Source organism: Neolamprologus brichardi, chromosome 22, assembly GCF_056152115.1.
Source record: "Neolamprologus brichardi isolate AB-2024 chromosome 22, ASM5615211v1, whole genome shotgun sequence".
In the NCBI taxonomy this organism is placed as follows: Eukaryota; Metazoa; Chordata; class Actinopteri; order Cichliformes; family Cichlidae; genus Neolamprologus; species Neolamprologus brichardi.
Window position 1 is genome coordinate 15,297,621 of NC_142124.1, and position 551,059 is coordinate 15,848,679.

General features: G+C 39.0%; 3 protein-coding genes and 1 pseudogene across 9 annotated transcripts; 1 reads left to right on the plus strand and 3 right to left on the minus strand.

The window, feature by feature from the left end:
* Window positions 1-20,076: 20,076 nt before the first annotated feature.
* LOC148096733 (uncharacterized) lies at window positions 20,077-22,759 on the minus strand. Of its 3 annotated transcripts, XM_087835381.1 has the most exons (3): window positions 21,415-22,759; window positions 21,261-21,325; window positions 20,077-20,553 (listed from the first exon to the last, which is right to left on the minus strand). In XM_087835381.1, the coding sequence occupies exon 1, from the start codon at window positions 22,733-22,735 to the stop codon at window positions 21,827-21,829; it is 909 nt and encodes a 302-aa protein (XP_087691507.1). In that variant the 5' UTR covers window positions 22,736-22,759; the 3' UTR covers window positions 20,077-20,553; window positions 21,261-21,325; window positions 21,415-21,826. The 3 variants fall into 3 exon arrangements, with proteins under 3 accessions (XP_087691507.1, XP_087691505.1, XP_087691506.1); XM_087835379.1 differs by having other exon boundaries at window positions 21,261-22,759; XM_087835380.1 differs by having other exon boundaries at window positions 20,077-20,568; window positions 21,261-22,759.
* Window positions 22,760-26,536: 3,777 nt separating this feature from the next.
* On the minus strand, window positions 26,537-30,102 carry LOC148096734 (paraneoplastic antigen Ma3 homolog). Of its 3 annotated transcripts, none has more exons than XM_087835034.1 (3): window positions 29,715-30,102; window positions 29,561-29,625; window positions 26,537-28,853 (listed from the first exon to the last, which is right to left on the minus strand). In XM_087835034.1, exon 3 carries the CDS (start codon window positions 28,234-28,236, stop codon window positions 26,605-26,607), a length of 1,632 nt encoding a protein of 543 aa, XP_087691160.1. In that variant the 5' UTR covers window positions 28,237-28,853; window positions 29,561-29,625; window positions 29,715-30,102; the 3' UTR covers window positions 26,537-26,604. The 3 variants fall into 3 exon arrangements, with proteins under 3 accessions (XP_087691160.1, XP_087691161.1, XP_087691159.1); XM_087835035.1 differs by having other exon boundaries at window positions 26,537-28,868; XM_087835033.1 differs by having other exon boundaries at window positions 29,561-30,102.
* Window positions 30,103-41,967: 11,865 nt separating this feature from the next.
* On the plus strand, window positions 41,968-412,236 carry csmd3b (CUB and Sushi multiple domains 3b). Of its 3 annotated transcripts, none has more exons than XM_006787920.3 (72): window positions 41,968-43,218; window positions 128,694-128,916; window positions 159,157-159,269; window positions 189,571-189,768; window positions 239,211-239,418; window positions 265,955-266,067; window positions 280,644-280,721; window positions 284,618-284,705; window positions 284,859-284,983; window positions 296,549-296,670; window positions 305,685-305,788; window positions 306,712-306,824; window positions 319,783-319,965; window positions 320,268-320,594; window positions 322,900-323,094; window positions 325,396-325,534; window positions 325,925-326,112; window positions 327,049-327,237; window positions 331,458-331,574; window positions 331,949-332,164; window positions 335,098-335,286; window positions 339,221-339,321; window positions 339,510-339,578; window positions 339,715-339,871; window positions 341,585-341,776; window positions 343,959-344,085; window positions 344,196-344,398; window positions 344,724-344,915; window positions 345,249-345,387; window positions 345,974-346,161; window positions 348,029-348,147; window positions 348,339-348,414; window positions 348,522-348,638; window positions 351,819-351,932; window positions 352,031-352,126; window positions 352,417-352,620; window positions 352,946-353,070; window positions 353,618-353,714; window positions 357,104-357,208; window positions 357,286-357,404; window positions 357,880-357,949; window positions 358,512-358,628; window positions 358,835-359,044; window positions 360,566-360,754; window positions 361,505-361,682; window positions 364,848-364,993; window positions 368,748-368,828; window positions 370,246-370,359; window positions 370,486-370,674; window positions 370,878-371,036; window positions 373,215-373,403; window positions 375,699-375,884; window positions 376,052-376,246; window positions 376,927-377,100; window positions 380,331-380,504; window positions 387,821-387,994; window positions 388,782-388,967; window positions 389,277-389,450; window positions 393,336-393,518; window positions 393,692-393,868; window positions 396,237-396,416; window positions 398,204-398,377; window positions 398,543-398,716; window positions 402,802-402,875; window positions 403,822-403,933; window positions 404,030-404,209; window positions 405,444-405,503; window positions 406,414-406,572; window positions 407,597-407,733; window positions 408,231-408,318; window positions 408,813-408,948; window positions 409,589-412,236. In XM_006787920.3, the coding sequence occupies exons 1-72, from the start codon at window positions 42,969-42,971 to the stop codon at window positions 409,746-409,748; spliced, it is 10,917 nt and encodes a 3,638-aa protein (XP_006787983.1). In that variant the 5' UTR covers window positions 41,968-42,968; the 3' UTR covers window positions 409,749-412,236. The 3 variants fall into 3 exon arrangements, with proteins under 3 accessions (XP_006787983.1, XP_006787984.1, XP_035762394.1); XM_006787921.3 differs by having other exon boundaries at window positions 370,878-371,024; XM_035906501.2 differs by having other exon boundaries at window positions 239,355-239,418.
* On the minus strand, window positions 383,119-387,191 carry LOC148096735 (uncharacterized; annotated as a pseudogene).
* Window positions 412,237-551,059: the final 138,823 nt, after the last annotated feature.

The window sequence follows — 551,059 nt, forward strand, 5'->3', positions numbered from 1 at the left end:
TTTTGGCCTATTTAAATAGCTGCTGCTTTCTAATTTGGCCCGAAAGGTACGTTTTCAGTTTGTGGCATTTCCTGTAATGCCACAAACTGTATGACTGTATGAGTCACAGCTGTTGAGCAACCTAAAACTAAAGGTTTCAAAATGCTTAGACCAAAGCACACGTTTGAGTGTTGGTGTGTGAAAACCTTTCCACCCACACCTGGGTACTTTTTCTGATTTACTGATCTCGCTTGCATTTTAATTCATGCGCTCAGTGACACACATACTTGCTCATAGTTTGCCTGTCGTTCCCGAGGGAGCACCAGTAGGTATGGTAATATTCACAGAAAATACCTTCTGTCACCTGCTTTTTCTGTCACAAATAGATACACATCTATATCGATCTATATTCTTTTCAGTTTAGTACATTATTTCATTTCAGTATATACGTAAATAGCTGTAATTTATAAATTGCTAAAGAAAAACTTTTTAGTGGTTGAATATTAAGCTGGATTAATTTCTAATTTTATAGATGAGTCCAGTGTGCTTTAACTTGGATATGAAAATTTAAAAAAAAAAAAAGTACTTTTTAAACCCCAAAAAGCAATTTTTGTTTAAATTGAATTTACTGGTGATGTTTCAGAGCTTTGTGTTTCACGCTGTTAAGAAATCATATAACAACAAGCAATCCACCCTTTGTATCCATAGACTTGAACATGTCGTGTATTGGATGTCCACTCTCTTCTTCCTTCTGATATTATTTCAACTAAGCCGTGCTTTTTTCCAACTTCCAACAAAGTCTAATTTACATGTTTTTATTGAAACACACTCGTCCCCAAATTCTAAGCTCTTAAAGGAAAAGAAAAAAAAAAACTACAAATAGGTGGATAGACCTCCACATTTGATTTGTCACCATCCTTGGGAAAACAAGATGAGTGAATAGTACATTAGCTTGTGACCCCTTAAGGCCAGGTTTGTCTTCTCCCTAGCCACTTGCATAGAATGCAGAGGTGTTAACAGCTACATCATGAAGCCAGATATGCCCATATACTGTTAATAAAATCCTGACAGTCCTTTTTTTAAATACCAAAGTGTATTTGCCTTTTCTTAACTAACCAAGATCAAACATACTGCCTCTTACAATCTGTTAAAAATAATTAAAAAAAGAAAAGGAAGGTAAATGCAATATTTTAAAAAGGAATAGAATAGAGGGCTGTATTGAAGCTGAGATCTAAATGATACAAAATCCTTTAAATGTTTTTTTGAACAATAAGACAGAGAAATCAGGTGTTTCTCGCTGTCATGTGAAGCTCTGCTTTAAATGCCAAGTGAGAAAAGACACAGGTGGAGACCAAAATGTGCTTTCACAGCTGCTCTAGTGGGGCTTTACTAATTTTTGATATGTGGCCCACACCTCACTTAACCTTTCCTCCGTTTGATGCATTTCCAGAATTATCTGCCATCTATTTTGGACTCATACGTCTGTACATTACATCAGGCTGTAAACTGACTTTGAATTACTGACCTTAAAAACTCTGGTGTGCCTCTTCAGTTTTTCAGGTTGTGGATAAAACATTATGTTTCTGTGCATGTAATTAAGCTTTGGCTATATAAGTAACAATGTGAAAAATAAGTACTGGAAACCACCATCAGTTTCTGCTACAATGTAACGGTTATATATAGCATAAAGCTGCAGGCTGATGTTTTTGTGAAAAATCTGTTGATGTGAAAATGGTGAATAAATTGTGATAAATGGTAAAGAGTGATGAACTCTTATGTATCTCGGTTAGTAGAAATGGAGGGAACCCTTTGTTGAGCTATATTTTCTGAATTTAGCAGATGTTTTCACTGGCTCTTTTTTAAATATGCCATATACGGTAGAAGTCAAATTCTTCATAGCACCCACTCACACAAACTTTTAACGTCATATGACATCTTGACAGTGATGTGACCTTCCAATATGACACACACAGTTGCCACAGGAAAAATACATTAATAGTCATTAAGTTTCATTTACATCAATTTCTCCTTCTGCTGTTGTGTGCTGGGTTTTTTTTACTCTTCTTTCTCTCTCGAGCATCTCTTTTCTCAACCCTTTTCTTTGTGTCCCTTAGTTTATCTAAGTCCGTCGCTGCTTCTCTTGATCTGGTTGCGGGCTGGCAGTGGTCCACAACTTAGTTAAGTGGCTGACTTTAACGAAAATGGGCATATACAGAGAAAGAAAGAAACACCAAGAAAGTTGAAGATTAAGAGAAAAAAACAGATAAAAGCAGAAAGTCATCAATAGAGAACTTCAATCTCAATCTCATCCTCTACATTTTAGATACGGATAGTTGCATGAACCTAACATGCCCTAATACCTGAAAAACAAAACAGATAAAATGATAGTGTCATATATGTATTATTTTTTAGTTTCCTTTAAGGCTGTGTATATAAGTAGTGATGAAGAAAAAAATAGATGTGCAGTCTTAGTTTTGTAACACTTGAACAGTGCAACTAGACTGGAGTCCTAAGGTGTTATAACCAAGCAGCAACATTAAGAGCTGAAAAATGAAATCAATAAGGAAGTACAAAATGAAAACAAAAAAACAAAACAAAAAACTGCAGTTTCTCTAACAGTCATTTGAGACTGGCTTCAAAAGCTAGTCATTCCCCATATGTTAAAATGTTCGACTTTACAGCATGAGAAAGCATGTTTACATCCTGGTACAAACAAGCTGTTTTGCCCTCTATGGATAGTTTGCCTCATCATAACAACTGTGTATTGGGTGGGTTTTTTTCTTTCTTTTTTGTTGTTGTTGTTGTTATATAACTTATTTATTTGGAGTTAGGGGCACACTTGATTGACAGGTGTCCAGACACAAACAGCTATAGCCAGTAGGTTTCTGCTGGGATTCCCATCCACTAATTAGAGTCCCCAAACTGGACCTCTCCACCATGGTAGCACACCATGTGTAGAGCATTTTTAATGGACTTATCTTGACAAAATATAATGGCTTGCTTTGTGGCACAGCCCATTCAATAAATCTAGTTTGTTAGCCCCAATTATAGATAACATTAAATAAGATAAGATGTGCTGAATTTATGCCAGTTAGGAAATTCCTTAGTTACACTAATTCATTTAAACATGACAAACTTACTGTGTCCTACTATATTTTCTGTCTGCCTACCTGTGTGTCTGTGATCCTCTCTTACCAGTTCAGGAGTTCGCACTGCGGACACCTTTTCACTGCAGTTGCTTGTGTCTCATTGTGGACAAAAATTATATGGGGATAATGTTTTTTAAAATAAATCATATAAAAAAGAGCAAAACTGTTTCCAAGGTGCAGGAGCGGTCTTTCAAATGTTTTTTTTTTTTTTTTCACAAATTTCATGCTGTTCTCATACCTGATTCAGGTATGATTCAGGAACAAATAAAAACATTCAGAGGAATGTTTTTATTTGTTAATCCACTTTACACTCACCTATGAACAGTGTTGGGTAAGTTACTTTAAATTAGTAACTTAGTTACATTACTAGTTACTTCTATCAAAAGTAACTCAGTTACTTCAAGTTACTTGTTACTGTCAAAGTAACTAGTTACTAGGGAAAGTAACTTTGGTTTTACTTAGAATTCTCTTGTTAATGTGTTGCTTCCCTAACTGGATACCCAGCCAGGATGCCAGTCTTCTAGCTTGCTTACATGTTAGCACTATCCTGCCACAAGTGCACTGTGCCACCTAATGGCCTGAACCTAAAATGACAGTGTAGTAGTGTGAGTGCAAGTTAATTATGAAATGAATGAAACTAAATTAGAAATTAACAATGTTTGTTTTATGTGTCACTTTTTTATCTGTCTGTTTTATCAGACAGTTTTATCTGGAATCTGGTAATTCCAGACTGCAGATGAGCTCCATATGTGTTTAGTAGTAATTTGTTTTTGTAGAGGGCTAACAAAACAACCATTTTCAAGGGCGTCGCCATATTGGAATCCTGACCTCTCTGACGAGGCTAACCAGAACGCTCGAGTGTGACATTATTCCCAGGTCCGTGTTCCGATTTCCGAGGTAAGTTGAACGCAACACACGAAGTAACGAATAACGACCCTATCTAAATCCCAGTAACGATAAACGCGTTCCTGATTTCAGCATAATAACTAGTTACCGTGCTCGTTACCACAATAATAACGTAGTTACTGTAACGCGTTATTAATAATAATAATATATGGTGGTAGTTAATTTTAAAGATGTGTATTTTATTTTTCTTAGACGGACGATGGATGGATGTCACTTTAAGTTTTAAGTTGCTCAACTTTTAATTTCTGTTTGTTAAATATTTCCTGTTTGGCATGCTTATTATTTCTATTTTTATCTGTATGCATTTGATTTTTAATCTATGTTAGTTGTAGTTGCTGCTCGTCCTTGATTTTTAGTTTCTTTTGAAATTCCATCCCTACCATCCTTCTGTGTCCTGCTTTATTTTGACAGTTATTTGTCTCCTTTGTTTTGTATTTAATTTCAGTTCCTTTGTATCTTTTTTCTTGATTAGTTTCAGCTGTTGCTTGTCCTCTTCCTTTGCCCTCAGTGTGTCTTTAAGCATAAATAGTACCGACCTTGTGTTTGTCCCATGTTAGCATGCCATTTAAACTTATTTTGTGGTTGACTTGGTTTTGTTAGCGAGTTTCTGCTGTTAGTTTTATGTTATGGATTTCTAATGTACTTCAAATTTGAACTTAATGAAAGGTGGAATTTCTGTTTTTGCATGTTGATCTGCGAGTCCTGTATTTTGGGTCCTTCTTGCCCACGTGTGACACTTATTCTGTCAACAGCTATAAATATCAGAATGGTCCATTTTATTCGGTAGAATAAAACTTTGAATAACACCATGTTGTTTCATGCTAGTAATAGAAATTCAAATACTGCTGCTTCATAAAAATACTAGGTGACAAGTTTAGAAGAATGAAAGGCACGAAGGTAAAAATGGATAAAAATAAACAATGGTGACAAATAGAAACAGATATTGAATGTGATCTTTTAAATGTTAACCACTAAGAAACCTTCAGCCAGTATATAAATCAACTGAAAAAACTAAAGAAAAACACCACACATACTCCCACACACTGAGATATTTACATAATACAAATCTTAATGTGTGGCTATTAGAAGCAGACAATAAAAGAACTGGGAAAAACGGGAAAGAATGTGACTATGATGGAAATACAATCTCCTTATCTCCTCATTTCCTCTCCCTTCCATCTTTTTACTATCAATTTCCTCTTTTCAGGCTGTTTCCGCTTTGTCTGTCTCACATCTTAAATCCCTTTTCGCTTCTGTTTTTTGTCACCCATTTTCTTTCTATTAATCTCTTTCCATCTCATCTCCTTCACCCATAAACCAAACTTCGATTGCCTTTTCAGCATTTTTTTCTACTGTATACAAAATAATGATGTTTGTTTGTGTCTAAATCTCTTGCTGGAAAATGGGATTTCAGGTGCTAAAAGTCTCTGTCTCCACCTTAAGCACAGTTAAAGGGGAGTTTTAAGAACTAGAAAAGCTTGTCTTCTCAGAATAAGAAAGAGAAAATGTTCAACAGATTAAAAGAAGCTACTCTAAACACCTTCCAAATAAAATTTGGGCAACCGTTTTTTAATGATCACTCAAACTGACTGGTCAGTGACCTCCTGGTAATTCATTTTTCTCTAGGGAAAATTTGTATTCCTGACCTATGGGCAAGCAGTTGCGGGAGGTTGCTAACTACCTGTAAAATTGGTTGCTAAAGCCCCGGACACACAGGCCTAGAGATTGGTCAGTGTTCCCCTGGCAAGCACAGGCCTCAAGGAAAAAATGCATATACCCATATACCTATATGCGCGGTTGTTCGTTTTGACAGGAAGGTTTTTTGTATAATACCCTCTATGATTCCCCCTCACAACAGGGAACAACCTCCAGCCACAACCCATTGGAGAAAACAGGGAATATTTTCCCCTAGCAACCGTAAGTTGCCAAGTGCATCACCAACCACTCCCTAGGCTTGTGCAACTGAGGCCTTGCACTTTCAGAAGCTTTTACAAGATCATTATTTGAAACAATCTCATACCTTGTTTTGGAAACATTTTGCTGATCATTGAAGTGTTCTCATTTACTATAAACTCATCTACCCCATATAATTTCAGGCTTGTTCATGCAACAGAAAAACAATTCAAACCCGATCTCCTGAATGATGAATTGATCTCCTATATTTTACGCTTTCACTTTAAAATTACTCTACATTTGAGACAACATGAGTAAAACTTCATGTAATGCAGTAATAAAATGATAATGTTACAAAATTGACATCAGTGCTCATATTGTACCTGTTTTACTGTCTGTTTCATTGTTTATATAACAGCAATGGATAAAACAGTGGCTATATAAAGGGGAAGGCTGTGAGTTAGATTTGGATTCATAATATCTCTGAACACCATCCCAGTTGGCAATAGCTACTGCTGATGATGTTTTCGCCTTGGGAGGAGGGTTTGTTGGTAGCTGGCATACTGTGCACCTGCCGGGTTCTCTGGCATAGCATGTCAAGTATGTGACTGAAGGTCCTTTACTAGACTGATAGCATGTCATGGAGAGGGGTGGAGGTCATTGGCCATTATATCACAGAGTTTTGCTAACATCCTTTCCTCTAACAGTGCCAGTAAGCCCAGGCTCAGAGCTACTGAAGCCTTTTGCAGACCTCCTGTCCCCTGAGTTGATGTTGCCAACCCTGCATATTAGACAATAGCACAAAAAGGACACTGGCTGCAGCAATGTGATAGAAAATTCACAACAATATATTTTAGAAGTTAAGACAAAAGAGCGTCCTAAAGGAGATGGGCCTATTTGCTATTTAATCTATTTGTAGTATAAATGCAACTCTCTTTCAAACATTCTCACCTTAAACTTTTACACTTTGCTTTTTTTGTAATTTTAGTCAGGTTTACATAAAATCTCTTAGACAAGTATACACAGTGTCCAGTGAAATTGCTCTCAGCTGGGGGAAGCTTTTTCCCAAAGATATCAATGTGAAGACGGTTGGAAAATCGAGAAATCTTATTTTAAGTCACAATATATGTGCTCCATTTCAAACTCTAATATTAGTTTTATTACCTTGTGTGCCTAAACCCTGCGGGACAGGAAATGAAGCAAGTGAAACTCCATGGATGACACTAATGTCCTTGATGACTCCAGTGTTAAGGTACTGTAACAAATACCTAGTGTTTCACTTTCTACATTAGAAACTCATTTACAACTAAACTGAACAGTCTTTGTGGAATATGATAGATTAAAAAAACAACAACAGAACAATAACACAGAATAAAATATAAAGTATTATGATTTAGTATTTTATGGGAATTGTTTGCATCTTCTATGTCCTCCTTCTTCTTTTTTTAGTACTGTCGTGGATGGTGAGTGTTAAGGCACACTGGCCACAGCAAGCGCAAAAGATGGCTTATTGGGGCACACAACTGGTAGGCAGTGGCTCACTGAGGCCAAGGCTCTGCTTCCCAATTGAAACAAAATTCAGGGTAGACCTTGTGCTGTAGTCTGCCTCAATCCATCTCATACACATCACCGAGCTTAAAGTGCTCTTGGAGGAAGGCTTATGAGGAGGAAAGGAGGTAAGATGGGGAATCCACTGCCTGTCAGTGCATTTTCTTTGTTCATTCATTTATTACATGTAGGATAAAAAAAAAAAGGTTTTCATTCAAAAGACATCAAACGGGAATTATATATATTGACCTTGTAGGTTTGACCCGACTGGCCTTGCGTGCTCATTAACATGGGGCATACAGGTTCTCACTGCACTTAGCCAACAAGAGTAGAGAGGAGTGAGTGTAAAGTATTAAATCTTAAAATTATGAATAACCATATGCTTGTTAATAAATCATGAATGCATGTTTTAGTAATTACCTTAAAAATGTTCCTCCCCGGTTTGCATCAGATTCTTGTTTTTTCAAAGAAGTAATGTGGATAAATTATTGGAGAAGTATTTTAAAGTATTTTAATGACATAATTAAATACCATCAATCAGGGAAATAATTATAAGAGTACGGTGCTGTTTAATCAAATGACACGTTTTCATCCTTACAGCAAAGTAAATTAAAATGTCTGGACGACTGTGTGTTCACAAGAATCGATTAATCAATAAGTTTATCAATAAACACATTTACAAATAACATAGGTTGACAGAAGTGCTGCACAAAGTAAAAAAATTAAAACATATATATGGAGGGATGTGATCATCAAAATCAACCTTATCTTGTGATGAAATATCTGCCTTGATCCTATATAACAGTGTGATATGTGGGGTTTTTGTATGTATCATATGCTTTCACATGCTATTTATAGTGTAAAAGTGCTTTGTACAACTGGGTGGACATCTCACAACCTTCAGGGCACAAATAAATTATTAAATTGTGGAACGGATGGTATGAGAGACAGCCGGTGAAAAAGCAAGAGACAAAAACAGCATGTTTAAGATTGTAGCGAGTCTCAATCTTCAGCAAACTCGGCTATTGGAAGAGATTTGGCTTTTTCAGCAAAAATGAAAGCTACCAGGTTTTTTGTTTGGTTTTTAGTCTACAGCGTTTAGTTTGGACAGATGGTGGTTGCTGCTCACCACAGTCTTTATATAGACTATTTTCACTGGTTTCATCATTTTTTTATTTGATGTTTTTATGTATTGGATTCTTATTTTATATTTATAGTGTTTATAACGATTTTGTGTATTTTGAATTGCATGTACAGCCCTTTGATCAACCGAAGTTGTTTTTAATGTGCTATAGAAATAAATTTTGACTTCTTGTTTCTCTAAATGAGGTCTCTTCCATACAGCTGTGTTTCATCAAGTTTAGCTCCTCAGGAAGCCTGCTCTTTTCTTTTCTTTTCTGATTTAAGGTGCTTTAAAAACAGAGATGGAACTGCAGTTATGGTGAAAAAACAATAGGAAGTACACTCACCTTCTTGATGCATGCTCAGTCATCCAGATAAGGGAATCCCAGAAAGTTAACTTGGTTCATCTGGACATATTCAGTGGGAGAAACTTGGGTAAGAGCCGCTGAAAATGCTACGTACAGACAAACTGAGTCAACTTTCTGGGAGACAATCTACTGAGGATTTATGCATCAGGCGATAATAACAAAATTATCTGGTCTTTACCATTACTTAAATATTGTACAACCATAGATGAACAACAATATATGAGATATCAAACTGTCATTATTTATTTTTAAAAAACTAAACTCAAAATCTCAAAGCACTGCATGGGAAAATTTTCCATTCTTACTGTTTCCATAGAGGGTACATTCCAGCCAGGTGCTGAGTATTAAATGCACTTAGCTGATCATCAACAAGTGTGAGCACCTCTATATAGCAAAAGTTTTGGCCTTTGCTTGGCATTCTTGCTGCTTTTCAGTCAGGGAAGGGTTATAAGATCCGTTATTCTACACTGAGAAACCACAAACCACAAGACGTCTGGAACAATGTCCTTTGGACGACAAGTCAAGTGGAGACGTTTGGTCATAATGTACAGCGCCGTCTTTGCCAAAAAACAAACAGAGCATATCCTTGCCAACTGTCAAGAAAAAGAATCAAGGTGTTGCATTGGCCCAGTCAAAATCTAGATCTTAACCTAGTTGTAATTTTGTAGACCTTAAGATAGTTGTGCATATACAAATCTCTGCAGACATCATTGAACTGAAGCTGCTCTTTAAACAAGAGTGGAACAAATGTGTCCACAATGATGTCAGAGACTGATAAAGTCATATAGAAAACAATTACTTCAAGGTATATTGCTACTGAGGTGTACTTAGTTTTTCACATACTGCTTCTGCATTTTGGCTCAGTTTTTTGACAATTAAATAGTGTCACAGTGTCATATGTCATGTTTTGTTGTTGATCTGACATTATATTTAAATTATTTTTGAAGCTGATGAAGATCAGATTATTTTTTATGTCCTGATTTTAAAAAAAGAAAATCTAGCACAAATTTACACTCATAAAAATACACGTTCTTGAAAATTAAAGCTTTGTTGTAATAATTGCAAAATTAGTAAAATAATCTTATCCACCTCCACTCAGGAGAATATGTTACATTTAACCAGAGTGCTTTTGTTAAACAAACAAAAGAGCATACTTACTTGTAGGGGGTATCACTGGTCTTTTGGCAGTCTTTAAATGTTTAAAAAGTGTAGATGCCATGCCAAACACGTAATTCTTGGAAACACGCATAGGTCCCTTGGTTTGACATAATAGCTGATATGCTAGGTCACGTTCAAAGCCACTCTGAGTATGTGTGTTTGTATGTGAATGTGTGTTTGCGTGCGATAACAAGTAGAGGACATGCAGCCTGGAGCAATGAATTCCAATAGATTTGTACACAAAGGATACACACATACACACCCCCTGAAGCCACACATACAAATTATTCAAACCATCACACAAAATTTTGCAGCTTTTATACAAGCTGGGACCTAAGCAATGTTTTATTCAAAACAATACAGGAGCCTAAAGGAAATGCTAATGACCAACTTGTGGATTTCTCACAGCCTTCAAACGCAGAGATGGATTGATTGTTATGTGAGTTTGTAATCTAATGTTTTGCGGAGGGTGGATTCCCACAGATCATTGCATTGCATTATTCAAAACTAAGCCGCAAACACAAATAATGCATAATATTCAGAATCCTTGAGTACAAATCCATGACATCACATGGTAGGGCTTTAGCATTGTTACAATAGTCAGGTTGTGCTTTGTTTAAGGACACACCTTTTTTGTTCTTAACCTGTGTCACTATGCTGCTGTCATCCCTCATAAATATAGTAGCAGCAAAATCAAAAACGATCCATCTTAATCTTATCAAATGGAGAGAAAGACATGTCAGCCAGCATGTCAGTTGACATTTTCCCCAAGTGAAAGAATATTCATTCTGTATGAGTATGATCATTGTTTGCTTCACTTAATGTGAGCTTCCTGACCTTCCTTACAATTCTTTATGTTCTTTTCTGTTTTAATATCTTTTATTAGTCTACAAACATAAAAATGGGAACAGAAACAGTCATTTCAGATCATACTTATGCAGATGTGAAATAAAAAGTTGAGAAGGGGAAAAGTTGAAGAGAAATCCGGCTTTTATATCATTAACTATTCTGTTTTAGCTGTTGTTTTCATGACGATAATTTGTGCATTTGAAGGTATTTTTGAAAATGAATCGAGGCAATGTTTTAGCATTAAGGTCAGAAGGTCAGTGAAATTACGCTCATGACTGAGGTTAGGCTAGGTTAGGGTTAAGCTTTGTTAGTCAGAGTCAGGGTTGTCACATTACTAGAATTACAGACTTGATACTGATACCCTGGGGAAAAAAAATTATATATATATACACAACTAGACTAGGTACAGTCACTTCTGCCAAGCTAGGCAAGTGGTTCTAGCAGATCCTAGGAACAACATCTGAGATCTCCGCGCAGAAGAGTGCAGTCCTAGGAACAGCTAAGATACTGCGCAGGACCCTCAACCTCCCAGGCCTTCAGATTAAATGCAGATTTAAGTTTAGTAAGTTATTTAAGTGTCAAGCAACAGCTAAATGTGGCATTCATAGTATCTATGCTGATTAGTATCTGCGACCAGTCAGAGTTGCTGGCTAGTGAATACACCATAAGGGAGTAGGGACCTTGCACACTGCAGAGGCAAGTCTATATTAATGATCTAATTCAAAATCTAAGGAGTAATCATGTAACATTTAAATTTTCCATCTCTGTGCTGTCTCATTCAGATACTTTCACTCGGATATATATACACCCAGTTAAAGAAGCAAGTAAAAGTGACATTGTTTCTCATCGTCAGGTTGTGATCTTAGTGTTTTTATTCCAATTTGCTTGGCCCACAAGCTTGCCGTTAGCGGCGCCTGCAGCTGTGTGCCTTTGATTTGGATGAGACATGATCCTAATGCCAAGAGGCCATTTTAGGCAAAGTGAAATGTATAATTTTTTCATGCCAATAAATGACAAAAATTCTTTCGGTTTCTGCTGCAGACACATTTGGGGTGTCCCACTGCAACCTGCACAAATGACTCTGTGTAAACGTGTGTGCACTTTTCTCCTCCGTAGTCACTTTCTATTCACTGACAAAGAAAGCATAATAATCTCAAGAGCTACTTGTTCACCACAGTATACTTACATGAATGGCTAATAATGGAACGTTTTATAATGTTTATAAGATATTTAATTAAAAATATATATACTAAAGAGCTAGAAGCTCCATTATATCACACATTGAAAAAACATAAAGTGGCATTTGCTTCTGTAATTTTACATGTTTTGTTCCCTCTCTTTGTTTGTGGAGACAAACTGAACATCAAACTTCATGCACTACAAATAAGGGTTAGGTAATTTTTCATATCTTTTGCCCCATGACCGCTGGGAAAAGCATTCCCCCATAACCATGAATTGGATAAAGGGGAAAAAAGACTGATGAAAGGGTGGTTTAATGTTGTGTTTAAAAAAAAAAGCTCTGAAAACAGCAATAGGAAGCTAGAGTCAATAATATTCCCCGGTGGATCACTTGTCTCTTACACAGGCCTTATAAAATCTGTCTGCGCACTCTTTGGCAAACATCTGCCACTGATCACAAACCTCGAGGCTCTTGAATACTGTAGTGAAGTTTTTGACCACTGCAGCAAACAACTCTTCACGCCCTTTAGGTTTTGTTTCTTCCAGATCAGTATCAGACACACTTTTTAGTCATTTGTCTGAAGAGAAATGCTTTCTTTTTATGATGTGGTCTGCACCAGCTCTGCGGGTTGAGCTTTACCCCCACCAATCACACATTAGCACAACCTCAACCTCTGTTTTAATTTCATACGTTTTCATAAGGCTTTTGTTGACTACTTCATTGTTTTGTATAGCTAATTTATATAATTAAGGATATTTCAATAGGCCATGGAGAGATCAAGTGAGCAAACTCAACTGGATGAATATATCACAAATATCACAACTTGTGTACTGGCCTGACACTTTGTGAGGTGATGCCTTAATCGGTTTAGATTTTATATGTGGAAAATAACAGTACAGTAGTATTTTTGAATTTCCACTATAAAGGGCTTAGTGTGATTTTCTTATGTGACTGAACTTTCAAAGCATCTTTGAAGTATTCAAGCATGCAATGAGCAATATAAAGCTACATTTGTAAAATTGCCACCTTGAGCAAAATATGGCACAGACACTGGAAGCAGATAATATTTGTTGCAAACTCCAGCCAAAAAGTGAGCACATCTTTTACTAGTGAGAGGAAAGAGGTCATGAATCAGAAGATGGCTGGAGAAAGATCAAGGAGGCAATTTATAACCAATGCCAAAAGCCAGCCTTGAACAGAGATCGGGGTTATGAAAGCTAGCAACTCAACCTTCCAGCTCAGGATTCTATAGCATGTAAGGGTTTTAGCAAAGCAGCATGTGTCACAATTGAGTTCTATTTTGTCAGTTTTTATATATGGCAACTCGTCCGTACAAAGAGACAGTATAAAAAAAAATCATTTATTGTGTTAGTCCAACACTCTTTTCATGCAATGAGTAGGTGTTGTACTGTATCTTTGGAATATGTGGGATTTAGAAGAATTAGAAGAAAAAGCTATTGGGATTTGTTAGTCAATTCTTCATCCCCTCATAATCTAAGATATTTTTTACTTGTTTAATATGAGTGACAAGGTTTGTATATTGTGCATATATCTCTAAACCATTAAAAATGCCTCAGTAAAAACAACAAAACAAAAGACAACAAAAAGAAGAAACAAGATGATCAGTTTATCGTTGAATGATGTGGTGTGACAACAAATCAAAATTACTAAATCTGTCTGAAAATCAAATGTTTTTGGCAATCTAATTAAAAATATTAGGTAGACTACCAATAATATGCCAAATACGAACATTATTGAATGTTTTACTATATCTACAATTGCTTTAAAGCACTGTTCCCTTTCAGTCATTGTCAGACACTTTCTGACGTTGCAGTAAGGCTGTCTGGAATATAATAGTCAGTTGCATTGTCTCCGGTGCACCAACCTTTGGCCTGACACATGTGTTGGCAGGTGTAATGCTGCTTTGTTAAATCAGTGCTGCCTCTTTTAGAGGTTTTCTCTGATGGCTTTGCAGTAGAGTACTGGTTTAAAACAGCCAGCTGGTACCATAATTATTATGCTGCCAGATTATTAATAGTATTCACCTATCCCCTCTACAGCATCGTGGGAACCAGTCACTTCTATTGTGTTAGAAATTCAACAACAATGAGATTTTTTTTTTCTAAATCCAGGCAAGACACATACCCTTTTCTATTTTTTTTCCATAGTAGAACAGCTGGTATATCTGTATTCTGTTCATTTTCATGTGCCTTTACCTGGCCATTCATCCTTTTTGCTGTACCACACCTAAACAGTTCTGGTAAGTCATCTAGCGCCCAGAGACCTGTTGGCGACTAGCCAAACCAGCTCCAAGTAGTTCCTGAAAGTAGCTGTCAGTCACTGTGAAATATCTTGCTAAAGCCTCATTCACCCAGGCCTAGAAATCATACAGTGACCCCCTTTGATAACCACCATCAGCTTGTAAAAGTGCATATTCTGCAACCAGTTGGAGTTGCAGAAAAAGCCTTGCTGACCAAAAGCCTTGCTGACATCAAAACTAGTTTTCAATGAAGACACTGACTTGACTGCAAACATTTGCAAACTACTTTCCAAGCGGTAGTCAAACTGACAGTGTGATGTGGAAATGGAGATTGTTCAGCTTCAAAGTAAAAGTCGCACTTTACATTCCAAAACAATTATTTTGTACAATGACTCTAAGATATATATGGGGACTGAGAGGCAGCCAATTCAAGTAAGCATTGCAGATACAGAATTCTGAACTAGTTGTAATTGATTAAAATATTTTAGGACAAAAGAGTTGCTGGCATCACTGGGGCAATGATGGCAGCTTGGTATAAAATGTGCATTAGTTTATCTTTGTAAAAAAGAAATCCAAGTCAATTTCATGTTTGGTGCCTTGTAGTTAGTATAAGGGAATTTCAACAATCCAGATATTAAGCTATTATTTGCTTTTTAGATATTCTACAAGCTTTCATTTTCAGATGAAGTTCTTTGATTTCTGACCTAGAGAAAAAAAGATGGAGACTGTTGTGTAGATAGAAAAATGAGATAATAGTAAAGCCAATCATTTCCTTTAATTAACAGTGGCACTCTAAATGTAAAACAGTTCAAATTTAGATGTGTACCAGTTCTGCATTCAAATGACTAGTAGAAAGCCTGCTGTTTATCAGTGTCTACACTTTATCATATTTATTGTGCCACGTTTAAGGAAAAGAAAGCACCCGATGTAATGATACAGATAATTTGCTCTTATTTCTATATTCTCAGACCCCAACTACTATGATGGTTAAAATATGATTTCTCTGAGTTGACTACATTATCCTAACTATAACTGAGAAGTTTTCCTTATTAAATAAGCCTTAAAAGTGGTTCTTGCTGTGCAACACATTACTGCTCTGCTTGCCAGGTATAGGATATCTAATATGTGTCCTTAACGTTAGAAAGCCCTCTAGTTCTGTAGTGAGACATCAAACACTCTTTCTTGCACATTTAGCCATATTTGATTACTATAGGAGGCTGCATTTAACACAGACACATTTTAAATAAGAAGCCTCTCTCGGCATAGATATGTGAGCAAGCACAAAGTTTAAAGAGGGAAAATAAAGTGAACTAGTAAATCCTTATAGCCTCACCTAAGGGTTACCTCTTTTTTGACATGTTCAGGATTGAATTGCTCTGTTCTGTTAAAAACTAACTGCCTGTTTTGCTAACGTATTTTTTTTTTTTAGTTCACACTTTTTGATTAAACCTGTATTTTGTATCTTCTTGACCTTTTTACTTCTATAATAAAAGTTGTCCCTGATTTTAATTTTGACAGAGTATACTGTCATGTTTAACACTGATGAACTTGAACTGAGTAAGGAGCCTGATATTCAGTGTCTACCTCAAGGACCATTTGACATGATACATGGTTGCTGATAGACAGACAGTGGCTTTTTCTGTGATCAAACCTGTGACCTTTAAGTAATTGGATGGTATCTCAAACCACTAGGTCACCTTGCCCATGCGGTTGTCGTACTCATTTAAACTTTAGACCTCTGTCTTGTGCCTTGAGATCTCCTTTGCTAAATAATATGTACTGAACTACAGGATAAAATATCAGTGATAGATTTTTATCTGGTCAGTTTCCTCTTTAGCTTCTTTTGACTTTGACCTTGATATTTAAGGTATTTGCAAACACTGTAGAAGAGTGGCTTAGGGCTTCTCAACCTGGTTCCCAGGAGTGTCGTCACAAACAGACAGAGTTTTAAAATGCACATATCTAAAATTGAACTTAAATTATTATGCATGTGATTATTGTTCTTAGTCTTTGGCTGTAGCACAAAACTGGCAGGTGGTGACTTCAAAGTTTCAAAAGAATAGACTGTAAACAATGTCTTACAAGATTAAAACAAACAAAAAACAAAGAAACAGGGAAGCAAATCTGAAAAATCTCACTCACTCACACACTAATCTCAGCTTTTACTGTTTAAATATGTCCAAAGTGACTTTAAATTGACGACCGCAGCAAGTCTGCCATATAATTGTCAACAGGTAGAAATGAAGGCCACAATGTTACAAGCCCGATTGGCCATCTTTTTTTTGTTACCTTTTGAAAATTAGGCTCTGGCTGCTGAGCTGGGGTCTGCATGCATTCAGCTTTTATTTCTCAACATGACTCTGGGTTTTTAGCTAGATTTGCATTAGCATGCTGTCTGCGCAGATGCTTGTTATGATAATAGTATGCAGTTATTTCTGTCCTGGATCCAGTTTGCATGTTATCATCAGACTTTGGATCTTTTGTTGAAATAGAATAAAAGCCCAGATCCCCAATCCTCAAAAACTGAAGACCCCTCAGCTAATTTCCTTCTTCATTCACACAAAACAAAATCAACTGATTGTAGTGCAAGACAGACATGTTTTATGTGGGGATTTATTTTTTATTTTTTTGCTCCATCCACCTGGTGTGCAAATAAATGAAGAACGCTTTATCATGCAAGTAACAAATTTAAATGTGATGTGAACATTTGATACACTAACTCATTGCGTTACTGTGTTAATAAAAAATGCAATGTCATTAATGTGTTAATTTGGAAGTTATTGCACAAAGACATTCTTAAGAATGGGAAACAGAGAGAAAACCCTGAGACTGAACTTCCACAGGAACTGTAATAAAACTCAAGGGCAGGTCTTCAGTAGTGATGAATTTAAATATGAATTTTTGGTTCAAATCATCAATATATACAGAGGAATTCAAGAGAGTTTCAAAACTGAGTGTCAACAGCATCTCCAAAACACTGTGGAGGATATATCATGTTTAGGGTTCCATTTAAGCCAGTGATGTTGGGGATGTCAAAATTAATGAAATTATGTGATAAAAAAAAAAACATACAATGGAACACACGATGGAGTGTGTTCATTCACATGGAGCGTGTGTCAATTCAGTGGTGAATTGATAGAAAATGGAACAAAAGACAGCCAATATCTAATAAAGAGCTTTGAATGTCCTTCAAGGAGCCTGGACAACTTTCTTGAAGACTACTTAAATAAATTACAAAAAAGGTTGTTTAGGAGACTTCAGGCTATTTTCCTAAGTGTTTGGCTCAAAACATTTGCACAACATACTAAAAAAAACCAACCAAACAAACAAACAAACAAACAAACAAACAAAAAACAACCTAAAAACTAAAAAAATATTAATTAATCAATGTACATTTTCTGACCATGGGACAATTCTCCCAATTTTACATAATGGAAAATTATTTTCTGTTGTTGTATTTAATCTTCCAAGAGAAAAATAGAAATAAAACCTCAATATCTGGTTTAAATGTTGTAAGATATGTAAGGCTAGAGAAATTCGAACAGTGTCTCATTCATATTAGGATCCAGTCCTGTGTGATAAGGTGTCAGGCAACCATGCACCAACATAGTTCTACCATCTGGGTGCAGCCAAGACAGCTACAACACCAAAACAGCAAGGCAGTGCTTTTCCTTCTATTCTCTGGTTGAACCTGTCATTCCTACCTAACAGTTTTTTCTGAGTTCATTAAAAGTCCCTTTGACAGCAAGTGAAGAGTTGCAAAGATACAATAGTATATTTAAAAAAGCACAGATTAATACAGATAAATAATTTTGATTCTGCTGAAAATTGGTAATTGCATGGTAATAACTTAGAAATTACCACATTATTACGCTCTTGTTTCCCCTTGTTATCCTACTATTATCCCTTTATTACTGAGCTGTAATAGAAAGTGCTACCCAGATATTTTTTTTTTATTTCATTTCCATTCAGAAACAACACAAATAGAAATTTGTTTATGAAAGCATTTGTTTACATACAGAAAAAGCAGGGACATTAGATCAGATTCACCAAGTGCTCACCTAAGATGCACAGAGAGACACAGCCTAATGACGAACAATGTTGAAACAATGGAATTATAGTTGCCCTTTACTGCCAAGCATTTGCCAAGTTGTTTGTTACATCATAATGAGGAAAAATACCAAGGTAAAAAACATAAAAGCAGAAAAGGAAAGTTGCGATGCTCAAATGAAACATTCTCCATCTTACACTCGGATTCAGTGCAGCCGAGTGTAGTTTATGTAGTGTCTGAAAAAAGCTGTTTTAGCTCATCACCCTTGCTTGACCAGCTACCCCGCACAAACATAAGGTTCGAGAAGCATGTGAGTGAGGCTTCTGTGCTTACGGCTGGACTGGCGTACCTGAAATAACTATTGGGAACTGACATACTTAAAGGTGTCCACATGTCTACTTCAAATTATCTAAGATACATATTAATACCTGCTGTGAAAAGGGACCTTTGTCTCAATCGTGACAGCAACCCAACACTACATCAGACTTTTTTATGGTCTCTCACTGACTCTATTTTTCTTTTGCCTGGCTGTTCCTTTTATGTCTATCACAATGTTACTTCACCACTTTTTCTCTTCTCTCTCTCTGTCTCCAGATAATTCTCATAAGTCCCTGACTCAGACACTCAAACACAGCATTCATTAATGAAGAACAATTTCAAGCTTGCCATCCTTCAAATGATGATGCGTTTTCCAAGAATACAAAACATGGAATAAAATGCAATCTGTGCGTATGGAGGTAGATTTCAAAGCATCGCTTCATTAACGTAAATACCTAAATTAAATTATTTTAGAAGAATTTTGACTTTTCCTAAAGTGACCAGAAATAAACAAAAACTTAAATATTGCAGCAATTTATGGAGTTCAACTACAAGAGCTACAAATGTTTGTACCTTGAAGCTGTTCTGGGTCAAATTTGATCTGTATTTTTTGAGATAAATTTTGGTTTCCGCCAGTGTGAATCAAATTAAAGACGATGCTAGTTTTAGGGAATCTTGAAACTGTGAAACTGTACATGCTGTCTCCATGTCCATTTATTATGGTGGTGTGATAGAGGTCAACGGGAACTTTGACATTGTTATGAGCACCGTCTGGTCTTTGAAAGATCATGGGGAAATCTTTGAACAGTGAAAAAATAAAACAGCAAAGTAGTGATCAAATATGGTGCTCATAAAGAACAGAGGTTATGCAGAGGTCAGAGGATGTCTTGAGAGATGGTGCCATGACATAAAAACAAGATCTGAAATAGAGTGGCACAGTAGTGGGGTAGTTAACATTGTTTCCTCACAATAAAAAAGGCTCCAAACCTGGCCAGGCCAAATCCTGACTGGGGCCTTTCTGTGTGAGGTTTCCATAAAATCTGGAGTGGGCATCCTCCCACAGTCCCAAGACATACATGTCAGGTTAATTGGTGATGCTAAATGGGCCATGTATGTGAGGCAGGGAAAGTCCTTGAAGTATATAGAACAAAGCACTGGAACAAACGTGTCTGGAACAAACACAAGGTTTCCTACCACTGTTTTGAATGACCAGACTTGTTTGGAATAAACAAGTGTTCTAATTGTTAATTAATAGTGAGTTAATGTTGCTAAATTTCTATGGTAGTGTAGCCAAGTACAGGATAGGGTAGGGAAAGTTAAAGTAAGATGGAGAGATTGGGCCAATAGCTAGATTCGTAGGAGGGAATAAGTGAGTTGCGTGGAGAAGAATGACTGGAGCCACAGGTAAAGTTGCTATGAATTGTATTAAACTATTTAGCAACAATTTAACAGCATTTCATGAACAGAAATGAAAACATAAAATAAAATACAGTGACAGCAATAATAATAACAATCAGGGTCCTATCTGAGCTCAGATATGTCAGTCTTGCCGGCTTAATAGTCAGTGTTCAGTCAAGTCAAATCCAATAGGTCAAAAGTCTGTGATTGGTGCGATTTCGTCCTACCGCACTGTTGCAATTGTTCGTGAGAGAAGAGCAACCTGCCCTTCTGGGCCAACTCGGAATGGCTGTGGTTCGGTTCAAAGGGAAAGGCTCGCCATCTTCCTCGTCAGGAAGAAATCCAGGTCTCACGATCCCATAAAAAAACCTAGCCTGTAAACAACAGGACTATTACTAATTCAGTTCACACTCTAATGATATACATGGCCATATGTGTAAATAATGCAAGTGCTATAACAAAACAAGCACAAAACATTAATTCTAATTTCTAACTATAGTCTATACAGTGCATCTTCATCATGAATGCAATCTTTAAATCACAATCAGCTTATTCATCAAGGTACACATTTCTATCAGAAATCAGAAATAAACCATAAACTATGGTAGATTATTTTTTTACAGTATTGCCCTTTAACTGAATTACAGGAGCATTGCTTTACACTGCATAGCAATGAAGCAATTTATTATTTACACTCAATGTACATAATAAAATTACCAAAAGAATATACAAAAACCCACAGGCTGTAGTTTTACAGTATGTGGTAACGTATCAGCACAGTAAGAATACACACGGACATCTATCCAGTGCCGCTCGAGCATCAAATGTAACAAAAATAAAGTAAATTCATGACCTTTAAGATCAAAATTAACTTATTCCATCATCTTATTTTAGTGCATTTAATATTCAACAAGTAATACTAGAATATCATCAGCACACAAGCTGAATGCTCAGAATGGCTGAACTCCGTGGGAAACCCCGTGTGTTCTCCCACAGTGAAAACGTGGTCAGCTACAGCTATAAGCACCAGGCTAGTTAGCTTTTCAATTAGCCTGATTCGCCCAGTCCCAGTTTAACTCACCAGCACACTTCTAATGTTCAACTCTCAGAGAGGATCTTGTCCACTTCATCCGCTCCCGTGCAGATCTACAACATTGAAATTGGGCCATTATATTCCCCGTTAACTTCTTGTTAGCTTTTTAGCTTCAAGGTTAGCTTAACAGCTTCTGACTCACCGCGATGGTTTCAAGGTCCAAAATGTTCACAACAAATCAGGTCCGTTTCTCCAAGGTCCATGCAGATCTCCAGTATGGATATTTGCTCAATTTATCAAGTTAATAGTTATTTTTCAGCAAAAAGCTTGGCGGTGAAAATCAGCGATGGTCTCATGCACCTCCGTCTCTCTCTGTGTCTGAGCACGTGACGGTACAGAGCAGGGGAAGGCGGGGCTTGTTCCTTCCTAACCAGTAGGGGTGTTAAATATACTCTTTGGGTTTTATTCTTATATTTATAGTATTTATCTTTTATTATTGATTTACTTTTGATCAACTCAGTGATTAACAGAGTAATGATGAATCACAATTAACAATAACAATGTTGTAGTGCGTTACTGAGTTGTGTAAACTCACTGGGTTACATCCTCCCCCCTTAAATCTCATGCACGTCCCCGTGCATGGCTCTAGAGGAATAGTCAACATCATGAGCAAGGGAGTCGATGAAAGCTTTGTTCAATCCTTGAAAGAGTGATTTAACCACTGTTACTAGTGGGTTACCTAGCTGAGGATAAGTGAGTCTTTGGGACGGTTGGCAAATTCTTTCAGATCTTCTGATCTGTGTTTCTGTTTGCAAGGTCTCAGGTTCATCATCGTTTTCAACTTGTCTTTCAGGTGAAAGTTGATGAGTTGAGTTCTCTGACAACAGTGAATCTGACAAACTGGTCAACAAAACATTTTTGTCTTTTCGAGTGTCTGTTTCAGACTCACTTGGTGTGTTGTTTTGTAGGCTTGTGTAACTTTCACTTGGTTGTAAATTTGCTTCACTTTCACGTTCTGTCTGATGTAGGTCTGTTTCACTGTCCATTTGAGGTAAGTTGGTGTCAGTTGAACTTCCAATTTCACCTTCAGGTAAGTATGTTTCAGTTTCGTTCTCAGTTTCCTGCTCAGGTAAGTATGTTTCAGTTTCGTTCTCAGTTTCCTTTTCAGGTGAGACTGTCATGTCCGGTAATGTGTTAGGTTGTTCGTTATCATTTACAGGATATTTGTTTTGTTTGAATCCTTGTGTTGGCGGCATGGCACATACTTGGTAGAAATGTCTGTCTTTCACTTGTGGAGGTTCAGGGTAATAAAACTCATCTTCCTCTTCCTCAAGTGTTTGGTCGGAGTCAACTTCCAAAGCTGAACTTTGTCTTGTGCGTGGTCTGTTAGTTTTTGTGACTCGCTCTGGTTCATGCTCTGTTGGTGAGAGAAATCCACAGGGAAGTAACAGATCTCTGTGGAGTGTTCTGTTGGGTCCATCTCCGTTTTCCGGTTTTACAGTATATACTGGTAAGTTTTCCATTTGTTTGGTGATGATATATACCGTTTGCTCCCATTTGTCCGTTAATTTGTGCTTCTCTCTCAGGCGGAGATTTCGAACCAAGACTCGGTCTCCCACATGTAGTGTGGATTCACGGATGATTTTGTCAAACTGTTTCTTGTTTTTGTCAGCTACTTTCTGGGAGTTTTTGATGGCTATTTCGTAGCTCTGTTCGAGGTAGCTTTTCAACTGCTTGACGTATTGAGAATGAGTCAACTGTGGCTTGTTTGGCTGTGGCAGGCCAAAGGCAATATCAATGGGCAAGCGAGGCTGTCTACCAAACATTAACTCATAAGGAGAATAGCCTGTTACATCATTTTTTGTACAGTTATAAGCGTGAGTAAGTGGTTTTACGAAGTCACGCCAGTGATGTTTCTCAGTGTCTTTCAAGGTACCAAGCATACTGAGTAACGTGCGATTGTATCGCTCAACAGGGTTGCCACGAGGATGATAAGGACTTGTTCGGACTTTGCGGATACCGAGCAGAGAGCACAGTTCTTTGATTGTACGCGATTCAAAGTCTCTCCCTTGATCGCTATGAAGTCGCTCTGCAAAGCCATAATGAACTAGGAAGTTATCCCATAAGTTCTTTGCAACGGTGGTGGCTTTCTGGTCTTTGGTTGGAATGGACACAGCATACTTTGTAAAATGATCCGTGATCACTAGGACATCTTTAGTATTTTTACTGTCTGGTTCTATTGAGAGGAAGTCCATGCAGACTAGCTCCATGGGCCTGGAAGTTTTAATATTTACCAGAGGAGCAGCCTTATCTGGCAGGGCTTTTCTACGGACACATCTCTCGCAAGCTTTCACTTTCTTTTCGACATCAATTGCCATTTTTGGCCAGTAGAAACGTGACCGAATGAGTTCCAGTGTGCGTTCGACCCCTAAATGCCCCATGTTGTCATGAAGACTGAGCATAACTGTAGGGCGTAAGGAATCAGGAAGGACTAACTGCAACAAGGTCTCTGGCCCCAACTGGCGTTTCCGGTACAGTAAGTCATTTTGGAGGTCAAGACGTTTCCACTCCCTTAAAAGTAAGAGAACATCGTGAGACTCAGACTTAGTATTGGCTGGTGGACGTGAGTCAGCTGCCAGCAGCTTGATGACTTTACTAATGGCTGGATCTTTTCTCTGCAGGTTGACAAGATCAGTATGGGTGTATCTGGGTAAGGCTAGGAGATTGTTATCACTGCCTTCTTCTTGAAACATGTCTGGAATGGCAACTGCAGACATGGCAAGTGACTGGACTAGAGCACAAGAGGGTTCAGTCTGGTCCAAGGCCATATGTCTTTGACAGGTTGCCATCACAGTATCAGATTGAAGTTGGAGCTCGACATCTTTGACTGAGGACAAGAGATGGGATCTGAACTTGTCAATGCGTTGACATTCCTCAATAAAAACTGGATCGTCTTCAGGTTTGTCATGTGGTTTCCTAGATAGTCCATCTGCATCAAGATTTTGTCTCCCAGCTCTGTACTTAATGTCAAAGTTATAGGTGGACAATGCAGCCAACCAACGATAACTTGTGGCATCAAGCTTTGCTGTGGTCAGAAGGTAAGTCAATGGGTTATTGTCGGTGATGACTGTGAATGTGTTCCCATATAAATAGTCATGAAATTTGTCAGTTATGGCCCACTTTAAAGCTAGAAATTCTAACTTGTGGGCGGGGTATCTAGCTTCACTACGGGATAGACCACGACTTGCATAGGCTATAACCTGTGTGGTTCCATTCTGCACTTGATAAAGAGCTGCCCCAAGTCCGGTTGTACTGGCATCTGTGTGTACCAGGTAAGGTAGCTTTGCATCGGCATACCCAAGGACTGGTGAGGTGGTGAGTTTTTCAATAATAGTTTGAAACGATTTCTGGCACTCTGGTCCCCAACGATCACCAAAGGGTTCTTTGGGGTTAAGATACTTTGGATCACTGGGTGAGTTTTTACAATGCTTTCGTCTCGGAGGATAGCCAGCTGTGAGGGAGGTGAGGGGCTTGACAATTTTTGAGTAATCTTTGACAAATCTCCGGTAATAACCGGTAAAACCAAGAAACGATTGGAGTTCTTTTAAGGTTTGGGGTCTCGGCCAGGTCTTGAGTGCTTCAGTTTTTTCGGGGTCAGTCTTTACGCCGTCTCTAGATACAATGTGGCCTAGATAACGGACTGATGTTTGGAAGAAACGACATTTGTCGGGCGAGAGTTTCAGCCCGTACTCTCTGAGTCGCTCAAGAACATGAATGAGTCGGGTCTCATGATCTTCAAGGGAACTGGAAAAGACTATCAAATCATCCAAAAAGACTAACACTTCTTTCAGATTGATGTCTTTCATACACTTTTCCATAAGCCTTTGGAAAGTGCTTGGGGCATTTGTTATTCCCTGGGGCATACGATTAAATTCGTAGAAGCCGAAGGGGCACACGAAGGCTGTCTTTGGCTTATCTTCTTCACACATCTCAATTTGATAGTACCCTGACTTAAGGTCCATCACAGAGAACCACTGAGATCCTGCAAGAGCAGAAAATGACTCCTCTAAGTTTGGCAGGGCATAGGCATCGCGGATGGTCTGCAAGTTAAGCTTCCTAAAATCAATGCATAACCGCACATCACCATTCTTTTTGCGGACCACCACTATCGGTGATGAGAATGGAGATTCAGATTCTCTGATTATGCCTGCATCTAAGAGGGCTTGTAAGTGTTTTTTAACTGCCTCGTAATCATGGGGATGAATCGGGCGAGATCTCTGTTTGAAGGGGGTTCCGTCTTTTAAGTTGATGTGATGTTTTATATGTGTGGCATGCCCAAAATCAAGATCATTGTGTGAGAAAACATCAGAGAAGGTGTTTAGCTTTTCAGCTATCTTCTCTTTCCACTCTTCAGATAGTGGTGATTCACCAAAGTCGAAACTGAGAGGGGGTCTTGAGGTTGAAGTCTGCTGCTGAGAGTTACACGTTGCAGACACCTTTTGGTCACCTTTCTCAGGCTCAGGACATGGCATGACACAGTCAGGGGCAACTAACTCAGCAATTACACAGTTAGTGGGCAATGTAATGTCATGGTTAGTCTCGTTTCTCAGCAACACAGGAACTTTATAAGGTCCGTGCTTTGGCAGAGATATAAGGCAACAATCTACAAACACACCACCAGGTAGGGAGCCGGTAGTGGGCTGTTCAATAAGTGCACACTGTTCAGGCTTAGCGTGGCTAGCATGCATAAAACCTTCCACTAGTAGCTTTTGATTTGCAGGAAGGACTTCTTGGGTTCTACTTTGAAGTTTTACCAAGCCGATCTTGCCACTGTCAGTTTGTCTTTTTCTGGATGCTAATGTCTTTAGCACTTGTTGGTATCCATAAGGGAGTACCTTAAAGTCAGGTAAGGTGCTCTCACAAAGATGCTCATATAAGGGGTCAAGTGTATTTGTACCAATTAGTAGAGGTGTGTCTGAGTTTGAGCGAATGTCAGGGACAACTAAGGCAAGAGTAGATAGTTCAAGCTCTGACTGATCGAGATCTTTTGGGAACATGATACTCGTCTCAATGTATCCCAAGTAAGGGACTGTCTGACCATTCGCACCTTCGACCTCTAGGAGATCACTGATTGGTTTTATAGGATGATCAGGTAAGTGTTCTTGATAGAAGGATTTGGCAATAGTGGTTACTTGAGAGCCTGAGTCGAGCAAGCAACTACATTCAACACCGTTGATAACAACTCTGGCTGTGCATTTTCTACCCACAAGTCTTTTGGGAAGTTTAGGCACTGAGTGAACATTAGCTGTTTCACACTGGGCTTTTGTTGTCTTTTTCTTAGTGGGACTTGGTTCAGATTTAGCACCCATCTGTCCCGCGACAGGGGCTCCTTCTAGTTTAAATTAAAGGACTCATCAACTGGTCTGGATCTTTCCCATTCTCGCTGCTTTTGTCTGAGGGCATTCCTTTTAGCTGCTACTAATGCTGGGTTGGGATCATTACTACAGCTGGAAGCGATATGACCATCTTCTCCACACTTGAAACAGTATCCAGGTTTGGGTTTGGTTGACACTGCAGCAATTTGTGGTATCTGTTCCAGCTTGTTCTGAGTTTTGGTACTTGTGTTCCTTTTTGCTTCCTTTTGAAGTTTCTGCAATCTTTTCTCTGTTTTGTCCGCTCTGAGCTGTGCGATTTGAGACCTGAGGTCAGCAATTTGCTTCTGGAGGTCAGACGAATTGCTGTCCATTTCATGCTCATAATCGTTCCTACCTTGAGAGCGTGTGGTTTGCACGTTAGAATAAACACGAGTCTTTTGGATCCCCAAATGTTGTTTCATGCGGGTTGCTTTACTTGCCTGTTTGTCCTCCTCGGTGCGTAGTTGGAGGAGTAGCTCTGCAAAATGTGGTGGGTCGTCTTTCTTTTGTTCAAGTTGAAGGTTTGCAATCAATGAGCTGTCCCAACACCCTCTACAAAACTGTCTCAGGAGCTGTTTATTGATGTCACTAGAAGCAATTCCGTCTCTTTTTATGACTAGGTTTAACACTGTGTGCAACCTTTGCAGGTAATGTGAGGGTTTTTCACCTCCATTTTGATTGGTGTTTAAGAAGCGAGCAAAGAGTTCGTCACCGTCTTCTACAGTTGCATAGGCAGAATCAAGATGTTCAAGGTAAGTTTTGGGGGTTGCTTTTGGACCAAGAGCTTTCACCAGGTCCGCTGCAGGGGGTGAAAGACTTTCAACAATCTTTCGCACAACTTGAGTTTCGGTGAGCGAGGGATCAGTCAAGCAAAACTCTACGCTGCTGCGCCAAGTGTCATAGTCAGTTTCGAAAGGAGGATGTGGAACTCTTCCTGAAAAAGGTTTCAGTCTGTATTGCGAGTTTGGTGGGGAAACAACTTCACTGCTTTTAACAATGTGCTCTACAATAACCCGCTGCACTTCAGGTGTACTTAGAAGGTTAGTGGGAATCTGAGGGGTTTGTTTCTCAGCTTCTGCCGGTGAGTGAGTACTCAAGGCACTTACATGGTTGCTATTGGGTGTTAAAGGGGGAGAAGGTAGGGCCTCATCACTGTGGGGCACTGGCTCTTGTTCAGTGGAAGGCTCAACTGTGTGGACATCCCCTCCCAATGACTCCCCAATTTTAGCTAGTTCATCCATCAAAAGGTCTTTAAAAGATCGGTTGCTTCGTGCTGCCACATCTTTAAGCTGTGACAGGTAAGTTACAGTAGCTGATGCGCTGGTTTCAATGCTATACGCACTGGCTAGGTCTTGAATGTGATAGACAACTTCTGGTTTCAAAGTGCAAGGTCTGTCATAAGGCAAATATCTTTTCTCTAGTTCTTTAGCAGTAGCCTCATGTTGAAACTCCACAATAATCTGACCACCAGTTGGTAACTTAATCTGCCTACTGACAGGACCGAAAGCTTCTAAGAACTCAATTATGTCTTTATCAATGTCTGTGTTAGTTAAACCACTGACCAAGACAGCATTTTGAACTTTAACATTCTCTGTTTTCACAACTTCCATTGTTAGGACACGTAAAAGTACCAATAGAAAAAAACAAGTCACTGTGAAGCTCCAGGCACTCTTAAATGTTTTATTAAATTTTGGTTGGACTAACAACTCTACAAACCCTCCTGGCTGGCTCGCCACTTTCTGCAGCCAAGTACAGGATAGGGTAGGGAAAGTTAAAGTAAGATGGAGAGATTGGGCCAATAGCTAGATTCGTAGGAGGGAATAAGTGAGTTGCGTGGAGAAGAATGACTGGAGCCACAGGTAAAGTTGCTATGAATTGTATTAAACTATTTAGCAACAATTTAACAGCATTTCATGAACAGAAATGAAAACATAAAATAAAATACAGTGACAGCAATAATAATAACAATCAGGGTCCTATCTGAGCTCAGATATGTCAGTCTTGCCGGCTTAATAGTCAGTGTTCAGTCAAGTCAAATCCAATAGGTCAAAAGTCTGTGATTGGTGCGATTTCGTCCTACCGCACTGTTGCAATTGTTCGTGAGAGAAGAGCAACCTGCCCTTCTGGGCCAACTCGGAATGGCTGTGGTTCGGTTCAAAGGGAAAGGCTCGCCATCTTCCTCGTCAGGAAGAAATCCAGGTCTCACGATCCCATAAAAAAACCTAGCCTGTAAACAACAGGACTATTACTAATTCAGTTCACACTCTAATGATATACATGGCCATATGTGTAAATAATGCAAGTGCTATAACAAAACAAGCACAAAACATTAATTCTAATTTCTAACTATAGTCTATACAGTGCATCTTCATCATGAATGCAATCTTTAAATCACAATCAGCTTATTCATCAAGGTACACATTTCTATCAGAAATCAGAAATAAACCATAAACTATGGTAGATTATTTTTTTACAGTATTGCCCTTTAACTGAATTACAGGAGCATTGCTTTACACTGCATAGCAATGAAGCAATTTATTATTTACACTCAATGTACATAATAAAATTACCAAAAGAATATACAAAAACCCACAGGCTGTAGTTTTACAGTATGTGGTAACGTATCAGCACAGTAAGAATACACACGGACATCTATCCAGTGCCGCTCGAGCATCAAATGTAACAAAAATAAAGTAAATTCATGACCTTTAAGATCAAAATTAACTTATTCCATCATCTTATTTTAGTGCATTTAATATTCAACAAGTAATACTAGAATATCATCAGCACACAAGCTGAATGCTCAGAATGGCTGAACTCCGTGGGAAACCCCGTGTGTTCTCCCACAGTGAAAACGTGGTCAGCTACAGCTATAAGCACCAGGCTAGTTAGCTTTTCAATTAGCCTGATTCGCCCAGTCCCAGTTTAACTCACCAGCACACTTCTAATGTTCAACTCTCAGAGAGGATCTTGTCCACTTCATCCGCTCCCGTGCAGATCTACAACATTGAAATTGGGCCATTATATTCCCCGTTAACTTCTTGTTAGCTTTTTAGCTTCAAGGTTAGCTTAACAGCTTCTGACTCACCGCGATGGTTTCAAGGTCCAAAATGTTCACAACAAATCAGGTCCGTTTCTCCAAGGTCCATGCAGATCTCCAGTATGGATATTTGCTCAATTTATCAAGTTAATAGTTATTTTTCAGCAAAAAGCTTGGCGGTGAAAATCAGCGATGGTCTCATGCACCTCCGTCTCTCTCTGTGTCTGAGCACGTGACGGTACAGAGCAGGGGAAGGCGGGGCTTGTTCCTTCCTAACCAGTAGGGGTGTTAAATATACTCTTTGGGTTTTATTCTTATATTTATAGTATTTATCTTTTATTATTGATTTACTTTTGATCAACTCAGTGATTAACAGAGTAATGATGAATCACAATTAACAATAACAATGTTGTAGTGCGTTACTGAGTTGTGTAAACTCACTGGGTTACAGTAGCTATGGGGATTTCTTATGAGAAATCAGGAGCTACAGAATGCTGGCGGCATTTTCACTCTCAGTGAAATATGTTTAAATCATTTATGACTGTTTTGTGTTCATGTGTTACATAAAAAAAGAACACAATCTTGTGTGATTATAAATGTTTTTCTCCAAAAAATGTGTGTTGTAAAATCTAAACAAACTCCCTCCTTGCTTTCTGAAACATTAATTAAGGATTAATAAGCCAAACAGGCTATTTATGCTTTCCAAATTCATTGTTCAAAATTTGTTATGGACAATTATTATTATTGGTTCATAGACCTAGGTCAAATTGAGAAAAACCATGCAGGTATGGAATATGAATCAGTGGAACTTTGTGCGTCAGGAGTGTCTTACCAAATACATGTAATATGTTCACTGGCCTGATAGCATACTGTACAACTTATACTATGCAAACAATAACTACAAAACCTTTTTTTTTACTGAATTATTGGGTCTAAAAAAAAGAAAAAGGAAAAAAAAAACAGGGACCCATCTGGCAAACTCTGTGACTCTATCCACTCCCAAGCTGTTGATAAAGTGCTTTCCAGTTGTCATTAGCTGCACTTTGATTCTAACTTTCACCATGGCTGTTGCTAGGTAACTTCTTGTCCTTTGTCTGTTGCTCTTTCAAATGCAGGTTATCTCTATATGGTGATGTCCTTGAGATTGTTGCTACATGCTCAAAAAGATAGCTTCTTGGGAGAATAGAATGGATATTTGTTTCCAGTAGCACAATGAGCCTAATTTACAGATCTGCTGCAGGACAGATTCAAGGACGCCAAAGCAAAGAAACCTACTGCTGATTAGTTTCCGAGCACCTATAATAAGCTTCCTCAGTCTACAGATAGTTTGATATGTATGGAATGGAACTGGGTCAGTTTAAACCATGCTGAGTTCTTCTGTTGGGGCAAAGTATTGTGATCATAAGCCTGTAACATGCACATACATTTGGCTTTTGAGACTGCTGTGAGTCAACAAGCACAAAGTTGACCCAGAATCAGAATCAACATTTATTGCCAAGTATGTTCCAAGTAATTTGGAGCATAACAGTGACATAGAAGGATAAAACAGTGCATAAGCAAATAATTCAAGGAACAAAAGTTTTCCCCCACCGCCAGGAATCCTGGCCAACAACACATCTGCATGAGTCTAATACATGTCTCTCTCAGTGACCTGTCACCAAGGGTTACAAAAAGAAAACTCATATTTCCAGCAGCCATCTATCTGGGACACGGACAGATGCGTCCTCCCCTGAGGCGCCAACTTTTACTTAAATACTATAACAAACCAAAGAACTGAGATAGGTCATCACCAAACCAACACAAAGCACCAGGCAGTAACAGCAAAAACAACCAACACTTGCGGCACAGCATGCACTCATATTTCCATTTGCATGAAGAGCAAGGAGAAATAATGTTTTTCTTCCTTTTTTGTGTCATCATGTTGTCTTGAAAGGAGAACTAATTTGGACTCTAGCAGAGGAGCTTTGCATCTCTTGCAGTTCAAAACAATCCATATTTATCTCATAAGCCTTTGAACCCGATTGTGCTTTCTTTTACTCACATCTCAGTCACTTAACCTGAATATGGATGATGTCTCAAACAGCAAATAGGATTAGTGGAAAATATTGACATTGTATGAAATTATAATCTTTTTTGAACAACACTAAGTCTCTGACCTCTCTTTTTTTGGCCAGAATGAAGGTTTATTTGTGTTATTACTTTTACTTTACTTTTTCATGACAGCGAATTCTTTATTGTACGTGAATTCTATGATTTTTTAAATTTTTTTTTTAACAAATTTGATCTGACTCAAGTAAATCATAAACCTTCATTTGAGCATGACAAATCCTTACACCAAGCTGGCTTAATATTTAAAGTAATAAAAAAACCACTAAAAAAAACAGCAGAAGGGATTTTCTCAACTGATTCTTGGCAAGAAATAGACTCATTTCCCAATATGTTAAGCTATTTCTTTAATTGGCATGCGTGTGGCACGTTTTGATTGCTTCCACTGCAGAGGTGTTCCAGAAAACCTACACATTCGCACATTGGCAACATACATTATCCACTTCATTCCAATCAGGAAAACACTGATGTCCATCTTCTTGTTGTGCTTCAAGTACATTTCAGATTTATTTTCTTCCATTAGATCTGTAATAATATGGTAAATGGCCTGTATTTGTATAGCGCTTTTACTAGTCCCCTAGGGACCCCAAAGCACTTCACACACCCAGTCATCCACCCATTCACACACTGGTTGCAGCCACAGCTGCACTGGGGCAGACTGACAGAAGTGAGGCTGCCATATCGCGCCATCGGCCCTTCTGGCCAATACCAGTAGGCGGTAGGTGAAGTGTCTTGCCCAAGGACACAACGACCGAGACTGTCCGAGACTGAGCCGGGGCTCGAACCGGCAACCTTACGATTCCAAGGCAAACTCCCAACTCTTGAGCCACGATCGCCCCGATTGAATATATTCCGCAGAAGCATGACACAGAGTGAAATGTAAAGTACAAGCAATGCATAAGCAAAAGTCAGTGAATGCAGCTTAGTGTCACGGTTCTGGGTCAGTATTGACCCAGCATTCTGAGTTCTGGTCTATTTTTGAATGAACGTTTTGTTTCTCTGGTGTTTTGATGATGATGATGATTACTATTATTGTTTGAGTTCTATGTGTTATATTCGGTCTGCCTCTGAGTCTGCGTCTGTGTCTCTGTCTGTCTATGGTGTCACTCCGTCTGTTTGTGAATCTGTCTGTTTAGTTTAGCGTCTTGTCTGGTTCCCTGTGTCTGAGTTTCCTGTTTTATTGTGAAGGTCTGTGTCTTATGTGAGTGTGCTCAGTTTACGTTTCCCCTGTCCTGTCAGCTGTGATTTCTCCCAGGTGTGTTCCCCTCCTGTCTCTCATCCCTTGATTACTGTCGTGTGTATATAAGCCCTGTGTTTCCTTTGTTCTCTGTTGTGTCGTCAATGTCTACTCACCCTCAGTTTCCGCTCTGTGTTCTGTTACCTGTTTGTGCCTGCCTGTTAGTTTATATTTTCCACTTTAGTTAGTCTTCTGTTTGATCAGCAGCCTGCAATAAAGCAGTTTATTTTGAGTTTACTTTCGCCTCCGTGAGTCCTGCATTTTGGGTCCTTCCTTTCTCCCTGCCTGCACACAGCCATGACACTTAGTAAGACATTTATGGAGACACATAGGGGAGAAGAGGAAGAGGTAACAAACCTAAACGCAACATGGAACAGGCTGTGCTGGTTTATTATCATAATACTGTGACTGGTCTAGGTTTTCATTAAAAATAATTTGTTTCTAAATAGTTTGAGTAATTCCTCTTAGGTTTGACCTCACAGGGAAAACAGCAGCATCATTTACTCATATCTGTGTCACACAAAGGACTCCTTGCACCTTGGGAAGAAAAGTACCATAAGAGCACCAGACAAGGAGGAGATTGAGGTGAATGGATGTGTCAATAAATTTACCTAACTTAACATTTTCAATTAACAAAATGACTAATTAATTCATGTAATTTGGACATATCATTGCACACTGAGCCTTTCTATCCACTCCTACATATTCAAAGCTCCTGCAAATTCTGATGCAACTGCAAGTCTGAAGCTGAGTCACTTACACCTCTTGTCTAACTCCAGAACAGGCTCCCTAAACTTTTAATGTGTACAGTGCCTAATTTCAAAATCACTGCAATGTGAAAAATGAAGAATCATGGAAACTCTCATCAGTAAATCTGAACATGTAGACTCTTCTACATGTACTCTTTGCTGCAAACCCTCAATAAACATGATTAAACGCAGCTGAAATACATAAAATCAAAGTTTAATTTGTTTAAAAAATGATAATTATTAAGGAAATTTTGCTTTTTTCTCTTCTTCTAACAGTTTTTAATTCAATTGAGGCAATTTTTAATGGAGATAAACAGAAAGATTGGATGAATGCATTTTTTTTTTTGACAGGTCTGAAAACCACTGTACTCCACTTTCTCTCTTTTGATGATGTTTCTAAATGTGACCTCATTGTTTACTTCATTAGACTGAAAGCTGTAAATTCAATTTTTCTCATCCCAAACACACACAGTTTGCATAGTGGCACACACACGCGCACTCCCAATTGCTCCTTATTTATCTGGTGTGGCTAGTGACAGCTTCTCGGTTGGTGCTGGATTTACAACTCTAAAATGCCCTGCCTGTGTGTGCAAGTTTCTGTGATTGAGGATGTGGTTGTGTCCTGCTCTGATAGTGTAGAGAGGAAAGACGTTGTGAAAAGAGGGAATGAGATGTAGATAAATAACCACTTCAGAAGATTTCTCCTTTCCTGCAGGCAGTGTATGAGACTGAAGAAAGGGTAAAGTAGTGTGTGTGTGTGTGTGTGTGTGAGAGAGAGAGAGAGAGACACAGAGAGGTAGATACAGATTGAAAGAGGGAGTATAAAAGCAGGCACTACAATACTTAGATTCAGTCCATCTCACTCAAAATGGCTCCAGACCACAATCTATCACTGCTTTATTAGAGAATACACACAAACACATAGACACACACGGCTCAGTTGAGTGCAGTAGATTTCATCCAAATCACTGCCATCTGAAAGTAATGGGAGCCGGTGGCTGAGGGCCATGTCCAGTACACCCCTTAAAAACCAGACGGCATTTCAATATCTTATTTCAGGGCGCAATAATACTAAGAGGATTGCTCTCAGACTCGTTTAAAGTTTTGTTTTATCAGCTGAAAGACTTAAAGATAAATGCTGCTTGACGGAGATGACAGTGTGCATAAACAGCAGTAAAGTGGGTGTTATCTTTCAGAGCAAAAGAACATTTTTACCATGGGGTAAAATCATAGACTGTATAGAAAAGATGGGCAAAGTGTGCCTTAAACATTCTTTCTAATGGCCAGCAGAGGGCATCTACCCTGGTTAGAAAAATAAGTCTATTATTGCATACCAGACTATAAGAACACAATATACTTATTATGTATATAAAATTATATTAACAAAAAGTTTAATGATGAATTTATGATCTCAGTCACTATTTTCAAGTCTTACAACCGCAGAAAAAAGTAATTGGATAATAACACAATTTTTCTCACATTGCCTTTGTACACTATTTTACAATTATAACCATTTTTTATACACGGTCCCTCATTTTCACAGGCTCAGAAGTAATTGGACAGCGTAATAGTCACACAACACCTGCTCCCTCAGTATTTCATGACAAATTAAGCAGATAAATGATCTGGAGTTGATTCCAAGTGTTTATCTTTAAATTGTTACCCATTCACTGGAAGTCTAAATATGAGGCATAGAGAGATTGCAATAGAAATGAAGAAAGCCACCATTTGAATAAAAAAACAAAGTGTGAGTCACATCTGCTTTTAAAAACTCAAAATTGGGTCAAAAATTATGATCAGAAAGAAACTATTGAACAGGAAGTGGCTGTGTTCATCTTTTATATCCAGTCTATGTTTAAATTCTATAGGTAGCTTCCTTTTTATGTAAGAATGTACACTGTCTCTAATGTATTGAAAATGCTTGAATGCCTAAACAAAACAATGCTTTTGTGCAGCAGCCATATGTTTTACTCAATTTCTGTTTTCACATCCAAGGACGCCACTTTACATGTGGGTGGGTGGACAGTTGTGAAATTACCAAAGTCAAGTTTTCAAGAATAAAAAGAAACTGGGTCGTATTTATATCTATACTCTAGTCACTGGACTTACTCAGCAAACAAAGCATCATGATAGCCTTCAACTCTGCGTGAACACAATAAACAAAATGTCAGGGTGTCTGTGAAACCTCATACAGTGACTGAATGTTGCACATACGAGGTTTCTGCTAAACACTGACAGTAACACTATTCCTCCCCGCTTACTTTTTTCAATCAGATGGCATCTGTATCTGTCCTCCCAATAACCAGGGGTAACACTCTTGATATTGTCTGCCATGTGTGAAACTAATCAGAGCCAAAACCTGGTGTTTGTATGTGTGCGTGTGTGTGTGTGTGTGTGTGTGTGTGTGTGTATGTGTGTGTCTGCTTGAAATAGCCACTGGCACCTTGTTGTAAAGTCAATGATGCTGCTTCTTGTTGTACACTACCCCGTTGCACACAGACAGACACACACACACACACACACACACACATTCACACACTCTCATACAATCTGTCTCCCTCCATACACACCCCACGAGCAACATTGCTTGTATACAGGCAGCTGGTGATGAACAAATATTCTCTCTGTTGTGGGGTGTGTGGACATTATTGCCTGCATAACTGTGCACGTGTGTGTGTGTGTGTGTGTGTGTTTGCAAAACGGGAATAACTCGATTGTGTCGACAGCAGCCGCCTTCCCGCCCTTCGGCACTGTGGCTCCTGATTGGATATCTCGTTAGTCAATTACCTCATTAGTCCATGTCCCATTGAGGGATCATGCTCCAGTGACAAAAGTAAATAAATAAATCCATCCTTTTGTTTTGCTTGGATGCTTTTCTTCACAAGATTCCTTACATATGGGATTCCTATGTCCCACATTTGCAGTTAAGCCGTCTGCTCATTTACTGACATGACCGGTTTTTGCTAGTCCCACAAGGGCTCAAGTCAAATAGTCAGAATGCACATCTGGCAGCGTACTGCTCCTAGCACCGGGGCGTCCTGCTGTTCTTGAGCATCTCAATTACATTCAGTGAGATTCCTCTCCATATTAAAGACATTTAAATCAAACCTGCCACTGCTACATGACTGTCAGGCTCAGTCTAGTCATTATACAGTTAATCCGTCTCTTGGGTAGGGTCAATGAATAGAAAAAACAAATAAACAAAGATGATTGTTCAACACCTGTGTGAATGTACAGATGAAAGGATCTGGTAATAGGGAACCCGGTGTTGTTTACCGCTCATCTGTTGGCTTTAATACTTTAGTGTTAAAAGGACAATTGATCTTTGAAATAGCAAATTATTGCTGAATCTGTGTTCAGGCTAAAAGAATTTGTATAACCTGACACTTGAAGTTTAGTGATTTTCTGAATCACCATATTGAGTACACTTTTACAGCACATTTCAATTTTACAGCATGGAACAGCCATATACCACGCTGACACTTTGCTTTACTGTAAAAATGAGAGACGCAAACAGTTAGAAGAAGAAAAAAAAAAAGAAAACCTAGGATGTTCCATTGTCCTATTCACAATTCCCATAATAAGGCCTGTAAACAGAGAAGAAAATTGACAATTGATATAATCTGATGCCAGCTGTTGGCTTCTGGATCCAAATAGACTGGATGTGTCGCCACTAATCATCAAAAACAAACTTTGACTGTTCACAACAATAGCAAAGTAATGGATACAAACAAATAGGATTTTGAAATGCAGCAGTGATATATGCCACATCATTTGAACCATTGGTACCACTCTGTAGGAAAGCCTACAGAGATAAATCAGGTTCAGGTCTGTCAACAACGTTGCTTTGAACAAGACAGTGATGCCTCTACCTGCTCGCAATATATAAGCTCTTCTGGATAAAGCTTAGTATGCAGCAGAATAAGTAAAGTATGTAATGTGAATCTTAGTTTCTTGGGTTTCTAGGACATGCTGGAATACATTACATCTGTCTGCTGTGTATGTCTACTTTTTGGGGCAATTGCAAAGAACCACTGTGAATAGTGAATTACTCATGAAAGTCTCTCTAGCATTCTCCCCCTCCATGCCCCCCCCAAACCCATTTTCTTCGTTAGCCACAGGACCTCCTTCCATCCCCCTCTTGTCTCCCTCCTTCCCTGGACTTTATCTGCATTTCTCTAACCTGAGTGTTTTTTACCTGAATTTTTTTTTGTCTTTCCTTCCTGTCTTCTTCCTTTTTGCCTTTTCACCCACTTTCCTTTTCTCATTTCTTCTCCTCTGCTCCTTTTGGCTCTTCTTTTGTTGTACAGCCTTCTTTTTCCTCTTTGCATCTTTTAGTGCATACTTGCCTTCTGCTCCTCTCCTTTTCACACCCCTACAAATCTCCCACCTAACACCTTTCCCTCCATTCTCTCCCTTTTTACATCCCACTCTTACTTCCATTCTACTCTCCTTTCTCTCTCTTTCTCTCTCCAGACATGAACCTCACGCATGCCTTATTGATTTCTGAAAGCAACAGACAGCTAATGTAGGGCCCAGAAATTGTGCACACGGAGGATTCAAGACATCCATGTACATGCATATGGACTAGATACGCATGCAGACTCCAAGAAACAGCGGTTTTGCACTGAATATTGAAATGATGCCAAAATGATTAACACAAGTTTTTGTTCGGGAGAAAGTGAGAGAGAAGAAGGGGGAGAGAAGGTGCCTGTAGATGGCAGAAGAGTGCTTCATGGGAGCATTTGGGAGCAGGTTTCACAAACACACACATACATTGAGGCATGCAAGCCAGTTCGCTGTCACATATTCCTGCTAACTCTCACATAGATGCATGTACACAATTTCACCAGTGTTGGATGTTCCTCCACCACATAAACGTTTCTTAAAATCATTTCAGAACAGAAAAGCACACATGCCCCGTTTACTCGGCTCTTCGCCGCACACTCAGATGCTGTAAATTACGCCAGAGCTGCACTCAAACTGAGAATCAATGATCAGGAAATCAAAAGCACCGTTACTAATTTAATACTATTAATTACCTACTGAGAGAGAATGGATTGTATTGTTTTTTTTTTCTATTTGTGTGTGTATGTGTTTGTGCCAAACACCAACAGTAGCAGGAATGAATCCCACGTAGATGGGTGGATATACTGCAGGATTGCAATGCGCAGATATGATCATGGCAGGATGAACTTACAGAAAAGTAGTTTAGATTACAATGAAGGCTGTGTTTGAAGATGGGTGTGGTCTAACACTGTGGTACTGAGTAAGTGGTGACAGAAGTGCACGTCCCACATGCTCGTTTTAACTCCCTATTGACAGACACACAGATGTAGTAGTCGTGACTAACATAAACCCATTGCAAGATGGTCTCTACTAATGACATGGGGGTAAAACAGACCAAAAATAATGACTTCCCAAATGGGGGTAGCATATTAGCACTTGAGCCTCTATATAATAACACTTAATGAACTAAATTTATTTATATTTTATATATTTTAAGAGTAGTGCCATCTAGGAAGTGTAAGTGTTAAATATTGTCTGGCAAAGGATAATTGTTTTTGCAGTTAGATGCTTTGAAATACTTTTTGAGCCCTGGATTGGATGTGTGTGTGCATATCTCAGCTTGGAGTTGTTGCAACTAAGTTTTACTGGATCTAATAACATTTGATTATCAGATAAAGATAAACAACATAAAAAATGAAGATAAGGAAAAGAAAATTTAAGATAAGGAGTATGTCAGAAGACTAACTGACACAAAAGTTAACAGAAAACAGAACTCTGGATTGGAGATTGGGTTTGGTAGCTTTTACTGCTCATATTCAGCAACTTCTAGTGTTGTTTTTCATTGATACTTTATATTGTAAAGAGTGGTGTGATTAACATTTCATTTTTGGTAGTTATCTAAGTAAGTAACCCCATCTACAGTACATACAGCTACACTCAACCATTCAAAAAACTTCAGCTACAAGCTCAAATTCTGTCAGCTGGTATGGCTTCAAGAGCTAGATCTCACAGAAATCTCAAGTCTGAACACAACTTAACCTTGAAGGGAAACCATGAGGTAACGGGTGAGATCAGTTCTGATGCAATTCCTTCCTCTAAAGGGTGAATAAAAAATGGATGTACGTGAAAAATGGATAGCCACAGAGTACACTTGGTCGTTAAAATCAATTCAAACTTTTACATCAGATGTCATGATTTAATGTAGAATTACTGATGCCAGTATACAATTTTCTGTCTCTTTGTTTGTGTTTTGAATACAAATCAACTTACACAAACTTTTAAGCTGGATAATTGGCAGACAAAATTCATTTAATGAAGCCAGTATCAATTTCCCAACTTGTTTGCACAAATATTTTGTACATTTGAATATTTGTACCACATTTTAAATGTAGAATTTTTGTTAGTTTTGCATCAACAACAATTTGACCATTGGGATTTGTTACACAGTGAATGTTGACTAACAAGAGAGGACAACAAGCCAACATATACTCTTCTTTTCTTTTTGTGCTGCCTGCAAATTTCAACTGAATAAAGACACAAAAGTTTAATCCAAGAAATTTTGAGGATTGTTGGAAAGTTGTGATATTAAAAGTGACAACACAAACTGTTTTTTAAAAAATCTGCATAATTATCCATTTTCTTCTCTTCGTGCAATTCAGGGTTGCAGATGCCTGTCACAGCTGTCACCATTTAACCAAACACTATGGATCTGACTACTGGGGCAACCTGAAGTACCCACTGTGGACCCTTGCAAGAATATGCAAATTCCACACAGACATGCCTGGATACCTGGATTTTAACCCAGGATCCTTGCTGTGAGTAAGTTGGAAATATTATAATTCCTTACGGAAATAATCAGGTTGGTATCAAACCATTACATGAAACTGAAAAACCCAGAAATGCACAGATGGGAATTTAACCTAACAAAGACTAATGAAAATGAACTTTTTGCAGAAATATTCAATCTAAATTCCCGATTATGTCCTACAGTGGGTTAACAACACTCAATGGAATTAACCTTCCTTTCAGTGAAATGGACAATGCCTGTTAATTGGAAGGTGGAGAAATTGGATTCTTTTAATATAGACAGCAGGCTTAAAGATTATTTGGATTCGATGTCAATGGAGCAAGCAGCATTGGCTCATCAAGGTCTTCATCCACCCACATAGCCTCTTTAAGCCAGCTAAGTATGAACATAAGGCTGTAACAGAAATCATAAAACCATATGTAGACTTTTTTTTCTTTTTTGGACATTTCTGATTTTAATCCAGGCTTTAACAGATAAAAATCATGACACAGCGGTGTGTTTTTTCCTATGCCAATTGTTTCCCTTCAGCATATAAAAAAGCAAGAAATGAATCTAAAAAAATAAATACATAAACTCTAAAACTGCACACTTGAGGGAGCTGAACTGTTGGGTGTTTAGTCATGGTCATCTCTTTGCCTTGCCTCCATGTTACTTTGTATTTAGTCCATTATTTCTTACCCTTCTTTCCTACCCTTTTTGGGGGAGGAAAAACAAAAAAAGATACATTTACTGTAAGCTAAATGTGCCTGAAGTGGCATGCTATTTATACCCACTTGCAAACTATTATGAGGTTATCATTCTTTGGTAATGACTTGGTGCATTTACACATTTCCCCTGTGGACTTTGTTAATATAAAGTGGAGGCAAGGAGCTCTGCAAATATACCAAAATAGGGCATTGCCTCTAAACATATTCAAGGCATTAGCTTAAAGTATTTTAGATGCCTTCAAGGGATCAGCAGTGCACTTCAGTCGGCATTAGATACACTCAAATATTTCTGTCTACCATTTACCGCCAAATGCCCACGTTTTCCTCCTTGTATTGATTTTATTTCAAAAGACAAATGGAGTAATTGAGTGATGACTGTTAGTTGATCATTAGTTGGCCCATGTTACTAATTATGAGTTTAATTACCATTTGCTTTAAGATGTACCTTTTGAGTATTTGTTATTTTTTCCCCCGTTTAGAATAAATTTTGACTAGACGTTTAGTTTTGGTAAGAAACCATTCCCTGACACCGGTGTAAACCAATGAACACTGTCCTTTTCACAGAGCTGCAGTGGCAAAGAGTGACACCGAGTCAATTTTAGGCTATTATTTCCGACCAAACGCACGTGAATAGAAGCGGGAGCTTACGATGAGCTCTTGAAAGCAGCATCCCTGTATCAGCGCAGAGGGAAGAGACGCACCAACCAGTACACCAGGAGAGAAGACCACAGCACACCGAGCAGAGGGAACGATGCACGTCTCCTAGGGGTTCTGACAAGAGGGATTTTCACTATCCTTTCCTCGTTTGGTTTCCCCAAGAGAACTTAAGGACTGGCTCAACATCACGAGCGAGCTCCGGTTTGACTTGTTTGGTGAGGATAATGAGACGCAGTGACTGTGACGCTTTTTTGAAAAGAAGTCGAATGAATGAGAAACGGTGAGATCAATTTCTCTTATTTGGGGAGGTAAAGATACATTTTTTTCAGCGCAATTGTTTGTGAAGAAAGAACGAAATTAAGAAAGATAGAAAGAAAGCGAAAGGAGGTGCAGAGAAGGGAAAGAAAAAGAAGCTTTGACAGACGCACGGAAGAGAGGAAGATTTTCTGAACAGATACCCTATTAAAAACAGATATCCCTGTTCATTTTTGAGATATTCAGCGGTAAGAAAAAAAAGTCAAGGGGATATACATATTTTTTAAAAGACAGAACAAGAGGGGACGCACAGTATACATAAGAGCACAGGAGGAGAGGCATATAAGAAGGGAAAACGCCACAGAGCCTAATATTTTCAGACTGAAGAGGAGATGCAGCTGAGGGGAAGTGTGGATTTGAAGCTCTCCCTCCCTCTCTATCACTTTTCTGCAATGGAACGGGACGGAATAGAGAGATACTGACGACAAGCACCGCTAAAACCTAGCGGAGAGTGGATTTAAAGACAGAGAGGCAACCTGTGCGCCCGTCCCTTCCACCCCTCTGCTTTTCTGGGCTTTTTTTTTCTCTCCCTCGGTGGATGTTGACTGAATTTATTAGATTTTTTTCGGATATGAAGGATTTATCTAGTCTGTGTTAGAAGGAGGCGGCAAAGAAAACGCACGCGTCTCCCGTTTCTCTCCCCCTCTCTCTTTCTCTCTCTATCTCTCCCTCTCTCTCTTTCTCTCTCCCTCCGTTTTCTGGATGTGAAGCAGCATGCGGCCCGGTGAGAGCTTAGAGGGCTCGAGCTCGGCTCACGGAAGATGTATTGATGCTAATAATATTACTAATAGCGGCACGGAACGCTGTCTCACGCACCTCTCGTCGGCTACGAGGAGGATGAAGAGGGTGACGACGAAGAGGGGGATGAGGGGGACGAACGAGAGGATGAGGGACGGAGGAATGACGGCGATGCGCTGTTTTCTGTGGAGTCTCGTTCTCTGCTCGCTCTCATCGCGCGCCCAAGGTAAGGGGATGCGACACCCGCAAACACACAGACACACGCGCGCATACACAGACAGTTAATAAGCGAACCCACACGCAGTCACACGGTTTGAGTGAGAATGGCCGGTAGTGCATTTTTTTTTCTTCTTCTTCTTCTTTTAATTTTTTCTTCTTTTTCTTTACTGATGCAGTCAAGCGCGCGCGCGTTTGTAAAGAGGAAAGTGTGGGTGTGCTTCTGCTAGTGTGCGAGAGGTGTCTGCATGCGCGCGAGGATGTCTGCGAGGTGTCGGTGCAAGAGTGTGAGTGAGAAGGGGTTGGGGATGTATGCGTGGATGTATGGTGTGTTGCGGGGCAAAGCAGAGAAATAGGAATTGGCATACAGGTAGGATGAAGGGAAAGAGGGAGAGATGAGTGGAACAGGCAACAGCTTCTCTCCCTCTTTCCTCGTTTTCTGGTTGCTTCAGTTTGCTCTCTCTCTCTCTCTCTCTCTCTCTCTCTCTCTCTCTCATCCTTCTCTTCAATACAGCCATTGAGCTGGTAGCCAATAAATATTCTTGCGGTAGCTCTTGGGCTGTGGCAGCGAACGTGAGTTGCTTATACCAAAGTGTGTGCGGGAGTGTGTTTGTCTGTGTGTGTGTGGGTGTGTGCATGAGTGTGAACGTGAGTTGCTTCTAGTGATGAGGCCCAAGCCTTACACAGCATTTTATTCCCAAACCTCCTCCACCATGACCATTTCTTCTTCTTTTTTTTCTGAAACTGCATTTCAGTCAAAAGATGTTATATAATTCTGGTGTCCCCCCACCACCTCTTTTTCTTTTCTATCTTAGACACTTTCTGTCCTTGTCCTTGCTCTTTCTCTTCCCCCTCCCTCTCTCTTCCTTGTTTCACTTGCTCCCACTCTTTCCTTTCTTGAGTGAAATAAAATGTTAAAATATTCACAGCGTGGCACCCCCTCTCCTGCCTTCTTTGTCTGTCTTTCCCTGCTTTCCATTTTTAGTCCTGTCTTTCTGATCCTTTTTCAAAAATGCCGTATGAACGCGCACATTTGAGTGAGCTCACACACCCAGGCAAACGCAGTCACTGCTGCGTCAGGTGAGGCTTTTGTGGTGTTTAGAGTAACCGAGTCTTAATCATCGCATCTAGAGGAAAGGATGGTGTAGAAGAGGGAAAAGATGGATAGAGAAGAAGTAGAGGAAGTAGGGATGTGGGAAGAGGGAAGGTGAGCTGAGTGACAGAGAGAGGGAGAAATAACACGATAGGAAGAAGACAGAACAAGTTTAGAGACTCGAGCAGGACCAGGTTTGAAACAGAGCCTGCCCCCTCTATCGGCTTCTAATAACACCCAGCCAAGGTAGTTTCATAAGAAAATATGGCTTCATAAGGGGATAGACTAAGCCTGAAAATTGCACAAGAAGGAAAAGGAAACCTCAAAAATCCAGCTCCAGTGGAAGCTACTGAGAACCGTTTGTCATTGTCATTGCAAAGTCTGTATCATCCTCCAGTGCGGGAAGATTGTGTGTAGGCTGACTGAACAGAAATACTATGGATTTCTACAGCGATTAAGCGAATCAACACAGGGACGGTCTAGACGCGTGGTTTTGCACAATCACAGCATGCAGTGTTGTAGTTTAACGCTAAAAAAATAACACCCAGGAAACTCCAGACTTTTTTTGTTGCCGTTTTCAAAAATATTTTTTTTTTGTTATGGTTCACTTTGATGGACAGATGAGAGATTGTGATTTGTAGGGTGCCAACTGAACAAAGGCAAGAAAGGTAGGATTTCCTCAGGCGCAGAAGATCTAATTTTAAACCCTCGGGGGCACAGATCCTGGCACTGATCTCCTCGCAGCTGTCAAGCCTGTGATAGACCTCATAGCAGCAGATATTTTTAAAAATACTTCTTGGGATAGCTGTTTTATTTAAAGCAGTCTAAAGAGTATCTTTAGAGAAATGCTAATTCTTATTAGGATCAATCGAATGTCAAAGGTATAGAAGCTGGCAAAGCAAGCGGGCAAATAAAGCCTTCTTTAAACGTACAGAGGCTGGAATAAAAAGTAAATAAATGTGTAATTAAATGTCCCCTTGATCCATGCTGACATTTTCAGGACCAAGGCTTTAAAAAGAAGCTGGAAAATTAAAAGCAGCCACCAGCCAAACGCTGTTACATTTTGGCTGTGGCTGGCAAATTAGTCTACTCCACCGGCCATTGGCAGGTAACCAATCATTGTATGGACCTGCAATTCTATTCTAAAAAGCAATCTGGAAGGTAAAGTAATGAACAAGGCGGTAATGGATTCACACGCTGCTGTAGCCAGTGGACAAAAACATTAATTTCTCAACTTGCTTAACACATTTGACACAAAGATACAGTGCCATTTCTAGAGAAGTAGCATCTTTTGTCATGATGCGGGACTTTAATTGAGGAGTCGGTGTTCCTCAAAGTCTTTGTGCAATGAAAGGACTTTAAAGAGGTCATTCATGGAGAGAGCTGATGAAAGGTTTCAATACTCCTGATTTCTTTGGACTCTATGTATCTGAGAGGTGATTATAAAAGTGCTACTCTTTCGTTATGTTTAAAATTAAGTTTTTCTTAACAGTATATCTTGAAAAAATTGCTGTACTCGTACTCTGCTCTTCTTCTCGCCACTTGTCCTTTCTCCGTTTCATCTGTTCAGCTCTCCTCCTCCTCCCTGCTGCTCTGCTCTCCTCAGCTCATCTCTACCTCTCCTCTCACCCCTTCTCCTGTCGCCTGCTCCTCTATTTTTCTCTCCTCCGCTCAGCATTTCTTCTGTGCTCTCAGCTCTCCTCTAGGCTCCCTCTCTTCATTTCATCTGTCAGATTTGTCCTGTGGCTCCAGAGGCTTAATTTACTCACCAAACATACTAAATTGCACATGTGCACATGCACGCAAGGAAAAACCCACACACATTTTTCACCGTCTCCCAGACCTAAATGTAATCTGGGCTACATTCAACTTGTCAGAATCAAAACGAGAGCTGTGTCCAACCTCTCAACCTGCATGTGCACAGCAAATTTGGATTTGAGCTGTTTTTCAGCAGTGCCACCAGAGATATAACCTTAGAGATTTTTTTAATGACACTATAGATCTCATCAGCACCCAATTTAAAGGACCAACGCTGACTAGTTGAATACGACCAATTATCAATTAGACAGTCGGGTCATTGTCTTCCAGTCATCAGTAAGGTGTAGAATTGCAAACTGTTTCTGCTGATAGCTAGACTCGGGCATGTGACCATGCAATTAACCCATAAGGCTAAAAATAGCTAATTTAATTTATATTGATTAGCCATGTAGTACTTTGTTCTTGCAACATGAAGAAATTGAAATTTATCAGACATCCTCTGGTAGCATCTAGTAATTTAATGCTGGTCATCAGTGTTAAATTGCAAAGGCTCTAAGGCACGGGGAAACGGTCCACCACCCAGGCTTTACAGCTCATCTCTGCATATCAAAGAATGATTGGAGCAGTCCACAACCCTGATGCTGATTATAAGTCATTGATTGATGTTGTCTATTAATATGCCCCAACTGATCATTTATCTGTGTTAGTTAGGGGGCAAAAATCACTTGATAGTCTATTGATACTATGTCTTATTGCTGAAACTCACAGAGGGAACTTTTGGTCTCTGCTAGACACATTGTACATTTGGACTATTAGAACACTGTGTTCATAATGAGCCAGAGCAGCATGCTCCCACAGCAAAGACTTTCTAACACACATTTAATCCTGTGGCTCATGGCTGGTTTCTCAGGGAGGAAGATGTGTCTGTCGTAGAGTCAGCCTCTTGATCGTATAAATACTTTTGGCTTGCAGAGACAGAGGAAGGAGAAGATGAGGCGAGGTTCAATGGTAGGCATGTAAGGCAATTACCAATTTCGGTTTCTTTAACAAAAACCTGGGCTCAGATTGTCTCACTTCTTATCTCACCCTTTCCTACTGTTTAATCTTGATCATTCTCAACCTTTGTGCTGGTGTCTTTTGTGTCCTTTCCTACTTCTAACCACCTTTTTTTAACTGTTGTGCTTATTGTTTCTTCATCTGTTTGAGCCTTACCTATAGAAATAGTTCAGTGCCTATTTTGAAACATGACTAAACCTAAAGCACCAAGAAAAGTAAGTGCCATGGAGCTTGAAATGTTTCAGTTTTAATAATTAAAACATCCAAGATCCAGTTTTTGTTAACGATCCTGTGGGAATCTGGTTTGACAAAATGAAAAAAGAAAATGTGCTCAGTAGAGTGTAGACCTCCACCAAGCAGGTAGAGAGTCATTTGTACCCAGTCTACTTTAATGCACTTGTGTGCAGGCTAATAATCCTCACTTGGTTTTTTTATTACCCTGAAGTGCCAGACGTGCTGTCATTGCCATTTATGTTTGCTTTATTTCATGCCCAGTAACCTTCTTATTTATGTTCTATTAAGTGTTTTTTGCTGCTGCCACCTACACCTGAATTTATTTGATTTCTTTCATAGTTAACTCTAAATTTGAAGTAGTTCTCACTTATTAAACGGCGGTAGGACTCCGTACATCTCCTTGGCAGAGGTTTGTGTTCTACTGGGTGCAAAGATGTATAGGTAGTATAAATGTGCAGGTGGTTTTCAAGATCTGCATTTTTCAAAGACGTGATTTGCAGCAGCTTTCCATTTGTAGTAGTAAGTTAACATTACTAGTGTAAATGTTGGGTTTGCATATTGAGATGTTTGCCAGTCAAACTGAAAGATGAATCCAAATGAGTGTCATTGCTCTTAGACTGCTTTTCCGATGCTTTGCCAAGTTTTTTGTGTTAAAGAACGGACTTGTAGTGTCTCCTGGCTGTCTGTCACTGTCGACTGTGAAAGAAAATTACTCCATACGTCTGTCGTTTTTGCTGTTGACAGTTGACATAGGTACTTGTACTTTCAGCCACGTCTTGTCAATTCAAAGGTACAGAAAACATGGGAGAGAAAATGACAAAATGCTGACATGCACACTGTGCCTTCAGGGTGTGAAACACTGGCCTTCACCATTTTTAACACCAAAGTATCACAATGTTTTGCTGTTATCGGTATATCATCCAGCTTTAAGGTGCTAAATGTGTTGTGAACATTCTCTTGAGATTTTCTTCATTATGTTATACCTGATGGTCAAACAGGTAAAGTACCAGAAAGCTTATTTTTTTAATGCAAGTTACTTTCTCGTGAATGTAATCTTGTGATAACTGTCACCCCTAAACCCATGAACATATGTGAGATTTGTGTACCTTTGATATTTTACCTTTGATAACATTAGAGGGGATTGAACTTTCAGTTAGAGGTATCACTTTTCGCTACTTTTGATGTAAATTGTGCTCTCGCCTGTTCTCTTTCCCCTCCGATTCCTTTACAACCTGCATACTTTTATGTTATCACCATAGCTAAGGCTGTCTGAAAACAGTTTGGCACCTGTGTGGATGTAACTCTATTCTGAAGAATTTTGAATTGAACCCAAAAATCATGACCCAATTGAAGCCAAAAAACAAAACAAACAAACTAGATCTGTAGGATCTAGTTTGTAGCATTTACTGAAAACTATATACTTCCCTGGCTTATGCGTACTTCTGAATAAACCAGTTTAGTGAAACCTACTTTTTGAGTGGTCACCAAGAAAATTTTTCCTCTATATTGACTGATCCATATTCAATTGCATTTTTCTCTCCATCCAAACCCTGCCTTTCCTGCTAACACATTATTCCTTCCTCCTGCATCCTCCTACTGACCTCCACCCATGCTGAATTTGTAATGGCCACCTTTCTTTCATCTCCCACATCTGGCATCTCTCCTCTTACCTCCTTCATCCCCCTTCGTTCTCTTTTCTCTTGTCCATTCATCTTACCTATTCTCTTCTCCTTTTCCCCTCCTACCTGAACCTCTATTCTTTTTGAATTTCTTATAAGTGTTGATTATATTATCTGGGTACGAACATGGTACAGCCGTGTTAATCTCTTGCATTTTTTCCTTCTAGCTGGGAACACGTTTTATTCCCTGCAACACAAATTGCCACCCAAATGTTGTGTTTTCTTTTAATTGCTGGAGCCAAATTTGTTCATGTATTTCAGATCTCTGCCTGGTATGCTTTTAAAAATGTCAGATTGCACATATTGAGCTGTCTCTGCTATCAACAGGCTTGTTAAATTGAATGAAGTGATCATTTTGTCATGCAAATTGGAATAAAAAGGGAGACTGCACTCTGGTTAGCTGTTTCAGCTGTTTTAAGGTCTTGTGGATCCTTAACAGCTTTATATATATACAATTTCTGTTTTCCTCCAAGGTCTGTTATGAATACTCATTTGACAGAATGTTGACACAAGTGTAACAAGTTCAATCATAGTTCACTGTAATTAAACTGAAAGGTATGGCAGCTTCCTATAGAAGTGAGAAGAGAAAGAAATAGTCTAGGAAGTGTGTTTTTAATTTACCTGAGAGTTTTATTTTTTTTTTCAAATTAGAAAAAAAATACGATTAAAGGGCAATCAAATTGGAGAAATCTCTGCTTCTCTAATAATTAACGGAGGAGGTTCAGAAGATATGAGATTTCCACACAAACCTGGCACAGACACACACACTGCAGCCTCTTCATTATTTCAAAGATGACTCGAAGTAGACATGACATGAACATGTTGAGCAGGCTAGAGCAGGCACGCATACACACATACACAGGAACTTATAAATACACAAAAAATATTGGGCACACCGAGATAGCATGTGTTACCCTAAGGGTAACTGCAAACACACAAGCGCGCACACGCAGGGACACGCAGGCATAGGAGGTAGACACATGCACACACACACTCTGATGCGTTACGAGAAAGGCAGATGAGAAATTAACAAAGACAGACAGTCTCAGATCCAGCTGGTGCTCCTTCTTGGTGTGTGTGTGTGTGTCTGTGTGATCTGCTTTAATCTATGTAAAGAAACATGCAATATTGGTATGGTAGGAGGACATATTTAGTTAAAGATGGATGCTTGAAGGAACATGGGAAATGGCATTGGAGAAGGATAGACGTGTGGATGCATAAGCAGCAAAGTCGGTCAAAGGTTCAGTCCTTGGTGACAGCCAGAGTGTGCCCCTCTCAGACAGTCCTTGAGGAGGAAACTGATTCCCTTAATGACTGTTCTCTCTGTGGAAAGTACATACAATAGCTGACATGAAATTACAACAAGAAAAAATAGTCAGTTTTGTTTCTGTCTTCACAGATATTGCATCTACTCTAACAAATTTCCATAGATGGGCGGATTTTAATTTTCTCTGTTAATCACTAATATTGTATCTTTAAAAAAAATGGAATACTGTGAAAAAAATTCATGACATGTAACGTGAAATATTTATTGAGTATAGAAATTCAGTATCTCAAATTATTCATTTTTTTTAACATGTTGATATAATCAGTACTGATTTGGACTACTTTCCAATAAGTAAAGCACTGCTGAGGAGATATTAAAGCCCAAGTTGCTTTGATAATGGCTTTAAGCTCATTTGTATTTTTGGATTGGGTGTCTCTGATCTTCCTCTTGATGATAGTTGTGGGATTTAGGTCAGACAAGTTGGATGGCCAATCAAACACAGTAATAACATGGTCAGCAAACTATTTGGTAGTCCTTTTGTTACTGTGAGCAGTTGCTAAGTCCTGCTGAAAAAGAAAGTCGGCATCTCCATAAAGCTTGTCAGCAGATGGAAACATGAAGTACTCTAAAGTCTCCCGGTAGAAGGTTTCTGACTTTGGACTTGATACAACACAGTAACCAACTATCACCAACACCAGCCAATGACATGGCACACCAAATCATCACAGGCTGTGGAAACTTCACACTGTACTTCAAACAACTTGGATTCTATGCCTTTCCTCTTTTCTGTCAGACTCTCGGACCTTGATTTCCAAATGAAATGCACAATTTACTTTCATCTGAAAAGAGGACTTTGGGCCACTGAGCAACAGTCCAGTTCTTTTTCTCCTTAGCCCAGGTGAGAAACTTCTGATGTTGTCTCCGCTCAGGAGTGGCTGATATTAGGAATGCAACAGTTGTAGCCCCTTTTCTGCTTTTGATGCACTGACACCTGCCTCAGTATACTCCTTGTGAAGTTCTTCAAGTTCTTGAATCAACTTTTTTGGCAATCATCGCAAGGCTGCAGTCTTCCTTGTTGCTTGTCTACCTTTTCCCACCAATATTTTTCTTTCTAGTCAACCTTCCATTGATATGCTTAGATAATACAATACTCTGTGAATAGCCACCCTTTTCATTAATGACCTTCTGTTGCTAACCCTCATCATTTGGACAAATGCTGAATCAGCGGTCTTGATGTAAGTTGCATGTAGTGAAACAAGTTTTATACTGTTTAAACAGTAATTTGCTCAAACTTGAAATGAAATATTCTAATAATTTAAGATACTGGATTTTGATTTTCATAAGCTACAATGAGCTGTTACCAAAAATAATAATAATAAAAAAAAGTCCTGAAAGGTTTTCACTGTGCATGTAGTGGATATACAATAAATTAACATTTACTTACTAAGTTATTAAAAAAATAACTTTATACGTTGTTGTGTATATTGCTAGAATCTAAAATCTACATGTAATAAACTTTAATTTGACACTGATGTGTAGCCATGCCAACATATTGGTTGTCTTAAGGTTTTATGGGTAAAGAAAAGACATTTTTGCATGCTCCTGCATTTGTTGTACAGTAGTCATGTCTCATAGGTACCAAAAACATGTAAGCACCGGCTGTATAAAACACCCCTGTCATAACGCATCGCTTACAGTGGTTGTCAGAGGCATTAATCTCGCTGATGGCACTGATTGGCTATTCGTTAGGCTTCCTGGGGCACTTATTAGACTTATGCCATGAAATGTTACTATGACAATGAGTCAGTTTTGTGGAGTGGACACATTTGAATGTCTGGACCCAGGCAACCACAACAATGAAGAACTGAAAAGACACAAGTGGGATGGTTGTTCATTACTGTTTAGAAAGAAGCTCTGCAGTCTTCTTCACAGGCTTGTAGGTTGCTTATCTTCCAGGTAAAAATGATGGGGGCGATCAAGCTCTTTTTATCTGTCAAAGAGCCTTAAAATCTACTTGAGGATATTAAACTTGAATGCAATTTTGATTAAGAATTTATCATTCATCCTATTTTATGGTATATCTTCAGCTGAAGCAGGCCTGTCATAGTTGTTAGGTCCTAATAATTGGATATACGTCATGTCTACTCAAGGAACACTATTGTAGGTGTAAAGCATGTTACTGATAAATATAACGCAAAGCTTAAACTAACATAAGTTAGTGAGAATTATTTAGAATTTGATTTGCTCACAGTGATCTTTTCTTTTAGAGTCACAAAATATAATAGAACTATTTATTTCTCTGCTGTAGTTAGAAATTTTCATACAAGTACTTAATTCTGTATGGTTCTGTGCCTATCTTTTTTTAACTAACTCAGTTTTGTTTTTTTTTGCAAATTCATCAATTCACAGTTATATATATCACATTTTAGATAGTTGTGATGTAAATAATGTTCTTAAAAAATCTGTACTAAGATACTAATGGAAACTAAAAATTACCATCATATTAGATACACAATTGCAACATTCTTCACCTCCTCCAGCTAACACAACTTCACACTCCAGTATGTACAAGCAGTTTCATGAGGTCACCAAAGCCTGTGTTTCAACAACATTAACGTTTTAAATTGTAACCTGACTGGTGCACACACTAATGTTAGCTGTATAACTATTAGCAATTACCCAGCGGCCACATTAGCTGTCTGTTGAATTATCATTAAGGTAGCAGCTATTGCTAATTAATAAAACCATAATGTAATTTTGGAGCTAGGCAGCAAACAATATCAGTCTTGCTTGTTAATATACAGTGTTAATATAACAGGATAACACAATTATTTGTGTCTAAAAATGTTTCTCTTAAAGTCTCAGGTTAAAGCAGAGAAAAGTCAGCAACTTGGCAGAAACAGTGACAGCCAACTTACCAACTCTGTTTATCAGAAGAGATGGTACCAGATCACCAGAAGCACAGGAAATAAACAGGGCGGTGTCAAATACATGTGCAGAATTGTTCTGTGATATTGAGTATGGTATTGAGTGTTAAATATTTTCTCGAGTATTGGGATTGAGATTGAAATTCTAGTATCGTGACAAGCCCAGTTTTCTAGTTGCTAAGCTTCTCGTTTTGCTCCGGAGGTAAATGGAGCTATTTTTAATAAATGCAAATACATAAATGTTCAACATAACTTGTTCCAGTTTAGGTGCGAGAAAACTTAACAATTGACATGGATGTTTACCAATTATCACCTTAACTTAGTGCCTTAAAGAACTTGGTACTAAACAATTACTGCAGTTGTCTTTCTTTTCTTATTCCAACTGTAAAATATGTACAGTCAGATTATAGAACACTCAATCAATTTAATTTATTATTTTTTAAATAATTTTTTAACCCAATAAATCTTATTTTAATCTAAAGTATTGGTATTAAAAGTGAAATTGCAAATTGATGGGTGTACAGCAGACAAAGAAGTGGTCTGTGAACCCAGCTACATTTGTTGCCCTAAATTGGAGCTAATCCAACCCTTCAATATTTCATGCAAGTTTTACATTTATTTCTTTTTTTTAAAGACAGAAAGTGTGGCACTTAGCTTAATTGATTCTGTGGGAAGCATTTGATAATTATCATGTAAAAGAATACTTTTATCTTGTATTAAAAATATATAAATGGATACACACGGGACAGAGAATGGAAATGAATGGCTTTTTTCCCATTTAGGCCTGGCATGTGATGACAGTGCTCATAGAAGCAGGCTGTCAGCAAAGATCATACACGCAAACCTTATCTAAACAAGCACACAATCTCCCTCCCTCAACACCTCATACTGTTATGCTCATGAAGATTGTGTTTTTAGTATAGAATTATGGTTATTAACTCCTCTGTTCGTAAATAATCCTACAGGATTTTGTATCCTGATGCAACATTGCACAAAATGAGCAAGAAATATAGCTCATGGATTATTATCTTTATTATCATCATTAAGCTGCATTTGCATGCGTTAGCACTATCACCTTATCCTGCAGTCTTTTAAGCTAGGAGTCTCAGACCTCTGCAGGTGATGCATTTCTTCTTGAGTGATGATGTATTTCCTGTCTGAGTCTTGCGCCTTGGGAGCCTTTTTGTACTCTTGTTCATTCTGTCTATGTATGTGTATTTTCCCCTGTGTACAGGAGTCCTTTGTATGTGCGTGTGCATGCATGTTTGTGTGTGTGTGTGCATGTGTGTGTGTGCAAATGCAAGTGTGTGCTTGTCGGATTTATTCCCAGAGAAGACTCATTTCCCCAGCAGGCCCTGTCAGGCTGTTTCTGGGCGCACTCGGTTCACAGCTGGAGGCAACTGCTGTCACCTGCTTACCTAACATCTCTCCTCTCCTCTCCTCTTCTCCACTCTCCTCTCCTCTCCTCAGTTTTTTATTGCTTACCCTCATGTCAGTCATAATATCAGTGAACTATGCATCCCCATGCAACACTCAGATTCACTGTGGTGCAACTTTTTACAAAGCAGCTAAATTGAAGGTAATTTGGTCCCTTAAAATAGGCAATAAAATTACTCCAAAGAGACTGCAAACCCTAATGTTTGCACTGTGAGTCCAGAAGTTGTATTTTTAGAGCAGTATTTAGTGCAAGCCTATTCTAAAATAGCTTTCTGTAGAAACAGAAACCAAAAAAAGCTTCACTTGCTGCTCATGTGTGTCAATACTCCACAGGGACATACATGAGTCATATACTGTACATGCATGAAACCTTAACTTCTAAACTTCTGACATCTATCTAATCAAGTGCAAAATCAGCTAAATTAAGGTGTATGCGCAGCGAGCTTTCCAGACAAAAGCTTAGCAGGGTGTTGAAGTGGAGAGCAGTAAATGATTTGAACTTTGACCCTTGCCGTCTGTTTCTTTTTCTTCCTAACCCTACTCCTCTCTCTGTCTCACTGTCTTCCTCCCACTTTCTTTCAGGGTTACTGGGTCAGACAGAGAACAGATGCTTAACTGCATGACCACAACCAAACCTGACACCGCACCACGCTTACTCCCATTCTGGCACCTGTCTGTGTTAAATGTATGTGACTCCCTGAAAGTTTTTTTTCACCTATGTCTTTGTCCCTTTTTTGAATTTGCAGTCAAACAAATAGGAAGGAAAACTAGTTGGATTAAGCACAGTATAGTGCAATTTTATTGTGCTCACAGGACTTGGTTGTGGTTGGTAAGCTCATGATCTGCTTTAGTGAAAGGAAAACTCATGGGAACTTGAGACACGGTGCATTTATTCACTTTTGCAAAACGATTTTGTATTTCTAAACTTAGCAAACAATATAAAACACATATGGTGTCTTGTAGGTTTTATAAATGTGGAACTCCTGATACAATTACTTTCCACATAATACGATAATTCTTTGTATAATTTCAATCTTTGCATTGGTTTTGGAAAAGACAGGCTCATGTAACACTACAGCATACAGCAAGTGCTATAGATTCAATAAGCTAAAAATGTCTTTTTTTCTTTGGCAAGATTCCTGTGATACACTTTGTTGCTGTTGTATTTGCTGCCAATGTTCCTCTAGATTTTGTGTGGTTTTACAAAAAACGACGATGTAGTTAAGTGCCTCCTTGGCTTGAAAGTCATAGAAAGCAATTTAATCACAATTTTGTTGCTAATAGAAAACAATAACCATAATTTTGGTTGAAACATCATACCTCTCCTTTATCAGTGTGTTCTTCATAACACATTCGGGTTTCTTTGCACTATGACATTTTTGAGCACATTCTTTTTATCCTCCTTGGACCTGGCGTCCACATATGTGGACATCACATTTTGGGTTATTTAGACCAAAATACTGATATCCACGTACGAGGACATTATACTGCTACTGTTCTATCAAAATTTTAAACGAATATCCTCATATGTGGCTCTTATTTTTCATAAAAACAAAAATAAGGTAAAAAAAAAAATCTGGTAATTCTTTGTTTTTACATTCACTGGGCCCCAATATGCCCAAATATCAAAGAGAAATTAACAATGCATGCCGTGGAAGAGTTCGGGTCTTAGGAGGTTATACCAATTCTGAAAAAAATTCACTGTGTAAAATATAAATAAAAAAGAATGCAATCATTTGCAACACTCATAAACTCATATTTTATTCATAACTGAAGACAGAAAATCTATAAAATGTTTAAACTGAGGTATTTTATTATTTTAATGAAAGTTGGAAACACAGCAACAGTTTGCTAGAAACAGCTTCAGGAACATCTGAAAACTAATCAGGTTTATGTGACAAATATCAATAATTTGAGTATGGATATAAATGTTTTTTGATGTTATGGTTGGTGGAGGTTCACAACTCTGAATCAACAAATTGTGGAACTAAGGAAAAAAATGGTTTCTCAACATGAAACTGTGAGGACTTTGAACATTTCATCATCTACAGTGCATAAAATCATCACAAGATTCTGTGAATCTGGAAATATTTGTGCGCTAGATATAAGGACAAAAATATGTATTGTGTGCCCATGATGGTCCTGCAGCACTGCGTTAAAAAACGAGTCTGTCCTGGAAATCACTGGAACCCTTACAGAAATCACAGAATTCACTGTGCCATCAAAAATGCAGGTTAAAGGTCTTTCATTCAAAAAAGAAGCCACATGATCCACAGCCATCTTTCCTGGACCAAAGCTCATTTAAAATGGACTGAGGCCAATGTAAAACTCTTCTGTGACTAGACAAATAAAAAGTTGGATTGTTTTTTTTTTTTGGAAAACACAGAAACTGGATACTCTGGAGTAAAGAGTACATGACCCATCTGTTTTGTTGTCAGTGCTCAGTACAAAGTCTTGCCTCTCTGATTGTATGGTTGTGCATTAGTGCCTATGGAATTAGTTACTTGCACATCTGATACTATGAATGCGAAAAAGTATATACAGATTTTAAAGCAATATATGCTCCCATCAGACAACTTTGCCTTGTATAATTTAGCATACTGCACCTTTTATAACAGCATCTCTTCATAATAGAAAGGTCTGGGTGCTAAACTGGCCAGCATTCAGACTTTTCCTCAACTGGAAGCATTTGATGTATCATGACAAAGAAGATCCAGGACTGTTGAACAACTACAATCCTGTATCAGACAAGAGTGGAACATTCTTCTCCAAACAGTCTAACAGCTGGTCTTCTCGCCTCCTAGACGTTTACAGACTGTTTCTAAAAGAAGACAGGATACTACATGGTGGTAAACATGGTCCCATACCAACTATTTTGAGACATCGCCATTTTTTAGTTAAAGTGGTACACGTTGTATCCTCAACAAAATGTGGATTTATAAGATTTGCAAAACATTGCAGTATGTTTTTATTCACACTTACATTTGAAGAAACACGTATACACAAAAAAGTCTAAAGTTAAATGCTGGCAACTACATATTATAAAATTACATTTTATCTATTATGTTACATTATGTGCTAATAAATGTTTTAACTTAAGAAAATAATAGAACAATATGGCAACATATGATATGATTTAATCTTCTTTTAGAGACCTTTCAATGTGGACTTGAACAGCAATTACTTAACATAAGAATATATTTAAAAGATAAAGAAAAACTCAGTAGTACTGGTAATTTGGTCTCACAGCAACTCCCAGCCTTTCCATAAAGTCTGTCCGAGGTAATTTACTGTATATCTTCCAGCAAACAAAGGAAGGAAAAGGCTATTCTAAGGAGTAGTCTATGTCCAAATGCCTGGTAGAGGTTGAGCTGAAATTAGTTTCTGAGATCAAAAGAAATAGAACGATAAAAGGATAAAAGGGTTTGAAAGATAAAAGGAATTGAGTCACTGGATCAGGATCACACCTTTGTAGAACTGAAATCAACAGAATTAAAATCCATTCGACCACAAGGAACGTTGGACTCCACATATGTCATGGAGGTCAGCGTGTTCAAAAGATGTTTCGCTCTACTTCACACAACTGATCAGGTTCAGTTTCACCAAAATTTCTTTTTTTTTTCCGCCACAGAAGTAATCAAAGTCTGCCTCCACAAAGGATCTCTGCTCAGTTTTATATCTGAAGTAAAAGTGTTCGCCATGTGTGTAGTTTGCCACTTATTTCATGATTTATTTTTTTGTTGGAGTTAACCGAGATAATGGGAAAAGAGGTGATGACACCGGGATACAAAACCAGCTCAAAGGTTGTTGGAATTTCTTTTATGTTCCTTATCTGTTCATTTATTATTTATGAGACTAGGCTGTATGGACTACTTGTTATGCATGCTGGCTGACATCAAGGTTTGGAGGCAACGTTTGCTAAAAGTCAAACGTGAGTAAATCCTGCCTGCATGGGAAACAAGCCAGCTGAGCAGTTTGTTCTGATCTCAAAGCCACTTTAACTGTAAATTAAAGGAGTAACCACACTAAATAAAAGCTCCATTTACTTTTATTTGCAATTTTCAAGCGTTTTGCAGTAGATATTGCAGTGTCACAAAATAAAACAAAGGTCGCTCTGATTAAGTGTTCAGATATTTAAAATGTAAAGAAAACCACAGAAAAGTTTATTTAATATAATTAATTTGATGCCCTTTGCATGTGCATGTAGTGTTTCACTTAAATGACTGTTCCCTTAAGCCTTCATGCTAGTCTGGTTAAGCCATTAACCTTACTCTGCAGTTCATTTTATGTTTTCAATTATGGTTGAATATACAAGCCAATTGTTTCCCCACATAATGAAATTGAATAGGATTATGGATTATATGGATTACATCCATTAATTTGTTCATTTGTCCTACAGATGTGTGTAAGACATTCTTAATTGGAGTTTGATGAATTTTGGAAGCACGATAGGCCTCACCGTTTAGACAAGCCGATCTAATAGAAAAGCTACGGATCAAACCAAAGTCACATTTGTTACTGGTGCACTGTCATTTGTAATGGGTGACATTTGGACTGATAATGTGTTTTAGATACAAAAATAAATTATTTTTATTCATACAGTGAATAAGAGGTCTGGTATTGCCATAAAATGGGCGATCGTGGCTCAAGAGTTGGGAGTTCGCTTGTAATTGGAAGTATGCCGGTTCGAGCCCCGGCTCGGACAGTCTCGGTCGTTGTGTCTTGGGCAAGACACTTCACCCGTTGCCTACTGGTGGTGGTCAGAGGGCCCGGTGGCGCCAGTGTCCGGCAGCCTCGCCTCTATCAGTGTGCCCCAGGGTGGCTGTGGCTACAATGTAACTTGCCATCACCAGTGTGTGAATGTGTGTGTGAATGGGTGGATGAAAGGTTGTGTAAAGCGCTTTGGGGTCCTTAGGGACTAGAAAAGCGCTATACAAATACAGGCCACAGGCCATAAAAAGGTGAAGTATGTGGATTTATGTGTTGGCCATGTAGTTCGCACTAATCTGCCCACTATGGTCATGAGGGGCAGTAACTCAAATTAATGATGTAAATATTACCTTGAGAGAGTTCTAAGGATTTGTATAGAGCAATTCAGTTTCAGATGTTATCATACCTGCATCTCCTATCATTTCTTCCGATGGAGAGCAGATATGTAGATATTTAAACATGTTAATATATGTTTAAAACTATAGCTTTTTTATATTTTCATTATATTTTTTTGTGTAAAATGTGTTTTATAATACAGTGAAAGAAACAATATAGACACCAAATTGCTGCTCCAGTCTGCATGCCAAATATCCTTGGGTGACATACTAACCCCAAGCTGCTCTCCGATGCATCCATTGGAGAATGAATGTGTGTGAATGTTAGACAGAAAGCAGTGACATGGAAAAAGCATAGCAAAAAGTGCGTGTATGAATGGCTTTGAATGGGGGAATTAGTCAAGTTGTGTAAAGCGTTTTAAGTGCTCAGAGTAGAGAAGTGCTATGTAAGAACCCCTCCATTTGCCATTACAGTTGGTTCTGCATTTAAAGGAGTATGAAAATGATACTGCAATTTAATCATGGCGCACATAAAAAAATTTGTTTATTTAACATGTACGCATTGTGTTTATGCTTTTAAATCATTATTTCTTGTTTGTTTTATGTAAATGTGTTCATTTGACATGATAAAGAATGAGTTATTGTACTTAAGAATTTAATTACGTGGAAATGTGTGCCATGGTTAAATCGTGTTAAACCAAGAGAGTTGTTGAAGAAAACATGGTTGTACCAAATACTGACTTTCAAGTGTGTTGGAATTATAGAGATTCTGTTTTTGCTTTACGTACTTCCGTCTATGTTTGCATGTTTCAATAATATGCTGGACCTATTTCCCATTTTCCTAGAGAAATATAAATGAGGAGTGGCCCCAAAACTTTTGCACAGGCAGTGAGTACCAAATCTAATGAACTTTTTTATGGTGGGGGAGGGCTGCCATAATAAAATAAATAAATAAATCCAATTAAATAATTAATTAATTAGTGCTTTAGATTAAATTTGAGCTGAATTAGTCTTTCATTTTTATTTTTTGATGTTCAGATGTTTCATACACGTTAGTTATAGCAGCTTTTATTCAATAAAATTAACATTAAAAATATGATGATTTTAAAAGTCTCCTAAAATAATAAAAAAAAATAACATCTAGTCTGTTTTTTTCTTTCATGAGCATTGCATGTGCAATGTTTTTAAGAGCGATCTGGGGTACAGTTTATTATTACCTGGACAATATGATATAAATAACATCATAGAGCCCACAATAAACATATCAACATATTAAATACACCTTGTATCGCCTTCTTCTGCTTTGCAAAATCTCAGACAAATATTATTAGGAGTTACTAGCAGTCCCTTGAATAGAGAGTACAGCCCATGTATTCGGCCTATGGAAATTAGACAAAGGGGAAACAGGACAGATGCAAAATCCTGCAGAGATGTTGGTATTCACAGCAAAGGTGACAGGCTCAGGTATTATAAAAGCACTACAACTTTTGAAGTACTGGCTTTTAAAGGATGCGGGGCCTCACAGACACTTGCATCACTATTGTAACTTTGCTCAGGTTTAGTGATTTTTAAGATTATTATAACAGTTAAATTACTAGAGTGAGAAAAAAAACAGTACATCTTCTTAATGTTTATTCCTCAGTGGCTTTACTTGGGCTCTACCAACACTGGTGTTCGATGAATCTTGGCACAGGGTGGGCTGGGAAGAATCCACCCAGTGCTCTGTTCATATCCCAGGTAATTTGTGGGTCATGTTTGGAGGAACCTACTTGTGATATAATCAACCTTTAAATATGGCCTTTGAAGGGTGCAAGCCCTGAATTGGAACACAGACTGTGTACTTGGTGTTGAGGACCAGCTACTGAAAGAATAGACTCCAGAACAAAGCAATGGTTTTGGTTATGCCAGCGTTAGCCTTTCCGTGTTCGATGGGTGAGGTTAACAGACAGAATAAATTCATAATAACGCACTGCAGCACAGGAACTGTGAAATAATTAATTAATTAGTAATTAGTAATTAAAACTTCATGTGAAAGTACAGTGATGTCAGCAACAATATTGATAATGGAATGATCATTTTTTATGAGGAATTTAAACACTGGGTGAACTTGGTGTTAGAGATGGCATTTTGAAAGGCTGTCTTACCGTCTCGTGGGCCTTGAGCAATAGTGGGAACCAGCTGTCACATTTGATTTTACAGAGAATGTGTTTTTTATTGCTTTTGGAAATGTTATGATGCTGTGGATGTGCGGTCACTCTGCTTAATGCACAATGATGGAGTGTCAAGTGAGCTTGAGCTCTGGACCATCTCTGCTTGAACTGCAAAACTTCTGAGAATCTGTTGGCAAACGCGGCATTTTTATCATCGTGCTGGACAGGTTACAACACGCAGAAAATTGATTGGCCTTAATTTAGTGCCTCATAAAAAGTGTAATCTCGTTTAGAATTCTGATCGACAACCATATCCACAGTAGATGAGGCACAGGTGCATCTTCTTCACTATTTCAGAACATGCTATGCATGCTTATTATTTCCCTGGAATACTGAGAATGAAACAGTAAATCACAGGTAGTTTTTCATAAAACCAACTGCATTTTTAGTCCATTAAGTCCACAGAAATAACTCAGAATTTTTGAAATCCGCTCTGAGGTTGTTCTATATACAGCACATTCCTACGGTATTTGCTTATTGCTTAGCACAACTATTAAAACCAGATATCACATGAGTACATATGTACACAAAAAGTCTAAATCATGCAAAAGCGGAAATGTAAACATGTTGATTGCAGAGGTAGGGGTAGATGAAACTTTAATATCATTTTACAAAAGCTTATAATAATTTTGCAAATGTCATTTTAAGATTTCAGTGAAAAGAAAAGAAGTGAATGGATAGTACTTCCTGTTTGTTGATAGCTGTAGCATTCGCCACTCTAATTTAGTCTGGATTGAAGTAAAGTGACTCTTGCCAGTTTGTTGTTGTCTGTGCCCTTGGAGGCAAGAGTTATGAAAAGGAACACCGGGGGAAATAGGTGTAGGAAGTACTTAGTACTGATGTAACTACGGTGGAAACAGCGGGAAGCTGAAATTATAATCACACCTCCTCTTCACAGCTCAGTGGGCTTTCAGGAACCTGCAAAGATCACATTTACTACATACACATAGACAGAGACTTTTAGAAACTCAAACACCCATGTAGAAAGCAGCTGATAGTCAGTCTGTATAAATACACACACACATACATACACACACACAAACAAACAAACACAAGCACAGAGGTCCTAATAAAGCGATATGAATGTTCAGTTTTTAGACATTAATCAAGTGTCTTTTGCAGTTTGATTCCATATTGCAAATGGAAGTCAACATGTTATACTTTTTAATGTTATTTACTGAGAAGGAAATTCATTTTATTTATGCAATAATACAGCTGTTGCCAAAATTTCCTAGACTTCTGTAAGCACATGCATGCATGCATTAAGTCTAATACTAATTTCTGTCTTCTCACGGTCTGAACCACCATTTGTAACCAAATCATATTTTCAAGGATGTAAAGCCTTGTCCATTCATCAGAAAAATAAAGAAGACAATGGCTAGAGCTTTGGCTCTCCAATCAACAACAGACATATGGTTTAAAACCACTGCCATTTACAGTTACAGCCAGTATTTAGTATTTGTTTATCTTTTGTTTTCTGCACTTATTTTCACCAGAAACAGAAACAGTTCTTCCAGCTCTTTTCCAACCATTCTAACAGTGTCATCAGCACATTATCCATTGGTGATTGTTTGACCTGCAGTGCTGATGGTCGCCATTAGATTTTCCAGGTTTTCTCTTATTGCTGTTCTAGGAAGATGTTGAATAGTGTAGGTGCTCTGTAGGACACCAGCTGAGGTAAGGAACCAGTCCCCTGCGGTGACTTCCACAAGGACTTTGTTGGTGGGCTTGCTGTAGAACTGTTGAATGATGGTAATCAGACTATCGCTCATGCTGTACTTCTTCATTGTGTCCCACAGGGCCCCATACCAAACCCTTTTAAATGGCTGGAAGTTTGCGATGTGGAAAAGTTCTTGTTGGTGCTATAGATTTTTCTCATGTAGACCATTAATGCTGAAACTTTGGTATATGGTGTTTCTTCCTTTTTTGAACAATCCCTGCTTTTTATCTCAAGGATATCTTTGGCCCACAGTTTCAGCCTGTTGAGAAGGATCTTCAGCATCACTTTCTTTGTGTGGCTGATAAGACTTATGGTGCTGTAATGTCCACACAGTAGGAGGTTCCCTTTCTTACGCAGAGTAATGATGATGGACTGAACCCAGGATGTCCTCTATTCTCCTATTTGCTAGATTTTATTGCACACAACAGTGAGAATGTTAATCACTGCTTCTCCTCCATTTCTTAAAGGTTCTGCTGGAACATTGCCAAAACCTGCAGTTGTCCCCTTTTATAGCTTTCTCTTTGCTGTCTCAACTTCTTGTAATATTGGGAAGTCATCTTCTTTTGTGAATTCTTGCCTACCCAGTACTTTTGGATCCCCAGTAATGTTGAAGGTGTAGAACTGTGCATAGTGTTAAATCTACCTTTTCCTGACATCTTCTTACTCTGTCAGTCTCTTCACACTTTGGCCTTCAAGTCACCTTGGACAGTTAGGACATCAGCTTGTCTGGTCTGTTGATGATAGGTTAAACCAGGCTATAAAACTTGATCATCATCACAGTCTGACGTTGGGTAGTATGCTTGGATCACCTTGGCTCACATACAGTCAGTCATCAATGTACTGGATTACTAAATACATTTGTTAATGAAAAGATATGTACATTAACCATTCAAATCTGTTGTATTAATTGCAGAAGACCTACATATTGATTCTACTCTATAGTTGAAGATGCCTAAAAGCAAAAGAAAAACCAAGCTATAAAAAGGTTTAGGCTTTCTTTAGGTTTTTGATTATTTTTTTTATTTGGAAAAAATCATGTAGCTTAAATGATTAAAGACTGAAAAATGAACTCAGTAGTACTAGTTGTTACTCTGTCACCCCTAATGTGGTGGGTGCCAAAGACAGAGTTTAGTATTGATTTTCTGTAAAAGTTGAGTGTGTGGCTACTTGTGAATGTGTATGTGCTACGTTTGTGTGAACGTGTGGATATCTGTTTGTGTGTCAGTCAGGTGGTTTATCTCAGCTTTGTGAGAGAGGCAGCAAATCTCCCTGTAATTACAATCTGAACAGCCCTGACATTTTACCAAGACTCCCCCAGGTGTGCGCATGAGCTAGTGTCTATGCCTGTGTGTGCATGTGTGTTCGAGTATGTGCTGAAGGCCTTTTGTCTTGTGGGGCTGAAACAGCTGGGTGCTCTTCGCTAATTAACGAGGAACCTCATAATTACTGTTAACTGGCCTGCTATAGCTGACAGGGAGTGTGTGTGAGAAAGAGAGAGAGGCAGAGAGACAGAAAGATAGAAACCTTGAGGAGGATCGTTTACATAGGCAAATATTTCTTCAGTGTCAGCTCACTTAAAGAGCTGTCACAGTGTGCTCGAGTAGGAACACGGTGAAAAAATACAAGCCACGAAAATTACTTTCATTAATTCTCTGGATATAAAACTTTAAACTAGTGTGGTGCACAAGGTATTAGCTGAATACTGCTGCCATCCCTGGGATGGTTATCATGACCTTAAGCCCCCTCTTGTTAAATGTTCTTCTGCCTTAAAGTCTTGCAGTGTTTGCATAAGAAAGATGTTGTACAGTGGTTTCACCTCAAGCACTATAGGAGAGCAGTCATGTTTTTTCAACATCAACTTTAGTAAAATATAATCCAGGCTGTATACAGCCATCATTTTTGTTTTAAGTAGACTAAAATGGATAGAGTATACAGATATATCCCATATAAATCACAGATACAGTTTCTATCCTAATGAAAATGTGCTTGGTTCTTTGTTCATGTAGCTACCCACAGTTTCCTTTTTTCCGCAGTCTGCAGTTTTAAGAACAGTGAAATGATTGACTGAGAAAATGGGAAATTTAAGAGATTCAATCATGATTACATCCAATGATTATTTTTGTGATGGCAAACTATCCAGTTAAGTGCAGTTATACAAGTGTGCCTAGAATCAAAATACACTGATATAAAAAAAAAGGCAAATAGACAAGAGCAATGGTAGGATAGATAGAAGAAGAAAACAGAGGCGCTTCAAATACAGAGGAAAACCTGTATGAACATAGATTATTGTTGTTACTCCCTCAGTTAAATGTCAGTGCTGCCACGTTGTTTTCATCACTCAGAAAGTATTGCTAGCTTTCATTGTGTATGTATGTGTGTTTTTATATAAGGTTGTGATGAACATATAATGTCATGTTTTATGTCTCACTGGCTCTATTTCTGTGCTGGAGAAAGAGTTTTAAACGCTACCTTGAAAGGTCAAGTAGATCAGTTAAGACACACACACACACACCTACACACACACACACACACACACACACACAGATTACTGACCTGGAAATCGAGAGACCATCTTGCAGTAAGAAAATCTCACATGTGGAAACTCGTATGCATGCACTCATGTAGTTATATTACAGTATTACATGACTAAGTCTCACTAATATGTCCTCAGATTGGTTCATCTCGGTCTGATCGACACATTTGCCACATTTCAGTGACAGCATATTGCAAAGTAATGTAATCTCTTGTTCACAAAAGCAAGCTTTTTCTTAAAAGAGTGACATCCTTTTCTTGTCTGAGTTTTTCATGAATTTCAAATGACTCTTGGGTCTTCACTGATATAAAATTTATATACTTATATATAGAAAATATATATGTTAAAAGGCTGAAACTTACATAAAGATGTCAGTGCCTAGGTTAACCTGACAGTCACGATCTGCCTGCACATGTGTGGTATTTGTAAATAGGTGATTGATGATGTCATGTATGCTGGATATGTCTGTGTGTTGATTTTTTTTCCAAATGATTTGCTTGAGGTCTAAGCAGTCAGCTATTGATCTGTGTGTATGTGAGTGTGTGTGTGTGTCTGTGCATAATGGTCATGTCACGCAATGTTGATTTTCATGTCAGACAGCAGCGTTCGCTTCTCACTCCATTACTTCCCATTCTGTTGCTGTTTGTGTATGTATGCTTGTGTGTGTGTCTGTCTGTGGCTGCGATTTCTCGCCCAGAACAGTTCTTGTACTCTTCTTTTTGGTTGTTTTTGTTCTTCCAGGCTTACAGCTGTTTAATTGTTCCTTTACCCGAGCTTGCAGATATCAACACGCATAAACAATGAACAGGTAAATGAAATGCCAAAAATCCTCCTCCACACCATTTTGCAAGCGGACTCTGCACTGTCACAAGAGAGTTGCAGAAACTACCGAATTAAGACTGTTCCAAAACAAAAATGAGCAACCGTGTTCAAAACTTTGCAGTCATGTAAGTAATGGCAGATGGAATCTGTCACACTCTGTTGTAGCCATTAAAGCACGTAATGTGGCCTTTTCTTTCTTAAACAACTTAAACTTTATTTGTTAATACAATTCCCTTAAGAGAAGCCATCTAGGTGAATTCATTGAAAAGATAAACAGATTCATTCAGACTGTAAAAATGTTACATAAAAAAATATCAAGGTCTGCTTTAACCCTGTGAGGTCAGCTCACCAGACGCATCTTCTACACCTGCGCATATGGACTGAAATATTGTAAATATGCAGTCTGGAAATGGAGCCAGTGACAGCTTTTGCATAATCATTACACTGCATATGCTCATTATGAGTCCTAATCATTATGCAGGCCAAGATCACCATAAAAAACCCCTCAAATGAACAAATAGTGTTCACCTATCAAAGTTGTGCCATACCACTGAATATAGCGATCACGTCGTAAAGTATATCACTCTCCGGCTTATGTTGTCCTGTTTCCAGTGAAAGGTGGTTGTAGGAGCTACTCCGTCACTGCAAAGTAGTAGGACTTGATCTGCTGTCACAGAGTCCAATGAGTTGATCCTCTGCTCATTGTCTCTAAGGATGACATCCCCAGCGCCACCAGTCTCCTACTTTTGTACTTCCAGTGCATTTCAGGAGTTCTTTTGTGATGAAATGTTGTAATTTACTTTCACGGGAACCTTCTTTCCTTTTGACAGCCTCAACTACTTTCTCTCACTTAGTGACTGACTACACAGAATGCCTTTCAGCAGTCCCTAGACAATAGGAGGGAACTTCTTCTGCTCAGCTGAGCGTTATACCTGTAGGTGGAGAGAGCTGTAGCAACAGACTGAAAGACTTTTTTTTGTCTCTGGTCAAGACAAAGAGTCCCACAGCTTACAACTTACTGTCTCAGCAGAATTACCTTCACATCTGATAATTTTAATATCAACAGATTAATAGTGCTTTCATTTGTGTGATTGGTGAGCATCAACAAAAACTTAAAATTCTGAAAGGACTGACAACAAAATCTTATGCTAACCCCATGTCTTCAGTGGCTCATATACATTACTCTCACCTCTCTTTATACTTAATTGGAAATGTCAGTCTGTTCTCAAAAGCCAAAAGCTTTTGAAAACAGGTGCATACAGTTTTATTAATGCTGGAACTAAGTGCTGCGTTTGACACTGTGGATCACTGCATTTTATTAGATAGGCTTGAACATTTTATTGTAATTACAGGAAATGTTTTATCGTGGCTGAGATCTTACCTGTCTGGGAGGTCTCAGACTGTTAGTTTTAAAAATGATCTCTCCGAGACCTGTGCAGTGAGGCATGGGGTCCCTCAGGGCTCTGTACTTGGACCATTGCCGTTTTCTATGTACCTGCTGCCTCTTGGTGTTCTGTTACGTTCTTTATTGTAACCTTTCATTGTTACGCTGATGACCTGCAGCTTTATGTTCCTTTAACCATTGGAAATTGTGCTGAAGTCTCTAAACTAGAATCTTGTCTATCTGCAATTAAGTTAAGTTAAGATAATTCCTTGCTCCTAAATACTGATAAAACAGAGTTGATGGTCATTGGGCCACACAAATTTCAGCACTTGTCCCAAAATTTCATCTTGAGAATTGATGACAGTGTCATAAATTGTAGGGACAAGGTAAAAAACTTGGGCGTGTGGTTTGACACGGTGCTCTCTTTCGAGTCTCATGTAAAAGAGATAACAAAGACCGCCTTTTATCATTTGAGGAACATAGCCAGAATCAGACAAGTTTTGTCAAGCAACACTGCAGAGGTTCTTGTCCATGCATTTGTGTCCTCACGCATTGATTATTGTAATGCTCTTCTTTCTGGGCTACCAAAGAAAAGTTTTAGAGGTCTACAGATGGTGCAAAATGCAGCTTCTCGCATTTTAACAAGAACTGGGAAATTTGAGCACATTAGCCCTGTACTGAACTCTCTTCATTGTCAGGTTCGAGCAGATCTTAAGGTCCTGCTGCTCACCTACAAGGCTTTAAACAGACTGGCACCTTCATACCTCTCCGACCTTTTACATCTTTACGTTCCATCCTGTGCTCTCCAATCTCAGGACTCTGGCCTTCTAAAGGTTCCTAGAGCCAGAAAAAAGACAATTGGAGAGCGTGCTTTTTCTTTTCGTGCCCCGTTTCTGTGGAACACCATCCCTCAAGATATTAGGCAGGCATGCTCTGTGGAGGTTTTTAAAACTAAGCTGAAGACACATTTGTTCACCCTATCTTACAAGTCTTAATTCTATGGCTTTTAGTTTTCAAATTTTTACTGTTTTTAACTTGTATTGTGTCTTTTACCTGTATTGCTATGTATCGCTTTTATTTTTTTTTTATCTTTTTAGTTTCAAATAGTTGTACAGCACTTTGTTTGAAAGCACTTTATAAATAAAGTTATTATTATTATATTACAGCCTTATGTAATTTGGGTGATTCCACATTCAAGGTCATTGTTTCATTCACCTCTGGACTGTTTTCAGTGTTGCTGCTATTTTTAGATCTCTTCGTGGAAGTCCAGTTTTGTCCCCTTAAATATGAGCCTATGTGATGTGCACCGATTGACTTTTATTTTTGGTAAATGCAGTGAGCTGGCACACCTGCAACTTTGATTTTTTCCTCTGAATGTTTTCCATCAGAAGGATATTACATAGAAGTCCACATTGACGTCACGCCCTGGAAAACAGTTCAGAGTCTATAATTTGGTAAATCTTGGGAAAAAATATAACACGAATGCTTCAAGTTTGTCTCCTCAAACTGTCGGCTCTTCAGCTGATATAGAACTATATCACAGACACTCAGCTCTAATGCTCAGCAATGATCCGTCACATGCTTTTCATTTGAAAGAAAAGGTGAAGTGAACATTCTGGGGCACACACAAGAAGTTGTTGGCACTTCCAAGGGGTGGTTTAAAAAATAAGAGCTGTGGAAGCTATCTAGACATGCCCAAAAAGATGGCCATCCATGTGAGATTGGGCAAATTTAACTAAAGTAAGGGTCTTTTTACTGTCATGGTTCTGTTCATGGTTCAGAAAGTTCTTCATCACAAGCCATATTAATCTCAAAATTTCTGGCTTCCAATGACAGAGTCTAGTCTGTGGTCATTGGACTGCTTTTCACTCGGCTTTCTTTCCTTTACTTACATTTTTTGATACCAGACAAACTGCAAATGCAGTAAAAGCATACCTGGATAAAAGAACACACACTGGAGCACTTTCAGTCATGGACTGGCCTCAGAACCTGTACCTCAGCATTATTGATGTGGGATTGTTTTGACAGATGGGAACAAAAGGCATCCAACATCCAAAGAAGAGCTTTGGGATTTAGTTAGCTTGTACTGTTGACACCTTGGTTCCCTTAGCTAGTTAGAATCTAGCATACTACAAAAACTGAGGTGGTCAGCCTTTAGTCAAAGGAAGTAAGGATACAGCACATTTAATTGTAAAGGGTCATGTTGATTATTGATTAATTTTAAGTCAAGAAAAACGTAAACTTGCTTAAAATTGATGACGATTGCTTCACAACTCCTTATAATCCGCCTAAAAGCTGCAGCTAAAATATGGTCATAGACTAAACATCTATTACTGTCTTCATTCATTGGCTTTCTGACAGCAGTAAAGGGATCCGAAGGACCTATCCTGGTATCTATACAAAAAGCACTGCTAATATATAGTGATCCCTACACTAAGCCCTTTATCGCAGCAATTAGCCGGATGTCTTTTAACGGCCAGAGTAGAAAAGGGCTTTAGAGGGGGCAGTACAGGTGTGAGGGAGCAGCGTGAATGCAGAGAGGATTCCTTAAATTATTCATTTACTGACTGAATGAGTCAGTGGATTACTGAGTGAATGAGCGGCATACAAGCTTTTTACCTTCTGGCTGACCAACTGGCTGAGTGTTGCAGTAGAGGACTGGCTGGAGGTGAAACAGAGCAGCTTGCTGATTGTCTTGCTGAATGTGTTTCATAGAGGATGTTTGTGATGCATAAAAGATGGCTTCCTCCTTCTTTGTGTTTGTTTGTGGTGAATTTTATCTCAGTGTTGGTGTGTTTGATGAGGTGTGTGTCTGATATCAAAACAGCTACAAGGGAAGCTGTTTTCCGAGTGAAAGTATCCATAAGTGCTGAGGGAAACATATGCACATAAAATCCAAAAAGTCATTTGGTATGCCAGGGGACTATATTTAATCAAGAGACAAACAGTGTTTTCTAAATGTGTGTGTGTTTCTAAATGTGACAACACATCGCTGTTTCTGTGTGTCTGTGTGTTTTGGGTTTTTTTTGGAGTGTTTTCATTGTTGCAGACACCTGATGTTTAAAGAGCTCTAATGCTCTTTTTCCAATCTGACAACAGCATCAATGTAAATTGTCCTGGGAGACACATACTTATAAACGCACATGCACACAAAAAAAAACAGCTTGGGGATTTTGAAGTGATTTGTTTTCACTCTGCTTCTTGAACACAGGCAGACACACAAACAACCACCCTGAATGAAACACTGGCACTTTAACCGACACACGCGCACACACAGAAACACAAAAGCACTCGGCGAGTAAGACAAACGGACACGGAGAAAATAGATAACTTTAACTTAAAAGAGAGACACAAAGTGGAAGAACGCGAGACAGACACAGAGGTGTGTACGTGCGTCATTAAAGCAGCGAGACAGAAGGTTATATTTGTGTGATGGCTGTGAAGCTGCTCAGGAGATACAAACACCAAACATAGCAGATAAGAATGCAGGTTGACTGGTTATCAGTGAGGAGAAAACTATCTGAGCCAAAGAAAGCGAGTGTGTAGTCACTCTGTCTGACATCTGAATTTTCCTTCAAGTTCATATTTAGTATTGTAAAAAATTTTAAAAATATGGTTTTATGCTGGCCCTCTATTTAATCACTTCCAACGATTCATGTGGAAAACAGGATTAATTAAATAGTTTGATTTGGATGGAAAATGTTTTTTTTTTAAACCTAATCCACAGAGATTTCCTTTAGGTATTCCCATATATCAGACTCCTTTTTAATTCCCTTAATATTGTCTTTTTTTCAGTAGTAGCAGGGAAATCATTCAAAATTTCTATCATTTTAGCTTATGGCTGAACATTAAGCAAAAAACTGTATATAATCTCAAAACGTGCAGCTATCCTAAATGGGCGTTCTTAAAGTCAGCAAAGAGGCACAGAAAAGAAGATCAGACACCAGCGAGGGAGGATAAGAAGGACAGATGCAACAACATTGTCATCCCCTATGTAGCCGGTGTATCAGAAAAACTCAGGAGAGTTTTCTCCAAGCATGACATCCCGGTGCATTTCAGATCCAGCAACACGCTCAGACAAAAACTGGTTCACCCGAAAGACAAAACTCCAAAACACAGACTTAACAACGTGGTGTATGCTGTACAGTGCAGCGAGGAATGCCCAGACCTCTACATTGGAGAGACCAAACAGCCACTTCACAAGCGCATGGCACAACATAGAAGAGCCACCTCCACAGGACAAGACTCAGCAGTCCATCTGCATCTTAAGGATAAATGACACTCTTTCGAGGATGCCAATGTTCGCATGTTGGACAGAGAAGACAGATGGTTTGAAAGAGGAGTGAAAGAAGCCATCTATGTCCACTGTGAGCGACCATCTTTGAACAGAGGCGGTGGTTTACGACACCAACTGTCTGCCATCTATAATCCAGTTTTGAGTTCCCTCCCCAGACGCCTTAACGCCCACTCACATCCTGGGCCATCTGACCTCAGGAACTCGCATGATAAGGTGGGGGCAGGTTTCAGAATGAGCTCACCCGAAACTCTGGGTGATTGGGACCCACACCCAGTTTCACACCTTGGCTCAGGCGATTAGAGGATCATCAGGGGGTCCTTTTGTCCCTCTGTGGGGGGATACTCCCACTAGGTTTAAATCTGGGACTCTCCACCATTTGACCTTAGAACTGAAGAAGCTTCTCGGATGAGAGGTGAAACATCTTCAAGCAACTTAAAGAAGTCCAGACGCTTTTCTTTGCAAGCTCCTTTGACTACGATGACCTGGATGATTGAGAACCTTCACAGACAACTGTATATAATTGTGCTTTTAGTTGTTTTTTAAATGTATGTATTATTTTTACTTTATCAGATTATCAGAGAATTATTCTGTAATTTCAAATCTGGACGTGCCACTTTACCTGGAATGCAAAAGTACAGGAAAACCCACAGTGGTGTTCATTTAGGCCAGGTTACTCTGCAACAGCGCCATGGAGACAATTAACCACAAAAAACTATAAACTACATTTTGTTCCTGTTCTGATGTCTTTACCAAGATGAATCTGTAAGAAACCTTACCCAGCCAAGAATCATGGCTGTCATGGATGATCAGATCAAGAAGACATTCTGGAAAAATACTAACTGTCAAAGAAAATTATTTTAACTACTTCCAAGAATCTGATAGGATAGAGTGTGAATTTGTGTGATGGAAAGTCCATGTGTGGGTTGCACATATTACTGCATTCCATGTTTCATTAGAGGCATAGAAAAGGCTTTCAGTAATGACAGCTCTTTTAGGCTTATCTCAGAGAAACTTTGTTAACAGCAGCAGTTTGAAAGTCTTTTCTAGTCTTTCCTCTCAAAAAAGCCTTTTTCCTTCCAAAGTATGGCTGTGCTGTATCATATCTTCTGTGATAATACCGATATTTTAAAAATGTTTACGTCATGCAAAACTGTCACAATGCAATAAAATTATGACAATGCATTTACATTAAGAGCGATCAACTTCTGATGATACTTCAAAAGGGAACTATTTTAACAACCCCTGTCAAAACACAACATTTGGCAAAAAATGCAAAAAAACAAAACAAAAAAAACCCTGTTATCATTAAATATGGAAGCAATAAACCTCACCACTTAAATGAAATTGTGGCTGGAAACTACTATTAAGGTTACGTGGTAGAAAACCAAGGCTTTACCAGCTGGTTAAAAAGACTCCAGATACAAGTTCCCATTTAGAAAATATTTTATGTATGTTCTATGACAAGGTTGTGCAGGTTACTTTTAAAATAAAGTGTTGAGTTTTGTTACACTTAAACTTAAATTTTCCATGGCAAGCACTGCCGAGGCTACTTTTGTGCTCACATTTAACTTATGCTGGGTCACTGTGTATAATGCTGGGTCACTACTTTTGCACTATAATGCTGCTGTTGGCAGCCTGATGCAATATACTACACTGCAAATTAGGTAGTATGTCATATAAATACCCCTCATTCACACACACTTACGAATGTTGCTGCCCGAAAGCTGCAAGCATCAGTATAACATTTTGTATATTGTCATAAATATAATTATATATAATTATAATTATAATTTCAAATTGTATTGAAATATTGTGGTATAATTTTAAGGCTATGTCGCTCACCCTTATTCAGAAGCAGGTGTTGGAGTTTCAGGTGTTCTTGAAATTATTATGAATTATGAATTCTAATCTCATCTTTGCAGGAGAGGGTCTTGTTACGCAAATGTTAATGTGTTAATTTTTATGCTAGAGCTAAGGAATTCAGGTGTGATCCAACACCAGTTAAAGCACATCAGATATATAAGTATATGCAAGTTTGATGCTGGTCAATGCATTGCTTTTCTATTATGCAACATGCATGGAATTTTCAGTGTCACAGCTAACGGACTTCAAATTAGGAAAAACAAACAGACAAACAAAAAGCTAGCAAGGATCCCTGACACCACTGGAACTCGCAGAATTATTCTGTAGCACATACTGATCTAAACTGGACAATGGCTTTCTAGACGACGCAACTTTGAACCCATATCAAACCTTTAAACGTAGAAAGGCTAATGCCAAAGCAACAGCCCCAGGACCATCAAGCAGACTACAGACAAAAAGGCACCATCTGGGTCAGGTTCAGATTCCAGACGGTCTTGCTGTGAGGCAATGGTGAGCTATCCTCTGAGCCACCATGAATAATATGATTTGATCTGTTGTTTAATAATTTAAAGCTGATGGAGGGAGAGAGAGAGAGAGGGACATCAGTTTGAAATAGAAATAAAGCCTCATATTTAAATGCCACAAAAACAACCTTTAAAATACTGTCACTCTTCTCCCAGCTTTGTTTACCTTTTGACTGATTGGATTGTCTTTAAATCGATTGTCTCATTTGACGCAGGGAACAACAGGAAAGTCTTTTGAGAGTGGTTCTCATTGATTTTGAGGCAGTGTAACCTCTGACTTTGTCAAGTTTCTTACCTCTGGAGTAAAACAGACATCTGTTTTGAATGTTGAATCACTGCGAGCCCACTGAATGGTATTATTAAATATTTAAAAAAAAGGATTATAAATATATCTAAGATTTACGCTGCATAATCTTGAATTTTCTGATTAAGCAGAGCCATAAATACACAGTTCATGTTCCTGTTTTTCTCACTGTCCATCTGTCGACTGGACTTTCCAGTTTGTAACTTGACCAAAGTCACTTCAATAACACAAACACGCACACACATACTCACACACAGACTCCCCAGTTACATCTTATGCCTCCTGCAATACACTGATAAGGCCGTCTCTGTCTCACTCTCCATGTCTCTCTGATTTTCTTTGTCTCTCTTGCTTTTCTCTGTCTTTTTCCATTCTGTGCTGTTTTGGTCCATCTGGTTCTACTATTCTTTGTCTTGTCTTTCCACATTTATATGCCTTGCTCCCCACCATTTTCACCTTCTATTTCAAATCATGCTGGTTATTTGCCAGTTCACTTGGTATCCTGGTCGTTCGTTGCTCACAAGAAAACAAATTATAACTTATAACTATTACATTCATACATAAAGTACTGTGCAAAACTCTTGCAGGTTCTCTCCGGGTACTCCCGCTTCCTAACACTGTCCTAAGACATGAAATTCGTGGGGTTAGGTGATTCTAAATTGTGTGAATGAGAGTGTAAATGGTTGTCTGTCTCCATGTCTTAGCTCTGCGACCTGTCCAGAGTGTGCCCTGCCTCTCACCCTATGGTAGCTGGGATTGGCTATAGCCCCCCTGTGACTCTGATAAGGATAAGCGGAAGTGAATGAATGGATTGGCTGACCCTCTTTATTTGTCAACATATCCTGAACTCTTTTGAAGGACATTCAAAGTTCTTCTTTAAAATGTTGGCTGCCTTTTATTCTGTTCCCTGTCAAGATGACCTCACACTAAATCAATAATGTTTGATGTGGGCTCTGGGGAGGCCAATCCATGAATGATAGCATTCCACTGTGTGTTTTTCTAGGCTTTGAGGTCATCGTCATATTGAAAAATTACGTTTCCAGATTGAAGTTTGAATCAAATTCTGACAGCACTTTTCTGCATTCATAATTCAATCAATTTTGGCAACATCTTAACACCACTGGCTGAAAAATCATCACAGAGCCCCACCAGATTTTACAGTTGGCTGAGACACTTAATGTAGCTCACTCTTCACCTACTCAGTACATATTAACAATGATGTGAATCAAGCTTTCAGATTTGGTTTAATCACTTCATCAAACCTGTTACTTCTGATTTTGAGTCCAGGTCTTGTGAAATTTGAGATACCTAAGCCTTTTCTTCCTGTTTTCCTTCCATTGTACTGAGACGATTGCTGATGAGGCTTTGGTAAACAGAAGATCAATATACACAATATTATTTTATGCTGTCAAAATGCATTATCTTTTCATAATTTCCATTAAAGAAACTGAAATAAAGGAACAAAAATAACAAAGTGCCAAAAGATACAGTTTAAAATTGTTTGCCAACATCGGCTCAATCTTTGAGTCAAGTTCATTTTTATGCTTAAATGATTAATTCATCGTTATTAAATGACTTACAGAAAAAAGAATCATTCCTCTAAAAAAACGAAATGAGTTGTAGTCCAAAACCTTTGCAAAATACTGTATTTGATGTTTTCCCTGAACTCAGTACAGTGGATGTCTAGAATCCATGCTTTGAAATTGACTTTGACTTGTGGCAGCTTTAAGCTCCATAACAACATATTTTGGAAATTATCTAAGTTATGTTTCTAGTTGAATTCTTTGCTTTATTAGATTTATTAGATTGCTCCAAAGCATTTTAATGTATTGTTACACCAAAACTGGAGAATAACAGCAATGTAGCTGATGGTCATACAGTAATCAGAGAATTTAAAAAAGAGAAGAAGAGTCTTCTAAAGATGTAAAGAAAACACTTTTCCTGTACTTTAGAGAAACCACGATAAAAGCAAACTATTGCATCAAAATCAAGTTCACATATCAAAGTGTGGATGAATATTTACACTGTGCATTGTTTTTTTTGGCAGAGGTACCATTATTTCCAGACTTTAGTAGTGTCAGCGATGTCAAAATCAGCTTGCAAGGAAGGGTTGATTTATCGTTTGAAGTAACTTTAGTAATATACTGATGTACCATATTTTTAAAGGTTTGGGTAGGGGGTTGGTAAGGTGAGGGTGCAATGGGAAACAGGGAGGGCATGTATACATGTTAGTATAGTCCAAACTGTAAGACCATCAACTTTAAAATGAGATGTGTCCCAGTCCCATAGGCAACCCTTGTCGCAGTAAATGCGACTATAAGAACATATATTCAGCTAGATTTCAGACAACTTTGTTTAAAGGAGACACATTTGAAAAATTTCATGCATTTCTTTCTCAGCATTCGAGTACAAAAATCATCATTTACTGAATAACTTGCCTCAAAAATGACTCAATTTATGTTGACTGTGATAATTTCGTCTGTGGGTAGAAAATTGCTGGATCAAATCAAGCCTGCAGCGGGACAATCAGCAGCTTGTCAGTGTGATCACTACCACAATTCAAATGATGCATCTTCCTTACTATGTGAAGATTGTAACTGTTCTAGTTAATCTTGACTGTGTCTCAGCCAAATGTGTACCTCTCCAAACTCCTGAAGAACACTCTACTGATGGCTGAATTTTTGTGCTTTGTTTCTGTTATACTTGAATGACAGAGTTGGTAAGTCTAATCAGTCGGTTTAAATTACTGCATTGGTGTAAATTCAATTCAATTCAATTCAATTTTATTTATATAGCGCCAAATCACAACAAAAGTCGCCTCAAGGCGTAAAGCCACCTGCTGTAGAACAGAGAAAAATTTATGGTTACATACTGTGTGTCTTAGAATTCTTGGACAGCACAGCACTCTTTGAAATCCTATTCAATTTTGTAATATGAGATAAAAACTCATTAGATTGAGAGCAAAACAGCTTATACAAACAACTGCTAATGGTGCTCTGAAAATGTAATGCTACCCTTAAACTGTAGATATACTTGCATCAGTTGTGAAACAAAGACGAGAAAAAGAAATCTCAGATAGATGGAGTTTCAAGGATGAAGATAGTGTACACATTCTAGTAGAGTATCATTTATTCCACTTGGCTTTTTTTAACACAAGGATACAGGATTGCATTGATACACAGACTGGTATCACATCAGGATCTTATAGTAAATGTAACAAGACCATTGATATTGGAGAATTTCAGAGAAGTGAAATCAGACAGTCATGTAACAACATGTGGGGAAAAGGAGTGGATCTAATTTTCTACCTACTATCTGCAAATGCCATCCACTATAATTTAATTGTTAAAATGAGAAATAGATTTTCTTTTTTGTGGTATTTTCAGACTATTGATATAAATCTTTGTGAAACAAAAACAAAAATAAAATCCTGCAAGCAAAGAACGCACCAACAGTTACCTATCTAAATGGCTGTGAAACAGATTGAAATTGTCATTGACTAAATTTGAAAATTCATCACACAAATGGGAGAGAAAAAAAACTAGAACATTGAAAGTACATCATCTCATCCATGTCTGCCTTCACTTCACCCACCCTGCAGCGCTCCTCAGGCTTGAAGACGATCTGATTTGGGTGCTCTGGTCTGGATTTCATTCTTTATTTGCTCAGATGAATTCTCCACACTATGGACTCTGCTCAGTTCAACCACGATTACCCATTTGGTTGGTTTGCTCTGCACAGCCAGCAACCTACCAAGTTCTCCACACATCTCACATGCCCAGCATCCCATTCGTGAACTGTTCAATGCTGCAGTAATTGTTCTTTTAACGGTGCCTTGTATAATATATCAGTCACATTTAGCTACCTCTGTTTCGTGTTATAATTCATATCAAAATACTCAGATACTGTAAACAATAAACATGGCTTGGCAGTCAGGCATGGTGTGAATGCTGAACAAGATTTCTGTGGGACTGATTTGTGATTATAGATATGAGTGCTTGTTTTTTTCTTTTTTCACACATCCCAAAATTCATTTTATGATGAATAAATCCATTTTAAGATGAGTCATGAAATATTAGATGATCTGGTTTTGTTTTAACAGAGTGATGTGATTTTTTTAAATGCCTCCCTTTGCAAATAATTATGTGAGGTGAAAAATAACTGCAGATGGGTTGAGCAGTAATGATAAACTGCTATCGCACTCTTGTTTCCCATAGACCACATTGATTACACCGATCATTGTTATGTGAACATCCCAGGTTACATATGTTAGTCTCCATATTATCGCCTGCCTCTGTTCATTCTAGAGAGCCCATTTGGTTTTAACACATGAAGTTCATTCCACTGTCAGTTCTCATTGGCTATTTGTGCTCTTTTAAACGGTAGCGCCAGCCAATAGAGTTTACTCAAGGTTACCATGTCATAGCAGGTGTTTCCTGAAGAGACAGAGTAAATTAAAATGGGCCAGATGACTCAGCGATCCTCAGCAACCTGACGCACACCTACGCTCACATACTCATGTGTCTTCACACCCACACAAATGATGCACAAAAACAAGACACAGACGCATAAATATTTTCGGCGTGTTACTCTACAAACTTTCAGACATCCTCCCCCTCTTGCTCCTTCTCTTTGTCTCTCTCTCCCACACAAACACACTCGAGTGCACGCACACGCATACACATACACACGCACACATACACATTTCTTCCTTTTTCCGCACACAATATGGCTCATGGCACACAGAACAATGAATAGTGCAATGAGTGGCATGTACAGCTTAACTTGGGCTTTGGTGTGTGCGCGTGTCTTTGTGTCTGAGCGTATTTGATGTCAGCAGGGTTGATTCACACTCACTTACCCCCCGACAACTGGAATCATACCACCCGCCTCTTGACGAGCTCACATCAATACACACACACACACACACACACACACACACACACACACACACACACACGCACACACACACAAAGCTAATTAGGAGTCTTCATTATTGTTGGATTATGCTGTTCAGCTCCAGAGCTACAGGCTTTTCTTTATGGGTGCAAAGGAGCTAAGGACTCTTAAGTACATTTAGCAGACTGCTAGTTTGACTTAAATAATGGATTTGTGCACAAAACTATCTAATAAAGGAGTGTAGCATTACACACATTGGGTTCTTACCTTAAAATTGATGTTTTGGATGACAAGCTGCGATGTTAGTAAGTCTAAGTAAAAGGCAAATGGCTCCATCTGTAGAAAGAGAAATTTGACAGTAATTATGATAGTAGCACATCGATGGCACTCAAGCCTCCCTTGGGGATGAAAACCACAAACCCTGTGGTTGAATCAACCTTCCTCCTAAACCACTATACGACGCCCGAATGTCTCTATCCCCAGATGTGTCCTCCAGCTCTTTCCAAGGCAACCTAAAGCATCCCCAAGCCAAATTAGACACAGTATTTGGAATAAGCCCTCCACTGTGTTTTAAGTCCACCTGAGGGAAATATTCAGGAAGGAGGTTATTACCATATCTGGTCCACGTCGTTTGACTACTTTGAATGTTAAAGAGCACTAATTTGTCCTAGTTTTCTACCAATGTTCTGAAGTAAGCAGTCACCTGCGAAAGAACATTTTTTTCAGCTATGTCCAAACGTAGCGATTTTTAAAACATTTTAAAAAACTTTATTTACAGCCTCTGCAATCAGCGCTTGCTTGCTTAATTTTATTTTTTTGTCTATTTTTTTCTTTATGCGCCTACGTAGTGTGACCATAATCTAACAGACGAAAGACAACATGAACATATTGAGTTTATATTGAGTGTCTATGTGCTTATATCAAATTGGCACACACTATATGGAAACTGGTGTTACGTGTCACTGCTCAAGGGCACTTTGGTAATACTGGGAACTGAACCTTCTCGTTATGTTGGCTCTTCTATCCAATCTGCCACACTCAACTGACACTCCCGTGGCTCTCCTTCCCCTCTTTAAACCGCCCTGCTCCACTTTGCTTCTCTCATAAAAATCACGAAGTAAATTTTTTTGCGTTTTATGATGACAGCGTATGTGTGTCTATTTATGTGTGCACATGTGACAGTACATATGAGGGCAGATGTGTTTGCCTGTGCTTGTGGCTGCCTGGCTGTGTATTTGCGTGGGTTTGTTTGTGTGCGTTTTATTAAAGAGAGAACCCTGATGATCCAAACATCCCCCATGAGCCTATACTTGACAACAGTGGGGAGAAAAAAAGCACACCTACACCAGTAATAATACTTTTTTAAAAATCAGGTTCAGGGAAGGCAGCCATCTGCCTCAATCTGTTGGCAGGTGAGGGCAAAGTGAAGAGTAAAGGATGAGCATAGATGATTGCAAACAAAATAACACACAACTCTAGGTAAAATCATGGTAAAAAGGAAGTACACCATTTATAATTCTAAGATTTTACCAATTAGGACATGATAATAAAAGTCATGGTTGTTAACATGTTGTAAAATTAGTTAATTTAACAAAAATTCAGCCAAAATCCAAACGCAATATGCGGAAAACTGAGTACACGTTTACTGTTTCCACAGAAATTAGGAAGGTAAGTGGCAGCCAGGTGCTGGCTGCCACTTACCTTCCTACCGCTGGTGTGAACACCTCTATGAAAGCAGAGGTTTTACCAGTTTGCTGATCTGTAGTATTCAGGTGGGTGTTGACACAATGCCAAGAATGAAAGATACCAGCAATGATCTTCAAAGAAGCAATTGTTGCTGTCTTTCAATCTAATTCACAAGTGGGACATTCAAGACTGATGTTCCCAGGAATTGATGTCAAAGCAAATTCGATGCTCATAAAAAAAGCGCTACATCTCAGACTCTACAGACCTCAGTTGTTAAATGTTAGAGTTCATGACAGCACAATTAGAAAGAGACTGAGCAAGTATGGCTTGTTTGGACATTTGCCAGGAGGAAGCCTCTTCTCTCTAAAAAGAACATGGCAGCATGGCTGAGGTTTGCAAAGTTGCATCTGAACCAACCACAAGAGTTCTGGAACAATGTCCTTTGGATAGAGAATTCCAAAGTGGAGATGCTGGAATCACATCTGGTGAAAGCCAAATATGATTTGGGCTTATTTTGCAGCCACAAGACCTTAGCATGTTGCAGTCATTGAGTTCACCGTGTCCTCCTCTATATACCTAAGTATTCTAAAATCAAATATGAGGTCATTTGTCTGACAGCTAAAGCTTCGCTGAAACTGGGTCATGCAACAGAAAAATGATCTCAAGCACAGCAGCAAATCTACAATAGAACTAAGCCAAACTTTTTGGCTTTATGTTCTGATATGGAAAACCTTAGAGCAGATGACATAGTTTGAACATTCTGTGTATCGTGACTGCATATTTATTCCAAACTGCCTTCTAAAGGACGTCAGAGCTTTCTAAAAATGGCACCGTGTGACTTTTCTTTCCAATGTAGAGCTCTCCAAACTAGCCCATTATGCAAAACAATGTTTTTATGTATGAAGCAGCCATAAAAAGTAAACAGCACCTAGAAAGTCCTGACTTTATGTAAGTGCATGACTAACAGTGCGACAAACTGCAGACAGCTACTTCAGTTTGACAGTGGCTATGATGACGATCAAACTGTGCATGACAGCCATGCTCTACAATGTCTACCATTATTATGAAGTTACTGGCAAAACCAGCATTAAGGGCAGGGGTAATATTGAGTTTGCTAAAAGCATTAACTTGCTGCAGGGGGCTGTGGGTGTCTTTAACATAAATTCATTGTTGCCATTTCAGTGAGTGAACTGATGAGTAGCTGATTATGCCAGATTCTAAATAGTTTTAATGTTAGAACATCCCTAACTCCCTGCTCAGTACTAATACCAAATGTGTGAAGTTGGGAATCCAAGTAACACATGTTTGCTTTATTTAGCGACAGCAGCAAACTCATATGGTGTTTTGCTTGTTTATAAAAGACACTGCTCAAAACCTCCATCTGTGATGCTGAGTGAAATGCGTTGGACTGTTTCTTGTATGATGTACTGATCGCTCATTTAGCCTAGGACTTTATAAGATATACATGAGTGACTGGCACAGATTAAAATATCCACATTTGCTTTAAACTTGTGGAGAAATCCAAATGAGCACAGAAAAACATGCAAAAGCTATTTGCTATACGCACATATGACATGCGGAGTGCAGGAGAATATTGAATCCCAAAGTCAACATTACAATTTAAAGCTCTGGAAAAGGAAGAAATCATCACCCTGCAAGTATACGTATGCATTTGTGTGTGTGTGTCAGTGTTAAAGCCCCAGGTATTAGCTAGCCTAGTTTAAGGTGTCATATGAACACACACAAACATTGAGATAGCATCATGCCTGAGGGCCAAAGTTGTGCTGACCAGATGAGTTGTTTTCCTTTCATCTAATATGTGTGCATGCCTGAGTTTTAAGTTTTGGTTGTGTCTTGGGGTTTGCAAGTATGATTTTTTTTTTACTCTGTGTGCATGTTTGGTTTGTGGTTGATGGGTCCTATAGGGTCACAGCACCAATTCAGCACTTTAAGAACTTTCAGGAGGACTTTGCACCTTTGTAAAAGTGAGGAGGACAGGTGCCGCTAGGCTTTCTTAAGACGTGACAGGGAAGAGGTATTTCATTTCACAAACAGCACCTAATAAGTGAAAGTTCTCCACTTCTATCTTATTTAACTTTAGCTGAACTCGTTTTTCAATAAGCCCTCCTTCACATTTCTGTCTCTTATAATCTGTTGGAAACAGTGAATAATATTTTTTCATTCTCAGAGGCAAGTTTGCTAATGAATGGAGACTGAAGAGTTCTACTAATTTTCCATTTCATTGTAATCAAATTCTTTTTTTGCCAGAATGGCAAGAATCAAATGTGCCTTTATTACCAAGTGCGTGTGATTCCGTAGTTTCAATGTAGCTCCTATTTTTTTGCTGTGAATTTTTTATGAGTCATTAAATTGTAATATTTTCCTAGAAAATGGTGTAGTATTAAAATGATGCCATCTAACTTTATTGTTCTTTTGCTGTTCCGAGTTCACTTTAGCTAAGGGAAATGTTCAAAGCTGTTTGTAATGTAGAGCTGTACAGTGAAGTTTTTTTTGAAATCTTTAAAATTATTTTTAGCACATTTTCTAAAAAAAAAAAAACAAAGAAAAAGAAGAAAAAAAGTCAAGGATTTGAAATTTTGTCCCTGTGTGTGCACAGTATTTGTGCGTATGTGCTGGTGTTTGTGTGTATTTCCCTTTCAGGGTTTTTGAAAACTGCAGCTGTGATGAAAGTAGAAAAGAGATGGAAGAGAAATATTCATCTAGCTCTGTCTCCCACAATCCCTCTGTATGTTTCAGGCCCATTGCCAGCCTTCTTTCTGTCTGTTTCACTATGTTCCCCCTCTTTGTGTCTTCAAGGTAAAAAGCTGCTCCCTCATTATGCATGTTTGTGCATCTGAGCACTAGAGAGAAAGGAAGGAAGGAAGTTTGAGCTTTGGATTTGCAGACCTGCATGCCGTTATGTTTTTTTTCCACTGTAGTCCTTTACATAATGAAATGCATTTTTATTTATAAAGCAAGTATGTAAGAATGCAGAGTAAACTTCACCATGACAGATACAAGTGAGGGCTTTACGATGTAATTATGCTCAATAAATAAACCAAAGCAAAAGGAAGGAATAAGAGAAGCAAGCTGTGGGCACTCCTGGCTGAGAGGGACTGGAGAAGACTGGGAGAAAGACAAACAGCGAGCAGATCACAGTGCAGTGTACTCGAGACAGAGGAGGAAAATATGGAGGTACAAAAGGGAGACCACAGTACGGTACACTCATGAGAATGAGACAGTGGGGAAGAAAATGAGGAAGCGAGATGAATTGCTCTGTTTTACACATTTAAACATTAATAATAATCTTCAGGGAGAAAACCATCAAGGTGCTGTCAACATGTTTCAGAGAGTCAAGAGAAGATCTTGCAACATGCCTTCTGTTTCCATGACTTAGTCTCCAGCGACTCAACAGAGATTCCACACAGGAAATCAAGTTAAACAATACCTAGGGGCTAAACGATTGATAATAACGGCTCCGTGTATATTAAAAGCTAGTACCAGTATTCATAGAGGCTCTATTGGAACATTAGCATTGGAAAGAATGGGAGAAGAGGGGATGAGCAAAGAGAAAACATGGTGATGGGATGCTCCCGGGATGTTACACTTGCATTCACTCATATGTATGCTTACATATGCTCACACATCAGGGCACTGACACGATGATTTTTAAGTGAAACGATTCAGGTCATCGGTAAATTATAAATCACTTGCTTTGAATTGCTCGTGTTATCCAAAGATTTGAAGTTGTTTTCTGTTGTGTGATTCCAGTTTCTGTTAGACAACATGGAAATCTTTTATTCCATTATTCTGCATCACACGTTTGTCCTTTTATACTGCTTTTGAGAATAGACTCTTAATTTCTTTGACACTCTGCTCTCTTACGCCTCCGACATTCTTGCGCAAAACTTTGATCCCACTCCTGTCAGTGTGACTGCACACAGAATATTTTCGGTTGTGCAAGGAGGTTTTTTTTGTTAAAGCATCTTTAGTTGTTTGTGAGCTTTTTTTTTTTAACTTTTGTTTCTCCAGCTCTCTGAATGCTTTCTCATTATCTTCACTTCACAACATTATCACGACCAACCGATATTTTGCTTTTCTTCTAAGCATCTAAGCATAACATTTTTCAGTTGTTCCCAGCAGCCTTTTGCTAGAAATCTACCTTCTACCTTTGAAGAAGCTTTACTGCATTTGCCTCCTTTCCCTTCCCCCTCTTCCCCATGCTGCAAAGTTCCCGTGCACCATCACTGCTCCTTAACTTGTTCTACCCCCTATTGTCATTACCTGTGTCTCTCTCTGCATGACCTCAATTCACAGGCAAGCTCACATCTATTGCCTCTCTGTGTCTCTATCTCAGTCTCTTGCCAGGTGTAGCTGTGCTGAGCTTCAGGCTAATGTGTGTGAGCGGCAGTGTCTATGTGTGTGTGTGTGTGTGTGCGTGTGTGCTTTATGAAGCATGTTTTTAGAATGTGTGTTTGTTTCTCTCTCCTCCTCTCTGGCCTCAATTTCCTGGCAGCCATTCCTTTTCTTTTTCCTCTGCCTCTTCTTTTTCTCTTTTATTTTCACCACATGCATGTTTCTCTCTCACCAGGTATATTTTGTTTTCAGCTTTAGGCTAATGTATGTGTGCAAGAGACAGCGATAAAGAGAGAGAGTGAGCGAGAGGGAGGGTGTCCTACTTCTTGCAGTAAAACTGGAGGGGAAATAAAATAAACTGCAATCACGGCAATAACAGTAAAATCCTTACATCGTAAAGAAATGTAACAAAAATAAAATAAAAACATACCTCGTCTGTGTGTGCGTGCTAAGAGGGTCTCTGTCTGTACTTATGATCTTAATTGTGAAGGAGATGTGGACCACTCCTTCCCTGCTGTCCTTGCTCCTTTGAAATACTCACTGGCAACTAGCACCCTAGTGGTGCAAAAGAAAATGTAAAAAAAAAGAAAAAAGAAAAAACTGATTGCGTTAATCAAATGATCTCCTTCCTGGTTTTATTTGGCCTAGTATGGGAGGTTCTTGTGCTCAATTTCCCCCCATATCTTAAGAGATTCCCTTGGGCAGACACATCAAACACAGCAAAGACTTGTGAGAAGGGAATGTAATGGAGTCTACTGATGGAAAAGAAAATTAGTACTGAGGCTCCAAGTAATTCTGTGGAATGGTGCCCCAATGGCTGCAATCATAATTCATTTATTCAGTGTGATATGTAAAAGGGAAATTCCTCATAGGTTATGTTAGACTTGCGGGACAGAAAAGAAAATCCACTTGTGATTGGACAGTTTCCAGTCATCAGATGTGTCATTTGGCTTTGACAATTGGATTATGAATCCGGGGATTTTGAAAGTTATTTTCATTCAAATTGCATACGTCCCTTCACATCACATTTTAACAGAGCATGTATCCCTACTAGAAGACACACACACACAAAGTCACACAACCTAACACCAGGAAACAGACGTTTGAGCGTAATCAGGGAATGCTGCTCATGCTGGACAAACATTTTTCTTTACTTTACTTTTTGACTTTTAGTTTTCTGTCGCTGTTTGGTTAGGTTTAAGCTCCAAAACTATCTAGTTCTGATTAAGTCAGTCAATTCACAATATAATACAGGTGTTACAACTCACAGCAAGCTTTCTTTTCTTGGTAACCACAGTTATGCATCTCTCAACAGTGACAAAACTAGCAGAGCACATTTACCCGAAGTCTCATTTAATCTTTTTAGACACAGTGACCTGATGAAGTCTTTCCAACTACATCACACTTGGAAAAAAACTGTTTTAAATTGTCCATCCAGCATATGTTGCAAGTTGGGAGTGAGAATGGGTGTCGTAGTGGCACAGTAGTTAGCAGTGTCGCTTTGCCTGGTTTAAATATCCTGACCTTTCTTTGTGAAGTTTGCATGTTTTTGCTACAGTGGTGTGATTTTCCTTTGGGAACTCTGGATGCATGTTATATTAATTGGTTATTCCAAAGTGGTTATGAATAAGAGAAGTGTGTAGAATAAAGCATTGTGTGAATACATGGTTAAATATGGCTTGTAGTCTAAAGTGCTCTCTGTAAAGCTCTATATACATCCTGGTATATCACAGCACAGTGTTATGGCTTGCTTTTATGCTTTCACAGATAGCTATACTGAAAATGGGAAAAATGTATATCTGACAGTTACTAAGGTAACCACCAAGCATCCATGCTGAAAAAAAGGCACTAGCGATGCTAATAGACAAGATTTATATTCATGGAGGGTGAAAAAGTAGAATTGGAAGAGAAAGACGGAATATACCAAAGATTACGTGACTGAACATATAGCATAAAAATGGTTATCACTACACTGGCTTTAAAGCACAGATGCAAGAATTGCAGCTTTCTTGGCTGTGGCCTGCCAATACCAATTCTTTTCTGTAAATGTGCTAGCACAAACAAAACAAAAATCAACAATTTTTAATACAAAATATCATAAATAGAATAGATAATTAAGCTTTAAAGCTCTCTTAATAAATGTTCTCTTAATGAAAGTCTCTAAACAACTGAAAATAAAGGGCTCTGCTGCTCAAAAGAGCTACAGATAATCAAACTAACATGAGCTGCATTTAACTTACCAACCAAAAGCAGGTACAACAGATTTATATAGCAAATCAAATGTCAGTTACTTAATAATTTCCCAATGTGTTTATAAATTCACAATGTAAATTCATGACATGACAAGTGATCCACATTTATTCGTCCATAATTTTCCTCCTAACTCCTTTGGTTCTTTTGTTTATACGGAGGCCACTAACTTGTGGCTGGCTCCGAACTATGCATAGCTTTAACAGCTTTACCTTTGTTGACTCCTTTTAAAAGTTCAACACATTAAATTGGGTGATGGGGGAAGTGTCTGATTAGTTACAAACATTTCCATGATGGTCCCCCAGTGTTCACTTTGATGGGCTTTGTGTCTTCATTCCCAGTGAAGAGCTTCCATGCTAAAGGCATGTTAGCATGTGGTTGTGAGTGTGCATGTGTTAGCATGCGATTTTAAATCTTAAATATACTCAGTATTTTTATGCAAAGGTATTTATTTGTATTACTTATTTGTAAAAGAACAATCCGCCATCTGTCATTTTTATAAATTTTTATAATTAAAAATAAGATAAACAGTGTTGGTGACTATGGTTACCAAATAAAGTAATTCACTAAATATTTGCACTCAAGTATTTCATTGGATGGTGGAAAGCAGGGGCCACTGAGATTAATTGGTTTTCCCTTGGCAAGGGGTTAATGCACATTCGCCACTGGGCTGACAGGGGGGCATTGTAAATGATGTAACCCAGAGAAATATCAGCAATCAGGTAAAGCTGCTGTCTCTTCCTCCCCCTCTTTCCTATCTTATCATCTTCTTGTCTCTCCCTCCCCTCTGTGCCTCTCAAGGCTCTCAGTCCCTTTTCTCTCCTCCCCATCATTTTCCCCCTTCTTAGTCTTCATCACATCTGTTTATCCTCAAATACACTCTCTTCTATCATTTTAAACTTATTCTGCTTAGTCGGTCCTTTTTGCATTCATCTTCTTTTGTTCTTTCATCTCTTACTTCATAAAGCTTTTCTATTCCTCACTACTTTCTCCCCTTTCCTTACACTTCGCTTTACTTCTCTCCCTGTCTCTCCTGGAAATGCATGGGAGAGGTAGAGCAATTGAAGGCAATATGAAATTGAAAAGAGAATAGAAAGCTGAAAAGGATGGATTGAAGGGGGGGACGGGGCAGTGAAGAAGAGTGGGAGGGAAAAGCAAGGAGACGATCAAAGAAAAAAAGAGACTCCAGAGAGAGTTCCTGAATTAAATAGAAGATTAAATTGAATTAATATTGAATTGAGAGATAGAAAGAAGGCGGGAGATTGAAGCAGAGGCAGGTGGATGCTAAGAAACTGGCCCACATAACAACTATCAGAGTAACTAGTTAATAAATATATGTTCCCAGCAAAAGGGTCTACAATTCATTTTGTTTTGTGGGAAGATTAATTTACTTCTCTCAGTTTCATGCCATAATGACATGAGAATAAAAATATGCAGCCTGATGAAAATTTTATACACAGAAAATAATGTGTAAGCCTTTATAACCTCCTTTCACAGGCACTGTTTTCATTCCCAAACAGAAAATCTGCAGATGATGCAATCCACAAAATTGCCTCAGCATTGTAAGAAAGAAATCGTAATTACCTACTTCGCTACATATAGAGGTGACAGAACTGGGTACTGTTAGCTTATTCACTGAATATGTGTGATTGGAGTCAGAGCTGCCATCCCTAATGGAATTGTATGCTTTGGTTTCTCTAATTAGATAAAAAGTTGATACTTTATGTTGTAAAGTCATTTAAAGATCTTCCTGCTGATGTAGTGAAAGCTTCTTCAATTAATTCAGAAAGAAACTTGTATTTTTTTTTGTATAATTTCATGAAAGCTTCTAATTTATTTTAAATTAGTGTTAAACATGCTTGCATGTTTGTAGTAATTGGAACGCCTTGTTTGGAGGATGGTAGTCTTAGGCTGAAAATATTTAACAAATTTAAAATCAATTTTAGGCACTGCATTTTGAGCGTAGTGACTGATTGCCAAAATGCTTTGGCAACTTTTAGGCATTTACTAGCCAAGTTGACACGTCTGCCAGATTTTGGTAGTCTCAATGCTGTGTTAAACTCAAATTTAACCCTGCAGTTTACATGCACAATTTAACCAGATGTTGAGGGAACTTGACATAAAATTTGAAGTTTTCCACTATATCCGTGATCTAGGCAATGAGCCTGACCCTCCAGTAAAGTCTTCTTATATTCAAACAGCATCTTAAAGGGAACAGATCTCCATGACTTCAAAGGAGCTCCCCTCAACCCTGCAAAGCATTTCAGCATCATTTAGCGTTCACCTTAGGATTGCTTTGGTATTTAAGTAGCAGGAAGCAGCTCTTTTAAAAAAAACTCTTAAGCCCTTAGCCCTCATTTAGCAAAACAGGCAACAACCAAAAACTAGCTTGTAGACATATGAGAGTGGAAGCTGAATGGTCAGGCATAGTTTCCAATACTTGCGAGGGTCCAAAACCACCATAAGAATAAAAACAAGAGTACTACTCTAACTTTTGAATGTACAAAATATAGGAAATATGTTTTACTAAGAACATCAACGCATCACTTGCAAGTTAATGAGGGTTTTAAGTCATAAGGACAATTTGATGTGAACAGGTTTTGTGGGTAGATCCAGGAGTGACTAGATTTGATTTTGTTTGAGATTTCTTTTTTGAGCAACATAGCCAGTTAACTGGCTGCACAACACATCTGCCAGAGCTGCTAGCAATGAGTAATTAGGCCTTTCCAAGGACAATGAACCACATTAGTGGCAGTAGATTTGAAGTTAAAGAGCTTCATCATCTGGAAGTTCAGTTTTATTGCCAGACTGGTTAGAAAAAAGTGAAACTTGTTTATAATGGTTTCTATGTAAAAGGAAACTTCCCCAAGCTAAGTCAACAGCCAACTGAAAAATACCATCTTTTGTACTTAGCATTTCCCAGGAGTGGGCATGTGTAACTTTCAGTGAAAACATTTCCATACCCTTCAAAGCTTCTTGCAGGGCAATTCCCGCAATGTCTTAGTTGTCAATCTCAAAGTGATTTGGAATTTTTAAGTCCTTCACAATCAGCCACGTTGTAAAGTCTTGATTGACAGCAGACAAACCTTTGAGATGTCAACCTGCCTTGAATAATGGTCTTTATTTTCTGCTTGCCTTACTTGCTCCTCTCTTTCACACAGAAAAATCAGGCACGTAGCTTCCACTCCATTTTTTTCTATTTTGCTGTGTATCTAATATAATTGAGCACCTTTCTTTGATTCTGTCTGTACTCTCTTCTATCCGTTTGTTGTTCATTTCCATCTTTCTCAGCCCCAACTTTCTTGATGACTTTGGGGAGCACCGTTAGCATTGGCCATCAGATAACAATGTCCTTGATCAATATATTCTCGTTGTGCATGAGAGTACACACACGAATGTGTCTGTGTGCAAGTCAGCCATTTGTCTGCGTGCCCTAAAGTGTGTACACAGCCTTTTAAGGCATATCTCTTTAGGATCAGCATGTGGCTGAGCACTGAGCTTTTAATACCCTTGGTAAAGCTATAGGGGCCGACATTCCTCGCCTATCGTCCTCACTCCCTTCCTAATTAAGTTTTTAATACAACTTAAAAACCGTAGAAGGCAACATTACTATTCATAGAAAGAAAGAGGGGAACTAGGTGAAGGAAAGGGGGAGGAAGGAGGAGAGCAGAGAAAAACAAGCAGAGCTGAGAGCTACTGAAAATGAAAAAAGGGTAGAAAATGGAATTACAGAAATAAGAAATGGAGCAAATTTGAGAGAGTTCGCAGTAATACTGATTTAAAGGAGAAGAGTATTTTCAGAAAATGCTGACAGTCTTTAAATGCCAAATTACCTGAGAAAATGTCACAAGGTCTTAAAGGATTGCCTCAATGGAGATATCAGATAGAAATTTTGACTACATTTCACTAAAGCCCAGTAACTGACTAACTGGCTTTGAAATGTCAATTTATCACATGGGACATTTTTATTAAAAAAAATAAGTATATGGGAAAATTTATTACAGGTATATAATATAATATGTTCCCGTGGACTCTGAAATGTAGTAATAAAAATCATCTTTGCTAGCAGAGATGGGCAGTAATGCGTTACTTGTAATGCGTTACTGTAATCCGATTACTTTTTTCAAGTAACGAGTAAAGTAAGGGATTACTATTGCAAAAACGGTAATTAGATTACCGTTACTTTCCCGTAGGAACGCTGCGTTACTGCATTACTAAAACCGTGATTTTCTTGCGAGAATGTCTCATGACAGTGACGTAAGCGAGTGTGATGTTCGTGACAACAGCTGTGTGCAGATCAACAATGGATAATATATCGAGTGCGGGAGAGAGTGTGAGCGTGCAGCGTTTAAACCGTGGAAGTACTGACCTTATTTTGAGTTTGATTCCGTAAAAAGTGACAAAAACATTAGTGTCCGCTGTGCGTGGGAAGAAAACTTCTTTTTACAGCGAAAAAAACCCCCTAAACTTCCAAGCAAGCACCGAGTAGCTACGACGTAATGACAAACTCACAGAGAAACTGCGGTATCCTTCCACTGACCGCTGCGGCACACCTGCACCAGGATAAACCTCCGCCTACTCTACTCCTGCTTTACAGGTGAAAATAGAGCAAAAGGACCGCTAGTCTTTGACTTTATTTATTTTCTGCTGTGTTTTACTTGCATCTGAAAGAGTGAGTGTAAACACAAAAAAAACAAACAAAAAAAAAAAAAAAATTATACACACACACACACACACACACACGCACACACATATATATATATATATATATATATATATATATATATATATATATATATATATATATTATGTGGTGGAATGTGCAGAAAATAGGTTTAAATGTTAAACTAATTTCTTCCAGTCAGAGAATGGTGCATATAATTAAAATTTTGCTTCATGCATAAAGTTAAAAGATTAAAACTAACAAAACAAGTTTTAAAAAGAGACTTTTCCATTTGATTACATTTTGTATGATGGATTATGTAGAAAAAGTAGAATTGGGCTGAAAGATCTATCGCTTTATCACCTATTCAGGTTGTAAATCATGTTTTTAAAAAGTAACTAAGTAACTAAGTAATTAATTACTTTTGAAAATAAGTAATCAGTAAAGTAACGGGATTACTTTTTTGGGGAAGTAATCAGTAATTAATTACTGATTACTTTTTTCAAGTAACTTGACCAACACTGTTTGCTAGTTAATAATTTTCACATCTGCAGCTTTGGATTAGGCTCTAATTTGTAAACTAAATTATATTGAATTGAACTGCATTGATTTGTGACTGATTGCTATAAAAGATGATCAAAACAGTTAATAAAGCGACCAGCCAACTTAATACGCAGCATAATAGTGTGCATTACCCTACTGAACTTACCGACTAGCCCTAACAAATACCATTGCATCAAACTGCAACAATATTCAGCTATGTATCAAAATCTCCTCCACGTGCCAAGAACTGATGTTACCCAGCAGGATATTCCCCCTGAGCATTGCCTCTGCTGGCTGTCCAGTCTATCCAGCTGCCATCTCTTCCCCAGTTAAATGAGGCACACATATCGGGTTGTCCACATCGCACTACAGAAAACATAATTCGTCACACCAAACCACCTTCTTCCGCTGCACTGTGAATTGGTTGTGGATAAAGGTTATGTACTCTATCTGGTCTATAAACAGCAAGCTGGGATGCACATGAGTTCTGACATCTTTCTGTCATAGCCAGTGTTATTTTTTGAGCAGTTTATGCCACAGTAGTTCTTCTGTGCAGGTGGACCACATAGTCCATTATACGTGCATCAGTGAGCTTCTGGCACCAGTGACCCTGTTGATGGTTCACTGGTTGTTTTCTTAGACCATTTTTGGAAGGTACTATCTACTGCATTCTGAGAACATGGCATACAATGATCTGACTTGATGGGCTTTTCATAGTCTCTTGAGTTATATGCGTATTATTCCTGCTACCACATCTGGCTACTGCTTTCCACATCATGTGCTATTTCAAGAAAATGGCTTTTATTTCTTTTTCCAGCTATTTGTAACTTGCGGAAAGTATTGCCTGCATTTCAGTAATTAAGTGCAACGCAGGGAAGTTAGGTTTTGTAAAAGAAAAAAAAAGTGTAATTAATCGATTTGCTAAAAATTGAGGGAAAAGTAGAAAATCCCAAAAACAACCACAACAAACATCAAACATCACATATATAGATTAAAAAAAAAAAACGTGTTCCACAGTAGGACTGTCAGGGCTCTGTGTGCGGGCAGGTGCAGATGTGGATCCAAGTGCAGGACTCAGAGACGGAAATGCAACTGAAAACCTCAACTTTATTGCTGGCACCAAACAAAATAGAAACCAAACATGAAAACACCAACTGGAACACACAGGCAGGATCTGAGGGTTCGACGCGACACTGAGCAAGGGCAAACACAGCTAATATACACAGAGAGATAATCAGGGAATGGAAGACAGGAGGGAGACACAGCTGGGAGAGATCAGGGCTAACGAGACAGGGAGAGCGAAGCTGGACACACTAACATAAGACACAGACCTTCACAATAAAACAGGAATCCACACTTTACCAAGACATGGGCTAGACAGAGAGGCGGACTTGACACTGAACAAAACCTACTAATACAATAATAAACCCAGTATCACAAAGTAAACAGCATATAACTCATAATCCCGAGAAATACCATGAACATAGGAACTAATCCTTCACCAAGAATAAGGCATATTTATAATCATAATCAAAGCACCCGAGAAAAAGAAATAATTCATAATGCAAAAATAAACCAAAACATAAGAAACTCAAAATTTGCATTCAAAATTTGCAACTTTGCATTCAACAAAGTTGAAGATTAATCACAACTCAAGGCTGTTTGATCAACATATTCAGCAGGTTTTTTTTCTCTCTGAGTGACATCAAAGAATATAAGAGTTTCTTTCTTTGTCCTTGTGGATCTTTGATACACAGTGGTAATCAAAGCCCTATAGAAAACAGATAAAAAACCTGATGAAAGTAAAGAAGAAAACAAAGATGTGAATGAACTTTTGTAAGATTCAGTCACTAAGGAAGAATACTAAATCACAATGAAACTGTGAAATTAGTTTGTAACCTTGTTGGCCAAATCCAAGACATATTTATTTATAGGCTACCACATATGGCACTGTAATATTTACTAATTCAACAAACAAACAAAAAAAATAGGTGTCCTCCAACATATTTATGATAAATGTGTTAAAGAAAATGGTGGAAATTGCTTTCACAATTATTTTTAATTGACATTTTTTTAAGTACTCTGTGAATTAGGGTTAGATAAAGAAAGACTAAATTGCTTTTTGTTATCCCTTTGCCTGGCTGAGCTTTATTTAAAACTTTAAAGACCCTTCCTGCTTTCACAAAAATCAAAACTACATAAAAAGCAAATGTCCTTTGGTCACTTAATTTATTTTTGGAAAGAAAAACTCAAGATTAACAAACAAATAATATTTGTGTCTGTTGGTATACAGTAAATTTCTGGTTTCTCCAGTTTTCTTTGATTCTTTTTTTACCGCTAATTATGATTATACAGTAAATAATAATGGATGATGAGCAGAGCGGGAAGTACAATAATTATTATAATTATATATGTTTATATATGTTTCCAGCGGTGGTACATGAACTGACCTTATATTGAATGAGGTTGACAGTGAGCATTTGCAGTCTTTTTTCTTGTAATTTTGTTGCTTATTTATGAATTGAACATAATTAGACAGACTTTGTACACAATCCATCCATTCACTCGCACATTCACACCTAGTGGCAATTTGGATTAACCTATCCCCACAAGTTGCATGTCTTTGGACGGTGGGAGGAAGCCAGAGTACCCGGAGGGAACCCACGCAAACACGGGGAGAACATGCAAACTCCACACAGAAAGACCCCGGCCTGATGGTGGAATTGAACTCAGGACCTTCTTGCTGTGCGGCAACAGTGCTAACCACTGTGCCACCATGCTGCCGGAACTTGTGTACTTTGTACACAAGTCCCAATAAAAACATTTTCTAGGAAGAGTGCAAATGGCAGTGCTTTGTATCACAATGATGTAGCTGATGAATTTAGTTCCCATTAAGAAAAAAGTGCCTGGATATTTGCAAAACCATGCAATTTTTCTCAATTATGACTTTGAATGGTAAAAATGGTAAATGGTCTGTATTTGTATAGCACTTTACTTGGTCCTAAGGACCCCAAGGCACTTTACACTATACACAATCATCCACCCATTCACAAACACATTCACACACTGGTGATGGCAAGCTACAGTGTAGCCACAGCCGCCCTGGGGCGCACTGACAGAGGCGAGGCTGCCTGACACTGGCGCCACCGGTGAAGAGCTCTGAGTTATAAATAAACCCTATTCACTTTTGATTCATACAATAATTTCATATAATCTTAAAATGGAAAGGTACCTGACCTTAAGGTTAAACTTAACTTGGTAGTTAAGCTTACAACTATTGGTAGACAATAGTTGAAACAACATTATGAGACCAATAATTTACTTGCTCTTGTTCTTCTTTCTTCTGGCTCTCCTCTCGGCTCTCTCCTATCTTGTCCCTTTTGTCTTACTTCTCTCTATCACCTTTTCTATCCCTTTGAAGAAGTGAGGCTCCATAATGCTAAAGAGGTAAGTATTATTTCTCAGTTGCAGTGTATAAATAGGAGAAAATAAACTGTAAAAGACTAAACAGAAGAAAGAAGAAGAGAAAAAAAAAATAACATAAACCAGTGACACACTTCGGGGCCTGATCAACCCTGGCAGGGCCTCCTACGATGAGGGTGTCTAGTGATAATGGCCGAAACACCCGATGAATCCAAGGTCCACTAGTGCCGATGTGTCCCAAATCTTAATATGATAACCCAGATCAGATGTCTAATCCCAAAAAAAATGGCAGATTAGCTTGGGTAAAAGAACGAAAGCAGAGGCACACAACGATGTGTGCTGCTGGTAAAGTTTCTGGGCTGCCTTTCCTCATAACAGCCATCCTTCAAGATTCTCTCCATTTAAAGCAATGCAGCATCATGGACTATAACATCTAGTCCTTTTACTGAATAAGTAATGCAAATTCAAACTTTTTTAAAGCAGTCAAATATTATTACTACTACTGCTAGGCAAGGGATGGGAATCGATAACTGGTTCTTGTAGAAAACTGAACTGGTTGTTCATTTCCTTGGAATTGTAAGTCTGCCTGCCTGTTGATCCCACTTATCAGTTCTTGTACTCACACTGCAATCAGCAGTCTAAAGCTTGGATATGGATATTTATTTTTATTGCACAAAAGAGTGGGATTAATGGTAAAGTGGAAAACTGCATCCAGGACAGAAACAACTGCATTATTCTGCTAACACAACTTTGGTTCTTTGCAAGCATCTGCACAGACAGTATGCTCATGCTAAGCTAGCCAGACAGCGACTAACACTAAGCTAGCCAAGAACCCAGAGGAAAAGCTAACTTAATGCGGACCCCAGCAGCCAGACCCTTAACTTTAACAAGCGGATTAGCAGTCAGGCTGCATCATTCCTTTCTACCTCTTCACATTTCTGAAACAGAATCACTGTGGCGATTGCGTCAGCTTTGCATTAAGAGAAAGATCTTAGAGTTGTGTGTCCTCATTAGCGATTTATGTTGGTTTGTGGGGTTGTAGCCTCAGGTTGGTGGTGATTATGAGACAGTGTGTTTAAGCTATTTCACAGAGTAACCTGAAAGTAATGTAACAGGTAGTATAAGGAGTTACTTTATCTTTGGAGGACTAAAGTAACATACTGCATTATGTTTAAGAAAAGTGTTCTGTGTAATACATGTAATAATGACTTTTTTGAGTAATGACTCCAACACTGATCACAAAATACGAAGGGAAATACTTCAATAAACATCCACAAACATTTGACCCACAGCATGCAACTAATTTGCATGAAGGGAATTTCTTTATTGCTGCTTAGCAACAGAGGTTAGTCTCAAAACAGAGCAAATGTGAACCCAAATCGATAAGAGAATCAATAATGGAATCTGAATCACTAATAAACCACTAATAAGAATAATCTAACAGTATTGTACTGTTCACTTATCTACTTTCTTTTTTTTGTGACTTAGGATCTAAAATCATTGCTGAATAGAGCTGCAAGCTTTGGGCAACTCTTAAGACATTGACTTTATACTAACCCTTGACATTTATCTGTAAGAGTGAGTCACAGTAAACACACTCACACACACACGCACATACATGCACACACACTTGGTCTTTTTAAGGCCTTGTGGTCTAATGTGAGCTGTCAGCTCTGGCACATTGTTTTGACTCGTTGGGGATGGTCCTGCAGGGTATAGGAAATTATGTGTGTTTTCTCTTATGTGTAAATATTTGCATGTGTACATATTTTTTTTCCTGGCATATCGCCAATTTTTTCTGTGAAATCCCAGGAAGTGATATATGACAAAAACATCTATCTCAGAGTACTCGGGGAGTAACCCCCAAATCAGGCAAGTGGCTCCAGTAGATCCCAAGAATGACATCCTGGAGGAGGAGCAGTACTAGGAAAGATACTGTGCAGGACCCTCAAGGTCCCAGGCTGAGTTTGGACCTGAGCTTTAAGGATACAGACCAACTGTTTGTGTGTGTGTGTGTGTGTGTGTGTGTATGTGTGTGTTTGTGTCCAGCATCAAATAAAGATTATCTTACCATTTTAATCCCATTTTTTTCAATAAACATATTTGACATGCCCCCAACAACCACAATAGTGGGATTTATACAGTGCATACACCCCCACACAAACATACTCTTGCATGCCTTTAAGGCAGATCATATGAGATTGTTGATGATTGTTTCAGCAAGAACATAAGTCAGTCATTCCACACAATCTGCAGAAGAAATGGCACGCACTCTCTCTCTCCCTTTCTTCGAGTATCACATCTTTTACATATTGTACATAAGCATGTAATCACCTCCTATCAGCATTGTGTTAATTGTGTATTCTGATAAATTAATGTGTAGGTGGAGAAGCCTTAAGTTAGATGTATGCATCTTATAGATGTTTTTACACGTTAATGTTATAATCTTGCAGTGAAATGGTAATTAAGGGCCATTTAAGACTACTTTCAGTTTAATTATTAACAACACTTCATATTTGTAACAATAATCAAGCAAATTCAATTTGAGAATAAAGACAAATGTAATATAATCGGTCTAAGGGCTGCAGTGTGTAATCTAAGCACTCGAATGATACAATACATGTAAACCATGGTCCGATATCACAGGGTGTGTATGTGTGTGGGAGTGGTGAGTGGGTTCAACAGACAGTGAGAAAATATGTGTCAAATCTCAAGGAAGATGGTAAAATCGGTATGTGAAAAGTGCCGGTAAGACACTTCCCCCTCCCAGCCCCCCCAAACACCTACCTTCAATTTGCCCCTAAGCAAAACACTTTACCACCAAACGCTTCAGTGAAAGTTTGCAATGCACACCAATTACAAGTGTGGAAAACTGGTGGTTCTACTGGGCAACCCCCAGGTCTGAATATGTTTAGCCATATTAAAACGAAGCAGGGATTTGCTGTGTAAGGGCACGCGTGTTGAGCCTTATAAGTTTCACTTTAAAAGAAACTGTGAAATTGAGGTCAGAGAATAAAGTGATACCTGGGTGCAAGGAAAAGTTAACAGCTGCGATTTTGATTTTGCCCTTAGAATACATATTGACTTTTAAGATAGAGGTAGAAGTAGAGTCTTTATCTCTTACTGTCACTTCTTTTAGTCTGTCTCTTGCTGTCTCTTTGGTAGTCTCATCATAGCAGACTCACCCTTTGCTATCTCAGCAGCTATCTGTAATGGGCACAACATTCAAAGTGCAGCATTGGTGTTTGTCTCTGGGTGTTAAGTGTTTCGGCATGCCTGGCTGTGTGCTTATGTGTGCCCATGTAAAATGTCTTTTTCATGGCCTCTCTCTCTCTCTCTTGCCTTCTCTTTCGTCTTCTCTCTCAGCCCTCCAGAGTCAAAGCTTCCTTCCAGTCAATTGAAGCTGTTTTCATGTCTGGCACCCTGCGCTGCTGCAGGCGATGTTCATGTGTGTCTGTATTTGGGGCTAAGGAAGAGTGCATTTTTGTGTGCAAGTTCATGCATTTGTGGGCATAGGCTGCAGCTTCTTTGACAACATGATGCCTACACAGAAGGGAAAGACTTTAATTTTTATAAATCAACACCAGCACAATTGGTGTGTATATTTGCCAGCAACAGTTCAATTATCCAGTGCAGTATGTTTAGCTTCTTAAGCTGGTCATGTGAATCCTTATCTACAGAAAATAATTATAGTGTATTACTGTGTATTTAAATAAGCATAATTTAGGGTGTCTGTGGCTCAGGAAATAGAATGGGTCATCTACCAACCAAAAGGTCAAGATATGAACTCAAAAACTGGTTATGATGTAACGTGTGCAATATAAAAAATGCTGCAATGATAGAATAAAGGGCAATATGAGCCTGTTACAACTGATTGTTTAAAACCGGATCTGCTCAGATGTTTGTTGCGTTCCAAAAACTGCTGCTAACAAGGAAATTGCAGAGTGCCCCCTGGGCACCAGCCAAATTGTATGATTTTGGTGGTGTAGGCTAAAGTATAAAATTTGTGTCATCATCCAAAGACTTTTGGACCAAAGTGTTACTCTTAATTCAACTCGATTCAATTTTATTTATCCAGCGCCAAATCACAACAACAGTCTCCTCAAGGCCCTTTACATTGTAAGGGAGACCCTACAATAACACATACAGAGAAAAACCCAACAATCATATGACCCCCTATGAGCACTTTGGCGACAGTGGGAAGGAAAAACTCCCTTTTAACAGGAAGAAACCTCTGGCAGAGCCAGGCTCAGGGAGGGGCGGCCATCTGCTGCAACCGGTTGGGGTGAGAGAAGGAAGACAGGTTAAAGGCATGCTATGAAGAGAACCACAAATTAATAGAATTAATCGGAATAGAAATTTTACCCAGGCCAGTGTGACCTCTGCTAGGTAGAGGTTCTGTCATCAATAACACAGGACTGACTGAATATTTATACTAATCTAATTATTTCTGTAACTGAGTTAAACAAACATTTTCTACAAAATTAGCTTATCTTACCTTTTTTTGTTGTTCTGTTTAATTTTGTACCTGTGCAGATGATGTAATATGCATGCACTCATCCTTTATAACCAACCCTCCTTGTGTACATTGTTAAGCAGGCACCAAAGTGTTACCATATTTATGGTGGCTTCAGAGCTTATTTCAAAACAGTTGTCTTCATTAACTTTATTCTCTTAAAAAATGTTTTGTTCAGCATGTTTAGTGTCAGGAGGTGCAAAAACCAATGTGGTGCAATTCATTATTAGCGTCACTGTGATGCATGAATTTCTTATTATGGAATTATATAATTAATATTGGAATTGGTAAAAAAAAAAGTGTTTAGCTGTTTTATAAACATGTCTAAGTGAAGGCCTTAGTAACAGATATTCTAGCACGAGCGCTATTTGAAAGAATTTCATTAGGATTCCTTTTAATGGGGAGTTTTACTTTGTGTAAATGCTGCATTTAATTGCTTCGACTGTAGTGGCTTCAGAGGGGCATTTAGCCATTAAATGAACAACTGAAAATTACAACCAGTCAACAGCTACTCATTTGTGGATGTGCGCGTGTGTTTTTAATATTATTTTTTATAATATTAATCCTATTTTGTTTCCTAATTCTTATTTCCTAATGTGGTCTTTCCCATAGCAAACAATTTTGAAACGACTGGGTTGTATGCATTCAGACACACCTTCCATCCACCTGGTATCCTGTTACCTGTTATTATTGACTAATATAATTACCTAAGTACTGAATTTTACTCCACTAAGATGTTATATTTAAAATGCTGTTTCAGCAGCTTTTCCTCTACAGGCAGTGTGTCTGGGGCAGGATGCTGGATGTACTCCAGGCAGGTGTTTTCCACACAGGTGTAGTTTGTGACTTAATGAAGTTAATTACATTAATTGGTTAATGAAACAATCAATTATCCCATCATCCCCTCCCACATGCCATTACCTTCATTGCACTTTGCTCAGCCTCTGTCCAAATCCTCCTTGGTTTCAAATGATTTGAATGAATGCATCTGTCTCCTGGATGCATGAATGGATGGATCAATTATTAAATAACATGAAGGGTAGAATGATGGATGCGTGTAGAGACAGCAATGTTAAACTCTTGAATGGAGAGATGAAAGAATGAAGAGATGAATAAAACAGAGGGAGGAGTTAACTTTTCATGAAAGCCAGAAATCCTGGGCCTGTTCACTGAAATATTCCATGTGCACATCAACAGGCAGATTTCCTAACCTTTACTCTCTTTTGATGTCACATCTCCCATTCTCTGCCATTTTAGGTTAATTAAAATGCCCCTGGCTTTGTGAACATCAACTGTAGTGACTCTGAAAATTATCCCACCCTCCACTTCTCAAGATGACTAAAAATGGTTCAAATAGCAGTTTTCTGTCCAAGCTTTTATAGTCAAGCCAACAGAGAGAAAAACAGAGCACAGCAAGTGTCAAAAAAGCCTGTTTGACCCATAGACCATTAGCCATCCAGTACAGTCACGAGCAGTGTTTTTAATGCTTCAGCCTGGCTTGTATGACATACACACACACACACACACACACACACACACATTCATAGACACACACACACACTTCTCTGAGTCATATAAACAGCTAATGTCAAACCAAAAATCACACACTCACTTTTTATCCTCTTCCTCTCTCTCTTTCTCGACTTTATAGATGCCATACCATCCACAAACACATGGATCCTCAGGTACACACAGGGGTTGTAATGTCAGGCACTTTGGTTTATCAGTCACATCAACAACAAGCTTTACAATATGGTAATTACCTATAAGCTTTTTGTATTGCACATCAGTGCTCAGAAAAAGCGCACACTCTCACTGAGGGTCAAAGAGGAAATTAATCCCTGCATACATATTGCTCAGATGTTGCCCCTTTAAGAAAAAACCTTCTTTCTTTATGCTTCTGTCAACAAAGTGTCTATACTTTTTTATCCACTATATTTCTCTCACACACACACACACGCATATGCGCTGTCTTACACACTGTTTTCTTGCTCTCACTTTCTCTCTTTCTCTAATACCATTATTTGAACCATCAGCCAGAGTGGTGGCATTTACTGGCCCCGATGCTTCCAGACACAGACACACACAAACACGCAAGTGCACACGCGTACACACACACACACACACAAACACACACACACAGTGTCTATCCGGGCAGGCTGCCCACTGCATGCTAAGCTAATGAGATTGGCAAAGTGCCACATTACCAATATCAGCGGCAACCTTCTTCTTTTACTGAACTCACACACATAAAGGGGGATAGACACACACACACACACACACACACACACACACACACACACACACACAGAAGACTGACAATCTGAATCAAACATATGCAAAGGCACCGACAGACATAGATGATGATCACAAAAGAAAAGAAACTCAACCAAGTACGCAAAAGTTATGCCCAGAAAAAGATTTCTGCAGTTAAATATGGAACTGATGGAGATTAAGATGTGAGGGACGCAATTAGCTAGCAGACTTTTAGGTTGGAGGGATGACAAAAATCAGGATTGCATATATTTTGGTTTTTTCTTTGTTTATGAAATATTATCAAAGAAATTATGCCCCTTCCTCCTCAAACACGCACAATTCCCTGGTTTATATGCCTCGCACTGCTGATAGCTTAAAAAGTTCTAATCTTACCATGAGTTGTAGACTTAGGGTAATCATTTTTCAAATAAATGTCTTCGACTTGCACTGTGAAAAATACCAATGGTTCTTGAAATGTCCTATTCTCCATCCATCCATTTCCTTCCAGCTGAGCTTGTCCCAGCTCTCACAGGGCAAGAAACAGGGTGCACTCTGTACAGGTCGGCAGTCTATTGCAGGCCTAACATAAACCGACAACCATTCATCATCACATTCACACCTACAGCCAATTTAGAGTCACTGGTTAACCTAATAAGCCCGTATTTGGACTGTAGCAGGCACAGGAAGAACATGCACACACCACACAAAAAAGGGCCCCAGCTGGTGGATGTCATATTCTTTGCCATGCAATTATTACTTAAAAGTGGATCCCTGCAATGTGGAAGCCATTAAATCATTTATGTTACTACTTCTCATTTTTTCTGCAGCACCTGCCCTTTTGTGTGTGTGTGTGTGTGTGTGTGTGTGTGTGTGTGTGTGTGTGTAAGTGCATCCATGCATTTTTCTAGTTTTTCCATACTTCCATACCTTCAAAATAGTGGTTAGAAATGTCAGAAAGAATCTGACTGAACTTGGAATATGGTGCTATTGTTGGAACCTCCCGTCCACAAACAACACCGAGAGCAGATAGAAATCACTTTGCATTTGCTTCATTGTGCATGAAAGCACTGCCATGAAATTTTCATGATGTGGTGTCCCAAAAACTATAAAAGTTTAATTCTAAATGATACACTTGTTATGGATACAAAGTGCATTCCAGCTGAGAACAAGAAAACCAATGAGAGAAAACACTGGAAACTTTTTGCCCATTCATTTGTTGTCTATATCTTCTAAGGACCCATGTGAAGTGAGTACAGAAGAGGAAAGAGTGCATGGTGGAGAAATGCTTAACTTGGACTCCTGGCAAACAGAGCCACGTCGGTATTATAGCTTAATAAGAGCAAAAAGAATTATAGCTTCAGTTTATAGAACACTGTCCTCCCCAATGTCTTTGAAAAAGCTACCGGGTACGGCGAGCTGTTAAATATTTAGAGCTTCTTTCTGCCAGGATTTTGTCAGTTTTTGTCTTAAATGGAAACATTGTAATTTTGGAAATTGAATTGAAAATCCAATGTTAAATAAATTTGGACCAAAATGTGTATTAATATAATAAACAGGATTTCAAGGATTTACAAGGAATCCCGTACTTGTAAAATTGTGTTACTGGCAGAACCAAATTATAAAACGTGTGTGTGTGTGTGTGTGTGTGTGTGTGTGTGTGGGAGAGAGAGAGCTTCAACAGTTTTACAAAAGCTTTTTGCCAGTGTCTGTGATGTCTGTCACTCTTTGGCCAGACTAACAATGCTTTCAGTCAGGCTATTTCTTCAAGTCATTCATCATTTACAGAATAAAATAAATGTTTTACTGGGGTCCTGAAAAAAGAAACAGTGGAATATTGTTTCATTTGGGCCAAGAGCTGAGTGACAGTGTACCTGCACTGGAAAATTTGCATAACTTGATTAGAGATACGCAAGCACTTCAAGGAAATGTTCAATAACTTAAGCACACCTTTTATTTAAATATAGCCTGGATTAAAGTAAACACGTCACATATTAATTACAAATGAGGTGAAATTACCATTGGAAAGTAAAACTAATTAAAAAAGACAAGAAAAAAATATATATTAAAAATCCTCAACAGGACATGAACCTCCTGCCTTCTTCTTTGGACTCTGTAGCTCTTCCAGATCCCTCAGGTCATCTGGATCCAGTTTTTTATCAGTTCCCAGAGTCAGAACCAGACACGGAGAAGCTGCATTCAGCTTTCATGCTCCATATATGCTTTTTATTTGTTTTTTAATGTCTCTGTAAAGCACTTTGAATCACCTTGTTGTTGAATTGTGAAAAACTGTTTTTTCTTAATCGTTTCTGACAAAATGGCAGCATTTGATGCATTTGGATGAGAACCTATTGGACCAATCAGCAGGAGTTTGGTGCAGTCTGTGTTAAATGTCAACATGTATAAGATGTTGTGTGACCCTTGCACACTTGACTATTGACCTACGGTCTTTCTCAAACCTTACTTTGATACTCCTGCATGTTGTCTTTTATAGTTTCTTGTTGATTGTTTATTACCCCCCCCCCCCCCCCCCCCCCCCCCCTACACACACACACACACACACACACGCACACACACACACACACACTCAATTCTTTCCCAAGTGTTTGCATCACTTAGCTTTCTTTGCACTCCTATTGGCAGCCCACCTCTCTGCCAGTTGCTAAGGTTACCAGACAGTAAGGAGGGAGGGTAAGGTACGCAAGGAAACTCGGAAGAAGAGAGAGTAATGAGAGACACTATGTGTGTGTGTGTGTGTGTGTGTGTGTGTGCGTGTGTGTGTGTGTGTGTGTGTGTGTGTGTGTGTGTGTGTGTGTATAAACTGAAGAGAGTGATATGGAACTGATGTCACAGCGTGGGCTCATTCTTTCTATTTAGATTAAACAATCATGACAGTTAAAGTAACAAACTCTCAAACTTAACTGTTTTAGAAAAGACACTGTGCCAGTGTTTAAAAGAATAGAGAGAGTTCACTGTGCCCTGAATAAACTTTGATGCGTTCATTTGCTTAGCTTTTTTAGATTCCTGTCTTTGTGGTTTTTCCTTTCTTGAGCAAACGGTAAAACCGCATCATTAAATGGAAGTCCAGGTGAGTTGTTTTCTTTTTGTATATTGCTGAAAAGTTGCCAAAACAGCATTAATGGATTTTTGTAGTGGGCAGTAAAAGAAGTAATACTGCAAACTAGGGGATGGTTGCTGTCCAAGGTCCTGAATTTGTTCTTCACAATCGCTTGATTTGTTCAATTAATTAAGTGTCAAGCAAGATCCCTTTTTTTTGTTATCACTTTTTAGCTTTGGAATTAGAGGAGATAAAACCCACAAATACTTGGCATCTTTGCTCTAAAAGACCTGAGTTTATTAGACCACCACCCAATACAGGTTTAAAGCTGTCCTAAATTAACAATATTGGCGATTACCAGAGTAATTTTTTATGTTTCTGTTATGGTTAATCCACTAGCATGCCCAAGCTTGTTAACCGAAATTATATTTTTAATGCTGCAATATCATTATTGTTGAAATCCATGAACTTTCAAATTTTCTGTTTTGCAAAAAAGCAGACAAGAATTGCGAAGCACATGATTTTTTTTTTCATTAAAAAGCCAGTTATTGTTACAGTTGTTTACTTGCATTTCTCAACAGAACAATTAGTTTCAGTGGTTGAATGCTCTGGTTGATTAATTACTGATTTCTCACAGAAATCCAGTGTGTTGGCTCAAATTTGGGTATAAAGACATGAAGCTTAATTTATTATCTGCCTAATATTTAGCAATAACATTTTTAGTTACAAACAAGGTTTTGACAGATTTTCTTGTTTTTAATACATTGATGCATTTGTTAAATTTGTTAAGCACAGTAATTGGTGTATTCATTTTCTCTCAGCCAAATATCACCTAATTGTTTTAGCTTTTTCCATGTTTCCATGTACACTATACACAGGTTTGGCATTTGTGTTTCCTTATTTTTATTTGTATGCAGACAATTCTGTGTTATATAAGCATGTTTGGTTTGACTCAGGCTCAGCAGAGGACTTTAATATACTTCAACCTCAAAACTATCAGTTCAGTGACAGTTATAGAAAAGTCTATCCACAAAGTAGAAAACTCCTTTACTTTAAAGCACCTGTTCAATCATTTTAAACATGATGCTCCCCTTATGAGTGAGCCAGTTAAAAATGTCTAAAACGATGGGGTTTTTAAATTATTGATTATTGAATTAAATTGATAGGGGCTATTTCACACTGAGATCAGTGACTACAAATAGTAATATAAAGCCTGTGTTTGCAGGGCAGAATAGGTTTAATAAAAGACCGTAATAGGTATATGAAATCTAGGATCATTTTTAAACCTCCCATTCTTAAAAATGAAGGTATCCTTCCCCCTGATACTACAGTGTGAATCAATCTTAATTGAAGTGCACTGACAAATCCTTGGATTAGCACTTTAAAGCGAGCATCCAACGTCGAAACTTTCCACAGTCCTCAGGTGTTTGGGGCAGCACTGATGTGAATCTTGAGTTCAAAATAACTGAACTGGTTAGCATTGCTCCCTGAATGCATCTATTTTTTCCACACCGGAGGGTTTGAAGTAAATACATAATTTCCCAACAGAGATCAATATTGTCGAATACTTCTCTGAGTTCGTAATGAGCTTCCCAAAGCAGAGGTTCCTGAGGTAACTAAATTTGATCCACACCGCTGAATTGTTCATTTTGTGTCACTGCACTCTACTCATTAACCATATCACTGTGACAGCACAGCCCCAGCTGTTGATGTGGTTCGGTCCTGTGAATTAATCATCGCCTGAAACAATCAATTTTAAGTCTCGACTGGTTTTGATCAATCAGTGACTTGGTTTATCCATGTACAGTATATGACTGGTTCCGATGCAGTCTTAACAGATGGCCCCCTCTAATTAAAAGTACTGTTGCTGTCTGGAACCAGAGCTCAGTTCTCATCTTGTTAGCCCAAAAAGTAATTTATAGAAATGTAGGCTTCAAGTATAAGGTCAGTGTGTCAGCTGTTAGAGTACAGTAGGGATGTACTTAAAAAAGATTGGCAGGACTGAATTTGTGCCTCAGAGATCACAGTGAAGATTTCTATGTTAAACCCGTAATGCACAAGAACTGATGTATTTTTATGTTTATTACTGAATATTTTTATAGCCTACCTGCTTTATTAGTTTAGATAAAATAATCAGGCAGAAAAAAAAAGAGAAAGAAAATGATAAAATTGGGTTAAATTTGTGCTCAGAGAACTATTATGACATTCAAACTGAAAGCCGCTTTTTAATTTTTTTTTAAACTGTTAATCCGAGAAGTCTTCAAAATGTCATAATTGTGCTTCTTTCCAACATGGCAATCCTGCTGGAAATACTTTCACAAATTTGGAAACCTCCAGCATTCTTTTTAGGGCTTTCAGATCGTTGCCAGGTTTGAACATGAACACCAAATATAAACCCCGAGGGTGGGAAAAAAAAAAAAGAAAAAAGAAATAGATTACAGAAAGCAGTAATGTGGCCTAATTACACTTTTAAATTGCCAAGAAAGATTACTCAGAAATAGACCCAAATATTAGAAGATAATGGAAATGTCTGTCTCTGTTGGAAAGAGGTTGAGGATTACAAAAAAATATTTTCCTCCATATTCCTGGAATCGAGGCAGATTTTAGGTATGGTAGGGATTTATATCTCAGTTAAAGCATCCATGGACCCTGCTGAAGCTCCCTGTAGAGCAACATTGACTCCTTATTCCTGACTGCTTAGTTTCACTTCAATGCCAGCTTCATATAACACACTGTGGCCGTAGATGTGTATGCCTTTTCTCCTCCCTACAAGACAATCTAAAAAGTAATTGGACAATAGTTACATTACAGAGGATCATGTCTGTCAGAAACACTCTTGTATCATTTGCTGCAGTGTTTTTTAATGGCAGCAGATGTTCACTGTTGTTAGTTTGGCATCAAATGTCTTTAAGTACAAAGTGAAGTGTAGAGTGAAGAGTTTCCTAACCTCAGTCTTCTACCAGTGTTCTGTATGCAAAGATATGTTACCGTCCTTGATTTTTAATGTTTGTTGATTTTCTTTTCTTTTTAGCATTTTTGCACCTCACTCACGTCCATATTCCCCCATTGTTATGTTAACGAGGGCTTTTTAATTTAAATAGATAAAAGCAAATTACATTAGTAGGAGGCGCACATTAGTTATGTTGAATCGTCTGTCATTGTTTATTAATTTGCAGGATTTTATTTTATTCAGATGCAACACGGTTAAAGTGTCAGTCAGATGTTTTATTTCTGTAGTATTTCACAGCATAATTGAATTTGTGAGTTTCTTCTTAAGCTGAACAGTGGGTTCAGGATGTGGAGATGATGCCGACCACAGATAAATGGTTAAAGAAATTCGTCCGCGGAGAGTAGATAATGATATGTCCCGAGACACTGTCACGGCACTAGTCGTAATTTTGCCACACTTATGAGAAGACGTCTAAGCTGTAAGCCCTACAGTTGAACTTATTTGGCTGTGATCTCTCGAGTTATAAAATATAAATATTGTGAGCCCACAAAGACATGACATTGGACCAACAATTTAGATACAGTACCTGGCAGTAATGTAATGTTCCACTGCAAAACTTTAAGGAAAAAATTCTGTTTCTTCATTATTTTTGTTTCTTTTCACTCCGGACCGTGTGTACATAATTTCGTTCCACCTCATGTTAACATGTGATGCGAATGACAAATAAGGCTCCTTGAATCCTTCTGTCTGTCTTCAAAAGAACTTGGAACAGTAAAAATAGCATTTTCTTAATTAAAAAAACAAACATGTTCATCTGAAGTTTTGCTTCAAATGAACGTTATGGAATAATGACATCATTTAGACTGGTTTGTTATAGGCATTGCCTTCGTTTTGCAATTCTGTCAGCCAACGGGTACAAAATTGCCTGAGGATGGGGAAAAAAAAAGACGCTTGCTATGGGACATTTTTTCTATCAGTGGCACCAGAGAGGGTGATGACATACACTCTTCATTAGTTACACCGTGCTGGTACAGGGTGTAACTAATGAAGTGGCCAGTGAGCACCTCTTTTGTCTACAGAACTGCCTTAATTATTCATGGCACAGATTCAACAAGGTGCTGGAAACATTCCTCAGAGACTTTGTCAATATTGACATGATAGCATCACACAATTGCTACAGATTTGTCAGCTGCACATCCATATTGACAACCTTCTACTGGATTGAAATCTGCTAACTATGGCTGCAGTCAACTCACTGGCTTGTTCAAGAAACCAGTTGAAAATGACTTGAATTTCGCAATATGGTGCGTTATCCTACTGAAAGCAGCAGCCATCAGAAGATGTGTACACTGTTCTCAAAAAATAGGTTGGACATTGTCAGCAACAGTACGCAGGTAGCTTGTGGCGTTTAAATGATGCTTTGGGCACTTAAGCGGACAAAGTATGTCAAAATATCTTGTAGACTACCACTAAACCAACACCAGCAGCCTGAAGTCTGGATAAAAGGTGAGACTCATGATTTCATGTTAATTAGACTAAACTCTGATGCAACAGCACTTGAGACTCATCAGACTATGGATATTTTGTCATTTTTGGACCACTCTGAAATGACTATGCAGGGAAATTCCTGTAGATCAGCAGTTTCTGAAATATTCAGACCAGTCCAGCTGTCACCAACACCCATGCCATGTTAAAGGTCACCTTTTTTCAACCTTCTGATGCTTAGTTGACCTTCAGCAATTTCTCTCGACCATGTCTACATGCCTAAATGCATTGAACTGCTGTCATGGAATGACGGTAAGGATTTTTGTCTGTCCATTCATATTTAAAAGAACAATTATCTACATACTTGAATCCTTGTAGTTACTTGTTTGCCTAACATCCAAGCCATATTGTTACACCATACTGTATGTACCTCTTAATTGAACATACCCTTAGTTTTTCCAAAGTAGTGTTCATTGTTTCAAGCACAGGATAATTGGTAGTTGCTAGTCTAACTAGCATCTGAACAGTTATTATCTAGGTATTAACTGAGAAGTTAAATTGGATACTGTAGAAAATGAACATATTCTCCAGCCTCCCTGAGAACATATTTTGCTGACTGCAATCAGCGTGTTTGCAGATAAGACTGCACTCACTAATGACACAGCTAGTTATAAGTCTCCTGACAGGTGAGATTGGGAGGTGCCCTGTGAATTTTATGGACACTGCCTGGAAGAAGTAAAGTGTGCCCCTCAAATGCCAGGCGACATGCTTTAGTACTTCCAAGTATGCATTAAACATTATGTTGAGCCACTATTCCCCGTCTCCCAATTCGATTAAAATGGCACAATGCACAGGATTTATATTAACTCTAGATTCTACACTACTTTTGCCTCACTTAAATGCATGACAGTTGAATAATACATTTAGCATCTCTGCAGAATTAAAAGGGAGCTACTCTTTCCTTCCCTCATCTTTTCAACGTATGACTTAAAAGTTTTAGTTGTTGAACGAGATTCCACGTCTCGCCATGGCCGTATTAGACTTTAATATTTTACTAAAGAAATCTGAGGTAGCACTTATTGGCAATGGGAACACGGATGCTTTTACTTTAAAGAATGTATTAATGTCTAGACAATGCTATCCTGTGAACATAGCCTAATCGTGTCTATATAAAGGAATTTTTCTGTTTTTTGAAATAAATATTATAGCCTGAAAGATAATATTTGACTAAGTTGTGTCTTTTGCGTATACTCATACAAGCATTTCTGCTTGTGTGAGTTGAGTTAGCCCACTTAGGTTTTGAAAAACACTTATAACTGCAATTTGTGTCAATCATTTAAACATCTGCAGAAAAGACTAAAAATATATCTAATAAAAGGTCACAGTAAACAGTTTATTATATAACTCTTGTGTTGTGATCAAAACAGATGACATGATTCAATAATCTGATAATCTGAAAAAAATAGCATGAGCCCATGTAATAAGGCACTGTACACTTAGACACTTAAAATACAAGATTTAAAACAGCCATAAAGTCAATTTTTGAAAACTTATTTTAGGGTTTCCAGTTCTGGTATTGAACTCTTTTATTGACTGATCCTAAAAAAAAAAAAAAAAAAAAGAGAAGCTGGGTTGTTACTAATCAATCAGCAAAATCTTAGGGTTGTAAATTTATGTTATCAGAACACCAAAAAGTAAAATATATGCCTCCTTAACAATGTCAATAACTCAACAAGCGCTGAAACAGCAGATAGAACAGGTATAAACAGGCAGAAATGTTCTTATTGGCCTCAATCCACAACATGTCCCATGATGCTGGCATCATTAAAAATCAGGAATCGTGAAGTTGGTGTACTATGTGCCTGCCCCAGGATGGACTATAAAAGATTCTAACTACTACACAACAAAACACACACAAAACCAGGAACAGATGAGTAAAGGCACATGTTTAGCACTTGTGCCCTGTCACTCCGTACTCTGTGGTTGAATGTGATAATTTGTTTACCCATTTACTTTTATTTTAATCCTCGTAATGAGACCCAACTTACTGAATCTTCAGTTAGTTGTCAGCAGCCCCCACACACACACACAAAAAAATTCATGTGAATAAGTCTGTGATTTGCGATGTACTTTTGCTGTTGAGAGTTGACTGGGTGAATCCAAATGATACTGCTTGAAGTAGCAGTCTCATATAAGTCAAGTTTTAGCCTTATGAATCAGTGACTGTACAGCACTCCAACCTTTTAAATGACCTTTCTAACTCCTTGTATGTACCTTAAGTTTGTTACATTTACTACTACATTCACACATCAGTCCTGTGTTAAATGTATGCCTGAACGTCCTCGCTTATATAACTGATGATTACTCAACTACAAATTGAGCCTCTTTTCACTTAGCAATGCTTTGTTTCACAACAGCATAGTGAGAACGATAAGTGTGCGTGTGAATGAGAGTGTGAGGGAAAACAGTGTGAATTTAACCCAAGATTGCCGGTCTCAACAACTCCAGCCTTCATGTGAACAGAACTGTGTCAACCCTCTCATTGTCTTGGAGGGAACCCTATTGTACTTTGGAGGGTAACTGCAGACATGGGAGGGTCTGTGCCCATGTGTTAACTTTATCGTTGTCTTCTATAAGCCTTGCATAAATCTTTGGATATACACAGTTACATTTGTGATACAGGTCACATTCACCGTCTACATTATTGTTTTTGATTTTTTTAACTTTACCAAACTGTATTCAACATATACAACCTCAGGTCCAAAAAAGTCAGGGCACTGTGTAAAATGTTGATAAACACAGAATGCAATCATTTGCAAATCTCATAAATCCATTATTAGTTTAAAATAGAAAATATGTCAAATGTTTAAACAGAAACATTTCAGTATTCGATGAAAAAAATAGTTTCATTTTTAATTTTATGGTGGTAAGTTGTTTACCACCCCATTTTCTTTTATCAGCAGTCTGTAAAAGTCTGGGAATGGAAGAAACCAGTTGCTGGACTTTTGGAAGAGGGATGTTGTCCCACTCAAGTCTGATATATGATTCTTGCTGCCCCACAGTCCTGGCTCTCTTGGGTCCTGTTGAATTTTTTGTTTCATTTCATGTTTTCCCCTTGGCGAAAGATGTGGACTGCAGGCAAGCCAGTACAGCACCCATATTTTTAGTTTTGTCACTTACACACAGAGATTTCTCCACATTCTCTGAATCTTTTGATATGTTTGTACTATAGATGATGATACATTCCACAAGAAGTCTTACCATGTCTCAAATTTCCACTATAATTTAGAGTTCAATTACCCCTTGAAGTGTCATGAACTGTGTGGCAGGCAGGAATGGAAGACCCAATATGCAGACTCCAGGAGGCAAAGTTAAACTCAAAAACTCTCAGCTTTATCGCTGGCAGCAAGGAAATACAAAAATTAACTGGAAATACACATTAAACTAAACCGATAGCTAAGCAGACAGGACACACAGCTAGACAAAGGAAAACACAGGGCTTAAATACTCAGAGGGATAACGAGAAGATGGGGAACAGGTGGTAACACAGCCTGGACAAATCAGAGCTAACGAGACACAGGAAGCAAAGCAGACCATGCTGACAAAGGACAAGGACTATCAAAGTAAAACAGGAAACACACAGACTGAACTCAAGACACGTGAGCGTAACACTACGGATGGAGAAATGAAAACAGAGACAAGATTCACAAAACGCAAGACATTGCTAGACACCGAGGGAGGTAAAACATAATCACTAACAGCAAGGAATAAACAACCTAACATAAACCACTCAGAGAACCTAAACTGAGAATATTCCTTTAACCCACTACACAAAGAAAACTAGAACATAATGAAATAAACAAAATCAAAGAGCCAAAAACGCAAAACACTGGGTCAATGACCCAGGCACCCTAACATGAAGTAATTGCTATCATACATTCATATTAAAATTAAAATGTTAAATGCTACAGTTGCAGAGCATGTGACACACCAGAAAAACCCTCTGTGTTAGTTGAATTGCATAGAAGAAAATCAGGCTAATGTTTACCTGATAAGGAAGTCATATGCACAGAAACAAAGATGAGAGTAATCATTTTTAATGACTATTTTCCTCATGACCACATGTTTATGTTTGTAACAAATCCCACAAAGAGGGAGGCTGATAGCTGTGTTTCTGACTGAGTTGTGCATTAAAAATTATATAAATTTAAATAATTTTTTTTTTTTACAAATATATACTTTTAGTTATATGCAGTACAAAATGCTAAGTTATAATATAGGAGGAGTGTGGTTTTGCTATAAGTAGTAAGCTTATAAGAATTTTCTTGGGGTTTTTTTTGTTTTTGTTTTATATCAAATGTAAAATAAATAAGAATTATATGAGGAAAATAAATAGAATAGTAGGAAATGTTTGGCCTGCTGCCGTGTTTGCCCATTCTGCTTCACCTCTCTGTATACTCAAAATTTATTGACAGCTGAAAATGAAATCATAATCCTGGGAGTGAATCCCCTAAGTGGCCCCTAAGCCCCTTTCAGACATGCACTCCTTTCCATTATTGTGATGGCATCTGAATGTGCCATCTTCATGTCTGAAAAAGCAAGCTGTTCACACTACACTTTAGTTGATGCTGAAAATGTTGGTTGCTACCAGTGCTACTAGTTTTTCCAGCATATGGCTGTGAAAATATTTGAAAAAGGATTTGCAAAAAGTTGTTATGAAAGTATGAATATCATCCCTAAAGCCATCAGTGTTATGTATTGTATGTCTGAAAATGGCTGTTGTGACTCCAGCAGTAGCTTCATGTTAATTTTCCAGCTGTTGGTGTATGGAAGATGGTAGATAGGAAAAGGGAGGGAAAAAAATTCTGTTGATTTGTTTTTGAAATGTTTTCAGGAACTTCAGCAACTTTGTATTAAGAAGGAAGTGTGGGAGAGAAGACTGTACTCTTAGTGAGGGTTTGCATGGGCGACCTCATTAGTCACATTGGAGGTGATGACACTTAGCAGACACAAATCAATAGTAAACCCCTAAGACAGCCTTTCATCCCCATTTCTTTCTGTCTCATTAATTCTTCATGCTTTTATCTACCTACCTTTCAGTAAAGGTTTTATGAAAGCCCATAATATGATGTCTGTATGTTTGCATTTCTCTACATGCATGCAGTAGGATCAATAGAACAACCGACTGCTGTAATCAGCAGTCAGTAATTTAGATTTTTCAGTAGTACTACCATTTTTCTCCTTTTCAGATTTTTAAAACACAGGGACTAACTCAATAAGTACAGTATTAATCTTTACAGGGGCAAAGCCAAGTAGTCATTCAGTGTTTCGCTTCTTTACTCCCTCCCTGCCTCACTGCTCAGAAGCACACACTCAAGGTTGTATTTACCAAAAACTCTTCTTTGCTTAAAATTCTTTCCCTGCTCTCTTTGACCCACTTTCTTAGAAAGAGGTATTTTTTTTAATTTATCAGGGAATGTGGGTGTTTGCGTATTTCCACCACCTCCTGTCCTCACTGCTTACTGTGCCTTTCCCCTTCCCTTACCCCAGAGTGCCAGAGTGTCTCTAAGCTGCTATTTCGCCAGCCGCCATAAAAGTCGGCATGCTGCAGTCAGAAACATACCCTTCAAATATCATGGCTTATCACTGTGCTTTTGCATAATACTAATGTTCATTTCCAGTGCACGGCTGTAATTTCTTTTCATAGAATAGAGTAGAATAGAATAAAACAGAATTGATATTCCTTTTCATAGTTGTTACAAATTTTACTTGATTATACTTTTACTTAGATTCTAATGTTACCAAAAAGAGAGATGACAGTCAAGGAATCATACAATGAAATAGGTGAACTTGCAAAATAATGGTAGTAGTATAACTTCCAGGCTGAGAAAGAAGCTTTTTAAAAGCTTGTTTAAAGGCAGTGAAAAACGTTTTAAGCTGTTTGTGTGTGTGTGTGTGTGTGTGTGTGTGTGTGTGGGGGGGGGGGGGGGGGGGGGGGGGGTTATTGGTCATTCTACACCATAGATAATATAAAAGATGGCTGTAGCTATCATTACATGACCAATTTGGTCTTTGGGTTCCTGTTTTGAAGCATCACAATGGGTGTTTTCCCCATCGCTATCTTGGTGTTTTGAAACCATATGTGATTTGCAAGCGATGGATTTGACTGTGAAACCGATTATCCTGTGTAACTCTCCTGCCTCACACATAAATTGCCAAATGGAGTTAATGTTTTATTTGGTACACTGGTAACAGAGACCATAAACTGATTGGGAAAGTCCTTGTAGAGTTCTAGTGGCGTTTTTCATATAGACTTCTGTAGGAAAAGAACCCACAAGTATTTCCCCCTGATGGCCATTAAAAAGAATGCAGCTTTTGAGGTACTTAACTGGAAGGTTGAAATGGTTTGGGCATGTGCAGAGGAGGTATAGTGCATATATCGCATAAAGGATGCTGAATATGGTGCTGCCAGACAGGAGGAAAATCACATAGAAGAGTCATGGATGAGTGAGAGAGTTCATGCTGAGGAGGTCAGGGATAGGATGAAATGGAGGCAGAATAACCACTGTAGCGACCCCTAAAAGCACCAGCTGAAAAAAGAAGAGGGTCAGATTTGCTTCTAGAAGGACTTTGACTATTATCAGCATCACATTTTAAGAAAACGCCACTGAAAGTTTGTACATTTCCACTTTCGAAAAAAGTCTGTTGTACAGTCTGTGAGGTAGCATAACATAAGCAGCATGGAAAGTGATAGGGAGACAGCATCTGCAGACTGTTCAAGTTTCTTTTAAGTGTTCTTTATTTTCTGGCGTCGCCTTTCAACAGTTATTTCACAAAACAGAAGAACCTGGCAGTCAAAATCTCACCTGCTTCATACAGAATTCCATTCACATCTCAACCTCATTAACCTCTACCATTGAGAAAACAGGGTAGACTAAATAACACAGTCTAGACAAAGAAACAGGAATATAATCATTCTTCCACTTAACAAACTCATTCTCTGACTCATGAGGTTATTTTAAAGGAAATAAACAATTTTACCCAAAAGAAACACCCCTTCATTTGGTTACACCCAATTGACATGATCAATGACATCATGTCCTATAAAAACAGGAAGTACTGGGGCGGCCCTTCCCATATACCTGTTCCACATATAGGACCTGCACAAAGGAACACACAATGGTAAGTATAAGCAAACTACATAAACAAATGAACGATTTAAATCAACTAATGATGAAGTGACATTTAGCTTTAAGAACATTTGCACAGATGTAATGAATGGAACCAATGCTACCACAAACAGACCCGGGATAGTATGCAGAGGCAAGGTTACATGTGCTGTGTTTACATTAAAGCATTATGATTGACTATAAGATAACAGAACACAAAAAAACAATATATGCAAGTGACAGATGGTAAACGAATTCAGTCCTAGCCACTTGGTCACACAGTCGTTGCTCATTATTGGAGCAATTTGAAACAAATGCAACAGATGAATCGGCTCCAGTAGAAGATGTGCAGCAAAACCTGCATGATATTTTCATGTCAGGAGACCTGACACTGATCCATAATTTAAAATTCTTAATGATGACGTTTTCCTGGCATGAGTTTTCACACCAGTGAAAACTGTTTAGGTAATGTAGGAACTACAAAAAGGTTATAGAAGCAAAAAAACCCTACCCTGCATCACTTAACTACTTCAGGACTATGCTGGGGATTTTCAATCCCTCCACTAGTATGTTAAAAACATGCTGTCATTAGCCATTAACATTCAGAAGATGTGGAAGACACCTTAAAGGAACAAGTCAGTTGTGAAGATGCATTTTGACTATAGAAGGCTAATCACATTCAAAATGTAAAAGTATAAAGATGAAAGTAACAATGAATTGAGATGGTGTTGGATTATTTATTGCATTTACATATAATCTTCTAGGAGGGCATAAAAACCCTTCACAGTTTTAAATGGCCTCAACAGTAAATCTGTGTTTCTACAAGTCACCAACAGCATGGACTACTAATGGTTTCCATTCAATTTGAATACATTTGCACTCTACAGAAATCTCATTTGGCCAGTTTTGAGTGTGATAAAGACTGGCTTTCTTGAGCTCAGTGGTGTAAAGTAGGCTATAGGATTACTAAAGATGTCTATGATTGACAGGTGAAGCTTTTTAATACATTCGAGAAATATTCAACAGTCATTCTGTATTTTTCTGGTTTATTTCAGATTTTCATTCTGCTTAGATTTTATATATATAACAACCATTACAAAGTGCTTCCTTTATCACTACAAAGGGAGTGATGTAACCATACTTTGTGCTTTTAAACTACAATGTGCACCCACACACTGCAGCAAGCAGGTTTTAAGTTTTAGTCCAAATAGGTGAGCGGAAATATGTTTTACACTATCTTAGAAAGTCCCTATTTTGTTGAAAATTGTAACCACCCACAAAGATCAGCGGTACATCGTGGCCTGATATCGTCTTCTGTCTCATCTTCTGTCCCTTCCACCGCCCTGGCGTCACACCTGCACACAGGCTTTTGCTTAACTCACATCTCACCAGACAGTGCTCATCCTCAAAATAACTCTAGACAACAAAAGCCACATGGGACAGCAGACTTGTTAGGTTTCACACCATTTTACCTTATACCAAGGCAACGATGGAAGGGCTGACCCTGCTGAATAAATCATACCTCAGTTTTCTTCATTTCTTCAGTAACCTATATTGACGATCTTAAAATATGATTTGCCGGTAGTTTAGTGCTGCTTTGCCTCACGCTTCCTGACAAACGCTTACAGCAGTTTTACAGGACCTTAGTCTGATAATTTCTGCTGTCATTTAATGTTTAAACCTTGGTTCTGGTTGAAGTTGTTGCTCTAGTGGGGAGACAGTAAAAATGCTCATCTCTGGACTCTTAGTAATATCTAATACTTGAGTATGTTATGGACAAGTTGGGATAATAAAAATGTCTCCTTTAATATCTCCCGTTTAAAGTAACAGAATGCAGTGTTGTGTAATGAATTTAGTGGTAACAAGCCAGCGTTTAAGATGTTTTTGGATCAGACAGATAATTATAACGACATTATCAAAATGTATCACCAGGAAATAGCTAAACAAATGTATGCTGACTCTGCAGTCACAACATTCAAGTGCTGTTTTCCTTTTTTTGGAACAGTAGTGATTAAATTATCTTAGGCTGATTATGTCCCCACAGCGCTGTATTATATAAAGAGGTTCTGCCTCCTGAAGTGGTTGCATAAAAGCAGAGTAGCATGCATCTGTATATTTCACGTCTCCTCTTTGCCGCTTCATCATTTCTTTCTTTCTGATTCCCTTAACGCAGCAAGAGTCCCCCCTGTTCTCATCTTTTCTCCATCAGTCCCATTTGTTTACTGTTCTCTCAAATCTTGTCTTTGTCTTTACTTTTATATGTGTCCCCCTGTCTCATTCTTGTTGTTCTCTTTTTCTCTCTTTTTATCTCTACTCCATCGCCCCCCTCCTTCCCCTGACTGACAGTGTTATAAATTGATTTTCAGCCCGGTGTGTTCCTTCTGTCTCTCTCTAGGCATTTCCCTTATTTAGCCTCTACCACTCCAGGGTATAGTCTAGACCGCAGGCCGACTGTCAGTCAGTGGCAGTGTGGAGCAGTCTAATTCTTGGCTGACAAGCATTCCTGACAGCAGGAACCAATGGGACGTTTCAAACATGCTTACTCTCTCTCTGGCTATGTCTCTCTCTGTTGCAATTTTTTTTTCTTTGCTATCTCTCGTTTTCCTCACATTTTCCCTTCCTGTGCACTCCACTCTTCATTCTGTCATCGTTTTTTTTTTTCTCAGTTTATCTACCTTTCTGCCACCGCTCCTTAATTTTCTTCATCTTTCTTTCACTCAATCATCCCAAACCACCACAAGAAAATTACAGATACAATCATTTTCCAGAGCCATGCACAGCTCATTTAAATTAACTAACATTGGACTCATGCACACGTGTGCACACCAATACATGCATTTCATTTTGTCCTCTGGCGCTTTGAGTGCAGTTGTGATCTGAATACTCACCGAATGATTGGTATGTCTGCAAGGATTTTTATTTTTTTTGGTCAGTTTGCTCCATTGGGAAATCCATTCTTTAATCATAAATGAGTGTGTGTGAGATTAGACGAAGTATCCCTTTAAGCGAATCTGGTACCACAGAGGTCCTGAGAGACATGAAGGGAGAAAGAGACAGAAAGAGATCAATAAGAAGGAGAAGGAGAGACAGACAAACACAGACAGAGCACGGCATAAAGGTGGAAAGGAATTTAAACTTCTTCAGGGATGGATTTGTGTAATTTCACTGCACTGCTCAGGGTATGGCTAATATTTTATTTTACAGGATATGTGCACACCCACACAGATATGTCTCATATGGAGACATTGCTGCCACCCCCTAGCAGGAAATGGGGATGCCCAGAAACCTTAAGGGGGTAGTGCAGATTGCATTCAAATGAAAAATAGGATAATTTCACATTTTCTTCATTTAGCAGTCAGAATCATGTGGAAATAGCTATAGTGATCATAGGGTTCCCTTTGCAAAATGACAAGCCTAGTAATTGATTTCACCCCTTCAGAATCATCAAGCTTATTTCAGAACGTGTAAAGTCAAATTATCTTACTGAATGGCAATTTCAGATTTTTATTAATTTATATATTCAGTTTGACTAATATCATTTCCCTAGCTTCATGACGATGATTTTCTCACTGACTTTAAAGGCTCAAGGAGTCTTTCAGCCTGCACTAGTTTTCCGGACCAGGGCGTGTGTGGGTGTTGCTACTGATACTCTTGAGAAAATAAAGTGCGAAGCAGAAGTCTATTTTGCAAGCTCAAAGACGCCACAGTCAAGTGTACAATCATTTGAGGCATTATTTTTCCATTTTGAATGTCTTAGCGACTGCACAAATTTACTCTTCCATCACAAATCATTGCTCGGTGGTACATGGTCCAACCTATTATGAACCTAGAAATTTTCCAGAGTGTCAACAAAGCTTTTGAGCCTAAAAAACTGAAACACAATTTCTGCCCAATGTAATTTGGGAAATATCTTTAACATCAGAGGGTGCATGCACGCAGACAATCGTATTCACATTCACTGGCTATTCAGAACAATTTTATTTTTGAAAAGAAATAGAGCACTTTGCTCTCAGACTACTGGCTCAGACTTAAAATCTTTGGTAAAGCGTATAGTTATGGCTGGTTCACTTTACCCTAAACACTGCCTTGGTTATGTTGAATAGGACTAGGCCGCTGGGGGCTTTGCAAACAGTTTGCATTTAATCATTAATTGAATGATTAACCCCCCTCCCCCCGAGAAACGTTCTCCTGGAGGTTTCTTCCTATTAAATGGGAGTTTTTCTTTTCCTCACTTTCGCCAAATACTTTCTCACATGGGGTCGTCTGAGTTTTGGGGTCTCTGTGTTATTGTGGGGCTGAGTTGAATTGAACAGAACTGAATTGAATTAGACTTCTCAAAATATTTGCTGATATGCTATTTAAAGTCCAAAATTTACACCATATATTTAATTAGCTGTCCATAAAACTGGACTTCTCTCACAATGGTGTGACAAGTGCTGGGGTAAGTCACTTGTTAATCTCACATTTCCTTTTTTTTCTGCAGTGTATTATCTTAGACATTCAAGATGAGATTTTGCTTTGAGAAAAGAGATCAAGCTTATATTGTAGACCAGGGTTCATTAAATCCACTCAATTCACGAAGCAGATTTTCTTCTTTGTCTTTAAGCTTTCTTTATCCAGGGAAGGTTTTGCTGAGCACGCATGCTCTTTTCCAGCTAAACCCTGTTCCTCATTAGCACCAGCGCAGATACTCACACCTGGGAGCTACCCAGTCCAGCCACAAATCTTTTACTGTTTGCCAATTAGCATCTCGTTTTAAGTCTTCAGGGGGATATGTGTTCCTTTAAATGAATTCCTACTCAAAATCCCTTTAAGAATTAAGCACACCTGGCCTGTATTTGACTATAAGCAAAGTTTGCATGTGCTAAATTGTTTGTGGAGGGCAGTGTCACTCCACAGGCATGGTTATATTGGATGTAATGACTTAGCACAACAAGTAGGTCCAGTTGTGACACACTTTCAAGGCAAAAAATACACTTCATCTTCACAGTGTTTGCCAAAATCTGACTCAATTCGGTGTGTCTCGCTACTTCTTTTAACCTCCTCTGCTGTGGGTCAAAATCAGCCTAATCGGGTGCCAGTTTTGCTCACTGGGTTAAGTAGGCAACCCATACGCTGCAAGGCCACTGCAGAGGCCCGGGTTTCATTCTGCCCCAAGCCATTTCCTTCGTGTCATTCCCCCGCTCTCTTTCCCTCGTTTCCTGTCTGCTTCACCGACTTATCCAGCAATAAGTCTGCTATAAACAAAAACAAACTTGGCCTGATCTTGCTATGGGAGTACATAAACCCAATATAGTTGCTAAAACCAAACAGACAATTAGTCAGATAAGCATAAATGCTACTTCAGGATGTCATTATAGATAATGTGTGTGGTTAACTAGCAAGGTTAGGGTTTGAGAGGACGCTTTATGTGTGTTGTGTGTGAGGGGAGCAAGAGGGGAGTAGGCTAAGAATTGTGAACAAAGTAAATGGAATAACGTGTAAAAGGTTTAAATGGCAAGCATATTCAATAAGCTGTGTGAATGATGCATGGATTTGTGTGTATATTCCTCGGAATTGCCCCGTGCATGTGAAGCTATGTGTTTACGTGTGTGTTCATGTATGCTTGTCTGTCTGTGACTCTATGCCTGCATCTGCGTGCGTGCATGTGTGTAGAGGGGCTGTCAGTTTCGGTCTGGTAGTCACCATAATTAGAAGTCTCTCTTTTACCCCTGTCTCTTGCTTGCTTTTCCCTTTCTCTCGCTCTCTCTCTCTATCTCTCTCCTCCGCTGAGTCTAGCCTTCTTTTCCTTTTACTTCTCCCTTTTCTCTGTTTCAATATTTTCAATTCTTTCTCTACCTCTTTCCTCCTCCTACACTCTCTCGCACCCTCTGAGTGATGAGTTTTAAATCATCCTTTCATTCTTGCGCAGTGATGAACGAGGGGGAAATCTGTCCTTTTCTCTTTGTTTATTCAGCTCTCCATCTCTGTCCCTCTGTCTCTTTTTCGCTCTTTACTCACCCCACCTTGTGTCCTCGGTTTTCTGTATAATGAAGTTGCCTAATCTAGGCAAAGATACCCTTAGATTTGTAAGTACACACAGAATTGTAAGTCATATTTGCATATTGTGATGACTTCACATACTCCAGTTGTGCATGCCGTTTCCTTTTCCTGTGTGGGAGGCAGTTGGAGTGTTAGAGGATGAGCCACACCTGAATCATCTTCCCTTGATTGTTGTGTAGAGGGCTGGTTATGTCAGCCTCCCAGAAAGTAGATTTTTTTAGGGATGCATTGACCACTTCTTTTTAACCGCTTGCATACATTACACTTCCTTGCTTTCGTGCACTCACCGTGAATGTGGCTCAGGAGGTAGAGCAGGTCACATACTAATCAGGTTGGTGGTTTGATCCCTGTCTGCTCCAGTCTGTGTGCCGAATATCCTTGGGCAAGATGCGAACCCCAAGTTGCTCTCTGATGCATCCATTGGAGTATGTCCGTGTTAGATAGAAAGCACTTACATAGAAAAAAAAATGAGGCAAGTTGTATAAAATGCTTTGAGTGTTAGAGTAGAAAAGCACTATTTACAGTCTATTTACCATTGTAACAATGGAGAAAATTGATCCAAGTTACTTAATTGTTTAGTTTAATAGATTTGCTTGAGAATGAAACATTTTCTTTATTCTCTGCATTGTCTTCACTGTAAGCTGGTTTATGGCACTACAACAAGTCAATTCCTGTTTGATCTACAGGATTTAATGTTCAATTTTGTTTAGGAACAAAAGCAAGATATGCTACACCAAGCAAATAAGTCTAAAAAACAGACAAATCCAAATTCAAGTACTATCCAAAAGTCATTTGAATCAGTTATCACTTGATTAGACTCAAAGAAGTCGAAGACATTTGCTCTTTGTATTTGTGTTCATATCTTTTCCCTTTATGAATTGTGGTTTCTGATAAACTCTCCTTGAAACATTTCATTGTATGCTGGTTAAGAACCACATGGGCCTTCTAGTTTTGAACTGGGAAAATGGCAGATAGGTATGTTGTTTTCTTGCTGTACCTTGTAAAATCTTCTTCTTTATTGTTGTTGTTTTCTTCCCTTTTCTTCTTCACTCCTTTGACCTCATTAAAAATATGTAGACAGGGTGACCAGCGGCATGTTAGGTTTGTAGGTATGCGTGTTTGTGCACAGGTATCCCCTCATATGGCTTAGCTTGTCCCTCCCGGTTGCCCAACATCTCATCTCTGATTGGTTGTGAAGGGATAGAGATACCAGCCCTTAATTGGAGCCAAGGCTGCCATTGGTGATTACATCTGTCACTGTGATAGCCTTGGAATAGTCTGGGTAAATGAGGGTTGGACAAACACCACACACAAGCAGACATCAGCACACACAGATGCGCGGGCACACACACACACACGCACAGACAGACACACATCATTTTGGTTGGGATGCTGTCTTGGATAATTGGTTCGAAAAGCATCCAGCGGGATCGTCCCTGCTGTCCCTGTGGCCCTGGCTGCCATGGTAAATAACAAGGCTCATAAACATGAAAGTCAGGGGGATGATCATCCTGATTTGAGCTTTGCACTCAGATGAGATTGATGAAAGCCTAGAAGTTTAAAGGACTTTGAACATCCAATAATAGCATTTTTCAGCAAAACACTTTCATTTATAGCTAAAACAGCACAGCAAAGCCAAACAGCTGTGGCATTAAAGGCTCTTGAAAACTATTTTAAGGCTTTTTTTTCCTCCTTATTCTGTTCATTTGAATGTTTGCTGATTGCATATGGTTAAAAAAAAAGACTAACAACACCTTTATAGGTTAATGGGAAAATAAATAAAACAGGCATAAATGTTTAGCAATTTGTAATATTTTTTCTTGGCAAGAGGACCCGCATTTATAACAGCAAGCGTCTTTGCTGTAGTGTCCTTCAACAGAATAATGTTAAATCCTTACCAGGTACAATGGTTTCTCCTCTGTGAGCTTACTCTGCAATCTCACCTCCCTGTGAAGTACAAGAACTGAACAGTTTCTCCATCGGGGATCGATAGAGCATTGCAAGCAGTAGCCTGGACCGACTTCAGTCCTGGACACTCCAAGGTTTTCATCTAGCACCTGTAGTGTATTTGATATAAAAGGATCATTAAGATCAAAGGGAGAAGATAATGATACTGATGTGAACTGTAAAGTCCAAGGAGATCAATTACATTTACATTTTATAATTTAGGCATTTAGCAGGTGCTGTAACCCGGAGAGATTTAAAATAAGTACAGCAGCAGGATTAGCTTCACTTCTAATTTATCAGTACATGAACCTTATAAAAGAAAGTGCAAAGGATCACTGTTGCTGTATTAAACTTTTCTTTCAACTTATTGCCATATCATTAGAAAATGTCGGCAGGAAGTACACTTCTCGTAGTTTTACTGTTTTAGTAGAATACCAAAAGCTGTGCTTCTTAGCAACAACGCGTCATCCTTTATGACTACTTAACTCATGGATTATGACTCTAAACAAACCTGAAATTTAATAACTTCTAACAAACAGAGTTCTGAATGACTGACCATAATTTAAGTCTAATACTGCACTAATATCATCCACAATTGCTTGATTATCCAGTGCTTTACTCACAGGGAAAAAAGCATTGGCAAGCAAGAAAAGCATATTTACTGTTGTCACAAAAAATATAGATTTTTTGTTGTAGTTGATGTTAGAAGTTAGTTTTGCACCTGTCCCTCTGGACCCATATTTTGCTCCCATATTTTGTGCTGTAGTTGATGTAGATGTCAGGTTTGCACCCCTCCAACCCCGTAAACCCACTTTCTTTGTCTCCTCCTTCTACCAGCCTGCCACCACATAAACAAAGTCATTTAAAGAGCCTATAGGAGCTCATTAAGATCAAGTAGTATTTATCTTCTCCATCCCTGAAGAATTCCTTAACTGTTTTTGATGTTGTGTGGTGCGAGCAAGAGCGTAATCGGTGTCGTTTTTCATTTTCAGTTGTTGTAGATGGATGTCTCAACAAAACAAAGCAAATGGTTATTCTGTACAGCTATAAATTGCCGAGTCATGTTCAAAGGCACTGCCGCTGACTGACACACCCCTTTGCTTGTTGTGCATTTTGATATGTCAGTAATTGATTAGCAACAAACAAAGGAATTGCCAGCTTTTGATCTTGCAGATGCCCATAGGATGAATCCGGGAGAATGCATCGGTCTCTCATTGATTTCAACTTTTAAGTGAGCTGGAAAGGTTGCTCAGTGGCAAAAGAGTTTCCAGTCACTCGGGGGACCCGAGTTCAAGCACCCCATGCTGAATGTGAATACCACTTCCTGGGGTGCTGTTCTGAAGTCCTGCCCCTGCCCCATGCCCTCACTGTGAAGGAGTGCATCACAAACTATAGATAAGCAGCGCTACCCTAGAAGAAGTTCTGGGAAGTACTTATTTCTATGATCTTCATATATTTCTATTAATACATAATCATAGATCAGCATCAAAGACCAGGATATATCAAAACGAAGCTGACCTACTTAATATCACTCATGCTGACTCGTGGCTTCTTAGTTCATTCATTAAAAGCAATGTTTTGTATATTTTTTTTTCTTTTGACTTTTTAGTGGTCTTACATAAAGTAATAATGAATAATTGAGCGTCACTTCTGATGGTTGTGTTTAAAAAAGGCAGTAATAAGTACTCGTTAGTGTGCGTATGTGTGGTTTTGTGTACAGTATGAATGTGCTATGCAGTTACTACTCTGTCATAATGACAACTGTACCAGCTTTAATACACTGGCAGTTACACACTGATGCTGTTGCAACTGCACGTGCTGAGGAAGACTCACGGCTGCACTTACAATAAATAGTTGTGCGACAGTTACAAAGTCACAAAATCCTTTTGTCACAATGGGCAGACATACAGAGGTGTAACTTCTAGCATCATCACTCTTTCATGTGTTATAATATTGAATAATGAACATTAAACATTTTGAGAGTTCAATTATCTTGTTTTATTATAATGTCTTAAGGTCACAACTTCAGTTTGACACCTTTATGTTTTCTCCCTCTAACTGAAGATGTGCTCAAATCTCTTTTCTCTTTCAGGTTTTATCTACACATGCGGGGGTACACTGAAAGGTCGAAATGGCAGTATAGAATCTCCTGGCTTTCCCTATGGCTACCCAAATGGAGCAAACTGCACCTGGGTCATTGTTGGAGAGGAAGGAAGTAGAATCCAGCTCATCTTCTTGTCGTTTGCCATAGAAGAAGAATATGACTTCCTGTCGTTGTACGATGGACATCCCCACCCTGCTAACTTCAGGACCAGGTAGGACAGTTTTTATGTGTTATTCTTTTCAATTTTTCTTTTTTCATTTAAGCAAGTGTTCATTTCGTGAAAGGAGAGAAATATGAAAACATTTAAAGCTTCAAACTGTTCTCATCCTATAATCTCATTAAAAATGAAGCATTGAATAAACCAAAAAATGCAGAGATCCATCTCACATTTTGAGTTTTAATATCAATACAAATTGTTTAAGTAAAAAAAAAAGTCCTTCTAACAGATACTGACACTACGGATGTTGCCCGAATTCTTTTAAGCAATGTTCACGTGGTGTTAAATGACCTTTGATAGCAACAGGGTGATCCACAATTGGTTTGCGACAGCAATCACTGCCACTGCGGCTTCCTTTAGTTATTGAATTAGTTTATTGAGCTCTTCTTGCAAGAAACACAATACCCTGAAAGAATCTTGTTTTAGATAAGCTATTAAACTCTACTTGTATGATTTTATCAGTCAATCAGTGGAGCTTAATAGCATCTGTCTGTGACTCTATTCACATTCAACATGTTCCTTTAACCCTGAAATGATTTTTTTTTTGTTATTTTATTAACTGTGAAATGTGAGAACACTGTTTAAATGTTTAAATGTCACTGCACAATGTACAAAGTGTTGGTTCACAAAAAGTAACTCAATTATATAAATGCAAATTAATTTTTTTTTGTGGTTCATTCACACAAAATCATCCGTTAAAGATGGACTTATTGTTATAAGCCAGCTAATCAATAACATCTCACGTCCAAATCTGGTGAGTAAAAATAATCAAAGTAATAACAGACAACAAACATTGCAACCAATTTAATATTGGAAGAAAGACATTGTTTATAGAGCATAGCTCTTATTAACTGTTTTGTTTGATGATTCACTAAGTTTTCTATGTCTTGGTCACATCAGTTATTCAAATTAAATAAACAAGCAAAAATAGAAACCAACTGTGACTCAGAAAGTGAATTTTATTTTATTTTTTTATGTGGATTTGGTCATCCATGTGGGACGACTTTTTTTTTCAGTGAAGACTATCCAAGCCAAAGCAAGGTAAGCAACCACACAAAAGAAAATTTTTCGTCTTCACTTTGTAGTGGATTTGAAGTTGGCTAAGCTTGGTTTCTAAAAGGCTTATAGTGAAGTCTGATCAAACCACACACCCCCGCAGTCCCAACAAAGCAGTTTCTAGTTTTCGTTCAAATCAGATAATCCGCATATCATATAATATAAGGTCTGATATCACAACCTCGTTTTGCATATCTCATCGGACAAATTATGAACAGAAGCTTCCACTGTTGATAGAAAGATTTCTTTAATTACATCAGGCATGTGTGAGGCAACTACCAACAATATAGTGCCAGGAGAGAAAATCTGGTTTGGTTCAGTTGAGGAAAAAGGATTTGGGTCATGTAGAAATGAAATGAGTCGCCTTGATACTTGTCATGGGGAATGAACCGTTTTCATTTGCTTCAACAGGCATAATTTCTAATCAGCGAGCTGCACTAATCAACCTTTCTCGGACGTGGCGTTTAGGGCTCAAATTGCCGTACAGAGTTAATTAAACACGAGAGGAAAAGAATGGAACAAAACAGAATAGAATATAAAAGGAAACAAGGTGACTAGGTGATTTTTGCCAGGTTATATAAAATTCTTGTTTCCACAAAGACAAAGAGACTTTCTCCCGACTCCAGTCTAATGAAACTGGAGCTGGGAGAAAGTCAGAGATGCCCTCTGTGCTCTTATTGGCTGATTAGGATTCTTTGCTTATCTAAGATAACAGAAGATAATGTGTTGTGTGAGTGTTGTGTGAATGCATTCATGTCCTTAGGTTTGTCTGTGCTTGTCTGTGTGTGTATGTGTGTAAGTGTGTGTGCGCTCATGCCTGTGGGAAAGATTTATGGCGTGCATAATTCCAGTCGCCTTGCTACGTAAGCCAAACCTGTGGCTTATTCTCCTGCAGTCTCTTTTTCACTGTTTCATTACTTAAAACAGACATAGACACATAGCAAGAAATTGTAATTTCATTGTCAACATAATACAAATTTAAGTGATTAAATACACTGGAGAAGACTGCACGATACGCTGCAAGTCATTTGTTTCCACTCACACACATGCAAATACTTGACCTTGCTCAGTAAAAACTTATTTTATGGAGTGGCGCAGTGGTGCAGTAGTTATCACTGTCTCCTCACAGTAAGGTCCTCCAGCTGACTGAGGCTTTTCTGTGTGGCGGTCTCTCCTGGTGCTCTGGCTTCCGTCCATAGACATGCTTGTTAAGTTAATTGGTGATTCTAAATTGGCTGTGAGTGTGAAAGGTTGTCTGTCTCTCTGTGTTAGCCCTGTAATAGACAGCCAGCCAGTAAAGGGTGTGTCCTGCCTCTCACCCTGTGACACAGTTTAGGCTCCTGCGACCCTAAATTGGATAGAAAAATATTCAATGAGCTTAGAAAAAGACACATTTCTCTATTTCTTCTTTTTGTTTTTTTGTTTTTTTCATATTTTTTCCACATCCTTTACAATTTGAGAACTGCAAAAAAAAAAGGAAAAGGCCCTGCACTGCATCTCAGCTATATAGGTGTCACAATCGATACATAAAAAATAAGCACTTCTGTTAAATTATTGCAGAATCTCCACATTGTAACTTAACAAAATATCACTGAACTATTGGCACTGTCTTGAGCTTTCGGAATAATAAATAAACACTTCTGTTTGGAATAAAATAAATACAAATTAGGTTTGAGAATAAAATAAACTTTTAAATTGTTGCAGAGTGTCCATATTGTAAACAAACAAACAAAATAAGGAAAGTATTTGGCATTGACAAACGAACTCCCCATCTGCCCGTGGATCATCAGTCCACTGTGCCATTAAACCGAGGACTGACATCGCGCACACACTGCTTGTCTTTACCTCTTTAGAAAGTTTTGGCACCATTATCTCCCTGATGTGTGGGCGGCTGGGAATTTCATATCGCAGCTCGAGTATGCTGAGAAGAATCCTATGTTTTCCATGACTGGCATTGTCTGGTCATCCATAGCGATAAAATGAGTCAGAGCCTCTGTTATTTTAACTGCCCGTGGATTTTCTCTTGACATTTTTCATCGCTTTTCCAAAACCTGAGTTAAAGTTGGCTGTTCCGCTCCACACTGCTGACATTTTGTTTAGCCTAGCTACCTGTGCCTGTCCCCCTAGTGGCCAATCTAAAAAACTACAACAAAAATGACAAGCCACCCTCTGATTAATGAAATAAGTTAGTATCGGTTCATGGTATCGGTTAACTTTTACGAGTATGAGTACACACACATTTTACAGTATCGGCCCCGATACCAGTATCGGTATCGGTGCATCCCTAACTGTCACCGTTCTTTTTTTTTTTCTTTTTCAGTTAAAAAGCCTTAAATTCTTGGGTTACTTTGTGGTAAATTTGAAATGACAGATTTACATTTTTGTCACCACCTGTCTCACTTTGACTAGTATCTGAAAGTAAAAGCATTTTTTAAGAGTAAATCTTTGTTCTTTTTAAATAACTATTATTATTGACAACATCAAAGGTGATGCTGTCTATCAACTGGAAATTAAATCTATTTGTGAATTTCTTCTAGAATCACATTAATCAAGGTATAAAAACATTTTTCCCACTGCAAGTTGCCATCAGTGAGTAAAGGTCACCTTCCCTGATTTCTGCATGATAAAAAAAAGCCCCAGTGCAACTTTGAAATAACAGTTCCCCTCTGCCCCAGTCGATTATTTATTGACTCTAGCTGGAAGTTAAAATTATTGACTGTGATAAACTGGGTTTTGAACTTTGGGATGGTCTCACCTGCCTGTTCTCTTCTTGATCTTGGTGCAACAAATAGATATGATGAATGGAGTTCATATAAGCCAGGAAACATCTGGGGATCACACACTGTGACGAGCACATTCAAGACATTTTTATGTGATTAGTAACTGGCTCAAATCAGGCTTTCAGGCTGGAATTTCTGCGTATCTTATTTTAAAAAAATACTCTAATTGACAAATGATCCACAGTGTCTCGACAAAGTGAAGTAGTATTATTGCAAAGCAAAACCATTTAGGAAACACAGCAACTCAGCCATAAAGTTACAGACCATGTAAATTTACAGAGTGGGGTCGCTGAGTGCTGAAGTGTAGGTGTCACTGTACTTTCGGCCATATAGTCTTTTTCTGGTAGAGAAACTGAGACGTTTTCTAATACACTATGAATCATGTTATTTCTCTGAAAAAAAGGTGTGAGGGTTTTTTTGTTTGTTTTCTTTTTTGTTTTTTACATGACTACCTACAACTTCACGGGCAGTCAGTGGAAACAGTACTTTAACATGTTTCTCTGTGTTTTGATTTCTTTCAAGGAATGCTGCATGAACAACACATTACTCCAATTATTCATGCAACATGCAGTTCATGCCAAATACCCTTGGTTTTCAGACATTCTAGGCCAGATAATCAAATAAACCAAAGTCAAAAGTCTGCTTTACTTAATGCAACTAAGAGCAGTGGGTCATCATCAAGAGCAACATGGGTCATGCTCAACATTCCTTCCAAATGCTTCCCTTTGAATCTGCTCAGCTGAACAATAATGAATAATAAAATGAAGCACTGGACAGTGCAGTGCACAGACAGGGCAGTGGCCACCCATGGTGCATGTTGTTAACATTAACATCTCTGTCATTGAGGATGTGGGTTAGCACAATATTTGTATACCAGTTTTCCCACTGTGCATAGCTTTGGATACTGGGTCACAAGTTTGAAATGAAATGGCCAGCTTTCTGTGACTGAATTTTTTTTTTTTTTTTTTTTTTTTTTTGAATTGAAACCATGGTAAGGTATCAGGTGGCACATAAACTGTTGGAGTAGAAGACGTGACTGGGACTTCAGAGACTTTACCAGCTGTCTGAAAATTAATCATGTGTGAGCGCCAAGAGAGCATCTGAGAGTTTTTGGCCATGCATGGATAGATGGATAAAATACAAGTATTAAATGATGGAAGACACAGTAAGGGGTTTTCGTCACCAGACTTTCAGGATTAAAATGCGAAATTACCAGATTTAGGATTTGATCGCTGTGGTGTGACTACATGGTTCTTACAGTTACTCAGATTTAATGTAAACGTATACATTATACATGAATTCTTGTTTGATGTTCCCCCCTCTTCGTGTTATCCTTTCTTCATCCGAATGTCCAGGCAAAACTGTTGATGTGTGTATATTTTATCTGTAGGATCCTGACAGATGACTTAGTGGCTTTCATTCAACTCGCTTGGACTTTTGTGCTGGTTCAGATACCATGGTAGCTTTACATGTGCAAAATGCAGATACAATTGTGTTTTCCATCGAGTAAGTGCACAGTCATGTTCACAAAATGAAAAAAGAAATGTGGGGTTGTAGCAGGTCACTGCATGAATATTTGATCAGTGCAATCTGTCAGTCTGTCCATTTCATCCTGTGGCTAGATTTGTTGTGTGCAAGCAAATCTGTTTTCAAGCCATTTACTCAAGTAAACTAGGTTTGTGCAGATGCATTTCAACAATAAAAGCCACAGGAGGAAACCTAAACATAGTATTTGTGATATCAGACAGATTCAGTGGCAGACTTTCAGCAACAGCTTGAAAATATTAATAGTCTTTATGGAGCTTGAATCTATAACATTTCTGATCAAAGTCACATATGCGTTACCATTAGTTTTTTGCATTCTCATTCAATCCTTATTACACTGGATTTCAAATTTCTAATTACACTTGGAAAAATGTTTCACATTTTTAATTTTTAATTGAAAATTTTAAATTGAGAGAAAGAAGACTTTCATTTTGAATTTAGTACAAGTGTAATTTTTCCTCTGGTGGTAATTAATGACCTGGTAACCCAGGTTACTGACTGTCTTGCTCTAAAATAAAAAACAGGAAGGAGGTTGTGTAATAAGTGTCCTTCGTTTTATTATTGATGCCAAATTTTTACTCATTTTCAGTCCAGACCTTGGACTTACTGCTGACCATTTTTAGGATTTTTTGTTTGTTAAGCCATTTAACACTGACCTATGAATCACTCAAGCATAAAAAAGCCACTTAGCTCAAGGGATGAACCAGTGTTATATCTACACTCAACACACCACAGTAGCTTCATTTTTCAGCCAGACAATGATCCCACACACATGCCAAATGCAGTAAAACTATACCTGAGTAGAAAAGCACTAAATGGAACACTAACAGGCCTTAACATTATTAAAGCACTGTGGGATCACCTTGACAGAGAACAGAACAAAAGGCAGCCAACATCCAAAGAAGAGCTTTAAATGTCCTTCAAAAAACCTGGTGAATTATTCCTGAGATTTAAAGAAAATGCGAGAGAGCTTGCCTAAAAGAGTGCACTGTTTTTTCCTTATATATAGTATTTCTCTTATCGTTGCATGTTTAAAATCTCTGACTCACTTCCACAGTGTGTCTTTGTCCTGTCTTCCTCCCCTCACCCAGATGGACACTCTTCCCTGAGCCTGGTTCCGCTGGAGGTTTCTTCCTGTTAAAAGGAAGTTTTTCTTCCCACTGTTGCCTTTTTTTGCTCATGTTAGTGTACCTTGGCACATACAAATGCAGACATGCAGCAGATTAACTAGTAGCAGTGCTGTAGCCCGAATACAGAGCACAAAAAAAATGTTTTTATTATGATTTTCATCTGATCACGTAACTCCCAAATATATTTGATCTCATTACTTGAGCAAGAACTGATCTTGACATTGCAAAATATATACATAAATCTGTGATGTAATGTGACGTATGCTTGGAGCCACATTACTAACACACACACACACACTCAGAGAAAAAAAATGTCACGAGAGGAAAAGCTTGGATGTGTCTGTTAACTCTATTTTTACCCGTTTAGGGTTGCCATATACTGGCTATTTTATTCCCTGCTTCCTATTCCTACTCTGACCCAGTTTGTATCTTCAATCCTTTACAGCATCAATTTTACACCTGGCTAAGTCACACCCACCCACTCCCTACACACACACAGGACACATCCACGGAAACTGAGAGACACGTGATCGCTGCCACAAAGTAAACGTACACAGGCAACGTAAATACACAGCCATACAGCAAGACATGCACCTGCTGCACACAGGCGTGGAAGGCAAACAAACACAAAGGCCGTGGGAAACAGCAATGTGTGATTGGTGTGAAAATAAACAAATATGGCCTTTGATGTCGGGACAATATTCCTGAGCAAAACCGAGTTCACGTTTTTGGGGGAAGACAGCGAGAAGTGTATATGTAGATGCACAGGTACATGTGTGTGCGTGTGCTTTAGCGTGTGAGTGAGTGAGAGGTTTTGTGTGAGTGTGAACTGAGGTGTGTTTATCCCTGAGGTAGTGGTATTTCATCTCTTCCTGCATCAGTTCTGCCCTGTAGGGGGTAAGAGGTGTGTGTGTGTGTGTGTGTGTGTGTGTGTGTGTGTGTTAGAAGATCCAAATAGCTTTGCTCAGGTTAAAAAGACAGGAAGGAACAGAAAAGGAAGTCTTTTTCTTAGCATGTCTTTTTTTGCCAAGGTTGTTTTCCCTGCATGCCCTTGTGTATGCCACTTTTTGTTGCCTGAAAATTTGAATTGGTTCATTGTTGCCAGCCTGCTGTTTGACAGAGATTGTTGAGGATTTAAACATGAAAAACTAACTTAAACAAGAACACAGCAGGACCTCTGTATGGTCACTACAGGAGGTTGTAGTGGCAAACATGCAATACTAAAGGGATTTTGTGCAGAAGAAATTCTTCTGTATTCTTCTAAATGAACACATAGGAATAATAGCCACAGTCTCAACAGCGAGAGTCTCTTTAGACAAACCAAAACCTGCAACAAAACAAATAAACCTTTTCTGGAAAACTGTTCCAACTTTTACTGCAGTAAACAACATTTTGGCACTGTGGGTGTCCATCAGGTAGCCAATTTGGGGTAAACAATCACTGCAAGAAAACTTGAGCAAAACTATTGTGTGGCCTTGTTTTGATTTGTGCATAATTGCTGGGCCTTGCACAATGTGCAGGAAAACACTTTTTGATGTGTGTGCGTTTGTGCTTCATCGAGGGATCCTTTCCTTGAAAGTTACACAGATTTCAGAAATCAGAAACATTTCTGTTTGAAGCAATTACATCACTGCATGTTTACATCTGTGCCTCTGACTTTTTTGTTAAGTTCTCTCGTTTATTTTTGCAAAGTATGATTCAAAAAGTTTTTTTTATAGTTTTACATGACAAAAGTTACTGTTATACAAAGGAAACTCTGGGAAAGAAGGGTGTCCCAAGTCCATTAAAATACACATTAAGCTATACTTTACCTCAACAATCAGTATGTTTTTACTTAAAATTGATATAATTCCAAGCATTTCTCATTTTTACTTCATATCAGTGACTGTCTGTAACTCTGAACTCCTCTCTTGATATACCTTCACTTCTATCTTTTCTCATTATCACAATCTGTCTCTGTCTTAAGCCTGCCTTTTATTGAATAGATGTAATTCACTACTTCATCTGTCTTTTACTTAATATCTGTTTCTAAACTGTCCTCTGTGTCTCTCTCCTTTCACAATTCGACTCCACCACTCCCCACCTAATCTGTTTCTCTCTCAATTCTTCCAATAAATGTCATTAATTCGGCACTGATAACCAGCTCTGTTCTTTCAGCTCAGTCTGGCACATATTATAATTAGAATCATTACAGTAACGTTAACAGTGCAATACAATATTCAGGAGTCAAATCCCCTGGTGATTGAGCTCTCTTGAGTCTTTGGAGCTCCTGTTCTTTGTGTCATCCTGTGGACACTGTAGTCTGTTGAGATTATGTCTGTGTGCGTTTATTACACTAGGGGTTGGTGTTAATTGATTCCTCCCCGTCCTTTTCTGAATGGTGTGTTCGGTCTTATGAGAGAAAATAGGTGCGGTTTCATCAGTCATGTGCAATAAAATCTCCATTACAATAACTACATTTAAATACTAACAAGGCTACCTGCCAGTGCTTGATGAGGGCAATACTTCAGAAACTGCCAGATCAGTGACCTGTGTACTTATTCACATGTGGTTCAGTTTATTGTAGAGCTTGTTAAAATTATAATTAATTTAAAACATTAACAAAAACATATCCACCACAACTCTTACCAGAGCCTTTAAACGTCCTAAAAGGGTGACTGAACAAATAGAAACGTGGATCGATATGCCATACCTAAATGATTGAAATAACCGATAGAATAATGTAAGTGAGTAATGTGTGTCTATTGCATACTTTGTGTACTGAACTTTACATTTCTACAGCCTGATGTCAGGTTGCCTTTTCTTGACAGTTTGATCAGTTACGTGAAAGAAGAACAATTAGAACTTGCAGCCATAAAAGGTCATAGGAGTCTTTAAATACGATCAGCACTGTAAAAACATGTTTGCCTGACAATGCAAATGTGAGTGTTTCAATACTCAGAGCAATGCAAATGTGTTTACTTGGAAGTCTTTTTTGGAAGCTTTCTCAGCAGTGGCAACATAATAAACGCGTTTGTGCTGTATGGGTTTATTGTATGTCTAAATTTTACAGATTTGGCTTATTTTTCCTCGTTTTTTCAGCTGCTCCCTTTTACACAAGGGGTGGCCACAGTAGACGGATCCACGTGTTTGATTTGGCAGATTTTTAAGTCGGATACTCAGCCACTTAAATCCTAAATCTTGTGTCTTAGACCATGGATTTTATGCATGTTAGGCAAATGTGGTAACCACTATACTTTAGAGCGACAGACTTTTTGTCATTATTGCATTAGTTTATTCCATCCATGAGACTGATACTGGCCATGGACAACTCAAACTCAAAATAAATTGATTTTTATTCTGTGTGCTAAACCTGTTGAGCTGTTCAAGGTCCTGGTGAAACCCATTTTGCCTTGGTCATGGTTCAGTCCTCTTAACTTTGTTTGATTTGGATGGCAAACCGATGAGAACCAAGGCTATGAAACAAGTCAGCCTGTCTGATAATATTGACTGTTTTGTGAGCTTGAGTGCTTGGTCACACATGTGCGTGCACGTCTTTTCTGTTTATGTGCTCGAGTCTTACTCATGTTTTGGGACTTAGATGTTGGGATGTGTCTTTACTATGGAGCAGGGACGGGGAGTATCATATAGTATCTCATATGGTAAATCAGTTTAGCCTGATAAGGAAGGTACAGTAGTACGTATGGTTAAGGTTAGATTTAAGGTTAGGAAATAGATGGAAGTCAGTGTAATGGCTTCAGAAAACATGACTGTTTTGTCTGTGCGTGTGTGCGTGTCCGTATGTGTGTGTGTGTGTGTGTGTGTGTGTGTGCATGAAGTTCCAGTAATCCCAGTGGCTAAGCTGGTAATCCCCTCAAGCTGCCCATTAGCCCCTTGACACAGACATATACAGACACACACGCCCACAAACACACACAGACAGACTCTACCTCCAGGGCAGTCACCCAGGTGTCAGACAGACTATTCCTCAAGGAGGGATCACTATGAACAGCCACAGAGCTGGCCCACTGCTCCTGGAGAAGGAATGGAGACAGTGGCTGGCAATACATACAGATTAAAGAGAGGGAGACAAAAGACGAGCAAGAGATGAAGAGAGAGACAGAAAAGGGGATGTCAGAGGGAAATCAGATTTAGATGATTGGCAAAGGGAACAAGCAAAGACAAAGAATTAAAAGGAAAAGTTATTTTTCGGTGCATTTCTGCTTACTGAACTGGCCTCTGCATCAAATGCTATCTTATCTAGAGATTTTGAAGCTTTGAAATACTCCCCCCTCCGCTATCAGGACAAGAACACCAGATTTCTGTTATGGCTGGATTTTTTTTTGTCTTGTGTAGAGCATTTCTTTTCCATTTCTGTGTTTGCCCTGATGTTGTTTCTATCTCTGAAATGACATCAGGTGATCTCTACAGCAACATTTCCTTTGAGTTAGTATCCTCAAACTGGTGGTTCACCTACGCCACAAATGGACTTTTTGAAAAGCATAATGCCTTTGTGGAAACACTGTCTTTGCTCTATCAATTCCTCCCACGGGAGCTTGTGATAGTTTTACCTGTGTGCTTGTCATTGATAAAGAAAGACAACTTGTGCATTTCGGGAAACTTTTTTATAGGTATGCGACATATGGTGAGAAAACACTGCCTTGATGGAATCCCATAGCCACCCACCATCTCTTTGGAGTTCAGCACTGAACCATGTGGGCAGGAAGAAGCATGTTTTTCTCATTAAAGCTCTACTATTATGAGTCATTCAGTTTGAACGCTGAACATATCACTAGTCCACCCTGATGTGGGACGACAGAAGAATTGTTCCCTTTAGTATGTCACATAACAGAAACAGTAGGACACGGGAACTAAGACTCACAAAGCAGGGATGCTGTTTCTGTTTGCACTCCTGTCTCCAACATCATTTCTAGACAAAATCTTAGAAGTGGTGTTCTCACTTGGCTCAGCATTGCCTAATTTGAATTTCCTCTGTGTTTAGTTAGGGCTTCTGTGTCTGTAGTATTTCCTCTTTTCCTTCTTTTAACATACACTAATAAGCCAAAACATTTTGACCGTCTGCCTAATATTTTCCTCCTTGTGTCATAAAAATAGCTCCTACTCGATAATTTGTGGTCACCAGGATACTAGCAGTTCCAATAAAATGAAATATGGATTTTCTAAATTGTTTTTCTGTCTGTTACTTCTTTTTAAGGAATTTTAGTATAAAGGTTATTTTCTTTATTTTGGATTCCTCAGTCACAATCCAGTTACATAGACCCATTTCACTACAGCATGGGTTGAATAGTACAACATATAAAACAGTGCTTGGCCCCTAACAGCTTTCCTCTAGCGTAGAGTTATAGTGTTTGTGTGTAGATAGTGATTGAAATTTTCTTTATTTAGCCATCCTTAGTCGTCCTGCAACTGGTCTACTCCATACACTCAGCTTCAATTGGGGTTTGGTGAAATTACTGAAGACATAGATGTTTAAATTTCTGTTGCAATCGTTCCATTGAGTTGAGATCTGTGGAATTTGGAGGCCAAGCCACCGTTTCCTTCTACTGAGGACACTGTGTGCAGTGTGGTAGGACACATTGTTCTGTTGAAAGAGGCCATGCTGTGATGCTTAGTGAATTTCACATGAATGCTTAGACTTTGAGTTAGCACTGTTGCTAGGTGCACCCATCACCGCTGACTAGATTGCACCATTACGCTTGGCACTGCAGGGGTAGTTGGGGTGCTCTGAGCCAATCATCTGGCCATAATCATTAGACTCACATTGATTTCAAGATCTCGCATGCACTACATTTTGAGACAATCATCATAATTCACTGTATCAGTGGTCTTAATGTTTTGGATCATTAATTTTCATAGCAGGTTCATAAGGTGAACAAAAAAGCCTCAAAAAAACCAAGTTGGCAGTCAGTGAATCAAAAAAGCTGTGAACTACTGCACAGTGCTGACAGGAAAACAACTAAGTTGGAAAACACTAAACAAACCAAATGCACAGGAACTAAGTGGAGAAATAAAAGATCAAACAACGACGTGCGCCACACACACACACACACACACACACACACACACAAAGTATAGATGGACTAAATAAAGACAACAACAAGGGCATGAAAAAGGGAAAGAGTAAGAAAGTGGAAATACAAAATCTGCATAAATATCTAACCTTCAAAATCAGGAAGTAACTATAAAAACAAGTCACTAAGCCAACGAGGGACACAGAAATAAGGAGCAAGCAGGGAAAACTCTAGTACAAAGTATACTGGAAATTAAGAATTGTAACAGAGACCATGAATCCACATAAATACCATAACCATACTCACATCGCTTTATATCTCTGCTTTTGGTGTACCATTTTCAGTTTGGTGAAAAAGAAGCAGACCATGTTTCAGTTCTAAGGTAAATAAGGGTAAATAGCTAAGAGGTGTGAAACTAGATTTATTGATCATCAGGGTGACTTCTTCTCTAACATCAGAAATGTTTGCAGTTTTGATGTTGGTCTGGGGTATTTGGCTGTGTGTTGACAAAATGACATGGCGGAGAGACATAAAGCAGTGATCACTGCTGCCCATCAATCTGAGAAGGCTTAGCAAAATCCTGGCAAATTCACAGCAAGGTCAGAGATGCCGTGCTCACAGAAAATGAAAGTAACGCAAGAGCTACAACTCAGATTCTATAGGTTTTGTTTAGCATATTAAATGTGAAATTTCATGACATTACAGTTAGATAAACACTGAAAAAGTATGGCTTGTTTCGAAGGAATTAGAGTACAAAGCTTCTTCTCTCTAAAAAAACAAGATAGCTACATAGCGTAGGTTTGCAAAGTTGCTTCTGAACAACAATTATGTCCTAATACTTAAAACCTAAGAATTTAAAGAGGTGTTACTTTATTTTCACAATGACTGTATTTTCTGTGTTACAGGAGCAGACTTCTAAGGACCAAATCATTCTTGTGCTACAATAATGAATAAATAGTTATGGTACATTATTCCACCTACTTATACATTGCTTTTTGCACAGGGCTACGTAGCCACTTGAGAGTTTCTATGCTAATAAAAGACCCAAGCGAAGTAAGTAATTTCACTTATAAAGCATCCAGTTGGAAATTAACTTATTAAGCTCTTAGGTGAAATTTGACTTTATCGTTCCTATGATTGGTGCAAATGAGCTAAATACCATAAAGTTAATTACATTATGCCATAGAAGCCAAACATTTGTTTGGAAAATAGGAATCCAATTATGTTGCAGCAGACACACACTGTATATCAGCTGTCCATGACAGCATCACGTTACCTAAGTCTCAGTGTTTGCTGAAAGGTAAACAGTAGTCTCTTTCTCATTTTCTATCCTTGCCATTGTCTCCTTCTGTCATTTCCTTTGATCTTCATGATGTGACATAATAATCAATAGTGAACTCAAGCAAAAGCAAAACGCATACAAAGGAAAATCAATCATCTTTTTTTTTTCCAAAGCGATTCATTACTTCTTTCCTTAGGGTGTCTAAGTGTCTCAGACTGACCATTTCATAAATGTGATGATTTTTCTATACATCAATAAGCAGACATGTCCATGGTTGCCTGGTCCCTAAAGCTACATGTACAGTATCTTTTTAAGTTGATTTAACAGAATACTTGTGAAACTGCACCACCTTGGGTACACTTTCCTTTTAATTTGAAGTTATCAGTGTTTCATCACTTATTCTTTATCAGCAAAAACCCACCCTATGAGCATTTTGTTTTGCCAGGTCTGGTTCCTTTTTTTGCTTCACTCATGTATGGCACTGACATGTACAGTTAATTTATCTTTTTGATCCTGGAGCAAAACACAAATGGATAACGTAACATTGCATTTGCAAGGGAATTGTGAAATTAACATATATTAAAATATTAATATATTAATATTAACATTAACATATATAAAACTCAAAGGAATTGGAAAACATAGATATTAATAATTGCTGACCTCCCCCATGGCCATTCATACTACACAAAAATAATTAAGTAGTTAATAAAGAAATGACATAAAAGCTATTCTCTCTTTTAATAGCTGTCATAGAAACAGTTAAAGAAAAAAAATCTGGGCAATGAGCTACAAGAAATTCTATAATTTTATACATTTATTTCTTAGAATTTGTGCCCAGAGAGTCATAGTTATTCTTTGAGCTTCTTTCTCATTTTTTGGTTGTCCTTCATTTGTTACGGCAGCATTTCTTTATCATACAGAAAAACTAATATATAGTGTTGAAATTGCACTTGTCTTGTTTTATATTATATCTCAGGTATTAAATGTGTATTTAAATTTCTTTACTTTGACAGAAAGGGGAGTTTCACTGGTTCTACTCACTTAAGATCAAAATGGGCTGTAAAGCACCTTTTCCATTAGTGCCTATCGACTCAGCATTTTTCGCCATGGACTTTTAGGGTTTTCCATTTGGTAATAGTACCTGGTACTGGATACTTTTTTAGTACCTACTTGCCCAGGGTTCCAAGGGATAGAAGCAGGTACTAAAATGTGATGTCATCAGACTGCAGGCCACCAATTGGCTGGTCAATAGAGTCACTCAATGAGTCATGGGAGCCTCTCACTCACGAAAATCTAAACCACCATTTTTGTGTTTCCCGAGTCGGGCCAAAAGCCACAGATCGAACAGCTGGTATATTGTCACTTTGATGTCCACCTTTGTTGTATAGCATCCCTGTTGCATATTAATTATGTCATGGGACGCGCAGATGCATTGCTATGATGACAAGCACGCATACAAGGTAGTACTGGGTTGTAATGAAAAACCAGTCGATCCGAGTTGAGTTGTGGCGATCCGTGGCGAGTCGATCTGAGTAGGTACTAATGGAAAAGTGGCTTATGTGGCTTACAATGCAAAATGAGTTCGACATTTCCAGTCAACACTATATGCACTGAAACCAGTTTGACATTTCATTTAGTTGTTTGGTTAACTGCTTGTATGCATACATGGACATGCAGTAGGACATGTTTAAAGCTTACAAGTAATGTTCTGGTAATAATTTCAATCTCCACCCCAGAGAGGGGATTGGAGAATAGATCAGAGACAGGCAGATATAAGGATACATAAACGCCCAGACACTGAAAGGCTGAGAACAATGCTTTCCTGTCTGCTCTGCTGCGCTCTCCATTATCCTTCAGACAGAAATACAAGAATTCAATTAAAAGACCATGTACTGACCTTAACACACACACACACACACGCGTGAACACACACAGTGTTGATGTATCAATTAATCACTGTCTGTCACCTGACTATTATAGACTATGTATCCTCACTAGGCTATGAGAATTTTATATATATACACCGTTTGTGTGTGCGCATGCATGTCCATGTGTGTAAGATGTCCTTCCACTCTATAATGACCATTGTTATTCCCAACCATTAAAAATAATGTTTGTGCCAACAGGCCCTTTAATAGGATTTGTGTGTGTGTGTGTGTGTGTGTGTGTGTGTGTGTGTGTGTGTGTGTGTATGTGTGTTCGATTCATTAGTATGCAGTGCTGTTCTGTACTTGCCTTATGTTATTAGGCATTGCAATGAAATGACTGAATATGGCCTGAGTCCTTGGGCTCAAACTAACACAAAAAGCTAAACATTAAACTGACACAATCAGAGACACACAAACACATTCACACCGTCAACCCTGAAGACATATGCTCTCAATGTCTATTTCAATTTCCATCGAAGGCGAAAGTCATTTTATTGTGGATTCTTAAAATTGCTATTTTGACTGAAGAACGCTATTTATTTTCACACTGCGGTGAATTAAAGTCACAGACTCTGGTTGGCCCATTGCTATTGATGTCATGGTCTGCACAGGACCTGAAGACATTCACTGGCTTTGCGCCAGATACCCATTCCACTTTTGTTAGGATAAATTAAATAAACAGTCTCATTTATTTAGCATGCTACACTGAATGCAAATGCTTTTATTCACATTTTATGTTTAATAGATTATACCCATGCCCACATATATGGTGTAAATCTTAATGAATTTATTCAGCCCTGTAACAGCAATATTTATACTTGTCCAAAACTCTACCAAAACTAATGAGACTATACGGTTTAGAGCAGCCAAGGGGGATTTTTATGGACAGAAGTTACATTTTCTGATTCACAACCCTTCCGAAAAAGAAAGTGCATTTGGATATCAAAACTAACGGATGAGCCATCTGTCACAAGTACTGAGTTGGGAGCTGAGCAAGAAGTTGAGCCAAGTTGTTGATATGTGAAATTTAACATTGCACTCAAGGGTTTGCCGTATCAATTCTGCACTTCAACCTGCAGATTTAGATGGGTCTTGTGTAAGTTAGGCATCTAATTTAGTGTTTCTTTTTCCCTTGTTACTTCTATAATAAAGTTAAGCAACTATTTCTGTATATAAGTAGTACACTATATGGACGAAAGTACTGGGCCACCTACAGATTACACCCACAGGAGCTGCTTAACCATGGAAACTCATGCCACTAAACACATCGTTTTTGTGCTGATGTTAATGCCAGAGGAGTTTTGGATCTCTGTTGTTATTGAGTCAGCAAAGTGTTGGTGATTTTTATGCACTATGCGCCCCAGCATTCTTGCAACCTCACTCCTTTCTCTACCTGTTATACAGCTGTTGCAATTTAACCGAAAGCACCTGAATTCAAAGATTAGAAAGATAAGCCCCAATACCTTTGTTGATACACTATATATTAAAAAGAGAAAAATGGTTGCTCATATTACAGGTTATTGCTCAAGTCGTACTAATGCAGTAAAAACGCAGCCGGCCCACTGATAGATTTATATTTACATACTGACACTTAGTCTGGACTCACAAGTATAGAAATTTAACCACTGGGTGAACTTTTAACATGATTTTTCAATATGTCTGGAATAAGCTTCAGTATTGTGTGTTTGGTGGTTGAGACACCTCAAAAAGTGTAATAAAGCCACAGCCTACAGTAAAAGACATCCGAAAAACCAGCACGGTGGCCTCATACTTAAACCAAGGTACCTTATGTAGTTCTTTAAACTTAAAATCTATTGGGAAAATGAAACACACAAAATCACTTTTTAAATTTGGAATTTTTATAAAAGTTCTTATAATCAACCAAAAAGGGCCAAAAGCCTTCAGGCAAGAAGCTGCGATAACAATGAACCCCTCACCATTAGACACATGTACATCCAAGTGTTTGCCAAGTGTGTGTGTTAATTTTTTTATTATTATTTTTATTGTGTGTCCACTGCGTAGGTCGACTGTTTGAATTTGTGACACTTTGTGTTGTGTGGCTTTTTGCTGTCTCCAACAAGTGAAAAAGATAGTTATTACCACAGGCAAGGTTATACACCTCAGTACAGACAGACCACACACAAAGGAATACGAGGCTGTTTGTTGCAGTGAAACCTGAAAAATTGCTAAGATAACCATAAGCTGGCCTCTACAATCCAACACTAAAAAAAAACAAACACATTTTATTATCTCTGTTATTTCCAGCTGAAATACCTCTTTTGCACTCTCTTTTTAGTTTAGTATATTTTAAGAATTGTGGATTCACATTGCTGCACAATTATTGTGTTAGTAAACAAGCTTTGCACTCAAAAGCAGAGCGAGAGGAGATATTAATTCATCTGACAGGATGGCATGATTGTCAAAACTGAATAAAAGTATCTGCATATGTTCCCAACAGTTGCAATAGAAATACAAATATAGATAGCTACATTTTACCCATTAGCAGCGAGTGATCGAATGATCTGATATTGTCGCCGATCAGGAATTTTACAGATTTTGTCATTAATGGAACTAAATTTAAGTATTTCATTCTATAACCAACCAACCTAGCCTCTCCTGTACCATCTCGTTTTTCCCTACATGCACCTACGCTAAGTAACTATCTTTGATATTCAGCTACCTTTCCCATGACTGTCCTCTCCCATTATAGACATCAGTGCAACAGTGGGTTGGAAGACCGATGCTGCCAGAACTTGACTGGGAGGTGGTTTACATACTACACCTTATCAAACTCACTAAGGCTGCATAGTAGAAGAAGGAAGCCATCACACTATTCCATCTGTCTCTACAAGATGTGGGATTGGAGTGGAGTAGACTTACTGAAAAAAACAGCTCGATGGCATCAAGGCAGCAAAACAGCATCAAAGTGATTGAAGATGTTAATTACCACTTTTACTCCTAATGTTATGTTAGGTTACTGTGGTAAAAAGATTCAGCCTAAGTTTATATTTAGGTTAACGTTAGGAGTAGCTTTAGTGGTTATGCTTTAAAGTTAGTGGAAATGAATTTACGAGTCCACTGAAGAATGTGATGCACACGTGTTTCCTCTGCCATCATATTTCTTCTTCTACATTCCCTCTCTCTCTCTCACACATCCCATCTCATCCTGTCTTTCCTTTTTGTCTCCCTCCATCCATATATCTCTCTAACGACTGTCCCTTTAAGGTGCTGTCAGTCATGACACCTCCCCTTTAAATGCCAGCAGACACCTGCAATCTGTCTCTACCTATCTACAAAATACAGGTGTATGCATTTGCAAGCACACAAACTCTTTGTGTGTGTGTGTTAATGTGCGCCCCTTCCATTATATGCATTCATGTGTTTGTTTGCCCTTTTCTGTGTATGCGAGTCAGGTTTAATGGTAAGCGATGCTGTAGCCAGCAGCCTAAACAAGCTTTAGCTCACGGGGGCAGCACTCACTATCTGTCTAGCTGTCTGAAAAAGAGAAAGAATGAGGCAAACAGAGGAAATATTTGTGTGTGTGAGGAGGTGAGAAGTGTGTGTGGTGGGTGGAGCTTTATCATTTAATAGTGGAAGCAGCATCTCCTTTGAAACTTTGTAACACTGCAAGGATGCTGTTTTCTGTTAGGGAAAGGACTCGTGAGGGAAGTAAGTAGTGTAAGTGTAAGTAATTGTAAGCAATTCCTCTTTAAAAGCCCTTGTTCTTTCTACTTAGTATGAAGGTGGCAAGTGAATATCCTTTGCATATGTTATCTATTGTATCACGACAGTACTCTACTGGCATTATTTCTAAAAGCAGTTCTTAAACAGAGCCTTAAATTATGTAAGCAAAATGTTTTTCATTTCTCCCCTTTCTCTGTAGTTATTTCTGTTTGTCTGTTGGCAAGTTTATGCAAAAACTGCCAGGGTGAATTTGATTAAACTTGCTGGAAAGGTGAAACGTGCAAAAGAAGAACAAAAAAAAAAAGAAGTGCAGATCACTTTTCTTAAAATTGTGAGATAGGGCATTGGCCTTGGCAGAAGATTGCACTCGGAGTGCCCTTCCAGTTAAATCAATTTGGAGAAGTAGGAACACAAAGCCAACAAGAATAAGTTTAAGTTTATTATGTTGCCATGCTGTTATGAAATTCTAATTATTAGCCAGCCATTCTACACTCAACATGCACGAAATATTGACACTCATAAAAAAAAATAAAAAATTATTAAACAGCTAGAGGAAGCAGATTTCCACTTCACAATTATTATCAGTGTGAGTCTCAGCATGTTTGTCTAGGAACCTCCGGCGCTGACAGGAAGGTTAATCCACTATTCAACCCCAGTCAGAGTGTCTTTCCTTGGGGGTGCACACAGAGCGCTGATGGCCCCTGTCACCTCCATAGACGAGAACCCCCTGCCTCTGCAACACAAAAGGATTTATCATCCCAGGACATCACTGCAATGCTGGAAGAGAATGGAAAGAGTGAATGTTTGCACTGCTGGATGCCAATAAATGTGACAAAGAGAGTCTCACAGATGTGATGAGATACGCATGAGCAGACACATGGAGGTGGCATGAGAGAAGATAAAAAAGAGAGACTGTACATGCAGGGTTTTGCCTGTTTTTAGCTTTAAGTGATGTTTATTAGTGAGCATGAGCATGGACTGTAGGCACAGTACAGCCTGAGGTCCAGAACTACCCTGTGAACCATTATAAAAGGAGCCATGTTCGGTTTAGTTATGTAATTATTGTCTAGGCTGTCACACAAGGAAAACAGAGAAGGAAATAAATGAATGTTTTTTGTACAAAGCAATGCGTGTATTTGCAAATAGCAATTAGCCAAAGCTTTCTTCATTCAGTGATTCAGGTTTGTACTGCAATGTCATTAAAATTTTAACAGTGACCTTTGGTTAATATTAGACTACTGGCAAATGCTAAGTCAGTTTAAAGTTATCACAATATTGAAGAGGAAGTCCTTGTTTGTTGGAAAAGGTTAACAAGGTTTATTATTTTTATTCACGGGTTTGCAGATTAACTCAAAGGACACCTTTCTGTATGCTGATAACTCTCTTTCACTGCATCCTTTCTCTTCACTTTCTCTTTGTGATGAATGGAAACGGTCAAACGTAACCTGACAAGGGGGGACTTTACTATGTGCTTTTGTGTATGTGGTTGTCCATGTGTGAACTTACTTATATGAGGCTAATTTTATTGGCTTGCATATTCAACCTGCTAATACACAATCAAACGGGTACACCAAAATGCACACACAGTTCGGGGCGGGTAGAGGATGACTGATTTACAAGACGCACCAGCAACTATTGACCACATGTACTCTAACCTGAAAAATGGCTGTGTGTGTGTCACAAAGGCAAGTGTTGCTAATCAATCACTCACTACAGACCCTGAACTTTGAACACTAGTAAAAAGAAATAAATCTACTAGACAAGAAGTGGAGGAGTGGGGAATGAAGGTGAAAAAGAGGAGGGGGGGTATATATTTTTTTTCTTTAGTTTTGCTTTTACTTTTAGCAGAAGAGGCTGATTTTGTTATTTAGTTGATAAGGTCATTAATTTGTTCTGAAATAGCTTTGTAATTCACAACAGCAAATCATACATTTTTATCTCTAATGTTCAAAAACGTAAGTTTAACAATAACTTTCTGTACACTAAAATTACAAATTTACAAATGCCTCTCAAATACAAAAAAAAAAGATGATAAAAAGCTTGTAACGCCAAATCATTAGAGTTCTTAATAATGGATCAGTATGGTCAGTTTTGTTAATATTTATATTTTTTTGTAATTAAACATTTAAATTTATTGTAATCTTTCAGTTTATATACATTATTTTATTGTACTGAGCTTAGGGCTGCCACGATTAGTCGACTAGTCACGATTACATCGACGATTTTGATAGTCGACGTAATCGTGACTAGTCGACTAATCTGATTTAATAGTCTACGCGTCGTTTGAAGTTTTGTAAGATCCCAAAAGACGCAGGAATAAGTAGTAGGATTTAAGAGTGTAATAACGGACTGAAACAGAAGATGGCAGCACTGCATGTACAAGGATGCCAGCTGCCGTTAAACCCCGAAGAAGAAGAAGCAGTGTCCCAGAATTCATAGCGCTGCCCAGCTCAGTTTCCAACAATGGCGGCAGCTAGTTAGTTTTAATATTACTCTTATTATTCTTTCTGGGTCACAAAATAAACGTTTAACATATTTTTAGGGCGAGAATGTAACTGTGTAAACCTCAAATATCTGCTCAGTTTATTAAGACACCACATATTCTCAAAAGCGCTCCGACGTTTTTGGAGACGTCTGTTACCCACTAGCTCGATAGCTAGCCGGGGGCAAGGCTCACTAGAGCCCGTAAGAACACCGGACTCCCGGCAAATCGTTTTCAAACCCACCGCCATCTTTCGCTACTTAGGTTAAACATATATAAGTCACTTAGATAACTTAAAAATGTTATTGTTTGGCTTTTTTTAGTATTTTATTTGTTCCTGAGTAAATCGGTTTGGCTGAGATTAAAGTTATAGTTTTTACACAGCTGAATAAACGTCAAGCAGACAACTGATTATCAGAAGTGTGAGATGCTCGAGAATTTACTCCGGTGTCCTGTTACATTTTAGATAGCAAGGAGTTTATTAAACTTCACCGAAACAATCTGCAAATTTCATTACAATTTAATAAACTATCATCTTGTCTTTTTTTTTAGTTAGCACATACCTTAAACACTTAAAGCTGTAAGCTGTAAACACTTAACTTTTTAGTTATATAAGAGCAGATGCATGCTGGTGCAATAAGCTGTATGTTTTACGTCCACTGGATGGTGATCTGATTAGTCGACTAATCGCAAAAATAATCGGTGACTAGTCGACTATCAAAATAATCGTTTGTGGCAGCCCTAACTGAGCTGCATTTTGGAGATTTTCCTCAGGTTTATCTCATTACAAGAGCAGCAAAGTCCAGAGCAAAGCATGACAGTGCTCAGATTTCCTTAGAAAAAAATCAGAATATCCAATAAAAATATATCAACAGAAATACATTATTTAAAAAACATGATATACTGTCACTACTGTTAATTAAAATGCAAATATATTTTCAACTTTAAACCTTGATAAATGTTCTAGGTTCAAAATAGTAGAAATAAATATCGCAAAAATGTGATGTACTGTCTTCACTTCATTTGATCAAAAAAGGTTATTTAAAGGTTATTTAAATTTAATGTGTTAAACTCATTGTGTCGTGTCTCACATTCTGATCATTAAGATTATTTGTTTAAATCGTTTTATGTTTTAAGTTTGTAATTTCTCTCTTTGTTCTTTCAGTTTCCCTCTAACTTTCTCATTTCTCACATATTTCCTCACTTGTCTTTGTTCCTGTCAGACTCTCTTTTTTCTCCACATAATCAGACTTTGCAGTCATTCTTTGTGTTCGCAGTTTTATCTTGTTTAGGTTTTTATTTCTCCCCTGTATTTTTTGTTCCTACCTGTTTCAAATTGTTCCCTAGGAAATTCCCAAATTGCTCCCTCCATATTTAGGTTTTTGTCTATTTCCACTGGTACTCCACTCAGGAACACTCAGTGCTCACACAGCGAGCACATGCAAACATATTCATAAAAAAAATTGCAGTGCCATCAGATAATGTAGCTTAATGTGATAATTACTTTACTTTTGCAAATTAATTGAGTGTCATTTGTTATTTGTCACCACAGTTGGCTACAAAAAAAATATATGTGCAAATTGAATTAAAAAAAAACTTTCATAAAATAATATACTTTTAACGGACTGAATAAGCTTCATGGGTACTAGACCTTTGTGTGCATTTGTGTAAGAGAGCGAGCTTGTGTGATGATCACATAAATATCAACTAAAGACTGCATGATGACACAACACTGAAATACAAGAAACCGATCTTCAAGGAATAAAGTAAATGCGCCCATCAAAAAAAATACTGGAGAGGTTTGATTAAAGTCATGTAAAAAAAGAAAGCGGCATCTCTAATTTCAATGAATAATGCTTCGTGGCTTTTAAGTTATTCTCTTTACACATTGACTTCATTTTGGACTTTAACTAACAATAATGAAAACAGAACAGCATCATCAGTATACTATCATTTTCTAAGGCTCTGTGGGTCAAAATAAAACAGATTGCTGTGAAAAACAAACCTGACACTGTTTATGGCATGCCCAATATTTGCAGGGTAATTCTCTTTATTTGAGGTTCAACCATGAGTAATTTTAGATTTCTATCTTGGAACCTAAACCCCTGTAACTTGGCATAGTGAACCATTTTCCATTAAATAAATGTTTTTGCCCTAAAAATTTGTATTATTTTTTTACCACTAGACTGCCCTAAGTATGATCTGATATAAAACTTAGTGTCTTTGGCTGACAGGTCTATGTCAGATCAGTCCAGATTTCCACTGTTTTGTAAAGCACTGTGTTTTATTTTCATCCCATTGGGCTCCCCTGCAGGTCTATTTCACTCTCTTTGAGCTTGTGGTTTGATGCTTGGGTTGCCAGAAGGCAAATAAGTGTCTTTGACCCATAAAATGAGGTTACTGATTGGATCATGTTGTTGTGATGTTTATGCTTAGCTAGTCAGATGAGAATCTACTGAGATTATGTCGATGCGCCATTGTGTCACAAAAAAAAGCATCAAAACAAACTGTAAACATAGCTAGCACCTCAATCAGTCTTGCACTGTGGTCCGCAAGTGATATTTACCCGCCAGATGATGTACAGCAACCCTTTTTATTACCCCTCAACTGTAACAGGCTGACCGGGTATTGTCATCACCCGTGGCAATGTGGACACCCAAGTTTATGAATGAAATAACTCAAGAACAAAGTAATGTAGGAGTTTCAAACTGATACCATACTACTAAAAATCTCAGACAAGTTTGAATCTCAGTGCCCTTGACCTTAAGAACAGAGGTCAAGGTCTTTTAAAACAATTCATATGAATGGGATAACTTGAGAAGAAGGTGGCATAGGATTTTTAAATTCACACATGTGAATCTCTACCCATGATAGACATCGGATAAGTTATTGATACGATGAATGATGACATTTATATCAATAATGACTTTATCTCAGAAACAATTTCACACAACACAAAATTTTAGCTGACTATTACTTACTCCATCAAGCCCCTTTTGATTTAATATTTACAGTTTTTCTTTTCCATTCTCTCTCTTTTCTTCATGGCCGTGATGGTAATGAAACGGGTAACAGGAGGAGGGAGTTTGCCAATCACATTAGCCATACTGCGTTGTTGCTTCTTTTTCAGAAACGAAATCAAACGGTGTGTGTCTGTGTGTGTTTTCTCTTACCCTTCTGTTTTTGTATTTGTGTGTGACAGCACAGAGAAGGCACTCTGCTGATATTAGCTTCATTCACTCGCTCGCTAATGTGATTTCGCTACACACAAAACACACACACTCACGGGCATACGCTACTACACACGGTCCCATGGGAATAGACCTTGAGCGCCAGTCGCCCACTGCTCCATCTTTCGTTCAGTTTCCATAAGAGAATTTTGGTTTTACCTCATAAATCTGAGAACACATAAATGCTGCCGCTGTGCTGTCCCGCATATTGAAAGATTCAGCTGAGGACGGGGGGTGGGTGGGTGGAAAACAGGGCAGGGGATGCACCTTCAATAATCTGAGAGCCAGATTTGGAAGTCTGCTTTGTTAATATGCAGGTCACATTCTCCAGATGGCAAAGCTATGTTTTCAGGTGATTTGGCTTATAGTTTTCTCTGGAACCAGAACTCTCAATTTGTGCCCCATATATACAATACAGTCCAAAGGATATGAGCAACTACTGTGTTCTTTAAATTAGGAAGGAGCCAGATTGTCTTATAATTTTTAGCAGTCTTGAGCAGTAGTTCTCCAGGCTTTCTGAAGGTCATTCAAAGTGTTTCTTTAGGCTTCTTTTTCACTCATTTTCAGTCTAGCCCTTTTACCTGGTAAATGGACTGGTTCATATATAGCTCTTATCTACTCTTTCTGAGCTTTACACAACTTGTCTCATTCACACAAACACTTTTTCCATGCAAGTGCTTTCTATCTAACATTCATACTCCGATGGCTGCATCAGAGAGCAACTTGGGGTTAGTATCTTGCCCGAGGATATTTGGCATGCAGACTTGAGCAGCCAGGGATCGAACCACCTACCTTCTGAGCTACAGCCACCCCCCGATTATTTTTGGTTCGCTAAGCCACTTAACACTGACCTATGAATCATTCGAGTATAAGACAGGTACCTAACTCAAGGGATGAATCAGTGTTGTGTCTACACATAACAGTCAACTTGGCAAAGAACCAGTTTTAAATAGTAACTTTCTGCCATTTGCTAGCAGCAGTCTGTTGTCTAATTTTCCCCATTTTTTTAACTGAATCTGTGAAAGATATGCTTAAGAAAACAGTCTCTGAGCTATAAATCTATCTATGGCTAAGATGCCATTTATGATGGGAAACAGCAAGAAAAGGCTGAGGTTTACACAGGTACTGGACTGAAAATCAGTGACAATAGGTCTTTTGGAATGAATAAATAATAAGAAAAAAGGTAATGGCGACCTTAGACTTTGATGTAATTTACATTATATTTTAATATAACAGTCAGGAACAAGACTTTGCACTTTCAGCTGTTATGTTTCATCCATCATGGCGGGCTACAGCTGTTAAGGAAGAATACAATAGCCACAGTTAATAAACTTGCACCAACAACCATTGTGCTCTGAACAGATGCAGTTCATATGCTAACCAAGAGTGATGCATGCATATTCTTTGCTCAGTTACATGTCTCCCAAATTGGCAGATCTGAGAGAATTTTTTTCGGCATCGCCTTTTCTAATTTTTTCAACTTATTCTTAATAATCGACTTTTTAATCATTTTCCTGTTGTGATCTCTTACAACTGTCACGTGGCCAACCTCTGTAACTCTTAGCACTATGAGCGCTGGTAATGTAAGATTACACACCAAAGTATCAGCCACATCACAAATGAATAATCTCATATTTAAAAGTTTTTTTTGTTTGTGTGCGTGTGTGTGTGTGTTTGTACTGATTTGTATTTATTACCATGACATTTGGTTCAGCTCTGGAGTCCAGATATTACTTTCATCATAAAATAAAATAGAGTACTGGGGGTATATGTGTATTGATGGATTGTTTCTGCAAGATGCGATGCATTACAAGTAAGATATTAGAAGCCTAGAAATGGGATGGAGGAGGAGTGGTCAGAGATTTTATTTTCTTTGTCTCAAGAGCATATAAAATATTGTTATTCTTGTGGTGTCGAATTCCTTCTGTAATAGCAGATTGTGTTAAACTGAAATAGGACTTAAGGTGCTTCATCCAGGGAAACTTATTATTCATATTTTTTTTAAAAAAAAATCACACACACAGATAATGCAAGGGGGGCATCTGTCGATTAGGGGGTAGAGCGGGTTGTTAGCAGATCATAAGGCCAGTGGTTCAATTACAGCACCTCTAGTTTCTGTGTGAAAGTGTCCCTGGTCAAGATACGGATCCTCAAATTACCTCCATTAGTGTGTAATGGAGGTAATTTAATGCCAAGAATAAAGCATTGTGTGGATAGATGAATGTGGTTTTTAGTGTAAAGAGCACTTTGAGTGACAAGTAACAGTAGAAAAAACATTAAGTGCTGAGCCACTTGGACATTTTGTGCTTAAAAAACTGTTAATTATACAAGACGTTGCTAATTAATCAACTGAATCATATATATTGTTTACTAGAGTGATCAAAAACCTAAAACCTATGTCATGTGTGCACTCAGCATGCACTCAGTTTGCTAATGATATGTTGATTGTTGCACAGTAATCCCCGTTTTCAGTGGGAAAAACATTTCGTCACTTGGAGGAAGACGTCACTCAGATGACATCTAGACGAACAGAATCACGTTACACAGTAATAACTTGATATTACTAAGGTTCCTGCGACTACTGCCTAAACTTTGTGTTTCACGGCTTTTTCCTTTTACAAACTTTGCATGCACACATGCATAAACAGCATTGCGTTTACTGTAAAGACAGATAAAATGGAGAGGGAAGTGAGGCCAAAAAAGGGCAGTTTAATAATGCTGAGAAGAAAAAAACAAAACAAATAGAAGAAGAACTGAGAGAGAGGAAGACAGAGATTTACTGACTGGAGATGAGATCAGAAAAAGCCCAAAAATAGAAATGAAGCTGAGGCAGAAATGCATAGATGAGAAATAGATTAGGAATGGAGAGGAAGATTAAAGAGATGGTTGGGTACTTTTAAAAAGGTGGCCATTTGCACTTTGAGTGGTTTTGGATTAGAAGGGAGAGAACAAAGAAATAGAAAGGGAGTAAGTCAGTTGAGAAATGAGAATCAACATGTGAGCCTGGATGAGTTAAAACGATTCGGGGGGGGACGAACAGCAATCAGCAATGGAAAGCAAGCTGACGGAGGAGATGGAAGCTGGTGCAGGACAGTCGGCTTGAGCAGAAAGAAGTGTAGGGAGAATGATTAGTGAAGAGTGAATTTACAGAAGGGGAACAAATCTGAACTAACAACTGAAAAAAGTGGAACATTGGGGGTTAAAACAGGGAGGAAAAATGGAGGTGAGATGGAGGTAAAGAAAGATGAGAAGAAAGCAGCGGAGACAGCAGACAATGAATAAATATGACAAGGAGGATGTGAGAGGGTAAAAGAAGTAGGATAGGGAGATTAAAAGATGAGAGGTAAAAAAAAAAAGCAAACTCATAATGGAGCATAAAAGCAAGGTAGGTGGCAGAAGAAGAAAATGAAAGAAGGGCAGAGACGAAGAATAGATTGAGGGAAGGATTCTAGACTTAACTGTGGTTGTTTTTGCTGATAGAAAGCTTAATAAATTAATATGTGGAGACAGAAAGAAAAACGGGAAGACATATTGAGAAGAAGAATGAGTGCAGGGATGTAGCAGGAGAATACAAAATTAAAGCAAGTCTCTGCGTGCTGTGAATGTTTTAAAAATGTAAAAGCACTTTGTCATAACTGGGGAAGCGTGTTATGCTAAAGTCGCAATACTAGTTAGAGGTCACAGTCAGACATCGTTTCTCTTGTTGCAGTAACATGAAGCAGATTACTTTGAACAGCTCGCAGGTACAAAAGTGGCTACACTGAACTTGTCTTCTGTGTTATAGCAGGTGTATCCTGACATGCTTCAAGTGTCGTGTTTATGTGTGCAGAAAGAGTGGGGAAGAACAAAACACAGTTAAGTAATAAGCTGTGTCCTGATTGTTAGGAAGGGGAGAGAGTAAGTGGTAAGTATGGCTAAAGGAAATATAGATACAAAGGAAAGATTATATTTTAAAAAATAAAAAAGATGGTGAGACAAAAGAGAGGGTATATATCTATATACAAAAGAAGGCCAGGAAAAAGAGATTAGCAGAACTGAAGAGGAAGGGTAACAAAAGAGATTTAGGTGGATAAATGCCACAGAAGGAAGTGGATGGAGGAGATGAGAAACTACATAGGGAGGGGAGTGAAGGCAAAAGGCAAAAAAAAATATGAGTTTGGTGACTTAATGCTAGAGGAGAGGATGGTATGAGTAGATGTAGGCAATGGGGAAGAGAAGGAGGAGGCGAAGGAAAGAGGAAGGGAGGAAATGGAAGGAAGAATGGTAGCTGCAGGACACGAGAAAAATGTGTCGCAGTGGCAGCAAGGCGGTTTGGCTCTTTTCCCTACCTGAAAAAGCGCTGGCCTTCCATTCCTCCTCTTCGCTTCCTCCCTGTTTATTTCAAGGAATTCTGAGAGCTAAAGGCCCACCTACGAGCGGTAGTGGGTAAGCGCATTTTTCGAGGTCAGACTCAAACATGTTGAGTGCACATTAAAGGGGGCCTTGGCTTCCTACTTTACTCCTTTTTTTTATTGTTTACTGATCTGCACACAGATCCATTTCAGTATTACTAGCTGGCTGACCAGATTTCATAGCACACTTTGATCTGATGATTTGACTTATTTGAAAGCCCCCATTAAAGTAGATGTTTTTTAGAGGAAAATGGAGAGGGTTTTTGTGCTCTGTATAAGAGGCTCGATGCCACGCAGTGGTGTTGGTGAGGACTGAGAAGAGGTTTTATACTGTCTTTACTGTTTTCCATTTGTCTTCTCTGTCACTGTGGTACTGACTTCAGCAAAATGAATTCCTCTTTCTGAATCCTAAAAAACATCTATCAACGTACTTAAACACAGAGTGTATGAAAAGTTTTTTATTACGTAAAAGCCATTCATTGCTAAATGGGCAATGGCCAAGGCTGTTAAAAATGTTTTTTTCCTCTCTCCTGTAAGTACAAGATGGGTTCTTGTTAATCTTCTGCTGATTTATGTATTTCCTGATATTTTCCTTTTAGGTTACTATCACCAAGGCTTTTATTTATTCCACAAAAGCAAGTGGCTTGTTTTTCTCCTACCTAATGTGTAATGTGTTGATCATGTCAGTATATTATTTTCTCTGTTTCTACAGGTTAACAGGTTTCCAGGTTCCACCTCCGGTCACCAGCACAGGAAATGTCTTCTCGTTGAGACTGACCAGTGACTTTGCGGTTTCTGCACATGGCTTCAAACTCAACTATGAAGGTCAGAAAGTGTCTGTGTTTGTGTTTGCGTGTCTGGCTGGTATGTAAAGCATAAATATGCTATGCTTCACTGCTGACCTTTATATATCTGGTAAATTAATAGCATAAGCCGAGACCCACTCTGAGTACTAAATATCAGGTCAAATTCCATAGGACACATCTCGTTGTGGGTATGTACTGAGGCGTGTAGGAAAGATGGACACTCGCAACAAACACTCGACCTTGAGTGAGCACTTGTTTTTCAATCAAGAAGTAAATGAGGTGGTCCACTGTGTGTTGTCTACCCCAAGCAATCCCTGTTTATTTGTTAGACATAGTGTACTCTTAAAATACCACACGTAAGGTTTTTACGTCCTCGTGTCTTCACTCGGTACATGATTTTAAGTCAGTCCCACTGAGAGCCATCCAGATGCAGAAAGTTTCCAAGAAGGACTACTATACCCTGAATTCAATACGCATTTTCTGACTCCTTCCCACTCAGCACAGGAAGAGACTCCCTAGTGGGTGACAAGTTCATACCTTTTTTTTTTTTAAAAAGTAGGCTGTTATGAGAGAGAGGAAAGCATAGATAAACAAAAATGTGAGCTTACTAAAGATTATATAATGTAGATGTGGAAGAGCAGAGCCCAGATGTTTGGGCGCTAAAATCTTTCTCATACATTTATGTTTTTTAACTTAAACAAAAACAGACAAGTCAATCTGTCCTTTTTACATAACCACTTTAATATGGCGGAAGAATTTACCAGTTGAAAAATGCAGCGTTCTGATCATGCTGTGGAGGAGTGGAGTCATCGCGAGGGGAGCTGCTTTTGCCCCCTTCCCTTAGGGCCCAAATAAACACTGTGGTGCCATAGTCATACATAAGGAGAGGTAAAAGTTTGCTTGTTAGTTAAATTTAGCGCTCACTGTGAATCAACACCACATGCTGGGAGCATTAAAGATTTGAGATGAGATTCGGATAAGAAAGACTTTGATGTCCTCAACAATTCAGTGAGTAACAAGGCATAAAGCATCAAACTGAGGCAACCACATTACACTAGGAAAACTAGCAGCACTTATTACTTGATTCTTATTGACTGAATAGTTTCTTGACATGCTAACAGATTGCATGGCAACACTATAGTCTCAATATGTAACTAAAAGATCTAAAAGATCATCGACGCAAGGTGTAGGTAGACATAAATTAGACACGAGTCGGTAACATAATGATTTGCAATGTATCAGTTAACAATGCAAAAATACTGTAGAGAAGAGAATGTGAGAAGAAGGTGTTTAACTTAATTCAAAAACAATTAACATGATTTACAATTAAACCTGTTGTCTTTATCATAATGTGTTTGTTATAGGTGGTGATGATGCACAACACTTGGGCAAAAATGCCTCAGCAGCTATACCTTTGAATGAGCTTCTTTGTTGTATGTTATACCTCTGCTTTCTTTTCCACCATTTATCACAAAGTGGCTACAAATGTTCGGTGAAAGTAAAATGCCAAAAACATTATATACAGTGTAAGTTATAGTCATCCACACTACTCTTTAATACTATTTAGTGTGAATATAGCCTCTGAAGAAATACTGTGCTGTCCTTACAACAGCAAGTCTTACAAATTAGTTCCTGAAATAGTGGTGGTTGTGATTAATGGCAATTTGGATACTATTTCTTAGGAACAGGTAAAAATAATAACATGGTTAATGTTGCATGAATTCCATTTATCTGATTCTATGTCTGAATGCTGTCTCCCCAAATCCCTCTGAAACCTGGAGTGTTATTAAAAAAGCACTTTGGTCAGATCAAAATACCTGCTTTTACTTTTTGTTCTATGAAGCTATTTATAAATGACTTGGAATACTTAGGATACTTTCTAATAGTATTCTCAGTGTTACTAAAGATGGGACCTCGTGTAGTCAGACACACACTGCATTTAGTTCATGCATGAAAAGCATAAAGCAGATGTGGGCAATGAATTTTAAAATTTGTTGTCCACACCTGGCATAAAGGATTGACATAAGTTTGAAAGTGAAGCCAACACAAAAGTGCCTTAAGCCAGTATTTCTTTAATGGCCACTGATGGCAGTAGCTGCGGTGTCAAAAATAGAAGTCTCTTTGAAAGCGGCCCTCACATTTGGCCTCAGTAAACACTCCCTGGATGCCTTTATGGGCTCAGTCACACATTTAACTCATAGTGAATGAAACACTGATTAATTAGTATGTTTTTGTCATTATACGTTTCAGAAAGGATGAATATCCAGGATACGCTCATTAGGAGATTGACAAGTTGTTAGAAGTTGATGATGAAGACACTCGTCCCCACGCTTTAAAATTAATTAGTGGGTGACATCACAACAGCAACATCCATATTTGACACCATCTATGGGTTCATATTGTCATATCAACATGCATATGAGCCTACAGAGAAACAAAAAACAAAACAAAAAAACAACAACTCAGAGAGTAATTTTTAAACACAAGGGCCGCAGCTGGTAAATTTAATTTACAAAAGGACCTGTGAATAATCTGATAAACAGGACGTAATTTCAGCTGTTTTATTACTCGAAACAAGGTTAAAAATGGCCTACATAAATGGATTAAAGTCACTTACCAGAGGAAAAAAAAAGGCCCCCCACCAACTCCATGATTCACCATGCCTCTGTCCAGTAGCCACACAGGCAGTGTTACCTGTAAACCTTTAACTTGTCATTCTAAACTACATGTTTGTGTAAATCTGTACATGCACCTCAAACACACCTTATTATGATCATCAAATACCTAGCTCCTTGTCAAAAGCTTGACGCACCCAAATAAAGGCCTGTTTTTATCTAGATCTAACCTTTAGTCCAACCTAAACCACTAACCGAATCTCAAGCCTTAACTCCCAGTCCCAACATAAAACCATCCAGATGTCCTCCCCACTTTCCAAAAAATATCCTCTTCCAAGGTCTAAACTGGTCCTCACAAATATAGATGGCTAAATGCATAAATATGTTTGTCACAGCTGTTCAGAAGTATACACTCCTCAACTGCCTATGCTCGTCTTTGTGCATTCTTTTGTGGGCCTTCCGTGATATTCTCTGTGTAGGTACAATAGCTGATTGGCGTATATCTTATTTATATGTGTGTCTGGTGTGCTGCAAGATGACAATATCACTGATTGCTAAGTGTCTGGATCTAAATCTCCACACATGCTGTGTGCGTGTTTATGTGTGTGCCGGTGCCACTCGTGTGTCGAAGCAGTTGTCCCAGATTTATTCACTGGCACAAATTTTTACTTGCTACTTGGCCCGCGTTCATCCTGCGTGATAGTGTGTTTCTGTGTTGATGTTTATGCGGGCATGTGTGTGTAGCTGTGATACAGAAGGAGTTTGCTCTCAGTGAGAGCATCCAAGGGACTTAACTGAACAGCCCCTGCTGTTGATACATTCAGATGTTTGACTTGCTCTGTGTGAATAAGGGGGGTTTTAACAGCAGACCACATTGCAATATTAAACTTACTTCTGGTCGCTCTTCTATTGAATTTGAACTTTTTAGACTGTCCACAGCAGACACCTAGGCTGTATATTTATACAGCAAGTAGAAGATTTTCTCTGAAGGAATTATCCACCCAAGTTTGGACAGTTTTTGGCAAGTCATTAACAGTCCATGTAATCCTTCCGCCTAATCTGTTTCTGGAGCCATCGCAGAGTTTTGATTTTTGCAGGTACTGACTTTATGCTTACAGAAAAACAAGGAGCAAAAAATACCTGCTCATTATCTTTATTACAAGCCATGAAAGTGAGTTCATCATGGCAGTATCATCCTGAAGCAGGCACCTCACAGAGGCAGATTTGAATAATTTGGCAGGTGTTTAAAAATAGGGTGTTTGTGAATGCATTTTTGTCAACACTATAGCATGACAGATGCATTTTCAAACCGTTACAGGTGCACAGTTCAGATCAACACGAAGACGAGTTTGAAGATGGTCCCAGAACTCAATGGTTTCACAGCTGATGTGATCCAACAAGACTGTTTTTAGTTGGTTGAAATAGGGCTGTGCGATATGACCAAAATCTCATATCCCGATATAAGAATTCTATCGTCCAATAACGATATAAATCACAAAAATATAACATTTTCTTTAAATTCTGTGAATCTCGGGCAGCTCTTCTTGCGTGAAGTGTTTCCAGCTGTGCGTCATGTAGCTGGAGTCTAGTGTTTTAACAGATGCATGAAACTATACATTTTTAGACGTAAGTTGTAACGGCCGCTGTTTTCTTTGTGAGCATTTATTACACGGCGTGCTGCGGGGAAAAGCCTGTTCTAACGTTTGAGTCTAAGGTTTATTTTTTAGCACCTGGCGGCTCTTTTTTACTTCTCAACCGTAAATAATCTGCTCTTTCACGTGATTCAGTGTGCCCTGCCTGTTGCTTCAGTGTATTGTGGATACGGGTGAATGGATAATATTGAATTGATAGATTGATAGAATTGTGTAACTGTGTACCCATGACATAAATTGTAATAAAGCAGCATGATTATCCCTCTTTATAAAGCAGATTGCTGTATAGGATGAATTTTGCGTTCGGCATGGCAAAAATACAGTAGGGCTGCTTTAGCCTTGGCAGCCTGCCTGCTTGGTGGGGTACACTTTGATGTGATTGTTGGACTCCTTGAACATTTCTTCCTCTTCCTCTGAAGGCTGTCAGGTCATAACTAATTCATGCTTTAGCACATACCATACAGTGTGTATATGTGCGCGTGCAAGACAGAGAGAAAGACAGTGATGTATTATTTAGCATGATGTCGGAGGCAGTTTGATATTGTGCTGATGAGACGGAATCACAGATTATCAGAGCACTTAGACACGCACATACGCACACTTACACCCTGTTCTTTCCCAGCATGATTGGTGTTGAAATCATTTTTTCCCCTCTTATTTCTCCATCGTCTACTGAGCCACCTTGTGCGTTTTCATCCTCTGTCACCCATTTTAATTCCTCTTTTGACCTCTAAAGACCGTGCGGTCTCACATGGGGGCATTAAATCCAGGCTTTTCTGCACCTTAAACCTAATTTTGCTCACTAAAATATTTTATAGGTTTTTGTTAGTTTGTTTGTTTTTTTACACAATGGGGACTTTATTGTGTTATTGTGTAAAATAAACTCTTGCTAAACTAGTGCTCATACACTTCCATAATTTTTTTTGTACTTTTAAAAAACTTTTTGTTTAAGAATAACAGTTTCTATACTTACAAAAAAACATAAAACACATAAATCCCGAATAGTTACAAAAAGAATAAAACTGAATTTTAAACAAGTACTGGTGTCCTGTGAGGTTTATATGTTTAGATTTGTTTTTTGCTTTTCATATTACCTTTCATATTAAGGTAAGGAAAAATTAGTAGGAACAATTGAAACAAAAAAGGGTAAAAAATATAATAAAATAACATAAAATGAATAATAAATATCAACACTAAGCAATGAGTTTTATTAAAACATAGAATACAATCTATCCATACTTTTCTCCTTGTTCTTATCAGGATTATGGGGGGCTTTAGCTATACATCAGATTTTCTTTTGGAGTTTTCAGTCAAAAAAATAAATAAAAAAATAAATAAATATATATATATATATATATATATATATATATATATATATATATATGTATGTATGTATGTGTGTATATATATATATATATATATATATATATATATATATATGTATATGTGTATATATATGTGTGTGTATATATATATATATATATATATATATATATATATATATATATATATATATATGTGTGTGTGTGTGTGTATGTATGTATTTATTTATTTTTTTTAATTAATTAATTTTTTTTGACTGAAAACTCCAAAAGAAAATGGAGGAAAACTTACCTAACTCTTAACACAGTTCCCTGATGTAATCATTGTTTTGAGAACATGGGAGAGAGAGCATGTTTTTCATCCTAGAACATGCTACTATGCAGCTAATAAGTCAGCAGAGATTTCATTTCACTCCCCTCTTCGCTGACCTCTCTTTACTACTGCTGTTTTCTCCTCAAAGCTTTTGCTTTATCGTGTCTACACTGCCTGTGTTTTAACTTACTAAGATGTAACATATTTCTTATACCTTCACCTTTTACCTTTACCTCAGAGAGAATAGATACAGTCACGAACTAAAGGGATGATATTCAGTTGGTAATTTACTAACAGGAGAGGCTCTGCTTGGTAATTTAACGTGCACGTTGAATGTGCACCCATGGTGGCGGTCTGGTGAAGAGAGTCATTATAATAGAAACAGCCTTCATTAATCGAGTCTCTGAGTTGGACTTTAAGCCGTATAAAATTATTTTACATTGCTTTTTGTAGCATTCTTGGATTAAGACAAGTTACATCTCTTCAGGGATAAAACCAACCAAAAATGCCTAAATGACAAAAGTTTCTATAACCTTTGACTGGTGTTGTTAACTATAGCACCACAATTTTCCAATGCTGGTTTTTATTTCTATTTTTTTACAAACTAAAACATTTATATACCACAAAACATTAAATAGTTCAGAAACATCAGATCATAAAATGATTTTATTTCAGGCACACTCAGAAAGTTATCCAAGAAGTCCAGTATCAGAGTAATATCAGTTAAACAGCTATATCAGGCTAAATTATTTTGTAAGATGACAGTTATTTTTTATTCGAGAAAAGAAGAGAGCCCCCCACCTGGACAGCTGGTGCCAGGTGGTTAGGTACTTTGGGAGCTCTAACTGGCCAGATGTCAGTAGCACCAATGAGCCCATCTGGGCATTTATCCATCAGTTCCACATTGCTACCATAGGTCTGCTGCCAACTGACTGACCCTCTGGTCATGCACTAATTTTCTGGACCTACTGTTCCATCATCATGACGTATGAACCAGGATTCACATTTTTGTTTTAGAAGAAGAGTTTACTAAAGCTTCCTCATTTAGTATGTATTGTTTATCAAATGCTTGGTGTACATTGCAAGGGTTAAAAAAAAAGAAACTGATTTCTGTGACAAAGTAAAACTGAATGCAGCTTTTTGATATTGACTACTCTGGCTTTTTACTGTATGAAATGTGTGACTTTGATTTCAGAGCTGCTAACTGGATTCATTTGTCTTGTGTGCTTTTTGATAGCTTCTGACTGTTCAGTGTGACATTGATTTAGGAAAAAAGATTACACTTATTGTGAACAGACGTTTTCACATTTTTAATTACCTTTGAGTGAGTATTTCAGTCAGATCAAAGCCTCAAACTAATAAGTGCAGACACAAATACAAACACTTAATATAAGTGGGAAATAAAATGAATTGGATGAACACATTTTTAAACTATTTGGATCTTTTTGTTCTATTCTAGACCGACTCCTGTGATTCTATACTTTTAATGTATTAAATGACTTTTACGAGATAATGAGCTTTCAGATAATCAAAGCGTGCAACCCTTTTCTTCAGTTGGAGTGCATCAACCTATAACGAAAGCACTCATTTTCAACAGTGTTGTACTGTATGGGCATCATCGTTACACTTGGAGGTACTTGGAGGTAGGTCAGTCAAACTAGACGTGTCTAGGGCTGACTGCTTTGTCAGTTAATCTAAGTTAAGGTTAACTTTGCTGTCATTGGCTAACATTACCGCAAGAAGTTTGTGCGTCAGATGATCCCTTATGTTTGTAACATTCCCCGAATATTTTACTTTCATATGACACTCCTTGCAAATTCCACATGTCAAATCAATCTTTTTACCATCCTTGGTAAAAATCCCAAATGTCTCTGTTTCTGATTTAAATGTAAATGGAGCTTTTCAGATTTCTTCTTCTTCTTGTCTGTAACTTCCTTCTGACATTTTACCATTTTATCTAGTACTAAAAAACAATTCAATTTATATTTTCAATTTTTATACTAAAATATTGACATTGAGTGTCGCTGGATCAATACAATATTAGTATTGCAATATTATGTTGTATCAATTTTTTCCTCCTTTAGTTATTAGGATGTCAATATTCCCCATTTGTTTACTCAAGATGAATACATTTTTATCACCGGATTTAAAGGGATATATAGTCTCATACAAGGGGTCCATAATGGGCATAAGCTTGGCTAACATCCTCATCTTGCCTGACTTGGCCAATCACAGAACTGGTCTTCTTCACCAGTCTATCAAGCCGTTTCTTCTGCCACCTTCCCAGCAGAAAACAGCTTTAAAAGATAAAACCTCTATCTCTTTCGTCTTACTGGTGTTGATGTTGACTTTAGACCATGATGATAAAGTCAGTGATGGCCTTACCATTTTTCCAGATCATTCCCTTATGAAATGCACATCCAACAATGGCTGTATCATCAGAAAACATCTGGAGGTGACAGTTAGGGATGTTGAATCTGAAGACCAATGTGTAGAGCGGAAGGGTAACGGAGAGAGCACTGTCTTGACATGGGCCACATTATGCATACCACATTACAGCTTTTTCCTCAGCAGTGTGGGTTGAACTGTATTAAAAGCACTGGAGAAGTCAAAAACAAATGACCCTCACAGACCTTCTCCAGGTGTGACAGTGATTGGTGGAGGAGATAAATGTTAGCATCATCTTTCCCAATAACAGGACAGTAAGCAACGTGCAGAGGTTCCAGTAGTGTGCTACCAGGGGTTGCAGGTTGTTGATGATTATCCTCATCAGGGTGTTCTTCAGGTTTTAAGTTAGTAGTTAAGACCATAGGTCCGAAGTGTTTAACCTCCCTGAGCTGTACAGAATTTGGCACTGGAACCACACAGGAAGACTTCCACAGGATAAGGACCTTCCCCAGACTAAGGCTCAGATTACAATTGTGCATGACCACCACACACAGAGCTGATCTGCACAGCCTCTGAGCAGTCTAGATCTGATATCATCTAGGCCTGTTGCTTTTCTGGTCTCAATCTTATTTAGCTCCTTCCTCCCTGCATGAAATTTTAGTTAGAACATCATCTAATTGTTTCCCACATTATAATTCAGTAATCAAAAACATCTTTGAGTCACATTTACAAAATGTTTCATCTCCCGCATCAGTAATATCTTAGCATTTATAACTATTTACCATTCACAGCAGTAAGCCCAAGCCAATAACATTCAGTTAGCAGACTGATGAGTCTGATCAGACTGCCGGATGCACTACCACTGAAACCAGATCCTCAGAGGCAACCCCTTAAATATGAAATATGAATTTTCGATGATTGTCCAGCTTGTGGATAAAGTTCTAGTAAAACCTAAACACTGGAAAGTCACTTCAAATTTTTGTTAAAACCATTTGCATCCATGTTTAGAGGCGCCGGCTTATGGAGCATTCTACGATTTGTTCCTCTCGGTCTTTGATCCCTTATCAGCACTTGAATGATTGATTTTGACTCCAGCCTCTTTAACTTGAACATGATCTGAGTGTAGAAGTCAAATACAAGTGTGTGTGTGTGTGTGTGTTTGGTATGTGTTTGAGTGAGAGGGTGAATTAATAGTGTTTCTTCCAGAAATGTGATTAGTGTTCATGTTTTTTGGTGTGTGTGCGCGCGTGCACGCACGCATGCATGCGTATGTGATTGAGGTTCTGGCTGTGGCTGCTCTGATCTTTATCAAAGAGACCTGAGGGGACTGACAATACCCACTCCTCTATCTATCATCCCTCCATCTGCCTGTCTCTTTGCCTTCTCATTTTTTGTCATTCAGTCTTTTGCTCTCTTCATTCATTTTATTTCAGTTCAGTTCAACTCAATTCATTGAATCCAGGTCAGGTAATAGCATCATGGAAAGGAGAAGGTGACCCTAGCAGTGGAGGTTGATTGAAGGCGTGACACCGTCACCTATGAATGTGTCAAAAGATGAATGCAGCTTGTAATGTAAAGCTCTTCGAGTGATTGGTAAAATATAAAGTCAGTGTATAATTTCCACCTTAGCAATATGTTAAACTTTTTAAACTGTATTTTAATTTACAGATTCTTTACATATACAAAAAAATCCCAGATGTAGTTTTTTTTATGAAGCAACAGGAGGGGAGCTTGGACTCCTTCTTCTGCACTTCCCTGGAGTGGTTTCCTGTGAACACCTGTGGGGCTTTTTTTTGTTTTGTTTTTTTTGTCCTGATGCTGCCAAAGCAGCTCCAGACTAGAAGTAAAGGCTATAGACAGCACCTGTCACTGACTTCAATTCTAGCTAATCACAATATGAATAGTCACTTCTCAACCATCCTTTTGCCTTTCTTTCATTTTCTTGCTCTCTCTGTGTATGTTCTTATATTTTAGTGATTTTCTCCCATAGATCGTGCATGGTGTAACACATATATTTAACACACATTGCACACAAGTAAGCATGTGGGTGTGCCCGCATTTGTACACAACTGTGGCTCAGTTCATACATTTAAAATGAGAACCAATATATCAGCTCAGTCCCATGAAAAAAAATTACATTTCATAGTCATGTACTGAGGTACGCTGTATTTGTGTGTCTTAGTACATGCATGTGTATGTGTGAGTACAATGTATAGTGTAAGTGTCCTACATATTCCCATAGCAGCGAGTTGTTGTTCATACAAGGGGTGACAAAAGGAGTAAGATGAATGAGGACCATGCAACATGTAAGAGTACCAAAAGGCAGAGTGGAAGGAATGGAAAACCGAAATAATGAAACTGAAGAAAAGGGGGGAAAAAACTGGGAGAAAAAATGAGAGAAGAATAAAATGAGAAAAGCAAATATGTACCTTGAGATCGGAAAAAGCGAAATAAAGAGGCTATAGGGAAGGAAGAAGAGCTGAGTCTAACAATGTAATGTGCTCTATGCTTTCTAGGTGAACAGGAGAAATCAATGTTTTCTGTGTGTGTCTTTGTGATCACCATCTAGAGTGTACATTCAGCTCCTCACTGTTACAACTTCTGCAAGGTCATCTTCAGTAAAGTGGCATCAGCTGAGACAATCACACATACCCACTTACGTAAACGTACAGTGATGGCAGATGTGGAGACCAGATTGTGTGAAACAAAGTTTAATATATATGTGTGTGTGTGTGTGTGTGTGTGTATATGGCCCCAACTGACCGAGTGCTCAGTGAATACCTCAGGCAGCAGAAACCCAAGAAGGAGGAGGGAGACGAGGAACCATCATGGAGTATCTGAGTACAAGATCCATAGAGGCTGGGGTTTATCACACCAGGCAAGACCCCACCAGGTGCAGGCTGTGTAAAGATACCCCTGAGACAATCCAGCACATAACAGCAGGGTGCAAGATGCTAGCAGGCAGGGCATACATGGAACGCCATAACCAAGTGCCCGGCATAGTATACAGAAACATCTGTGCCGAATATGGCCTGGAAGTTCCGAGGTCAAAATGGGAGATGCCCCCAAGGGTGGTGGAGAATGACCGAGCTAAGATCCTGTGGGACTTCCAGATACAGACGGACAAAATGGTGGTGGCTAACCAACCGGACATAGTGGTGGTAGACAAACATGAGAAGACGGCCGTAGTGATCAATGTAGCGGTCCCAAATGACAGCAACATCAGAAAGAAGGAACACGAGAAGCTGGAGAAATACCAAGGGCTCAGAGAAGAGCTCGAGAGGATGTGGAGGGTGAAGGTAACGGTGGTCCCCGTGGTAATCGGAGCACTAGGTGCGGTGACTCCCAAGCTAGGTGAGTGGCTCCAGCAGATCCCGGGAACAACATCGGAGATCTCTGTCCAGAAGAGCGCAGTCCTGGGAACAGTTAAAATACTGCGCAGGACCCTTAAGCTCCCAGGCCTCTGGTAGAGGACCCGAGCTTGAAGGATAAACTGCCCGCAGGGGCGTGCTGGGTGTTGTGTGTGTACATATATATATATATATGTATATTAGGGGTGCAACGATACACAAAATTCACGGTTCGGTTCAGTTCGATACTTTGGTGTCACGGTTTGATATTTTTTCGATAAAAAAAAAATGTTCATGCCTTTTTAATTTGTCATTTATTAAATTTTCACGGCTCATTCTGCACCACATCTCTGTGCGTTCATCATTTGTTTGAAGCCAGCTCACCTCCCGCAACCACTTTTCCGAGAATACATGCTTCTTTTGTGGTTCGGACTCCTTCTGACATTTCTTTGGAGGTGGAGGAACATCACAGTAATTGCTTAAAGGAGCTTCTTCGACATCTTTAAGAGTTCTAAACAAATGTCTGTCCTCCTCCTGAAAATCTTATGTACGCAAACACGCGTTGCAACTTCTTATCTTGTGTGCGTTTTTTATTTTGACAGCAAATGCGCACCTGCGGACCACTTATGTGTAGACCTGGTTATTTAGCTCGTCATATTGCAGCCACAGAAATTCTTTTGTCCATGGAACCATAAAGCTGCACTTTCTTTTTGCCTTATAGTCTGATTTGTCATAACTTTTCCGTTTTGTGGTAAGCTTTTCTTTGGCTGTCACTTCTTCACCCTGACCTGTCTTATTTGGCTCAGCAGAACTAAAATATATATCCTGCTGCTTTTACACACGCACTCACATAACGCTCAGCGATTCTCTGCGCGATCAACCTCTCACATGTTTAAGCTTGCTGCGGGAGATTTCACTTGTCATGTTTGCATAGTAAGCTAACGATTGATAAGACGATGTCAGAGGAATTGGTGCGCTAATTATCATCACTCACCAATCAGTACTGTCGCTCTCTATACACAGTTCGCGCGATTGCAAAGTGAAAGCAAAAAAAAAGCGCAAATTCAAACGCGATTTCAATATGTCACATATTGACAGTGGCTCACCGATGCCAATGACATAATTACCCAGCTACATTTCCGAAAGAATGCAAAAGCATTGACATATATTTTTCCTTCCTACGATAGGCCGACGGGCAGGGCAGAGATAGATTTTGGTAGCCCGACTGGAAAAAAGCCCCGGGACGTCGGGCTAGCGATTTTGCGAGCCCTGTATCTGATTGAGGAATCACTCATCTTTGGAAAAGAGAGTTTATTACAGAGAAATGGCTCTTTCCAAAATAAAAGCTGTACTATACGCTTCTTCTGGGCTATATTCTCAGCAGCATATTAAACATATCAGGTCCCCATAAGGAGAACCATGTGCTAATGGCTGTCTAAATGACTCGGCTAAAGTTTGTAGCATGCGTGCTTGTTGTTTTTGTCTGCTTCCACTTGTCTTTGCACTAGGATGATGTCAGAGTAAATGTGCAGTCATATTCGTTGTGTTCCCACTAGTGCTGTCAGCGTAAATCTCGTTGAAATGACGTTAACGCCACAACACGGCAAATCTCCGTCAACGAGCTACCGCGGATTGCCCCATGCCTGGGGCTGGACGGCCAACACGTTAACGAGCTAACTGTGCTAACACACTAGTTCCCACCCATGTAATTTAGCATTGTGTGGCACATCCAACATACTGTTTTACTTTAGTCCATGACGCGCTTACCTTCAGGGTCATACGTCACATGAAAACCAAAATAGTTCCAAACGCCAGATCTAAATGAGGGTAGGGGAGGTTCAATTTGCCATGTTGCAAGGAGAGCTTAACTTCTGTCTCGCTAGCTTGCCCTGCGCTCAGTGAATCTGCGTTCGACTACTCCGCCTAGGCTGCACTGTCGAGCGCAGATCCACTGAGTGCTCAACACAGACAGCACCGTCGAAGGAAAGTTCATAAAATAAATTAAAAATTTTGTATTGTTCGATACATATGCGTACCGAACCGAAAGCACTGTATCGAACGGTTCAATATCGATACGAGTATCGTTGCACCCCTAATGTATATGTGTATATATATATATATATATATATATATATATATATATATATATATATATTTTTTTTTTTTTATGGCTTCTCTTTAATCCATGCCAATTACTACCTTTATTCCAAAGCAGTTGAGAAATTCTTTTGTAACCAATGCCATCTGTATGTTTTGCAACAACAAGGTTGCAAAGGTTTTGATAGAGCTCACTGGTTTTATCATTAATATATAGATATTTTATATAAGAAATGGTACTCGTCATATCATTGTTAAAATCAAGTGGTATTAGGTCATTGTCTTGATTACTGCATGTAATTATGTAATGGTATAGTACAAAATAACTTTTAAATCTCTCAGTGTCAAGCCTTCACTGAATTTCCGCACAATTTATCAGTTTGATGTCTGGATGATATAATTACATTAAATTGCTGCCAGACTTCTCACTTTCCTGCTAGGAAGTATACTGTAGTTTCCTCTAATTATCAAAGTCCAGAAAGTGACAATTTAATGTGATACCTGGATAAAACTAACAAATTCTGTGATGTATTTATATTAAGAAGATTCCAAGTGTTTTATTGCATAGAAAGGATAGATGTTTATCATCAAAGCTTGTCCACAAACGAGCCATTACTGTGACATCTGATTAATACTATTAAATAAAAGTCTTTCAGCACTTGAATTGGCAAGGAAGAGGTTTCTCACTAAAAGAAGTCCAGCAAGTGATATATTGACCTCATATCTGAATTATATTAAACACCTTTATGATGGAAATATATGGAATAGCTGCCAAACCCCTCTGTGCTGGACAGGATAGAAATTACATCGAATGATATATTGATTTGATATTCAGGTCTGTCAGACAACCACTGGCCACCTGACTAAAATATATCCTGGTACAGAGTTAATATAGGTGTGCAGTTCTGTGTGTCTGTCTGTGTGTGAGTGCGTGTGTGGTTTGATAATAATATGGCCACCTGGCCAATGTCAGTCCATCATTCAGCTTTATATGAGCCAACCAATCAAACGGCCTCCCTTCAGGGTCTCCACCTCGGCCCATCCAATCAGCTCCTTCTGCCAAGCAAGAAGGAATGTCACCTGATTAGCATAACAGCAAAAATGATCAGGGTCATGCTGACAGAGCAGTTCTTAATGCCGTGAGTTAGACAGAACTCAGAGGCAGCATTTACACAAAACACATCCCTTAATGCTGTCAGCCAGTTAGGATTTTCACCAAATGTATAACCATCCCAAAAAATGTGATAAGGAACATCAGCAGACTGGTCTCTAACCTCTTTCAGTGGCCTCTCATCAGCAGATTTCATTATTTAAGGGCATTCCACTGGGTTTTTCACTCAATATTTAATCATCCAATTAATTGCTAACATGACTATCAGCCCTGTATTCTCCAGCCACTGTGCTCTGCTTTTTGTTCAGCAGATTTTGTTATTTAACTACCCCACTGCTTTTAATATCTCAACTAATGTTTCTTAATAAAGTGAACAGCAGTATTACAGTGGAAAGTATAGCAACACAGCACTCCTAGTTTAGTGTGAGAACATCTGCAGCATTGAGTTTTGGCTTTTTTCCCACTAAAACTGATGCCTGAGCATTTGATTAGGGAAGTCTTTTCAGGGAAAATGTTAACATTAGCAATATAATGGACCTTGTCATAAAGAACACAGGATTGCTGATCAAACCATTTCTACTTATTTGACTACTTGCTGTGAAGTATGAGCCAATTTAGTCAACAAACATTCCTGCTAAAAGCTTTCAGGATAAAATGAAGGGTTAAAAATAGTCGTCAGTATAAGAGAAACTCTGACTTAAAGGTCTTGATCTCATTTCACATAGATTTCTCTTTCAGTACTGTCAGTATTGAGATGAATACAAATAGATACACTCACTTTCAATTCAATCTCATTTATACAGAACCAAATCACAACAACAGCCACCTCAAGGAGCTTTATGTTGTAAGGTAGACCCTGCAATAATGCATACAGGGGAAAACCCAACAATCATATGACCCCTTATGAGCAAGCACTTTGGCGACAGTGGGAAGGAAAAACTCCCTTTTAACAGGAAGAAACCTCCAGCAGAACCAGGCTCAGGGAGGGACAGTCATCTGCTGTGACTCACCTGCTGCTTTATTAGGTATATCTGTTCAACTGCTTGTTAAAACAAATTGCTGGTTAACGCTAATCAGCCAATCACATGGCAGCCGCCCAGTGTATTTAGGCAATGGGGAGAAAAAGTGATTTAAGTGATTTTGAATGTGGTATAGCCGCTCGTAGTACAGGGGCTATACCAGTGTACTGCACCTACCAGATTCTGGAGGTGGTGGTCTAATAGTGTGGAGGATATTTTCTTAGCACACTTTGGGCCCTTTAGTACCAAATTAGAATTGTTTAGCAGCCTAACTGAGTCTTGGTGCTGTATGCCAAGTTTCTCATGGCTGTTTCCTGCAAGATAATGCACGATGTAACAAGCCTGAGATGTGCAGCTGACAGATCTGCAGTTACAGTTCTGTGTGTGGTGCTGTCATATCAATATGGACGAACATCACTGAGGAATGTTTCCAGCGCCTTTTTCAATCCATGCCATGAAAGATTAAGGTTGCTCTGAAAGGAAAAAGGTGTCCAATTTCATACCGGTAGGTGTATGTAATAAACCAGTCATTTAGTGTACATCTATATATTTATGTTTTTAACTCAATAAAATAAGTCCTTCATTCAGAAACAAAGTTTCTGTCATAGCAGATAGTATCTGTAATAATTTAGGTTCTGTTTTATGATGAAAATAACTTTTATTCCTTGATTGATTCCTTGGTGATATTGCACACCAGAGACAAATTGTGCACACACAAACATGAATATGTTTCCATCATGTACTGGCAGGGAAAATATTTAAGTTACACAAGGACCACTTGTTGGGTTGTGTTTGGTGTTAGACGATACTACACAATTGTTAAAAAGACTAGTGACAGAGGAGAGTATTATGGCGAGAAGAGAGATGAAAGGAGAGGAGATTAAAAGGGACAACACTGATACAGGTTGAAAGAACTTTAATGTTGAGGTGTTGTGAAGTGCACTTCAAAATAAAAGCTGGCACCAAACTACACATTCTGATATCACTTCATCGGTAATAGTTTTAAAAGCCAATATGAGTGCTTCCATTGGAAAATTCTGGATCAGGACTTACGTCTGGTGTGTAAACCATTCAGTGAAAACTGCATTAGTAGCTTGTCATATAAAAATATGGCTTGTAGTCCACGAATCCATGTTTTTGTGGAGCCTTAGGCAAACTTTTTTTTTTTTTTTCTGCAGGGTAGAACCTGTTGATTTCCCCAGAAGCAGTCATTAACAATAATAGTTTAAATTCAATAACAAGCCAGCTGTGTGCATTGTGGTACCATCGATTTGGTAATAACATGGCTTTTTGTTTGCTCGTTTTCTGGAAATGTGTATTTATGACATTCTTTAAGCTTTTATTGTAACTGCAGAAGAAAAGTGAAAAACTACTTAACATCAAAAGACCACCTCAAAGGGATATACGATGTATGTAGTGTTATTAATGCGTGTGTGTCCGTGGGTGGGCTTTGTAGTTCAACATTTTGGAAGTTACCATTCCACTGAATGTCTGTTAGCATCTGAAATTATTACATCATATATTGTATATTGCCATTAGTTCAAATCCTCCACCAACCAGTAAGTTTACTGTGGATTTATCAACCCATATTATGTTGTGTGTATTGTATTGCTGAGCCCACATCATTGTCCAATTGTCTACTTGAAAACAAATATATATATAGAGAGAGAAATGGAGGAAGTCTGTTTAGTTTGAGGCACCAGACCTAATTAAATACTAAAAAATTAAATCTTCGTACAATGTTAACAACAGGGCGCTAACAACTCAAAGCAACTTTTCAGTGAGACTGCATCATTTGGTAGATACACAGTTAAGGTGAGATTTGTTTACATTTGGGTGTGGGTACATGTGTCCTAGTATCTGTCAGTCACTTCCAGGGTATCTTAAGATGTTAAATTCAATATGTTATACTTTAGTAACCACATCTACTAGATATCACACAAAAGATAGTTAGCTAGCCTGTCTCAACTGAGGAGAAACACACATACAGATTTGATCAGCACAGGAATGATCATTTCTCACTGTCTTTCTCACGTACATACACATACAAATTGGTAATATTTGCCTCTGCAGGCAACAGTTTGTTTGCTATACCATTTAACAGCATTACCCCTGCATACCTCTAATTTGCTGTCTTCTCGCATATTGCTTTTTTGTTTGTGGACAAGTGAAAGGTTTGTCTGACAGAATTCAATGTATACTGTCTCAGTGACAAGTGACAACATGGTTAGTGACCCCTGGAGACAGCAAACTTCACTGCATCGCATTTTCATCTAGTAGCACAGCCACCAGAAATATTGTTAACCGGATTATTTCTGAGGATCTTAAATTTAAATCAGATTTCAGGGCAAGAATACCAGTTGCTAAATCCAGTGGCAAAAAGTCATTTACTGTATAGCATGAAGTAGTGCTTACACTGTTAAATCTAAGGCTCTGTCTCAGCTTCAGCCTGTGAAGCTGTATAAAGAGTAGAGGTAGAAGGTGTTGAAGAGGACAGTTTAATATAAAAAACAAGCTTATATTGTGGAAATGTGACAGTGGATGTTACTTGGGGCATGAAGGTGTCAGTGTACTAGGCAAGTTTGTTTGAAATGGCAAATTGAGCTGACTGTCTGCTATCTTTATCCCATCAGGGAAGCCACCAGTCCTGTACAGTTCATCAAATACTATCCTCGTCTCTTTTCTTGTGTTTTTTTTTTTTTAAAAATATCAACAAAATGTGTGGCGGCACGGCGGTTAGCACTGTTGCCGCACAGCAAGAAGGTCCTGAGTTCAATTCCAACATCAGGCCGGGGTCTTTCTGTGTGGAGTTTGCATGTTCTCCCCGTGTTTGCGTGGGTTCCCTCCGGGTACTCCGGCTTCCTCCCACTGTCCAAAGACATGCAGCTTGTGGGGATAGGCTAATTGGATAATCCAAATTGTCACTAGGTGTGAATGTGTGAATGAAAGTGAGTGCGAATGGTTGTCTGTCCCTGTGTGTTAGCCCTGCGACAGACTGGCGACCTGTCCAGGGTGTACCCTGCCTCTCGCCCTATGACAGCTGGGATAGGCTCCAGCGCCCCCCGCGACCCTGAAGAGGATAAGCGGAAGCGAATGGATGGATGGATCAACAAAATGTATTTATATGTATGTAAGGCACATAAAAGGGTTTAGTACATAAAATAATACTGAAAGATGCATATTGAGATTTGTAAAGAAAGAGAAAGCAGTAGTAGTGTCATAAGACAAAGGCTGCTGTGGTATTGATCAGTACAAAAAGGCCTTCTGAGATGATCCGCTCTATGTAGTTCCTCCCAATGTTGGCTTTGCATCTATTTTGTTTCTGAAAATCTTCTCTCTCACGCTATCTCTTGTTTTCCTTAATAGATATTGATTTTGTTTTGGGTACATGCTGCAATTTCTTTCTTTGCTTACATTTTGTGCCAATTTGCTTCTTCTGTTCAGATAACAGCTTCTGTTTCTTTACTCTCGCTCTTTTCTCTCTGTCACAGTGTTTGAAGTAAACCTATCCTTCCAGATGACACCAGTGCAAGTGCAAATCTCTGTGCGCAAGTGCAGACGTACATGTCTGCGTATGCATGGTGTCACTGTGCAGTGCAAGTTTAGCAGAGTGACAGTGATGTCAGACACATAATGATTTCCTATTGGCTGGCAGCCCCCGAGGCCTAACGACCCGTTATTGATCTGACCAATTAGCATTCACACCTTTAATTAATACTGAAGCCTGATGTTTGCACACAAGCAATCTCTCTCTCTCACACACACACACACACACACAGATACAGACTTTTAATTAATAGTAAGAAGAGGGGTGGCTGTGAGAAGAGATAAGAGAGGAAGAAAGGGACAGAGGTAGAAGTGAAAGATGAATGTGTGAAACAGAGAAGAAAACTACAGGAAGTAGAAAGCTGATCAGTACTCTTACTAAAATCAGTGCAGGACTCTGACATAAGAGCTAAGGCTAAGACGGAGCTTAATGGTTTACTGGTTTTTAGTAATACACACAAGCTTTTCTTCATGCACTGAGAAAATTGTTATTACTTTTGCTTCTCTGTGTTTACTATTTTGTGTGGTACTTGATGCAGTTCAGTCTGTGTAACATATTTCTTTTAACTGCAGTGAAGTAAATAATCACTGTGCTGGACATGAAGATAATCCACCAGCTATACTTCTCACCAAAAAGCATATCAAAGAAATCCCCATAACATGCAGTGTGTTCCTTTAGCAATGTATCATCATCATCTACAGTAAGTCACTTCAATAAAAGAAAACGTGTCTGTTTCTTGTGTTGCCTGTATCACTGGACGGTTTACTATTTTGTTTGATCAAGTCTGCTCGAGCGTATTTGTTCCAGTCAGAGTCAGCCCTTTCAGGTCAGATCAAATGATAGCTGACACTGCAGAGTACTGCTTTAGTAAAAGAAGAAAGGAAAAAAAAGAAGCAAACGCAAACAAACTAGAACTTGATTATGTTCATTTCCGATGCCCACAGCCTGTTAAAATAGGATAAATGTTGAGGTAACAGGTGTGTGTGTGGCATGTTTTGTTTTTCTTTATATGTATGTGTGTCAGTCTAATGAAGTTCTGTTGGCAGGATGTCTTTAGGGAGATATCTAATGGTTTATTGAACCAAACCTCAGAGAAACATTGATCACAGCATCAAGGAGTTACACCCACATGGACTCAAAATACACACACCAATCCTTGTATATGGACGTGCGGTGACATGCACGCAAGAGGCCCACACACAAACACTCACACTAGAGTGCACGTGAACGACCACACACACACACACACCGGTGAAGTGGAGGTAAAGAGGTTATAATTGACATCCCCATGTTTCTTTGTGAGCAGTCAGACTGCTGTCATTATCTGCTCATTCAATTACATACAGGGAAATTGCAAGGCTGGAAAAAAACCTAAGCACATCTTTTCAACTAACATTTTTAGATGGATACTCCATCCACAAAAATGAGGTAATTGTGTTGGACAGGGTTATTGTCTACCCTCAAAATGAATAACTTGTTTTACCCTGCCACATTAAATTGCATCCTCCCTTGGATGGGTCTAATTCTGGCATATGGAAATTTGTAGTCAGCTGCAATATATTTCAAAGGAAAACCAGGCTACTCACTCTGCTTATTATGAATGCGGGTTCTTCTTAGTAATGTTGATTAAATATTATGTCCAATAATTGCATCTACAGCGGCCCCTTTAGTGATATATATGTGATATTTACCGAGCAGTATCGTAAAAAGTAGACGAAGAAGGAGGCATTAATTTAAGCCTAACTACTGGAGAACCCAAAGTTTTCACACCGCCATCCACTCCAGTAATATATCTTCATTACTGTGATATTTTAATTGCCAAATAAGCAGGTTATGGTCAATTCTGTATCAGAATAGCATTTATGCAGGCCAGTATATGCAACATTTATGGTCAGACAGTATACACTGACACTGGCTGCTGGAAGCTACTTCATGATCTCAATGAACACAGATAATTATTGTTCAGCCTGAACATCAAGGCACCACTATTACAACCCTCACAGCAGTTTTTACCTTTAGGGAGAGTGGGCTGTGTGCTTGATTGTTTGGGTTCTGGGGTGTAATAAACCCAGAGAGACATTAGTGGTCTGTTGCTCTGAGTCCATAATGTCTGATCTACACTAGAAGTTACAATCATTAGCAACACAGTTGTGTGTATTAACTGATCTTCACAGCTGCCAGATGAGCTAAAGCTTTGAACAACTGTTAGTTTATCTGAGAGCTCTCCATTCTTCCCGCTTTAACTCTGCCTCACAGTCTGTCTGTCTCCCTCTGACATGGGCGCGCACACACACACGCATGTTCTGCTACCACTTTGCCCCACGATAAATGTTTTCAGAAGTAATCAAACTTGGGCTATTTTACACATTTGTTGTGAAGTGCACTCACACAACCCAAAAGTAAATTTAAAATGAAAAGAAAATCTTAGCTTTTTAAAAAGATCTTACTATTATCTATTAAAGTAATATTTGCGATAGCAGCAGGCCTAGTACATTTATGAAGTCATTATTTGTAGGACGCTTTCAATTGAAAGATGACTATCCTGAATCCTAAGCCCTATATTTCGTCAATTCAGTTCGTAGAGCCATTCATTTTCTTCACTGCTTAAGCCGTTAGTGTTATGTATTAGATAAGAATTATGTAATGTGATGGGGTTTGAGTACTAGCTGAAATTATTAAAGCGGATAGCCTTGGATTGTATATTTTAGACCATTATTAGGCTGTACAAATAGGATCAAAAAAAGGTTACATTAAAAATATATAGAAAAGAAAAGAGGTAGCATGTGCATCCCCACGCAGCATGCATTTTGCACTCTTGTCATCTGTTCTATACAATTTGTGAAATGAAGCTTAGTGTTGACAGCGCTGGTGCAAGAAAGCCCTTAGCACAAATTGTGTGTGTTTGTGCGTGTTTTTCCTTATACTGTACACTCAAATTACACAATGTATGTCAGTAAAGCTTTTCAACTTGAATCTTCAAGATCTGACGTGTAACTTAAGTGCTGTCTTCCTTGTTTTAGCGTTGTAACTCATAGTTTGGAAGACCATTGTGGCCATCTCATCACCCAGTTAAAACCAAACAGTTCATCTTTTAACACACATGACCTGCCTTAAAGCTTGCTAGTGCCCTAGTCTTCTCTATTATATGCAACAGTGACATTACAGAAGACAGTTAAATAATATGTAAACACATATTTTTTCTTATTCTTATTCTTACTCTGACATAATATCAACCATGTTAGTTACTAACAATATTAGAACAACTAATTATCCTGTGTATTGTGTCTGTTTTAATTGTTAAAGTACAATGAAAGAGTATGTAGGGCATCTACTGAAATGTAGCCTTTTTTATTTCATGCTTGGCTTATATACTTGCCCTCTGTTTCATTAAGTGCATCTGTTCAACTGTTCTATAAAGCAAACAGCTAATCAGTCAACCATATGGCAGCAGCTTAGTGCTTTTAGGCATGTAGGCTCCGTGACATCACCTGCTGAAGTTCAAAACAAACATACTTGGGGAAGAGAGGTGATTCAAGTGAATTTTGAATTGTTGTTGGTGACAGGCAGCTTGGTCTTCAGGAGCTGTTGATCTACAGGGATTTTTCATTGCTAGGATTTATAGAGAATGGTCTGAGAAATATTCAATAAGCAGTGCTTACTCAGTAAGTGTAAGGAAAAAAATGAAATAAAAATGCCTATTTGATGCCAAGGGTCAGAGGAGTCTGCTTGGAGCTGATAGGAAGGCCAGAATAACTCATCCATTTGTTAGCGCCAAGGTGGGCAGAAGTGTAGCTATGAATACACAGCACATCAGTTTCAATTAAATTCATTTTTGTTTGATTTATACAGCGCAAGTAATAGTCGCCTCAAGGTGCCTTATATTGTAAGGTAAGGATCCTACAATAATACAGAAGAAAAGAACCAGATGACCCCCTATGAGCAAGCACTTGGGAACAGTGGGAAGGAAAAACTCTCTTAACATAAAAAAGAAACCTCCAGCAGAACAAGGCTCAGAGTAGATCCAGTAGAGCACTTTTGGGATACAATGGAACAGGACATATGCATCATGGATGTGCAGCTGACAAATCTGGAGCAGGTTTGTGCTACCCTGTCATGTATGGACGAAAATCAAGGTGTCATCATCTTGTTGAATTTAAGCCATGAAGAATTAGGAAAGTTCTGAAGGCAAAAGCCGGGACTACCTAACAGAATGGCTGATTCGCAGATACAATGGAGATATAAACCAAATTTGCTCTCTATTTACTCTCTCTATTTTATAAGTATTTGCATGCCAGGCTGGCGTTTGATATCAGTGCACATTCAAACTGCCAAAATGCCAGTTCTGGCTCAGAAAACTCTATGTTGGGTACTGAACTGCTCATGTTAGAGAGAAACCACAAATGAAGGTCTCTGGTGTAAAGTCTAATGGGCTACCCATACAAAACATTAAAGAAAATCTTTCTAGGTCTTTCTCAGTTGTATTTTCAATTTTGCTGGATTGCTTTCCAAACATGGCTCTGTCTTAGTCCCTTAGGAGGCAATTAAGCTACCAATGTACTTTTGCAACATGATTAGAATAGACAAATAGTGCCAACATCATCAGGTTGTCAGTTTCACCAAATGCAGAGCTGCAGAGTACTTATGACACTTTCAATATTAAGTGGTCATGTAATCACAACTCAAGTGGATGATTGCTGCAGGACAGGGACGTCATAAAAGACAGCAGCCCCTGAGGCTTTATCTCTTATAATCGATAAAGGTGAAAATGGTCATTACCTTTACACAAACACTGCAGAGCTAGACTCCAGTTCCTATTACTAAGAGGTTTAAAACATATATACATATATATAATTCTGATTTCTTTTATTAAATTACCAAAATATAAGCGAATATGTGACTAAAAGTAAACAATAATGATAATAAATTAAAAAAAAAATAATAATCTGCCATAGACTTGCTGGTCAATTTAAATGGCTGTATCTATAGATGGCATCTCTTACCACCACACATACTTCTCTGAATGTAAAATGTATGTTTTTATTAAGGTCTAGTTCATCATCAACCCCAAACCCCAAGCCTATTTATTTTGACACAGTCAGATTGCTTTCTTTGTCACCTTATTGCCAAGACTGTGGAGAACAGTTTTAAACAAAGATAAAAATTACATATTTTTATGACATAATTTAGGATTAGGGTTATCACCAATGATGAGTTGGACCTGAGAGGGTTCAGACAATCTAGTCTCACAGGTTGTCATTTTGACCAGGAAGTGAATGAATGTGAAAATGAATGGCTCGTTTTGTTGCTAGCGGTTCGCCACCGAGAGTCAGTTTGAGGCTGAAAAGGGAATTTGTCTGGAAAAGATCTTAGTCCTACCCCCTGCTGTTCCTCATTTTGGACTGTGGCTGGTAATAGGTGAAGGAGGCCAGAACTGCTGGTACTTGTTGTTCCATTTCCATTATCATATATCATGTCAACTCTCTTCTCTTCGCCATCACAAACGTTATATAGAAGTGTGTGTGGTGCGGGGTGGAGGTGAGGGGGTTACCTTAACTACTCTTTTAAAGCAGTGCCCAGCTGTGAACTTCACTTTAGCTCCTTTTGTTTATCACACGCTGTAAGATTTTATTACAAGGAGCTACATAGCAGTTCCAATGTTCTTCTTTAACTGCTGATTCCTGTCTCACACACACACACATATACACTGTATAGAAATAAATGTAGTTGATACCTACATATACGTCACATAAACAGAAAAGCTTTCTTCTTGGTGTATAACCACATCAAGTAGAAAACTTTTACCATTCATCCCATCACTCTTTGTATTTGCTCAGCTTCTGCTCAGCAACATTCTTTTAACTGCTTTTTTTTTCATTCTTTTAATGCTTTTATACAGAAAGGTGTCACATTTTTCAAATGGTGGATATCTCATCTTGGCATTAATCTTTTCATATTAAAAAGCACAAAGCCATGCAGAATAATTTCACATTATCCCATTCGTGATTGTTAAGCTGTCATAGTTAGAATTTCAGAAAATAACTCGAATCCTAGTATGACAGTTACTTGACAGCTCTGCAGCAACTTTCTAACAATACAGGGATTGTTTGGGGGGAAAAGTTCCACTGTCAATATTATAAATATATGGATGTATTATGTTTGAACAAAATGGGCAAAAACACGTCTGACATTTTTCAACCACAACATTGGAGTATTTCCAAAACTACCACATAACCACTTAAAGTTTTTGTTTGTACAATCAAGGACACATTAACAATTTCGATCACATACCTGCTTGCGACTCTGATGCATGCTACCACAAGCAGCATTTTATTTTAGAATCAAGATTATAATCTTTTAATTAATCCAGATAGATGTACATGGAGTGCTGTCAAAAGTCTTGAGCAACCTGTCATTTCTATATAAAGTGCAGCAATTTATGAAAACATAGTGTGTACACAGCCTGATCTCTTTTAAGCAAGGTTTCTTGCAATCTGTTTGCGCAACCTTTAGGAATAGTTCTCCAGGCTTCTTGGAGAACATACAAAGCTCTAAAAGGATGTTTTGGATGTTGGCTGCCTCTTGTTCCATTCTCTGTCAACATGATCCTGCTCTGCTTCAGTAACATTGAGGTCCAAGCTCTGTCGAGGTCAGTCCATTGAGAGTTTTCCATTGTGCGCTTTTTTAAAATTTGTGTCCAGGTACACTTTTATTGCATTGGCACTGTGTTTGGGATAAATGTTGAAAAATGAAGCTGTTGCCAATTAGATGCTTTTCAGATAGTATTACATGGTATTAAAATCTAACCGTACGTTTCTGTGTTCATAATTCCATAATTTTGACAAGATCCCCAACACAATTTGCTGAAGTACAGCACCAAACCTTGACAGAGCAATTTTTTTATTTTTTTTATTTTATTTTCAAATCCCCTTCCTTCAGTGGCAAGGGCAGTTTCACAGAAGTGTTATCTTGAAATCTTCTTTTCCCCCAACTGGTTTACATTTAATCTGAAATGACATTTAACTCCAACAATTCTAAACCCGTTGCCATTATCATTTATTTGGTAATGGCAACCTATTGCTGCAGACAGGAAACTGCCAATCACATTTTGCCAAGCTGTATCAGAATGCTAATGTCCGCCTCACGTGCACGTTACAGAAAATTTGACATGAAGAAAAGGATGTATTCAGAACGTCACCTTGTGCAAAATAAAGGTTTGGAAAATAAATGTGCAAAACATTCAAGCTGATCTTTAAAAGTAGTAACAACATGTATATTTTGGGCCTGTTATATAAAACTATTTTCTTATGTTTTTTTTAATTTATTTATGATGACTTAATAGTGCCTCTGCTTTGATTAGAGAAATAGATAAAATATGTTTGTTGTGTAAAATGGCAGTATGATTGCACTGTCAGGAGAGGCACACTGTATCATACAGTATGGTTTATGATGTACAACTAAGGCTGTAAAGTGGTGCTAACTTATTAGACAAAAAGTGTTTTATGATACAAGTCCTTCATAAGTCTATAAAAAGAGTTGGTCACAGTGATAAATGAATCAAGCTGACAGGCAACTGACTCGAAAGTTGACAGGCGGTAAATCTAAGTGCCCCAGAAGAGACACCTGATTGTTACAGAACTCTCTAAAAACAAAATCTTTTTGTGTTATACATCTTACAAAGTAACTTCGAAATCACTTTTTTGGTTTATTTTATATTTTTTGCCCTTTAATCTATGTATATGATTTCTTACCGCATATTCAATGTTTTGTATTCAAGCATTTTACCTTCTACTGTACTCTGTTCAGGTCTGAAACTCAGTTCATCTTGTAAAAAAATTACTGCTGACTGAGGTGTAAAACCTCTGAACTCCATGAATCATCCCCCCCGTCTCTGTGCCTCTGTTTTCCTGTCCCGCTCTCTGTCCCCCTCGCCCACTTCACTGTCCTTCACTCCCCCTCGCCAGTCTTCCAGTCTGCAGTGCCATTTGTCTCACTAAAAAGTCTAAAAGCATGGCAGCATTCTCTCGTGCTTTTTACCCTGTGCTCAGTTCTTTCCTCCCCACCTCTTCCCCTCTTTCTTGTGCTCTCTGTACTTGGACTCGGCTGTAATTGCTTATCTAGGGAGAAATAAAAGCTAGGTAAATGGTTACATGTGTGAGAATGTGTATGTGGTATAAAGAGAGAAACTGTATAGTCCTTTACATGCAGGCCTTTGAATGTGTGTGTGTGTAGGTGTGTGTGTGTGTGTGTGTGTGTGTGTGTGTGTGTGTGTGACAAATGCAGATAGTTCTACAGATGGCCCATAAAAGCAGCAGCTTGTAATGAAGCAACTGAGACTGAAATCATGGTTATGGTAAACTGGGGAGAGCCTGAGATAGCGAAAGAGAGGCAGAGATAGATAAAGAGAGAGAAATGAGAGGAAGAAGAAGTGTGGGTATGAGAGAATAAATAAGAGAGGGCAGGCAGCAATAAACCACGGTGAAGAGCGTGGCATAGCTGCTGGCTACTGAATAAACTAGTGTAATGAAAGTGTGTGATGTTCACAATAAACTAGGTAGGAAAGAATGAAAGGAGGAACAGGGAGATGGACATAAGGGTTGATATATTAGTATGGATAAAACAAGGGAGAAATAGAAAGGAGGGGGGTGTTGTCAAAGGTTTTTTGTTGAGGATAAGGTAGTAAGGGAAGAGAAGGGGGGAATTGGTGGATGGAGGTGCAGAGAAGGAGAGGGGTAAAAACACCAGAAGTGGGAATGAAAGCCTAGCAAGGCAGCAGAAACAGATGGAGTAAAGAAGCTGGACAGAAAATAGTGAAAATGAAAAAAGGGGAAACGGTGCAAAAAGATAGATAAATGGAAAAAGTGATGGAGATACCAGTCAAGCTCCTAGTGGCTAAAATGGGAAACTGTTGGTTAGCGTGTGCCCTGGATTGCACTCTGGACCACCAATGTTAATGTTTGTGTGTGTGTTTGGATGAGAGTAAATGTGTGCCTGATAGGATGCTCAACAACAACAAACATCCTGACACCAAGTGGGGCCATGCTGACTGGTAAAATCGATAGGCCAACGGGTCGCAACACTAGGCCAACCTGACATCCAATCACAGTACAGCACAGGGGTTCGCCACAGTGATGGATGACCATGGCTGTGTGTGTGTGCGCATGTGCACTAATGTCCAAGTGTGTCTCGTCAGTGTGTGTTTCCCGGTCACTGTGTGTGTGGAGATAAGGAGAATGGCAATTAGAGGTGTGTGTGTGTCAGGGAGCTGGCAGGCAGACTTAATGACATATACACATGCATATACGCATTTAAGAGATATGATAATAACAAAAAGAAAGCTGACAGGTTTATTTTAAAGGAAAATGAAAAGACAGGTTGATTGTGGCCACATGAAAATTCCAAATATAAATGTCCACATAATCACCCGCACTGTGGCTAAAGGGGAAGGAATGGGATGTAATTGAAAAGGTATGACAGTAAAGTCATTTTATAAATGAATCTATCAGCCGGCCAATTCAAGAGTCATATCATCCGTTCATTTACTGACATTAAATCTTCTCTACCTGCTTTGTGAATAGTAATTACAAATTATTGCAGTTAGTATGACAGAGAGCTCCCTACAGCTGTACTAGAGCTTTTTACAAACTTATTCTGGATATTTTTGCAGTTCAAGGAGTAAAGTGAAAGATTTCCAGAGTTTCTCGTGACATTTAAAGAATATGTGTTGCTATACTCTTCCTCACCACCGTTGTTGATTTCTGTTTTTCTAATCTTTTCTCTCTTCCTTTAACATTTTCCTTTCTTACCTCTTTTGCTCTCCGTGTCTTAGTAGTTTCATAGTTCTATCTATCATGGTGGGCATCCTGCTCCTTTCCCTCTCTGCCGCACCACCCTCACCAATCCACAGTTCCCTCTCGCCCCTATCTGTCTAGTTCCTGCTCCCCCTCCCTAACCCCGCATCTGTCTGAAGTGTTTCATAGTTGTATCAATCAAGTTCAAACAATAAGACCAGAGTTGCTCCCTGTGCGCCCATCTACTTCCTGTTTTATGGCTTGTAATACCCCTTCTCCCCCTGTCTCGCTCTCTCACTCCCTCTCGCGCTTGTTTGTGCGTCTGTGTTGGCGGATGTTTATAAGCCTACAATTGTGCATACGTCTTTGGCACAGAACTGCAAATTAATCTAGCGGGAAGAGGGGGGATTGAAAAGAAACTTTAGCATTTCCGCCCTTTATCCGAGGCTGAATTTTCTCTTCTTTGATTGCAAAGGCAATCCAACTGCCCATTTACAGCCATCACGCTCGGCAGTATGTATTTGTGAAGACCAGTAGGCTCCCAGCTATGTCTGCGCTTGGAGCAATACTCTGGAATAGGCTGTAATGGAGGTATTTAAACTGCATCACCACAATGCAAGTGTCTTGCTTTTCTGACCCCAGAACTGTTTTTAATGACAGACGCAATGGGACCGGGCTGTAACACCATGTCTACACAGAAGACACAGTGTGAGCTGCACATTAGCAGAGCAGCAGCAGCTCTGATTCAGTCACAGTATTGAGCTGTGGGTCACCTGTGTTTTGAAAGCCCTCAGAGCACAACACAAAATAAAATAAGCATTGGTGAGACCGTGTGTGTGTGTAATATACGGGAGCGCAGACTAGAAGCAGAAAAAAATTGTTTGGATTATGGGGGTAAGCATAACTAAAAGGTTCACCCGGATTTCAATTGAAATTGATCATCTGTTTAGTTAGATGTGTGTGTGATCTGACAGACTGAATTACATGCATCACTATAAAAAAGGGGCTGAGCATATTATCTGAGTGATGGCTGAGATAGAAAAATGTATATTTTAATATTTGATATATAATATCTGATAAAAGCCTTCATCTTTCTCCTTTTCTGTCATCCTTTGCAGAACTGCACAGTTCATCTTGTGGAAACCCTGGTGTCCCACCCAAAGCGGTGCTAAGTGGTGGAGGAAGATTTGCAGTGGGAGACAGTGTGCGGTACAGCTGTGTCCCTGGTTATGTCTTAGATGGTCATGCGACACTCACATGCATCACCAATGCCGGAAATGCCGCCGTCTGGGACTTTCCCGCTCCCATTTGTCGAGGTACGGACTCCACGTGTTTTTGTGTCGTGCGTGTGCAGGCGCGTGTTTATGTGTGTGCATGACTAGATGTGAAGAGTTTTTGTCCAATTTAAAAATAAATTCAAAATCGACCTCTATTTTCAAGATCTTTACTACTATACATGTGTCAAATGAAATGGGAAAAAAATGCTGAAAATGTTCAAAAAGACTCAAGCAATCTTCAAGATATCAGAAATGTTGACCTCTATGTGGAATTTTATGGGAAAAAACTCTTCATATATTTATGTGTACTGTGTTTAAGTGTCCCTGAGAGAAACAGGAAGACAGACAGACTGCATGTGGGCAGAACAAGGCTTGTATGCTTGCGTGTGTGCAGGCACAGAGTGACACAGGCAAGGGTGTGTAAAGTGTGCATATAGTGCGTGTGTGTGTGCGTGTCAGATATGTGTGTGGAACAGAAGCAAAAGTTTACTGAAGTAGAAGTTTTTAAAAATGTTTTAATTATTGCTGTATGCCACACTGCAGCATTTATGTGAATTTATAGCAGACATGCACAGTTTGCTTTAAACATAAAAAATTAAGGGAACAACTGGAAAGATTTGAGTTTGGAGTTTAGGTGTGATTTTGAATGCAATCCTCTTAGGGTTGATGACTTTGGTTGACTCAAGAAATGACAATGCATGTCCAAAAAAAGATTTTGAATATTTCCTTTAAGGTCCAATTTATAATTATAACATCTCAGATTGTTTTAAACTTGATCAAATCATATAGCGAGGTAATAATATCCAGGGATTCCAGGAAGAGCATGTTTGGCTACATCTGGCACACTAACATGATCCAGGTTTTTATGTTACTCAGTGTTGTTTTGCACATGTAATTTGACATATCAGGCCCAATACAGCAAGTACCAACCGATACAAAGACATGTATCAAGACAGATTAGGCCATTAGAATTCGGATGATAACAATAAAACAGAAAAAAGAAAAAAAAACAAAAACAACCCACACACAGGAAACAACAACAACAAAAAAAACCCAAAACCAACACCCCCCCCCCCCCACACACACACACACACACACACAAAAAAAAATTAAAAATCAACTCCCCCCCAAAACCAGAACAAAAGGGAACCCCATGATACAAAAGTGTATTATGTTGTAAGTGTTTTCAATGAGTTAAAGTAAATGATAAAAGGCTGCCACATCTGTGAGAACCTATTAACATTTCCTCTGAGTCTGAATTTTATTCTCTCCATTTTTAGCTTTCCAAGACAGCAAAATTCAACGTCGTTCCAGCAGTGAAGTGAAAGCGATAATATCCAGTTGCTTACGACTAAGGTTTAGGGTGGCATCTTCAGAAACACCAAAAATGGCAACTAGTGGGCATGGTTTGAGAGTAACGCTCAAAACACGAGAGAGCACTTCAAAGTAAAAAGTCCAGTATAATTGAAGTGACGGGCAGGCAAAAAACATATAAGTTAAATCACAGGGGGAGGTGTTGCATCTGTTGCACAGGTCAGGAATGCCGGGGTATATTTTGGATAGCCTAAATCTTGAGAAGTGTAATCTGTATACCATCTTAAACTGAATAAGGGAGAGTCTTGCACATGAGGCTGAGGAATGAATTTTGTCAATTACTTTGTCCCAGTAACCTTCAACAAACTGAAGACCCAGTTCCTGTTCCTTACTCGAAGCAATTTTCTTGGTTGAGTAATTGTTTGATGCCATAATTAAAGTATATATTTGTGATATTAGAGGCTTACTGTGAGGCTTCAACTGGAATAAGTTTTCCCACCAAGGCTTGAGAGGCTGACTTGAAAACTCTGGCAAGATAGAAGATGCACAGTGTCTTATTTGAAAGTAGCGGAACAAATGATATGAGGGCAAATCATACAAAGGACAAGTCCTCAAAGGATGACTTAAAGTCCGCTAGCAATGCAGCTCTATGCTACTCAAGCATTAAGCTAATCTCGGCTACAGTTACAGGTGCCGCAGGTGTCGAGGTTTCTCGGTCTCGGTCTTGTTTGCCCTTTGACTTTGACATTCTTTGGATCTTCAGTAATCGACAAAGGCAAAAGACATCCAAAACTGGGAATCAAAATCTCAAAGAAGTAGGTTCGTTAGGTAAATGCTGAGCCGTGTAGTGGAGCGGACCTAAAACACGTCTACCCAGTAAACGCCATTACCGGAAGTTCCCATGTTACTCAGTGTTCTTTGTCCCTTCTTAAAATCTACAGTGGAAACTGTTGCTGTAAATTGTGTAGAATCTGCAGATCCCTAGCTGCTGACAGCTCATTATTTTACTTTGCCAATCAATGTTGTTGAGTCCCAATGGCTCTTGTTGTCCCTTATTTATAAAACTTTGTGTTGAAAGTTCATGGAAAAGGCAACATAGACACACTTTTCTTGGCAGTTTGAGGAACTAAGGCAATAGTATATCTGAGGTACAATTGACAGTTCAAAGATGTTTCCATATATGTGCAGCCTTAGGGGACCTGAATCAAAAGCACTCTGTTTGTGTCATTTATTGCTGGAGTTATCTACTGAGTTCGTGTTTGCCGTGGGTCCTAATTAAAAATATCACACACCATCATTTAGACAGGGGCACTCTGTCACTCATTTTAAAGGACCCAGGCACAAGCATGCCAATACCACTGAGCATAGCATGAGCTAAATTGGGTGTTATAACCTCTTGTGGTTTATGCCTTTATTTTGATAATGGACTGAAACTAAGTTATTTTATCTATATAATATTTAGATATTGGCTAATTGGGTACATGAATACGTAAGGATAAGTATAAAAGTAAGTATAAGGCCACTTACTTTTGTGAGGGCATTGCAGTGTGGAAAGAGAACCCAAACACAGGCCTCGCAGGCAGATTGAGGATGTGGATGGTGTTTATTATACATGTAGGGTGAACATAACATGAGATGGACGGACGGGCTGAATGGCTGGCTGGACTGAAGTGAACTGAAATGAAAAACTCACACACACAATTGACGATGACAAGACAGTGAACTGCGAGAAACTGAGGGTTTAAATACACTGGCTAATGATGATGATAAGAGACAGGTGAGAACATAGCTGAACTGAATCTGGCTAATCACACACAGGAAGTGGAACAGAACATAATGCACATAGACCAAGGCTAACATAATAAAGCAGGAAACCAGAAAACTAAACCGTGACAAAGTAAGAACTGAAAACACTGGGTCAACAACCCAGGAACCCTGACAACGTTTTAATAAAAAAATACATTATTTTGAAGTTGAACATCAGGGTAATCTAGGCACAACAGTAACTCACTGGAGTAAAAGTCACTCCACCTTTCATTACTGAGATTAAAATCTATTATTTGTTTATTTTCAAACTCTGTATAGGCCCCTATATTTTCAGTGACAGATATAATCCCCATCCAGAAAAACCTGTCATTTTTCAGAGATTTAGCTGCAACGGAGGAGTTATATTTCGCTATATATTTCAATTTTTTTTGCATTCACACAGCCCAACATCATCACACTTTCTCTTTCCTTCACTGTTGAAAGTATGCATTCACTGTGGTGCTACTACTAATATTGGTTTTATCCAATCAGATAATATATCTCCAGTTTTCATCAGGCTTCTTTTTTTTAAAAAAAGAAAATGATTACAATTATACAGTTTTTATTTTGATAGACAACTGACAGATATAATCCTCAATCAAGGGCTTATGGCCTGTATTTTCCATATAGTCCAGTCTTAATGTCATGCTTTTTTGATTATTCACGAAAGGAAACATTCAGTTTGTCAACTCACTTATAGGGAGATAATACCGTTATGATTATCTGACATTTAAGTCATATTGTACATTGTTGTACCTTACAGTGTAGCCTTATGTGTATGGTTAATTTGTCAGAGGAAAGTTATATTTTTAAAAAATTAATGCTTTTGAAATAAATGTCTTTTCAATTGGCAAGAACACCCAGTAGATGCAATCAATGCAGCCAACCCCCTGCGACTGAATTTTAAAAAACAATCCAGGAAATGTCAGCATTATCTTACTGTAATGAACAAATCTGCTCTGTTTTAGTCTAGCTCTGACTTCCTTAGACCAATTGCACATTACACATTTTAGCCACTAGTAAGACTTAAAGGCTTAGATTTTGGTTTGGTTTTGTGTCCTTTGACTAGTTCAGTTCTGTCTGTTTATGAATCAGTTAGTTGCCTTAGCTTGCCTGTAGTGGTTTAACGTGCAGCAGAAACACCCTTCACTAGTAGTGCAGGGAAGACATGCCCTCCCATGTTACTGGGTTCAATTCTTCTAATATACAGAGATAGTTTTAAGGTTCTTTTATATTATTTTTTAAGTTGCTCGGAAAACTAGCAGCAGGTGACATCTCTGAAATGATCCATTATTCCACATTCACATCTATTACTTGTGCTGACTAGTCACTCTTCTGTACTGTTAACATCCAAAGGCATTAGGAGTTTTTTTAAAGGTTTTTTTCCCCTTTCTAATTATCTTCATAAATATATCAGAGAAAGCATTTTATTTAATGACTTTTTCTTTTTTCTTTTTAGTCTGTGCATTTATGTATGTTTATGTTGCAATTTTATCTACTTATTTACTGCTTTTATTGATATTGTTTATCTCGTTATGCCATTGTTTTATTTGGTCATTGCATTGTTTTGACTAGTTTAAGTGTCTTCTAATTTTCTGGCTCTGTAAAGCAGTTTTGCTTTCCAGCCTTTGCCACTTTTAAATTAACTGTATAAATGAATTTCACTTTGATATACACAGAGATAGTACAGGGATTTCCCCATAAATACATGCTCTACCATGAACTTAATTTTTAAAAAGTAAAGTTCATTTCAGTTCATTTCAAGCTGTTTAATCAGTGACTTTTTACAACTTCTTCTGTGCTCAATCTAGTCCAATAATACTCATGACTGCCAAGTGACATCGGTGACCTGAACTTCCACAGGCACAAACTTAATTATAAAACTGAACTTTGCTGTTCCACCTGAAAGCTTTCTGGTTGCAGATCTGATAAGCAATACAGAGTCAGTCATCCATAAGAAGAAACCATAGGAGAAATCGCTTACACTTCTCATGAAGGACCCAGACATCATCATCCTCCCATGAGAAAGTGGGTGGGTTGACCGTGTTCAGCACAAATAACTATCAGTTCATGGTAAAATATCTCTTTAGAAATGCAGCCACAATACAAACTAGGTGAGATAAAGGTTGTACCACCATGCGCTACAAGGAAAGAAAGCAAGTAGTTAATTAGAAGCACTAAAAGAACAGAAGGTATACCATTATCAAGGTTGGGGATTTGTCCAATTTGGAGCCTGGATCAATCCATGCTATTATATGATATGTAAACATCCTCCAAAAACATAATTAAAAAATGTATTTCCTTATATGGCATTGTTGGACAAAGACACAACTTCTGTAGTTTTTACTTTGTACGCTTCTACAGTGCATTTTAAGTAATCTGTTAAGATGTGATTGAAGTGTGGGATTTAAGCTTTCAGTGAAGTAATGTCAGTAAAGTAAGTAAAGTAAAAAGTAAAATAAAATTTTATTTATATAGCACCTTTCAAGATAAAATCACAAAGTGCTTTACAGAGGCAGAAAACAGACATTAAATTCTAAAACAAAACAAAATCAACCAAAAGCGAGTTTAAACAGATTTTTTAAAATACATGACTGAGTCCACAGATCTCAAACTCAAAGGGAGCGAGTTCCAGAGTCTGGGAGCCACTGATACAAACGCTCTGTCACCTTTTGTTTTTAACCTTGTATGCGGGACAACCAGCAACCCCTCGTCACAAGACCTCAGGGACCTGCTGGGGTGATAAGAAAGAAGAAGATCACTTAAGTAAGTTGGAGCTACACCGTGCAGGGCCCTATAAGTCATGATTATGATCTTAAATTGGACCCTGAACTTGACAGGGAGCCAATGCAGCTGAATCAGCAGGGGAGTGGCATGGGAGTATTTGTGATGCTTTATCAGAAGCCTAGCAGCAGCATTCTGAACACCCTGCAGTCGTTGCAGGGAGGCATTACTTAAGTAAGTAAACAAGGAATTACAATAGTCTAAAAATCTACAATCTGGTACATCTGATATGGTATACACTGGCCAGCTCAGAAACACCAAAAACCCTGAAAGACCACAGAAGACAACTGAAGTGGATGATTGCAGAATTATTTCTATGATTAAGAGAATTTCATTTTCTAACATCTAACCAAGAACACTCCCAACGAGGTAGGTGCATCATTGTCTACATGTCTTTAATTAACTGGCACCTTTATGAATTAATGGAAAGGGTTTAAAAGAAGGTGCTAAATTCTGATTACACTCGTGAACAAGAAGGCTAGGTGGCCAGATAACATCTTAAAGAGGCTGCACAATTCTGAAGACAATTTGTTTAGAATATGAAACCAAGATGAGCATGTACTAGAATGATGGGAAGAAAAAAGCATAGAAAAACAGAGACGCAGGTCAGGATTGGGACATCTACCAGATAGTGGAGGCAACTTTATGGCGGGGGCATGTATGGCTACAAATGGAACTGGGTCACTAGTGTTTACTGATGATGATGCTTGATACTGTTGGTGACTGCTGATAGGTGTAGCATAATGAATTCTACTCAGATTCAGCCAAATGGTGTAAAACAGATCCGACAGCAGTTCACTGTCCAAATAGATAATGACCGTAAGCGTGCTACAAAAGCAACCATAAAGTTTCTCAAGGCGAAGAAATTTGATATTCTTCAATCACCAAGTCGGTCACCTGATCGAAGCCAACATGACGTGATGTTTAGCTACTGAAACTAAGTCAAAACTGAAAACAGAAATATGCACACATATTTTGTTTGTGGGTTCTAGACTTCAGGGGGCCATGAAGTAGAAAATGATTTAATAATGATAATAAGTTGATTATGTAGTTGTAGGTTTGTGCATTTGCAAAAGTAAACATATTCTTCAAAAAGGAATGATAGGATAGAAAAGTTAGAAGAGTTTATTCAATTTTAATCAACACATATACTGAAGGAATAAAACATTCCTTACAACAGGTTTACATGCTATTTTTTCTTACAGCAGAAACATTTAAGAAACCCATTAAAAAGACTAACAGAGTAATTACCATCAAGTAAAGCAGAAACGAAGCACTGTCAGACTATATTTACACCAGCTACAAGAAACATGTCGCCTTTCCAGCTCTGAGAGGATTCATTATAATAAGAACATGGTGGTCTTTAATTACTTTCATAAGATGGCTTCGTTCTTTTAATGATTTAACTTTTAATGCCCAACATCTGTATTTATGATATGATGAAAACAAAATAAATAAATAAATAAACATTTACCATCCGTTTAAGAATGGAGCATTGCAAAGATGTGTCATGTTTGTGCAGTTTTCCAGATTAGCACTGCCTTTGTGCTCTACCCACCATCAAAGCAAGTCAAATACATCCAACAATGTGCTGAATTGCTGCACAACATACCTCAGTGCACAGTAAACTATGATTTGAGTCCTGGGGAAGAAGGAAGCATAGATAGGAAGGGAGTGAGAGGGAAGCAGGGGAAATAGTAACTTGTCATTGCTGGATTAGTAATGTCTCTGTCACTCTGTCAGTGAGGCTAAGAGGAGCTAAGCTATTAATATGTTCACACCAAGTTTGAGGCACACAGATACACAACTATACAGCTCTGCTTTTAGCTTATACTTCTCTACCTCTCTCTCACACACACACATATACATACATACATGCTTACACCCCCATACCAACCTCTCCACACAACCAAACCACACATCATAGCAGGTCTCACTACCATCTTGTAAACCTTCCCTTTCACTATTGTTGCTATCATTCTGTGTCTCTGTGTGCATTCTCATTCCACCACCAAGTCATCTCCTCAGTTCTCTGATCACTTCAGCTGCATTGTCCCAGTCATCTGGTAACTCCTCCCTACCACCCAGAGCATGTCTTTCTCTTCTAACTGAGGATCCATCCAATTTGTGGGGTATATGCGATGTCAACATTCAGCATCACCTCTTCGATTTCCAGCTGCAAAATCACGAATCTGTCTGACAATTGTCATTCTCCACAAGATTGCTCACATGCTCTTCGTTTAAGACTCCTGCTCCATTAGTTTTCCTATCTACACTGTGATAGAACAGCTTGAATCCACCTCCAGTGTGCTTGACTTTGTTTCCCTTTCACCTGGTCTCCTGCACACATAATATATCTACCTTTTTACTGTCCTTCATATCAACCAGCTCATTGCCTTTACCAGACATTCCTGCCTCTTCCATCTTCTATTCTATCCTTTTCAGGCACCATTAGCACAGTTTGCAACTGTACCCTGTGTCCCAATTGCATTGGAGGCACTTGTTATTAACATGTGCTTTGACTAATCTGGTACTAAAATCTCATTCTGAATGATGTACATGGCTTAGATTTAGTGCTGGATGCACTTCCTGACATAACTCCAATTTACACTAGCTAGTATGTACTGCACAGTGTATATATATATATATATATATATATATATATATATATATATATGTGTGTGTGTGTGTGTGTGTGTGTATACATGGTATCAACAACACACAGAGGAAGTGGTTGATATCAAGAAATACTACCTGTGGCTCGAAAAGACCAGGCTGAACGACAGCTCAGAGGCTCTGATCATGAGAGCATAAAATCAGGCCCTAAGCACCAGCTCCATAGAAGCAGGAGTCTACAACTATTGACAGGATCCAAGTTGTAAACTTTGCAAAGGTGCCCCGGAGATAGTCCAGCACATTATAGCAAGATGCAATGTGCAAGTTAGGGCAGTCAACACTGACAGGTACAACCAAGTGGTTGGCATCGTGTACAGCAACATCTGTGCTGCATATGGATTAGAAGTCCCCAAGTCCCAACAGGTGATACTTACGAAGGTGGTTTAGAGCAAGAGGGTTAAGGTCCTTTGGGAATTCAAGTTCCAGACACACAAGCGACATTCAGAAGTCATAAATACTTAAAATAACACCAAATCCCAGCTGCCATAGCTGGAGTTTAACCCATCAAGGGGTGGGGGTTCAAAATCCAATTGTCAATTGGTCTCTGTTTACGGTGTCAAGAACCGCAACCGTTATATGCTTTTACATTAGTAATATTAGTACATTTCATAGTTGCATGAACTCAACTATAACACTTATGCTGAATAAGAAGTGTAGAAGTACACCCTTATTCCTTCTCATAATGCACTTTTAATGTACAGAGGCTATGTTAGTTGAACAAAAATATAACAATATATTGCTCAGTCATAGTATTGTAAACACACACTGTAGAACAGCATGTAAGGTTATATTCTATGTGTGCTATTGCAAGTGTTGGGGCATTTGAGTTCATATGTGCATTTATGCTTTGTCAGTATGGATGCTTTGTTTGTGTAGAATTATCAGAAGCATCCATTGGCATCCAAGGCATACACCTTCACACAAACACACGCATATACACATGAGCAAAGCTGCCCTTGAGAAAATTTAATCATGATCTCACAGTAAAAAAAAGAAAACGTGTATGAATATTCACATTTGGGGAGATTGTTTGTCTCTTGTGGGGGTGGTTTAAGTGAAAGATCATCAGTGAGAAGAGGGTATACCTCGATGTTACAAAGATTCTCTGTGGTGAAAATGTGGGAATTTAAGAGAAATTGGTCCTGTGCATGTTTCCCATGGTGGTGCAATGTCTGCAAGTATAACTTAAACACACACGTACACATGTATACACACACACACACACAGAGTGAGAGTGAGAGACAGAGAGGGCAAAGCAGAAGGGAAGAGCCAGAAGGAACGGAAGTAGGGGGTTGTTGTTGGAATTGAAAAAGTAATAATGTGACAAAAGTTGAAATTAGACTGGCTGAGAAACGGAAATGAAATGAGTGTGTGGGGGGGAGTGTGTTTGTTTGTGAGTGTGTGCAGTCAGCATAACGAGACTGATGCTGCTAGTGCTGCTGCTGCTGCTGCTGTTGCTACAGCTTGTGTCCATGTTTTGTGTGCTAACAGGAGAGCGCTGATTACTGGTTGAGCTCATAGTAGTAATTCTGCTGAAGTCTGATCAGGTACTTGTTTTTCCTTGTGAAGGGAAATAAAAATGAATGTTCACCAAGGAAAATGAATTCAGTGGTTAGTCTTTAGCTTTACTCTGTGCCTCTATGGTGTGTTCAGACACAATCTAAAGGTTATTTATGAGGTTGCACGGGTCCAGGTATTTCAATTTGATGCCTAATGGCAGTCTATACCAGCCTTTAAAGGTCTCTGTAGATATTCTTCCCCAGACCATCACTGACCCACCGCCAAACCAGTTATGCTGAACAATGTTGCAGGCAATATAACGGCTTGGACCTGCCAGTTCTGGTATTCTATGGCAAATGCCAATCTGGCTCTCTGATGCTAAGCAATGAGCACAGGGCCCACTAGAGGACTTTCATAAAGTCTGTTTCTGATTGTTTGGTCAGAGACATTCACAATAGTGGCCTGTTGGAGGTCATTTTGTAGCTCTGGCAGTGTTTATCCTGCTTCCCCTTGCACAAAGGACCAAATATTGGTCCTGGTGATGGGTTAAGGACCTTCTACAGCCCTGTCCAACTCTCCTAGAGTAACTGGCTGTCTCCTACAATATTCCTCCACACTCCTGAGACTGTGCTGAGGAGACACAGCAAATCTTCTGGCAATAGAACATGTTGATGTGCCATCCTGGAGGATACCTGTGCAACTTCTGTAAGGTCCAGGTAGGTTCCTACCCTAGACAAACGCAAAACTACTGGAAAAACAGTCAGAAAATGAGCAGGGAAAAAAACAGTGGCCTAAACCTGTAAAACTACTGTTTTGGGGGCTGTCTTGTTGTTGCCCCTCTAGTGTAGCTGTTGTTAATTTCGTTGATAACATCGCACCAAAAAAACTGATTAACATCCCTTCTGTTACTTAACTGACCAGAACAATACCCTAGAGGTTTAACTGAGATGATGTAATACTCTGTTTAAAAGTGTTTCTTTACTTTCTTTACTTTATGCTGGCAGTGCAACAAGGACTAAACCACACATAATGATATAGTAATGTGTCTGCCGGGTGTATTTTTACGTTAACATAATGGTTTTCCAGCTGAATTAGAGGTTTAGTGCAGAGCAGCATTTTAAGTGAGAGAAGAAGAACAAACGCTTTAGCTTTTCTTTGACACTGGAGTGTTTTTAATGACAAGAGCTCTGCAAATGAGACTACTGATGATGAGGAATTAGTTTTGTGCCATTCAGGAATCAGATCATTTAAAAGCAGAACTAGAAAATGGCATAGTGATTCAAAGCAAAACAACCTCAACAACCTCCTTTACATACACAAGTAGTTTTTATTTCCTTATTTCTAACCAGCATTTGAACTGAAAATGTGTTTTGCAGGGGGGTTTTTTTGTTTTGTTTTTATGGGTTTTTCAGGTCTGTATTTTTAGTCATTTTAGGCATTTTGGTGAAAATTACACAGAGATTTTTTTTGTGTTGTTGTTTTGCTAGATTGATGTGGGAATTTTACAGTCATCATTGCAAAAAATAGCCTATAGTTTCAAAGATAGTGCTCAAGCAACAGCAATCACTGAAGTACTTACTGTGGCCTCAAACTGGACAACAGAAGCACAGGGGAGAAATTTCAATTTGACCCACAGAATCATGGTCTTAAAGCATAAAATGAAACCAATAGATCAAACCAAAAGCATCACATGAAAGCTACAGTCTACTACTCAGCTATAGTTATAAAACCTCTAGATATATTACTGACATAAACAGTCAGCAGAATACCAGGCCTAAAAGACCACCACAAGGACATCAGGTGTGATAACACTGGCCATCATTTAACATGAGTCTGGGAGAGAATGAGGGTTTGCAAGTTAAAAAGAAATCAGCAACATAATTCTTTCTGAAGTTGCTGAAATTCTAGGTGGGTTAGTTTCCATATGTAGAGACAACACCTAGAAACAAAATTAGCTAAACAAGTCTCACAGTGTTTACTGCACAGATGAATTACAGAATTAAACTCTGCTGAAGTTGGTTGTTTGACTTCCACATAAACTTTCTCTGACTTTCGGTGTGGTGGCTTGTGTCAGAGTGGGACAAAGTGTGACTGCTTCCCACAGTGTGCATCTCAGTGTTTGTGCTATTGAGTGTATACTGTCTGCGTGTGTCTGCGTGTGTGTGTGCTTTGCTCAAGGCTTACTAGAATTGTTGTTAAGTGGTTACACTGTCACAGTAGTACTGCCATCTTCATTACAGTGTTAGCTCCTAGGTAGCATGTTTTTATGCTTTCTCCCTCTTTTTTCATTTTCTTTCTTTTTCTTGCTCTCTCTCTTCTTATTTAGTTTCTCTTCGTGCCACATAGCAGTCCGACACAAATTCTGAGCTTAGCAATGAGAATTGGCTTTGTTATCCAGCAATGTAATAGATGAAGTGCTTTCAAGGACGGTTTATTGTATAGATCCAAGACTTAGACTGGGATTGGTTGGAAATATAACATATCTGTTAAAGGGTAAAAGAAATGTAACTGTATTATATAGATATAGCTGGATAAATAGTTGTGTTGCTGATTTATTCATTGTTCTAATATTTAAGAAAATTTACTTTTCTCTTAAACCTTTGCTGTTTGTCTTCGTTTCCACCTGTGAAAAATCTCATCTCACAGCAGGAGATAAAGGATGATTCAACCCTGCACCGTATAATTCTATGTGCATGTTCACTAGCTAGCATGAACAAGTTCAAGTGAGTGCTGACAGATTACAGTGTTTACACAGGTAGTTTTCTCCAGCCTAAGACACAGATTTAAATTCACTCGGGCACATTCAGACTCCCCCTTCCAGCACAGACGCTTCAAGCTGAGCTGTCATATGGATTCAAACATACGCACACACTCACTGACGTATTGCATTCTGCACACTGGTGTTTGTGTGTCTATAATTGTGCTACATCTCTATACTGTGGAATATCTAAAAGTTCTAGAAAGTTCTAGAAATATCGCTTTCCCTAACGAGTAGAACTTCCACAAACTTTAAAGAAAGAACATGTGGTTTTCCCTACTAAGAACCAGTAAAGTGGCAAAAGAAAGACATTGTGGTGAACATAACCAATGACAAGGAGAAGGTTTCAGCTGAAAAAGCAATAGTCAAAGTATAAAACCCAATATAATTAAGATAATCAAGTCTAATACTAATTCTAGCTCTAATTAGCTCAAATAAAAGCCACAGACATGATTAACCTAATCAATAATCCTGTTACATCAGTGGTCTTTTGGGAAACTTTGGATCCTAATATTCATGTTGGTGCTAATTTCACACTCCCGCCCCCACCTCCATGGCAACAGCTCTTTCCAATATCAGAGGCGCCTCCCCTGTTAGGACAGTGCAGCCTGCCACCCTGCAGACTCTGCTCAGCAACAACTTGAGGAACATGAAAAGAGCTCGAGGCATTCAGCCAGCCTCCTAACTCCCTACATTCCAATTCAAACAAGCATTCCTGGGATGTACTGGAGCAGGCCTGATCCACAGAGGCCAAACACTGTGGCCCACAGGGCCCTAAGCATCTGCTGCCAACATATTGTGCCAGACACCACAGGACAGAGGTCCCATGCCCATGCCCCAATAGGTTAGAGCTCTTCTGGCTGCATAAGGGAGACTTAGAGAAATTATCAGAGCAATGGCTTCCATGTTACAGCTGGATCAGTGTCTGTTAAGGGTCTGGTCATCATTCTTGTCACTCCAGCTAGTTATTTCAAAGCACACTTATTCATAAGTGCATTGAAAACATAAATTAGAATTTATGAAGCCAGTTTCATGTATCTGGAAGGTGAGTCGATATAACACTGAAAATAAATGACTATCCTAGAGGTGGGTATAGATGAGTTTGCATATAAGTCCCAAATTAAAGACATTATCTTTCCAAAAATTAAGAAATCAAATTAAAAAGCAGTGACCAACAGACAGTATCTGAAGAAATAAAGGCATATTTAACTTTTTCATGCAGATTCTTTCACACATCCTGACACAGTTTAGTTTTGACTGTGACAACAACTCTAATGGCTAACTAAGCAGGATAAAACAAACCTGGAAAAAATCCTTTGCTCACGATGTTTACATCATTGACTTGGAACGTGTTTGTTTCTCCTTCTTCCTGTCTCTCTGTCCCTTTCTTTCACACTCATATACCCATGCACACACACACACACACACACACACACACACACACACACACACACACACACACACACACACACACATCTCTTTCAGCTTCTCCATGGTCTCATTATTATCTTGCTAATGGTTCCCTGTGGATGTAAAGCTCTGCTGATCCAAGCAGCTGGAGACACACACACACACACACACAAACACACACACACACGCCAAGCAGACACACATGCCCATTGTATATTGTGCATGCCCAGGTAGAGAGTAAGTTAATCCAGGACCATATGTACCCAACAGTGCAAAAAATTTGACACATTTAATAATTTAATGCCCTTCCTTACCTCTCACCACACACAAACGCAGATTCATTTTGACCATACTGCTAATCCATCTCTGTGGAAGTACGGGGATTTAATTCTGTAATATGTCCTGTACTGATACTGTATATCCTAAAGTACTGAAACAGCAATTTCTAGACTAATAAATTGGCCTAAACTCTGTGGGCATATTTTACATTTAATTTCTTAAAACTTAAGTAGAGTGGCCCATAGCTAGTTTAGGGGGTTTTTTTCTTCAAAAAAAGTTCAGTCAGGACTATTTTAATCAAAAAAGAAAAAGTTTATTTCATTTGCAGCCATGGCAGTCTGGTTTTGTTCTCTGGACCTACCCACCCAGCAGCATCCAGACCCCCAATACAGATCAGAGCAGACATCACTGACTACAGAGATGACAATGATTGAATCAGAAACATGATAAACATGAAAAGGAACATGAAAAGCTTGGAAGTCTGTTGCAAAACACTTTGCAGACACAGCAGGATCTTAAGCACTAAAGGGGATTCATTTCTCAAAATGTATTGCCATTTACATCCCAATATGCCCAAACTTTAAAAAAAGGAGGCTTTTTAATTAATTACAGTCGTCCTGGTTAGGATACCCACTTAACTACATGTTGTTATTTACAATTTCTAAAAGTTGCAACTTGAAACCGCAAATTGTTCAGGAAAATTCAAGTAATCTCTTTAAAGATTTCTTATGCACTAAGGAAAGCATTGTTGGAGACACCAAAATGACATAGGAACTTTGCAACCTTGCTTTTACTGTATATAGGAATATAACCAGAATACAACCAGCTGGCTGAGCCAGTTCCTCTTTTGCACAGAGATGCGTTGCTCCCATCTGTGCAAATTGACTCCAATTGATTGCAGCGCGTTGGCAATCTGTCTCCATTTAGGTTTTTGCAAACCTTCATCGTTGGACCACGATTTTTTGGGGACAGGCTGCTTCCCACTATGTGACTCCCATATGCAGTCACCTTGCGATTGAAAGTGAACATCTAGAGATTGAGGGTATTGTACATTCACGATCTCAGAGACCAGTTGGTCACAAAAACTAGTCACCAGTCAATAAAGATAGATGGATAGATAGCCCGAGATGCAATAAGAAGAGATGAATAACACTAAGTTCAAACCTCCCACATCTGAGTACATGTTTTATTTCACCATCGCAAGCTGTGTTTTCCTCAAAAAAAGTGGTTGCGAAGGATATTTGAGGTTTCTGCAAAATTGCAGGGATTTCCTTAAACATTTATTAGTTAGGTTCTAAGGAAAAATCAGAGAACGACTGAGGCCGCTAATTTTGAACCGCGGCTTTGCGAGGGTATACTGTATAACACTGTTTGCTTTTGCTTTTTTTTATATGCAACGAAATGTTGCCAAACATGTAGTAGACAGACTTACACAAACTTACCAAATGTGTACAGTATGGATATGTACTTTGTTTTGTGATGGAAGGAGAGTCTTGTTGAAATATAATTTCTGAGTGTGAGGCTGTAAGACTTCATTCATGTCACTTGCGGGGTTCTTTTTAAGTGGGCAGAGTGAAATTTATCGCCTGGAGTGCCATATGTGAGTGTAAAGCAGCAGGGTTTTGTTTTTTTTGTTTTTTTTGTTTTTTTTGGGGGGGGGGGGTTGCAAAAATTGTAATTAGAAAATAAGTGTAAACCAGAAAACATGCATTCAGTTCGTCGCACTGAGTAAGTGAACTGGCTTTAAATGCCACCTGTGGTTACCATTAATCATCACAAGTGCTTCACACAGAAAATGTGTTTCCTTCATAAGAGCCCGTTTACAGTTCTTTGCAGAGGAAATTAGATCTACAAATTGCATCTAACTAGGTGAAAACTGTTTAAGGTTTTGCCAAAAGAGTGATTGATTTTAAAAATTGGTTCTGGACGCACGTGGAGCGTTTGGCTCACAGAATTTAATTTAGTTTTTTAGAAGTTTTTGCTCATTTTCAAGACTTTTCACTTCGGGCCAGACATTAAGGCCGATGATTTCTAGAAGCCCCAAAATGCAAATTATGAAGAAATATAGACTATTGGTATATTAACATTTTTATGTTGCAAGTAGTTAAAGGTCTGTTTTATTTATGGCATCATATTTTGACATTTGAAATTATATTCAAAACACTGTTCGCAGCAATAAAACTCTCCCTCTGCACCGCTCTGCCTCTCTCTCACAGATCAATGTACCAGTCTTGTAGTGACACTTGAAGTACTCTTATCTCTCCTCTGCAGACCTACTCAGTTCTTGGTACCTCTCTTCAACCCTCCACTTCTCTCTCCCCCCTCTTTTTCCTCCCTGCCACTTCCCTCCTCTCATTGATGCAGATGATGGGTGCTACCTAAACTTGGGTTAACAATGACATATGAGCCCTCTCTTGCAGGTCATATGCAAGTACTCTGCTTTGCTGACATTTTCACAAGCAAGACTGCAGTGAGTGCAGTGGCTCCTTTGCTTTCTGTCACGTCCTTTTTCCTCTTTGTGTTTTTAATCTTTCTATTATGCAAGTTCTCTTTCACATACGGTACATGTGACATATTTTGTGTGTTTGATCACTAGTTTTTACATTTGACCACACTTGAGGCGACATTTGTTGTGATTTGGCGCTATATAAATAAAATTGAATTGAATTGAATTGAATTGAACTTAACTACCCCAACTTAACCTTATCGGGTATTTATTTAACCATAAGGCAATACAGATGCTTTTAGAACAATGACACTCCTGCACAATATCTTAGCTGTAAAAGCATTTAAATTTACGTGGAGGAAAATTATGTCATTGCCTAAAGGGTACAAAGTAGCTGATCTCTGAACAAATGTGAGCATTATAAAAAAATAAAAACAAAACATGCAATGGAGAAACATAATTTATGCATGATCAAATATGCCTTCACATTTACTTCTCAACAAAAGAAATATGCGGGTGCCAGTTTAGCTCACTGGATTGAGAAGGTGACCTAAATGGTGTAAGGATAATGCAGAGGCCTCGATATGAATCTGCCCTAAAGCCCTTCACTGCGTGTCTTCCCTCTGGTTTTTCTCTGAGCTGTCCTGTGTTGTCTCCACTATATTATCGCAGGAGAGGCTATAAAAGCCCAAAAATTACATTAAAAAGTCTGTGCACCAGTCACAGCAATTATTCACTAATGATTTAAATGTAATACAATCTTGCATTTAGAAATTTAGTCTTCCTAAAGTCCTGTCATGCTTTTCTTCCAGATTTCCCAGTTGCGCTATATAATGAACAGAAGCCAAAGTGTAAAAAGTAATGCCAGACTCCAGTGCACATGGCCTGAAATCTCAGCAAAAACAATTATGCCATCCAGTGCAACAGTATCTTACTCTAATACAGACCTTCACAAAGTGTGGGGCCCGCCCCCTAGGGGGGAGCGCAGAGCCATTGCAGGGGGGGCGCGGTATGAAAGGGGGGGGGGGAACAAAACGCTTGGACACTGCTAGCACAGGGCGGCCACAGAAACGCAAAGCAGGAGATGAAGCATCGCTGAATATGTTTCCAAGCCAACTTCATTCTAAGCCAAAGACTAGAAAATATAGTGAAGCATATCTTCCCTTTAGTTTCACCTGCACAAGTGCCGAGGTAGCTCTCCCCTGCAGAATTGGTTTTCCCTGTGTCGGGAGCAGCGCTGGGCTCTCCAAATCACGGACAAACAGTATCCCACATTCTTGATTTTTAGTTCACAAACACTTGTTGTAATGACTAACTACTCCTGACATGTTGGAGATGTTAGCTCTGTATACAGTAAAGTTACAGTGGGATACAAATAATATCAGGCTGATCCTGCCACGATTTGTTCCCCCGGTTCAAATCACGGACAAACAGTATCCCACAGCTGTTTATGTTTTTAAACCCATTTTGCACAGAGAGGCATTTTTTTAAAAATGTATTGATAGCAATGTTGAATATTATTACACAGGAAAAAAAACCCAAAAACAACTACATGTAAAATAATCGCACCGTGACGCCTCTGCCTTTGTAAATGGAGGGACAGTAACTGCGTGTGTATATGTAAGCGTGTAAAACCTGCCAGTCAGATTAACAGTATTTTGTCTCTATCTGCCATTCTGCAATTCATCTCATGTAAACAATAACGTGGCGCACAGCGTGATGTGAAAGAAGGCACATACCTTTGAAGTTGCATGAGGAACTCTGTATTCCTGGTCAACAGGAAAACGCAAAAAAGGAGTTTTAAAAAATCACCGTTTTTGGTGATTCGAAACGCCATTTACGTGTGAACGAAACGGCTGCGTTTTCAAAAATACCTGTGTAGGTGTGGACGTAGCGTAAAAGAGTCAGTAGTTTACTTTCTTACTACCTGTAATTTAGTGCAGATTACTTGTATTTGCTTAATTGTTTGCTAAATGTTTGAGGTGTGAAATAAACCGCAATGGAGCAAAATAAGGGTGTGTGTGGTTGGAGGATGTGTTTGTGCGTGTGCCTGCGCGCGTGCACGCGCGGGGGGGTGAACATTTTTCTTGTAAAACAAAGGGGGGCCCAGCAAAAAAAGTTTGGGAACCACTGCTCTAATACATGAAATATCAGAAGTTGAGCAACCAAACTTGGCCCAGGGTACCTGTGAGATCCATGTAGGATCATAGTGTTGCCTAGCAAACATTTACCAAACACCTTTGGACTGTTAAAATTGCCTGTTTTTAGCATTTTAGCACCTGCAACACTTTTTAAAAGCATACTGTCATGAATTATGCATCACATAATTTAACCAACTAGCAATCAAGAGGTCAAAAATGACTTGTCTTTAGCATATAAACTTTTTTTTAATTTTTCAAACAGCACAGTAAAATGGACATGTACTAGTAACACTGGTTTACCATTATATTACTTTTTGGTATGTAAGAATGGTTAGCAAAAACAATCAGTGTTTTAGCAAGTAAGGAATAATCAATTTGCAGCTTTGAAAGCACTTTTGCTCCACACCTCCAGACAGCTTTGATTTAACAGTCAGTTTTGGTTGCTAGCATGTGAACCCATATAGGAATCTCCTAGATTTTCTTTTACTGTTTTTCTTTTTCCCTCAAAGAAGTTGGCTACAGCAATTGTGTGTATTTTGATCAGCTTCTTCACTGCACCTTCAGTATTGGCTTTGTTTGCTACAGAATTTATCTCTTTATTGGCTAAAAGGGTTACGTAACATGCAATTGCTAACATTTCTTTTCAAATTAAAGACAGTTTCATTTGCTTGTTTTGTTTATAATCCCAGATATATTCATAGCTAATATTTAGCAGCCAACTACAGACAGTATAAAAGATGGACAAACCTTCCAGGTCAGAAAAATCAAGCCACTGCTGAAGTGACGTAAACCTGTTTTTTCATCTGAAGGCCACCAGATGGCGATAGCTCTTCGTGGTTCAATATTTGCAGATTCCGCTATTCGTGGATTTTTCTGTGGGACTTAACTCCAGATTATTCATGGAAATTTGCCTATACACCAGTTTTTTCGTAGAGCACATCTAAAATGTTTGCTAATTATTTTCATTTTATTTTCATGACTAAATGCATTTTTTATGATTAAATGGGGAAAATTGCATTGAAAGACAAGGAAGTGTCCGCAAAAAATCCTGAGACCTTCAAGAGAGACCTGTTGTAAGATGACTTTGAAATTATATTAAAGTGTTTTAGGATGATAATTTAATGTATATTTGGTGTTTCAACTATTAAAATAGGCAGTTATGAACATTTTTAGAGGGGGTCTCAAGTATTTGTGGATTTCAGCTATTTACAGGCAGGTGTGGAATACTGGTGGTCGACTGTACAAGTCTTTGGAAAAATGGTTTTCTCTCTTTAACCTGTAAGTCATGTGGATTGTTTTTTTGTTTTTGTTTTTTAAAAAAGGGTCTACTTTGCAAATCTCCTTCATATTATGTTTTCTAATAGAAGACTATCCATGTTATGCTCATTGGCTAATGACTTGTTATTGTCACATCAATTTTTTTGGAAACTAAGTAGGACTGCAAATTCACTAATTTTGAAGCTTTAAAAATAATTTAGAAACCATGGGATGATGTATCAGTAACTATGGCCACCTTTTACATGTTTATGCAGCCAGCAGAACGTTTATATCAGTTTACTCCAATAACTCTAATGTGATTGGTTTAAAATATATATTTATCGTGATGGCTTTCCCCCTGTTAGTCTGCTCACACTAACAGATACTGCACACTATAAGCAACCAAACACGCATATGCATGTTCATTCAGCCAAGGTGCAAGAGACACACACAGAGAAGCAGACACACAAACACAGTGATGTAGTCAGCAGGGGCTCATTTAGCCACTAAACGATTCAGGATCTTCACATTGTCTAAGTGTGAGTGTGTGGATGTGTGCGTCTGCATGTGCCATGTGTGTGAAGGCTTGTGGCAAACAGTGACATAGATTTTTAGGACAGCAGATTTCTCTTCTTGTTTTCAGCCCAGTGCTGGTTGACTTTCCAACAACCTTATCGTTACCATAGTACTCTTTAAAGAAAAAACAATGCAAACACACTCCTTACCAACATCAGCATTTCAGTTCAGCAATCTCAAGAGGACGAAAAGCTATCATAAACTTTTAAGCAAGGGTTCTCCTGGGGTTCTTAGTGATTTTGTGAAAGTGGTATCAGAATAGACACAATGATTTACCTGTCATATGTTAAGCAATATCATCTCAGCAGGATACAAGAAAAAAGCAAGGAAGCACACCCTGTTAGAAGTTCTGATCTCTGAAACCTACTGGTCTACTAATGTAGCCCTCACAACACAGGCCTTAGAGTCTGGAGCTTGTTGTCATCCACATGATTTTCCACATCTTAGCACACCAACAGTACCTGTGCTTGACTTTTTCACAGCTGTTGCAGTGTTGCAACTGGCTGCGATGGACAAACATACATGGCTATTGATATTTGAACGAATTTGCTTTGTTATAGGGTTCTGCAGTGTGAGTTTGTCCTGTAATCAGGGTATTTGTAGAATTATTTCATAAAAAAGTAGTCTGTGTTTAGTCTTTTTGGTTTAAAGCAGCGCAAATAATAAGAGCTGACATTTTTGGAGTGTGTGGATGTGTCAACCCAAATGCAGGCCCAGGACGTCCAAGTAAAATAAACAAAACTGAAATTTAAACTAGGAAAAGGCTAGGGGCAACCATGGAAACAGAGAAACAGTATGACATTACAACAAACAGAGATTAGCTGAGGGTTTAAATCCTTGAGGTACCGAGGGAAAGGGAAACAAGTGGGGAAGCCAACACAGCTGAATCCAAAGGCACAAATAAGAAAAAGATTAAAGCCAATAGAAATAGTTTGACAATAACAAAACTCATAGACACAAGGAAATAAAAAATAACACTATTAACAGAAAACTATAAGAAATACCAAACTCGAACATAAACTGCTTCTCAAAACCTCAAAGAACAAAAACTCTCAGAAAAACTCAAGCCAGAGGGTCCGACATCCGAGGCCCTCGAGAGTCGCAGTATTTCTGTTCTATAGTAAATGTGTGTTAGGTTATGGATGAACCTGTGTGTATATACTTAAGTGATGGTTGAAGAGAATTGGCTGCTTTGTAAGATACATAACATACTCATGGCTGCTGTGACAAGCGAAACAGTCTCTTTGCACGGACAATAGGACAATAATCACGGTTGTCACAGTGACACAAAAAAGCTGCTGTTTATACTGGCATTTTCAGAGATTTTATTGTCACGACAGGAGAGATTTGCTGGAGCCATTCAATACTTTATTTTAAAAAAAGGACATTTAATGAAATATGGCAAATTCTGCCTATATATTTATATATATTAGTGGTCTTTTTGTAGTATAACATTGATATGAATCTACGATGACCCTAACCGTGAGACAAGAGCGGGTAGAAGAGTCTCTAGTCTTTTAGGTACAGTTTCCCTGATAATATTAATTGGCCCAAGGAAGACAGAAAGGGAGAGAAAGCATGTCAGTAAAACCTGAAAACATGAAAAACAGTGATACAAAAATCTATTTGTCACATTCACATTTTCTCCTCTCAGGCTTTGAAAGTGATCAGAATAGTTTTTTTAAGACACTGACACATGATAGCCGTATTTCTTGGCTTCTCATATTTTCTCTCATTTCTGCTATTGTACGACAGTGAAAGATGCTATTAACTCATTCTCATTAATTATGAATTGGTACAAGCTTAGAGAAATTGAAAGGTTTAACTAAGCTTAATTTTCCAGGGGAAAAAAGTTGCCTAATATTCTGGACAACTTGTTGTCCTGGTGCATTACTTAATTATAATAATTGTAGGAAGTATTTATTTTCAAATTACATGGAGGTCTGCATTGTAGACAACCAAGCCCTTTTGTGTATTTTTAGTAGTTTGTGTGTGAGACAGAATACAGACCTTCGCTATCAAGCAACATGTAAAGTTCTGGATCTGCTGACCAAATTCCCACTTCTTTCCCCTCCCCCCCTCTCTCCGTCACTACCCTCCCCATCTTTTTCTTTGTTCCTTTTTTTTCTCCTTCTGTCTCTTGATACTTTGACAGGTTAATGCTCAGCTAGCATATCTGGCTTATGCGCGCACACACATGCACGCACACAGCCTGAGGTGATGTGTAACAGGGGATTTCAAGGGGGACAGCGGGATAGACAGTTTAATCTGAGAGGGAAGGGCGGTTGGTGAGAAAGAAAGAGGGAGATGCTGACAGATAGAGTGAGCAGAAGAGAGACAAAGGGGGGTAAAGGTTATGGTTAGGACATCTCTGTGAGAAACATGGAGGGAGTGGGGAAAAAGAGAAAATGAGTGTCAAGAAGTTAGAAAAAGTTTTGCTTCTGTCTGCATTTTATTTGGAGCATGATTCACAAATTAGGGTTATGAGGTCATATTGTATAGTCTACGTACTACAGTGCATCCAGAATGCATTCACTTGTTCCACTTTTTTTTTTATCTCAACTTTTGATGACAGATAGGGATGAGGAATTGATAAGAATTTAGTGATTAAGATTCCTTGTTGATTCTCTTAGCGATTTTCATTGAGTAACCACCGTTGCTAAGCAGCAATAAAGAAATTTTATTCATGCAAATTAATTGCATGCTGTGGGTCAAATGTTTGTGTTTGTTAAGGCATTTCCCCTCTTTGTAGCAATCAGTGTTGGAATCGTTACTCAACGAGCTCATTATTGCACATATGATGCAGAACACCTTTCTTAAAAGTAATGCAGTATGTTACTAAATTCCTCCCGGGAAAAGTAATTTGCTATACTACTTGTTATATTATTGTCATGTTACTTTGTAAAACAGTAGAAACACACTGTGTCGTAATCACCATTACAACAATAATAACAGGCTACAAACCCACACACTGACACAAATCCCCGATGAGGACACACATCTCTAAGATCTTTCTCTTAGTAAAATAGAAAGCTGACCACACAGAGCAAAGATTAAAACCAGCACAAAGAAACAACAGCCACAGTTATTCTGCTTTAGAAATGTGAACATGTAGAAAGGAAAGCTGGGCCCTGAGTGCTCATCTGCTTGTTAAGTTAAGGGTCTGACTTCTGAGGTCAGCATTGTCTCAGCTTTCACTCTGGATTCTTGGCTAGCTTAGCGTTAGCGTGCTGTCTTTGCAGATGTTTGCAAAGAGCCAGCGTAATTCCACCATTTAGGTCGTCCTTTTGTGCAATTAAAAATCAGTGTCCTTATTCATGCTCAAGACTGTGTCACTATTTTCCTCCTCTTATGAGCCAATTGTAGCGTGAGTGCAACAACCGCTAAGCAGTATCGATAGGCAGGCAGACTAACAATTCCAAGGAATTGAACCACTGGGAACCACAGTTTTTCAAAAGAACTAGTTCTTGAATATCATCCCTAATGACAGAATGTTTGCTCGAAATTCTCACAAATATATTACATTTAAAATATATATATTTATATATATATAATGTATACATACTATGAATATTTAAAGCCTTGCCGTGATAATTTGTTGAAGCATTGCTTCATTCATCTTATCCTTGATTCTGACTTATCTCTGAAGAACATCCCCACAGCATGATGCTGCCACTACCATGCTTCACTGGAGGGATGGTATTGGCAGAAAACTTTGTTTCTCATGTCATATTTTTTGTTTTAACTTTATTAAATTGGCAACAATTTCACACAAACCTTTTTTTACTTTCTCATTATGGAGTACTGTGTGTATATTTTTGGGGTGAAAAATTAACACATTTTGGAATAAGACTGAAAGATGGCAAAACGTGGAATCATTGAAGTGCTGTAAATACTTTCCAAATGTACTCGATGTGGAACCAGCTAAATAATCACGCACTCAGCTTAGAAAGTTGTTGGGTTAGGTTTAATATAACGTGCATGCTCTTTGACTGTGAGTATGTCCCTGTCTTTGTTTTTTAAGCCATCTGCTCAGGGGACATCTGGTGGTGAAAGGCCCTTGTACACCAGCCTGCTTTATGTCAGTTTATGATGGATCTGCCCATGCCCAGATTTATTATCTGTGTGTGTGACAATGTGTGAGCGTGTGCACAAAGTTGTGTATAATCTCACAGCTCATCGAGTGTGATGGTAAATACCCAGACAACATAGATCCTATGTGTATATGTGCGTCATTCCGGGGGCATTTGTCTGCGCGTGCATGTCTGCAGGTGTGTTTGTTCACCTGTATTTGACTGTGCAGATGTGGGTGCGTAGGCTTATCCCAGCTCCCCTTGGGACAGTGCAGTGCTGACTGACAGTTCTATCCGTGGTTGTCATGGGGATGATGATGGATGTGTTTTGGGTTACCACGGAGACCACTGTTTAGGCGGTCTATCTGCATGCATAATATAGTTTTAGCATGAAGAGATGCTGTAGCTGACAGAAAGATAGAGAACAGGCGCTATGGTAACCAGAAATAACTTAACTGGCAGAGTTTGCTCCTTGTAGCTGGTGTAACACATACGCTGTAAACATTTACAATCACAGCTTTCTCAAGGATTACACAATAAATGGGAATAGGGTTTTTTGGGCTGGATGAAGCTAGAGATAGATAGAGAGATAACACAGGCTGACAGGGAGATGGGCGAGTCGGTGTTACAAACAGTTCACGTCCTCTGATAAAGATGAAAGAGTTTGTACTATTGAATTATACAACTTTAACTATCCTGCACCTGCAGTGCTGAATTTTTAACACCTTCATCTGCAGAAGTTCTGTCACAAAGTTTTTAGTTTTACAGTGAAAGCATAGAAAAAGATCCGACCCCTGGTGGGTTCAGAGGCATGAGATGTGTTGGAATGTGTTTCCCCCCCAAAAAAAACTTACAAGCACTTCTCAGGGCTATGCTTATGCTTACTAAAAACAGAACCACTGTTCCTTCTCTTTCAGATTATTTAAAGTATGAGTGAGGTTCTTTTTTTTTGTTATGGGTACACAGTGTGCATTTGTAGAATATCCCAAAAACCTACAAATTATATATATTGTGAGGTGAATGATGTTGTTTCATTATGTTCTGCTCCAAAAGCACTCTTTATTCCCAGCTACACATGTGAATTATCTACTAGTACTAGTACATGACCTCTTGTGGTTATGTGAGTAACTGCATGTATAATGTGGCTGTGTCACCACAGACTTAGCAGGATTCACCGTGGCATGAGAAACCTGGGGAAAGTTTGGCTCGTAAAGCCGTACTTGTTATCCCAAATTTGTGTTCATTTTCTCGCTTCATTGTCGCTCTGCAGAGAGAACGATAATGGGAACTCAACCACTGCAGGAGCTACGGAAGCACTTCTGTGCTGCCCTCAAAAAGTTATTATTATGACTCTATTTGTCGGTCAAAAAGAGCAGGAAGATCCTCTGTGGTTCACTGAGGAGTGGATACACAGAGGGGAAAATGTCAGCGATCAAAAAAGCATGAATAAGAAGCACAGACAACAGCTGCAGTGGGCAGTTTAATTGCTTTTAATATTGTTTCACTTTTCTATAATAAAGCTCTTTGTGTATGTTAACAAGTTCTGTTTCCTCAGGGTCAGACAGAGAAGGCTAAAGAACATGAATTCTTCATTTAAGCAGAAGTACAGATATCCTCTGATTAAATTGACCTGTTGATGCAACTTCTTTAAAATAATGTACTAAGAATACAAAAGTCTGGATGACATTCAGCCATAGTAGCCCCATTAAAATAACAATAAAATAACATAAATAAATGGGAATGCAAGCTTCATTTCAACTTAAATTCTAACTTTATCAGTGTACTCAGCTCGAACATTTGTTTTGCAAAACAAATACCTCCATGAATAAGTAGAAAAATGGGTGTAATAAGGGGGCTGAAGTGGGGTTTGGTAGTGTAGGAGCCCTGAAATTGGTTGTAGCGGGACTGTGTAGGGAGAAAGACAGTTCATCGAGATATAAGCTGATGTTAGATGAGCTGTCATGGATGATTTCCAACAGCTAGACAGCATAAAACTAGTATAAAGGTGGAATTCAGGGAGTGAATCTAATCAGCATCATCAGTTTAAATTTAACTTGATGTTTGCTATGTTGTCTTTATATAACCTATAACATTGTTTATTGTTCCAAAAAACTACAAAAAAGAAACTCTCTAAAATGAATGAGGACATTATATGTAAGCTTTAAGTTTCCAATTTATCCTTCTCTGTCTTTCTTACATCTCCTGCTGAGATGAGGGTTTTCTCACACTCTTTCCTCTCCCTGGGAAGTACAGCAGCTGTACATTTTGCTAGCGGACACACACTGTGACATAAACAATTTGTGTGTTTGCTGGTATGTACTGAGCACATAGAAATGTTACATTTGAAATTATATGTCACTTTAAAAATCTCAACCTCAATCTCTTCTGTAGTCTCGGCTATATGTTAAAATACCATGAACAAGACAACTTATGGACAATTTACGATTTTTTACGATTAAAAGTGCATTTTAGTCCTTAACTGTAGTGCTATAAATGATGAATAAATTGTGTCTTGTTTTGTTTTTTTTGTTGTTGTTTTTTTTTTTGGGGGGGGGGGGGGGGGTGGCTCTGTGATCCCTTCATGTATGTTAAGCACCGGTGATGGATGCACCAATAGGATTGCTTTTTATATGTTATTGTTCCTCCATTTAAGTTTGTATCGGTTTGATATTGGGAAGTCAGGCATTGAATTAAAATAACTACGTCCCTCAAATGTTCTAAACCTAAAGTAACGAGGCTGTTTTGTCGGGTGTAACAGTAAAAACCTACCATAAAAAGAAGCACTGAAGTAAAGATCATATATCTGAAAGTTATACATAATATTGTTACGTCTCACCTCCTGGGTCAGGTGCCAAGTTAAAAGACCAACAGCAACTCAAATGTGAGCCCAAGTAGGCAACATCACTGGTTGTTTAATGTTTAGACAGAATCAAAGTAATTGTAGATAAAAGTTTTTCTAACATAGGATATCAAGCTCCATCTGTTGGTTTGAACGTGGTCTTGTGCTGCCTTACTGGAGGCTCATTGGCAGTTGACCTATTCTGCCAATTAGGTATGAATGTGCTGCATATAGATCACACAGAAAAATAACACCTAGGGATATGCTACTATGGGGAGCTGTGGCTCTGTGTCAAACTGTCTTTGGGCCAAACACTGAACTGCACATTCGTTCTCGAGAATCTTTGTGTGTGGGTAAATGTGGCTTGCAGTGTAAAAAGCACTTTCAGTGGTAATTAAGACTGTCCATTTACTATACATTCAATATTTCCTTATTTAATGTACCTTCAAGACAACTACCAGGCACATCAGCATCTGCTTACTATGTGGTCTGTGCAGGTGTTACCAAAAGTATTAAAATGACCATTTCATTTATACCTTAATGTCATGCAAAGAGCATCAAAGGCAGCATTTCTCAACTTTTACCATTTTATTGTAAAACACAATCAATTCTCCTAGGTGCATTTATGCACAGTTTTCAAGAGATTTGGCAGGTTGTTTGTTTGTAAGCATCTTGGCAATCTTGCCTTAGATCTTGGACTCAGGGTGTTTCAGTTGCTTCAGTCACTTTATGTACATAAATCCCAGATTGACTCCATGATGTCAAAATCGTGGCTCCAAAGGGGGCCATACCATCTGCTGCAAAACTCTGTGTTCTTGTTGTCCCTAAAGATAGTGCTCTGGTTGTATGTTTGGGAGACATATGCATGCAGTATTTTGGACAAATCAGATGCCTTCCCAGTGGTATTCTGTGATGGAGAAGAATTTAAACAACCATAATGCCTGCAACTTTTCCACAGGCCTGTTTATACTTACAAAAATGTGGTAGATATGCACAATCATGCTGTTACACAAAAACACGCATTTACGTGCCTGTATGAGAGCATATAAGCACACAGTTACTGCTGTATGTCTCTTAGATATATACACACAACTGCACACTGGGTTCGGGTATTTGTATCAGTAGTCAACATGCATGACTGGCTCATTCTCAATAAGGCTGTTCGCCTATGCATGACTCTGAGATACACGCCCTCTGTCACACACATATACACATACATTATTTTCCATACAAATACACCTGTGTGTTTATAAAACAAAGTCACAATCGCAGCCGCACTCATGCTCGCAGAAATGCAATTTAACGCACACAAATGCTCGCGACCGCCTGTGTTTATGAAAAGGACATCGGATCAAATAATTGCACGCATACAAATAAAACAATGCTACGCACACGAGGCTAGATGACACACATGGTTAACACTATCCCCGCCAATGATGAAATATTCCAGCAATCAGTGCTTTCATATCATGCAATAGTGTTAAAGGTCTATCTTTCTGCTCGTTCTTTTGAACAAAACAAAAATATTCTGGTAGATCTTTAAAAAAAAACTAGTGATTCATTAGTCAGTGGTAAGTTCAAAACAGCACTCTGGCAGGGAAAGTGTTAAGAATGCTTACATCAGGATTGCCTTGCCACCTGTCTCTGTTTATTCATTTACCTTTTGCTATGTTTTGTTGTAATGCCAACAATATATATAGCTCTTCTTTATGGCTTGCATCTCCATACACATACAGTAAACTGCTTCTCGGTATTTCATAGATGTTATTTTTTAATGCTGTTAATCATGTTTACTAGGTCATTATCTCACCAGATAAACTCCAGTACCAACGTGGATATAGATACAGACAGCAGACGCATGATTCTTTTATATTACATATGAATGGATAATTCTCGGCTACTGAGAAGCTGAGAGCGAGAACACCTGGTGTGGAGCCAGGGGGTATTATAAAGGGGGTCAGGGAACCTGTGTCCTTGAAGGAACTGATCTGTGTTAAACAGATGTAGGTGGTAGTAGAACTTCTGTAATTCGTCTCAATAGAAGGCACCTTCCATAGTGAGATTCTTCACTGTGTTTTCAGAAAACGGGGGTTACGCTAGTAACCAAACATACGGACAAGTGATTCTTTCTATATAACATAGAATGTCACATATATTGTTGAAATTGAATTAATAGCTGTACTTAACATTTAGCAGTGAATTGCACTAATGCATACATTGCACCTGAAGTTGCTTAAGAGGCTATTCAAATTGTATGTGCAGCACTGCAAATGAATGACTGAGTTCATATGCTGACACATATATGTAGCAGTGGGCTATATGCTGGATATATCAAGTGTCTGTATTCTTTATTTCTTTTACTGGAGGGGTTGAAAATGTGAACTTCCTGAAGCAATGCATGTTTTAAACACAGACAGACATGTTGTGAATAAGATATTAGAAGCATGTTGCATTGCATTTCTCCCAGAGGAGAACTTTAGCCTCATAAATAATTCACAATAACACAGTCTCTCATGAATGCACACTACCCACTAACAGCACAGATGCTCTTGCCCATGCAGGGTTTTGCGTGCACACACCCACGCACACATACACACACAAACAAAATGCACTTCCTGTATTGATCACTGGTTATTTAAACTGCTTGAAAGGTATTGTTCCTGTAAGAGGGTGGATTAGTAATCAACGGTTGGAAAAAAGTGATAGAGACAGAAAACAAAAGGAGGAATGAGCAGAAAAGGTTGTAAAGTAGAAAGGCAAACTTGCAATATTCATGTGAGACACTGATTCGGGGTAAAATTCATGGTCAGAGAAGGCAAAAACAGGGAGGAAAAACAACTGCGAAAAGTCATGGGAAATCAGAAAAACAAGGTGCTTCAGGCAGCTGTAGAAAGAAGGCTTCCAGCACTTTGTTCTCCCTCCTTCCATTAAACATTGAAGAGAGACAGAATGAGACAAAACCACAAGTGAGGAAGATTTCAAAATGGGGTATCAACCAGATACACACATGCACAAATGCATACAGAGGCAGACCTACAATTTCACACACTTAATCCTTGGGTTTCCATTATATATGCTCCTCTTCATTTTTGAATGCTAATGCCGCATTCTGTCACAAATTTTGCAGCTGTGTCAGTTATTTTCGGTAAGTGATATCATTATTCCCCAGACAAAAACTTCCTTCTTAGCAAAGTAAGCACTGGAAGAATGTCCCCAGTTTTAAGGTTTCCTTTAAGCTCTATCCTTGAAAGACATTTCCTCATCTTTCAGTCCTTAAGAGCTCCCTGCCCACATCCATCACTAACACACAGTAACACTCAAATCGCTCTATGTCTCCCAGTAATGTAATCAAAAATTCTTATTCCTATAAATCATTCTCTGTGTCGATCATTTTTCCTCCTTTCCTGACTCTGTCTGCTTAACAGTTTTGTCTTTCTGCACATCTCTACCTCTGTCTTTGGTCATTATCTGTATTCATATTTCTCTATCTTTCTGCTTATCTCACCATTGTTCTCACTAATGCTCTCAACCGTTGTCTTGATCCATCTCTTCTATCCAATATTCATCTATCTTTCTTTCTTTCCATCTCTTTCTCCTGCACCCACTGCTCATGTCGTGTCTTCTAATTGGTTTTCTTTCCTTCCAGCCAGTCAGTTCTTCATTAAATAATCTGTCATCATCATGGTTATGTCTGTGATTTGTCTTTCCCTCAGCTAACATCTCTCTCTCTCTCTCTATCTGGCTATCACACTCACCCTCTGCCTCTCACGCCTTTATCGAGACTCATCAGAATTTCATGACAGCTGTTTGATAGATACTACATCTCAAATGTAACTTAATGCATCTATATAGATTTGTCTGTCCTGAAAAAGCTCTATTGTTTCTTCTGCAGTATCTGGTGATGCGGATAGATGAGAATGTTGTTACTCTCTAACTCCATTAGAGAACTCTCCAACTCTCTTATGGCATACTCTGTTCTTATCAGAGCCTCATATTTCTTAAATTGTTTTATTTACATCACTCCAACAGCTGTTTCAGTGTGTTTAAACATACATCCTGCTGTAACACACAAAATCAGTCTGTCTGCCAACTGCTCCTACACGATTAGGAGTTGAGGTTCAAGTCCATTTTAGGCCGCTTGAAGTTGTCATCTTGTTTCAACCACCTACCAATGAGCTCAAGTGACCAATTTCTATCATATATACACTTAAAACACCTTATCAATGCATTGTATCATTTGAACTTAATGACAGCAACATCAACAATAACAATTTCTGAATTATGCATGACATATTAAGACTTCATCATGTTCGGTAGCAAGTAAAAACTCAAGACCAGCTTCTGGACTTTTTGGAGAAGAATGTTTCCCCCTTCTTGTCTGATATAAGCTTCTAACTTCTTCATTTCATGATACACCAAATGTTTTTAGTTGGCGAAGGGTCTGGACGGGAGCCAGGTACCCAGACTCTTCTACTTTGAAGCTATGCTGTTGTAATAGATGCAATATGTGGGTTCTTGCAAGGCCTTCCCTCAAAAAGATGGGAGCATATGTTGCTTTAACATTTGTCTCCACTGTTCAGCTTTGATGGCGCCTTTTCAGATGTGCAAGCTTCCAGTTCCATAAACATTGATGCACCTCCATAATAACAGAGATCCAAGCTTTTGAACAAGCTGGATCATCCCTCAGCTCTTTTGTCTGGAGGACCGCTGTCCATATTTTCAATAACAAATTTCAAGTTCTATTTCGTCTCACAACAAAAGAGCTTTCCATTTCACTTCAATCACTTTCAAATGAGCTTTGGCCATGAGAACCCTAGTGATGTTATTATGGCTTTTTCTTTATATGTTAGAGCTTTGACTTTCATTTGTGGATGGCACGGTGAATTGTGTACACAGTGATTTCTGTAAGTGTTCCTCAGCCCATGCAATGATTTCCATGACAGGTTCATGTTTTTGATTCGCCGGTGCCTAAGGTCCTGAAGAGCCCAAGCAACCAATATTGATTTTCATCACTGTTCATTGTGCACAGAGATTTCTTCAGTATTGGAGAATATTTAGATTAAATTATATACCGTAGATGTCTTCAGAAATCTTTGTTTTTTTTTTCAAATAGGTGAACCCCTGACCATCTTATCAGAAACCGTGCCACTCCAAGATGCTCATTGTATTACTAATCATTTCACTGCCCTGTTGCCAGTCAACCTAATTAGTTGTAACATGTTTCTCCAGCTGTTTCTTTTTATTACCACTTACTTTTCCAGCCTTTGGTTGCCCCTGTCCTAACATTTTTTTGCCATGAAATTAACTTTCAGTTTCTGTATTTTATTTTGAATAAAATATGGCTTTTTGAGATTTGCAAATCACTGTATTGTGTCAGTGTGAACTGTGTGTCAGGCAGTGTGTGACCCAGTGCAGGACTCAGAAGACCATGAGTACAACTCAAAAAAATGCCCTATCGCTAAACTCCAACAAATATACAAAGATAAGCTGGACCAGAGAAAAAAAAATCCAAAACAGTAACATTCACAGAAGAGACATAACTAGAAGGGACAAAGCTAAGAGGGAGGATGCAATACAGGGCAAGGGAACAGGCAACAGGTGCAAGGATAGCTGAAACTATCCATCCATTCGCTTCCGCTTATCCTTTTTCAGGGTCGCGGGGGGCACTGGAGCCTATCCCAGCTGTCATAGGGCGAGAGGCAGGGTACATCCTGGACAGGACGCCAGTCTGTCGCAGGGCTAACACACATGGACAGACAACCATTCACACTCACATTCAATCCCGCATTCACACTGTTGTGGAAGTTTTCCATTAAATAAAGCCTGCAGACGAGCGGTAGCTAACATTCTTCAATCAAAACACACAAAGAACAGACAACCAGGCTTGGTGGAGAGCCTGCATGACCACGGGGCAGACGGTCAGCAGAGTCTCCCTGAGTCTAACATGGCTGCCAGTTAAATACCTTCTCCAGGAACAAAAGGCAGTACACAGCTGTTTCACACCTTAAGGTTCACACTCCCTTGCTACCTCCCAGAGTCCTCAAAGAGACAAAAGACTCTTCCTGTGGAGTTGTCTGCTTCCCCCAACTTCCTTACTAGACCCCCACCATTAATTAATTAACCTATCCCCTGATGGTGGAATTGAACTCAGAACCTGCTTGCTGTTCAGCAACAGTGCTAACTAGGGTGGCTGTAGCTAAGGTGGCAGAGCAGGTCAGCCACTAATCAGAAGGTCGATGGTTTGATCCCAGGCTGCATGCCAAATATCCTTGGGCAAGATACTAACCCCATGTTGGCCTACTGGTGGTGGTCAGAGGGCCCGGTGGCGCCAGTGTCTGGCAGCCTCGCCTCTGTCAGTGCGCCCCAGGGCAACGTAGCTTGTGTGTGAATGGGTGAATGACTGAATGTAGTGTAAAGCGCTTTGGGGTCCTTAGTGACTGAGTAAAGTCACTAAGTACAGTAAAGAAAGCTATACAAATGCAGGCCATTTACCATCTAACCACCGTGCCACCGTGCTGCCTAGCTGAAACTAATCACAGATAATTAGGTAGGGGAAAGCACAGGTGACAAGAGGTCACAGGAAATGACTAACACTGACTTGGACTAACATACTTGACACATAGACTAGGCTGCCTTTCTCAGAGACAAGATAGACTTAACGCTAAGGACAAAACACAGACAAGACTGGACAGTAGACTGGACACTGACGAGAATTAACATCATCTTACCAAGAACTACAACCAAAGATAACACACTTAGAAACACTAAGAAATACAATCATACCAAGAGGACTAAATATAGGAAATTGTGCCTTAAATAAAAAAAAAAAAACATCATGAGTCCACAACAAAAACTCCAAACTGTGGGTTAACGACTCATCACATTATTATAAATTTATACAAATCATATCAAATCAAATCATAATGTGTGTATTTGCCATTTGAGTTTCTTCCTAGTGGTTCTGGTTAAATAAACTGAGTTCCTGAAACTGAATAAAGAGCCTGATGAGTTTAAAAAGAAACCAAATAAATACATAAATGCACATAAAAGCTAAACATTCACAGACAAACCACAGGGATTTCATTCCATTTATACCAGTCAAATATTTACTGAGTGAAAATGTCAAAGCTTAGATGTTAGACTTTTCACTCTCCTCTTGTCTTTGCTTCCTATCTTTGTCTATCTTTATCTCTTCTGATCAGTCTTTGACCTTTCTCTAGTTTCTTCTTTTCCTTTTGCCTTTTGATGAAACACTTGATGTTTCTTGTGTGGAAGGCTTTTTTCACTCTCACAAACACACACACACACACAACTACAGTCTTTCAAAATCTCACCAACTGGAAATTTGTGGTTATATCTTTTTTTCATTGGTTGGTTTATACTTCACCTTTTCTGTCCATCTTGCTGATTGCAGTGATCTTGTAATCAAAGAGGCTTCTTATCAGATATCATACTGGTTGCTGTAATACAATACAGTATGATAATACTGTGTATCACAGCCTATGGGTTCAAAAGCTCAACAAGTGGGAGTTTGAAAAGGCAGGTGAGTGAAGGATAGCTCTCACTAGTCATAATAATTGAACAGAAACAAAAAGAGCTTACATTTTGTGTGGTAGGTCAGTATTTCTGTAATGAGTAAGATCCATTAGCAGTGAACCAAAAAAGGTCAGAAACACATTGAGAATTACTGATGTGATTTACTGGTAGTCCTTACATTTGATGAGTGTATGTATTGATTACATAGGGCTAAGTATCAACTTTAGGGTAGCCCGCTGAGCCTTTATGGATGTGATAAATCTATGAAAGGACATGTTGCAGTCACCTTTTTGTTAAAGCCTGTTTAGACTATAGACGGACTGTCAGAAACTATTTGGAAGTGGCCATTTGAGGTTTTGTCTCATAAGTATTTTTGAGAGACTGTCAACACTAGAGACATGTGGCATTTTGCTATCAAATTCCTTGTGACAGTACCTTATTGCAGTGACTATAGTTGGTGACAGTAATCTAATAAGTCTTTTTAGAAAGACACATCACTTTTCATAGTTTGTCATTTTTATATCATTTTATGGTTTTATGTGTTTCATACTTGTATATGTCCTCTCTAATCCATCCATTATCTTAGAGACTATTTTTGTTCACCCACCGAAAGTTTAAGGGTAACCTATAAAGTTATCTTTTATGAATCCAAGCACATTCATGCAAGTGGGTCAATTCTAAATGTGATGCCAGTCAGCTTATTGCCAAACCGCAACCCTTCCTGATATTATTATTTAATTAAGCTGTAATGATTGCGTTTGTTTATACTTTGATTGAGCCCACAATAATATGTTTTCACCAATTATAATGTTTTTGATGCAACTTTGGCTAAAGTACTGTACACATTTGCATTATTGTCGTCCTTCTCAGTGCAAAGAAACTTGCATCAAATCTCTCTCTCTGTTCAGCTTTATATATGATACAATGACACTCGATGACAGCGTTAAGTTTTGCGAGAACCTTTTAGCATGACGCTAAAGCAAGAAACACCCATGGCTTACCATACATTTTCAGCACGTCTGTTAAACTGCTAATCATCAATGCATATGAGTCATTTAGTCATAATTAGGCTGTGTGTTTAACTGTGTTTAAAAAACCAATAGATAAAAGAAACTCCCTCACCGGCCTCCAAAATCAGGAAAGGATATAAGAGGAAAAAGGGACACAAGGAGGGAAGCAAATATGATTGGAGCGAAGAGACTGAAAGGCCGAGTGTATATCGTCAGGGCTGTGATGCATTCAATTCTCCATATACAGCTATTTGTTTAAGATGTCAGGAATGACATTTAACACTCACCAACACCTACTCACCAGGGTCTCTCCTGCATACATGGATGAAGGCACGTTCAAACAGTCGAGCACATGAGCCAGAGACAGGTGAATATAGTCTTCCACACTTTCTAACATGCACAGAAAAAATTAAACATATTCACACTCAATAAAAGAGCGAAAGAAATAGGATGTGAATGATTGAGTGGTAATACCGAATACGTCAAAACTTTAGGAGTTTGTCATTACAGTTAATAATTTATAAACTCTGTTTAATTACCGGATGAGAAAATGGATAAGACAGATTCATCCATCTCAATTCTGCTGTGAAGTATCATCCAGTCTCACTCTTTTTGTTCACCCACGCTGTTGTCATTTACTTCAACAAATCTTTAACTTCTGTGACCTTGCATTTTGCTTTTATTCAGACTTCTAAGCTCCCAAAAGTCCTCGTGAAGCGTTCCTCAGTAAAACACTGAAATGTAGGCGATGCTGTCGTTTATCATTGCCATTTTGTCGGAATATCATTTTAACTTCATCTGCTTGGTTCTCGGAGTGAAAAATGCTCACGTATATTCAGCAAAAGCCAAGTTATGCGATATCATCAATCTGAGGTAGAAGCTAAGTGGTGTAAGTAACAGGGGTCAAAGAGTAACATTTACAGGAGGAGGTAATCACAAAATAATGAGTTAACTTGCTATTTGTTACCAGGACTCCAAATATGATTCAGTAAGTCAGGGTCACACGATGACTGCAAGAATGCTAATTATGATAGCAATCTATCTATCAATCTGTGCCGTCTCTCTTTATGTCTCAATCTGTTGATTTACCATTTTATCACTCTTCTGCCCTAATTGGTCTAAATGTCAGGGTGTTAGTTGACTGGCAGAAAGCATCTGTTCTCTGATTTGTGGACAGATGGTGGGAGGAGTTGAAGGTCAGCGTGGTTACTAGTTGTGTGTGGGTGGGTGTGCGACCTAATCGCTGTAACTGTTCATCGAAAATGTAAGGCTGCCAAGAAGAGCACAGCAACCAATGTGTTTACAACAAGTTTTTGAAGGGTTACAGAAAGATATGACAGACGTAAGCGGGTGTAAAAAGGAGTAGTGGAACCCACACATACAAAGGACTGAATTTGAAGTTACTAAAGCCAAGTTACAAAGAGAGCTGCTTGCTATGAGTCATACAAAGCTGAATGTAGACATAAACATAATTTTACCTGAATGCTAGGACCTGGCACATATGTGGACATCACATTTTGGGTTGTCTAGACCAAAATACAAAATTTTGCTGTACAGGGGCCTGATATTCACTTACGAGGACATTATACTGCCTCTGTTTTATCAAAATTTAAAGCGAATGTTTTCATATGTGGCGCTCATTTTTCTTAGAAACAAAAATCGGATAAAAATAAAAAACTGGTGATTCTTTGTTTTTACATTCATCGGGTCCCAATATGCCCAAATATCAAAGAGAAATTAAAAATGCATGCCGTCTTAGGAGGTTAAAGAAACTCCTGCACCTCGTGGTCGCAAGCTTCAACTTATACAGTATCAAACAGAATTAAAGCAAGATAAATGTAAATCCCCCAAAACCTCTCCTAGAACATAAGTAAAGAAATGATTCAACATCTTAGTGGCCGTCTCAAAAGCAAAGCTGGTGTTTCTATGACACAATGGTAGATTCTAGGTGTGAGCAGGATAAATTCTCTGAATAAGAAAAAAAAACAGGATGGTTTGCCTTTGACAAAAATAAAATGACTTTAGTCCACATGTTTGCTGCATTGCAGAATAGCTGCCAAATAACATGTGGCCAGATGGTGCAAACGCTCTTCTTTTTTTTATGCATCACTTTCCATATGTGCACAAACATAATTTACTCAAAGAGTACATTAAGACAGGCATTGTTCCTGGAGGTTTTAAAGGTTAATATCTAGTTCCTTTGTGCTTCAGTGAACTGAAGGTTACCCTTTAAGAATAATCCCGTATCCTATTACACATGCTGCAATGCTGAAGCATCATCAAAGGGAAATGCTGGTCATACTTCTTGTCGAGAGAAAAGAAAATAAGAATGAAACAAAAGGTGCAAACATAGAACATCTGCTCCGTTTGTAGGTAAGCCTGAAAAATAATCAGCTCTGTTATGTGAAATGAACAAATGGTTAAGATCCTGCAACAGGTAAACACAGAAAATCAAACATAAGCAAATTTGTGGCACTGTGATTGTTAACCTTTTTTGCACTGGAAGTCATATTCCCTCGAGTTGTATCACTTCTACTGAAGCACGTATTCAAATGGCACTTAGATAGATTAGATCTACTGGAGAATTATAAAGTTAATCAGCTTGCAGCCATTGTTCATTGTTAAATGTGGCTGTTCCCCAGGTTTCCACAGAACATTACTTAAAAACTAGGACGAGAAATTAAAATGTCAGAAGTCACATGTTACATTAATTATAGACTGTCTACTAAACTAAAGGATTTTAAGAGGTATATGTCAGCGGAATCACTGGATCAGTTGTATCCCAAGCATAGTCAGGCAAGTGAAATTGGGCAGTTAAAGCAGTACAATCAATCTATTTAATCAATAAATGGAGATAAAAAAAGCAACTTTCGCACAGAGGATTTGCTAAGTAAGTAATACAGGATGGCAATCAGCAAAGCTTTTGTCTAAAGAAGGCTGTAAGTAAAGGGGCAATGATCTCTAAACCACTTAACCTGGGAAAGGCCAGTCATTTGAGGTGGACTGAGACACACTGGCTTTTCTAAGTAGATGAACAATAGGCCTGTTTACTGATTGATCCAAAACATGGTTTGTTGAGGATGCTAAGGGGTGTAATGAAGAGAGGGAGGAAATGTGATACTGCATCAAACCCACAAATGGTTGTTGTAATAATGCCACCTGCACACCTCTACAGACACCTGACCTCAACCTTTTCAAAATACTGTTTTTAGCCCATCCTTAGCTAATTTAGTTATGTATAGATTATAAAACTGTTTTATCTTTGCAACGGCAATTTGTGATGGATTTAGGTGGAAAACTGAATGTGAGACTTTGTGCTTAAAATAAAGGGAGGAGGCAAGTTGCATTTTATTTTGTAGATCCTCAGTAAAAAATAGGTTTATTTTTTTTATTTCCAAATGAGATTGTGTGAGTTTAAAGTTGCATTTATGTAGTTATTTTCATTGTAAAGCTTGTATGCACATTGATGCTGGACTCTATCCAAAAGCTAAGTTGAATTCTGTTCACAATGCCAAAGTTTCCCTTAGTTGGGCAGACGCAATGGCATTGCCTGTGAGGTCTTATCCATATCCACTTAACGGGCTCTGGCATGACTGAATTGTGAAAGTGACATTGAGACCGCAAGTGAAATTGCGTCCTCTGAATAGTTAGGCAACAGGGCACACAGAGTACAGCTGTGTGATGAAGATCATGTGGTAATGTTTCAGAGCAGAGGCTAATTACTTATACATAACTACCTAACCCTAACCCATTTATGTGGACGTCTTCCTGTATATTTCATGTGTATTCGGTCATTTATAGTAGGTAAGCTTAGGTATGAAAGGTATAGTAGGGGTGGTGAGAGAGAAAGAGGGGTGGCAATATATATTCGACTTTACAGTACAAGGGTGGGAGCAAGAGGTTGATGGATGGGTGGATGGATGTAGATAAGAGAGCAGAAGGGATGGATGGATACAGCCTGAAGACAGAGGGAAAGAGAGGATGATGTAGATGGCCCATAATCCTTAGAGGCTGACAGCACACGGGGTCTTCTGTGATTGAAGTCTGTGTGAGTGTGTGTGTGTGTGTGTCTGTGCGCAAATCTGATGGTGATAGTGATCTGCCTATCAAAGTGATGCAGGAAAGGAGATGGAGTTATGGGACAGAAGGAAGGAAAGGGGGTGGAGGGGTTGCGGGGGGTGGGGGAGGTGGGACAGACAGTGAAAGGAGAGGGGAGAAAGAGATGAGGCCAGAAAAGCCATTAAACGTAAAATCAATCAGCAGAAAGACAGCGCGAGAGAGTAAGAGATGGAGAGTGAAATGCAAAGAGAGTAAGATCTTAAAGAAAGACACAGGGAGACAGAGAGGGATAAAGAAGGAATCCTCAGATGACTGCGATATTGATGACAGCACAGTAGGGAAGACGGGATGAACGGATGGGAGAGAGGGAAGCAGGATAAGGAGGCTAAGAACGAGTGATCAAAGCACCCCGGGCCATGTGAGAGAAGGAGCGAGAGAGAGGGTGAGATGGAGAGTTGGGGGGTGAGGGGGATGATGAGGAAGGAGATGGTAGAGTGAGTGGGGATGAATTTGAAAAAGAGAATGAAGTATAAAGTGTGTGTGTGTGTGTGTCGGTGTTGGTGAGTGGGGGCTTAAGCTGTTTTCACATATGAACTGGAAAATCAGGTTGGGACATTGTCTGAAAATGTCCTTTCTCACAAACCCTTCTGATGTGTTACTGTACTGGTTTGGTCCTTGAAGGACACAGACTGAACACTCGCTAGCTGTAAATTCATCGGACTTGTGCTGTTCTCACACGGACACTATTGGACATCACACTAGAGAGCTAGACAGTTAAAGACTGCTGAATATCTGATCTGACCGCGTTAGACATTTGTGTTCTCACATGCACTGCTGATGTATAATGTCTGGACAAGTTTGGGACTGCAGCGCGTGGGAGAAACAGCTTAAATGAACCGAGGGCAGTGGACATGCACTGTTTTACTACGAAAAATAATCTTCATGCAGCAAAGGAAAGAGGAGGGGTGTATAGCAAGCGGAGACCAGTAGGGAAGAAAAGAGAGATGGTGTTACAACAACAACCAGAGAGGGAGCGAGAGGCGGAAAGGCAAAGAAAAGGCCAGTACCAACTCACTGATGTGATAAGAAATGAAGGCAACATGGCAAACACTACCTCTCTTTCCCTCTCACACGTTAACACATAAAGCACCCTCTTCCATACACACACACACGCACACGTTCCCTCCTCCTGTGGGTCAGTGCACTGGGGCATGAGTATGTGTTGCGCCTCCCCAGGTTACTGTCTGAAATAAAAGCGGAGAAGAGATCACAGCAGTGCACACAGACAGAAAAGCAGTCTCTGCCTATAGATTTATTTAGGTTGATCCTCCGTGATGGGATCATAAGACATTTCTTATGATTCTTTGTGAATCTCTCACCTGTAGTTTGTCATTTGAAACAAAGTTCACCGGCAAGTGTTAATCAATCAAACATCAGATGTCTAAAAGCACAACAGGCTAAAATATGCACCCAACCACAATCTTGGGGCCTTACTGTTGTGTTAGCACAGGTTAATGGATTTGATGATTTTATGTGGATCTTATTTCTACCCTCATTTATTTTGTACTGGCCAAAAAAAATGGGCAGTTTTTTGGAAGTCCATGGTTTTGAATGTTGTAGTGTACACAGCACCTAAAACGAAACCAGTGTCATGATATACTCGTGGTGTGCAAAATGCATCAAATTAAACACTTATTGCTAATTATTAGCTACATGCAGATCTATTCATGGATGCTGATTCATCCATTTATTCTTCTTTAGATAAGTGAGCAGCATGGTGGCACAGTCTTAAATGTGTACTTATATGGTGCTTATGTATTTTAGATGAGCACTCAAAACACTTTTTACTACAATCCTCATTTGCACACTCACACACACATTTGTACAAGCACTTTTTTTCTATACATAAGCCTTTTGTCTAACATTCACACGCACAGTAATTGATTGGAGGCAACTGGGGGGTTCAGGATCTTGCCCGAGGATACTTCGACATGCAAACTGGAGAACCTGGAGAATTGATCCACTAACCCGTACTACCTCCTGAGCCACAGCCTTCCCCACAGTAGTTACTGCTGTTGCCTCACAGCAAGGGGTTCAAATTCAGCCTGGGGTCTTTCTGTGTAGAATGTGCATGTTCACCCATGTATCTGCGCAGTTTCTCTCCGGGTTCTCCAGCTTCCTGCCACAGTCCAGACATGGTTAGATTTGTTGGTGATTTTAAATTGACCATAGGTGTGAAAGTGAGCGTGGATGGCTATTTGTCTGTGTTAACCCTGCAACAGACTGATGACCTGTCCAGGGTGTACTCTACCTCTCGCCCCATGACAGCTGGAATAGGCTCCTGTGACCCTGGTTTAGATAAGCAGAAGAAAATGGATGGATAGATAAGATATGATCTGGAAATAACCATAGCTCTTGATATAATAGCTTTAGGCTGACCGTTACAGACAGTTGTTGGTTCAATCTTAACAGCGTTTTTAATTGATATTTTAAAAATAATCATTATCAGTCACTTCTACTAATAATGTAACAATCAACCACATTTATTTTTGTGTGTTCATGTGAGCTTATGTGTTGCCTGTAGGTGCAGCAATCTCTGTGTTCCTTCATTATCAGGCAAATATTAAATTAAAAGCTTAACTGATTTACAATCTTGATCAGACTCATTTGTAATAAAATTCTATTTTCGATCTCACTGAAGTTGTTTGCTCAAAATGAAATAATAAAGCTAGTTAGTTTTGGGCATTGTACAGAACAGAGTTGCCTAACCAGAACATATGGCCCTTTATCACTGGTGATTGATGACACAGCCGCTCATATCATCAGCTGGCGCGAAGGTCAAGAACATTTTTTGACAATTTCGCAGCAGTGCAATAGAGGCGATGAGTAACTGCAGTAAGCCAAGGCAAATGCAAACGGAGGAGAGACGCTCTGGCAGCTAATAATGAGATCCCAAGTGCTGTCTGGTGTAGTCACCCTAAGGTGTTGTTCCAAGGCATCTTTTGTCTTGGTCAGTGTCGGAGGATTGATGTGCTAGATTGCATCACATAATCCTGAAGTACAACCTTTAAGGCTTAACATTCTCAAGAGAGCTGTTTGATGAGGGGAAATAGAAACGTTTGATAACGTTTCATGACAAAGTGTTGAGCCTGCAGTTGTAGGAAAAAGTGTGATTGAATGATGTTAAACTTTTTTTGACCGGGGTATTGAAAGGGATAAATGAATCATTGCAGGTCTTTGAAGAACATTATGTAATTTCTGAAAGTGAAAATAATTATATGCAACCTTTATCTGGGAAGACGTGATAAAAGATTTTGGGAGTTTTGTGCTTGTTTATAATTAAGGGAATACAGTTTGAGCCAGTGTCTCACTATAATCTGGACCACAGGATTGTTGAGCTACTGTTGGAGCTTAAAGGGAAATAAGGAGAGCAGGCCAACACAGCTCAATGGGTAAAGCAGACTGACGAATCGGGCATTTTTTTAGTTAATTAAAGGGTTTAAATTAGAAAAACTTACATTAATTATGCTGCATTCCTTTTATACTGCAGCCGAGACAGACCAGGGAGCGGTAGGAGACGTAAGGTTAGGCACGGTAATATTTAACACTGTCACACAGATGTGTCATTATGATTGATCAGGCAGGAGCAAGCAGTATCCAAAATTAGCAGGTGCAACAAGGAAATCTGACTAGTTTCATGCCATGTCTGCTGCACACTAACAGAAGGTAATCAGAGTTGGCTATAGGTATCACACCCTCCCCTGTGAACACGCAACAAATGTCTCTTTTTATTAGAGCAGCTGCTCCTGAAGCGGTCTCTGACCAGGCCTGCCATTACTAGATGACACACAACAGAATTAGTGAGGATCCTAATTGCATCATGTGTCAGCTAAAATGATGGCTTTCATAATGAGTTACAGGCTCCATATTTTCATACAATAATGATAAATTTGTAAAAAGGCTTTTGTCGAAGCATCTAACAGCAAGCTTTGAAAATAAACAATATAATATTCATAGTATATACAGTGCTCTGAAAAATGTGTTTGCCCCTCTCTGATTTCTTATTTGTCACACTTACTTTTCTATTCAAACCTACCTGGTTCTGTGTGAAAAAGTAATTGTCCTTGGTTGTTCAATCATGAATTAACTGTGATGAGACACATTTTTTGAAAAAACTGAGTCCAGCATCATGAGCCACTCCCAGGTCTGATTACTGCCAGACTTTTTTAATCAAGAAACCACTTAAACAGAAACTATCTGACAAAGTGAAGTAGCCTAAAAGAGCTCAAAAGGGAACACATAATGCACTATCTAAAGAAACAGATGAGACATCTATCAGTGTGTAAAGGGCTCCAGAGCAATTTCTAAGTCTTTGGGACTCTATTGAATCACACTGAGAGGCATTATTAACAAATGGAGGAAACTGGTGAACCTTCCCAGGAGCGGCCAGCCTTGCAAATCAGTGGCTCATCCAAGATGTCCCAAAAGACCCCAGAACAACATCTAAAGAACTTTAGGCCTCACTTGCCTCAGTTAAGGTCAGAGTTCACGGTTCAACAATAAGAAAGAGACTCAGCATAAATGGCATCCATGGGAGAGTTGGACCAAAAAGAACACAAAGGTTTTTCTCACATTTGGCAAAAAACATCTTGATGATCTCCAAGACATTTGGGAAAATACTATGTGGACTGACATGAAAAAGGTTGAACTTTTTAGAAGGTTTGAGTCCCGTTACACCTGATGTGAAACTAACACAGCATTTCATAAAAAGAACATTATATTAACAGTCAAACATGATGGTGGATGTGTGATGGTCTGGGGCCTCTTTACTGCCTTAGGACCTGGACAACTTGCTGTAGCTGATTAAACCATTAATTCTCTACCCAAAAATCCTGAAGGAGAATTTGCAGCCATCAGTTTGTGTCCTAAAGCTCAGGCTCACTTGAGTTATGCAGCAAGGCAATGATCTTAAACACATCAGCAACTCTACCTTTGAGTGTTTTAAAATAAACAAAATGAAGGTTTTGAAGTGTCGTACTCAAAATCCAGAATTAAATCAGATCGAGATGGTTTGGTATGACTTTAAACAGTTCGGCCATGTTTGAAAACCCTCCAGTTTGGCTTAATTATAACAATTCTGCAAAGAAAAGTGGGACAGAAATTCTCCACAACAATGTGAAAGATGTATTGCCAGTTACCGCAGACGCTTGATTGCAGTTCTTCCAGCCAAGTGTAGCACAACCAGTCATTAGGTTTAGGGGGCAATTACTTTTTTACATTGGGCCAGTTAGGTTTGGATAACCGTTTCCCATCTGAGAAATCATAATTTACAAATTGCAATTTGTATTTACTCTGGTTATCTTTGTTCAATATGAAAATTAGTTGCTTGGATGATCTGAAATGTGAAAGTGTGATAAATAAATGCACCACAGCACTGTATGAAATAACACTGTCTTTTGTTATATGTAGTCAATAATACTATAGTTTTCGTTCGGATGCTAACAGGCAGACAGCTTCCAGCTCTTTTAAATCACTTTCTTGTCTGTGGTTTGTGAAGTGCTGCAGCAGCAAAACTTTATTTGATGTGAGCTGCTGCCTCCAATCATCACACAGCACACTGCTGGGATGTTTTTCGGGGAGTGCTGCAAACTCATCAATTCTAGATTCAGTTTAATTTGTCTGAATCCTGCGTTTTTAACATCTCTATATGGACACATGTTCTTGCAAATAAGATAACTTATGGTTTTGGTTATTGCGTTTGACTCTGTGGAGTTAGCAGCTCATGTGCCTGGAGACTAGCGTTGTTGTTACTGGTCTTAAATTGACTACTTGTGCACCTTCCTTTACTGTGACTGCGAGTGCCATTTATCTTTGTTTTGACAAGGTGTCGCTTTTAAAAGTGAGTTATAAAGTTTTCGCTATTTCGAGTATACAGGGGTGTGGGATATGTTTTGCAAACTGTAGATGTTTGATGTATCTTGCATTGCTTCGGTACTGAAACTAGCCAGCGAGCTACTTCTGGATGCCTAATAATAAGCTCAGGTGATACTAATAAGGGAGGCTGTGCGACTCATACACAGGGGACACAAACAGGAAAATGCTGTTTTGCTATCTTAAAACAATTGTTCTTTAATATCCAAATTTTTATTATTTTTAAGGAAGTCAGACACATCGGACAAATATAGTTGATACATCCTAGTTTAGTAACATTTACTGCATTCATTTAAATCGAGCATTTATATTAAAGCACACAATTTTATATTCTGCAGATCAATGCAAGCTTTTTTTTTTCTTTTACAAGTTAATTTCCTTTTGCTCAATAAAACGCACATCAGTGCACCTTGAGGATATTCCACCTGTCTGTCAGCCGTCACATCACTAAGCTGGAGGGCTGGTGGAGGTGTGTGCATGGGCGTGCACGTCTGCCTGTATGTGTGCGTGGCTGCAGGTGTGTGTCCACTGGTGCTCGTGGACGCCCTGCTGTTGTCATGATAAACCAGTGACAGCTGTCATCCTGCAAGCAGCTCATTCCCATGGTGTGGACACAGGCACACGCACACACACACACACACATACAATTACACAAGCATACGCATACACAAACAGACCACTGTTCATTGCACTCCTGCAAATGTGATGGGGTCTCAGCAGGTCTTGGTTCGGTGTGTTGGGTCATTTACACAAATCTCCTTACCTGTCGAGCTGAGGAATGAGAGTCTGCCTGGATAACTGAATGGTCTGTCTGTCAGTGCCTGCCCTGCCTGCCTGCCTGCCTGCTTGTCTGTCTGTTTGTCTATTTGTATGACTGACAGGTTCAAGGGCCTGTGTGAATTGTGTTAAATTAATAAATTGTTAACAAATTAATAATGCATGTCTGTGCTTCATTCTCAGCACATCAGCACCTGTAGTTCGGGACAATGCACAACATTTTTTTTCCATCTCAGCAAATGTGGAACACCGCTTAATGTTTTGACACAGGCACCATTACTAATGACACAGAATCAGTGGAAATGTGTATTGTTCCTAACTTCATACTCTGATCTATTAAAAAAAGGAGTCTGGGTCTATTTTAAAATTCATTTTAAACCACTTATTTGATTCATTCTGTTTCTCATTTCCTATCTGGTGCTGTTTGCACCAACACTTTGCCTAATTCAATCTGATCTCTATTTTTTGTTGGCTTGTTTGTTTCACTATATTTCTGTTTGTCTCTATTTGTTCCTATCTATTTATGTTCCCCTGTTAGCCTCTTTGTATTTCCTGTCTCTACTCAGTGTTCTGTCCGATTTCTAGTATCTTTTAGGATCGTTTCTATTCATTTCTATGGGTCACCATCTGTTGCTAGAGTCTGTGAGTCTTTGACCAAAGTTATTCTCTTCACCCATCCTGTGGGTGGAGCGTGGTTTGGTCCCTACCTTATCTCTGTCATCTGTACATGCATCCCCCCCGGGGCAGCACTGCCTGGATGAGCCAAAAAAGCGTGCATGTATACCTGACAGTGCCTGTCTACACTCTTGTAAAGGATATGTCTTTTTCACTATATCAGTGAGTGCAGTTTAAGAGACAAACATTTGGTATTCCTCTGTCGTGTCTGAAACTGAATTATGTCAACATGGGAATTCCATTTAATTGATTGTCATCCCAAATTGCACTTGCTGGTATGTACAAAAACGCATGTCTGCTTTAAGAGTGTGCTACATGCAGTTTTGCCTCTTTTATGTATATAACTATAAATTATACAGGTATAATTTATACCATGTTTAAAGTTGGACGCTCTCTGAAAAAAAGGTTCAACATTGTATCTTTTCTCACTGTGATACTGGCAAGGCTCAATTTACTTTTGATAAATACTGTTTAAAATGCAAAAAATAAGCATTTTCTTTGTAATATCCAGAAATGAATTGGGTATTTAAAACATATGTGTAGATAAAAGTATTTTGAAAAAGTGAATTGAGCACACTCTTCTGAAATAACCTCCCATACAGCCAATGTCCCAGTGACACAACAAGGTCCAATGTAGTATGTTTTTTTCTCACTGAGTGTATCTGTATAAATTATATGTGTATAATTTATGCCGTGTGCACAGCGCAATCCATGTGTCTTTATCTGTTATACAATAATCAGTACTACTGTCAATTTGACAATGCTCGAAATCAGATGTGATCGCCAATTAAAGAAAATCAGGCAAATCGATTTTCACATCTGTTCCATATGTTTCGAACCAAATCAAGGTTTAATTGAAAGATTAACTTTAAAAAAAGCCAATTGGGAAACATTTAAATCTAAAGTTCCTAGGTGGTGATTGGAGGAGACGAGAGCGGAGCTCAGGAATTGGAGAAACTGGAAACTTACCCTATTATTGGAGGAGAGGACAGCAGCTCTGGGTGTGACAGGAACTGCAGCCTAACCCTTAAACCCCACTTCTAATTCTAACTGGCTAAAAAAAAGCAATAATTTTCTATGACATGTACAGACTTAAAGGCAGATAACTTATAGTCCATAAAGGGCTGTTCAGACTATCTACTGTACGTGCTAATTTTCATATCTGAAATGCTATGTGGGAGCTCCATATTTCCAAAATATGGTTTTAACATGACTTTACAGTTGATGTGTCATGAGAAAGTTATCCATCTCTAACAATCCAGACACAGCATAACAATCACACTGTAGAGAAAAGAGTGAACCTGTAAGACTAAAAATTACAGTGACTGAGAAAAATCACTTCTTAGAGGGAGAGAGTTGGGGAGTTGGGCTGGCTGAACTTTAATCTTTAAGATTGATTAAGAAATAATGTTAGCTATATTGAGAATGAGATCTTAATTGCTAATTTGGTAAACAGACAGAATCGATTATACTAAATTGTCGATTGACTCACCCAGTCTAATATAGCTGTGAAAATTAAAACAATTTATTCCAAAAGCAAGAAATTCAATTGAAAAAAAAAAAAGTCCGCCCCTCGGTCCCTCCTCCTCTCCCTAATCCAGGTTTTCTATTTGTCACTCTGATTTGATTGACAGCTGAGGACACATGTGGGGGCACTGTGAGGGGCGGCAGTGGGGTGGTGACCAGTCCCGGTTACCCCGGCAACTATGGTAACCAAGCCGACTGTACTTGGATCCTATTGGCCGAACCTGGAGACACCATCTCTGTCATCTTTACAGACTTCCAGACAGAGGAAAAGTATGACTATCTGGAAGTGGAGGGATCTGAACCACCAACCATTTGGTGAGTCGTTGTATTCACTTTGCCATGCATGTGTTTATGTCCCCATTAAGGTATTGCTGGGAAAAAGAATTGCTGACTTCTTACGTTGCAGTCCTTAATTGCAGAATGAAAACGACCTACAATTTAGTGTTAAATTCGGAGAAAAAGAGATGCATGCAATCAGTCCTGTGATCAAAATGAAAGCAAGCTGTAGATGCTCTTGTTGCAAATGCTCTTATGCCTTTTATGACAAGCAGTAAATGGTGGCTCAAACACTTACCAGTAGAGCTTCATAGAACCTGCAGCTGGCCAGTAAAATAAAGAGTATAGCGGTTACAAGTTCCTGGTATATTTGTTGTCTTGTATGAAAAGTGGTGCTGGTTAAAAATTGAACTTTTAAAAAAAAAAAGATTTTGTTGACATTTGAGATCTGACATTTCTGCAAAAGCAGGTGTAGACACGTAGTTGCTGAGTTTATGGTTCAATTCAACCACACTTGGAGTACGGTAATAAAAAGTTAGAATGGGTAATAAAAATAAGCTAGAACTCAAGTAAGAACAGGTAATAAAAAGAAAACATTATTATAGTTATAAAAGTACAGTTTTTATTGCTTGTTTTGGAGGTATAACAGTTTTGACCTGTGACCTGTGTAAGTGTGTGGGCAACCGTTTCATGTACAGTACTTGTGCATGATTCTTGTGTACCTCACAGGAATTAACCGATCTGTGCTAGTTTTATAACCCCATGTTTTCAGATGGTTCACTCATAACAATATTTTATCGCTCTGGCTGTTTATTGATTGTTGTTAAATTAGAGTATTGATCAACCATTGCCTTTGCTGTAACCAATTTGAATCTAATCATGGCTTCGGATTGGAGTGTAGGCATGCCTGTGTTGTTGGAAGGAAGTAATAATAGCCAGCTACCTGCTTTTAGGAAAGTGTAGGTGTATCTACACAGGTGCTCACTTGTGTGATACTTGGAATTATGTTAAATGAAGTCAAGCTATGCTGGTTGCATTTCACACATATCCCAAATTGTGATAGTCGCTATATATATATAACTTTTAAGATGGCACATTAAAACAATATTTACATATTTAGAAGAATGCATTAAAAGCAAAAGAACAACATACAAATATTAGCCAGTAAAAACTAGCTTTACAAAAGCCATAAGAAGTCTCCAGTAATGTGTTCTGCCAGTTTACTTTCTTGTACTATAGAATGAAATATGCATTGATGTACTTATGTTATCATGCCCGATGGCCACAAATTCACAGTGAGGAAAAAAAAGAACACTAATATTTTCTAATACAATTAAATAATTTGTAACAAATATTTAGCAAGCGTAAAGCCATTTAGGTAATTTGTATCTTGCCTTCACTTTGAACCAGAGGCAAATACAGAACCTTACTGCTGTAAAAACTCACCTTCTAAGAATATTTACAACCACTATTTATGGCTCACTTAGCTTGTTGGCCTTTGGGGGGAAATGTGGTGCTGGCTGGTAGTGTGTGATTTAGTCTGACTGCTGTCTTGGCTCATGTAATATATTACTGTTTAGTTATTTACTTGCTGAATTAACTCTGGAGTCACATACTAAGGTCGCTGCATAGGTTGATTTTCTCATATCATGGGTCTTCTCTGGCAGTCAGGTTGGTCATGCGGTTATAGTTTTCTACTGAGAGGAAAACAGAGACAATCTGGTGTACAGCCTGGAACAAAACTGTTACCAACCTGTCCCGATGCCAATAGAAGCACCTGCTAAACATTTACAGTTGAGGTTTTCTTTGAGGTCAGTGTTTTCTGACAGCCCAACAAGTTTTGATGCATTACATTTAGCACATGTTATCTGTCAGTCCGGTGGATAAATGTATAGCTGAAAACCATGAGGGACTTAGCATGTCAGTTCTAGGTCTGCATTTCAAACAAAGTATCATACATTGCTGTGCAAAGTCTTGAGGCACCCCTCATTTCTTTATTTTTTGCCTTGAAAATGGGAAACAGGTGCAGCACATTTATTTTATTTATTCTTCAGCACAGCCGAAACTCTCTTAGGCAGCTTTCTTGTAATTTCTTGAAGTAGTCTTCAGGAATAGTTCTCCAAGCTTCTTGGAGGACATTTCGATGCTCTTTGGATGTTGGCGGCCTTTTGTTCTGCTCTCTGTCAAGATGACCCCACAATGCTTCAATAATATTGGGGTATAGGCTCTGGGGGGTTTTCTATCCAGTATACTTTTAGTGCATTGGTGATGTGTTTGGGATCATTGTCATGCTAAAAAAAAAACAAAAAAAAAAAACTATCACAACCTTTTCTCCCTGGTTTCCTTCCTTATGAATGGCTTCTTGAGAGCCACCCTTCCACTGAGACCATTTCTGATAAGGCTTCAGTGAACAGTAGATGGATCAACTGAAAGGGCAGATGCATCTCCCAGGCCTTTGACATTGCTTTCAGCTTCTGTTCATCTGCTTTAGATAATTTTTTAGGCCTTCCATGTCTTCTTTACTTGTGTTTTCTGTTTTTAGGAAACATTAGATAGAGTAGTGTTTCCTGACCTTTTGGAGCCACGGCACATATTTCACATTAGGAAAAATCACACGGCACACCACCAAACACAAATGTCACAAAAAGCATATTGATCTTTTTCCCCCCGCACACCACGCATAGCGAAATTGGCTCAGTTTGTTCCGAGTATACCAGTTTTGCTTTCTTCTGACCACTACTCATGCTAGGGCCTTCATCTGGATCGGAATTTTCTCCAGGACCCAGGTTAGACTGACAACTTTTTCTTTTCAAATATTTATCGATTGCTATTACACGCTGTGTTGTCTCACTCGCAGCATGACTATTATGTAATTTCTTCTTTGTCTTCTTCTGCTTTACTTTCAGTTGGAAACCCATTTAATTAGAGCAGGTAGTTGTACTGCCCTCTAGTGGAAGAGAATGTAATTGTTCTTCCTGTTACTCAGGCCGGTCGCTTAGGCTACGTTCACACTGCAGGTCTTAATGCTCAATTCCGATTTTTTGATTAATTCCGATTTGTTTTTTTTGTCTGCTTGTTCACACTACAAACAAAATGTGAGCGCTCTAGTGTGAACCCTCAAAGCGGCCCACGCAAACAATATTGTTTGACTGATGGCCCTTAATATAAAGACTTCGGACTTTACGTTTCCCAATTTTTGCTTTAAGTTATTTTGTTATTTACATAATAATGTAAATTTTATGTAAATAACAATTTCATTATTATTTACATAATAATGTAAATAACCTAATAATTATCCTTATTGCTGTTTTAGAGGAGCGGTGCTTCAAAGGATAGTTGCAGATTTCTGTCAGAATCTGCAGATTATGCAGTACAAATAAAATGTTCACGTTTCTCCAACGTTGTCTTCCCAACAGTTTCACTGACATCTACACTGGATGGCCAGGAAGCATTCGCGATGTCTTCTCGGGCGCTTCTCCGGAGCTGATAATTGGCATCTGTCTTGTGTCAGTGACGTAAAAGACGGATTTAATGCGACATGACCGTTCACACAGCAGTCGCTTTCTAAAACATCGGATATGTATCGGATTCAGTACCACATACGAAAGTGACCCAGATCGGATTTGAAAATATCGGAATTTGTGCCGTTCACACTGTCATACCATGATTGGATATGGGTCGCATAGGGTCAAAAAAATCGGATTTGATGCGCTTTCGCCTGCAGTGTGAACGTAGCCTTTGTGTACTAATCAGGTGGAACCAGATAATCTTCCACGGCAAACCTGACCATTTCTCACAGCACACCTATGTGCCGCGGCACACTGGTTGGGAAATGGTAAGATAGACCATGCTGATAAATGCTAATTTTGTGACCAATAGCTCTTTGGGAATAAGTTAATTGTTGCAAAAATATTATTTTAAGCCTGTCAATCTGTGTTGTATTTTATTTTCCATAGATTCAGCTCTAGAAATGTAATTTTATTGTGTGTTTTGGTGACTGGCTGCTAGTAACAAAGAGCCTAAAAATACAGTGAAAATTGTCAGATACAAGGACTGGAGTGAACATGAGTCAAAAAGCAACCAATGTCCAAAGAAAACCTCTGAAAGACCTTCAAAGAGCACTTAAAAGGCAGGAAAGTATTTCTCTTGGAAGCAAAATACAAAGAATTAATTGGTGATTCAAGACTTTTGCAGAGTACTATACGTATAAGTCTTCCCGTCTAACATTGATTGCCTCGTGGCTTGACAAAATAACAATTTCACTTTGTCACTTTGCTCTTTTTTTTAATGCAAAGTTATTTTTCCAATAAGTCATTGAGCCAAACAAATTAGATTTTCCAGTTAACTTCAATTCAAAGAACAGATACAAATCACATCCATTCATGTGTTTGTGTTTTGTTTTTTGTTTAAGTATCCATGCTGGTTTGCATGCGAGTAGATTATTTTTTCATTGACTGTCCTCTCTGTCCTCATAGAAATTCTTGAAACTTGATATTGACAAAAAGTCACTCTGTCAACAACACTGTTCCCATGCCCCATACCGAACCGAACCGTGAATTTTGTTGATTCACGGTTCGGTTCGGTTTGATACTTTGGTGTCACAGTTCGATATTTTTTCGATTAAAGAAAAATGTTCATGCCTTTTTAATTTGTCATGTATTAAAATTATAAATATATATTTTAACTCAAAAGTACAGTTTTTAAATTTAATGTTGCTGAAACAACAAAGTAATAAAAAAAATAAATCTATCGGATCGAGAAATCACTCATCTTTGGAAAAGAGAGTTTATTACAGAGAAATGGCTCTTTCCAAAATAAAAGCTATACTATACGCTTCTTCTGGGGTATACTCTCAGCAGCATATTAAACATATCAGGTCCCCATAAGGAGAATCATGTGCTCCTTGAAATGACGTTAACGCCACAACACGGCAAATCCCCGTTAACAAGCTACCGCGGATCGCCCCGTGCGTGGGGCTGGACGGCCAACACGTTAACGAGCAAACTGCGCTAACGCACTAGTTCCCACCAATATGCCACGCAATTGAGCATTGCGTGGCACATCCGACATACTGTTTTACTTTTGTCAATGATGCGCTTACCTTCAGGGTCATACGTCACATGAAAACCAAAATAGTTCCAAACGCCAGATCTGAATGAGGGTGGGGGAGGTTCAATTTGCCATGTTGCAACGAGAGCTCAACTTCTGTCTTGCTAGCTTGCCCTGCCCTCAGTGAATCTGCGTTCGACTACTCCGCCTAGGCTGCACTGTCGAGCGCAGATCCACTGAGCTCTCAACATAGACGGCATCGTCAGAAGAAAAGTTGATAAAATAAATTACAAATTTTGTATTCTTCGATACATATGCGTACCGAACCGAAAGCACTATATCGAATGGTTCAATATCGATACGAGTATTGTTGCACCCCTAATATATACCCATGTTGAAAAAAAGGTTGCACTCCCTTTAAGAGCTGACCTATTATATGTAATTGGCTCTTGGAGCTGTTACAAATAGACAGACTTGGATGGACGTGTCCTATTTTCTAGGATTGCATAAAATTGTGTTTCTATGTGCACATTTCACATTTGTTTCATAGCTGAAATGCACCTTTTGCTTCCTTTTTCTTCAATTCTTGGAATCACCATTATTGTTATTACCATTGCTTTAAAAAGAAAAAAAAATATGCCTGGATTATTAGAAATTTGTCTTTTCCTTCAATTTGAGTTTTTGTTCAGCTATAGTGCTTTTTTGTTATTATGATACACCGACTGAATTTAAAGTCACGTCGTACAACCATAACACAGTTCTATGATGAAACAATTTAAGACGGGTAAATATCCAGAAGCCACAGATACATTGGAAGGTGTCTTAACTAATCAGAGTGTCCCTGGGAAGTCCTGGGACTCATAACAGCATTATAGCGCATGTAAAAATGTGCAAATAAGATCCTTATTATTTACTGTGGGCAAAATAAACAACCAGCTGATTTGACATCAAAGGGAGTGCTTTTAAAATAGGTTCAAACAATATTTGGGTATCTAACAGATATCAGTAACAGTGTAGGTCTTTTTGCATCCCTAAACTGGTAAAAAATTATCATCAAAGTTGGCTTGATAGGTGCTACTTTTTCTCTAGAAGTTATTAAATAAACATTTGGCATGTACAAGCAAAGGCGTAGTTCACTTTAAATGACATCATTAGCAGTGGCAGAATGTAAGCTATTGACTCTTTTGCTGCATGATAGTTCTTGTAAATGCCAGCACTTGATACCTGATTTCCTCAAAAATTGACTCACAACACGAAGTGCTAATACACTAATTTCCATAGACAATTTAGGCAAGAAGCTAATAGCTAAAATGCTAATTTTCACTGCAATTAGAACAGAAAGCTAATGGCTAATTTTCCAGTAATAGTGAGCGCTTGGAATAATTTGCTATGTGTTTATCAATTGCTTTGGGGCTATCAGCAGTGTTTTCACACTCACACCACCGTACTCAGATACAGCCTACATCCATGTTCATACACACTGTCACTTCTCACACACATTCGCAAACGTGCACATCCACCGAGACCCTCTCCTTTTCAGACACTTGTGTCTAATCAGTATGCAGAGAGGTTTGCTTGTGCCTATGAGAGAAGTATATCACTGCAAACTAAATGCCTGTAATCCTAGCCTAACACTACACACTCATACACACAAGCACACACTTATTATTTTTTGTTGTTTCAGAGTCAGTTGCCCTTGAAACCAAGTAGAGCATCTTAAATAGAAGGATCTCTTTCTCTCTCTCTCTGCCTTGCTTCTTCTTTCTCTCTCTGTCTCTCTCTTTCTGTCACTCCATTCTTTCATATCTGTCTACCTGACTACAGAAAATGGCACACTGTTTAGTGCACTTAGGTACACCTACTTGACAGCTCGTCACAAAATCCATGGTAATGGTGGACTCGGCTATTCAAACTCTGTCATTTATCAATTCCCTGCTTGTCTAGAAACACTTTTTAGGGCCACTAAAACTTAATTTTTGTCAGCTTCGAGATGGAGTCGAAACCCTGTTGCCAAGTGCTTGGCGTCATATCACTGCAGGCAGGTTGATATAACAGACAGTTAATTGTGCTCTGACACCACAGTATGATACAGATATCCTCACACAGCCATTATACAATATGCCTAATAGTCATTTTGCAATTCACACACGCACAGTACACAGATGTACAAAAAACAGCTGCTATGCAAATTCACAACACTTTCTGTTATAGAAGCTTTCATTTTAGTGTGTGCTTGTTTTTTGAACAGCTAACACTATGACATTAAAAAACAAACTTCAGTTTGCAATCAGCCCTCATAACCCGATGTAACAGTACTGTGTGCCCTATCATCACAACTGAAACAGCAACACATTTAATGGGGCAGTATGCATTGAACATCACAACTGCAAAAACAAACCTTAGTGATTGTCTGTAAAGTCAGAGCATCTCAGAAGTGCATGATGTGCCCAATAGATTATAGGGTTGTTAGGTGAAAATCACCAAAGTAAACATTGTTTTCTTGTCCTTGTTCTCATTAGTCACTTGTTTTGCCTATATTGGAATACAGTTCATTTTTTCTTTATAGCGTTTGAAGTTCTACATGTTGTTGTTGCATATTTTAATAGTTAATAGTTGCATATTATAAATTTTTAACTTTGCATATTTAGATCAACAAGGCCGGCATCAGCTTTGCTCGCTGATAACAAAAGCCATTAAAAACCATATACATCCAAGATCCACACCCAGGAGTTTATAACGTGCTTGTTATGTTTCATTGTTGCCTGTGAGAACATTTTTTTAATATAACAGAAATAGCTTTTACAGGCTTTACTCTGGCAAATAGGGCCAACCTGCTGACAATGTTTGATTTAATGGAGAGTAACAGCTAAGCACTGTGTGACTGGAACAAGTCCAGGTTAGTCACAGAGATATGAACCACGTTTCTCCCACATCATCAGTCAAAATTTACTCATAATGTACAGTGGTGAAATTGCTCTGTTCTTCTACGTGGCTCAGCCTTATATCGTTCTGTCTGTTCGTAATCGTCATAGCACATCACATGTTACAGGAGGGGTCTGCTGTTCTCATAGCATTAGCATTCGTTTGAAATATAGAAAAAGAAGCTTTGTGAGAATGTGTGTGTGTGTGAGTGAGTGTGTGAGTGATGTTATGCTTGCCGAGTGCTAATCAATGCTCCTGGCAGAGAGGATGCTGGGATAGCGGCAGCATCCCGAATCGGAAATGGAACAGTGACCTTGAACACAAACACACACCTTCTCTGTTTTTCTCACACACTCAGCAAACAAACACACATATCAGATCTTTCCAAATATGTATCTAAAGATACAGGAACACACAAGCATATCAATACAGGGGAACAGGGAGCCATGCTAGTTTGGTTCCAGGTGTTTGAATCAAATTCCACAAGCCTGTGTTGACAGAGTTCAGTATTTCAGATTAGCCCCGTGCTGTCTGTAATGACTATGACTCCAAGACCAAGATGCATTTGTAATGTGAAAAAAAAAAAAGTAAAAAAAAAAAAATCAGCCCTGGATTGGTGCATCTCCATATTTGTTTGGGTTTTTCTTCTTGCCCAAAATGATCTGAAATCACATCAGCAACTTATTTTAATTTCAATTTCAATTTCAATTTCAATTTCAATTTTATTTATATAGCGCCAAATCACAACAAATGTCGCCTCAAGGCGCTTCATAGATACAGAGAAAAGCCCAACAATCATATGACCCCCTATGAGCAAGCACTTTGGCGACAGTGGGAAGGAAAAACTCCCTTTTAACAGGAAGAAACCTCCGGCAGAACCAGGCTCAGGGAGGGGCGGCCATCTGCTGCGACCGGTTGGGGTGAGAGAAGGAAGACAGGATAAAAGACATGCTGTGGAAGAGAGACAGAGATTAATAACAGATACGATTCAATACAGAGAGGTCTATTAACACATAGTGAGTGAGAAAGGTGACTGGAAAGGAAAAACTCAATGCATCATGGGAATCCCCCGGCAGCCTACATCTATTGCAGCATAACTAAGGGAGGATTCAGGGTCACCTGGTCCAGCCCTAACTATATGCTTTAGCAAAAAGGAAAGTTTTAAGCCTAATCTTAAAAGTAGAGATGGTGTCTGTCTCCCGAATCCAAACTGGAAGCTGGTTCCACAGAAGAGGGGCCTGAAAACTGAAGGCTCTCCCTCCCATTCTACTTTTAAATACTCTAGGAACAACAAGTAGGCCTGCAGAGCGGGAGCGAAGTGCTCTAATAGGGTGATATGGTACTACAAGGTCATTAAGATAAGATGGGGCCTGATTATTTAAGACCTTGTATGTGAGGAGCAGGATTTTGAATTCAATTCTGGATTTAACAGGAAGCCAATGAAGGGAAGCCAAAACAGGAGAAATATGCTCTCTCTTTCTAGTCCCTGTCAGTACTCTTGCTGCAGCATTTTGGATTAACTGAAGGCTTTTCAGTGAGTTTTTTGGACATCCTGATAATAATGAATTGCAGTAGTCCAGCCTGGAAGTAATAAATGCATGAACTAGTTTTTCAGCGTCACTCTGAGACAGGATATTTCTAATTTTAGAGATGTTGCGCAAATGGAAGAACGCAGTCTTACATATTTGTTTAATATGTGCGTTGAAGGACATATCCTGATCAAAAATGACTCCAAGGTTCCTCACAGTGTTACTGGAGGCCAAGGTAATGCCATCCAGAGTAAGAATCTGGTTAGATACCATATTTCTAAGCTTTTCAGCGCCGAGTACAATGACCTCAGTTTTATCTGAGTTAAGAAGCAGAAAGTTAGTGGCCATCCAAGTCTTTATGTCTTTAAGACATTCCTGCAGTTTAACTAATTGGTGTGTGTTATCTGGCTTCATGGACAGATAGAGCTGGGTGTCATCTGCATAGCAGTGAAAATGTATGCTATGTCTTCTAATGATGCTGCCTAGGGGAAGCATGTATAATGTAAACAGAATTGGTCCTAGCACTGAACCCTGTGGAACTCCATAATTAACCTCAGTGTGTGAAGAGGACTCTCCATTTACATGCACAAATTGGAGTCTATTAGATAGATATGATACAAACCACTGCAGTGCAATACCTGTAATACCTACAGCATGTTCTAATCGCTCTAATAGGATATTATGGTCAACAGTATCGAATGCTGCACTAAGGTCAAGAAGGACAAGCACAGAGATGAGTCCACTGTCAGAGGCCATAAGAAGATCATTTGTAACCTTCACTAAAGCTTTTTCTGTGCTGTGATGAACTCTGAAACCTGACTGAAACTCTTCAAATAAACCATTCCTCTGCAGATGATCTGTTAGCTGTTTGACAACTACTCTTTCAAGGATTTTTGATATGAAAGGAAAGTTGGAGATTGGCCTATAATTAGCTAAGACTGCTGGGTCTAGAGATGGCTTTTTGAGTAAAGGTTTAACTGCAGCCACCTTGAAGGCCTGTGGTACATAGCCGATTATTAGAGATAGGTTGATCATATATAAGATCGAAGAATTAATCAATGGCAGGACTTCTTTGAGCAGTTTTGTAGGAATGGGGTCTAAAAGACACGTTGATGGTTTGGAGGAAGTAATTATTGAAGTTAACTCAGAAAGATTAATTGGAGAAAAAGAGTCTAACTTAACATCAATGGTACTAAGAGTAGCTGTAGATAATATTACATCTGTGGGATGATTATTGGTAATTTTTTCTCTAATGATAAAAATTTTATTTGTGAAGAAGTTCATGAAGTCATCACTAGTTAACGTTAAAGGGATGGTTGGCTCAAAAGAGCTCTGACTTTTTGTCAGCCTGGCTACAGTGCTGAAGAGAAACCTGGGGTTGTTCTTATTTTCTTCAATCAGTGATGAGTAGTAAGCTGTTCTGGCTTTCCGGAGGGCTTTCTTATAAAGCAACAAACTATTTCTCCAGGCTAAATGATGATCCTCTAAATTTGTGACACGCCATTTCCTCTCCAGATTACGAGTCATCTGCTTTAGGGTACGTGTTTGAGAATTATACCACGGGGTCAGGTACTTCTGATTAGAGACCTTAGTTTTCACTGGAGCTACAGTATCCAGAGTCGTACGTAATGAGGAGGTGAAATTATTAACAAGATAATCGACCTCTGTTGGGGTAGCGTTCAGATAGCTGCTCTGCTCTGAGTTGGTACAGGGCATTGACGATGATAACAGTGGCTGGATTATATTCTTAAACTTAGTTACAGCGCTTTCAGAAAGACATCTACTTTGATAAAGTCCACTCTCCACTGCTGCGTAATCAATTATTGTAAATGTAAATGTTATCAAGAAATGATCAGACAGGAGAGGGTTTTCAGGAAACACTGTTAAATGTTCAGTTTCTATGCCATATGTTAAAACAAGATCTAGAGTGTGATTAAAGTGGTGGGTGGGTTCTGTTACATTTTGAGAGAAACCAATTGAGTCTAACAACAGATTAAATGCCATGTTGAGGCTGTCATTTTTAGCATCAACATGGATGTTAAAATCACCCACAATAATTATTTTATCTGAGCTCAGAACTAAATTAGATATAAAGTCTGAGAAATCAGACAGAAACTCTGTGTAAGGCCCAGGTGGACGATAGATGATAACAAGTAAGACTGGTTTCTGAGTTTCACAGCTGGGGTGGACAATGCTAAGCATCAGGCTTTCAAATGAATTAAAAATCTGTCTTGGTCTTTCATTAATTAATAGACTGGTGTGAAAAATTGCTGCCACACTGCCCCCTCGACCTGTGCTTCGAGATTTCTGGTAGTTAGAATGACTCGGGGGTGTTGATTCATTTAAACTAACATAATCATCCTGCTGCAACCAGGTTTCTGTAAGGCAGAGTAAATCAATTTGTTGATCAATTATTAAGTCATGTACTAACAGAGACTTGGAGGAGAGAGACCTAATATTTAATAATCCACATTTCACTGTTTTACTCTTTGGTTCAGATGTGGATACTGTATTGTTCTTTCTTTGTAAATGTTTAAGTTGTTTGTTGCTGGTTTTTAGTTTGTTTTTTGTCTTTTTGGAAGCAGACACAGTCTCTATGGAGATGGGTTTTTGGGGGGGGTAGCAGGAGGAGAGAAGCTGCAGAGAGGCATGTAAGACTGCAACTTTTTAAAGAGTCCATTATCATCCAAATTCATGCACCAAAACTACTCTCTTGGAGAGCTGGTAAACAAGTTCATGATGCAGACTATTTTCCACTGAATCTATTTGCAACAGGGCTTATAGGTTATAGTAGTGACCTTCACACTCTTCCTCTGAGGGCATCAATTTTTAAATCCAATTTCTGGTGGCCCAAAGCATAATTTAGGTCTACAAGGCTATTGTCTAGGCATGTCAAGGCAAATTCACTCCATTATTAACCCACACCTTTGATGGGCTTTGAAACAAATTACCGAAATCTTTTGGGAAAACACCATCTTATTTGTTGGACCCGCACAGAAGCAGAATAGAGGAGATGCAAAAAAAAAACAAAACGGAGTAGAGTGAGGGACTTGTCATGGTGTTTTAGTGAGGCGGTGTCAGGTCACGTAGAAGAAGACAAGAAAGGAAAAGAGACAGGAGACAAATGACGAATTGGTAGAAAAGAGGAGTCAAAAAGGGCAATTGGGGTGACGTGAAGAGCCAGGAGAGAAGGAGTGGAGATGAAAGGTAAGAAGGTGAGGTAGAGAGGAGACAAAAGCATAGGTGCAGAATCAGGGACAAGGAGTGGGGAGATGAGAGTTGACAGGAGAAGAGAGGTGGAAAGAAGAATAAGAGGAATGGAGGGGGAGACACAGGAAGATAAAGCCATCAGAGGGGCTCAAGGGGGAGGAAAGAGCTTGTAGCCAGAAAGAGATGGACACCAAGCGGGGCTGAGAGAGACAGAAAAGGACAGACGGAGGAAGACGTGTAAAAACTAAATTCATATGACAGTTGCTGCCTGTACATAAAGCCAAATATGATCATGAGAGCAGTGCAATTTAACAAAGGCAAGCAAAGCAAGAGTCGCTGGTTTCTTTGACTTGGGTCATGTGCAGCAGGTTCACCGTGGAATTAAAATGTGTGTGGAGCTGTGAAATTAATTTCATTATAGGAAGATTATTCAGAGACGTAAACACCATACGCCGACTAAATCTGTCCATCTGAGTTCTGCCAATCTGTGCAGTGTGCAGACTATATGGAGGCATTAATTTTTAGAGTTGCTGTCGTTTTTTTCATAGTGTCTCAAAATCGGGACAGACTGCAGGACTCTTATATAGTAGCTGGAGAAAAAGCCAGCCAATGAGACATACATTTGCCATTTTGTGAGGGCAGTTTGTGAATTTCTGAAAGTTGACAAGGGAAAAGTAATTCAGTCAAGATAAGATATTAAGATAAATCTTCCTCTGCTGTGCATGTAAACAGCTTAATCAAATTACTCTTAGAATCAAAGTAAGGTCTATAATTAGATTAGTGTATGATAATTAGATTATAGTGTTTATGCAAACAAAGTCACGTTATACACATTCACGCAGGATTAAGAAACACTCAAAATAGGTCATTTCCTCTCCAGGGCTCAGAGGCATCTTCAACTTTCACACTTTGTTATGCAGATCATGACAGATCCAAATGTTGAAGTTTTTTTGTCTGTTTGGATTTATTTTATTATTTATAACAAGCATTTTACAGCTATGCTAAAAAGTAATGGAGACGTAATGGACTGATTTAACAACACATATAACATATATATGTCACGGTTGACGCTGGCCAACCATGGGGATGTGAGGAAAAGGAGGACCCAGGCGCAGACAATAACAATAAATCCTCAGTGCGTTCCCGACTCCCGTGACGTGTCCTCTTCCCAGTGCTAGTGTTCCTTGTCTCCGCTCCTCAGTGTCTGAGCACCCCGCGCTCGCTGCCCTCTCGTCTTCACGCTTCTCCTGGGGAAATAACAAAGAGGCAGCCGTAAGACACACACAATGCGGCAGACTAACCGTACTGACTGGCCGAGAGACTAACGTGAAGTCACGCAATGATCCAGCGTCGGAGAGAGCTCAACCACACTTTCAAGTAGCTCCTCCGACGAAGCTTGATCAGCTACAGGTGTGTGATGGTCTTCGGGTGTGGCCAACCACCTGGCAGGGCCACACCCACCAGGCCTGAAGGTGCCTATAAACAGGTGCTCTCAGAAACACCGGCATCCACACACACACATAAACACACATATACCTGCAAGCAGGGAGAACGAGGGACAGTACACCAAAAACACACATGTCCATAATTGCTCAGAGACCCTGGGTCGCACAGACCCAGGGTCCCTGACAATATACGTGCTGGGTTGTACTCCCTTTGACCTCAGAATGTCATTAGTTCTTCGTGTCATATATTCAAAAATGTACTGGAAAAGTTATTCAGAGATTTTGGTCTATTTTGACATGATAACGTCACACAGTTGCTGCGGATTTGTCAGCTGCTCATCCGTGATGTGAATCCCCCGTTCCACCACATCCCAAACGTACTCTGTTGGATTGAGATCTAGTGACTGTGGAGGCCATTTGAGTGCACTCACTGTCATGTTCAAGAAATACGTTTGAGATGATTTGAGCGTGATCCATGCTGTAATGTTATTCATGCCAAATTCTGACCGTGGTAGCTGAAATTGAGACTTAAAAGACCACTCAGCGTTCTTCCAGCTTTACTGAGCTTTTATGAACTGTAGCTTCAGTTTCCTGGTTTGAACTGAGAGGAGTAGCAGCTGGTGTGGTCTTCTGCTGCTATAGGCCATCTAATTAAAGGTTAGGGTTTTGATTGCCCATTCATCAATACTCTTCCGGCTACCTTGGTTGTAACGAGTGATTATTTGTGTTGTTTTGTCAGTTGCTTCATATGTACCTCAGAGAAATGCAGCTGCTGTCCTCTGACTTCAACAACCAACATTCAAAATCACTTAAACCCCCTTTCTGCCCAATTTGAACCTCAGCAGGTCATCGTGACAATTTCTACATGCCAGGATCTGCTGCGAATGGTTTATCAGTTATTCGTGTTAATGAACAGTTGAAATGGTGTACCTAAAAAAAGTGGCTGGTGAGTGTATTTTTTATATGCAATTGAAGGCGTTGTGCTTCATGATAGGTATTAGGTCATAGCAGAAAATTACACAGGGAAAAATTGCATGCAGCATCAGTAGAGCTTCTAGAGAACTGACAATACTGAAATACAGCATCAAGCACACAGCTACACTAATCCCATATACCATCCACAGGAGCAACACAAGGTCACATCATATTTGCTGGCCATTAGTTCCTGCTGCCTGGGTTTATAAACCACCACCACTGGCACAAACTGTACTTTGGGATTCAGGTACTGTTTTACTCACAGAGTTGAGGGAGATTCACTGCTCATATTGCCTGATTAACTAATTGCCACCCACATGGATTACCTACGGTTTGGCACATTTCTCTGTCCATTGGCTGTCTAATATATTTCTTAAGATTGCTTGGTACAAGTTTTCGTTTTTTTCCAGTCATCCTTCAGGTATTGCCTATGGCTGGCAGATATTTTAAAATACACTTTTCTGGAGAAACAGATGAACCCTTCTGATGTTCTTGGTTACTTTTTCATTCAGTTTTTAATATTAAAATATAACAAATGCACAAAATAGAGTGCCGTGTTTAATTTTTTTTAATGCATCTAGCTTCATCTGCCTTTGGTAACTCTAGCAAAGGAAAGGCTAACAGGCTTGCAGCTCGCCCTTGTCCTTGAGCGCAGCTTCATTTGCACCATGAAATGAGAAATGAAGTTAATATTAAAAATTGGTCGGACATTAATTACAACAAACATGCGTCATCAGAGCAGGGACAGTTTTTTGTTTTTGTTGTTTTTTTCCAGCAATACTAGCCGGCGAACGCCTGACATTTACCATTTCCACAGCAAGTAACCTTTTCAGGTATTGTGAAGCCAAACCCAAGGGAGCAGACCAGAGGTCGAGGACCACTAGAGCGTGATGTATGACTGGGCCAGGACACTGCAAATTAATTCTATCATAAATACTTTTTAATTCTACCATCATCAGCACAGTCTGCCAGTCTGTGCTGATGAGAACATATTTATGTCCTTACTTGATTGTGCTTGTTTTTAATTGGCATAACATAAAACCCATCTGCTTAATAATAGCTGTGATTTTTTGGGGCATGGCCACGAGACATCTGTCCTGTTATGCTGTCAGACTATTTGACTCTTTTGGTTTGCAGGAGTTGGGATCCTATATCAATTAGGCTTCTTTCAGTGCTTTGAGGTCTTTGTTGAGGTTTTCTAGATGCTCTTGAGTAGTTTCTGTGGTGTTTCAAGACATTATGTGGAAGATTGTTACTGTGGAGAGGTGTGATTAGCCCACAGTAATGCTTCATTTTGTAGTTTGCAGTCAAAAACCATCCAGATGAATGTCATTTCAAGAAACATTAGCGATACGATCAGTGTTATTCATTGCTGTAGCTTGGCGTGTGCGTCTGGAAGTGCCGTGCGCTGGATAGTCAGCAGCTGAATAGCCACTAGTAGTTTCAGAGCTAAAATTATAATAAGATAATGACACCAACTCCTTGTCTCTGTCCCCCTTTTTCTCATTGTGTGTCTCTGCTCTGATTACTGTGGTGTCCTGCAGGCTACACACACACACACACACACAGAGTTTGAAAAGAGGCAGCAGCCCAAGATTGCAGTGGCCTCTGGGAAAAGTCTGGGCTTAAAGAAAGGAGGGAACACACAAAATGACACAAACTCTGGCGAGAACAAGAGGAAGAAAAGAGATGAGGGACAGAAGAGCAGAGGGTAGAAGGAGGGGGATGATAAAGAAATTAATTTTATTTAATTTAATGGGTATTCCGGGCTTTTCATCCATTTCCTCGTTGTCCTTTTAAAATGCCTGGTGGATTCGGTTTTTAAGTTGTAGATACAAGGGCTACATATCCAACAGGGTAAGACAAACAGAGGGGGAAATAGATGAAGTGATCATGTTTTTTTTTTTTTAAAAAAACGGCAGACGGCAGTTACACAGAACAAAAAACAACAAAAACCCCCAAATCTTTGATAAGACTCCTCACTCATTTTATTTGGGGTAGGACTGTGTTTGATTTTGTGTTTTAAACCACATCAACAAACAAAAGACGCTACCTAGATTTGCAGCCTGCTCACCCTGCCAACACAGGCATAAATTACCCGGCAGATGGTATAAACTATTTTACACCCTGCGCCTTACTCTAAACAAATCTCAGCTGTTTGTGCCAACAAAGATATCATTGTTTACGTAAGATTATATGTAGTTAGCAGTCAGGTGGTTATTAACTGTTATAAGTGGCTCTGTCAGTCACTTAATATAATTATTTACATAATTTTGAGAAGTACAAAGACATTTGTTTGTGTATTTAGGGGTACTTTTGAGGTGCAGTACATGACGGAAGCGTGTCGACACATGGATACCGGCTCTATATTTGAAAATTTTATAGTCATTAATCTGTTATTACACCACTTTCGGGAAGGCTTTTCACAAGATTTATGAGCCTGGCTGCAAGAAAGTGCTGCTGCTGCTTTTGAGTGCTGACACGTGGCTTGTCATCGATGTTCCGGTTTATCCAAAATGGGTTTGATGGCGCTAAGGTCGAGGCTTTTACTCAGCTCCAAAGGGTTAGTGACTGAAGTGGCTCACCTAAATTGGTGCCACAAATTTGGAGCATAATAATTACATGCTGCTGTATTAAAATCCTCTTTCAGGAGATAAGGGGCATAAACCAAGCAATGAAACCATCCTCAAAAGTGTTCTCAACAAGTGATTTTATCACTTTAACACTCTCGCAGTTTAGCTCCTACTTGCTAAATGGATAAATAATTAAACTAACAGTGGATTTTGCAATATGGTGCAGAGCCACCCACTCTCTGTTTTTTTTTTCCAGCCCTCCACTCTTTACTTGAACGAGCCAATTTAACAAACACCTTGCTGCTCCGTGAAGTGGGGAGCAAGGAGGAGGAGAAAAATTTAGATGAGATAAAGGAAAGGGAGGGAGAGACAGAGCAGGGTCCTGTTGTGAACACTGATTACTCTCTGCCCACTTGAAAGTGATGGAGAGCGACACAGCAGGCGTGCTCGCGCAAGCACCAACCCCTACACACCCACACACGCGCATGCACAGAAGCATAAATACACAATGTATATGAACAATCTTGTGCACAACGAGAACTTCTCTGCGTCTGCGCGCTGATTTATGATGACTTCGCCAAAATCGCATCCATCCCCAAATTTCTGCATCATACCCAGAAAGCTCATATGTATTTGAGATTCCGTGTGTCCTAATTGGGGGAGCCTGTTGAGACGGCTAGTCTGATTAAGTAGCACTCCCCTTCTATCTGATCAATAATCACACTCACATGGGTACAAGCACATATATTATTAATGGAAACACAATCTGTAACTTAAATGGCCAATGATCTTTCAATGTGTGTTAGTTACATCACACATTAAGGTGCCTATATATATATATAAAACTCAATTCTGTCCCAGAGTAGCTGAAATAAACCCTACAGTGAAAGGTTCCATTAATTAAGGATTAATTTTATTTAAATCTATTAAAATCTTGTCTCCATATTAAACTTTATGTGTCAGTACAGTACATCACAACAGGTAGCAACAAAGTAGCTCAATTTAACAGTGTATTTGAAAGAAAATGAATAAAAGAAAGGTCTTAGGATTAAATTCTTATGATTGAGCATGGGAAATATGTGCAAATGAAAACAATGTTGCTTTATTTTGCACTTCACACTTTTTTGGGTAGTTTGAAAACAGGTTCACTTGGTGTAGATTATGCAATTTCCAAAATGAACTTCTGAAGTGCAGAAGTATCCCACTCTTTATTTGATTAAAGTGTGTGTTTAACACGTCAGAAAAAATAAGTATTTTATATTATTTATAATCTTAGTAACAAATAAGTATTTGTTGTATTTGTATTTTTTTATTTGTTTTCTACTTTATTCTACATTATCCTTATAATCTGCTCTACATAAATTATTTTTTTTTCATTTGTGATTACCTTTAAATGTGAAGATGAATCATTTTAAATCTAACATCATTCATTAGTGAGCCTGTGGGTTCCTTCTCCCTCTCCTCCCTTCTTCTATTGTTCTCGCTGTCTCCCTCTTTCTTCCACTCCCTCTCTCTGACTCACTGTCTTTCTGTCTTTCGGCCATCGATCTTAGCCTCTTTCCGCCCTCTTTCCACCCAGTGCTTCTTTATTTCCTCCCTCTCTTTCATTGCCATACTGTGAGTGGAATAGCTGGTTGGTGTTTTTGTTGAGGAAGGAGGCACAGAGGATGGATGGGACGATGCTAGACCCTGAGATGTAGAGAGGGAGAGATGCTCTTTTGGTCTTGTGTATTTAATCAATTATGTTCTCTCGCTCCCTCTGGCAACTCTCCACTTGATATTTTCTCTCTTGCAGACGCACACACACACACACACTCAAAACTGCGTAAGCGGTCACATACTGACTTTTACTATCCCCGTATATTTTTTTCTTTTTAAAAATTTGTACCTACAGTGATTAGAGCTCAAACATAAACATGTGTCCTATTTTTTTTAGTATGCCTACTTGGCAAGATAGATCACTTTTAAAATCAAATATAGTTAGTGCCATATTTTTTGGGTTACATAGTTTTGCTACCACAGTGGATTTTAAATTATACAATCAGTATATCATTGACATTTAGAGTTTTAGCTCTATTTCAAGGTTTTTTAACAAACATTTTGCATTATATTATTATGAATTACAGCTAGTTTTATGCATAGTCCTCAATTTTCAGAGGTTTTCAGAGCGCTTTCATGGCTGGGTGAACCCTGTTGCCTTGGGATTTCACAACAAATGAAGCAGTCTTAATATCTGAAGTTGATTCAAAGTGTTGACACTGTTTTTTTTGTAGCTGTATTTAATATAATACCTAACCAAGTTAAAACACTCTTGAGAAGGTAGGCATGTCATAATCCTTCACCTGCTCCAACAGAAAAAGTCAGTTCTTGTATTTGTGTCAGTGTTGATGGTATACTTGCACATAAACCACAGCATTAGACACTGATGGATATGGAGTGTCCAAGCGGACATGTAAAAAACTCTTTGAAAAGTACATGTTTAAAAAAATTAAGTTCAAATATATTTTTTTTCATGCCTAAAGATGAATAAAAATACTTAAGAAATAAAATCCTGATTGAGGTTGTCGTAATTCATGAAAGGGTTAACTGTGATTTACAACGAGGTGCAATCCACTCATTACGCTCAAGAACATGATTAGAATTTACTGGAAGACGTGTAAAAATAGCTTGCACACTTAAACACACCAAAGAAATTTTGGACAGATGAAACATAGATTAACTTCTATTAGACTGATGGACAGAAAAACATATAGAGAAGCACCGAAAGAGCTCATGATCTGAAACATAACTGGCAGTCATGACAGAGGAGATTTCATGGTATGGGAATCTATGCTTACCTGTGGACTAATGATGTGACTGCTGATAGAAGTAGCAGGGTGCAGGGTTATACTCCGTAAAGACAGCAGTTAACAGTGCAAATGGATAAGGACCCCAACAACAGTATACTGCCAAAGCAACCTACACTCTAAGTTTATCAATGTAAATGAGATATCAACAAATTATTTTTATGTTATACGTTAAAACACGTTATTGCTTACACAGAAATGTCATGCATGAATAAAATACTACTAGCAGGCAGAAGGAGTAATTCTTTTAAGTTACCAATTTTCTTTCACAGAAGACCTGATTTTAGAGGAGAAATAAGGGACTATCTCACACTAACTCTTTGAGTTTAACATCCAGTGTTTGGAAACATTTGTCACAGTAATCTGCGTTCTGACCTTTATACAATAGTGAGTGTGCAGGTTTAGACTTCTTTAACTGTGTTTCTATATGTCTGTTTCATAAATGAAAAGATTTGGTGATGCCTTTTGATCTTTATGCAACTTAAAATGTTATCACACTACTACTCTTATGCTTTTGAAAATGGCAGTAGACCTTTGTAACAAGCCTGTATTTATCCTTTGGATTTTACTCCCACATCACTGTCAAATCACTGACTGGGATACCCTGTCGGACCGCGATATTTAAAGAAGATGGTCTGTAATAACTCAGGGCTGCTCTGAAGTACTTTTATAGCAGATATCTTGGGAGAACACTTAATAGTCACAGACATAATCCATCTCGATAGATGAATGGTTTAATAATGCATTACAAATTGTCCACATGGGGAAGATCAGATCAGCTAGCTCCTCAGCTGACGTGTTTCATATATTTATTTATTCATGTATTAGGCTTTTGCTACAAGCTATGTCTTAACCTTTAATTATGCATGTAAGTAGTTGGTGAGCACACATGGTCGTTTTTCATTTTTCACATACAGTCATGCTCGGGACCTATGGAGCAGCAGTAATGCATCTCAAAAGCACTGGTAGGAGGAGGTGCTTCCTGCTGTTGTGGGGATACAATGACCTTTTTAAGATCCCATTCACTGCTGCAGAAAGAGTTTTTCTAATTATGGCTTAATCTCAGCTTGCAGTTGTTAAGTGACTCTTGAGCATTTGATTAAATGGTTTAATGTCACACACATGGGCTTGCTCTAATTCAATTCCTGTTTTAATATGAAACAATGAGAATACACACACTGTGCTATGATGTCATGGGAACAAGAGACTGAAAAGCTGTAAACAGCTGTAAACATGAAGAGGACACATAGAGGAGTGTGAAGAGTTCTCATGGCCAAATAACCATATTTATTTAATAAATAATAACTAATAATACATACAAGTATTATTGCTGTAATGCTTTCAATAATATTAACGCACCAACCACTATTAGGGTACAAGGTTTAAAGAAGAATTACTGATTAACAAAAAGTCCCAATTTATGCTACAGCACATAGGTATCCTCCTCTGGTTTTATGGATAAAAGCTAAAGAAGTCTCATAGTGCATAATTCCACTACAAGATACCATGTCAGGCACCAAAAGTAAGGTTTTGTCTGTAAAATTTAACCCAAGCAACACGTCCTTCCCAAAACCTAACTAAGATAACCTACACCATTCAGATTAAAAGACAAAACTCTCCTGAGGATCAGGGATATTAGTTGCCACCAATCTTACCACTGCTTAACTGATACTTTATATCTATTTCTAGAAACCTTAATATATGCATATATTAAGGTATATTAAGGTGCCAGCACAACTATTTAATAAGGTGGTAACAACCTACTAAGGGCATGTCTGTATGTCTTGTCAGAGATGCTGAAAGGATACCACGAGTAACCATTAGTTGCAGTGGCGGCTCTTAGAGAAGTCGATGTACACACCTCACAAATCTTTGCAGGTGACTAGGATGCATGAACAGTTGCAGAAAAGAATCAAAAGCATGAGATATGCGATTCAGCAAGTGTAAAACAGATGCATCCAAGCAAAGTCCTCACATGCATAGTTTAAATAACGTGCAGTAGTAGCAGGAGTTACTTTTCCCTGAAGTGAAGTCCATTTAGCTGACGACATATTAAACATTACTGTCTAAATGTGCTACTAAATGTAAAGTGAGGTTGCATTCAAAAGAAAAAAAAAAAAAAAAAAATCCATCTACCCACACGATTACACAGGGCCTGGAGACTATCCCACCCCTCAGAGGTTACAGTCTGAACAGGCTGCTTTTAACTTACTCCAAGTGGGTTTAACCTTTAGCTGCTCTTCTAGTCATCTAAGGCCAGACTAAATCAGGGATGTGTGGATCAGAGCTATGTAAGGGTCACACCACATGTTGATGATGAAATCTAAAGACGAGTCGTGGGTTTTGTGATGGTTTTGACTTTTCAGTGAAAGGACTGGGACCACTGTTAACAACCTCCTCAGCTCTGTTACTGTATCGTTGTGCCAGCATGCATGAAAATATGGTACTTCACATGTGGCTTTGTAGACCACTTTTTTGTGTGTATGTGACTAATAGCCGACATCATGGAATCCTACTGATCTAGGGCACAAGGTGACCCTCTCTTTGTTAACAGACACACACACACGCACGCACACACACACACACAAACAGATACACCTTGTAAAACACCTGCTCAGCACTCTTGTGTTCCACTTTTTACCACTGTTATTAGAGTGTATTGGCACTGGATAATAGTGCATACAATATAATGCTCCTATCCATGCCGTGCGTGTGTGTGTTGACATTAATGGAGTGCGTCGGTTTCCAGAAGGGGACAAGTGAACATGAGAGAGGACGGTCCACTTCTCTTTCAAGACCATTTGTGTGTGTGTGTGTGTGTGTGTGTGTGTATACCTGTGTCTTAAATCTAACAGCCAAGGTGATAGTACTAAAAATATCTCAAAAAATGAAAATGCAGTGAAAGAAAGACAGCACCTGTTGCTTGACACTACAAGATGAAGGCGCCATAAATCAAAGAACTGGTGCATCAAAGGGGGTTAATTGCCAACAGAGATTTTATTTGAGGTTTAGATATTTAAAGCCATACAGAAGCAAGGCTGTTTTATTCTGAACTGCAAAAGCATTCAGTTCCTCTAATGCAGTAGTGACCTAACACACTTCACTTTGCCAACCACAAGAGCCTTCTTCACCTTCTCAACCAATTAAGTGGTCTTATTCTCACCACTTGATGAAAGTGTTGCAAATTGGGTCCCATCTGGTAGCGCTATGTACCCCGAAAGGCTTGATTCAGCTTGCTTAAATGCAAAAAAGCTAATATTTTTAAAAGTGGTTCATTGAAGTCTGACATTTGACGATCTGAATTTGCATATACTATGAGTCAGTTAGGTAGACTGTATATAAATCTTAGGAGGGAAAAAAGACAAATAATTGCCATCATTATAGCAATCATTGTGCAGATAATGTGAACCAGTACAATAGCAACAACTACCAACTTCAGTTTCAGGAAGTTCTGTGATGACTGACTTTTTGAATTACATTCTCACCCTTCATTTATATTTTGCTAAAAAAAATCGGAAACAGGTGCAATCATTTAATAAAATCTGTACATGCATAGATGGAAACAAAGTGTATTAGGCAAAAACAACATTTGTACCATTCTAACAAGTCTGTACTTGCTTTGCTTGCTTCTACACAGCCTGAACCCAACTGTTTAAGTTTTCTTACTATTTCTTTAAGCCTTATGAATAAACCTTCAGGCTTCTTGAAGGATGTTCCAAGCTCTTCTTTGGATGACCTTATTCCATTCTTTGTCACTGCTTCAATAATGTTGAGGTTCAAACTCTGCGGAGGCTGGTCCATAACTGATAGCATTTCCATTGTGAGTTTCTTCTAACCAGGCATGCTTTTGCTTCACTGACAGTGTGTTTGGGAAGCTGTTGCCAATCAGACACTTTCAAGATATCGCAGGGCGGGATCAAAATCTGATCTATTCATAATTTCATCTATTTTGGCAAGATCGCCAACACCACTGTTTGAAATGCAGCCCCAAACCATGGCAGAGCCTTCATCGTCTTTTACAGATGGCTGTAGACACTCACTGTTGCCTCACTGACTTCATTGTACATACGGATGACAGTTTAAAACGAAAACTTTAAATTTGGATTGATCACTCCATGAGCCACTTAACTCTGTTGTCTTTGTACATTTTTATACATTTTATACATATTGAATGAACGAAATGAGAACACATGGCGTGTTTTTGAACAGGCTGCTGTTAACGTAGTGCAAAAAAAATCATATAAATTGTATATTGCTTTCTTTAAGCTTGAATGATGAATAATTTATAGGCCAGTGTTAAGATGGCTTAACAGGCAACATGAAATATTCTTCTGAAAATGGTCAGCTACAAGAACTGAACTGAAAATGAGTGAAAAAGCAGCCAGTGTCCAAAGAAAGAAAAGACCTTCAGAAAGTCTGGAGAATTATTGCTCAGGACCACTTATGCAAGAAAATACAAGAACGTCTGCATCCTTGGAAGCAAAATATAAAAAATTAGGGGTGATTCAAGACTTTCATACATTCTATCCACCAGCTACCTCCTGGGAATTAAACAGTGAACAGTTAATTAAGAGCGAGTGAGGTACCCTTAAAATTCTGCAAGAGACTGTGTGTAATTCATTCTGCATCATTACACTCACCATAGGCTTTGTTCTCACTTAATCCAAGACAACAGCAACACATACACGACCTTTATAAACACTGAATTAATTTTAAAATAGTCGTGATCCTGTGGAAGTGCAGTCTAAAGCACTGTTCCTTCGGTCATTAGCTAATCGTTAATTTACTAAAAATGTTTAGTTTTCTAAATTGTTTTGTGAAGGTTTTACAGCCTTCTGAAACTATCATCAGTCTGGTTTTGGATCAGCTTTGGGTGTGCAGCAGTGTTTATTTGGAGATCAGAGCTCCATCCTCTCAGTTGAGATTTTCTATTTTGGAGCTGACTGGCCATCCAGCTTCCATTCACTGCAATTGAAGTTGCAGGCTGCATGTATTTTCTGTTCCCTTAATTATTAAGGGAACAGAAAATATAATAATAGTATAATATTAAGGCTTAATATTATACTGGAAACACAATATTTGGAGTGAAATGCCTCATATTATCGCATTCAACCACTCACAATATAACCACATCTTAAAAGCTTTATTCTTAAGGAAAACGATCTTTCTTTAAGAAAATGAGAAGTTGTAAAGCTTTGATGTAGAGTGCCATTTCCAATAATGTGTCATCCGCCCAAGTTTATTGTGTTTAAACTCATTGAATAGCAACATAACGCTACATTTCCACTAATTGTTGTAATCGGTATCAGATAAATGCAGCAAATATATGCGTGCATTTACAGAAAAAGAAAAGGAAAGAAAGCTGGTGGAAGCAGTAATCTATTTGTGTTATTGGACTAAACAGAAATCACAGTGATCTCTGTGTCTCAGGTATGCTCTGTTTCCAGATTTTTCCAGGGGACTGTAGACAATTACAGGTTATTTCAGATGAGCGAGTATAAAGCTCACTAAGTCCAGCATCAAGCTGATCTGATCTTCTGCATAAGCTGTGTTTGGTGTTAGTGCCGGGAGAATGGGGAGGAGAAGGGCTGTGTTTTCAAATCCACTCCAACAGTGGACTAGACTTGGCAAATATTAGGTTTCGTACCCTACAGCTGTGGCCAGACATTTGTCCTTTTCTTAAAGCCAAGCACTGGTATTACAGTTATACTGCAGCAAAATATGGGGGCAGAAAGCTAAACCAGGTGAAGCATGGTGTTTAACCTATAGCAGGCGTGGTTCAGGTGATAAAGTGGGTTTTCCACTGACCGCAGGCTTACAGGTTTGATCCTAGTCAACTCCTGTGTAGAGTGCATGCACTGCTAAGCACGTGTCTGCACTTCTTCCCTAAAAAAAAATGACCATTTAAATTTCAGTCATTCTGTGTATTATAGGATTAGGTGAAGGCTAAGGTATTATAAATGTGTCTTTGTATGGATCCATGTTTTATTTCATTAAGCATTTTCATTCTGTCTTCCTTTTCATAGGTTGTCAGGCACTAACGTCCCTTCTCCTATCGTCAGCAACAAAAACTGGCTTCGGCTGCATTTCGTGACTGATGGCAACCACCGTTACCGTGGATTCAGCGCACATTATCAAGGTAAGACGGGTGAAATCTGATTATCTTCACGGAGATGATTATTTAAATGCACGCTTGCACGCACACACGCACGCACATGGAGATACAGTATATGCACAGCGTGTTCATTTCTGAAAAATGAAATGGGATGTACAGTGTGTGCATATCTCTGCCTTTAATAACAGCTATTTTCAAAGTTCTGATTTGGCCTCTTTTGCCTTTTTTTGGCATTTTTGTGTTTGTGTTTCTCTCTGACAGTTGGTCCCCATCATCCCTCCCTCAGATTCCCTCTAATTACGTTTGTTGACTCCAAACGTCTCGCCTTTTCTCTGTTACATTTTCTCTCACTGTCTCAATCTTACTGCCTTTCTCTCACTCGTCCCTGTATAGCTTGCTCTTTTCTGTTTTTTTCCCCTCTTGGGTAACTATTCAAGTTAAGTGCACAGCTAGATTTCTTTGACACAAAAACCATAACTGGTGGAAAACACTTGGAAATTCATTTGGCATAGTCCATGTCCCCCAACAGTGATAATGAGAGTCGAATGTGTGGAACAACTGCACACATAGGTTGGAGGAGATAGTGTTTTTTCTTTTCTTTTTCTAAGTTTAAAATTGCTTTCTTTACTTTCCAGCCTTCTGTTGTAGTCTTGGATTGCCTCTACTACTTTTACAAAAACAAATAAGTGTTTTTGTGCATTCAAATTGCTAGTCCATTTTCAAAAGTGTCCATTCGACATCAAAAGATACACAGACTTTGTTTTTTTTTTTTTGTGTACATGTGGCACAATTACAAAACAGTACTTGTTTCAGTTTGGTTTCAATTTAATAATAATGCATTTCAACCATAATGTTGAGAAACGTAATTATATTTTGTGATATTTACATATTTTATTCTATTTACATGTTTTATATGCAAAGTTCAACTACTTTAAGCTAATCGCACGGTGGCATTATAGTTTGTCCGTACGTCATTGCCCTGATCTGAGTGGACAGCCAGCACATGCATAAATCTTGGTCATGCTTGACACTGGATTATTACTGACAAACTGCCTACTCGCGTCTTTCCTCAGCACAAGTTGAGAACAAGCCCCCAAACTACCAAGCACACTCAGGCAAGGAAAGAGAAGGTGTACGCCTAACCAAAATGCCAGCTCTCAGGAGTAGCGCTTGCTCCGTATACTAACTGGATCATGTTTGTAGAGTTTGTTTGTCGAGGAGAAACTGTGTTTACGATCATGCCGCGAGAAGTAACAAAAAAAAAATCAGCATGTGTCTGAAATGACACACTCGTACGCACTCAGTGACACAATGCGAATGTGTCTGCCTCCCTCCCCTCCCACTATTTTTGTCACCGTTTTTCCACAGTCAACTGTGTTGTTTTCAGACACACTGATAAACACAGCGGTTTCTCCGAACAGCAGCCCCGGTGACCTTCTGAATGCTTTTGAACGAGTATTTGTCTGTCTTTGGATAATGTAGAGTTTGTTCTGCTCTCCCTGTGCACGCTTCCTGGCATGACGTTTAGCAAAGTGTTTGGAGAGTGGCATAAGCCAGCCCAGTGTAGCACTCTTGATTAAAAGATTGTAATGTAACATTAATCAAATCAGCTCAAAGCAGGATTAATATAAAATAGATGCATGTCTGTGCATACAGGTGGCTGCTGAATGGATTTTACTGTGTTTTCTTCAAAATTAATGTAGGATCGTAATTCATTTTAGCTTTTAATGCCAAGGGATTGAATAATTTACTACTTTACTTTTGGACATTAAATCTAAGAAAACAAATGTTTTTAAATTTCTGACAACCGCATGAATTTTGTAGTGCAGTGATTCCCAAAGTGTGGGATGTGTGGGAGTGTAACAGTACTGCAGCTGTGTCGCAGTAATTAAGTAAGTAGTTCAGTTTGAAATTACTCACATCTATTTTAAGTGACATATTTGTATACATTATTTATTTATATAAAAAATGTAGTAACATTTATAATAGGTGGTTATTTTGTTACTACACATTACTATTGCTCATTATGAAGTTATTATTACATAACTAGCCATTTCTAGCCAACAGCTTGTGTTGTTTGTGTTTGTTTTAATGCAATTTTCAAAGAAAATCCATCACGTTCTCTTATGTTTTGATTAGAGTGAAGATTTAATTTAGGATTGAGTGGGCCCCATGGGAGTTTCTGGTTTTTAAGGGGACTGCAGCACCTTTGACTTGAAGGGAATGGCTGATGTAGTGTATTGGTCACTTGCAAGATTTGCAAGACCCAACTAACAGCTGGCCAACTAAACCGAGTAAAGTGAAACTGAATTTTCAATTAATCCGCAATCTGTGGGTATGATGAGCTCATTAAGCTGCATATGACCCCAGATGATACTTTACTGCAAATGTGGCTTGTACTTGAGTTTTAAAATGATTAATACTGTGGGACAGAGGTGAGGGCATGTTTGTGATTTTGTACAAACTGTGGGTCATCGTGGTTATCCCCCGACCCCCCACCCCCCATGGTTAAATGCCAAAAAGAGAAAAGACGATGGTATATTTAAACAGACATTAAGATTTAACTAAAAATTCTTAAATTAGAAAAGTATTGTATAACAAGGTATTAAATAGAGTAAGTACAAGTGATTATCACCCCTTTCTTGACTCTGTAAAACATCTCTTTTGCCACGTTTCTTCCTGAATCTTCTCTTCTCTTTCCGTTCTTATCCATCAGTTTTCTTTTCATATTACTTGACTGACTGATTGACAACCTGACCACTCCACTTGAGATTTACCTATAATTGGTTTAATTGATCCTAATTAGTTGAAAAGGTTAATCAACATGTTAATGAGGGGTGTCAGTGTGATAAGTGAGTTGATTAATTAGTGGACTTTTTAACAAGATTATGATTGATTGGCTACTCTCTGTCAGCTGCCAGTCATACCCATTACTTTGTTGCTTCTAACATATTAGCAGAAGGACGGGTTGGGTGGCTGAAACCGTTAAGTCACCTAAAGTCACGCAATGTTCCTAAAGTACTGGCAGATTTACTTCACAGGCTGTCTACATGAGGCTTTTCTTTCTTTGAAATAGAGCATAGTATTTCTCCATGTAGAAAGAAATGATAAAGCATTGATCATATTATTTACTTTGTATATTAATTTATTTTGCTGGCCTAGAAAATGAAGATAGGCCAATATTGAGAATGCAACATTGCCAAAGGCAACGATTGGCAATGCTACAATAGTGATGACCTCCAGTTGGATTATAGTCTTGTGGAAGCACTTGTAAAAATATTTATGTATATCACTGCAATAATTGATTGTAGATTATTTGATTCAGCAATTTTGTTTTGTTTCTTGTATAGTATAGTTTTTTTTCCTGTTTTTTCCTGCATTTATTTTTCTCTGCTGTTGTTAAATTTACTCCTGGGGTGGTTACCAACTTTTATGCTATTGTATTTTTTGTCTTTTTACTTAACTCTGCAGAGCGTTCCAAATGAGATGTTTTTCAGGTCTACAAAAATCAGCTTTTCTCCTGGAGAATACATTATGAGACCCTTGGGCAGGGTTAGTTTAGTGCAGTGGCAAACACAGGATGAAAGCAGTTCAACATTACACTAAACGACTTAATCAACAAATATGCTTTTGCAGGGTTTTGTTTCGTTTACAAGACACTCCTATGAGACCTCAGAGGTCCTCATTTGGCTCTGGGTGCCGCCAGCCAGTTGGACAGAATGTTTGTGTGTCTGTAAGGTCAGAAACTCTGCTCAAAGAAGCATTCTCCTTCTGCTGCGGCCAAATTATGAGGTTCTGAATTAATAATAATCTCCTAATGATTTATATCCAACTTTGCAGAAAAGGGGCAGAAGGGTTAGAGAGGCACCAACAACAACAGACATTACAAAGGAAGAAAAGAGGAAGTCGGAGAGTGAGGATGGTAAAACAGTAAGGAAATCCAGAGGTGTTATTAAAACAAATTGGGAGGTAGAAGAGAAACAGAGCCATGGGGAATCGGAGGTTTAAGGGGAAAAGTCTGGAATTACAGTGGGGCTAAATATCAAATATGTATAAATATTAAAATTAAGAATATTTTATATCATAATGTCATAACTGGCTATTGTAGACCACTTCAGAGGGAGGAAGTACGTGTGAGTGCATGTGTGCTTGATTGTGTGCGTGCGTGTTTGTGTGTGTGGATCGCTTTGTTCATGCTTCTTGGACAATGGAAAAGCCCATTCATAAATTAGTGTATTTAGAGACGCAAAGCCTGCAGCTCCAGTGCATGGCTTAACCAAATGCACCAAGTTAATTACCCATTTAAATGCTTAATTGATGCTTCAGAATGATTCACAGTGGCAAGGTTTTGAAACATGCCATAGGCTTTATGTTGATAGACCTAAATTAAAGGAATGAACCATTTCAATTCACATATCTTACAGTAGAGAGTCTTCGTGTTAAAGGGAAAAATCACTTCTATTAAATTAATTTGCTTTTTTTTTATAGGTTCTTACTTTAATATATTTTTTTCATTCTATTTAGTATTTACACATTTACACATTTGGGATATCATTTGCAGTTGTCCTTGTGATGTAGCTCAAAGCAGGAAATATTTGGAAATACTAAATAAAGTACTTTAATATTTGAGCCTTGGAAAAGCACGAATGAGGTACAACACACGGCATCAACCTTCTACCTGTGAGTTCAGCTCACCTGTTCTCGCTTGCAATCTAAAGACGGTGTAATGTCCAACCAAATTTAGTCTAAACTTCTGCTCAGTCATACAGTTATATTCTGTACTGTCAGGAAGAGTTCATAGCTGCGTGTGCCTGAGTGAAAACAGCTTATGTCATGGTTTATCTGTCTCCTTCACAGCTAAATACAAGCATATTAAGTATCCATTAGCATGTTTAATTGAACTTTGGTAATTATTCAGCTATGACAGCATCCCTGGGTAAATGTGAAGGCTATTCACCTCAGGTCCAAACTGCCTTTAGAGATTTATTTCCCCTAATAAAGAAAACTAATTTGTAATTTTGGCATTAGTTTTAAACATGCTGTACAATCCGAATGTAGGACTTTTGTACTGTAGAAGACGACATAAAATTTAATAGTTTTATTTCCCATGAGGGGAAGTGCATGTCATGTCACATGTCATCTTGGGACTCAAGCTATGTACAGTAAGTGTCTTAATCTGAGTTGTTGGCAGACTAAAGTGTCCAACTTTAATACTTTTGGCCTCTACTGTGGACTGTAGGATGTGAAGCTTTCCAAAAAAAATCCACTGTGTTTGTCCCATTGCTACTGATTTAGATTTGAACCAGTATGATTATAAGGGTCTGTAAATAACTGGTTCTATTTACATTTATGAAATCACAGTATGCAATACACCAATACCCAATGTCCAGAATATGGAAACAGCAGATATTTTACATTTTAGTAATCAAAACTTATTTGTGTTTAATTTACCCTCAAGACAATGGGTAATATGTGAGGTGAAACCATGATGGTGATAAAATGGGAGGAGATTTGCTAAATTCTGCAATTACAGTTTCAAACCTTAAGACAGTTACAGTGAACAAAGTAATCAAGGTGGAGTTTTTTAAGCAGATTTTAAGTAGAGTTATTATTAACTTCTTGCAGTGTCTCATTTATTCCCCATATACAGCATATTTAATTAATTAAAAAGCGAAAAACAACAATAACTAGAAACAGGCAAAGACAAACATTCACATCCCTGGACACCCCTTCATTGCAGGGGTCTCATAGCCTACTCCCAAACTCCCAGACCTTCTTGCTTAACCTGATTGCTGATGCAGTCCCAACCACTGCACCACTGTGGCAACTCTACGACAACAAAACGCTCAAATTCACACAAGAAATAATAAATAGGAGAACTCTTTTTTTTTTCTTTGAAAATAGACTACTGCTGAGAGGAAGAGTAACCAAGTTTGCATTAGTCGAAGAACTTTTCTGAAACCCAGCTGTTCCACTGTTATGTATTGTGACTATGGTTGAACATGCCATCTTCTAGATGTGACTGAGTGCATTGCAGTATGTTCTTACCCCCTAGAAATACACCCGAGGCTAAAGCTGAAAATAGGAAGTTCAAAGTCATCTTCCCTGTTAAATAAAAAAAGAACATGAGCAGCTCTTCTCCCTTAAAGCTAGAAACGAGTGGATCAGGTTGTCAATTAAACCCTCAGTTGTCAGTGGCCAAAGAGAAATTGCAACAACCAAACAGCGTTACAGGGAATTTAGGCTTTAAATAGATTAACTTTCAGAATTTTCAGGACCACGTGTGTTGAAGAAAAACATTCACAGTATAATAAGGTAAAAAAAAATGGGGACATCTTGTGAGCCAGATGCCACATATGGTTTCAGTCAACCAGTGAGTCACATTTCTACTCAGCAATGCAGCCACTAAGGTACAGTCAGTCAGCCACAAACAAATGGATCAAATACAAAAATATGGAGCTTATAATAACTGCTTAGTTAAGACAGTGCTCAAAGAGTTTGTCAAAGACAGCAGGTAGTTCTACTGTTTTACATGTCTATAGACATAAAGTGTTAGGTCTAACAAGTTCTATATTTAAATAACAATAACGATGACAATGCTGCCCTTTAATTTCTAACATCTAAGTTTTGTACTTGATTGCAATTTGAAAGAAAAGCTGGGAAAAGTCATGGTGTTAACTTACTGAAAAGCAAATGGTCTTGTCATCTAAAACTTATTACTGCACAATATAATGTAATGAATGAAGAATGACCAGCAGGGACTAGTTTGGACTGTACCACAGTAACAGGGCTTAGTAACATGATGAATCTCCACTCAGCTAACATATTATTCCACTTCATATTTCCTTGCCACTTGGTGAATTTAAGTTAAAAGGTTTTTCCTCTACCCAAATATGAAAAATGTGGGCCCTGTTTCTTGCAAAGTTGTCTTTTCTAAATGTTGCAATTTCTCAGCAGGCTAAAATAATTAAACTGTAATTACTCAAAACTGTACATCTGCCTAATTTATGCACAAGTTCTCTTTAATTTCTACACATTATAGAAATTAAAAGTATAAGCGAGGGAGTTGACATGGGTGTTGAGGATTTCAGGCCGAAACAGGGCTTAAAATCCAGCTGACAGAGTTATTAACATTGTCTAATAAACCTGTGCAATTAATGTTTTATAATAGCAGTCACTCATTGCACACCTCTACATCAACCTTTACGTGTTTCCTATTTTATTATACATTCCTGTATGTAGTCTACCAACTCACCATGGCATAGACAAGCCAAGGTTGGTTTTTTTTGCTTTTTATTTGTTTATTTAGTTATTGGTTTTATTTTTATTTTGTTTTCTTTATTTCTTGCTAATATGCAAAATAGGCACCATAATGACTTTGTGCCATTTCAGCCACTGAGAGGCTAAGCTAGGGGACTGCGCAGTTGGCTCACTCCTAGAAAAACAAATGATCCAGCTTCCAGGTACAGCTGCATTTGATCATTTATTTACATGCTTCAGTAATCCATTCAAACGATTGCCTTGGAGTACCGAGCTACTCCAAGGCAATCTATACAAAGCAAGGGAGTTGACATGCAAGAAAAGGAAAGAAATGCAGCAAAACAGTACAGACTCCTGACTCACCCACTCTTCATAAACAGGTAAATGTATTTTGTCATTATTCATTCAAAAGCCATCTGTGTGACAAGTGTGACAGACACATTAAGGAAACGAAGGAAAGTAGGCTACCTATTGTTACTGGCTTTGCAGCCAAAGCAGTTCTGTTTAGTTACTCTATTTTCAGGACATTTACTCTCATTCAACATTTTTATGATTTTATAATTTCATCTTAATAAATTCCAACAGCAGCAAGAACTTATAAAACATATAAGAGTCCTGGGAGCCCTTCAGTTAGCCCATTGAAACAAATTATTATAGTATATTTCCACAATATAGAAACTAGCTAGATTCAAGTAGACTAATTGTCATTCACAAAGTTATCCATATCCAGTTAATCAGATTTTTAATGTTGTCGGCGGTCAGCCAATCACAAGCCCGTCGGCAAGCCATCGAGTGAATTGAATGCTTGCCAGGGTTTCCATTCACTGTACAAATTTCAGTCTGAACAGTGAGAAGTAATACCTGACTCTTATTAATGAGCATTAACATTTTAGAAAGCGAGGGTGGAAGGATCCTGACAATGCTGCATTATCTCCCGTTTTAAAATATCTTAAACATATAAGAAAATGTGTTCACTATATTAGGAAAATGGGTAGGTACACACAAAACAGAGGCGAAGCTAATTATTACTAAAATGGTCTGATTCACGGGGAAGGTGATCTGAGAGTCCACACCATACCATCATTTCTAAATGTGCTGCATACATGCATTTTCATTTTTCCTGCTAATTTTGCTTTGACATGCTCGCACCTGCCCCGATTCTGAATTTGAGTCTTTCCCCCCCTCTTTTCATCATTGCACATGGTACTTTCTGTTTTGCCAGAATAAAATTGACTATGAGTCCAGGGGTATCACACTGTTAATTGGTGCATTTTCAAATTTTTGTAATGACAGATTCCAAACAATCATAAAAAGGCTTCCAGACAACCTGGCTTTCCATGCACTTCTGCCAAAATATGGCTAGGTGTGTTTATTTTCTTTGTTCCTCGAGATGCTCTGTTTAGCAATGAGACGAATGAAAATGCCTAACCAAGACTAGAGATATTTGTTGGAGGCAAACCATGATGCCACAGTAAAGTCTGTAGAAGGTTAATTTGGTTTAAAAGCTCTAATCAGCTCTAATTCTGAACTTGTGCAGCTTTCAGTAACAGTAAGACCTCTATATTCATGGCAAAGCACAAGAGACTACCCCACTTTGTAGTCTGCAGGAAATGTTGTGCCTAAGTTTTGGGGAATTAGCCAGTTTAGCTTGTTTAAGGTATAACGTGAGTAATCCATAAAGATGAATCCTCAAGACATAACGGAGGGAGAGTGTTTGCGTGACTGCTCTCTTTGACCTTCCCTGGCTGTTTGAATTCTAGGTAGCACCTCTAAATCAATAGGCTGATTCTGCATCCAAAATTTTAATGTTTAGAAAGCATTTTTAACTCCTGCATCAGCATAATGAAAATGTCACACAATCTTCCCGTTTCTGCATTTTATTGGGATTTTAAGTCCAACCCCAACCTGTGACAGTTTTTTTTTTGGTACAAAAAATAAAAGAAAGGCTATCCATTTTAGCAGGATCCCTCTTGAATTGAAATGTAATTGTAACCCAGTTCAATTCCAATTAAATCTGAGAAAACTCTGCAAAGGTGCATCTACCATAGTTATTTATTTGGTTTCTTGCGATTAGCCTGTCTGCCCCCTGTCGGCCTGTTAAAGTGAATGAGGAATTTTGAGCTATCCTTCCTCCTCCTGTTTGTACTGTGCTGTAGAGAGATTGTGTCTGTGTACTTGCTTAGAAACAGCACCGTGATTCCAATATACTGTGGCAAGGCATACACTTGATTGGCTTTTTGCTTACTGGAAATGTTTAATTTTGTTGTTGGAGCAAAAGATGTGCGCTATTTTACCTGCATTTCCCCTCCATTATTTGCATTATAACTCTTTATGATCCTGTGTTCAGTCTTTCTATATTAAAGCTGTCCCAATCCAAAAGGGAAAGTAAGGCCTCAAGCATAGTTGATGTTTAACAAATATTGAAGTGTTACATTATTAATTAAGTATTCGGTTGACATTCTTCTCTGCACGGCTCTGTGCTTTAATGCCTAACCTTACACCTTCAACACCTGGCTGAGAAGATGTGTGTCACTGTGTGTGTGCTAAGAGTATAAATGTGCGTCTGTGTGTGTGGATTCTCGCCATTTCTGTTGTCCTCTGCTCTGTATGCAATTCTTTGGATTCACCAGTGTGCGTTCCTGTTTGCACAAGTGTCCAGCTTAAGCTGACAGATCTGTCTGTTGTATGACGATGTCTCGTGGCAGTTTGCGCGTCTGCTTAGATTTAAGCATATGTTTGTGTGCACGCCTGTTTGCCCGTTGTCTATGCACGTGTCAGGTACGAGCAATCTGTTTCCTTCCCCACGGCACAGCCCACCAATCACATCCCCCCATCATCTCTCTTCATTACGTATTCATGAGTTTCTGTGTCTGCAGGGCTGTGATTGGCCCTTAATGAACAACTGACGGCATTATCAGTCAGCCAGTGCTATGACAACAAAATAAGTCAATCAGTACAAAAGAAACTCCAGTCAACCCGTGGTGCAGAAACATTAGTCAACTCTAGCAGTGAAACACTATACCCCTCAGGCAGGTTGACATATTTGATATTGTTGACTGCATGGTACCTTTGATATGACTCTTGCAGTGTCTCAAACCTGCTCGTGATCAAGTGCACACATCTTGAAATTCTAAGTGCTCTGCATAATTACAGCCAAGGAAGACTAGAGCATTTAGCACATGTAAAGCGTACAATTTGGTTTTTGTGTAAATAAATCCCCAAATCCTTTTTCTTGTCAGCCTTAGCTTAAGAACCATTAGTCAAACTGAGTACAGAGACACTGCTGGCCTCAGGGGGATCATATGAGCTCATAAATCTATGAACTACTCCTTAATCATCTTTTATATTATTGTGGGAGCTTGCATTTTACCAGTGCTGGCTTTCATTATTGAGTTGGTGTTCTGCTGTTCCTGTATCAAAGGGGCCGTTAGCACTGGGGTCATTACTGTAAGGCTAGCTAGGAATGTACTTTGTTGAATTAATGTCAGTTGTTTGCATAGACTCACTCTGGTGATGTAATAGTATTGCTCATCTGTGGTTACAAAATAGCAATTCTACAGTACTGATAATTATTCACGTCTTCTAATTACGCTCCTTAATTGAGCATATTCAAATTATTATTAACTAGGTGTAGGGAGAAGAATATAATCGGCATTACCAACCAACTCTGCCAAATCAATATTTCGATTATTTCCTTGTGCCCAGCAAATACAGGCAAACACTCAGGCCACCTATTTTACTTACTGTGCAATTGCTATTGCTATTAAACATATGAATTCAAATAAATGTTCTTCACATATATGAAAATTCAGCACTTAAAAATCTTATAAAGTGCATCATTAAATCTAACAATTTCTAATTGCAATAGGCACTACTTCAATCTGTCTTGCACCATAAAGTTTATTTGCTGTGCTTTTCACAAGCGCAAAGCTCTGTACAGCAACACAGAATAACAAAGGGTAATATTATAACTTAAAAATATACTTAATAGCAACACAAATGCAAGATACAGAAAAGAAAACAACAGAAAGTTTTATTTAAAAAAAAATATTTTCACTGCTTTTTAAAGGAGTCCTCAGAGTCAGCAAAGCGTAGTTGGAGTTGGAGACTATTCCAAAGCCTTGGCGCTAAAGACTGAGAGGCTCTGCCTACCTGATCTTTTTTATTTATTGGTCATTTGTACATGTCAGCTACATCACCTATTTGACTTTTTATTCAGTGAGTTTTATTTAAAATTCTTCATGTCAGTCTCACATTAACCATGGGAACGTTTGAGTAGAGAAACAAGCACAGATACATCTATGTTATAAATCCTAGCTTTCAGTCTAGACAACGGTAAATGTTTGCTTTCCCATGCAGGTACATTAAAATACCCGAGATGAGCATCTAGTCCAAAGCTGGTAAATTCAATCAAAGTGCTCGATGCCTATCTGTCTGAATCATTGGCACAGAGACTCTCTCTGCTCCACACTACCAGTTTTAAGAACTACTGTATGAAAAACAAACAGTGTTGTAGGTAACAGACTAGTAATGTTAAAAAAAATGGTGACTCATTGATCTGGATTCTGCACAAGGTAGCTGTAGCTTTTCGTATTTATTTTTGTTGTGCTCAAGGAATAAAAAAAAAAAGATTTTAACTTGGGTCTGAAAAGCATCAGGCCTACATCACACCCACACAACATGGTTCAGTTGATTTTTTTCCTTCTCTTTTTTGTATATGTAGCTTCACCATCTGATTTATTGCTGTGAAACCTAAGCTCTTGGTTGTGCTTTTGCTTGTTGAATATAGTTTTCCATATATGAAATACTTTACTTCATAAATATGGTTTACATAAATGCATCTGCCCCTTCCATCTGTTGTTTGCAGTAGAGCTGCTGCTTTTAGGCTAGAATATTAACACGGGCGTATTTAACTTTGATACATAGTCACACAGGACAGGTTTTATGATGCATATTAACAGGGCTTGATACACTGAATGAATCTGCATAGGCAAAAACAAATTTGACTTTTAACTATTTTTGGCCCAGACTCCCATATTCGTCTGCCAAACCGAAGAGGATGCATTTCAAGCCTGATTGTAAGACTTTGATCTGTTTTGCAACTTCCCCAGTTGTCAAAAGCAGCACCAGTTTGCCAGTTAATGTTCTTAATTTATGACAATCAGGACATTTTCAAACCTCAGTTTTATATGAAGGCAGTAACACCAACTCTGCACTTTTATTGTTTCTTATCCCTTTTGTGTTTTATACTGTTTATACGACTTTTCTACATCAAATAAGCCACCCAATGTCAGAAAAAGTCATTAAATCTTTGATGTCATGTCTGTATGCAGTGGAATGGAAAATGTATTCACTCCACTCTCATCATAAAATACAGCTGTTGTTTCAGAATATTTATAAAAAATAATGACTTTGAAACATTAGGAAGAGCGGGGGGTTTCACGAAAACACTGCTGATTATATTATATAAATAAAAACTATAAAATCTGCTTTTTATCTAAGTGATAGCTGCTATTATATCAGATATCAAGAACCCCCTCCCTCCCCCCATCCCACCCCCATCTTAAATAGCTATAAATCTGCTGTCAGGAATAATAAATGAAACTCTTTGTGTAGGTGGATTGCTGTGAAGTCAGTGTTTTTGCATTTATGTATTTTTGCATTTATGTCTGTGCGGTGCACAGAGGCAGCCCTAAGCAGCTCTGAGACATCATTTGCTTGGAGAAGTCTCATTAACGAGAGAATTTATGGCACAAAGTGTTCTAAAATTTAAGGGAAAATGGACATTTGTTCGTGATCAGTTTGACATATTGGTACATATTTTAAAAGTCTGTCCTCCAGCAACCTCTTGCCAACCCGTTGCCAACTACATACTTTTCTCTAGCAACCAGTGGTTACATGGGGATCCCTGACTGGTCTTAAGGCCTGTGTGAGGCAGATGTTTAAGTTAAACAATTATTTTAAACCATTTCATCTAGCCCATATTTTTGTCTGATGGTGTTTAGACTTAAAGTAATAATGTGTTAATATGATAACGGCATGAATACAGTACTATTTTTACCCTGCTTAGAGAATGTATTGACCATATTATCCATATTTTAAGATTAAGTAAGTGCTTAGCATTGATTGTAAATAAGGATTGATATCTCTGACTCTTGGCGTGGATACAACACTATCATTTGGAGCACTTGAAATTGACCTGCTGGTAAGGTAACACAATATTACACCCCTAGAGCATTAATCAGTATGGACAACACAGGCATGTATCACTAACACATGATATGTTCATGTATCTACATAGAGAATAATGTTGGGGTTATTGCTGACATAAAATACACATGATGTAATAGAACTGCTTTTAATATAATAGCAGTGATATATATGCGTATGTGTAATCGTTGTACAGTATAGCATTCGGATAATTGTTGAACATTAACTCATTCGCCATTTGTCATCCTTCAGTGGATTAGTCAAGTCTTAATGACAGCAATATCTGTCAGCCGCTCTATCAGACATTCATTAAAGTGATTTGTCACTGTACTTTGTCATTCAGGACGAGATATATTTGTGTTTTCATTATTTATGTTGATAATGTGTTCATTTATTTTAACAAAATTAGATTAGCGCAGTGTTTTCATTTTTTTACTATTTTATAAAAGCACTTATTAACCCACTAATTTTTCGTCTATACCTTGTAATCATATGTTCTAAACTGTACTAATGCACATGCACAACATCGCCAACCTTGCAATCGAATGATGTCACCAGTGTTAGAAAACAGAGCTCATGCCGACAGGGATCCCTCAGTTTGTTCCTTCTTGTCTGGGAGTTACTCTGATTAAAGGAACCATCTATTTTGTAACGTGCCATTATCGGAATGCTTTGATTACAGAGCTGCATCATTGTCCTTTTGATTAAAGCTGCAATTTTCCTTTACCAGCTTTTGTTCAAAATATGACAGGGCTTCCGGCAAAAACAACCTCACTTCTGATGTATGTGTCTGAGTGACAGAGAGAGAGAAAGATTAAGCTTCTTATGAACAAAAAATCCTGAATGGTTCTTTTGTTGGACCCATTTCTCCAACTTTCTTTCCCCTTTCGGCTTCTCGCCTTCTCTGTGCCCCCTTAGCTGTGTGTTTCCACCATTTTTTCAAGTTTACTTTGCATTTGTAACTTTCTTTTCTGCTCTGCTCTTCTCTCTCTCAGTTTTGTGAGGGAGAAGAATTTGCCATTTAAAAGAAAGAAAAAAAAATCATTTTTTAGGTCAAATTTTTTTTTCCCCACTTTATCCAATCTGTTCTGATTTCCCTTCTCTTTTCTGTTTTCTGTTCTCCTCTGCAGTGAAGCGATCAGTAGATTTTAAATCGCGGGGCGTTAAATTATTCCCTGGCAAAGACTCCAGCAACAAGTTTTCAATATGTGAGTTCACATCTTAATGTCCCTTTGGCTAATGAACTAACTTGCAATGGCTTGGTTAGCTTGGACTGGCTTTTTTTAATTTGGTTTTACTTTTGTTAAGTTTGTCTCTTAATAAGGGCTATTATGTTCAACACATTTGTGATTCTTATTATTAGTAATACAAAATTAATGTTGTCTCTTATTTATTAAATGACATTTAATTGCAACAATTTACAAAAGCGTAATGCTGAAATTGACCGCTGATGTGAAAATGACATCTTTTTAAACTCATAAATGTGTTGGAAAGCCTTTACGAGAGCCATGCTTTTGTGTTCTGCTCGACTGCTGCGTGTTTTTGTTGTTTGATATTTTGTATATGCATTTTGGTCATGCTGTCCCACTTCTTCATTGCTTGCTTTGATATAGTTAATCATTGCTTGTTCTGATAAGTTTAATCATGGTTTGTTTTGGTCTTGCTTTAGGCTCAAGGAATGTGAATCAGCTGTAGTTAATATTGTTTACCGCCCACTCCTGCCTCTTCTTCTCTTCTCTTCTCTTCTCTTCTCTTCTCTTCTCTTCTCTTCTCTTCTCTTCTCTTCTCTCCTCTCACAGCCTGCAAACCTTTATAAATGAATCACTGAGGTCTCAAACCCATCGTTGGGTTTATAAAAAATCTCCCAAGACAATTTCATGTATTTCTGCACTTTATAAAATGTATTATGTCATGATGTGTGATGATTTGGTAGAAAGGTAAACTGCCATTACATATTGCAGTTTATATCTAGAACCTTTCCAAAATAACAAGGATGCACTCATAATAAGTATAAGAGCTTCCCTGTTAATGTAGTGCACTTGTTTGGTGGGCAACCACAGTTCCTTCTGACTTGAAATACCCACATATAAGAATAAGTCACCTTGGAAACTAACACAATAGGTATCCTGAAGGGAACTATGGTTCCTTTGTCATTTCATCTACTGTAATACCGATTTGGCTACATGATTACATTTTTCTCTACAATTATAACTTTCAACATTCTATGAATATGCACAAAAAGCAAAGCTATTACCAGCAAATAGAGCTCAGTAACCATGTCGCACTTTTCAACATTTAACTTGATACATAGATTTATTTTTTATGTAAGTCCAACTTTCTTTCACACTTCTTTACTATAGCGTCTTTATTCGGTCTTCTCATCTCACATCACACACGTATGCACAGACATTATGCAACTCTTTGAAGGTTAGTTATCTGTGTGCTATAATGGTGTTGATGGTTATATACTTTTATGTTTGCCACCTAGTCTAAACACCCCGCATGGACTCACAAATATGCAGATGAAGGTTCAAAGTCATGCATTTTTTTGCACACTATAAGGACATGAGAAGATAAGTGCACATACGTGTTAATACGAGAGCGAGAGACTAATACCGTACGTGCAAATACACCAAGATGATGGCCTTGTTTCTTGTTAATTAGTTTGCATGATTGGTAATTATGAATTTTTAAACATCACTGATTTTTTTTTTGCTCGTTTTCCTTATTTGCTTGCGTTTATGTGATTGTATGTTTGTGTGTAATTGCCTTAAATACTGTATGAGCTGATGGGGAGGCGATGTTCTGAGCTAGGCGCAGCGTGGTGGCTCGGCACATCGCGGATCCATCAGTTTCCTTGACAGGTTGGAGAGCCATGGTCGAGGTTTGATTCTACACATATGAATGTGTGCTGTGTGTTAATTAGTCTGGCTCTGACTGGTTCAGATGCTAATTTGTTCTTCTCTAACTGGTTTGACTCGTCAGTGAAGCATAAAGCCTGTCTGTGTGTCAGTCTGTGCCCATGTACACATGCGTGTGCGCTTAGATGTGGTTCTGTATATGTGCATGTATGTATATGTTTGTGGGTTCACTTTAGTGGGCTTTGTGTGTTTGTCTGTGTGTACACAGAACTGATACTGTAACCAGTCCCTCTGTTGTACTGTTAATAGTCCAGATGGTCAAATTAGCCGCTCCAACAAAGCAACAAAGTATCTACTCTAACAAATCCACACACACAGAGCTGCACACCAACCACCTGCTGGGTTTGTTGATACAGACTACACATGTACATACATGTTAGCCAGATAGCCCAGACAGCCTGGGTGGGAAGGTGTTTATGTGAAAACAGAAATGGGCAGTATTATCACTTGGCCAGTGTTTGTCACACCTAATTGGGTTGTCTGGCTTTTGCGGGGGGGTTAAGATAAGAGAAAAGTTTGGGTTGTTTTTTTTTATCAGTTTTCACCAGCAACAACAAGAGTCAGTGCAGAACACTTAAAAAAAACAGAAAGTATCTTAAACAACGCGGTAAGGGAGTTTTAATTCCAAAACAGTGAGACTAGTTGACTTTGTAAGCATTATTGAATAACAAAGCTTGTTTAAATTTCGTTTTCTTTTTTTTAACCTGTGTTCATTGCAAAGAGCCTTTCTTTAGATGAGGGGGACGCTGACTAATTAGAGCAGCAAAACCTATACACATAAAAAAAAACAAACAAACAAAACATGAAAAGTTAAAAAAAGCTAAACATTTTGATATTATATTCATCATCCAAATAACACAAATAGAATTATGTTCTTCCACTTGTAATTTAATCATCCTAATGAAATTAGTAATCAAGAGAACAGTGCCACACTGTTGTCTACTCTATCCTTTAAAAATAAACTGATTATTATACCACACTAAACTATTATTCCCTCTAAATTGAATATCAGTCCTTGCATTTAAATATCAAAATACACCACGGGCTGTTTTATTTGCTCTATAGCTGAAATAAATAAGCACACCAGGCTGATTTGTGCCTCTAGTAATATTCTGCTGACACTAGACATTAGGAAGGGATGACAGACTGGGAAGAAGCAGAAGAAAAAAACGCAAAAATCCTCAGAGGGGCCTAATTCTGTATTCACTGGTCTGAATGAAAAACTGCGAGAAACTCAAGGGTAATTTAAATAAGTTTACCCTCACCCTGATCTCATTAAGGAAATATCCTCTCACGTGGGTCGAAATAGAACATCAATGGAATGCAGCTCATTAAGATACCGTATTACTACTAATACTTTTTTTTTGCTGCTATGTACGAGAAACGCCTCTGTGGCACGTGATGCGTCCCTTATTTTGGGACAGAAAAAGCAGCAGTGTTTCATTAAAAAAGTCAAACTTTTGCTGCACAAAGAAGAAGGTCTAAACGGTCTGCTATGGGGTTATTTTATTCATAGATGGGGGCAAAGGGGACAGACTGAAAGACAAAAGGAAAATGATTAAAAAAACAGAAAAAAATCAGTACAACAGCAGTCTTATAATTAAAGAGAGATACTGAGTAAAGATGCATCCTGTCAGATCCACGTTTGTCCTGATGTTGCAGTCTGAAAGTGTTTGTGCAGTCCTGTCTGTTGTCTCTGTTCTACCTCTGTGATGTTTGGAGGGTTACTGTCAAGATTAGCTCGTCTGTGAGAGAATTAAGATCGTGTCTGGAGTGCTGTGTCATCCTTTACAGCCCACCCCACCATCTAGCCTGTCTGTTAGGCTATCTCCTGGTTGAACTTTTTTTTTTTCTTTCGCTGCTGATTGTAAAGCGAATGAGTGATAAAGCAGGCAGATTTCCTAAGCTAAAACTAAAGGCGCCCTCGCATCTGTCATTCCTCTGAATGACAGATGAGAGGGCGCACTGAAGCAGTACCATGTTGATTTGATGGTAAATTTCGAATTACAGTGTATTTATGTGAGCATAAAAATGCGTTTCATAATGTATAGCAGTCAGAAAACTAAACCTTTACTTCAGAGAAAGATTGCTCGTGGAAACCAGTGAACCAAATATTTCTTTACTGTCTGTCTTCATCTAAACCGTGTTTCCTCGGCTCTCCACCTGTCTGTCTTTCTGTGTAGTAAATGAAGGCGGTGTGAGACAGGCTTCTAACTCCTGCCCAGACCCAGGAGAGCCAGAGAATGGAAAACGCCATGGCAATGACTTCAGGTACAATTGAAAAACACGTAGTTGCTCTTTAACAGAAATGCACAAATGCACATCTGTACAGAATCTTTGCAGCATAAACATTTTATACCTGTGTTTCTTTTTTTCTTACACTATGTTATGTGTGTTTTTTTTTTTCTTTTTCATTTTGCATAGCATTGGGAGTGTGGTGCACTTTAGCTGCGGAGAAGACTATGTTCTACAGGGCAGCAAAAGTATCAGCTGCCAGAGAGTAGCAGAAGTGTTTGCAGCATGGAGTGACCACAGACCTGTCTGCAAAGGTAAGAAATGCCTTCCTTGTGTACCCACACCAGCATATACATCACAGGTACACGTACAGAAATCTGCTGTAATCACAAATCTGAAATAAGAAACCTGCTAACTGTCCATGGGTGACTCCATGTGCATGTGTAACTGTGGTCAGTCAGTTACCTTGGCTTATCATCAGTTTGAGTTGAACAGGGCTGAGTTTACAGTGGAACGAAAATCCCATTACTGTTTCAAGCCGTTAGCTATAAAATTATGAAACAAAACAAAGTATAATCCAATGTTTGCAGTGTAGCGACTCAGTAACATGCTACGGCTGTATGCTTTCATCAGGGGAGCTATGATAGTGATTGTTTAGGACCTCAAATGAAGTAAACACAATAGGGTGTAAACAATCCTCTACACAAGCACCAGATTTGATCTTAATTAAAATAGCACACAAATAAAAAAAAAAAAAACAATTACCACTACAATTTATTTTTAGATGACACAAGTTATGCAATCACTCTGCATATGGTTACATAAGTGACTACAGACTTTAATCATTGACCTGATTGAGAATGCTCGATTTTCTTTTTCTGGATTTTTTTTTAACATTTGCTACTGTTATAGATTCATACTTACAACACACACACACGCGCGCACACAAAGACGGAAAGAGGGAGACAGAGAGAGAGGGCGTCTGTCATGTTAAATGCCAAAGTCGTTTGTCATGTCTTCCTTCACTTGGCTTCAGTCCGTGGCTGGAGACACATACTTTAACATAAAAACCAATATTCTCTGGGCATGGGTCCGTGTGTGTGTGCGGGTGTGCGTGGGCATGCATGTGTGTGTGTGAGAGTGGAATATTTGAACCTGTAACTAATAATTACTAACATACAGACACAAAAGGAACTAAGAAGTGGGGGCAGAGAAATCAAAAAAGTGAAGAAAGAGGGTAGAGAAACGCTGGAAAATGTCACACCTACTTTAGGCTGAAATCACCGTCTCGCTGGAATTAAAACTTACAGAATCCAACATAAAAAGCAACATATGAACAACAGTTACATTTTGGGCAAAAGGTGAGTTGCACTGTAGCGTTCAGGAGGGATGAGGTGTCTTGCTCAGAGATACCTGAGCAGGACCTCCAGGTGTTAGCCAGCTGTTGGTCGTGGTCTCTTGCCCGCTGGTTAAAGGACACCATATGACCTCGTGCCTCGACTTCAGCCTCAGGTTTCTCTTGTGAACCAAACACGGGAAGTGACCATCACTAAGGTTTTTGGTACTGTGTGAGCACAGATCCTTTTTAAGCAGGTAGAATATATCATGTATAACTTGTTAGTTCCCACCAATCAGCCTTATTACAATCTAACCCATTTTTAGAGATATTACAGTGCTAATACCTTTTGATTGGCTCTTTATCATCATTAATAGCTAACAGGGAGTCATTATCACTAAATATTTTATAATGAGCAATTAAATACAGCTACTGACATTAAGCCAATCAAGCCTTACATTTACCTGGATGTGATGATGGGCTAAAGTCTCCCCAAAGGATGACTGCCAATGACATTTAAGTCACTGGTGTTGTCCCTCGGAGCAGTGAGTGGTTAAATGGGATGACCTCTATCACTGGGAAACAGAGCCATTCGTCAGCAGGGATATTTGCAGGAAAAGCGTGTGGGCAGAGTGAGACATTTCCACAGAGCTGCTGTAACTTCAGAGCAGCAGGTGTGCATTGTTAAAGCTCTGGTGGATATAATACACAGTAAAAAAAAAAGAAGAAGAAGAAGAAAAGAAATACAGAAAAAAACAACCATGAACAACTTTTTGACAAAGCTGTGACAGAGTGCACCATCCTGTTTCGTGGCTGTTGCTAAGTAACTAGTCATTTTTTGCCAGCTGATCTTTGTTGTTTTAAGTGTTTCACAATGGAGGGCACTGTTACTCCAACATTGTCCCCCACCTATAAGCTGTTTTAAAGCAGTTCTTACCACCTTATGTTCAGAGGCCAACAATAGGAACAGTTATATTTAATGTTCACCATTCTGTACATTATGTCTGACAAATGTACCTTTATTAATCGTAGGTGATACTGAATGACCCACTACCTGTGCTGATTGTGACTGTAATATTGTTAAAAATGGGTGGCAGAACTTTTCTGTGACACTACTCCTCCCAGTACTGCTGTGCGTAACTGTTATCCAGCGTGTGTCTCTCCGGCATTGCTGAAGTAGTGAAACAGAAAGCCGTCCATCTTCAAAAGTTCCATAAATCCAAGAAAACCCACAGTGAGGTTGTTTGAAGGACAAAGTGCGTGTAATACGAGAATCACATCTTTCTGACAACAATGCTGAGGCTTATTTTGAGCTATATGCCAGGATCACAGGAAATAAAAACCAGAAAACACTAACCACAATACTCTGCAACTGTAAACATGGTACATATACATTAAAAGCTTTTGATGGCTTAGCTGAAAAGCAGGCAGAAGAATGTAGAGACTTCTGCTCCATCTATAAAGCTATTCAAAAAGAATCCCTCACAGACGAAAATCTAATATTGAAATTCTGAACCTTTCTCACTTGCCTTAAAGGCGAAGGCAGGTTCATCTTTAGCTAATAGACTGAGAGCAGAATCGCCTTTTCTGTTGTCTAGAAGTGGTCTGTTACTATCATCATTATTTGATACCTTTTTATTTTCTACCTTTGGAAAACTCCTTTTTTAACAGTCAGTAGCAGTGCAGCAGTAGGTGCTATATCAAAGAATATGGGGATTCTTCGGGCCTGTTACACTGAATACAAGTTCATGTGTGACTGCTTCATTTTGGTTCAGTTTTAGTTCTGGTGGAAATGTTTTCTCCCTGTCTTCGCCTCCAACCAGTTGCGGCAGATGGCTGCTCCTGTCTAAGCCTGTTTCTTCCTGAGGTTTCTTCCTCTTAAAAGGGAATTTTTTCTTCCCACGGCTGCCAATGACTTGGTCATAGGTGGACATATGATTGTTGGGGTTTTCGCTGTGTTATTGTAGGGTCTTATCTCAAAGCACCTCGAGGCAGCTGTTGTTGGTGCTATATAAATTAAGAAGTGGCAAGAGGATCAGGAGGAGGAGCTCGAGTGGGTCTGCATGCGTTAATAAAAGGGCTAATATGACAACAGCTGTAGTGATGATGTGTTTTGTTACTGTGTTACAACTTCAGTAACATTATGCAATGAACTTTTTTTTTTTATTGCAGCCAATCAAATTGAGGATAGTATGGGCTGGCCACAAAGTCAAGCACAGTCCAGCTGATTACAACTGATTTCACTGCCTGTGGCATTAGCAAGCCACTTTGCAACCCACTCATTTCAGTCTTGAATCTGTCTTAATGAGTGTCACATCTGCTCTGTTACGGAGCAGGAGATCTTTCTGCTGCTCTCGCTGCATCCAGCTTTGTAAATATGTGCGCAGAATGGCAAGGAGGTCCCAGAACAGAGCCATCCAGCTAAATATAAACTACTGCAGATGGAAATAACAATCTTGTTTTTACTACAGTGCTCCTAAGTGGACTATATTTCTCTGTAGTAAAGTGAATACTCCAAACAACTGTGTAAACATGCAATTTGTGTGAGTTACAACTCCAGCAGAAAATCATCGAAAATTGAGTTCATATTCTGATAAACAAATTAATCTGTTAGGTTACCAACAGTGTTTGAAGAGATTCTCTGAGGTGGTGGAAATTCCAATTAAATTTTATTAAAAAATGCACCAGCCAACCAAAAAATCTGCCTCCAAATATATAAACACCACCCTGCAATGCTCTCCACTTTGGCGCCAGTGCATTCATTTTAAGCCACGCAATTATGAAATAGATGCAGGTGCAGAAATTTGTACTTGATCCCAATGAAAATGGCCCTATGCCTTTGTTTGCACCTCCGCTGGCAAAGGAGAGTTCAACAGGTAAGCAAGTAAACATTTGAACCTCACGGACAAAAGTGTCCCTCTTTAGGTTACTTTATTTCATTGTGTTGAACAAAACGGTGTGAGATAAGGGCCGTGTTTAACTGAACACTGCTCAGATTTGACCTTTACAGCCAACCAGCCAATAGCTAAAGTGGAAACTCATGAATAACATTGAGAGAGGCAATCTGTCAGGCAGCATCAAGCCAGCTGACTTATTAAAGGGTCACTCCTGTCAAACACTTAAATACAGCTAAATGTCTCTTTTGGAACATTATGTGGAAAATAAAGTGGTTGCAGAAATCTGCTCTCAGTATACCAACAGTATAATCACCAGAAAGAGGTTGATAGATATATATTTTAAGAAAAACAACAACAACAACTGCAAGATGGACACAGAACAGTAATCAGTTTATTAGATACAAAAGAACAAATACAAAACCAAATAAATAAAGTATAAAATAAGCCATCAAACTGCAATGTCCCTCTGTCCACCACTTTATGAGAGAAAGAGAGAGAAAGACTGAGAGAAAGAGGGAGTCGGTCCATGTGGCACCTTGATTAATGGACAGATGGCAAGGCCACTGAGCCAACTCTTTCTCTCTGTCTGTGTGTGTGTGAACTCCAGGGGTGTTCAGTTGATCTGCCTGAATATACTGACTCAATGAAGGGTGCTATATATCAGCTGGATAGACACAGACTCACATGCGCATATGTTGATTTCCAATAATAGAGAAGGGGAGAAACTGTAATGTGCAGGCATTGCTCTGTATGTGTGTGTGTTTTTCTTTGTGCGTTGGTGTCTGTGTGTCTACCCAATTTTTTGTGTTTGTACCCATTAAAGCTCCAACCAGAACGAGGGCCAGTGGAACACTGTGTTCCAGCTTAATGATGTCATCAATCATTGTCTGTGTCCATTGGTCAATCTATCTGCTCCTGTAGGCAGCCTGTTAAAAGAGACAGTTTGACCATCCTGCAGAAACTTCTGATCTCTAATCTGACACAAACCTGATACAGATACAGCTTTTAAAAAATCGAATTTATACTCAAACTTGATAGATTTCTTAGTTGAGTAAAAACACTCCCCAATTGAAGTTTTTCCCTTTTTTCAATAAGAAAATGGCCCTGATTCTTTCCATGAAAAACAATTGAGAAGTTTGTTTTAGATTACCTGTGTCCTTGGTCAACTACGTCAACAATTAATCAAGTCACATTTATTTACCAAGAAATTAACTTTAGTCGGGATGTTTCCTTAGTTATCATAATCTAATTTGTAATCTTTACCTCATTATTAGGAAGAATTGAACTGTCTTGAATCTGTTCAGCTTTTCTTAACATGCTTAGCTCAGTATCAAATACTGGCACTGGTAATTTGTATTTTAGGCCTAGATAACAGTCACTGACCTTGGACAAATGTGTATTGTCCATTTGGTTGGCAAATGGTTGTTGGAGGTTGCTGGCTGCCGATAGGTGAAACTGGTCACAAGAGTGCAATGCACCAAAAACTACCATGCCATTGCTTTGGACACTAACAGATTCCTGCAGTTATGTTTTGTCATGTTTTGCATGGAAGGTGCCAACTTGTCAGTAAAGATTTGCTAACTACTTGATGAGCATTAGTGAATCCTGAAAAAGTGTTAGACGAACCAGTTCAGTTTCATAGTAAAAGTTGTGCCTTACCGCTGCAACCAGCATGCTTCAAAATCTCTGTTTTGCACTAGCTATAGTTTTAATGTCTCTCCACAACCATTGTCATGTGTTTACAGACAGGTAGATACCTTTTAATGTAAACTACAGGCAACCATTTAAATCTGCCAGCAACCAAAGTAATCACACGTTTTTCAGTATTACCTCTTTGTGTTCACTCTTTGCATTCTTTGCTTGTCGAGATTAAAGGGACCTACAAAGACTGACAACAGCATCTCAACCTTCACTTAATGACTTGTTAAATGTTTAATGCTGCAGGCAGCTGATGTCATGGGGATACTGTCTTTTTACTGACAACAAGTCGAGGCAGCCGCAATAGCTCACATGTAGAACACAGATAAGACGCTTGTGAGCAACTTATGATGGACAGCGACTGGTTCTTGAGATCAAAGCTCAGTGTCCTCTGGTACGCCATAGTAAAAAGTTTACTTTAACCCTTTAAAACCGGTCAGAGCGGGCACGCTCTGTTTTGAGCAACTACTTTAAAATCCTTGTAGCTCTGCAACCACGTGAGCTAGAGCAATAATGTTTTTTGCATATGAAACCGGAGGAGTTGTACTTACATCTTATGCCATCAGCTTGTCCTCGGTCACAGTTTCCTTCCACATATAGCTTTGCAAAAACTGCATAAAAGCACTTGCAGCAACAAAAACATAATATTCCAGAAATACGCTTTGCCGATCCGATCAGCTGTTCATAACACTTCCTACGTCCATCAGCGCGAACTATCGCATGTCCATCCATGTCCTGCCCGAAACCGGAAGTGACGTCATTTTCGCGGAAATGTAGTTTTTTACCATCAGGGCCTCATGAGCCTATACTGGTGTTTTTAAAAGTTATGTTTGACTTTATGACTTTCTGTGTCGTTTCTGGGATGCTTAGGACTCATATTGCACTACTGTTATATAGATAAATAGTTTATTTTGATGCATATGCTGCTTTTTTGCAAATTTGCATTATAATATTTATTTTCGTTTTTCCTGCAGTGTATAAAAATTGGTGTATTTCAAAAATAAAACTATGAAGACACTCAAAATAAATTTCCTGTGGTGGGAAACTATTTTGTGCAACTTTTTTGTATTTACAGTTTTGAGGGATAAGCCTCTTAAATTTCTCTAACTAGAAATATATGTTAAAAAAACAAAAACGATTTTCAATTTTTTTGTCGTTTATTGCACCTTTTTGCAATTTATGTAATTTCTATGCACTTAATGCAGACATATTATTAAAATTTAGGCTGTAATGGTTGTATTGATGTATAGCAACTTGAAATGCTCCCAAAAATGGCTCCACAGCATGTAAACATATAATATAAGCTCTGGCGGACTTGGTTCTATGGTAGGTCTTAAAGGGTTAAACTGCCTGTGCACAATATGTAAGCCAAACTAATAGAAATTTAATGGTAAAGGTATAATTGTAAAAAAAAATCTGATTTGATATCTGATTTGGTTGTATTTTCTGTGTGACTTCTCTCTCATCCACTGTTATGAAACGGCTGTGTGCAGGCAGGAAAAGGACCCAAAGTGCAGACTCCGGAGACAGACGTGAACTCAAAAGGGCAACAACACTAGGAATACAAAATACATTTACGCAGACAGAACACACAGCTAGATAAGGGTAGATCATGACACAGAGAAACACAGGGCTTAAATACACAGAGGGAGCAATCAGGGAATGGGTAACAGGAGGGAAACACAGCTAGGGCAAATCAGGCCTAACGAGACAAAGGAAGCACAGCCAGACGCATTTACATGAGACACGGACTTTCAAAGTAAAACAGGAAACATAACACAGACTGAACTTACAGACACAGACTCACAGGCAGGCACTACAGAGGGAACAGAGACGTGGGACCAGGGCAGACACAGACACGGAGATATAGCCGACAGGGGAGACAGCAACTAAGGATTACACAAGACAGAACTCTAACAAAGAAACCAAAGATTAGAAATGATAAATAATATAATAAACTCAAAAACCCTGGGTCAACGAACCAGGCATCCTAACATCCACTGCTCTTTATGCTGTCTGAGGTGCAGTGAGGTAGAGGGCCAGGCGGATCATTTGGAACTCTTAAGGGTTAAGTATCCTTGGTATGCTTCAGCAGGTATAGCAGTATGGATGATTGAAGCTAAGCTTCCACTGTGGGGACGATTCACTAACCACAAAGGCCACCCTGCTGAGAAAGCAGAGTTATAGACCTTGAGTGTAAGGCAAATCAGTCTAGAGGAAGCTCTTTTGAGCCAAAATATTGTGAAGCTAAACAGTATTAAAATTCAAAAACATTCTCAGAGCAATGTTCCCAGTGCTTATGGGGTGCGTCAGTTATGCTCTGAATCCATAAAACAAAACTTTGGAGAGATGTTTGCAAGGGCGTTGGAGCTACACTATAGACTTTGGCAATGTGTTTCTTGCCTGGAACACCATTTAATTTTGGTTCACATCCCAATGGTTTATGTGGGTAAGCGTGTTTGTCTAAGTGTGATAGAGTGAGAGACAGAAAAAGAGAGGGAGAGTCCTTGGGGATTCTGCTTGATCTGAAAATATAAAAACAAAGTGTATATGTTGTTGTTACACACACACACTCCGTACTATTCCTGCCTAAAGCATTTACTTAACCACGCTCTTGATTTCAGCAATATGCATTTATCATCACTTTTTTCTTCTTTTTAATTTGATCTGCAGTTCATTATCACTTCAATGATAGTGTGGCTCTTTTGGCTTTAAAGCCTGTATACTGTGTGCCAACATAAATAATTATGAGAGGAAGAGAAAGCGATACAGAGAAACACAGAGACAGACGTTCAATTTACACACACTAACATGCATTACAATTGTGCTATTATAAATACATGTCAAATGTCTTCAATCCAGCATATTGTGTGTATGTTAACAGTGGGTCAAATGACATATATGTTTTCTAAATAATGAAACATTTGAAATTAAAAACCCAGATATCTCTAGAAACCAGTTCTGTAACTTCACGAGGTTTTAGCCACCTTAAGCTCAGACACACTGGCGGGTGATATGGTTTCTGTTTGCCAGGAATTTAATTAGATTTCTGATGGCTTGGTAAAACTGTTTTGCATAAAAATATATGAATATGTATAAATAGAAATTTGTATTTAAAATAAAATCATTTTTCACACCTATATTCTACAAAACTGACTCCAGATCTGAAAGCTAAAATGCCAACCTCATACACACATATGCTGCAATGGTTTCCACCGCCCATTTCTCACCTGTGGATCCAAAACTCTGGGTGCAGACCTACTTCAAAGCAGCCATTCTGGCACAAAATAGCAGGTAAACACAGGTGTTAGTAATTGTAATAACGAAAGGTCATTTGTATTGTGGTACACAGTTTTAATTAATGTCATTAGCAACATCTGTGTTTACCTACTATTCCATGCAAAAATGGCTGCTTTAAAACAGGCCTATCAGATTGATTTTTATGGACTTTTATGGAACCGTATCTTTCTCAGGTGTTAGGAAGGTACGAGGAAGAGAGCAAACACAGTTAAAGTCATCGAAATTCAGGATTGTGTTGATGTGCAAGCACAGTTAAGTAACAGTTTGCTGAGTTAGTATGTTAAATGTACAGGAATTTTCTTAATTGAGGTATTGTGAAGAAATTATTATGTCAAATATCAATTTTATTTGTTTAAAATATACTGTAAGTGAGTTTTTGTGAGTAACAGTATGGGTTTGTTGTTGTAGCGAGTTAAAAATGGGGGTGGAGGTGTAATTTTAGTTGCTTTAAGCTCAACACTGGAAAATAGTTTTATCTACAACAACATGTAAAATGTATGTGATCATAATATGGGTCATATTTCAATTATTTACTAGGAACTTAACACATGATGAAACCTTAGAGTTTACTGCAGTAGAAAATATAACAGTTGGCTCTGACAAGTAGTACAAAGTAGTATTAAATGGACATATATATCAGCACGGCGCCCCACTGCCAGGTGAAACGTCCAAAAGACACAGGAAGAGAAAGCAAGAAAAATAGGTATGAAAGGTAATGAAGAGACACTGAGAACAAACGATAGAGCGTTATGTAAATCACGAGCTACATTCAATGGCTCATAAGGGGACTAAGACATGAAAATAAAAGACCTGGAGAGACAGACCGAGCGAAAGACAGACAGATGCAGGCCGAGAGACAGATGGAGTTCAGCGTAAGTTATGCGATGTTAGCTCCTCTGGTAATTCTGGTGATAAGTCTCTCTGTGCGCTATTGCTATAGCAACATCATGCCCGTTTTGCTGTGGGCACGGTGATGGGCTGGCCATTCGTTCAGGACACGCTGATTGAGCTGTCAGTGCACTCGCAAACACGAGCTTACACACAAGTCTCGAGACATTCAGATAAATCATTTCTCACGCGCAAGCCTATCGTGCACACACGTTCACAAACACACACTTTATCTCTACATATCTATCGGTGTATAAACCGCTGTGAGCTAAACACTAGAGCAGGTCAGCTGAGGATGCTATGAGAATTAGAGAAACAACTGGGTACGGTCAGGCGGGACTCTTGCAAAGATCTCGTCGACAGTAAGACAGAGAAACATAGAAACAGAAAAGAACTATATAAGGTTGTCTCTAAGGGGTGTTGTACTTGTTCTGACACTCTCTTACAGCACTTCACGGTTACAGTCCATTACACACACACACAAAAGCACAAAAAGACCCGTAGACAAACATGTTGTGGCTCTTATTCTTTTATTTGTCCCTTTCCTTCATTCTGACCACCGAGTTACAGTCGGGAGTGGGCTTTTGTCTGAGAGTAGTTGAAAGTTTCCATTTGTAAGGATCTATATTATCTATATATATACTCAATTATTTTGCAATGCTAGGTGCATTTGTGCAGTGCGTGTCAATATAAGCTCGGCTGAATACGTACATTTGTCGCCCGCTTCTAAAATGAGGCCGTCGCGTTTAAGCGTTGATGCTTATTCTTTTGTTTTAGGGGTTTGTGAGCACGTGTGTGTGTGTGTTTGTGTTTGTGCGGCTGTTAACTGTACGTATTCTTATGGCCTGCCATTGAACAAACTAATTAAGGAACAAACGGTGCTTCAAACCAACCAGAAAATTACCTCCCAACTCTAACAGGACGACCCAAGGACAGACAGGCAGGTTCTCTATCACATCTAGTCAGAACACAAAGCCTAATAAAGGCTTAGTGGGTTTATCGAACACCTAGCATGTGTCATTTTCAACACTTCACTAAGTGTAACTTCAGCATTAGTGTTCGCATTTGTAAGGGGTTCCAGCACAGGCGCTGACTAAAATAAGTAGTGCATTTCTTTGGCTCAGCAGAGAGAATCTCCACTTTACACTTTCATACCTCTGGTTGACTTTTTTCACCTCTTTTAGTTTCTTTTCTTTTTAAAGACAGACTGTAATTATAACACCTGTAGTAAAGCAAAGTTGTTGACTTTTAGCAAATTGCAGGTGAATGTATCTGTCACTCAATACTACAGTTCTAGCTAATCCTGTGGTATTTCACACCCAATAGCTTCCAATTAAGCACTGTTATCCAGAGAGATGTTGCTGGCAATATCAATACCATCTATGTGACCTTCTGTTCCTCTTTCTGTACCTGTCTGCACTTGACTCATTTCTTCTTTCCCCTTTCTGTTCTTCTCGTTCCTTTCTGTCACAGTACTTCTTCCTTGCATCTCTCAGCTGTGCTAAATTCACTTTAATTGTTCTCCTCTAAACTTCAGCTGTTACCCACAATTGTTACACTTTTGCTGCAGGCTGTATCCTGAATATGTCTGGCTAAACATCACCTAAATGGTTTAATTATAAAGCTAATTGTCACTCTTTTGTTGTGTGGTGACTCAACAGTCTACAATTACTGTTGCTAAAACCAATATTAATGCTCCAGTTGCTTTTAAAACAATGACAATATGTTTTATTTTGTTTTGTTTTGTTTTCTCTCCACAGTGAAGACTTGTGGCAGTAATCTTCAGGGGCCATCAGGAACCTTTACATCTCCCAACTTCCCAATTCAATATGAGAACAACGCACAGTGTGTGTGGATAATTACTGCCTCAAATCCCAATAAGGTAAGTCTTCATTTTGATTCTATCGCTGTCAAATTCTCAAATTCAAATTTAGTGTAAAGAGAGATCAATTAATTCCAAAACACATATATCAAAGTGCATCACTGGTAGTACACAAACTCACTTTAACCATAGAGACATATTGCTTGTACATGTAGTTATAGAAAAAGTAATAAGTAAAATAGTTCCTACTTTCTAATTGTAGAGTTCATTATAAAGCAATTTAAGTCAGCAAGGACACTTGCAATACATTATTATTATGTGAAGAAGCAATACTTAGTATTGATGCTGTTTTTCTCTCTGCATACCCAAGCTAAATTTGGGGAAAACCCGTCAAGTTACAAAAGTGGAACTTGAAACCTCCAGGTTATAGGTTTGGTGTAATCGGGGCTTATGAAATGTTAAACAAGCAACAGCAGCACCAACACAGCCAGGAGTGAGAAGTGCAGGCGAGCTGAAATTCTGCCTTACTGTAAAGAATTAGCGCTATGCAGAAGTATGTGGAGTATTGCAGCCTAGCAGCACAGCCCAAGTTTCCTTCCTGAACCAGCTTGAAGGTTTCGCTCCATTTGAATTTCATGCATTCGCTTTAATTTTAATTGATATAAATCAGCAGTTCTTACAAGCATTTACAAAGTTGGTTAAGAAGCATTTTTGCATAATTGAAATGGGTTGATAATAATTCACGTAGGAGGTGTTGTAAATTATATGCCAGTCAAAGCATGTCCGTATTTGATTCTGTGTGATTGGTTAATCCTGCAAAGGGGCGGATGATAGGTTGGAGGTTAGATGGATATCTGCCATTGGCCGCTTTATGTCCCACGAGGAATCTGATTGGTATTCAGACACGCATCCTTATTCGACTCGGGGCTCTGTTGTGACCACTCTGTCGTCAATGGCAACACCTGCGTCAGCACAATAGGGACGAACAAACACATACACGCGTGTGCACACACACACTTACATATATAACTCCTCAAACACACACTGCATATTGTTTTTGAGACGGACACACACACACACACACGCACGCAGTCACTTTGTTGGTGCTCAGAACCTTTCTGTCTCCCTCTCTCCCCCCCCTGCTCTCACACACAGTGCTCTCTGTCACTGCCCAAGGCCTCTGGTTTATGGTCTAAAGCAATACATTCTCTGTTGAAGGCTATACTGTGTAGGTGACAGTTGAAGGCTACAACACTAAGGCCATTTGGACCCTTTGTGTTTCAGGTGTGGGTGTAAATGTGCGACACGTGTTAGAGGTGTGAAAATTACTGTATATCTATTGTATGATAAATGATAATGGATATTGCCAAACACATAAACCTAAATGAAGACGAGATGAAGTAAAGCAGAAAAACATTTTGTAGCCCTTTATCTCAAAGGACTTTACAGGTCGTGCCTCGTAATGTATTGTAGTGGTCCACGCCACGTCACGTACAAGCCATGCACCATCCTACCATCTATAACGTCTTTTATCCCACTACATCACATCTGCTATATGCCATACTGAATCACAGACCACACAGAACCACAAGGTACACATGTTTTTTTTATGACACTACATCACACCAGAGGTCTTCAGGGGATTATATATTTATACAGTACGTGCCATGAAGAGACAGACATCCATTCAGAACAAACCCACTGTTTGTGCATCGAGACGTATACCACACAGACCACATTCCTGGTAAAAAAAAAAAGTTTTCCTTTTACCCCAAGGAATATTAAACATTATAGGTAAATACTGTATAACAATACTGCATAGCAGAGCAATTTAAATGATTCTAAAGCTGAAGAGCCTTCAAAGTCAGTGCAACAGGGTGGGTTAGATCATAGTACAGACTGCTGGTATCTCATCCCAAAAACAACTTTAAAGCATGAACTAAGCCTGAAATTGACTTCCTCATATTGCAGTCTACCAGTTATCCATAGTTTTTGAAATCTAAGGTTATATTTCTTTATACAACCACAGGTTCTACCTGTCTTTGAATTTGTCTAATAGAGTACATACAGTAGAGACTTGTTAGGTCCAGATAGCAAAGCAAGAGAGAAAAAAATCGGTCTGGCAAAGACTGACAAATCCTTGTCTGCCCACCACTCTTCTCTCACCTTCATTTATTTTTCATCTGCCTTGGTGAATTGTGTGGACATGTAAAGCTAATAGGATTCAAATTATTAATATGAAAAAAAACCTCTCAGTTGTGGATTAATATCTTGTCAAACGTTTTAAATGCTATCAGATAACTGTCACTGCTTTTCATTGTCACCGCTCTGAAGTATGTTTTGAGAATAAAAACAAAAATATTAGCATCGGTTAATCCGGTAGATCAATTTCAAAGGCATTTAGAATTTTTTAAAAAATACAACAAGGTCGAGAAGATTTGTTTTGCCAAATAAAAGCAGGCTTCAATTTAAGGGTTTTTACAAAATTAGACATTGCCCCCTATTTTCAGAGGCTCAAAATTAATTAGAAAAACTATCAAAATTTAAAATATAAGGATTATTTTAATACTTGGATTAAAATCATTTGTAGTCAGTGGCTGTGTGAAGCCTACAGCCCATGAACTTCACCAAATGTGATGTTTCCTCCTGTAAGATGCTCTTCTAGACCTTTACTGCAGCAATCTTCCACTGCTGCTTATGGTTTATGGGGCTTGTGGGTCTCTCTGCCTTCAGTTTTGTATTTAAGAACCGAAAAGCATGCTTTATCGGGTTGAGATCAGCCCAAGAGTTTCTTCCTTGAAAGCTCTTGAGTCAGTACTGTGGAACGCTGTCTGGACCGTTCAGATTTTGGCTGAATCAGAGTAGAGAGTGTAGCATGTATCATTAGCAGCTATGCAGGCCCATACGATAATGTAGCCTCCACCATGTTTGACATGTATTGTTGTGTTGTTTCTGTTATTAGCATTTTTGTTCCTTCTCCACCATTTTTTTCTTTTTATAATCATAGATGCAGTTTACAGAGTGATCTTGGTTTCACAAGTCTAAAGTTGTTTTTGGGGGGAGGTGGTTTCAGCCCAGGACAGGCTTAGAGAATTCTACAGTCATTGACTTTAGTTGCCTTCTGTGGTCTTTCAGGGATTTGAATGTTGCTGAGTGGGCAGGTGCACTTCTTCTTTGTAGAAATGTACTAGATTGTTAATTTGGCCACTTCTTACGTTTTTTTCCTTTGTCTCTGATGGGTTTGTTTGGCTTATTCAACCCAATGTTAGCCCCAAATCTTTCTGGAGCTCGTTCGAAGAATTCCAGTGTAAAGCTACAGATACAAGTTCAACTTCAGATCTTTTACCTGCTTAATTTGTCATGGAATAATAATAATTATTATTATTATATCATTTGGCCATTAAAGTTGAAAGTCTCTGCTTCAATCACATCTTGACTATTGGATTTAGATATTATAATGTAATGTTTTGGTATTTCACAAAAAAGGGTGTATACTGTATCTCACTGTCAAGAAAGTTGGTAATAATCTACTTTAAACGTTATGTTAAAAAATAAAATAAGTAAAACACACTACCACAGTGCACAGGATATTGATCTGCAATTACTGCAGTCACTTTCTCTAGTTAAGGCTGCGCTCACAGTTGGTGTTGAGCACATTTCAGTTAGTGTTTGTAAGTTCCCGTTGGTTTAGGAATTCACATTCTGCATGCTTCAGATGTTTAGTGACAACAGGAAATTGCAGATCCAGAGAAGCATCTCGTTGTGTAAAAGGTAATTTACCAGTCCAAAAGCAGGCTTACATATGTCGGGCAGGTGGCAGAGGCAAGTACACAGTTGGGAACTGGCAGGTAAACAACAGGTAATGGGCAAAAATGACTGTGACAGAATGGGAGCAGTGATGATCTGGTGTACTGGCAGTAAAAATCTGTTCTCAATTAGGGAGCTGATGTGGCAACGAGGGGCAACTTAGCAAACAGGACAGTAGTAGGTTGATCTCAGTATGAGGGAAGGCAACAACAGAACCCCAAACTCCTTAAAAGAGAGGCAGTCTGAGACTCACAAGAGCAAGAGGGTGTAGCCAGCATAACACGTTCCAAACAAGGGAATAGTCCTGTCTCTACAGCAAGTAGAAGGTCTCTTTTTTTTATTACTTCTATACATCTTTGCCTGTTTCAACTTGTACTCTTTCTCTCATTCATCCTGCCTCTTCCTTCTCTTTGTCTCTTTTTTACACTGCCCACTCTCCTCCTCCTTGACTCCCAGAGGCACTGTCCTCAGAATTACCCAGATTCTTCATTAAAGAGCTCAAGCTGAAACCATCAAATTACTACTGAGAAAGAGAGAATACAGCGAGTGAGGAGGGCACTTGAGGGGAAAAATCTGTTTGTCACTGTTTCCCTCCTATCTCTTTCTCCATTGCGCAAATTCACACAGATTCTCACAGAGGTACCTTCTCATACTCTGAAGGTAAAGAGACATAGTTTCCAAAGCTCTCCCACTCTTCTTCTCTCCCGATCTTTGCAAGCCCCATTCCCTCCATCCTTCTCCTTCTCTGCCTATACACCACCCTCTCTCTCTCAGGTTAAGTGTTAATGGGGTTCTATAGCTCTCTGATGTTATTGCTTCATTTAGTTTTGGCAGAATGAGCCTTTAGAGCCAATTCATTCTCTCCTGTTCTCATTTAACCTTGGGGATGGTAGGACAGCATGCCCATTACTAGACTTCACTTCTTCTCTTCTCTTCTCTTCTCTTCTCTTCTCTTCTCTTCTCTTCTCTTCTCTTCTCTTCTCTTCTTTTCTCCTTTTTTTGTATTTTCTCCATCATTTGGTTTCTCCTTCTCCTTGAATTTCCATATCCTGCGATATGAGCAAATCAAAACACTTCTTTCTTACTATCATTTGGTCATGATGCAGGAGATTGGATAAAAGTCTTTACATACTGTAGGTGCTTAGCTATCTTTTAGTCTTTTCATGACAGCTGGACACACACCTAAAACAGGAGCCTTTTACATTATAAAGTGTGTGCTAGGTTTCTGTGGCCCGATTCACATTTGCATGCACAGTCTAATGCATAACACATGGATACAAGATGACTACTGCAGCGCTGCGATGATGAATATTTAGTTAGCACCCCTATGATAAACACAAAGGAAGTGCATGCAAGGGCATTCAATTCAAAGACAGGAAGGAATTGTTTTAGGTAGATTTTCCATTAATACTGTAGGCATTAAATTCAGAAATGCCCTGCAGGCTTAAGAAAAATCAGGCATACACTGAAGCTAGTAGGCAAAGAGAAAAAAAAACACTCCACTGGTTTTCTGTCATTAAAGAAATGGTATGCTTCTGCATCTTCCTGACGGGATGAACAGCATAGCACTTTTAAGGGCTCAGGTTAAAAATGTTAAACATTTATCATAGGAGAACAGTGATTCTAATGCTTTCTATAGTTCAGTAGTTGCATAGCAACAGTAAGGGGCAGGCACAGCCTTTCCCACTAGTTCCTGTTCAGAGTTGGTATCTGGAAAGGATGCACCTGGCAGTCCAAGCTGAAAAAAGTATAAGTAAGGGGCAAAACACTGAGTAGTCTCGGACTTTAACCATCAGTCTTCATCAGCTGCATCCCAGGTCTCATCACAATGGAACGATTTATACTGGAGAAGCACATTCAAGGGGAGCGTGTTGATCAGGGTTTATGGTAATGCTGTCACAGACAATCTTTTATCCCCCAGCCCTGTCAATGCCCGCTTTACATCACCGGCTGTGTCACTCACCAGGTGTTTCACATATTCCTAGTGTAACTATATCTTCAAAGTATCTTAAGATCTTTTATGGTATAAGTAGGGAGGAGCTTCGCTCACCTCATTGTCTCCACGACAACCAAAGGAAGTGCTTTATCAAGCAGAAATCCAATTCTGTCGCCTCATTGGCTAGAGGCCATAGACGGATAGAAGGAAGACATGCAGCAGCCAATTAGAGAGAGATAGAGAGGGTGGTAGAGAGAGAGAGGGAAAGAGAAAAGCGGGCGAGATAGCTAGTGAAAAGAGATCGACAGAGAGATGGATGTTTGCATGAACACCAACCAATTAGAAGAGAGGGGAAATATGTGGAGTTTTCAGCTTCATCTATCATAAACACAAACTGAGCACGCTAAAAGTAAAAAGGAACACACACATAAACACTGACCCTCACATTCCCACTAATGAGGTTCCAGTCGAAGCTGACTTCAGTGCAGCATTCATAGATGCATAAACGTAAGTGCATGCATGGATTCAGTGCAATGTGCTTATGGCTTAGCTGTGTTTAATGCTGTGTGAACTGTGCTGATGTGTCATTAGGGCATTCTGTAAAGGACATATACAACAAGACAGAACAACTTTAATGGAATATTCCTTATAGAGTCCATTTCAGAATGAGGTATTTTCTGAAGCAAAGCTTTGTTACCTACATCAAACTTAGCAAAAGGCATTATTTCTAGCGTTTCTGCATATCAATGCCCTTGTTGTCCTCAGCCTTCAAACTTTTTGTATCTGCTTGTTGGCCTGATTCATAGTTATTTCACCTACTTGGAATAGAAGGATTGTTTAAACCCACTCACTATACCAATTATTTGGTAGTATAGTCTCATCATTCACTTTTTTTGACTGTAAGCACTATAAAAACTAGAGGCACACACACACAGAAATATAGCGTGAAAGACAATACAGTAATGACTGCTCCCAGCTTACTTCATGAGCTATCAATCTGTGAATGTTGTGTGTGGAGCACTGCAACCACGATTTCATTTTCACTTCTCTCTGGCATGCACTGAACAAGTGAAACCCACTCACTTTGAATTCTCTATGCACATTTGGATGTGTTTCTTTGCTGTGCCTAGTAAGTTTCAAGATTTTTCCTTTTTTATCTCAAACCTGCTGTGGAAAGCTTTTGGTAATCTCTGATCATTTAACTCAAAATCAAAATATGTCTATGAAGCACTCCCATTATTTTTCCACCATTTGCATTTGATAGACCCGTACTTGTTGCTGTCAAATTAATCGTCTCCAGTGCCCATTGTCTATACTTTCAACACTGCACTAGAATGGCATCCACACATTATTGCAGGTGCAAAAGAAAAAGGAAAAACAAACTTTTTCCATAAAGTTTGTAAGCTCTTGAACAGTGTTTCACTTATGGAAAGTCATTCAGCTATGTCAGCAACCATTTGCGATGTTAAAAGTGCACAACGTGACTTTTAAGTATTGTGATCATCATGATTATCCTTGTAAAAGCACGATCGGATGTTGTCTTTCTATAAAATCTGTAAAAACAGTCATATAAATGCGGCTGTTACTTCTCAGATTTGCTGCTGTGCTGAGAACCTGCTTTGAGTTCATGAGAATACAGCGATAAGTGTGTGTGAATATGGCGACTGTGTAATCAGAGCAATAGATACAGTAATCTCCACAAAGCCTGTGCCTGTCTGTTTCTGTGTGTCTGGGTGCATGCTTTCCAGAGAGATTTTAACAGGTTTGTAGGTAATGCTTTAATCCAATCTGCTGCCTCACATACTGATAAGACTGAGTCAGCACCTTGAGCAGTGGGCAGATTGTTGCTTCATCTTTGTATACACTCTTGCTTATTTCATTTCTGGTGAAATTGGGTGATGGTGCTGTTAGGCTTTCCCAGTTTTTTTGGTATATTTAGGTATGTCTACATTAGTTGTTGTCAGTCAAAAGATAACTTTACTTGCTTGTGGCAGAAGAGGTAAAGCAAGTATTAAATGGCAAAAAAAAATGAACCCCATAAACTAAAACAAATCAGATGACACTAAAGGAATAGCCACTGTTTATGCTCTCTCCCTTTTCATAAATTCATAGGCTAAAGTTGCATAAAAAATGAACTGTATCCATTCAGCATGCAGAGTAGTGGTGTCATGTTTCTGGTGTTTAAATTGTGTAGTGAAGGGAAAAAGAGAACTGTATTGACGTCTTACCTAAACGTAATAAATATACAGAGTTGTTGAGCGTGCCAATATGCATGCAAATATGCTTAGTGCTAACATACCAGCATACAGGAAAATAAGATCTGTGCGATGCATTTGGTTGCCTTTGAAGTGCTCCAGCAGAATATTCATTCTGGAAATCTGGAAATTCCTCACAAGGAGAGAAGAAGAGCAGGGCGGAGGCAGACTGAGGTTTCAGTCTTCCCCTGAGGGTCAAGTCAGAATTTTAGCTTGAAATATTCCACCACTGTACTTTGCTAGCATCAAAGATGTGCTCATTATTACCCCCATTTCCTCTCTTCCTCTGTCCTCTCCTCTTCCATCTGCCTTCATCTTCTTCATTCTCTCTATCAACCCTCCCCCCATTCTCTCTTCTCTTTTGCCAAATGTGCTTCCCTCTGGTCTTAGATGAAACAGAAAGTGTTGGTTTAATAATTCCCGATCAGAGTTTTGAGCCGTGTGCTGCTACTCACTGCTTCAAGTGTACAGCAGAGGTGTTACTTGCGTCTTCCCTCCTCATCGTGCGATACTGAATGAAATCACACCTCATTGTGTGATGGATGAATGAATTCTAATGATTCATATGCAGTATGCTCAGGTATAACTCAGAGACAGAGATGACTTTAATGTCATCACAGGTAAAAGTCTTAGCATGGCAAGATACAATATGTAACCTTTTGCAGCATGATTTAGCTCACGCTAGTTTTAGGACAGCTACAAGAGTGTAGATTACATTTTTTAATGCAATTTGTCGAAAAATGCAATTATAACCAGATCAAGATCAAATCCACCATTTTCAAAATGATTGTGGAATTTATTTGAGCCAAAGGTTTTACTGGTATAAAACTGAAATTTTAGGAAACACAGCTCAGTGCGATGACCTCCAAACCGATTCTTGTTTAGCCGGAGTCAATAACCACGTTACTTATTGGGTGCTGAGATTTCTGAACATTGCTTCTTTTTCTTCTTCTTATTGTTGATTGAGTAGCCCTGATTTAAAAAAATAAAGTTATATATTGCTGCTTGACTTGTGTTGGAATAATAACTCACATGCATGTGAATATGCTTGTTTTTTTCATGTATGTCAACTTTAGGTCATCCAGATCAACTTTGAAGAGTTTGACTTAGAGATTGCCTATGATACTCTAACTATTGGAGATGGAGGGGAGGTAGGAGATCCTACGACTATTCTACAGGTGTAAGTATTATACTATAAACTGACATACTTTTGCACTTGCTTTCCACATATCCAGAGATCAGGGTATATTACAGTACTTTTTTTGTAATTTTAAGTGAACAATGGTGGTCCAGGCTCTCTGAAGCTATCCCTGAAGAAATTACATGAAAGCTTGGCTAAGACAGTTCAGGCTTTGCTGAGCAATAAAGTTGCTCATGGCAAATATTTGCTTTCTGTTTGTACCTTGCGTACTGCATTCCCATGTATGTTTGCACATGTTTCAATAAATCACTGCACCTAGTTCCCATTTTACAAGTAAAATATAAAAAATGAAGGGTTACTTGAAACACACAATATATCTATATTATAAGTAAATATCACTGATATGTAGCGATACAGAGACCAGCTGTGCAAATAAGCAGCAGTGCTCTATGAGAATAATCAATGAGAAAGGTACTTTCTTTTCTTTTGCTTTTGTCATTTTTTATTCTGGGCTTGATGCAAAGCGTCAGCGTCCACCTAAGTCAGAAATGTCTATCTCTTTGGCATAAAATACTTTGATTAAATAACAGAAATCAGCATTATCTACCACTGTTCTTGAATTTGTAAAATGTAGTACCCACAAAGATAACAGTGGCAGACCTTTTACAAAGTGGGTGATTATGGTTCACTTTGTAGATGGTCACTGTTAGCTTTTGATTATAAACAGGACTGGCACTCTGAAAAAAGGTTGCATAGCATCAGAGTACTCAAAGCAATTTGTCATACTCAGGCAGGATTCTGCAAAAGCAAAGCAAAGCACTGAACTCCAGTACAGTATGTTCCAGCAATTTGAATCACTTGAGAATTTGATTATAGCTATGATTGCAATGATGAAAATGATACTTTTTTATAGTAGTAATTATGGTGACAGTGATTTAATAGCGGTGCGCTTTGTGCTCCAGCCTATCAGGTAGCTTTGTTCCTGACCTGATAGTCAGCATGACCCACCAGATGTGGCTCCACCTACAGTCAGACGAGAGTGTCGGCTCTATCGGCTTTAAAATCAACTATAAAGGTAAGTAATGAGCATGTTTTTGTTTTTGTAGGGGAGAAAAAGAGAAGGAAAGTGTGTGAATTAGATGCATTTAAATAACTTGTGAAGACATTTTCAAACTTGTCAGACTATGTGTTTGTATACCAAGGATGAGATGGCAAAGTAACCCCTCAGTTTTTACTGATTTATTTTATATTGGTAATGTTGAGCACACCTGCTCCACATCAAACAGTAAAACACAGGGTGGCACCCTCTTTAATCACATGTTGTTGGTCACATTAAAAAAATATGAAGATGATATCAAGTTGATAAACTAGTAATCTTTATAAATCTGTGCGTTGTACATTTTGCCCTGGCATTGCTCTTTTTATGGCTCAATAACATTTTGCATTGGATATGTTGCATGTAACACAGTGTGACTTTGCAAGTAATTTTGATATCTCATCACTTGCATCGACTCTATAACTGTTAGATTACCTGTCTATATCTGATTCTACTTATTTGATATACACATCTAATGTACTTGGATTTTGTTCTTATAGGTTTCCACTTAATTTTAAATGCATTTTATTTTTGCTTTTCTAGGCACTAACTAACGGTTCTTATGTGTCTTATGTGTTCAATCTTGACTTGTATGACTGAACAAAGGAATAACAGTTTATTTTGCTATTGAAATTTAAATTCATTGGCAATAAATCCTAGAATTTCTCACTCATTCAGTACACCCAGGGGTTTTACTGCTCAGCCGCTTATGTTTTGATAAACTAACAAATACCTAATGAGGGGATCTTAAATCAGTGACAGATGACTTGTGTCTTCGTGGATGGCTTCAAAAGTAGTCTGAGTGCATCTTAGCTCTCAACATTATCATCCAAGTTTTGAGGGTATTATAGTCTGAGGATGATCCCGATGCTTCGAACATCCCGGGATGATATCAGGTTAGATTTCTGTGGGAGTTTTGTCTTCATTTTTCACTACGCTGTGCAGTGGAAATTTTATTTCTGTCAAAATTCCAAAAAAGTTGAAAAGTTTGGCTTCTTGCGGTCTCTCATTGTTAATCCCTTTAAGCGATGACTTATCTTGATCAAACAGAACATCTTTGTAGATGCATTGGTCTGCTTTAAAAATAAATGCTTGTCTAGCAACGCATGACCTTCTTCTTAATATCAGTTAGGAACAAAGTGTTTTTCTGTTCTGTCGAATCAGCTCCTGCCAAACTAAAAATATTAACCTTTCCAAAGTTTCCTGTGTGACGGATGTAGTTTTTCATTTGATCCCAGTACATGAAACATAGAGAGGGGAGCTTTGCTGCAGAAATGAACTTTGTGTACCTCATTTGGGTGTCATCATCTGCGGATTTATTGTCATAATGAGGTCACAGTGCTGAGTCTGGTAATGCAGCAAGTTCCAAAAGGGGTGTGACAATGACACTTGTTTTGATATATCTCTGCCCTTTATGCTCCTTGAGTTTCATTGTGAAGTTCAAATGATATACTGAAAACACAGTGATTAAAAAGACATAACATCAAAATGATTAAAATAGAAAATAATGAAATACTGCAGATCTGTCTTTCTTAAAGTAACTCTGCAAATAACAAATGTATTGGTGGCAATTTTTTAAGCAAATAATACAATGTGCAGGTAATATTAAAAAGTTTAAAAACTAACTTGAAATCATATCACCTTTATGAAGGACATAAGGTTCCTGTCTCAATGATAATTGTGCATATGCCCATTAATTTCTCCTGAGTGATTTCACCATAGAGATCAATAGAAAAGCTAATGGAGAGAGCCACCATCTAAATGCACCCATGCTTATAATATTGCTTCATTGCATTGGCATGAGAGCTGGATTTTCTTTCTTGATCTGTACCCAGTAGTACACAGCAAGTTTATTCTGCACAATACGTGGAAGACCAATGCAGTGTTGTTAGAGCGTATTCACTGTCAAAAGCCATACATTTGTATTTAGATGTTATAAGGTTTTGTTATTTTCTGTCACAATGAGCTTATCACAGCTATGTTGGCTTTTATGTTCTTTGAAAAGCAATAAGAGACAGTGTGCGCTGTAAGGTTTATGCCACTGCTACTCCAAATTAAAATTCATCATAATTATCAAAATCATTTTTATGTTTCTGTATTGGCTAATTCACCAGTGTGCACAAGCTCTTTAATCAAGGTAGTATTTTTAATGCTAAAATATAATTAATGCTGTTATCCATGAAGTTTTAAATTTGCTGTTTTATTAAAAAGCTGGAAAAAAAAAAAGAAAAATGAAGCTCGTTATCATTTTTGTTTGATTGAGATGCCAAATTACAGTTATTTACTTGCAGTCCTTAACACAAAAATTGGTTGTAGTGGTTGAGTGTTATTCTTGATTAATTTCAGACTTCTCATTGAAGTCCAGTGTGTGAGCTCAAATTTGGGTATAAAACACAAATTCAGTTTATTTGCCTAATAAATGATATAATTTTTAGTTTGAAGGATTTTTTAAAAATATTTGATGGTTGTTTTTTCTTTTTTTTGGGGGGGGGGGGGGGGGTGTCTTTGTTAAACTATGTTAGCTATTTAGTCACTTTGTTTGCTTACCAGGGAGTGATGCCAAGTTTACTTTTTATAGTTCAGCTTAAAAAAATAGCATAAATGTACAATTTAAGGAATCCTCAGCATATTATGTAAGAAAGGACTGCTTGCTGCTCAACATCTACTGTACTGTTATTAGACTTTTAAGTGTGCCCCCTTTAATTACATCTACATCATACTTATGTAAATGTGTTTGACATTCTTAGATTGTCAAAACCTACAAAAAAGTACTTTAAATATTACTTTTTTTGCTCAAACCCCCAAACCATGAAAAGCGCCAATTCTCAGTACAAGATAAATGTGTTTGTCTCAGAGTGCCGGCTCCATCACCCACAAGATTTAATATAAAGGTGGGTACTTGCCTGAGATGTATGTGTGTTTTATTTATCTATTTTTATTTTTTGAGGAAGAAAAAAAAGGGGCACACTGTGTGTGTGTTTGTAGAGTACATAGACATATCCCGTAGACCTTGGCTATGAAATATAAACATTATCAGTAACTCCAGCCTTTCTGTAAAGCCACACTAACAATGCGCGTATGTGGGTGTGGGTTTCTGTTAGTGTGTATGTGTGTGTGTCAGACAGGTCCTCCATCAGTAAGCCAACGAAGCTCTACCAGCAAGTCACTCACCCCTCTCGCTCCTCACATTCTCCCTCTCTTCCCCTTTTCCCTCTGTCTCATTTTTCCTTATTAGCCATCTATCTATCCACCATCCTCTCATTCCCTTCTTTTTGAAATCACAACATTTTCTCTGTCAGTTGTTCTCTAATGCACTGTTGTTTAGTTTCCCTGCTTCTCCTCCTTTCTGCTCTTTTTGCTTCTCCCATTTCCTGTATCAGACACCCCTTCTCTGCTCTGTTGTCTGTCAAATGACCAGCCCTGCATCTTTTTTTCTTTTGCACTCATTCCCTCCCTGTCTATCTCTGTGTTTCTGCTTTTCTCTTTCTCGTGGTCTCTGCCTGTGTCCCTCTCTTTTTCTTGTCACCATTCATCTATTATTAAAGCCAAGGTCACCGACCTGGGAACACTTTGACTCCACTCCTACTGCAGAGCATACAAATCACACACACGTACAAACTCACACACACAGCTGAGTTCCCATCACTTCACACCACTATTGGACGTTGTATTTACTTACATAAACCCCTGGAGACTGACACTAACCATTACTCCAGTTTACTATACTCTAACCTTAAGCCAAGTGTTCAACCTAAAATTTTATGATTTACCTAACCTCACCTTGCTTTTTCCGAGTCCCTGCAGCATGACAGTGAGAACGTAGTTATGTCCCCCACATTTAGAAGTTAAGCCTGACTTTACACCAGTCTTTCAGTCAATTATAAACTATGGCATGTCACAGCTATCGATTTAAGGCAGCATTGCGACATTATCGACATTGTTCACATTAACGTTTCAATGAGTTCCTGTCTACTCTGTGGATATATACATTTATCATGAGCTTATGCTGTGTATCTGTCTTCACAGTCCATAATGAGGTGTCAGTGAGAGTTAATAATAATAATAATGCATTTTATTTGAGGGCGCCTTTCAGAAACCCAAGGTCACCTTACAAAAAATAAAATTAATAAAAGGAACAGTAGTCATAAAATACATAAAATAAGTTAAAATTACAAAACAGAGCTTGACAACAGATAAAATCAGCATTAAAGCGAATACGCCAGTTTAAACAGATGTGTTTTGAGCTGTGTCTTAAATACGGAAAGGGAGTCAATATTTCTTAGTGCAGGAGGAAGAGAGTTCCAGAGCCGAGGAAGAGAGTTCCAGAGCCGAGGAGCAGAGCGACTGAAAGCTCTGTTCCCCATAGTAATAAGGTGTGAGGACGGAACAGTAAGATGAATAGTAGATGATGATCTGAGAAGGCGGGAAACAGTGGTGATATGGAGCAGGTCACACAAATATGAAGGAGCAGATTTATGCATACACTTGTATGTAAGAAGTAAGATTTTAAAATTTATCCTGGCTTCTACGGGCAACTAATGAAGCTGCTGAAGAGCTGGGGTAATATGAGCTCTTAACGGCATGCCCGAGCTGCAGAATTTTGAAGAAGTTGGAGTTTATGAAGGGACCTTTTAGGGAGACCAAATCGGAGGAAATTACAGTAATCAATACGGGACGTAATAAGACTATGGACAAGGATGGCAGCAGCGTAAGTGGAAGTAAGCAGACCGGATTATGTAATTAATGTGAGACTGGAATGAAAGAGTATTATCAAGTATGACACCCAAACTCTTAACCTGAGGGGAGGGAAGGGTAGGGGAATTTTCAATGTTAATGGAAAAACTGTGGGATTTGGTTAAAATAGATGGTGTTAAGTTTGAGAAAATTGGAGGAGAACCAGGATCTAATCTCAATAAGATTGAGAGGGAGGTAGGTGGGAGGGATGAAGTGGATTTAGAAGAAAGGTAGAGCTGGGTGTCATCGGCATAACAGTGAAAATTGGGTTGGGGATATAATGTATTGGCATATTTATGTATTTGTTTCAGTAGGGCTATTGATACACAGTCATGGTAAAAAAGAAAGCACACAGTGTTAAGGTCCCTCCCCAGCATTTCAATCATGTTGCGATCTGAACTTTAACTGAGCCATTGCAATGTATTGATTCTTTTCATTTTCAGTTATGTTGTAGATTTGGTGCTGTGCTTGGGATCATTGTGTTGTTCATAACCTAGTTTTGGCAGAGCTTTAGCTGTCAGATAGATGGTCTCACGTTTAACTCTTGATAATTTGATATACCAAGGAATTTGTGGTCAATGATTGCAAGGTCCTCAAGTCCTGTGGCTGCAAAACAAGCTCAAATCATCACCCCTACACCACGGTGCTTGACAGTTGATGAGGAGGTTGTGCTCATATGCTGTGTGCAACTTTGCAAACCTAAGCGGTGCTGCCGTTTTCTTTCTAGAGAGAGGCTTTCTAACTTCCAAACAAGCCATATTTGTTCAGTCTTTTTATAATTGTTCTCTCACGAACTTTAAGATTTACCATCCTAGGCCAGAGTCCTGACCTCAACATGACAGAACATCTTTTGATGAATTAGAGCACAGATTGCAAGCCAGGCCTTTTGCCAACATCAGTGTCTAGCCTCAATAATACACCTTTGGAAAATGGTCAAAAGTTCCCATAAATACAGTCCTACACCTTGTGAAAATCCATGAGTTGAAGATGTTATACCTGCAAAGGGTGGGGCAAAATCACATTAAGCCTTAAACTCTATGGATTAAAAATTAAATGTCACTGAAGTTCATTACTTTCGGCAGTGTACTTGCTGTTGTTTAGCGTTGATGAGTTTCTTCTTTTTGGTGGATAAGACTGATGAATAAATCATATTGTTTCAACTGTCTGACTAATATTGAAAATATGAATATGTGTTTTTTTTCCCAAATAGAATTACCACAACACAGAAGAAAAAACTGTACTGAATTTTCTTCTTGGCTTTATGAGATGGAGTTTTTGAATAAAGTCCATCTTTACTATCCAATTGTTTTTGCAAAAACAGCAGGAAAAAAAAAAAGAAAAAAGAAAATACAGTTTTGGTGTGAGTCTATGGGTATCAGTGTGGGGGAATTAACCCTTTAAGACCTACCATAGAACCAAGTCCACCAGAGCTTATATTATATTTTTACATGCTGTAGTGCCATTTTTGGGAGCATTTCAAGTTGATATACATCAATACAACCATTATAGGCTAAATTTTAATAATATGTATGCATTAAGTGCATAGTAATTACATAAATTGCAAAAAAGTGCAATAAACTACAGAAAAAATTGAAAATTGTTTTTGTTTTTTTAACATATATTTCTAGTTAGAGAAATTTAAGAGGCTTATCCCTCAAAACTGTAAATACAAAAAAGTTGCACAAAATAGTTTCCCACCACAGGAAATGTATTTTTAGTGTCTTCATAGTTTTATTTTTGGAATAAACCAATTTTTATATACTGCAGGAAAAACAAAAATAAATATTATAATGCAAATTTGCAAAAAAACAGCATGTGCATCAAAATAAACTATTTCCAGCAGTGCAATATGAGTCCTAAGCATCCCAGAAACGACACAGAAAGTCATAAAGTCAACTTTTAAAAACACCAGTATAGGCTCATAAGGCCCTGATGGTAAAAAAAAAAAACTACATTTCCGCAAAATGACATCAGTTCTGGTTTCGGCAGGTCATCGTGGACATGCGATAGTTCGTGCTGATGGACATAGGAAGTGTTATGAACAGCTGATCGGATCGGCAAAGCGTGTTTCTGGAATATTATGTTTTTGTTGCTGCAAGTGCTTTCTATGCAATTTTTGCAAAGCCATATGTGGAAGGCAACTGTGACCTAGGACAAGCTGATGACATAAGATGTAAGTACAACTCCTCCGGTTTCATATGCAAAAAAATTTATTGCGCTAGCTTATGTGGTTGCAGTGCTACCGGGATTTAAAAATAGTTACGCAAAACGGAGCGTGCCCGCTCCGACCGGCTTTGGCTGCAAAGATTCTTTGTATGACTGCAGAGGGGCTTCTCCATTCAAGCATCACCACCACTTCATCTTAGTTTTGAGCTTTTAAGTACTGAGTGAGATTTGAGAGTACCAGCATTGCTTTCTATAATTTAAACCCACCAGCTGCCAATTGGATTGATGCAGCAGTCAACACTCCACACAGAGGATACCCTCTGGTCTGCTTTGGAGTACTCGCTGATTCTTACCATTTGAAAAAAAGGTATTGGCTCTTGCTTGCCTTCAACTCACTAAATGAGTGTTTTGATAAGGAATGTGACTATTAAATTGATTACCAGGTGTGTTATGCCTTTTTTAATTGCCAGTATTCACTTCTAACAATGAATTCTGAGCCAGGAAAAACTCTGATTTGGACTGTGTATTAATTTTGAGCAAGTAATCTGTATTACCAGTTTTGTCATATAGTATGTGTCCATAAACACAGTACAGAAATCTGTGTGTATGGATTTTTTTTAATGTATGGTGACCTTAAATGAACAAAAAGTGCAAATATTTGAATCATTTTTCATACAAACACATCTGAATGGTGATTTTGAGAATTAGTTTCCAGCGATGAGTCATCCCCCCCAGCTCCAGCTTTTTTAAATGCATCATTCTCGCATTATCCCATCATCCTGTGTTATATAATGCCGATCTAGCAGACTTGAGAAGTGCAGCATAAACATCGAGTGCCTGCTTCGTGGCCAGCTGAAAAAAGGGTGAAATGGTGTTAATCTCATGACAAATGTTTTGTTTTTTTTCTCTACTGTAGTTAGGTGTTGCCAGTTTATCGCAGTGCGCTATTAGCTTATCTGCTAATACTGCACAGGAAAGACTAAAAACATCAACGCTGATATTCCCATACTCGACTTTGAGTGTACAGGCTGCTGTTTTTCTGCTCTATTCTGCCTTAAACACGATCCCATCACCGAGCCATAATGTCAGCTGTTACTTTTGAGGTTTTTATTTTAGCTTTTTCATCTGCTCTTTATGGTTTTTAATATGTGATGTGCTTTATTGGAGGGAAGGATGTCAAGGTGGATTTTTATGGCACAATGACCCTTGATTCGTCGGATCCTTAATGTATGTGTGTGCTGAGAGAGACAGAGAGAAAGCAATGTATGGCTGTCAGTGATGAATTCATCTCTGTCTGTCTTTGTGCTTCCATGCATTTTTAAGTGTGACAGCAGGTTTGTCTAATACACTACTCTTTACCTCTATCTATAATACATTTCCTGTGTTAGCCCTGCCATGCTTTGTCTATCATTTGTCCAGTCCTCTTCATCTTTTTCTCTTCAGCTTGGAGCAGTCTGGGTTTTTTTTCTGTGCAACCTGGATAGATGCATGAGAATTGTTTATGGACTAATCAGATTGCGCAGTTATTCTAAATGGAGAGTGAGAAAGAGGGAGGGACTTTGCAACGATGCCTGACAGATAAACCGAATTATCTTATGGATATTGTTTACTGGTGGACACAGTATTTCTAAGAATAACAAAAGCTACACTGGATCTTGCAGAGCCTGTGGTATTTCAATTCCACTGTACATAGTTCAGGTATTGAGAAGGACCCTCTTGATCATACCGGATGAAACAGCATTCATTGAGAGCGGCAGAGGGACCATAAAATACAAATTCATGAAATATTTATTTGCAACATAGCCAGAAACGTGGTTCAATTTTACAGTCAGTAAGCTGAGTATTGGAGTAGTGAGTCAAAGCTAGATGCATTTTTTACTTTTTTTCTTTTTTTGTAAGCGTATGCGTTCCCGAGGTAACTCGTGAAAGGCAGGACTTACCTAATCACGACTCTGTAAGGCGTATTTCATTTTCTATTCATGAATTATTGACTCATGTAATCTTCAGTCCAGGCAGTGGCATTGAAATGCTACATATGCTGATCCTTCCATCCAAATTTACAAGGCATTTAATTGTTTCTCACATTAAGACTTAATAAATTATATATATTTTAAATTAGGCATGGCATTGGGTAACTGAGCAGGCGCAATGAGTGAAGAGTTGTTTTGCTCGATGGTGGTTTCAGATGTCAGTTTCCCAGTCCACAGGATTCTCTAAATGCTAAGTTAGAGTAAACAGACACAGACTGATTTCGCAATGTTTACTTACAAGATGTAATTTTGGCCCTCGCTGGTCATGAAGTAACTGATTGAGGAGGAGCTCCAGATGGTTTTTAGAGCTCATTAAGCTCTTTGCTTTTACTTTAGACAGAAGCGAGATTTAGAAAACGGTGCTTTATACACTCGGCAGCCTTGGTTTGCACTTCTGGTTTGATTTGATACTGTGTACTTGACGGCTGTTGCGCGTTCACTTTCATTTTATTATTATTTATTTATTATTTTGTTGTTCAGATTTGTTCTTTTAGGATGATTTAGATGGAGAGAAGTAACCAAACATCTCTAAAGTATTATTGACAAAAATGCCTCTGCAATATCTGCAACATGTGTCTCGTTCAGTGGTCTGTATTTTTTTTTTCTACATAGATGATTGCAGGAGTCTTTCTGAAGCTCACTGATGATCATTACAAGGTCATGAGGCAGGATGTGGGTGGGTTGCCGAGGCGTTTTTACAGCGGGCTGAAGTGATACATTTCTGCACCATAATGTGTTAAGATCAAAGAACGCACCCCAGTTGTTATTTGTCATCCTGAAGTCCAATTTAGTGAGATTTGCTGGTATTTGAAAGTTACACAATTGAATAGGAGACATTTTGTGCACGTTGTGTAAGAAGCGCTGACATAGATTGTGTGTTTTAATGAGAACAGAAAATTGATGTCTTTCTTATACACATCTCCCATCAAATCAATCCTCAAAAGCTCCTCGGTGGCCTGGTTTGGAACCTGAGAGAGGCAGAAAAGAATGTCAGTATTTTGAGTGTAATAAATGAGATCATTTTTATTCAACAGAGCATCCTCGCTGATGTCCACAGTGTGAACAAGTCAATTTTGAGCCACTCCCTTTAGGTCACAGAATCAGACAAGTACACGCTAATTAGACGGGCTGAATTTCTCATTTCTTCTTCACATTGCAAGCCTGTTTGAGAGTACTAATAGACTTTCCATTCAATACCTCTCTTTTCCGTTGCTATAAAAGCTGCCTTAGATTATTATTTGTTGTGGTTTAATGGGTTTAATGCTCTTATTTTGTGACCTCTGTTATAGCAGAACAGCGACAGCCTCCAGTTGAAAGAAACAGTTTGCAGCATATAGCAGAGATTAGATTATGCATATGATACATTACGCATTCATTCACCATTAGCAACAAAGCCTTAAAGCACATTTTACAGTTGTCACAAAAGAGAAACAGCCAATAAAGTTTTTCCCTCAGTCTCATTATCCCTTCCAAAATCTATTACCTTATTCTTTCAGATATGGAATAGGAAGTGTATTTTGCACACTACCCTTTTATGTGTGCCTGTGTGTCTGTACGTGCCTGTATTTACCAAAGACGATGGAAACCACCTGCTTAATACTGTGTAGGTCATACGTGTCACACCAAAATGACTCTGACCCACAAGGTCATGGATACAGGACCTCTAGGGATGGGTCTCGTGTTCTTAGGGAACCTGAGTAACACCTATGGATCTTTTTTATGGTGTTTTGCTGGCTGCAGGCATGTGTTTAGATGGGAGTTACTTGTACAGTTAACATCAACCTACAGTAAATGCCTGGACGAAAGGTTTGGTCTGTGTTATTCACTCTTTTTTGCCACTGGTTTTATTGTTGTACCTCTTCAGGGTATGTATTCTTGTGGACAATATGGTGTGAATTGGAATTTAGCTAAATGTGCAATCCAGACATAATGTAGAAGTTACATATTCACTCACACTCTTAGATACTCTTTGAGGAGTCTAATCCCCTTTGTGAATCTGTCAGCCTTGTTGTTACAAACACAATAGGATTATATATGTGTGTGTGTGTGGATGTATCAGTGTGTATGATGCAAAGGGAGACACTGACTGCATATGGGTGATTGGGTTTGTTTAAGTCTCTGTGTGTTGCATGCATGTACTGTACTGTGTGTGTGTGTGTGTGCATGTGAGGAAGAAAAGCAGTAGCAATACAGGAATGTTCCGACAGCGTGCCGCTTTCTCTCCAAAGTAATTTGTTCTCAATTCCTGTGCTATGTGTCTTTGCATCTGTGTGTGTGTGTGTGTTCACGTGCAAGCAAGTGTGTTAGGCAGGCTGTGATTGGTTGAGTCTGTGGGTCTCATAAAGACGATGTCATGATGGAAATTAATGCAATACATCACAAGCACGCACACCGAGACACACATTCGCAGCAACAGTGAAACACTCAGAAACGCGCACACACTCAAAAAGACACACACACCTTTGCTTCGTGCCATGGGCCACTCCTGTAAATAATGCTGAAAACAGGAAAGCAGAGCAGGGGATTAAAGGAGAGGAAGGCTGGGAAAATAGAAAGTATGTTTCCTGATATCCCGTATACAACATATTATAAAGAGTTATGGTGACACAGTGGAGCCTTTATGTAGAATTAGAAGAAGGATCTGTCCAACCTTATGGTCAGAGTCAATGTTAAAAAAAAGATGTGTCATGAATACTTGCAAACTCAGGAGAAGGAGGAAACAGAAAGAGAGGGATACAAAATTTGCTCCAGGCTACATGAACTGAGAAGCAGACGCATTTCAGAAATTCGCCTGACTCAGCGAAACAAGAGCCAATCACCTTCAAGTAGGACTAGATTCAGTTGGCAGTGTGTTTCTGTTCAAAATGGATGATGAGCTCTTGTAGCATGACATAGTGTTGCACAACACAGTAGGATAACCACGGAGGATTTGAGACTGATAGCACTGCATGGTTGCACAAATGTTGTTAAGGCCAGACTCTGGGAAGAAACACTCGGTGTGCTGGCTGTCAAAAACAGTTAATTTATAATTTAGCTAAAGTGACAAAACTGAAGTAACAGGTGTAAAGCTGAGTTGCAGGTATAAGGTCTAAAGTTTACAGTGTCACCAAATACTACTTCAAAAGTACCGTCCACATGACCCAAGGTGTCCTCTACTGCAGTGGTCCCTAACCTTTTTTGTGCCACAGACCGGTTTATGTCCGACAATATTTTCACGGACCGGCCTTTAAGGTGTCGTGGATAAATACAACAAAATAAAACCGGTACCGGTGCCAAAAAAAGATGATTTATTCATAGCACATGGGAAAAGACCCAGGGAAACTGAGTTAACAATAAAAACGATTTAAAAATAACGATAAAACCCCCGAAAACCATAAATTTCACGCCCTAGCCTCATCGCTCACAGCCCAGTACCAAACGACTCACGGATCAGTGCTGGTCTGTGGCCCAGGGGTTGGGGACCGCTGCTCTACTGCTGTCAAATTGTACAGTCATGGGTTACAGGCAAGATCTTGTAAAAAACAAATGATGATAGAAGTATTACAAAAGTGATATGTAAATAATGCAAATAAGAATCAAGTAATGATTGTAAACAAGTAGCTAGTTTCACCAAATTTTCCCAACACTTTGACCAAGTTTGGCAACCTCTGTGACTGCAGTACTCACAAATTGTCTCCGTAAAGTTGTTTTCTATTGCTGGGCTGTATGTAGTGAGCGCTTTACGTCAGTCCCAGCTCTTTCTTCTGTTTTCCTTTGGTATGTACTACTCTTTTTCTTCTTTTCATGCTGAATGATCAAATTACTTTATGTTTCATCTACTTGGCAGCTGGATTTTTTGACATTTTTCATGTTATCTTTTTATGGGTTGTTTTTTTCACAGTGACTGAAGTATATAGCATATGATCTTAATGGTTTAGAGTAGGATTCCTGTCAACATGGAGTGTTTATAGCCGTCTTTGGGGACCATGCTGCTGTTAATGTCTTCCTTTGAATCTGTGTCATTCCAGAAATAGACAAAGAGAGTTGTGGAGACCCTGGAACTCCTCTCTATGGAATAAGAGAAGGTGACAACTTTTCAAATGGAGGAATCCTGAGATTTGAATGCCAGTTTGGGTTTGAGCTGATTGGAGAAAAAACGATCTCCTGCCAAGACAACAATCAATGGTCTGCAAATATCCCTATATGCATATGTAAGTGTTCGAATTATTTGTAATTGATTTTCAGGTATATGACAGCATTGGATTGAACTAAAAAAATGTGGCATGTCCACTGCTGTGATGTTAATAAATTTCAGTGTGACCTGTCACTGAGGCGACAGTACAGAGTTTATTATGGCCTGGGGCGCATGATGACCGATGATGCTGTGGAGATGAATATTTAACAGAAAATTTCTCTCCCTGTATGCCTTTCCCCTCTCTCATATGCTTTCTGAAAATTGTCTGTCTCTCTGTCTTTTACTGTCTGTGATTTTGTAATTCTCTTCCTCCCACAGTTCCCTGCATGTCCAACTTCACTGCTCCCTCAGGAACCGTCCTCTCACCGGATTACCCAGAAGGCTATGGGAACAACATGAACTGTGTTTGGCTCATCCAATCAGATCCGGGCTCCAGAATACACTTGGCATTTAATGACTTTGACCTTGAGGCACCTTATGATTCCCTAACAGTGAAAGATGGCGAGACAAATGATGCCGCTGTCATTGGGAGGTTCTCTGGAGCTGAGAGTCCCTCCCATCTGACGTCTAATACCAACACACTGAGGCTGGAGTTTCAGGCTGATCACTCTATGTCAGGAAGAGGATTTAATATCACATACAGTAGTATGTATTCCATCCTCTTTCTTTGGCCTAAATCTAGGCAAATGAGCAACTTTGTTTTCTCTGCTAAAAATCGAATTATCATAAAATGCTTTACATGAACGAAATCCAAGTTAAGCTTGAAATCTGAAATTTAATTTATAGTCATATTTTTTTTCAATTTGCAAAGATCAAACCCCAAAAACACGGAAATAAAGGCACTGTTAATTTTACACTTTACACAGTACTCTGCAGAACTCTTGAGCCACCACTCATTTCATTATATTTTGCTTCCAAGGAGTCAGACTTTCTTGTAAAGTGATCTTTTAAAGTGATCTTGAGCATTAGTTCTCCAGGCTTTCTGAAGGTCTTTCAAGGTTTTCCTTTGGACAATAGGATGTGTTTCTTTCATTCATTTTCACTCCCATCCTTGTACTTGGCCATTATCAGAGAAAAGTTACTCGAGACTGACCGATAAATAATTCAAGCATAGAAAAACACTAACTCAAATGATGAACACAAACCTCATGGTTTGGGGCTTCATTTCATCCAGTGATGTTGGGGATGGTATTATGAATGCAGAAAAGCACCATCACCATGCAGTACCATCTGGAAATGATCTGAACACCTGAAACAGCTTCATTTTTCACCATGACAGTGATCCCAAATGCAATCCCAATGCAGTAAAACAATACCTGAAAAAAACACAGTGGAACTCTATCAGTCATGGATCAGCCTCTCCAGAGACCTGACCTAAAAATTGTTGAAGCATTGTGGCATCATCTTGACAGAGAACAGAACAAAAAGCAGCCAACATCCAAAGAAGAGCCTTGAATGTCCTTCAAGAAGCCTAGAAAACTATTTTGCAGACTTGTGTTGGTGATCATACAAAATTTTGACTTCCAGGCCCATTAGGATTGTACAGACAAGTGTGGTTTTGCTTTATATGCGTCATTTGGATGTATGTTTGCACTTTTCAGTAAATCACTGTACATATTCCCTATTTTCCTAGCAACATAAATGAGGTGTGGCTCAAGACATCTGCAAAGAGCTCCATGTAAAACTTGGCATAACTTCTAACCAAGATGTTGAAAACCATGTAGTAAATATTTCAGTTTGATTTAGACAAAGCTCTTTTAATTCACTCCCAACTAGAAGTTTCAGTAGCGCTGAAGACAACGGGTTATAGAAGAGAGGTCCTGTGATTATTATAGCAGCTAAGAATAGAGGTGTAGGTTGCAGAACAAAGTAGTAGCAAAGGCAAGAGAAGCTTTAAAGGAACATTTTTGGGCAATTTTTTGCTTGTTTGTTGTCAAACGTAGACTCAGATGACAAGATAGATACCATTTTCATCTCTGTGCGTCCAGTACATAGAGAGGTCCAGGATGTATTTAGGCTTGAAAGACTTGAAACAAGAGGAAACAGTTAGCCTATTTCCGTCAAAAGTGAAAAAAAATATTAATCTTCCAAAAATTCATAAATGGTCTTTTTTTAAACATCATATCGTGACTCTTTAACCTGCATTAGAATAGACATTAGAATTTTACCCGCAGTTAGAAGCTCCGTCTCCCTTACATTGTTGTCATCTGTGCAAATCTTTGGAGCTGATCAAAATCTATGTGATGCGTTGTTGACTAGCTTATAAGACATCAGGATACAGCATGTACACCAAAAAAGATCTTGCCCCCGCTTGCTGTCTTTGAGCTAATTTAGGCAAAACACGTCTGGATCCCGGGCAACAGAAATGGAAATTGATATTGATCTTTGCATCAGACTGGGTTTGACGGCAAACATATCTGCCAAAGTGTTCTGTCCACGAGTTTTCTCACACTCTATCTGCGATATCATCTCACATCATTTTGTGTATATGACTTTATTTTTTTTTCTATGACTGCATCTTTAATTCTTTATCAACTAAAAACACCAAACTGCTTCAACTGGCAAAACATGAGCATTCATAGGCTGGACTTTGCCTTTTATCAGGAGCAGATGCATACAAAGCATCAAGCAAACATACTGTATTATGAGCACTTATCATATGTGCAAACAACATGACGGGAGCATAAAACAGACAAAAGATTTTTTAGATATTTTGCTGGCAAGGACCGAACAGCAGAAGACTTCAAATAGCAGCATATAGATCTGTATCATCACTTCTGAAATATTTCATCAAAATGATGAGCAAAACAGCCTGTGAATGGCTGTAAAGTATAGGTCTCATATTCTTTAATAACATTTCTCGTGTGTGTGTCTGTCTCTCTATGTGAAGCGCTAGTCTCCAATATCTCCCTCATCATATCTGTGTCTCCTTGTAACATTTTTACCACAGCATTTGGCCATAATGAGTGCCCAGACCCTGGCATTCCGATCAACGCTCGCCGCTTTGGAGATAGCTTCCAGCTTGGCAGCTCCATCTCTGTGGTTTGTGAGGACGGTTTTATCAAAACCCAAGGAACTGAGACCATCTCCTGTCAGTTAGAAAGAGGAAAAGTCATGTGGAGTGGGCCTATTCCTAAATGTGAAGGTAAATATTGGCTGGATTGCTGCTTAAACTATTAACTAGGGAACAATATGCTATCCAAGATCTCATCATTAATGCTTTAAAAACTCTGTGAAGGTAGAAATTATATCCTGTCAGTTCAACAGAAGGAAAAATATGGAGGTGGCCAGTTAACCTAAACACCCAGGGAAATAACTGTTAATAAACTGCTGCCACACACATAGCTAATAGCTTACCAATATTCTGTCTGTAGACGTACTTGGCAATTTAAAATCCTCTCTGTGTGGAAGGAATGCAGCAGAGATGACCGGCAACTAAAAGTGAGAGTAAAGACACTGGACACTATGTCAATGTGTTAAACAGAACTGTGACTTCTTTAAATGTCAAGTAAAGTCGCGGAGCAGCACTTTGCCTGAAGTTATTTATATTATTCAATTTTATTATTACCTTAAAGTAAAGTCGCATAAGTTCAGAGCGTAATCAACAGCTTATGTAAAAGTTGTCGAGTACAGAAAAGTAAAATGCGAATGTGACCTGCGATTCTCAAACAGAATGAAGAGATGTTCGCTAGAGCACAAGTGCTTTTGAAATTGCTCCAGTGGTAAATATAATTAGCTCAAGATATTTTCAACACAGCTATTGGTGACAGAGCCTTTGATAGTACAAAGAAGGGTTGTGTTAATTATGCTCCAGGTCATTTAAAGTCCCAAGATCCATTGTATCTAATGTGTGCCTATAACCACTTGGATAGAAAATCCACTTACTTGTATTCAGGAGGTACAGACTAGAACAAATTGACTTGAGACACTTAGTTAAAGTTTAAATAAACTTGGAAAAAAAGAGTGTAGCAGAATGGCTCTAGGCTAATACTACATTGTAATAACTGTTGAGTGATTGTTCGTGTTCCTTTTAAGTGTTCGTGTATATTTACATAATATGAATATTTTATGTTAGCCTTGCATCATGTACTGTAGACATATTTCTGAGCACACAATTTATCTTTATTTTTATTAAATATTCAAAGCTGTGGGTTGCTTCATCAGAATCTCTGTCAAGGGCAAGAATCTGAATCTGTTGCATGTTTTTTGGAGTATTTAAATGGTAATTAAACCTACAGTATGCTATGTATATGCTATTTGGCCAAAGCATCAAATGCCCGTGTCTAGTGTGGAAAATGTTAATCGCACTGACAAGTTAACTTATATGCTTAAAACTGTTCTCTTCTCTTTCCCTCATTTGTAATAAATATTTTTAGCAGATTTTTCATTTTTCAGCTTGCTGTCAGCCAAAAGCCAACAGTGTTAGTGTCCAGCTGGTGAACATAATAGAACTTTTTTGCAGCTAAAAGAAAAAAGAAGTGTGGAAATCGTGTTTCCTTTTGACCCAAGATTATGAAGTCCACAGAAGTCCACTGTCTTCAAAATAAACAGTAAAACTGAAGTTATGCTTTTGCACAACTCCAATGTAAAAAAGAAAAACGATAAAAATGTAAATACAAATATAAAAATACCTACTTATTAGTAGCAGGTGGGCCTGATTTGCTAAACTTGACTAAATAGACAGTACTGTGCAACACTCATCATTTATTAATTGAATCTTTAAAAAAACAACAAAAAACAACAAAAGACAACACAACTGACCAGCATAAAATAGCATTTCGGCATCAGCGAGATGATTCAAAAAGCACTATTAGCTAAAAACTTGGCATAGTATGGTGTACAGTCTGTCCTTAAAAAAACTGAGGAAACTGGACAAGTGGAGGACAAAAACTGAAGTGACTAAAAATGATCTACATTAGATGATTTAAAGTCATGTCCTGAAGAAATAGGAAATAAAATCCAATAAAGACCTGAAACAGGACTTGAATGACGCATCAATATATACAGAGGAGGTCAGATGAAAGTGTCACACCCACAGTGGAGGCTCTGTCGTGGTTTAGGGCTGCATTTTAGTATCAGTCATGTATTGGTCTCCCCAGAGCCTGGACCTCAACATTATTCAAGCAGTGTGGGGTTGAATGTCTACTTCTAAATGACCACTGTAAGAAATTACAATAAAGCTTGACTAAGTCAGTTCAGGTTGTGCTGATGAATGAAGATGATCAAATATTGACTTTCTAGTTTATTAGAATTGTACACACTCTGTTTTTGCCTTATACACTGGACTTCTATCATTTACATGTTTCAGTGTATTACTGCAAGTGAGCAGAGACTCAAATCTTTTGCACAGTATTGTAATTTCTTTTGTTATACATTAATTTGTTCTTGGACACATTGGGTGTCCTGTACTTCTTCTCTCACTTGCCTCTTTATTCTCCCCTCACAGCCCCATGTGGAGGCCACTATTCGGCTCCAAGTGGAGTGATATTATCTCCTGGGTGGCCTGGTTATTACAAAGACTCCCTTAACTGTGAGTGGGTGATTGAAGCAGAACCTGGACGTGCCATCAAAATCACATTTGACAGGTGGGTGTCATACAGTAACTCTTTGATTCTGAATATTAGAAAGAGCTTTGAACAAGCAACAATGAAGATTTACAAGATTTAAAGTTTATGGAGATTCGCCTACAATATCACATGACTCATAATTCTCTAGGCTGTAAATTTTTGATAAAGCTGTCTTTTGACTAGGGAGGCAATATTTTTGTTCAAATGATGTGTTCTCTGGGCTGTGAACTGCTGGTAGAGACGAGACATAGACTGTTGTTTACGAATCGTAAAGTGTATTTATGGTGAAAAAATTGGCTCCAAAACCTGTAAATGATGTGAAACCTTTAAAGAACTTTTCATAATCTCATCAGTGTTTTTAAATCACAATCAGCTATAATATAATGTCCTGACATATTATCTTCACAGGTTCCAGACAGAACTGGGTTATGACTTCTTGGAGATCCATGATGGTCCAAACCTCCTGTCTCCTCTGGTTGGCTCCTTCAATGGCACCCAAGTCCCCCAGTTCCTTTTCAGCAGCAGCAACTTTCTTTATCTGCTGTTTACCACTGATAACAGCCGGTCAAATGCTGGCTTCAGAATACTCTATGAAAGTAAGTTAGATGCATACACTATATATCTATGCACATATAGTATGTGCACATGTGCATATGCATTTATAGCTGCGAATTTTACACAAAAAAATGAAAAATACACGTGCATTTAAAACTGATCCATTCATATGAAGATAATTTGTTAAATATATTTTATATTGTGTATTTTTGGAGACAAATTCTTAAAAGTATGCTTCTGACCACATTCATACTAGGTCTCCATGATCTCACAACATCACACTACTAAAAATTAGACATCATCCTCTGTTTGGTTCACACCAGCTGTAATGCATATGAGATATTAGACCACAAAGAAATTGAATTTGGGTGTTGCTGGCACTGGCATGAGCAGGGTATTCAGGGAGTCCTCCAGGGTTCCTCCCGGAGGACTCCAAAGTGTTCCCAGGCCAGATGAGATATGTGCAATCTTTCCACTGGGTTCAGAGTCTACCCCAGGGTCTCCTCCCAGTTGGGCGTGACCAGAAAATCTCCAAAGTAAGGTGCCCAGGCACCTGAACTGAATTTTTCAACAAAAAATGAAAACATTAATTGTTTGTACAGAAGATAGATATACTTCAAACTCTGTTGAGTTAAAAGCAAGAAGACCCCCACCCACCCACCCATTCACCCCCTTGTTTTTCTTCCATTTACTCAGTACTAATGGCGTAGACCGCCAGTATCTTCAAACTCTATCTTCATTTTTATCTGAAGTGTATGTTCAATTTGACAGCAGATGGCATGTAAACACTTGAGAAGGTAAACAAAACCACTTCTGTTGTGGTTCTCACCTCAGTGGCTGTCACCAGGACTACCATGATGATAATCAAATAAGAAACAGTCTACCTCGCAATGCATATTTTTGTATTTTTGTTTATCTAATCTAACATGTAATGTTCAAATGATTTTTGAATCAAACAAAATGACTCTTTTTGTCAGGCGTCACAGTGGACAGCTACTCGTGTCTGGACCCCGGCATCCCTGTCAACGGTATTCGGTACGGACAGGATTTTTCCATCGGCTCCACGGTGTCGTTTGGTTGTGACTCTGGTTATAGACTCAGTCATGAGGAGCCGCTAGTGTGCGAGAAGAACCACTGGTGGAGCCACCCCTTACCTACATGTGATGGTAAATATTTCAAAAGAGCTTCTAATTCAGAACATGTTACACCTCATGCAAGTATGTTAAATGTTCTTCTCCATTAGAGCAAAAGCTGATTCTCTGGTCACTCAGAAAAAGAAGATGGTTTCCTTTTATTTGGCATCGATGGTATTGGTATCTTATGTAGAAATGGGCAGCTATTCCCTGCTAGATACACTCACAGGATAAAATGATTTGCTTTGTTTTATTGTGCATTATTATTATAACAGCACTATATTTTACATCCAATTCAATAATAAGGTTCATTAAATAAAAGGGAAGCATTTGTCTTAATGCTGGACATAGTGTTATATAGACACTGGACAATATGCGCAGTCTGCTCTGTGGTAGCACATTCACAATGCAGCACAAGGTCAGCTTTGCTGCTGTCCTGGTAAGGATATTTTACAGTATAAGTATTCACTGCTCATGAATGATCAGACAGTCCACCGAAGTCATAATCACTTCTATAGACCAAAACATTTTTCAGACAAAAGCAGATTATCTGCCTTATCCATTACAAAAGACACAAAGTGGATGAGGTGTGTGTAAAAGGGGAGAAGTTGAGCCACCATTGCTGTTTGGGGAGCTGAGTCCCACCACTGGTTGATCACATAGACACACACACACGCAGGAACAATTTGCAGTGAAGGCTGCTGTGGCTGATAGGAGATGATTTGAGGAGAAGATTAGAGATCTGTGGGCAAGTACTGTGCATGCGTTCGTGTCTGTGTGCGCACGCATGTGCACTGTGTACGTGCGTGTGCGCTTGTGTGTGTGCGGCGCTTTTATCCATGTGCCTCCTGTCACCTCCTCTCCTGCGTGAACCACGAACACAGGAATGTTTGAGGTAAGGTTGACGAGAGCCTGTGTTGGCTGTCACATCCTCTCTCTTCTCTCTCAAATGAATTGGGAGGGGTGAGGTTGGTGGGGGTTGGGGGTGGGGTTAGGTAGGGAGAGTAGAGAAACCTGTCTCTTTCTCTCCCTCTTTCTCAGTGACTGTCTCACTCTTTCTCGTATTCCGATCATGGTGGAGCAGGAGGGGTGGGTGAAGAGAAAGATGCAACACTGCTGCATCGGTTATGCGTTGGCTCGCTTGGTTCGGCTTATTGGCTCATTCGCTTGTGAACCACATTTGAATTGCACTGTTCCTGGGACTGGCAGCAGTTTCCTCCTAGGAGGCAGTTTGAGCATACAAACATCAAGCAGGCTGCCTGGAATTTGCAGACTGAAAGCCATTAGACGGTGTTTACACAATATGTGCCCATACAAGTGTACGAACTATTTGCTTCTGCAGTTGGTAAGAAATGAGATGGAGTGATGACTGACAACCAGTGCACATTAAATTCAAGCAAGACATCACCAAAGGCAGCCGACTCAGCCTTGAAAGCTTTTCAAGAAACCAAATGTTCGTCATACTCTACATTTGAAGAGATGAGGGCAAGTAAGTATATAATGTAATATGAAAGACATAACAGTAATATCACCCCAGCCAGCCAAGCACAATGGCTTAGTTTTTGAAGCGAACATATATGTGCTATTTATACTTGAATAGGACCTATTATGCCCATTTCCAGGTCCATGCTTTTTATTCTTAGGGTCCATTGGAGTAGTTTTACACGATTCACAGTTCAAATAATTTATTTCACACAAGACCTTTGTAAAGTCTCTGAGCCTGCGTTACTGATAAAAGCCATTACTGTCCCTCTGCCCTTCCCTTTGAGCCAGCTTTCTTCTAAATGGCTGCTGAAGAAAACAAGAAAAATATGTCTGTATGCATTGACGGTGAGAGCAGTGCGTTTGACATGACTGTTATAATCATATCATACCGACATTAGAAGCAGAAAAGAAAAGACTTTCTTAAACTGAGCATTTTGAGAATTCTGAAAGGTAGGCTTTGGGGTCACAGAGGTTACTTGTAAATATGTTAACCTTATTAGCTGAAAGATTTGTTTGATGCAAGTATTCACCATAGCAGACCTCTGCAGCATTGCAGTACATACTGTATTTGACCAGGCATTTGACGGCAGATCTAAAAGGCAGAGGGCGAAAGAATGAAGTGAATGGGGAAAAAGAAAAATGTGATGCGGTGTTTCAAAATTCTCACACAGGCCAGCCTTCAAAATAAACAACTTGTGGCAGAAAAGGTTAATAATTAATAGCGCTCTATATGTGTGCGAGTGTATGCTTGAATCTATGTGTTTGTTTAGTTTGGAAATATTCTCACTCCTGACTTCTCATTCCTCTTGTTTTCGGTGCTGGTGTTAAAACCACAGTGGCTCAGTGTAAAGTTAGTGATCCCCTGTTGTGATTTGAGCACATTTTCAATTCCTGATATGTTGTAGCGGTTGTAGCAAGAGCGAGCAAGAAAGGAAGCAAAGGAAGGGTTTGTACAGATTTGAGCTGGGGTGTAGTTGTCAGATTTGGTGGTTTTCTGCTCCACACTACAATTCCTGGTAAAATGTCCTGTTCACAGAAATTTCAGCAGAACTTTCAGGATTGACCCTCTGCCTGCTTCTTTTACTCCTTTTTACGGCATTTTATAGTTGCATTGTGAAAGAAAATGACTGTGCGGCCAGGCCAGTGTAAGATGAAGCAAGTGGAGCAACAAAAAATTGAGCACCTGGCAACATACTGTCTGCGTGCATTAGTATGCATAGAGTGAGCTACTGCCATTTCCAATCTTTTCTGGACCTGGTCTGAACTCTGCATCTCGGCACAAGCACGGGTCATAGTGTGGCCATGCTGAGAGATTCTGAATGTTTTAAGTAGTCTCCAGGAAACATTTGTCCTGCTTCACTGCATCGAATACCACTGACTTGAATCATTTGGAATAAAACTCAACCGAAAAAATATTTCAGACAAAGGACATTTTACAGTTCTTGCACACAATCAATGTACCTATTACGCAGCATTAATGTTGTGGAAACGTAACATAAAAAATTATTCCAGCCTTGTTTTTCTTCGGCTTATGTCTCAGTTTCCTGACACTGAATTGCAAAGCGACAAAATCTTGCAAATATATTTCAGATTTCTCCTCCACACAGTTATTGTTCAGATGGCCACTAGTTATATAACAATAAACCTTGCCTTTAAGGTAGTAGCTCTAACTATATCAGATGATTGATGTATGTAATATTCAGCAAAACTAGTCTGAACATCTGAACTTGTCTTTGCAAAAAGGCAATGAAACACAGTATGATTGTGAGGTTGTGGTTAATCACTGCAGTATCAAGTTAGCCATATGGATCTTGAAGCTGGAGGTTGTTACTGAACAAAACAGCTGATGTGCATTTGCTGTTCTGCTAGAAATAACTATCATTTAGTGCATAAAAGCTACAGATACACAAATGGACCTGCATGTGAGCATGTCGAGGTCCATAGAAAGCCTGTCTGAATCCAGGCTACCAAGAATCCTCCCATATTTATGCAACAACTGCTACAGGCTGGTGAGCATGCCACTTTTTGTACTATGCAGAGCATTGTGGTCACAGTCACCGTACCTGGCAGACAATCTACAAATTGAAGAGATCAGCAAATTTGCATAAATGGCATACAGTTCAACTCACCATTTCTGCAAACAGGAAAAAAACCCACATAGCTTTTGTCACTGATGTTATTCACCTTTTTAAGGAATAACAGTCATCTGTGTCGCTAATCATTGTTAGGCGTTGGTTTGTTTCAAGAACATTAAAATATACCACAAAAACAACAAACGATGCATTATTTATCATTCCAGTGCAGTGTGTGGCAGATTTTACATTATTTATGTCATTATTTTATGTCTGTGCAACAGTGGGAGGAATAAATCTGAAAAATATGACTTCAACATTTAAAGGAAAGTTGTAAGGGAATACACAGTGAAACAGTGTTTTCCTATTCCCCAACGTGTGAAAGCACACACGTTTGGAGCTCACACTACATGCAGACCTTGCTACCCACTTCTGAGAAAATGTCTCTCCGTCTCTCTCTCATGCTCCCTCTCTCCCCTTTGCTCTGTCTTCCTCTGCCCCTCTTGCAGCATTTGCGTGTGGGTATGCTTGTGTGTACAGACTATAGAAGTGGTATTAAAGGTCCACAGGGAAACATTATCTGTTTTAGCTATCAACAATCTGATGCTAACCTTCTCTCTGCCTCCATCCCCTGTCTCTGCTCATCTCCCTCCCTCTGCCTCTCTCTCCCCACTCTGTCTCTCTCAATCTATCCAGCTCTATGTGGTGGGGATGTTAGAGGTCCCTGGGGCACCATCCTTAGTCCCGGCTATCCAGACAGCTACCCTTCATCTCTCAACTGTACCTGGACTGTTGAAGTCAGCCACGGGAAAGGCAAGAGACACACATACACAGAGATCCACACTCCTTAATAGAGACAGACAGAGTGTGAGACAGTAGAGCAAGCTCAGTGGTTCAGTTGCTGCTATGCTACATCCACAAACATACATTGTGTTCTGTGGCTTATAAAATATTCAGGCGCCATATGGAGGCAATTTGGTGAAAGCAATGTCAAAAGTAAAATGTTGCCAAAATAAAGTCAAATAAAACAATGATCTCAAAAATAAATTGTCACAGATTACAGTTTGAATATGCTGCTGTCCCAGTATAATGACTCATACATATTATAAGTCAAGGTGCATGAACCATCTGAGGATAAAGCAAACTTTGTCTGTCTTCTGACTCGTCGGTGCTTGTGTCTCAAACAGGAGTCCAGTTTCAGTTCAGTTCTTTTCACCTGGAGGACCAACATGACTACCTCTTGGTTACGGAGAATGGGAGTTTCCTGCAACCTCTGGCTCGTCTGACCGGCAACGAGTTGCCTAGCAACATCAATGCTGGTCTCTATGGCAACTTCAAAGCCCAGTTGCGATTCATCTCTGACTTTTCCATTTCATATGAGGGCTTCAACATAACTTTCTCAGGTAACTTTCCTGACTGCAGTTTTTCATTTTAATCCAGCGAGTCTACATTCAGTTTTACCCACAGTTTAGTCACTTCAGGGGTTTCTGTTTGTCTTAATTTGCTCACTGGAACAATGCTGTAATGTTGCAAATGTTGAAATGTTTGAGATTATAAAACATAACTGAATGCAAAACAGCTTGCTGTGTGAATTGTGCCAGTAAAATAAAATAAAATAAAATAGTCAAGCTGGACTTTTGCCAGGTTCACCCTAGAAAGTCATGCAGACATAAGACACCACTGTGAAATTATGGCTTCTCTTTAAAGAGAAGTGAGCAGAGCAACATTTATACCAGAAAAGACAATTACTGCCTCTTAAAATGAATGTTGTAAATTATAAGTCGCAGCCTTACGCCAGGTTGTAAAGTCACTAAAGAAATGCCATTAAGTTCATTTATGTGGCAACTTATCACAGACTGCTTCTAAATAATAAAAATGGATATTCAGTGTTCATAGGATCGAATTTCTGACATACTCACAGCCACAAAAGCACAAACGTCTTTAGTTTAAAGCTTAAGATTAAGTGTGAGTGCTGGATATTTTATATGTTATGAATGAATTACCTAATTTTAAAGACTGCATGTGCTTCTTCAGCCCATGTCCAACATTGTACCATGCTTTGTCTGGCCACAAGTTTAATATTGAGAATAATGAGCCTTCTTTAAACTACAGACTACATATAAAAGATGGGCATGGTTACCATGACTACAAGCAGTAGCTGAGAAGATCCAGTTAATTAGTGCTAAGTAATCTACAAATAAAATCCTACAAAATGATTCACCAAAGAGCACAAACATCTTAGAAAAACTGACGATAAAACGCACATAAAGCCTAGTTATTTATACGCTAATTATTTTTGAATGCTTCACACCAACACCACAGTTAGTAGACTGCGCATTTAGCATTTATGTCTGTTGTAAAATTCAACATTTTGCAATAGAAGTCTTTGGAGTCAAGTGACCTTCAAGGAAATGCAGTTTTATGGCAGTTGCATTGTTGCATTGGCTTCATATCTCACAACCTTGCTGTAAAACCACTGAACCAACTTACTATTTAGTGGCTAGTTCAGATATGCTTTTGCTCCAAAGTGTCGATTTACTTAGCTCTAAAGATTTCCTGAAGAAGAAACAAAACGGGATTCAAACTGAACCTTGCAGATCTCTACAAGTCATAATCATAGAAAAAGAAGCAAGGGTGACCTGGACGTGTTCACCCACTGCCTACATAATTCTCTCAGTCAAGTAACATCTGCAGTGACGAAGCATAATCCATGTATAATCATCTACAACAACAGACTGAAAATTGCCAAAAATAATATATGTATCCAAAATTTTAAACAACTTCTTTTATAAACTTTAGTTTTGAAAACTGTTTTAGAAATTGGCCTCCAGAATACTTTGGGGGCTGAAAAAGTTTCTTTTTTGTTTGTTTTCCCACAAGTAGATAAACAGATAATTTTTTCATGCCAGCTTTTCACATCTTAACATTCAGCTGTGTCTTCTGCTGTTATTGACTTTTTTAAAAATGTGTCTTCTTGGGCCACACCTGAATAACTCAACCAACGAACTGGTGTGCTCAACTCTAAATTACTTAAGAGTGCGAAAGGTGCCGAGCTACAAAACACAGAGTATTATAAATAATACAAAAAACAAAAGTTTTGCTGTACTCTGTTGTTGTTGTTGTTGTTCTGATGGGGTTTTTTTAGTTTTCACTATCTAAACTGACATCTTACTCCATGAATTGAGGACTACCTCTGTAATCTTATAAATTACTACAGAAAAAAAGCAGATGGCTACACAATATTAATTTGAGAGCAATCCACTATTAAATGATGGTATGTGAGGAAAGGGAAAGAACAAGATGAAGACAGGACACCCTAACCTCATCAGAGGTCAGACACATGCTGTTTTAGCTCTTTTCTCTTTAATGCCACCCTCCAATCATGCTGTCTTCTGATTTGCTGTTGCTCAGTGGCAAAGAGAAGGTTTGAAGAGCAGCTCGGTGGGGCTTTTATGCCCACAGTACCTATAATGATCATATTGGGAACATCCTACATCAATGATATCATGCAGAACCAGAAGTAGATTAAAAAAAAAGGATTGGGTCTTGTGCCTAACTGTCCTTTCAGTACCCTCTCACTGACTCTGGAATAAAGGAGCAGTGGCCTGACTACACTGAGTGATATTTTACTGCCACCCAGATGGCATAAGCTGACTCTCAGAGTATAACACATGGGAGGTGTCATGAGAGATTTGACTTGGCAGTGTTAAAATTCTCAACACGCACTCTCTTTCAGCAGAACACCCTAAAAAACACATCACATCATCAGTCTTAGCCAACAATAGCTTTGAGTCTCTACCTTGCTAAACACAAACTCAACAAGTTCAGCTCAAGGCCTGCTGGAGTCGACTCAGATCGAGAAATCGTGCCCTTCTTGTTCATTCCTACAGTCATGCAAGGATTATATTTTAATAGACTACATATTCAAGAGTTTCACAAGAATTACTGAATTAATTAAAAAGGCTTGTCCAGTGAGAGGGAGAGACTTCATGCCCATGAATGTATGCATGCATTCATCCTTTGGCTTATCCGAAATTGTTATTTAAGATTAGCCCAAGATCTTGGCCTCATTGTAAGTATTTACGTTATTAGCTTTGCTAATTCTTTCATATTGCTTGCGTAATCACAAATATTATCATGCACTTGTTCCAGAATTCTATAAATAACATTAACATTTTATGTATTTACATGCAGAAATTATGTCATATCTCCTACAGATAGTATGTGTAATATATGTGTCTGGTTATGGCTTTTTAGTCAGAAGTAAAGAAAAGTTATTTTACCTTTTGACCTGCTGTAATGTGTTCAGCGTCATTCAATTATTTTTTTTCTGCAGAATATACTTTGGAGCCATGTGAGGACCCCGGCATGCCTCGTTTCGGCAGGAGAAATGGCTACAGTTTTGGTGTTGGAGACACTTTGTCTTTTTCCTGTAATATGGGATACCGCCTGGAGGGTTCACCAGAGTTGATCTGTCTGGGAGGCGGGCGAAGAATGTGGAGCGCTCCTTTACCTAGATGTGTCGGTACGTGTTTACATAAGATCCAGTAATAAAAAAGTAGCAGTGAACAGTTAAGTCCAGTGGTGCTTAAAATAAAACAAAAACAAGTCATGTCTTTATATAGTTTTATAAAATGTCTCAATAATTACATAAATTCAAACTCTCAAACCGATGGAAATAAAATAGAAATAACTAGCAGAACACCCACTGTGAGATCAGGGGAGCAAGGGACCAAGTAACCCTTCCCATAACAGGGTAACTTGTGCCCACCCTGGAGCCAAGCCTAGGGCTTGAAGGGAAGTGCTTGGTGCTTTGGTCTTAACCCTTGGGGCTATGCTGTACCCAGTCTGAAAGATCCATATGACCTTTCTACCCACAAGAGGGAATATAGAGTACTGGAAAGATGAGTCTGACTGCTAGTCAAGCCTCAGGTTCTGGAGTTCATGAAACATCAGTCAGCTCTTTACATTCTTAAGGATATTTGAGAGTTGGCCGAATGTGTCAGAAAGGGCATACAGCCACGTCCCTCATGCTGCCCTGTGGGGAGTGCATCAAGAATCAGGAGTGTCTGGCTCATTCCTGCAAACTATTCAGTCTTCTATAGCTGTAGCAAGAGTAGGATTTCCATTGTCAGCTATAATTCAGCAACCAAATTAACATTTCTGCAAGAGCCTCCTTACCCAGTCAGAAGCAGCTCAGAGCAGAGCCACTATACCTCATTGAGATGGTTTGGGTGTCTGACTTGGACGACCCATGGGTGAGGCATCCTAAGTAAGGTGCTTGGGGTATGTCCCACTGAAAGGAGGCCCTGGGGAAGATCTAGAAGGTGATAGAGGGACTGTATCTCTTAGCTGGGAATATCTTAGTGTCCCCCCAGGAAGGATGAGGTCCGGGCAGGACAGATGGATGGATGGATGGATAGATAGATGAAGAAGTAAATAGTGATTACAGTTAAAAAGTAACTCAGCTTCCCTTGATATAATCAATATAATTTCTTTCCTTACCCATAAACCAACACACAAGTAAGACTGACGGATTGATGAGCTCAGGTCTTTTGAAAAGGTGTTGAATTGTTACACTGATGAAGTCTTGAAGTTGGAATAAACAAAAACGCTTACACACTTTGGTCCCAGTCAAAGATTCATGTTTTAGATGACACAGTTAACTAACACACATGAGTAGAATGTGTGGTCTTTGTTCTTCCACCTTTGAAGTGAAAATTATAATTGACCTCTGGCTGTAGCTACAGAAACATCCTTTATGTTCAACTGTTCCAAAAAATAAATATTAAACGGTCAGTCCAAACTTAATGGTACTTCAGAGAACAGCGTTTGTATCAGCCAATTTCCAATTAGTGGATGAGCAGAAAATGCCAGAGATATTTCTCCAGGAGTCCCTACCAGGCTGACATTTATGTCCTGTTCACATTGCTTTATCACCTTTTATAATTTTGAAATTTACTGGCAAGGACATTATCTGAAATAATACATTTTTTTTTTTTTTATACTGGAAAAAGTTGTAATTTTCCCCCCGATACTTTAATACTTTGTCAATAAACTGAAGTCATAAAGATAGACAGAAAACAATATTAAGATATACACACTATATAAAATCTTTGAGACAAACATCTTCGAAGTCAGAACACAGACTGAGAAAGGCTTTTACGATGTGATAAACATGCAATCAGATTTACAGTAGGTTTATGCACCATATTGAACACTAATCCACTCAGTGTAACTGTAGCGCTATGCCAGTAACACACACAGCAAACAAAAAGTAGCATATACTACAATGTGAAGTAAAAGCCCAGTGTTTGAATGCATGAAAAAAAGGAGAATGGTGGTTTTATTATTAAAATGTATACTCAGAGTGGCACTAAACATATGCTTATTCGAATAAAAAGTCCTTCACCTGTGGACTGGAAAATGTGTTTCTATGCAAGGCTGTATAATTTTTTAAATAATTAATCAATGCACAAATGAGCAATTGGTTTAAAGGCAAAATAATGACTTCCTCACTAGGTTTTAAAAACATAGAGCATAGAATAAAAACAAGCAGTTCATATCTTGGATGTCACACATGCACATTTTTTGTCAAGGAAAATGCATTTAAGCCTAATTTGTTTGGGCTAATAATGGAAGATGAAAGCAATCACACTGATTAAAAAGAAGAAGAAATACAGAAATATTGTGCTTTTTGCCTGCATCTGTGTTGGTTTTGAGCTATTCTGGGTGTATAAGAAATACGCAGGAGATTGTCTTTGATCAAGGCACTTTCCTCTCAATTGCTACCTTTCCTCCAGAGAATTACTACCGCCTGCTCTTAAATAGATAGGATAAGTCTCATTTAAAGCACAAGTTTATCAGTGGGAATCATTATCATGTACAGTTAACCTCAGGGAATTCAGGCGAGAAGTGTGTAAAGTAAGATTTGATTTGGGTACAGTTAGTAGTATCTACAAGTGACAGCAGTAAAAGCACATAGCGAAAGAGATTCTACATTTCTGCACTTGCTCATAGAATTAGTTATCTTACACATAATATTTTTGAGAAATTACAAAGAAAGCCAGACCAATCCAATTCTAGTAAAAAGCAGCAACACTATACGACTTTTTAATTTTAGGCTACGTGTGAGTAGATTTTACTCTCCAATCTAATTTTCAGCTTTGCATGATGTTCTCAGCGCCATTATACACGGCTTTGGTTCCTTCGTTCTTTCATCAGCGTGACAAGACTTATAATGCAGAAAGGTGGGAGTGATGTTGTGTGCCGCTGTTCTGGGGTGTAGTGCAGTTTGCTATATTTAGTTTCTGCGTATTGTGTTGCATTGCTCCATGATGGTACACATCACAGTTGAAGAACGGAGGAAGAAGGAAAGATTAGAGGACCAACAGTAGGCTTTTTCTTATGTTTTGGCTATAAAATAACTTTTTCTTGTTTGCTTTTACTAAGCACACAATAGTTAGGGTGGGTTTTTTTGTTATTTTAATTAACTGAGAGATATGCTGTGCAGGCATGAAGTATAACTTTGGTGGTCTGTGTTTATGGTTTTTAGTGGCTCTTTTTAATTCTTTACAGCATTTTTTTTTCCCCCATGAAAGAGTTGGAGAGCTTCCAGAGATGTTTCTTTGCAGTTTGAGAAATCCAATGTTCTTTTGTCTTGTTTTTTTTTTCTACTTTTTTATTATTTCTGGATGCCATCAGAAGCGGGAGGAAAAATAAAAAGAGGAAACAAGAGATGGAAGAGAATGAAAACTCAGGAGAAGTGGAAAAGGAAAGTTGATTGAAGTAAAGGGGAGCAAAGGAGGCACTATTCATAGAGTAGAGAGAGTGCAAGAGGGAGGAAGTTAAAGAGGAAAGAGAGAGAGAGGGTGAAGAGGTAATTTTCTAAATGGAAACTATAGCAGTGTGATTTATTGACGATATGGCAGCTGTAATACGACCATTACACCAGTGGAGACACAGAAAGGAGAGAGGGAATGAAAAAGAGAGGAAAGGGATGTAGATACTGTACATGGAGGGCACGAGTAAGAAGTGCAAAGAATAGGTAACTTCAGGTGAAGTTTGCAATCTTATCATTCGCATTAACTGATATAAGGGGATTTTTTTTAAATTCCTCCAGCCTTTAGTTAAAAATATTTTTTCATTTATATTAAAAAGAAAGTAATTTGACTGATTATTGCTCTGAGCATAGCCTGCGTTCCCCCTAGCTGCACAGAAAATGGGCAAAAACTTTTATCTGGTAGGACCAAACGGCTTTAAAAAGCCACAAGCCTCTTTAGTAAGCTGCAAAACATAGCTTTTGTTTATCATTAAAGCTTTAAATGCAGGTCAATTTGCGGCACAACAAAAGCTTGTTCACATGACCACTCCACATCATTATAAGCCTCTTAAGAATTAAACCAATGTCTCAATATTGTGCATTTTTTAATTGTCTCCTTTCTGTCCTCTGTCTTCAGCGGAGTGTGGTTCTTCAGTCATGAATAATGAAGGGATACTGCTCTCTCCAAACTACCCAATGAACTACGATAACAACCACGAGTGCATCTACAGCATCCAGGTGACAGATCTTAACGTTCCAGAATATACATGACATGAGTTTTTATTGAGAAAAATAATGGTATTGATCATTGCATGTGTTTAAGAGATGACAAATGTATTACCAGTCTTCAAACCTTTATGAGGGTTTGTCACCTGCTATGTGGGTCATTAGTGCTCATTTTGATTTGATGTTGATGTTGACCTCAGGTTCAAGCTGGGAAAGGAATCAACATTTCTGCAAGAACCTTTCATCTTGCCCAAGGCGATATACTCAAAGTAAACTCACTCACACATATGCATATGTGGTCATTGCTCTTGCCAGATATCAGTGTCAAACACAGCAAAAATAAATGAATTAAATTAGTTCATGCTGCATGTGATGCATCCGGTGGGCATTTTGCTGTTGTTCCAGATTTATGACGGTAAAGACAACACAGCCCATGTTCTCGGAGCATTTACTGGATCATCCATGTTGGGTCTGACGCTCATTTCCACTTCAAACCACCTCTGGTTGGAATTCTACAGCAATGCGGAAAACACAGGAGAAGGATTCAAATTGGTGTACTCAAGTAAGTTAGCAGTGAACACCACTGTTTAGTATAGAGCTAAGGCCTAATTTGTTTCTCCAAGACTTCTTTGAAGATTCATTCAGGAGGTGACAAAAGAACCCAAAAGAACAACATGTAAAGAACTTCAGGTTCCACTTGCCTCAGTTAAGGTCAGAGTTCATGAAATGGGAGTTTTAGAGTGGCATAAGACTTAAGTCAGATTGAGATTCTTTGACATGACCTTAAACAGGCTGTTCATGCTTGTATCTGAATTAAAACAATTCTGCAAAGAGGAGCGGGACAAAGTTTCAAGGCTCACAGCCAGTTATCACAAATGCCTTATTGTACGTGATGCTGCCAAAGGTGATATAACCAGTTATTAACTTATTAGGTTTAGCAGACAATTACATTTTCACACAAGGCCAGGCAGGTTTGAAAATTTTTGCTTAATAAATAAATTAGTCATCATTTAAAAAGCATAAAATCTGTTAATCTTAGATTTTTTTGGATTATCTGGGGCAGATGTAAATACATTTTAGCAGTATGTCTCAAATTATTAACCAGTTAGATGCCTCATGACAACTGCTGATTTCTGATAAATCTAACAAGCTCACTAGAACAGTTTAACTCTAAACGGATGGATGGATCACAGAAGTAAATGTGAATTTTCCCACTGAAACTATCAGAAGAAACATGTCGCGTTTGATTAACAAAGCTTTCAGCGTAGGACGAAGTGGTAAAGGTGTGTTTTGATGTTCACCAAAGCACACCCACATTTGGCAGTGCCCTCTTAGACGCACAGTTGGAATTCTAATTGTTTAAATGGTGTCATGAAGGGTGATAGCTTAGTATTATTCGCTTTGAAGTTGTGTTGTCTGTGTACTGTGTTGGCGCAGAGGATGGCTTACTTAGACCTTTGCTGTTTTCATACTTTTCCAGGTAGAAGTTATTTTGCCATATAAAACAAAGCACATTAGCAGCAGCAATTTTGAGATTGTAGTACTTTGCCTCTGTTTGTTTAGTGTTACATTTGATATAGAGGCTGTAATTCAATAAAACTCCCGAGATGTGGTCGAATGAATAATGCATGGTGGTTTGCTTCCTTATACATATCTAACAAAGAGAGAACAATTTTAGATAGGAAAACTGTTCACACTTCATGTCAGGATGATGACTAATGTGCTATTGTTGCTCAATAGTAAGTATAGCTTTCCAAATAGCCATTTTTTTTAAGGATTTAGACATGCACCTACAGCAGTCTGCCAGGAGATAACTCAAATCCCGGTGCACCTCGTCTTCCAGGTAATGCCGTAGATCAAATCCCGGTTATGGTCTTATAAGGATAAGCTATTTATATAGCTATTCATATCTCGCTCTCCAAAACTGCGAACAAATTTTCCGAATATTACCATGGAAACTGAGCTTACACTGACTGTGAAAAACAACATTAAATTGGATAAGGTGTATACACGCTCCAGTATCATTCCTAATAATGCTATGTCTCATGTATCTTTTTCAGTTTTGTTATTAAAACGGGATGAGAGCTTAACAGGATCTGTGATATCAGCATGGTCATAAACAGAATCCTTGAGTGAGCCAGATATTAAGGGAATATTGCTGCGCATCTAAATAAAACTAATTCTGTTTCTCTTGTGCGCCTTGGATATCCCTTAGTGAGTATTTTAAAAAGTACGTACTGTGAAGCTCTTTTGTCTTTTTTATGACTCTTTCTAGGTTTTGAGTTGTCTCATTGTGAAGACCCAGGCGTGCCTCAGTTTGGCTTCAAGGTCAACGACCAAGGTCATTTTTCTGGGAGCAGTATCACATATAGATGTGAGCCTGGTTACACTCTACATGGGGCTTCTACGCTGAAGTGTATGACGGGTGAAAGGAGAGCCTGGGATAACCCTCTGCCTTCTTGCATAGGTACGTCCTTTAGTATCTGAAGCCAATAACACTCTGAAAGAAGGTCTGATGAAAACACACAAACACACACAGAGATTTTTGAAGGCACGCAGAGTCCTGCACAGATGCATTGTGTTCCCGACCTTGAATAACATTCTTTAATAAGCTTGGGAGGGAGAGGTAATTTTATTTCTTAGATTTAAATTGATCTTGTTGCATTTAATGCTGTGTAGTGTGTGTTTCACAGCACTTACTTGAATAGATTCAGAGTTACGCGATAGATGAAAAGTGTGTTGGTATCATTTCAATAAAAAATCAGAGCAGGATCTTTCCAGTGAATGAACGTCAATGTAATTATAAATTCTTTACGTCTGTGTATTGTGTTCTTTAGCTGGAATGGCTATTTATCTACAATTCAGCTAACACACACACACACACCTTTAGGTATCAGGAAGCATTATTATACCAGGTTTGTTCTGTAATAGATTAGAAAGTGACTTGCAGCTTTATGCAACATTTGATTGCAGGATGTTAATTCAGTTATCTGGAAGGAAAACAGATGGGGGCCAATTTCCTGTAGAATCACCTTTCTTGATTTTCCCTGGATATCACACGCTGTTGTAGTTTTAAAGTCCCAATGAAAAGCCTATTTATTCGACATTATGCCACCTGGAATCCCTCGGCCCAACTGATGCACTACCTCTTCTGCGGTGGCAGATTTTCTTTCCGTTCCTGGCGGCTGCCCTTATATTCTCCCAGCGCTGTGTTATGTACTCAGACATGCCCCGACATAAAGCACACGTAACCTCCAGGCAACTCTCGGCACATGAAGAGCTAAGCGACAAACACTCTGTTGAGAATTTCGTCATAAACTCATTTTATTCAATTTGATTTGGCTTTGTTTAAAAGCATTCTGTGGAGCAAACTCCCCACTTAGTATCGACACATTGCTTAATACTCAATTATGCCATCGTCGCCTTTTTAATTCATTTTCCAAGGTTTCAAACTGATGCAAAACGACAGTCCGAAGTATTGATATCGAGAAGTCGACCGTAGTCTTTCACTGGCTATGCAGTTCCGGGCTTCTCTCGCTTGGAAAATAAACACACACTCACATATTTATCAGTGTACTGGAATGTAATACCTAAAACGCTGTGATTTGAATATTATTTGAACTTAATTCGGATGTGTTGTTATTGCTTCCAGTTAGCACATGGTTGAATGATTGCATCCTCTAATTAAACCCAAACAAATGTTAGGCTTATTTAAAGTGACAAATACAATGGCTGCTGTTGCTGCTTTGCATGGGAGCTATAAGCATAACAGCCAGTCCAGTGTTTTAGGACCATTTTTTTTCCCTTCACTGCTGCCTCTGAACTTTCTGATTTTGGATTCAGACTAATAAGTCTCCCTCCTTCACACTATCAATAATGAAAGACTCATAAAACTACTGGCTGAAATGCTCTGACTTTATATTTTAACAGTGACATGCTGTGACCTCATCTAACCTCCAGTCTTAATATTATATTTCTTCTTATTATTACTCACAGGTTTTCCTTCTTTACCCCCTTGGTTCTCTCCTTTTCTCTCCCTCTTTCCCTCTCCCTCTCTCTTTCTCCGTCTTTTCTCCTTCCAAACTCTTGATATCGCTCAGATTACCCGAGATAATATATTCCAGTGATGAAGGGAGGAGAGCCTGAGGGAGGGGGAACATGGAGAGGGAGGAAAAGCAGAGAGGGGATGAAGATTGTGAAAATATATAACCGAGAGAGACAAAGAGAGAAGGGGGAATTATTTTCTGTTATATAATGTGCTGTGATTTCTTTAGGGAGGAATGCTGGATCAGCACTTTGTGTCTTCTTCCTCCTCTTTTCTCCTCTTCTCTTCATCTCCTGCGTGTGATATAGAGTGAGAAAGGCAGAGAGACTCAGCGGATAAGAGTTAGCTTCTTTCTTTATCCATTTGTCTCCTTGGTGATCGTTTAATCAGTGGCCTCTGAGGTGCACCTACTGGATCTGATTGCCTTGACAAACAATTGCCACAGACAGATAAATGGTTGGCTTGTCACAGCGCACATACACACACATCAACTGGCCATCGGTTGGGCCGCGGTGATTTGTAATGTTGTCACAAAGGCGCTAATCAAAGAGATGTTTACAGTTTGTTTTAAAATAAGTGTGTGTGACGTTATTTATCCCTGTAGCGGAGTGTGGGGGTCGTTTTAAGGGTGAGTCGTCAGGGAGGATCCTTTCCCCCGGATACCCTTTCCCATACGACAATAACCTTCGCTGCACCTGGACCATCGAGGTGGACTCGGGAAATATTGTGAGGTACAGATGATCGCATTAAGGCTTTTGATCGATACGTTAAGCATAGTGTAAACTCATGTGTGAAGTGAAACTTATTCTTGCTTTAATTGAACTTTATTCTTATTTTACAGCCTCCAGTTTCTGGCCTTTGACACTGAAGCCAGCCATGACATGCTGAAGGTTTGGGATGGGCCACCTGAGAATGAAATGTCTTTGGCAGAGCTCAGTGGGTCTCTGCTCCCTGAAGGAATCCACTCGACACTGAACACAGTGACGGTTCAGTTTGAGACTGACTTTTACATCAGCAAGTCTGGATTTGCCATACAGTTTTCTAGTAAGTGATGAAATGAAATCTAACCAGAAAGATATAAAATATAACAGATAGGTATCATTTAGACTACTGTTGTTGTGTCTATGCTCTTCAATGGGTAGTTCCATTAATAATAAAGGGAATAAAAAGCTATAGAATTATGCTGCTTCGAAGACCTTCACCTAACTGGAACAAAATTAACTTACGTAAAACCCATTAGTTAGTTGAAGTGGTGCTGTTTTTATGCGTTGGATTAAAGCATTCGATACCTGGTGTGACACAGTTTTCTGTAATTGTTCCCCTCTTTCTCCTCTATTCCCTGCTTTGTTCCTATCCCCTATCTGTCCAGGCTCAGTAGCTACAGCCTGCAGGGACCCAGGAGTACCGATGAATGGCAGTCGTAGTGGAGATGGCCGTGAGCCGGGGGATTCAGTGTCCTTTCAGTGTGACCCAGGATACGAGCTCCAGGGGGACGACAAAATAACCTGTATACAAGTGGATAACAGATACTACTGGCAGCCCAGCCCACCTGTCTGTATAGGTGAACACTCCAACTTTCATATATTCTATAGGGACGCACAATAAATGTACTGCATATACAGCTGGAGGTATTGTCTCACTCAAGGACACATGTGTCTTTGACTTAAAGGAGAGCTGTATAAAAAAGGGCACGCTTTTTTCTATTCACATATTTTCATTCTTCTGCTTTTTAATGAAGCTTTTCATTCAGTAGCAGTTTTCTCCACACTCTGTTGCATGGTACACAAAGGGCTTTTTATTCTGTATGGTTGAGCTTGAGAGAATATTTAAATGTTATGACATTTCAAGGCTTTGTCAAAATGGATGTCAATCTTGACCTGTGTTCCCACTTTAGCTCCTTGTGGAGGGAATCTAACAGGCTCCAATGGATTTATACTCTCTCCGAACTACCCGCATCCTTACCCTCACTCAAAAGATTGCGACTGGCTCATTGCTGTCAACCCAGACTACGTCCTGTCACTGGCCTTCATCAGGTAACCTACAATGCTACTTTCCAGTTCAGCTCGATTGAGCTTTTTAAAACCTCTTTACTAGACAAATGTTACTGCCGAGTGAAATGTGAAATGGAATGACAGTAGACTAAAAGCCTGTCCAAGCTGAGCTGGCTCCATTTGAAGACTGAAAACCTGGATATCCTTTTTTGCTGGCAGTAAGTTCTAATACTAAATTTTCTGGCAATCATTTCAATTTGGACAAAGTGTTGGAGCAACAGACCAAAAGACTCTTTTGTATTAGCTTGGTGATTATTACAATTTTTAGGGTATTTTTCCTGCAGTTAAACGAGAGTCAAGTGAAATAATCAACATTGTTTTTGCTTTGTGCAAGATTGAAAACCATGTAAAATTATGACTTTTTTTCAAGAAGTGGGAACTTCTGCCTTTAAGTGCTTTGAAAATCTATTGAGCTTTCACCGCTTTCAAAAGCTGTGCTTGCTTTGTGGTACGAATCACAAACAAAGCAACTCTAAAAACCACTGACTTCATGGTGGATACTTTGTCCTTGAATTTTTGTTGACTTTCTTTCTCTTCCTTATTTGTCTCTGTCTTCCTCTACCTTTAGTTTCAACATTGAGCCAAACTATGATTTCCTGTACATCTACGACGGTCCGGATAGCAACAGTCCTCTCATTGGTAGCTTCCAGGACAGCAAACTCCCAGAGCGGATAGAGAGCAGTTCAAATACAATGCTTTTAGCGTTCCGTAGTGATGGATCGGTTTCTTACACTGGATTTCACCTGGAATACAAAGGTATAATGGTCTGCTAACAGTACCACATCTCTCATTTAAATTGAATTCTTACTGAATCAGGCAGCACCTAAAACTACACTTTGCATTCTCACAGAGGTCATATTAATAACACAGGCAAATTTTGATAAAGTGTAATAGGCAAAGAAATTTGAAGTATAATCACATTTAAAGAAGAAAAAGGAGTGCATTTTTTTCCTGCAACATTTAATAGTTTATAATACCGTGCAATAGTCTTGGGTCACCTCTCATTTTTTTGTATTTTACTTTTATTTAGGTAAATCTATGAAAAATGCCAAAGATAACATAGTTTGACAGGCATAAAATAGTATTTTTGCAACAGCTAGGTGATTCTCAAAGGGCTGTTTGATGAAAACTTGACATGTCTTGTAGTGTGTTCTTAAAAATTGAGGAAAGTGGACAAAGGCCTGAAACATAACCTGAGAGATGCATCTAGCTCTTCAGTCCGTCTCCTACTGGCCAAAGCATGATCAGAAATGGTCTCAGTGGAAGGGTGGCTGTCAAGCGTATGTCAGACCTGCACTGAAAATCAGTGGCAACAGGTCTTATTGTGAATTTTTGATTTGCATCATTATCAATGTGTGCTGACAAGCTAAGAAGAAAGATACAACAGTGAGTGCCTAGAGTCATCTGTAAAACACAGTGGAGGTTCTGTCATGGTTTGGAGCTGCATTTCAGCCATGGGTTGACCTCCCCAGAGCCCAGACCTCAACAATATTGAGGCAGAGTGGGAAAATCTTGGAGAGAACAAAAGTTAGACAACACCCGCAGAAAGCCTTTAAGTATCCTTCAAGAGTACTATTCCTCAGAACAACTCAAAGAAATTACAAGAAAGCTTCCCTAAGAGAGTCAGGTCTGTGTTGAAGAATAGTTGGGGTCACGTCAAAATTTGACTTTCAAGCTTGTTAGAATCGTACAAACCATGTTTCTATGTTTTCATGCTCCAATAAATTCTGCACCAATATCCAATTTTCATAGAACAATATACACAAATGGAAGTGGCTTAAGACTTTTGCACACTACAGTACATTTACCTAACTATATATCACTTTTAAATATGGCCACTACATATAGAGTCAGTCTTAAGTTATTATGTTCTTCTCTGTTTTAAGGATACAAACAAGGAAAGCTGAAACATTTCAACCGCAAGGTTTTTTTTATAGCCATTTTTTTAATTATTGATTGTTGAAAAATAATTTCAAATCTTTAAATCACCTCCGCTTGATGTTGTTTTCTGTCATTTGTGTTTTTCATAAAGAAAGCCATTTGGGAAATTACTCCAAGATTTCCACAGTAAACATAATAGAAACTCATGATGACACAATTTCATCAGAATATAACGGCAATATTTTCTTTTACCTCACACTAAGACCACTCACACTTTGGTGTATATACATGTGTACCATGCTAAATTCAGGATGAAAGAATTATTGCTCTCTGCATAAAGTGCCCGTTGAATCAGTGTCTGTTGAAATAGTCTGTCAAGGAGGTGTGAGTTTGATTCATTTGCACAAAAGAGTCAACACTGACTTTGCATGGACTGAGAAATTAAGTCTTAAGTTGATGCGGGTGGCCACTAATCTTTTGGGAGGGGGGCCAAGGCCATAATTTACAAGGTTCATGTAGCACACAAAAGCCGGGGGATGAAGTTATCGTTCTTGCTCCATCTTGGCAAAGACAGCTAAGTCAAACAGACTGTTACAAAGGCCAACGGAATGCCTGCCTCATTTGATTATTGCAAGAGACTTAGTTATTATTAATTTGCCCTATTATTCATGTGTGCCTGTCACTTTCCCTTTGCCTCATGTTCTCTCTAACTCACACTTTTTTTTTCCTTTACTCCATCTAGCCAAGCTGAGGGAATCTTGTTTCGACCCAGGTGTGGTTCTGAATGGGACCAGGCTGGGATCTGATTATAAGCTGGGTTCGACCGTCACCTTCTACTGTGAAGCAGGATATGTACTGCAGGTACAACCACTCGGATGACTGAATTTGGGATTTTGGTATTTGAGTAGCTGTTTCTTAGGTTGCTGGATGGATTGTTCATTGGTTTGTTGAATGGCTGGGCGGGTAGAAATTTATCAAACCGGGTGTTGGTTGGCTGGTTAATTAGTTACGTGGACTGGTTTTCTTACATTTTTCTTTTTGTCTGTTTACAGGGCTATTCTACTCTGACATGCAGTATGGGTGATGATGGCAGACCTGGATGGAACAGGGCATTACCTAGCTGTCAAGGTAAAAAAAAAAAAAACACATATGTCACTCACTCTATTTAAGTAGAATTTACTTGTATGGAATTCATTGTCACTGCTATCTGTTTGTGCACACGTCTGAATCTCCAGCCCCGTGTGGAAGTCGTTCTACGGGATCAGAAGGGACTGTTTTATCTCCAAATTTCCCGAGAAACTACACCTCTGGACAGACCTGCATCTACTCTATATCCGTACCAAGAGAGTTTGGTGAGCTCAACAACCTATGCAGTACATCGTAGTACAGACATGCAGCTGTGTTCAGCCTTGAAAGTTAAACATGTGGCCACAAGTTTCTTTTCAAATAATTATTATATTGCTTTTTTTTTACACTGAAAAAGAGCCGCATTAAATCTTTTCAGATTTATTGCGGGAATCTCGTGGTGTCCTCTGAAAAGCTTCCTCAGTGTTTTGAAAACACGCAGAAACATCAGTTATATTACAAGTGATAAGAAATATGCTTTCTAGCTATTAATTTGTCTCCAGGCCTGAGTTTCATAATTGTAGTGACATTTAGAGATGAGACTGCCACATTTGACTGGTGGTCTCAAAGCTAGACATAAATAAGGAGATGAATATTATAGCAGATTCTTCATGTTACAGTGAGGCTGTGCTGAGAGGGTGATTATTAGAGGGGTGGGGTGGGGGGGGTTTAAAAGGCTTCTGCTGGGAAATAATCTGTAAATAATTCCTTATTGTTGCCACAGCTGTTAAGAATTTTGTCTGGAATATTAAATATCGGTATTTTCATATCACTCAAAATTCAAGCTGAATACAGAATTGCATTTTAATGTATTCTAGTGCGACTCTAACGTGTCAGTGGAGCATCGCTGTATTTAACAGCTCCGGAGGGAGCCTGCAAGTGGACACCAAGTTAGATTTGTGTTGTCGAAGTAAGAATGCCGTCAATGTGGAGATGGACAACTTATATTTGTGCCTACAATATCAGTTTACAACATCATAAATGAACAACATTGTTGGCTGATTATTAGAACTATTTGCTCATTGAATGTGAATTAAGCTTTAATAAACAATCAGTAATTGGTGGGTTATGTCCAATTATGCCCTGGTGGTGTTATGAATAAATCTCAGCTCTCCCTAAGGCCATGGATGGTTGATGTCTCATTATATTTGCGCTTTTGGATTTTCGCCTCCGTGTAGAAATCCTGAGTGAGAGGAGCTAACATTTGGTTGGTCTGTGTGTTGTATAAGACACACAGAGAGAGCCTTCCCAAAACTCCCACACAGAGTGAAAAGACAGATTGTTTTGTTAAGTTGCAGCACTGCCCATAATTTTTTAAGCAGCTGTCATTCTTGTGTAAAATATCTTGTTTTTAATTACAAAAATTGAATGGTCCAGGCTGGAGGTTGCAGCAGTTCTGCTGTTTGAACTGTCAGGCGATCAGAGATGTAGGAATCGAAAAAAAACTCGGCTGGTTAATGGTCGATGAGGTTTCTCCCTTCGTGCAAATGCCTCTTTCAGTTTTACCAGCACCTAGGGAAAACCCTGGGCATATGTCCCGTTGGAGATGCTATACCTCCTGTTGGATGATTACGTGGCAGAGGACACCCACTCAGGCAACTCGTCAGTAGGCACGGGAGCTCCACAGGGGATCAGCGCCCAGTTTTCTCTCCAACTGATGTTAGGAAGTAAAGAGACCTTTCAAATGAACAGTCAAACATTTAAAATCACCTGATTTTAAATTCAGTGGATCAGTTCAGACTGTGGTGGACTCTAAGAACTAGATGGCTGACCCGATCTCTAGGGTCTATATGATTTTACATGCAGAGGCGTTTCTCTAACAGAGAGCGATGAGGTTAACATAGCAAAGGACAACACTGCTGTGATCATTAATTCCTTTGTGTCTGTGAATGTCTGTGACTTTGTGTGGGCTTTTTTATTAGTACCGCTGAGGTGTTTTAGCTATTCCCTGTGTGCCATCATACTTTATGAATTCATGAATCTGTGTGCAAATGTTGACGAATGTGTCCGGTATTTTGAAACAGTTTCAGGTGTGAACTCCTCCGCCTGCTGTGCGGTATGTCAATATCACAGCAAGGAATGAGGGAAACTCTAATCGCTCTGATTTCCTAAAAATCCTTACATAGTGGGCAGCGATGTCTGCAGGCAGGCAGAAACCGTGACAGGCCAATAAAACATGACAATAAGAGGGTAGTTTACCATATAAAGCTAAACGCTTTCTTAATGATTTGTTTTAATCCCCTTTTTGACTGTGGGAAAAATTCGGTGGCGGCTGAAAATCCATCGTTTCCGTCCTGCTTTGCTTGTCAATAAAATAACATGAGAATTTTCACGAAAGCACAGAGGATGGTTTGTGAGCCAGAGCTATGTTTCCGCAAAATGTGACTGAAACCTTAAGAGATCCTCAGAGAGAGGCAGCCTTGTATAAATTGACCAGTGACCTTCTTATACCAGCATATCCTTGGCAATGTTCAGATTTAATCCTTAACACCTCAGCCTTTGGGGCCAAAGTGAGAGCAAGGCGGGGTGTGGAGGTGATATATATATGTGCATGTGTGCAGTGACTGGAAGAGAAAGCTCCAAATAGGTGTAATTTATCCCAGAGGACATTTTTTTAGATAGGACATGTGCTTCGAACAATAAAACTACACCTACCAATTTGCATCTTCAGGTTACTAATGATTGGTTTGATGGTACAGTGATCATTCGAGACAGAGCAAATTGTACCTGTTTGAGAAAATACTGAACCACAGCCCTCTGGGGACTGTCTAATGCTACCTGCCGGTACAGCTGAAATTTAATCTTTTGTTACTGTATGGAAGTATTGGGTGTATTTCCTTCCTCCTTTCCTACACATCTGTCTTCCAGCGGTAGCATGTCATTAATTGCCAAGACCCTGCAGGTGTTCTTCGCAAGGAAACGTGATTGGATCAGTTTCAGTGTGTGAGTGGCACTTCAGAGTTGATAGGTTACCGCCTTTGTTATATGGCTTTCACTCAAACTTGCAATACAGAAGAAAGGACAGAAAAGCGTCTTGCTCTGCTAGCGTACGTTACCAAATCCAAGTCGGTCTTTGCAAGATTAGCATCTCCCGCTAGCTGACAACACTGATACACTGTTGCCAATTGATGAGGAGAAGGGTGTGGGTGGCGGGGTGGTGGTGTTGACTGCTGCATGATGAAGGCAAGGTAGCGTTTTGACTAATAAGTGTTATATAATTTTATACCAATAGTTGGCCTCAAATAGAAGGTGACACTGCAGCTTAATAACATTTAAATTAGGTATTACAGGTTAATTTTATCATTGGAAGGTCAGCAGCAGATAGTGGCATGGAATAATAAGTTGCTGCCATTCAGCTGCGGTTAATTCATCTCTTTCTCTCTTTTCTCCCCCATTTTTACTTCCAGTTCTCTTCGGCCAGTTTGTGTTGTTCCAGACGTCTCTTAATGACGTGGTGGAGATCTATGACGGACCCACTCAACAAAACACGCTCTTGTCTTCTCTCTCTGGGTCACACTCTGGTAAGGATGGTTGATTTTAATTGTGGATAGTTGAACAGATGACAGTCACTCCGCCTCAGCCTCATAACGTGTTGTTGTTGCTTCCACTTCATCTCTAGGTGAATCTCTCCCTCTGAGTTCAGGAAACCAGATTACAATAAAGTTCACCACAGTTGGACCAGAAACCGCTAAGGGATTTCATTTTGTCTACCAAGGTCATTATTGATATTATTATTGCCATTTCTATTATAATGATGAGCAATGTTTTATTACTATGCATTTATTACCATGCATTACTGCAATATTTGCTACTTTTTCAGTTAAACAGAATATTTTGATTGTACACATCATCTGGAGTATGTGTTTTCTCGCCCTTTGTTACATTTATTTAAAGAAAATTTTAATTGGAAATTTTAAATATGTTTCCCAAAAGTGTCTAAATATGCAGGGACAGTGATACACTTCAGTTTATTCACTGGGGCACTATCTTTTTTTTCTCCTTTAGCTGTACCCCGGACTAGCTCCACCCAGTGCAGTTCAGTCCCCGAGCCACGCTTCGGGAAACGTCTCGGTAATGACTTTGCAGTCGGCGCCTTGGTGCAATTTGAGTGCAACCCTGGTTACACATTGCATGGCTCTACTGCCATTCGCTGTGAGAGTGTACCGGACAACCTGGCGCAATGGAATGACACTTTGCCCACATGTATAGGTAAATATGAATCTGAAAATCAGACACAGGACAGAAGGGTTTGTTTATCTATTTCTGAATGCAGTATTAGCATGATTGCACAGTAGACGCTCATAACTGAAAAACAATTTAAAACAAATACAAACAACTGCAATCCATATGCACTCTAGTCATATATGTTATCCAGATAGGCTCTTTGGTATCTCTTTCTGTAACGGGCATGGTTGGCATGGCTCACTTTCTCTTGCTTTCCTGTAATTTGTCTACAAAGTGTTGTTTTGACCTCTGTTTTTTTCTCTCCTTTCTCCTCTACTATGCTCTGTGCACTCACTCCTCTCTCTCCCAGTTCCCTGTGGGGGCGTATTGACCTCTCGCCGTGGGACTATCCTGTCGCCTGGCTACCCAGAGCCATATGACAACAACCAGAATTGTGTTTGGAAGGTCTCTGTCCCAGAAGGAGCTGGAATACAGGTAGTAACTGTCACATGCTGCTTCCTGGCTGACCTATGTATCATTGGCTTAAAAGCTGAGCAGGCAGGATCTCGGGGAAGATAAGATATTATTAGAAGGATGAATGGATGGATGGTTTCTGAGAGAGGGGCCATCCAGAGATAACTAGATAGGATCTAATCATGAAAGATAAGGCCTGATTGCATGTAAGCTAAACTGCTATCACGGACAAATACAAAGGCAAAGATGCCTTTTACACAAGGTGCAGTCCCTTGAAATGACAGGCACCTCAAAGCGTTTGTAAATCCCTTTGATTCCTTTCCTTCCAGCCTTTGATTTAAAAGTAGAATGATAATTGTTTTTGAAGCTGCTCCGTCTCAATAGATTGTTTTGTGAAGCATTTAGATTAAAAACAGTATGTGTGGGTTTTAATTCTCTCAATTTAAGCTTAATAAACTGTTGAACATTGCACCAAATGCAGTTTCATAGCAATCTGGGGAATTTTAATAAAGACAGTTTAACAAAAATCTAAGAATCACTTCTGTTTTCTTTTTTTCTCTCTCTCCAGATACAAGTCGTGAGTTTTGCCACTGAGCATAACTGGGACTCTTTGGATTTTTACGACGGTGCTGACAACCATGCACCAAGACTGGGAAGCTACTCTGGTAAACTTTTTTCCATCATTTTTTTTAATGGTGTTTCTCAAGTAGAACTCTATAGTGCTGGGAATAGTTCAATATTAAATGCACTAGAAGTGACATACTCTAAGAAAATATGGGAATTTAAGATTACAATAATGTACAAGGTACATGCATGAGAGCCCACAGTTACGCTCTTTAGTCTAAAAGGAGTGCAGTCCATCTTGTGTGAGATTTATTGAATTTGTATATATTTAGTGGATAACGATACTGCATTTTCTAGCACAGTACACCAGTAACCAAACAACTTATTTCTGATTCCCAGTTTTGCATCATTGAAGATCTATAGTGGGCTGGGAAATGGTTACTAAGGCATTATATATATTAAGGTTTATAGTGCTCTTATGGAAGTAAGCCTGATACCAAGCAATTGAGTTTTCAATTAGAGATTGTTATGCTGTTTATCAAATGCTTCAGGTAATTGGAGGAAGCTTTTCATTCCACCGATAACAAAACAACAAGAAGTGGATTGTATTTTAGGCTGATCACAGCCAGTCTTGACAGTTAAATAAATAAAATTTGAAATCTGCTCATGTGGCTCCCTGCAATTTGAGTTAAGCTGGATGCATTTAGCGTCTCAGCAGGAGCTGAGTTACATACCCAGTGAGGCCTGTGTCAAAAATCTCCTTTGAAAGATATGTAAAAAATATCTTTTGCAAAACTAATTGATCCTCTTACAGCCAAATTTCCCGCTAGGAGTAAAGATGGTCTGTCAAACTCTGTATTAATGGAATTATTCATATTTGTTATTGGTCCCAAAATTTACTGCACTGTGTTGTTAGCGAAACCTTTAAGATAACTCTTCTGCACTAATGATTTTCTTATCTTGTCTAAATGATGATATTTGTTTTTCTGCTTCAGTGAAAAGCAACAGTGTTATGTGAGTCATAAATCTGTTTTTGGGGCTTGCAGAACTCCTCTGTGTTGGATTTGTTTTTCGTCTATATCTTTTGACTTATTTGAGCTGCTACTAAGTCCTGATGTGCTAAATAGAGGACACGCTGGGCTTTCCATTGATATCTCATGTGTTTGGGTGGCTTCTTTTAGCTGCAAAGAGGAAGGAAATCACACAAGAAGTTCAATGGGAAAATTCCCTTTTCCTCAGTTCTCAGGAGGATTTACAAACTTAATGCTTTCAATATTTGTGTTTTATACAAAATTGTTGATTTTCACTTGTACCTGCCATATAATTATCTGAAACAGTAAGCGGGTACAATGCAGCTGCTCTACATTGCCTCATGCTACATGCATATCAGAGGAAACTGTGACTAGAGACTGCAAAACGTCAAATTATTCGAACTGTGTCCAATGAACTTGCGTTCTTGTTGCTTTTAAAATGGCTGCTTTAAACACGGGGACCAGATCTGCGAACACTTGCTGTCAGTTGTGTCAAAATGGACAGAAAGACAAGAAAGCGATTAGCTGTGTTAAAAAAAAAATCCCAGTCACTGCTTACATTCAGGGTCCTGACAGAACCTCATAGTTTCAAACCAGAAATTCAGAAATTTCCCCACAAATAGTGACGCAGTTGCTGGAGGACAGCGATTTAACTGCAGAATGACACAGGTGCACAACAACCCACATTTTATTCAGTTCATTTCAATTTATATTTACTTATATAGCGCCAAATCACAACAACAGTTGCCTCAAGCCATGTTTTAAGGTAAAGACCCTTCAATAATAAAGTGCTTTGCTGAGAGTGGGAAGGAAAAACTCCCTTTTAGCTGGAAGAAACCTTTGGAATAACCAAGCTCAGGGAGAGGCACTGGTTAGAGGTGAGGGGAGGAAGACAAGACAAAGTTAGGGTGTGGAGGAGAGCCAGAGATTAAGAATAACAATGATTAAATCCAGAGTGACATTTATATAGGAACATAAGCAGAATAAAACCAGTTAGCAGCTGAGTTGAGACTTCTGTAACAAACAGTTAAATGGCATCTGAGTCAGACCACACAGGTTGCGCTCCACCAGATGACCTGTGCAATCAGAAGTGGTCACCAAGTTTTAGATGCAACATTCTCAAACTCTGGGTGACCGATTCTTTGAAGGAACCACTTGCAAGTGCAAAGAAATGCATTTTCAGTGCAATCCCTGGGCAAGTACCAGTTTTTCGTAGCTGCAAGAAGGTTGCTGTCCTATTTTTACTCTAGTGTGACTAAGCCATAAAATGGAAATTCCCTCCAATTTCCCAGCACCTCATGTTCAACCAAAATGTCTGTTCAGTTTGGATTTAACCTGTATTCCAGATTTACTTTTTCATATAATTCAGACCACTGCCCAAAGGAGAAGTCATAATCTCCTCAGGAAACCTATACTGCTTTTAGGGAAGCAAAGTCATCTGGGTGCCTCCTAGTTCTATTAAATAATCTATGAGAGGACTTGACATTTTTATAGTAAGATAGCTTAGCGATTATATGGCACACAATTAGAATAACATTATTCTATCTGGATTTCATGTAAAAATATAATTAATGAATAAATCTTTGTAGGGAAAAGATGGACCCTTTTTTATTAGGGTTAATTACAACTCTTAATTAATTATGTCATCCATCCGCAAATAACTGTGATAGTTAAATCAATGCAGTTAATTATTTTGGCATCAATCAGGAATTATTATTATGGGAAAAAAGCACTTTTTATTTTCCGTCATGATAATGAATGATAACGTAAAAACAACAACAGGGGAGCTGCAGACTATTCAGCAATGTGCTAATTATTTTCCCTCACAACAGGTAACCAATAACATCTACTGACCCGTTTCACTGCTGATCTGTCTCTGTTTCTGGCACACCTGCCAGCGAGCACAACACAATGCAAATCGAGCCTTTTTTTTATTCTGAAGTGGCGATTGTGAAATATAAATCCACAAGTAGCTTATATCAGGAAATGTTGTTACCACTGTTGCATCTTGAAGCATGGCAAGAAAAATAAATGGCATTTCTGCTAATAAGGAGACTGGAGTATGCTCATATTCCTTTGCATAAAAGATCATCTAATACGTTATTTTGAAGGGCCGTGATTATACTGACGTGCTGTGCCAGCTTTGCTTCAGTATTGCATCCCCATTTTCTTTTTTAACTTTGTACTCTCCCCTGCCACGCTAAGTAGGTCAAACCAACATTTGAAAAGTGGTTTCAAATAAAACAGATGTCTCAAATAAAAGTAATTCCCTTCTCCCTCCTTCGAGAGCACTTCACTAACAAAAAAAAAAAGTAAAAATGTAGGTTTGGGAGGCCTTTGTTGTCTCCTTTGCTGTCAGATAACTAAGATCATGTGCTTTAAAGGCCTTAGTTGAAAAATGAGGAAAAAAATGTGATCATGGCCCTCTGTTCCTCTTCTCCTTTTCTCCCTGCTTTCAGGCACTACTATCCCCCCTCTCCTGAATAGTACATCTAACAACCTCTATCTCAGCTTCAGCTCTGATATTAGTGTCTCAGCTGCTGGATTTCACCTGGAATATACAGGTACATCTATATCTTTAAAGCATTTTTATCAGAGGCATGCGGTATTTCCAAATAATCATGTTATTTTTTCTTATTAGCTATTGGTCTGGAGTCATGTCCAGAACCTCAGACTCCAAACTATGGAATTAGACAAGGAGACAGGTTCATGGTGGGGGATGTTGTGCAATTTTCGTGCGAACAGGGATACTCTCTTCAGGTAAAAAATCCACACGTTGGTCCTTCTTTTCATATTAAGTGGCAGATGAACATAAATCACAAATACTGCTAGTTGTTTAATGAAAACTGATTTCCAGATATTTAGGCTTTTTTAATGTAAAATCATTAAAGCATGTTCAGCTTTGCCACCATTCATTCTTTTTATCCACTGGCTGCGTAAACCAAAAATTATTTAAAAGAGTCAAAAGGAAACCCCACTCTCGAGCGGTTTACACAGCTCTTGCTAAACATACAACTCTGATGCGGTTTGCATAACTCCTGAATAATGCATGTCTCTGGTGTGGTCTGCCCAATTTTTGTAAGTTCTGCTTAATATACAGATCTGTACTATTAATGTAAATGCACAGTGATTAATGGAAAAAATGTAAAACAGCATGTTTAAATCAGTGCAGTCGCTGGCAGGGATTTCTTTAGTCGTTTTTAAGAAAAGATTGTGGTTGCTTTTATCATTTTAGGGCAATGCCCATATAACCTGTATGCCCGGACCTGTTAGGAGATGGAACTATCCTGTACCGCTGTGTATCGGTAGGTGTTTCCTCAACATTACACCCATCCACACACACATACGCATATGCATTCAAGCGTGGATGTGCTGGGAAACATGCAAAACTTCAGTGCTGCAGAAATGATGCAATCAGCCTCCACCGCCTTCACTGGCTCACTGGGAAATAAGCTGTTTGATCAATTTACTCTCCTGTGATGAGCTGATTATTTGGTATTCTGTGCAGAATACTACTGACCCAAAGCTAAATCAGACCCTGCCATAAACATGCAGAGCGAACCAAAGCGTCAACATGCACAGAGGCAAAGTCTGCACAAACAAGCCCTGGACACATTTCAGCTCAAACAACGCTAACATGTTTAGGGTGTGCATTAGTTAAAGTCAACGTTTTATTTAAACTTGCAAAATATCAGGTTATAGATAGAAAATCTTGAGTCAGTAGCGGGGTCTTTTGAAAAGAGAAGCATGTCTACTTCCTCCTGTGAGGTCAGCCTCCTGCTTTTGATGTGTTGCTTTCAACACTGAAACACTCTTTTCCTTTTTTCCTTCTTTCTGTGTTGTTTATGTGTGTGTTTGGGTGTATAGCCCATTGTGGTGGGTCTATGACAGATGTAAGTGGAGTGATTCTAAGTCCTGGTTACCCCGGCAACTACCCCAGTGGATTAGACTGCACATGGACGGTGAACTTACCTGTCGGCTTTGGTAAGAAACACTGTCAACTTTTGAGTAGAGTTTAAAACAAGTGTTTTCTTTGAGTTTGTGTGAGAATCTGTTTTCTCTGTCTGTAGCACTTCTTTCTTGTTTCTCTGTTTGCTTTTGGTTTTGGTGAGCCCTGTTGATGAGATAAAGTATTTTTCAGGAGACTATTCGTATAACGTCAAGCGTCGTATTGCTTTTTTCTTTCCCAGGCATCCATCTCCAATTTTTGAACTTCTCCACTGAAGCAATCCACGATTACTTGGAGATCCGTAGCGGAACGCTGGAGACGGGCTCTGTCATTGACCGATTCAGCGGCCCAGTCATGCCCAAACCTCTGTTCAGCACCACCCACCAAACCAGCTTTTTTTTCCACAGTGACTATTCACAGAACAAACCCGGGTTCCACATCACGTATCAAGGTAAACGTTGCTTCTAAAAGCACTTCTCCGACATCTTGTTTACAGCGATCATTTCCTAAGAGAGACAACAAGAGCAGACCGCGACTGTCGCCGACGTGGAAACAACTGTCTCACTGTGACTTGATTTCTCAGGAGCGATTACCGTAACGACGAATTCATCTACTGGGATAAAAATGTTTCTTGACTACAGAAGCAGCTTGCCAAAAAGATTACTGGGTGCATGCAGGTCCTCAATTTGGATTAATTTCAATGACGAGATGAGTTTTATATTTATTCTGTCTGGCACTAAAATGGTTTGAGTAGTCTTATATTTATTATGACAAATCTTGTAGATAGCCTAAATATGTTTCGCCTAATTCCATTAATGTGAATATTACAGTGGCTGATGAATAATACCTTTTATCTCTTGACAGCAGCACTGCCACAGTGTTTTAAAACGGGGAAAATATGAATACCCTCAATTTTATTTTTCCCATTGCCATTATTTCTCCCAGTGTTTGTCTGTCTCAGTGACATGTTTTCCTTCCAAGCCCTGGCTATTGTAGCACCGGCTGCGGACAATTATGCAACAATTATGTTTTAACTTCAAGCTGGCGGATGTGATTTGAGAATATTTTGGCATCATGTTAAAAACGAGAACTATCTTCTGTGATGCAGGATGGCCGCATCTTTCTTTTTTTTCTTTTTCAAGCTGAAGATTGCAGATTTTTTAAGCAAGCCAGAGGAATACGGAGTTACAGTAGTCATTTTTTTTCTTTTAAATTAACTTTAATTAAAAAAGAATTAGCATTTGTCTCCACAAACAGCCTATGAAGCTCATCGGCGTGCAAAAATCACCCTCAGCTCTAAGCTTTATTCCGTCGCGATGCTCACACTGACGCTCTTAGGTGGAAATAGTTTAACATGGAGAAAAGTAGTGCTCTCGCCAGTGTCGCTTCTCTCTCTCATTAACCAACCAGAATCAAGGAGAGGCGGGACTGATGGTATCGAAGCTGTCAATCATAACAGATGAGACGCTTACCCTGGCTGTCACTGACATGCCTGTTAATAATGACTTGACAGCAAAACAAGTCAGAAAGATGATGAGTCTTTTTTAACTTACTTTTTGGACAAGCAGCTTTTAAATAGGATGATTAAGATTTTTTCCTTTTTTTTTAACACATTCAGGGTACTTTAGGATACTCAGATTACACTATTAAATGTAATCTGAAATGTATACAATTTAACAGCAACACTAACTGAGAGTAATTCTCCTTTGAGCTTTGTATGGTTGTATGTATCCTGTTCCACTTTTTTATATGCTGACTGATGATTCATTATGCAGAGTTAGAAAGGATCGATTTGCTGTATGTATTTATTTTGCTTGATTTTAGTTTTTCAACCAACTGACTGTTCACAGTTGAAGCTGCAGTTCATACTGTGGCTCGTAGTCATGAGTTGCACATTACAGGAGTAAATTAACAAATCGTTTCTGCCTCGTTGATTTTTTTTCTTGAATAATTTATGTTATTATCTCTGCAGCCTATCAGCTCCAGAGTTGCCCAGACCCTCGACCATTTCGAAATGGCATCGTGATTGGCACAGATTTCAGTGTTGGGATGACGGTGTCGTTTGAGTGTCTGCCCGGATACTCTCTGATTGGAGAAGCCTCACTCACATGTTTGCACGGAATTAGCAGGAACTGGAACCACCCATTACCACGATGTGAAGGTAAATTACGTGATTATTCTTATGCCTACTCATCTTTTTCTTTGATCAAAGGCGATTGATCATTTTAGCTGGATTTCAATTGAGTCTCCTGCATCTTTTTGTTGTCCTTTCATACAGGCCTACAGGGCACTTAATAATAATGTATCACCACATAATAAATCATAATGCACGGGTTTACAAATTCCAAAAGAAGTATGAAGAAGTTTCTCTATGAATTATTTTTTATAATGAATTCCTTAATTTGTTAGACATACATGTGCTTTCATCAACTTTCACTCTCAAAGATGACTTTTTTGGAGGATATGTGGTGCTATCATAACAATATAGTCTCTTAATGATATAAACACAATATACATATATATAGAGACAGATATTATTACTGTTGTAAAGATTAATAATCTCACTCTCACTATAAATGATTTTACTCTTATTGTTTTGGTGTACTCCACACATGAAAAAATGCCTAATATTTCTTCTTGACAATCGTTCTAATTTCAAGATGATAACATTTCATATTAAGCCATATTGTTCTAACATCAGCACAGCTGAGAGTCAGCTGAGCTGTGGGACAGAAATAAAAATGTAATGACAATTTATTAAAGGTGTTAAGGTGTTATCCAGTGGTCATTACATGAGTGATAGAGACATTTTCTTTCACAGCAATCCCGACAATTATTGAAGCTTCACAATGGCAGTTCTAATTTGCGGGTAATTTATTAAGGGCAATTCTGTTAATATTCTCACTTGCAGCACTCTGTGGTGGTAACATCACGTCATTAAACGGAACCATTTACTCTCCCGGCCATCCTGAGGAATACCCAAATTTCCAGGACTGTGTGTGGAGCGTTCGAGTTCCTCCTGGACACGGGATTTATATCAACTTTACTGTACTGAGCACAGAGCCCATATATGACTACATTACTGTCTGGTAGGTGCTATTTACTTTTTCAATTAGCACGTTTTATATTTGCTCTACTTCTTAACTGACAGTATTCATGCTCATTATGTGCTATTATTATAATGATATCCCTTCTTCTCGCTGCTTTATTAAAGTGAGTTTAAGTAAGAAATGTTTTATTTGACTAAATAACTATTTAATTTGTACCACATAACTTTCTGTTCACACACACACACACTTTCTTTTCTCTCTCTCTCTAGCCGGATGCTACGCTCTTTAAAATCTTTTCAGAGCTAACCACTAATTGGCTAAATTCCTGCAAGGTTACTATGACTGCAGACACCTTGCCATGCATATAAAGTCACTCTGATATAATTTTCTTCTTGTCACAGTTTACCCATTTTTGTTTTTAGCCATAGGTCTTTCTCTTCTTTGGCCTGTCCCTTACACTGTCCCTTATCTTTAATGCTCGGCCAGCCTTATATGTTATATACAATACATCGTTCTCTTCCCAGCTAACCGGCCTTGACTTCTCTCTTCATTATTCTTCTTGAGGAAAACAGCCATCGGCAACACCAGACATTTTGTCAATGCAGGCGCTTAAATGGTGCTTAGATACCACGCTACATAGATATCTGCAGGTACAAGGTGGTAGCAGAACCATAAATAGTTTGCATCGTTTATTGCTACGGGTGCCATGATGCTGCCCCTTTCTCCAGAGTCCCTCCACCTACTCCTGTTTCCTATAAAAAGACATCAGGGTGCGATGTAGCCGCATAGGCATTTGAGGCAGGGCTGAGCAAAAAGAACACAACAGCAGGACAAGACGTGGTTTGCTGCTGATACATTTCCTTGCAAATCGTGTATTTTTAGACCAGCACAGAAGGACCGAATGTCTGGCTTGTTCTGTTGTTATCCTGTCTTTCTGTAAGCACTGCCAACCTTCCAGATGTCCAGGTCTGGCTGTTTCTTTAGCCACACGGAAACTGTAAAATTGTTCTAACAAGAAACTTTCTCTCCTCTTTAGAAAGTCTGAGAACTCTCAACTTTTTAGGTCAGTAGAAAATATAATGAAAATTAGATTTTAATTTAGCTCAGATTTAAATATAAAGGGTATCTTTCTCACAACATTCACCACCTGATATTCCAAGATGCCTTTATTGTCTGTAGAAGTCATGAAATTATAGATATGATTAGCTCCACGCTTGCCATGCTGTCAAAACTGCTTTTACAGTTTCGTTTTTCCTCAGACTTGAGAAGAAGCCTCACAGGATTGCAACTCTGTCAACTGTTTCTCACTCCAATATCAAATATAACTCATTAACCTAACTTTCTAGGAATAAATCAAGTTTTCAAGCTCAGTTGGTGATTTGATTTGGCTGTAAAATGTCAGAAAAGCAGGAATAAGACACTACAAAAATGGTATAATTTAGGAATAGAAAAACAGCAGTTTTCACAAGATATGTGAGGGAATGTTGACAGAAAGACAGATGGTGCTGTTACAGTCAGTTCATTGACTGTAATGTTTAACTGGTTAGCAAAATTGCTGCAGCTTACTAATTCATTTGATCCATTGCTTCACTCCTCAGAGTGCTACAGGATGGTGTATAGCTCAGTTATATCAAGCAAATCTGTAATTTCACACTTATTGCTTTATGGTATTGTTTGGCTTCTACACAAACATGACATTGCAGACCTTCTTCTTTAGCAGCTATCCACTGAAAAAAGCAGCTTGTTTTCTTCAGCAGTTGGTGTGTGATTTGTTTAGCTCTAGTTTTAGTCTATAGTTGTGCGATATCCAGCCTGTCTTTCCCACACCACAACACAGTTGAAGCATGTGCCGCCCACCTACAGCTCATTGTGTGAATTCCATGAAATGGTCGCACAGCGTGTTTCTGACCCTTTGGTCTGTCAGAAAAGTGGACGGACTGAAGCAAAGACGACACAAGAATGCGGTAAAAATTCCCGATCTTAGTCACGCAATCATAATGCTGGCTCCCCGTAGAGAGCGCGGCGTCAGTGGTAGAGGTGTGATTTTCACAGCGGTCTCTTCAGTCCAGAGCCAGCCGACCTGACAGTCGCTTAGGCTGCTAATTGGTCTCAAACTGGGAGGCTTACTACAGCGCTCCACTGCTCCAAAAGTTTCCATATATGTCACAGATGTTTCTATATATTGTGCAACCTTGTCTTTAAAGCCTATTCTGTACTGAAAGTGTTGCGTTGACATACTAATAAATGTTAGCGAGCGAGTGCATCAGCTGTAATCAAGCAGTGGAAGCCAATAAGTGCAACTGCTCTGATGACTCTGAGCCACCCAATGCGAATCAGAGAAGGGAATGATTCTGTTCATAACCTGGCAGGTATAATTAGTCTCTTCCAAAAACACTTAACAGCAGGAAATAATCATTTAATTTAACTTCATGATTATGCTTTTTAATCACAGATAATGAGTCTGATATTGGTTAGTTCCAGTCTGACAGCTGGTGCTGTCATTAAAGGTGAAATATGTTCACTGAGAGCATGACCTGCCATTTGATGGATAACCTCCTGCCTGCCTTCTCGGGTAATTGTGTGACTTTTCGCGAATGCCAGGCCCATATTAGTGGGAACAGTGAAGCCAAGTCTACACCAGGACTAACATTTGTTATTCTTATGATCTGACAACAGTTCAGTCAATATTTATGAACTCATCCTCAAGCAAGAACAAGAGAGCCATAGATTTGTGGGTTGTGGTGTTATCAAGAGCTGTTACTTTGTCAGAGAATTTGAATCTAAATTTCAGAGCCTTTTTTTTATCTAAATGAGCTTTTTGACATTGTGGTTTGTATTGTTTTGAGAAGGAAGATGAGCCCATAGCCATGCACAATCGCTGTTGGAGCCAGCACTTTGTCACACAATGTCCATCTGCATTTGCAGTTAATGGAGCAGGTCTCATAAAAAATCGTCAAGTCTCTTCTGTCTTTGTTTCTAGCCTTGGAGCAACCATTTCCTGAACATAAAGAGCCATCTAACTGTCACCGATGACTGCAATAACTTATTCAAATTATATCTTAGGTGGACATTCAAGCCCATTGTTCTATAAAGAAAGATCAAGTCCACTCGTTTATGGGCCTTTAGTCTTTCGCTCTCTTTATGGTCACACAGGTTTTGTGTATGTTTTGTTTGTGTTTCATTCTGGGTTTTTTTTTACCACAGGGATGGTCCAGATCAGTCTTCTCCTCAGATTGGACAGTTCAGCGGAAACACAGCTTTGGAGTCCGTCTATTCAACGTCCAACATCATCCTCATCAAATTCCACTCGGACTTCTCTGGAGCCGGCTTTTTTGTCTTAAGTTATCATGGTAAGAGAGAGACCACATTATCACAGAGATAATGATAATATCAGCCTGCTGTAGAAGCATGTTACTTGATTGTCTGCGCAGTTACAGATGATGCTCTCATTAGCACTTTTCTCTGTAGTTGTCTTTGTTGTCCTGAGGTATGGCAACAGTGTAGCGCAATCATTAGTTCTAGCTCTAATAGTTTTTTGTTGAACTGAACTCTCTTTAACTTCACAGTCAGATCTACTTCCTTTGACTCATTCTGACTCATGGAAATTGATCTTCCTCTCTTTGCCACATCCTATCACAGTGATTAGTAATTAATATTCTTAATGTTATGAACCGAGTTGATAATAGCAACACAGTAGAAACATTCTCTTTGAAATGACTAAACTCGTCATTTTCAAGCTTTCGTCTTTCTGACTTTATCTTTGAGTGCGGACTACTGAGGAGTTTCACTATACCACTGTCCCGCCCACTGTTACTACCCAGTTATTTTTAAATGATGCTTAAAAATGACTCCAAAAAAATGTTAATACAAAGTTTGTGATGTGTGATTCACTTTGGGTCGACACTGAAAAGCTTTTGAGGTCTCGGCTGCTTGAAGAAGAGATTATTAAACCAGTTGGTAACATTTCCAAATGTGTTATAAAAAAAACACTTGGTAATGCTTTATGATAATTTATTTTTAGAATGATCTTACCATAAATACACAATACAATCTGTATTTTTGTTAGTTTGTCCATGAAACAACCAAAATTCGAGCACAGGTACATCTTTACTTATCTATAGATATTATGACATCATCATCAAAGTATGCTATTTTAATTTTTCAACATTAACTTCTGAGTTTGCAAATGGTGAATATACTCATGTCTGAGTATGCAGTGATGGTGATGTTTATGTATGGCATCAATATTACATTATATAATTCTACACAATAACCAATGAAGTCATGTTTTATATCAAAAATGGAATGCTCGCTAAATAATTGTATAAAACTAATTAAGGAAATGGGATTTTAAGGCATAGTTGTATATATATATATATATATAAGTATATATGTGTGTGTGTGATGCAGATATTAATAAATGCACTATTAACTAATAAATGTCTAATAAAGTAGTGCTAATCTTAATACAGGAATAAGATTGCTTAGTAGAGGTTTAACGTAGCCTAATAGACTTGGTTGTTTGATGCTGTTTACTGTGGTTCTACTAAAGGTAGCACTGCAAGGGATGGAACTTTTTTAGCAACTGAAAAGCTTATTAATCTTGTTTTTGTTAAACTTCCAATTAAATGATGGTTTCCTGTGTTCTTAGACGCTGTCAGATTAAAAAGCACGTTGATAGCTTTATCTCTTTATCTCATACAGTAGAAAAAAAACAAAGTAAGCAGCAAACCTGCAATGTACTCATAAAAATGTGTGTTGCATTGGTTCAAAAAAATCAGCTATTGAGTGTTTGTCTTTTGCACCCTGTTAGCAGAAAGAAGTGTTTTGTATCTGTCTTACACCTTAAAAAACAGTCATTTTCCCTTCACAGACTTTTGGAGTATTTTTCCTGGTCCTTAGCTGCTTTTTCTCCATGCCTGGACTGTCTGTGCCATTTAGGTTTTCATCTCACCATAATCCTTGTGCTGTGGTCCTTCGGTGCCCCTGTGTTTCTTTTTGTTTTCAAATACTGCTTATGGTGAAAACCACTCCTTTCATCTAAAGATTCCTATACATAGCATACTGTACATCAAAGTACATAAGAAATCATCAAAATGTTTAGAAGCAGGGAAATGCAAAACTCTATTAACTATATTACATAAAATTAGCATCTATTGTCTTTTTAAATTTTATTTAATGGGTGAATCTATATTTTTACTGACTAATGTTTCTGGTATGTGTCATTATGTCACAAAAGTTAATTCCACAATGGTTTTACTTTAACTAAAAGATGACAGGCTTTTTTAAAGATGACAAAATAATGTTTAAAGAACCTCATGAGCTCTTGACAGCCGTCATAATGAATTGTCATCAAGCTGAAGATGATGCTATTTTTCAAAATAAAACCGAATATTTTGGAATAACAAGAACGTCACTACACTGTAAAGATGGCTGCTTGTTTTTTTTTTAATTTTTTATGTCAGGATAGTTTTGGTTCCTGAAAAATTTGACAGCTTCAAATGAGTCACTTTTTTGCACTCGTTTCATCCGTCACAACACAGTTTCTTATTGGTTCTCCCGCATTCTCTCTCGCAGATGTACCCACGCCTCTTTATTTTTCCCCCCGAAGCCTGTTTCCTACTTCTCAAAAGTTTCTGTTCAGTGCTCTTTAGTGAAAATATGTCAAGTTGTTTTTGAACAGGCTTCCCTTTTTCAGACAGATGACACATTGTTAATGAATTTTTGTTGGCAGGTTTTAACTGTCAGTTGTCACACTCACACAGGAACAGCACCATCTGATGGATTCAAGTTTACTTTAAATTTCTGCTTTATTGGACGATGAACAGCAAAAAGTGACAGGCAAGATGGATAAAATGGAAAGGGGGCGACATGTATGGCAGTAGTAGTTAGCATTATTTTGTCGCGTCTCTTTTCGAGACAATATTAGAAGAAAACAAGAAAGACAGCGAGAATGAAAGAAAGATGAGAGCAGAGCAGCCTATTTGATCATCTGTACAGAACTTAAATTGTTGCATAATAATTACCAGAAGAATGGGAACCTTTCATGATTCGCTGCACTGACGTTTTCTTAAGCAGAAACTTGTCACTATAAAGTATTGTTCTTAAGTTTACTTTTGAGTGTCCTTCAGTGACCTGTAAAGAAATTCAGAATGCCCTAGTTTGAATCTGAGACAGCTACTAAAGAGCAAGTTTAGTTTGAAATGCCAAATAAGTGCCAAAAGAAGGATCAATCCACCGTTTGAGGATATTCATCTACTTCCGCGCTCCCATCGTTGCCGGGATTACATACTTGTTTTTCTTCATTTTCATCAGTCAAGTCAGTGGAGTGGTTGAATTCAAAGGTGTGGAGCTTCCATACACAGACGAGGGCCACGCACCGGTGAATAGCATCATGAACACGAGGCTGAGAGAGCCAGTGTATGTGACATGCATGTGGAAGTAGCTATAAAAATGGTCTCAGAGCTAAGCGAAATCGATGACTGCTAACAGTGATCCTTTCATCGAGCGCAGAAGCACAGAGCTTGCTGCACACACAAACATAGACATGCACTTGCTCAAACATTTACACACATCCTGGCGCACACTCATAGACCACAGGGCTTTGATATGCATTAGAGCATCAGAAGCTATTGGCAGGTCTCATTTTCATAGTCAATTTCATCTTGACTTACAGCCCTTAGCCCTCTCTCCTTCGCTCGCTTCTTGTCCTCCCTTTTTCCTGTCTGTGTCTGCCTCTATTCTCTAGCTCGCTCTCTCTTTTCACTCTCTTTCTCTCTCTCTCTCTGTTAGCAAGTGATCTACAGTCATGCAGTAATATTGATTACAGCCTTCAGCTCAGTGGCTGTGAAGTTAGTTCGTCTTTATGATTCAAGACAGTGCTGTGTCTGTGTAGCTGATCTGTTCTTGATTCCAGACTTTGCCCACCATTTGAACTTAAAAAGTTCAGTTAAACCGATGCGACCGAGATTGAATGTCACACTATTCTGTCCTTTCATTGCACTTGGAAAAAAAATTTCATTTAAATTTTAACACGGGCTCCTTGAACACATTTTTTATACATCGACTCTTTTTCTGTCTCCTCTCCGTTTCTGTATCTCCCAGCCTACCAATTAAGGGTTTGCCAGCCTCCTCCAGAAGTTCCCAGTGCTGACATGCTGATGGAGGATGGCGAGCTTGAGATAGGTGAGCTGTCTGTCTGCCTGCCATTGCTCACAGATGTGTCACTTTGATGGATAAAAAGCACACGATAACACGAACGAAGACTTCAATCAAGGATGAATGGTGTTATATTGTGTATATATATTCTGTAATTCATTTTGTATTGGTTTAAGACACGCACCAATCCAATCATATACACTCACTGGCCTCTTCATTAGGTACACCTGTTCAGTTGTGCATTAAGACAAATATCTAATTTGCCAGTCACATAACTGGCAATAACTAAATGCATTTAGGCATTGAGGCATTAGGACAAGCTGCTGGACTTTAAACCAAGCATCAGGATGGCAGATTTTCCAATACAACCACATGTAGGCTCTAGAGAAAATATCCAGTGAGGAGCGGTTTGCTTCGTGACAAGGCCTTGGTGATGCCAGAGGTCAGTGAAGGAAGATGGCCAGACTGCTTCAAATTGATAGGTAAACAACAGTAGCTCAAATAACTGCTCTTTACTACCAAGGTATCCACAAGAGCATGTCACACAACACATTAAACCTTGAAGCAGATGGGATACAACAGTAAAAGATCATACCAGGTGCCACTTTTGACAGCTAGGAACAGCAAACTGAGGCTACAGTTCACACAAGCTCACTCAAATTGTACAATAGTAGATTGGAAAAATGGCATCTGATCTGATGTTTTGGGTTTTTTTGCTGCAATATTCAGAAAAGGGTAAAAAATTTGACATAAACAAAATAAAAACATGGATCCACCCTGCCTTGATTCAGTGATTTAAGCTGGTGCTGGTGTTGTAATGCTGTTGGTGATGGTTTCTTGGATCACAAATCTCAGATCATCTCAAACGGGTTTCTTGAATATGACAATGGGTTCACTGTACTCAAATGGCCTCCACAGTCATCAGAACTGTATCCCGTAGAGCACATTTGGAATGTGCTGGAACAACAATGGAGGCAATTCTGAGGGATGTTTCCAGCACCTTGTTGAATCTATACCACGAAGAGTTAAGAAGGTTCTGAAGACAAAACAAGGTCAAATTCAGTAATAAAATATTATAACCAATAAAGTGGAGCGTGGGTGTACTGTGTATACAAATAAAAGTCCTGTACTGAAGATGTGGCTCAAGTAAAAATTGCCCCCAGCATGTGATAATATTTCATGTTTTCATTGCCAATCATCAAGCTGAAGTTTGTATGAGTTAAATTTGTAGCGATTTATAACAATTCATCATCTCAACAAGTTGATAACATGCTTTCTATTGAAACGTTTAATTCTAAAGTCATTAGAGTATATAGGCTGTAATGTACAGACTGTCTTCGAAATGTGTTGAAATCAAGCACTCAAATGTACTTAGAGTTTACCACTCTAAGCTATGCTAGCACCAGCTCTGTTTTCTATACACACACTGATTTTGTGTCTCCAGGCGACATCATCAGGTACAGATGCCATCCTGGATTTTCACTGGTTGGCAGTGAGATTCTTACCTGTCGCTTAGGAGAGAGGCTGCAGATGGATTCACCACCCCCAACATGCCAAGGTCGGTGGATGCCAGTACAAAACCAGTTTAAGTTACTATTTTCAGCTTGACACCGTCAAAAAAAACATCAAGCTTTGTAGTCATTCAATATAACAATTGGCTTTGCTATTTATTTTTTATTTACAGTTCAGTGCCCTGCACATGATGTGCGATACGACTCCTCAGGTGTCATCTTAAGCCCTGGCTGGCCAGAAAGCTACCCTAACCTCCAAATGTGTTCGTGGAGTGTTACAGTGGAGAAAGGATACAATGTCACAATAACTTTTGAAAGTTTTCACACCGAGAGAGAGTTTGACGTGTTGGAGATTTTTGATGGTAAAAAACACAAAAAGGAACGCAGATTTCAACATCAGACACACATCACACTCATAGACACATTTTTGAAAGAATACACACTGCTGTATTAGACCAAATGTCACTGTATTCTCATGTCTCATTCCTTCTATTATTACTGTCTTTCTTTCTCTGTCTCTCTCTCCATTATCCCATCTCTTTCACTTTATCTTAATCCCTGCCAGGTCCCACATCCAACAGCCCCACCTTGGCGACACTTAGCGGTGACCTGCCAACACCCTTTAACCTCACAACCTCTGGACACCAGTTCCTAGTCCGCTGGTCTTCAGACCATGGCACAAACAAGAAAGGCTTCAAAATTCGCTATGTTGGTGAGTACCAAAGTATGTATCCCAACTTTATTTTACTACTACTTTTAATATAATGCATGGAAATAAGGACAACAGCAGACAGAGGCAGACAGAAGGAGCTGTTTGTACCATTTAATTTGCACAATAAATATTTAAAGATGTGAAAGTTTGAGAGCTTATGGGAAGAAAGTTCATGAAACAAAAAATCACAATATCTCGCTGTACCTTATTTCTTTATCTTTAACATATGTTTCTAGCAAACTTCTGTCTGCCTCCTAAAGCACTTTACTGAAATGCGTTATAGGTTAGTTCTTAAGTTTTATCTGTGTGAAGACATCTTGATGAGCACAGATGCTGTTTTACAGCAAGCTTTGCATTTAGGCAATCTCACACCTGGGCCTGCTGAGTAGCTTTAGACTGTTGGGTAATGAGGCTTGAGTGCCTTATTCAAGGACATTTTTGACAGTTAAAGGGGAGGAGACAATTTTACCAGTTTAGTTTGCTTATTCACTCCATATACTCTAGCCAGGAGGTTGTTTCTTTAACCTTTGAAACACCACTGCACTGCATGATGAATTATGCGCTGAAAAATAACAGGAAAAAAAAGCCAAACGCGCTCACACTCGGTAACCTTCTTTGGTGGCGGTGATTAATGTGAGCATCTGCAAGAAATGTTAAACATATGCTGTAAGCCTACTAATACCGGGGTTCAACTTCGGCTATGTTTTTAACTTGGAAAATCAAGCCAGTGCATGACGGTGAGTGTACTTTCTTCTTTGAGAAAACATAATGTGATGAAATTTTAATTACAATGAGAAAATTTAGTCCTCTTGTCAGGTAGTAAAGTAAAACTTTCTCAACATATTATTGTCATTATAAAGAACGTCCATGTGAGATTCAAATCAGCCGTTTAATGCCATCAATCTTAAAACTAGTACAGGGGAAGAACCATCTGATGAGATATTGTCAACTGGCTGCTTTGCTATATGCTAATTAAACTTTCAGTGCTTTTAGAAATAAACTGTGTCAGACATGCTCACTGTACAAAACTTCCCTGGCACTGATTCTACCCCAAGAAAAAAGGGGGGAACAAAAAACCCTCACAACTCTTAAGCGGTCTCAGACTATTTTGGTTCAAAACCCAACCACACAGATACTGGGGCAGTAGCATACTAGAGGGACATACAAAACAGGCTTATCACTAATACATAAGACAAGTTAAGATGTTGTTGTGGGGTTCTTGCCCAGTTTGGAGAATTACAGACCATGCACTGTGGACCAAGGTCTGGGTAATATGACCAAGAATAGTGTATTTATATATGTGTATATATATATATATATATATATATATATATAGATAGATAGATAGATATATACACATAAAAAGATGTGTGAATCATGTAAAGATACTTACTGAAAGTGGAGGTGGAAATGATCCTAATTGGTCCACTTAAACTTGACAGTTTTTTGGCAGTTGCAGCACGACTCCCTCCAGATGCCATTATTGTCTGTCGTAAAGGATTAATGTTTCCCTTTATTAAGAATATTTAATAAAGCTACCTATAGCGATCAATGACTTTGCGGGCAGTGTGTCCAGTAATGTCTTATGTCCGTTGTAACTCCACTCGCTGGTTGTTTAGTGAGAGGGCTCTGCCAAGAGGGACTATGTGTAATTATAATTGACATTCCTATAGTTGTCACATGGCTCCTAATTGGGTGAAAAACTTTCTTTTTCGATCACCTGGAAAGGTATGAGACCTGTTATGAACATGATCATCAATATCTTTAATTAGACTCTTTTCTCTAATTCATGGCTCATTGAGAAAAAGCATGGAGCTCTTCAAATCACAAAGCACGTCTTGTACATGATCATTTTGGAAAAATCAAAGTCCATTAGTCTTCTTTTCCTCGACATCCTGTTGTATTATAAATAAGTAGTGACTCACATTAATACAAGTTTCATGAAATTATCTCAACCTTTGTAATTTCATAATAGCAGACATGTGAGAATCTCTGCTAGTGAATCTATTATTACTGCTAACCTTTATAATGGTGCATACCTGCATGCAGATATAGCGCAGCACTATCTACTGAAATGAGCTTTACCTCCTTTGTGTTCATTGTGCAGGTTTCTTTGTTGATGACAGTAACCCTCCTGGTCTGTAGCAATTTCAAATCCTTGTTTTTCAAATGTGCTTTTTTCCACTGCAGCTCTGTACTGCTCCACCCCAGACTCCCCGCTCCACGGCTCCATCTCCTCACAGAGCGGCGGTCACGTTAACAGCGTGGTGAGGTGGGCTTGCGACCGTGGATACCGTCTCATAGGCAACGCCACAGCAACCTGCCGCCGCACATCACTTGGCTACCATGCGTGGGATTCACCTGTACCTGCGTGCCAAGGTGCGTTTGTCTCTGTGAGGAAAGTGCGCAGAAATGATACAACTGTGCTGAAGAATTTAGTATTTGGAATAAAAGCATTAGTAAATTCCATTTTTGAAATGGATACACAAAAATAATGCAAAAATCCTGAAATAGACTATTTGTTTTGACTCTCATCCATACTAGAGATGGACCGATCCGATATTACGTATCGGTATCGGTCCGATACTGACGTAAATTACTGGATCGGATATCAGAGAGAAATTAAAAAATGTAATCCGGTCCATTAAATATCAAAAAAGCACCTCACAAAACTTACGACACCGCGTAACTCTGCTCATAACCGTAGCACGTTGGAGCAGTGTGCTCACGTGATAGAGCAGCTGTGTGTATTTGTAGCCTCGCTACCAAACCAGCATTTCATCTTCGAGTAAGTGATCCCAGAGAGAAGTAAAGCAAGTGTGTAAGTTCATCTCTGAATGTTTGTAAAGCATTCCCACGTTAAGGTTAACAACCGATATATGGAGCGAGTGCCTCTCTCTCCCTCCCTCTCCTGCTGCTACTTCAATCATGAAACTGCTTAATGATCAGCTGATCGGCTTTCTGTCCGTCTCTCTTGTTTGTTTTTGGCCCACTTTGCACCAGAAAGAGGAAACCAGCGGCTGAACAACAGCAGCACGTTTAAGTTTGATAAGCTGTTGTTAGAATTTATTTAATATTACTTTCTACACCAGGATCCTTTTCTACGCAGCTGACGGCTGGTAACTGTGCAGGGGCGGATCTAGCAAAGTTTAGCCAGGGGGGGCCGATAGGGCATTAACAGGGAAAAGGGGGCACAAAGACATACTTTTCTTTCTTGTTCTCATTTAAAATGTCAAGCTTTTAATAAATAATTATCCGAATCTTACTCCCAAAGTTTTAATGTTGTGTAAAATATATAGAAGTCCATTACTGTATATAGTAACTGTTAAGTCTAATATACCCTAGTAAGCTATAGTACTTTTTCCTTTGGGAAGGTACCATCTGTGTGGTCTGCAATTCTGTAGGAGAAAGATTCTTGAAAAATAATTTATTTCTGTGCATTTTTTTTCACACTGCATCAAATTAAAGTTGATTACGTCGATTAAGCATCATGAGGTGGAGGGTGGGGGGTGGTTCCCTATTTTTTTTTGCTGGGAGTTTGCAACCCTATTAGTTCGGTTGCTTAATATTTCTGCTACTCTTTAAAATACCAGAATAGGGAGGATGGAGTAGGTTTAAGTTTATTAGATTGATCAGTTTTGCTGAACTATGAAATATTTTGTTGTATTTTTTACATACAGGTATAATAGAATACCTTTAGTGTTGTTGTTTCTTTAAACTTGAGCATGAACTTATACAAACTGCAGCAAGATATTTAAAAAAAAACAGTTTTATTGATTAAAAACCACTATATCGGATTCATATCGGTATCGGCAGATATCAAAATTTATGATATCAGTATCGGTATTGGACATAAAACAGTGGTATCGTGCCATCTCTAATCCATACCCATATTACACTGAAACACAGCTATTGCACTTGCACCGTTTCCAATTTTGCATGGACATGGATAAACAGATATAGCTTAGATTAGGTGTCACATCTCAACACAAAATCACAAACCCTTTAATTTGTTGTTATTTAGAGATTGATAGACTGACCAAGTAAATATAATAGCAGTGGGGGGTTTTTTTCATTTTAATTTAATAAAAAAGTAAACATTTTAAAGATGTTTTTAAAAAGTTGTGTTCTACATCTGTAAGCTGTACATGTAGAAGACAACTTGTAATTGCAGCTAATCATATTTTCTTTTACTTTCTTTTTCTCTCGTTTTTCTTTGTATTCTCAGCATTTACTAAACCATATCTAAAAATTGGTGCCATCTTTGTTTCCAGTGATATTGTAGACAATATCATCATGCTTCAAACAATAATTGGAAGGCACAGCTCGAAGCTGCCATCAATAGAGAGTCAAATGAAAGATGTATAGCATATTGTGGAATCTGAGTAATGTCACAGTGCTCTACAAAATGGTGTATTTAAAGTTCTGCAAGATGGATGTTTGGTGAAAATTAATTAGATTATTATTTTTTATTTTTACTTTAATAACTTAATAAAAGTACATCTTGGAGCTGATTTACAGATATACAAAACATTTGCTGTTTTTTGATTCCCCATAAACATTTCAAAGGTACACGTCAAACCTGCCTATATGACAGGCATAACTGTGCATTTGAGTTTTTCTGTGCCTGTGTGCTTGTTGTCATCTTACAAGTGTGCATCCATCCTCCCTTAGCTGTCTCATGCGGGGTACCCAAGGCTCCTATAAACGGCGGCGTTTTAACATCTGACTACTCCGTTGGAACAAGAGTTTCCTATTTTTGTAACGATGGGTACAGACTCTCCAGTAAAGAACTGACGTCAGCCATCTGTCAGCCTGATGGAACATGGAGCAACCACAACAAGATGCCGCGATGTTCTGGTTAGTAACACCCATGTACTGGCAGAATATCAACAAAATGAATGCCAAATCTGAGTAGCATCGCAAATGTAAGCATATATGAATATAGCAAACTGACAGAGAAACTGTGTTCTTCATTCAGATTTCATGATGGTTTATTTTTCTCTTCACACTGTCTGACTCTGCAGTGGTAGTATGTCCCAGCATCGGGTCGTTCTCTCTAGAGCATGGCCGCTGGAGGATTGTCAATGGGTCACACTACGAATACAAGACACGTATTGTGTTCACCTGTGATCCGGGATACTACAGGCTAGGCCCCGCCCACATCGAGTGCTTATCCAACGGAGTTTGGAGCTGGAGGAATGAAAGGCCGCACTGTCAGGGTAAGCGACAAGGATAATCAAGGAGGGAAGAAATTTCACAAACTGACCTGTAGCAATGGGTCTGAAAACATACAAATAAATGTCATTTTGCAAGTTTAAAGTGGAAACTATGACAACAGCAGCAAGCTTTGTGATAGAAAGTTAGTAAAGGCCAAAACTCGAGTGGCGCTTTTGCAGCTTGTTTTGACGATTTTGTTCAAAATTTCTGCCAAGAACAGAGCTGTTTTACAAAGTTTAAATGGATTTAAAATATATTTTAATGTCTTATTTCTACTAATGTGACAACGGTTATTTACAAAGAAAACTTGTATGCTTTGAATTTGTTATCTAACTTAGAAGAGTCACAGTGACATTTCTAAACTGACTATGATCTATTATTTCTTCTGTGGGGATTCTGTGACATTTTCAGTCAATGTCATTTTCCTTTAAAGAATTCTGTGACATTCTGAGATTTGCTATTATTTTCCTTGCCAGGCCTTTCGATGTGTGAGGACGAAAAGGAAAAAAAAAAAGAAGGGAGAAAAACACTATTGGCACCAAATTTACCTGATAAACAGCTTGCCAGCATTGGTAGCATTTCTCACTGAAGCCAATGAGCTCTAGCAGCTACACAAATTAACTTGCTGCTAAACTGGTGCACAACTGCTTTTAAATTGCTTGTGCCTGACCGTGTGTTTCAGTTATCTCCTGCGGTGAGCTGCCATCCCCACCCAATGGAAAGAAGATTGGTACTCAGACAACATTCGGTGCTACAGCCATTTTTACCTGCGATGCTGGCTTCATGCTGGTGGGGTCAGCTGTCAGAGAGTGCCTGTCATCTGGGCTTTGGAGTGGAACTGAAACACGATGTTTAGGTATGTACCAACAGCTCCAGGAGTGTGCTGAAAGATATACTATAATATAAATTATAGTACAAGGTGGGCCATTTATATGGATACACCATAATAACATTGGAATGGTTGGTGATATTAAAGTCCTGTTTGTGGCACATTAGTATATGTCAGGGGGCAAACTCCTCCAGATGGGTGGTGACCGTGGTGGCCATTTAGAAGTCGGCCATCTTGGATACAACTTTTGTTTTTTCAATAGGAAGAGGGCCATGTGACACATCAAATTTATTGGTAATGTCACAAGAAAAACAATGGTGTGCTTGGTTTCAACGTAACTTTATTCTTTCATGAGTTATTTACAAGTTTCTGACCACTTATAAAATGTGTTCAGTGTGCTGCCCATTGTGTTGGATTGTCAACACAATGGGCAACCCTCTTCTCCCACTCTTCACACACTGATAGCAACACCGCAGGAGAAATGCCAGCACAGGCATCCAGTACCCGTAGTTTCAGGTGCTGCACAAAAACTCAGGGAACGTGCCAGCTTCAGTGCATAAAGAGGGAAACACATCATCATGTAGCAATTTCAAATATCCAGTGGCCTTGAGGTTTCCATGGATGAAGAATGGACCCACTATCGTTGTACCCCATATACCACACCAAACCATCACTTTTGTTGGTCCAACAATCTTGGAGGGATCCATCCAATGTGGGTTAGTGTCAGACCAATAGCGGTGGTTTTGTTTGTTAACTTCACCATTCACATAAAAGTTTGCCTCATCACTGAACAAAATTTTCTGCGTGAACTGAGGGTCCTGTTCCAATTTTTGTTTTGCCCATTCTGCAAATTCTGTGCGCCGATCTGAGTCATCCTCGTTGAGATGCTGCAGTAGCTGGAGTTTGAAAGGGTGCCATTTGTGAGTAGCTAATATCCGCCGAAGGGATGTTCGACTAATGCCACTCGCCAGTGACATGCGGCGAGTGCTACGCTGTGGGCTCTTGCTGAATGAAGCTAGGACAGCCACTGATGTTTCTTCATTAGTGACAGTTTTCTTGCGTCCACATTTTGGCAAATCCAACACTGAACAAGTTTCACAAAACTTAGCAAGCAGTTTGCTAACTGTAGCATGGGAGATGGGTGGTCTCGTAGGGTGTCTTGCATTGAAATCTGCTGCAATGACCCGGTTACTGCGTTCACCAGATATCAACACAATTTCAATCCGCTCCTCACGTGTTAACCTCTTCGACATGTCAATGGCTTTGAACAAAGAGAAACTTGTAAATAACTCATGAAAGAATAAAGTTACGTTGAAACCAAGCACACCATTGTTTTTCTTGTGACATTACCAATAAGTTTGATGTACCACATGGCCCTCTTCCTATTGGAAAAACAAAAGTTGTATCCAAGATGGCCGACTTCTAAATGGCCACCATGGTCACCACCCATCTGGAGGAGTTTGCCCCCTCACATATACTAATGTGCCACAAACAGGACTTTAATATCACCAACCATTCCCATGTTATTACGGTGTATTCATATAAATGGCCCACCCTGTATATCTAGACACTAATATTCAGCCTTGGCCTTACAGAATACACTACATACATACACACACAATGAAGCACCTCCAGTAGAGACGGAGCTGCAAAGATGGGATTTTTCAAGTCAATCTAATGAGAGCAGGCATCGACTGTAGGTATGTGCCTTCCTCCTCATGTGTGGCTGCACAGCTGCTTCTCTCTGACCTGGTCCACCACACAGGCAAAACTATCAGGAGCAAGCTGCTGCTGTGCACTCACTATAAATTCATTTTGAATTTTCTCTTTTTATATAATCCAGAGAAAAAAAGCCAACCCCGCAGCTTTCTTCTGTCAGCGTGCCAGCCAGAGGTAACAGATGTTACCACACGATGTTGTCACTTCTTCGTGAAACCTCAGTAGAGGCAGCGCTTCCCAGAATACTTCACAGGCTGAGGGGGGATATGAGATGCAATTTATAAAGGAATGGTTCAATGAAACTTAACCTAAACTGATGAGGAGGCATGATTCTGTCAAGAAATAAATAAACCAAGTCCTGAAAAGTGCTATAAACAGCATTTTCCTTCAATGACTTTTCTTATTAGCCTTGATTTGCCTTCACTGTGCATATTTTGCAAATTAAAAATGCACAACTGTAGTTATTTATGCCATTTTTAGTAGTTAAGGCTAAAAAGCAAAAAATGTGAACTTTATTTCCTTCCCATAATCCCCCCCACACCAAAAAACCCCCACATTTAAGCTGCTTTCTTTTTTAGGTGTGTTGTTGTGTGATACATTACTTGAAATGAAATGATTTCTGTCTGCTCTAACTTTGTGATTTTGTTTGTAAGTTTGAACAGATTTCCTATTTGTCAACACACAGTTTTCAGCAACATAGTCAGGAAAGTAAAACGTGTAACCCGTTTGAATAGTGCCCTTTAACCTCTGTAGTCTACACCTCAAACAGAATTTGAAATGGCAAGTTATTATCAGGCAGCCCGTTCATTTCTCCTCTGTTCCACTTCCCTGGCTGTGTTTAAATCGTTGGCATTTGCTGACACCAGGGACACGGTGCAGGTTTTATCTACTGTAAAGAACAAAATCAATACTCAATTCAAAATCCCTGAGAGCAGAAAATACACATTCTCTTTTAACTTTGTGAAACGCCTTTTAAAGCATTTTGGGGTAGCTCCGTGCATCAATCAGACCTCTGTGAATGAATCTGATCAAGGAGAAAAGAGGGCCCCACACGTCGCTTGTTAAGTTTTTACCAAGTTTGATTGTTTAAAAGCACAAAGATGCCTTCATTTGAACACTGAAAGTGTTAGAAAGGGCAGTAATACAGTTGTGAAAATGTTGAAGTGGGAACAGAGCAGCTGAGCCTTGATCATAGCGCAGAAACTGATCCAATTTGCTGTGTTTGCTTAGAATCACACAATGAAACTGATTCGGTGTGCAAGCCCTTAAGCCAAGCTGTTATATAACCCCAAGAGACATTTTATGGATGAAATAAAACGGGTATATTAAATTTTTAACTATCTGAATATCTGCCGAACAGCCACCCACTATAGCACCTGCTCACAACAACAATGAGTAAATACAATGCAATAAAAGACAAAAGACACATTTGTGAAACGTTGACAACCAGGAATCAAATTTTAGATACTAAAAGTGCAAATGAAGGAAGTTGTTTTAGTGTGTGCAGTCTGACCCCTCCCACAATCTCTCTCTTGCAGCTGGTCACTGTGGAATCCCAGAAGGCATTGTGAACGGCCAGGTTATCGGGGAAAACTTTGGTTACCGTGATACGGTCGTTTATCAGTGTCTACCTGGGTTCCGACTAATAGGCTCATCAGTCCGTATCTGTCTCCAAGACAACCAGTGGTCTGGACAGCTACCCATCTGCATACGTAAGAAAAACACACGAGCTCATGCTCACCTCTGAAAAAGATTCTGACACATATTTGTCACACATACACCAAGGTAACCACTAACGTCTATAGTGGTTACCGTGGTTATTACTTTAACTCCTTATAAAAACCTTTTTTTCTAGCACCGAGGCATGATCAGGAAAATTATGACAAATTTGGCTGTTTGCTACTACAGATAACAAAAAAAAAATGAAGTCAAATAGAGGCAATTTGGAGGAAGGGTTTGATAAAGAGCTCAGCAGTTCATTTAAATTTTGGATGTTTTGCTTGCCTGTGGAGTTGAGGAATCAATATCATACATCTTAGAAATCACTTTGGAGGCATACCAGTGAAAAAGGCCTCGTGTTTGACAAATTAAGATCTTCTATGTGAGACAACATTTGTAAGGTGTTGCAGTAGAACGCCAAAGCAAAACATGCAAATTGTCTTGGTAAATGTGATGAATGATCTATCTGTTTCTAGATTATGATTGATATTTCTCTTGGGTCATCAGTGCAACTGACGAATTTTGATGTCATACCTTAGCGATTCTGTGAAACTGACTGGAAAAGACTGGTTTTAAGAAGTCAGGCAAGGTAGTCCAAAAGGGAAGCAAACACAGGATTTTTATGAGGATGTGTCCCATGTGAAAGTAAAAACTACTGATGACATAATTTTATATCATGATGATCTCATTTTCATTATTATAATTGTACCTACTGTACCCTGGAGAGGTTTCCAATCCAGACAACCATTTGCACTTATATTCACGCCTATCTTAACCCCACTGCTTGTACCTACGCAGACATTGGGAGAACATGCATTTCCACACAGAAAGACCCTGACCACATGGTGTATTCAGACTCAGGACTCTCTAGTTGTGAGGCAACAGTGCTAACAGCTGGACTACCATGTGGAATTTTATACTCAGACGACCCAATTTTGGATTTTTGTCATACAGATCTTATAAGAATTAGATATGAAACATAAACTTACTTACATACTGTAATGTTGGACCCAAGAAACATATGCTGGAGCGAATATGTTGACGGCAGAACTTTTATTTGATGCTGTGGTTTTATTGACTGGGACACAGACACTCCCGCTCTCTCTCTGCTGTCACGTCCGCTCCTCCTCCGACTGTCACTGCCAACATCTAAAGACACACAATCACTGTCAGATCCCAGCACACCTGTTCACCCCGCCCCTGCGCCGCCCCGGGAGCTCACTGTGTCACCCCTCCTCTGCAGCTGGCCAGAGACCACACCCACGCCACACATACACTTTACTGTTTGGGGTTAATGTCAGTACTCCTGGTTAAAAACATCCAAAATGAACAACATTCTCCATCTGTTTAAAATCTTTTCAGAAAGCACTGAAGGCAAACGTATCTCATCATCATAGTTTTTCAGTGTTATTCTTCTGAGCTGCAAACTTATGACAGCATAAAAGGGAAGCTGATGAGTTGCAGTTAATGACTGCATGAAGTATTAGTTAACATTAGTTGTGATGATGTGGGAGCAATCCCAATACAGCAAAATCCAGATCACCAAGTAAATCATTCAAATTTTAAGTAAGTGGAATTTGGTCAAATCAGACTTTTCCCTTTTTTGAAATATAGTTTGAAATCTTTTTCTTTGTTTTCAGATGAAACACAATTACCTCAAATTTAAGCTCTTCAAATTTGCCCTTAAAGCAGCAGAGCAGAACGTAGCAATATGGCTATCACTACTGACAAAAGCTGAACGAGCAAGACTCAGTCAATTGTAAATATCAAAGGAGGTTGGGGGTCTAGATCTGGATATTATCTGATGTAGTTCATCGTTTAAAAAACAGCTCCAAACATATCCTTCATGGTTCAGTGAATATTTAAATAAAAACTGTTATATTGTTATAAAAATTCCAGTAGTGTATTCACATCATGCAATAGTCTCAAAAAAATCTAAAGTTCAGGTCTTTTTTTAGGCAAAGAATATAAAAGAAATGTTCTGGGGGTCTTGAATGATTAGTGATTCATGAGTCACTGATAAGTGCTAAGTAGAAAAAGTCAAGAGAAAGACTTTTGGACTTTGTGATTGAGATCTGAAAATGAAAAGTTATACATCAAGGCAGGGTTCCTGCTCATAATTGACAGCGGAAGACAAATAGAGTTAAGAGTGAAGCCTTAATGCTGAAAACAACTGTAGGTTTTGTTCAGTGGGAAAGATGAAGAAGAACATTATGCACAGGATTAAACTCACTTTTGTCCTAACTATCAGAGGGAGTCTTTTTCTATAAAGCTTCAGATCCTAAAAAAAATATAAAAGGAACATTTTTTAGCATAGTTTAGCATTTGGATAGGGTCAGTGTGAAGACTACTAACATAAGGCAATACCTGGACCCTACAGAAGCCACACAGGTAATCCAGCTCCTCGAGGATGGCACATTATTACTTGCCATTGCCAGAAGGTTTGTGGTCCCCAGTGGGAGCAGTATCTGCTCCTCTGTGCAAGGAGGAACAGGATGAGCACTGCCAGAGCTACAAAATGACCTCTAGCAGGCCGATGCTGTGGATGTCGCTGACCAAACAGTCAGAAACAGACTTCATGAGGGTGGTCTGAGAGAACGATGTCCTCTAGAGGGCCCTGTGCTCAAGGCCCGGCACCATGGAGCCCAGTTGGCAGTTACCCCTGGCACGCTTTTCACAGATGAGAGCAGGTTCACCCTGAGCATATATGACAGACATGAAAGGGTCTGGAGAAGCCCTCGAGAACATTATGCTATTTGGTTGTGGGTCAGTTATGGGGAGGCATGTCTATGAAAGGATGCACAGACCTTTATCTTTCCTGACTGCCAGGTATCGGGTATAAGTGTCAGGATGAAATCCTCAGACCCACTGTGGTGGTGGAGTGCGTCTCAGGTTCCTCCTGGTGCACGACAATGCATGTCCTCTTGAACTATGTGGACAGTTCCTGGAGGATGTTTGCCTTACTTAAATTCAACACAACATCTCTGGGACATTATGTTTCAGTCCATCCAAAGGTGCCAGGTTGCACCTCAGACTGTCCAGGAGCTCAGTGGTGCCCCGCTGCTGATGTCGAGGGAGATCCCCCAGGACACCTTCCATCATCTCATTAGGAGGCCCAACATTGTCAGGCAAGCCTTCAAGAACTTGGGCCCCATACAAACCACTGGGTTTGTAGTGTAGGTGCTTTAATGAACTTCACATCATCTTTTGACTTAAAGTTTTGCGGTATCTTTAAATTCAGCCCTTTGTAGGTTGATAACTTTCATTTCTTTCAAACAAGGTGGCATCCTTTTCCCCCAGATATTACCCAGTCTATATCAGTATAGATATCCAGCATTATTTTTCCCATTGAGATTTGATGTGTTTTCTAAGTGTTCTTTTAATGTATCTGAGCAGTATATTTGTCAACTTAAGAAACTGTACTGTAGTTCGAAACAGTAGATGCATGTTTGAGTTAAAGATGGCGTAAAAGCAAAATGAATATATCAGTAATCATGACCAGCAGTGGCATTACCTCTAACACTGTGTATGAATGCACCACCAAAGTCTCCAGTAGTAGTGTGGATAAGCTAGTCTAGTTTTTGTCCGTAAGATCAATTTTAAAAAAGAAATATAGATATTTGGGACTTTTTTTATTTTTATTTTTACTACAGCCAGTACATAAATATTGTTTGAGAGCTATCCTCATTTGAAGTATTCACAGAGTAGACTTGAGTAACTGTGGCTTCTAACCAGAAATATTATAGGGCCAGAGGGTTAAAAATGCTAGTATGCCTTGAATGAGATAAGTAGTTGGGTTTAAGGATAAAACAGAGTGGCCTAACTTGCCCAGGCTACTGTGAAAATCTAAAATTGGTTACTTGCTGTGAGCATAGTGAATATTTTTAGGCATCACACAGGGCACATTTGAGGTGGTGATGATGAAGCCAATTAAGGGCACCTTTTCCTGAAAGAGGCAGCCCATTTGTTCCCTAAATTAAGACAGTCTTTACAAAACAGAGGTGGTGTCACAGTGTTGATGATTTGAGAGTAGACGGAGCATTTGTTTTTCATTATTACTCATAAAACAACAAACAATGTACAAAATAGGGCCGTTATTATATGCTTTTCTTTGCGTTCATCTGTGCCTATGTGGTCCAGATAGTGTCTGTATCATTCTGCATATCTCCGAGTGCTATGCTGTTTTTATTGAGGTTATTCATGCAGGAGTTATTGAGGGAAATCATTTTACAGCCAAATTATACTGTAATTATGGAGATGAGAGGCTCTTGTTTAGAGACACAAAAACAGAATGGTAATGAGACTATGGTGTGTGTGTGTTTGTGTGTGTGTGTGTGTGTGTGTGTGTGTGTGTGTGTGTGTGTGTGTGTGTGTGTGTGTGTGTGTGTGTGTGTGTGTGTGTGTGTGTGTGTGTGTAGCTGCAGGGCATGCTGATGGTGTCAGATAAATTTGTATCTTAGGCATGCAAACAAACTTCTGATTCTTCCTGATCAAGTGCTTTGCCTCCTGCCTCTCTCGTCTACTCCTGTCTTCATTATTTCTGCTCTGCTCTCCTCTCCTCACCTTAGCTGTTCTTTCTCCCTGTTGTCTTCTCATCCTTTAGTGTTCTCTTACTCTCTGTTCCCTGACTTTCTCCTTCACCATGTTTTACCACCAACTCCTTTTCTTTTACATTGGTTAGACTCCTCTCCTCTCCAATTAATTTAAAGGTTTGTAGTTTGCAAGGTAGATAAGAGAGTGACTGGCAGTAACACTAAAGTGCCTGTTTATGCAAACATCACATGAACGCCAAGAAGGCTCAGTGGATGAAACAAGAAGAACAATTATGATGCACGATTGCAAACAGTGCACACTCAGTTCTGACACAGAAGATGGTGAGACCTAATATCTCCAAAATAATGACCCTAAATTAGGATCCCAGCTTTGCCTTCTCAGTCATCTGACATTTTCATAAATATTTATGAATGACTGTAGGAAAGGCATACATATTTGGCCCAAATCTGCACTTGATGTGGTTTTCGAGCCAGAAATACAAAGCTTCTGATCTTCATGTCTGGTTTAGATTATATTTTTCTGTAGCTTTGATGTCTAAAAGTACATTTTACATGATTGGATTTTTGCAATTTAGTAAGAGAATGACACACAAGTGGTACGAAATGGGTTTGCATTATAAAGTTATGTATGTGAATGACATTAGTGGGTAAGCTACAATTGGGATGTATTAATTGCACTGCCAGATATGACAATAGAAACATCCCCCTAGCAAACAGAAACATCAGTACTGTATATACTGATGCAGTATCATTACTGCATCAGTATATACATAAATATATACAGTACTGTGCAGAAGTCTTGAGCCACTCCTCATGTCTCCTAGGCGCCAGAGTTTCTTTCAGCTTTTTAAAGTGGTCTAGAGCAAAAGTGCTCCGGGCTTTGTGAAAGTCTTTCAAAGTTTCTCTTTTTCAGTTTCTCATTTTCAGTCCTGTCATTATGTCTGATGATTTTTGGATGACAGTTGGTCAGGTGGGTGGGGGTGGGGTGGCTGTTTGTTAAAAGGTGAAGAAAGAAATTTTTGTTTAAATCGTCATCAGTATTGGAGTAGGTCAGGAAAATTACAGCAGTATCTATGGCTATCTGTAAACCATGGTTGAGGCTATGTCATGGTTTGGGGCTGTATTTTAGTCTGTGATGTTTGAGAACTTGTCAAAACTGATGTAATTATGAACAATGAAAAACACTGTCAAATTTTGATCCACCACCCAGTATCATCTGAAAAGAATCTGTTAGCAACAGCTTCAATTTTCAGAAGGGCAATGATCTCATTCTGAAAAAGTGATGAAAGTTTGCCTAAGAGAGTCTAAGGAGCTTGAAAAGAAAAGCATCTAGACTTCTTTAAGTTTCCTTGAAGACTTTTCATCTCTCATCCGAGAAGCTTTTTCAGTTCTAAGAGCAACTGGTGGAGAGTCCCAGATTTTAAGCCCTATGGGAGTGTCCCCAAGAGTGTCATGGACCCCCTATTGATCCTCTACCTAATTACACGAGCCAAGGTGTGAAAACAGGTGTGGGTCATAATCAGCCAAGGTTTCGGGTGAACCCATTGTGAAACATAGCCCCACCCTATCATGTGATGTACTGAGGTCAAATGGCCCAGGACTGGGATTGGGAGTCACTGCAGCTAGTGCTCCGATTACCACTGGGACCACTGGTACCTTCACTCTCCACATCTTCTCGAGCTCTTCTCTGAGCCTTTGGTACTTCTCCAGCTTTTGGTGTTCCTTCTTACTGATGTTGCTGTCATTCAGTATCACTACGTCTGTCACTACGGCCTTCTTCCTCTGCCTTTCCATCACTACAAAGTCTGGTTGGTTAGCCATCACCAGTTTATCTGGCTGTATCTGGAAGTCCCACAGGAAATTATCTCAGTCACCCTAGGGGGGCATCTCCTATTTTGACTTAAGAACTTCCAGGCCACACTCAGCACAGATGTTGCTATAAACTATGCTGGCTGCTTGGTTGTGGTGTTCCATGTATGCCCTGCCTGCTAGCATCTTGCACCCTGCTGTTATGTGCAAGCTTGTCTCAGGGGTGTCTTTACACAGCCTGCACCTGGGGTCTTACCTGGTGTGGTAGACCCCAGCCTCTATGGATCTTGAACTTACAGCATGTTCCTGTGCTGCCATGATTAGTGCCTCTGTGCTGTCTTTCAGTTCAGCTTTGTCTAAACTGGTGTAATTTCTAGATGTCAGCCACTTCCTCTATCTACCTGTGGTACATACTGTGCAGGGCCTGTCCTTCCATGATGGTTCTTCTCCTTCCTCCTCTTTCTTGGGTTTCTGCTGCTTGAGCTATTCACTAAGCATACAGTCGGTTGTGGCTATCTTGCTGATGTCCGTCATCTCATTGTGGACAGTGGCTCTGACACTAACTAGTCCTCAGCCTCCTTCTTTTGTCATAGCATACAATGACTCAATTAACAAGATGAAAAATTAACAAAACAGTCATCGGTGTTACTGGCACAGCTGTAAGTACGCTAAATGTGGCTTATCAAGAGTGAAGACAGTCCCAAGCAAATGCACTGATTACTTCTGTTCAATAATTGCTTGCTACAAACTAAATATTTCAGCTATTTTAGTAAATAACACCAAATCATAGATCTCAGCATATGTTTTTTTAAGGATTTAATTATCTCATTTAAAAAAACCTATCATGGGATTACACATCAACATGAAAAACAACAGAATGGTGTCACTCTGTAGAAACAAATCTGCGTGCAAATAAATGTGTTCTTGTCTTACACTTTTTCCCTTAGCGATCAGCTGCGGCCATCCAGGAAGCCCCATATATGGCCGCACAGTGGGAAACGGCTTCAATCTCAACGATGTGGTCAGCTTTGTTTGTAATCGGGGTTATGAAATGGAGGGGCCTGCACGTGCTCAGTGCCAGGCTAACCGCCAATGGAGCCACCCACCCCCAACGTGTAAAGGTGGGGAGAAAAGTTAAGTGTATTCACCCCTAACCTTATTTATCCCCAACCTTTAATACCACCTTAGTCTCTTTCTTTATTTACAGTTAGTGCCTTCTCCAGTAGCAACCATCCTCATTTACCCCCATCATTTGTATCCACCTCAACTCTACCTCTAACTTTGTTCAGCTTAATCTCCTCTATTATTACCATCGTAACAGAAAACTTAAATTTCTTGATAAAAATACATATTTTTTCCCTTAATTTCGATGAAGTTTCGAGGTAGATTTAGAGCTCAACATATGTCTAACCTGTTCATGGCTCCAGTCTCAAGAATAAAAACTTTTTTTCAGTAAGCCATAAATCGCATACCCTGATTGTCCAAATAACAGTCAGAGCAACTCAAATTGCTTCACTCACACGAGTTTGTACACAAGCTACCGGCCTTCTGCCCAGTTTACAGAATGAAGTGCCAATGAATTGGGTAAAATTAAAATGCAGCACACTGATAACAAGCCATAACCCTGCTTGAGTTCTGGATCCATTACAGACAAACCTGCCTGACCACCCTCTCATTTCTTAGCATCTACTGCATTAACCCTCCTAAACTCCACGTCTGATATTTTATTCCTTCTTCACCATGTCCTCCTTGTCTGCCTTATACTACTCTGCAAAACCGCTTTCCAAATAGGGAAAATGAAGAGGGGGAAGAGAGATTGCCCTCTCTGGTTCATGCCAAATAACACATGCTTTTCTGTCTCTGTGTCTGTTTGTGCTTGTGTGTCTCTGCGTGTGTCCCTGTGTATAGTGGTCAACTGCTCTGATCCAGGTATCCCAGCCAACTCAATCCGGCAGAGCAAAATAGAGCATGGCAACTTTACCTTTGGCACAGTGGTTTTCTATGACTGCAATCCTGGGTATTACTTGTTTGGATCACCTGTACTGACCTGTCAACCTACTGGACAATGGGACAAACCGCTACCTGAATGCATAGGTTAGTATCGTTCTCTCTTCCTCACAATCTTTGGAAAGACAGTATTTTAGCAAGACTGGGTTTGGAATTTATTGAAATGATTCTTGCATTTTTTTTTTCATTTTGTTGCTTTTTATATGTTACTCTTAAGATTCCCTTAAAGCCTAGCAAGCAGTGTCATGTCAGCTTTTTAATCCTTAATCCTTGCATATATTTTTAATCTGTCCTTAGTTCTTGACAGAAGTAGCTGCACCTCCTCTCACAGAGCTTTGCTGAGTCAAAATGAGCCATCCATTGTTTTCTTCATTTCTCTCCTCTGTGGCTCTCTAGTCGTAGACTGTGGTCATCCCGGCTCTCCCCCAAACGGTGTGCTGAGCGGAGATAAGTTTACATTTGGTTCAACGGTTCGGTATTCTTGTCTGGGCGGAAGACAGCTGAAAGGAGAATCATCCCGGACTTGTCAGCTCAATGGGATGTGGAGTGCCCCCATGCCATTCTGCTCTGGTAACCATTTTAACCTCTGTTGAATACAGACTTTAACGTCCGCCCTATCAGAAAGACGAATATATAGATAGCAGTTGTAGATGAAAATCGAAACGTCTAAACATGCAGACTGAAGTGCGGAGAGCTTCATGCTTTTATATCCAGCAGACACTTTCCTGAACCTTTCAGTCAGGGATAATGGAAGGGATGGGTGAATATATGGAAGGAAGGCTTGGCACTAGAAAAGAGAGTATATCAGTATCTGTCTGTTAAAAGGGCTCCGGAGATTAACTTTACCCCACACTTACAGTCACCTCAGTCGTGGACTTTTAACCATGTGCATTTCTCTTCTGGTCAACTAACCGTGAGCCGGTTTCACTGTGTTTCAGAAATGTTTAACCTTTTTTTATGAGTGATTCTATGATATGATCAATACAGAGCAGTAAAGCAAATACTGAAATATTTCAGCTTATCTGTAGTTTTGCATTTTCTCAAGTATTAGCTGTGTTTCCTTTTCTACAGTGAGTGGATTTTATTACAATGTTGTGGAGTGTAGCTGCAACACTCATTGTTCTGTAAAGTGCTTTACACAAGCCTTCAGTCCCTGCTGTATTTGCTGTATATGCATATCTCACTACTCACTGGGCTAGACCGTCTCTCCAGACAGAAAGCCTCCTTACCTTCCCTCATGTGTAAACAAACCATCTAAGTTATGTGACACTCAGTTGGCCTGCTGGGGGCATGATTGTGGCTCTCCAGACTGAGAGGCTCCCAGCTGCCGCTTATATAACAAACTGAGTGAAAATGCATTCCAGACGAGTTGACTAAGAATACATTATTATTTACAGCAATTGCCCAGGGAGACTTGGGGGGTGAGGCAGGGTAATAGTTTAAGAAGCAGTGATTCATGTTTTCACCTGGCAGGTCCATACCAAAGATCTGCAGACATGAGAGTTCAGTCCAACAGCAGCACAGCTTGTTTTGTTATTCTGCCTGATGATAGCTGATGAGATAACGCATATATGAAGTGATGCTGTTTGTGATATTTGATGATATTTTCAGGCTGTGAGCGTAGAGCTACTTGAGACTTGGCTCTCTTTAAGATCTTAGATTTGCAAATTCAATTCACAAGCCGACCTTGCCACTTATCTTGAATATTTATTTATTAGGCCTATGAAATGAAAGACCTTGGCTTTTGCCATGCTGCAAATAACAAGTTGTTATGCCACAGCTTCTAACAAAAGTATTCAAACAGCCTATGGTATTCTAATAATCAGCATGCCAGGGAGAGTTTCAGCCTGTTTGGAATTTATTTATTAACAGTTCAGAGTTGGCTGAATTTGTATAATTGAACATGGCTTGGGTTTCATAACTGAGCCAAACTGTAGTTTTCTACCATCTGCAGAACCTTTAAGCAATACCTGAACATTTTAGGATTTTTACACTTACGTCCTGTCATGCTGAGAGCGACGGGAGATTTTTTTTTAAACCACTCACAGGTTTGTCCATTAAAAATGAAGCTATAACTGGGAAGGCTGGTGAAACAGCTTTTCTCCCTTCAAAGGTTAAACAAGCCTCTAACCTCCGAAACCTGAAAAACTCAGTTATGAATATGCCCTCTACTGTTTGCTTGATCCGAACAAAAACCTCAAGTAAAAGAAAGGTGTAATTTCACAGGGCACTGAGTGTGTATCCGGAGTCCTAATGCTAAGGTATTAGCTGAAAGCTGTAAAGAAGAGTGCAAAGCAAAAAAAATGCATTTCCCAAAATGTTGAGCTATTCCTTAATCTGTGCTTACGGGAAAACTAAGTACCTTCATCCATCCATCCAACAATTCATCCATCCAGCTATCTATCTTCTGCCAGTTATGCAGGGCCAGGTCACGTGGGACCAGACCTCCCTCTCCCTAGGCAACTCCTCCAGGGGAATACCTAGGCTTCCCAAACTAGCCAAGAGTAATAATCTATCCACCGTGTCCTGAGTCTAACCCTGAGTATTCCTCCCAGTAGGACATGCCCAGAGATACATACCCAGACATACCCAAGAGGTGCCCAGCAGCGATACTAGTCAGATGAACGAACCACACTTTTTGATGTGGAGGAATAGCAGCTCTACTCCGAGTCCCCCCAGAACGACTGAACTTTTCACCCTATATCTAAAAGCTTCTTTTGCCCAATTGTATCCGCAGTCTCATTCTTTTGGTCACTATCCAGAGCTTGGTACGATAGGTCAGGGAGGGGATGTAGATTGACTGCTAAACCACAACTGACCAGTATAGCATCCACATGACTGCACATGTGGCCCGTTTCAATCTCCTGCTTCCCTGACTTGTGAACAAGACCTTGAGTGTGCAAGCAACCATTTTTCCAGCTGTGAACTGCGGTCTCAGACTTCGAGGTGCTAGTTCTCCAGCTGCTTTACACTTACCTGCAAACCACTCCAATGTGACCTACCATCTGATGAAGCCAAGAGAACCACAACATCTGCAACAGCAGAGATGAGATCTCGAGGCTACCAAATGGAAGCCTTCAACTGCTTGGCTCCACCTGGAAATTCTCTTCTTAACCCTTTAAAGCAGGGGTGGGCAACTCCAGGCCTCAAGGGCCGGTGTCCTGCAGGTTTTAGATATCACCTTGTGTCAACATACCTGAATCAAATGATTAGTTCATTACCAGGCCTCTGGAGACCTTCAAGACATGTTGAGGAGGTGATTTAGCCATTTAAATCAGATGTGTTGGATCAAGGACACATCTAAAACCTGCAGGAGGCCTGGAGTTGCCTACCCCGGGTTTAAAGGGTAAATTAGGTTAGAGTATAAAGGGTTAAAGATTATAAAAAGATGAATTTTATTTAAATGTTTTTTGGTTTCATTTGTTCAGGTTAGTAGGGTAAGTTTATGTAGATGTGTAAGAGCATCTACATATGCTCTTTCCCTCCTGTTTTTACATTCTTACCTGCTATTTCTGAGGCAAATAACAGAGACTTATTGAGTAGAATATTATTTATTTACATCTGAGAAACCGAGTTTAAAATCCTAAGGCATTACAAAAGATGTTATATCATTAAATGTTGTGTCTCTGCTACGTGTAAGCTCAATTTAGCAGCAAGCCTCTAGATATTTGTACTATAATACAAACAGAGCCAATGTGAATTGAGGTTATTTTTTTCAGAAGTATGAGTCAAAAACACAAAAACGCCGCAGATACTTGTACACTTTGAATTAATTGTCAACAATAAATGTGAATGGAGGCAACAAATTGAAAACGTAATTAGCAATCCCAATCTAACAAACATGAATCAAGTTATGATATTATTCACACTCACACATAATCCGGTGCAATTTTTAGACTGTTAACACAATTGGCAGTACTGATCTGAAATGTTTGAGCGGAAATATATTAGTCCAGGCCTTGGTATTTGTGTGATGATGTGAGCTTTTTTGTGTGTGAAAGTGTGTGTTCCCAGGAGTGTGCTCTGCTTGTCAGACACAATTTGCTGACCAGGCAGCTCTAGAAGGACAGAGCTAGGATCTCTCGCACACACTCACAAAGGCAAACACATGCACCGCTGCCTATTTACTCATCAGCACACATGCACACACATGCATATGCCCAATCTGTATGCACCCCGTTGATATTTAGAAGCAGGCATTAGATATTCCTTTTAAAATCCTTTGTCAGATTTGCAGTTTTATTTTCCTCACACTACAAATAATGAACCAAAGTTGTTTATTTCTCCATTTCTTTGCTTTGATAAGTTGGAGTCATTTTTGAAACACAGCTAATTATACAGACAGTGTGTACTGACTCAAGGATTAGCATCTTTAAGTGTAATCCTTAATTCGGTACAAACCAGTAAAGAACCTGTGAGGGACCTAAGTCTATGTCCTTTTTTGTTTCCATGTAGGTGACACTACTGGTTCGTGTGGGGACCCTGGCATTCCCTCTCATGGTTCAAGAGAACAAACAGATTTCAGGATCCGTTCTAAGGTCTACTTTTCCTGCTCAGAGGGATATGAACTTATAGGTTCTTCAGAGAGGATGTGTTTCCCGAACGGGACCTGGTCGGGCACGCAACCCTTTTGTAAACGTACGGGGATATTTCTAATTAATTTAAATCTACCCTGAAATGGTACCTTGTCAATTATTCAATTATTATGAACCCACACATGTTTCAGTGTTTCCACTGTCTTAGAGTTGACACTTGCTGAGGTCCACAGGATTTTCTCTGTCTTATTCCTTTTCCATGTCTCTGTCCTGCAGCTGTTCAGTGTGGTAACCCTGGCACTCCCAGTAATGGCAAAGTATTTCGTTTGGATGGAACAACATTTTCTCACTCTGTCATCTACTCATGCATGGATGGCTATCTGCTCACTGGTCCCACCACCAGGCAGTGTCAAGCCAATGGTACCTGGTCAGGCACACAGCCCAACTGTACCAGTAAGTTATCTGCTTTGATTTGACTAATAGGCTGATACATATATAAGTACTGTCTAGTACGTTTGTTGGTGTATTTTCAATATTTTGTCCATGCAATCATGAGGTGACTTTGAAGAGTTTTCAACTGTATGCAATAATTACACTCTATATATGTAATTGGTGTATTAAATCTCTTGTAATACCATGAAAGTTTGCAACCAATAAATATCACCAAATTCTGGGTGTGAGATTAGAAAGCACAGGCGACATTGTTTTATGTCCTCTTTTAAATTATTATGCCACAGTATAGGAGTAAAGAAATAAGCCTCAAATCTTTATATTTTTACTGCAGACAACAGAGTGACTTATATTACCTTGATCGTCGTTTACTTGAGTTAATTTGCTTATTGAATCTGTGGGAAAAGTCTCCAAGCGTAAATAGCCATAAAACGTAACCTTCTGTTCCCATATGAGATATGAGCAAAGTCATAGTCGAGCAAGTGTAATTTACTTAACAGATAAGTTGTTGTTTTAAATTTATTTGAATAATTTGTCTTATTTCAATTAAATACTGTGCACTCCAAAAAATGCTTTGGAGGTTTACTTTAAAAAGTTATGTCTAGTGGTTCCACCCAACTGGTAAGTAACGTCTAAGAAATTGACGACTCAACAAAAAGCCACTGAGTTAATTTGCCAAAAGACAGTATTTTGCTGAAATGTAAAAAATGACTCAAAAAAAGTAAAAAACAATAATGTATTAAAAGAAAATGCCTCTAACATATATCTATATACTGTGTCCAAAAGTACTTCTTGATAATGGGACATCACAGAGAATTCCCAGATTATATTAATGCTTTCCAGTATCCAGATATGCAGTAGCATGAAAAAAAAGCTTAAATCAGAAATGCTATAAATTCTTCGATATCGGTTCCCAGATTGAAAAAGTATATAAGAATACCTGATTTAAAGGAAATGGCTTTTACAGTAGACTACTCCACATCTATTAACAGGCATGACACTATCTGGGATGGGTTTAGAAGCATTTAAGCTGCCTATTAGACTATGAAGGACAGTGTCTAAAAAGTACAGTCTGGGGAATCCTAATGCTCCTTAAAAGAGTCCCAGGACAACCTCGGCCATTTTTAATATCACTGTTGTTTCATTCATGAGAAGTGAAACCCACACAGAAATGTGATGAGATCACACAGTCTGATCAGGAATTTGCTATCGACTGCAAACTCACCACTTTCAAGAGAAGAAGCTTTATTGGAGATAATTACTTAATGTTTTCCGTCTACTCTAATATAGCAGTTTTAAAACTAAGATTCCTGAGGCATCATTTTCTGATATTTTCATCTAGATTTAATCTGCTCCGTACTTTAGGGCCTGAATATTTTTCACACTTCACCTTCTTTGCGCCCTAACTTACCTTTCCTCTTTCTTTATGTTCAGTTCAGTTCAGTTCATTTTTATTTCAAACATTTCAAACATGAGCCTTCACAATCATTACAATATATTATTCCATTATTTGTTTGAAAAGGAGTAGGTAGAAGTATTCACTTATTTGTCCCTACCCCCTCAAGTTTTACCTCTCATTCATAAATTTTCTTAAATTAAAACAAACAACATATGAAACAAAAGCAAAGCAAAACAAAACAAAACATACATAAATCAAAAACAAGAAATTAGCAATCCCCACCAGGGTATAGTTTCTTTCATATGAAAAAAAACAGAAGGTTTATATTTGCAGATGCACAAATTATGGAAAAACAAACAACCAAAACAAAACAAAACAAAAAAAACCCCAAAAAAGAACCACAACACCATTACCAGCAACATTACCGTCCTGGGTTAACCCCGTTTTCTTCATTGTTATACTTATTTAAAATCAGGTTTTTATATTTTACTTTAAACTGTTTTATGTTTTTACTTTCTTTTATTTCTTCTGTTAGACTGTTCCATAATTTAACTCCTGCAATTGAGATAGACATAGTTCTTAAAGTTGTTCTAGCACTTTGTATTTTTAAATTCCATTTCCCTCTTAAGTTATACCCACCTTCTCTTTCTATGAACAATTTACAGATTTCTTTTGGAAGCAATTTATTTCTTACTTTATACATTATTTGCGCTGTTTTAAGCTTCACCAAGTCTTGGAATTTAATAGCTTGCATTTTGACAAAGCTGTTGTTTATCTGTTAGTTTATTACATCTGTCACCTTTGGTGTCCTCTTTCTTTCACTTTTTGTTATTAAATTACCTGTATGGATAGAGTCTAGATTAATGAATAGAAACAAAATTAAATTTACCTTGTGCCATAGTATGACCTATAAAGTAATTTTGATCTCTATCTCATGTTGTCCACTCTAACCCCACTTGTCCGTCTCCATAGTGATAAACTGTGGCGATCCTGGCGTGCCAGCTAATGGCCTTCGCTATGGAGAAGACTTCACCATTGGTCAGAATGTTTCATTCCAGTGCCAACCGGGATATAGAATGGAGGAGGATGGGTCGCCTGTGAGGATGTGCACCCAAAATGGGACTTGGAATGGAAATATGCCACTATGTACAGGTAAATTATACATTCCAACTCTTAACTCTGTTCAACCCTTAAACAGTACTTATACTGCTATTACACAGTAGCAAAACAGACTCTTTAAATTGCTCTTTTCCACTTCAGATACTCCCATTACGACACATCCCACTATCTCTGTTCTCTGTCCCATTACTATATATGTACATTTTATATAGTACATGTAGCATATTACTGGCATGTTACAAAAACTACATGTTTAATTGTGTTGTGCATAAATATTGTTGAATGTCTCACTGTAAATTTTAATTACAAAAAATACAAATTGGCAAATAAAAACACACATGCAGAACCTAATAATATCAATACATAAAGCTAGCTCGCTAGCTAGCATTGGCATTGCTATAAAGGCTAAAGTATGTAAAAATTGTTTGGTGGTCCCTTCATTTGTGCTTTGCAGTAATGTTTTAGGTAGTTGCAGTGCACTGCATATAACTATAATCCTTAGAGTGAACACACTGATGCAATTAAATACATCTTTATGTTGTTTTTCTTATTTTATTCTTATTTAAATCCAACAGATTTGTTCATCATTATACGACATATGTTTGTTTAATAGCAATGGACAAATCCAAAAGTTGTGCTTTACCGTATACCCGCTGTTAGATCTATTTTACTGTCAAACAAATGTTAAAACAGTCATATTGTTGAAGGCCTCAGTTTCTCAGGCCTGGAGACTGGTCAGTAGGTGCCCGGCAACCTGCAGTCAATAAGGAAAAACTTGTATTTCCCGCTGGATGGTGAGTGGTTACTAAATGTTTCAAAGATGATATCACTCCTTGTAATTGCTTTGGTTGCTAACAAATTGCAGGGTTTGTAGTTTGTATAGAAGACAATGCCTTTTTCGCAAACACTTGCTATTTACTCACCAAGCTGTAGTTAAACTTAGATAAGTTCCACTCATCAAGTGGTAGTGAAGCTGTAAAACGTTTTACGCAAAGCAGAAACAGGGATGTTTGCAGTGCAGCACCATATACTAATTTCATGCTAGTGACTGTCAGCAACCACTTGCCAACCAGTCACAGAATAGACTTACATACAGATTACAGTGTAGCAAACAGTGGTTATCAGACAATCACTCACTAGGCCCTAAACAGTATGACTGTTTTATCATTTGTTGATAGTACCATAGACCTGTGGTCAGGCTTGGATGAATAGGGATTTAAAGAGTGTTTCATGAACAAAGCTATTTTGGGGCATTTGTAGAAGATTGTGTTTTTTTGTATGCCATAAAACAATAAAACAATATTGCTATAGAGAGGAGGTTCTGCTACAGAAAAATCCTACATGTACACTTACTGTGGTGCAAGGGCTTTAAGTGAGCTCCAAGTACACCTTAAACTATGTATAACCCCAGTTTTCTCTGTATTGACAGCAGATTCTGCTAAGTTTGTAGTTAATGCCTCAAGAAAAAGAAATAACAAATGCAAGCAGTCACATCACTGTCACCTCTAATACAGCTGTTAATGTACACAAGTCTCACATGATACATTTAAACTGAATTGAATGTAAGCAGTTACTGGATATAACTGGAAGTCTGGGAAGTCCAAGATAAGAAGATGTTTATGTTCACTTTTTACTAAAACTATAAACTTATTTTTAAATCAGTAGTTAATCGACTACTAAAACCAAAAGTCTTATTTTCTCACGTGATTTTACAGTGCAGTCATGTAAACTAAAAAAGAGCATCAACTGCAGCTGTTCTAAACACAACACTTTTCCCGCCTCACTCTCTTTCCTAACCCTTCCCCCTCTTTTTCCCCCAGCTGTGACCTGCTCGGCTCCACCTGCCATCAGTAATGGGGTACTGCAGGGCAGTGACTTTGAATGGGGCAGCAGCGTGAGCTATAGTTGTTCACCGGGATATGAGCTCTCATTTCCAGCTGTTCTGACCTGTGTCGCCAATGGCACCTGGAGCGGCATGCTCCCGCAGTGCTTACGTAAGCATCACATTGAACTTTGGTTGTAAGGACACATCAATTACACCAATCACAAATGGAGCAAAATCTACTTTTGTCCTTGAACTTCCATAAAATTGAGCACATTCACCATTTCTAGCACCACAATTGAAATGGGACTTTGTGTGTTTGTCTCCGTGTTTGCAGCCAAATTTTGTGGTGACCCGGGGACTCCAGTAGGTGGTTTCAGAGAGGGACGAAGTTTCATCTATCAATCAGAAGTGTCCTTCAGCTGTGCTCCGCCTCTCATACTGGTCGGCACAGCAACTAGACTTTGTGAAACCGATGGCACCTGGAGTGGAACGCAGCCGCGCTGTATCGGTAATCCATTCGTATTCACTTGACAACCATACAAAACATTCAGCTCATTGAAAAATGGTAATTAGGAAGACATTAGCTCATGAGAAGATGTGGTGCTCTGAACTTTTCTACACATCACTCGGCAGAGCTGTAGAAGGCCTGTTCAGTCTTTAACCTCCCAGCTTCCTCATACAGAGTCTGTGTGACATCCAATTGTGTGCACATGAGAACAGAGCATTTGATAGATTTCACAGCGAGAGAGCGGCCGTCATCTGTGCTACCTCCTCCTGCTCTAACAAGGCAGCTCTCTAGCCAAAAACAAACAGTATTTTCAGTAGTGAGAAGTCAGCGACATGTTTAACTCCTTTTCTCAGCTACATGTGGCAAAGAGTGGCTTCAGGCAATGTCCTGACCTGACATTTCCTGGAATCCATCTGCTCTTGTTAATTATTTTAGTTTAGAGAAATTTATAGGCCTGCTAAACTTCATGCACTTGGCTGATATGTGAACTCTATAACAGGGTGTTAAATATTTACTTTTATGCTCCTTTGATTTTCCATAATAATGTGATCACTCAGTTTTAATTGCCACAAGGTAGCAAAATGACTTTAGGTCTTGGTTAGAACTGGCTGTTGTTGGATTATAGCCTCTAATTGGCACAATTTTGCTTTTAAATAAAGATCAACCTTATGAATGAGTAAGTAAACAGGGAGGTTAGAAAAGCCACTTCTGCTTTAAGGTTTTAATATTTAAACTGAAACTTGGTCTCTATCGAAAAGGTCTACAGAGAGATGCAATGCTGAGACCCATAGAATGCTCTACACTGTGTTTCTGAATAAATGTACAAGTTCATAAAAAAATCACCAGTGTTACTAAGTCCTCAACATGTTTAAAATACAATACCAAGGCCTATAACCTCTGCCAGAAGTTTATATAAGATTTTACTGATTGCTTTTTAACACCTCCTGACTTCATCATCAATCATTTATCCCCACATGAGCTGGAGCACAGCCTAGCATCCCCAGGCAGGGGTGTCTTACCCACTTCAAAGTCAGGGTTAAAATTAAAAGGCGGTGTTGGTGTAGCCAACAGAGATTCCAAACTTCTGAGTGAGATTTCTCAAGAGGTCACTCTAGTAAAATGCATATCGTCTTTTTAAATAACATATCAAAGTGTAATATTACAGACTTGTTTTTAATGTGGCCCCTTTGCGGTACATACGTTTCCTTTTTGATTAATAATAATCATTAATACAATGACTTGATCTTACTTTTTTTTTTCATTTGCTGGCTATTCTAGTGTTTTTCTGATAGCCCCCTGCCTAATGATCATGACAGTTAATGACCCATCATTATGAACCTGACAGCCTCATTTTTGTTTACTCATGAGTATGCTGAGCAACTGCTGTTCTTTAAAAGTTAGTGTTACATCAACTTATTGGAATAGCAATGAATAGTGACTCATTTGACACGATCTTAATAAATGGAAGGGGAAGAGTACCTGAAAGGAGAACTTGGATATAAGTGAAAATATTGTTCTTTCCAGTGGACTCTCTCCCAAAGGCCATTTGCAAGCATACCATGCAAACATATTGCCATATGTTTTCTCTGTTGGACTGTAACAATGAAAACTCATTTATATTACAAAACTACAGCACTGTGCAAAAGTGTCGAGCCACCTCTCATTTCTTTATATTTTCCTGGAAATAGGTGCAGTGTTTTATTGAAATATTTACAAGAATACAGGGAAGTAAAGTTTATGTGTCAAAACAGAGATTGAACAGTACTGATAAGCTTGAAAGTCAATATTTGGTTTGACCACCTTTTTATTCTTCAACACAACCTGACCTCTCTTAGGCAAGCTTCCTTGTCATTTCTTTAAATAGTCTTCAGGAATAGTTTTCCAGGCTTCTTGAAGGACATTCAAAGCTCTTTTTTGGATGTTGGCTGCCTTCTGTTCCAGGACAGACCATCCACTTTCTTCTACAGACATTGTAGACACTCACTATATAAGACCTGTTTTCCACTCATACATCAGCCTTGAGTGTCACCCTTCCACTGAGACTATTTGTGATGAGGCTTCAGTGAACAGTAGATTTATCAGCTGAAGGTGCTCTTCACTTCCGCTGAGGTCTTGGCTGTATTTCTTTTTCTATTTCATAAGGACATGACTTGCAGACGTTGTTCATCTGCTGTAGATTTTTTCCTCAAAAAAAAAAAAAAAGTTTCCTCAAACTTTTTAGGAGCACTCTGCACACCGTGGAGTGTCCCAAGCTTTTGGCTGATAGCTCTTTGGGAATTTGTTTGTTTGTGCAAAAACACTGTTTTATTCCTGTCAAATTGTGTTATCTTTAAAATTTTTCATAGATTCAACCAAAGAAAGTGAAACAAAATATGTGTTTTGCGATCGGTTGATCATAACAAAGAGCCTAAAGACACAAGTGGTTCTTTAGTTTTTTGTTACATGTAGACACAGCACTGGTTTATCCCCTTGAGTTAAGAGTGTTTTTATGCTATAACTATCCATGGGTCAGTGTTAAGGGAGTTTAAGTGAGTGACTTCCTTATGCTTTAAAAATTATAAGAAAGTTTTGCTCTGTGGAAGCAAAATCTAAAAATGAGGGGTGGCTTGAGACTTTTGCACAGTATTGTATACTGTGTGTATTATACTAGACATAAAGTAAACTTTAAAAATCTTGCCTTGTTTCCTCTCTGTTGGGAAAGAACAAGTACAAGTTGAAATATATGAATATATGATGTAATACTGTATACTGCATATATTGAATATCGAATTCCTTGTCTCTGAGATCTGATTGCTAGTGGTCAAAGTTCAATTAGCAACATATTAGATAAAATTCAGAATTTAAAAGTAGGGCTATAAAACCTGTTTTGGAACTTACAGCAAAAGTGCTTGCTCAGAAGTTGAGTTAACACCGGCACATGCTGTAACTTACAGTATTTAGTAAAAGCCTTCAAGAAGCAGACATCCACATCCAACTTCAAACAAACAGCTGCTATCCGGGGATTAAGAAGAAAATGAGAAGGGATATTTGGCACACTTTACAAATGGTCCCTGTGAGTCAATTTACCAGCCCATGCAATGTTTAGAGCAACACTTTGCGTGTCTGATTCAGAGCAGGTGCATGGTAATGAATTTTAATAAATGAGAGCTATTGTAAATGCGAGCAAAGACCTTACGTTTTTTTTCTTACTTTGCAGCACTCAATAAGGGATACAGCCACTACTTTTACAGCTGCTCAAATGGGAAACAGACTATCTGAAAACAACGGGCTGCCTTTAAATTGTTACCCCATCTGATATAAAGACGTCATCTATAACTGCTGGAATAAGAACTAGTTTCACTTTGCTGCTGCTGCCGCTGAAGGGAGATCTTTCTGTTCTGTATCATAATTGCTTTTGTAGACTGAGACTGTTAAACACACTCAACCACAAAGTGACTCTCGGTGTGTTTTTATGGGCAAAGTGATCTGAAGTGTGTGTGTGTTTTGGTTGATTTATTAGTTTGTGATTTCAGCTGTATGTTAGTGTGTGATGTGTATTACTATGTGACTGAAACAGAATGAGTTTTGACCTAAAGCAGCCTGCTCTTTAAATAAGACAGATGAGGGAAGAAGCGGTTGGCAAACGGAGGTCTGGTGACATGGAAAGACAGAAAAAGAGGGGAAAAGAGCAGTTGTACAGCGAGGTAGAAGAAGACAACAGTGAAAGAGAGGAAGAGGGCAGACAGATAGGTACAGGAAGTGAGGGAAGGAGAGAGAGAGAGGTGGAGAGTGAATCTGTCATTTCAGAAGCTGTATTGAATTGAGCTCTGCGTCAGGATGTGCTCTACATGCTGATGACCCTTCCACATGCGCACACACAAACTCACATACGTACACACACACACACACTTAGAGTGGGCCCTGCTTCGTTTTCTGACAAAGTGCTACTGCCCCCTGCTGTCCTGATGGCATATATAATCCACTGTTACCATGACAACAAAAGGGAGGAAAGGGAACTTGAGAGGGGATGTATAACGCTGCTGCTAATTTGTCTTTCTCCTACATTTTGTGTGTAATTACTTCCACTCGTGTGCTGATCTTTTCAGAACCAACCAAAACCAGCTGCGATAACCCGGGAACACCACGCTACGGCTCCTTGAATCGGACCTATGGTTTCAAGGTAAATCTGCACTCTCAGACTAGTGCCGTATCTTTCTACCCAAGAAGTGAACCCAGTAACTAATAGCAGCTGTTGCAAATGAAAGAGAGAGGAAAGAACGAAAGGCAGTAGAGGGAGTCAGGAAGAAAATAAAATGTTAAGACATTCAAATGCAGCGCTTTAAGATTCTTATCCACCGTGCAATGCCATCAGGGAAGCATCTTGTCAGTCCCAAACCACTTGCAGTATGGTAATGACTCCAGACATACAGCCAGAGTCATAAAGAAGCAAATTCAGTGACAACAGGAGCAAGGAGTCCTGCAACAGATGATTTGCCACCCACAGAGTGCTGATCTCTAACAGTGTGGGATGCTTCTGAAACTACTTGAATTCCCAAACCCAAGAACTATAGGAAATCCTTCAAGATTCTTGGAGAACAACCTGCTTACCTAGTACCAAATAATTATAGTCATTTCAACCAAATAACTAATAATTCACTGTTAATTCGTTATTTGGCAGGAAGAAAACAAGTAAGATATTTTATAAGGATTGCTACCTGCTACTGCACAGGAGTGAATTTATCTAATGGCTGATAAATATTACAGCATTGCCAGGTAGCAAACTTCATTATATGTTTGACTTTTGATTAGTCTCAAATTAAGTCTTGCTGAACGGGGAATGCAAGTTGATTTCATACTTCTAATATTTTAAGGAATACAATGGATGCTTGTGCATTTGCATTGACATGCCGCAACCACATCTAAACATCTATTTTAATGTACTTCATATTAAAATACTGGTCTTTATCCACACGAATTCACCTGTTGAAATACGAGTAACATTTATCATAGCAGTACAACACTATGATGCTCCGCTGAAGATATTCAGACTCCTCTTTACCAATCAGATCTGTTACAATCTCTTTAATGGCTTCTGTGTGCACTTCTGTCTGTGTCTTTATGCCTAGGTTGGGAGTGTGGTGTCATTTCAGTGCCAGCCTGGTCATTTGATTCAGGGATCTTCCTCCAGAACCTGTCAGCCTGATCTAACATGGAGTGGGACGCAACCAGAGTGCATACGTACGAAACACACTGTTTCAATTTGTCAGCCGCTCACCCTTTCATCCCTTCAGACTCTCACTGAAGTGTAACAATGTATCTGTCTAAACCCCGCAGCCCACGCTTGCAAGCAGCCGGAGAGCCCACTCCATGTGGACGTGGTAGGGATGGATCTTCCTGGGTTTGGCTACACCTTGGTGTACAGCTGTCAGCATGGCTACTTCCTGGCGGGGGGTTCTGAACACAGGGTCTGCAAGAGTGACAGCACTTGGACTGGAAAGATGCCGATATGTCGGGGTAAGTACTTCTGTCCTGCTACAGTCATTTCCATTGTTCACATTTTTCCTTTAAGTGTATCTTTTTTTGATTATCTGATCTGGAGCGTTTTAGCTTAAGTGACCAGATAGCAGTGTTTGAGCATGTTTAGCTCAAGGAGACTTTGTCACTTCACACACAGGGACAGACAAGCCATCTGGAGTAGGGGGAGATTTCCTGTTGGGTTGATCAGCCTTTGGGTTGGTGGTGAGCCTGGTGGTTCAAAGGCAAAACAGATCAAAAATGTCCCATGGTGTTTTGTCCCTTTGCTAGATTTACCAGGCAGGACCATAAAGGTGAAGTCATGCATTAATCCTGCTTTATCAAGCTTAAACTACAACCTTGTGAGCCATCGCAGAAGAAATGAAAGAATTGCAACATAACCATCCCGTACTGTACATAGTTAATACTGTAAAATATCAATAGCAATAACAATCCACTGTCTAGCAAACAATGCTACAATTATCTCTTCGTATTGTCTCACAAATTATGAAAAATGATGGAAACACTGAACATTTGAGCCAAAAAGTTTAAAGCGCACCCTTCAAATCTCACAAAAAGGTCAATTTGGGAGGTGCTTTGATTATATAGAAAAAATCAGCATAATCCCTGCTACAAATATGTAGTTGGCACTCCTTAAAATCTTTTACTTGGTATCGACACATGCTCACACACTGTCTTTTCTGAAACCTTCCACCACGGCTACCACCCAGCTGCCCTGGAGTAGTCTTTAAAATTGGAGCACTTCTTAATCCAATTTAAGGTTCTCGGACAAATAACCTGTTCCTGGCTTGCATGTATTTGTTGCCAACAATAGCTGCATCTTGACGTGATAGTACAAGCTGCTGATGGTGAATAGAAAAAGTGTCTTGAAGCCATTTTAAAAGGATCTAATATACACAGCAATTATTGGTCATTGATCATTAACCTTATTTGCATTTCAATCTACAAGTAACCATTAAATAGGTTTGTCTTGCTCGACCCTTTTTCGGCCCACTTCTCACTCGTCGTTGTGACCAAGAGTGACTGCCGCTGCATTTTAATGTGGTTACTTGTTAGTATGAATTGCACTCTCCCCTGGATAACATGGTTGATTAGGGAGGTTGGCTGCAAACTAAAGCATTTGAAAATATTTTGTGCTGTGCCCCTGCTGCCCTGCTCATGACTTTTGATATGACATTATCTTCTTTTTCTCTTTCTCTGGCTGTGTGTGTAGCCGGAGAGAAGAAGAAACCTGTGAAGCCAGTAACAGGAACCCCCAGCCCCAAACTAAACGGTCAGTTCTACTACTATCTTTCCTATTCCAGTCTTTTCATTCCTTGTCTATTGTTGACTTATCTATTCCGTTTTAGTCTGGCTTAATCTGTCGTTCGATAAATTCAGCTCAGCTCCTTTTCACTCTGCTACGTTCTGCTCCACAGTGCTGCTCTTGTTTTTCTTATGCTCTTGTCGATTTTATTGCACTTTACTGCTTTCTATGGTAGTTCTAAATAATTTATTTTTCCTCACTACACAGAGAAAGGTAAATTAACTACTGTGAAATTCTGCTCTTCTTACTCTTTTTCTGCCATACTGTATGCACTTATCTGCATAAAATACACACATGCTGAGCAGTTATATACATCAGTTTGCTACAACATTAAAACCACCTGCCTGTTGCCTGGCGAAAAGTTTAACAGAAAGAGTTAATAAAGCAAAGGCAAGGAGCCCAGTAAAAGAAGGCTTAGATCACTCTCTCTATCCAACCACCAGGACGCCCTGCAGAGAGCAATAAAATGTAAGTAGCATAGATAAAGGGATGAAGGCAGGGCAAAACGGCAAAGAAGAGAACCAGTTTAGTTAACTGTGTTGAGGTCAACAATGCAGCGAAAACTGAAGACAAATCATCACCTTAAGTAGTAACAGCAGACTCCACACAGGTGAGTGGCACTGAGTGGCAGGAACCCCAGACAAGTCACACCCCACAAGGCCAGATTAATGACACGCACAAAACTGATTCATGCAAGAGAGAAAGAGAGAGGGAGACAAACAGAGAGAGAAAATGATGAGTCAGCACAGGAGGACAGACGTACCATCATAGGGGTTAATGCTGTTTAATGCTGATTGGTGCAGGCAGTTGTTCTTGTTTTGTTTTTTAAAGATTGGAGCGGACCGTAATCTAATTCATATTCTCTTCTTTTTCGTAGTTCCAGATGATGTCTTTGCTCCCAACTACATATGGAAGGGTTCCTATAATTACCGTGGGAGGAAGCAGCCTATAACACTGAGCATCACCAGCTTTAACTCCACAACGGGGAGAGTCAATGTTACCCTTAGCAACGGCAACATGGAACTGCTCCTGTCAGGCATGTTACGCTAGGTTTAATTGTTCAGTAATCTACTGAAAGCACTTTGAGTAGATTACCACATAAGTGCTGTGACACGACAGGCCATCGTTGTAATAAAATGTAGCTATAATACTACATTATGCTGTATTGATCCATTGGCAAAACTGTAAGCAAGCAGAATTGAGAGCACTTTTATTCTTTATTGTTGCTTTTTGTTAATGATTGAAATTCATTTCTTTCTACTATGCTTCTTTACAGCATTGTTGTACACACACATTCACTCACTCACTCACTTACTCAGACAGACACTTACTCACACACATACCTCCCAGGGTCGCACAATAGTGTCAGCAGGGGGTTAAGACCCTATTAAAACACAAATCCTGTTGAAGCTAGAATTGCTTCCTGGAGTAGCAGAGTGCACAAACACCATATCACAAAACCGTGCCGCTATCAGACATTCGTCTTCTGGCTTAAAGGAGCAGCTTTAGATCAATAACAGCTAAAGCTGCACTCACACAGTCACAGAAAGGCCAGTGGCCAGTTACATAAAACTTGCATGTTTTTTTCTGTTTAAGATGTCAAGTTTTCTTTACTCAGGAAATATTTTGAAAGGAAGCAGGGGTTTGGTGTTTTGGGAAATGTGCATACTTTGTATTTTATTTCCAAAAGTGAAGCTGGAAGAATATATCAGTTGGCTATATCTGTATTAGATTGGAGACATGAAAAACAGCCGTCGCTCTCACCTTTTTATGAGTTCATGAATTGAATTTCTTCGCTTAACTTCAGTTTCCTGGTTTTCTCTTTTAAAAAAATCATCCATTTTTTAAAACAAATATTTTCTTTATTTTGCAGCTCCATTCACTTTGCTGTCTTTTCTTTGTATCCCGATAAAATGTCAGAACTAACGACATGTATTTCGCTGGTGCACCAGACAAAGTAGAAACACGTGCTGTAGAATCTAATGAACTATAGTGAGCAAGCCATTAAACCATGTACCATGTGCAAACCAGAAATCACGTGTTTATTTTTTGTCCTCTAGGAGTGTACAAGGCGTCCGAGGCCAGGCTGTTGCTGCTGATGTATCAGGTGAATTATGTGAACCAGGGAAACCAACTAAAAGATTCAGCCATCTCTCCCGCCAAGATTATAGATGATTCCTGGACCATGGATGGATTTGTAAGTCCCAGCCGATAAAATCAACCCAACCATATTCAGTTGAGCTGCATTTACATTGAAGCCATTTGACTTTATGTATATATAAGTCAGTGAAATATTTAAACTACACCAGCTATCAGAGACTACCTTCTCTGCCAAGGCCAATGTTCTTTCTTGCAATTTTAAAGACAGCCCTCCAGATCGGAGCCAACATTTACTGTGTCCCTTTGCCTTCCCATGCACCACCTCATCACCAGGTTTCACAACATTCGCTTTGGTAGTTTTTGTGAAATCTTGCCAAGGGAGGAAAAAGAAAATAAACAAACCTCCCTGAAAATACACCTTATACAAAGATTTCAGCAAAACCCAAACATAATCTTCGATTCATTTGCTCAGTAGTGTTGACATGAAACCAGAAGATAACCATTCTTTGTCCCTCTGTTTTTCTCTTCACAGTTGTTTTTCTTTCCTCTCCCGCCTAAACAATTTCTCAACCGCTCTTTCTTTTTAATCTACAGGTATCAGCAGAGCCCGATGGCTCTAGTTACGTATTCCAGGGTTCCATTCAGGGAAAAGACTATGGACAGTTTGGACTGCAAAGATTGGGTAATTCTCTTTCGATTTTGCCAGCAGCACCAAATAATACTGGCTCCTTTGGAATTCAGCAATGGATGACTACAATTGATAGTAAAATCAGGCAGACTGCTTCAAACTAATTCAGTAAGTAATCTTGGAGCTTCTAGTGACTTTATTGCTGCAACAGGGACAGCCATGCAGTGTATTCTCAACTAGAGGAAAAGCTGCTCTTTAGACTTAAAAGGTTGGACCTGTGCAAGAAGACTACAAGCTCCCGAGTCCAATGTAAGCTGCAAGTCACCTGCAAGATGCTAAGCAGAAAATAATCATTATCTGGTAGCATCCACATCCACTTCCAATTACCAGAGCCCCTACCTTTATTATCATAGTTACAACTAATAAAAATGTGCAGTCGGTTATTTGCTGAACAACTCAGCTTGAAAGCCTTTTGTTCCAAACCCGCAACAATATTTCTTGTTGTATCAAATCACTTTGATGACAGTATATTTCCTGGTTTGCCGTAGGTCTGAATATGTCGGAGAGTCAAAACTCGCCACCCCCCCAGCTTGGTACCAACAGCAGCTCTGTGGCTATCGCCATCCTGGTGCCTTTCTTTGCTCTGATCTTTACCGGTTTTGGCTTTTATCTCTACAAACAAAGGTATGTGTTGAAAAAAGTAAACCTGCACATATCCCTTTGAAGTGTCATTCAGCTGCATCTCAGCAGCTGAAAGGAATACATTCCTGTCATTGCATCGTGGTTTCATTTCTGTTTTCCATTAACAACGTACAAAAAGCAAAAAGGCATTGTTAACATTTTAGGAAGCTGTCTAATTCGTGATAACAATGCCTCCCTCAATGGTTTGGTTGTTGCAGTGCTCAAAGACAGTTAAGTCACTGTCTGTTGCAAACTGTGCCGCAAAACAACTCTGTTTAGGAGGTGGTAAATTGGATTTTTCAGAGATATGGTTTAAGCACAAATGACTTGTGTTCGCATTGTTAACAGATGCAAATAACTTCTGTTCTGCTGTTAATATCTTTTAAAAAAAAAGGCTTGCTGAAGGAATTAGTTTTGGATGAGCTGATTGGAATCTCACTAGGCTTCCTAAAAAGTGCAACACGCTCTCTAATCCTTCTTAAGGCTTGTTTACAATGCTTCTACTCTCAAGACTGCATTCTGTATTGTCCACTGGCTGCTCAGTAATGTTAACATTAATAGGCAATTAGAGCATTTCTGCTTCTCCAATGGTGTATTTATGATTTCTTTATATGTGTGGTTTTCTTTGTTGTTTTTTGCACAGAACCACACCAAAAACACAATACACAGGATGCTCAGTCCATGAAAACAACAACGGCCAGGCCGCCTTTGAGAACCCCATGTACAACACCAACGCCAAGGCTGTGGAGGGGAAGGCTGTTAGGTTTGATCCAAATCTAAACACCGTATGCACCATGGTTTGAGGATCGACTGACCTTACTTGAATTTAATGACTCAGATATCCAATGGGACCACGGCTGGTAAGAGACAACGAAAGACAAAAGCTCCGTGCTTCGATGCAAACTTCACCATGAACGACATGGTCTGCACACTGATTACAAAAGACCTTCATTCCCAGTCCAGAAACCTAATCGAACCCAGCTCTCCAGCTGAAACCAAAACCCAGCATTGGTTTCCGTCACTGAAAGCATTTTGTATCCGCAAATGAAATTTGAACAAGTATGAACACAAAAGGTCTGCTGCCTTTGATAGAAGCAAGCAGCCAGTGTGAACTCAATGGGAGATGTAACATCAAGAGATGGAAAGGGATACTATTGAATGGAAAACCATACTGGCTATTATCTGTCTCTAACCCCAAGACTCAGCGGGTCATGGATTCTTTATAATTGGATTCCAAACCAGATACATCCATTATACTCTAACCTCTTATTTAACCTCTCTCACTATCTATAATATGAGTACTAATGATTAAGCCATGACCTGCTAGTTGGACATCATGACATGTTATCACAACCCAATGCCAAATTTTGTATGTCACACAAAGTTGTGAAGAGGAGGACCCAGAGTGGGATCTATGATCACTCGTGCCTGGAGAAAGAGAGCGCACATCGTCAAAGCCCAGCTGTAGTTGGAAATCAAAGAGATAATCCACTAAAAAATATTTTTCATATGTAACATGTTGTCAAACTGGCTGTATTAAACAGGTCCTTAAATATGGAAAAAAAAAAAAGAACAAACGTAATCACAATGACCACAGATGGGGAGATGTGACATGAAGATGATGTCATAAAAGACACTGTGATGTTAAGAAAACTGTTTATAACTATTTGGTTTCAACACTGACAGTACAAAGAGAACACTGTCACCAGCAGACCATCAGTAAACCGGACTAATGCTTTGTGAAGAGGAAACTATGTCTGAAACAACCATGGAATACAACACCCTAACAGCCAGACAGGACAACCTCCTGTCTCCATTACAACCAGAGGCTGGTATTACCAGCCAGTATTTGTCTTTTTTTCTATTGAAATGGGATCTAAGATGGCTAATGTTAGCAGACAGTTGCAAAAGTTGCTTTGAAAAGAGACTAACTCCTAAGCGAAGGATAAGGGCATCCTTGGAGATGGAGCTGTAATCCTAACTGAACTGGGATTAGAGCACAGCAAAACTAAAAGGAGTCTAAAGGGGAGCTAGCACTTAGAGAACGGATGAGAGACTGTCTCATCTAAAGGATAAACTGCCTCTTCCCATCCGATGGATAAGAGAGGAGGCTAAGGAGATGGAGACAGGCCCTAACTGAACTGGAAGTAGACTAAGGGAGTCATTAAGAGAAAAAAAGAAGATTTTGAAATTGTAACCCAGCCAATCAGAGCCTGTCTAACCTGAAATCATTTACTGGGAGAGGTCAGCCCTCCCTCTACATAATGAATCAGATCAGACAGAATATGAGGTAAGATGTTCCTGATCCTGCGAATTTAAATGGATTTTGACCAGAAAGACACTAAATGGATACAGAGGACTCTGATGGACTAACAAAGAGAAAGACTTTGACAAACAGAGGAAGCTCTGGCACTAAAGCACATTTCATGGGAACACTACCTGTCTGCCCGCTGAGAGATGGACTAGCATAGGGACGGAAAGGTTACTGACAGGGTGAATGGCAGACACAAATGATGACAGGTACACATACAAAATCTGGAGAGTCAGGTAGAGACAAGTGGTATTAACAGTCATGCAATGAGACAGACAGGTTCAAAGAAGATGAGCCTGGTCTCGGACTGTTGCAGGCTCCATCCATGTCTCCACTTCACAGACAGTTTAAACACAGATTTACAGGCTTACAGAAGGACAGACAGGAGGCAGAGACAGACATGAACTGATAGACAGGCTAAAAGAAAGGCAACAAGGTTGTAACCCTACAATTGTGGACACTGTTCCACTGTAATTCTGCACTCTGAGAGTGCTTATCTTCTTTCTTTCTTACTGCTGCAGAATCTTCTGATCTGTAAATCTATTGCATATATATATTCGGGAGCATTCACCACCTATATTTTTGTGCTATATATTTACCACAGGGGAGGGGCTAAAGGGTAAAGACAGATTATAGCAGAGTTTTTAGAAAAAAAAGAAAGAAACATCGGAATAAAAGACATTATAATTATGTGCTATTCACAGAAGTCACAAGCAGTATTTTGGTTTCTTTGTAACATTAAGCTGGTTTATTTTAATTTGTTCTGTATTTTGAAGACCCTCACACATGCACCGTCTTTCCCACTGGGGCAATCATGAGCATCAGTGGTATTGTTGTTGTCGTTACTGTTGAGATGCAAGGTTTGCCAGCAACAATTATGCTTTTTAAATGGTTTTAGGCTACGTCCACACGTACACGGGTATTTTTGAAAATGGAGATTTTCCGTTTTCGTTTTAAAAAATAATCCCGTCCACACGTAAAGGCAGATGCCAAAGCAACAGGTGGCGATATATTCCTAACTGTGCAGAAATGTTGGCCAATCAGAAGTCTAGAAGCCTCGGTGGGAAAAAGTAAACAAAGCTGGGGCATAGAAGCAGAACCGAGTCGTATGTGTGGAGGGACAGTAACTGTGTGTGTGTATATGTAAGCATTTAAACACTGCAGAGAGTACAATTAACAGTAACAGTATTGTAGAAATTCATTTCACCGAAACAATAACGTGGCGCACAGTGTGACGTCAAAAAATGCGCACACCTTTGACGCTGCGTTTTCTGCATTGCCTCCGTTTTTCTCGTCCACACGTAAATGCAAAAACTGAGTTTTCAAAAATATCCACCCTGGCCGGAGTTTTTAAAAATCTTTAAAAATCGTTTTCAGTGACCAAAAACGGCGTTTACGTGTGGACGAAAGGTGCAAACGCATAGAAAAATCTGCGTTTTTCAAAAATACCCAGGTACGTGTGGACGTAGCCTTAGTCTACATTTATCACAGGTGGCAGATTTCCAAAACCTGGTAGAGTTTGTACTTGTTTGCCATTTTTCCGAATCCTGCACTGGAGATGTTGGACAATAAAAATATGTAATTATCTCCACTGACACACCGACAACATTTTAAGGGTGAAGCTAAAGACGGAGTAACAGCTGGGATTTCTGAACTAGCTGGCGCAGTGAGGACACAGAAAATAGTGAATTAAAACTCTTGTACTTTTAAAAATAGCTGTTTATTTAGTTATGTTTTAAATCTATAATAGATTAGTAGTATACTTTAACAAACCTTTTTGTCATCATGGCAACACAGGAAGTCGATATTTTAATGGAGCCCATTTGTTTGATAGACAAACTCTCATCCAGCTCCATCTCTGGATATTTTTATCGTCTCTTACAGTACAAGGCCACAATAAAAGAAAACAAGTGCTTATTAACAATGAAAACTGATAAAATTGCCCAAAATTGAGTTTTTAAATAGATATATTGATCAAATTTGAGTTACATAACATGTCATATTCTATTTCTATTATATATTTTATATAAGGAAACGAGACAAACATAAAAGAGATTAACAAATACTTGCAATACTTAGGATCTGTTTTTCAATACATTTCAGAATTATGACAATTTTTAAATAAATTTTATTCAGTTGCAAAACATACACAGTTTAATCTGCAGGAACCAGGACATTATATCTTACTTGTGGCAGCTAAATGTGTCTGTTGCCACATAAAGTGTGTATAAATTAAAGACTACTTAAATTACATATGTTGATGTTGTTTGATAGTTGGTGCACCAACAAATAGATGATGCTTTTTGTTAAGCCCAAAACATGTTTTAAGGACAATATATGAGGAAAATATGATTAAATAGACAACTTGATGGCCTTCTTGTAAAGCGATGCAGCAAAGCTACTATTAAAAAATATATTCAGCTCACAGCGCACATGGCATCTGAACCCTACATATGGATTTCTTTCGTGTCTCAGTATCTTACTCAGGATGCCTTCAGTGTGAATCAGAATCACACCACAGACAGACCTGATCGTCTTTAGGTGATCTTACAATCTATTTTGCCGGTTTTCTAACATCCACATCATGTTAAATCAGTAGACCCCATTTGACTCTTTAGGTTTAAAGGTTTGCATTATCTTTGGCACTACAAGTCTCCAACATGAGTGTTGCTCAACAACAGACAGATTTTAATGACATGCATGTCTGTGTTCAAATCTTATAATCTATTTATAATCATGAACTGACCCATTTATCATAATGCTTGACTATTTGAAGCCAACGCTTGTTTTTTTTCCTTATTTCATGCATATTGCATAAAAGCAGCCATATGATCTCAATTTTATTTATTTATTTATTTTTTTGTTGTGATTGTTGTTGTTCCAGTGTGATCTGCCACCTTTTGATAAACACTCTGCAACCTCTTCTATATTTTGCCCCTATCTGCCACTGTTGATGCACTTGATATCAGCCTTTCTAATGTACCATAAATGAACCATTGCTGAGAGATGAGTAGATGTTTGAGTTTTTGTGTGAAAGCTTTCAGAGTAAATTAACTATCACGAGGGAAGGGCCTGGTAGTAAACCATATTAATTGGTCTTAACAGGAGGCAGAAATAGAAGTATCAATCAGCATTAGTCATTGTTTTGCAGCTTTGTTGCTCATTGAATAAAACTGTTTGTTTTTGTTGTTTCCTTTTTGAAGAATCTGGTTTCACGAACGAAAGGCTGAATTTTGTTAGTTTTGGGGTCCCGCACATGATAGATAACTAGACTTTTTAATGAGTCTGGGTGCCAGGGTGAACAAAAACATCCACTTTGTTTTAAGAACCCCCGCTGCTGTGACCACAGGCGCCAACCACATCCAGCTGACAAGAAAACTCCTTTTAAAGTCGTTACTGATTTAAAGGCAAAGGTAGCTGCGGCTTCCTTGTTTATCCATGCTGTGACTGTGCCGCACTTCAACGCTATCATGACATCGTTTCTTATTACAGGTCGGATTGATTGTTACCGCTCTTGTTGTTGTTGTTGTTGCTTTTGTTGCCGTTTCTTCAGTATGAATCTGACACAGTGCCTACCAAAAACCACGAGACCCTCCCTTTCGCTCTGTCTCACACGCATGCACACATGCATACATACAAACACACACACACACACACACCTGCTCCAGCGCCCTCTGCTCCCCTCACTCGTCATCAGAGGTCATTTTTTTCTAAGCTTCAGTCTATTTTGCCACAAGCTTTTCCTACTGACTGACCGCAATAAGACCCTTGTGATTTGAAAGACTTAAAGCCGTTCCTGCCTGGGGGACATTGGAAATATTCACCATTTGAGAAAAAAAAAAGATGAAATATAGAATAAAAAAGTGTTTTGTACAGAAATATATTTTTATGATGAAATAATTTGTAAAATGTATGACTCTATTATGTAAATTTTCAATGCAATGTAAAATTAAAAAAGGCTAATTGCTTTTGTAAAAAAAGAAAGTGTGTTTTCCATTATTGTCTCGTTACTTTTAATGACTTTCTGAAAACTGTAAATTGTAACCACTTTAGCTGAGTTAGAAAAGAAGCAAGAAACAGGGAAGAGGAGACAGCGCAGTTTTCACTGGTCAAAAGGTAGTTAAGCAAAGGCATGCACAAATTTGTTCAGGTATATGCAGTAACAATAGGAAATTAGAAGAGCCCCTTCATGTTACGATATAGCAGAGTCTGCATCTGGCCAATATTCCCTTTACAGGTGAGGAAGACCCCGACATACTTAAGCATATTCATTTAAGGCAGTAAGTAGAGGTGGGGGGATTGAGTCAAATATCAAGAGCATCGATACCTGCGCTGGTATTGGTATTGAATCGATACTTGCACAATTGGATCGATACTTTGCTTCTATTTGCTAAGTTTAGTATGTAGCTTGTTGAATAGTGTTAAATTAATTAATTTTTTAGAAATAAAAGTTTTGTGTTGACTGTCACGTGTGTTGTATTTATATCCTATAGAACATTTAAAAAACAGAGGTTGACTCAAAGTGCTTTAACATAAATAGACACCCAGAGTGGAAACAGTGCAAATAAATGTAAACTCGGCTTCTAATGACACTCATCTTTTATCAAGATGGATGTCAGTGTAAGCTGTTTCTATCGCATTTAACCTGAGACTGAATTTTGTGTCATTTCGATACAAAACTTAACACAAATATGAAAAAACGTTTTCAAACCAGGCTCCAGATGCTTTCAGCGTCAACTCCAGACCTCCGACAGGTCTCGCACACAACAGCCATTTTATCACGTGAGGCATACTGCTCCGACGTGCTAAGGTCACTACCTGGGTTATGCCATGTCGCAAATTTTTTGAGGTGCTTTTGTGATATTTAATGGATCGGATTACATTTTTTTTCTCCTCGACATCCGATCCAGTAACTTAGGTCAGGATCGGACTGATACCGATACTATACATCGGATCGGCCCATCCCTAATATGTATGCATTAAGGCCATGGTAACTACATAAATTACAAAAAAACAAAAAATAAAAGTGCAAAAAACTACAAAAAAATTTAAAATCGTTTTTGTTTTCTTTTAGTTTTTTACACACATTTCTAGTTAGAGAAATTTCAGAGGTATATCTCTCAAAACTGTAAATGCAAAAAAGTTGCACAAAATAGTTTCCAACCACAGGAACTTTAATTTAAATTTTAAGTGTCTTCATAGTTTTATCTTTGAGATGCATCTTTTTATATGTATATATATAGTGCAGGAAAAACAAATACAAATTTGCAAAAAAACAGCATGTGCATCAGAATAAACTATTTCCAACAGTGTCATTTGAGTTCTAAGCATCCCAGTAACTATACAGAAAAGCATAAAGTCAAACATGACTTTTAAAAATACCTGTATAGCTTTATAAATGCCGAAGGGAAAAAAAATACGTTTCCCCAGGAGATATAACGTCACTTCCGGTTATGGCAGGTAATGGCGGACATGCGATAGTTCCCGCTGATGTCCAACTTAGGAAGTGTTATGAACAGCTGATCAGATCGGCAAAGTAAGGAATATAATTTTTTTGTTGCTGCAAGTGATTTTTATGCAATTTTTGCAAAGCCATATGTGGAAGGAAACCGTGACCTGGGACAAGCTGAATGCATAAGATGCAAGTATAACTCTTCATGTTTCCTATGCAAAAAAAATAAAAATAAATATTGCGTTAGTTTATGTGGATGCACTTCTACCGGGATTTAAAAATAGTTAGGCAAAACGGAGCGTTCCCACTCCAGTAGGCCTTAAAGGGTTAAAGACATTTCAGGTCTCCAAAAAAAAAGTTTCAAATTGCCTGAAAACTGAACGTTGTGGTTGTTTTATTAATTAACCGAAAATGCAAAATAAATAAATAAAGTTCAATTTTCATATGTGAATAAAAGGCCAAAGAAAATAAAATTTGTTGGCTACATTTAGCTAAATTTTTCAAAATGTCAGTGTAGATGTGGACAAAACCTTAGCTGGGCAACTCTGTTGATAGTTAAGTAAATTACTGTTGGTCAGATGAGTAATCATCTTTATTGATAATAATCTGTAATGTCTGTCAGCTGCCAGGGACCTCTGCTTCAGCTGAAGATGAGAACGATGCCTCTACAGCTCTGAAACTGCAACCACCAGCTTTTCATTTGGTAAAATGTTGCTCTGAGGGAAACTAGCTGTTAAGGAGATGTAACTAAAATAACTAAATGGCTCACAGTCTCTGGTCTAATTCATCCCAAAGGTGTTCTTTTGGGTTGAGGTCAAGACTCAGGCCAGTTAAGTTCTTCCACACCAAACTCACTCATCCAGGTCTTTATGGACCTTGCTTAATGCACTGGTGTGCAGTCATGTTGCACACCAGTGGGGCCATCCCCAACTGCACAAATTTGGGAGCATGAAGTTGTTCAAAATGTCTTGGTGTGCTGCAGCTTTAAGAGTTCCTTTTACTGGACAAGTACTGTTGGTAACTCCTGGCAGCCATCAAACCCAGACTAGTTTATAGGATGTCAGGCAGAGAAGCATGATTCGTCCCTCCAAAGAGCATGAGTCAGCTGCTCGGCCATGGAAATCTCCTACACATCAGTAACAAACTACATTTTTACTAGTGGCCGCTTGATGCTGCCTGTAAAAGTGAGTAAATCCCATGAGCTCCAACTTTATGGCATTAAAAAAGCATGTTTACAGCCTGCTGTAACAGATGGCTTTTCCTGCGAAAGATAAGTTCTCACTTCTCATAAACTCCATTTGCATTATTTTTTATGGCTCATCCACCTCGATACCTGACTTAAGAGTGTGGCTGCTTTGATTGGCAGACACTGACACCACTGGTGCTTGGTAGATCTGAAACAAAATCAAATAAAGAATCCAGGAAGGTGGGATCTACTGTGGTTGAAATTGTACTTTCAGATACAGAAAAATAAAAAAACATAAATAAAATCTACGTAGACACTTTTATGTTCTTTCAGCATCCTGTTTTGTATGTTTTTTTTTCTGGTTTTTCTCATTCGTATGTTTGTCAGTACATTGAAGACCGAGATCATCAAATAATTTATCTGAACAGGTTTCACGTCTTGTGCTGCATGGTGACAGATGAAATGTGTATTTGTAAACTGGTGAATACTCAATGTTAGCAGAGACGCTTGATTGTGTTGCTGACAGTTTTATACGAGAAGTGTGTAGGGTACCATTTGATTCTTATTTTATTTACCTAATGCATCCACTAGATGGTGCCAGGTGAGCTCTGTAACTTTGTTTTGAACAGTTCTCTATGTCTGTGTTTCCTACATCATACCTTCAGCTGATCGGAGACAATGATGCGAAAAGAAGTTAAACTAACCTGAGACAACATCAGCAGGAAACCAATTTTTTATTCAGAAAGCATGGCCTAGATTTTAGACGTTATTTATTTTTTTTAAGTTTCCTGAAACCCTTTGATGTAAAAGTTGTTCCAAAGCCTGGATGCAGATCAGAACTCTTCACGTCTGTTAATCAAGTTGCAGCAATCTGGAATTTGTTCAGCTATCTGTGCTCCAAATCTGAGCAAAAGGAAAAAAAGAAATATTTGAAGAACAAAGTAAAAAATAAAGTATGTTTGATGTGTGCAGTTGCCCTTGATTTTCTTCAGCTTCGCTGTGCTGTCGGTAGATGGAGCCAGGTGACCTGAGGAAGTGCCTTCTGCAAAGACTGCCAGCCTTTACAATGTGCTGCCAATACGTCGTCTGTTTATATATTTATAAAATCCAGGAATATGCCGTTAGGTAGTCAGTGCTCTCATGGAATATTAAAAGCACACTTTACACAGAATTACACAGAATTAGATGGAAAATTCAAGAATGCTGTTTATCAGTCAAACTGTGGTTTGCTATATCTTAACAAAAATACACAATTTTTCTTCAGGCGTTACAACATTTATATGTAAATATCCCTCCAGTCACATAAACACACTGTGACTGGAAAAAGCAATCAAATCTTCCCACTTCACACATCAGTCCACAGTAGACAAAACAGCAATAAGAGAAATGTAATTACACAAATTAAGATTAGATTTTTTAACCCTATTATCATAATTTTTTATTTTATTTTATTTATTTATTTATGCCCATTTTCTCTACATCCCTACTAAGCTGGCTGCTTTCAGCCAGTAATTGTGTTAGCTTTTACCTAAGGTTTATTTATTTTATGCTTATTTATTATATCCTGTTATTCTATTTACATTATTAATTTAGGTTTTACCTAATATTTATTGATTTTATTCTTATTCATTTTTTTTTACTTCTTACGCTATTTATATTTATATTGTATCCTGTTCTTATTTATTTTATCTTTTTATCCTGTATATATTCTTATTGGGTCATATCTCCAGTGTTTCCTCGGAGGGGGCTCTCTGCACCGGGGCTGTGATCGACTGTGGCTGCTGGGGCTCTGTCGGTCTTCTCAGCCTGGCTGGGGGGCTTCTTTGCCTCCCTCCTGCTATGTGCCCAGCCTGGTGGCTGCGGTCTGTGACCGGCTCCCGGTGCAGACGGTTCCCTGTGATAGTGTTTCCTCACCTGGCTCATGTGTGCCCAGCCCAATTTTACTCTTTAAGTGCGTGTGTGTGTGTGTGTGTGTGTGTGTGTGTGTGTGTGTGTGTGTGTGGGGGGGGGGGGGGGGGGAGGGAATGTATCCATGATCGTTTATGTTAATGAGAGTGTGGGGAGTGAGTTGGAGGGCGGGGTGGGCTGCTTTTAACCATGTAAAGCACTCTGTGCTACATTTTTGTATGAAAAGTGCTTTATAAATAAAGATTGATTGATTTGCATTTACCACGGAACAGCAGCAGATGGCGCCATCTTACCTCTAAATGCCTCCACAGTCGTATCTGTGAACCAGCTCTGTGTTGGCAGCAATCAGCTGCAGAATAGTGCCACTGATGAATCAACCAAAAAACGTGTGGATGTTGAATTATCTCATAATAAAATAAACCTGTGCCTCATTATGACAAACTTAGTCACAGGTGTCGTGAAAAGAACAACAAATATGAATGTGTGACTTCTTCGCTCTGAGCTACTAGAATACAAAGGGTGAACATTGAAGAAAAAGGCTCCGCTCGGTTAAAATGTATGCTTTTACAAGGCAGGCTAAGGGAATGGGGATGCTTTAAATATGACTGCTGAAGTGGTTCTCGAGGTTTATCACCTTTAAACAGTAACACTGCCCAGTGCTGCAAAATATGATGTCATGATTTGATGTGTGCATTTGCACTTGGTTTTATAGACTGTGTGTCATCAGTGGATGGAGCTTTGTGACCTTTGGTACTTAATTCTTGTACCCAAGTCAAAAGCATAAAACATATCAGATATGCTGCTTAACTTTACAGATGGACTAATTGTGAGCAGTTCAAACAGTTGCTATATATTTCTTCCTGACACAGATTGCATAAAAGAAATTCCTCCAAAAACTGTCTTTCGCCCTCTCGAAATTCAGTAGCACTTTCCTTTAACACCTTCCTTTTTTAAATACTTTTTAATTATGCCCTCTCTGGCGGAGACGTGTGTATTACTCTAAGTGGGACAAGCCGGGGCTGCAGGGTCCAGGGGAAAGGATAATGATGCAGTGAAGCTCCTCGAGAAGTCCTTTGGTGTATGAAGCCCTTGTGTACCCATGTGAGTAGAGAGCAGAGAGTGTTGAGAGGGTAATTGGAACAAAGTCAAAGACAGAGATCATAATTTGTCCCTACTGATCCATTAATGAAAGGAAAAGGTTGTTTGGGACCAGGTGCAGATGCAATTATCTACGTTTAGCATGTTTGATTTTACCCTTTTAATTTAAATTATATTTCCTTTTGTTTTCAGCCATCCTGCAGCTTCCCTGTTGGAGATTTGAGACGGGATACGAGGAAAACACATACAGGTCATAAGGTAATTCAGTTTGGTGGTGAAGCGTCATAAAGGGTTAACGGAAGCATTGAGAAGATATTATTTAAAAAGAAATAGAAACTGAGCAATTTATAGTACATTTTATAAACAATTCTAAACCTTTGAAAACCACAATTTTTAATAATAATCCAACAAAAACCAGCTTTCATTCTTTTGTCAATCCTCTGCTTTTTATTTTTATTATACTCTCATTTGAAACTGCATTTTCTTCTGATCTCCGGGCTTCCTGCAGTCTTCTGACGCAGAGCTTTCCCTGATTTTCTCCAGCTTTCGGTCTTCGACTCCTCTCAAATCAATCTGGGATTAAGCTTGATTACACGGATACCCCTCTGGGACGCTTTATTTCAATGAATTAGTCGAGTGAATGAACAGAACTGCAACAGAACGGTATTTTGTACCAGCCACATAAATTATGCATAGGCGGCAGATATCAGCTAGCCTTGATCATCTTTTTTTATGGTTTGAATTCATAGTGAGCGAAATTGTTAATTGCCAGCCTTGTCACATATAATCTGGAGTGCGTTTGATATACAGTCGGGATGCGGTCCATATATGTTGCTTATATATTCATGTCGTGATGGAGGTAGTGTGAGTGTAGGAGACCTAGATGAAATGTTTGTATGCTGCTTTAAGTTTTACAGTCTGTGATTATTGCCAGAATTATTGTAAACAAACATGAAACGTGCTTTTTTTGTATATTTTGCATCTATCTGTTCGGTTAAACTACACAGGTTTCATGTAAATGCTCTAATTGAAGCTGACCACAGTGATAACGTTCATTATTGTGAACGAGCCCTAATTACTCCTACTTTAACAGGTAAGGACGGAACAAAAGAAATTCCACATTTTTTGCAATTATTAGAAATTATTTCACACATAGATAAACTTCTACACTCTCTCCTTGTTATTATTGAATGCATATGAATGTTAAAATAAGAGTTCAGTGAGTCAGAAGCATAATTTTCCATGCAGCAGTTTTTATTGTGTCTGTCCCAAAAATGGATTAGGAACAGCCAGAGAATGGGATATGGGTCCGACACTCACCTGTGTTTTTGTGGCAGCACCATGGGTCAAGTCAGATCTCTGGAAATCAAATCTGTAGCTGTTGTGAATAACTCTTTAAAGGCTTTAAATCCTGATTCTAATATCCTAAAGATATTAGAAATTTAAGTTATTAACCAAACTCTATATATTCTACGTGGTTGGATGCTTGTTTTTCGAACATATGCTCGGTCACAGCCGTTTCCTTTTCACAAGCACGAGTAAAGATATGTGTTCACCCTACACTGGCTGTATTTACCAATTGATTAGCATGACATGCTCAGCCATGTCCTACATCGAGAGGCTGCAGTGTTAGATTAAATGCCGGCTAGATCCTCATCAGGGAAAAAAATCAATGGTTGTTGTTAAGGGCGAGTAGCGTCCGACGGGAAGGGTGGGGGATGGAGGATAGTAGAGTCACTTTACATGGTGTGTCCTGGGCTGTTTACACTGTGGCGCCTGCGTGTATTGACCTGGATAGGAAGCCTGGGTAAGGATTAGAAGGAGAATTTGTCACTGTGCTTCTCTGGCTTGGGCTTTCTTAATAGTAATCGCCTCTCGACGGAGCCAAGACTCTCCTGTGTTTGCACAAATTTCCACACAAGTCATCTACTTCTTGTTTTAGATTTATTTAGATTTAGGTTTCACATTATGTTAATGTTTTCCAGCCAGCCACATGCAGTCAAAATAAACTGCAAAGGATGATGATTTGCCAAGATGTGTTTGTTTGCGTGTGCACTGTAGTTCAACATGACAAAAAATGAGGAAGTTTTAGAAAAGGCCTTTAGAGAAAAAAGAAGTAAAGGGAATAAGTCTGCGTCATATTATTCAAGATTTGGACATCATCTTACAGACAAATCTTGCAAAATCAAACACAATGAAATCTGATCTGTATGTGGTATAAATGTCAACGAATTAAACAATAAATCTGAAGAATAGATGTGCAAATAAGGACTGAGCTCTCACCTCTGTTAGAAAGAGACTGAGCGGATCATAACCAAGGTCCAGCACGCCACACTCGAAGCACTGCACACAAGACAACACAGCTAATGATGCCTTTTCCCACCGAGTCCACATTGGTTAAACAAACTCTCATATCTTTAAAAGGATAGGGACGACAATGACAAAAGCTGGATCGTTTCTGTTGAATCTGACTTAAACCTCACATAAAGAATTGTTCTCTGCGGCACCCTGGCATAGACTTTATGAGGCAAGCTAAGGAATGCAATCGACTGAAGTTGCAACGCACCCTTTGTTTTACCTCCTTAAAGAGAAGCTGAACTACTTACCCAGTCTGCTAGTCCACAGCCAGTGTCTCTGATCTCCATGCTGTTTCACAGAGGTATGCTCAAGACAGCTAGGCAACATGTCCTTGCCTCAGAAAAGTTCAGCTATCTCATCTCACTTCAACTGAAGAGGTTGGCGAATTGTCCCACTGTCACAAGTTTTCTTCCTTTTTCTATGGACCGTATCTCAGGAAATCATAGGAGTATTCTTGAAGTATACCATAGTTCAACTATGCACCCCCAAAAGCAAAAACCTCATTTTCTTTTGCCATTTTTTTTTCATGATATGGCCTATAAAAAAAGATATTGACCCTACAATAATACAGAGAAAACCCCAACAATCAGGCGACCCCCTATGAGTTAGCACTCATAGGGGGTCGACAGTGGCAAGGAAAAAAAACAGTGGGAAGGAAAAACTCCCATTTCACAGGAAGAAACCTCCAGCAGGACCAGGTTTAGGGAAGGGTGGCCATCTGCCTCGACCGGTTGGGGGTGAGGGGAGGGTGGCAAGACAAAAGACACACTGTAGAACAGAGCCAGAGACGAATTATAACTCCTGATTAAATGCAGAGTGGTGTAGTCTGTAGTTTGTGAAAGTTTAAGAGTTTGGTAGGTCTTGCTCTTAACAGTCTGCACAATGTTTAGGATCAATCAAAATAATGCCTCTGTCTAAAATAAAGCAGAGCTGACTGGAGAGGGAAATGTTTTTGTTATGCATAGTCATAATTTTCAAAAATATCTTAAAAATATTTTTCTTAAAATATGTATTTTCATGGACTGTAATACAAACTAATGACATATTTAACAGCTCAGCTATGCTCCCCAAAGCAAAAAGCTCCCTTCCTTTTGCCAGTCTTTAGATGTGTCAACCAAAAATGCAGATCAATGTTTAAAAAAACGAAGAAGCATGGACTGTCAACTACAAACTACACCAAAAAAGTCAAAGACCGTTACTGTGGGTAGCGCTTTAAGAAAAATAAACAAAAATGATATCCAGTATGTGCTGTAAAAGTAAAGCTAGAATATCACAAGTATTCTGCACCTTTCCTCAGTTCTTTGAGTGGTGCTTGATGGTGATTTCTTTAATTTATTTTTTTTCTCAGTGCTTCTATATAATTATCTTATTTTTTATTTTTCTTTCTTTAATTTTTTTGCTTTCTTTTGAGTAGAAGTGGGATTAAGTTGTTTGCAGTAAACGTTCATGAAAGTGTTTCCATGACCACATGAAGAAGGGTACATACCATATCTTAGCCTGTTAGAAGCTGATCTGATCATCTGTGAAGTGCTTTTGGTTTCCCGCCTTAATGGCTCTAAGGTAGGTAAATGCCTTCTGAGCCCTGCCAGACCACAGTGACACCGTTGGCCTGGCATGTGTGAAGACAGACCCTGTCAGCTACAGTGTTTTGAAGAAACAAGTCATGTGCAGTAACTGTACAGTACTGGTCCTGCCTGTCATAATATTGTGTCATTTCAGCCAGTAGAGTCTGCTAGCTTGGAAGCACTAATTAGGTGCTAGCAAAATAAACAGAAAAAACAACAACATTGTTTTGTAGACAATGCTTTACTGTACAGGACTGCGGCTAACTATTGTCTTTATTATCATTGTTATAATATTTTTTATTGTACATTTGTCTATAAATTTCTCATAATGAAAGGGTGATGCTTTCAAATATCCAGTTTAGTCTAAGAACCACCTGAAACATTACTATCCTGTTCTATGTTTCATGCAAAAGCTTCAAATGCTCTGCCAACATTTGACATTTTTGTTTAAAAATGAATCTGTGCTTATATACGTGCCAGTTACTTGTTGTTAAACTAATAACTAAGTAAGTAGTACCAGTTTTACAATTACTATGATCAGGAAGTTGGAGAACATATTTTAGAATGACAGCATTAACTTAAAAAAAATAAAATAAAAAGTGCAGTTTTCATACAGAAATGTTTAGAGAATGAAGCATCCTGCTATTGCAGTCTGGGTAAAACAAAGATGAACGTACACTTGATGCAGGACCGCGGTTTGCTGTTTATGCTTGAAACATTGCTGTTTAACTGATTTAGGCAGAAAGTAAGCTTTTGAAAATAATACGGTTTTAGCTTTGTTTACTCCACCGATGGCAGCGCAATAAAAGATCTCTGAGATCAGCTGTAGCAGATTTTCTTAGGTGTCCTATAAAAAAAATAAAAGTACAGCTTGTTTCAGTTCAAAGCCATAATAATTTTAAAAAATCATTTGGTCCTTGGCAGGTTCTACTATTTTTAAATGTAACCTCAGATGAACAATAACACATGACGTTTTACACTGTGTAATGATTTATTTAACAAAGACTTTGCCAAAATCGCATACAAGCTGTAAAAAACTAAAGCCCAGTATTCAGTAGCTTGTAGAACTACTGCTAGCACCAATAACTCGAAGTAATCATGTATTCTTACCCCTATTGCTTCAGTTCATTGAGGTTTGCGGGCATTAGTTTATGCCCAGTTTTATACACCTTGATTCCTACTTTTTCAGCCATTCTGTTGCAGATTTGCTGCTGTGTTTTGGTTCCCATGCATGAAACAATCTAAGTAAAGCTTCACCTGTTAGGCCGATAGCCTCACATTTTACTGTACTAAAATACTTTGGTATACGGATGAGTTCATGGTTGATTCAATGATGCTAGGTGGAAAGATCCAAACTACAAAACAACCACAAATCATCTCCCCTTCACCACCGTGCTTGAGAGTGCTAATATGCTATTTAATTGTTGCTAAATCTGGCACTCTGCATTATGTCAAAACATCTTCAGTTTGGTCTCATCTGTCCGATGCTCAACAAGTGTTGCTAGGCTAGCTAGATTGCAAAGTCCTTTAGATGCAACTTTGAAATCCTGACCATGCTGCCATGTTCTTTTAAGAAAGAAGGCACCTTCTTCTGGCAGCCCTTCCAAATAAGCTTTACTTGTTCAGTGTTTTCTTAATTGTGCTCTCATGAACATTCAGTACAATAACCAATGCCTGTAGAACCTGAGATGTAGCTCTCGGGTTATTTTGCAGTTTTTCTGAGCATTGCACGGTCTGACCTTCAGGTGAATTTGCTGGATCGTCCACTCTTGAGAAGATTGGCAGCTGTCCTGTTCTCACTAGTCATTAATCTTTCTCAGGATAGAATGATGGACTTCAAATTGTTTGGAAACTGTCTCATAACTCTTACAACACTGATGAGCAGCAGAAATTGCTTTTCTAACATAATTGCTGATGTCCTTCCTCCTTGGCATTGAGTTGAAACACACCTGAACGCTCCAGACCAGCAAACGGCCAAAACTGCTGCTCTTATAGAGGTGCTCACACTTGTCGAAAATCAGTTAATCAAGTGATAAGATTGTATTTAGGCTTTTCTTCTTCTCTTCTGCACAGCGATTAAGTTTTTATAAAATAAATATTGACACAGTACAGTATCTCACCTGTTGTTATTCATCATTCACAGGTTCTATTTACCACATTTTAAGATATGGTGAAGAGTAGAAATTTTTATTATGTACTTATATGTAAATTTCATGTAGATTTTTTTTCTTGCCTTGACTGTGTTTGGACATCAAGTGATTCACCAGTGTTTTATCTTCTGTGAAAATATGTATCTTCTTATTGGCTGTCAAAACAAAAGTTTGAATGCACCTCAATCTTAATCTGAAGTCAGTGGTTTAAAATTATTTTATTAGTAGTAGTAGTAGTAAGGAATCATAGATCAAAAAGACCCCTAAAAAAAACATTTTTAGCTGTGCTTCTGGAAAAGAAAGTCAACAAAATGCTTTCACCTTAACTTAAATTGACATTTATTCCAAACTGTATGTGTGAGTTTTAAAACCCAGTGAGTTGTATACTTTTTTTATTGGTTAGAATTTCTCAATTATTGATGTATTGCGGCGAATTTCTTTGTTTTCTTTTTTGTTTTTATTCTAATTCACAAATAATAGAAAATGACATGGGTGAATGCAGCAGTAACATTTCACCACACTGTTGTTTTTAGGTATTTTTCTGTTTCCAAAAACCTGACTTACATTAATTATTTACCAACTACCTTTACTATAACTAGAATGATTTTATCCCATCTCATTGTGTTTTAGTCACTGCTGACAAAACAGTGGAAATATTGACTCCTTCCCACTGTGTATTTTGCTCTCTCTTAGCTGTACACACCTCACACTCTCTCGACTGCGTGACTCTCAGCTATTCAAGGACAAAGAGGGAATGACTTCACTGTTTTGCTGGTGTATGTCTTGTGTTTCTGGGGCAACAAGGAGATTATTACTGCAGAAAGAGCTGTGGGTGCTGCTGGTGGTCCCAGATAATTATGCATAAACAAACGAATCTTCAGAAAAGGTGTGCTGCCAAGGCTCTCTGGCCATGTTAGAAGTGAACCAACAGGAAGAAGAAAAAAAATTTTCATATCGGTTACTGACTGGGAGCAGTTTCATATTATCGCATCATACATCCAAACGAATGAATTGGTTGCCTTTTGTATGTTTTCATTTACAAAGCTTTGTACATGGTCACATGCTTTTTCTTTTTTTAAAGCCAAAATGGCCTTATTCATTGAAATGTATTTTCTATATAATACTAAAACAATATTAATGACTGAAAAAAAACCAACACATGACGTGAAAGTCAAACAATTTTAAGGGTTACTTTTTTTAATGTCCTGTTCTCAGTATAATATCAGTTAATTGGTTATAGCATATGTATATATAAAATTTGTTATTTATATATTTTAGACAAAGGGGTAGCAGATGAGAAAATATGAGTGAATATGATGAGCGCTCTTCAGGGTTGACATTTTGGGCAAAAAAATAAATAATTAATTAAATAAATTCTTCACATTTCTCTGGCAATTATGGTTGTGCATGCTGTAAGGAGCATTTCAACCTGAGAGTGAGCTGATGATGCTGCTGAGCTGCTGTGAAGTGCTTGTTAACAAGTGATTTATGAGTCTGGCTTATTACTGTGAGATTTCATTGATTTGTGGAAAGTTCCTACCCCCCACTTATTGTGTGATTTGCACAGAAGAAGTCCAAAGGTTGGTCAGAACTGATTTACTTAATGTTTAATGAGATTTCTTATAAATCTTGCAGTCACATGCGCATATATAGACATGCTATATGGTCCAAGGGTTGGGATTATGTAGGGGTGCATCTACAAGAGCAGGAAGTAAAGACTTTTGAAACCTTAAAATCATCGCTTCCTTCGAGGTAGCTTGCAGTTTGTACCCTCCAATTTCCCCTCACTGACTTCCTGCATTCTTTGTCCTAAAACAAACCCCTTCATCGTAGCATCCAGATAAAGCAAAGGGATAGCTGGAAAAGGACCTGCTGGGGTGTGGGATTGCTTATAGGGAAGCACCCGAGCGCTCGTCTGCTGGATTTGTTTGACTCGGGTAATTGAAAGTGTTTTAAACTATTATAGCAACTGGAGGGCTTGTTTAACTGTCGAGCTGCCAGTCAAGCGGGTGGGCCAAAAGCCCGAGCCCGTCAAGGCCTGTCAGTCAATGGAAACGAGAAGTGTCGGCTTAATGGATTTCTCCACACTGCTCTGTCTGCACGCCCAGCAGAGCTAGGAGAGAGGGAGGGGAGGAAAAAAATCAATGCATTGTCATGTGTGAGTGTTTGAGGCATCAAACGACCAGGTGGATTGGAACTGTATTTGCCTTACGTCGATGTTGAGATGCAATACAGGCAGGAGGTGTTGGTTAGAGTGTGTGTAAATGCAGTGCCTCTATCACATACACCAGCCTGTGTGTGTGTGTGTGTGTGTGTGTGTGTGTGTGTGTGTGTGTGTGTGTGTTGCAGCTTCCTAAGAGGACCAGGCTTTCTGAGATAGACAGACGTTCTCTTCTTGTCTCCAGAGGCTTTTGCTGTGATTTGAGGTGTAAGAGGGGTCATATCACCCTCCAAACAAGTTTGCTTTTCATTTTATAGTCTCTCCACAGGTGAAGAAATGCTCTTTTGTCTCTGTTTTTGTTGCCTGTTTTTCTTTTGTATTGTGTGAGTATATATAATTGTTAGTCTCCAGTATATGAGAGATTACCTATATGCAGTGTTGGGAAGGTTATTTTTAAAATGTATTCCATTACAGAATACAGAATACATGCCCCAAAATGTATTCTGTAACGTATTCCGTTACGTTACTCAATGAGAGTAACGTATTCTGAATACTTTGGATTACTTAATATATCATGCTGTTTACAACTACATGAATGTACTATTGCTGTGATTTATTACTGTTACTGAAGGTCCGCGGCTCTTAACCATAGTAAAGGGACCTCTGGCTAATACGTCAGGTTCGTGTCGGGCTCGTAGCCGAAAACTAGCTTTAGTTTGTTGTCTGGGTCACTTTGCTAGCGAGAGACAGAGAGAGGCGTTGAAAGGCTGCTCCAACGGAACTTATTGTTTTTGGAGGAAAACACGAACACGGTGTACAGTCGAGTCTTAATAGCTTACTTACAACTGGGCTCGTCAGGCACTCTTCTTGGCTGCAGTGGTTATTATTATATTTACATGCTTCCAGCTCCTGTTTTTGCTCGATGACAGCTCGTACTTTTCCTTTTTCTCCCTCCCTCGCTCACAGACACATAACGTGTATGGCAGTCCATTCTCCCTGCAGCACGGACTACACTGCCTATGATGCTACATTCTTTAGAGGTATACCGGTAGCATTCTGCCTATTAGCTTAGCACAACAACAACAGGCGCTCTCTCACCCAGGAAACACGCAGAGAGACAGCGTCACCCTGTAACCAAGGCAACCGTAACGCTGCCGCCTGGAACAACAGAACGTAGCTGTCAAACAAAACCCAAACAGGCCAATATGAAACAGGGAAGTACCGCCGTGTAATCCATTTATTTCAACAAAGTAACTGTATTCTAAATACCACCTTTTTAAACGGTAACTGTAACGGAATACAGTTACTCATATTTTGTATTTTAAATACGTAACGGCGGTACATGTATTCCGTTACTCCCCAACACTGCCTATATGATATATGATATTGTGTCCATGTGGTTAAAAACCACATGGACACAAACTTTTGGGACAAAATTGACAATACTGTTGCGCTTTGTGTAATCATCAAGGAAATAGTTAAAAGTTAAGGTGGGCAGGCCTATGTAAATGTGTTTAATGGGTGGATGGGTGTGTGGGTGGATGGATGGATGGATGGGTGGGTGGATATCATTTTTTGTCTCTAGAGAAAAAAAACCCATCCATCCATCCATTAAACACATTTACATAGGCCTGCCCACCTTAACATTTAACTATTTTCTTGATGACAGAGGAAAAAAATTATGTAGCGATGTATGATGTCACTAAATATTGGTACTTTAAAGTATTAATAGAGGCCATTTCTGCCTGACACTACACTGAATGATTTTACTCATTAGCAGTGACATCACGCATAAAGATCTCATATTTAACGACTCCATATTAGGAGAATATTACTCGTGTAATTCCCCAAACTTGCAGTCTAATCTAAACCGGTGTGTGAATGGGTGAAAAAAGGATGACCTAGTGGACATCTTTCCTCTTCTGCAAAGCCTGCTGAAAAGCACTGACACCGACTAAAGTTTTGACACACCCACACAGCTTGCCGTCCTTATGAGCACATCAGATGTGCATTAATTTTATTATTTCTAGTCTTGGTCAGAGCGAAAGGCTGCCATGGCACGTACCTTTGCTTCATCTCAGTACCACCTAGTGTAATTTATAGCCAGTGGATCCGACTCTAGCGCCATCATTTTTAAACGCCCCTTCTTTTATCTCTACCAAATGATCGTATTAACCACTGCCAAAGACTAACACAATGCAGGAGGAGATGTCTGTGTTGAGCTAAACCAGACTACCTTCTGAAAGGCATCAAATCATTTCACCATGTTGAGAGCGAAAAGTGGTAATTACTTGTAATTGGGGCTTCAAATTCTTCACTCGCTCGTCCCTCTTTTAGTAAATTGGATGATTTCCTTTTCTTTTTTTTTCTGGAGGGATGATAGATACCTCAGAACCTTTTAGGGGTGGGGGTGGTGGGGTTGGGCAAATTGAAAACAGTTTTTCTTCCATTTGAAATGTGTTACTGCTCATGTTCTTCTTTTTCTGCCGCACTGTCTTGCACTTCCTTTAAGGTCTGATCTGATTAAAAGAGAAACATTATTACTGTTGTGTTGTATTTTTTCTTGATTACAACTTCTCTCCCCGTCTCTCTCTTTTTCTGCTGTTTTAACCTCCAGATTTTTGCCAGTATGAAAGATTTTTCTTTGTTTGTGTTTTTTTACTTGAAAATGTCATTACATATAAATGACCTTTTTATGGAGTATATACAGTAACAGTCGCAGTTGTACTGTGTGGTTATGTATAAAGTATTTCATTATATTTACGGTCTCAGCTCTAACGAGTGCAAAAGTGAGGGAAAATACCAATGGTGGGCCAATAAATCACTGCATTGCTGCAAAAAAGTAAAAAATAGAAATAAAAAACAGCACATAGTCAGTTTCTTTAAACATTCTCTTCTTTTCCATTAAGCATACATGTTTTAATCCCCCTAAAAATCAAACATTTCCTATGAACAAATGTACCCAGCAGTGTTTATTTTGCTACAAAAATGACTTAGTAATGACTTATTCTTCAGCATTTTTGCGCATTAGTCCTTTGTGGGCTCTTTAAATGACTGAACAAATAATTGCTTTCAGTTGTCATTTGCAGACCATCTTGTAAGACATGATATAATTCTTAAAGTCAATCATAACATAATAATAATGCAATCCCTACATCTTGATGGTAAGACTTAGAAATATATTATATATATATAAATTGTTTTTAATGTCTTACAAAAAGACCAAAAACAATTAAAGATATATCTCAGAAATGTAGTGGATTGTCAACAGAAACACTTGCAGCACAGTTAGTTTAAAATACACAATGCAAGTAATGTACATAAACATTTAAAACATAGGTGAACAAATGCTTTAGCACCTACATAAATCATCAAATTATTTCACCTTAGTTTAATTATTTAACAGGATTTTGAATATAATGTTTTTTCTGGTGAGCACACAAATAGATGTGTTGCTCATCTTCATATGTAAAAATAAATAAAATGGGAAAACAGGAAAAGAAAGGAATGTGTGGCAAAATGAAAGCCAGGAGGGACGAGAGCAAAAGATTCGACACAGCGCTGGAGGACTTTTCCTTCTTGTCTCACTAAATCAAGTAGTGGTGTCTCAGCAATATTTAAATTGTGCTGCATGGAGTTGTTCGAGCCGTTGTTACTAGATGTGGGTCCCTGTGTTTCACACACATACACATCGAAAGGACTTGTGAACAACTGACCTTGTGTAATGTTTTTAGATTAAAACGCTGAGGCCGAATAGAGGCAGACAGTGTTCTGCACTGGTGTGAGACTAATAATAAAGAACACAGAGGTTCTGAACTGAGTAATCCAATTTGACCTTGTCTATGAATTGACGGTCCAGTGAATACCATTCCTCTAAGTGAGGCTCTGGCAGAACTCATGACCCACTTTTAGGGTCTCAGCTCACCAGCTGAAAAACACTGCTCAATGACATTCAGATTGGCTGTGGAAAAAAAAAAACACTGAAGACGACAGAAGCTTTTTGTTTGAGTGTAACACTAATGCCTTTGAAGTTGAAATACTAAAATATCAAATCAACACAAATCAACACCCTTTATGTTCTGCAGGCTGTTCACCCCATGGGTACAAAAACCCTAACTCTGTTGGTGTGAATATTAACTCATTATGCCAGTGTTGCTTCACCAACTTTAAAGCGGCATATAATTTAGTTAAACTAAGTAATATTTACAATACCTAATTTTAACAAGCTGGCTCAGAAACAAACCAAGAAGGGTTTAGTCCATGACATGCTATGGCTTGGATGCTAATACTTAGCTAGCTTTATCTGGCTAACATTAGCAATGTTAGCTTGCCAGCTAGCTGGTGTACGAATGGATTTGCTTCTTTTGGGTAACATCTATTGTCAGTATAAAAGAGGGATGTAGCTTTGAGATCAGAAAAATGAAAACAATAAGTGACTAAAAAGCTAAATAGCTGTGGTTTCAAAAAGACTTTCAGTCTCCAGTTTTACAGTCACTGTTTTGTTTTGTTTTTTACCAAGATGGCAACAGTGAAAACATTCACGTGGAGCCTTTGGAAACATGTGGATAATATCACTGTACCTATGCTCACCTTCAATTTAATTCAGTTCAGTTTAATTATATAGTGACAAATCACAACAGTCACTACAAGTTGTATTATTATTGTAATAATACATAGAGAATCTACCAATCCGATGACCCCCAATAAAAATGCACTTTGCGACAGTGGGAAGAAAAACTCCCTTTTATACTACTGATGGTTAAATCAAAATGTAAATGCAAAAATTTTAAAAAAGCATGGTTTCAACTTACTTACCTGTTTGCAGATATTAATAAGCCTGTTAAAAGGCCATCATCAGTTGATATCACGTCCAGAATATGCCCAGCAGGTGGGCACTTTTACCAGTTAGCAGGCTGTCATTGCCTTAATTTATCGCAGTTGGATGAACTAGCTGAATGGGTTGTGTGTTTCAGCTTTCAAAGAGCATTTAAGGAAGCATCCAAACTCTACATAACAAGGCTGGGATGGTGCTGGCACTGCACTGACATCACAGTTTACTTTAACAGCTATTTAGTGCTTGTGGTAAAAGGTGTGTTTTTTTAAAAAAAAATCTTCAAGAACGTACCATGTATTTGAGAACATTTACAGTGACACTAGAGGGCAGTGTCCCCTGCTGAGGTTGTTAAGAGATAGTGATGCCATTTTTTCATCTTAAAAGGAATTCCAGAGATTCTGAAGTAAACTTAATAAATCATAAAAGGGTGTAGCTACAGATGCTGGCTTTATAAGAAAGTGATTTATTGGAAAGTGCTTTCTTCTTAAATCTTAATTTTTTAACTTGCACTGTTACCAATATAAACTTTGGTTATTATTACCCAGTGTACTATAATTTACTATATATTTACCCGGTAAAAAGAAAGGTTTACTCTTTAGATCTCTTTAGATGCTGAGATAATTTCAGGGGAAAGCAAAAACCCACTTGAAAAGAAATTGGATTTTCTCTGTATATCTGATAAACCTTACAGCTTTATGCATATAATTGCGTCTTACTCTCTATATGCCCCCCCCCCCCCCCCCCCCCCCCACACTGTATGACTATGTGAAGCTCATAGCAGAGGGCCCACTGTGTCCTGCCAGCAGTGGAAACATCAAAAGGGGCTATTTGGCAGAAGCTTGGGGGGGCTGAGCACATAGGCTTGCAGGAGGAATAACACAGAGTGAGGTGTTATTATTACAAGGCTGATTTAGGACTATTATGGAGAAGCTCTTTGGGGGTTTCAGTGCTAACCACCATGATGCATGTACACACGATCGTGCATGTGAGCAGAATGTGTGTCATTAACATATCGACTTCCCTGGCGTACATTTGTAAGAAAAAGTGAATTCTCACAACAACATGTGCTGTGTTGTTGTGAGAATTTCCAATCTGATAGTAACATATACACAAACGTATGCACGTGGAGGGCTTGGAGGGAGATAGATTTGAACACTAAGAAGGGAGGGGTGTGAGGTCGTCTCACGGCGAGTAAATCACATGTGACAGAGCCCAAACTCAGCCGAGGTGTGTCTCTTGACACAGTGTGATGGGGCGCGCTCTAATGCATTACTGTCCAGCAAGGTTTTGACTATGCAGGCGCCTATATGTGTCCGTATGTGCAGGCGAGCGTGTGTGTGTGTATGCATCTGGGCCCTCTTTACTGCGATGTTGTGAGCAGCCAATCATTTCTTCCAGTCTAATTAGCACACATGTAAATTCAGAGTAACTGTGGAGCACATCCAGGGAAAAACCAACTGCAGCACAGCAGCCTGCTCATGATGTGAAGGGGTTACTTTGTGAGTGTGGTTCAAGGATTATACTAGTGTAAGAGAGCTGTCCACCACTAGAAAAGCACGACTCATGGCCAGACCTTTTTGTTGCATGCTTGTGCTCCCCCCTCCCAAGTGCCAGTAACCTGCTCATTTCAGCCTATGATATGTCACAATGAACACACAGATTGTTTAAAGAGTAAATATTAGCTAAATTAATTATGTCCAACAATTGTAATGCCTATTTTACAAATTTGCTATTATTTTACCGATTTTGGTATTATTTTCAACTTCTAATCAGACAACAAATTATATTTATTTTAATATAATTAGTATTCTTTTCTATTGGAAACACACACAAACACTCATACTGAGGATATGGTGGGTGCATATCACACCTGATGTAACAAGACATTGTTTCCTTGTTGGCCTGCGGGAAGAGGGACAGGAAAGGATGGAGGGACGCTGGATCGGAGGGGATAACGACAGGAAGAATAAACACATGAATAAATAACAGCAAAAGGCAAACAGAGCCGAGCCATCAGTCCGATTTGGCCAAGGCTTGTCGCCGCTAGTTCACTCACAGCTGGGAAATTCACGGTAACTTGGTTTGGTTGGGGAGGGGGGACTCTGAAAACTGGACTCACCTCAGTGTCAGTAGGAGCCAAATACATGTGGCACACGTCAGCATTCACTGCAAGAAGAAAAGGAGGCGCTGGCGTGTGTGTGTGTGTGTGTGTGTGTTGGTTCGTACGGTGGATAGTTTTCTAGCTTTGGAGGAGGTCACAAAAGACAAAATTATATAATAACAAGAAGAAACAGCTGTTTTTAAAATGACAAAACAACAAATCAAATATCAATCCCTTTTTTCCTAATTTGCTGACATTTCACAAAATAAGTCAATAAATAAGTTGGTCCTAATAAAAGATTAATCCTATGCTGTAGCCCGAAGTAAAAAACCTTTGAGTACTAAACATTTTATATCCATCAGGCTCTACAGTTCACCCTTAGACTAAAGAACCAGGATTTATAGCTCAAAAGCAGTACATTAATAGTTTCCCTCTGTTAGGACTGATACATCTTTGTCATATGGAAGGAGAGGGGGTGGTTGAGTACATTAGTGAAGCTGAAGCAACACAACACTCATGCTCATAAGTTAGCAGAAGCAGGGTTTTTTTTTCCAGGATCTGTCCGACGGTTCAGGCTCTTGTACGTAACTCCCCAAGGAGACTTATAGGGATCTGTTTCTCTGGGCCTATCTGTGTGCAGAAGCAGTAATAAATACACATCTTATATGCATGTGTGTGTGTCCGTGTGTGTGTGTCTGCATGGCTGACTCAAAACCGACCCTTTGAAGTGAAGTAACGATGAGGGGAAGTTAATTACGTCCCATTATGCAGGCTGGGCGCGACCATGCACCAGTTAAGGCCATGTTTTTCCCTTTAATTAAGTAGAAAGCCAAGCGCTCGCCTGTCAGGGAGCTGCTAAAAGAGCATTTCAGAGGAAGAAACCCTTGGGGCGCTGATGAGAGGGCGCTAGGACTGGCCACATGTTAATGGTGAGGTGTTAGCATCGTAAACCACGTTATCACTCGCCACTCTCAGTAGTCTTGCAGAAATGTATAAAGGGAACTCTCTGAGATGGTCTCCAGGGGAAAACTAGCAAAGCTCCTTGACTTTGAGAGTTAGTGCTTCAGCACTACAAAGTGTACAGGACCGGGGGAAGTTAAGGAACTTTTTTTAACAGCTTTAAAAAAAAAAAGTGCCTAAGCGGTAAGTTCTTAATTAGAAAGTCCCTTGGATTTCTTGTAGAAATGTAGCAATTCTAGAGAACTTAAGAAACTTGATTATCATTTCTAGCCACAGATTCTTTTCTGAAATTTGACACTCAGGTTAATAATCCCTCTATCAAAGCTGCGGCTCGATGAATTCACAGATGAAGGAAGTAAACAAGTTTCAGTCACAAGTTCATTCGTCCATGTAAATATGTAAGATCGTTATTTTGAAAAAGGAAAAATCTTTTCAAGCATTTTTATCACTGCGCAAATGTGGATAAAGTTCTTTTTAAGCAAAAATATAAACTTTTAGAAACTCTTGAAACACAAAAAAACTTTTAAAACTGATGATTTGGTGTAATATTTTGCTTAAAAGATCAGATTCGAGTGTTAAAATGTAGAAGATGAAAAAAGAGATGTGCTATGACTTGTGTATCAAATCAAATATAAGACATTGAAATTGCTTTTTGTATCATTTCCAGCCAATAATGTAAGATTGCTATTTCTAAAACATCAATTAGTAACTGATATTAGTATTCATTACAAAATCAGTGAAAGATCTTACAACCAGGACATTCTTCAAACATTCAAATATCCAATAATGAAAAAACGAATAAATAAATTAGCAGCATTTGTTTAATTCATTTTTTGAGGTCTTTAACAAATAAAAATAAAACATGACCTGATGTCAGCCTTAAGTTTGATTATAGAATAATAATTTTGTCATATAGTTGTGAATGAAGCTGCCTTGCAAAAGAGAAATCAAACCCAGATTTGCACTCCTCACAGCTAGCAGTACACACCAACGTCCAGTCTTTGGCAGACAACAACTGAACATCTTGTCTGAGCACTTTGTTGCCACCTCATCGTCTTCACCTGACTTTAACGAGCGTAATTGTTAATATTCACGTGCAGGATTTTATAATGTTGATTTCTTGATAAATGAGTCGATTGCAAAGAATTAACTTGTCAGTTTCTCCTGGGACCTGTGACTAAAACTAACACTGCAGTCTCTTTAATTGGTGTGTGTCTGTCTTTTCAGTGTGTTCTCAGTATAGGACAGTGCTGCTGTGTTGCAAGAAAGCATGTTTCCGAGGCAAGCAATTAGATAGAAAGTGACAGCATGAAAGTATGATGATTACTGTTACACAAAAGGCACATTTATCCAATTGAGAGAATAACTGGGATAGATGAATTTTTTTCCCCTACCAGTGCCGTTAGTTTGGTCACTTCACTTCATTCGCTTAGCTAATCCTCTCTGACGATTTTCAGTCTTGGACTGCCTCAGCTGTCTCTTTTATTTCCCCTGCCTCAAATATTTTATCTGATACCCATCCATGGTGTCTGAGGTTTCATTACAAGTGTAATACGTCTTGACAATTCTCTGAATAAAGTGTGTATTTTTTTCCCTCTCCTCCATCCTTTCCTTGAGGAACGGAGTCGGTACTCTTACCTTAATATTAACTTAATGTTTAATGCAATCAAATCAGCGATGAATATTTTCATTGTGCCTCATCAGTACATAATTATTCCTGTTTAAGATGTTTGACCTGCTGCCGCATATCGTTACATGAATGTTTCCACCAACACCTGAAATTATTTTATAATTCATGCAGTGTTCACGCAAGAAGGTTAATTAACATGAACCACAAGTGCCAGAGTTGCCAAAACACAATGCAGTTGACTACCAAAGGGTGGTGCTAACCACAAACTAAATTAATCTACACAATTTGAAAGTTAAGATTAAGACACACTTGATACATAGTAACAATAAAATATATATTTACTGCCCTTTATGCCCTTGTTATACGTATTGTCTGATAATGACGTACATGGGCTGGAAACACAATTTTACAAATACACACATATGTATAGACATAAGTATCAGAACACACTCTTTCTTACTCACTCCACACATATTGACCAGTCTGGGGGGTCAATGACTGTGCAGATGACAACTGAGTTGTTATTAATGGCCACTGCGTTCCAATACCTCCGTGTCTGTGCTGGGAAAATAGTCTGTAGCCTGCCCGCACTCTTCCCCCACACTGGGCTCCAACTGTCTGGCTCCACTGTGTAAAAAGATCCAGGCTTGTGTCTCTTCTTTATCCTCTCCTAACCTCTTAAGACCAAAGAGAAAGAGAGAAAATCAATAATAAAATAGCTTCTGTAAGTTTCCAACTAGTTGTTACAGAAATGCATTTACAATAAAATGCATTTATCAAATATTCTTTATCTTCAGGTGAAAAGTGCATTTAAGAGGAATCGCATGATTAAGTTACATGCACAATTATTTTCAGGGGGACACTTTAAAACACTTTACATGAACTCATTCCAGGGTCCTGATATGGCACGCTTTTCTGGGACACTAAGCAAATTTACTTTCATTGTGATTTTTCTTTAAAGTCAAGATATCTGCTGTGAGGATGGGAGGAAAAGTATATTTTCCCCAATTACTCCCAGTTCAGTATCTTCCGTGTTTGGACTAGGATTTTTCTACACAAAAGCTGGAAACCTAGTAAATGAATTCAACTAAAGCAAACTATAGCAGAAGAAATCAGGGCAGCATCTGATTGTGTGTCCTGGATAGAAGACGGAGTGTTGAAGTAGCGGAGGAGGAAGAGGGCCTGCAGCTTCTCACACAGTCCGCTTATTGGAGAGCTGTCATGTGTGGCAAAACTCCAACCAGCCATTTTATTCTCTCAGTACTCACAGTACAGCCTCCTTTTCCCTCTTATATCTTGTGGCAATAACCCCTTCATCCGATGATCTGTAACCATTATGCTGTTTTCCTGCGTTTCCATCTTCTCCTGACTTTTAGATTGTCTGTGGCCCTGTCACCACCCTGCTTGCCACCCAAGTAGGTCGAAGACCTACTTGATTTCTCTCTTTTTCTTGACTGGATTAGACTTTGATTGGATTTACCTCCTCTTTGCACTTGTTTATTTGATAATATGAACAAATGTACAAAGCAAAGAGACAGGCATTGTTTCCAAATTCTGAAAACTTGATTTTTCATTCTTTTTTTTCTTATCCTGTTTTTTCCCCCTAAAACTGAAATTCATTTGCTGTTTCCACATTATTGGCAGACACATCTTTTGGCTTCAGGAAAATCACATGAAATATTTCTTCATTATTATCTGACATTTTAAGAAGGAAATTTATGAATCAATTAATCTGACTGAAAGAAAATGACTGAAAGATTAACTGATAAAGGGGGGAAATGTTACCAGTAGTTTTAATCCCATTTTTATAAACGTATAAAAACACAATATCAGAGATTGTAACACTCCAGAAACCTCGACTGATATATTACATTTTTTTCGTTCATACACACATGCACTCAGAATTATACTTAAGTTACAATGCATCTGCTTCTTTGATACAGTATATATCAAATTTGGGGGATGGTAGCCTTTGTTAACCCTCTTGTTCTTTGACTATCCTTCACAGACACTGAATTTATAGTGATCACAATGATAATCCATTTCGTTTCTCCTTTTTGGCTATCTGGTGTTCCCCCCTTGTCAGATCCTCTTTTCCTCCTTTACATCCTGCTCTCACCCCCTTTATTTCTCACTCCATCAGGGTTTATTCTTCCTGACCCTTGTCCTGTTTCCATTTCCCCTTACTCTCTCAATCCTCCTCACTCCCGCTCTCTTTTACCCCCTCTGTCTGTCTCTCTCCGTCTCTGGATGGGTTCCGGCTGCTGAGCTGGTGGGGCTGGTGGCCGGTGTGACGGCTCGGCTGTCTGGTGTCGCGTGCGATCAGGGCGGACGTCGCGCGGCGAGGACGATCGGAGCTGAGCGCCTCCGCCTCACCGCGGGTCACCTTTCACGGGCAATTAGTGTCGGAGCAGAGGCGTGCTTGCCGCTTGTCGGCCCTGCTTATTGTGAAGATCAACGGCAATCAGTCTCCACACTCCACTCTGCTCTCGTTCCCTCGCTCCTTTCACATTTCTGCCTCCAACCCCTCACTCTCTCTTCCCCTTGTCTTTCTTTGTTGCCGCTCTATCTTTCTGAGTTTTCCCCTGATGTGCTTTTGCAGCTCTCCAGCTAATGGCTGCTGTCTGGCAATATGTTATCCGACTGTTCAGCTCCCTCTTCATTACAGAGCTTTTACTTATTTGCCCTTTGTGTTAAAAATTATATAACGCTATGAAGACACTCCACAGCCGAATGCTCATCTCCCCCTTGCTGCTGTTCTTTTTTTCTCCAGTGCTGACTTTGCAAGAATTGCTAAGAATTTCTTGATGTTTAACTCGGAAGTAATAAATCTAAGACGAAGGTTTGTTTTCACTGAGTGATCAGGTCAGCATAGCATAGACTGTATATTGAAGCTAGTGTGGAAGTGACTTAAATCTGCACTCTTTCCAATGGCCATTAGGGGGCTACTTGTTTAGTCAGGGTTAACAACCCACTGACTTGGATGATGACCTCAGTAAACACTTTTTTGGATGCATTAACAGTCTCAATGTCTACTTTGACATTTTCCTAAATAAAAAAAAGATATTTATATTGTAAACTATAGATTGGAGTCTATGCTATGCTAAGCTGGTGTACCAGGGGTGGCTGTAGCTCAGAAATTAAGTGGGTTGTCTTCTAATCAGAAAGTGGTTCAACTGCTGGCTCCTTCAGCCTGTATGTCACATTCTTGGGGAAAATACTAAACCCCAAGTTGCAGTGGGATTGTGTAAATGTTAGGATAAAAGTGATTAGGTATAGGAAAAAAAAGCTCATTTTTAAAAGGAAACTTGTGGTTTGTAGTATTGAGATTCTGTGATTTATATAAAGAGATCACACGTATGAGATGTATTTTATAAGATGTCATTATTTCAAAATAAGAGGGTTGAACCTTAAAAGACAACAACTGATTTGTTTATATCATTCTTTATTTAAAAAAAAAGAAAAAAGAAAGTACCATCAGGGATCTACAAAGTGGTGTGAACTGGATCACCTGAGATTGACTGCTTTTATCTCCACTCACTTACCTGGGGGAGATCATGGTATTATCCTCATTTAAATAAAAGTTCTCAGTGAGGAAACACCAGCTCGTCACTTTTGTGATCATTTCCCCCTTCAGGTGTTACAGTGTTTGATGTCACTAAGAAGTGTTGTAGTGAAAAAAGGGGATGTTGATACTATTCTGCGTGTTAAAATAATGTGCATAAGCTGGAAAGCTTTGCAGTGTGTGTGGTCGTGTGTGTGTGTGAGCAAAGTGCAGCCAGTTGTCTATGGTAGTGCCATAGTGGAGTCCTGCTGCCCTTTTGTGTATTTTCATGCGTGCAAACATAAACTAATTGCATAGAGTTAATTGTAGATTGTGTATATTTTTAGAAATATTTAATTCCAGTAAAAATCCTCAGTGTCGAAACACCAACTCACCACTTTTGTGATTATTTCTCCCCTTCAAGGGTGTAACACTTGGAGTGCTCACACTGAGTAGGAAAGCACTATATAGGTACCGGTCCATTTGACATTTACATAGTGACTAAGTATGAGTGTGCAGTGTTCCTCCATTTCTAAGTAAGTAAGAAACACCTTTGCTCATTATGTCCGGTGATATGATGAATACGCTCCCAGCACTATGTGTCATACCTGTGAAGGATCATTAACAGTTTCTATAAAATATTGTGCTTATCCTCATTTAAACAAATTCGCTATACGATCCATTTAAAAATGGATGATGATGTTATTTTTCAATGTATAATAAGGTATTACGACTAATATTTACAATACACAGTTCTATATCACTTTATCACTTTTTACACACAAATAACTGATAATGTTTGCTGCTTATATCTCTTATTAATGAGATGGTTGTTTTATTAGCCATACAACATACATGCTACCTCAATGATAACTTAACAGATGGCTAATGTTTATATTGGGCAGTTGCTAATAGTCAAATGGCTAACATTAACCTGTGGCAATTTAATATTAATACTTAAGTTTTGCTGAAAGAAGAGCTTTACTTACCTTTTGAAATTCCTCAAAAATATTGTTCAGCGTTAAACTTCAGCTGTCAGTGAGGGGAGGGACTGTGAAGTTGTGTGTGAACTGTAAGAGGCGAAGACAGCACTGTTGGTTTGATGCTGCAGCAAATGATGGCTAATCCACTAGTAAGTTTTAGTATCTATTCATATTTATTTATTTAATGCATTTTTTGCTGTTTCATTAAGGCCAATAGATTTATTTTTTTGTTTCGTATTCAAGTGTTTTTGAATGTATGAAAATAGTTGCATTAGGCTTTTAACCTCCTAAGACTCAAAGTCCTTCATGGCATGTATTTTCAATTTCTCTTTGCTATTTGGGCTGATTGGGACCTGATAAATGTAAAAACAAAGAATCACCTGTTTTGTTTTGTTTTTTACCTGATTTTTGTTCCTGAGAAAACTGAGATCCACATGTGAGGACATTCTCTTTAAATTTTGATAGAACAGTGGCAGTATAATGTCCCCGTAAGTAGATATCAGGACCAGAGCAAAATTTAGTATTTTGGTCTAGACAACCCAAAACGTGATGTCCACATATGTGAACGCCAGGTCCTAGGAGGTTAAAGTAAGTAATTCTTGTGTCTTCTTTTTCATATTAGATGGTGGTTTTTTCCTAATATTTAGTCTGATCATAAGCAAAGAATGCGCTAATTTTTACAGAATGTTTGCTGTCGTGTTTACAAAAATACATAGTCCGGTAGCAACTGTAACTAATTACATTTTTTCTTAATTGTTATTATGTTTATTGAGTCTTCAGGTATAACAATAAAAGTGTAAAGAGATTGCATTCATTTTTGACTGGCCTGTGTTGATGAGCATGTTTTGTCTTTAGTTGGTTTGCTGTACTGTGGACTAACATGTCACGACCATCCATCTGTATGTTACCGCTGTGGGTCACAGCACCTTTCATCCTAATATTTCAACAATGATGCTGTGCTTTACAAACGGTTTGAAATTAGTTGCCTTCTAATGACTCCAACCAGTCCTTAGATTTTATTTGATATATTGATTTTCATTGATTTATTTAAATCATGCCGGTTGCTTGTTGCATGGATGCGACTCAACAGTATTTGTCTGTTCTTGATTGCTGTCAGTTCTCCTCTGTCAGTATGTCGAACTCAACCCAGGATTTAAAAGTGACACAAAATGTTTTTCATAGTGGGGTCTTTGGAAAAAGCTTCAGAGCACTACTACTACAAGAAAGAACAGTCACAGCTCAGCGGGTGTTGCAGGAGTGTGTTGTGTGCAAATGCATGCAGAGCTATCAGCAAAAGTAAATGTGATTCTTAATATACATTGTGTCCTCCATACATACATTATCCTGTGAATTTATAGTGCGTACACTGTAACATTTCTGTCTATTGAAACGCCCACTTTCTCACATTCAGCTATGAACACAGCAGAGAAAGAAATCAAGCAAAAAGGGCAGTCTGATTTGCATATTAGGGCTTCATTAGATAAAGCTAAGGACAGCAAAGAGTGCATCTTGAGTCGCAGTGATGAATAGCTGCTGCATCACAAAGTCGCCTCAAAGTAGTCTCATCGTAACCCTCATTTGCATCAGTGCCATTTTATTTATATATATATTTAAATATATATTTATTATGTCTCTTAATGGTGGACACTTATTGTTATTCCAGTGTCCTCATGAGGGACCTCTGCTAGTCTTCTGCAATTTAAATAGTCTACATCTGACGGTGTTAGTGAGGCTGTGAAGGAGAGAAAAAAGTTGTGATGAGGACAACCAAAAACTTTAATGTGAAGAAAAGGTGTTAATTGCAAGTTGATTAAATGAAGAGCCGATACTGCATAAAGTAGATTTCATCACAAGAGATAAAAGGTTTTCCTCTGAATTGTTTCATATACTTACACGAGGCTTGGGATAGCAGGAGTTTTAGGAATCTCAAATGAATGATATAAGGATTAAGGTGAGCACACTACACAGTATGTGGTATTGATTGAATTTCAATCTCATTCATAATTTTTGCCTTCCCGCAATTAAATTAGTGTGATCAACTGATATTGAAAATGCATGTTAGCCAATAAAACACAAAAGAAAAGCAAATGAAGGGCTCCTAAAATCACCGCTTCTGCATGCACTAATCACAGCGGTCCCTGCCATGCAGGTTTAAGTTTGCTGGATGTAGTCTGGATCAGTAACACTATGTTAAAAATCAAATGTCTGACACTGCAGAAGGTGAAGAGCTTGTTAATAGAAGTCGATCATCAAACACAATTGTGTCTACAATGCAGAGCATCTTAACTAACTCGTTCAACCACCAGGAAACGCATCACAAATGGAAGTGTAATGAAAACTAAGAAAATAATGCAATGGTTCCTCATGTGAATGATCAAATATCAACTTAAAAATCAGCCTGTACAGTGCATCAGTGTGTCCCTCAAACTCACACACACCGTAATCACCAACACAGTTGCATTTGGCCGAAGAGAACTATCCAATAAACACAGTGTGTAGTGAAGACCCCCGAAAAGCTCAACATACTGGACAAACATCCTTCACACAGTTATTTTTCCAAGGTGCCAATACCTGCACTGTATATGCAAAATGACACAAATTATAGCGGGGTCTCACAGCTATGGAGTATTTTGTTATAAGGTCACATTTTTCATGCATGTACATGTAATGCAGTGAAAAAACATATTTTGCTTCTATCAATGCAATAAATAATCATTATCTCAAAACTGATCAAAACAATCATCATGCTCAGCCTTTACAAATGTAACGTGGTAGAAAAAATATTGATATCTCATCATAGGAAATTAAGTCTAAAATAATACACTCGTGCAAAATGTCAATAATTTTTTAAACATAAAGTTCAAAGCTCTCTAAATGAGTTCCCCAGCCGCTTTGACTTACTTGTCTCTACTACTTTTACTCTACTATAGCTCCTCATGGTGATGCTTATCAGATGAATGGAGGTTAAATAACCTGAAGTACACTAATTTTGGAAGTTGGAACTCACTCAGGGGTTGGAGCGGGCGGGCAATGTCATTGACAACCTGATGGCAACATTAAGTAAGGATCCTATAGTTGTTATTGATTACAAACCAAAGACTGGATGCTGTCGGCTGTGCTTTGTCTGTTGTTGACTCTGCAAAGCTCGAGATGCTGTGATATTATATCCTATTATAAAAAGGCTCAAAACAACTAACCTACTTCTAATCAAAGCACACAAAGAACCGGTCCACGAGACGCACAAGTCCACTCTGAAACACACTGCACAGTTTACTATATTCTTAAATGTAAGCACTGTTGGATGAGCGATATCAGTATAGACAGGTGCCCTGTTAAATGATTAAAATGAATTTGCTACAGCTCAAAACAAGAACAGGCCAGTGACAGTTGTTGCTGAAACTGGCAAAATGGTGACCTGCTAAACCTTTGCAGTTTTGGACCGCAATACATGTTAAATCACAGAATTCAAAAATATAAATCAAAGCTATACAATTACGCCTTTAGTAGTCACATTCCTCGGTGAGGCCTAATTAAACCTGATTGAGTTATTCACTCTGTAATCATCAGAGGAGCCTCAATTACCACCTCGAAACCCAACCTCTTCTCTGACTCTTTGATGAGAAAACTATTTGCTAAATAGCAAGGACCAGAGAAAGCTTCGACATCATCATAAAGGTGAAATATATCAAAGTCTGCCTCTTTCACAGGTGATCAGTGTTGATGGTAAATAATCCACATTGGGGATTTTTTTTTTTTGTTTAAAAAATTCATTTGCTCTTCAGGAAAAAATAAACAGTAAACATACTAAATAAATAATTTTTTTTCCCTTTTCCATTCCTCACAGCTCTCTGTTAGCCCCTCTCTTTTATATATATATATATATATATATATATATATATATTTTTATAAATGGACCCATGGGCAGTTGAATCTCCCAGACCTCATGCCATGCTGCTTTTGAACGCAAACCTGTGCGGATGGGCCTCGAACAGCTGTTTCATCTAGTCATCCAGGGCCTGACGAGATTTGACTGGTCCAGTCCCAAGTGAGTCCTGCATCTCAGCGGCTAGCCATCACCCTCCATAAACACACCGAGCCCAAACAACGTCAGATGTTGGCTTGCATTTAAACGATGGTCGTTCTGTGAAGGGAGGCGGGTGGCAACTGAGGGAGAAATAAACAAACTCAAAAAAAAAATCAAGAGCTCATGAAGTCAAGCTAAAAAAATAAATAAAATCTCAAGAGACTTCCTTTTTCCCTTTTTAAAAATCAGATTGCCGGTGATAGGTTAAACTGAAGTTGCAGACACACCTATGCCGTATCACTCTCTTCTCTTTCTGCATTTACGGGTAGACTTTTTTTCTTTTTGTTTGATTTAGCAGAGGAAATCTGTTGGGTGCAAATATTTATTATTTAGCACTAATGCATGCTGAACATTAGATGACATAGACTGACTGTTGGCTTGATCCCATTATTGGCTTGATCCCGTGGTCACATATGCAGCCATGGTTAAAGGAATTGCAATTCTAAGAGTCTGCTTATCAGAATATAAGCAAAAAATACATCTAATCCTTACCAGATTTTATTAGGTAAGTATAACATGAGATGAAAAACAGCGTGTGTTGTTGTGGAGGAACACTCTTCTTCACAACATTGCTTCCATTGATTGAGGTTTGCAGGCATTTGTTCATGCACAGCTCTCTTAAGGCCCTGCTTGTTCCTACTTGTCATTACAACACCTTGATTCTTAATTCTTTCATTCATTCTGCATGAGATGAGTTTATAGCTGATATAATAATTGCAAGGTGCTCAGATCCCGTTGCTGCAAAACAAGCCTTGTCATCACCCCTCCACCACTGTGTTTGACAGTTCGTCTGAGGTGTTTGTGCTAATATGCTGAGTTTTGTTTTCTCCAAACACGGTGCTCTGTGGACATTGTTCCAGAAGTCTTGGGGTTTGCTCAGATGCAACGCTGCAAAACTAAGCTGTGCTGCCTGGTTTATCTTTTTCTAATTCTACTAATAATGTTGAAACTTTTACATTTTAACATTTAACATGCTAACTGAAGGCTGTAGAGTCTGAGGTGTAGCTGAGGGTTCGTTTACTACTTTAATTCATCTTCATGGATTTCTTCAGCATTTTCTTAGTATTTTGATTCTTTAGTTCTCGAGTTTCGGCTTCTATTTGTATTAGAGTTTATTTGATCCTTCAGCTTCTCCCTGCATCTCTTTGCCCTGGGTTAAATTCACTTGTGTTTTGTTTCTACTTATCCCTTCTTTTACTTTCTCTCGCATGCATTTTCTGCAGTTTTACTTCCTGGCTGTTGTTGTTTACCTTCTTAATGTTGTATAATGACGACTTTAACAGCGCTCGCTTCAAGTTTTCTACACTTCCACTGCATTTTGGCTGATTTGCCCTTTAAATAATTAATAACACAGTGTAAAATTTCATGTTTTATTATTCATCTAAGGATGTATTTACCTAGTTGTAAGTCCTGCTAAGGACCAGATTATTTTTTATTGCATTCTCATATCTAAACCTTAAAGTTTAAAGATTGTGTACTTTATTTTTACCAGTTTCTTTCTTTATTGTATTGTAGTATTGTATTGTGAGTTCATATATTGAGAAACAGTTCATAGCTGAAGTAACCAAAGGTCTGTTTTGTGTTTTTGCCGTATTCACTTAACAGAATATCAAAGGCATAATTTTATTGATGTAAACAGACCAAAATGAGCATAAATGCATTACTATAAAACAATCCTGCTGAATAAAACAATACGAAAGGCTATTTTAGGCAGAATTGCCAAAAGAGCATTTAGGTTGTCCTACTCTACTTCTAAGATAAAAGACAATGGCTGGTTGGCTTAGAAGCAGTCAGATTGAAACTGTTACTGCAGTTACACTGACAGCCTTGTTTCTCCTCTAACACATGGAATATAATGGTGGCCATTCATTTTGCACCTCTTTTTTATTTTCAAAGGAGAGCACATAGTTGGTTGAACAAGTAAGTAATACCAATACCGGTCTTACTACAAGGACAGTAAAGCACTACCTTAACACTACCATTCAGCTTTTATTTCAGTATAGCAATACTTAAGGGTGAAGCTAAGCCCGCTTTCGGGACTACTGTGCTCTAAATCTTGAACGCCGGCCTTTTTTGAAAGGAGGGGTAAAAAGCAAATTCCCAAGAGCTTGCAAGAAGGAGTTTAATTTCTATTCCCAGGCGCTGATTTATGTGATTTTTGAGGAAGTTTTGCTAAGCAGGCTAATGAGAAGCACAGTGCTGTTGAATGATTTAGTAGGGAGATGGAGCACATACTGAGAGAAAGTCTAGAGACGAATTCTCTTTTTATTCCCTAATTGGTGAGAGGAGGAAGGAGGTAGTTTTGCAATAAGAAAATGACAATTAATAGTGTGTTGCTCACTGTACTGGTGCTGCATGCTTCACAATTAGACACAAAACTGCAGCAGGGAATCATAACATGTCTTTTTAATGGTCTCAAGGATAAAATGTTTATTTTTAAAGAGATAAGAAACCTTTATTGTCCTCTTCTGACAGGGGTGTTCTAAATGGGTACAAGAATTTCATATTTTGAATAAGACGAAATGCACTATAATAGTGTTGTTTTGTATCATATCAGCACCAATAAGTGGATGTGCTGCTATCAGTAACGTGGAGCTGAAGATATCTACAGCACTGGAGGGCTGTTGCACTTTACATTTGGTAAAACCTCATATTTACCACTCATAAATTAATATTTAAGGAGAGCTTGTGGATTTTTACGAGTCTATTTGAACATTTTTTGCCATGGTCATCTCGATGAATGTCAGTAAGGCATAGAGGACACGGGTGTTTAATTTAAAAAATGGGATTTTATTGACCCAAAAATATGAAAGATAATTAACAAAGCCAAAAACTTAAATAGGCAGACCATTAAAAGACGTCAACTCAAGTATCAACTAACAAAACCTCAAACAAACAGAAGACAAACTGACCTGCTGAAATGACACATGAGGAAACTTAAATACTGGCTTAGCTAAACCATATGACACACAAAGGGAAAACATAATGACTGCCATATAAGCAACTAACACAAAACGGTTAACTCCAAACACCCACCCAGGCAATGAAGCATTTGGTTCAGTCCAATGAGGCTGTCAGCAGTACTTCAGATCCACAAGCCCTTTGGCTTCCACTTCCTGGTTGGCAAAAGGTGTGGCAAACCCCAGGTAACTCAAACAAACAAAGATGTATTTATATAACATAAAACAGGATTTTGGCCTTGCAATGTTGATATGTGTGCACTCCATATAAACACTGTAAAGTGTGATTAGACAATAGGTAAAATATATTTAAAGTAGTGAAGCAAACTAGTGGTGAGGTGTGGAGCTTAGCATGTGTGGCTTGCCATCTTAGTGAAATAGAAACAACATTGCTCTATCAAGAACTAGCTGGTTTGAAAATAAATGGATTGCAGGATGGATGCACACCGTCACATTTGGCTTTTACCTGTGTTTCAGTTCTTTGTAACACAGTTTTTTGACTGTGAATAACAGGTAGTTTACTTTTTAACCCTGTTGGCTGTAGCCCAGTTGTAACAACTCCTAAAGCTAGATTGTGCATTTTGAGATGACTCTGTGTTAGTCTCAAAGGCAACAAAGGGATGGTTTTGTGGGAAAATCCCAGTAACACAACAGTTGAAGAAATACTCAGACCAGCCTGTTTGGAACCAAAAGCCATGACACATTCAAAGTAATTTAAATCACCTTTCTGCCCTGTTCTGATGCTTGGCTTAACTTTAGCAGGTCATCTTGACCATGTCTACATACCTAAGTGCACTGAGTTGCTGCCATGTGACTGGTTAAACATTTTAACAAGCATCTGAACAAGTATACCTAATTAAGTGGCCATATTTAGTGTTCTGCTTGTCTTTAATCACTACTGCTGATATTCTGTTTTTTAGTGGAAATTGGGGAAATTATTTCCCAAATATTACCGAGTAGGATTTTTTGGGCTTCTTTTCATTTTAAATAAATGTTATTTAAATGTCAACCACAACACAGCTAATCAGCAAATGTTAAATCCTAGATCTTAAAGTTTTGAGCGCTCAACTTCTGCATAAAAAATTGATTAGTTACCATCTTAACACGAACAGTTACAAATTCTATTTAGATAAGTCAGTGGGACTTTTTTTTGGGGGGGGGGGGGGGTTGATGATGCTAACCAAAAAAGCCACTCATTTGTTACACTGAAGTGCACATTTTAAAACAAACTGAAAATCAAACCACAAACAGTTACGCGTTTGTTTTCCAATGAAACAAGTATTTGTTCAAATATCCAGAGTCCATGAACTCTGAACAGTTTCTTTTTGTTCAGTTTTGTTACTTATACTCAGTAGATGGGGGGGGGGAAAGTGTGTTTTAGAACACAGCATGACAGAGAACAGGAAATGAAAATATTCTCTGATGGAAAATATTTGATATACATTTTGACAAGCGCACTCAAAGATTAAAGAAATAAAAGGTCCAGTTATTCTGAGGAAAAGAAAATAACGAGAAAAAAATGGCAACTGAGGTCTTAATGTAAAAATACTGATCAGTGTGTGTGTGTGTGTGTGGTGGTGGGGGGGGGGGGGGGATTATAAGCAGATAACCTGATTTCTGCCATGTGATGCATACATGGGGAAATCTGACTTGTAGGTGTGTAAGAGGGGATACTCCCAAAACAGGTTTTGATTGTAAGTGGATTTGCTGTTCTTGTAAATACGAACTTTGACCCCTTACAAGTGTAGCGGAAGGAGGATTAGCTTCATGTTTATTCAGCAGGTGTAACAGCCTCTGGGACAAATCACGCTCAAGAACGGCTGTCGCCCCTGGAGACTGAGCGAAACACCTAAGGGTGTGGAGCTAAATATGGAAATTGCAAGACATGCTACAATATGCATATTCACTATTGTACAGTTCTTCATAATAACAGGAGCTCCTTGTCCACATTGGAAACTGTACTGTCTGCTATTTACAAATACAGCTGTGCAGATTTGAAGCTATTGATATCTGAGGAATGAGTATAAAAGAATCTCCAACTTCTGTCTTTGTTAAATTTCATGCTTTTCTGTTTTGCCCATATACCCGCAGAGTGACTGAGAGCCGTGTCTGTGTTTTGTGCCTGCCTACCACAATGCTCTGTTTGCTCAGGTTTGCTTAACTGCGGCTGAAGTTGTCACTGTTAATGTGGGTTTGTATTCAATCATCCTGTCAGCTTCTGAGAGGTGCGTGAGTGACAGATTTAAGAGGAAGACGAACTGGGGGCTAAATTCAAGGAGAGCGATTTCTTTCCAGTCAACGTAAGATCTCAGACAGACGGGTGTTAGCTGCCGAAAGTTAGACAACACCGTCTGGTCCAGTAAACGCATTGACAGTGATCAACAAAGAAGTGTTGTCTTACCTTTTTCTTTTTCTGTTTTTAAAAATCGTCTTCGGTCTCAAAGATCAACTGCTCGCCTCTCTTTTTTTTTTTTACTTGCGTTCGTCAAATGTTCACTGTCTTTTTTGTGTGTGTCTGTGTAAAGCTGCTGAAGTAAATGAGATTTCCCAAAGAGCTATGTTCGCAGAGAAGCACTCAAAGTGATATTGACATGTTGTCAAGCCAGAGCCTCTCTCTAAGGACATCTTGGGTTGTTGACGGGCCTGAGCTGCGATCATGATTTTTTTTCCCCTTCTGCTGTTGAGTAATTTCAGCTTGTCTCCTAGAAATGATTTGATTCTCCTATTTTTAGTCCAAACTCCTATCTTCCTCAGTCAACTCAGTCAGAAGTTGTCTAGAAACACCTGCTATGAGGATCCTTGGAGATCACCTGTCTGCAATCTGGTCAATTGAGGGTTTCTTTATTGAGCTAGAAATGAGAATTATGATATTGGGGTAAAGAGGAAAGTAAGGTGAGACTTGTTGTTGTTTTAAAATCTGACTGGAAGATTGTTGAAAGATTTTGTGCTGCTCAGTGATCTATAAGTGGAGTCCTTGTCTTTCTCCTGTAGGTGGATATCGAGTATCCTCCGTGGATCTGTCTTGGAGAATAGCAAAGCACACAGAACATGTCCGACAAGGCTTTGAAACGATAGGCCCAGAAATTAGGTTATCAGTCAAAATACAGGCAGCAGTTCCTCGAGGAACTCAAGCTGCTATTTAGAATACCTTTGTCATTCAGTCATTCAGTGATGTTCTGGAACATCAGTGGTTGGGATTGCACATTTAATACTACATCTGTCTACTTCTAGTTCTGCTTTTTTCCTTGATGCCTCATGTCAAACACTGGCTGTACCAATATCTAGATGCCATATACTTCTGTTAATTATTATATTCTATTGATCTTTCAACTCGATTGGAGCTGTTGGGCACATTTTGGCTTGTTGTTCAAGCAAGGTTAAGTTTTTACACACAGTAGCTCAATAATTTCACATTTAAACCCGTGCTACGTGGCAGTATTACAGATTAAATCCTTTCCTATGTATTTATCAAGATGTTACAAGCTGTCAGCTTCTCAGCTCGTGTAAGTGATTCAACCTAACTTTGTCACCGAAAGTTAGGCTTGTTGTTCAAGCAAGGTTAAGTTTTTACACACAGTAGCTCAGTAATTTCACATTTAAACCCGTGCTACGTGGCAGTATTACAGATTAAATCCTTTCCTATGTATTTATCAAGATGTTACAAGCTGTCAGCTTCTCAGCTCGTGTAAGTGATTCAACCTAACTTTGTCACCGAAAGTTAGGCTGGCAAGGTTGGTAGGACTGATCTGAACCAAAACAATGGACTGACAGATGCTAACGTGCACCACAGAGCCAAAGGAACAAGTCAGAGTTAAGTGATATCTCCCAGAGGTTTCACCACCACGATAGAGTCATTTAACAAATTTCCTTTCTTTGTTCAAGTAAAGATATGACTAGTGGTGATTTTAATCTAAAAGTGATTGTATGTGAAAAAGAGAACATGTTGTTAATTAGTTTTAAATGTATTTTTACGTTATCTCATCTACAAAAATCTACAACCCTTTCGATAGAAGAACGTGGCTTCATGGTGTGTCAATCGTCTGATAATGAAATGGGACATTTGTGCAGTATGAAAAAGACATATTGCCATCATGTCGCAGTTACCCTCAGGATGAAGATGCACAGTCAGAGCCCTGCAAGGTTGAATGGTCGAGGTCATCAGGCAGCTGGGTGACATATTGGTCTGATATTTGGCTCTTTGGGCACCTCGTGGGCCTTCACCCCCACATCTACTCATCCCTTCCGGAAGCACATGAGGCCAGACTAGCTCAGATGAGGAGCTCATGGCTGTTGACCATAAAAAGAACATCAGGGCAATGAGGCACAAAGAAAAGAAGGGAAAGTGTAGAATACAGAGGTGGATGAAGGTGGGGGAAAAGAGAGGGAATCAAGGGTAAATTGGGTACACCTAAAGATGAAAATGCGAGAGCCTGATGAGAGCAAAGGATAGAATAAGAAGAAGGAAGATAAGTATATGGCACAGGGAGACAGGAGGAGAGAAAGAGAGATTGTGCACTTGGGCCAAATGGGAGCTGCACTGCTCCAGCTGTGACCATAAAACAGCAGGTGGATGCCATCATTAGGTGTCGCAGATAAAGCTGTGTGGCTCTGTTGTTGCCAGGCACTCATCCACTCTAGAATCAAGCGTTTGTGCCATGACATAAAACATGACATTGGAAAGAAGAAGAAAAGCCAATTACACAACTTAAAAACAAAAAGTGCAGTGGAGTACAGGCTATGTATATGCCTTTAGAGATGAAGACTTTGAGAAATAATTGACTTATTTTTGGCCGCTGTGTCAAAAGGGAGCTTGATCTTGCTTCTTCATTGGAAATTACGTTTTATATTAATTATAATTATATAATTAATTATTATATTAGACTGAACATTTTGGGAGTTTTGTTATAAAACTACATGAATTAAACAGTGTATGTTGACACCCTGTATCAGTTGCATTGTTTGTGCTTTAATCAAATGGATGAAATTATATTATTTCTTGAAACACCCTTCAGTCGTGTTCCAACTTATCAGCATTTTACAAAACCACTTGATCCTATTTTAATTAGGACTGCTGTAATCTAATTATGTGAAATGTTTGCAAGATGGTGCACCCCACCCACCTTCGTCTGCTCTTGTTTTTTCTTCCATGTAAGATGGTGCAAGAGATTGGAATTTCGCTGGAAGTGTACCTAAGAGCTGTCATCTGGGATGATAGTTTGATGGCAGATGAGAGGTGCCATTGCAGCACCCTCCAGGTGCCCTCAGGGCTAAATGGATGGCTGCAACATGGCACTTTCAGAGGGTGCTTCTTCGCTCTGATTTGTCTTCACTAGCTGTGTTTTCCCCGGCATTAGCAGACATGTCTATTTGGAATGCATCATTCTTTTAAACTTTCTGTGTCCCAGCTTTGCACTAACCTCAAAGATACGGCATAGTATTCATAGTCTAACTACAGCAAACTGGTAATCATTGACCGTAGTTACTGTGTTCAGTATTAGCGGTTTGAAAGTTAGTACAATAGCTCCTCATTCTTATTTAGATCGATGACTGACATGCTTGAAATCACTGAACTCTTAAATCCTTAACGAGAGATGGTTCCCAACTCAGCTTCTTTGCTCTTGCTTTTGTTTTTGCTCGCTTTTATGAATACAATATATTCATTCAATTAACTGTTGTAGACAGAAGAAACTTGTTAAATTGAAATATAGTCAATCAGTGCTAACAACCACTCACTGAGAATCGCTGTGATGTGGATGATCTTCCTGATTCTGTTGTTTTGACTGCAGCAGCTCACGATGCATCTTTTGAGTTTTTGATTGGTCTTTCACTGGAGTTCAGTCTTTTTCCCTCAGTGGCCTCAGCGGGGAGCGAAGTGGTGTGTGGAAGCATGTCATCCCCTGATTTCCTTTTAAAAAGCCGACCCTGATGCTTTTAAATACATCATCAAGGCAATGGGCTGTCCAAGTCGGTTACAAGTTAACCAAATAAACACTGACAATGAAATTAATAATGCATATTGTTTGCGAATGCCTCAGCTGGATGATTTGACTGATGTATGCAAAGATGGTAATTTATTGAAAGTAAATTCATGTAATTGTGCAGCGGAACTTGATGAAGCAAAAGAAGGTGTCAGCACGGCTTCCATCATCATCAGAAGAAAGAAATCATTAAAGAGCAAAAACAAATCCAACTTCAAAGGACGGTGCAGAACAAACACTTATTTTATGGATGTGTTTCATTTAGACCAAAGTTCAGAACGGCTGTTATGGTAAATATGTCAGATTTGTTGTTAGTTGTTTGTGGATGTGATAGTTTTGGTTTATTTATTTTTCTCACAGTCCACAGGGATATAAATGCTCACTCTGCACATATCAAAGAAGTCAGTGTAAATTTGATTTGAAGATCAGGGGAAACAAGAGCTAAAATGTAGTTGTCATTGTCGAGACACATTTCCACAACGAGAAGCTCTAGTGGCAAGACAATCACAGCGCCCGACTTGGTTAAGATAGTTTACATCTTCGCTCTTTAATAATCATCATGTCAGCAAAATGTGTAAGAATTATGCATTTTGCATGCTACATTTAAGTAGAACAACTGCCAAACAAATTTCCTACTGTTATGAGTTATTTAAAAGAATAGTTGTAGTGCATTTTAGTGGAGCTTTGGTAATATAATCTGGACCAGATTTGTTGACCCGAGTGACCTGGGCTTGCTAGATTTCATAAGACCGTCTTGATTCCATGAAGATATCCTCAGTATGTGAGCCCGCAGCAGGAGAACAGGCAGACAGTCATGAGTTTACCGGATCCGTATTCTCTTCTAAAGCTTTGGAGCTGTGTTGCAATATGAGAAGGAAAATACATTTAAGTTGTGTCTAGGTCCTGTAATTTAATATACTACCTTTCAAGACAGAATCAGTATGATGGATGAGTTATAACAAGTAGAAGACCAACATTTTTCTCTTCAAAACTGAAACACTGAACTGGGTCCCAAATGGCCAAGCCCAGAGCTTTTGTACATCTAATCAATCCCACTGCCATGTTCTTAGGATTTCCTGCTTTGTGTACACTATTTTTCAGAATGCTGCATGCACTATAACAAAATACAGTAAACCGAACATTTTAAAGCCTCAGTCACAGAAGCCTAGGGACCAGTTAGTGACAACCTGGCAGGCTCCAGTCACTATAGGGAAAAATGCAGATTCACTGACTGGTTGCCGAGCGGTTGCTGGACCCCAACCGGTCAACACGCCTTGAGCCTGGTTCTGCCGGCGGTTTCTTCCTGTTTAAAGTGAATTTTTCCTTCCCACTGTCACCAAAGTGCTTGCTCATAGGGGGTCACATGATTGTTGAGTTTTTCTCCGTATCTATTATTGTAGGGTCTACCTTACAATATAAAGCGCCTTATGGCGGCCATTGTTGTGATTTGGCGCTGTATAAATAAAACTGAATTGATTTGGACGTTTTTTTCACTGTTGCTAGGTGAAATTAGTCATTAAGAGGCTGTTGCACTAAAAGATTTGCATGGAAGATGGCAATTTGTCTGCAAATATTTGCCAACTGCTTGCTGAGTGGTAAACGTGCCAGCACGAGTAATGTTTGGCTTCATTGTAAAGGTTTTGCTACTGCAACTATTTCTGTGATGGTGATTGCTTGATTTCCGGTTTGTCACAACTCCTTAGTGACAAGTGTGTAGACAAGTCAACATTTTGCATGCCAATTAATGAAATTGTAGCAATCTGACACCAGTTTTACAACGGCCAGCAACCTCTTGTCAGCAAGTGTAACCGTCTTTCCCTTGGTAGTAGCCACAGATGTTTCAATGTTAGTCAGTTAGCAAAATAACCTCAAATTATGAAGATACAGAGTCTTTAGGTTTGGGACAAGATTTTTGGTTATAGAAAGCAACCCGTGTAAATAGCAAAAGAGGACACATTCGATGAACTGCAATTATAAAGCCAATGGCTAACATTAAGAATTATTTAAATTTGTGAATGCTCACTGTAGATGAACCAGGAATTTTTATCTGGCAACAGGCAACTGGACAAGTATATTCGTAATGCTATGCTATTTAATTATTTTATAGTTTTTATTAATAATTTGGAAAAAGTACAGAAAAGCCACGTATAACCTGGCTTGCATCCGCCTGTGGTAATAGGCCTTTCTGGGAGCACATGTTATTTCCTTGAAGGTTATAAATGAGTCTTTAAATATTTGACAGAAATTGAAAAAGAACTTTGTTCGTCTTTGCTTCTACATCAGAATGGCCTACTTCTGCAAGGGTCTGTCAGACAGAATTTGACAATTTATGTTGAATATGAATAAAGTATCCCATATGTTCTGGACACATATTATCAGTGCATTATTAAAAGCGATTGTCTGTCAGCCATTAATTAAAGCTTGTTAAAACACAATAAAACAATGAGATGTTGGACATGATTAAAGAAAGTGTAGTTTGCTGAAATCATATAAAGAGTAATGAGATAAGAGAATAAATTATTGTCAGTCAGTGTCTTTTACATTCTTTGTTGGTACTGGCGAGCGAGCTACTTCTGATTGAAGGAGTCTTTGTTGTAACTAATTTGAATATTTGAATAGTTTGTATATTAAACGTTCTGGCATGTAAAAGCTCACGATGGTGCTGTATGACTATGATGTCTGTGTCTGAATGTTGAGGGCACCCTTAACAGACGTATGCTGACGTCTCTCTTTGTTATCCACTATCTCATCATATTCTCCAAGTTACCGTGTTGCAGAATGAAGGGGAACAGGATCAAGGGCCCAAATGCAGAAACACACCTAGCAGGCAGTAGCCGTTGACTGATTTTCATTATGACCAAATGAAGCTTATAAGTAGACATGCACAGGATAGGTGGAATACAAAGACAGGAAGAGAGAAAGGTGGGAAACTGAGTTCATTAATAAGTGACCTGAGAAGGCATTAAAATCTGAGGGCGTCTCGTGGGCAGAAAGGGAAAATTACTCACTATGTTTATAGTGCAGCGTAATTTACTAATTAGAACAAAAATAAAGGTTCAGGATACCACAACATCATAGATTTTGCACCAATACCGGTAAAGTTACACAATTTACAATAACAATTTAATGCCATGATAAAAATAATTTAAAAAAGCAACAAAAACAACCCACTCATATACAAAATTATTAACCTATATACATTTAAACTCCATTATTACAAACATCTAATTACATTTAATTTTGAATCACTATCATGCTGGTAAAAGTCTGTTTCATGTAAAATATTAACAAAACTTACTATGAGGTATGACATCTGTTACATTATGCTAGCTTAAGCATTGTCGCAATGTTAGCCAATTTTAAAGTATGGACCTGGCTCTCTCACAAAAAAATCAAAAGGTCATGTGTATTAATGGATAACAGTGCTTTGCGTACTACCTTTCTTATTTAGAAGTTACTGCAGAGCTAACACACCTGCTGCACTAGTCACCATCTTCCAAGTGTAGTTTCTCCTTTGCTTGTGGGTTTTCTTCTTTTTCTTTAGCGTCCAAGGACAGAGTAGAACACTTGTAGCCATATGGATACATATATGCATATTGCCTACTGTATGGTACTTTAAAAGACAAAAACAAAAAAACAAGTTTTTCCCCTTACATGTATCTTCTCCACAGATGTCAACACGTAGTGCATGTAGGAACACAACTTTTGAATTTAACTGTGCATTTTTTTTACTCCAAAAGATTTAAACTACTCCACTTGCTCCTCTAAACTTGAGCTGATATAGCTTTAAAAAAAAACTGCTTTTTGAGCAGTTTGTTTTACAGCTACAAAAAAACTAAACAAAAAAACAAAAATTTTGAGTGTACCTAATAACACACTGTGGAATTACTTGGTTGGATGCGTGGAAATTTCTTGCTTGGAATTTGGATGAATGAATGGTGATGAAGAATTGGAAAAGGTAGAGTGAAATCTCTCATCAGTTATTCTTCTCTGTCTTTTGGCATATTAATTTGATTTCAAACCGCCAAACATGGTGTCATGGTTTTCTGACAGGGCCTTGGGAGAGAGTTTATCTCATCATTAATTAAGTATCATATTTCCCTACATGCTGCCTGTGCTTAATTAGGAAGAGGGGGTCATTTGGGAGGGCTTATTAACTGGAACAAATTTGTTAAAGGAAGGAGACCGAGACAGATAAAGAGAGGGAGAGAGAGTGAGGGGAGAGGGGCGCCTCTGGGTTCAGTCGTCGCTGACAAGGCTTGGCTTCCGTGATTGATAACTGCACCAGTCACCGCTCAAGTCAAACTGGGAGAGATGAAGGAGTAACTGGGGAAGAAACGGAGGGGAAGAGAGGAAATCTAGGGGGAAGGCAGAGGCAAAGGGGTGGGGGGCTGGGAGGAAATGATTGGAGACATATGCTAGCTCTCAAGCAAGATAGAGTTAGACAGAGAGGAGGGAGATGTAGGACGAAGAGGGAGGGACACTGAGATATGAAAACAAAGAGAGAAACGGAGAGAAGGGGATGCTGGGAGATGAGATTGATTGCAGCGCTGGGCCACGTCACAGAAGCTTTATTTATCGTATCCCAACCTCCCCGCTATTCACCTGGTATTTTTAGAATGCTAGTTGTGATGGAAATTGGAAAAAATGTTAAGTGCACTGTTTGAGCGTGTCGTATTCTCAACTCCAATCGAGTCTATTCTGCATGCGTGCTAAAAGGCAATACGGCAATGGTGTCAGATTCATGGGTGACACTGTTTCCCATTTCCCTAATTCGCTCCGACAGAATGGGTTTGGCCAGGCCAGTAAAACAACAGATGTTTTGCTCAAATGTGACAAGCGGATTGCCAGAAATTCCCAGTGGCGGTGCATGTGTTTGGAGCTGACCTAGCACAAGTTTCAGCAAACTGGGAACAGCGGGGGATGATGAGACTTTTGGGCACAACAGTGGCAGGACATCAAAAATTTAAGCCAAACCAAAAATAGCTGAAGCTTTATTTTATATGGTGTCTCATTGTTGAGTTTCAACAACATACACCTAATTCATGACTCATCCCAGAGTATTCTGTCTCTTAGCTGCTTAATTAGAAACTGTAGGTGGTGCAGTCTACCAGTCTTGGTTTGACGGGAGATGTACGTCGTGCTGAGGGATTGATGCATGGAATATATAAAAGACACAGTAGTTAATGACTGAGCCATGATGATGATGATGGAGTACAAAAATATTAGTAAGAACAAATCATTGCAATCATTAAAGTGAAACATCTTTGCATTGCACTTTCAGAGACTGGTAGGGCCTTTTTTTTTTCTCTCGCCGACCTATGATCCCACAGTTGAGTTGTGGTTGAGCCCGTTTTTACTGTGATCCCACCTTCTTGCATATCTGTGGAGAGTGGTGTGTATGTTTAGCATCACAGTGTCTCATTTGATTCATATTCTATACATGCATAGGAAAATACAACACAGGCACCAGAAAATTGTTAGTTGCTCAAATCATGACAAAATGTTTCATATGTAATTCATTACTAGACGAGGGCAAGCATCCAGTTTCGTGTAATTATTCCACGTGGCCCACTTGAATGTCTCTGTTAAATGTTTACAGCATAATTCTTTTTTTGTGACAAAAATTTCACTTTAATCCAGTTTGCTACCTTGTGAAAAAGGTCTATTTAGTCCTGTAAAAAACAAGTGCTGGGTATCAAATGCACTTGATTAACTGAACCACCTCTATAAACGCCAAAGTTTATCCTCTTTTTCTTGCGTACAATATTACGTTTGTTAACATAATGTCCACACAATTGAAAGGATAGAACGTCCTCATACGAAGGTAAAGACACAAGACAAGTGGAGTCGTTTTGCCAGAATGTGCAGTGCCATGTTTGGTGAAAACCAAACATGGCACTGCGTGTTTGCACGGTCACAGTAAGGATGGGATGATGCTGGCTTGCCACAGGGCACTTTTCAGTCCATAAGTTCAGTCGAAACTAGAGATGGACCGATCCGATATTATGTATCGGTATCGGTCCGATACTGACCCAAATTACTGGATCGGATATCGGCGAGAAATAAAAAATGTAATCCGATCCATTAAATATCAAAAAAGCACCTCACAAAGCTTGCTACATAACCGTAGCACGTCGCAGCAGTATGCGTCACGTGATAGAGCCGCTGTGTGTATTTGTAGCCTTGCTAGCAAACCAGCATTTCATCTCAGAGGAAGTTTTCCCAGAGAGAAGTAAAGCAAGTGTGTAAGTTCATCTCTGAATGTTTGTAAAGCGTTCCCACCTTAAGCTTAACAACAGATATATGGAGCGACTGCCTCTCTCTGTCTCTCTGTCTCTCTCCTGCTGCTACTTCAATCGTGAAACTGCTTAATGATCAGCTGATCGGCTTTTCTGTCGCGAGTCCGTCTCTCTCCTTAGTTTTTGGCCCACTTCTCACCAGAAAGAGGAAACCAGCGGCTGACCAACAGCAGCACTATTCAGCTTGATAAGCTGTTGTTAGAATTTATTTAATATTACTTTCTAGACCAGGATCTTTTTCTACGTAGCTGACGGTAACTGTGCAGGGGCGGATCTAGCAAAGTTTAGCCAGGGGGGCCGATAGGGCATGAACAGGGAAAAGGGGGCACAAAGACATACTTTTCTTTCTTGTTCTCATTTAAAATGTCTAGCTTTTAATAAATAATTATCTGACTCTTACACCCAAAGTTTTAATCTGATGTAAAATATATAGAAGTCCATTAATGTATATAGTAACTGTTGAGTCTAATATACCCTAGTAAGCTATACTACTTTTTTCCTTTGGGAAGATACCATCTGTGCAGTCTGCAATTCTGTTGAAGAAAGATGTTGAATCTATTTAATTATTCTTGAAAAATAATTTCTTTCTGTGCATTTTTCCCCCTGCATCAAATTAAATTTGATTACATCGATTAGCATCATGAGCTGGAGAGTGGGGGGTGGTTCCCTATTTTTTTTTTTTTGCTGGGAGTTTGGAACCCTATTAGTTAGGTTGCTTGATATTTCTGCTAAGTACTCTTTAAAATACCAGAATAGGGAGGATGGAGCAGGTTTACATTTATTAGATTGATCAGTATTGCTGAACTATGAAATATTTTGGGCACAGTGTATTTTTTACATACAGGTATAACAGAATAGCTTTAGTGTTGTTATTTATTTAAACTTGAGTATAAACTTATACAAAATGCAGCAAGATATTAAAAAAACGTTTTATTGATTAAAAAACACACTATATCGGATTCATATCGGTATCGGCAGATATCCAAATTTATGATATCGGTATCGGATATAAAAAAGTGGTATCGTGCCATCTCTAGTCGAAACTATTCAAAAGTCACATGTGAGGTGATCTGCCCGACAGCTAAAGCTTGGCTTAAACTGAAATTTAACAGGACTTTGATCCCCAGCGAATAAAAACCAGGATGGCTGAAAAAGAAAAGAATAACGTTGTTACAAAGTCTAGACCTCAACGTCACTGAAAGCTCTTATAAGAGCGGTGCATAAAGAAATGCCCAGAATTCCCCCACAGTGCTGTGGAAACTTGGTAAAGTCATACATAGCAATTACTAATGATCATTAATTGCTATTGTTATTGATTATTAATGTTATGGTTGCTAAAGATGGTTCTATAAGCGAATGAATCATGGGACGCACTTTGTTTTTCACAGGACAAAGAAACCTATGTAAACTGTCATTTTCACATGACTATTAATGTTGGCGTTCTTAGTGTACATTATGTAGCAAAGGGCTTTTTTTCATTTCATTCATAGGTATGTGTATGAATAGAAACCAGTTGTTCAATGTACTTTTGTCTCCTTTTCAAAAGAAAATAAAGCAAGAAAATCTATGCCAATAACCAGAGCAACACAACACAGCAAAAACAAACTTTATTGGTCTGAGCAACATTTTCATGTAGCTGCACTGCAAACTTCTGAGAGCCATTAAATGTTGAGTGGACTGTCTTTGAAGGCAGGGGCAAATGCTGCTTCATTGATTGACAGGGTTGGCCTTGCCTTAATAGAACATAATTGGGCAATTTTGAAGGGTCTCTGAGAAATGACCAAATAATAACACATGACTTGTCTTGAGACTTGTTTTCTCAGATAATTGTGCAAAAAGCATCTGGCACACCATTAGTTCCATTTTCACATTAGAATAATAATCCTTTTGAACTAATAAACTCACTCAAATGTCTGTACTTGGGTGGCGAGGGCTGCAAAAAAAAAAAGTAAATACTGTATGCTCCACAAAGAAAGTGGGGAGAAAAGGGATTTTAGGGAGGTAGAAGCAAGATAACAAGATGTAGACTTCTTCATTGTGACAAAAATTACATTTTCACCCTTCACACTTCACGAGCGTTTTACCCATCAATTCAAACGTGGTTTTTCAAATCACAATAGCAGAATATGCACAAAAAACCTCGTTGAAAACACTTGTCATCGTGACTCCTCTCCTTTGGTGTTTCTAAATGTCACAGCATTAATGAAAGTCAATTCTAAGAGATTACACTAAATTAAAATATAGCGTGAGACCTAAAAAAATCCATCATCATGATGAATCAGTCTTTTCCAGTGTTTTTTCAATTACCAATGCTAATTGAGCTGCAGATGAATTTTCCTGCAAGTGCTGAAGAATGTTCGCTTAAAAAAAAAAAAAGTAAAAGAAAAAAAAAGGGTCTTGTGCTTTGCCCTGCCTTCATACCTTTAATGTGTAGAACAATAATGTTTCCCCTGGGGGTTGTTATTGTTTTGGTCTTTGTAGCAATGAGAAATTGCACCAATATCATGTCTCAAATTAAAGGATAATTAAAAAAATGTTCTTTCAAAGTTATTGCCGTCCATAAAACTTTGATTAGGCAAACATTAGCCACATTAGGGCTTAATGGCCATTGCCCCTGTGATTACCATCAACAATTTTATGTACTGCGCAAAGCATATGAGCAAATGAATAATTAAGGATAGAGGGGGGGAAAAGAGTTTGAAAGAAGCAATAACACAGATAATATTGGGTTGTTTTTTAAGAACAGTGTGTGTGGTAGGTAAAGTGAAGCGGTGTACTTCAGACAGTCTTGTTCCCAGTAACTGCATGACGGTATCTTATATATATGACTCAAGAAATTGAAAATTTTTCAGCTGTGATTACACACCTAACGTTTAACTTAAACATATAACTGCTGTATAATCATATGGGTTATATTTAAAATCACTCAATTTTTTTTAAAGTGTAATTTTGCACCTTTTATTGGCGAGGTGAATCCTAAATGTAAAAAGGAAAACTTATTAGAGCTGAAACTTTACTGTTGCACAAGCTAGAATCCAGTCTGGATTTGTTCAAACAGTAGTGCAGAATTCTAAGATATTCATTCAACGGCAATATCAGCAAGCATTCAGTCCCACTTTTGTCCTATAATTAACTTAAATTATGTTTTTGAAATATTGTCCAGGTGCACTCTAACGCTGCAGACAGGTTTTCCTTCCACATCCCATTGACTTCAAGTCGATTTAAGTCGAGGTGCTGAGGGACAAATCCACAGTCCTTCTCTCCAAAGTGTTTGTCTTGCAGAGTTATAGTAATCTGTTGGCAAATTTCCCTTTTTTCACTCCGGAAAAGTAATGAACTGCTAACTGGGGGAACAAATTAGCTGAATTTCAATAAAACATTGTTCCTCTGTAGGAGGTACGTATGACTTAAATATTCGGTATTAACATAATTTTTAGGCTTTATATTAGTTAAAGGATTTTCTGCAGTTGAACTGATCTATTACCGCTTTCAGAAATAAATGCTACTTGAATCTCTTGAATGTCATTGAACATATATCCATCGACCTCTACCAAAGTTTCACCGTTCAAAACAGGTAGAAGCTGAAGTTATCCTGTGTGCCATGCTGTTTATGTTTCCAGTAGTATTTATGAGCATTTTCATGGATACAGTGGTCATGCTGACAGTAGATCTGAGTGAGATGAAGATCAATTACATTTGCTAATTGATCAGTTCTGAAATCAGCGTGAGGTTTTTTTTTTTAACTTGTCCATAAGAAAAGAAAAAACATATCTTTTTCTTTAAATTTGTCTTATTTGAAGCAACGATTTAGTCCCTACAATGCTCAGTTTCCGCACAATATTAAATCCAAACTGGAGGGAGATAATCGAGATTTTCTTTGTGCCCACTTCGGAATCCATAAATGATTATGCTTTCATGTTTCTTCGTGATCCTAATAAAGCAACAATGGCCTTCCATATCACCTGAAAAATAAGTCCAAGGACAATGGGCATTGCTTAGGAAAGGCGTGGCTGTCCACTTTGAGAAACGACGGGACCGAACAACCAAGATTAATGGAACTCAGGTGGCTTTTAATTAGAGCAGCTGTGGTCATTAATTATCTGCCCACAGCACAAATATTTTTATATTTGGGCAAAGTGTTGATTTATTTGATTTTGTTTGCTGCTGGATCTAGATGAATGACTCTTCATTTCAAATTTTGCTAGCGCTAATAGAAAAGGAGAGGGGAAGATGTGTTCCCTAGTTGGTCAGTCTATTTCAAACATAATGTTGATGATGATATGACAGCAGACATGACATAAAGCACAGTAGTCTCAAATTCAGTTAATAAATCGTGTGACACGTTGTGAATCACGCTTCATGTAAATACTGCATCATGGTTTTCACTGTGTTTACTACTTTAGAAGTACTGATTTGTTAGAATGTTTATATAATTAACAAGGACACTGTTTTATTAACAGAGATCATAGGTAGAAATTCCTGATCCAACTTACTTACATTATCCAACAAATGTAAGCCAACTGTAGTGGCAAAGACAAGATTTAACACAACACTTGAATATCTACATTAGTCATCTGGTTAGACGAGGAGGTGTTGATGACAGATCCCATCTGTAATAAAATGAAACTTAACAACTAATGAAAATATGATTGATGAAAGAAATGTCATTTTCCCCATCATGTGGAAAGGTTTATATTTACTCAGTGAGTCCAAATTTTTTCTTTGTAAAAATCCAAACGTTGCTTTACTATAGATAATAACAATATGAAAATTTATACGGTGCATCATGGTACTGTTTAAAGTATTGTAACACTGAAAGAATTTCACCAGGGTTTATGTTAAATCATAAAACACCTTACAAATCGTTGCACTTTTGCAGATGTTTTTATTTAGCCTTAGCGCTTGGCAACCCAACGCTTTAACTTTGCGGGGTGGCTGTAGCTCAGGAGGTAGAGCAGGTCACCGACTGATTGGAAGGTTGGTGGTTTGATTCCTGGCTCCTCCAGTCTGCATGCCAAGTGTCCTTGGGCAAAATACTAACCCCAAGTTGCTCTCCTCTCCATCGGAGTATGAATGTGTGTGTGAATGTGGTTAGACAGTACTAAGTTTAGAGAAAGTGCTTGTGAGAATGGGTGTGACTGGGTGAATGTGGCATGTTGTATAGTGCGCTTTGAGTACTTCGGGAGAGTAGCGCTATATAAGAATCAGTCCATTTAACTTTATGTGGTCGACCACTTTGTAGCTGAGATACTGTTATTGTCATTCGCAGTTAACCATGGAGTGTCCAGTAGGGAAGATTTCACAAACGTTTCACAAACTGTCTTGTTGCAAAGGTGAAATCCTATTACAATAACAAGCTTGAATTCAGTCAGCTCTTAAAGACGGCCCATTCAGTCACAAATATTTGTAAAGGCAGACTGCATGGCTCGGTACTTGATGTTATACACCTGTGGCACTGGGACTGAAAACACCTCAATTCAAAGAGCTGTGGCCACAATACATATAGTGAGGTTGATTCAGATCCACAGAGCGTGTGTATGTTACTTCATTTTATATTATTGCCAAGCTGTTAACAAGACAAATAAACACATCTGATGACCCAGTTGATGAATTAGGTACAAGTTAAGGTCCATTCATAATAAAGCATTCAGTAGTAGTCGTAAAATGTTTTTGTCTCTGCTTGTACTGGAGACAGGGTGCACATCTTTGATCAAGGCTCTCTTACAAAAAGCAAAATGCATCCACATTTCAAACTTCAAATGTCAAGCTATCATAAAAAAGACACATCTGAAACCTCATATTAAACCTGAACAAAATAACAAATGACATTTAACGACAGCCATCGTAAACATTCATAAAACTGCCTTGGTGCATACGACAGGTTTCATAACCTGGTAATGATAGTCCACGTCACTCCTGTGCACACATCATTAAATATGGGTAACACAAGAGGTCGTAGTTTATGGATTTATGTAAAATTAGTAAATTTTATGCATCTGTTTCATTTGGTGACGTGATTTGAGATCTTGCTCGGAGGTATTTGTGACGATGACGGATCTGCTTTGCACCTTTAACATAATTGCAAACCTCTGAGACAATAAGTGATTATAATGAACAAATAATCCAAATATTCACCTGAACACGAGTTAGGGAAATACAATGACGAGAGCAGAAATTAAAATTTAATTATTTACTGCACTCGAGCTTGGGAAAGCAATTAAGTATCTGAACTATGTGGCCGAGGGATATTTACTATTTCTTCATTGTAGTGTTTTTTTTAAGTGTGGCAAGCTTTGATGCTATCACCTCCGTATTAGCACTAGCAGTTTCCCACACAGCCTTTCCTGAAGTTAAACATGTGCATTTGTGTGAACACAGAAATGATACATCGTGCAGTGACTGCACTTAATGACAGACCGAAAGGCTGTCATTTTCACTCCTGAATTGTGATTTTTAAATAATGGTATAACCTTTTTGGAAACACATATTTTTATGGTCAATAGGCAAAAGTTGTTTATGAGCAAAATTTGAGGGGATATGTTATAAAAGATTACAAAAGGAAATCTCCTGTTCCACCACATCCCAAAGGCGTTCTGTTGGGTTGAGAACTGGTGATTGTGGAGACCACCCTTTGTCATTTGTGACACGGTGTGCGCGTAGCTGGAATCAGCCTGAACCACTAATGGAGCCGTGCTTTCATATTGTTCACAGCTATTGAATATTGCAGGGGCAGCACAGCCGTGAGGTTCTACCTCACTCTGAGAAGCTCGTGAGTTGGACTCCACCATCTGGCTGGGTCCTTTCCATGTTTGCATGATATGCAGTTAGTGGGGTTAGGTTAATTCAAAATTAAATTACATTTTATTTATATAGCACCAAATCACAACAACAGTCACCTCAAGGCACTTTAAGGTGTGAAGGTATGATAAAGGCCCTACAATAATAACTTGCCCACAGGTGTGAATGTGAGTGTGTCTGTCTCTCTGTGACCTGCATCAGATTGGTGATTGACCTGGTGTCCCTAATAAAGTGGCTGTGGATGTACATTCCAGTTCATCGCTGTGAGTAAATTCTGATCTGTGTGCAGAGTTGCTGGTAACGCTGAACTAGAACAGACGCACACGACTGGAGACATGTAGTTCTGTTGGTGTGGTAAATGGACTGGTTCTTATATAGTACTTTTGTACTCTATCTGAGCACTCAAAGCGCTCGGCTTATTCACACAAGCACTTTTTTGCTATGCTCTTTATATCTAACATATAGTCACATTTGTCTGGTTGCTCAAAGATATATGGAATGCAAACTGGAGCAGACAGGAATTGAACCACCAACCTTCCAATTAGTAGTTGACCTGCTCTACCACCTGAGCTACAGTCACCCCAATGCATTATTATGAGTTGATTTTTTGGGGGGGCTATGGTAACATTTGTTAGTCGCTACAGTATGCACCACATATCCTGGGATACTGATTTCTGTACTGGATTGTATTGGGATTAATGGCTTAAATGAGCCGTTTCATGTGGTTTACAGAGCTTTTTTGAATATGCTATTAGGACCTTGAGCTGTAGTATTTGTACTAGGACTCGTAGTATAATTCATATTAGGGTCAGGTTAGACATCCCTAGTTTAATGGATACACACAAAGCCATTATCAGTGCTGTGGATCTGTGTGTTTTAATTGTATCTTGCAAAATGTGAACAATGCTGTTCATCAAATAATTCAATTAAACGTAGTCATTGATCTTTTGTTTATAAAGTTTCCTTGTGAAGTATGAGTGCTGGTCAGGTTTTAATGTCCTATTATACACTGAATACCTAAAATTATTAAATAAAGGAACTAAGTGGTTTTGTTGTTGTTGTTTTGTTTTTTTCCTTCTTTTTTGATGAAACACCAGCAGCAAACAAAACAAAATAAAACCTTATTTACATACAACATTCCCTAAGCCACTGCTTTTCTCATATGTGCAATTAAGGACAAAGCTGCAAGTGTTAATTTGCTTGATGTGCACTTCTCACAAGCAGCAGTGCCAGCTAAAACAAAACACCAGCACCAACCAACAACAACAATAACACCTGGAGGTTTTTATATTAATTCTGGTTAACAAACACATCCTTGAAGAGGGACAGTGTTGTTTTTCCTATCACATATTTCTTCTCCATTCTCCGTGTTCCTAGATGTAATATGCATATGAACACTGGAGCCTGTCGGATATAGGAGATCAGACGAATCGTGGCGGGGATCAAAGGGAGCTATCTGATCTCATAAAATCATATTAAAACCGGTTGCCTCATTCCAAGACACCACGTATTGATCACAAAGGAGACAAGTCGGGAGTATTTTTTGGTTCTAAATAAAAATCGGGGGCCGATGAGAAGTGAATCAGAAAATATACGCGTGCTGGGGGTCATTAAAATTGCATGGCAGTCTATGTATTCCACAAACAATTGGGTGCTTAACTCGAGGGCAGAGAAATAAAAACACAAGGAACGCATGTTCATAATTGCTTCTTGTATCCCTCCTTCCCAGCAACACCCTCCTGGGCGCATTCATCCTTCATTGTATTTATTTCCTTTTGTTGACGGCGCCATTTTCAATACATGCACAAGACAATAGGCAGGCAACGTATCAGTAAAAAATAACCCTCCTGTCAAGGTTGCAGAGCCGGTTGCATCTCAGATGCTATGTTGGAACTAGGTGTATAGACTGATTTGATTATACTTTGCAGGCGGCGGCGTTACCCAGTTTGACTAATAAGTACTTTTCAAATCTGCCCCTCTCCTTCCCATTCAGCGGGAGCGCTTCGGTTTCTCTTGGAGTTAACCTTCACACACTATCATTACTGTCACTCTCTCCTGAAACTTCACAGAGCAGCTGATGTGTGTGTGCGGGCCTACACGAGAGTTAAAACTCACTGTTTGTCTTTAATTCCTCTCAATTACAGATTCCCGTGATGTTGAAGCTGCCTGTTTCCACTAACGCAAAAACGAATGCAGGATTTTTCTTTCTTTTTTTTTTGAGTTTTTGTTATAAATGTGAAACTATGCCGACAGGTACATTTTGAAAAGCCTGAATGAGTCAAAGGAATTTGTTTCAATTCAAGCGGCGATCCCAATGATAGCACGTACTTTGCATCACGATTCAATTTTGAGGAAAACATGATAACTTTTCATATAACAAAACGTAATGTTTTAAACCTGTTATCACTTCCTCCTGCCTCAGCATGTTCTTCCTGGTGTAATATTTAGCTTCCTTCTTCTTTTCTTGGTTTATTCTTCAGTTTTATGCAGAAAACAATACAGATGTAGCAGCAATTGGAGAGCAGAGGTATACGGTGCTGTCCGACATCAAAACAAGTTAATCAATCGGACAATGGTGAAAGGTGAGAGTTACAACAAAATCAATTCGCTCTTGTCAATAGTACTTTATCAAGCTTAAATCCTAATTGAAAATATACTGCATTGCAACCTGCTAATATGAGTCAAAGGCCAGGAATATTGGCATAACACATGACAGATGTCCTCTCACACAAAACGTGAACTGAGAGAACAACGAAAACAATCAGGAATGCAAGACCTGTATATATTGTACCCAACATGTATCCATTTATCCATATAAGACAGTCTGATGTATTTAGTCAAAATAACCCCATGAAACTGAGGTTAATCCATGTATGTGACTGTGTTAGTCATTTTTAGAAAATAAATCTGTATTAAATCACTTAACATCTAAAGTTACAAAGTAAGGGACCTTTTTCCTAAATGTAGCAAACTCAGTGTCCTGGATTTTTGCTCTTTCTTGACTTCTGCAGAACTGCCAGGTATACAGAAGTACTTTCATTTTTCTTATGTGGCTCCCTTACTGCTATGCACTGCCTAACAAGTTTGCACCACAATTCCCACATGCACTCCAAGTTGGAAAAAAGGCAGAACACATAAAATAAATTCAGCGTCCCAGCTCGTGTAAGTTGGACTCTCTGAGCAGGTGGTAAATCAAAAGGTGGATGAAATAAATGTGTTAAGTCAACGCGGTTTCTTTCAATGAATGTAGAGGACTGGGTTGTAATGTTTGGGGGATGTATGCAATCAGGGCGTGATGCTGTATCTAGGGCTGCAGTTTTTCAAAGTGAATTGGACTGGGTAGTAAAAACTCAAAAAAACATTGAAATTCATCTAAAGCCCAATGAATGTCAACATTCTAGTAGGTTACAAAAAGAAACTAACAAAGACGTCTTCTTTATTGTTGAATATCACCCCTAAAAAGAAAAAAAAAGTCAGCACTAATAAAAACCTTTACATTACCAGGGTAAGTTTGTGATGTATGAATGCATGACTTTCAATAAATCTAGTTCTTCCACTTTAATAATGGCTCTACTTGAAACCAGACCCAACTTTTGTTGCTGGTGAATGTTCCCAGCTACTGGGTGGGGGCGGGTGTGTGTGTGTGACAGGTGTCAGTTATCATTGGTACCACACTATAGTGATGTGTCTGCCCTTCAGTTTCTGTTATAACTTTACATAACAAAACAGGGATTCACAACACCTTTTATAATAATCCCTTATGATTTGCACCGCAAGCCTCTTCCTGTTAAAGGGGAGTTCTTTCTCCCTGTTTTCACCGATTGCTTTCTAACAGGGTATTGTCAGATTGTTGGGTTTGGTTTTCTAATATTGTTGAGATGATTGTTTTGGTGAGCGGGAGCTATAAATAGAACTGAATTGGTCTGGATAGTAGAGAAAGAGCCAGAAGCAAGTATTACCATACTATACAAAAGAAATAATATATTTAATAATGAGATAGAATAATTAAAAAACAATATTATGAAAACTGAATCTTTTCTTTCAGTGTTTATCTTGACTTGACTTGACTGATGACAGCACAGACTGGACTGGCCTTGACTTCTGACCGTGACTTGAGTTTGTGCAGTTTGTCGCTGAGGGCTGGAGCTCCTGGTTAGCTAAAGTCTAAGATGGAGCTAATTGTGCTGTCTTGGATAACAAGCGTCTTATTTCCGCACTGAAGTATTATTGAGTACCCTGCAGGATAGAGATTGCTTTTGTTTATCATGTTACATGGAAAATTTGATGTAAAATCATGTTTGTCCTTTGTAAATATCTTCACTTATTTATCCTTTTCTTTCTCTTCTTCTATAAAAACACCTTCTTTTCCTCTTTCTTCGTCTTCAGCAGTATCAATCACGTCCTTCTTTCTGCTTTCTTTTTGCCTTTCATTCTCGCTGTCTCTCTGCAGCATTATCCACCCAGTGTGACTTCACCCATCCTGCCCTCTGGTGACACAAGCTGCCCTTGTTAAGTGGCTCCAGTCCCTCTCCTCGTTTACAGGTGAAATCTATTCTCACACACAGGCCTCAAGGGCCCAACTGGACTGTAACAGAATTTCTCCACCCCCGCTGGGCCCCAGCCACAAAGCTGAGAATAAATGGCTAAGGTGCCAGGGCTGGACAGAAAAATCAATGCCTGTTTATACAGACATGACAGTCCCGGCGCCCAAGCAATTCTCATGCTTGCTCCTCTAGACGCTGTGTTATACTGTTTTTTTTTTGTGTTTTTTTTTACCTTCTCCTCTTTCTCTCACGTGTCATGCTCTTTCCTCTGCTGAGGACAAAATGTGTGCACTCCTGAGAGGACGGAACAGTAGGTGATGCCACTCTGCTCATTTTGTCCTCAAATTATTCTCTCCGCATGTTGATTTATTGAATGAGATCAGCTGAATGTTTTTGATAGACTGACTGTCACAAAAACAGTTTCATTGATGTTTCGCTGATTAAATACAGAACACACCGTGGGGTCACGTGCTACAGCAGGATGCTGTTTCTCATCTGGAGGGTCACAACCCCAAAAGCGTTTTACAGACATGTGGAGACAGGGTCGCACAGTGGACTCGAAAATGTTTAAATGCTTCAGATATTCTTCTTTATTCCTTTTATTTACCCTAATGAGCATAGGTTTCATGACCTTGATCTACCTTAAAAATATTCCTTACTACCTGCTTTTATGCTCTTTTAGGACAAATCACAGAGCTGAGGCATTAGGAATGGTGTGCATGTGACTCTCTGTATTCAGATGATGGACACATGAACCACGTTTCGAACTTTTGATCAGACAAAACAAGCCTTTAAAACATGACTTCTTACATTTCCTGGCCATTGTGAAGGGTGCTTTCACCATTTGTCTTAATTAATGAAGAAAATAAGAATTAATTGTAGCCTAGATCGAGTGCCAATAATGCATCTGTTTTCAAAGAAGAAGAATTGTGGCAGGAGTTGTCCATTGATCCAAACATATCGATCTTAGAGTATTTGAAACTTTTTAACTTGCATCATTACTGTGACAAGCCGTGCTTTCTGTCAAGTTGACTCGAACAACGCACTGCCCAGAGAGTCCGGCCTCCTCTCATTCAGTGGGTCACTTACGCAGTGTGCCTGCTTCTCATCACATGTCATGTTACAGCACTGTCTTTATCTTTTATCGAGGACAATTCATACCCCCGGGTGTTGTGGCAATTCTTTTTTTTTTTTTTTTTTTTTTTTTTTTTTTTTACCCAATGGCATCAATATTCTTTAAGTAAAAAATTCCAGAGTGTCGACAACTCTAATAGCAGCCATTCTTTATTCTTCATTCCAAAATGTTCCCTAATACACATTTTTCATCCTTCACTAGTATTTGTTTTTGCTGCTGTTGATCTATTCAGCATTCTTTGCCTTATTCTTTCTTATTGATTTTTGTCTTTGATTATATCTTTGTTCGCTCTCGTGTCGGTGTCTGCGTCTCAACTTTGTATGTGCTGCATGTGCTTTGTGCAGCGGGTTGTGCGACTCTCAGGGGGAGGTAGCACATACTTGTAACTCATTCTGATTTATGCCCCCTGTCTAAATAAAAACATAAATCACAGCACCTGCCACAGAAGTCACTCTCACAGTGGTCTAGCTGGTCCAGCTCTGCTCTGGGTTGTGCTGTTTTACCCCGATGACAGAAACACAATTGATTCCCTCATTGCATCAATTTGTCGCCTAATCTGGTGATATGTTGATAAATTTTACTGCTTCGTCAATTAATTTTCCTGAAAAATGGCTCCGGCCGCTGTGGACACATCAGTACTAAGGCGGTGGAAATAACGGTGACAAAATTAAGTGATAAAATTAATTGCCCCCTATCCCGTCTTGTGAAAACATAACTAATGAGGGAGGCAATTATAGTTGCATGTGGTCTCCTTCGGGAAAGATGGAGGGGGTGTTTGAAAAAATACTTCTATGGTAATTAGACAAGTGGGAGCAGAAGGATCTGGGGAAATGGTCATCTGAAATAGAGGGTGACTACAGAAACAGCGCAGTGGATAGATGTTTGTTTCAGCTCTCTGTCACTGTTGCGAAGGACAAACAAGTGGAAGAACCCTTTCAAATAGGAACATTAGTCAAATCAAGTGATAGTATTAGTAATCCCCCTCCTCTGTGACTAATGACTGTAGAGGCATGCTGGCTTCTCATTGCTTACTATATAAAGCAGAGACTAAAATTATCTCCAGTGTTTCCTCGTCTAATGATTTCTGCTACTGTATGACTTTGATGCGTATAGTTTCTGGTTACTTGACTCTCGTAGAAGTGGCATAAATTACAGATAGATGTTGTTGTGATTGTTGTCTACAGGAGAAAGGGAGGTTTATTAGGAGGTTACTTCTACGCTGTTATTCTCAGAAGCTGGAGAGATGTGTTCCATGAAAGGTTCGACATTCACGTCAAGCCTTGTTATTGTACTATCAACGTTGTGCTTGTTATCAGCAACAGACGCTGTATATGACTGAGATAGGCGATATATTTACACTGGGTTTACATTTAAATTTTCTCTTTCTTTCTCTTTTTATTTTTTAAGTTTAGATTTAATATATTTCATTGTCCCAAAGAGAATGCAAATCGTAATCTCTGGGGCCCCTCGGTCAGTGAAGAAGATCCTGTAGAGTATAAATAACTAGGCACCTGCAATTATCATGAGCCAGTTTTGTACTCTGAAAACTGTTTCCACATATGATAACCTTTTCTATGGGCTTTATGCAAAGTAAGCAGGGTAGTGCATAATACTAAAAGCACTACTACATAGGGACATTCTTCTGCAACTTTACAGTTCAAAAAAGTCATATTTATCTAGCACTAGTCACTGATGTATCTCCTCAGTTCAAGACTGAAAGGTGAACAGACCCCCAGTCAATCCCCGGGAAAAACCCCTCCATGTCATTGTTTTGGTTGCTAGCAGGTTGCTATGGTGTCCAACAGTTTGCATGGTAGATACTGACATGCCTGCAAACATTTGCGTACTGCTCACCAAGCAGTGGTCGAATTGTGAAAAGTGTGGTACAAACAGAAAAATGCCCTGGACAGCATTGCATTAAGGAACAGCTTTTACTTTGCAAGCAAATATTCTTCAGTTTCAGTTTGATCCACACTGTACTCAAGTACAATGGCCGCTGTTTGCAGAGCAGTTGGCGTCTATCATGCAAACTACAAAGAACTATGAGAATCTGGAAGTTTCCAAAGGTGGTTTTTTTTGGTGCAGTGCCCTCTTTACCCAGTTTTACCCAAGTTTGCCCAGCATTATCCAGCAACTACTAGCCAACCAGTCTGCCAATACACGTTATTCCCTAATGACCAGAGGTTGCCAGGGGGTCTCCAGCCAGTCTCTAGGCTTGTGTGACCGAGGCCTTAGCTCCGTTCCCCTCCCTTTAGCCAACACTCTTATTGGCTATTCCTCTTTAATAAATTAGTTAGGATATCCTTAAAAAAAATGATATTTAAAAAATTGTAAAAGACCCTTGTGTCCAGACAAGACAAAAACTGAAACTCTTCAGGGATCCTAAAGCCACATACACATGACTTCAATATTAGTGTCTGATCTGATGGGCGATCAGACGAACTGTCAAGAGTTGGCAGTTCGTCTTGTAATCGGAAGGTTGCCGGTTCAAGCCCCGGCTCCGACAGTCTCAGTCGTTGTGTCCTTGGGCAAGACACTTCACCCATTGCCTACTGGTGGTGGTCAGAGGTGGCGCCAGTGTCCAGCAGCCTCGCCTCTGTCAGTGCACCCCAGGGCATCTGTGGCTACAGTGTAGCTTGCCATCACCAGTGTGTGAATGTGTGTGTGAATGGGTGGATGACTAAATGTAGTGTAAAGCGCTTTGGGGTCCTAAGGGACTAAGTAAAAGCGCTATACAAATACAGGCCATTTACCATCTCATTGTTAAAGTGCTGCTAAGAAGCTTTTTGTCGCCAGGTTAGATTAACCAGCTTCTTCAGAGTTTGGTTCTCCTTCATTATTAACCCTTTAAAGCCGGTCAGAGCGGGCACGCTCCGTTTTGCATTACTATTTTTAAATCCCGGTAGCTCTGCAACCACGTGAGCTAGCGCAATAATTTTTTTTGCATATGAAACCGGAGGAGTTGTACTTACATCTTATGCCATCAGCTTGTCCTCGGTCACAGTTTCCTTCCACATATAGCTTTGCAAAAACTGCATAAAAAGCACTTGCAGCAACAAAAACATAATATTCCAGAAACACGCTTTGCCGATCCGATCAGCTGTTTGTAACACTTCCTACGTTGGAATAGACGTCAGTACGAACTATCGCATGTCCACCATGTCCTGCCCGAAACCGGAAGTGATGTCATTTTCGCGGAAATGTAGTTTTTTACCGTCCGGGCCTCAATGAGCCTATACTGGTGTTTTTAAAAGTTATGTTTGACTTTATGACTTTCTGTGTGGTTTCTGGGATGCTTAGGACTCATATTGCACTGCTGGAAATAGTTTATTTTGATGCATATGCTGCTTTTTTGCAAATTTGCATTATAATATTTATTTTTGTTTTTCCTGCAGTGTATAAAAATTGGTGTATTTCAAAAATAAAACTATGAAGACACTCAAAATAAATTTCCAGTGGTGGGAAACTATTTTGTGTAACTTTTTTGTATTTACAGTTTTGAGGGATAAGCCTCTTAAATTTCTCTAACTAGAAATATATGTTAAAAAAGCAAAAACAATTTTCAATTTTTTTGTAGTTTATTGCACTTTTTTGCAATTTATGTAATCACTATGCACTTAATGCAGACATATTATTAAAATTTAGACTGTAATGGTTGTATTGATGTATAGCAACTTGAAATGCTCCCAAAAATGGCTCCACAGCATGTAAACATATAATATAAGCTCTGGCGGACTTGGTTCTATGGTAGGTCTTAAAGGGTTAATACCATTGATATGGAAACGCCCACATTTTGAGGAAGAGACACTGACAAGTGATGCAGTATTTTAAAGTTGATTATTTTCAGTTTTCAGATTGTTGGGGGACCACTAAGCAAAAAAACCAAAAATGCTCTACACTCAGGGTTAGGGTGTTTTTGTGCAAAGGATCGTGATCACTGATATTTATTGGACGTGTAAGGAAAATACAGGCTGAGAGCAATAAAACAACAGTAACCCCATTAATAAAAATTACTTTATTAATCATGTAATTGGGATCATCAGCTGTAATACATTAGTTTGCATGCCTAATTTAGATATGTAATTTAGATGTGTAATTTAGATGTGACTAGAGCTTTTTCGAAAACCTAAATATATTAAGTAGGCTGATCATAAAAGTCTGAGCATTTATATTACCATTATATTCTTAAACTTAAAGCCTGACCTTTAAATGTCGCACTTCCTGTGAAAGTTCTGCTACATTACTTGTAGCAATTTGAGAGGCTTTAAAGAAGTTATCACAGCACACAGGAGAGGCATTAACAAAAGTATATTGGAATGGAGATTTCATTTTAAAACACTCTTGTGTCTGCAAACAACCTGGAAAGTCACTCTCAAGAGCACAAACATCATTAATACATTCATTAGGACGAGGTTAAGCTATTGAATTTTGAATGCCAGGGATACGCAACCAGGGAGACGCATTAACGTCTAATAATCACTATTTCTAGGTTGCTGGGCTTTTTTCTATCTTTTAAAAAGGTAATGAGATACCTCCATCAAACGAATTCCCCGTGCAAAGGCGCTATTTCTCAAAGGAGCTCGACATGAGGGTGATTTCCTTAACAGTTGTATCAGCACTTGGGCCACTTAATATCTCGGAGAGGTGATATTCTGATGGGGTTGTTTTTAGCAGCGAAACATGCACAAACAAGACAAGTGTGTCTTGTGTTTGTATGTAAGCTGTATGCATCTTTGCGCTTCGGAGGAGTTAAGAAAAAGGAAGCTGTAATTCAACCAAGTAGTAAGTACCTGTAGGATGTACATGGTTGCTCCTTATTTGAGCTTAAACACAAATTTGTATGCTTTATTTTATAATATTTACATATTTATATAACATTTTATGTTTTTTATGAACATGTTGGGGGAAGATTGAATATTATTAAAATAGAAATTGTTAGAAATGGATGAAAAGTATGTTCACCTGTCCAGATTCATCACCAGCAACTCATGTATTTATAGTCCTTTCTTTCTCCAGTGTCAGTTGTCAGTCACTCTGTCATCCTACCTGTTCACCAACACTTGCTCCATCTTCCTTCACAGCTTGCCTCCTCATGTGTCTGTATTTGTTTGTATATTTTTGCTACCTTTTGGGGTTTTTTGCTTTGTTTGCTTGTTGGATTTTCTTCTGTTGGTTTACCAGCTAGTGTTCAATTGTTCTTTATCTCACTAGCTTGTTTTCTGTGTCTTGCTTTTGGGTCTGAAATCCGAAACATAACATTTTTCCCTGTTTGCTTTTAAAATTCTGACACTGGACTTACAATTACATGAAAACATGAAGCCTTACCAGACACATGCACTCAGTGATGGCTTTATTCGTACACTTTTCTGTTAAGCGATTGGAGCCCCTTTTTACCTCCAGAACGGTCTTAATTCTTCATGGCACAGATAAAGCATAATTGATATGTGTTGATATGTTAGCATCACACAGTTGCTGCAGATTTTTTTGGCTGCACATCCATGAAGTGAATCACCTGTTAAAACATCCCAAATCCCCTTAACTGAGTATATTAAACTCATGGTCATGTTCAAGAAACCAGCTCAGGAAGATTTGTACCACATCCATACCACATTCAGAGTCGCTTAAATTAACTTTATTCCCCATTCTGATGCTCCATTTGGTCTTGAATTAAACAGGTGTACCTAGCAACATAGCCAGTGAGTATAGGTTTACCCTACTTTGCACTTAGACAGCAGTAGTTTAACAGATTAGAGAAACGGCTTTCTCTAAATGACAATGACTCACTTGGTGTGGACAAGTTCTGTCCTTTGATTTGCTACAATATGTGTAAATAAATAGGAAACTTTTTTTAAAAAGGCTTTGTATATTCGACCTTGATGAGTAGCTGTGTGTGTGCCTTCTGACTAAATGGCAAATGGTTCGCTCTCTGAGAGAGAAAAAAAATGTGCATGTCGAGAGAGACAAAATTGCAGCAAGTCAACTCTACTAAAGGATTAAACAGAAGCTGCCATTAAGAATAGGTGTCTGTTTAAAATATAAATCACCCGCTTCTAGTTCAAGTTGTTAACTAAATAATTTAGCAAGAGGGATGCATTATCGACTTGATGAAAATGTGATATGAGTGGAAATCAGGATGTGTGACTGAGATGATAATTGATATGATAATGGAGTTAGGAGAAGATGGGACAATGGCAACAAATAATAATGAAAAGCTAAATAAAAGATGGGGATAAAATTGTTTGTGGAGTCGACTGACACGCTAGAGAAACTTTACTGAGCCAGGGGTGGGGGTGCAAGAAGTAAAACGCAGGAGAAACAGACTGCCCGAGACACTCGGAGTACCAGTGCAATTCACAAGTTGCACAATGGTGAGCAAATGAGAGAATATGTTGAAATACTCCCTCTTGTTGAAGGCCTTCATCTCTCAAATGGAATGAAAGAGACGCCCTTTTACCCTCGGCATCTTAAACATCAGTAATTTTTTGATTTGCATGTGATTAGGTTCAGAATGGAGGCCAGTATCATTAATGAGATCAAAAACTTGTGCTATCAAACACAGCTGATGTGGCCTTCAACTCTGCCTCAGACATTAGCTCCTCTTTCACTTCCTTTTTTTCCCCCCCCATTCCTTCGGCATGGGAATAAAAGGATGAAAAAGACGATGGCGTGAGCGAGTGTGTGTGGGACTGTGTGTCTGTGTGTGTGAGTGGGGTGCATTAAAACTGCTGAAGTGCAGAGAGCAGCCCCATCTGGAAGATATCGGACCTAAATGAAGTTGTACAAAACCATTCCATTGATAATAAAGCTAATTTTTATGGCTCTGACAAGTATGTAATTATGTGCAGTGGTGCTTTTCAGATTTTATCACAGTCAATAAACTACCACGCTAATTTCATTCCTGTTTTGACATATTTACATGGAAATATTCGATTTGGGGGAATTAGGGGCCTTGAAAGCCGCTGATAGATGGCTTTTAATGATCTGTGACCCTCGGCCTGTGGGCTCATCTGTTTGTCGGCCCGTCGATCTCGCGGGAGATGTGCTTGGTGTTCTGATCTCCTTAGACGGAGTGCCATCTAGACAGTGCCGGCCAATAAGCCCTCAGCGCTGGCCCCCTTTTCTTGTTGGCTGATTTGTCAAGCTTGCTGATCTGGAAAGATTAAGAGGAAATAGTCGTTTAAGTGCTCCTTTTTATCTGTTATTTATACATCATAGATATTATCAGTCGACTTTCTTTCTTTTCTTTTTTTTTTACTGACCAGCCGTACAGTTTGGAACGCTTTAACATTTAGTTCACATAAAACTGCTGTGTGAGTTCCCAAACTCAGCCCTTGCACTGAAAAACGCACAGCAACACACAACAACGCATGCACACCGAGGTCAACCTGGTCGACCCCGTGCTCAGCCTAGTGGTGCAGATAAAGTGCAGCTGGCATCACTGGCCAGATTCATTCTGCTGCTACAGGGGTCATCAGGGGTGACGAGGTCCACTTACGGGAGGTGGAAATTGGTGTCAAAAGTGGGAAATTTCTCCCCCCCTTTTCCTGTTGCGGGTGAGCACGTACAGCGTCTCGCAGGAGGGGAGCCAGTGTCATAAAAAGTCCATCAAAAGCACCAGTAATTACCCAGGAAATTGACAGTGAAATTGAAAAAGTTTGTGACCACGAAGGCAACCCATTCCCCACCACCTCCACCCCAAGATTCCTGCGGTGTGACAGCGGCGCTTTCGGTATGGTGATGTGTTGTTTCCGGTACCGACACTGTTCACTACGATAACCTTTATTGTCGCACATCTGATTCATCAGTCACTCCATTCAAAGTTCAAGTGCGGATCCAGCTGTTTGGGAACAGCTGTAACATGGCAAAGAGTTTAAATGACGTCTTTGGAGCGACACTGAATGTCTTTTTTACAAACAATTAAAGCACCTAGGAAATGCACCAATCTGAAGAAGAAAGAAAGTGTACTTTATTGATCCCCGTGGGGAAATTCCTCTCTGCATTTAACCCATTCACTCAGTGAAGCAGTGGGCAGCCATTGGGCGCCCGGGGAGCAGTGTTTAGGGATGGTACCTTGCTCAGGGGTACCTCAGGGTAGCTGTTCAGGGGAATCGAACCCCCTTCCAATCATGGGGCCAACACTCTACCTACTGAGCTATCCCTGCCCCCAAGGAGACGATAACTTAGATGGTGGTTTCTAAGACCTTAGTCACACAGTCACAGTAGATACAGAGTGCTATATAGCCTATAAAGTTTTATCTTTTTTTACCGAGCAACCCAAGCAACAGTGTTGGTTCTCCCTATAGAAGACATCAAAGAAGCTGACGAACCTGGACAGCTGTCATATTCATGTTAATTCTTTGTTACTGTTCTCACTTTTCATCCACATTCAAGGGTATAAATGGTGGCATTTTTTTTAAAAAAGAAAGTAAAATCATATTTTAAATTGTTCCTCCAACGGTTACAATACATTTTTTTAAAATCTTTGTCTATTGCCAGTTATTTTTGCATGTTTTTGAAAGCCACTGAAGAATATTCAGCATTCATGATAAGGTGACATATGAGAAGACTCAAAGTGCCTCGAGCATTTGACTCAAACCCGATAAAGATGCACAAGACACATAAGTACATTATAATGCAGCTTGTCAATAGTAATGAAATTGTGACATGTTCAAGAACGGCCATGCGCGAGGAGGCCGCATTGTTCCTCTGATTTTAATGCCAATCTCCATAATCAAGATGAAACCACACACTGCCAAAACTGGCATAATACGGGCGCTCGCCGATGAGTGATTGATTGAATATGAAATAATGAGGGTTTTCTGGTGCTCTACTGGTCATCTAAAATTCTGAATACAAATCAAATGGAAATTTTATGCAATGAGATGTATTAATGGGATTCTGGAAGTGTTTTAAGGTCCTAATGTACAGCAATAAGCCGCATAGGTTGTCTCCGGGAGATGAACAGTTGTTGCTGTTGATAGGCCATTTTAGTGCATTACTGTCAAAATAATGCATGTCTGTCTGCATATATTCCAAGGCTCTATTACCCTTAACTTTGGATAATTACAAGAAGACTGTTTTTTGTGTGCATGGATTTTCCTTTTAAACTAATAAATAATGATTATTGAGTGTACCATTAATGTCACTTAAGCAACTGTGAAAAGCTGTAGGTTTTCCAAACATTGGTTTGATTTGTCTGGGTTTTCTTTAGTGTATTTGCAATTAGGTTAAAACAGTTTGTATGTTTTTTAGAAGTTAAATACATGTAGTTATTATAGTTGCGTTGTGAATTTTTATATATTTATTGGTTTAGGAAAAAACAGTTTTTATGATTTGATAATAACACACACAAGGACAAGCACAAGGAGCAACCAGTACTATGTCTATTAAGGACAACTGGGGCAGAGAGGTTGTAGATGTCATTCTGCTTGATTTATTTATTTCACTGATGTTAAGCGATATTTACAGATTATGGCCTGCAAAATTGCACATTAGAAGCCCAATTAACATTTTTGTAGCCCAGGGCACTGTGGAGTAGATTGCAGCTGGTACCAGAGAGTACTGTCAGTTTCCCATGTTGCAACTGTGAATCGTGCTTCCCATGCAAGGAAAAATTTAACATGGGTAGAAAGGACAAAAGCCCTCATCACATCATTAGCGTCCTTGTTAATCTGTCTGCGTTCATTTAAATCTCGTTTAAGTACCCGTCCACCAATTAAACTGAGTTTAAATGGTTGCTGTTGTGATTTTTAAATGGAGTGTCATCTTTTAGCCGCCGTATACCTTTTAGAGGCGTGGCCACTGCTTGGTCTGTAACCTGGGATTAAAATGCAACCTTGGCAACACGCAAAGGATTGGCAATAGATGATGCATTGCATTGCAAGAATAAAAATAAAAGAATATAAAGAAATGACTTAAATAAAACTGACAAATTGTTACAAGATGTCCTTGCTGAAGAGCTAAACAGCTGTTCTGAATTAGCTAATGTAGTGTTACCATGAGACACTAAAAAGTCCAGGAAGATTCATAATTATTTAAATGTAATGATCCATAGCAAGTCCTGTTTGCTTTTTTTTTTTTTCTCTCTTTTAAATCAGTGTTAATCTACTGAATTTTTAATGTAAATAGATGAGCGTGAAAAATGCATCCACGAGTTTGGACACTGCTTCTGTGAAGTAAAGATTGTGTATACTGCAAAGACAGGCAGACAGGTATTGTGATTTCTTAAAAGGTAGAAATTCTGTAAACAGTACGTTGTTCAGCCTTACAGGTTGTGTGCAGGGTGTGATTTCTGAAAAGAATAGCAGGGATATTATATGATAATTATGAACTATTATTGAAAAATTAGGAATATTATTAACTAACCGCAGCTTTGACAAGACTACTATAGCATATTTTTAATTAAATTAATATGCTTAATATTTCCAATCAGAAGTCTGCAGGGGAGCTAATCAAACATAAGAATACAAAAGGTTTAACGGACACGGTTTAACTCTTTCTTCTACTCAGTGCTATTTGACTAACTGTGTCGTGCCTTCAATATTTAATATGAAAATGAGCTCAAAATATTTTTCCTCTACTCTTTTGTGAAGCTGGTTTAGATATAAAACAAGTCTGTCTACAAACCTGAGTCATGCTGCTTCACTTGACTGCGACATATGTCAAGGAGCATTTAAGGGGAAAGACAGTCTCTTGTTTGTTCATGTGACAGACGTTAGTGAACGTTCACTGGTATAGACTTAACAATCTAATCCGAATAATTAATTTGAGCCATACATCATTCCCAATCATGCAGGCGCCTGTTAGTTCATATGAGAGCTCTAAATGTGCTCGAGCATTGTAGTATACAATAATTACAAGTACAATTTGCTCATCCTTTCTCTGTACATATATTATGCTCTGCAAGTGAAAAACTTTTCCTGTACAAATACTGGATTTAAAACTGTCTTTTTTGGGGGGGGGAGTTATCGCAATTTGTGCTCAAATGATTTCCTATCCTCTTCTTGGTTGTAGATGTAGTGCACTTACTTGACCAAAGTAATATTTCAAAGTGGATTTGCTCTTTATGATACTGACGTAGGCTGACTCTTAAATACTCTTTAATGCATGTTTTATGTGGATGACGATTATGGCAATTCCATTTCTGAGGCAGTTGTGTGCCAGTGATCTCAAAGGATGTGTACTCTTCCCATCTTTTCAGACTTGACCTCAGCATGACACTTTAGTACAGATGAACATTTAAAATATTTGACTGTTTTCGGTGTGGGTTTTTTTCACCACTACAGATGAGCTATGTAGATTCAGAGCAGGGTGAATATTTTTATTTTACATTAATAATGACATATAGCAGTTACTTGAGTTTTAATTTGACTTATATGGCCTCACATGACCCATTTCCCTGAAGTGGGTAAATGGTTAAGAAAATGGAAGAATGGACGGATGTCACAGGATGACTTGTAAAGACAAAAGATCCTAACAACAGGGTTTGAAGACTGGCTTTTAAGACAAATTTAAAGTCATTTTTATTTTAAAATGCCAGGACTGGGAAAAAAAATCAAGTACATTGTATTTGTATCATAAAACCAAACTTAATATTTGACCCTTGGAGAACTGTGGAAACGATATCATGCTAGAAACACAATGAAGTAAAAGTCACTTTCTCTAGCTCAGCCTCCAGAGCCTGTCCTTAGTGGTGTGTCCAATATTGAGTGTGTCAAGGCGGCATGCTTTAGGATAAGACAAGCTTGAATAACACGGCTGCACACCTATAAGCCAGGCATAAAGTGGGATTTGGCAGGGTTCTGGTATTTGGCAGGTGGGGGAACCCAAGATCTGGTGTAGCGGTGGAGCGTGAGGTGATGAATCACTTAAAATGAAGTCACATAAAAACCAGTATGAGCTCCAGTAGATTTTTCTTTGTGTACAAGCTGTGATCAGCTGACCTGTAATGCTGCTGCTCTAATGTTCACTGCTCTTTGTGAATTTAGCCAATTGAATTCAAGCTGATATTACAGCAGCTGGTCTACACAGTGTTGCCAACTTAGCGACTTTGTCGCTATATTTAGCGAGTTTTCAGACCCCCTTAGCGACTCTTTTTCTAAAAAGCGACTAGCGACAAATCTGGCGACTTTTTCTGGTGTTATTGGAGACTTATTTATGACGACTTTTTGACGTGAAAACGCGTATCGCTCTTACTCTCAACAAGCAGCGGTGCTGCCGTGGGCGCCTCACCCGTGCCAAAGCGCTCACGGGCGGAGGATAGTCCTCCCCCAGCTGCTATCAGGGCAGGTGACGTTCACACCTGTGCGTCCAAACGGCAAATGAATCGCGCATGAGCGAAGCCTCTGCTCCCGCACTGACTGTAACGCAGTCAGTTCTTCATTTACTGTTATGCTGTTTTGTGGATCAGGTTTAAAACTACTTATAAACAAACTCACAAACGAACTCCACCAGAGTGCCAATTTCGGGTCACTTTTGCCGGTCCAAGCCCGGATAAAGGAGCAGGGTTGGAATTGTGACATTAAAAAAAAACAATAATTGCTAAAAGAAATTTAATTTGTAGTTCTAAATAAATTCTAACTGCATTTAGGACGTTTTTTACTCACTTTATGTCTCTTCCACGATGTTATTTCTCTCTCCAACAATTTAGGTTATAATTACATTAGCATGACAGATTATGCAAATTAGGTGATGACGTCATTTGGCGACTTCTAGCGACTTTTAGGACAGCCAATAGCGATTTTCCTTACTAAGGAGTTGGCAACACTGGGTCTACAATCCCTTGACAATATAGTGCTAGTATAAAAGCTAGATTTACTTTTCTACAATCACCTTGAATATACATTGATATCCACTACTCCTGGTATACCCTAACAGCACCAACTTTTTGTAAACTTTAGGACAGTATTGCAAACTCACCAGTTTTACCTGTATTAAATTGAACCCTTTGAACAACACAAAATTATTACACTTCAGTTTATTATGCAAGATTTTTCACTACTTCGAGAGAAGCTTAAGCAGTCATTATGCTTAAATATAATCTCTCATCTTCCTTGTCGGTCCTGTCTTTCTTTCAATTATTTTATATATAATTGTAAGAACAATTTTTTCTTCTCCTGAAAACAGCAACAGTAGATTTAGCGACCAACACACAAAAAAATACTTTGTCTTTGTTGATACTTTAGATACTTGAATAGTTGTATTTCAAGTCAAGTCAAGTTTATTTATAAAGCACATTTAAAAACAACCAAGGCTGACCAAAGTGCTGTACAATAAAATACAAATATAAAATACAATAAAACACATTTGAAATTGTTTTCCATTTTAATAACAATTTCAGGCAAGTTGTTTATGTTAAATCTTTTTCATTAGCTAGCTAGCTAGCTAGCTAGCGAGATCCTAGACGCAATGCTAACTAGCTAGCACTCCAGGCTGAGCTTTACATTTGTTCAAAAGGATTTGAATGGAAAAAAGGGATGTTTTGAGGATGTAAGAGGGTCCAGGATGTCATTTACTTTTCGCTGACCAAGTATCTCCATGCAGTGAGCTAGAAGCAGAGCCAGTCTGTAGCACATGAAAAATTAGCTGATTTTAAAGTATTAATCTGCCTGTAATTTAATTACTCCTTTTTTGAGGAGTGCTGAAACATCATTCTGGTTCACTTTAACCTATGCCTATAAGTGTATCTTCAATGCATTTAGGGCTGATTGAATGAATATAAAACTGCTATAACTTTAATTATGTCGCACATTTAAGTTTGGCTACTACTAGAGTCTTAAACTTCTCTCATTTAAGCAAAAACTTAAAGCTCTTTAACAAGTTTTGATTGAAAAAAATCTGAAATCAAAAATGAGTTATAATGGTAAAAAGATTAACAAGATATATGCTGCATTAAGCCAAGTATGATTGTGTCCTGTCAAGATAGCACTCGAACGTCCTGCTGAGAAGCAAATGATTTCTGATGGCTATCCGGGCTTTTTCCTCTCTTTAAAGCCCAGATCAAATAGGCTCACTCTTGTCAGCGCCTAAGCGAAAGAGCTTCCCATATGAAATAACGATTGATTGACAGGCAGACATAAGCTGGCTTTTTAATTTCCATGCCTCACTTCAAATTAAACCTCCACCTGGGATAAAAGCATAGGCTATCCTGCATCAAGAACTCCCAAATGATAGGAAATGGAAATTCTGATTAGCAAAGGACTCAGGATTTTCACTCTGCTTGCTTTCCCAATAGTGCTGATGTTTGACATTTTTTTTCCGGGCAGATAAAATAGTGATGACAATTGTCTTTTTAGGGATTTTGTGAGCATTAGTTAAACTGATAAAACACATATGGATTTGAGTGAGGTATTCTATTTGGCGAAGCTGCGATCCTACAATTATGTATCAAAGTATTTCAAGTAAAACTAAAGAACGGCAAAACAAAAAAATAGACGCAGTTTTCTAAAATTGCTCAGGTTGTTGTAAGTCCTTCTTTATTTGGATTTCAAAGCGCACGAAATTGTACAAAAACCCCATTTGCATCGCTCTGGTGCAGTGAAGAATAAATTCACATATCACCGCTAAACACACATTGCCTTAATATAAACAGCTCTTTGTTGTGTGGGCTTCTGTATGTGTGACAAGACTGAGTAGTCACCAGAGAGTAATAGTAAATGTGCTGCTACTTTTATTGTGTGTTTTTTATGAGACAACATACATTAAACCCGCTGTAGCTGCAGTAAATAAAGTGTGTTGTAAAACTGTGTTCGTGAAAAAGCTTGTAAACATAAACAGCTGCAATGAGGTCAACATCAAAGTAATTGTAATGCTGTATGAGCAATGAAATACAGCTTAATGCTTCAGGACAAAATAACTTTGCACTGCACCTGCTGCTGTACAGTACCACTTAAAGATGTGTGGTGGCAGTACAACAGAGGAATTACACAGAACCTTAGCAGGCCTTTGGTATTCAGTTCATTACTTAAATCCCTGTTTTCATGATTTAATAGTTACGCAAACATTTACTGTTGAAAGTGGCCCACAAGTTGTGCCTGATGCTTCATATTACTGCAAAGATCACTCACAAAGCAGCACAGAAGAGTGGAGCTAGCAATGAATCATTGTTTCCTTAAACAGTTGAACACTAAAGAAAAGCCAGACAAAATATTAATGTCATTGCTTGGCCCTCCAAAAACAGCCCAGTAATGGCACGATCAGGAGTGACCACTTCCCAATGTTTCCAGTGTTTGTTATCTTAACTTCACTCTATGTAAGTATCTCTCAAAACCTTGTCAGAAAAATGTATTGAACAGTTTTTGACCTCTCAGCTATGAGGGCAAAGCACCAGCCACACCCAGGGATGTGACCTGGTTAGTCTTGGTGATGACAACAAACTTGTAGCGCATTTACAAATGCGCTACAAGTGAGTATCATTAATAAACAACAGCAATTCAAGCAATGGCAACAGTTTGACACATTTAAGTACAATTTATTGGAAGATACATTTTTAATAGATACAATCTCAACAGAAAATTAAAATGTTGGACATTTCTACTTGCTGCGACAGATGCTTGTTTTTATTTTGCCGATCAAGTCTACAGTGGAGAGTTTCCACATATATTTGGTGTCATCATAAGAAGTAGTGGCCTTTGAATCTAAAAGCAAAAAAATAAGTAAATTTGCATTTTTTGTACAGTGTACAGCATGATCAAACTGCAGGTGACCCTGCATTTCCATTTGTCCTCATAGTGTAAAGTTGATCATATAAATAAAGATGTACAATAAAAGTAAAATATCTGTGTGACTATTAAGACGTCTGTCTCACTATTATGTCTTTTTTTTAAAATATACATCAATTTCCCCTCCTTAAATGGCTCGAACGCTTCACTTTAACTGGCTGTATTTTTGGTGTTGATTTATGCGCAACAACACGAGGAGAGAAACTTATCGGAAGAGGCTTTATTTACCAAGCTGTTACCCGACAGTCTGCCCTCTGCAAAGTAGCAGATACTGTAATGTTCAGCTGATGCTAATTGAAGTTTATTGATTAATGTTTTAAAGCTAGATTCCACTTAGCCATTTGGAAATTTGCCTCAGAAAAAGTTACACATTTGCAGTAAGATCAAGGAATTTAAGCATCTGATTTCCTGCAACTTCCTTAAATTTATTTACAGAGACAGAAATGACAGCCAACTTTGAGGTTCTTTTTACTGATCACGTTTCATTATGTTTGGCAAAGGGGCCTGCGCCATTACCAAGAGTAATATCATAAGTTATAAATGAAGCAAACGGCAAATGGCATAACACATCAACACTCAAGGCTTCACTGCTCATTTAAAGCTGTTTGAGTGTCACTGCACACTACATAGGCCCAGACAGCATTAGACGGAGAGCAAAATGAGCTTGACGTGCACTTCTCTTCCTTCAGCATGACTTCATTTTATACTGTGACTCCTGCTTCGCTGCAACCCAACTCGTGTCAAGCTGTTACAGACCAACTCCGCACACATCCTTGCCCGGATAATCAGTGGAAAAGTTGACTCGGCCCCATCATCAGATGTTTTGTTTCTTTCAAGCATGTTTTAAGGATTAGCACATAAAAGCAAGTGAAGGCCGTGGTCTGTCACGATCACTGTGGGGGGATTTGTGGATCATTATACGAGCTGCTTGCTAACATGAGGCTTCAGGGAAAAAGCTGAGCCCCCCTACCAGGGAACTTCATCAGGGGGCTGAAAAAGTTTTGTCATCTGATGTTTAACATTTTATCGTTAGCAGCCGTCTTTTATCATTAACAGTGTGACTCTTTGATTCCCCCCATTTTGCCTGCCTTGTTTAACTCTTTAGCCTCCGTGCATTGGGACACACTACTTAACAGTCCCACTTAACTGTTAAGTGGGACAGTTATTTAAACTTATTTAAAGTGAAAATGCAGCAAAAAGGGGGACAGAACAGCAATGTTGTTTTGTTTTTTAAATTCTTCGCAAATTTTTTTATTTCTATATAAAATTGCCCATGAGCCTGCTGATGTCTATAATAGGAATGTTTGGAAAATATTCGGTTTCTAGTCCAAATCTGTACCCACATTAAAATAGATCAATAGTGCATGTGATGCCACAGCATCTCTGCAGGGTTAAGGTTACTCTTTAATTCCAAAAGATGAATTTTCTTCTTTTTCAGCCATCCATTTGTTGAATTAGTGAGTTTTGGGTCATCATCTCTCTGCCTCACCCAGCCCTTCCTATGCTTCAAGTCACAAACTGCAGCCCTGACATCATCCTCTAAAATTTCTTGATACAAGTTTGAATGCATTTTTCATTGCCATGTGTCCTGGCCCAAAGGGCAGAAGACCAGATCATGACACTCCCTCTTGCACATTTCACAGTTTAGATGAGGTTTCAGTGTTGGTATGAGGTGCCTTTTATTCCTAGAAACGTAATGTTCTGGATTTCTGCCAGAGTTCAAATTTTGATTCATTTATCTGCTAAACATATCTCGAAACATGGATAACACATTTCATTAGTCGCAGAGATTTTTGCATGGCCATGCATTTTCCTATATTTGAAGAAGTTTTACTTCCTGTGGACTGATAAATTCCCAGGTCTTTTGCAGTATATCTGATACCTCAAAAGCTGCGTGACCTTTTCTTTCAAATGTGTACCTCAAGCAGCTCACTTTAGTTACTTGTGTCTGGCCTGAAAAGATAGGTTTGTGTTTAGAAACACTACTATTATGAAAGCAATGTTTTAATTGGGTAATCTACAATATGTCTGCTCTGCAATGAGGCTGGGTTTTAGGTTGTAATAACATAACTTTAATTACGTCACATATTTTTCATCATAGAGACACAGAAGCATGGAACCACATTCAGAAACATACCTAGTATCTCTGCACTCCTATCCTTCGGCACGTCCTACAAGTTGTTAGGGATCAAAGTGCAGAAAGAAATTAGTCCGGGCAGTTTAAAGAAGTATGTTTAAGCAGTATGTACAAAGAGATCTACATTTAACTCCCAGTGATCTAATTAATACGCCATGTAAGCCACTCGGATGATATTACAGAGAGAAAGCGTCCAAAGGCCATAGCTCATTCACACTTCTGTAAGGTGTAAGAATTGAACTTCAGGTGAGTTTTAATTTGGAAACTAATGTTATCTTCTTTTGACTAGCAGTTCAACATTTTTACAGTGGATTATGTTGGCTCACTGCCCATAGGGCTAACTCCTTAGCTCCCTTCACATCTTAAGTGCTTTTATCTACATAGTTTTTTTTAGAGTGAAGACGCAGTGGTTGCATTAATTAAGGTGATTATACACGTGATTTTATTCATGACCGCAGTAGGGTCCGCAAATTTAAATTTTGACTGCTGCGCATCTTAAACTTTTAACTGAAAATGAGTCATTAAAAAAAGAAGAGAAGACCAGTTGCATTTTCTTTCTCAGGAATTATGATCTGAAGCAGACATTCCTTTTGCTGTCTGGCAAGGAGTCACCTGTAAAGCTTGCCAATCACTGTGACTGACAGTTCTCAAGTTGAAGAGTCTAATTTCTGTATGTTTTTGATTGGTTTGTCAGCTTTTATCTGGGGACCCTATTTGGTGTTTTTTTTTTTCCACAATGAAAGGACATGTCTGTCAAGATGACTGACAGGCCTCAGGCCCTGTGTGGAAAAGCAGTCATTCCCAGAAGCTCACTCCGCAACTTTCCACTAGAATAGAGTGAAAATCAAACCCAACCGTATGTCAAATGATGCACAGTTGTTTGCCAAAAGGGGCTGTATGTGAATTTAGGAAAATCTTTCCATAAAGTGTGTGCTTTGAGTAAATCAGAAGGAACAACAGTTGCATTTTGTTTTTGCTTATACAGTGTTAACATATAGCATCCCGGTATTTTGTAGTTTTATATTTTTTTAAAGAAGATTTTTTCTGCAGCAACAAAGCAGAACAACATGTAACACGTATAAGCTTAGAGAATGAGTCACATACCTCGTATTCCTTGATCATCTTCTTTAGGGACCCATAACAGTGTTACATTAATTAAATAATATTTCAGGACAATGTTAAAATAATTTAATCATCTTTAAATTCATTACTCCATAGCACCATATGAGAAAATGTGTCCTGCTTAATACAAGAAGAGACACCTGCGAATGTGCTGCACATAATATCAGTATGATTTCCCTCACTGTGTATCCAATATTGAAGATGGGGAAAAAATTAATGTGGCAGCACATCGTTTAGCTTCCTACATGGTCAATATGAATTACATTGTCGATGGATTTCCCCACCGTTTTGACTTTTCAGAAAAAGAGCAAATGAGAGATCTAATTAACTGCATTGACATGTTAATAATATTGAATTCATTAATGAATTAACACACACACACACATACACGTACACACACTCGCTGACACCAAAGTGCAATAAACAAATATATAATGCCTGCTTTATTGCCTTTCTTGGTTAATGTTACCTCAGTTATAAAGATGTGATGGTTCATTATGTTGAAAGAATCACAGCATTGTGATATAGTTGTTACCGAGGGCAACATATTGTGATATTGCAGCATCACCAGTTAACTCTGTGATTTCTACACCGATTTATTATTCCTGCTAAAGTCTTGGCGGTAAACAAAAACATTTGGATCTCCCACCGTTTCCTGTTTTACTCCCTTAAGCCTGTTCCCTGTTGTACAAAGCTCAGCAAAGCTGTTCATTAGTGATCTAGTAGTATCATTAACATAGTGACACTATTGGACCTTGCTGTTAACATAAAGCGTCCAAGGTGAAATGGTACACAGTGTTCGATTTCAATTAATACGTTGCTCAACTTGAATTGGGAATGCAATTGGAGCGTGCATTAGCGGATGAATTTACTTGGACACCTTGAGACAGATGAGGTTGTCAATGCATTGAATTCCATTGTGTTCTTGGCAAATGCGGCTCTTTGCAGCTCTGCCAGCTGCCATTATTTGTGTGACTTTTGAACTAAGGCTAATATTCTTGCACACGCTGGATCTAAATAGTTAGTTTTACCTTGTTAAGATTAGTCCACATGTGATTAATTATTATGGTTGTTATAAGCCCTGTGGTCACATTTACAAGGGATAGGGAAGGATTTGTCTTTGCGATTGCAGGAAATGCTATGACTACACCCGACTGTATGAAAAGTAAAAGATGCTCCAAAGTTTAAATTATTGTCTGTTGTCAGTAAATAAAGATTTAAAAAAGCATTTTATTCAGAGCATACTGACAGAGAGTTAAACAAAGTTTTAAAATGCTGCAGTGATGTTAGTTTAGTCTGCACCATGGTTGTTATAGTTAACTAAAACTAAACTAACAACTAAAACTAGTTTTTTTTTAAAAAAACAGCCAACTAAAGTAAAAATGTAAACTAAAAACTTATTAGATTTAGTATTTGTTAGACTGGTAAAATCTTCATTACAACTGTTTTGATGAGGCATTGGTGAGCATATTTATTGAGACTCTGAATGTCTACAGGACTGTAAATAAACTGCTTTTAAAATGTTCTGTGTTTTTTTTTGCAATAGCTGTACTGATTTTACTTATTCTTTCATATGCCCTCCATACAATATTAATAAAAAAGAACTAAAACTAACAGTGAAAGTAGTAAAAATTAAACTAAAACTAAATGTTTTCAAATGATAAATGCTAAAGTGAAACAAGAAATTCTACAGAAAGGTATTAGAAAATAGAAAACTACAATAAAAATGTTCTTTAAATTAATTAAAAACATATTTTTATATGACTTCAAGATGAAGTAATGTAGTGTAAGCAATGTAATTATGTTGAATTTGTTTGTTTCTTTTGCTTTTCTATATGTACACATGACATCATTAATGATAAATCTCAATCTACCTGTTTTAAATCCTTGGTCCAGTCTGCTGTCAAATCCAAAGTCTGGAAAATTATTGCTCTTATTTGTGAATTAAACCTGCTTTACTAAATGTGTTTAGCGTGCTGACTTTAACCTTTAATCCATTAATTACACCAAATCAGATTATCTCACTTTTATAGTTTTTTTGTTTCAGTTGGAAACATCATAGCAGTCAGTGTGTGCAGTTCACATGCTCTGTATGAGTGAATATAGCACGTGTTCAAAGAAATCTGCCATCTTCGTGCGACTTTGCCACAACACGTGCATGTGTGTGTTCCTTAAGCAGCAGGGGAGGATCTTCTTCCATCTGACCCGCAACTCCACGGGGCTTTATCTCTGCCGGTGTTCCACATTATTGATAGCTGCAGTGATATTGACAGGCGTTGTGGTGGTAGGAAAGGGAAAATAGGAATTTGATATGACATATTGTGCCTCTCAGCAGGTCCCATAAATAACTTTGACACATTTTTGTATGCATGGGAAGGCCTCTGATTCAGCCTCCCATAAAAAATAAACTTCTATTATGGAATGTATTTGTCAAGTGGTGCAGTGATGGATGGACTAGTGTTTAGCCCTTGGCAGGTGGATGGGACCCACTACAGCAAGCAACAGCAGAGGTTTGTGGGGAGGATTTGCTAAGGAACTAGTGGTGGGAGGTGGATGGGTGTTGGTGTAATTATTCAACATGAAAGGGGATCATTTCAGCACCTGCTTTCTCTTTCCCATCAGGTTTTATTGTGACAGGATCTTGTCCTCTTGTACAGTGAGAGGCGAGCGAGAGCAGAAATAGAACTAAGACGACATGTGCAAGATAGTCTTTGGCCTGGAAGAAGTCAGTCTGCGTTATTCAAAATTTAAATCTGTGTTTTGGGACACCGAGTAAGGACTACATAAAGGTCACAGAAATAATTTGAGGTCACGGGACAACTGATAGGAGATGGTAATCATTCACAGTTATTGCAAAAGCCCTAATCGCAATAATACAGTTATATAACATGATTACTCGTTAACTTCGGAGACATCATGCATTCGTTGGATGTATGTGAATTACTGAACTCTTCAATATGGTGGGAAATAAAGGGTCAAGCCACAGAACGGGTTTATTTCACCATCTTACAAGGATAAGCAACAGCCCCAAACACGGAAGGTCTGTGGGTGCAGACAGGGGTGGCAAGAGGTGTTGTAGATGGCAGTGAAGTGAAGTGCCTCGGATAAACCATCATGAAAGCCATGGGGAGAACCACGGCGGGCAAACTCCCTGTAGGTACATCTAAAGAAGCCTTTTTAGAACTTTTACTTCCTCTAACTGGATCATTTTGACCACAGGCTCTCTTTTAATTATTGACATAAATATGGAGTGAGTTTGAGCTCGAAAGGGATGAAAATCCACTGCAGTAAAGAAAACAGGAGTATTATGAAAAAATACTAAACTAATATATATATATATATATATATTAGGGGTGCAACGATACTCGTATCGATATTGAACCGTTCGATACAGTGCTTTCGGTTCGGTACGCATATGTATCGAACAATACAACATTTTTAATTTATTTTATCAACTTTCCTTCTGACGGTGCTGTCTGTGTTAAGCGCTCAGTGGATCTGCGCTCGACAGTGCAGCCTAGGCGGAGTAGTCGAACACAGATTCACTGAGCGCAGGGCAAGCTAGCTAGACAGAAGTTAAGCTTGTTGCAACATGGCAAATTGAACCTCCCCTACCCTCATTCAGATCTGGCGTCTGGAACTATTTTGGTCTTCATGTGATGTATGACCCTGAAGGTAAGCGTGTCATGGACTAAAGTAAAACAGTATGTCAGATGTGCCACGCAATGCTCAATTACATGAGTGGGAACTAGTGTGTTAGCGCAGTTAGCTCGTTAACGTGTTGACGCTGTCCAGCCCCACACACGGGGCAATCCGCAGTAGCTCGTTAACGGAGATTTGCCGTGTTGTGGCCTTAACCTCATTTCAGATTAAGGCTGACAGCACTAGTGGGAACACAACGAATATGACTGCACATTTACCCGATAGCATCCTAGTGCAAAGACAAGTGGAAGCAGACAAAAACAACAAGCACGCATACAAACTTTACCCGAGTCATTTAGACAGCCGTTAGCACATGATTCTCCTTATGGGGACCTGATATGTTTAATATGCTGCTGAGAATATAGCCCAGAAGAAGCGTATATTATAGCTTTTATTTTGGAAAGAGCCATTTCTCTGTAATAAACTCTCTTTTCCAAAGATGAGTGATTCCTCAATCAGATACAGGGCTCGCAAAATCGCTAGCCCGACGTCCCGGGGCTAGCGATTTTTCCAGTCGGGCTGCCCTGCTCTGCTCGTCGGCCTATCGTAGGAAGGAAAAATATATGTCAATGCTTTTGCATTCTTTCGGAAATGTAGCTGGGTAATTATGTCATTGGCATCGGTGAGCCACTGTCAATATGTGACATATTGAAATCGCGTTTGAATTTGCGCTTGTTTTTTGCTTTCACTTTGCAATCGCGCGAACTGTGTATAGAGAGCGACAGTACTGATTGGCGAGTGATGATAATTTGTGCACCAATTCCTCTGACATCGTCTTATCAATCGTTAGCTTACTATGCAAACATGACAAGTGAAATCTCCCGCAGCAAGCTTAAACATGTGAGAGGTTGATCGCGCAGAGAATCGCTGAGCGTTATGTGAGTGCGTGTGTAAAAGCAGCAGGATATATATTTTAGTTCTGCTGAGCCAAATAAGACAGGTCAGGGTGAAGAAGTGACAGCCAAAGAAAAGCTTACCACAAAACGGAAAAGTTATGACAAATCAGACTATAAGGCAAAAAGAACGCGCAGCTTTATGGTTTCATGGACAAAAGAATTTCTGTGGCTGCAATATGACGAGCTAAATAACCAGGTCTACACATTAGTGGTCCGCAGGTGCGCATTCGCTGTCAAAATAAAAAACGCGCACAAGATAAGAAGTTGCAACGCGTGTTTGCATACATAAGATTTTCAGGAGGAGGACAGACATTTGTTTAGAACTCTTAAAGATGTCGAAGAAGCTCCTTTAAGCAATTACTTTGGTGTTCCTCCACCTCCAAAGAAATGTCAGGAGTCCAAACCACAAAAGAAGCGCATATTCTCGGAAAAGTGGTTGCAGGAGGTGAGGTGGCTTCAAACAAATGATGAACGCACAGAGAGGTGGTGCAGAATGTGCCGTGAAAATTTAATAAATGACAAATTAATAAAAAGGCATGAACATTTTGTGTATCGAAAAAATATCGAACCGTGACACCAAAGTATCTAACCGAACCGAACCGTGAATTTTGTGTATTGTTGCACCCCTAATATATATATATATTAGTGCTTCCAATCATTGCAGTTTTCATGCAAAAATAAGTCCTATAACATTAATCAGAAATTTAACAGCTGATTAATATAAATCATATTAATCTAATGACTAATGTTTAATAGTAGATACCGCTTTGTTTTTAAGATACACAAAGCAGAAAAGTTATAACCCAATGTTGTTAATAAATAAAAATGTCACCTACCTACCAAAAATGTTACTCCCAAAATAAAAGCACATTTTCTTTTTTGCCTAATCTCACAATGTTAAATTATTATATCAAACTCCCCATATTTTTTGCGTATTACTGCAATTAAACTATGTGAATGCATATTATGCGAATCTGCTCGTGTTTTTGCTGCACATTGTAGCAATGTGTTTTTGTTGTCTTCAACAAGACAGTGAAAGGAGAACAACATCCCACATGCCCCCTTAAGCGTTGTTGCTTAGCGTCATTGATTCATTTTTCTGCCTCAGGGCCCCACTGGGCATGTTGGATTTCATTTCATGTCTTCATCTTCCATGGTCGTAAAGACGTCTTGACACAAATGGAAAAAACAGACACGCAGGCACATACACACAAAAATGGGTGTAGCAAATAGGAATCTAATCTCACCAACTAAGAGTTTATTCAAGGCTCCGCAGCTGAGCATTCGTGTAGGGTAGCTCTGCTTTTCCTGCTGAAAGTATTTATGCATTAACACCTCTAAATAAGGGGGAGTAACCCTTTTTTGATTGCCATCCATCCATCCGCTTGTGCAATTCAGGGTTTGCGGGCGCTGGAGCCTATCTCAGCTATCATAGGGCGAGACTGTCGAGGGACAGATTGTTGATATATCACATGGCTAACAGAAAGAGACAGACGACCATTCACATCTATGGCCATGAATCACCAATTTTAACCTAATCTTTGAACTGCTGGAGGAAACAGGAGTACTCTGAAAGCACACCCACATGGGCAGAACATGCAAACTCCATACAGAGAAGCCCCAGCTGGACTGGTGCTTTCAAACCCAGGACATTCTTGCTGGGAGGCCACAGTGCTAACCACCTATGTACCCTAAAATAGCATCAGGATGCTACTGATTATACAAAACATTAGCAAGGTTATTCTTGCTAATTGCTTTCTCTGTTTTCCAGAAACAATAAAAGAAATAAGATGAGTCATTTGCATATTTTAAGGTGATTTTATTGCTTCAAAGGTGCACAGAGTCGGTTGTAGTTGATAAGGTATGTGGGGATGTGGGAGAGTAGCCTACGACAAGCTTGTGAAAATGAGAGCCTTAATGTCTAGTCTGGCGCTACAATAATAGACTGTTTTATTGTCTCTGTATTGATGACATTTGACTTCAGTGCCTACAGCATTACTTGCGTACATCAGGGCAAACTGTCTTTTGAAAGCCTTTATTAAGCAAAGGACTCGTTGCCGCTACCTCCACTTACATGCTGAATCAGATCATAAAAAAATTAAAAAGGAAAAAAAAAATCAGGTAAATCTGTGCAGTGGGACTCCTTTTTAAGCAGTCGCCTGTGAACTCGCTGAACCAGAAAGTATGTGATGGAGAACACTTAGACCCTCTCATCCATTTCACATTTGTTCCAATCAATTATTGAAGTAGACAGCCAATTACAAATGAGAGGATTTGAGTGCCCGGCTTTCGTTTCTCCAAAGGCTTGCATTAAATGTCTCCTCGTGGTGAATAATTAGTGCGATTAATTTACTGTTGGGCGCAAGAGGTGTTTTCATCTGTCCGTCGGCAAACGACCGTCCCTTATATGATTTAAAGTATTAAGATGAGCAAAGGAGGGGGGGTGTGCTCGTCAGCGTGATATAACAGGTTGAGATGAAGTTTTAATTGTGTTTTGATCCATGCGATTACATATAGCATTCTAGTTTTTAATCTGCAATTACTCCCTTCTTTGTCCCTCTAATTGGGATGGTTGAGTACCATTGCATGCAAATGAGGGCAGTTATAAAGGAGCTGAGTGTTAAAAAAAAAATGCATCAAACATCTGATGTTCTCAGACCCTGGCAAAAAAATCAAAGACTTTTTATTATTTTTATTTATTTATTTATTTACCATCTTCCGGTTTGCGATTGATTAAACTTACAGTTTGTTTAATTTGATGGCCAGATTGACAGCAAAGTAATTTATCTGTCTGCACTGAGTGACAGGCCATAATGGACTGACATTTCATGGTGATGCTCCGACTCTGGATAATTTCCAGTTTGCAACTCATCAAGAACACCCACACTATAATGAAAGCTTGAAAAAGGATGTGATGAAACACTAGATTTATTCGCAGTCACAATGAAGCTTAAGAAAGACACGTCAGCTTTTTAACGTGCCTGGATTTGCATCCCCCCTGGAAAGCCCCCTCTCTTCATTTCTAAATGTGGAGCGAGCTCTCTATAAAAACGCTTTGTCCTTGCTCTCAATTACAATCTGAATTAAAAGAAACAAGTAGAGGACAGAAACTGCAAACTCCTGGGTTAGTGAGCCTCCCACAGGATCGAGGAAAGCACAGGTGCACAAGGTCAGCACCCATTTTCTCTGGAGACTCCCTTAAGGCCAAAAGTGCCTATGATGGAATAGAGTGGCAACAGAACAGACAGGACAACTGCTGTAGGCCCGCGGCACTCAATCATTCTCCCAGTCCAACAATAGAGCTCCATATCACGAGCTCCCAACAGACTGCGAGCCACAATACGTCCACCTGGTAACTTTGGGTTTTAGATTCACTTCTACTCCTTCTGTATGTCTCCAGAGATTGAAGTTGTGTACTCACTCAAAGCTTAGTGTAAACAACCTCACTATTTTAGTTGTATCATCAGCAAGTCATAGGATTTAAAAATAAGATGCCTTAAAGCTACATTCCTCACTATATCCCCATCAAAAATCTGTAAAAATCAGTGAAGCTCGAATATGATCTCATTGGGATACAACACACAACATAAACTTCATCCCAATGTAATTGTGTACTTATGCTAATCAACATTAAAACCACCTGCCCAATATTGTGCAGGTTGCCCTTGTGCTGCCAAAGCAGCTCACCCTTCAGGCTTGGAAAGAGCAGGAGAACTTTTGGGCTCTCCGGTGATGGTTGGCACCAGACTCCTTTGGATCCTGTGGGTAAAGGCTCTCCTGTGTTTTGCTTATTATAGGGAGAGAATGTGTGTTCGCTCAGTGAGACACAAGATACAGAGTTTAGCTTAGCCATTTACCTCAAAACCGTTTAAACAAAGGGTGTAATCCTGCAGATTTAAACGTACTGTATCTAAAGCAGCTTGTGGAACTTTATTAAATCAATGGCCCTTAAAAATAATTTATGTATAAATAGTACAATTTGTTTTCCCACCCTTAGGTTGTACCTGGATTTATCGCAAAAGTTCGATAAGCCTGCATCCGTTATAAAAGTCAGAACACAGAGCTGATAACTAATAGGAATTTATCTTTTTAAATAATTAGATAAACCTCCTAAATCCTTATTTTTCATTTTAATCCTTTACGATGAGATTTGCTGAATAATAGGAATTCAAAGTGTTTATTCACTGTGAATGCAAACGCCGTAGACGTTACCATTTAGTTACCCTCATGTTTATGCTCACAGGTTAAAGGGATGTGATGTGTGCAGCATATGCAAGGCTTTGCATGCAGATGTGACACCATATGTCTTTATTTGACAGAGGGTTGACGCTCTGTCAGAACCATATCATGCTAATTTGAAAATCTGGTCCCTACATATGCACATAAGCCACGAGCAGAATCAGACATCTCTTTGTATAGTGTGTGTGTGTGTGTGTAGTAAGATCTATTGTTTGACCCGCACTGCTATCAAGAGAAACAGGCACACACTCTACATCGACCCTCGACTACTTGTTTTATTCACATCCCTGAATCCACCCCACTAGTATTCCATCATTTTGATTAAAAGACTGATTCTGTACTAAAACTATGTAGAAGTTGGGAGCTCTAGCAGCCAGTGACATTTGAGGATTCATATATTTTCATAAACTTTTAACAATGTCAGTGGGACATGTCTTCAATCTTAGCCTCACAATGGCAAAGGCACTCAATCTTTCTTTAGGTCTCGACAGAACATTTGAATACGAGTGCAGGGTTATTAATGTAACAGTTCACAAGGAAGGCATCGGAAGAGTTTTTCATAGGTACGACTTGAAAGACTTCCACACCTGCCAACACTTGGCTTTCAAAATCTGTTTTTTTTTTAAAGAATGAATAACTTATTTGTTAATTTATTTACTGGGGGGTGGAATGGGATGTGAGGTGTCAGGGCTTTTTCCCAGTCGAATTATTGTATATTCATCACAATGCTGATGTGTGAAATTGGTTTGATGACAGTAAAGTTATTTTCTTAACTAACTTTTTATAATAACGAACATGAAAGCAGTAAAGTGTGATATATTTTAGTGACACTGCTTTGTGTTTTTACTAGGTTAGTTTTTACATTCTTGCACTCTGTAGACCTCTTTCCAATCACAGACCATTTGAAACAACTATCATGTCCACCAAAGACAACAACTCTCCATTATTCACAACTGAAGAGTTTGTGATCTGTTATTTAATCTTGTGAGTTTTTAAGGTTTTGCTCAAGTTAGACCAGCTAATTCAGCATCGAACTAGTTTGTCTGCGCAGAGATTAGCTGCCCACACCGCTTCGGTTTGGCAACTTACATGATATAAATGAGCATACAGCTTAATCATCGTCATTTACAGTGCTGCATGGCCAAAATTCAGTCAGTATTGAGATCACAATTTTTTGTCACGATTATTTTTTTCATTGTAGTGATAAAATGTTGTCGGTCCACTTTTACGTATACGTAACACTGGATTCACATCTATGTTGTGTACCATTCCCACTAATGCACAAATATTTGTAGAAAAATAAAATAGGTGCTCCTTAATAAATTAATTTAGGAAAAACTGAAAAGATTTTTAATTGAAAAGTTGCACCAAAATGTGACACAAAATTTAATTCACAGGGGACTGCTTTCACCTTTGCAATGTGCTTCATTTCTGTTAATTAAAATTCACTTGCAGAAAAATATGTTTTTTCAGCTAAATATAAAGTCTTTCACATATTCATTGTACCTGCATGACGGATGTGATGAAAACTTTACTGAGTAATGAATCACTCCCTACCTTTCCTCTGCAATGTCTTGTGTACAGCTCAGGTTTTGTCACTTTAGGTAAAAGGGTAGACCAGATCTTTTGTCCAGTGTGTTTCTTCAGGCCTTCATTACTCAATGTGTTTATTTTATATTTATCTTTGGCCAAGTGGAATACAATTGTGCTGGCGACTTCAGTGCGTCTTTGTGAACTGCATGCATACAGTGAGCAGCTGTACAGGCTTGTTTTTATGGACATCTAAGTTGTTGTTGGATGATTCAGCTTAGCAACCACTGCACTGTTTTTCTTGGCCTTCATGCAATCATTGTATTGCAGTTTGTGATGTGTTTTCAGATGTCTGTATAAGTGCATGTGATTCCTTCTTATTGAACATGTATTAAATCCAAAGTCTAAACAGCGAATGATGAGCCACTTCAAGGGAAAGTTTTTTACTTTCTGCCATGGCAGACCTTTAATATTTTGTTGTATATCTGTCTTTTAATGTAAGATTACTCATCCAGACTAGTCCAGGAAACATCAAGCTGCGCAATCCAAAATCCACCCTGAGAGAAAATTTGATGTTCTAGTTTTTGTTTTGTTTTAGCTTTTGGCATCCTTTATTCAGACAAAGTGAATGTTTCTCCAACTATTTAATGGTTTTAAAATTTGTCCCATAAATTCCTCCGTGAATCGCAACCTTATCGTGGTGGAGGGGTTTGTGTGTCCCAGGGATCCCAGGGGCTATGTTGTCTGGGGGCTTTTGCCCCCTGGTAGGGTCTCCCATGGCAAATTGGTCCTGGGTGAGGGACCAGACAAAGAGCGATTCAGAAGACCCCTATGAAAAAAACACCGAGGGAACAGTTTACCCTGCCCGTGATAGGGTTACCGGGGCCCCGCCCTGGAGCCAGGCCCGGGGAGGGTGCCCGAGGGCGAGCGTCTGGTGGTCGGGCCTTAGTCCATGGGGCCCGGCCGGGCACAGCCCGAAGAGGAGACATGGGCCCATCCTCCCGCAGGCCCACCACCCGCAGGAGGCGCCATAGGGGTCGGGTGCATTGTGTGCCGGGTGGCGGCCAGGAGCGGAGGCCCTGGCGGACTGACCCCCGGCTGCCAAGACTGGCAATAGGGACATGGAATGTCACCTCTCTGGTGGGGAAGGAGCCTGAGTTAGTGCTTGAGGTTGAGAGGTACCGGCTAGATATAGTCGGGCTCACCTCTACGCACGGCTTGGGCTCTGGAACCAGTCTCCTGGAGAGGGGCTGGACTCTGTCTCAGTCTGGAGTTGCCCCTGGTGAGAGGCGGCGGGCTGGGGTGGGTATTCTAATATCCCCTCGGCTTGCTGCCGGTACGTTGGGGTTTTTCCCAGTGGACGAGAGGGTTTGTTCCCTGCGCCTTAGGGTCGGGGAACGGGTCCTGACTGTCATCTGCGCTTATGCGCCGAGTGGCAGTTCGGAGTACCCAGCCTTCTTAGAGTCCCTGGGGGGGGGGGGTGCTGGAAGGTGCTCCACCTGGAGACTCTGTTGTCCTGCTGGGATACTTCAATGCTCACGTGGGTAACGACAGCGAGACCTGGAGGGGCGTGATTGGGAGGAACGGCCTCCCTGATCTGAACCCGAGCGGTGCTTTGTTATTGGACTTCTGTGCTAATCACAGTTTGGCCATAACGAACACCTTGTTCGAACATAAGAGTGTCCATAAGTGCACGTGGCACCAGGACGCTCTAGGCCGTAGGTCGATGATCGATTTTGTAATCGTATCACCAGACCTGCGACCATATGTTCTGGACACTCGGGTAAAGAGAGGGGCTGAGCTGTCAACTGATCACCACCTGGTGGTGAGTTGGATCAGGTGGCGGGGGAGGACGCTGGACAGACCTGGTGCACCTAAACGCGTAGTGAGGGTGTGCTGGGAACGACTAGCAGAGGCCCCAGTCCGCGAGATCTTCAACGCACACCTCCGGCAGAGCTTCAACAGCATTCCGAGGGAGGCGGGGGACATCGAGTCCGAATGGACCATGTTCAGCGCCTCCATTGCCGAAGCTGCTGCATTGAGCTGCGGCCGCAAGGTGGTTGGTGCCTGCTGTGGTGGTAATCCCCGAACCAAATGGTGGACACCAGAGGTGAAGGGAGCCACCAGGCTGAAGAAGGAGTCCTATCGGGCTTGGTTAGCCTGTGGGACTCCGGAGGCAGCCGACAGGTATCGACAGGCCAAGCGGAATGCGGCTCGGGCACTGGCTGAGGCAAAAACTCGGGTGTGGGAGGAGTTCGAAGAGGCCATGGAAAAAGACTTTCGGACTGCCTCGAAGAGGTTCTGGCAAACCGTCAGGCGTCTCAGGAGGGGAAAGCGGTGCTCTACCTTCACTGTGTATAGTGCTGGCGGAGCGCTGCTGACGTCGACTGAGAAAATTGTCAGGCGGTGGAAGGAATACTTCGAGGACCTCCTCAATCCCACTGACGCGTCTTCCAAGGAGGAAGCAGAGTCTGGGGATGAGGGGAATGACCCGCCAATTTCTGGGGGCGAGGTCACTGAGGCAGTTAAACAACTCCTTGGTGGCAGAGCCCCTGGTGTTGATGAGGTCCGCCCCGAGTTCCTGAAGGCTCTGGACGTTGTAGGGCTGTCCTGGCTGACACGCCTCTGCAATGTTGCGTGGAGATCAGGGGCAGTACCCGTGGATTGGCAGACCGGGGTGGTGGTCCCCATCTTTAAGAAGGGGGACCGGAGGGTGTGTTCCAACTACAGGGGGATCACACTCCTCAGCCTCCCCGGGAAAGTCTATGCCAGGGTGCTGGAAAGGAGAGTTCGTCCGCTAGTCGAACCTCTGATGCAGGAGGAACAATGCGGTTTTCGTCCTGGTCGCGGAACACTGGACCAGCTCTTCATCCTCTCGAGGATACTTGAGGGTGCATGGGAGTTTGCCCAACCAGTCTACATGTGTTTTGTGGACTTGGAGAAGGCATTCGACCGTGTCCCTTGGGGTGTCCTGTGGGAGGTGTTGTGGGAGTATGGGGTGTCTGGCCCATTGCTACGGGCCATTCGATCCCTATACAACCGTTGCAAGAGCTTGGTTCGCATTGCCGGCAATAAGTCGGACTCGTTCCCGGTGGGTGATGGGCTCCGCCAGGGCTGCCCTTTGTCACCGGTTCTGTTCATAATTTTTATGGACAGGATTTCTAGGCGCAGCCAAGTGGCGGAGGGCTTTCGCTTTGGTGGCCTCAGGATCTCATCTCTGATCTTTGCGGATGATGTGGTTCTGTTGGCTTCATCGGGTGAGGGCCTCCAGCTCACACTGGAGCGGTTCGCAGCCGAGTGTGAAGCAGCGGGAATGAGGATCAGCACCTCCAAATCTGAGGCCATGGTTCTCAGCCGGAAAAGGGTGGAGTGCCCACTCCGGGTCGGGGATGAGGTCCTGCCCCAAGTGGAGGAGTTCAAGTATCTCGGGGTCTTGTTCGCGAGTGATGGGAGAAGGGAGCCGGAGATCGACAGACGGATTGGGGCTGCAGCTGCAGTAATGCAGACGCTGCACCGGTCCGTCGTGGTGAAGAGGGAGCTGAGTATAAAAGCGAAGCTCTCAATTTACCGGTCGATCTACGTCCCTACCCTCACCTATGGCCAGGAGCTGTGGGTAGTGACCGAAAGGACGAGATCGCGGATACAAGCGGCGGAAATGAGCTTCCTCCGAAGGGTGGCTGGCATCTCCCTTAGAGATAGGGTGAGAAGTTCGGCCATCCGGGAGGGGCTCAGAGTAGAGCCGCTGCTGCTCCACATCGAAAGGAGCCAGCTGAGGTGGTTTGGGCATCTGGTAAGGATGCCCCCTGGGCGCCTCCTGGGTGAGGTGTTCCAGGCATGTCCCACCGGGAGGAGGCCCCGGGGCAGACCCAGGACACGCTGGAGAGATTATATCTCTCGGCTGGCCTGGGAACGCCTTGGTGTTCCCCCGGATGAGCTGGAGGAGGTGGCTGGGGAGAGGGAGGTCTGGGCCTCTTTGCTTAGGCTGCTGCCCCCGCGACCCGGCCCCGGATAAAGCGGATGAAGATGGATGGATGGATGGAAAATTTGTCCTCTGCCTGTGGTGTAAAACAACGTATTCAGAAACATTCAAATTCTTGAAAGCTTATGTCTTCATGCATGCTCAATCGTCCAGGTAAGTAAATCCTAAAAGGTTGATTCTGTTCATCTGGTCAAAGCATTTTCAATGAGAGAAATGTTTCGTCACTCATCCAAGTCACTTCTACAGCCGAGGCGGACTGCAGGTTTCCCCAACTTTATAAACAATACAGTTGCACAATAACTGAAACCAGCCCACTGAATGAACAATAGCTGTGAGGGGACTTGGATGAGTGACAAAACGTTTCTCCCATTGAAAATGCTGCGTCCGGATGAACAGATTCAACCTTTTTGAGGTCTTGAGAGCTTAGTTAGCAGTTGGCATAGCTAGCTAGTGCTAGCTACATACATAAACATTACTTTCAAAGCAACTGCTGCCTTTTGAGGCAAGATTGTAGACAAAAGCAATAACAAGAAATTAATCTCATGAAAATATTTAAGTTTGTAGTAGAAACTATTCAATTAGAGTAGAAAATGTTCTATATAAGTATCACATTTAACCATTGTCAGGGCAAATTTAGATTTCTGTGAAGTCAGTCGTAGTAGTAAAGTCTATGCGCGATTGCCGGAAATTGCGGGAGAGGTTGACAATCAAGTTTAATCTAAATGGTGGTATTGATTGTTAAAAGTTTAAATCAGAAAGGCAGAAAAAAAGCAGATGCACCATTTTTTCACATCACATCTCACTAGTACAACTGCTCAACTATTGTGCTCTACTTTGTTTTGCTGGAAATATTTGTGTTTTTCCCCATTTTCTTTTTTTGTTTCCACCTGGACAGTCACATCTTCCTACCTTTACCCCCCTTCCCTCTCTTTATCCTTGTGTATCACAGCGTTCTTGTCATAAGAATGAATTGAATTTGTCCCCTTCACTACAAACAACAATAGACAGAGTAGGGACCTTCAGGAAAACAAATCACCACCCCCTCTTCCCGTTGGGGATTGAATGTTTGTGAGTCTACTGTCTATGCACGTGTGCATGTGTATTGCTGATGAGGCTGAAGGGGCAGGTGAGGAACAGACCTATGCCAAAGAGGTACCCAGGGTCATTTATTAACATGTCATCCTCACAGTGTCTGTTGAACCAGCAAGAGATCGAGACAAATGATGTTAATAATAATAAGTAGCCCTGTGGTGAAACTAGGAGGTCTGCACTGCTGTCCACGTAGGGCACCTGATGCTTATTATTAAAATTAAAAGGTGATAAGTTAGCGTCTGCACTGCTCTATCTAGAAATGCAAAAGGCATCAAAAGCTTAACAATGGGACTCGGGTTCCTACATAAGATGAATGCACTCTTTTTTTTTTAATGTTTCAACTTCATTTCAAGGCATTATGCTATTACTATTATAACTAAGTACCACTGTAGGTTATATGAGTTGTGTCAGATGTTTAAATTAAAAATGGGTACAATTTCAAAAGACAGACTTGGTGACAAAAGCCAAAAATATCACCGATCCATCAGTAGATGCTCTGGCTCATTGGGCGGGATGACTAACTCAGCCCTTAGTGTGAGACATCCACATTCAAGGACACTTCTTATATCCTCAATCATGAAAAATGCATTACTCGGGTATCCTGAAATCTCATGTGGGCTTGCCATTTGTTAATCCCATGTCATAGTGTTAAACAGAATGAGCTATACTAAATAGGTGGCACCTAAAAAGTTCAGAGTTTCCGTCTAGTTTTGTTGTAGATCCCAAATTTTGGATTCACACACGCACACAGTACCACTTAATTGTGCATCTTTAGGATTTTTGGATAAGATTGCTCACATTCAGAGTAGTTTAAGTGATATATCACAATAATACTTTACAGGGCTATGTTCTGTCATGTAGTTTATAACAAAGCTCATCTTATTTTATTGGCACATTCAGAATATTGTAATCTAGTTTCAGCGTAAATAATCTAGAAATAATGGTATTAGTAAATGCTGTTATTTGACGTGGGAGATTAATTTTTGTATTTTAACCTCCTTTTCTTGTGGCAATTAAAAAAGTAAACTATAATATGCTATCCCATATTACCTGCACAGTCCAGTAATAACAAAATACAACAGAATAAGAGAACAAAAAGCTAAACAGAAATATGTGATTAACGAATGAGACGGAGAAAAAAGGCACATCTCTGTTAGAATGTGCAGCAAGATCCGATTATTAAAATGGGAAAACACTGAAAAGGTTTCAGTACTATTCATATCCACATCTTGTAACATTCACTGGAGTCAGTCATTTTCATGCAGCATTCATAATTTTATCGCACAAAGACATTTGCAAAAGGGAACAAGCTCAAACCTTATTCTCACATAATAGGCCCATTGACAACATAGTAATTCAACCTTAGTGCATGACCACTGGAGGCCTGTTTCAGCTATTCAGACCACGAGAATATTCCTTTTATGACCATGTTTAATTAATTGTGGAGGAAGGGAAGACACAAAGACAAAATGGCTTGGCTTTAATTGGCTTGACCGAACATTTTCATTACAGAGAGGGTATATCTATCTCAGACAGTTTCAAAGACAAAACTTGGTCTTTTCAGGAAATATTGTGCTTTATGGGAGTATGGCAGCGTGGGTGATTTGTAGCTACTTTATGCATAAAAAACAGAAAGATATGAATGGATAAATGCAATATCTTTCATTACCAAGATTTGCAGTAATGGAGGCGATTCTAGTCAGTTAATTTAGCTGTCTGATGTTATATAGTAAAAAAAAAAAAGAAGTTTTAATTTCAATGTAATCTAGCCTAACAACACAGACACACACATATGGAGAGAGAGCACCTTCTCCTCATGTTTGCCACCATCTTGGTCGTAGACTGTTGTGGGATGGAATACCATTCTTCAAACAGTATTCGTCACAAGTCAGCCAATGTGGATGTGTGGGTCATCTGGCAAACTAATCCCACAATGTTCAGCGTGGTTGAAGTCGGTCCATCCTCTCCACTCCCAAATTTTGCAGATAGTCTCTGTGAAACCAGACTCTGTGTGGCGAGCATTGTCATCTTGGAGGATAGTTTTCAGTGCCAGACCAGATTTGTCAAGTTTTTCATTGCTCCAGCCAATATATTCAACTCTGCCTACCTGCCTGCTCAACCTACAAATGCGTTTTCCTTTCTAATGTGGAACCATTTAGGGGGAAATAAACAGGCTTTCCAACAGTTTAAGATTTATTACAAGAGGCACTGTTACAACAAAGAAATCACTGAACAAACACAAAGGTTCTCACTTTTTCTGTGAACTTTATATACACAGAAACTGCTTTAATTTTTGATCACACATTCATAAACGAGCTGAGGTTTTGGTAGCATCGCAGCTGCAGATTGGCTGAGCATGACTGAACATAAAGGTGCACTAAAGGTCTCCTCTTAATGAGCTTTGTGACATAGTGTGTTATTCTGCTGGGATCAACCATCGTAAGATGGGCACACTGTGGTCATGAACAGGATGGACATGGTCAGCAACAAGAGGTAGGAACAACAGCCACACCATTACACCACCAGAAGCAACTTGAACCATTGATGCAAGTCATGATGGAGTTATGTTTTCATGTTGTTTATGCCAAATTCTGTTTCCAACTCCTGAATGTTCCAGTAGGAACTTTACATAGCAACCTCTGTAAATCCTTGAGATGGTTATGAGAGAAAATCCCAGTAGATCAGCAGTTTGGGAAATACTCAGACCATTCTGTCTGTCCCCAACAGCCACGTCACAATCAAAATCACTTAAGTAACCTTTCTTCTCCATTTCTGTAGGTTATCTTGAGTATGTCCATCCATCCATTTTCATCTGCTTATCCAATTCAGGCTCTCAAGTTCTCCGCCCTGTACAGGCCAACAGTCTATCACAGGACTGTGTGTGTATGTAAATGTAGTACATCCATATTAGCGATCGCTTTGTTCTATTATGGTCCATATGAATGTAGGTGCTTTAATGTTGTTTTTTGTGCATGTGCTCTAAGCTTTATCAGATATCCGTTTAATTTATTAACTAAAGTAGCTTGGTGAATCTGCATTTCCTGAGGCATTGTGAGTGAATTTAGCATTCCATTAACTGCTACATTTTACAGCTGTCATTCAGATTTACCTGTGGTTATGAACAAATATGCTGCTGCTATTGTAAGCCTTATCCCAAAGCAATAAACTGTATGTTCATGCAAATTCAGAGGCGTTCAGTGGTGATTATGATAAGTGCAGTAATCTCCTTATCTCATCACAGTCTCTTTGGTTACTGAAATGTGCTATGAAATGCATCAATACACACAGAAATTGAGCAAAACTGCAACTAATGCCACAGTCTTTCTTCCTTATGTTCTCCTTACAGCGTTATGCTGATGGTGTGGAACTACACCAACTACATCAATCACAAAGTTGGAAATCTGCTAAAAGTGCAGTTACCGGTGCAGTTATTTTTCGCAGATGCAAAAGAAATGTGGAAGCCTTGTTTCACACTTGTTTTACCAGCTGGCTGCCGTACCTTTCCATACGGCATCAGATTTGACAAAGACTTGCAGGTCACATTTCACCAACCGAAGGAGCCCTTTGTTCAGAGTCGGTCATTCCCGGTATTGCGTGATGAAGACAACAACAGTAGATCTGCCCGGCAACAAACAGGTCAACATCAATATTTCACAGCATTTCAGTCACAAACTTCATATTTAATAGCCTGTCAGTCAGTGCTAATTACATGGTGAAGTAACTCTGGCCTGTTGTTCCAACAAAAGGTTGTGATACATTCTGTTGTTTGCTAGTAAAGCACAGCAGTGACCCTGATGACCTTGCAATAAATTACACCTTTACTTCAATATGAGCAGATATCTGTTATATCATCTACGCAAGGACACGGGCTACAATAGCAGCAGAGTGACAGACACAATAAATAACATTTAAGGACTCAACATGTCACCTGTAAATACCCATAAATGCCATTACCTCACTTCATAGCATGTAGCCATAAACGGGTGATGAATAGAGTCTTCCAGTGCATCAGTACAACAGGTTTCTAAGAGCCCATTGATTTTGGATTTGAAAATGAGCGTTAACGCTGAGCACTTACAGCAACTTGCTGACAGTACAGCAAGCACTCCCACAAAAGCTATTAGCACCTTGTTAATGCTTTCAGCGCCTTTTCACATAAGCCAAGGTCACATAGCCTTTTCAGTTTTGTCACGCGTCACAAACAGTCTGAGATTATATAAATAAAAGCATATGGAGATGGGCGGGGGGAGAAAAAAATAGAAAAGTTTTGTGGTTAATTATGCCACATAATTCAATTTTGATTAATAATTAATGTCTCCTTTCCTAACTAAATATCTATAATTAATCAACAAGTCATAGCAAGAGAGTAGGCTAATTGGTTTGAAAACACAAACCTGAATACTTAATTCATAGAGGAGGCTGACATCGCTAATTGCTGGAGTAATCAAAGCTCCACCCTTTGGGATTTGACGAAGAGATTGGTAAATGGGGGTTAGCGTGATCCTTCATAGCATTATCATGACAGCTCCATTTATAACCAGATGAATATCATAGATGACAAATACAGTAAATGGCGAAAGGCTTGCTGCATTAGGCTGTCTGAATGATAAACTCGACTGATTGAACCATTCGAGGGGTTTCACTTAAGACTGACTTGTAGCTGTTTCACACACGGCTCCTAAGTAGCATGCGGTGTAATAACTCAGTCAACGCGAGAGGACCTATGTCTCGCTGTTAGTGAAAGGGCAAAAAGATGGCTTCGGAGTTCAAAGCGACACCGGGACGAGACAAACATGTTTGCTGGAAACTCGTCTGCATATAAGGTAAAAATGTAAAGGCATCATTTCGAACGTATAAAAATCTATTCCATGAAAAGCCTGAAATAAGAACTTCACTATCAGATCGTTATCAGAAACTATAAACGAGACAACATAACATGTCAGTTGAAGATCAATTAAAAGAAGCCAAAGGACTGAGATAACATGTTGGCCTTGAATAAGTTTAGAATTTCCTCCACATGTATATAAATGTGTCATACAATCTGGCAACTCAACTGTTAGGACCACTGAGGTATAATCATAAATAATAAATCAATCAATAAAGGAGTGGTTTCCTTCCAGGATTTCCTTTTAACGAACAAATTGTTTATACTAAGTGTTATATTTGTACCAGCTGTAAAAATTTGGGATTGGGCTCAGACCACAGATGGCAAAAATTACAGATGATACAGAATAAAATACAGTATAATGAGTGAATGATGAATAGTTGCAAGTCCAGTAGAAATGGTAAGAGGTAAGAAGAAAGCCCAACAAGGAGTCTTTGATGATGAAACACACTAGGAATATCTGCTAAACACACTTTTTTTTTAATCCAAGTGAAACGTGGTGTAAAACAAGAACTAGATTTGTCTTGAAAACTTAGAGTTGAAATAACACATGACTCCTGCTAAAGGCTCATTTGCATGGAGTGTGTCTCGCAAAGTTTGAAGATGGGACTGTCATACTCCATTTATGTATTGTCATCACACTAAAACGCTGCTATCCGTTGCACATGACCTCCAATGAGGATACACATGAATGATAACAAAGCTTCAAACAAAGAAATGTTGCAGAGTTGAGACTTTTGGTGTGATCTCAGTTTGAGGTGAAAGCTGATTTAGAGGTGCGGCGTGACCTGCTGGATCGCAGATTACCGGTTTGGAAAGTAATGTGTCAAACTTTGCTGACAATCTCAGGACCGTTACTTCACAGGAGACCGCTCGTGCCTCGGTTTATTTTTATTGAGCCTGATTTTCTAAGGGCATTGGCGCAGAGACTTTGTGCAAATTCCTGCCACCTCCAACCACCTCTGGCACTGTTAAAATCATCAAACCTAAAAGGCACTGTTGCCTCCTTAACGACTTGTGGCACACCTTTTCTTATGATCCTGATTTGCTTAATTCTAATTTTCAACATCTCACACTATTCTTTTTAGAAAAGGTATTCTTTCTTCATCTGCTGATTTGGTTTAATGTCAATTTCTACTTAAAATGGGCATCTATTTTTGTCACCAGACAAGATTTATTACCACCACACAGGTGACAGCGAACTTGGCTGAAATTAGAATACGTTTTGTCCATGACATGGGCACATCCATGGAGGGGCTGCAACCTTGTAGGCTGTTTCCTGCTCAAGGGAAAGGCGCCTGTGAGTGTGTGTGCATGCTCTGAAGGATACTGTATGCAGACATATATAGTATATAGAAGAAGCGAAAACCCGTAAGAGAAAAAGTCAGAATGGAAAATGCAGGTGAGCTGGGGAATTAGGGATATTCTTGGGCAGAGTTTAGGGGACACTTCACTGATGTATCTCCACTGGCCTGAATTCACAGTTGGGGTGTTTTATCTGCTTAACGGTGTCACCTTCAGAACCTGGCAAACTAAATTTCCAGTGAAATGTAGCAGTAACATTAATACGCTAGCCTTGCTTGATTTAATGTTCCTGGGTTAGACATACAAATCAGTTCAAAGCAATCTTAAGAATTTCACTACTAAAGCGTCTTTTTGTCCTTTGATTAGTAAGTGCTGAGAGGGCTAAAGTGGTAGCATTGCTGAGCTACTAATGCACAAAAACTGGCTGAGAGTTGTCCATCATTGGTCATGATGCCCATGGGTTGCACTTAACATATCATACTAATAGAAGACAAAGTATAGTTGCTGCAAATTGTTTACGAGGTAGTAAAATCTTTCCCTTGAGAAGTGATCTGTAAGAGATAACGGCGATATATTTTGAGGTGACATGCTTTGAGTACCTAGTCTTTTGCAGGCGAGCCAGGAAATCTTTTCACACTCTTTCACGTTTCCTTGCAGGTTTCTACAAAATAAAAGCGACAATCTTTGGAGATGTTTCCTCTCTCACCTCCTCCGCAGGGGTCAGATTGCTTTCCTTCACACTGCTCGCGGAGCGCTTCCTGGGGGTCAAGAGGCTTATTTTGTTAATTGATTGTAAGCGTTGTATGACAGCTCCCTTGATACTGGTGAACAAGTCTGACAAAGAGCCTGGTCACCAGCAGCAGTGATTGATCTGTGGGATCGATAGCTAGCGGTTAGTGCAAATACAGAAAAGGTTCACATTGGCTGCTAATGGTGATGTTTGCGGGTTTCCACCTGGCCTAATTATTTTCGAAGGCACTGACAGCTGGTAATCCTTCGCTGTTTGTCTTTTTTTGTCGCTTATGGGTAAAAAATGGCACTTGGACTCATCAGAGAGATAAAATTTCCCCTAAATTACATAAAAAAAAGGTTGTTTGTTCTGGGGAATTGGTTTTGTTAATGCAACTTTTGTCCCCTTCGCAAACCGGTCTGTTTTCAGCTATGCTGTTTACAACCTGTAACCTTCCATCAGGGCTGTGAGAGGAAGTTGATAAAAGGACAATGAAGGAGGATGGTGTTACGATGGAATGTAACAACGCCATAGAGTAACCATTAATCCGCTCCCCTTTTTCCCCCTTCACACTCGACTCATTTGACCATTTCCCCATCACTGCCAACTTCAGGAGCATCAAATTACAAACAAAAAAATCAGCCTTCGTCACAGCTGAGGCTCACACGCGCCAAGTTGGCAGGCTTTGGCGGCGGGCATCATTCGAATGTGTCTGCTCTGATATTTCCCCTTTATCTCCCATGACCTGATAATGTGAACCCTCTAATGAAGCTATTGTGTGCCTGTCCAAAGCCATTGTCTTCCAGAGGGAACTTTCTTTTCTCTATTCGACATGTGCTACCCTCACTGATGAGCACACCTGTAATGGCCACATCTCTGGCTTCTGACTTTGTATGCCTTATCATTGTTCTCAGTTTTGGTCAGTCTCCTACTATCTGCACAGGCAATTTATTCTTCTCTTCCAACGCATTTTCTCAGTTTATCTTTGTAATTGTGGTTGTTTGATGCCCAAACCTGCTAGGACAAAAAGGTTACAAACGCTGATTGAAGTGTTAATAGTCAATGTTTACCTAAAAACAGGAAGTTTATGCATCTATTAACACCTTCACTGTGCAGTAGATTTGTTGTGTACACACTTGGGATAAGAAATTATCACGAGATAGAGCTCACTCTGAAATATCGTACATACAGTACAGCATATTTACAAGTTGATCAATTCTAGCATGCTGGTTAGATGTCCTGTCTCTTGCATGCTCTGCCCATATCTACACAAAACGGATTATTTTCAGCAGTATGACTGAACCAGACTACTCCCTATGGTTTGCAGTATGTTACGAAGGCTAATTTCAGACAATGGCTGATTGTTCTGACATTATCCAGAGTGTGAAAATGGTGAAACAAAGCTCGCATATAATATATTTGGTTGAGATGTCTGTTGTGCTTTAGCCACTCAAAATGCTGGGCTGACTGTGACATACTTTAAACTGGACAGTGTTTTGATCATTGTGATGAAACCAGCTGATTTATTTTTGTCTCCAGAATGTAAAAGAATGTACTTTACCTCCACCGGCGCTCATCTGAGTCGGTGTCTGCGATGCTGTTATCGCTCTGCGTACTTTTTGTTACCCTGTTATTGCATGCACAAGGAAAACGTATGTGAAGGTGATTTACATTCATGTCTAACACACTTGTCAGAGACTGAACTGACTGCTCACGTTCATGTTTAAATGTCATATTCCACTGCATTCCCCCTGACAAAGTCAGAGATATTTCTTCTTTATCCATAAGAAAAATAAAACACAGGAGCGTGGATGAGTATGTGACTGCCTTCTTTCATTTTTCATTTCCTTATGTAAACATTGTTGTGTTAGAGGAATATCATTTTTCTAAGATGCAAGAGTAAATTTTTCTTTCATGCCAAGATTTCCTGAAACTCATACCAAGAGTGACACACTCAGTGTGCTCGCAGACAGTGAGAGCCAAGCAACGAAGACACCTTTGATGAAGCAAGCAGAAAAGCCTTTGATGTAGTGTGAGTTTATGAGGCTGATTCCAGCTGCTTTGTGCTCCTCAAGGCCGTCCTCCTACGACTTCTCCCACCAAATTAGAAATGGCACCTGTACACCTCCCTTATTCTTAAACAATCAGCGTTCGCTGTTTTCCTCTTGTTTGTCTGCTGCATTGCCACATAACATATTTGTTCTATTATGTACAGCTCACCGTGGAGGTTGTACAGAATTAAGCAGTGGCAAAAAGAGAACCACGTTAAAAGCAAGTATGGGACAAACATTCGTCTGTCTCTTTTCTTCTATTTTCTTACATATTTAGCTTCTGGCTAAAATATTCTGGGTCAAATTTGACCTTTATCTTAGCCCAGGAATTCTAGGCCCCCCAAAAATCCCTTATAATAAGTTTCACTATCAAATTTGGTACCACTGATCTATTCAGAATGCATAAACAGCCTGTCTGACTTTGATAACGGGATAATTAAACCTTAAATAATGCTTCAGAGATCTATAGTGATCAATATTCATTAATATTAGTTGGCACCGGTGTTGGGAAGGTTACTTTTAAAATGTATTCCATTACAGAATACAGAATACATGCCCCAAAATGTATTCTGTAACATATTCCGTTACGTTACTCAATGAGAGTAACGTATTCTGAATACTTTGGATTACTTAATATATTATCATGCTGTTTACAACTAAGTGAATGTACTATTGCTGTGATTTATTACTGTTACTGAAGGTCTGCGGCTCCGAACCGTAGTAAAGGGACCTCTGGCTAATACGGTGGGTTCTGTGTCGGGCTCGTAGCCGAAAAATAGCTTTACTTTGTTGTCTGGGTCAACTTTGCTAGCGAGAGACAGAGAGAGGCGTTGAAAGGCTGCTCCAACGGAACTTATTGTTTTTGGAGGAAAACACGAACACGGTGTACAGTCGAGTCTTAATAGCTTACTTACAACTGGGCTCATCAGGCACTCTTCTTGGCTGCAGTGGTTGTTATTATATTTACATGCTTCCAGCTCCCGTTTTTGCTCGATGACAGCTCGTACTTTTCCTTTTTCTCCCTCCCTCGCTCACAGACACATAACGGGTATGGCAGTCCATTCTCCCTGCAGCACGGACTACACTGCCCATAAGGCTACATTCTTTAGAGCATGTAGCATTCTGCCTATTAGCTTAGCACAACAACAACAAAAAGGCGCTCTCTCACCCAGGAAACACGCAGAGAGAGCGTCACCCTGTAACCATGGCAACCGTAACGCTGCCGCCTGGAACAACAGAACGTAGCTGTCAAACAAAACCCAAACAGTCCTGACCCGCGACAATATGAAACAGGGAAGTACCGCCGTGTAATCCATTTATTTCAACAAAGTAACTGTATTCTAAATACCACCTTTTTAAACGGTAACTGTAACGGAACAGTTACTCGTATTTTGTATTTTAAATACGTAACGGCGGTACATGTATTCCGTTACTCCCCAACACTGGTTGGCACTCAGAACACAAAACATAAAAATGGGTTATTGCTAAACACTCTGTCTATTAAAAGCAGTGGTGGGCAACCTTGCACGTGTGGGACTTGCGCATGTGTACTCCAAACCCACTGAAATGGCAGCTCAGATGCCTTTATTATTTTCAGCGATTTAACAAACAGATAAATAGATAAAAGTCAAATTCAACATAGGGCAGCGTCAATATTTTTTAATTATGTGTGTTTTGGGTCGCTTTAAGGAAACATCCTAAGTATATAAGGGTCAACCACTTACCCACCTCTGGGTGCTGGGTGGATGTGTCGATGACCAGCTGTCACAGTGTGAGAGGCGGGCACACTGTAGACAGAGCACTGTCCATCACACGGCCAGTTTAATTATGATATAACTGACCAAGTGGATACATTTAAATTACAGTGATGATACCAAAGTTTAACTAATATGTGTCAACTTAAGCCCTTTTCAGTATTTCATATAGATATGAACTATAATGTTTAGCCATTATGGAATGAGAAACTTTAATTTTTTCATTACATGACATAATTATCATATTTATATTCAGTGAAATGCATATGATAGTCTTTTTTGTATTCTAAGTCTTGTCAAAACAATATTAAACAATAAAAGGTTTAATATTGGCCCCTAGATATATAAGACTAAATGCATATAGAACATAAATTTGGCTTTCAGTACTTACATAAATGTAGTTTGCATTCGCCACTGATTATATTTTACATCCTTATTAAATGACAGAACTCTGTGTATTTAATACTGTAATTTTCAAGCATGACAGTGCTGGTAAATATTTCTTAAAAGTATAATTGATGTTTCAAAAATGTTCCGTCTTACTTAGTCTATGCTGTTGTTTGTTTGCACAGCAGAACAACATGGTGCGTACAGCGTTGGAGCATTTTATATTTTTCAGGTGTGCCTGCTTATGATGAAGCCACTACAGAAGTCTCATACTATCAGGAAACAGCTGTCCAGCTCTAATCTTTTTATGAGCGATATGCTGTTTTTAATGAAAGCCCTCGCAGCTCTCCACAATCAGCTGGCCATATCAGAGCTTATATTTCATCCTGCTATTGTGATGTCATCACCAGGCGCAGGCATAATACATAATTCCCTGTGTTATGACAAACTGTGGCCTCAGGCCAGAGAGGTATATGAACGCTTTTGGGCCCATGTCAAGTCCATGCCATTTGTGCTGGAACAATCGCTCTCGGCTTGTTGGTTGATCATATGAAATAAGGGCTGGCATCAAACAACAAATAGGTCAGGGCCATTTGAATAAAAAAGTGAGGAAGTCAAACGAATACCTTCTCTCTGTCTCACTCCTTTCCTGCGTAAATGCAGTAGGCTTCATTCTCAAAATAGTAAAAAGCAGTGGCATAGTTTTTCTTTCACAGATACCCCGAACAGCTTCAGTCAAAATATAAATATATATTGATATATTACAGGTATATGTAAGTTATATTTTAATTAAACATTATTTGTGTCAACATATACACCGCTACCATTTTTTGTATTTCTATAGTCTTTCAGCAGCCTTTCAGAAACCTTGCATCAAAGCATCAGTGGAGCTTTGTCTGGAACAGCAATATGCTTTTTATTCAGAAGTTATAGTATTTATTTTACTGTATATATCTTTGTTACTATCAAGGCTTAAGAGACTGGAGGGAAAGTACTTAATTTTGACAATATGTACAAAAAACCAAAGTGAAAATGTGATTAATGCTTTCACTGTAATTACTGAAGTCATTTGGGGAACATAAATGTACCGAATGGGGTTCATTCCTTGGGCACCGTGAATGCCCAGGGAAACCATCAAATAGAAATACAGTTGTTATTTTTTTGTATTTGTGAATAACGACTGATCCACTAGTTAAAACAAGTGGCTAACTCGTTTCTCTATCTTATCTCAGGTTCTTCCCGTGGATAGAACTCAGCTTCCCCATTTCAGGCTACAGCTGGAGGATCCCCTTACAGCACCTATAACCAGAACCTGCACACGGACAGCTGGGTTGTGTACCACTGCTGAGCTCAAAGAGACTACAGAGCAGAAGAAAACAGTGAAGCTGGAGTCCATCCATGAGAGGAGAGACAGGTGAATGATACCCAGGACCTCAACAAGTCTTGGACATATTTCCATACACTACTTTCATATGAAGCACTTTAAATAGATATTTCAGTTGGGTCCAGGATAGCCAAGTGACTGCAAGGCAAACACTGAATTTAAATAGAGCTATAGTGCTACCATGGCTAAAATAAAATATAATATTATATCATATCATTTAAGGCTGATTAAATTATAGAACATGATTTTTCCAAACTGACTGCAATCCTAATGCTGAAGATTTGGGGTCCTGCCTTGTTTCCTAAAGCTCTTTTTTTACAAGCGGGCGAATTAATGCTGCATATGAAATTCTCAAAATTGTGATACAATAACAAAAATTCCTATTTTAAAAAATGAAATCTATCAAACTCTCAAATTACTGTTTGGAAACCTGAGCATAAACACAGGCTGGTAGTGAATTCAGGGAAGCAGAGTGTTTGCTGTTGTTTGCAGTGAGCCGGCCCCACCCTCCACTGGCTCGCTCTCAGCCCCCAAAATCTTTATCTGCTACATGATGCATGAAAGCGCAGTGCCTTCTCAAACAACTTTACATGACCCCTGACCCCATCTGCACAGATGCAATATGGCCTCGCTGCCACCATCCATTTCGGCCTGTGCAGTAGATTCAATGAATTTTTATTATGCTGCACGTGTATGTCACTCGGTTCGACTCTTTCTTTTGATCCTCATCGCCACCAATGTGTCTTGGAAATACATCACTTGAAGATGTTAGATGTTTGTGGCTTTTGCAAAAAAAAAAAGAAGAAGAAAAAAAGAGCTCCAGTTTCACGTTCCATCTTTTCATTTGCTGAAATCTAAAGTAAAATCTGCACAGTAGGTAGTACATATTGGTTTTTTTATTTGTTTTCTTACTTCAGATGACAATTCCAGCAGGATTGTGACAGGCAGATTTCCAACCAGGCTTTCTGGCAAACACCAAACTGAAGATAGATTTGAAATTCTGTCCTTTATAAATTTTGGCTATCTCCGTTGAAAATCTGGCATTGTCGTTTATTAAAAGCTTACATGTGTTCAAATTGGTCCTGTCCAACAATTTTTGCCTGTTCTGCTGCTTTTGGGCGCCCGGCGTTGGTTTTTGAGTTGGACCGATATTTCTCTGTGTTGAGAAACTTTTTTTTTTTTCCATGTGAATATTTGCGAATTGAATATATTTCAGGACTGCAACAGTTTGCTTTCTGCATCAGCAGCCTGCAAACTGAAAATGGTGATTTTTATGGGATCGTGTTTAAATGATGGTTTTTAGGGCTGTCACTCAGTCTGCACCACTGAGAAAAGCCTGTATGTTCATCTACCTTATTCAGTGTCTTTTTTTGTTTCCTTCTGAAGCCTCTCAAATTGTCAGTGCCAGGCAACAACTATATGTTCCCCAGAGGGAGCCCAAATATCCAGGGAATCAGGCGTCATTTAGCCTGTAAGAGCCTTTTTCTTTCCCTGACACTCTGTATTGCCTTTTATTTCTCCCCTCTCTTCTACTCTCGCTATCCTCTCTGCCTCCCAGCTGTACAAACATTCAATCTCATTAGGTGGTCTCATTCATTCTTCCCTCAGCCTCCTCACTTTCCAGCCCACTGTTTTTGATGAGTTTTTAATCTTTTGCGCTTTACTGGACGCTGATGTACAGTATACAGCTCTGTCTGTGTTTATTCTCACTGTTTTTTTTTAATTTTATAAAATCGGCTCGCAATGCATCTATTTTATGAGAAGACAGAAATCTGAATATAATCTCTGTCCGCTTCTTCACGCCGCGTCTTTAATCGTCTTCCCTCTAATTGCACCATATAACACTTCCTACCTTCCTGACTGTCTCATCCTCTTCAGCCTTCTCACTAAACTCATATCCATCTCTCTTACTACACTGTCCTCATTTACAGGGATCGAAATCAAAAAAAGACCAACTTTAAGTGTCACCCTGCTTTCTAGCCAGATTTCATAATAAGATTTCAGATTAAGTGCTATAGTAATGGAACACTAGCCCATTTATTTTACAGTGATACTATTTTTTAAGAATTAGAAGTGATGGAGTTGTTGAGTTCGATTTTAGCGGTGTAATGAAACGCTTCTGAGTGAGTGCACTTTCATTTCGAGATCATATTGGACCATTTGCTCCCTTTACAATTCACAGCCCTGTGTTTTGGGAATGAAACCATTTATATCCTTGCTGGTGGGCCCCAAGCAGATACATTGTTTAACTGTCACAGATGACAGGGATAAAGCAGGGATAAGGACATAGTACTGTAACATGGTGCCGCTGTGCGTATGTGTGTCATTGTAAGCGTTTATACGGCTCTACTTATGAGAGTGACTGCATAGAGTACCGCAGATAAGACTGTCTTTTTACTGCACAGTCCCAGAGTTGTGCAATAATGCGCACAGGGACAATAAAGATTTAAACAAGCACACTTGCTGTTTGTGCTTCTGTACTCACAGAACACTATGTGCACAAAGACTGAGTGAATTGAATTGGGGGATTTTTCTTTTAATATATGAACAATAATCTTTCCAATACATTTTTTTTACAAGAAAAAGGGAGAAAAAGGATTATTATTGTCTGGTAAGTTAAGAGTGAGCAGAGCACAAATAAATGCCATTGCATTGATGTGTGGAGGTAGTTTGAAGAGGATTTAGAGACATTTTAATCGAGAATTCACATCAAATTTACCTTAACTTTCAACGTTTGAAGGGCATAAATGATAGAGTGAGTCATAAGCTACTCGTTTAATTTTCAGGGGGAACTTTGTGGGCTCTTCTGAGCAGATGTCTATGTCTTCATTAGACTTTGTGTCTAATGATGTGCTTTGTTTCTGGGTCTGTGTTTCTACAACACTGTCCCATTATCACTAAAAATAAACTGCTAACATCCAGAAAGGACTATTTGTTTATCATACTATAAAAATGGCGTACTTTATATCCCTGTACATCTTTTTTTTATATCAGTGCTTATGTAATATATTCATACATGTCCTTTGTATAAGCGAGTGTGCGAGAGGAAAGCAGCAGCTGCCAGGATGTGATGACTCAATTTCTTGACAACCCTGGCACTGAGCAGCTATTTGGAAAAACTGAAGGAGATACTGGCTGATGAGGAACTGCAACTGCCTATTAATTTGAGCAAGGGGAGGGCGTGTGGGAAGAAGAGGTCGCACAAAAAAAAGTCTTTGCTAGCTTGAATGTAGAAATCTAACAGAGATAATATTCTATTGCTCCATTGTTTTTTGGTTTTGCTATGGTGTTTTTTGGGGTAATTAAATAAAAGCACCATTTGTTTGTCAGTTTTCCCACAGCAGTATTTTTGCCTACAGCCTTCCCTGATTATCTTAAACTTTGGGCGGCGGAACAAATTCTGTTAGTTAAAATGTGACGTGTAAAACAAATGACTTGCTCCAGGTTGTTCTTCTCCAGGAATGGTGTACCCACTGATGCAGAATGCTGTATTTACATTAAAAAATCATGTATATCACTGTCCTTCAGCTGTTTGTTAACACAGATATCTACTTAGCCAATCACATGGCAGCACCTCGATGCATTTAGGTATGTAAACACGGTCAAGGCAACCTGCTTAGAATAAGGAAATAAGTACTCTACTTTGAGCATGGCATGATTAAGAATGGTCTGGGTGGAAACTCTTTGTTTGAGGTCACAGGAGAATGGTCTACCTGCTTTCAGCTGATAGGAAGATAACAGTATCTCAAATAACTACCTGTTACAACCACAGTATGCAGAAAAGCGTCTATGAATGTACAACACTTCGATCCATATGGGCTTCAGCAGCAGACTCACATCTGCCAAGAATTGGAAACAATTTGCATGGGTTCACCGAAATTGGACAACAGAAGATTTGAAAAACATCGCCTGTCTGTTTCTGCTGTGACTTTCAGATGGTAGCGTCAGAACGAACAAGCATGGAGCTGCTGCTTTTGTGACATGTGGGGCTGTTTCCATGGCACTCTTTGGGCTTCTTTGAAACAACCAAGCATTGTTTAAATGCCATGGCCTAGTTGAATATTGTTGCTGACCACGACCATGCTTTTTTACACCGATCTTCTGATGGCTGGATAACACATCATTGGCACAAACGATCTCAAACTGGTTCCATGAACATGTCAATGAGTTCCCTGTACTCAAATGGTCTCCACGGTTACCAGATCTCAATCTAATGGAGCACCTTTGCGATGTGGTGAAACGGGGGATTCATATCATGGATTTTCATCCAAGCAATCTGTATCAACTGGGTGATGCTATCATGTCAACATGGACCAAAATCTCTGAGGAATATTTCAGGTACCTTGTCGAATCTATGCCACGAAGAATCAAAGCACTTCTGAAGGCAGAGTCCAACCCAGCACCTGCTAAATATAACTGATAAGGTGAGTGTATGTACATCTACATTATTGACTCCAAGCAAAAAACACTAAAGTATGTAAACCTATCATAGACTCCACTGAGAACTGTTTCAAGGTCATTCAGTGGACATAACAGCTTCCTCCATATGTAGCTTATCTTCATCCAATCCCTGTATCACATCTGACAGAGAGAAAATAGCCACGTTCTATGTACAGTACAACACACACTCGGTAATCTAGTCGCTATGAGATACAGATAACCCCAGAAACCACAGGTAACACACAAACAAATCACGAGAAGTTCACTTTATCAGCAGCCAAAGGAGACCTGGCAACCTGTCTCCGTGCTATTGTTAATCGTTCTTCCTCTCTCTCTCCAGCCTCCATCTGTCTTTCCCCCTTTTCTTCCTCCCATGATCTCTCTCGCTCTCCTCCTTCTCCTTCCCACTTACTCCTTCCCTCTCTCACTCCTTCGTTGAAGCCCACAATTTAATAACCTCAAGTGCTGTCAGAGGAGGCATTGAAAAATGGCTTCTATAAAACATAACGGCCTTAATCAGAGTGCGCCGAGGATTCTCCCTGCTGCTGCTGATTCCACCCCCCCTCCTCCCTCCCCCCCCAATCCCCGCCTCTAATGAATTAATGTTGAAATATGCAGGGGCTCAGTAGTCATTAGATGTGCGCCGTGAGACGTGATTTAAGATGGCTGCCTTTATGTGTCTGCCAGGCAAGATGGAGCGGGACGGGCCCGGCTGGACAGTGATCGTCTTGACTGACTGAGCCAAAAATGCTTAAGATCACCCTTTGTTGAGGGTGATAAATTACCGCGTATGTTTTTCTCCCAGCCTTTTGTAGGCCCAAATTGTAGGCCCAACTTATGTGATCAAGAAAAAAAAATGGCGTATTCTTTTTGTGTGAATATGACCGTATATCAAGTGGGAAACAGCGATGTGGGCTGATATGTTGAGGAGATTCATTTTCTTTATCCAGCAGCCAGCCAGATAAAGTATCCTTTATCCAGTTAGTCAGGTCTCTCTTGAAGGAGAGACTTTTAATCTCGGTGAGGTTTTTTTTTTTTTTACGTGGATAAATAAAGTAGCACAGTGTGACATGCTTTAGCTATAGCATACAATCCAGTAATTATATGGATTTCCACTCCTCCCTCAAAGTATAGATTAACCCCTTGGATCTGCAATCTTATGGTCTGGTAGTAGCCAGACTGTGATGTTCCTGCTCATAGCTGGGCTAGGTCAACACATCGATTAGCTCAGTTTCTGAGGTCATGCATTCACTGCCATTTCTCTTAGCAGAAAAAGCAGGGATGCTACTAAAACAGCTCATCTGTTGACGTGTCCCCAAAAGTCGCAGCCGAATGGAAATCTCGTGACCCTGAAACTGAGAAGGCGACGTGGAATTTCAGCCATCATTAAGGTTTTAAGCTACATCTGTGATTTTCCTTCAGTCAAAATCTTTTCTGCGTTTGCAAACTACTTTCAACTTGAAGCTCGTGTGTATCAAACTGTAAAGTGAGTGATTTTGTGCTGTTTTGCTTACAAAATCTTAATCAGTGTCATCTGATGCTGTAGGATGAGCTATTTTGGTTGAACACTTGATGCATCAACTTAACAGCTGTCAACTGTGTAGAAAAAACTATGTTTTGAAGGAGGATCAGTAATACAATCCAGAAGCGATAACAAAGGAAATTGCTGCCACAGTAAACTGATTTGATGAAGAGAGAAAACCAAAATAAAACACTTTTGCCACGTTGCCGTTGAAGTTTCGGGTCATGAGTGACCACAAGTGACAACTTATGATGATTTTTTTTTCAATAAAATAATCTAAACATAACAACAGAACACCAAACCTTGTGAGGGAGAAACATTTCCAGGAGCCACCTCATAATCCCAACACTGATTCAGCAGGTTTAGGCTCAGTGTCGCTCACTGATGTGGACTGAATGTTTTTTCCTTCTCACCAGTTAACCAGCTAGAAAGCCAGCATGTAGCTTGTTACACCCTGAAAAGTGAGTGATTTAACGATGGATTGACGTGCTGTGCTACAGTCATGTACACAAAAATCAAATAAGCCAGTCACATGGCAGCAACTCATCTAGGCACGTAGACGTGGTCAAAACAGTCTCTTGAACTTCAAACCGAGCATGAAAATGGGAAATAAAGTTAATTTAAATGACTGAACATGGCTTGGTTGTTGGTGCCAGGCATGCTTGTCTGAGTATTTCCAAAACTACTGACCTGCAGTTCTGTGAGTAAAAATGCCTCGTTAATGTCGGAGGGTAAGAGGAGAATACCCAGACTGCTTCAAGCTTATAGGAAGACAACAGTAAGTAAAAAAAACAAAAAAACACTTGTTACAACAAAAATATGCAGAAGAGCATCTCTGAATGCCCAACACGTCTAACCAGAAGGCCTACAGCAGCAGAGGACCACACTGGGTGCCACTCAGCTGTCAGCTATGAACAGGAAACTGAGGCTACAACTCACCAAAGTTGGACAACAGACAACTCTTACCTGGTGTGATGTGTCATGATTTCTACTGCGACATTCAGTTGATTTATTTCAGGCAGAAAGAGTGTAGGCAGCTTATACACCCCTACCTCTCATACTAATCATATATTTTTAGCCAACCACAAATTGACAATACAACAGAACATAGTATTTCATAATTACTTTAATTTCAAATAAGTGAAATATCAATAATCTTGATTAACTTTTAATTAACATTTAAACATGATGAAAGTTCCATTTAACTTCAAATCATTACTGTTGTTATTCCATAAATTTACTCGCGTAACAGGAAGCAATGCCAAAGTCTACCTGAGTATAGTTGATGATTGCTTCCAGCAAATCTGCAGCCATGACATTGTTTTCAGCACCCTGTTGAATCTGTGCCACGTAAAATTAAAGCAGTTCTGAAGGTTAAATGGTGTCTGACTAGCAAGGTGTGTCTAACAGAATATCAGTGGAGTGTATTTGCACTTAATGCAGTTTTAGGATTCATACGACACTGTTCTGTTGAGCTAAGAGTCACTGCACCACAGGCTGCCTGGACCTTGATTTGAGAATAAAAGAAGAAATACGTTTTGAGCAATGATATTTTTAATGTGAATAATTTGATTAATGTAATTAGCATTCTTTTGCAAGTCTTATGCACTTTGCACACCGTGAAAGCCTGTGTAATTTTACGACTACCTCGCCTAACGAGGTAATGGCAACATACTGATACCGTAACATGTTCTCGAGGAGAAAACTAAAGATGTTATAGCTGTTAGTCATACACCTCACCGCTGTGCTCCACAGAATTCATGAGAGCCACGATACGTCAAGACAAGCCTTACCATCAAACGCTCTTCAGACAGATATTAAAAAAGGAACATCAAAGTGAAGATGCTGTAACTTTTCTGAGCATTTTTTTTTGACAATGTTTCATTACTGCTGGGCAGGTCTATAATCTATTTCCTTTGAGACTTCCTTCTTAAGTCAAGATCACACAATTATGAGAGCTCTCATTCTGACGGCGGGGCGGAAATTAATTAATAAATAAACACTGGATTTTTACATTCATCAACATGCGGTAAGAATAGCTCTAATTATCACAGGTGAATTAACACTTTCATATTTGTGTCAAAAAATTAATTGTATCCCTTAACAGCAATTCCCAGGGGAAGTTAAAGAAGAGAATGGGTAAGGTAAGAAGGGAAAAAAGAAAAACAGTGCGGACCACCTAGAGTGCTAATTGCTGCTTTCAAAGCCTTGCATCAGTGTTACCGTCTTTCTACGAGAGTGTACAGTGTCCCACAGAGAGATGATGTAGGTAGAACCTTGTTACAAATACATAGATGTCAAGTCTTGATCTACAGTACCTGGCAGGGAAGTTCTCTTCATCTTCACTTAACCAGGCAAGCTGACCGAGAGCGAGCTGTATTTAGAGCAGCAACAGCGACAGGTAACTGTTAAACTGCATGTGTGGCAGGCTTCCCCTAATTTTGAGCAAGTTATAAATCTTAGCTTTGAACGTGATTTTGAGTGTGTGTTTATTCACGGGTATATGTATCAGTTATAGCAGAGGCTTCATGTCCCTGCTCCTTTCACTCGTAATGTAGGGCTAACAAGCATGACAGGGAATACCGAGTCTCTCAGTAACGAGCTTCCTATGGGGAAGCAGAGAACCGATAAGGGTCAGAGACATTGTAAGGGAAAGATTCATCATTTGAATTCTGCAACACCAAAAATAGTGGCTATATAACACGTGCCCCACCTCTGTCCACCAAAAACCAGTTCTCTCCAATGTAACAGCCAAACCAGCCAAATCAGTCAGTTGTGCTGTTGCACTGCCATAACAACAGGGTACGATTTGACCTTACTCTTCTGTGTCCAAAGAGTTACACATGAGACTGGGAATTTTGTGTATATTAATTCCTCCACTGAACTAGTTGAAGTTCACTAACATTACAGTGGCAGCAGGACTAAAAGACCGATTTCAGACCATCTGCTTTAGGATCACTCTGGTTCCTGAATTATTTTGGTTGGGATGGAAAAAAGCTGTTGATGCTAAAATGATCTGTCACACATTTAGAAAAGTTCATTGTAAACAATACTTCAGTAACTACAGTCCCAATCATTTGTTTCCTCATTAGTCTTTTGATTTTTGCTTTCAGGTTTTCTGAAAATCAGTTTCCAAATCAAAGTGAGATCTGAGTAAGCGTGTAAACAGCAGGTACACAGCTCCAGCTTCACATACTGTAAGTGGGCAGCTCCGCTCTCGCTCTCCTTTAAATCTTTCAGAACATAAAAGATGACTAAAGAAGAAGCCTGAATAACTATTTGACAAAATGCTGCAGACTCACTCACCTCTTAATGTCCCACCTTATACTGTTTTTTGTGAGTGACAGCATTGCTGAGTGGACATGCCCTATGTGGGTGCTTTTGACCGTTTTCCTTTTTGAGTGTTAATGTCTGAGTGAATATCCGTGTACCTGCGCTGTGACTGAATGACAGAAGGGGTGAGAGTGAGTGAGGGATCACGTCATGCATATAGTCTGCTTGTGTATATGCATGAAGTGTGTACGTGGTCAACCCACTGGTGAATACCACTGCATTAGCTAGGCCATTAGCGCATTTAGCTGTCTGTAATGCCCGAGTGTTAGTGACACGTTTGGGTCCCCCTTCCACTTAGGCACTACTTTTGACAGACAGGACTGACATGCCAGATGACAGTAATACTACTGTGTGGTAGCGAGCATTTTTCTCGTTGACATAAAATCCCATGAAAAGACCAAAGCCCGTGTAGTGTATTTATACTGACCGAGAACTGTTAAAAATGAACAAATGAGCCACACAGATTACAAAGCACATTGGTTCTAGAGCATATTTTAAGCTAATTCTTTATACACCGTTCCTTTGCTATAAAAATATTTACTAAAGTGCAACGTTTGCCAATAAAAAAAATTCCTAAAAAAGCACTATTGGCTGCTGTTTAGTAAAAAATCTTTGAAGTAAAAAACATATTTGTGAGTTATGTTTCCAACAAGAGTAAATGGGAAGTTAAAATGCATTCATACAGTATAGCACTGAGAAACATAAGTAGGCATGACGTGTGAGAAATTACATGCACAAGACTATTAAAAAGTAATAGCTGTCTTCCTGATTTTATATCTTATTTGTCACATTCACGTGTTTCAGATCTTCACACTAATATTATAATTAGACAAAGATAACCCAAGCATGTACAAAATTCAGTTTTTCATTCAGTCAGTCTATCCAAACCTGCCTGGCCCTGTGTGCAAAAGTAATTGTCCTTAAACCAAACTGGTTGTGCCACCCTTGGCAATAAGAGGTGCAATCAAGCGTTTGTGATATTTCGCCCACTCGTCTTTGCAAAATTGTCCACACTAACGTTTTCAGTCGCTTTCACAGAGTTGCGCGTCCACATTGAAACAGCCGAAACGCTTACGTTCCAGTCCTGTGACTGTGTGAAACGCAAGAAGATTTGATCTGCCTCATTTCTGTTTGCCGTTTATATACTTTCCGGCTCTTTGAAACGTTGCGGCAAAATGTTGAGGAAAAGGACCGAGTTTTATAAATGGACTAACAATGAGTTGTTGTTCCGAGTAACACAAAAATACAAAGTTGCAAAAGCGAGTGAGAATTAAAGAATTTGAAGAAAAGCTATCTGGAGCATGTACTGATATTAATCTTTAATATGGCTGTCAAAATTCAGAGCAAACAAAACAACTGCTGTACAATGCCCTCTGCTATCTTAGTTTAATTGGTCACATGACTGCATCATATGACTAACATGCATCATCGTTTTAGAAAGTCTCCGTTTTCGCTGTCCACACTGCGACGCAAAAGCACCGTTTTGAAATGTAGGCGTTTTCAAGAGCGTTTCCAAAACGCTGCGTTTTCCTTCAGCGAAAACGCCGTCTCAGTGTGGATGGGAGGCCAACACGGAGAGAAAACGATGCATTTTCAAATAAAAACGCATTAGTGTGCACGTAGTCTGAGTCTAAACTTTAACTGTATCCTGCTGCTGTAATGAATCAGTAAATGCCCAAATGTTAGATGTCTGTGTGAAGTACCATACATTGACCTGTGAACAAACAATTTCTTCCTTTTTTTGTTTATTAAGCTACCAACTCCAAGGACACACTTTATTTAAGCACGTGTTAAGTTAAACTGTAGCTAGATTTAATGCTGCAATCTGATATTCTTAAAGGAAACAGTGGAAACGCACACAACATGGTATAATTAAATGCAGAGGACGTCACCATTAAATGTAATGTTGATAATGGTCATGATAAAAGCCAAAGCCTGTGCCACACCTTGACACCGACACATCTTGCAACGGCCCCCTTCCCAAGCTGCTCGATTGTTGTTATAACTTCTGGTATAAGGTAAAAAGAAATCTACACCAATGCCTTACTTCATAACACAGAATAGTGAATAAAATAAAAAAGAAAACTTAATGGAATTAAAAAAAGAAGAGATGACAGAAGACACTGGGCCCAAACTGCAGTCTGCTGTCTAGCCTTTGAGCAGCAATGGTGACATGCATGTACATCCCATCCCAGAAACCCAGCTGGATCTCTGACGTCAAGTTTAGTCAAATCTTGGGCAATGCGGTTAAAAGAAATATCCACACCAAAAGAAGAAAAAGGTGCCTTACTTCACAACAGAATACCTTTTTAAAAGAAGGATAAAAGAGAGGGAGCAGTTGAAAGAACTGTTTCAGAGAAAGTGAGGGCAGGTGCGCACAAGTCTACACAAAGGGAATGCAAGCAAATACTAAAAGTTGAGAAAACAGAGGAAGCTCTAGGCAATCGAAGAGAACACAAACAGTAGATTCCTCCAAAAGAACATAAGGAAACCCGCTTTGAAGTAACATCTGAAATCTATCCCATAAACCCATCTACTCCAAAACAATGGTTGTCTCATGGCTTGAGTGACTCTGCAGGAAGAAAACTAAATTAATGAATGAAATTAAATATTCGAACTAGTACAGAATACTTAATAGAGAAAGCAATGTGTAAATGGATAATTGAGATGTTCACCATTAACATGTGACAAAGCCTTAAACAGACAAGTGCAAAAGTAAAGTAGCTAAAGATGTCATTTAAAATTGGTTATATGCTGAATTGTCTTTTATCTGTAGACACAACACTGGTTCATCTGATGAGTTCTGTGTTTTTTTTTTATGCTTGAATAAAGTCTGTGGTTTAACAAAAATAAATAAATTCTTTGTAAATGGTCAGGTATAAGAATAGGACTAAAAAATCCAAAGAAAAACATTTTTTAAGACCTTCAGAAAGCTTGGAGAACTTTTGCTCAAGCGTTCTCTGGACTCCTTTCTCTGGACCGATTGCTGCCATTGCTACACCTCAGCAACTAGATGTACCTAGGGGATAAATTTGAAAATCCCTACTTCCTTCTTAAGTTATTAAAGTCACAAGATGTTTATAGACAGGGGTGCACATAAGTGGTCCGCAGGTGCGCATTCGCTGTCAAAATAAAAGACGCGCACCAGATAAGAAGTTGCAACGCGCGTTTCCGTACATATAAAAGGCACTGTTTTTGTCTGCTAGAGTGGGATTTTCACGGCATATTCTGCACCACATCTCTGTGCGTTCATCATTTGTTTGAAGTCAGCTCACCTCCTGCAACCACTTTTCTGAGAATACGCGCTTCTTTTGCGGTTCGGACTCTTCTGATATTTCTTTGGAGGTGGAGGAACACCAAAGTTATTGCTTAAAGGAGCTTGCTTCTTCGACATCTTTAAGAGTTCTAAACAAATGTCTGTCCTCCAGAAAATCTTATGTACGCAAACGCACGTTGCACCTTCTTATCTGGTGCGCGTCTTTTATTTTGACAGCGAATGCGCGCCTGCGGACCACTTGTGTGCACCCCTTTTCATCGAGCTTCACATCAAGAGTTCTCCAGTTATCATGTTCATAAAATCAGGTGTCCACACCACTCACCCAGCCAGGCTTCCAACTCCTTGGAAGCACAATATAAAGAAATCTGGGGTGACTAGATTTTTGCACAGTACTATTTAGTACTGGACTTCTTGTTTTTGTTTACTTGCACTCAGAAATGAAGTGAATAGAATATAGGGGTTAAAGACTTCGTAAAGCAGCTGTTTGTGGCCATAACTCAAGACAAAATTTACACAGGTCTGATGGCATTTTAAGTCTAGACCCGGCTGCGTTTGGGCCATCATTTTATTTGGTCTATTTTAGCGACTTTCACACAGCTGCAAGCTTCATTTGGCCCATTCCAAACAGGCACATTTTGATCAGGCACTGCAGCAGTTTGTTCCCCTCTAATGAGGGAGCCTGAACATCAAACAGGCAATATGTGAAGGTTTCATCTGATCACAACCTGATGATCCATCACTCAAAACAGGATTCATCCCAAGAATCGTGCAAAGAGTAGTGAGAGTGCAGCACGAGAAAACCAGAGCAGATCAGGAGCAAAAAACCTCAAATCACCCTCAGTGGGAAATAAATAGTACACTTGGCACATAAACCATGGAGACGGTTTTCTGTGCTTATTGTTATTATTAGCACAGGTTATAGGCATAATAAATTAAATGCTAAATCTAGTTATTTTTAACACATTCATGGCAAGAAATGGAAAAGTCAGAAGATGCCAAATATGAATACCAGCAACAGATGCTAGGAGAGTATATACAGTATCTGTGATTTAGAAAATTCTAAGTTCAGGTGTTACACAAAAATATGATCCTTGTAATTCTCCAGCATCTGACCACATGTTCGCAGTGTCACTGTCAGATTAATTCTAAAGTGTAAAGTAAAACCATGTGTAGATGATGTCAAGTGCTCCTCAGTCTTGGTTCAATATACTGCACACTGTCAGTTCACCATAAATGAGGCCATTTGATGAGCTAAGTTTGGACACAAGGGCGTAATGGCTGCATTAAAGAGGAGACTTGGGAGAATGGATGGCCAGACATCAGTCACTTTAATCACCTTTTTTATTATTCAGTGGATGGGTGCCACCTGGTCATACATGAAGGGTGTCAATGGGATATGGAGTCTGAAGAAGGGTGAGACATACCTAACAGGGAGCCGTGGAGAGTCGGGTACACTGAAACCTTTTTATTTTCAGCAGAAGCAGGAATACGTTTGTTTTGCTGGGCGACTATGTGTGCCTTTTTTTTTTTTAAAGATAATAAATACAAGAAAAGCATTGGATCTGTGTCAGTGTAACATCATTATGATCAAAATCCAAAGAACCTGAGGTAGAAATCTGTACCTTCAGTTTCTTTGCTCTATGTGTTTTGTTGACCGGGGTCAACCGTACAAATTTAAGCCCTAGTTTCTGCAGAAGAGATCTAACTACCCTGGATTTAGTTAAAAATGACCAGCTATGATGTTAAGAGATCATCTGCTTTGTTTTTTTGAAAGGCAGCGCAAGTAAAACTCACTTATGCCCCAGTTTAAACATTTGAATTCTGGCTAAATGTCAGTATGCAAGAAAGGTAACTCATGCCTACAGGATGATCCACACCCTCACATTTCAATGCAGTCCTACCGTCCACTTTTCACAGACACACACCGCAGAGGAGATAAGAGAGAGAATAAGCTGTCAGCAGGCCGAGTTCACCAGTCCCCTCTATATTCTTCACATTACTACAGAGGGAACAATGTGTCTGCGGTGGCAGGTGGCCATAGTTCATAATGTGCTGATGCTGACCAAGTGTCAGTTTGATCCATGGGATCGGTGAGTGGGACGGGGCTGTGGCTCCTGAATCCTTAAGCAAGCAACTGTGTGGTACTCCTATGGGGACGGTCGGAGACATGATACAGATGAGACCGGCAACTATCTGCCTAATGGCAGACAGATACAAGGCGGAGAGAGAGGGAAGGAGGGATGAAGAAGGAGGAAGACAGCATGCAGGACAGATGAAAGGTTGAGTATCACATTTGAAAAAGGCACAAAGGCAGATGCTGCACTTGTCGTTCAGTGTTATTTGTCTTCATAGGCTAGTAACCCTTAAACTAATGTACTGTATCCGTCCCACAAACAGCAAATGTCTGCAGACCATTCTGTTTAAGAACAGCCGTAGCAGTTGATGTTGTATGTTCGAGTGCACGGTTGATGCTGATGCTTTACCTCAATTACCTACAAGTAATTTTTTGCAAAATCCGGCAAACCAACATAAGCTAGCAATGGATGGCTAATTTTTCTTAGAGCACTTTACGTCATGTCAACTTTGAGGATGTTACTACACACAGGTTGCTAGTTTCCAAAAAGGAAAATAAATGAATGTTTTTAGTGATTCTGAATGGTCTAGTGGTTTAAAATGTTGACCATGCACCCCACGCCTGTCATATAACACACAACCACAGATCGTTGCTAAGTCCGCTACTTAGTAGCTACCTGTGCTATCAGACTAATAATACTTGGATTTCTTTCACAAAAACTGAAGCACAAACCTCTTGGGTTGTCCCACACAACAAATCACATTATTTGTCAGATAATTCAATTAAAAGACTCCAAAAGGAACCAGCAAGCACAGTCGAGAGATTCATTTTAGTTGCTTGAATTTCAGGAGGCGGGGCCTAGCAGACAGCTATCAGCTACAACTCCTTGGTTCAGCATATCAGGCCTGAACATTACCCAAATATATGAGTCATAATACATCTACACTTATACCAGTTCTGAGAGGGAGGGGTGTGGACTTATCCCTAGAGAGACAAAGAAACATTTTGTTGCTGTTAAATTCAAAATGTGAAGTGGTTTGCTTTTAATGTGAGTTTCAAGTTGAAACTCTAGCATGGAGAATTTTTGCTGGCTTAATTTTTTGCCCCAGAGGTTGCTGCTAGGTTAAAGCATTGATTCCAATCTTAAACTACTAAAAGTGATGCAAACAGCTCACACTAGTGCTGAGCAGTGAAAATGAGATCGCTCTTCCCTGGCGGCAAAATATTAATGCCACAAGATTTACACAGTTCATATCAATGAGATAAATGATTGCTTTGTTTGTTTGTTTTTTGTATGCAATTCTTAATGGTCATGTCTAAAGAGCTATAATTTGGATAATAACAATGTATTAACTGGCAATTTGAAGGCAACAAATGACGGTATTGCCACCAGAATATGTGGTTCCCCCATGACTCACTGACAGAAATGTACTCTGTTTCAACTCAAAGCTTAGCTGTCCATCCTGCACCTTTAGTGTTTTCTGAAGACTTAACATAGACAAAAAAAATTGGCTAAAATATATTTAATAAATAAATAAGTAAACTAACTATAAAGTCATCAGTCAGTCATCAGCTTTATTTGCCACGTGCAGGTTGCCCTGCAGTGGAATGGACCCGCTACTGCTAACTGCTTGCTTCCCATACTAGCCATAGCCAAGATCTGAATGAATGGTTGAGTCAGGGAGGGAATCCTGTGTAAAATCTTTGCCAAATATAATATTATCAACAAAGAGATTTCCATACCAGCCCAGGTTCTGGGCCTCGATTGATCCGGTTTGAGTGGAAACTGAAGCAGCAGAAAAAGAAGCTATAACAACATGAATTAAATTCAAATTTAAATTTAACGTCTGTTGACTGGGCAGTTTGACTGATTAGTGTCTGCAAAAATGACATCCATCAGAATACATTTTTTAAATACGTTTGTATTCTTTTGAATCTATGTGCACAAATCAAATGATATACATGAACACTGTGTCACAGAGACCGCAGCAGGTTAGGTAGGGAGATGTACTTTTTAGCGCTGACACAAATAAACTGAACTTGGAAGGGGGGAGAGGACGTAGTTAGGACACAGTTGTTTACACAAGCACACACACCTTAAGGCAATGTCTGCTGTGAGCAATGAGCTGAGTGAGCATGATCAAAGCAACAAAGTACAGCAGAAGAGACACACACATCCACATATCTTGAGCAAAAAAAAAAAAAAAGTGTAACTCACACACACATTGACAGAGCTACTTTATCAGTCCCAGGATCTGACTCAACAGCATTTACATATTCAACAAACTGTCACATCCACAAATGCACACAGGAGCCCTGGGCATTTATTTGAAATAGATTAATATATTAAGTGATGCATGAAGTATGTGCAGAGTGACAATAAATTCATCGTTGAGATGATTCATTGTCATCTAAACAACGCACGTGATAAGCTGTGTTTGACTCTGGATCTTATAAAATATGCATGTAAATCTTGCTTGTGTGATTTATTTATTTATTTTTTCATTCCAATCTCAATTGCTGGTCAATGAACCGGTAATGAACATCAGTGTCTTTAGTTAGTCAGCGCCGGGAAGGTCAGACGATGACGTTGATGGCGATAGATAACGGGAAAGGAGGAGGAAAATCCCACAAACATTTAATTTTTAAAGAATGTCTCTGTACTGTTGCTGCTTACCCTCCGCAACATCCCTGACCCAGCTCATCGCCTCTCATTGTCGCCACCCTCCACACCCCTTCCGCGCTCTTCTTTCATTTCCAAATGCGCTCTCCCTCGCTCTCCCTCTTTTGGTCTCGCCATGCGATTTATTGCGCAGGGCAGGCAGACAGCAGAGAAACCTCCCTGTATGGAACGATCTGTCATCTCAACATTATCAGCCAAACACACCGCCTTCCATATTGTGCTACAAGGGCTTGGGCAAATTGCTATTTTTATGGGACATGATAAAGGAAATGCTACCTTATGTTCACATTTTTTACTGCCCCGATGTTAGAGCAGGACATGCAATGATTCACTATATTGGAAAGTAGTTTGTGTACTTTGTAAGCTGTGTGTGTGTGTGTCGCTGCGTTGGTGGATTGGTGGGTGGGTAGAAAGAGAGAAAATGAGCATTAATATGGCTGTAAAATTGTCAGCCATTAGGCAGTTCTATAGTTTGATTGTCGTGTCAGTCATAACAGCAAAGAGGCGCTCGAGTCTTGCACGGCTGGTTTTAATTAAAGGAAAAATCAAGAGTGATAGATTAATCTCATTTACAAATGGCAGCACTACTGTATTCGGATTGTTTAATCTCAGTTTCAAATAGATCACACGTTTGTATGCGTTTCTTTTTTTTTGTCTCATCTATTTTGGTCAAGTCCTGGTTGTCGTATATCAGCAAGTCCAAAAGTCAGGATAGGCAAGATAAAGAGAGGGGAAAAAGCAAATCTGAAGGCAACAAGCAAACCTATTACCATGTTCTGTGGGCAAGATGAGCGCATGTTGACTTCATCTGTCTGCTCTTTTTCTCCTCTCTCTTCTCCTTCCCTGTCTTTTCCTCTCCTTCAATCCTTCTCTCCCCGAGCCCTCGGCATGCCTGACAGCCAGCGCTGCACCAAACTGACAGGCCCTCAAACCGTGGCCAAGAAAGCGAGCGTTAATTAAGTCATTGCCGGACTGTAATTTCCTTGAGAAGTAAAAAAATTTCTTCACACGCGAAAAGGTTACCAAGACCTTTTCTGTGTCAAAATTACCATGCGTCATGAATATTAATGTGCTTAATGAAGACAACCTTTGGTTCATCAAGAATGTTCCAGTAGCAGGTGCCAAGCTGATAAACTCACTTGGTGAAGGCTGCCCCCCCCCACATCTTTTTCACTTTTTTTTCCATTGCTTTCTTCTTTTTGCAGTTTTATGTCAGATCCTTAGAGAGTCAGTTATTTAAATCAACATCTTCCTATCAGAATTTTCTGGCTCACATGAAAACACATACACATTAACACACATATCTTTCTTTTGATTCACTTTCAGGTGTCCTTGGGCTCGTCTCTCTGGCCTGCTGACTTTGGTTGTCAGATTTCCAATACAAAGATCGGTCTCAAAATGTTTATTTCTCAGTCTCAGTTGATTTCACACATCCTCTTCTTTAGTCAAATGTCTGAGAGTTCAAATAAATTTGATGTTTTCTTTAGCTGCTCAAGTTCAGTCGGGCCTTGTAGCAAGATAATTATACTCCGTCCTTGACATGTTTCAGACTGGCTTTTGCTTTCATCACTAAAGAATGTTAAAATAGTTTAAAACACAAATGAAAATTATTATGAACCCAAATTTCAGTGTAATAAAGGTTCTGTTTTTAGTTTTGCGGATTTTTTAAGATTGAGTCAGACAAGCTCATGGACGCTTCTTGTCATTAGTATTTTGCTGATGTTCAGTTGTGATCTTACTAAATATTAGATACAAAAAGTATTTAATACTCAAAACTGATGGGACTATAACACACTTGCTTTGGTAAAAAAGAAATAGATGTATACACTGAGCTAAGCCAAAACGCTAAAAAAAACATGAAAAACCTATTATTACTTAGCAACTTAGCATTAACTTAGCATATGCTAATGGACCAAGTTACAGACTGGCCAAACAAATATTTTTTTTTGCGTTTTTAAGGAGTTATATAAAACTGTTAAACATGTTACTTGCTGAAATGTGCAGTACTTTGTATCATGCGTAACACTGCAAACATGCTGACGTCACATTAGCTTTCATTCTGGCTAACCTTAGCAGTGCTAGCAACAGCAGCCGTTGTAGAACGTGATTTCATCTAGCTTTGGTATAAAAATTCAGTTTATTCTGACACTATATACAAAAATGTTACCATACACTTTCATAGGACCAGGAGGTTTTTGGGTTTTTTTTTTTGCAACCACAGCTATAGCCATCTGGCGGACTTTACAGAAAGACTGCAGGTTAAAGGCTCTTCTGCATTGACTTTATTCTTTCTGACCTACTAAAAGATGTCGATGTTTTATTTGTCTGTGGTCCAGACCTTAACCCCTCTGAGCATCTTTAGGATATGCTGGAGAAGCAGTCCAAAATGAACACTGGGAGATTTTGGCGAAACTTAAAGTTTGTGACGCTGCATAAGCTTATCAAAATGATGCCACAGCAAATGCATGGCATCACCACAGCTAAATTGACTCTAATAAAATATAACCTGTGTGTGATGTTTTTCCCCATCCAGATATATACACATATGAAAAAAGAAACAGTTTATGTGTTATTTTACTCATGTGTGCTACTAATGAAACTTAAAGGCTATTTGCCAACCAAAATTAAAGATTAAAAAGAAAAAAAAAAGTAACTTCTAAAAGGTAAAACAAGCTATTGCAAGCAGCTTTCGAGAGTAGTTTGTGGGCTGTGATCAAATAGTCTACACTGAGTGTAAAACTGCATTTTTGCTATACTTACCATTACCGCCTCATGTTCTGATTTAAAATGGTTATTTGACTCAAATACAGTGATTTGCATGGGTTGTTGATTTTTATTCAAGATACATTTAAGATACATCTTAGCACATAGCCAGACATATGCACTAGCTCGTGGACAGTGACTTATCACTGGCTTTCAGCATCTGTCATTGCCCACTTTATCACTGAGTTGTGCCTAGTCGCTGTATCAACACACATTTATTCTCGGTGATTTTAAAAATACCAGTGATTTATAAATAGTAATGGCCATGTTGCATCTTACTAAGCAAGAGGAAGTCACCAAGTGTCATCAAGAGAGCGTTTGATCTCGCAGCTCTGTGGATGAGCTGCCCCTGCACTCCTCCTCCTCCTCAGCCACGCCGCTGCCTATTATTTCAGTTGTGTAATTGAGATGCAGAAACATTGACAGAACTCATTTACTGCGATGGAGAACTGTGTAATGTGGAAAGGAACACAGATTATTACATCAACCCGCACACACACAACAGCAGACAGATACACATGGTTGTAAAAGTGAATGTAATTTGGCACCACGTTTGAAGAGCTTCTTAAATTGTTCTGCGAGGATGTGAACTTGTAGTCGTACGTGTAGCCGTGGAGGCAGAAGTGCCAACGCGCTGGGCCACTCCTTCCATGCACAGTTTGAACTTGCACACAGGTGTTTATTATGAGACTCCCGCATCAGTATGTGTGTTAGCGAGCGGCTATTGAAACGGGATTACATGTTTATCCATCTGGAAATATCAACAGCATCTTTTCAATCTTCTTTTTGTCTCTCTTGAACATCCTCTCTCCCCTCTTTCTCTATCAGGATGACAAAGACGGTGGTTCATCCTCTTGAGACAAAGGACCTCAGTCACACACACGTGGACACACACAGACACACATACACCAGAGCACCGAGGTCTGCTGTCATACACCTCTCATTAATTCCTACCTGTCAGCCGGCTCCCCCTACCGTATCGGCCCCCCGAAAGGTGACAGCTTTCCAATGACTGACAAAGGCTCTTTAGGTGATACAGAAGATCCCTAGCAACCGCTGGCTTCTGTAAAGTGCCCCTCAAATGTCACTTTTGCTGCTCGGAGACGTGCACACTCACACACCCACACACAGTATTTTTAAAAAAGAGGCTTGCTCTCAAGTCTTCAACCATCTTTGACATCCCGAGGCTATGGATGTCACAGAGGCCTCAGCTCTTAAAGCTTTTAACATCCGAGAGAGATGGCGTTGTTTGACAGCGCTATTGGTGGATGCCATTGTTGCGTGTCGTTTTCTCCCCAAGTGCATGGGATTTGCTTGTTTTTTCTGTTGTAAGAGGCAGATAAGGAAGAGCGAGAAACAGAACCAAACTTTCCCTCTGTGTCCATTCAGCTGTCATGAGTTGAGTGGCAACAGCGAGCAATATTGGTGTCGGCTCACACTAGCTGGTAAGGGGTCAAGTACAGAGAAATGCTGGCTTCTCGTATTGACGTCATTCAGCTGTCGAGGCTGATTTCATAGAGCAGCAGTGCCTGTTTCCAGCATTGTCTGTATTGCAGAGCTGATGATAGTAGGCTGAGGCATTTGAAATATATGACTATTGTAAAACTTCACACCTGAGACACTCGGAGGTGGGTGAGAATAGCTAGCTTTCTCAATGCCCAGCGAGTGAAAACGTGTCATTGTAACAAACAGGGATTACTTATTTGTCCAACATAATATTCAAAACAGTTTTTGCCTGTTATAGTGATTGTAGTTGAATGGAGATTAATGTACAATACACATGAATGGCTTGTTATGGCTTTCAGAGCGGACAGTGTGTGCAGACTTTCTCTGTGGTCGAGCTTTCTGAAATAAATGTTCTTCTGTAAGACGCTAGAGTAAACCTGGACCCATAAGATTTCCATTATGATTACAGTCTTGTCCATACAGTCATATCTGATATTTGATACCTTAGACAGTTTTAGGTGATCAGTAGCCGGTGTGCTTGCAGTTCTTCCATGGAAGCATCAAATGCTGCCATTTTCTCTGTCATCACAGAGCTGCACACAGGGTGTCCTTTGGAAAAGGTGTCTTCATGAACTAGCTGCTGCAATATTTAGTGATGAGAGGCACCAGTTCTCTCTTAAAGAGCGACTAAGTCTGTGAAGAACATGGAATTCTGAAAGGAAATGGCATTAATGGCAAGAAACCGTTCTTCTTTTTCCAGTTTGTCCCAACCATTCAGTCCTAAGTCCATTTTGGATGGTGCTTTTGATGTTGAGAAACAGAATTGTATAAGTAACATAAAAGCTCTTTTTGTGAATAAAATATTTCCTTTGCCATAAAATAAAGGGAATTTGCCACAGTCACATTTTCCCCTGATTTTTCCAGGTTAGTAGCTTTGTTAAAAGTAATGGCTAAAATAACATAGTAAAAATAGCATTTTTGCATCCAGCAAACAATTGCAAATAGTTGCCCTGAGGTTGATCATGCAACACTCTCTTTGTGAGCACACAGGTTGCCTGGTGGGAGGCAACCCGTCTCCAAACAAACAGATTCAACGAATCATCCCATATGGAAAAGATATATATAAATCTTATAAAGTTTGTATCTGTCTTGTGTGAAACTTGTATGAAAAGCATACAAGAGTGAAAACAGATATAAGATCCTTGAAAAGTTATATAAATGAAACTTGTATGTTTTGGATACTTTACTAAAACAATATATGAAAGTAATGAGAAAGTGGCCACTTTCATGAGTAAATCATATAAGCCTTATATATGAAGTAGGCCACATCTTATGCAAGTCTTTGATAGGTTTTTACTATTTCTTTTCCATATGGGATGATCCAATTAAGACTGACTGGAGTCATGTTGTCTTTCTCCATTGCCAACATTTTGCAATCACTTTGAGTCAGCATGCGCCAATAAGCTGAACTTGTGTAGGACACCTCTTTCTAAAGGGGACTGAACTCAACTGGTTGTATTGTGGTTATTTTCCTATATAAATGTAAGGTTGCTGAGCTCTTATTGCAGTTTACTGTCCTCTAGCAACTGTGTCATTATTTTTGGAAGAATTTTGTAGACCTGGTCTCCATCTTTAAAGCAGTGAGAATTCGTTGCACAGGGTCACAATAATTTTGGTTATTCCGATGTCTCCAACCACTTCTCTAGTGTGACTTTAGCACAACACACCCTCCTTTAAAATTTACCTGAAGAGTCACCTTTCTTTACAAAGTATGTTTCATGCTAAGCCTTTGAGAATCTCCATTTTTTAATAATCAGTTACTTAGTAAGCAGAATCAATCTGTTTCTAAAATCTACTCAGGAAAGGGATTTGGAAATGACCGCTGCAACAAAGCAATGGAAAGAATCTTTGGAAGCTTCTCACGTTTTCCAACAGTAAAGTCTCTAAAAGGTGAAGATCCAGTGTGTGATACATACAAACTGACTCCAGCCTCATTCTTTCCGACATTGCCCTGATTTGCCAGTTTTACTGGGATTCAGTATAACCGTCAACTGACTTCTTACAACACCTACCTCATGATAAGGATCACCGTGTATGTATGCAATATGCATGTATATCTATAGGTATGTTGTCTCCTCCAGGCGGGTCAGTCTGCATGAAACTGTGCATGAACGTCATCATCCATCCAGCAATTATTAGCATCTTTTTAAAAAAGAATTTAAATCCTAGTTCTTTTGATTTTTTTTAAACGTTTTTTTTACGGTTTCCATTTCCATTGTATCACACTTAATGTATGTCACCCATACATCACTTAACAGTCACTGCAACAGAATTTTGTTTGACTCCTCACTAAATACAGAAAGAATAAGTTGGAAAAATAAACAAAATTATAATATCACTGGAATTAAGCTGAAAATAACACATTTTTAGCGCAGGGATTGAGTCTCTTAAATTGGCAGATCTCACCATGTTGGACTCGAGTGGTCGAGGGAGTTGATGAGACATCTTAAATTTAAGAAATGAAGATTCACTGTATGTGGGTCCTCTGATAAATTTGAGAAATCCTGACTATATAAAAATCAAACTTTAATGACGACTATCCTGTTTATATGTAAAAGCAAGCTTTTTCATGACAACACTTTAAGCTGCCTCTTTGCAAAATCAAAAGTTGCTGTGTTTGTGCAACCTGACTGTATAGAAGGCTGCAACAGTTCTCCTGTGGACTGATGGTTACTTAAAGATGGTTTTTTGGAGCTTGTGCGGGTGGTTTGTTCCCAGGACCAATGACAGAGTGTATGAATTTGCTTTGATTTGCTACTATGGCAGGTGTCTCGGGCATATAGAAGTGCCTGCAGAGGCTCATGGGTAGAGCAGTATGTAGAACAGTTTGTCACAACAGCTGGCAATAAAAAGTATGAGAAATTAAAAAAAAAAAAAAAGAAATAAGGGTGCAATAATTAAAAGCAATGACCTGGACATGAACTTACAGTGCTGTTACATGATCAAGTGGACCAGGAGTTTAGAGAAAGTATTTTGGAACCAGTGGTTAAGAGTCAAAGAGTGAAAGGCCTGAAAAATACCTGTGTCTCATTTTAGCAATATGATTCCCTAAAGCAAACAACCGAAAACATGTAAACTTTACTTTTAAATTGCACTTTTGAATTATACTGATCAATTTAAAAATGGCAAGATTAAAAAAGTCGAACACAAGCAGTCACAAAACAGCTGGATCTAAAAGAATTTACTAATGATGTAGATAAGACAAGCATCAGTGTGGCATTCATTGATGAAGTTTAAAACGGGAAATATATGCGAGAGAGTGATTGAAGGAGCGAGCGTGAGCTTATCAAATTAACCAATCTGCCACACTGTGACTCAAATGAAAATCACAACAGGATGCCGGTGCTTAGAGCACCAAAGCCTCGGCTCTGTACGCTGTTCAGCGAAACTAAACTGGACGCTTTTGTGTGATTCAGTGTGGAAACCATGATGGTTACGAACTGTGAGAATGGTATTGTTTGAAATATGCAAGTAACAAGTATACTGGACCAAAGCGTTGACTTATTATTGTGATTTTTTTCAGGTTGAAGTTCTTGGATAAATTACTTTGCTCTCATAAAAGTCTTTGCTGGTCTAAAGCAATTTCTCATCTGCTGCGAACCTCAAATTGAACCGATATAAAACTGATTACTTAGGCTTTCCTAGTTCAGTGAAATTTAGCCAATAAAAGGTCGTATTTATGGCCTTTGTTGCACTGTGCGTTTGGCCACATCATCAAAGGCTTTTTCTGAGTGTATATATTATAGTAGCACCAAACTAATCTAGAACGATAGTCATATTCAGCATTTCATATGTTAACTGATATTTAGAGCTTGTTAAACACCTCGCATGGCTCTTAAAGCCTGACATTGTCATTCCTCAAGTGGAAATCTTAGCGAGGAATAAATGAGTAAAAGCAGGTGCTGCTAATAAGAAAAAGTGCACCACAAAGCAATTATCACGAGAAATGAAGCAAAATGATTTCAGCGGATGTCACAAAGGTGGAAATTTACCCCATCAGTAAACCAGATGATTGCATTAGTACAACCGCACAACCACAAAGTGACAAGCGCTCAGAGCCAACAATCACCTTCTGCACCGACTGAGGTGGATTCATCATGTGGTTGTACGGTTTACAACTGAGTACAAATAGTGTGTGCAGGTGCACACATTTGTAAGGATGGTGAGTGTAACTTCATGATGTTTATGTATGCGTTAAAAATCTCTCATGGTGAAAACAAGCTCTTGATATGAAAAGAAATGAAAACTTTAGCACCATTTGTTTTTCACAGCGTCTTTAAATACTTTAGCGTAAACTTATTCATCTCATATCTGTTCTTTTATCTTTTTCTGTGGTAATTCTCTGCATAGGAGTCAGCAAAACTGAACTTTGAACCTCGTTACACGACGACCACTGTGATTCTCCCAGTTTTACAGTATCCCCCGTCTGTGGCAGCATCACCCTTTAAGCATAAGGGGAAAAAAATGTTGAAATATATGGCTCAAGCTTTCCTGCAGAAATTAATTATGTAACCTATTGTAGCATACCTCCAAAGTTCACGGTGCATGAAAAACTTAATATGCATGGCCTTCACCTTTACAGGCTCATAAAACTGTAGAGTTGTGCTTAATTTTTTTTTTTACTTATTTTACAGTGTGACAGAAATAATTTATTAAGACCGGCATATGATAATAACACTCTGCTTGGGAGAGATGTTAAAAAGTTGGGTTTGATGTCCACTCGTACAGCCGCAGAAAGGTCAATAATATTTTTTAATACGCCTCTAATGATATTCATGTTCTTAGTCATCACCTTTAAATTAGATTTTGTGAGGAGCAATGGAATTAATTCCACCGTCTAAAAAAAATCTGAAGTTATGTGCGTCTGTGTAAAATACGTTGCCATTATCAAGATATAACTGTCTGAGTAGACATATATATATATATATATATATATATATATATATATATATATATATATATATATATATATATATATATATGTAGAGAGAGAGAGAGAGAGAGAAAGAGATATTAGGGGTGCAACGATACACAAAATTCACGGTTCAGTTCGGTTCGATACTTTGGTGTCACGGTTCGATATTTTTTCGATACAAAAAATGTTCATGCCTTTTTAATTTGTCATTTATTAAAATTATAAATATATATTTTAACTCAAAAGTACAGTTTTTAAATTTAATGTTGCTGAAACAACAAAGTAATAAAAAATATATATATATCTGATTGAGGAATCACTCATCTTTGGAAAAGAGAGTTTATTACAGAGAAATGACTCTTTCCAAAATAAAAGCTATACTATATGCTTCTTCACTCTCTCACTAGGATGATGTGAGAGTAAATGTGCAGTCATATTCGTTGTGTTCCCACTAGTGCTGTCAGTGTTAATCTCGTTGAAATGATGTTAACGCCACAACACGGCAAATCTCTGTTAACGAGCTACCGCGGGTCGCCCCGTGCGTGGGGCTGGACGGCCAACACGTTAACGAGCTAACTGCGCTAACACACTAGTTCCCACCAATGTAATTGCGTGGCACAACCGACATACTGTTTTATTTTTGTCCATGACGCGCTTACCTTCAGGGTCATACATCACATGAAAACCAAAATAGTTCCAAACGCCAGATCTGAATGAGGGTGGGGGAGGTTCAATTTGCCATATTGCAAGGAGAGCTTAACTTCTGTCTCTCTAGCTTGCCCTGCGCTCAGTGAATCTGCGTTCGACTACTCCGCCTAGGCTGCACTGTCCAGCGCAGATGCACTGAGCGCTCAACACAGACAGCATCGTCAGAAGGAAAGTTGATAAAATAAATTAAAAAATTTGTATTGTTCGATACATATGCGTACCGAACCGAAAGCACTGTATGAACAGTTCAATATCGATACGAGTATCGTTGCACCCCTAATATATATATATATATGGACAGATAGATAAAGGCTTATGCGTTAAAAAAGACTGCATGCACTTTTGTGTTAGAGAGAGTTTGATTTCGCTCAGCCCTGCAGTTCTTTTTCTCAGTTGGAGTGAAATGTAGCAAAAACAGTATAACACAATGTGTAAAGGCAAAACTCTTTATTTATCAAGTGGCTCTCTGGCACATCAAGTATTGTATTTAATACTCTGTAGTACTTTACTGTCACTCTGGATGTGTATGCTGTTGCTGTTTGACCTACATCTCAGCTGTGATGTTTGTGTGAAAATGAAAAAAGGTAAAAATGCCACTTTTAAACGCTCCCTCACGCATGTATCACAGACTGGACTCATCAAGTCAGGGTTGTGCGTGTTCTCCGACCAGGGCAGGTCTGGCGGCCCTGCCTACTACTTGATTAGGCCACTCTGACAACCCAGCAGCCTGGTAAGGTCAAGCCCTACAGAGTGTCAGAGAGGTGGGATGATGATGTATCTCTCTGATGTCTCCGTTTTTACCCTCTTGACTTTGTTGTTTTTCTCTTTACTCTTTTTGCCCATCTGTTGGGGACGCGTCTCCCATCAAAGCTGGACATCTAGAATGTTAACCGTCTGCGTGCCTGCAACAGAGCATTGCTTTGTATCGTCTGCAAGGAACAAACCGAAAAGAGACTTGGTGGATTCTCCGCCTGCTTCACCCTACTACACCTGTTGGTTTGTCTGACACACAATAGTTCTTGTAGCATTTTTTTTTCATATGTTTCAGAGGCTGGTTGTACAAAAACAAAGTAGTCACTTAACTGTTGCTATGTGGTTAATGTCTTACTAGATGTCTCACGTGTTTCATGTGAAAATAGAGATATGATTTTTCACATATCTTGGACAGACTTTTCTTTGCATATTGTCAAAAAATGTTTTAGCAAAATGTTAAAATAACCTAATTGCATTTTTTCTAACATGTGACATCCATGTATTAGTTTTATACCAGAGAAAACTTGGTCTACACATGGTAATGAAAGGCTGTTTGGGATGCTAGCCCAGTGGTTGGGCTTCCAAAGGTATTTTGTCTCTTTTCATTCACGTTATTTATTCACTGAATTAGAAACAGGCTGCGTTTTTAGAATTTAAACAATATAATTATATGAATATATACATGTAGGTCTATAATTTAATGGTCAAGGACACAGTTCAAATCTCACTCACCTCCACACAGCAGTCCAAATACTGTGTCACGTAGGCGTTAGTGTTGGATTGTTGCTTACCCCCAAATGACAGATTGTAATCCACAATCGGAAAGGGATTTTTTTGATTTTCACAGGGTAGAGAATTATAATTTTGATTGTTATATTTAATTTTTTATTGAATAGACTGGATACTGAATAGACTGAATATAGCAGTGCAAAGATTTTCGTCTTTTAATGCAAGGTTTGACGCTTGGACACTGCTAGCATAATGGACAGGTTTTTGACGGGGTGCCCACACAAACGCAAAGCAGGAGATGAAGCATCGCTGAATATGTTTCCAAACCAACTTCATTTTAAGCCAAAGACTAGAAAATATGGTGAAGCAAATCTTCCCTTTGGCTTCACCTGCACAAGTGCCAAGGTAGGTCTCTCCTGCAGAATTGGTTTTCCCTGTGTCGGGAGCAGCGCTGGGC

Excerpts from the sequence above, each read along its gene's own strand:
- LOC148096733 (XM_087835381.1), bottom strand. The coding sequence starts at position 22,735 with ATGGAAAACTTACCAGTATATACTGTAAAACCGGAAAACGGAGATGGA.
- LOC148096734 (XM_087835034.1), bottom strand. The coding sequence starts at position 28,236 with ATGGAAGTTGTGAAAACAGAGAATGTTAAAGTTCAAAATGCTGTCTTG.
- csmd3b (XM_006787920.3), top strand. The coding sequence starts at position 42,969 with ATGCGGCCCGGTGAGAGCTTAGAGGGCTCGAGCTCGGCTCACGGAAGA. Across the intron at positions 348,639-351,818 it reads ATCCGTACCAAGAGAGTTTG|TTCTCTTCGGCCAGTTTGTG; the intron begins GTGAGCTCAACA and ends TTTTACTTCCAG. Across the intron at positions 371,037-373,214 it reads CTATGTTGGTGAGTACCAAA|CTCTGTACTGCTCCACCCCA; the intron begins GTATGTATCCCA and ends TTTCCACTGCAG.